Genomic DNA, 526,208 nt, shown 5'->3' on the forward strand with positions numbered 1-526,208 from the left:
TGTTAATGAATATCTTTCACATCACCCGGAAGCGCCTTTTGCCGCAAGAAGAAAAGGTTGGATTAGCCATTAACATTTAGTATGAAAATACTTTCAGAAAATTCTCAGTAAACACGTGGCTGAATGATACGCGACGAATAAACACGACTGAGAAGGCTTTGGATAAAAATCTTTCATGACATTTCATATGTTAGAAACATCAGACCATTCGCATTCCACTTTTGGGAGCGTACATATGTGTTGATTTGGTTTCACAAAAATTGGAACAAAAATTACTTGGAATAGTTTTTCTTTTGCTTTAAACATTTATGAAACGTAATGTTTCATAAAATTTAAATGATTTAGTTATTCAGGACGATGTTTCATGCTTTAATAAAAATTTATAACTTGCTTTTTGGTCGGACCCAACTGGCGTCACTTTCGGCTGTACATCCCATTGGTAGAATGATGGTGAGAACGTTGATGTAACTTAGTAACAGCATGAGCCCGCTATTGTGACTCTGGTTCTATATCAGGATAAATTAATTAATAAAGATATTGTATCTGTAAAATAAAAATTAAACAAACATCGATTTTGACATAATTAACCTATGCTATATTATGAAACCATGAGTTGCCAGTGAAGTATTGCTAATTTTATTTTTACTAGATAAGATTATCGTTTTGTAGCATTACGGCGGGGCCGTTGTACATGAATATAAAAACAAGTTTTGTTACTTAAATATCTTACAATTTATTTTACATACTGGGTAATATTTTGGACTCTTTGATCAACAGTTGGCATATGTATGTAGAACATCAACGCATAGGAATAATGTTAATGTTAGTTCGATAACGAACCGTTGTTGAACCGACCATGCGAAGGAATGGTCGATTCGGAGATCTCCGCGCAGATTCCTGGCCTTGTCAGAGTTGCTTGAATCAGGCGGCTAACCTTTTTTCCTGGAAAACCAAGAGAAGTTTTTAGCGGCGGACTCGCACTTCACTAACTCGGCGTGGACAACGGGAATGCCGTAGCTCGATCAGACGATTAACCTTTTTTCCTGGATAACCAGGAGAAGTATCTAACCGTGGTTCTTGCTTGGCTTATTTCGCCTAATTCTTCCGACGGAGTGGGGAGACACCAAAGTGCGTAACCAATTTCCGGAGGGAAGGCAAAGGTGAAACTTTCCCGATTCTGTATGGATACCCAAACAATGAAACACAAGTTTCTTCGTTGAGGTCTGGATTACAAGTCGATTTTATTCTTAAAAAATCCTGTCTTATATACTAAAATTCTATGGGAAAAGAGCATGAAAAAGCATTACATCGATCTCTTTTATCCTAACTCGGTATGCCGATGCGTTTGATACCTGCCTGACGTCGGCTAGTGTAGGAGATCGTATGACCTACGCTCCTATTTATTTATCTTTTATGACCACGGGTAATGCATCGTGCTTCCGTGGTTCAGATGCGTATGCCTATTTTACTATTGCTTATTGCCTGCGCGTCGTTTGTTTATTCATCAAGTTGGTCTTTCCTTCACTGCCTTACGACCGTGCCTTGATCTTCGCGCAGGTCCTTTTTTCGTGAAACTAATCGCGCAACGATAACGTATGCGTTGGGTTCTAGCGTTAACCCTTTTCGGCCTGTGTTCTTCACTTTCGTATTTTATTACATGGCCTGAGTTTACGATTACCATATGTCGAGATTTGTCCCTTTTTCGAGATATTTCCGATAACGCATCATAATCTTGTCGCTCTGTTAGTTTAGGGTTTTTTCCTAAAATAATATTTGCCGGTGATAATTTATCCTAAACAAAGATATTTAGTTATTTAAAGTTTTTCATCTAACTCTTACATGCCTGTCAGTTTAGCTCAATTTTATTTTGTCGCGTTCGCAACAGTTAATGTATTGAGCACTCGAGTAGTTTTTTGTGCAATAAACCAAAAAAAAGCATTGAACGATTTAACATAGTGCCGGAATTTAATAGAAGCCGGCACGTGTAGCAAGATCCTTTAACGAGCAGATTGGGAATAAATGCTAGTGAGGTTCGAAAAATAAAAGAAATACAGCAGAGATCATTTATGCGCTTCTATTTAATGTTATACGTCTGCATTCAATTAAAGTTCAATTGTTTGCTTCTTTTTTAAACAAGCAACCATTACAATAAACCGTGGTAAATAGATAGACTTTCAATTTAAATCGAGAACTAGAAAAACCAAAGTTCAATTCAATAGACCATCCAAAGTTTCATTTCAGTTTGCTAACACTTATGTGTTCGAATAAAACCTTATTTTATCATTTCATTTCATTATAGAGTCTCATCAGTTTTCATGACTACACTGCATTGGTGGATATTGAAAAAATCTGATAAATGTATGAAGTGGCATTGTTTGTCTTTATTCCAAGAGGTGCTGCCTAGGTGCGGAAGTTGGTTACTAGATCAGGAAGGTGAGCATGAAAAAAATATTTTTGAAAGTTCAGAAACGACTTCTATATTCAATTTTTGATAAAATTTTTACTTTTTCTTCGGATGGATGGAAAGAAATGATTACGAGTCTGATGTATAAAGACAGGCTGTCTGTCTTATTCAACTATGAGCTACTGTTCAGCAAGCACAAGGTCCACTGTTAGGCGCCAGTTGTTGAGCCAGTAAGCTAGCCAGTCCGTTTAATTAACGCACGAACTGCTAAACGGTTCGAAATTCCAGTAGAATCAGAGACGAGGGCACGAACCTTTTACCTTAACGCAGCCGGTACCTACCGCCATGTGTTAGACTGCGATCCTGTAATGTTAAAATAGAATGACCTGCCCAGCTTGCAAGGAAATCGATCAGCATGGTAGACGGCTTGTAAAGCAGGACAGATATATGAATATCGTACGTAATTTTCTGTATGATAGCCTTCCGCCGATCCTTTCCGGTGATTGCATAACGTTACATCCGTTAAAAAGTTAAAGAATACAACACACTCGGATCCACTAGAGTCTAATTACCAAAACGGTTTCGGATGTCTCACATTAAAAGATGTTTAAAACACGACCGCGTTAGGTGTACGATCACATCTTTTATTACTGATTAATCACATTTATCACGAGATTTATCAACACAAATTTTGTCTGCATGCAAGTGCACAATCATACAATGGTATGATATGGTGCACATGCCGACAGCACAGCGATTCCTTTTAATATAGAACAGGGGCTCTTCTCCGGTTTAGCCAAAGGTAAGAAACATCTAGGAGCTTACCTATACTGCTCCATAATCCGGGGACAAACATCCAACGGGATGCTGCTGCTTCCGGTGATGGAAAGAATTCGGTTGCACATTGTACCACCAGTACACCAGTATGAAACGCATACTGATAGAATTGCCGGCTGTTAAGGCGCATCGTCATAGATGCTAGCGCTGGTTACGGTGCGGCCACTGTTGCTTTAAACAGACACCTCTGCATCCTCCGGTAACAAACATCCGACCGGGAGTTGAACCGGTCCGCAGCAAAGCAGAAAAGTGTCCACGCGCAGCCTAAACACGTTTTCACTAAATGTATGCGACGTATCATTAACGTATCGTAGAATATAACTGAAATAATTCCAAACAGCAACCAATAAAGGCGCATAATTAGTCACAAATCTTAAAAAAGGTCGAGGAAAATAAACGATCACTTCCCGGCACAATAACAATCCAAATGCAAAATGTAAACAAACATCCCCCCTCCGATTGACAAAACACGTATCACGTGTGCAATAGCCCTGACCATTTTCGAACTGTCAAATCTTTGTGTGGGACTCTATTTTACCTTTTTACCCAAGGTGTATGTATTTAGAAGGTGGATTTTTATCGATTTGACAGGGCGACATTTTAGTCGAGTTATGTCAGAGTTTGTTTACAAAAACATATGATATGGGGCAACAAACATGAACAAACAGCCTCGATTCTCAATCCCTTGAGCAATTTCACTAATTTATGGGTCATCTTCGCATATTAAATGTTGTTTCACAGAAGATTGACGATATTTGGTTGCATTTTTCGTCAAAAAATCGCAAACGATACCACCACCGGCGCCTCCTCCGACGCTGCCGTCACTCTTCTCAATACCCTTCCCCTCGATCACCTCGGAATTGTTATGTCAGGTCGAGAAATGTCAATTTGCTCTAAACAACTCTACCTTCTACATCCATATACCTTGCTTTTTACCTTACCTTTTTACCTAAAAGTGTGCCCTGCTGATGCAATGTTTGCTTTATACACATTTATTTACCTTTATTTATCATAATATTTGCTTTATACACATTTTTTTTACCTTTAATTTATCAAACTATGAACATGGTAGCATTGCGACTGAAAAGGCGCATGAAAGTATGTTTTGCTTGGTTGTGACCGGCTAGTCGCCGGTATCTTACTTACGAATGTAAAACAAACGATCTCCTTTTTTTAGACACTAGATCTTGGGCACGACCGTACGCTAAAGTTGGTACAGCCCATTGAAGCGGTACCCTACTTGTGGAGTCGTAAGGATTCACACTACAAGGATAGGAGGATGCATGCCGAAGCTTGGGATGACATCTCTCGACTGATGAGTGCGGAAGTGCCGGATCTGCAACAGAAGTGGACTTCCATCCAGTCGTCGTGCCGACACTTTAAGGTCCTCTAAAAAAAGGATCAGACGATCGGCTCGCGTATGTATTGCTTCCGGTAGCATCGATAGTGGGCTTAACATATTTAAACAATCGAAAAATACCTCGTTATAGAGTTATGATAGTGATCTTTTTTGCAGTTAGGGTAAAAGACTCGAGAAGGCCCCCCCTAGAATCTTTTGTGTGCAGCACTGTGGCCTGTCATTTTTATTGTACAGTGGAATTTCTGTATGGTCAAAACCCATTTGATGTAAACATTGTGCATTGTTCCTTAATACTGTTAATAGACAGCGAGTAGAACTTGATACAATACATTGTAACAAGTGGTTTGTGATTATGATATTCTTATGTTTCCTCCTTTGCTGAATATCAATGCAAGCTAACAAGTATTTATCGAATTACTGTTCCGTTACCGTCCGAGAACGCCGTGCATGTGTTAGGCCCGATTGTTCACCCCTAGTGTGACCGAAAACTAGTACCGAGCCCCAGTAAGCCAAAATGAATAGTAGGGTTAGCGGAGAGGAGGTTTTAATCAAATAATAACAATATTTTATTCGACTTTCTTCAACCAATTTTGACCACACTGAAAGCACACTGAAAGCTCACTGTGAAGCTTCCGCAACGTGTACTGCGGATTGCATACCTTTAGGCGTAAATCCTACAGCGCCTAACAAATTTTGTCAGGGGGGGGCCTTCTCGAGTCTTTTACCGACAATTCTAAAGGTATGCAAGCGAGAATAATTACTCTTTTCATCGAATTAATTCACTCTTACTCCGTCACGATCGCAATTCGAATCGTTAAACTACTCTTTTGCAATTTTAATTCGTTGAACTACTTTGCATGAAACTTAAAGTTTTGTTAAATGCGATTTGGACCGCAAAAGAATTATAAAAAATTATCTACGATAGCAATCTTTGTGGCGACTAGCCACTCACTCAGGGTGAGTTTCATTATAACAATTCTCAAAAGAGCTGTTAAAACTCACTGCAATTCCAATCTGAACCGGGTTCTAAAAACTTTTTGTGATGAGAGTTGATTTAATTTATCGAATGGAAAGATTTAAATCATGCCCTCCCACTTACTCAGTACAAACAACACTAGAGCACGCACATACATTTTAATGATATCCATATCCGACTGTGATTCGATTTTCTGTTGGATGGGTAACATCCAAACGATCCATATTGCGTATCGCTAGATCGCGCATATTGCAGACCAATCAGTCATCGTAAAGCTCCTGAATGTTTTCACATAATTTTGCATTGCCGTTCTTAAAACTGTAATTTGGCATCCTGAATTTCAAAAATTGTATAATGAAGATTGAATAGGTCATACAAAAGAAGTTGTTTGGCCTGTAAAACTGGCTCCGGGCTGCTAAGTTCACATGTAAGGTTGATTTAAAATAGAACCGTTGTTATGTGCTAATTTTTTTCGATGTATTTTGTCGTTTCGATAGACATGGGAGAGAAATGGGAGGATCGAGAACGAACTGAAAGCATAATGAAAGTGCATCTAGAGAGAAATGAGACAGAATCGATAAAGAAATAAGATAGAATCAAGCAAAAATGAGAGACAAGTAAAAGGGAATCGAGAGAGAATTGGGAAAGAAATGAGAGAGAATTGAGAGCGTAAAATCGTGAGAAAAATGAGAGAGAATCAAGAGAAATAAGAGAAAATTGAGAGACAAATGAAGGAAAAACAAGGGAGTATCGAGAGTGAATAGAAAGATAAATGAGAGAAAAGTAAGAGATAATCGAGAGATAGTAATGATAGAGAAATGAGACAAAATCGAGAGAAAAATTACTCTCAATTCTTTCTTCTCTGCTCTCCCGAGCTTCTCTCATTTCTTTTTTGATTTTCTCTCGATTTTCTCTTATTTCTCTTCCATTTCGCTCTCATTTTTCTTTGATTTTTCTCTCAATTTGCTTACGATTCACTCTCATTTCGCACTCGACTCTCTCCTATTTCTCCACATTTCTCTCTAGTTAGCAAAACTATCCAAGCAATCGACCACCCCGTTTTTTGGATGAGAAATGAGAAAGGTTTGAAAATTTCTAATGATGGGTTTCGGTTTGTCTTAAGCAACGTTTTAGCAGATGAAGGAACTCTTGTGTTGGTTCTCTTGAACAGCTTAAGAACCATATTAACGGATCGATGCGGGGCGTTGGTGGACAGCGCCCAATATCGAATGCCATCCACAATGGACAATGTTATCAAGACTCCGGACATTGTTATGTTTCACGTCACTGCTGTCAGAAGAACGTTCATCTGTGCTCGTATGATTTTCCACATCCAGAGCATCTTCTGTTTCAAAGATTTCTTCTTCAATTTCGTCTTCGGTAATGGTGTTAGGGACCGGCACTTCTTCTGTTCCTGAAAAAAAGAAATAAAATTAAATGTACTTCGCCTAATAATATTCCTTCTTCCTCTTTCCTTTTCTGGCCGTTTAACCAAGAAAGTCCTCGGCTTGCAAGTTCGTTATGCCATTTTGAGAATCAGGATACCAAATTATAGGTTTACGGTGGCAATGTGAAATATGATGAAAACATTCAGGCGCTTTACGATGACTGATTCGTTGTGCAAATCCTGTATTAGACTTACTATTTGTGTTTTCAGTTGAAATTATTACAAATCGGTTTTGGATAACAATTTATTAATGTTTGTTACCGATCACAGAAAACTCGCCAGAAAATTTACTATTTTCGGATGCGTACCAATGGTGCTGTGGTGCCTACACATAGGCGTAATCATAACATAATTATAGTACACTTATATAGCAGGAATTATAATAAGCTATCATTTATAGGAATAGTTGTGATTGATAGAAGTTTGTTTGTATAGGTTAGAATGGGATAGCTAATACGCAAAGATAAGGATAGGATAGGTAGCACAGGAAAACCATAAGAAGGAATCAAGGATACTTAGGAAGTAAATAAATTAAGCTAGGATTAGATAGGGATATTTTAGTATAAATAGCAGGATATGATTTAGGATAAGGCACATCAAGTTAGACTTTATAAGTGGAAACTCTGTCCGATATAAAACTGAAAATAAAGCGTAGTCTAGAGAAAGAATAACAACAAAATACCCTGATTTAGTGATACCATAAAATTTATATACCAAAGTGCATTCAGGATAAGGGAGCAGGGATAACCTCTTCGCTTGTTTTCGTATCCCTTTATTAGTATGAGGGATAAACTGTAGATGCGATAGCTTTCGGACGAAAAGAGACTCGCTAGTAAGCGCAGCAGCCGGAAACAACGATCTTCCAATCATTGGGAAAATAATAATCCAAGCCGTTGAGTTTTGGGCATCTACTTATTTATTCTTCGGCTTGGCAGCCCTTACCTATATGCTACAATTGACTTAACTTTAACTTAACGAACGTCCTCCAGAACATGTCGGCACATGCGGAACGGATTATGTTTAGCCGCTTGCCCTTGACCACTGCCCTAGTTCAAACGATTTTGCTTACGGTTGATGTATTTGCGCCCATCTTACTGATCGTAAACTTCCGTGGCACCGTTTTCACATCTTATGTTTGGTCAGACGCTCGTAACCCTCAGAGCTACAAACTGTTTTGACTTAAAGTTTTCATGTAAATCATCTACTGTGTAACGTATAGCAGTCTTCTTTCTTTACCGCCTTGCTAGGTAGGGGTCACAGAAACCTTTTGTATTGAGCTGTGACTCTATCTAACAGCTTAACCTATGACCTATCTAAGCCTAATAATGAGGATAGAAAATTTTACCAAAAACTTATCCATCACGAACACTTCTAGACCTCTAAAAAAGAACACATGATTTCTTGACACAACAACAAAAAAACATTGCATATTTTAATTGTAAAGTCGAATTTGATAAACGATAGATAACGAATGAAAATATTTGGGAGAGCATATGTGAGAGGTTTAAGCGAAATAAAACTCCAGTTCAAACTTTGTTCGCAAGAAGAGCGATTGATATCATAATGAAGGGCGGCATAAGACGATGTGAAGTTGATAATTTCTGCCACAAGAAACGCTACAAATAAAGTAACAACGGCTCCTTGGTCGGTTTCATTACGTCTGGGACGTCCCGGGCGAGTCGCTTAGAATTATCAAGTCTCGGTATACGGTAACATTACACGCATCAGACGAGCAACAGCAATAGTCGGAAACTTCCGCCCAATACACATTAGACGAACTCCAAACCTCATTAGACGAAATATGGTTCGTGACCACCACACGTCATCCGGGAACACAGCGTGATCTTCCTGCAAGACGGATCACAACGTGTCTCCGAATTGTACTTTAACCGAAAGTATCATCGCCGGCTCCTCCAACACCCACCCAAACGCGTACGCGATTCTGGAGAAGTGTTTGGTTTCCAATTTCCTATATGTGTATGTTTAAAACTGTGTGCTCTGCAATAAATCAAGTCAGTCTTGGCTAGCTCGCGAAACAGAACGGTTGTGTCTTCCCTTCTTTAGGTTATGGGCCCAGACACGTTCTATTCAGTGCTGTGACAATACATGGACGTACTTTCCCAACCAACCATACTGACAGCGTCCGGAATAACATTGCCTGCGAGAGCGAGATCACCATGACCGAAACACTGTCTTTCTTTCTCACGCTGCCTATGCTCAGAAGAACTGACGAACGATATGCCGGACGGTGCAAAGATCAGTCGAATGTTTGTGAGTCCGTGTTGGTTGTCAGCGCTTTTCTTTCAATCAAAACATAACCGATCAGACCGTTATTGTGAGTTAACGAAATAAAGAGTTTTAAAAAAATTGATAATGTCTCGTAGAACGTTTTTTAATCGACATCGGCGTACGGGAAACCTGTACAAGTTGAATGCTAAAAGGCTGAACCGACTGAGCAACTTTGATGAATCCTCTGGTAGGTATAAATAAGTGATTAAAATTGTGGATGAGGTATACGTAACGAAAGTTTAAAAGTGTTTATGCCACGGATAAACCATTATTGTTGTGCTTAATTAGAAAATTTCATTGTATTTTAGATGATGTTGATACTATTGACGATGGAGCAGGATTCAGTGCGTGGAATGCTCCTTCACAAATTTACAATCATCCGGCGAGGAGGCGAATTCCGAGGATCCTGAGGAAGCAACAGCTCGGCACGGAAAATATGGGGACATGTCGCTGAAAGAATGTCTTCGATACTGTGCTTTGGTGAAAGGGATCCCTCATGAAACCATGAATTTAATTCTGGACGTTCTCCGAGAAAAAACTCCTTATAATTTACCTAAGGACGCTCGGACACTATTAAAAACGAGCCGAACAGCTGCATCAAACATCATCAACGTTGAAGGAGGGTTGTATTGGTACAAAGGCGTAAAACAGTGCCTTTTAAATCGTTTCCGGTAAGTAAACATTGTATTTAATTAGTTTTAAATGCTAATGCTTTATTTTCTTTCAGCAATACGACTTTACCGGCAGAGTTGTCGCTCAACGTATCAATCGATGGGTTGCCGCTGCATAATAGTAGCCCAGCTACATTTTGGCCTATACTGATTTCCGTACATGAAATGCCCTTGGCATCTCCAATGACGGTGGCTATCTTCCACGGGATAACAAAGCCCCCTAGTATCGAGGAGTTCTTGCGACCTTTTGTGACCGAGCTAAACGAATTAGAGGAATTTGGATTGACTATCAATAATATGCAGCACGAAATCAAAGTTCGGGCTGTAATAGCAGATGCCCCGGCAAGGGCGTTTTTGAAAGGTATATTTAATATAAAAAATGGTTGATGGTAATTTAGCCTCTTTAATACATACATTTTTTTTCCAATGTTAAATTAATTCTTTTCCAGGTGTTGCTAACTTTAATGCCAAGCATGGATGCTTGAAGTGCACCTGTGTCGGTGAGCATAATTCTAGCTCGCGTACGGTTGTCTTCACTGATTGCGATGCACCGCTGAGGACAGACTCCTTATTTCGACAATTTGCGTACGGGATACATCATAAGGAACCATCCCCTTTCCTAGATTTACTATACATAGACATGATAGAAGATATAATAATATCGGATCGGTTACATTTATTAGATCTAGGAATTATGCGGAAACTTTTAAAAGGATGGGTTTTAGGGCGGTTAGGGCAACCCAAATGGTCTACTGCCACGTGCATCGCATTTTCCAAAGCTCTGAAAGCGATAAAATTGCCTAACGAAATACACCGTTCCTTCCGTAACATTCAGGACATAAATTATTGGAAGGCGTCGGAGTATAGTTCCTTCTTGCACTATGCTAGTGTAGGAGTTTTGAAGGACTACATTGCTGACGACCAATACAAGCATTTTATGTTATTTTTTTGCGCAATAACAATTTTTTCTTCCAATGCTTACAGATCGTACTGGGAGTATGGTGGGCAGCTTTTAAAAATCGGCTGGAACAGAACTTCCACCACGACCACGGAACTCCGACCACGGAACTGGAACCAGTATCGGCGTAACAGTGTTATCATTGCACTGTTTAGAACAGTACATATGCTCATCCAAAATAATAGACGCATTCATTTTGCACGATCCTAAAAATTTATGTAGAACGTTTAACACCGTCAATTGCAACAGCACTGTTAGTCTAATGTTTACATTCACGTCTCTTTATCTTACAGATCCACGGTTCAAATCTTCTTCAGCAGCATCGGCAGACAAATGCAACCTAGGTAAAGAAAAAGAATATAATCATAGATACCACGCAAAACATATGAAACACCACGACAAAAAAATAACCAGAATACCACAAGTAAACAACGCCACATGATGGTGTTGTGTCATTTTTTTTGTGCAGTTACACACACATACGTAGATTTCTATCCGCCATGATATGCCGGACCATCTGACGGTAGAGATGGGCGTCCGTCATACGTCTGACGTCTATCGCCGCCATGACATGCCGGACCGTCCATGGGGAGAGCTTCCTTTCGTCATAAGCGTCCGGCATACGAACGGTATGACGGACGATGTCAAAATGGTCGGTTGGGTTGGCTCTCGGTGAAAGAGAGAGAGAGAGTGATAACAACAGAGGTGTTCGTGAACTGTATAAGCCAGGCTACACGATGCGAGATTTCATAAAGATTTCGCCTAAAAGGGGGGGATTGGCGAAATTTTTACGTCAAAAACATTTCGGTTCATATAGCCGCGTTTAGGGCAACAAAGCGCACACCCAGCAGCTGTCGTTCAATGTATGCGAAATCTTTCTGTCATTCCTTGCCATGTTTGTTAACATACAGGGAGTGTTGTTTGCAGTTGTTGATTTGTTTTCCGGCTTTGATTAAGAAATATCGAGGATTTTGCTGTGACAAGCTTGCAATGGAGAATCTGTTGATGAGCGAAGAGTGGTTAGCTTCGTTATCGTGGGTTGTGGAATTAAATGAAGTAAATTTGCGAAGACGCAACAGGCAAATTGTGCGCAGGTGGTGGATGCGACCAATTTTTTCCGGCGGCAAGAAGATGGCAACCGCTTGCTGGATAATATTGTCGCAGAACAAGCCAACGAAACCATCGTTAACTTTCTTCGAATGAAGAAGGAAGATTTTGAACTTTTGCTGCTAGCTATAAGGCCGGGAATAAGTCGCATGCACACCAATATGCGCGACTCCATCACCCCCCAAGAAAGGTTGCTAATTACGTTGCGGTATTTGTTTAAATGTTCAAATATATTCTAAAAACATAAAACAAGAAAGTTATTTTCGAATTAACATGTAAAATTAAAGATCTGTGGCTTGTCGAAACCAGACAACGTAGAAGATTATTTACGTCCTCTAGTGAGCGATTTAAATAACATTCTGGAAACCGGAAATCATACACAGCAAAAAGATTACCATACGCCTCAGAGCTATCGCGAGTGGAAGTCGAAGAGGAATTCTTTATGTGTTAACGCAGCAGAAAATAATGTGCGAAAAAGATTCGTGTCTTTATTCTTGTGGACGGATACCTAGAAGCTTAGAGCTATGGCACCGTCCTTTCGGTCATGCAAAGGGATTACAACAGTTAATGCGTAACGATATGGTTATTGGTATGCCGAAAGTGCGTAAAAATGATGAAGAGTTTCTGTGTGAATCTTGCGTTGCGGGTAAACTCAGTCGAAAGCAGTTTAGTGCAAGCGAAGGCAGAAATTCTAGCCGTGTATTAGAGCTTGTTCATACGGACATTTGCGGTCCAATTACCCATGTTGGTCTCTGTGGTGAAAAATATTTCATCACGTTTATAGATGACTGGAGCAAATTTGTAACAGTTTATTTGCTCGAAAGTAAGAATGAGAATTTAGTAAATTCGTGAGATTGTGTCGTATGGTGTCAGCGAAGTTTCAATCAAAAATAACTTGTTTGCGGTGTGATAACGGAACGGAATACAACCACCAGCAGCACCAAAGTGATCGAATTTGGAATTTGCGACTGTCAGTGGCTTGATTGTGCGTGATTCGAGTAAAAATCTAGCAGAATCGAGCAAATTCGGCGTCAGATGGGGAGTTTCCTAGTTTGTCCGCCTAGGTGCGCTAGTGTACAACTTTGTTTTGGATTCGCTTTTTCTTTCTATCCTTCAGCAAAGATATACCTGTACTTTTCTATAGCAACACGAGCGTCAGCATAGTTTAAAAACATATTTTTTGGGAAGTGCGCGTGTAGACGCGGCCTGATGTAGTAGTTGGTGCTACTCGCAGCTGACAGGATTGTCAGCTGCCGATGTAAGCACGAGGCCGCACACTTCCCCATGAGCCGATCGAGTGAAAGGACGTCGAGCGGGTCTCCGTCCTAGGAACGAGTTTTTATCGAGAGAATATAGTTGTTAAGTTTTATCATTGTACATCGTGTGTTCTTATTATCTGTGTATGTGTGGAACAACGGTTGAGAAAGGACACAACAGTAATACATTCGATTGTTCAATGTAATTACAGCCGGTTTTTCATCAGTGTTGTTTAAGCATTGTTCACGTACAGATACAGTTTAGTTGCGAGTTACAAAATTGCATTGTGATTTCGTAGGATAAAGTATTTTGAATATGAGTGACAAAAAGCTATCGATTATCAATCAATTGAGGGGGAAAAATCCACAATTGAAAGCCCTGCGAAAATCTGGCGTTCTTTATCGAAAATCACAGCGTCTATGGCCGAAACCCGAAAAGGCGGAAAGTATCCCATATGAAGCACAGCTAAGAGATGTGAATGGTATGTATTCCAAATATATTGTGCCATTTACTGTAAAGTGAAGACTCGGGAACTATATGTGTTTTGAATTATCCTAGTGCCTACTACGTCGGAACCATCAACCTTTTTGGATTTGGAATTTTTAAATGAAGCAACACCTTGCTATACCGAGGAGACGCTATTCTTAGAGACACAGGATTACGAGCTTAATTTGAATGAATTGGAAGAAGAAGCAGACGAAGAAGAAAGTGCCGACGAAGACAATGATGGAGCGTATCTGGACGATAAAGACGATCCCGACATTGATCAGATGAACGGTGAAGAATGTATACGGTACTGGGCACTTGCTGAGCACACGAGTCATAAATCAATACGGCGGCTGTTAAGAATCCTAAACGCGAAAACGGATCTCAATTTGCCCAAAGATCCCAGAACTTTATTGGGCACCCTTCGTAACCGTGCAACGATGTCTAATATTGGAGAAGGAAAGTTTTGGTACCATGGAATTGGTCATGTTTTAACGAAGGAGCTACAGTAAGTAAATTAATGCATGACGCGATAAACTGTTCACTTGTAAGTTGTAAGTAAATCATAACCATTTTTTCTTACAGAAAATATACAAACGTACCAGATCATCTTCATTACGACATTAATATAGACGGCCTCCCTCTGCATAAAAGGTCAAAAACGCAGTTTTGGCCAATATTGTTGAAGATAGTAGGAGAGCCATTTTTGCCTGTACTAATCGTCGGAATCTATTGCGGTGAATCGAAGCCGGAAAGCAATGAGCCGTTCCTACGTCCATTGGTTGAGGAAATCAATTCTTTGCAAGCTACGGGTCTGCAGTATAATGATGCCACAGTAAAGGTATCTTTACGTGCGATAATAGCGGACACACCAGCACGAGCATTTCTAAAAGGTAATTTACAAAAGTGAGGAAAAATTGCCTGACACGCATTTTTCCATATTTTTTAATTTAGGTGTGCAGGGTCATACGGGAAAGCATTCCTGCTTGAAATGTTGCTGTGAAGGTGTATCTGTAGCACAGCGGATTGTGTTTCTCAATACGGATGCTCCTAAGCGTACCGACCAAGGTTTCCGTAACAGAGAATACACTCTGCACCAAACAAGTTTCACACCATTAATATTTATTGAAAATTTTGATTTAATTCAAAACATAATTTTTGTGGATAGACTCCACCAAATAGATATTGGAGTAATCAAAAGGTTATTGAACATTTGGTTCATGGGAATGCTTCGAGGGAAGAAAAGATGGAATCGGTAGCAGCGGAGAATAATTCAGCAGAGACTTGACCGACAAACCTTTCCTGATGAAACGGATCGAAAACTCAGATCCCTAGAAGAATTACAGTTTTGGAAAGGTTCGGATAACAACACATTTTTACATAACGCTGCTCCCGTGGTGCTGCGGGGAACATTAACGGATGAAGAATACAACCATTTCATGTTGTATTTCTGCGCTGTTACAATATTCTCTTCATCGGCACACAATGAGCTCTGGAGTATAGCGCGTGATATGCTCAAGAGATTTGTGGATACATTTCCGCAGGTTTACGATGAAACTGGAGTAACATCGAATGTGCACAATTTAGTGCACCTTTATGAAGAAGCAGTACGATTTGGACCTCTGGACAACTTTTCAACATATGCTTTTGAAAGCAAATTAGGATACATAAAATCCGGTCTGATCAGATCCAACTATCGTTGCCTAGAACAAGCAATTCGAAGATTTTTGGAAATTGAAAATTCAAATTTTTCTCAAAGATCTTCTCAGTCTACAAAGCCTTCCTATAGGAAGCGACGAGAGGCTGTTAGTTTTTATCTTAGACGAGGGTTTAAGTTGCAAAATGATAATGTTAACGATTGGTTTTTGAGCAAAAATAATGAAGTTTTAAAGTTTGTTACAGTGAATAGTAATAATGGAAAGTTAAGGGTCGTTGCCAAATCATTTTCTCAAGTATATGAATATTTTAAGAAACATATATCATCAGTTAGTTTGCTAATATTCTCCGCCGAAATCAGTGATCTTGTAATGATATAGAATGAGAATGCGCTGATATTAAATGTAAATTAGTATTAACATACCAGGAGGACATGTCTATGGTATTCTTTCCTCTACTAAGCACATTATCTTAAGAAAACTTGAAGTACATTTTATTATTATTATTTTAACTATGCTATATATGCTAAGGAAATTAAAAGATAAAAGCTTAGTTAATATTTTAAACAACATGTAATTTTGGTTATCAGGTTTCGGCTTTCATTACTACGATCAGTAGTTCAATAAAACGTATAGAACAATTTAGAAATGAAATATGTCTCTGTTATTTTCACTACGTTATTTCTCTAAAACGAAAATCTAAACTATTATTTCTCTAATATTTTCATACACATTCACTACGGTTATAGAAAAAAATTATCGATAGTAAAAAAAAAGTTACAACGTTTTTACTGAGTGTTTTTTCCGTTTATTTTATATGTTATCATTGTTTTGTCGTTTAAAAGCGGAAGAAGCATACCTTAATTTAACAATAAAAAAGTCAGCCACTGAACGGTCATCTATGAGGTGGGTAAAACGATAATACTTTGAATACGATATTTGTTGTGTTTATGTTGCGATTTTATCATCGGTCCATCAGCTAGAAAATATAGCTTACCGTGCAAACGCAGTCTGTTCAATGCATTGATACCAAGGATCAAACGCAGTGCAAACATCGCCAAACGCCCATACATAAAAAAGGTAAATACGTAGTTAGCACAACCCGCAACACCGAGCATCAAGCGAGCGCAATATAACATAAATGTCAACATCCGAGCCGAGAGCACATTTTCTGCAACGCAGCATAAAATGTGTCACCAACCATCGTCGATCGAATCATGCTCGAATCATGATAGCTGCCAGAAGTAAACATCGATCGCCATCGGATGACGCAGCTATAAAACATCGCAGCCCGCTCAATCATCGGTTCTTTCCTGCATTCTCCTGACACCGAGACGGACCGGCGTGAAACCCGTACCGAGTAGGATCGCATCCCGCGTTCACGAGTTTAAATAAGAGTTGTTAATAAAATAGAAATAATTTTTTAAAAACTCTAAACCCGTGAGTGCGTTACTAACTGGCGCCCGAATAGGGACCCTCCGTTGTTTTCTCATTAATCAAGTGTGAGTGACCACGTAAGAGTGAAGTTGCAACATAAGGCTAGTGACGAAAAAGTTTTCCCGATCGCCCCGTGAAAAGTGACATTTCCTGTGGCAGCTGTACGTTAGATACCCAAGTATCTTCAGGTGGCTAATCACTCATCCTGTTGGAAAAGGGATGAATTCGGCGTACTGAGAAGGAAGACAGCAACGTTTGGGTCATCGCTTCGACCGAATCGACTTCGACCGTAAGAGGTAACGGAGCAGCGGCCGACAGAAGGTAATAGGATTCGATAACTCCCAAACAACGCGCTTCGAAACGTTCCTGACCGCGACTGTTAAAGGATTCAAAGCAGGACGACACGTATCCCGCAGTTTTGTGGCATACCCACAAAATGTTTGGAAAATACATGTAAGTAAAGAGAAGAGAAAATATTAAAAATAACTACAGTGAACAGTGAAACACACACTTATAAAAAGCAAGTAAATTAAAACTGGAAAACCTTATTCAGGCACTAAACAATTTCTCTTTCAAAATGTCACGTCCCGAAGTTGTCCAACTATTAAGCAGAATAATTGCACTAGAAGCTCGTGGAAACATGACAGTGTCTGAGGACTCTAATGATCCTCCCTTGTACTTTACAAAACCGGACGGAAGTGCCGTCAATCCGGACACATTTGAAAAGATTCCCGACCTAGTGAAGGAATTCCCGATCTTTTCGGGAGATCCCACCCACATAACCTCCTTACGACCACAAAGTCTGATATAAGTCGGTAGGTTTTAGCTTGTACTGACTATCCGACTTTGTGGTCTTAAAGGAAAATTGGTTCCGAGACGTGCTATTTTATCTCATGTCGGTAAAAAAAAATTATGGGAGAAAAATAAATTGTTGAAATATTTCTGAAATGACTGGAAATGTTTCACCTTTTAACTGATTTGTGAATGATTTCATCAGCTTCGATTTTTTTCCCAATTCGTTCAGTTGCCTTTTCGATTTATCGAAGAATGCTTTGACAAATTTTGGTTCGTCAATTGACAATTGTAGGCGTGCATTGGTGCATATTGCGTGGTGTAGGTTTTGTTGTTTATTAAAGTGCATTTTTGACTTAATTAACTATGATCTTGTTTTTCAATTTGTTGTAGTGAAATGTCACACGAAAATTACGCACGTTACTTGAAAAAGAGTGGAATTTTGTATAGAAGGAAAAGGCAATCAGCAGCACTCAGAGAACAGTGCGATTCTGTCGGAGTGTCAACCTTTGACCACACTGTTCATGGGAAGTTTTAGTCCTTCTTCTATTTGTCCTCTAGGATTAGATGAAATTGTGATTCATGTGCTGATATTCTCATTAATTTTTAGATGTGGTAAATGTGGCAGATGTGGTTGAATCTGCCATCGACGTAGAAGACCATATCGCTTCTTCTTCTAGTTCTAGTCGGTGAAAATTACCATGAAATGTAGGTATTGTTTTTTATTCTTTCGACGGTATCTTGCTCGCGCAACGTGTGTAAGAAGGAGAAAAAGCATAACTTCGATGTGTTCGATTGTTGTGTCAAAAAGCTTATTGAAAGTCAACGAATAAGTCTAAAAAATTTTGAACGAATAATTTAAATTGTTGATTTATTTCATTTCAAAAGTGGTTGATTGAAACGTTTCAAAATTCCGCTGAAAATTTCCAGGACCGTAAATTAAACATTTCATATTTATGGTATGTTTGTTATAATTATGGCACGCTTTTTTTTTCATCCACGAAGTCTGTTAATTACTGCTGTAAGTGTATATATAAGTCTACATATACGACTTCGTATATAGGTCGTAGTAAGGTCGGATATCGCTTTTTGGTTATGTGGGTAGTAGCCTCAAATGTGGGCATTAATTGGAACCTAATCAAGAAAACGTTAATAACATATTATGGGGAGAAACGAGATTTGGAAACATTAGATTTCCAACTAATGAACGTGCAACAACGCGGATGCACTCTTGAAGTATATTACGATGAAGTGAGTCGTCTAATGTCGCTAATAGCAAACCAAATCAAAACGGATGACCGCTTCAGTCATCCAGAAGCATCGAAGGCATTAATAGAAACATATAATAAAAAAGCGGTTGATTCATTCATCCGAGGACTAGATGGAGATGTATACAAATTCATAAGAAATTATGAACCATCATCTCTAGCAGCAGCTTATAACTACTGTATCTCATTTCAAAATATTGAATGTAGAAAAATGCTTACCAAACCAAGAACGATGCCAGTGCCAACAGCGCACAGAAATCTTATCCCACAAGTACCGCATCCCCCACGGAATGCATTTAACAGACCCCCTCTACCACCAAAACCATTCGTTAACCGACATTTTGCACCAATGCAAAAGCCGTTTGGAATGCAACCAAACTATAACAACAATTTTCAAAATTTTAAACTAACAGGTTTACCACCCAAAAATCCTTTTAAACAACAAGATCCAGAACCCATGGATGTAGATCAATCCATAAGGTCTAGACAAATTAATTACGGAAACCGACCAGGCTCCTCCCGAAACAATCGACCACCACTAAAAAGACAACGAGTCTTTAATGTCGACACCATTCAAAAAAATCAAGGTAACCCAGTGGAATACTCAGATTATAACGAAGAAAGTTTGAAGGAGTATGAAATGTCCTCATACGAACGTTACATGAAAAATCATGACAAACAACAGGACGATGAAACAGAAGAGCTTGAAGAATGTGAATTAAATTTTTTAGAATAAATTCTACATTACCTTACTTTCTATATTATGGTAATGTAGAACAACCATTGAAAATGCTGATCGATACAGGATCCAACAAAAATTTCATTCATCCACGCTTTGCAAAAATTTCCCATGACGCAGAGAAACCATTTTTTATCTCTTCGGTTGGAGGAGATATCGAAATTAATAAATTTTCAAAAGCCAGATTATGTAAACCATACTCTAACACCATGATAAAATTATTCCATCTAGCAAACTTAAAATCATTTGATGCTATCATTGGACATGAAACGTTAAAGGAATTAAAAGCAGTAATCGATACTGCAAATGAAAAATTAATTATTGACAACAAATTCACAATACCTATTTTACAATATAAACTACAGCAAGTTAATCAAATAAAAGTAAGAGACGATCATCTCCAAGCCTATCACAAACATGAGTTAAAAAAACTCCTTACGGAATTTCAAGATATTTTCCATCCTCCAGATAAAAAACTTCCATTTACCACAAAGGTAAAAGCAGAAATAAGAACAACAGATAATTTTCCGGTTTATAGTAAAACCTATCCTTATCCTCAAGCTTTAAAAAATGAAGTCAATAAACAAATTACAAAATTATTATCCGACGGAATTATTAGACCTTCGAGATCTCCATACAATTCTCCAGTATGGATTGTCAATAAAAAAATGGATGCTTCTAATAAAAAAAAAATATCGACTTGTGATCGATTATAGAAAAATCAATTCAAAAGCAATCAGTGACAGATATCCAATACCCGACACCTCTACTGTCTTAGCGAATTTATGTTCGAATAAATACTTCACCACCCTTGACCTAGCGTCAGGTTTTCACCAAATTCCAATGAATGAAAAAGACATAGAAAAAACAGCCTTTTCTGTGAATAATGGAAAATTTGAATTTATAAGACTGCCTTTTGGACTCAAAAATGCACCATCTATCTTCCAAAGAGTGATGGATGATATTCTGAGAGATCATATCGGAAAGATATGTCATGTCTACATTGATGACATTATCATTTTTGGAAAAACATTTGAAGAACACATGCGAAATTTAAAAACAATTCTACAAACATTAAAAGAAGCTAGATAAGTCTGAATTCATCAAAACAGAAGTTGAATTTCTCGGTTTTATCGTATCTGCGGAAGGTCTCAAGCCAATTTTAAAAAAGGTTGAATGTATTCAAACATATCCCGAACCAAAAAACCTTAAAGATTTAAGATCATTTTTAGGACTCTCTGGATACTATAGACGTTTCGTGAAGAATTACGCAAGCCTTGCAAAACCCCTTACGAAACTTCTAAGAGGAGAGGATGGCCATCGCCAAATTCCTAAAAATCAATCTAAAAATTTCCCGATTACACTAGATGAATCAGCAAAAAAATCTTTTCAATATTTGAAAAACATTTTATGTTCAAATGATGTTTTAACATTTCCAGACTTTGAAAACCCTTTTATTTTAACCACAGATGCTTCAGATAAAGCACTGGGAGCAGTCTTATCTCAGCAGAACCAGGATGGAGAACGCCCAATAACCTTTATTTCCAAAACTCTTTCTAGGACTGAAGAAAACTACGCTACCAACGAAAAGGAAATGCTAGCAGTAGTATGGGCCCTACAAACCTTAAGAAATTTTATATATGGAGCAAAACTAAAAAATTTTACTGATCACCTCCCATTAACATTCACACTATCTCCGAAAAATAACAATGCAAAACTAAAAAGATGGAAGGCTTTTCTAGAAGAACATGACTATGAACTTCATTACAAACCAGGTAAAGCTAATGTTGTAGCTGATGCATTACCTCGAGTACAAATTAATTCATTAACACCAACACAACATTCTGCGGAAGATGATGACAATTCTTTCATTTTATCTACCGAAGCACCTGTTAACGTCTTTCGCAAACAACTAATTTTCCGCACCAATACCAATTCCTCATATGCATACACCAATCCTTTCCCCGGATACCATCGACACGTATTTTGTGAACCATTCCTTTCCAATGAATTCTTAACAGAAAAATTAAAGAAAGTTTTAAATCCTGCCGTCAGAAATGATATATTATGTGATGAACATACCATGGGAAAAATTCAAGAAATATTTAAAATTATGTTCAATCCAAAAATTCTAAAAGCAAGATATTCACAAAAAATAGTAGAAGATATGGCTTCAGAGCAAGAACAGCTACAAAAAATCAAAGAAATACACAATTTTGCACATCGTAATGCTCAAGAAAATTCCTTACAATTCATAAAAAAAATATTACTTTCCCGGAATGACAAAGATCATAAGAAACTTTGTAAAAACTTGTGAAATTTGCAAAATAGAAAAATATGAAAGGAAACCACAAAAATTTTTAGATACAAAAACACCAACACCCAAATACCCAGGAGAAATAATTCATATTGATATATTTGCGTATAATGCCAATAAATTATTTATCTCATCGCTAGATAAATTCTCAAAATATTTAAAAATCAGACCCATTAAATCAAAATCTATAGCAGACATTAAAGATGTTCTTCTACAACTATTATATGACTGGGATTTACCAGCACAAATCGTAATGGACAATGAAAGCAGTTTTGTTTCAAATATTATCGAACAGGCCATTTTGAATCTAGGAATAAACAATTTTAAAACTCCTGTCAACAGATTTGAAACGAATGGACAAATAGAGAGATGCCATTCAACGATCCGTGAAATTACTAGATGCATAAAAGCATTAAAACCAGATATTACAGTTAAATCACTCATGCAAGAAGCAGCTTATAAGTATAACAATTCGATTCACAGTTTCATCAATAACACACCCAAAAATATTTTTATTGGGGAAAATTCAGAAAATTTAACATTTGAAGAAAGGGTCAGACAAAGAGATGCAAATGATAAAAAAATAGCTAACTTGTTCCAGCAACGTGAAGCAAAGATAGCAACTAAAACTTATCAAGATTTTGATCCAGATACTCATGCATTTGAAAAAAATAAATCTAATAATAAACGTGAAAGTAGGTATCATATAATAAAAATAAAGGAGAACTTTCCAACATATGTAATCGATTCAAATAATCGTAAAATTCATAAAGTAAATCTAAGGAAACGTAATTGATAAGAACTTGATCCTTTTTTCCATTTTAGATTAATACTCTGCCTGTCGTCGTTAGTTCACACCAACTTTGTTATTTACGATTTAACAAAGAATCCACTTGCCATAGTTTCTCTCGGAAGAGCTCAAATCAAATCAGGATATTTAAGAATTGTACACCCATTTGATATAACACAAATTGAAAACATAATTGAAAATAATTATGCAGATTTGTCACAAAATATCGACTCAGGACCATTATATAGCATAATTCGTATTAAGCTACAAACATTATATGAAACATATTGTAAAATTAAACCGCAAGTAGTACGACAAAAGCGATGGGATGCGATTGGTACAATATGGAAATGGATCGCTGGAAATCAACACTCAATTCGTTGATCCTGCAAAATAATCAACAAGTACTTATCAATGAAGGTATAAACCAACGACTACAAGATCTAACAACAATCACAAACGACGTCCTCAAACTCCAGTTTGAAAGATTTAAGCAAAGATCTATTGAGATACAACATCTTATCATAATATCAAATCTCGATTCTTTGCAAAATCATCTTGAAAATCTTGAAGAAGCTATTCTTTAAGCAAAACATGGCATACCAAGCAGTAAGGTTTTATCCCTCGAAGAACTTAAGGAAATGATGAAATTTTTTGCAGACCACAACATTTCGGTGACATCACCCGAAGAAATGTTAGCAAAATCAAGTACTCAAGTAACAATGAATACCACGCACGTAATCTACATGTTAAAGTTTCCGCAAAGTTCAAAAGAAATTTATGAGTACAATTATGTAGACTCCATAATCAACAACAGCAAACGAATCATCTTGAAGCAAAATTATTTCATCAGAAACCAAACCCACATATACGAATTATCACAACCATGCAATCAAGACCAACAAGATCTGTATACTTGTGAAAGTATAAATATTCAACCAACATCGGAATGTGTACAAAGAATCATTCAAGGAAATCATTCAGACTGCTCATTTGAAAGGGTTTACACAAACGGAATCATCAAGAGAATTGATGAAACAAACATTCTTATAAACAACGCAATAGCAGAAATCTCCTCAAATTGCAGTAATGTAAACCAACTGCTTCAAGGCTCATACTTAATTCAATTCAGCAAATGCAGCATATACATCAATGGAGAAGAATTCACCAATTTTGAAACCATAATCCCAGCAAAACCGTAAGTTAAGACGACAGCGCAGCAAGGAGTTAAGACGACAGCGCAGCACGAGAAACGCCACGCAGCAGAACGCGCCACCGATAAACAAACAAACCACGCACGACCGATAAACAAACAAACCACAAAGCAGCGCGCACAACATAATTTGCAACGCAGCATAATTCAGCACGCAGCATAATTCAGCACGGACCAGCGCACCAGCATCCATCCAAACAGTTCAGTTGATACTCAGACGCTAATCCGAACGGTTATTAACTCCGCCGGTCGATGGAAATAAAGTTAAGTTTTTTTTTAAAAAACACTTCTCCCGGACACCGTGCGTTAACTGGAGTTTTTAAAAAAATGTAGCTGGGCTGGGAGAGGATTGCATGAATCAAAAATATTCTCTAATTTTGAAGTTTTTCAAACTAGTCGGTGGAAATGAAGTTTCCAAACTCACGGACGATCAAGAGGAGAGGAGAGATTCGTATAAATGGAGGTACAGTAGCGTCCTCCTGTTTGAAATCCATCACCAAGGAACTAACAACAAGCGAAGGTGTAGGTAATCCGCTTGTAAACGATTTGAAAAGCCTATCTTCTTCTCTATCGGCATTTGGTCGCTCTTCTTCCAAACATTTACACCAGTATCGGCTCTATGACTCAACACTTCCGCGTGTTTCCTTGGTCCTTGGGACCTTGGGGTGTGGCTGGAAGACAAATTGTCCTTCGAGCCGCATCTCAACTCGGTCCTTGAGCGTGCTAGCAAGGTGTTGGGTCTAATCTCTCGTATGTCCACTGAGATTCGAGACCTGTTATGCCTGAGAGCGCTGTATTGTTGCTGGGTGCGTCCCATCCTGGAGTACGCCAGTGTTGTCTGGTCCCCCGCTGGTGTCACCGCTATGAATAGGTTGGAGAGGGTGCAGAGGAAGTTTACGCGGATAGCCGCTAGGCGTTTACTGAACGAACCCAGCACAACCTTACCTTCTTATTCGGAGCGGTGCCAGCTGCTGGGTTTGGTTAAGCTAGAGGATCGTCATGGTCATGCTCGCAAATTGTTTATTGCCAACATCCTGCTTTCCAACATTGACTCCCCCGCCCTTCTGGCAGCTATCCCTATATATATCACTTCCCATCACTTACGCGTACGTCCTCCCCTGCTTATCCCTTTTTGTCGTACGCGGTTTACCCAGAGCGATCCATGGATGCGCGCGTTACTAGCATTCAATTCGGTTGGTGATCTGTTTGACCAAAATATCTCCATTAATTGTTTCCGCTCCCGTCTTTTGTCTTCTGCATCCTAAAATCTATTTTTTTTCTTCACTAGCCATCTCTGCCTGCTCCCTATATCATCCTTATGTGTTATATATGTTTATTTATAAGATAAATTGACTATGTAAAGCCCTTGAGGCAAACAATTTGAATAAAGAAGAATAAGAATAAGAATAATAATTTGGGGTGTACCCGTGAAAGTCCGTGAAAAGAAAAGAATTGCTGTCAAAGGCAAAAATTATAACCTCCTGGAGAGTGAACAAGCACCTCTCTAGCCATTATGGAAAAGAGTAGACTGCTCAGAGGGAACAAGTCACTAACGCACTAACAACAAGCCCTAAAGGACCAAGTTGCTGAATGACTCTTAATTTAATGAACTGAGTGACGAATATTTTTATTTTAAGACTCGGATAGTCGAACAACGTCATTCATCCGAGAGTAGTGATGCCCAACAAACACCAAGTACTGCAAGATCATGCAAAGCCAAGTGGTACAACAACTCTATGAGTCATGTGTTTGGATTGCTGAGTGACACTTAATTTAATGAACTGAGTGACGAATATTTTTATTTAAAGACTCGGATAGCCGAACAACGTCATACTTCTGAGAGTAGTGATACCCAACAAACACCAAGTACTGCAAGATCATGCAAAGCCAAGCGGTACAACAACTCTATGAGTCATGTGTTTGGATTGCTGAGTGACACTTAATTTAATGAACTAAGTGACGAATATTTTTATTTAAAGACTCGGATAGTTGATCAACGTCATACTTTTGAGAGTAGTGATACCCAACAAACACCAAGTACTGCAAGATCATGCAAAGCCAAGCGGCACAACAACTCTGAGTAATGTGTTTGGATTCCTGAGTGACACTTCATTTATTGAACTGAGTGCCGAATATTTTTATTTAAAGACTCGGATAGTCGAACAACGTCACTCATCCGAGAGTAGTGATGCCCAACAAACACCAAGTACTGCAAGATCATGCAAAGCCAAGCGGTACAACAACTCTATGAGTCATGTGTTTGAATTGCTGAGTGACACTTAATTTATTGAACTGAGTGACGAATATTTTTATTTAAAGACTCGGATAGTCGAACAACTTCATACTTCTGAGAGTAGTGATACCCAACAAACACCAAGTACTGCAAGATCATGCAAAGCCAAGCGGTACAACAACTCTATGATTCATGTGTTTGGATTGCTGAGTGACACTTAATTTACTGAACTAAGTGACGAATATTTTTATTTAAAGACTCGGATAGTTGATCAACGTCATACTTCTGAGAGTAATGATACCCAACAAACACCAAGTACTGCAAGATCATGCAAAGCCAAGCGGTACAACAACTCTGAGTCATGTGTTTGGATTCCTGAGTGACACTTCATTTACTGAACTAAGTGCCGAATATTTTTATTTATAGACTCGGATAGTCGAACAACGTCATTCATCCGAGAGTAGTGATGCCCAACAAACACCAAGTACTGCAAGATCATGCAAAGCCAAGCGGTACAACAACTCTATGAGTCATGTGTTTGAATTGCTGAGTGACACTTAATTTAATGAACTGAGTGACGAATATTTTTATTTAAAGACTCGGATAGTCGAACAACGTCATTTGTTCGAGAGTAGTGATACCCAACAAACACCAAGTACTGCAAGATCATGCAAAGCCAAGTGGTACAACAACTCTATGAGTCATGTGTTTGGATTCCTGAGTGACACTTAATTTAATGAACTGAGTGACGAATATTTTTATTTAAAGACTCGGATAGTTGATCAACGTCATACTTCTGAGAGTAGTGATACCCAACAAACACCAAGTACTGCAAGATCATGCAAAGCCAAGCGGTACAACAACTCTATGAGTCATGTGTTTGGATTGCTGAGTGACACTTAATTTATTGAACTGAGTGCCGAATATTTTTATTTAAAGCCTCGGATAGTCGAACAACGTTATTCATCCGAGAGTAGTGATGCCCAACAAACACCAAGTACTGCAAGATCATGCAAAGCCAAGCGGTACAACAACTCTATGAGTCATGTGTTTGAATTGCTGAGTGACACTTAATTTAATGAACTGAGTGACGAATATTTTTATTCAAAGACTCGGATAGCCGAACAACGTCATACTTCTGAGAGTAGTGATACCCAACAAACACCAAGTACTGCAAGATCATGCAAAGCCAAGCGGTACAACAACTCTATGAGTTATGTGTTTGGATTCCTGAGTGACACTTAATTTGATGAACTGAGTGACGAATATTATTATTTAAAGACTCTATAAGTCTATATAGGACAGAGGTCGACGCATCCTGTGTAAATTGACAGATTGGCATGGGAAAATTTTGACAGTTAGATCGAAAACTGTTTACATCGTCGTTGGTAAATAAACAGCAGTTGCTGCTTTTGTGTGAAGTTGAATTAATAGTACGTTTCGTGTATTAAAAAAGTGTTGTACGATTTCTGTGCATTTAAAACATATATAAAACAGTTACAGTGAAAAAATTACAAACAGAAAGTGATATTATTCCTGTTTATTTCAAACAATACGGCATCGACCTGCGCTGCGTCGTTTTGCGGAAATAGCCGCTATTTCGCTAGAAAGCAGAACTTGGATATTATTTTCCATAAATTTCCGCTTAACGGCTATATTTTACGGAAATGGGTGCAGTTTTGCAAGAGAGAAGAATCTTGGACACCCACTAAAGTTTCTGTTTTGTGCTCCAACCACTTTACGAAGGAGGATTATCAATTGATACATTCTCCTCGTAAAGAAAACGTAAGAACGTTTAAAAAGCTTAAACCAACTGGTAAGTAAACCGTTAAAATTTTTACAATAATGAGAAATCTATGTTTTTTTGTTTAACACGTTAAGCTCCATTCCGACTTTGCTCTGAATTGCATTCTGCCACAACGAATGGATCCCCTCCCCCCAGAATCCCTTCGGCTATCTCGTTTTAAGAACCTCACATGAAGATCCGCTCACGGGCCTTACATTAATCGTACTCGGATAATGTATTAATGAGGAATGTGAGTGATGATCTTCGGGGCCTCGTAAGATCATCACTCACATTCCGCCTAGAGAATCCCAAGAGCTTGATTCGTTACTAGTCCAACGCGAACCGATGGAACCGACGTGGTACTGAACGTGTTAATAAGCTGACGTTGTGACTTCGATCGGCATGAATTATAATAATTATACAATAAGATGTGCGATTTAAATATTCTGTTTTGTAATGTTTTTCCAGCTTTTCCCTCAGTGACTAGAATAAAATCTGCTGTTTCAAAAGATGAAACAATAGAACAACGAGAGCAAGGGAACACGGTAAATATGATACCTTTCGCGTCGGTAAAAGGAGAAATAATAGAACAACAAGAACAAGGTAACACTGTAAATATAATTTCTTTGGCGTCGGTAAAAGGTGAAATAGAGATGACCACAGAAATTTCAAATTCGACCATCCGCCCTATATGCATACAAAATGAAGACAATTTGTTCAATGCTGAAGAAAGTGTCCAACAAACTGCATGCATATCATGTACAAAAAAAGACATTGATCATGATCAGTTATCTATCGCATTAAAAAAGGCGAATGATAAATGCAATCAGTTGCTTGAAGTAAATTCTTTTTTATCTCAACAGCTTTCATCTACTTCAGCAGAATTAAATAATTGCAAAGAGGAAATACGTACTTTGAAATTAAGTTTGGACAATCTTAAAGAAAGTTCAATACTTCCTCATCAATTCACTGAAAAGATGAAAACGACATTAAAAAACACACTAACGTCGAATCAAATTGATATAATCACCAAAGAAAGGAGTAGAGTTAGGTGGACGAAACAAGAGATAAGTAAATTTTTTACACTTCGTTACTTTGGCAAAAGATCTTATAAGTACATGGCATCTGACTTAAATTACCCATTACCTTCATTATCAACGTTACAAAGATATGCTCAAAAACTTAACCTTAAACAGGGTATACTTGATGATGTTTTAACTTTGTTGAAAAATATAACCAATGAGTTGCAAATTCGTGATCGTGAGTGCGTCCTATCGTTCGACGAAATGAAAGTCAACAGAACCCTAGAATACGATCCGGCTGCTGATGAAGTAATTGGACCGTACAATTACATGCAAGTGGTCATCGCACGAGGATTGTTTAAAAATTGGAAACAGCCTGTATTCATAGGATTTGATCAACAAATGACAAAAGACATTTTACTGGAAATAATAAAGCGCCTAAGTGATATTAATATTAACGTGGTTGCAATCGTAAGCGACAATTGCCAATCCAACATTGGGTGTTGGAAGGACTTAGGCGCACATGACTATTCCCATCCTTATTTTAAGCATCCCATTACAAAATGCAATATTTATGTCTTCCCGGATGCTCCTCATCTGTTAAAGTTGGTCAGAAATTGGTTGCTGGATACTGGATTTGAATATAACCAACAAAAAATCAAGTCAGATTTACTCTTCGACTTGGTAGCAAACAGAAACGATGCCGAATTTACACCTTTATACAAATTAACAAAAAATCACTTAGTAATGACCCCTCAAGAACGCCAAAACGTTCGGAGAGCATCCGAACTTCTTTCCAGAACCACTGCTATAAGTTTAAAGAGATATTTTCCTGATAACAATGAGGCAAATGATTTGGCATCCTTTATAGAAAAAATAGATGTTTGGTTTAGCGTAGCGAATTCTCTGTCTCCTAATGCTAAGCTTGATTTTAAAAAATCGTACAATGGGAATGAAAATCAAAAACAGGCATTGCATGATACGTTTGAGTTGATTTCAAATATGAGGGCAACAGGAAAATTGGGTATGCAGGTTTTTCAAAAATCTTTATTAATGCATATTACTTCGCTTCAGCTATTATTCGATGACATGAAAGCGAAGCACAACATCAAATTTATTTCAACGTACAAGGTAAGTACAATATATAAATAGATAAGTTTACATTTTTCTACAAGGTTGTGTTTTATTTTGTTATTACAGCTCAATCAGGATGTCTTAGAGAATTTTTTCTCGCAACTACGCCAAATTGGGGGCGTATATGACCATCCATCTGCCTTACCCTGTCTGTATAGGATTCGTATGATGATTATTGGTAAGTCACCTACCATTCTGCAAAATCATACCGATCAAAAAGGCGATAAAAACAATAATAGCCAGGAGCCTAATGAAGAATTTTTATCAGCAGCGGTTTTTGCTGAAGCTGATTTAAATCAAACTCTTCCAGAAACCAAAACAATGGAAAATTTGAACAAAATTTGTCAAGGAATCGATGAGAAGAGTGATGATTCTGAAATCGTCAGCACAGTCAGTAGCAATTACATAAGTCACCCTGAACAAGAAAGTGATGGACTGCAATACGTGATGGGTTTTATTGCCAGTAAGTTTGACGGGAAATATCATAGAACATAGAGAAAAACTACAAAGTATTAACTTGCAGAATGATTCTCTAAGATGGAAAATTAATGTATTCGGAGGAACTTTTGCATTCATATGCCTATGCGCATTTATAATCTGTTTATTCTTCCACTTCAAGAGAACGACGATAAAAGTAAACATGACTCAAGCGAAACGACCAGAAACGTTCGTTAGCAGACCAACTTCTTTCCACGCAGCAACGAGACTTTGAGGGCAAAGTCATTTAAGAGGGGAGGAGTTAAGACGACAGCGCAGCAAGGAGTTAAGACGACAGCGCAGCAAGGAGTTAAGACGACAGCGCAGCACGAGAAACGCCACGCAGCAGAACGCGCCACCGATAAACAAACAAACCACGCACGACCGATAAACAAACAAACCACAAAGCAGCGCGCACAACATAATTTGCAACGCAGCATAATTCAGCACGCAGCATAATTCAGCACGGACCAGCGCACCAGCATCCATCCAAACAGTTCAGTTGATACTCAGACGCTAATCCGAACGGTTATTAACTCCGCCGGTCGATGGAAATAAAGTTAAGTTTTTTTTTAAAAAACACTTCTCCCGGACACCGTGCGTTAACTGGAGTTTTTAAAAAAATGTAGCTGGGCTGGGAGAGGATTGCATGAATCAAAAATATTCTCTAATTTTGAAGTTTTTCAAACTAGTCGGTGGAAATGAAGTTTCCAAACTCACGGACGATCAAGAGGAGAGGAGAGATTCGTATAAATGGAGGTACAGTAGCGTCCTCCTGTTTGAAATCCATCACCAAGGAACTAACGACAAGCGAAGGTGTAGGTAATCCGCTTGTAAACGATTTGAAAACCCTATCTTCTTCTCTATCGGCATTTGGTCGCTCTTCTTCCAAACATTTACACCAGTATCGGCTCTATGACTCAACACTTCCGCGAGTTTCCTTGGTCAGGGACCTTGGGGTGTGGCTGGACGACAAATTGTCCTTCGAGCCGCATCTCAACTCGGTCCTTGAGTGTGCTAGCAAGGTGTTGGGTCTAATCTCTCGTATGTCCACTGAGATTCGAGACCTGTTATGCCTGAGAGCGCTGTATTGTTGCTGGGTGCGTCCCATCCTGGAGTACGCCAGTGTTGTCTGGTCCCCCGCTGGTGTCACCGCTATGAATAGGTTGGAGAGGGTGCAGAGGAAGTTTACGCGGATAGCCGCTAGGCGTTTACTGAACGACCCCAGCACAACCTTACCTTCTTATTCGGAGCGGTGCCAGCTGCTGGGTTTGGTTAAGCTAGAGGATCGTCATGGTCATGCTCGCAAATTGTTTATTGCCAACATCCTGCTTTCCAACATTGACTCCCCCGCCCTTCTGGCAGCTATCCCTATATGTGTCACTTCCCATCACTTACGCGTACGTCCTCCCCTGCTTATCCCTTTTTGTCGTACGCGGTTTACCCAGAGCGTTCCATGGATGCGCGCGTTACTAACATTCAATTCGGTTGGTGATCTGTTTGACCAAAATATCTCCATTAATTGTTTCCGCTCCCGTCTTTTGTCTTCTGCATCCTAAAATCTATTTTTTTTCTCCACTAGCCATCTCTGCCTGCTCCCTATATCATCCTTATGTGTTATATATGTTTATTTATAAGATAAATTGACTATGTAAAGCCCTTGAGGCAAACAATTTGAATAAAGAAGAATAAGAATAAGAATAAGAATTTGGGGTGTACCCGTGAAAGTCCGTGAAAAGAAAAGAATTGCTGTCAAAGGCAAAAATTATAACCTCCTGGAGAGTGAACAAGCACCTCTCTAGCCATTATGGAAAAGAGTAGACTGCTCAGAGGGAACAAGTCACTAACGCACTAACAACAAGCCCTAAAGGACCAAGTTGCTGAATGACTCTTAATTTAATGAATTGAGTGACGAATATTTTTATTTAAAGACTCGGATAGTCGAACAACGTCATTCATCCGAGAGTAGTGATGCCCAACAAACACCAAGTACTGCAAGATCATGCAAAGCCAAGCGGTACAACAACTCTATGAGTCATGTGTTTGAATTGCTGAGTGACACTTAATTTAATGAACTGAGTGACGAATATTTTTATTTAAAGACTCGGATAGTCGAACAACGTCTTACTTCTGAGAGTAGTGATACCCAACAAACACCAAGTACTGCAAGATCATGCAAAGCCAAGCGGTACAACAACTCTATGAGTCATGTGTTTGAATTGCTGAGTGACACTTAATTTAATGAACTGAGTGACGAATATTTTTATTCAAAGACTAGGATAGTCGAACAACGTCATTCGTCCGAGAGGCGTGATACCCAACAAACACCAAGTACTGCAAGATCATGCAAAACCAAGTGGTACAACAACTCTATGAGCCATGTGTATCCGCGTGTAAAGGCCAAACGAGCTACAACTTTTTACAAAATCGCGGAAGACGCTCAATAATCTAGAGAGTACCGCTAATGCGATAGTCGAATAAATAGAGGTACAGTAGTGTCCTCCTGTTTGAAATCCATCACCAAGGAACTAACGACAAGTGATCCGTTAGCATCAATTAACCAGCCAAGAAGGTGTAGGTAATCCGCTTGTAAACGATTTGGAAAGCCTATCTTCTTCTCTATCGGCATTTGGAGTGTACGTAGTTTCCACATTATGGAAAGTCCGTGCAAAGAAAAGAATTGCTGTCAAAGGCAAAATTTATAACCTCTTATGTACTTTATTATATACTAAAATAATCCCGAAAATTAGGTTGTTAGAATGAAAGGAAAAGTTGAAAAGATATATAGCACCTCTTTCTACCTGAAGTAATATAAACCTATAGCGTCGGGCGTATCCCGAACCTTGAAGCGACGTTTTCTTATCTGTTTATGGTGCTGGACCGTGAGATCGCGTGGGCGATCCTTTTTTATGGGTCTGTCTCTGACTTGTCCAGAGGGAACAAGTCACTAACGCACTAACAACAAGACGTAAAGGACCAAGTTGCAGAGTGACACTTAATTTAATGAACTGAGTGACGAATATTTTTATTCAAAGACTCGGATAGCCGAACAACGTCATACTTCTGAGAGTAGTGATACCCAACAAACACCAAGTACTGCAAGATCATGCAAAGCCAAGCGGCACAACAACTCTATGAGTCATGTGTTTGGATTCCTGAGTGACACCTAATTAATGAACTGAGTGACGAATATTTTTATTTAAAGACTCGGATAGTCGAACAACGTCATTCATCCGTGAGTAGTGATACCCAACAAACACCAAGTACTGCAAGATCATGCAAAGCCAAGTGGTACAACAACTCTATGAGTCATGTGTTTGGATTCCTGAGTGACACATAATTTAATGAACTGAGTGACAAATTGTTTTATTTAAAGACTCGGATAGTCGAACAACTTCATACTTCTGAGAGTAGTGATGCCCAACAAACACCAAGTACTGCAAAATCATGCAAAGCCAAGCGGTACAACAACTCTATGAGTCATGTGTTTGGATTCCTGAGTGACACTTAATTTAATGAACTGAGTGACGAATATTTTTATTTAAAGACTCGGATAGTCGAACAACGTCATTCATCCGAGAGTAGTGATGCCCAACAAACACCAAGTACTGCAAGATCATGCAAAGCCAAGCGGTACAACAACTCTATGAGTCATGTGTTTGAATTGCTGAGTGACACTTAATTTAATGAACTGAGTGACGAATATTTTTATATAGATGACTCGGATAGTTGAGCAACGTCATACTTCTGAGAGTAGTGATACCCAACAAACACCAAGTACTGCAAGATCATGCAAAGCCAAGCGGCACAACAACTCTATGAGTCATGTGTTTGGATTCCTGAGTGACACTTAATTTAATGAACTGAGTGACGAATATTTTTATTTAAAGACTCGGATATTCGAACAACGTCATTCATTCGAGAGTAGTGATGCCCAACAAACACCAAGTACTGCAAGAAAAGGCAAAGTCAAGCGGCACAACAACTCTATGAGTCATGTGTTTAGATTGCTGAGTGACACTTAATTTAATGAACTGAGTGACGAATATTTTTATTCAAAGACTCGGATAGTCGAACAACGTCATACTTCTGAGAGTAGTGATACCCAACAAACACCAAGTACTGCAAGATCATGCAAAGCCAAGCGGTACAACAACTCTATGAGTCATGTGTTTGAATTGCTGAGTGACACTTAATTTAATGAACTGAGTGACGAATATTTTTATTCAAAGACTCGGATAGCCGAACAACGTCATACTTCTGAGAGTAGTGATACCCAACAAACACCAAGTACTGCAAAATCATGCAAAGCCAAGTGGTACAACAACTCTATGAGTCATGTGTTTGGATTCCTGAGTGACACTTCATTTAATGAACTGAGTGACGAATATTTTTATTTAAAGACTCGGATAGTCGAACAACGTCATTCATCCGAGAGTAGTGATACCCAACAAACACCAAGTACTGCAAGATCATGCAAAGCCAAGCGGTACAACAACTCTATGAGTCATGTGTTTGAATTGCTGAGTGACACTTAATTTAATGAACTGAGTGACGAATATTTTTATTCAAAGACTCGGATAGCCGAACAACGTCATACTTCTGAGAGTAGTGATACCCAACAAACACCAAGTACTGCAAGATCATGCAAAGCCAAGCGGTACAACAACTCTATGAGTCATGTGTTTGGATTCCTGAGTGACACTTAATTTAATGAACTGAGTGACGAATATTTTTATATAGATGACTCGGATAGTTGAGCAACGTCATACTTCTGAGAGTAGTGATACCCAACAAACACCAAGTACTGCAAGATCATGCAAAGCCAAGCGGCACAACAACTCTATGAGTCATGTGTTTGGATTCCTGAGTGACACTTAATTTAATGAACTGAGTGACGAATATTTTTATTTAAAGACTCGGATATTCGAACAACGTCATTCATTCGAGAGTAGTAATGTCAAACACACACCAAGTACTGCAAGAAAAGGCAAAGTCAAGCGGTACAACAACTCTATGAGTCATGTGTTTAGATTGCTGAGTGACACTTAATTTAATGAACTGAGTGACGAATATTTTTATTCAAAGACTCGGATAGTCGAACAACGTCATACTTCTGAGAGTAGTGATACCCAACAAACACCAAGTACTGCAAGATCATGCAAAGCCAAGCGGTACAACAACTCTATGAGTCATGTGTTTGAATTGCTGAGTGACACTTAATTTAATGAACTGAGTGACGAATATTTTTATTCAAAGACTCGGATAGCCGAACAACGTCATACTTCTGAGAGTAGTGATACCCAACAAACACCAAGTACTGCAAGATCATGCAAACCAAGTGGTACAACAACTCTATGAGTCATGTGTTTGGATTGCTGAGTGACACTTAATTTATTGAACTGTGTGCCGAATATTTTTATTTAAAGACTCGGATAGTCGAACAACGTCATTCATCCGAGAGAAGTGATGCCCAACAAACACCAAGTACTGCAAGATCATGCAAAGCCAAGCGGTACAACAACTCTATGAGTTATGTGTTTAGATTGCTGAGTGACACTTAATTTAATGAACTGAGTGACGAATATTTTTATTTAAAGACTCGGATAGTTGATCAACGTCATACTTCTGAGAGTAGTGATACCCAACAAACACCAAGTACTGCAAGATCATGCAAAGCCAAGCGGTACAACAACTCTATGAGTCATGTGTTTGGATTGCTGAGTGACACTTAATTTATTGAACTGTGTGCCGAATATTTTTATTTAAAGACTCGGATAGTCGAACAACGTCATTCATCCGAGAGAAGTGATGCCCAACAAACACCAAGTACTGCAAGATCATGCAAAGCCAAGCGGTACAACAACTCTATGAGTCATGTGTTTAGATTGCTGAGTGACACTTAATTTAATGAACTGAGTGACGAATATTTTTATTTAAAGACTCGGATAGCCGAACAACGTCATACTTCTGAGAGTAGTGATACCCAACAAACACCAAGTACTGCAAGATCATGCAAAGCCAAGTGGTACAACAACTCTATGAGTCATGTGTTTGGATTCCTGAGTGACACTTCATTTAATGAACTGAGTGACGAATATTTTTATTTAAAGACTCGGATAGTCGAACAACGTCATTCATCCGAGAGTAGTAATGCCCAACACACACCAAGTACTGCAAGAAAAGGCAAAGTCAAGCGGTACAACAACTCTATGAGTCATGTGTTTAGATTGCTGAGTGACACTTAATTTAATGAACTGAGTGACGAATATTTTTATTCAAAGACTCGGATAGTCGAACAACGTCATTTGTTCGAGAGTAGTGATACCCAACAAACACCAAGTACTGCAAGATCATGCAAAGCCAAGTGGTACAACAACTCTATGAGTCATGTGTTTAGATTCCTGAGTGACACTTAATTTAATGAACTGAGTGACGAATATTTTTATTTAAAGACTCGGATAGTTGATCAACGTCATACTTCTGAGAGTAGTGATACCCAACAAACACCAAGTACTGCAAGATCATGCAAAGCCAAGCGGTACAACAACTCTATGAGTCATGTGTTTGGATTGCTGAGTGACACTTAATTTATTGAACTGTGTGCCGAATATTTTTATTTAAAGACTCGGATAGTCGAACAACGTCATTCATCCGAGAGAAGTGATGCCCAACAAACACCAAGTACTGCAAGATCATGCAAAGCCAAGCGGTACAACAACTCTATGAGTTATGTGTTTAGATTGCTGAGTGACACTTAATTTAATGAACTGAGTGACGAATATTTTTATTTAAAGACTCGGATAGCCGAACAACGTCATACTTCTGAGAGTAGTGATGCCCAACAAACACCAAGTACTGCAAGATCATGCAAAGCCAAGTGGTACAACAACTCTATGAGTCATGTGTTTGGATTGCTGAGTGACACTTAATTTAATGAACTGAGTGACGAATATTTTTATTTAAAGACTCGGATAGTTGATCAACGTCATACTTTTGAGAGTAGTGATACCCAACAAACACCAAGTACTGCAAGATCATGCAAAGCCAAGCGGTACAACAACTCTGAGTCATGTGTTTGGATTCCTGAGTGACACATAATTTACTGTACTAAGTGACGAATATTTTTATTCAAAGACTCGGATAGTCGAACAACGTCATACTTCTGAGAGTAGTAATGCCCAACACACACCAAGTACTGCAAGATCATGCAAAGCCAAGCGGTACAACAACTCTATGAGTCATGTGTTTGAATTGCTGAGTGACACTTAATTTAATGAACTGAGTGACGAATATTTTTATTTAAAGACTAGGATAGTCGAACAACGTCATTCGTCCGAGAGGCGTGATACCCAACAAACACCAAGTACTGCAAGATCATGCAAAGCCAAGCGGTACAACAACTCTATGAGTCATGTGTTTGGATTGCTGAGTGACACTTAATTTAATGAACTGAGTGACGAATATTTTTATATAGTTGACTCGGATAGTTGAGCAACGTCATACTTCTGAGAGTAGTGATACCCAACAAACACCAAGTACTGCAAGATCATGCAAAGCCAAGCGGTACAACAACTCTATGAGTCATGTGTTTGGATTGCTGAGTGACACTTAATTTATTGAACTGAGTGCCGAATATTTTTATTTAAAGACTCGGATAGTCGAACAACGTCATTCATCCGAGAGTAGTGATACCCATCAAACACCAAGTACTGCAAGATCATGCAAAGCCAAGCGGTACAACAACTCTATGAGTCATGTGTTTGGATTCCTGAGTGACACTTAATTTAATGAACTGAGTGACGAATATTTTTATATAGATGACTCGGATAGTTGAGCAACGTCATACTTCTGAGAGTAGTGATACCCAACAAACACCAAGTACTGCAAGATCATGCAAAGCCAAGCGGCACAACAACTCTATGAGTCATGTGTTTGGATTCCTGAGTGACACTTAATTTAATGAACTGAGTGACGAATATTTTTATTTAAAGACTCGGATAGTCGAACAACGTCATTCATCCGAGAGTAGTGATACCCAAAAAACACCAAGTACTGCAAGATCATGCAAAGCCAAGCGGTACAACAACTCTATGAGTCATGTGTTTGGATTGCTGAGTGACACTTAATTTAATGAACTGAGTGACGAATATTTTTATATAGTTGACTCGGATAGTTGAGCAACGTCATACTTCTGAGAGTAGTGATACCCAACAAACACCAAGTACTGCAAGATCATGCAAAGCCAAGTGGTACAACAACTCTATGAGTCATGTGTTTGGATTCCTGAGTGACACTTAATTTAATGAACTGAGTGACGAATATTTTTATTCAAAGACTCGGATAGCCGAACATTGTCATACTTCTGAGAGTAGTGATACCCAACAAACACCAAGTACTGCAAGATCATGCAAAGCCAAGCGGCACAACAACTCTATGAGTCATGTGTTTGGATTCCTGAGTGACACTTAATTTAATGAACTGAGTGACGAATATTTTTATTTAAAGTCTCGGATAGTTGATCAACGTCATACTTTTGAGAGTAGTGATACCCAACAAACACCAAGTACTGCAAGATCATGAAAAGCCAAGCGGTACAACAACTCTGAGTCATGTGTTTGGATTCCTGAGTGACACTTCATTTATTGAACTGAGTGACGAATATTTTTATATAGTTGACTCGGATAGTTGAGCAACGTCATACTTCTGAGAGTAGTGATACCCAACAAACACCAAGTACTGCAAGATCATGCAAAGCCAAGTGGTACAACAACTCTATGAGTCATGTGTTTGAATTGCTGAGTGACACATAATTTAATCAACTGAGTGACAAATATTTTTATTTAAAGACTCGGATAATCGAACAACTTCATACTTCTGAGAGTAGTGATGCCCAACAAACACCAAGTACTGCAAAATCATGCAAAGCCAAGCGGTACAACAACTCTATGAGTCATGTGTTTGGATTCCTGAGTGACACATAATTTACTGAACTAAGTGACGAATATTTTTATTCAAAGACTCGGATAGTCGAACAACGTCATACTTCTGAGAGTAGTGATACCCAACAAACACCAAGTACTGCAAGATCATGCTAAGCCAAGCGGTACAACAACTCTATGAGTCATGTGTTTGGATTCCTGAGTGACACATAATTTAATGAACTAAGTGACGAATATTTTTATTCAAAGACTCGGATAGTCGAACAACGTCATACTTCTGAGAGTAGTGATACCCAACAAACACCAAGTACTGCAAGATCATGCTAAGCCAAGCGGTACAACAACTCTATGAGTCATGTGTTTGGATTGCTGAGTGACACTTAATTTAATGAACTGAGTGACGAATATTTTTATATAGTTGACTCGGATAGTTGAGCAACGTCATACTTCTGAGAGTAGTGATACCCAACAAACACCAAGTACTGCAAGATCATGCAAAGCCAAGCGGTACAACAACTCTATGAGTCATGTGTTTGGATTGCTGAGTGACACATAATTTATTGAACTGAGTGCCGAATATTTTTATTTAAAGACTCGGATAGTCGAACAACTTCATACTTCTGAGAGTAGTGATGCCCAACAAACACCAAGTACTGCAAGATCATGCAAAGCCAAGCGGTACAACAACTCTATGAGTCATGTGTTTGAATTGCTGAGTGACACTTAATTTAATGAACTGAGTGACGAATATTTTTATTTAAAGACTAGGATAGTCGAACAACGTCATTCCTAGTCAACGTCTTCTTTCTTGCACGGCTAGGTCAACATATATTATACATATCGAAGAGGTAAGATTATACAACTCATATCTATGTATATACGCGTTACTAGCTGTTGCTAACATTTGTTGTTGTAAAACTTTTCTTCTACCTACCATAATGTCAATTGGTAAGGAGGGAAACATGTACCTAAATCATGTACCTAAATTACACAACTAATAAATGTAAACAATTCTTCATCCGATACCTACGATAGCATATACCAAATTCTACTATTCTATTTGTTGGTCGTTGGTTATATACATATGCAAATGTCGTTTTCGTGTTCATTCGGTTCGAGTTATCGCTACAATCGGTGTTTTTATCTGTGCGCGTGACAGTGTTAGAAACTTCCTAAGTGAAAAACATAGTTAACAAGTGTGTGGGGATTTTTTTCTAGCTTTGCGTTAATTATCAAGCAACTTACATACGTTTGCGATTAAATGACTCAGATTGCTTACATTTCTCAAGTACATTCCTTGTAGTATTGTTCGAAGTGTAACAATGTCGGTCAAAAGAATGCGTCGAACCGGCCAAACCAGCAAGATTATCTAAGCTAATAACGCTAAACTAGAGGCAGAATTATTTGGCGAGAGCAGTTCATTCGGTGCTAACATCATTCCTGTAGCAACCACGTATGAAGGTAAGAACAAGATTGACTACATGAAAGCATATTTAATTGCAATATTAATATCCATCTTTTGCATTCCAGATCCGGAACCAATTAGCCATCATTCGTTTGATGAAGAAGTTGAAGCAGCAGAAATTATCATCGACTGGTTAATTTCCGATGATTGTGACAATATAGAAAGCTACGATAACATCAACGATGCGGAAGATGAAATTGAATCATCCTTGGCCAACGTGCAGGAGTTCCTAGATGAAGAAGAACCATTTGAAGAGGTTATAAAAAAGTGGGCATTAAAAACGTACCAAACCCATCAAGCTCTGAATGGTCTGTTAGTCATTTTACGTGCAAGAACCAACTACACTCTTCCCAAAGATGCGCGTACATTACTGGGAACAAAGCAATGCGGAAAAGATATTGTTCCAATCGAAGGAGGAGAATTTTGGTTCCCGGGAGTACGATCGGTGCTTAACAGACACTTTCGGTAAGTTAAATACGGTTGTAAGATAAACTTCAATTACATTATATTTTACTCTTTGTTTGTTACAGTAACATGCAACCAAATGTGAGTTCATTCTCATTGAACCTCTCCATCAATGGACTTCCCTTGAACAAGAGTACCCGCAAACAGTTTTGGCCAATACTGATGAGCATTCAGGAACTGCCTGAAGTGCCAGTGCTAATGGTTGGAAATTTCTTTGGATCATCTAAACCAAAAAGCGTCGAGCAATACCTGAGGCCGCTTGTAAATGAGCTGAATGAGATGATACAGAATGGCATTGTGATAGCCGATAAGCTCATCCAAATACGCGTTAGAGCTATCATCGCAGATTCACCAGCGCGTGCGTTCATAAAAGGTAAGTTAGAGAAGCATTTACATAATGTAATTTTCGCATAACTAGCACAGTATATTAATTATCTTTTTTCTTTTAGGTGTTGCATACTTCAATCATAAACATGGGTGCCAAAAATGTACAGTAGAAGGAAAACATCACAGTGCGGCACGTGTTTCCTATTTTCTGGATATCGACGTAGTGGAGTAACATTGCATATAAATTATAATATGCGTCTATATCCATGTACTCAAGATAATTGGTTTTTAACTAAGGATTTTTATATTGATAAATATTGTAAGGCAGAAAAAATAGGATCAACGATTAACATTTATGGGACAGCATTTAACAAAATCACAGAAACTCATACTTTCTTTTATTAATATATATTACGAACTCAAACAAGTGAAGTTAAAAACGTGTTAAAACTTAAGAAAAAAAATCCTGTAGGATCTAATTAATTCATTACAATCCCTAACACTGAAAATATGGAGTCCCGAACTTGATCAAATTATCAACCGCACTGCCGCACTCAAAGCGTGCAACATTGCCCCACTTTTATCGTTTATTCTGATCCACCGCTTTATTTTACGAAGCCAGATGGAACAAGTGTAAATCCTGAAACTTTTGAAAAAATTCCCGATTTGGTAAAGGATCTACCAACATTCACTGGTGATCCCAGCGAACTGAATAGCTGGTTAAATGACGTAGACAGTTTAGTGAAACTGTACCAAACTAAAGGTACAGACACCATCGAACGTCGAAATAAATATCACATGATCTGCAAATTCATTCGTAGAAAAATCCGCGGAGAAGCGAATGACTCACTCGTCGCTTCAAACGTAAGCATAAACTGGAACCTGATCAAAAAACATCGGTCACCTATTACGGTGAAAAACGTGACTTGGAAACATTGGACTTCCAACTCATGAGCGTGCAAAAGAAGAACCACTCACTTGAAGTATATTACGACGAGGTGAACAGATTACTGTCCCTCATCGCAACTCAAATAAATACCGTTGAAAGGTTTACACACCCCGAAGCTTCCAAAGTTTTAATTGAAATGTATAACAAAAAATCAATTGATGCTTTCATGAAAGGACTCGTTGGAGACGTTTACAAGTTCATAAGGAATTATGAGCCAACATCCCTTGCAGGAGCATACAGTTACTGTATCTCTTCCCAAAACATTGAATGCAGAAAAATGTTAACAAAACCGAGAACATACACTCCACCAACGGAACCAAGGAATATGATTACCTTACCGCCACTGTTGCGAACGCGACAACATAAAATTGAGCTAAACTGACAGGCATGCAAGAGTTAGATGAAAAATTTTAAAGAACTAAATATCTTTGTTTAGGATGAATTCTCATCGGCAAATATTAATTTATGACAAACCTAAACTTACAAAAAGGCCTCGTACCAAAAGGAAAAATGAAACTATGGTAAACAATTGTAACGTGTCAGGCGTGTCATAAAACAGCTCGAAATTATCCAGACATCAGGAAATCCTAAATAAACTCAGGCCATGTGATAAAATACAAGAGTAAAGAACATAGACCGGAAAAGAGCCCAACACATACATTATCGCTGCGCATTTAGTTTCACAAAAAAGGACCAACGCGAAGATCAAGGTACGATCGTATTATCCGTAGTGCAGTGACGGAAAAATCAATCGCGAATAGAGTAAACGACGCACAAGCAAAAAATAAACATACACACTTGCACTATAGATTTAGCCTATCAAAATATGCATAGGACGATGCGCGATACATTACCCAGCGCCATAAAAAAGGATCACCCACGCGATCTCACGGTCCAGAACCATAAACAGATAAGAAAACGTCGCTTCAAGGTTCGGGATACGCCCGACGCTATAGGTTTATGTTACTTCAGGTAAAAAGAGGTGCTATCTCTTTTAAACTTTTCCTTTCATTCTAACAACCTTATTTTCGGGATTATTTTAGTATATAAGACAGGATTTTTTGAGAATCAAATTGACTTGTAATCCAGACCTGAACGAAGAAGCTTGTGTTTCATTGTTTGGGTATGCATACAGAATCGGGAAAGTTTCACCTTTGCCTTCCCTCCGGATGTTAGTCCCGCACTTTGGTGTGTTGGAAATGACAGTCAGGCGTAAGTTCGAAACGGTGGACAACCGAAATGACAGTCAGGCATATAACCTATAGGTTCGAAACAGGGTGACAACCAAAAGGATAAAATATGAAAAGGAAGTAACGGATGCCAGTAGCCAGGGACACGCGGAGTAGGTGGCACCGTTTTAAAGTTCTCGTTCGTTCGTTTCGTTTTTCTCTAGAGTAATTTCTCGTGGATTACAAATAAAGAACTAAAACTACCATAACATTCCGCGTGCTGCTCAACTGGGGCATTTTTCGTGCCAACAGTTCTTGATGAATTAGCGGAATACTTAGATGATAAATTTGATAGTGTGATGTTGAGAACCCCTGGAACGTTTGAAAACCGCGTTTGACGCAAGATAGGGCGGGAAAAAAAAGCGTCATTCGGAACTAAACAGCTAAATTGTCTAGACGTGTTTTCCAGAACCACAGATAGCACTGATAGAAACCTAGAAGCTATGCGAGCTAAAGCATTATGTAACATCGAAAATTCGCAGAGAAAAAATGAAGATTACTTTAGCAGAAATCATATGTGTACAAAGAAGGGTATCTAGTTGCGATACGAGATGTAGATACCAGTAAGAGCGGTATTAAGAAGCGCTAACCGAAATATCGAGGACCATATGTTATTCATAAGGTATTACCGCATGATAGGTACGTGGTACGCGATGTTGAAGGATGCCAACTCACACACCCTACGATGGGGTATTAGAAGCAAATAAGCTTAAGAGTTGGACTGAGTAGGAGATTGAGGGCAATTTATTGTTCAGGATAGCCGAGCTGTAACGTCGGACCGTTACACCGCACCACTGTGCGCCTAAAATAGTCTATCAGTCAGTTGTTTTGTCCAACGTTACAACCAATGTGAAAACAGTGGTCACTGCAATAAAGCTCTTTTTCTGGCGACCGCAATTCAATTGGGCAATTCAATATTTTCCACCAATAACCGCCTAACGGTCGGTTACTACAGTGCCTTGGAAGTTGCAAACAACGAATTTACCGCAACGGCAACCATAGCACAGCTGCGCAAGTTGTACGATCAACATGTATGTGTGACGGAACCAATGCAGCGTTCTCAGGATCCGTGTAACGACAACGCTATAGTTCCGAACAGTGAAAACAACGAGGAAGCAGCGGCTGCTTTGATTAAAATTACAATTGTTTCTTCTATAAATGGTAATGGTAAATGGTAATAAATGGTGCGACGCCGATTTTCAACGATGGGAAGCAGAAAAGAAACGCCTTCTCCGAAACCGCGTGGTGATGACGTCATAAATGCGAGCAACAGAGAGCATGAGGCAGCAGCTGCCATTTTGATGAAGACAGAGGGGTTCCTTGCAAAGATGGCACCCTATGTGACGCCGAGTTTCATCGATGGCAATTGTATGCGTTACAAGAAAAGATAAAGGATATGGAACAGCGGCAGGCGAATACGAGTGGCAGACTGGTTCATCTTTGAAGAACTTAAACATCTAATACCAGAGTTTTCTGGTATCAACCAGTGGATTAGCACAGTTCGTTACAATAGGGAATTATACGAATGGCAAGATTGTACGATGCTATTGTATGCAAGTAGCCGATTGACAGGAGCGGCCAGTGAATGGTAAAATGGGTTCCGCAACACGCTGAAAACATTCGATGATTTTGCAAATGGAATCAAAAAAGCGTTTCCTGATCGTTGCAATGAGGCGGTGATCCATAGCCAATTAGCTTCAGACAGCAAGAAATCTACCGAATCGTACACAAGTTATGTTTTCAGGGTGAATCCATTGGGAAAGTCCGGCAACGTGAGTGAGGAGGCTATTATTACTTACGCCATAAGAGGACTAACACATGATCCTCTCTACGAAAGCCCTGAGGCAAAGGACTATCGTGACATCTACGAATTGATCGACCACATTAAACGGTGTGAAACATATTTGCTGATGCGCAAAAATCTAGAACGACGCAGCGTGCCTTCACAGAGCACCCATACTCCGAGATTCAGTGTAAATAGACAAACGGTACCGGAATCTCCACGATGTTACAACTGCTCAGATTTTGGACATCATTCACCACAATGTACCAAGCCGCGCCGAGCTCTGGGTTTCTGTTTTAAATGCGGCAGTACATCTCATACCATCCGTGAATGTCCCGAAGCAGTGCGACGTCAACCCGTGGCAGCTGCAGTTCACGACAACGAAGACGAGACATCTGACGTTATCCTTCAGCTTGATGCTCGCCAAGAGATAAGTGCTATTAAGAGAAGCATTGTTTGGGGCTCATGCTTCACAACGACATGCCTTTTTGATACCGGAAGTTATAAAAGTTTTGTCAACGAAAATATCACTCCAGCAACAAAATTAAGTTCTCTCCAACCTAGCGGATTCCGAGGAATAGACAACATAAATCTTCAAAAACTTGGGACAATAACGTTACGAGTACAATTCCGCGATAAAATTATTATCCATAACTTCATTATATTACCGAAAAATAGCATGTCCTTTACGATGTTCGTTGGAAGAGATTTATTATCTGGATTTAAAAATTGTCCTTGCACAATTGTGTAAAAAAATACAGCTGTGGCAGCCGTACCCTTTTGTGAACCGCACTGTACCACACCGTGTCCTGTATTCGTACGCGTATCGTTGCCTTACGCTTACTACTAACAAAAAGTTCAGCACCGTATTGTACACGCGTATGTGTTTAGGTAGCTTGCGTGCATCACTAACAAGTTGATACCGAATTTAATACGCCAATTGTCAGACGATAAATCTAATCTTTCACTAAAACTACGAAAACATATTATATACCCCCTTTTTATATGCTAATGAACTACATCTTTTTATCGTTAGGTTCATTTCATCTACAAACACACTAATAATTATTTGTTACGAACATACCACTACTACACACGTATAATTTTATCGTTAAGTTTCATTTGTAATAAATTAAGTTAGTCTTATCTCGCAACTCAATCTGATCATTCTTGTAATATCGTCTTCGCTCCATACCAAAACGAAAGAACGCACTAAATATATTTTGGTCGTGATAGATGCATTTACCAAATTCACAAAGCTTTATGCAGCAGCAACATCAACCAGCAGCAGAGGCGTATGTAACGCTCTAGAGCAGTACTTTTCGTACTGCAGTCGCCAGAAAAGCATTATTAGTGATAGAGGCACCTGTTTCACATCAAGCGAATTTAGCAAGTTCTTGTCGAGTCGTGGTATTGTTCATATCTTAACGGCAACTTCATCAGCACAAGCAAATGGACAGGTAGAAAGGGTGAATCGAGTAATACGGCCAATGCTTAGTAAAACGACCGATCCAAATGATCACTCGGATTGGAGCTTGAAACTCCGCTCATTGGTATACGCTTTAAACAACACAGTGCATTCTTCAACACGTTTTACTCCTTCAACACTGCTTTTTGGAACAGACCAACGCGGTCCCCAGATCGATGAGGTAACAGAATTTCGCAAAGAAAAGATAAATCCTGTACAGGCCAATTTAGCGATAACACATTACAATCACAAATAGATAATGAGTGTAATACTCCAGATGTATTCACCTTGCGTCATGATGTGTCCACCGTGAATTGTAATATGTCAACATATATGACCGTTGGGCATGTCGGTGTGCATAGCAACTGTCTTGTGGAATAAACGACCATTCTTGATTCGATCGTGGTAAAGCCAACATCCTTCCGTCTTCAGTCTTCCGTCTATTACTTCTGTTCTTCTGATGTTCGGTTTGGTTACTTCTGCTACAACCACTGTTCCTTCTGAATTAACCTAAAGTGTCGGTTAAATAATAATTGTGCATTTTACATAGCATAATTTGGGCTTCCATCATTATCAATGTTACCAACGCGACGAATTGAGCTAGATTTAACGGCATGCAAGGATTAGATGGAAAATTAATAAACATCTTTGTTTAGGATAAATAATCACCGGCAAATATTATTTTAGGAAAAACCTAAACTAACAGAGCGACCTCCTAGCATGAGAAAACAAGAGTATGATGCGTTATTGGAAATATCTCGAAAAAGGGACAAATCCCGACATATGGAATTCATAAACTCAGGCCATGTAATAAAATACGAAAACGAAGAACATAGGCCGAAAAAGGTTAACGCTAGAACCCAACGCATACGTTATCGTTGCGCGATTAGTTTCATGAAAAAAGGACCTGCGCGCAGATCAAGGCACGGTCGTAGGGTAGTGAAGGAAAGACCAACTTGATGAATAAACAAACGACGCGCAGGCAATAAGCAATAGGAAAATAGGCATACGCATCTGAACCACGGATGCACGATGCATTACCCGCGGTCATAAAATGATAGGGTAACAATTGCCAGATCGATCGACTCCAGAGAGGAGTTGTTAATATCCGCGCGCGTTAACAACTCACAGTACGAACTTCGGAAAACGTTAAGACATCATAGTCAGATGATTTCTTCGGTCAACCGCGAAAATCGAAATGAAGAACCGGTCCAGTTCCAACAACCCAGGGAAGCTGTCGAAGAAGTGGCGCTACAAGCAAACGCCATAGAAGAAGCGGACAACCACTGGCAGGAGGATCTCTGGGACGAACAAGCCCCAGAACCTATCGCGTTTCAACAGGATTGGCGTGCCGATTGGGAAGAAGACAAACCAGCCCCGATACCGGCTGACTGGTTTGACGACTGCTGGGACCGGGACGAGATAGCGCTAAACGAAGAACCAGCAAATCCGCCGCCAACGTACCGGGAGATACACCTGGAGATCGTGGAACGCTACGAGGTAATCCTAGGGGATTACAGTCTGAGCCACGAAGAAGACCAGGTGGACAGTCGAAGGTTCTCTAACGACAACGAACCAGTGGAGGACTTCGCGGATGAGCTGGCGACTACAATAAGAGAGCTCATAGAAATCGGCATCACAATACCGGACACGCTGATAGAGCCATTTTTGGAATCGGTAAGTAGGTACATGGTTAAAAGGACGTGTAATTGATGTAAACAAGGGCAAAGATGGCCAAATAAGGTCCGTTCAGATAAAAACTTCACAAGGCACGTATACTCGTCCAATAACTAATGTAGCGGTTTTGGATGTGTACGATAAACAACCATTGCCGATGAAAATAGATAAACATGAACCTAATGTTGCTCAGGTAGAATCACAATTCTTAGGAATTCAACAGGAAATGCATGTTAATGAAAAATCTAAAAATCAACCATTAACAAAGGTAACAAAAAACAAAAGAGTTAAACCTTGTACATGGTATTCCGAAGTTTTAACCGCTAACACTAAATACGTAACTGCGACTAAACGGAATTCTAAAACCACTGCTTCAAAAATTAATATATCATTTCAAATCTTCATATTAATGAATCTGCTCTTTCTTTCAGCTCTAGCCATGGGAAGTAACACTAAAGGGTTAATCGCGTATGATTGCGCAAATAATGATGTCAATATAACAAGTTACTCTTTAATCAAGGTTGCCTCTTGTATGCCACAATCAAAAAACGTAACAACCATTGAAGCAAAAATACAAGTTTTACAAAGAAGTCCAAAAACATTAATACACGTTAATCAATGCAAGGTAATAATTAAAAGATCAATTAAGTACTGCGGCGCTTGGTCTCATACCTCTGATTATGAAAATGGTTATGCGTATATAGTTAAAAAATTCTCGCCCCAAGAATGTAAACAAGCTCAAATGTCAGGAGAAATTTCACTCACGATTAATCATAAAATAACAGAAATTAGTCGTAATCAAACAATAAGAGGCAAAACACTGGTAATCGGCAGCGTCAAGGGCTCATCGTGCATCGGAGGGGTCTACAAGACGTCAACATATACATAGGAGAACGCTTTGGTGTACTACGAATTCGAAATCAGCTTATTCGACTATACAGCGTCGGCGGACATAGAAGACGACCAAGTTGTAATGAGAAATGGTATTACGTGTCCATATAGTGCCGGTTGGTGTCTCGACGCAGAATACGGGTACCTCACTTGGGAGGTAGATCATCAGAGGTTATGCGAAAGAACCGAATTCGAAATAATATACGAAGGAAAGGTAAACAAGACGTTTGATAACGACAATGTTAACGGTTATAAAAATGCTGTGTACACCCTAATAACAAAAGAACATATGTTTTCTATACGGGCCAGTGACATAAAACAAATCTGCGGCTTCGATAGCTACGTAACCGATCACCCAAGAATCTTCATCCTTGAAATAAACGGTTACCAATCGCCGTTCAAACGTAAAGCGGTAAATGGGAGAAACATGGATCTCTTTACCTATTTTAACTCCAAAATAACGCTGGTAGAAAATTATCTAGGACAAAAGCTAAATGACGTTTACACAACAGTAATGACAGAAATGTGTAAAATAGATAAAGCGCTGATGGAAACCAAACTAGCACTTGCACGCTCTAACCCCAGCGAATTCGTGTCAAATCTCGTTAAACGCCCAGGTTATACTGCGGTAGTTGCCGCAGAAGTATTGTATATTCTCGAATGTAAACCAGTGTTCGTTACCTACGATAAAAGCGACGACTGCTATCAGGAGATACCAGTAAAATATAACAACCGCTCAATGTTTATGGCACCGGTAACGAGAATGTTACAGCAAAGAGGTACTCAAATCGACTGTTCTCCGATATTACCCGCTAAATTTAATATTGGTGGGAGATGGTATACCACTGACCACAGATTAAGAGAAACTACCCCTCCACAAGAAATAACAACGGACATTGCTACAACCTGGTCATATACACCTTTACCAAGCCTGATGGAGAGTGGAGTGTACGACTATGAAAATCTACAAAAAATGAAGGACATGATATACGAACAAAGTAATACGAGAATAGCATCATCTGTAATTCATAGAGTAATAACGGGCCAACATCCAAATCTTCAAGGCTTTTCATTCGATACTTTGATTTCAGAAAATATCATTCACAGTGCCTTCGAAAAGTATTGGTCCAAACTTTTGTCATGGTCAACCTGGTTGGGAAATATTACTTCAACGGCGATAGGCATCTATATTATCACCAGAAGTATCAAGTTCATAATCGATACCATTATACACGGCAGAATACTGTATGACATCTACGGAATTGGTTGGCAGTTACTGGCTTCATTTTGGAATTCTCTTACAAATCTATTATCGCATCAAAACCATATGATGAAAAATCGAGCTGACAACACCCAAAATAAAACACCTTTAACCGAAAAAAGGTTAATCGTCTGATCGAGCTACGGCATTCCCGTTGTCCACGCCGAGTTAGTGAAGTGCGAGTCCGCCGCTAAAAACTTCTCTTGGTTATCCAGGAAAAAAGGTTAGCCGCCTGATTCAAGCAACTCTGACAAGGCCAGGAATCTGCGCGGAGATCTCCGAATCGTTCACTCCTTCGCGTGGTCGGTTCAACAACGGTTCGTTATCGAACTAACAATCAATGTAAAGGAGCAATGCAATTACACGCACGCCGAACGGTCACTTTTAAACCATGAGCACTGTTTCACCTAAAAACAGTAAAATAATTCAACGCAGTGGTCGATCACGAAGAAGGAAATAACAAGCATTAATGAAGTAATAGCGTTCAAAATAGGAACAGTGAGGATCCAAACAGGATATAACAGAATTGTACACCATATCATTATGGGGCAATTAGAAAAAGAGATCAATATAATCGAAAAGCTATCAAAAACATTAGACGTAACTGATCACATCAAACAAGCGTTAATAAACAAAATTGAAAAAGCCAAGGAAAAATTGAATGCCTTAACAAACGAAAGACGAAAAAGAGCTCTCATGATCGTATTAGGTTCAATTAAGTTCATAGAGTTCTTAGAGCCATTTATAGCCTTCGTGCATTTACCGGTTCTATTGACAGGAGGTCAAACCTAACCACACGTAAAAATTTTACTCGAACTCGTATCGTGCGAGCAAAATTACCAGTTGCAGACGCTGCAACCGATGTACATAAGTCTTCCAGTTTTATTAGGACATCATCAGGACTCAGCAGATCAGCAGGCAAGCCGATCGACCGAGAAGATAAAGCTGCGTTAGCGGCAGCCCTTCAACCGAAGGCCATCTCCATCGAGTCAGCTCAGAAAAGAGCGACCCATTGTTGAGAGCGTCCATTCTCATTCACTCTTACTGAGACAGCCAACCTGGAAGGAATGTTTTACTTGTGCTCTTAGTTTGGGAGCCCTTTTGCCGTATGATTTTCGCCTGCTTGAAGCTGTGCTATTTCCCTGTGAGACATGAAATTATTAGCGCTACAAACGACCGACGCATCTCCTTTCCCGAAAAATCCCCCCTTTTTATTGGCAAATCCCTTTCCTCTCTTGCTGGTCAACTTTCCAAGCCCGGAAAACTCGAAACGATTCCTATCTCTCCAATCCCTTACCAAACTCATCGACGGAACCTCAGTGACAGTGATTCTCCATACCAACCTCAACAGTGTCCAATGCGTTATCTATTCCCCCGACCTAAAAGACGTCAGCGACGACGAAATTTTAAAAGAACTAAAAGACTAGCAAGTGATTTTTGTGCGTAGAGTCACGCGAAAAATGAACAGAGACCTAGTGAATACTAAAATATTCCTGCTTCATGTAAACGTCACCTCGATCCCATCTGCCATCCGTCTAGGTGTCCTGCAAGTTTTCAACCGCCCGTATTACGTGAACTACATGGACAAGAATAATGACCACTGTGACATGAAGTTCCTTGTCCTACAAAAAACCGACGGTTCTCTCTTCCCAAAAAACCCTTTCATAATTGGTAAATCCTTATCCACCCTTGCTGGTGAACTTTCCGAACCCGGCAAAGTTCTTGACAACGGCAAAAAAACTCCTGATTAAGACCCGTAGTTCCAAGCAATTTAAATCGCTACTAACCCTCTCCAAACTCATTGACGGGGCTAGTGTGACAGTGACTTCCCATACGACCCTTAACAGTGTTCAGTGTGTAATCTACTCCCAACACCTGAAAGACGTTAGTGACGAGACAATTCTAGAAGATCTGAAGGACCAACGCGTAATTTCTGTGCGTAGATTTAAACGTAAAGTGAACAGTGAACTAGTAAATTTAAACAATTGCACACCTTTAATATGTAAACCTTAAGCAGCTATGACAACAACAATCAAAGCGAGACTGACGCGACGGGATTGCGCAGTCGTAGAGAGTAAGCCGCAAGCAACACACGCTGGTGTCTTCCTTTTAATTGTAACAGGTTATGGGCCCAGTACCCTGCAAGTGAAGTGTTAGCGTGAAAAAGTGAAAATGGCTGAGTCAAAACATAATTCTTTGGTGCCGGTTTTCGATGGCACGAATTACGCTGCGTGGAAGATTCAAAAATCCTCAAATGAAGACGTGAAAGAAAGTGCCGCGTTTGCTGGAAAATCACAGAAGAGATTTTTCAAGCCAAAGCGTGTGAAGTGTTTCCACTGTGGAAAAATGGGACATAAAAAGTCCAGGTGCCATTATATCAAAAATACGAAACACAGTGACGCCACGTTATTAGCGTTCGCAGGAGCGACGTATAATAATTGCGATTTTTTCTCGACAACGGTGCGACAGATCATTTGGCGAATAAAAAGGAGCTATTTACGACGCTAAAACGGTTGGAAGAACCGAGAATCATACATATGGCGAAAAACGGAGTTTCATTATATGCAAATGAAATGAGAACAATCAAACTCGATTGGGAAGGAAAAAGCGTTGAAATAACAGATGATTTATTCGTGAAAGATTTAACAATCAATCTAAATTTACACGCAGCAAGTGACATGGTGTGTGCTAGCGTTTGAACAGCATAGATCTTTGGCATCAACGATACGGACACATCGGAAGTGAATACCTAGAAACATTGGTTAAGAACAATATGGTTGATGGTATGGAGTCGGTTAACGTGAAACTCGATAGAAACAAATAGTGTGAAGTGTGTGTTAGTGCGAAACATACGCGCAAGCCTTTCGACAAAATGATGAAAATAAGATCGTCCAGACCCCTTGAGCTTGTGCATTCAGACGCGTGCGGACCCATTACGCCGGAAACATGGAACGGCATGATGTATTTTGTCTCCTTCACGGATGATTTTACTCACGTCACAAAGATTTACCTAATGCGTAATAAATCGGATGTTCCAAGTTTTTTCGAACAATACGAAGCGATGGCAACAGCACATTTCGAAAAGCGAATATTGCGAATTACATATAACAATCGTGAACGGAGTGAGCGAACGCTTAAATGAAACGCTGATGGACAAGACAAGAGCAATGATCCTTGGGTCGGTTCCAAAGAAGCTATGGGGTGAAGCTATGGAAACAGCGGCGTACTTGCTGAATAGAAGTCCAACAGTGGCAATTCAAGGAAACAAAACACCAATTGAGATATGGACTGGAAAAAGGCCAAATGTGAACAATTTACGGGTTTTTGGTGCAAAATGTTTTGTTCGAATACCACATCAACAAAGGCACAAGCTGGACTGAGTTTCGGTGGAAAATGTGTTCGTCGGGTACGCCACAGGTGGATATCGAGTTTGGAACGGTACAAAAGAGATGATTGCACGTGACGTCATATTCTATGAAACCAAGAATAAAGACATTGTACAACCAAGAATGCCGTACGAGAAAAGGGATGTGTGCAGAGAACAACTTTTGGTCGACAATATGAACGATGAAACGTGCAGCGAAGAAACACCAGAGCAAACGATAGAGCAAAGTTCAGAGCCAGAGATGAACAATGAACAATTTTCGGAAAGCAGTTCAGCGAATGATCTGGAAGACGAGCCGGCATTGGAAGATGAATCCGACGAAGAAACAGATCCTGCACCAGTAACCAGCACCAGACCGGTGAGATTAGATCTAAATCTCAATGGATTATTTTTTCGGCACGTCTGTACTGCAAGCAAACGAGCCTATAACAATGCAAGAAGCATTAGAATCACCGGAATGCGAATCGTGGAGAGCGGCTATGGATGAGGAAAACAAAGCTCACAGTGATATCGGCACATGGAGGCTTGTGAATTTTCCAGCGGGTAAACGCGTAATAGGTTGTAAGTGCAGCAGATGGAACACATGCAGGAAAACATGCTTGTAGAGAATAGAATAAGAAGTAATAAAAAATATAGAACAAAAAAAATATTAACGAACGCCTCTGGGAGGGCTGCAAAAAATAGAAGAAGACATATATATATATATATATATATATATATATATATATATATATATATATATATATATATATATATATAAGAATAGAGCGAAAGGTATCCTGAAGAGAAGAGATAGGTATCCTGAAGAGAGAGAGGTAATTAGTTTGGAAATTGCGGAGAATGAGAGAGAGAATAAGAATGTTATAAAAGGGGAAACAAAACTAGAAGTCAGGGTTTGCAATAGAATCCTTCGACTCATCCTGGGCGCTCCTAGCTGGGCACGGCTTGAGGAACTCTACGGTGCAGCGAACATAGCACCATTCAACGCTATAACAGACAACATCATCAACCGGATGCAGACTTCAGCAGCGGTTTCAACACACCAGCAGGTGAAAAACTTGATATAGTTAGCTAGGAATAAGGTAGTTAGCTAATTTTAAGTTAGTAGTTTGATTTAGTTCCTAGGTTATTGATTAGTTTGTAAGTTTAAACTAACAATTGGCCTTATTGCATTCAACACTTAACAATTTACCAAAGGAACTGCCTCTTGGCATACACCACGACAAGAGCACTGGAAAGCTTTTTAGATGCGTCTCGCAAAATATGTAAATAATGTTAATTCTAAGCCATCTATCAATAAATTCTTTAAGCTAAAAAAAAAAGAAGTCAGGGAGTCGGGTGTTAACACTGAACGTGTAAAGATGAAAATGAAAAAAATAAATAAAGCAAACATCTCGAGTCTCCTAACAGTTAGGTGTCATAAGTGGGATCAATCCAGAAAGGTGATTTCAGTTGAAGCGAAGGATAGAGATCCTGTGACAAACTAAATTACCGACGATGGCCGGGCTAGAGGAGCGTGTGCTTGAGCTCGTAGAGGAGTTGACGCGTGCTGGGCTAACGAAGAAGTGCCAAGCGGCCGGTTTGGTTCCGATGGGAAAGAAGGACAAAATGGCCAGACAATTGGCCGAATGGGAGCAAAGTGTTGCAAGAGGGTCAAGTACGGGAACATTCCTGGATGTGGAAGAGGATGTCAACGCTTGTAACCCGCCAAAACTGGAAGCTATAAACGGTTGTGTTAGTGGACCTCCAGAAATGAAGACAGCGATGTACAAAGAACCCTATTCTTTTAAGGATGTGGAAGAAGCAATAGAATCGTTTGGTGCGGAAGGCGTCATCGAGTATGATGCCTGGCTGTCTGATTTTGAAGTAGTTGCGGCCATGGCGCGGTGGACAGATGAACAGAAGTACGTCATGTGTCGCAAAAAATGACCGGAACCGCAAGAAGCTTCTTGCTAACCCTGCGTGGGGTCACTTCGTTCGTAAAACTGCGCAAAGAGCTGGAAGCGGAATTCGGTGAAAAAGTGCGTCCAAAGTATATACATTGTCAACTCTCCACGCGTCGACGGAAAAAAGGCGAATCTGCATTAGATTTCGTCTACGCTATGCAGCGGATTGCCAAACAAATAGAATTAGATGAAGAGAGTCTATGCGAGTATATCGTCGACGGGATCGCGGAGAATGAAACACAACGAGCGGCTGTAAGCGGTACGTATGATTCCCAGGGTTCTATACTTAGTTTACAATCATGTTCACGCCGTGCAGAGTGCTTTGCACCTACACGCGCGCTAAGCAGAGCTTAGCTTAGTGCAATCAATTATCATTCAGTGCAATAAGCATTATCAACCAATCGTAGGAACCATGCAACGTCTTCTCTTTCTGATGTGTCAATAGTTCTCATCAATAAACCAGCCTCCGTTTAACCATCGACCCGAACACCTGGGTCTACTAGCGATATTCGAAATAAACCAACACTACACTAAGAAGACTCCATTCAAAACAATATTCGGTGTTGGAAATGCGAAATAATATAACGGATGGATTAGTCCAGTTTATTGAAGATGAGTTGTATGAAAGATTTGATGCAAATCGTCAGGACATTAGAATGGGCGGAAAAGTGGCGATAGAGAAAGCTGAAGAGGAATGTAAACGACAGTAGGATAAAAAACGAAAGCCCGAGCCAGCGTTACAGCGTTGGCGATTTGGTAGGTACAAAACGTACGTATCAGGTAAAACGTTTGCGAGTTAGTTTATAGGGCCATTCGAAATAACTCAAGTGAACAGAAACGGCCGATATAAGGTAAGAAAAGCCGCAGAATGCGAAGGGCCAAATATGACTACCACTACTATTGACCACATGATTCTTCAGATAAAGAAGAAAGTAAATAGTGCCTGAGAGAGGTCTACGAATCAGGCGTCAGGAAAACCAAACCGTAAGGAAAAGAATTTGACGTGCCTAGTACCGCTGTCCTAGACGCAAAGGACAGAAGTGACACACGTACGATAGCGAATATTATAACAGCGAATATAAGCTAAGAAAATATGAATAAAGAGCATTCGGCGCATACATGCTAACGGGGGCGGCAAACAGGCTGGGTACACGCTCCCAGCCTCTGGACGACCGATACTGACCCTTCTATGCCAACGAACAACGATTTATGAATATACATGGATGCACGAGCGCTTGCGAGAGTTAGCAACACTGATGTAGACTAACATTGTATGCAATGTTGGGGACATCCGATCTTAGCGACGCAGCATAAACACTTGACCTCTAAACACACGCAGCATAAACACTGGATATCAACAATATCACCATTATTCCCGGTTCAGCAGAATACAAAGTACATTCGCTACTAATCCCACGATAGACAACAATGTATAATACGGACTGAATTCGCAAGAGGACAAATCAGATGATAAACAAAACAGACAAAGTAAGAAAAGGATGGGATATAAAAGGCGAGGAAAATATAGAATAAAGTGAGTTCATAATCTGTACTCATAAACAACGATGTTATTATTTAACGCGACCATCGTTAGATAACTATCGCACTCGTTCGTATGATTAACAAAATAGCTCTGCGTATTCTTCGAGCTCGTTACCCTTTAATGAGCGCGAAACTACCGGAAAGCCTAACCTCTCACATATTAGCAAACAGCTGCCGATATTATAAGTCAAAGGGAAGTTGAAAATTTGACAGTAAAGACCCGTTATGCAATGTTTTTTTTAATGTTGATTTGGGGCTAAGGTTTGACTTACCTTGGCACCATAATACGTAGAAATCATGCATTCCTTCTTCCTGCCTACAGTGTCGTGTAGTGTGCTTTGCAGTGAACGATAAACTCCGAAACCGGATCGTTATCACCTTCGCCCCGCATCGAGCCCGTAATTTCTTCGTTTTCCACCATCGGTAGAAACAGCTGCACGAACTCGCTCGAGTACGGATGCGTGACCGTTTCAAGCACCTCCGTCACAAAGTACCGAATCAGCGAAATGTCCGTGTCGCCCTTGGTACAGCACTGGCTGATGTACTTCACCACCGGCACGACACATCCCCGTGCCAACAGATTCACCATCCGATCGAGCAGCATCTTCTTCAGCTCGAGCTGCACCAAAATTTCCAGCTCGTCCTGCTTCGACTCGAACAACCGCACCAGCAGCCGCAGGATCTGGTCGTGCAGCGACGTATGTACGCAGGCCACCTCGTCCAGCAGTGCGAGATGCAGCGGACAGCTTTCGGTGCAGAGCTTGAAGTAGGACGGTTCGGTGACGGTGTTCTCGACCCAGCGGATAACGCCCACCCCAACCACCGGAAACCGGATGCAGTTGTACAAGGTGGAGATGTCACCGATCAGCTCGCTCGAACCGCGGCTCACGTTACAGATCGCGTGCACCTTCTCGATCGCAATGATCGTTGCTTTTAGATCGTCCTTGTTCAACACCCGATGGCCCTTCGGTTGGCCTTTCTTGGTCGGGATCTCGCTTACGCTCGCGGCGTAACCGAGCAGATAGATGTACTTCGACTTGTGCTCCTGGTTAATCTTTGTGCCCACCTTGAACAGGGAGTCGACGAGCAGATCGAGAAACTGGGGATTGCGGATCAAATCGATCGGTGGCGGCTCGGGTGAGGTGTAGTTCCGGTACAGCACGGTTATGTCGGCTGGGTTGAGTGTGTTGCGGGACAGCATCGAGGTAAGCGCTTCGCAGGCCTGTGGATGACGCGACGACCCGTTCAGAGCCATCGTGATGGGCGTAACATTGTGATTGCTGTAAGGTTGAAAGAAGAATGGTAAAAAGAAACGATCCCATCGTAGGGGAAGGACAGCTTTACTAACTTTTTCAGCGCATATTTGGTGATTTCCTGCGAAAGCCGCTTCATGATGAATCCACCCTTCGGTTCCTGCGACAGTACCTGTATCAGCACCTGACTGTACAAATAGGTATACTGCCCGTGGCACACCATCTTGGCCACCTCATCGATCGCGCTCTGCCAATCCTCCGGGTGGCTCAGAAACTTGGCAATCGCCGTCTTGAGCACGCGCGAAAACACCTCTATCTGTTGGGCGGCGGTCGAGATGGAAGTAATCTCGCTCTGGAAGCCAGCGTCCGAGATAAGCTTAATGGTAAAGTTCAGCATCAAACACTCCGGATACTCTTCCGCCAGCCGGTAAATCAACGAACGCCACGTATGATGTTCGATCATCTCCGTCAGCCAGCCGGGTGTTTCGCCTTCCTCGGTGAAAATTTTATCCGCCTTCTTCGGATCGAACGTCTTCAGTATCATATCCTTCAGATGGTTCTCCACCATTGCCTGCACATCCGTGACGCGCACGCCCGCCATGATAAGCCATTCGGCGAGCAGGTTCGCCATCTGGGCAACGGCCACATAGTTCGCAGACAGCTGATAGATAACTTGTTCCGGTGTTCCGCCCGCCTGGAAGTAGCGCTTCAGCTGGCCAAAGATACCCGGCTCCATGATGTAGTCCATATTGGCAAACCGCTGCAGACAATCGTTCAACACTGTCGATGGGTTTTCAGCCGGTTCTTCGTGTGGCTCTTGCTGCAATGAAAGACGAACGCACAATTTTCTTAATAATTCAAACGGACCATTTTATCATATCCGCTGCCAATTACATACCTCTTCCTTTGGCGCATTGCTCCGGCCAGCATCGTTGCTCCACACATCTTCGAACTCTTCCTTCATGGTATTATTTTGTGAACCTTTGAAACATAAACCTTCATTCCCGTCTCACTCTTCCTTCATTCCACACAGCTTCGTGTGTGTTGCATGTATGCTGTGAACTGCGTAGGGGACAGTTTTAATGGCTTGCACCGTTTTTTACGACCGCTAGATAGACGAAACAAAAAACCGCATCGTAAGCGACGAGCGTTGTCTCTCTGGCAGCATATGCCTTCCGCCGGACGGAAAACGTTCACTTGAATCGTCTTTTCCGGCACACAGTGTCCCTTAAGACTAACTAATCGATGCTCAATTTGTAGACATCATCGATATGGCAGTTGAGCTGGTTTGAAATTTTTTGGATTACTTCTTTTCTCCCTCCCTCCCTCTCCCTCTCCCTCTCTCTCCCTCTCCCTCTCCCTCTCCCTCTCCCTCTCCCTCTCTCTCCCTCTCCCTCTCCCTCTCCCTCTCCCTCTCCCTCTCCCTCTCCCTCTCTCTCTCTCTCTCTTCCTCTCTCTCCCTCTCCCTCTCCCTCTCCCTCTCCCACTCTCTCTCTCTCTCTTTCTCTCTCTCTCTTTGGACGACTGAGTTCAAAGACTAGAAAAGAGTCATCCATCGAGTAGCATCCGTTGTTTCGCCTGGATTATTAAAGCCGGCACGCCGAAACGAGCAACCCATTTGCTAGAAACGATATGTTTAATCTGTTAGGAGAAACGTCAAAATTGTAAACAAAGTGCGCAAGTAGAAATCACCCTTAATCGAGACGCTTGATTTTGTTCGCTATGATTTTTGCTGTATGTTTGATCTAACTTGAAGCTTGTTCAAACTGTGCAATTTTATAGCCACAATACGGTAGGCCTTGGATAAAATAATCGTTTTCGATTGTCGCAGTTTTTGTGCCAACCAACGATCAATTCTTTGTAGCATAGAACCAATAAAGCGAGCTAAAAATATACCATGACTTGATATGGGGCGACAGCCGGACGCCAGCACAGCTTGGAAAGTTTTTGTCGATGCATCGTTTCCCACAAAATGGCCAGACTGTACAATCATGCCATAAAACCATAAATCATACCGTAAAATCATTAAAAAAAAAACCCTACGCCAGATGTGTTGCACGTTCGAACATGTTTGCCATGACCAGAAAACATGTGCAGTTAGTTAGAAAACTTTGAGCGTCTTTTACCCGGGGAATCGCAAAACCGGTTATTATATGTGAATGCTCCTTTCAAGCACCAAAGCATCAAGTTTTACGATCATTTTTACGACCTCCCGGCAGTTGAAAGGCCCAAAAATGGCGACAAGCAACATTCCATCACAACCGACACGAGAACAGCGCTCGACGCTGTAGCAAGTTTCGCTAAAACACATGACTGCAGGAAAAATATTAGCAAAGCTTGTTATGTGATTGTAAGGTTCTTTTCTGCAATGTATATGTAGCGTTTTTCACAATTAAAACACTTTACATCTAGGGTATACTGCGATCGTCGCCATCAATACTGTGCCCCACAGAAAAATGAAGCTTCTAGACGATCAATCATACTTGAGTCGATCGTCAATTGTTGAAAAGTGGGAAAAAAGTTTTTATTTTCTTACCGTACGTCATTGCAATAAATGTTAGATTCTCGTTTCTTACTGCTAACTACTCACCTAACTGTGTTGGGACAAAATAATTAAATAAAAACGGTTAGGCACGATTCACCACTGATCACGTCCGGTACGTTCCGGCTTTACCAAGAAATAATGGCTGTACCGGACGGCTTTTTGTTGTGCTGCTTTCAATGCATTCTGCTGTCAATTCGTAACGGCCTTTTGGCCCAAGTAGCAAAACCAAGGTATGTAGATATAGAAGGTAGAGTTGTTCCCAAGGTGTATGTATTTAGAAGGTGAATTTTTATCGATTTGACAGGGCGACATTTTAGTCGAGTTATGTCAGAGTTTGTTTACAAAAAACATATGGTATGGTGCTACTAACATGAACAAACAGCCTCGATACTCAGTCCCAAAGTCTATATAGGACAGAGGTCGACGCATCCCATACAAACTGACAGAAAGCTGTGGGAACGTTCTGGAAGTTTAGGTAGGAAATGTTTACTGTTTTTTTAGCTGATGCTGCTGCTGGTACCGGATCCTTGAGCACCTCCAGCTGCTAGTGTGTGAAATTTAGATGATCCTTGAAGTCTTGTTAAGACTTTTTGAGGTAAAATTTATCGTTTTACACCGTGAAAACATCCGGGGAACCTTATTGTGCGATGCAGCTGCTTCTGTTGTTTGTAAACAGTTTTCGATCTAAACGTCAAAAATCGGATGCAAAATGCCGGACATGACATTTGCTAAGATTCGACCTCTGTCCTTTGCTATAGACTTTGCTCAGCTCAGACTTTGCTCCCTTGAGCAATTTCGCTAATTTATGGGTCATCTTCGCATATCCAATGTTGTCTCACAGAAGATTGAAGATATTTGATAGCATTTTTCATCAAAAAATCGCAAGCGATTCCACCCCCGGCGCCTCCTCCGATGCTTCTATCACTCTTCTCAATACCCATCCCCTCGATCACCAAGGATCTGTTACGTCAGGTCGAGAAATGTCAATTTGCTCTAAACAACTCTACCTTCTATATCCATATACCTTGGTTGTTCCTCATGCGCTCGCACGTACTGGTATGTTTTGCTACTTGGGCCAAAAGGCCGGTGCGAATTGACAAAAGGGCGACTTGAAAGCATCACAGACGAAAACTCGGTGTGCGTGTGAGTGTGTGTGTGTTTGCCGTCAGCCATTATTTCTTGGTAAAGCCGGATCGTATCGGACGTGACTTTCTGTGAAACATATCGGCTGTTTTACAGCTTGCAAGCTACATATTTTATAAAGGTAAGCGCAGCACAGCAACAGACAGTAAAATGTGTAACATTTGCCCCCTGAAATAGGTTTGGAAAAGTTTCCTACGCGCTACGACGCTCGATGTTTCATCAAGCATCAAGTTGACCGTCTAATAACTTCATCTTTCGTTGCGGTACAGCATCGGTGGCGTCGCTCGTAGTTTTCACGGAAGGTATAGCGTTTTGAATAAAGAAAAACGCTACTTTTCGCTGACAAGAGAGAGAGAGAGAGAGAACAGTAAAAGTGCAGAACAAATTTTGGTTCGATTTTGTGCGGTTATGTTTAGCGCGAATAGCGTTCTTCCAGTGGCTAGCACTTTGTTGAAAGCAAGCGTCTCTATGTGTGTTTCTATGCGGGAGCGCTAATGTAGCACAAGCAGTTTGACAACTGTTAAAATGATTCTATGCACCGCGGTGTTCGCGTTTTTCCGGAAAGTTTGTTTTCCGCCTACTTAAGATCGAATATTAGAATCGAATTGTCGCTTTATAGCGTAAGAACAGACGCTTTTTCTTCGCACCGCTAGGTGGGCAACAGCTGGTAACAATCTGGCTACGAAGTTCGCTACTGAACGTTGAAGGATTTGGTTTAGCTTGTCAAGAAGACTGACTACCAACCTACGTGGTAACACCATATCTAGTAATCTATTAAAAGGCAGGCATAACCTAGCAGGACGTTAAGTCAAGGAGAAAAAGGAGAAGTCCACCGATGGTCATCAGATACAAAGGCAAACATGTTCAATGCATTTCAAGCTTAAATTTTTCATGCTGGTGCTATCAGTACTGGCGGTTCGTTTTTATCCTCATTAGTGTAGCTCCCTGAGGACAATTATCAAGCAATGATCCATACTTCCTCATACGCGGTGATGTGAAGATTATAATGTAAAATTTTCACTAATTTTGCCCCTTTTTTTGTTCCAGGTTGGTCGTAGAACATTGACTAATAGCTAAAGGATGGATGAAGATATGCATTTGAGTCTGGACGAGATTATTCGGAAGCGAAAGGTGCGCGCTCGGCAGGAACGGTCCGGAGATGGGCCAGCGCCGAAAGGCGCTCACGTTAGTGGGCCCCGGGGATTTCGGGGCGAGAACACGGCGACGTCGAAAACGGCATGGCACCAGGTTCGCAAACCGGTCCCGGTCGTCGATGCGCGCATGAAAATCATCCGTAACAAGCGGGCTAAGATGCGTGACGCTCGCGACCAGCTGATCGAGTTCAGTCGCGGTCGGGACGCTCGCTACCGTCTCCGAAACCGGGCGCGTGAAACGGATCACGTTCGCCCACTGGCAATGATGCCATCGTCGCGCGTACTGACTGCCGTTTCGTCCAATGGTCGGAATAGCGTCGGGTCAGAACATTTCATCAAACCGAAACTATCAAACCGCCATTACTCAACCGGAGATTATGTGCCGACAACGGTAAACGCTCAACCACCGATCCCTCGCTTCCGTTCCGCCGCCGGCATTTCCTTCCGGGGGGCCGATGACGGGGAGGACGATCCGTACATGCGTATTACGGCCACTCAATCAATCAGCTCATTGGCAAATGCAACACGCACGCTGCACAACGATACATTTTCGTTGCCCAGCTCGATGCCACCGTTGCCACACTTCCGCACGGTACGGGGTCCGTTGCTGAGCACCAGCAACGGTTCGTCGTTGATGAATTTCACCGCATCCACCACTATCAACACCGAACCGGATCCCTTCGATCAGTACGAGGTGAATCGGCGTCCGAATTTGAGCGTTCCGCCGCCACCGTTACCGCCCAACCGACCGTTACGAAGCATCCTGCGCACAAGACCGAGCACACCACCACCACCCGTACTGTCGCAGCCGATCACAACCGGCGTACCGTTGAATCTGTCCCCGAGCATGCGCGCCCGTCTCGAGCGTGCTCCGAACCCGAACAAATCGATGGGCATCTTTGCGCACAACTTTAACGGTGAACCGTCGGGGAAAAATTTCTTTACCCGTTCACCGAGCCCACCCCCAATAGTAACGGCTGGGTATCGGATTGTCGTTAGCAATCTGCATCCGAGCGTAACACAGATCGACATCAAGGTGAGTATTCGAACAGGTTTTACGTTGTGTGCACTCGGTACGGTTTACTTAACGCAATAAAAAAAACTCCAACAGGAATTGTTCGAGGACATTGGCGATCTGGTCGAATCGCGGCTGGTACGCCCGGGCGTGGCCGAGGTAATTTATCGAAATTTGAAGGATGCCGAAAAGGCGGTAGATGCTTACCACAACCGCCAGCTTGACGGGCAGCCCATGAATTGTCTGCTGGTAAATCCCCGTGCTACCTACAAAATTAATACAGCAAATTTAAAATATGGCCGGTAAACTTAACTGCGAAGGAAGTGAAAATGTAAACCAGGTAAAATTATTTAATAACGTGTTTGCGCGCAAACATGAAAAAAAACACACACACATTAAGTTTGCTACAAAAGAAAAATACATACACTCATAGGTGTTTTAGCACGTGTAGGCGATGATATAGGATTAAATGAGATAGGTAGACACAGAAAGAGAGAGAGATTTATAGACAGAAATTGCTGGTATGCTATGAAATAGAGTATACCGGTGAGAATATGTCCAAACGAATAAGAAAGCGAACAATCACAGACACGAGTCGAGTGAGGCGGACAGTAGGGAAAATAAGAATAGTACAACAGAAAAAAGGATACATACATGTGACGATGAGGCGCATTTTCCCCTAGTACACACCACCATCAGCGAGTGCGCGCCTGATTTTGCATGCCTCGCTAAATGCGTTAAAATAATACATTAATTCACTCATTTCTTAACTTTTACTGCAAAAAAAAAAAATTGCAGACCAAATCGCTGATTGTTAATAGGATTTATGGGATGCTGGTGGTGTCAGAACACAGACACAGCTCTATAACAAGGCCTGCCACCAAGCTCTGCACGGCAGATCTATTGTAACATACACCACATAATGATTAAACAATTTTTCGTTCATTGTATTGCTTCTATTGGGTTTTGTCTTGGCATTTGCTATGTTTGGAGTCATTGCTTAGCCGTACAAACATTGTAAGGGTTGGGGCGGATAAGGTCGGATGTCCAAATAGATGGACGACCTCAGCCATCCATATCCTGCCCAATGTTCTTACGTCTCAGTAGTGACTTCAGCCTTTTAGATGTCGGAAATTGCCAGTTAATAATATGGTGAAGAGTAGTAAAAACAGTGCGGCGGCCCGGTGGTAGATGCGACAGCGATACCGATTTTCACACAGCAGGACCAGGGTTCAAATCCTATTTAGGCCGTTCTCTCATAGTGAGGACTGACTATGCGGTAGCAGCAAATCTAGTAAGCCAGACACAGCAGGTATGACCTAAGAGGTCGTAAGGCCAAGAAAGAAGAAGCAGAAGTAGTGAAAATGCATGAAACAATTTAACCGGTTATCGAATCTAATCCGGACTGATCCCGGATAGTTGGTTTCAAGAAATCTTCTTGTCCTTTGGCGCTAAAATCTCCAGTGGCTTCTATTTCTAACTTCCTTGATTTGATTTTAACCGTCGGGATCCTAAATGCTGTAGTGCTTCGGCCACCAGACTGGCGCCTAGAAGAAATCTAGTAAACCATTATATGTGCCCGGCTTGACTTTGCAGGTCGTTAAGTTAAGCCTAGAAAAAGGAGAAGAGTCATCTGCACTGTATCTGCAGCGCCTACAGTGTTAGAACACACATCTGAGAGCTCGCGGTAATCTACTCAGCTTGAGTCTTCTCTGGATTCAATTCCCATCTGGCGGACCGTTCCCTGCTAGTGAGGACTGACTATCCAACTACGTTTATCATTAGGTCTAGTAACAGGTCGTTAGCCAAGAAGAGAGAAAGAGAGAGTCTTCACTAGCAGATGATACAATGCTACTGTCATCTAGCGACGAGGAAACCCGAGAAACACACATCAGGGCACCTTTCCAGCGGTGCAGCACGTAGAACATTAGGTAGACAAAAAATTGTTGGTCCCCCATACTACATCCACCCGATGAGTAGTAGAAGCGATAGACGACTTTATGGTAGCTTGGGATTGTTCTGGTTGGCTCCCATTGCCAGGCAAACAAGCTCCAACTTCATGTTTTCAGTGGAGACATTTCCACCAAGCCGATTGGACTGGATATCTGGTCGATGGCCTGGGGGCATCTTTTGTACGTAGAGCTCAACGTTTAAGTTGTTGTCGGTGTTGATAAGGTCCGGAACCTTGAGAGATTTAGTTCCAAGCTTCTAAGACGTTTGATCGAGAGGGTATTAATGATGTCGAGAGCCTTCGTCCAAAGCTGCCAACTTTCGCATAGAAATCCTAGAAAGACAGCCTCTATTAGCTGTTGGAGACAAAGCACCAGATCAGGGAATGAAGAATAAACGTGAAACAGGGCGCTCGATGAGTTGCCATATTTTCCAGGAGATCGATCGGAGGATGTCAGGGAAATGGTGATGGTGGACACACTGTGAATGGTGAAGACACTATGAGTTCCGATAATATCGCAATATATACATATAAAGAAATTGCGATTACTAACAAGGAGATCAGTATAGGAAACGATAGGTTCGAACGAATCTATTTCTATTGCTTCAACCAAAACAAAAGCGTGTGCTTGTTATATTCTAGCCCATTATAGTCTCCCGCAGCCTTATTCCTAGAGCACCCTCTAAAAAGCACAGCCTCGCCCCCACGCCTCCCCCCCCCCCCCCGTACCATATATTTCCTATCGCAGGGGGTGCGTGTGTTTACTTTGCCAGTGATGAACCCTCATTACCACCGCCGTGTTCCGATTCCTGCACCAGCGACGTCGTAAAGCGTCCCTGGCTGCTACTGGTGCCGGCACTCGAATGCTGCTGACGTAACGCATTTTTGTTGCCCCGATTGTGGCATGTCGTTTCGGCCGGTGACTGGGGACTGTCGCTAGCACGCCGGCATTCCTGCTGCTGCTGCTGCTGCTGCTGCTCGAGATGAAGCTTCTGGTGGTCGGTTTTCCCGTGGAAGCTTTTGGTGACGCGCGTTAACCGCGGTGGTTCGATGTACCCTTCGCGGATAACTAACGCGCCCGGTGTGTGGTGTGGCATCTCCACCACCGGCACATCTGGCTGCTGTCTCGTGTGCGAACCACCTTTCAACTCCGGCTGGTTGCTGCTGGCCCGGGAAGGTGTGTGACGCAGCTCGGGTTTCGGTAGCTCCTTCCGCAGTTCGTCGAAGGACATGTGCAGTGTTCGGAGTATTTGGGCGTGCTGCTGGCGACCGACGCTCGGCTCAAACTTGTTCCCATCGCCGGACCACTCGTACGCTTTCTCCTCCTGTAGGCTTTTCACGTCCGTACGGCTCTCCTTTTCGTACATACTGATCTGTCGCTGGATGCGGCTACCACGTACGCGGTTATCAAGCTTACAGCCGCCGTCGAGCGACTCCGCACCGAACGTTGGAGGGAATGCGGTTCGAAACGCCGGTGACGGTCCCTTGCCCACACCGGTTGAATCCCAGCTCGATTTTAAAGGCTGTTCCTGCTGCTGCTCACCCACACTCAGGCAGGTGTCGGTGGAGAGCGTTGCATCTTCATCGTCTTCCTCGGTTGTGTTGGCGGTCGTCTAGGCGAAATGAAAGATCCCACATATTAACCATTTGATCGAATAGAAGAGCGAGAACGACACGATACTAACCAGATCGTAATTAGCCGTCGATCCTTTGGTTGCTTCGTTCGTGTTGCTTTCCCAATCGGAACATCCGCTTACAGGCGTTAACTCGCCACTAACATCCATCGTAGAACTGCGCCGTATGTGCGGTTCGGTCGTGCTGGACGTAACATCCAACGAACTATCACCCATCACCGCACGGGCAACGGTTGGATCGTCATCCTCCTCGGACTTACCGCCGGCTACCGGTGGCTGTTTCGGTGACATCCGTTGCTGCTGCTGATGATGGCTGAAAAGCTGTGGTAATGCTACTAGCACCTGTTCGCCGCCAACGATTGCTGCCAGGCTGCTGCATTGTACCACAGAGCGTAACACACCAATAGGAGCGCCAAGGAAAGAAGTAATTCAGAGGTACACTAGCATTAGTCTACATTACTCTCTGGATGTAAGATGCATGAGACAAACATGACAGGTATACAAACACACACACACACACACCTCCAAAAGGATATCTATTAAAGCTACTAAAACACATCTCTTAGGCTGAAGTGACTACTCAGTCGTATACTAAAAACAACTGTATGGGAATTGACGGATATTGAGGTCGGATGACAGGTTGAATTGCACGACCTCATCCATCAAATCTCTACTGACACGACTGGATCTCAGTCGTATACTTACTAGAAAACTTAAGTATGGGATTTGTATGGGATTGGACTGATGAGGTCATGCAATCATCCGACTGTCATCCGACCTCATCATCCGTCAAACCCCATTGACACGACTGGAGCAGTGGCTCCAGCCTTAATGGTGACTTTTGGCATCGAATAACGTCTGATGAAGCACGGGCGGTTTTCGCTTACCCATCGGTACTGCTGGTGATGCTGGCGGACATGTCACTGCTCGGGCAGCCGCGCGAATACGCTTCCGAGTAGTTCGGCGAGCTGGGACCACCGCTCGACATCGCGCTGATGCTGCTGGTCATGCTGCTCGAATGGTCACTCCAACCTTTTTTTACGGTAATCCCGCAAAACCACGTACACAATACACGCACACACGCACACACAACATTCAACCACCATCGGGTCGTGGGTGTGCATGATAAAATGATAGAGATGCGAGACATTGTACAGAAAATCGTGTTAGTTAGATTAGGTTACAAATATTGTGACAAAAAAATGCTCCCGCTGTGGGTTAATTTTAATTAAATACAATATTTTGTTTTACAAATTAAGAAGCACTCACAACAGCAGCACCAACAAAAAATACACACACACATAAAGGGACTTAAATAATTATTCAAAAAAAAACAAAGCAAAAATTGTAACTTACGTTTGTAAATAAAAACCCTCCTTTTTTCTTTTGCGAACATACAACTATACTCATACCTGTCTGCATTGGTGTTGGTTTTTCAAAATTCAAAAACAAAAAGGTAAACGATTGTGTGATAATGATTTTTGGTTGTTGAGAAAAAAAAAAGTATACTTGATACCACCTGATGATATCATAAGTGACACAATTGTCTGGCAATGTCCGCCACCTTCCTACTATCGAACCTATCGAAGAGGAATACAGCCTTGTCACGAATTTCCTTGCTCAGAGTGGGCGACCTGGCAATGTCTATGTTCTTTTCTGTGAGGTACTTCCGTGGCGAGACTAGGGCGAGACATCGTTAAGTTACTCCTCGCTGGAATGAGCATTAGTTGCACCATTACCGCTCTAATCCTACTATAGGATCGGCGCTTAGTGGCCGCCATATTGGCTGGATCAGGTGGACTCGAACCCATCGAAGAGGAATACAGCCTTGTCACGAATTTCCTTGAACAGAATGCATCCTGGTAATGTCTTATAGACGTGCTCCACATCAAAGGAGAAGTGTTACCTATGAGAAGCAGTATGTAGAACATACCGGGTCAGAGCCATCAATCCCGGAATCGGAAACCGTCCCGGGAAAGCTACCCGGAATCGTTCGCGCCATATTCCTAGTTTAGGTCGACCTGGGGGTACAACGAGTTCGGGCCAACCCGTGAGTTTGATGAGGTCGGTCTAATCCATGGATCGTTCCGAACTTGTTGCAACCACGGGTCGAACTCGATTCCTATAGAAACGAACTCGACTCCAGATGGATCCGCGAAAAGAGTCGTATGATCCAACACTAATTTTGAAGGACGTCTATACTTCTGTAGTCCTTCCTTTGATATGTACTTGAAAAAGGATTTTTTTTTTAATCGATTAAACATACGGCAACGGAACCAGTGAAGAACAACGTACAACAGATGAGGAATGGAATGAGGATGTATAAAAATAAAATGAAACAAAAATTCACTTTGCTGTCGTTCACTCGACACAAGTACAAGCTTTTATAACGGTACAAAACAAAAACACACAGCATGTTGATGGGTGGACAGTTCATAAATAGGCACTAATGTATACGAAAGTACACGTATCATTGGCTATCTCGATAGCTGATAGATCAATCGCGTGAAGCTTTTTGCAAGGACACATACAGGCACCTTTCTTCACATCCCATCCTCGGTACACTTACTCTGCTGGACACCGGCAATATTACCGGCCCCATTGTTGGACCCGCCACCAGGACCAACGAGTCCGGCTGTGTTTGTTCCACCTCCAACATAGCCTCCTCCTCCTCCAGTTGTTGGGCCAACGGATGTCAGGGGTGCAAAGTCACGCATCGCAGTACGGTGCGAGTTCCGTTCGTCGATAGTTCCTGCCGGTGGGGTAGCGCTCGATTGTGTTGATTGGGCCAAAGGTACGGTGGACCCTTCGGGGAAGCTTTCCTCTCCACCGATCACCATCGACGACTGTGGACTTTTCGTACCGACGGACGGATGGGTGGCGGACGATGGTGTCCCTCCCGTCAGCAGCAGTTGTTTCGGTGGTGGTGAGGAGGCCGGAGTTTTGAACAGCGGTCCAATCGTCATGCGCTCCAGAAAAGCATCCAGCTGCTTTAGGGATAGCGCGTTGTGCAGTGTTTCCAGCGGACGTATAGGTGGCACACCGCCGAATCCTTCTCGCACCGGGATGATGGCCAAACATAAGATGGAGGAACACAGGAATAGGAATTAGTTTACAGAATCAAACGCCTGGATGGATTGTGCCATTCCGCCTATTGAGCGGTTGTAACTCTAGGTCCGCCCTAGACCACCCTGCTCGTGTGCTCATTACCTAGAGTTGGTGGGGGGAGCTCAAACAAGAACAAAAACAAAAACAGTGCCTACTTACGTGAGGAGCTAAGACTGCTATGATCAGGCGTTTAAGAACAAGTAGATTCGGAGTTCCACTGGGCGGAAGAACACCCTATACGTTTACCGTGTCTGCTTCAGGACACTAAATGCAACAATAATACTAACCGATGTACACTGTGTCACGCTAGAGTCGCTCTTAATGAAGAGTTCGAGATATTTTGATCCCATTGGACATCACCGATTCCAAGATCTCCAGACGTCAGTAGTATGGCAGTAGCATTCTAGCACAGTTTCCCGTGTATAGGTAGTTACTTCTTCGATCACGCAAGTTTAAAAATGGCGACTTCTTGACACTTCCCCTTCACTCACAGTAGAGCATTGAACAGTGAGCGGTTTTACAGTCTCGGTTTGATCTAGAGTTAGCGCCAGGCGTGTGACGGTCACAGCAACTGTTCATGCGTAGCTTGAAATTGAGCCACACTCGCACGTACACGTACGGATTCTTCCGGTAGGTTCCTAGACACATCCCGAAGATCCCGAATCGTATGCGTGTGAAGAAACATTGGTGACGTAGTCCCATACTTATAGGACCTACCACCTTGATTCCGTAACCTTCCGGTTTTTGGGGTAGCTCAATTCCAATTGCGTACGTTGGAACGTAACTGTGTGACGGCCGCGAGCGTATCTTGCTTGCTTGCTCCACCCTTACCTGACGGCGATGCGGTGCTCGGTATCATGTCGCGCAAGTTCGGTGCGGACGAGCTGCCACTGATCACGGCGGTGCTGAACAGACTGTTTGTGCTGGTCGCCATCTTTTTACTGAAGGTACCTAACATTTTAAAGTAGCTCATCTGGCCGGCAATGCTGTGCCGCTGGCGTCGGACCGTCGTAGCATTGGGTGTACCCGCGGAACCACCACCACCGACACCGGGCCCGGCGAGCCCTCCCGCCGACGACGACGAGGGTGTCGAGCAGCAGCAGCAGCCGGTGTAGCAACAGCAGCAGCAGGACGACAGCGAACCGGACCCCGACCCGTGACAGAGTGCGCCCGGTCCTGGCGCCATCCTTGGCACGGTGGTCGCACCACCGGTGGTACAGCAGTACAGGCAGCCGCCGCCACCGGTGATGGTGGTAGTGCTGCTGCCTGTGCTGGTGAGTGTGCCATTGTTTGCATCGTCGATAGGGTGGTCTGCTGATGCTGCTGTCGGTGCTGCATCATCTGTCCCGGACACCGTCGTCGTCGTTGTGGTGGAGGTAGCCATCATCAGCGAACTGTAACCGGCACCCCCAACACTGCTACCGTCTATGGTGTACGATTTAACGAGCAGTTTGGGCGGATGGTGCGATTTTTTGCGTTCGGAGGACACGGCAGGGACCAGCGACGACGGCATGGTTAGTGAACCAATAGCGGACGGGGTAGTAGAAGTGGTAGTGGTAGAGGTAGTGGTAGTCGTCGTCGTCGTGTCGGTGGTATGAACGGAAGAAGAACAAGCCGAAAAGATGTTACTTGTGTCAACCACAACGGGTGTAAGGTAAGGGATAGCAACGGCAGAACAAACGGCGGTGTTGGTGGTGGTGGTGATGGTGTCAGTGGTAGTGGTGACGGAAGGAGACGATGGCACAGTGGCAAGAAAAGAAGTCGTAGTAGTAAGAGTAGCATTAGTAATTAAGGTGGCGGATGTACAACCTACGTCAGTAGATTGATAATTAATGGTATCAAGGCGATCGGGGTCGCTACGAGGGCTAGTATTAGGAGGGTTTAGATGGATCTCGAAACAACTACTACAGGTCAATGAAACAACATCTGGCGGTGAGGCGACAAGCGCAGGTGTTTGCATTGATGGCGACAGCGGAAACGACGCTTGGGATGGGGCGTGTGGTAACGAGCAAATGGACGGGGAACCAATCCGATCAGATGAGCGATGAACACCATCATGGTGAGCGGAGGTAGACGAAGAAGCGAAGGCCTCAGTTTGACATTGCTCGTCGTTGCCATCGTTACCGGTGCCGAGAAGATTACGACAATGGGTCGACCCGAATGAAGGCTGAATATCCATGGCCGTTATACCAGAAGGAGCCGCCACAGTAGTATCAAACAGCTGCCTCAGCAATGGTTCACTATCGTACTCATCCGGTGGTGGTGTGGTAAGTGTTACAAACACAAGTTGCTGACTCGGTTCCGGTGCTACTAGGTGATCCGCTAGCAATGATGTCCCAGGTGGAGATCTAAAGCGGTTCGCTATGTCCGGTGCGTTAACCGATGCTTCGGTCCAGCCGAAGCCCAATGGTAGGGATGGATCGCTAGCGAACCGTGTCATCGCACGTACCGGATAACGAACAATCCGCAACCGGCCATGATCACTAACATCGTGCCGTATAACGTTACTGCTACACGGGACCTGTAGTGTTGCCGGGTGTGACGCGGCGTTACTGCGCAAACGCCTCCCACTCGAACACGGAGGAGGAGGAGGACTCAGTGAACGACTTTGGCGTGCGTTGAGCTCGGTATCCGCCACATCATGGTCCTTCGTGTGGAGCGAATATCTATCAATCGGTGACATCCAGCAATAGCGACAGCAGCAGTTACTATGACCGCCATAGCATCGGTCCTTCAGCAGCTCATCGAAGCTGCGCGTCATCAGTGGCATGTTACGGTGATTTCTTCCTCCAGACGGCGATTCTACCGAGGACGACATTTTTCTTCCACACGGCCATCCACCACTATCGACTGCGGGCAGATTATAGCGATCCGCATCGTTGGAGAAGGTGTATGATAGGGAACGGCGCAGATAATGCTGACCAATGGCGGCGATGGAGTCGTCTAGTTCGCAGTCATGTTGCCCTAGGGCACTGTAGTACCGGGACGGTTCGGATTCGTCCTCCGATTCGGAAAAAGATGATACGTACAGTTCCTGATCGTCTAGATTGGGTGTGAACTCGCTGATCGAGTCACAGCTGTAGGAAGACTCGGGTGGACCGATGTACAAACTGGGCCGGGTAGTTCTCACATGCTCCTCCTCTTTCTCGGCTATGTTCGATTCAAGGTGCAGCTTCAGTAGGTCCTCACCGGCATTTCCTTGCGGAACTTCAACGCATTCGGACGCCAACTGTACACTCTCTTCCGGATCTTGTGGTGATGACAACGGCAACGGCGAGTATGTCAAACCTGCTCTAGTGCACGGCACTTCGTGAGACACCATTGCGAGTGAATCACAAACGTCGCACTGTTCGTCCTTATAATGAAGATCTGACAAGTTTACACAGGCAGATCAAAGCAAAATGTCCGGGAGCATGATCGTTAGCAAATGGGAGACGGAACAGAAGTAGATTAAGGGGAGGAAGCAGTACAACGTAAATAAAAATTACGCACAAAGGAACGAAGTTAGAAAAGAAAATGGCCGAACATCAAACATAAAGGAGACAAATCAGACATCCGCCAATAGGTTAGTTTTTTTTGTTGGTAGATATACACACAAAAAAACGAGAAAATGAAACTCAAATGTTGGAATGTCACACCAGATACTCGCACACACATACACACACACATCGAAAACAGTAACACGCATACACAGGCGGCGGACCAGAGCAATCATGACACAAGCATAGCGAAGTATGCGTGTGGTTGTAAGTTTAATGGTTAATGGAAAAGGATTGCCACAAACAAAACAATTGTAAACACAGTTAGAGTTTAAATAGTAAAAATCATTAACGCAACACAGAACACATTAAAAATGGAGGGGGAGCAGGGGTTGGCGGGGTGTTGAAGAACAAAATGGAAGAATTGTCAACGAAAAATGCGTGATATTGTTTCAAAAACAGAAAACACACATTCCATCGATAACATTCAAACCAAAAAGAGGAAAAAGAAACAAAAGACCACGCCAACACACACACACATACATACAAAAAACACACACACACGCAAACATGGCAAAATGCAGAGTGCATGGACACATTCCAATAATATGGGGATTGTTTCGTATGTAAGATGTATGAGTTTTGGAGGGAGAGAGAGAGAGAGAGAGAGAAAAAGAAAGGAATGTTGATAGGTGTAGAAAGTAGATAGTGAGAGAGAGAGAGAGAGAAAAGGAGAGAGAACACACGCACACACAAACGAATCCGAGATATTAGAAAGATTTAAAACCAAAAAATACAAACACAACCCAGTAAAAAAATTAAAAAGTCGAACAAACCGTTTAATTGGTTACACGTGTTGCAGGCAGCCATTTTGTAAAACGGAAGCCCCAGAACCCCAATGTGGATGCGCAAAACCCGAGGGAATCGGTCAAAGGGCACCGTCCCAAAGAGAAAAACAAAAACAATTCAAACAAACCATTCACACACGCAAACACAAAGACGCCCATGTTTTGCAAAAAAAACGCAAAGGGTTTGCAAATATACAGTTACCATTGTAGAAAGAAGTTGTGTTTCCGACCAGAGAAGATCGAGTCGTTCGAGGGGAGGACGCGAGAAGAGGGTGCGCACACCAAAATGGCGCCATAAAACAATGGCGCTCAGTGGAAGCCAACGTGTACGTGTGTGTATAAACACAGTATATACATATTGGTCGATGAGAATAGGCGCGGTAGAGGTGGTGTGTGTGATTCCGAATAGTATATAAAAAGAAGAGGGAAGAAGAAAAGAAAACAGGACAACAACAAAATTAGAGTGGTGTTGTTTTTGCTTGGGTCAAGGTGCAACTTAAGCATAACGCACAGAGATACACAGAGTTAGTGTCAAAGTGAGCAGAAAGTTATTTGGCCGAGGCCGGATGATGGTGGATGATGCGTTGTACCAGAACATTGCGGCAATTAAAGCTGATTAAAGTCCTGTTTTTTTGTTTCCTGCTACGTCCGGTAACTGAGGACGATAGGGACAGTCCACCAGTCTTTCCAGACTTACAGCCACTAAAGCAGCAGCGCGATAGTATAATCAAGTGAACAAGCAAGTTACAAATGGAGCAGCTCATGACCTCGCGAGATCTTCAAGGTTTTCGATAGTTGCCAAAAGAAGAAGACATGTTGGAGGAGACAATATTGGAGAGGTGTCATGCTGTGGGCTTTTGGGTGATGCCCACGAGATTGAGCGGACTGCCTACGGAAGTGATGGTGCGTAGTTGTGAAGCACGGTTTTTACTTTTTTTAATGGAGTTCCGTATCCTTTTGGGGAGGAGGTCAGAATAGTCAGAATGTCTTACTTTGCACAAAAGCCAGTTGGGTAGTTGGGAGGACGAAAAATGCGTCGCCATCTTTAACACAAACACACACACGCGCGTACAAAGAAGGGGGTAGGGGGCGAGGGGGGGAGGAGGTAGATTGAATGTTGAGTGGAGGAGGGAGGAGATAAAAAAACACACACACACACAGACACACAAACACATCCTCGAGCTAGTGCCGGTTGCCAACCAAACCGAGGACACGGATCAATTGCTGGCCAGATGAGTTATTAATAAATCTTGGTATTTTACATAAGTTATGTGTAGGAATCGTTTGGTTTGCTGCTTTCACTCTAGCACGATCCTACATTTGCTGCCCAGCGCATGCGCAACTGTGTAAATTATTCTGTACACCGTCAGGTTTATAGTGGACCTTCCATATTTCTATAGTTTCTGTTGAATGCGAATTGATTAGAGTTTCAGTGGGAATGTAATGCTTATTAGTTTCTGCTACCCTTGGTTTTTTGGAGTTGGAGTTTGTGGAAATGAAATATTACTGGAGACAACTGGAGAAAAACAGAGATGTGTGCGCAACTGCCACAACAAACCAAAGGTACGTTGGTGTTTGTTTTATCAAAGTGGACAACGTTTACAATAGAATTACAATACTGCTGTTACCCGAGAATGTTCGTGCTTAAAAGCAAACACAGAAGTGCCTACATCCGGAGATCGCTACTTCGCGATTAAACACACAATCAGTACATAAAACATGACAGAAAGCGGGGATATCATGGATCACAAAACGAACAAAAAAGGCCAAATTTTTGATAACAGCACGTTTTTTGCTATTACAAATACAAATGAAATGAAGAAATTAAAACAAAACAGAGAGCAAAAAAACAGTTCTTCTGGCGACGAACACGCAACAAACTGCTAAACACATGCTAAATGCTCTAAGCAGGGTAACAGCTATAATACAATATTAATTGACTAACATTATGGCGTATGGCCTCACAATCTTGGGTAAAAGACTCGAGAAGACCCCCACTAGAATCTTTTGTGTGCAGCACTGTGGCCTGTCATTTTTGTTGTACAGTGGGACTGTATGGTCAAAACCCATTTGATGTAAACATTGTGCATTGTTCCTTAATACTGTTAATAGACAGCGAGTAGAACTTGATAAAATACATTGTAACAAGTGGTTTGAGATTATGATATTCTTATGTTTCCTCCTTTGCGAATCGAATTACTGTTCCGTTACCGTCCGAGAACGCCGTGCATGTTTTAGGCCCGATTGTTCACCCCGAGTGCGACCGAAAACTAGTACGAAGCCCCAGTAAGCCAAAATGAATAGTAGGGTTAGCGGAGAGGAGGTTTTAATCAAATAATAACAATATTTTATTCGACTTTCTTCAACCAATTTTGACCACACTGAAAGCACACTGTGAAGCTTTCGCAATGTGTACTGCGGATTGCATACCTTTAGGCGTATATCCTATAGTGCCTAACAAATTTTGTCAGGGGGGGGCCTTCTCGAGTCTTATACCCAATCTTGAATTTAACATTTAAAAAATAAGGATAAAACAGCAATCCGTTTCACACACGGAAAGTAAAACGTCCACTAAATAATAGCGACAGTGTGTGATGGTGTATCTAACATTAAATCTATTTGCTGAACAAGATGTTTCGTTGGCTAAGGAGTAGACTAGGCCCACAAGTTATGTGAAAGTTCGCGGTCAAATGAGTGCATGAGCATATAGGATATACAAGTTATATTTTAACAAACTGTGAATTATATAAAGTTTATTAAAATTTATCTTAAATTGTTATAAAAGCTTGTTAAAGTATGCAATAGACATTTTATCAGTTTTCATTGACTTTTCCAATGTCTTTCAATGAATCAATTTTGTACATAATTATGTTTGAACTAAATAATTTATAAACTTGCTTAAACGGTACAAACTCTACATAAAGTAGTAAACTCTACTAGAGTACTGTAATTTTTTTTAAATAACTTAATAATCAAACAATTAGTTATTAATAATCTGAGCTCAAAATTTATGGAAAATTATATTTAAAAAACTATTGTAGCATTTTACGAAGGCCAAATGAAAATTATTTGCATTTTTTTCTTTTTTTATGATGAGTTTAAATCAAATTATTTTGTCCTATCTCGTCATATTCTTATACCATTGTGCCCTTCCACGAAAGCTTGCGTACTATACTAGTGTGTTCCATGCGACTTGTGGGCCTTTTTTACTGCTTAGCCGTTTCTTCAACTAAATAAAATACAAACAAAAGCAACGAAAAACTAAACAAAAAAATGTACGAGAGAATGATATGACACAAAACAAAAAAAAGGCAGCTCAGTGTTTGGTGAAGCTATTATTACTAGACTAAACGACACCAAACGCCAAAAAGAAACACCGTCACATCCATTCCCACTAGCAACGCCAATCATCGTGCTACAGTCAGCTCAACAGGTCCGTGAATTGGCGTAAATATGATATTTAATGTAATTACAAATTTGTGATAAATTACGTTTTTTCTTCGCAACGATTTACGGACGAATTGAGCCGCTATAATCGAACGCTTCGCAAAAATAGCATATGGACAAAAAACACCTGCGATGCCACCAGTAATGCACATGAAGACAAAATGCAACAGACAGATAGAGCCCAGATGAACCCTACACACAGTTCGCAATACGCTTTTAGATATGATAAGTATAAAATCTCTACCAAGACGATGCAATTTTCATACAACGTCGTATCACAGTCATGTTAAACCTTTTCTTACATTACCCAACATTTTCCCTATTTTTGCTCTCTCTCTCTCGCTCTTTTAATATATTATTGTATATTTATATATTATACAGTTATATAATATATATTAATATACATAAAAAGAGAATGACATTGTGAAAATAAATAAAGTGAAAAAAAGTTAAAGAGCGAGAGAGACCGAGCGAGGTACGGAGAATAAAACCAACCAAAATTAAAATGCAAAATGAATGATGTTGGACCAAGAAGAGGATTTGAGATTGTAAATAATGATCAAACGCACCAAAAAAAAAGGGTTTACATTACCTGTCCCTTCCAGCATATCTTTCGCCTTGCAACGTTCTGCTGCTCCCCGAGCGTTGCCCATGTTCCCAGCTGTTTTCCGGGCAGATACGCAAAGAAAAGGGAATTAAAAAAAAAAAAGACGAAAAAACGAATACAATCAATCAAGTGCGCTGTTCGGTAGTGAAAGCATTGGTTAGCATTATCCGGGACGTTATTTGCCACCTTTGCCTTTCGAACGGTGATGATGATGCAGTTTGCCATGCTGGTGATGGTTCTGATGGCTATGGTGATGGTGATGGTGGTGGTGGTGTTGCTGCTGATGTTCGAAGGAACGGGCCCGCGGTTCCGAATCCGGGCTGTGCGGCCGGGCTATATCTTTCGTCGCGCCGGAACCAAACGAACCAGTTAGATGGTGCTGCTGCTGCTGGTGTTGCTGGTGGTGCTGTTGTTGTTGCTGCTGCTGTTGCTGCTGTACAGCGAGCTCCTCGCTTAAGCGTTTCGCTAAATCCATCGCCTCGTGCCCAGATACGGTGTGGCATGAGCCGATCGGTATCGGGGAGGACGATTTGTTTTTTCTAATGCGACGCTCCTTCACTACAGCGGATGCAGCACCGATCGCAATGTTGTCAATGTCCTGGTTGGGTGTGTTTTTGGGAGCAAAGAGAAAGATAGCGAGTTGTAACTCTCGTAAAAGCTGATAATTTCTACTCTACTTACGGTGTCATTGCGGGACAGTGTCTTAGACGGTGTATGATGCAGAGAAGAGTTGTTAGAGAAAGAGTTTTCCTCCTCAGTGTCGTTTTCTTCCTCGATGCGTGAGGTGGTGTCTTCATCACCGCTCTAAAAAAATATCAAGAGGAACACGATTCGTGAATAAGAGATTATATGAAAGATAAGAAAAAAAATCGATGGTGTTCCAACTTTTTTCGCATTGTCTACCTTTAGGCGCAAACATAACAGGGTTTTCAGGCCAGTTCAACATTATGACACTATATGTGAACAACATAAAACGCCGACATCGTATATGCAATTCAACCTTGTTAATCCTTTTTAAGGTCGGAAAACAGATTTTCAAAGCTGTTAAATCTCAATTCGACAATGAAAAACGCCTGGTTGACGGAGCTGTTTTTGACATAATCCTGTTTTAATTGATTCTAATCAATTGGGGCGGCCCGATGGTTAAAGGGACAACGGCACCGGTCTTCATACGGCAGGACCGGGGTTCATATCCCATCCGGACCGTTCCCCCGTAGTGACGGCTGACTATCCAGCTACGTGGTATCATTAAGACTAGTAAGCCAGAATTGGCAGGCATGACCTAAAACAGGTCTTTCAGCCAAGAAGAGAAACAGAGAGAAAGAGCCGAGTGGCGAAGTGATGCGAATTGAAGTGAGTTTTGGAAAGGTTGGATTTTTGTCTCGATGTCGAGTTGGGATGTTACGAAATTGAATGTTTGTTTTCCTGTATTGAGAAGGGTTTGAGAAGGGTTTGGTGCTTTTGACATATAGTGTTACAATTTTGAGCTGGCCTGAGAAACCCTGTATATCGCAGCAAACGATTACAATCGATCGCTTACTACGCAGGTCTAAAGAAGGGGGCGGTCCGATGGCCGAAGCGAAAGCGGCGCCGGTCTTCATACGACAGGACCGGAGTTCATATCCCATCCAGATTGCATCCCCGTAGGCAGGGCTGAATACTTTGCTACGAGTAAAATAAGGTCACAGAAAGCCAGAAATGTCGGGCAGAACCCAGTCGAGGTTGATAGTGCCAAGAAAAAAAAGAAAGAAGTGTCTACAGAAGGCACTATTTGTCGTAACACACATTTAATCACATTTTCCTCATCACACTGTTTGATTGTTGGTGTGTTGTGTTGATGGCTGGTTGAATCGATTTGATTGAATCGGTTTGATAGAAGCATCACGATATATCACGCACACACACACTCATTGTAAATACCCCTTAGCCGGTTGATTGGAAGAATTGGTTTAAACTTACCGCATTTTTCGACGTAACGGAATCGTTACGGCTGTGCGGCCGAAAGCCCGGGCCGGGTGGAAGATTTTTCTGCACGCAACAGTTCACACCGGGACTGAAATGTAGCTCGACGTGGAACCGTTCCTCGGAGCTGGGATCCTTCATCGGGTCCTCGTACAGCATGATCACGATCTGCGACATGTAGTTCAGCTCCGACACCATCGACACGTACTCCATCGCCCGGCGCCACTGCTCGTCGGTCAGCACGTTCAGCAGACCGCCGTGCCGTAGCACGGTCAGTAGTGAGTGTACGTGGCTTTCGCTCGTGAAGTACAGCCGCGTCCGGACGTGCCGGCCCGGGCTCGAAACGCCGTGGCTGTACCGAGGATTAAGCCGGTTCACGCTCTCCTCACCGCCCAGCTCTTCAATGTTACGCTGCAAATCGGCACGGATTTTTTTCAGCAACGGCGTACAGATACCCTGCCCGATCGTCAGCTTCTCGTGCGTCGTTAAGCCGTACTCCTGTGGGATGACAATGTCCGCCAGATATTTGGCCGATATGTACAGCTCCTCCGCCAGATCGAACTGTAGCGTGTGCTGGTTGTGCTGCAGATCGTACTTGATGCAGTCGTAAATGTCCGGGATCTTCGAGATGTCGTAGTTCTTGTTCTTGGTGCAGAAATCTTTCTCGATCTTGCCCCATCGCCGTCCCATTAGCTCCCACGTTTCACCGTGGTACAGCACGGCATCACGCGTTTTCGGATCGTCGCGCTTGACCGCTACCACCGCCATCAGCGAACGTATCAGCGAGTGTACCTGCGCACAACACTGCACCGGATTCTTGACAAAATTCATCGCCAGATTAATGCTGATCGCGTTGCCAGGATTAATTGCTGCCCGGTCCTCGGCCGTAAATTCTCGATCGATCTGCATCAGCTCGTGCAGGCGAGATTTGGCCATGTTCTGGTACTTGCTCGAGTCACAATCGTTGTCGAGCAGTCCGTTCGTGTTGGCGCTCTTTACCATCTGCACCAGGATCGGGGTCAGTTCGCCCTCGAGCGCTAGCAGCCCTTTGGCAAAGGCGGCAGCTGTCATCTGCACCCGACCTTCGTCCGAGGCGTAAATTTTGAGATCATGCCGAAAGGTGGAGTGTAAGCGTAGCAAACCGAGCCCTTGGGCGCCGGGACCTTCACCGACGCCTGGCTGACGGCTCTGTCCGCCGGGATACATACAGCGGAAAATACGACCCAATTCCTCGGCCTGAATGCGACCCGCCGGTGTAAGCTCGCCGCCCCATTTGAGAATTAGTACCAGCGAGGGTTCCTTCGGTGCGTCAGCTGTTCCGGAGCAAAAAAAAAGAGAAGCAAATTTTTATTACGAACACTACGAACAGGTAAAAGGGAAAATTGAACTACTACATATGCAACGGTTAGTTTAAATTTATCGCCAAGAGAAAACATCAAACGGGAACGGATAATTATAAAACGGAGCGCTTTGATTGAATTAATTTTGATGGCAGCAAATAATAAGCAACGCAAAAAAAAGCTAGAAAACTAACGGACATACACACAATAACAAAGGATCGGCAATCGTGTTTACCATCGTCTGAGCTTGATCCTCTCGGTCGACCCTTGGGTTGATACTTCATCTGCACCTTACGGTTGATGCCGGAGAAATGTCCGTACCTGGGGCATCAGAATAGAAGGAAACCACAATCATTATCACCATGCTCCACGAACGATTCACGCACGGTGGTACATACATCTCCAGCACACTTTTCAACTGCTCCAGTTTGCTCTGTTTTTCCTCGATCTCCGAGTCGGCCGCCTTGGTCTGTATCTCCGCCAGCAGCGACCGGGCAATGTCCAGTATCTCCTGCAGCTGCTTCGGGCGCTTCAGCTTAATGTGCCCGTACCGGTACCCGTCGTACTTTTCGAAAATTTCGAAAAACTTCTGATGCCGCACCTCCACCTTCATCTTCTGCTTTGGCGTCCGATCACCGTGCCGGATGACGGCGGTTACGCACCGCAGCTCCATCATCTTGCCGAACGTGGTCGGCACGATCGGTGGATCGTCCAGCTGAAACGGTACCGACCACGGTATGTGCAGCTGGGGTGCCAACTCGCGCAGTATCATGTTGCCAAGTATCTTTGCACAGTCGTCATAGTATTTGTTCGAGTTCTTCACAAAGCTGAACCCGTTTACGTCACACACGAACGATTTGCCGTTCGCGCGCAACAGATCGAAACCGCACACGGTCTGCTTAAAGGCAAGGCACACTTTGCGTGAAATTAGCTTCTCGGCATTGCTCAGGATCACCGGGTAGCGTATCTCTTTACCGTCGCTGTCCCGCTCAACCTTCCCATCCAGGGCAGGACTTTTGCGGGCTTCCGCGTGCGCATAGTCCGGTCCGACCGTGTACACCTTCACGTCCGTACCGTCGGTGGGCATAAAGTCTTCGTAGATGAACGATCCCGTCTTGCGTACCCGTGATTCCGGCGAGTAGACGCTACTGCGGCTACCGATCTTGCGGAATAACCGTTGGCTGCCACCGCCCGCGGACGTTGGGTAGTAGATGTAGATGTTGTGATCCTCGGCGGACACTGGTTTTTCCACGAAGGGTTTATTAAACACGATCCCGTTCACCTCTACGTGATCTTCTGATTCTACCAGCTCGTGCTCTGGAATGGTTTTGGTAAAGGTCATTTAAGAGGGATTAAAACACCAACACAGCCAGCAGCTATACTTACGTTTCGGGTCCGGTGAGTCACGATCTAGCACAGCGTACCGTGGTATTTCAATCCCCTCCTTTTCCAGGATCGCATAAACTCGTCGGCGATCCTAGTAAATATAGTGTTTAAATTAAATTGTACTTCAGGATAGGCCTATTTATGTAAAACAGTTCAAATACTCCTAATTGCTTTATACATAACTTTCATCTACATGTTTACACCGTTTCGCGGGTCAGTGAGCAATAGTTTTCCAACAACCGAACCGAATTACGATATTACTCATCTTGAACAAGCCGCAAGTTATAGGGATGAAGGTAAAAAAAGGTAAATCACTCCGTTTTTGGCGATCAGTGACCTCCAAAAGGTTCTCGAATGATTCACATGTTCAAACCTTTCAACGCGTGTTTCAGTAGCGCGTTGCTGCGCTTTTGTTTCGGCCTAATGCCAACGAAAATATTACACCAGAAGAAAAGACAAAAAAAGACCAAACAGCAAATCCGTTGCATTCCGATATCCGCCAACAAAAAGGAAAACAGCCAAAAACAGCAGATGGCGTTGGTTCAAGGAAACCCCAGCTGGCCCCAAAATGGAGACCAACAAAAATTAGGACCAAAGGCAGATGTGGGTGTTTTGTGTGTGGACAATTATGGAGGAAATCGGGTTGAGTAGGTGGGTTGGTGTTGGTGGTTTTCGCTCGTCCCTTTACCTCCTGACATCGCGTGGCGTATTATTCATCAGCCCACCCCCCACATTGTCGGGCGGTCACAAATCGGCATCCACCGGAAGAGAGGAGAAAAAAGGATTCATATACAGAGAATCAGTGTGCGTCGAAGAAGAAGCAGCATTGTATCCTAGTTTTAAATTACTTGAGCTACTATTTCTAGGCTCTAAAACATCGCGGATGCTGAGAATTAGTTTGTCCAACGATTCCTAGAGGTAGTTGTTCGATATGTCCGAATGGTTAATCATTAAACACTTTCTCTCCCAACACACACACACACACACAAACACAAACACACAAATACACACATGATACATAAAACTTCGATGGCCTATCGGTGTTTGATGAGTTCGAATGGATAAAGCAACTAAGAGTAGGACCCGTCTCTTGTCAAACATCAGACAACCTACCTGGATATCGAACTGCATGTGCAGATTGTTGATAACGTACGGTTGGCGGAGCTGCGCGTACTGGATCGCCTTCTCGAGCGGGAATCCTTTCGAGTGGAAGGAGATGAGACAGTCGCACAGGGGCCACCGGTCGACCGGTTCGTTCAGTATGATCTCTTCGCCGATCACCACCATCCGGATGAACTCGAACTCCTGCAGCCGGGTCAGTATTTCCTTCATCGGTTTCGACTGGGATTTCTTCGACATGGCGCAAACCGCCACCACGACCTGCTTGCCGGACGTGGACGAGTCGTCCGAATCGAGCCCATCAGTTGGATCAAGATCACCCTTAAAGGAAACAAGAGACAACATAGATACAGTGTTAGTGATACCCCAAGGTTCGGAAGTTGCGAATGAAGATGTGTTTTGAAAAGGAATCAAGCCACCATATTGATTAATGATGTGATGACGCTTCACACGTGCTATCAAATCAGTACATTATTGGGAGATGTAGTCTATATGACACGTTTTTTTTAGGGGGGGGGGGGGTGAGGGGGTGGTGAAAGCAATAGAGGACATGAAATGAGATAGTGGGAATTACTAAACTAAGGAGAGAGAAAGAGAACGTAAATATACTGATATATGGGTGAGAAATCAATCGTACTCTCATCATCAAGCATTTTTTACAGTTACAGTAGAGATGATCGTACAACGCCCCCGGATCCGAATCCGCCTGCTGGTCCAGCTCAGTATCTGAGTACAGTTCTCCGTCCGGATCTACTTCCTCCACTTCCTCCTCCTCATCCACCACCGACTGCTCATCATCATCGTCATCATTTGCGTGATCCGGACGATCGACGAAAAACCGTACGGGCCTAACAACACTTGGTTCACCATCATCGCCCGGTAACTGCTGTTCTGTCTGTCCGTCAGCATCTCCGCCCAGTGCGCCATCCGTAAAGGCAGCAGCATTAGCATTACCACCGCTGCCACGATTTCGGTGACGCTGGACGGTTGGGATTGTTCGATCGGCACGGCGGAACTTGGCCATCCGCCACCAGTCACGCAACCAAGACCACTCCATTGTTTCTTACTGGATATCGTCGATGGTGCCAGTCCAGTAGCACACTGGACACTATTGATCGGTTTTTTTTGCTGGCTTTTACACGTTTTTTTACACACTTTGTCTTTTTATTTAAGGTTTTGTTTTCGATTTTAACGCACAGTACAGCTCCTATTGCTTCACTATTGTGTCACTTGTAACGCGTCCACTAAACGCCTATGCTCAAAGTGCCGGTTTAGTTCAGCGACGAATTGCAAAAGTGTGGACTTCCGGTGAACTGAAACGATTGGCGTTGTGTGCTGGTGCTGGACGGACCACCATTTGCATATCATTATCACAATTGTTTACACCACCAAGAATCACCTGTTTGGGCAGACGTTCGTGTGCTTTTCTATACACTTTGTATTTGTCAGTCTTTTCTATTGCATAAATATTTTCAAGGCCTTAGTAATCATCTGTTCTATGTCATGGGCCGATGGGAGCAAGTCCATAAAACCATGACTTCTTGAGGATGCGAAGCGTCAACGAAGAAGTGCTCACGGTAATCACGTGATGTAAGTAGCCAAAGGTTTATCTTAATAATTTCTAATGGTAGGATGAATTTGTTGGCCGTCACTCTGTGTGGTTCTAATACATTTACACAAACTATTGAGCGATATGTCTTCTTTGGCACTACAATCTCAAAAGTTCTTGAGGTCTCCTGAAACCTGCCATTTTTGGATTTTTGAGGATCTGGATGGAATTTGATACCGGATGCTTCGTTTTAGTAATCGTCGCACGCCATCACTTTGCCACTGAACTCGACCCACATCGCCCCCCTTCTCGAATTGGGAGTTTTCCACAGTTGATTATCTCAAACATTGGAAAGAGGACGTGTTTGGAGAAATGAAACGTTCGAATTACGTCAACTTTACGCACTCTCGAGAAAGCCTGTCAACCCAACAACTCAAAATATAAAACATCTAACGCGTGTTTTCTAGGCAACGCACACGGCAAACACTTGCACTGCGAGAGAAGCGTTCGTAGTCGGTGCGACTCCGAGCGGATTGGGGTTTGCAGCTTTATTATAATTAGATTCTAACGCCACCGGTTCAAGTACAAGCGTCCACTCCAGCCAACAGCGAGTCTTATATTACCAATGTCAATTAATGCCCGGCATTCGGTGGACAACAAAACGCAGCGCGCACTGGCAGATGTTTGTTTTTACTGCTCCGGGACCCGAAAGAACGCAACTGAATCGATCGGTTCTTGCGCAGTTACATCACCGCGCGCATAAGTCATCACTACCACCCCCGTCGTAGTGGGGTGCATATTTGGCTGACGTTCTGCATCCTTTCTCCGTCACGTACGATCCGTTTCGGGCAAACTAAAACAAATAAGTAACGAGCCGGTGCTAAGCCGACTAACCTTAACTAAAAAACCTGCGAAGTTGTAGTGCTTTTTTGCGCGACAACGCAAAAATAAACGAAATGTATTTTTGCGTCTTAAATCAACGGGCGTTTTTTTCTTCTCTCTCGTTGTTCGATGTCCATTGCATTAATGAAAAGGGTATTTGCGTCAATATTAATATTTAATTCCTTGCCAAGTTAGAGAGAGTGCGTGTGCGATGGTGGGTGCTGATTAAATATGGCACACGGTCGCCCATCCAAGAAACCTTGAGAGTTCTAGGCGTCGATTAGGTAAATATTGCTTTGACTTAACCTTAACCATCCATCCATGCTAGCATGTGTATTGCAATGGATTTTTTTAAACTTAAACAATCATTAATCCCCCACCGGTGGAAAATTTTAGAGCTCTCGGCACAACTTTTTCATCCATCCTGAACAGCAGCAACCAGCAGTTCAGCGTGTAAAAGCCAACCTTGAAGGCGGGAAAAATAAACCCCAAATTCAATACCTAACCACGGAAAATACGTCAAACGCCCGAGCGCAGAGGCGCAAAGACGAGCGCATCGTCTTAAAGTCACGTCAAAGTGACGGAAAAAAACTGACGCGAAACAGAGAGCACGCGGTGGCCTGCAGCAACCGTTAAAAGTTTTAGTGAAAATTTCTAGACAGCAACATAAATTCCACACCGTGAAGATGTCTTGTGGATATATCGTCTTCAAGAAGCAAAACCTTCAATCATGGACATGGGTCGCCCGAAGATGGGTTGTTGGCAAATTGTCATGCGGGCAATGTTGAGTCGTGTTTATTTCTTGACGATTCAATCCCCAACACTAGGCAAACACTTCCACTAGGCTAAGTGAAGGTGAAGCGATAACGGAAGAAGCCACTGAACTCCATGGAACAGGGGCAACAGGCCATAAAATTACGGCAGTGTACAGAAAGTGGTGCTTCCGTGTGTTTTAGAAGCGAACTTTAGAACCCTCATTCCCTCTCGGGTGGGTTTCCAGATCGTAAATAGATTCGGAGCACACACATACACACCCCCAACAACTGCGCGCGTATTTTTAACCCAAAAGAAGTAGCAATTTGGGACGGTCCGGTGGCCGTGGTGATAATGGCGCCGGTCTTCACATGACAGGACCGGGGTTCGAATCACATCTTAACGATGCTTTACTGGTAAAATCAAGTCACAGAAAGCTAGAAAATGGTAGGCCGGGACCTTTAGAGGTTGTAGTGACAAGGAAGAAGAAGTAGAAGCAATATTGTAAATGCACAGCCACGGGGTACTACACCGAACTCTCCTGTCCCCCCCCCCCCGATCGGGAACGTTATCAAGCTAAACCTTTAAACCTTTGCAGTCACATGTGCAGTTTTGAATCCCAATCCCATTTCCCGGGATGTTATGATTATTACCCCACTATTGGCTAAACAATCGGTTGGCTGTGTTGCACGCTTGTATGTATGTTGTGGACATAAAAATATTAAATCCCGGGATCTTAATCTCGTTGATTGTCTTCGAATTTCACACCGAAACCACCGGGGGCGGCGGCGTTGTGGTTGGTCCGCGGTCGTATTTCACCAAATAGCCAAACCAATTCTTCTCTTCTTTGACCTCTTATGTCATTCTGACTGACTAGACTGATTTAATGATACCACACGCAGTTGGATAGTCAAGTCAGTCCTCACCACGGTGGGGGAACGGACCGGATGAGATTTGAACTCCAGTCGTGCCGTATGAAGACCGGTGCCGTTGTCGCCACAACCAACGGGCTGCCCCCAGCGACCCAATTCATTTTATCTATTTCTTTATCAACCTGCCTGCCAGCCAGCCGCCAGCCACAAGTCAGCAGTATCTCATTGCCATTGTGTGACGCGCGCGCGCTCGCCTCTGCTGATAACATCCAAAGTATGCCATTTGCACAGAGAAGCAACAAATAGGCACGGTGTGCTCAATATACAACGCAAAACTACAGAGCATGGATGGTCTCGATAATGGTAATTATCGAATTGATACCTTACCAAGCACAGCGGTAAGGTATCGAGAGAGGAACTCAGGCAGACACGTGGCACTTCAATCGTACTGTCACGATAATGACAGCTCCGTTGCAGGAGGGCAGCTTCTTCACTCTTTGCATGTTGCCGCTAAATAGCGAGCCCGCCGGTATCAGATTGTGGGTCTGTTTGTGTATTGTATCACTCCCTGATCGGCCTCCGGGCTTAGGCTGCCGCCCGACATATGCACGGCGTTTCCAGCCTTGCGCTGAGGCAGCAAAGACCAGGCACTTACAACACACACTCTGTGTAGGATGATGATGATGATGATGATGATGATGGTTCCCCCTATGGAAGGCTCAGGTGTCTGCTTATCGGGATATGTTTATCGCAACGATCAGGCTGAGGACGCGGACGTAGCGCGCTTTCACGTGATGTATATGTTTGCTGCAGTTTTGCAGAGTACTTGTAGTTCAACAACGGCACTACGGCACTGAGCACAGTGTAATAGTTTAAGCGTATCAGATGTAGAACTGTTTGCACAGAACAGAGAGCTAACAAAGAACTCGACTGCAAACAAAACGGATTTGTTGCTCGGAATCGGTTGCAAACACCGACTGGCACTAAACGAATTACTAAAGCATCACCAACTAAAGCATCACTTCACTGCGACGGATCTTACTCCAGATGACCACACACAACAGAAACAACACACGCAGTCATCTTCCCCTTTTTCTTTAAGGGTCTTCGTCGTGCAAAGAAACACTACTAGACTACAGTAAACAAAACAAGCTCACGGTTTCGAGCCTGTTGGCGGGTGGGGGTGGGGCTGGGAAAAACAAAATTCGTCACGACATTGTGCTACGCTGGTGCGTAGCGCGGTTTGTGTCGCAAGCGCGCGCGCGCTTCTACAGAAAAAAAACCCGTAATGACACGGTGGAAGCTACACAGTGGACTGAAAACGCGCGCGCCTAAGCGCACCCGGCCGACCGTTACCCGATGGGGCCATGAAGCGCGTTTGTTCGGTGGTGTGTCAGCTTGCTTTCTTCGCTCTCCGCGACTGCGAAGAAACATCTCCCCATCATCATCATCCTCGTCCCTCTCAGTAATGGGGGGCGCGACGGTTTCTTACGTGACAAATTCCAAACACCATGCGTTTCTTGCTGCGTTGCCGGTGGTGGTTCCTGTTTAGTGCGTGGTGTGTGTGTTTTTACATTCCAAAGATCCGCTCGCTCTCGGGTATAGTTCGCTATCGCCCAATACCGAACCACTGGCGCTACAGTCGATAGTAGCGGAACGCTTACTGGGGAAGATGCGATCTTTCGGGCTGGCTGTGTGTTTGGAACCGCTCGTGCGAACCTTATTTGTCGTCTAGTGTTTCGTTCGATTGCGATGCAATTAACCAACGCAGCGATAAGGTCAGGGCGATGTAAAAGATAATAAGGCAGTTAAGATAGCCACGTTTGTTGCCGCGAGAGCGCAAGAACTGCTACCGGTAACGCGTGCATTGGAATAGATTTAGACGAGCGACGAGGGCCTTTATACGGCAGCACCGGGATTCATATCCCATCCTGACCGTTCCCCCGTAGTGACGACTGACTATCCAGCTACGTGGTATCATTAAGTCTAGTAAGCCAGAATTGGCAGACATGACCTAAGAGAGATCATTAGGCCAAGAAGAGAGAGAGAGAGAGAGAGATAAAGAGACGAGTGGCGAAGTGATGCGAGCTGAGGTGAGTTTTGGAAAGGTTGGATTTTTTTAAGAGTAGTGGCGAAAGAGATTTGGCTTCTAACTAGTGCATGATGAGCTTTCGAAACCTACGCGTGGTGCTTCTCTTCGTGTGTAGTGTAACTATGAAAAGACGCCGGGATTTTCGGGCGAGACTATCGTCATCGCGCGGTTGCATTGTGCACATGATGCGCTGATATGCACATTCGGCTAGAACGAACATCCGAAGTGTGTCTCACTCGTCGGTACCCCGTATTTGGGAAGCGTAACAAGGATAGCGACAGTGCAATCTCCCGTCTAAGGATGCTAGAAAGAGCTAACCCTCCTAGCACCTAGTTTATATCAAGGCGCAAATGTACAATCTTTTATGACGTGCTGACGTATCGACAACGACAGCGACGACGACGTTTAGCAGTCCGCGGGTTATGTAATTTCCACACAAAATTCCTTCTCTGTGCGGCATACTTTTTGCATGATTTTTATGGATGCCCTTCAATCCCTCCTCATCATTATCCTTGTCTCCTTGTCTTGTTGGTGAGGGTGCACACTAAAAAAAAGGGGGATGAAAATAGCGTACGATAACGCCAACGCACTCACCTCATCGCCAACGTAGAATCCGGGCCGCCCAGACGATGTCTGTAAGGCACTGCCAATAATGCCATCGCTCGAGGACGCTTGCTTGAGGCCCTGGTAGCCACTCTCCAGCTCGGTGTAAGACATGCTCGATAGACACACAAATGCACACCACGCACACACACACACTGGGCGCGATTAGTGACGGCGTACGGACGTCCGCTTACACAGTGAACAGGACATGCAGGACAGTGAACGACGCGCACAGTACGGACGGGACGGATGGACAATGTTCCGCATCACCTCGGTTTTGTTGATGCGGTACTGTTATTGCGGTGGTGGCCACCCGTACGGGATGAGCCGACCCCTCCGCGTAGAAAACTCGGATTCGAAAACCTTTTTTTGGGGTGGTTGTCGCGGTCGCTTATCTTGCTCGTGGTGGACAGCGCGTCCGACAACACCCGTCGTCGTCGTCGTCCACAATTTTGCGCTGATAAGACCCGGGTTCCGCGCTGACACGGGTTACTGTCCCCGCACAAACACTCACACGCGCGCGTTGATCCACTCAGCCAGATCCAGCTGACGGATGCGATTTTGGAATCCCGCACACACTGGTACGTCGGTTACACGGGAAACGGATTTCCTGCAGGTGCAGAACGAAGTTCTTTCGTTTGCTGGGATGAAACGTTTACGAAACACAAATCAAACGTACACATACATACACCCCCCCGAGGAGCATACAGGGGACACACCGGTTGGTACGTATGATACACAGACACACACCGGGATACCAAACTACAAGACACGGAGCACGGATCCGGACGATCGGTTCGGTTCCTACGGGAGATGAGAGTTGGTCACTTCGGGCAAATCGGGAAAAGAAGCAAATAAAAGAGAAAAAAGAAAAAAAAGAAAACCGATTACAGACACACAGACACAAACAAACAAAAACTACTCGAAGCAAGGAAAATCGGAACGAAACCCTCTCCTACACAGAAGAATCGATTTTCTCCATCATGTTGCTGCTGTTTGTTATTGTTTGTGTGCGACACTAAACTCGTTTTGGGTTCATGGAAAATGCGGAAAACTAGGGGGAAGGGGCAGAAAAAGAAAACGGAGAAAAATTGGGAAACATACTGCAGAACTTACATACAACAGGTAGCTTCCTACTTCCGGATCGTACAGGAAGGCCATTGGACGGTTTCGGAGGTTTCGCTAGCCAAAGGTACGTCCCCGTGCTGGGAAATCCTCATCCGCGATCCGGACCCACGGTGTGCCGGTTTGTCGCGCTCGTTTGACGCACCGAAAAAAAAGTAGGTTAATCCCCTTGGACAAACGACAGGCTAGTTTAAGGGAAGGAACCAATCCATTTGCTGGAGAGCATTTATGTTGCTTCGAACACAAATTTGTCACAGGATCGGGGAATCGGGTGCTCCCGATCCACACAAACGCACACCACACTTGGCACGTAAAATTGTACTTTTGCTATGTCTTTCGCTTTTTTAACCACTCATTTACTGCTACAGGAAAAAAGGCTTACGGTTTTCCACCGACGCACCGATACACTACGCAACGGCAACGGAAATACGGACGAATTTCAGGTCCCAAACATGTGTTTTTTCAGCTATCTGTTCGGTGCCATCCTTTTTCGCCTCGATCCGCTATATCCACTGGCCGTTTGGTTGTGTCGGTTTGTGCCAGTATGTGTTATTGTCATTTGAGACGTCAAAGTGACGTCTGGGCTCGGGATTTTTTTTTTTTATTGATTTCACATCCGTTTGGACCACAGTGGAAAGTGAGCGGACAGGTAAAAAAAAAAAATTATGTGAACACTTTCGGCTCATGCGATTTTTTTTATAAATCCTTTAATTAGATCGTTTTTATTTTATATATTGGTTTTAACCTTCGTTGGGAAAATAGGTCACACTTGATTGTTTTTCCTTTTGACTCTTAAACGTTAGTTAAATCTAATTATTTTTTACCGATTTCTAGCAATTTTGCAGTTATCCTGTTCAGTGCAATTGATTGCGTTATGTTTTGACCCTCGATATGAGATGCATTTTCTTTCTAAACAACCATCTGGTACATTGTATCACAGCTAGGCTGTCCCGATTGGCATCACGATATCATTTAAGGGCAGAATGATTTCTTTCACAACCAAATCAGACCATTGATGTTTGTCGAAAATATGGCAGTGCTCTCTTAAAAATCTTTTGGCGTAATTGGATGCTTAACCATCGACTGTGAATTTCAATTTCCAATCGTCACTATACGTAAACACAGATCAATTACGCAGATCGTTTATTATTTAACTCCCCATAATTGGGGTTTTAATGCAATAAAAAAACAATCGAATTTAGAGGAAGAAATACTGAAGTACATTTAAAAGGTACAGACAATTACGCAAGGTACTTGCCACAAATGGAATTACGTGTTAGTTTGATCATCTCGATGTAAACGCATACAGCAGGCGTATTGAACTGAGAGGGGGTGGTAGGATGATGTTAAAAGTTAAAGCCAACGTAGGATGTTAACAGAAGCGTGTGCGATCGAGTCCGCTGATCACTGCTCGTCCTTATCCTTGGCGCCATGCTTCAGGATGCGCGTAAATTCGATGTAATCGAACAGTCCGTTCTTGATCGGTGCCTCGCGGAACATTTCGTCCACATCCTCATCGGTGAACCGATCACCCATCGTCGTGAGCAGTTCCCGCAACCGATCCTCGTTAATGACGCCCGCATTTTCCTCATCGAAGCAACCGAACGCATTTTTGATCACCTCCTCCGGATCGGTTCCCTGTAGCCGCTCACCAAACAGGGTCAGAAACATGGTGAAGTTGATCGGTCCAGGTGCTTCGTTCATCATGCCCTCGAGATAATCTTCGGTCGGGTTTTTGCCCAACGACGCCAGCATATCGTGCAGGTCATCCTTCTCGATGAAACCGTCCCGGTTTTGGTCGATCATGTTGAACGCTTCCTTGAACTCGGCAATCTGGGCCTGGTCGAACATGGCGAACACGTTCGAGGTGGCACGCTGGGCACGCTTCTTCGTCGTACCGCGACGTCCGGCTGTCTTGCGGGAGGACATGTTTATTGCTGTGGTTGTTTGTTGATCTGACTGACCTCTAGGCAACTGATTGGTGCCCGCACAGTGCGTGTTGGTTGGTGTGTTTATTGAATGCTGGAAATGAAAAGACAAAGACAGGAACGTTATCAATAACGAAATAATTTAGAATAAATTAGTTTAAATCGAGCTAGAAGTGGATCTATAGTTCTTTACCGTTGGTTACACTCGAACTAAGCTAACCAACTTTGACACAGTCTCTGCTAAGCAGATGTGGTTCAAGAAGCTTCTGCACTGCCGAACAACGACAACCAACGTCCACGACTACTATAATGCAACTGAACGTGACTTCTCCGTTACGAACAAAGTAACGAGCTCGCAAACCTTGGGCTCGACGCCAAGTCCCCTAGCGTGTCGCGGACTGTTGGAAACATTTACCAACGTTGCTCTCGGTATTGGTGGTGTTGGTGTTCGTTGTGAGTCACGGTCCTGTAGCACAGCAAAAACCTCCAGCTCATTGTAAGGTGCAACAAGGGCTAGTGTGGGGAGACCTATCTCGCGGAGGTCCGTTTCCAGCCTATTGCTCACCGCGATGCCGATGCGCCATGTGTGTTACATCGTCCAAACACATGGAATCAGGTTATTCTGAATTGGTGGAGCTACCACCACCACCACCACCACCGCCACCACCACCGCCACCACCAAGTGCTGCAAATCGAGGTCGTGTGAGAGCTGGTCGACGTAAGTACACATTTCGTCGCGTCGGACAAACCAACCAAATGCTGCAAAATCATATCCTTTTAAGGTGAAGACGGACAAAATTGTGGTGACCTCTCTCTGGCAGTAATGGGTCTGTGTTTGTTAGCGATCCCCCACCCACCCTACCTAACAACCTCTTCTCCGTTGATAAAACGCACACAGGCAGCGTGTTAAATTCCCCCACCCAACATGATCGAGTGGTTTTGCAGCTTGTGAACGCGAACTTTGCTGTGTATGCTGGAAGGGACTTACAGCATCGTCGCCGTTACCTTTCCGGACAACAGTTCCTTTAAAGGCAAAACAACCTTTTTCCTCCATCGGAACGCAGCCGCTGACACAATAAGCTGACCATAAGACAGGCTTTGTTTTGGAGAAGGGTTTTACAACATTTTATGTTTGCTCGGTGGGTCAACCCAACCACTGGTATATACCACACACATTTGAACGGACGGTACTGCACCGCACAAAAACACACCAGCCAGCCATTGAAACAAACATTGCCGTTGCGAGTACAGACGGGCTGAATAAACAACAACAATAATAACAGAAAAATGCATAAAATATCGTCCAAAAATACATTACACGATGGAATGCAGATGCAAAACTCCACTCCCACTTGGGTGTGTGAATCATCATCCGTCGTCTTTCTTTTGCGCCCACGGCGATAAAAGGTTCACAAAAACCTTGCTACAGCACGTTCAATCACACCCGAACGGTCGATAGCCGTTGTTAAGCAAGCTATCGAGCCTCGATAGTGGTAAGACAAGATTTAACGCACTTCTTGTTTTGAAATACACTGTTTTTAAGTTAATTTGTTCATTTACTTACCGATAACACTTGAAGAAAGTATTTACGACACGCAGCAGAGTAGGTAAGCAGCTTCGTTCCTTTGTACAGCTTTCCACCGCGCACACAGATGTGGAATAACAACTGACAGTTGGACTGGACAACGACAACGGCTACCGCCGTTGGATGGAAATTGGCGCATTACACACGCGCGGTGTTCAACGTCAATCGTCCACTCGGTCACATTTTCTATACGATTACTAGCTTTTAGACGCTTTTTAAACGAACAAAAATATAAAAAAGAAGATTTTTCACCAAATATTTCTCCCCAAATAGGAGATTTTTTCATAACAATTCTTTATGTTTTTGAAATATTTTTCTCACTAGCTGGAGAAAAAAAAAACTGTTCGTAGTGTAGTGTGGTGCCGTTGAGACGGTGCTTGACATTTAACTGTTTGACAGCTGAACAGATGGTGTGTTGCTATTGTTGTTTACAACCGACCGATCTTACGCCGTTTCGTTGCGCAAAGCAGGCCAAATAACGATTTTTCTCTTTTCTTCCCGGTAAAGTGATGTAGCTTCCAGGTTTCCCCGTTTTACCCTTTGACTTTCCAACTCCCCACCCGCGGGTGCGTCAACATGTCGCTTTTCCATGCCAATGCCGGACAGGCAGAAATTATCCGGAGCGTGCAGAAGGACCAGGAACACATCGAGTACATCCGGACGGCGCTGAGCGAGGTACTATTGCTGCTCAGCCAACGGCACTGGTTCAAGTATAATGCGCTGTGCAAGCTGATTGCCGAAATTCTTTACCATCATTACGCGATCCTGAATAATCTGCAAACGCTTGGCGAAGAGTACACCGGCATCATACAGGTCGATGCAAACTATGTAATGCTACCGAACAAAGCGCTCCAGCTGCTGGCAATTCTGCTGGAGTATGGTGGGGAGCATCTGGTGGACCGTGTGCTCACCTACCTGCAGACGGAAATTGATCGTAGCGAAGAGTTGCTGGAATCGGTGAAAACCGCACTGCACAAGCTAATCGATACGCTGCGGGTGGTCGTACCGTACGTGCGCGGATTCCATACCAGCCTGTTCTACATCAACGGTGGAAAGTATCACATTTCGAAGCGACTGACGGGCATAAACTATGTAAGTCGGCTAGGCATGACGTTTTTCTTTAACGGAGTTGTATTTTACCACAAATTTACTCCTTCCAGGTTCTTATTCGAAACTGGCTGAAGGAAGACCATTCCATCTACGGTTATAAGGTGTTGGGTTACGTGACCCTTACCCAGCTTCTGCTAGCTCTTGCCGCACGGTACCGGCAGTACCGCTCCGAACCAAAGCCTAAACCCGTGCAACCGGCACGCACAGCCAGCGCGAAACGGTTGTCCAGCGCACCCGGTGGCACAACACGCAGCTGTGCACTCTGCATGGACACAACACAAGACATCAGCGTCACGCAGTGTGGACATCTATTCTGCTGGCACTGTATACTGAACTGGCTTGACCAGCGACAAATATGTCCGATTTGTCGTGAAGCGATCAAGAAAACGCGCGTTGTACGTTTGCAAAACTTTGCGAGCTAGTCAATGGTGGGTTTGTAGATTTTTAAAATATTCCAGGTCTGGTGGGCATGTTCAAAATTTCAATTACAATTGGTGTTAGGTTGGCAAGATAATCGTTTAAGCGAGGAGAAAAAAAGGCAACTAGGAATAAATGGGGGATATTATAATTAAAAATACGTGTTGAAGTACGGATCCGAATACGATTTCCCGATGCATGGAGAGAGAGATAGAGCGTTCATCCATATTATTAAAACACATAATTTCATTATTCACCGCAACACGGTTCAGAACAATATTTTGCTTCCTTTTTTTATACGATTTCGATATTGGTTTGTTTTTTAGTTTGCTGAAAAAGCTTTTCGCATTATGTACAAAAGGATAAACATAGCGTACTCTATATATAATGGTGCAGCAGATATAAGTATACATAAAAAAATGGGGCCTTCCATATGCGTGCGTATCCTTATAGCACACGAACAAACTACAAAAGTCTTATCGATTGACTTCTAGGCTAACTAGGCTGCTAACGATGATGATTACTCTGCGTCTTTCGTTATTTATTTACTACATCAGCTGCGCTACCGGCTCGCGGCGTTGGAAAAAAAACGGGGTAAAGTCAAGCAAGTTGGCATACTTCTCGTCCTATGTACAGTGAGTGTCCCTTACCAAGATTTTGCCAGTCAGGTATTTGCGGTCTAATTTGATGCCTGGAACCCGCGGATTAAAATTTGCTTCTCGCCCCTCTAAACGGCCCGCCTCATTTTTGTAATCCCATTGCATTAATCTTTGTATTGCGCTATGTTTAACAGATTAATTGTTTTACGCCAAAAAGTATCCACTTTATCACGCCTCATTGCATTTGGGGATTTGCGTCCATATAATAAGCTTTGCGGCGGCCTAGTAACGTTACGTGCGTTACGCTACACGTTACGCTGCATTTTTATAGGTATTGCACTGCTCCTTCGCAATGCACACACGTACAAACACACACACACACATACAATCATCCACACATACACACACACACACACACACACACATGCATACAGGCAAAACGCGCCACCGAATCCTTAGTCTGCACGCCTCCAAAAGGAACTTCTTAGCGGGTCCGTCCGTCTACAGCGGGGAGGTGGTGACGCTCACCGGACGCTAACGCCGTTGATGGTAATAATGTTACCGCGGCTCGTCGGTTCCGGTTCGTACACCTCCTCGTTCGTGCGCATCTCGTACGGTGCGTCGTAAAACTGTTCGCTCGGTATTTGGTCGTAAATGTTCTCGCCACCGTTGCGCGAGCTGCCGATGGTGTTGTTGTTGTTGTTGCTACTGCTAAGATGATTGTTGTTGTGGTTGCTGTGCGTCAGCTGACTGGGTGGCGGTGGATGATGACCCGCCCCGGACTGGTGGAAGGTGTTGAACGTGACTAGTCCTCCGCCCCGGTTGGTGAGATCGAAGTTATGCCGACCGTTCTCGAGGCTTGAGTAGGACATGACGGCCGCATTCTGGTCCTCCTTGTGTTCAGCCGCCTGCACGTTCTCGGTATTTTTTACCGGGCGTGCCTTGTTCCGGTGCAGAAACAGTACGCCGATCAGGATGAGCAGAATAACGATGATGGCGGCACCGATCGCAATGCCCGTACCAAGACTGTTCGTCTCCTGGGCGTCGTTTACGATTACTGGAAGAAACAGAAATGATCAGCAAATGATGAACAGCGCACATCCACGACATCGACGGGTTGAAGATACGTACGTTCGCATCGTGGCTCTTCACCACTCCATTTTCCATCGTCCATACACTTCCGGAGATAGGGACCGATCCGGTTGTAGTGCGGTACGCAGTGATATTCTGCCGAACCACCGTACACCGTCGATTCGTTCACCACAATCACACGCCCATTCTCGATATCGGCCGGACGGCCACAATCAATCACTGTGGTAGGGGGAGATAAAGATAACGATTAGCAGTCGTAATATCCAGCTCACCTTCAAATGCTCCTAATGTCTTACGCTTGCAGACAGGATTCCTTCCCGACCAGTGTCCCGTGGAAAGACAGGTCCGCGTACCGTTTCCGACCATATACCGGCCCTTGCTGCAGCTGAACTCGGCCTGCACACCAACCTTCCGGCTGCCATAGTTGACGATCAGTGCGTCCGACACGTTCATTTCGGTGCAGGTGATCTCCACACACTGAGGCGTCTCATGGCTCCAGGTACCGTCCTCCAGACACAGACGCCGCGAAACACCGTCCAGCTTAAAGTTACCCTCACACTCGTATAGTGCAGCCGCACCGTAGTACGTCGCATTGGTTGCCAGCGTCACCTTGCCGTTGGTAACATTCGGCGGTATCTCGCAGTCCACGTCTAAAAAGGTGGATGGAGAAGAAATTACTTCGTGAGCAGTGTCCAATATCCGCCAAACCCCCCCCCCCCCCCCAAACACACTTACAGACACACTCCGGTATTTCGCCACTCCAGAGCCCATTTTCCTCGCAAGTGATGAGCGCCTCGCCTACTATCTTGTAGCCTCGCTCGCAACGATATTTTGCCAGCGCACCTACACGGAACGTTTGCGCACCACTAACTGTCGCATCCGACGTCCTTATCAACGTGCGCCCGTACATTCGATCGTTGCCGGTAACGCTGACGAAGCTGTGCGGTGTAAGGGTCGGCTCCGTACAGCGGATCTCCTCACAGCGTGGCGCCGTCTCGCTCCAAAGGCCCGTATCGAGACAGATCCGTCGATTAACGCCCGCCAGGCGGTGCGAATTGGCACAGGTGTACACGACCTCCGATCCGAGGAACGTGGTGTTCTGTAGATAGCGATGCGAACCGAACGGAATCGGTGTCAGTGGTCCACAGTCGACGTACTCACAGTCGGGAGCATCACCACTCCACTGGCCGGACTCGAGACAGGTGAGCGTATCTTCGCCGCGCAGGATGTGCCCCGGATCGCAGTGATATTGGATCGAGGAGTGGATATTGTAGTCGTACCCGATCACGTACGAACCGGGTGGTACATGGGGCGTCTCGCAGGTGATCACTTAAGGAGGGAGAAAACAAGAATATTGGAGTTGGATACTAACAAGGACATACGAAAGTGATGTCATCGATGCTTACACTCGCAAGCCGGCGCATTGCCGGACCATTTGCCATCCTTCGTGCAGTACAGCTCCTGAGGTCCCACCAACCAATAGTCATCGTCACAGAAGTATCGCACCACAGACCCAACGGTGGTAGAATCGTTCAACAGCAACATATTGCCACGATCCGGGCGGGCCGGCATACCACAATCTACGTACCGGCACACCGGTATCTTCCCCGTCCAGTTGCCGCCGAGTCCACAGGACAGTACGGGCTCACCGATCAGCACAAACCCATAGTCGCAGGTGTACAGTGCAGTCGAACCTGCCCGCCGTCCCGACACCTTTATCTTGCCACCCTGAATCGGTGGAGGCTCCGGGCACCAGTCGATCAAACATTTTGGCTGTGTTCCGGACCATCCGTTCGCCTGACAGGTACGGTTTTCGTTGCCTATGAGCGTGTAGTTTTCGTGACAGGTGTAGGACGCTTGCACACCAAAGCTGGTACGCTGCTCGGACAGGATGATGCCTCCGTGCTCGATCTCTGGCAGTGGACCACAATCAACATCTGTTGAGGAAAAGAACATCACTTTAGCAAGAGACCGGCTACATGACACAGCGTGGACAACACTTACATTTGCACGCCGGTGGTGCACCACTCCAAAGTCCATTTTGCTGACAGGTACGCTTTTCGATCCCGATCAACGAATGGCCAACCGGACACTGGTACGTGATGTTTGCACCGACGGAATAGTTACGGCCGACGATCGTCGTGTTGACCAGCGCTTCCGGTGAACCGCAGGACAGTGGGTTATGCTGGCAGATGTAGTTGAGGTAGTCGAGATTGCAGCCGACATCGTTCCACAGCCAGTTGCGACCTCCGTCGAGCACGACACAGTTCTGTTCGCCGTTGTAGTTGTTCGGCTGATCCTTGCCCCAGGTTGGCTTGAGCACTGTATCGCCTGGTGGATAGAAAAGGAAACACGCAAACCAAATAGTGTCTTACAGTATGTACTGTCTGGTAAAGGTTGTCGAAACTACTTCTCCTACTATGTATATGTCTGTACCCACACCACGCCTCTGAGACGTGGACTCTGGCCAAAGGAAAGCAAATGCTCTTATTCGCGTTTGAGACGAAGATACTTAGAAGGATTTCTAGAACAGGTTTGTGTGGAAAGACAACGGCGCACCTTATGAGTTGTACGATGATTTCATCTATTTGTGGCCCAGCCATGTCATGAGAATGTCACCGGACGACCCAAAGTCGTTAATCCTTTTTAGCCAACTTTCTTTTAATTTAGTGATGGCGTTTATGGAAACATCTTTAAGGCCGGGATATTGAATTAGCCTACGGTGACTCAGATACTGAGTGAGTACTGCTAAGGACTTCTGCAGTAGGGCTGTAACGCCTCATAACTAAGTAGGCACGCCCTCTAGATGACAAAACTTCAAAAATCCACATCTATGCAGCCGATTTGTTCTAGGGTAACCTGTGGCAAGTGATTGTTACGATGATACATCACATCACATCACACGAAGACCTACAGAGTGTGCAAACGTGGGATGGCGATGAAGTTGAATTGAAAACTGTTCCCCACGTTTTGATTGATAACAACGCAACTCCTACACCGTACCGTGTGTCCCTGTACCACATTCATCATCTCCACCGCAATCGACGGTAAAAACGTTTAACCATTGTTTTACGCACTATTTCTGAACGGTTCCCACCATTGTGCCTGATGCCGCGAACATGCCGGGTTTTTGTTTTCATTTTTTTTTATTTTCGTTTGCTGATGCATTGAAAACGAAAGCGAACATAGCGAAATAAAATGGCCAATTATGACTGCATGCCGCTTTCTGCCGGCCACTTCAACACCGACTGTTCGGCTAGCGTGAGAATGTGTCAGAGAGTGTACGAAGTCCGCGATTTGCATTCGCGGTGCGAGATGAATCGCCGCATCCCATTCGCGGTTAGTAATCTCCCGGTTTGAAGTTTCGCAGTGCCATTTGATGCCAGTTGATAACGGTGACAAGATATTTGCTCAAAAATGTGCCGATTGTGTGCAAATGATTGCAAATCCTACAGCCGTAATGAAGGCTTCTCGATATCCAATTTGCTGACACTGACCTACGGGCGGTCCTATACTGGGTGGGCCTGTATGCCGGAGCATAGCTAGCAAATGGCTTACCATTAACCCACTTCCAGGTGCGTGACGTAATGCCTGGTTCCTTCTGAGCACCGATCCACACGAGCTGTGTCCGGAGATCGGTTTTGCGACGCTCCAACTCCGAGATGATGTAGTCGGTGGTAACTCCACGGAAGTCATGAATCAGATCGCCACCTGTAATAGAAGGTACATGCCGTTAGCGAGTAGTAAATGGTAGAGAATTCCTTGGACATTCTTCCGGAGTTTGCTGCGAATTTCTAGACTAATCATGCTCGAGTAGAGCACTCCAACAGTTTCTCAACGACAACTCACCGTGCGATTTGCAGACAGCTCGCGCCTTCTCGAAACTTTCGCCCCGCGTAATATGGAACTCGTAGCACGTTTTTGCGAACGTTGTCAGCACAGTTTCGACGCTCAGGTTTGGTGCGGCACACCGGTCAGACGAGAACTCATCGTTCGAGAATACCTCCACCTCGCACAAGCTGAGACTACTCTCCACACCGACCAGCTGTACCGTCACGTACTGTCCGACCAGCGGTCGGGCACAGGTGAACGATTTGGTCGTACCTTCATCGACCGTGCCCGGATACCAGGCGCACAGTGGATTACGCTGCAGATCGCTACTACTGTTGCCGACCCGTATCTCCAGGTCCTGCAGCGGTTGATGTCCACAGCAACCGCGCGTCGTGATGCGCACTACCCGTACCGCTTCTGGCGTGAGCAGATCGACCCGCCACCAGGGCGACACTTCCTTCTGCGTTTCGGAACACTCCTGACCGTCCGGGTTCTGGTTGCCCGGTTTACCATCGTTGGCGAAACCAGCCGGTCCGGAACGGGTTGCCGATGACTGATTTACCGGTTTACGGTACGCCACGTTCGTGCCTAGTTTGAGATCGAGACCGATAGAAGAGTGTGTAGCATAACCATAACCTCAACCACAAGCAGATTATCTGGCTGCTTGTCATCTTCGGCGCGTCGCAAATTAGATCCACGAGGCCGGTCGTCCGAGGTGTTAGGGTGCAAAAATTTGAAAGTAACCACCAGTCTCGCGACGGACCAACAACTTACCGCAAAATGGCAGGTCACGGTCCCATCCTTTCGCTGGATCGCAGCGGATCGTGTCCGGGCCGAACAGCTCGTAGCCGGAATCGCAATCGTACCGGGCCGACTTGAGGCCTCCGCTGCCGTCGGTCGCTTTTTCTGTGTGTACTTTAGCGTTTGCTGGAACTGCTGGTGGACCACAAACTAAAAGTAGAATAAGGGAGCGAAATGAAGCGTTTTAGTAAGAGAGTCGTACAGACAGATGGTGGGTTTGTCGAGGGTTGACTGCAGTCATTTCTTTGAAGATGATTTAAGGTTTATGTTTGCAACCTAGATTTGATTCCAAGAAATTCGGATCATTTACAATCCCCAACTTTTGTGTCTTTGGTTGTATAATATGGATCTTTGATGACAAAGAAGCGTATATCCTAGCTTTCCTAGAAGGATCCTGTGACCCAAGAAGGTGCTCCGAACATTAGTATTCCTCGAAGGGTTTGCATCGGGTAATGCTCTCACTCTCTCTCTCTCGCTCGCTCGTCCGGATTGCGTTGCATAAGATCCGTTCGACTGCGTTCATTGCCCGGATGGGCCAATGGGTGCCCCCGAAGCTCCGTGGTCACCATTGCCAGGTGAAAAATGGTGACTTCAACGGCACGCTAGCGGCAAACCCTTCGCCTGCTCTAACGTTAAAGGTGCGAATGCGGGAAGATTCATTCAACTTTCGCGCCGACCGCTGACCGAATGTATGGGTGTTAGGGGTTGTTTGTGTTTTTACAGCCCCAAAAGCAAACAGCACGGGCTGATTTTTTTCTTGTCGCCCACGTTTGGTTTGGTGATTTCACCTTTCTGGCGGTTGATGGGAGGGCGACGGGACGAGATTCCAAAATTATGGTCGATCCACCGAAGATGAGGGTATACACCGTCTCTTTTGTTGCCCGATTTGGTGAAAGGTTATGAGATTAAAATATGTATCTCCGGCCGGGATGGCGAGATGCAAAGTTTCTTAGAAGAGCACTGTTGATCTTCTGAAGGTAAAAATGCAAATAATGGTGTATTTTGGGCTAAATGATCTACATTACTTTACAGCACGAGTCTACCGATTGTGGATTCTTGGAAGGAGTTTTAATCTTCCTACTACCTGCGATGACTACAGTGATGGGAAAAAGACCAGTAACATCACCTCACTATCTGATTTTCAATCTACTGTGTTTGATACTTGATGTCAGGTATCACCATATTAGAATCTGAAGGCACCTGTCATCAGGAACTATTTGCTATTTGAATTTCATCAGTCCATATGCCTTGGAGAGTAAGCGGCACCGAACTTCACACGGCAGAACCGAAATCTTCCCATACGCAACGACTGATTATCCAGATACTACGGATACAATCGAGTCTGGGAAGCCTCTCCAGGTAGTAGAGCTTAAGTTCTCAAAACACTGAGCAATTGCGTTAGAATCACTACCCTGAAGTAAAGTCGAAAATATTGAAAAACCTTCATCGGTTTTTTACTCTACTACCACAAGATGTCTTGGTCTGTCATTAGGAGATTCCTTGACTAGATTTTACTCGTAGCTATATAGCCCGAGTTAAAGTTGCAAAGGATTCCTAGAATCCTAGAAAAAAGTTACCCTCAGTATAGCAAAATATGTATCTGTATCTGAGTCAATTTCTCAAGAATTTCCTCTCCTATTTCTTATTTATAGAAGTATGCCCTACCCTAGCGTTATATGTTGAGACGCACCTGACTATTCTATCCTAATATGCAAAGGGTTACTGCTTCATGTAGGCTTGCGAATAAGTCAAACGACTACACTAGAATACTCTGCCTTATAAAGTCTACAACTTCAACTTCACGAACTTCAACTTCAATTAAAAAAAAAAACAAAACCGATTTGTTGCATATCTCCACGATCTTTTTCCCTTTTTGGTGAGGTATTCCACGATAGAGCACAAGAATTGGGGCGATTCGGTGGCCGAGGCGAAAACGGCGCCGGTCTTCATACGGCAAGACCGGGGTTCAAGTCTCATCCAGACCACCTCACTGCCTACTTTACTACGGGTAAAATCAAGTCATAGAAGCCAGAAATGGCAGACCAACACCTCTCGAGGTTGATAGTGCAAGGTATGAAGAAGAAGAAGAGCAGAAGAATCTAACTTCTTGGAACTTCCTGAGCTAATAAAGCTTGTGTCTGGACTGTCAAATATGTCCATATGTCCTAATCTGCATCATAACCGAAGATTTCTATTCGTACAAATGTTGGCTGGATTGGGCTGTAGTTGTGTAGAGGCTTTGAGACATTAGACTTCATTCTTCTCTCTCATTCCGAGACATTAGACTTCATTTTAGTCATGCCAATACCCTGACTAACATCTACTAGATATGGGAAAAGTCCTCTCTGTACACCATTTTGGACAGCTGTGTTGCTGCCAGTCCATCGATCACGTACGTATACAGAGGAGGCTTTCGCTTCCAAAGTCTACGTGACAGAACGAGCATCCCGAGTTGGGCAGGTAATTATTAGTTTTTTGGAACCCACCTTTTAAGGTACTTGGTTCACTTTCGCTTTACACTACGTACGTGAACGAATAATTAATTGATTTTAACTCCTGAACACACACACACATAGACAAGCGCACATGTAACCATGTCCGGTACGGATGCACATACACAATACAAACCAACCGGCATGGTATATTGGTTATGCAGTTGCGACTTCAAACTACCTAAACTAGGCTAAAACTTTGAAGGGTTGCGAAGGCCCGGTTTCGCCTACAGGCGAAGTTTGGTCGCTCGATCAGAGCGTAGCAATAAAAATCAATAATACCAATTCAATAATTCCCATCCGGAACGCGAACGTAATCAAGGAATTAAGCGAGAGCGAAGGGTGAGAGAACGAAAAGCGGTGCAATAGCAACATCAACACCGAGTGCGTGTGTGTGTGGGGCCAGCTTCACAAGTGAAAACGAAAGTCACTCGGCACGGCAGTTGTAATCGGACGTAGACGTCATCTAGCGCCACCACTGCCAACCGTTTCCGCTTCCAACGCGCACCCACTTTCTCAACAAAACCCTCGGCAGTCAACAAACCTGGTCTGGCTCGCAACAGAGGATGTAGAGCGTATCAAGCGAAGAGGGGGAGGCGAAATGGGGGGGGAGAGAGGGGGGCAGAGTTACGTGGTGATGTTGCTTTCCATCTCACCAGCACGCTAGCGCGAAATGGAAATCGATTTCTTCATTTGCATCGAATATAATACCCACCAACCATGGGGATCGCTGCCGAGTCTTGGAGTCTCGAGGCTTTCCTTGAGGTACCTCAAAAAAAAACAACCTCCAAGATACCGTATGATAATGGCATATGTGTTGGTGATAAACATCACAGAGGTGAATATGATCGAGCACTATCGTTTCTATATCGTGCCTGATTTTTTCTTTATTTTGCGAGCTGTTTGCCAATTTTGTTGCCGGCTCTATGCGTCCCTGACAACCATTTTCCACCATTTTTGGTGCTTGCTGATGTGAAACTAACGCCGCGAAGGGTGAGCATGATGGTGGATCCTTCGGTTTAATAAATCATTTTTCTCCGCTTTTTTTTTCTTTCGCACTGTCAGATGAAGCTTCGCCAAATGGAAATTGTTTCGGAACCGGGCGTCGAAGAGCAGGGGGTTGAAGATGGCGTGTGTGAAGGTTTAATTGAAGACCTCCTTCAGACATCTTCCGTGTGTGGTGCATCCATTAGAGGGGTAAGTGTTTGAAGGTGCCGTGTCTTGTTTGGATTTTTTTTTGCTTTTGCTGCATTTTAATGACAATTAATGGAAGAAGCAGCATTTATCGCTACTTCGTGTGCTTCGGGGGGTTAATACTATCTCGCATAGGAAGACTCTGGAACTGATGGAGATTTTTTTTTCTGTGTTGCAGCGAATTCGACATGTTACAGTGTCACTTTTACTATTTCTTTCTACTTACTAGTAAAGCGAACAGATGGAAAAAATCATTCGCGTGACCCGCACAGCTTAAAGCCGTACGAGAAAGCATTCAATCATGCTTGATTCAAACAGCTAACAACTAATCATAGCTTAACCTCAATTATGCTCACGAATACCGGACATAGAAGAGCGTTTTTTTTGGCTTTTTAATATGATTTGACAATTGCTCACATGTTGTCAATCAGGAAGATAAGGTTCAGATATTTTGATGCAGTTCTTGTTCGGTCTTTGAGCTATCAAATCTGGATCTTAGCTCAATCGAAGCTCCATGAATCGTCAGGGAGATTTAGAGCAGCTTAAGGTTCCATCTTATTTGTTGAACAATCGGTTTAAGGAGTACAGAATTATCCCTTGAGATATGATTAAATCTCTTACTTTCAATCACTGGAATTCTGGAGAGAGTTCTTAAAGTCTTAGTATCAAGATATTCTATGGGAAGTAGCAAATGAAAATCTCTAGCAATCCTCACGATATGAACAGTTCAATAAGAAATTGAACTTCGCCAATCATATCAGTTTCTTGAATTGTTCTGTCTTCCGAAGATGGGAATCATCTGCCTTAGTGACAGAATTCGTCTAAGGGGCTTCGTCGTTAAAGACACCTCGACTACAGGAGCTCATCGATATAAGTCTTATGTGATCATCTACTGTATGCGTTTAGCGTCGAAGATCCTTCGAAACCGTTACAATGCATTCTCCCAGGTACAGAGATATCTAGACTGAAGTTCAGATTCTAGAACAGAGTCCTCAGTTTTACTTGTACCTACTTGATAGCACTGAGCATCAGTTAGAGTTATGCTTGACTCAAGTGTTTCAAACATCAATAACAGATACTGACTTACAATTTCATAGAGTACAATTGAACAGATCATTGAGACTCTAGAAATCGCTAGAATGTGTTTCTGTTCCTGATGACTTTCAATTTAATCTACTTACATGTATGCATGTCTCAAACCTATGTTTTTAGAGATAGTCCACATCTTATTTTGGAGAAACGTTCTGTTCGGACCTGTAGTCTCCTCGATTAGGAGGATTCTTAACTCTCTCGTTTGTTTCCTAGTTAATAGCCAGTCATCCCAATCGACACTAATTTTGCTGATGCATAAATTCTTGATAGTTTTTGTGATTATCCACAACAAGCTTTTTCTTAAGGCCTTGACTTGAGCTACAAGCACTTGTGTTGAGAACGTCTCTTCCAGACTCCGATATTAGAGCTTGCCAAATTTCACTCGATGTAGCCAAGGCCTAGGATGCAGTCTATATTAATTCTTACTTCAAAAGAGCATTATAGAGCTCTTCTTCCGTCAAAAAATATTAGACCCTACCCGATATTTGAGGACATGGGATCCAACTTTACATTTTCGAGATTCTCGTCTATGCGGGCAAATCCGTCTCCGTGACCTCTTGAAGAAGGCTTCACCTTAGATACGCGCATACACGCATTTACGCGTGTCTTGGTTTGTTAGCTGAATTTCCGAACGTACGAAGGAAACATGCTAATCACTTTTTGATTAACGCCACGAACCACGGGTTTGGCGAGATTAGAGCTTCGTCTTCTGTCTCATGTCGGCCGCAGCCCTCCACATTGCGTTGACCTTTTCTCCCGTGCGACCGCGCACGATACGCATCAGTTGCATCATCCACGGTCATCCACACATTCCACCCCATCACCTCCCCTCTGACCTCCGCCAATTTTCACCAGCTGGTAACGGTGGAAAAAAAAATGCAAAACCGCGCGCAGGAAAAGCTAATGAGATGCTAAGCGGGAGTAAAGCAACGTGAAGCTGCAGGGTTGGCATTGTGGTATTTTGTTTTTCGCATGCATCTCATTCATTTGCAGCACAGCGGCATCTCCCCCGTTGCCGCCTGCAGACTTACCATCCAGTTTCTTCTCCCAAGTGTCACAGTGACATTTGGCTCGTGAGCCAACACTTGGTTGGTCCGCTGTCATGTCGTTCGCGATTTTCACTTCCATCCGATTGGTTGGGCTTTTGTTTTTGTGCACCCGGCGTTGCATTGCCGTTTGGCGGCCACCCATCCAGCAGTGGGTCTGTGTGTGTGTGCGGCCTCGGTACAGCATATTGCGGCGACATACTTCAGCCAACCCCCCCCCAAAAACGGATGTTTCGGCTTTTGATTGCATGTCAAACGTTGGGCTTTTTTTCACCTCAGAACTCTTGCGAGAGAAGTACTTTTGTTCTTTTTTTTTGCGCGCACGAAGGTTACCCGTAACCGGATGGAGGTTCTCACGAGAGAACCAAAAAACAAAAAAGTTGTGCAACACATAATATGCAAATTAGCAAATTAAATTCTAACCAGAAGCAAAAACACAGAAAAACTGCTAAACGTAAGCTCCCAAACTGCCTGGACCGGTGCTGAATCACGGTGAAAGTCGTTGAGCAAACTTCGGCGACACTAATTTTTGCGCCCGGTACGCGAACAATATTGATATAACCCACAAAAACCGACGAGTCCCTCGGACATTTTTAAGCACGATTTGAAAAGCAAGTGACACCAATTTGGAATCATCATTTCATCAGCGCGCCGGCACCAGCAGATTTCACCGCGCGGAGATCGAGAACGGACAACCGTTAGCTTTTAACACCCCCGAGTTGGGTGTTTTCTGCCGGTATCGTCATCTGCCTGGTAAAAGCTCGTCGCGTACCATCGCGTATTCTTGTGGCATACGCTTCCTACCGCGCTTCGGGATGTTCCACGAATGTATAATTTTTTCTTTCTTCGTCTTGACCTGGTTGAAGCCCGATCATCCTGTGGCCGGGTTTGGGCGGTAATTTGAGTAGTACGAGCGAGCATGCGTCTCCTCTCCTTAATAACGGGTCTCAACGACACCCGTTGCATGTAGATGTGGTTCGTATGGCGTTTTCTTCAGCTGCATTGCGCTGACACCGATAATCGATCTGCTTCTTTGGCTCGATTTGAAGGAGAGATTTTAGATGATTTAGGAGGTCTTAGATGATTGAGCAGGTTTTTGTGTGTTCATTAAATTAGCCAATCGATCGCGCTAGAGCGCAAAAGGTGTCAATCAAAGCAACCGAAAAAAAAACCACCCCGAGGTGCTACGAATGTGATTCAGCTTTTCAGTCGCGATTGCCTAATAATGGACACTAAGATCACCCGAAGAAGATAGCCATCAGGAGGGCAAAATTGGAATGTGATGAGCATGTAGAATTGAATGCGCTGGAAAACAATCTAATTTAGACACGCTCACCAGCTCCCGGCAGTCAGTGGGGGGGCATTTGTAATTAATATGTGTAAATCACTGAGCATTCGGTTTTTGCGATGTTTTTAAGCTAGTAAAACAAGCTACAAGCAATGTGTTTCACCCTTTAAACAGGTAAAAAAATAGCACAACAACATCAAGTGCACGTTTTTCGATTGCACAATTGGTAGACACGGTTGTTTCATGTGTGTGCTTTTTTGTTAGTTCGATTTCTACCTTCTCGTCGAACACCATCATCATCATAACGAGGTGCGCATCACGACGGTCCCTCCTGGCCTCCCGGCTAGACGAATGTAACAATTCGATTATCAATTCGACATAACCCCACGTTTGTTCCCACCTTGCCCGTTCCATCTGGGCTGGTGTTTATGTAGCACACGATTTGCGAATAACAAATCCACCCTCCGCCGAAAAAAAAAAACATCGACACACCACAAAAAACAGCGGTAAGATTTGATGCACGTTTTGCTCCCTTTCTCCCGGTAATGTAACCAACACTGGTGCTGCACTTGTTGCTGGTTGTGTAATGGCCGCTTGGGGGTTTTTTTTGTTGCCCTTACCGATTGAGACTGCCACTTGAAGCAGTCCACCAAGTGAGACGCTAGATTGAATTCAAGCACTGCTAATTTTTATGACGAAGGTGCGAAAATTATAGCCCAAAAAACAGCTCCACCAGACGATGGAACACATTATATTACGGTTTCGAGGGTTTTATAATTGCCACACACACACACACACACACACACACACACACACACACAACGGGTTTGAAAGAAGGAGAGGTGGGGGTGGATCGCTGGGGCTCGATCGATATCGATAATAGGGCGGAATGGACAGTTGAAAGTGCTGACGTCACACAATTTGTAGGGCAGAGGGTGTATGATTGCCTTTTCTAATCCCTTTTTTGGATTTTATTTGATTTTTTTAATAATTTAGAAAGCTTATATTTTTCTATGCCTTACTTTCTGGAAAAAAATAACATTTTAAGCTTCAAATAAAAAATATCCTTGCGAAAACACCATTGGATTGTGAACTAAAACGAAAGACTTCAAAGCGCCCTCATCGAGCGGCGAACCCGAACAGACGAACAAACCTCTCGTTTTCGTATAAAATAGTAAATTTTTTGTTTTGCTTTTTTTGTCGTTCACGGCTGTTTCCTGTTCAAGAAACGCGAAATCGAAAGTATTATTTGAAGGCACCGGAGTCATATTTGTAAGGTAGATGGCGAAGGAAAAACGAAAATGGGTATCTCTCAACAATTACAATTATATTTTGTTAAATTTTGCATGAACTAGTTATTTAAATTTCCTTTTATTTTCTTTTCTTATAATGTTATTACATTTGAAGTTCGAGAGAAAAAAAATCCATGTCAAAAAACCATCAGATTGGGAATTCCCAAACAAAAGACTTCATCAAACCCGACCAAGCGATGAACCCCTTGATTACATTTTTTGTTTTGTGTTTGATTTCACGACTTTTTCCCGTTCTGTAGGGAGATAAATGAAAAATTGAATGTCTCTTCTTCTTCTTCCTTGACACTACAACCTCGAGAGATCTCGGTCAGCCATTTATGGCTTTCTGTGACTTGACTGTACCCGTAGTAAAGTAGTCAGCACTACGCACGGGGAGGCGGTCTGGATGGGATTTGAACCCCGGTCCTGCCGTGTGAAGACCGGTGCCATTATCGTCTCGGCCACCGGACCACCCCGAAAAAGTTAAAGTGGCTGTGTAAAATTTGTAGCGTAGATATGTATAAAAAGCGAATTTGAGAATTCTTCTATTAAAGCTTCTATTGGAATGAATTCGAACTTTTGAACATTTGCATTTTCTTTTCAAGCAAACAAACAAAAACATTTTAAGCATAAATGAAAAAAAAAAATCATTTGAAATTTTTTTCAAATTACAAATAAAAACGAAATATTTCAACGCAAGTCTAGTTACGTACTAACCGACGAACCCGTACATAAAAATGCATTTTTTATTGCTCGGCAATTGCCTGTTGATGGAATGAGAAGTTGAATTTTAAGTTACATTATTAAGGCAGAATATGTATTTAAACTGAATTTGAGAATCCTTCGTCTAATGGAACTTTTAAATTGTTTTTAATTGAATTAATTTGTATTTTCCATGAATTAGCCATTTGAAGTTTGCTTTCTTCTCATTCCTTTCTGGTAAGAAAACAACATTTTAACCTTCAAATAATATGTCTCTATGCAAAAAGACTCTTATATTGCGAATAAAAACGAAAGACTTCAACGCAACCCCTCAGCAAGCGACGAACCCCCGTCGATTGCATACGAAATTGCCCTTCTTCTCTGGTCTCACGCCAGTTTGCCGTTCTGTAGGACGAACGCACGCATCTTAAGACACTGTACGCACACGATAAATGCACACGTACACGCACGGCAAAACGGAGCGAAACTTTCACATGGCGAGCGAAAAATTAACCCAGCGGCAACCGATCGGTCGGTCGCCTACAATAGTGTGCCCGGGAAGCCACACAGTGTGCAAGAGCATAAGGGGTGCTCTGTTGCACTTCCTGCACATCATTCAATTTTGGAAGCGTTGCGGTTTGGCCGCCGCGCGGGTGCTTTGATGGAGAAAAGATACTTGAGAATTTGCGTAACGGCCAGGAAGTCGGCAAACAGCGAGAGACAGAGAGAGAGAGAGAGACGGACCGAGTTGCACGCTGTTATTAATCAATGAAGAAGGAAAAGCCCGTACGTGTGCATTTTTTTCCTGTTTCACACAATTTAGCGCCCTGCGCAGGAGTTAGCATGCGTGAGTATTATTTAGGAATCAGTTTTCTATTATGCTTTACAGCAAATCTTCCCCGTTGATGAGGCTGCTGTGAAAATATGATTAGCGTAGCAGAGTCCCATCAACCCCATTTGGAGTGTTGAGAAATTATGCGATGCCTTCACACAAACCTGGCGAGTGTGTGTGAGACCATTTTTCGGTGAAAATAATTAAACGTTGCCCGATTTTAATGCTCGATAACCGTTGATTGCCGTGTAGAGATATTGTTTTTCTACAGTTCAAGGGACCCCCAATGTACCCACTGCTTCTCTGTTTCTCTCTCTCTCTCTCTCTCTCTCTTTCTCACTTTTTCCAGTCTCCTTCTTTTCCTGCTGCTTCCGATGCTTCTAATGCACCACCCGAAAACCGATGCCGAAAGCGAACCAAAAACTGTGAAAGTGAAAGTTGTTGCTGCGCTTGCAGCAGCGAGTGCCGATGTGTGAGTGTAGTTGTTAGTTGCCTTGTTTTGCGCTGTCGGAACTGTATGAGAATGAATAGGAATGAGCATTTGGTGTTGCTGTGTGCGGGGCAACCATTTTACCTATACGCTGTGCAAATTGTGCAACATGATCTATCCGCCCGGTTTCGAACTGAACGAACCTTAAGCTTACATAAAAAAAATCGTCGTCAACCGTCGTCTTGTTTTTCCTTTCTCTCTCTTTCTCTCTCTCTCTCTCTCTGCTTTTTTGTTTCCTTGAGGATCCCCGAACCGCCATACAGCAAACGAAATGCAAGGCCCATGCATAACACGGTGCGAGCTTGATCAACCTTATGTTGGCCCGAATGCACACCTTTTTGCTTGCTTCGGCTCCGGTTCCGAGTTCATCAAAAAATTGGAAACAATTTCAGCATTCGAAACACAGTGATGACCATTATTGTTCACTGTTTCGCCTCTCGTGCGCTCCTTAACACGATAATGTGCGTTGGCAATTAACAAACGGCGTGTGAGTATGTGTGAAGAGTTTGGAGGCGAAGGTACGTCGAGGGGAGCCCGAAGGCAGGTTTGCACGACCGCGGGCAACACTTGTTTGGCAACAGACGCATGTGTGTGAGATGTACGGTCGCCACATTGCCAAAGAACGTACCCCGCAAGGATGTAAATGATCTTTAACACTTTACCGATTCGAACCATCGTTTGCCTCGGTAGGCGCAACCGCAGTATGCAAAAAACATCAAATCGCAATCAATTGAATGCTGCGAGTGAATTTAATTGCTTCAAAATGCCTGTAGCTTGTATAAGATTGAATGAAGCGTTAGGAATCAAATATAAGGGGTTCGTCGCGTTTTCAACTTAGAATGAAGTTCTTTAATTAATAAAGTAAATGTTATTCGAGGTTCGCCTCTTATTTAGAATTGAAGTTCTTTGATGGTTCAAAATTAGGGTTACTGTGGCGTTCTTCGCTTATTTCTTATTACATTAAAGTTTTTTGCTGATTTTGTCCTTTATTAATAACACGTTAAGAATCTTTGATGAATTATTTCCTTTTCATTACTTGTGTAGCATACAAGTTATGTAATAATTGAAAAAGAATCATTATTTAGGGTTCGTAGGCTTACTCATCCCACGTTAAAAAATTTTTCCTTCTTTTTCTTCTTCGGCTTACCAGATCACCTATCCAGAGAAGTTCTTTTATGAATAACAAAAAAAATATTACTGAGAGATCGTGGCTTATCTTGTGTTGAAAGCCTTTGATAGTTCAAATTCAGTATTAAGCAAAACGGCCAAGCCGTTCTACTAGAAAAAAATCTTTATTTTTGAGGGATAGGTAACTTATTAATTTTTCGTTCAAGTTTTGTGATGGATTCAAAATAATGTTTATTGGAATCCCATCACTTCTTTACAGTTTGAATTTTCGACCAGTCGAAACATTTTATTATTCAAATTTCATCGCTAACTCGCCGCACGTTTAGGTTCCTCTTCATTTTCTTGTTCCTATTTAGCTTTGAAAATCTGATCAGAAGAAGTGTTTATAATCATTTTACTGTGGGGTTCGCCGCCTATTGATTGTGTGTTGAAGTTCTTTGATGGTTTAAAGCTTAAATTTGAAGGATTTGTCGTTTATATTTAGTTGATATTCTGTGGTAGTTCAATATTGTTATTAGTGTGGGGTTCGTCGCCAATTAATTTTACGTTGAAGTTCTTTGATAGCTTATATATTAATATTATGGAGGGGTTCTTCACTTGCTCATCTAACGCAGCAAGATTCTCTGATGGATTAGCAGGAACAGTTACGATCGCGTCAGTTTTCATAGAAACAGACGCTTAACACAGTTAACAACCATAGCTCACGTGGTACAGCCCCATAACCAATCTAAATTAGCTATAAAACCTTATAACCGGTCAACATTTTCAGCAATATAAAAACCGCAAAAATCAACTATAGCAACACCGTGAATCATCCTTTCCGCGTTCGCTAGACCCTATACTTTAGCCCATAAATATTTACTACCCGTGCCCGTTGATTAATGTGTGCTCAGTCGTACCGAAACAGAACCCATCTATTCTTTATCAACCGTTCGCAAAAAAGAAACTGTTCAAACGTGTCCTTAAAGCAAACCGCTCTCTACAGGTAGAGAGGCTGCTGCTGCTGCTGCTAGTGCTTTCGGCCGCAACCGTTTCCGGCGCGATGCCTTTCCACGCATGAGGAAGTTTTGCGCCGCTCGGTGTAGCTAATTCTTCTAGCCGTGGCACGCTACGTTACGGCTGCATAAGCAGGGAGAGTGAGCAGAAGGCCCCCTCTCCCCAAAGAACACCATGCACGGGGTGGTGGGATATGTATGGATTTGATTTGCCATTTTAGTGGCTGTTGGCTGTAGTGGTGACCAAACGTGACAAGCAATAGGTCGAACCGATCGAGCGCACGATCGGTTGGTGTGTACTAATGCGCGTCGCTGTCTGTCTGCGTGAGTCTGGCTCGCAGCACCTGGTAGAGCAAGTGACCGCGAGCAGCTATTGAAACAATTCCCCGATTGTGGTGTGCGAGGCGGCGTGTTATTTATTCATCCATTCTTCGCATTGCGGCTTATTCGCCCGCTGTTTTTGGCCGATACGCACACAACCGCCCACGAAGGGGCTTTGCAGACCGATCTGGCGAGCGTCCACGTTGAGCTAGCGCTAGCGTAGAGCGGCTATGAAACAGGTTTACCCCGCTGGTTCGTGTGCGAAAACGAAACAACATGGACGGTTCCCACCACCCAAGAAATTGTTCTTCGTACAGCCTTTTTTTTGTGATTCCGTGCGCTGTATGCTGTAAATGTCACCTTTGCGCACGTTTCCTTGACACTCTACGGGCACTCTTACGGGCACAGGAACATGATTGTTGTGGTGAGGTTCGCTGTCACACGACGGTTCACCCTTCACCTGCCGACTGAGGCGACTTGAGACTTTGCCGAGCGGTGCTCAAGTTGACCAACGCCTCTCTAGCTCGAGCTTTTGCAACGGCATTTTGCATTAAAAAACCCCGGGTGTAGGCAGAAAGCTGGCCTGCGATCTGAATTCGATTGGGATCGAACAGAATGGCGGAGGTAGTACAAACTTGTTTGCTACTTCACGATCTCCCCCGTCAACCGCTCCAAGAACTCGTCTAAGCGAAGTTAACGTTGTGTCGGTATGTATCTAGCTTCTAAGGATTCAGGTGTGCTTTACATAGACTCTCTCAGCCCCTCTCTCTCTCTCTATCGCTCTCTCTAGATTGCCAATGCCTTCCTTACGTTTAACCGATACATTCATTTCGATCCACACCAGGTGATCTGGTACCTGTTTCGCGCTATATAAGGTGTGGTCCACAGGACCACAGGAGAATGGAGAGCATGGTTTTTTGTTGTTGTCGTTGGTGTGGCGTTGGTTCTACCGCTCACCACTTATCAAGGGTGTCAGGTGAGTAAAACCACTCTGACGGTCTCCGATGGTTAATGGTAGCTCAAGAAGTGGTCGTACTTGAATGTGCGACAACGTTATGGCTTTGCGAAAGTAGAACCACCACAGTAGGAGGAACTCCGGGAGGAGGACCACTCTCAAGAATTCTACCTTGTGTCTTGTGACGGTCGCTAACCACTCAATCGAGAGATCGAGAAATCGAGCATCAATTAGATAAACCGTACGAAGCCTAGACTTTCTGTTGGGGTGTGAAGTCACAGAGAATCAATGCTAAAACTAACCACTTCTAATAATCGTGACTGCGTGATCTGTCTCGTCTAACAGCTAGAGTAAATATGGTTTCGGGACGTGAGTTTCATCCCGTGGCGTAATGTTTGTTCGAGAACGTAGAGTTCGTCTCCTCACTATCTCCACGAGAGTACCGTGAACATACGCTGAACATACTTTCCCAAGCCTCAGCAAAAAAGGAAAAGAAAGCTATAAAAACGAGAATTAAAAACTAAATTGCGGTGACCGGTGAGAATGGTTACGGTTAAGATCTAGCGAACCCGTACCTCATTACACTAAACAATGGCCGCAGATGCGAGAAGCGACATTCTACCAACCAACAAATCTGGTACATTAACAGATCGTTGCCCTTGATTTGAAATTCCGGGCCCCGCGCAAAGATGGATGCAATAAAACACAAAAATTCTGCCACGACCTGGTGTGTAACAGTGTGGCTCACAGTTCCCACCGACAGCAGTTTGACACCGGTTGCAGTGCGTACAGGGGGGAGGGCTTTTAGAGCAGGGAGAGGTTGAGGTTCCATCCAATTTCTTCGCCTCGACCTCCTCTTTAGAACATTATAGTGCGCTTCCGTTTCTTCTCTGATTAACCCCATTTACCCGGCAGCCGGGGAGGTATGGAGGCGAGCGAGGGAAGGGAAACAATAAAAACGCACAAAATATGGGAAGAAAATGGACCGAAATGATGTCTTATTATGGAAGTCAAATTCTTCTGCTTTAGGATTTCTGTTGTGTTTTGTTGGAGAAAACAATGTCTTTCTGTTGGACGTCACTGTGAACGTTGTAAAGACTGTTGACTATGTAAGCCATACCTAGACAGCGTTTATTTATGCGAGTTGAAGAATTTGATGGGAGGAATTTTTGAGTTTGAAGTTCACAGAATAAAAAGGAGCAATTCTGGAACAGTTGTCTTCAACTTCTGCAGAATATTTTAGAGCCTCAGCTTGAAGTATATAGGATAAGTTGTCCATAACTTCTGATATACAGATTGAAGCCCCAACTTGAAATTCATAGAACAGTAAGGAAAATTTTGGAGCACTTCTCTAAAACTTCTGCTTAGCGGTCGGAATATAAAGGAAAAATTTTGGAGTTGTTGTCCACAGCTTTTGGTGCATACTTTAGAACCCCAGCTTAAAGTTCATGCAATATGAAGCAATATCTCTGGAGCAGTTGTCCACAACTTGTGGTAAATTGTGTCGATCTTCAGCTTAAAGTTCATAGGACATAAAAACAGCAATTCTACAGCAGTTATCTACAACTTTGTCTGAGTTGTTTGGAACTCGAGCCTGAAGTTCACGAAATACAAAGAAATAATTCTGGAGCAGTTTTCCACAACTGCTGGTGAATAGCTTGGAATGCTCTCTACGAATGTCATGTCCACGCGGAATGTCATTCCCGACCGCCACTAGACAATTGGGACATTGATATCAAAAGACGAAACTAATTACTACTGTACTAAGGTACAATTAACGTTCAACTCTTTCGGCCAGGGCTCGCTGGGAAAGCCGGCAGCCCTCGCTAGCAATATTTGTGTCGTTGCGAGTCACCGGACCGATGTCGGATGTCCGACTCTGGTAGCAGTAGTGCTGCGATGTGTGAGTCTTTTAATTATCGCACTCCATCTATACTATTGCGTACATTCCCTCCTAGCCTACTTCCGACACGTGGACTCTCCCTCAGTGGACACTTTTTACCCTAAGGGTTCCCCTTTACTCCTTCGGCTACTTCTCCTCCTCAAACGCGTGTTTTCTCACTGACCATTGTCCACCGGTAAGACGTTCCCAAAGCCCTTTGCTCGTGCACTTTTTTCTCACCGAACGTAAGCAAGAGATATCCACCGGTCCGGTTGGATGTGAGCCGGGAAGAAAGGAGGACAACTATTCGTCATTCCATCAAATTATGGCGCATTGCGAAGAAGTGTACGTCGATCTATTTGAAGAGCGAGCGAGAGATCCCCCTGGTAAAACTGTTCGTCCGGCTGGCTGCAGGAAAGGTTTTGGTACGTCCGTACGACCCGGATCAGCGCACCGGGTCGAAGATGTGACTTAGCAATTACCGGGACCCATTCGCCCCCGTTTCCAAATTCTCCCCTTCGTACACGGCGCTCAGATCCATTCTCGTGCCGCAAAAGCAGAAGCCTTTTCTCCTTTCTGCTTTAACCATCTTTCCATTTTTGCGGCTTTCTAGGTCACGGTGGGCTTCGCTCGGCACGGTGTGTGTATCTCGGTGAGAACGTTCACCGATTCCGTTTGCTGGAGTGTGCTGGGCGCTTAGCATTTCTCGCGCATGTCTTGCTGTACGGCAGCAAACTTTTGCTTTTCGGGGAAAACTAATTAACCGATCCGACCCCGTGTCGCAATGCCTCGAGAAGCGAGAGAAATCCGTGCACGACCTTCATTTTTGGGGGCGTTCAATATTTTTGTCCGCTGGTGAGCTGGACATTTCCGGGGGTTCAAACGTATGGGCGATCGAGAGAGAGAGAGAGAGACTATGGATATTTTTAACATCACAGAATTTTGTATCTACGAGCATTCAAATCTGAAAGTTTGGTGAGTTACGGGAAGTCCTCTTGGTCCTCTTGGTGCTCCAGGAAACCTCCATTCCAAAGAATTATGTTTAGCAATTTTTTTGCCTTAAACTATCAAATGTTCCATCAAATCGAAGAAATCTAATTGAAGACTTCATTACGGCCCCCGACGCGATCTGTTTTGACAGGTGCGAATATTTGTATTTAACACCAAAACGAGCGCAAGTTGGCAGAAGCCATTCGATTTCACCCCGAGCGGTTTATATCGGTTCCGCTCATGAGCTCAGTTGGAATGTGCATTAGTTAGCGCCGTCAAGGTACTTCCAAATGGAAGGGGATCATTATCTTAACACACATTCTAGAATCACCAGTCACTTCCCAAAATCCCTCTCCAAACCACTGATCGGATCGGTCAGCTCAGAGATTACGCATCGAACTGCACGAACCAAGGCACAATTCCGTACCATGGGTCGTCCAACAAAAATAATAGTAAGAAAATCCTAATTGAAACACTTCCAAAAACGATTCATGCGCGGCCAATGCCATTTTGTTCACGCAGAGTGACGACCACAGTACGCGTTTTTGTTCCAATTTTTTTTTTGTTGACATCTACAATCTTGGTCACGCTGTCCAGAACCTGTCTGTGTGGGTGGTTGGACGGATTGGTCCACGACTCCGTTACTCCGGAGTCTGTATTTTGTAGCACACACACACACACTCACACATACTACGGTAAGTTTAGATGGTATGAAGAGACAGCTACAAGATCAACGAGATCTCTGACTGACTAATTACGACGGCGGCGGTGAAGACCCGCCGAAGCTTAGGTCACCTGAGAACATCGGGCACGATCACGTTTCACAGTAGAGGTGGTTTCGTGATATCATTAGCATCCGTTTTGCTGCCAGGCATTTGGTTTGTAACTACAGACTTTAAGGTCACCCGTACGGTTCGCTTACTCGAAAGTTGTGGTAGAAACAACGGCAGATAGACAGTAAGCTAAGATTGCTCTGACGAACAGTTTAGCAGGTGCCGTAATGATTGCCGACAGAAGTATACGACTAGTAAAGGTGGAAAGAATTTAAACCTGTAGATGGGTCAGTAACCGATGTACAGAGGTGTAATGGATATTAGACATAGAATTACGGTATAGAGAGACTTTTCCCAATCGTTTTCTTCAGCGAGCTCAAATTATCAATGGATAAGCTTGAAGAAGACGGTGGTTGGAGGGCGGTCCGGAGGCCAAGGCAATATATAGTAGTGCCGATCTTCACAAGGCAGGGCCGGGATTCAAATCCCATCTGGACCGTCTCCCTGTACGCAGGACTGACTATCCAGCTACGGGTAAAACCAAGTCACAGAGAGCCAGTAATGGCAGGCCAAGACCTTCTGAGGCTGTAGAAGCCATATAAAAAGAAGAAGCTTCAAGAAAAATCAATTGCTAGAACTTGGGATGGATGCAACAAAACTTCCGAGATATGTTTTGCAACTCTAGTACCGTAATCAACTCTAGCGACTCTAGATCTTGAGCTATTCGTTCAACCAAGAGATGTCCAACAGAAAACAAGATGTCGAAAAACCTGCAACACATCAGACATCAGAGTTTTCGTAACTCAGCAACTCAATCCAAAAGCTGTGCGTCATCTTGCCCCAATCAAGCAATGCCCTGAATACCCTTCCTTGTGCTATATCGTGCCGAAGCGAAAGGATAGATCGTGCACGGCCCGTTGTTCCACTCACCTTGACTGCTGACACCGGCGCAGGTGAGGTTGATCGTAATGGCGATGGTGAGCAGGGTGGCCGCACCACCGGGCCAGATGGCGCCACCGTTCGGTTGTTTGATGCGCTGCTGCACGTTGGTTGGTTGGTGCTGGCCACTATTTCGGCCCCCGTCCGTGGCAGCACCCGGGCGCTTCCATTTCCTCATCGCGGTACGTCCCAAACAGATTGTCGCAAACTGCGCAAACCTTTATGGCGCGCTGGATGTGCTGGATGCTTCTAAAACCCTTATCTTCCGAGGGCCGAGAGAAGTGGATGAGGAAGGCCGGGCCGGGGGAATCGGATTGGTTTTCTAATAATCACCAGGGCACTGTAGTTTGGCCATGTAATGGTGTACCGCCGGTACTTGGCGAACGGTCGACAATCCGCCGCAATGAGGAAGTGAAAGGATTTCACGCACTACACTCGTATGTGCCTTGCTCGAGAGACCTTCTCGCGCGATACTGTCGGTACCGCATACATACACACACACGCGCGCGCACACACACACACACACACAAACTCTTGACGGACAACACTTACCCCCGACACGGGCGTCGGGAGATTCAGGTTTTGGGACAACTTGCCGGACAACCTGGACCGGACTCTTACGCGAACGCACAATTACAGCACACTACCTTCCTGGTGGAAAGATACAGACGGCTACTATTATATTGGTACAGAGTGTAATAAGTTACGGGACGACCAGCTTCACAAGTGGTTTCAACATGCTACTAACAGATATTCGAGTTGAAGTTGACGCACCAAAAAGATGGTGCGAACCCTAAACCTTCTTCTCTGACGACACATTGATATCCGGTCGGAAGATAGCTGACTTGCCACAAGTCTCTAGTATCAACTCAGCTCGAATATCTCAAAACCCAACTCCACGAGACCTCCTTCCATGTCTATCTTATCTCTGATCTAGTTGAAATTCAATTCAACCTAAGCTATCTGTCAGACTACCCGGTACTGAGATGATGTCCCACCATGAAGTCAAGCATTCTGCACATAGGATCTAGATAGACAACAATTTGGGAAATCTACCACCCATACCCAATCACTCTATCGAACCCCCCTATTCCTCCCCATCCCTCTAAGGTCTACTATCTGAAAAGGAGGAGGGCTTGCTGAATGAAATCGAAGGCGACCAGTAAGATGGTGGTTTTTCTGCTGGTGTTTACTACCACCACACTCCCTCCGGTAGGCACACGACACCACACAAACACACGAAGCGTGAGAAGCAGGCAAGAAACGACAAGCATGAACCCGATCCCGGAGCGATTGGTTGATTGTTATACGGTGTTGTTCGAGGCCTCTCTTCCTAGTTTTCACTTTCGCCCGAGTGCCGGTTTTTCGTGTCGGAGGGTTTGTTTTTTTTTGTTGCTGCTGCCGATTGATGCTGGGAGCGTGCAGTTTTCGGTACTGTAGACTACACGCTTGATTGATTACGCTTACGGTTAAGATTTTTCCTTCACTTCACTTTTTCCTTCTGTGACAAAACCCTTGATGCTGTCCCCATTCCTGACGATCCGCAACTCGCAAGGGGGAGTTTTTCTTCTCGGCGTCTCGGAACTCTATCTCCTTGGGCACGCGCACACACACACACACACACACACACACACACACTCCAGCTGCACTCCAAGGCCTAAGGGACCGCGTGTGTGCGCAAACTGGTTCAGCCGTCAGAACTAGGCCAGTGGGCAGCCACGATCTGCAGTTTGCGCACTGCACTTGGGGGAGAGGTTGTCTGGGCTGCCGAGCCAAACAACACACGCTGCACCAATCAATTCGTGCAGGCAGGAATGTGCCACTGCCACACCAGCAGCGGCGAATCTAGACGAAACCTACTAACCAGCCTACTCTCAATGTTTGATCGTTGATATGTCTGCTGAGCTAGTCCGCAATTTTGTTACTGGTTTTCTTTGCATTGATGCACCGAGCTCCCTCACAAACCTTGCGTTCGATGTTTACAAACGATTGCCAGCTGTCGGAAGCGGCAACGGTTTAACGGTTTTGGAGTTCGACTAGGCGGTACGCACGCTTCGCTAGACCGTTCGCAACAACAAACGAAACAACACTCGCATTGCGTCGCGAGCGTGGATCGTCGTCGGCGCAACGATCATTCGACAGTATCCCCCGGCTGCATCCCATAGTGCGCAAAGCTACCGTGTGCGCGAGTGAGATAGCGATGCGCTTTCAGTTTCATGCTATCGCAGCACGATCGAAACACGATCAAGTACGCTCTCAGCACCGTGAGAGAGTTTTCTCTCTTCTCTGGTGTGGCGTGAGAATTAGCAGCACAATGGGCTTTTGGGGGGGGAAAATATAAATGGTCAAATTATTCGACACAAGGAAACACACAAGTTGAATGCAAGCTGCGTGTTGTGCGCATCACATACTTTCCGGGGTTAAATCACGTAGCTGTATAGTCAGTCCTCTCACTACTAGTGATGTGCAAACAGAGTCACAATGAGTGAATGGGTTAAATCTTAGAAATGACAGAGAGGATTTAAATAATCACGAAGAATAATTTCAACTAACTCATGATCTAATGCTCCGTGCCAACAAACCACTCACTCACTGCGTTTTAACTCACTCATGAGTTAAATAACTCATTGGTGATTTAACGCTCCATGCCGACTTTGCTTTTTCACTCTCGCACACGGTGGCTTTTCGCACTATGGGATGCAGCCGGGATACTGTCGAACGATCGTTGCACGCCGTCGATCCACGCTCGACGCAGCGGGAGTGTTTTTTTTTCGTTTGTTGTTGCGTAGTGAGTTGTTAGTCGGTACGGAGAGTTAAATAATTCCTCGATATTTGACTCTTAGAGAATCAGTGTAAGATTTAACTCACAATTCTAAATCAGTCACTCTAATTTCATTCACGTTATTGAGTAGTTATTCCCATCACTACTCCGTAGAGGCTAGCTTATGTAGATTAGGTTTTGGAGTATTTTTTAAGAAGCAGACCACTACAAAATTTATCCGATGAGGCCGATTTTTTTGGATATCACCAATCTACACGAAGTTCATCAAGTTGCGAAAGATATCTCCAGAAAGTTAATTCTCTTCTTATGGGCATCAAACTTAAGTTTGCGAGACCAATCTTTCCCCTCAGCAAGATTCCCCCACATTCGACGAGATTCAATCGCTCCGAGAGTACTCAACAGAAGCTCACTTTCCTTTTAAAATCACGCCTGCTTCGATTCGAAAACCACTGTAGGCGTCCTAGATAAATAAATCGATAAAATCGAAAAAATCGAAATAAATCGATTCAAAATCACTCGCTCTGTATTACAATCGATTGCTCGCAGCGATCGAATCTCAGCGGCGAAACTATTCAACTATTCAACTACTAGAAAAATTAGAAAATAGAAATGCAGAGGTTCAACTATTTAGAAAAATAACGCTTAGGTTTCTTAACATAAAGAAAGAGTTTGACCTCACTGCTCTGGACACTCATTCCTCTGAATGTAATGCACGTTATTTTTTGTATTAACTTTATAGACCATTTCTCAATCGCACTCACGGCACAGACCTCTTCTCGTATGGCAAAGATACTGACAATTTTATTCGTATCCAGTGAAGTATATAAATAATAGTTACAAAAAAACGGGTGTTCTCTCTCTCTCCATCTTTCCTCCTCATATAGGATTCCTCATAGTCATAGGGTGTGGGGACCCGGATGATGTCTTCTGCGCTCCCCATCCCCCCCCCCCCTCTCCTCGCGTATTAGGGAGGAGATTTTATGCTGTTTTGTGTGTGATCGTGTGTAGCCTAGCAACCGTAGGCTAGTGAAACAGGAACATACGACAGAAGCTCAACACAAAGCTGGATCAATTGAAACCGAATCGAGGAAAAAAGGCAAGTCAGGCGTCTGCATCTAAGCGACGTTCTGCTGTGGTTGTGTGGTGTATGTGTGTCACTAACACTGACCAAAGCATATTTGAGATTTTTTGTGGTTTTTCATTTGTATCCTGTTTGTATGCCCGTTTTGCTTTACCGCATTCAGGCTATATATATAGCTATATAATAGATGTATGTATGTATATAAATATCTTTACATAGGTTCCTCTCTCGCACACCAACGTTCGTCTTTTCTATATTCTATCAGCATATTCTGAGATTGTGGTAGAGGATTAATTTACAAACAAATCGCCGCTTCCCCCTCTCTCCCTGCCATTTATGTGTTAGAGAAGCACGGGGAAAAGAAGGATTGTTATCAATGTACACCACACCACCACATGTATGTGCGCCGTGAGAGAGAAAGAAAGGAAGCAAGAATTAAGCAAATAACTAAACGATAATTGTACAAAATGGACGACTTTTAAAGTTCGTAACGGGTTTTTTTACATTAGCCCAACGATTAATAAAGAAAAAAATAGAAAACTTAAACAAAGCAGACACCAGTGAGTGTGTGTGTGTATAGGTGTGAGTTACAGTATGCATTAAGGGGAGGCTTAAACTTTTATACAGATGTACATGCTAATACTTAATGTATGCTAACACCCCCCAACCTCCTCCCAACCCTCCCCTTACGGTACTTGTTTCCCCTCGTTTCCACCCCCTTAACACACAAAACACATATATCACACTAAATTCATCTTAGTCCGGTGGTTAAGGGAACTTGATTTTTTTTTTCGTTCGGGATTTTTGGGGTGTTTCTTCGCTAGGTGCCATTTGCTGGGGACAGCAGAGATTATAAGCATTAATTGAGATTACTTCTAGCCGCTTGGCAGCCATTCTTAGTCGCTACTCCATCACCATCTACTTTCTCTCTTCGGCTCTGTCTTCTCCGCGATTACTATAAGTAGACGATTTCATACCGCGCTCAAAAACGGAATTATTCTCAAGGTTCACAATCTGTAACTTTTTGTGCATATTGACGTTACGTAATTACAGTTCCACAGGATGAGTAGGCCACAGTTTTACGAGGCTTTTCGCCTGCTGTAGGGAGATTCCGGAGTTTGCGGAGTAATTTTGCTGCAATATATATCTTGGGAAGCGGACATTGGCCAATGGAATGTGTTTTGCAAGTTCTATGGATGCACACAAAAACATTGTTGGTCTTTCCGGAGAGCTGTGATCGAGCCGTGTACACTGTGTCCGTACTCGTAAGGCAAGTATTTCAAGTGAGGGAGAGCCAGAGTAAGAGAGAAAGAGAGGGGACACAATACACATAAGCGCGTGATACAATGATGATCGGAGCACAAGAGTTTCACTATAACACTATCTACAAGCGTCACCCATCCACATACACACACACACATACTGCTAGGAGTTCAATTCCAAGCCTTTTAAAGTTAGAAAATAGTCTTGTGCCTGGGTTAAGCTATGCAGAAAACTTCCCCCTTTTTTGCCTTATTTACGTAACTAAGTAGAAGAAAAACGATTCAATTTTGCATCATTCCGTCGAGTTCAATTCCAAAAACGTAGTTCATTTACGCCGCATTCTGCTGCGCCGAATGTGGTGAAGGCGACTGCGTTGCAACCGACGCTGCTGAGAAAGCCACCGCCGGTGGTGGGGACGTCGATGGTGGTAGTGGTGGTGGTGGTGGTGTTGGCGGGGGAGGCCGTGCACTGTGCCGTGTCGGTTGCTCTCATCCGATCGGGCCGAATTTGTTGGTAATTTTGTGCGACGCGCTCACGATCGCCATCTCGTGCCGGGAGTCAAGATCACAGTCGTACAACCCGCTCAGCGAGTCGAGACTCAGCAGACGGCTGCTGGCACGAGACGAAATCGACGTATCGTCCACGTCCGGTGCATTGTACAGTGAGTTCACATCAGACAGTGCACCTTCTGCATCCGTTAGACCTGCCTCGTTCAGCAGGGATATGTTTTCCAGGCCCGGTTCATCGGTGATGTAGCCGGTACTCTCGGCACCACCTAAAACGAAATCAAACAAACAAAATGGCGTCATCATGAAAGGGATTTTTGGAAGAGTTTCCATTCGAGCATACCTGTGGCTTCTTCGCGACATTCATCATCGCTCCACTCGGACTGACTTTCGACCGGATTGGAGTCGAGCGATTGATGGTTGTGGTGGGATGAGCTGTTGTTGTCACGCACACCACCACCACCCTCACCATGCTCCACCTGTGCACCGTACTTGAGCTCGTCGGTAATGTAGTTGCGATTCGCCGACCCGGTACCCTCCGAAACGCTCATGCATCGCTCCCGACGTTCGTGTGCCGTCGCCCGTTGCTGCTGACGTCCGTTCGAGGAACGCAGCCGACGCTGCTGCTTTTGCTCCTCTTCGTCCTCCTCATCCTCATCGTCGTCGTCTTCATCCTCGTCCTCGTCCTGCTCCTCATCGACATCGTCCTCATCGTCATCTTCCTCGTCGTCGTCATCAACGCACTGTTGCTGCTGCTGCTGTTCCGCGTCCGTCAGATCGAGGTCACGCTCCCGTCGACGGTAATGATCACCGCCGCTCCCACTACGCACATCCTCATCCGCCTCTATTTTGGACGACGTTTCGTTCGTCGACTTGGTCGAATGATAATGTCGGTGGCGATGGTTTTGCTGCTGTTGCATTTGGTTAGTCTGCTGGTAAGAATGCTGCTGCTGCTGCTGCTGCTGCTGTATCCGTCCCTTAAGGTCACTCTTGCGATAATCGTGGATAATTTCGCACGATTCGGTGTCGGAAGTTTGTCTGAAAATTGAAGAAAACAGCATTATTAAATAAGAACTCTCTCTCACCTGTAAGGCGCTACCGAACGCCGACTCACAAGTGACTCGATTCGGAAGGATTCTTGTTGCGCGTTGCCTCCTTGATCGCTTCCAGCGTGCCAGGATGCTTGGCAATCAGTATGTTGTTCACATTTCGCGCTCGTTCGAGCGAACCTTCGTGATGTTGTTGCTGCTGATCGAATCCACCATTACCATTAGCACCCTTACCACCGGTGGGTTGGCTTTCCTCTCCTCCCCCCACATCACCCCCACCATTCTGTCCTTCGGGACCGCCTCCACCACTAACAACCGATGATACCTGGGCCGCAATCATTGGCCGCGACTGTGATTCGTTCATGCGCCGTTGCAGCTCACGCTCGAATGGTGATTTCGGGTACACTGGTGGTCCCTTCTCGTGGTACTCGAAGCTGTTGCACGATTCACCCTTGTTGTGAGCGGACGATGATTTCGTTTCGACCGTCGTGCTCGTCACCTCGAAATCGTGCATGTTACCAAAATCGATCGGGCTAATCTTCGGTGGTGACGTTGGATCGACCTGAATGTCGCACGGGTACAGGTATTGGAGCGGATTAGCGACGTTAGCGCCCGGACTGAAGACGGATGCAACCGGCAACGGGGAGTGTGCCTCACCGTCAAAGTCTTCGCCCTCCGTCGTCTTCGAGTAGCTCTCGTCCGATGAGCTTACCGAGGGCGAATGAGGCCGTGAGCTGAGATCGTCCGTTGAGGACAGTTCGCGACATTCGTCAAACTCGGTCGGTAGCTTCGGTAGTGGTTTGATGTACTGCTTCAGCACGGATGCTGACTGACGTTGCTGCTGTTGCGGCTGTTGCTGGTGGTGGTGATTGTGGTGATGGTGGTTGTGATGACTATACTGATGATGCTGCTGCTGCTGCATTTGTTGATGATTATAAGACGGCTGCTTCCCGTGATGATGCTGTTGCTGCATCTGCTGATGACGTAGCATAGCCGGCTGCGGCAACCCATAAGCGTACCCTTGAGTACCGGATATCGCATGCGGAAACACGGATGAAGCGGTAGCATAGCGAGGCGGTTCGTACATGGGTATTTGTTGCTGCTGGATCTGTTGGATCGGTTTAATGACCGCGTTGCCAATAAGCGCACTTCCGCCGGAAGCCGAACCTAGCAGTGGTTCGTTCTCGGACGCCGTCGCATACACGCCACGATTGTTCGGATTGTGACTAGCGACGTGATGTTCTTGCTGTTGCTGACTCCCGCGATTATGGTGGTGATGATGATGATGGTTCCGTATCTTGTGCCCATTGTTCAGATGATCCCGCCCCAATGGTAACAGCTGCTGCTGCTGCTGATGGTGGTTGAAGTTGTTTTCGTCCAGATCGGTAACGTTGGGATTTTCGATGATGTTAAAGTTCTCGCGAATGTTGTAGCTTGCCGTTGGCAGCTGCACAACACCATGCCCACCGCCGGTCACTGTATGGTCCTGCTGTTTGTGCTGTGGCTGAGCGTGATGGTGGTAGTCGTAGTTACGCTTGCCGTAATTTTCCATCCCATGAAAACCACTGCTCATGATGTGGTTGTTGTTTATGTTATTGTGCTGCTTGTAGGCACCCTTCGCTTGTTGCTGTTGCTGGGGTGGTGGTATCTGCGAAGGGTTTGAATACGTTTGCGGATAGTGAAACGACTGCATTGAGCTTTTGGACGATTGTCCTTGATTGTGCAAGTGTTTCATTTGCACTTGCTGATTTTGCACCAACTGTTGCTGCTGCTGTTGTTGTTGCTGCTGTTGCTGCTGCTGCTGTTGTTGTTGCTGGTGAAGCAGGTTGGGACTTTCGAGGAAGTTGTAACTTTCCTTTTTGCTACTGTAGCTACCATCATGTTGCCAACGACCGTTATTGCCGGCGGTAGCTTCCAGCTCTAGGCGCTGCTTCATCTGATAGTTTGGTCCTAGCTGTTGCTGCTGTACCAGACCACCAGTCATGTTCCCATTAGGACCCATAATGTACTGATGATGCAGCGCCCCAGCTCGATCACGACCTAGCGAAGCGTTACCAGCCCCACCAATACTCCCGCCCGTATCACCCCCCGTACCGCTACTCGTACCACCAACCATTGCCAGCACGGCCGACGAACCAACCGCATCCACAGACTGCTGCACGATGCTTGTAGCACCACTAGCGATACCATTGGTTCCGAGCCCAGCCGCAAACAGATGCTGCTCATTCTGTTCGCACAGGAAGTACGTTACCATGTCGCCCTTGCCCTTCACCTTTATCTGGCCCCGGCACCGAAATTCAAAGTGTGACCCCTGCAAACTATCCACCACCTCCTGCGTGACCTGCGTATAGCCCGGGATGCCGGTCGAATCCATGCGCGACGCCACGTTCACCGTGTTGCCCCAGATGTCGTACTGCGGCTTACGGGCACCGATTACACCCGCCACAACCGGGCCCACGTTAACGCCGACCCGCAGCATAAAGTTGTTGTACGAGTTTTCGTTGATGTTTTTGAGCGTGACCCGCATCGCCTTCACGAAATCGATCAAGGCCGTCATTAGACGACGCATCGAGCCCGGCTCGGTTGGGAGCATCTTATGCTCGGGGATAAGCCCGACGGCCGCCATGTACGTGCTGCCGACCGTTTTGATTTTATCGATCGCATGGAACCGTTCCTCGCACAGCAGCTCATCGAAGTCGGCAATGATTTCGTTCAGCAGCCGCAAACACTCCACGCCCTGGTTCGACCCGTCCAGCTCGGTGTAGAACTCGTGGAAGTTCGGCACGCTGCAGAATATTACGCCCACCTTGCTGTAGCTCTGGTGATACAGATCCTGTCGCATGGTCGCCTGGTGGAATGAGAAGAGCACCGTTCTTACAAGGTTTAACACAACGACAGCATACCCCGTCTGCATTTGTCTTTCTTTCTCTGCGCAGCAACTTTGCCAGGGAAACCACCTCCCCCCCCCCCCCCTCACCCCCCAGAAAACCTTTCCCTTCACCGACGGACACGGCTTTTTGCTTACCATATTGCTCCGGGCGAACTGGTTGTCGAGAAAGTGTGCGGCTACGTGCGATGGTAGAAGATTGTAAAGGATGCGCCGGTTCGATTGCTGCAGCACAGACATTTCTTTCTTTTCCTGTGACGCTTGCAACTGCCAGAGGAAGTCTAATCGTGCCGTCCACTCGACCTGCCGCCCGTGTGCCAGTATAGCGATCATGAAGATGAGAATGCGCGCCACCGAGATCGTGTGCAGCGGGATTGCCGACTCGACGCGCTGATCGTAGCAGTCGAAGATGTTAGCGTGTGACAGCTCGATGAACAGGCAGTACACCAGCCCCATCAGCGTTACCAGGACCGTTTTGATCAGTATCGGAAGCCTGTGGGCGAAACGAAACAGGAGAAATCATTCGGCAATGTTGATGACATAGAGAAAAACCCGATCACAGGCAATAACTTACCTTAAAAAGATCGATACAGACAGGAAGGAATACGCTGCCGATAAGGCGATGTACTGTGGTAGAGCGCATTTCCGATGGCTGTAGTTATTCAGCGGCTGTTGCTGACCGGTCCAGAGATTCGGTTCATTACGGTGCAACTCCCCGGCACTCATCAGAATATCACTCGATCCAGCTGCTGGCCCAAGCGATTCCACGCTGGGTACGCTTTTGGTGGTAAAGTTCGTCGTACACGGATGATCCGATAGACAGGTGAACTATGGCCGGTGATGAGATTATTAACAACGCGCTCTGGTTAGTACAGTGTTTCAGATTATCTGACATCTTCAACCTCGATAACATACCACGTTCACCTGACCGACGGAATAGAGCAGCACGATGGTGAAGATGGTGATGGCTAGCCGTAGTGAGAAGCTTTGCGATAAATCCCAAAAGATCCACTTTAGCCGCACAGCCAGCAGAAGCATTAGGATGGCGCTGATCCACACGAACGCCGTTAGGAACAACAGTAGTAGAATAAGCGTACGCGGTAGTGCCGATATCTGAAGCAAATTTACAACCTATTAGCTTTCGGCAGAAGAAAATTTAAAAAAAAAAGCAAACACGTGGTGGTACTCACCTGCAGACCAGCACTTAGTATGAGCAGTAGTAAACTGCATCCCATAGCGGTGGTGAAGCCAAGATCAAAGTCTTGATGGTACTGCCGTTCCTTCTCCTTTTCGCGAAACTGCAGCGAGATGCGCTTCACGTGTACCGACTTTTCCCGATCAACGCTACGCGCCTCGATCGCCTGCGACAGGAACTTGTTGACGCGATTCGTCGGCTGATGATACACGCTGGAGTGACGCTTTTTAAACGGTCGCTTAAATTTGTCCGTCACCTTGTTCTACCGGCGTAAGGAGGCGTGTTGGATGACACGACCAAAGCAAAGCCCATGGAAGTGAAAAAGAAAATGTGCACCTGTTAGAAACGATGGCCACTGGGGTGGATTCCAATGACACCATTGGATAATTGTGTGATAACAAAACCCAAAAAAACGGACGGTTTTCGCAAAGCCTCTCCACACTCGTTCGTCAGCCACAAAACCAAACAAAAATCAAATGACAACGTCCGGAGGGTGTAGGATATGTGTGGGTTTTTTTTTTCGATGACGGCACGGCACACGGCATCGGTGTATGCGGTCTTCGGTATTAGTTTACAGGATAGCGCGCGCGCTCCATGGACACACACTGTACAACACCGAACGGTGAACTATTCTAGGAGAAGTTGAACGCAACCAACTACACACCGTGCGAGTACCACCAACACACACAACAAAACACTCTGACCTGCTGCTGCATGCTTTCCACATGTTCAATTTCGTGCAACTAACATATGCATTGAAAAAAATAAACTTTAGATGGAGATTATCGTAAATGGAGTTCAATTTTTCTATAATCTAATCTAACTTAAGTTACAGTATTTGGAGCTCTTTTGAAGTCTTGACGATCAGTCGCTACTTCTTCTTGAACACAAAGTGCCGGTTTTGAACTGGTCTTGCACAACGGTGCCGGTCTTCATACGGTCTGACCGGGGTTCAAATCCCATCCGGACCGTTCCCCCGTAGTGATCCAACAATGTGGTTATCATTAAGTCTAGTGAGCCACAAATGACAGGCATGTGTCCTTAAGAGGTCGTTAGGTCATGAAGAGATAAAGAAAGATCCTCCGATTGCGGTTTGGCCGCAAAATTCTAGTGATCACTGTTGAGGAGAGTTAAGATCGCCCCTATGTCAAGTATCTTCATCACCGATAAGACGCGACTGGACTCTGATTCCAGAGTTCCAGGTACTTGTAATGATAAATAGTGGAAGATCTCGGTGTTCCCCAAAAATTACATTTCATGGTCGTACAAAACCATCCGGACCGTTCCCTCGTAGTGTGGACTGACTATCCAACTGCGTGGTATCATTAAGTATAGTAAGCCAGAAATGGCAGGAATAACCGTAAGAGGTCGTTAGATCTTGAAGAGAGAAAACTCATATCCCCAGAGTTCGATGTGTTAACTTTACCCCAGAAGGCTGATTTTGCTATAATATTCGAATCGACTATAGTCTGACGTCACTAACCTCCAAACGTTATTTTACTTCTTTTTGAGTTAGAGTTGATAGTAATATGCTCCCTACTACTATAGCTGGTTAGATCGCCACAGGCCACAGTTTCGTTCTTGAAAGTCAGTCTATTCGTTTTTCAATGCACACGCTAGTATCTACTGCGACTAGTCTAGAGGTTCTATCACTAACAAACAGGTAACAATGCTTCAGCAATGGATAGCGATTTAGAGATTCAATAATCAATCGGGGATTTAAACATGTCACACAATCATGGGGGCGCAAGTAACAAGCAGCGTGTATAAAAGGAACTGATGAACGTACACGACAAAGTGAGGCACAAGGAGGACCGAGAACCTCAATAATTGGAGATGAATCTTAATCGAAATGGAAACCGTTACTCTCGCACCACCTTGACATAAATGACATAAAAATTAAGATTAAGTATGACTGTTTGAAATCATCACACTTTTAATTTGTTAATCGTTGACATGTGCTATTGACAGGTATGTGAACAAAACAAACATACAGTTTTTTTTTCGTTTCTCCCAACCCCATTTGTGTTATTAGATACAGTAGCCGATCGGTTTTCGTGCATCCAAACGAGGAATTGTGAGGAAGACAACACTGAGAGATTCAGGATACAGTAATGACGGTAAGTGAAGCGGACCTTGAATAATTTGGACCTGGAACCCACCCAAAATCATGTAGATGAGGAGCTTGAAGGACAACCGGCGTGTGGACAACGTAAATTGAATTGAGATGAGAAACGATGAAGGAGTGCAAACACATAGAGAGAGAAAAGACAGGAACGATCTCGGCGGCAATGGATGTGAATACATTAGAGCTAACAATAAAAACACAAAACTTCTGACAATAAACTGACTGAAGACATGAAAGCGGGAAGGTTTAAAAAAAAACAGATGAGTACAAACAAGGTAAATAAATCTATCTTTAAACTTAATAACCAGACGTCAAGCGTCAAAGGCACTAGGCACTGCATTAGTTCAATTTAACAAAACAAAATTAACTAAAAGCTACTGCTACTGCAAAAAAAAAAACTAGTTGCACTAGAATCGAGGCTGGAGGCACTAAAAACTAGAAGGAAACAGATAGTGGGAGCGATATTAGAAAAAAGGGAAAGATGGATAAAAAAAGAGAAAGAGAGAGAGAATGCAAACGAAAACATAATAGTAAGCGATAGTGTCCTCACGTTTGTTGCACCACTCATCTCCGACTCGTAGAGCGAAACCCGGGAATCGGCGGTGCCGGTATTACCTCCTCCGCTTCCGCCGGTATTACCGACGCCTCCACCGCCCCTGGCAACGGCAGGATATGGACTAGCGTGCAGGATGCGCTGCAAGTGGAGTACCTGCGAGGATCGTGGACGCGATTCGATTACGAGACGAAATATACCACCACTCTAGGCTGGTGACTCACTAGGAAGCGAAACGGATGTGGCCCGTTTTTTTTTTTTTGCGGAATAAAGCTGTGTGTATTTGGCTCTAAATGGAATGGAATCTCTTTGCAGAGAGTGTAGTGCATATTGGGGAAGTGTGCTCAAGTAAACTTTACCCACCCTTCCGCGATAGCCAACACGGAAGACAGCGGCTTATAAAGCGTAAATCTATTGCATGCTTTTAAGCTGCGCATGCCTCGTAAAAAAACACAATTTCCGCTCACTCATTCATGTTTTATCGAAAAAATGGCCAATTGACTGGTACATCGGGTGCAATGGCGGACCCAGACTTGAGAAAGCCTATCACTTCCTAATAAAGATGGTAGATAAGGCTTGGGTGCCTTATTGAGTTAGGTTGACTGCAAAGTCTTTTTGCAGAGTAGGCCTCTTGGACTACAGGTTCCCTTCAACGAGGTAGACATTTGAATGGTAAGACATTTTGGAGGATAGACCATCTTGTACAACACGAAACCCCTACATGAACCCGCCACTGCACCAATGTCGAAAATTGTTTTGAGAGTGAATGAAATACCGACATTAGATTTGCTATCGTACACCAATCGGGCACAGAAGGAGATTAGCGATAAGTAGTTCTTTGAAATTGCTTCGATAAAAAAAATCGATAGAGAGAGAGATAGAGAGGAACGTAAGCAGTGTGAACAGGGATCGAGCATAGTGGAAGAAATGATTCTAATAATCTTCATGAACGTTTGTGCTTGTGTATGTTATGACTTTTTTACGCTTTTCGCTACGATTTACATCGAAAAAATGCCGGGACTTACCGGATCCTAAAATTAAAGAGAAGAGAAAGAAAAAGCAATAAACATAATACAATATGTACAGTCAGTGGCTAAGGGTTCCGCAGCGGGGGAAGGTTAAGAGAAGGATGATTCGATTTTTACTATTTTAAAGAGAGACAGAGAGAGAGAGAGAAAAAAAGTGAAACGTCCCTTTAACATCCACTTTAGTTGCGAGATAATACACCAACGAATAGAATTCACAAGGTACAACATCAAACAGGGGTTTACGAACGGATCAATAACGGCACACTAATACTTGTTTACACCACTAAGGATGGACACACACTCGAACACACACACACACATGCAAACAAATATGACATATGCAAATGGAGGAATTATTTGTCTCTAAAAATTGGATCGGTGATGGAGGACATTTTTGGAGACTATCAGAGACGTATGTCAGATTGTGACTTCACATCATCCAGGATGATACATACACCCGAACTCGAACAGATAAACATCGAAAGGGATTACGGCTGCTTACACACATCAATTTAAAGTGATATCCGGAATTGAGATTGACTGATTGGCGCTAAAAATAAGCAACGACTGAAATGGGGTAAATACCGACGCCCACCGTTAAGCTTTACCTTGCGTGCATTCTTGTCCAGAAAAAGACCACCGCCGCCGGCACCGCTTGAACCACCACCACCGCCCGCTCCACTACATCCTGGACCACCACCGCCTGCGCCGCTGCTTCCCGCTCCGCCGCTGGTGCTGGGATATGGCGATCCGGGTCCTCCCGTGGCCATGTGCGAAAACGGCACCGGCACCGAATATTTGATCGTGTGCAGCAGCTGTACCACCACGTTCGAAACGTTGCGGAAGGAAAGCTTGCGCCTGTTGGCGGCACCGAGCGCAGACCGGACGCCAAGTGTGTTGAGCATTAGTGGCTGTTTGGGAGAGGGGGGAAAGGCGGGAAAAATATTATTTTGTTCTTAAATCTTTTCCCGGAGTAGCCAGCAATACCTTTCGTCGATGGGCCGGTGGTACGATGAAGTACGTATCGATCTCATTGTCCCGCAGGTATGAATCCCGGGTATCGCCGTGTCCCGCTTCCACCTCGTACTCGCCACCAAGCGCATCAAGGGTGGCGCGTGTGACGTGAACCCGACCCGGTTCACCACCACTCTCCATATGGTTTGCCAGCGTTACATCGTTCGACCATACGTCAAACTGCCACTTGCGCAGTCCGAGCACTCCGCACAGCACACGGCCCGAATGGATACCGACGCGCATATTCAAAATGACGTCCGTTTGCTCCACTACCGATGCGATCGCATCGATCATATCCAGGCCCATCTCTACGGCGCACCGTGCATGGTCGGCTCGCGGATCCGGTATCCCTGACACGCAGTAATAACAGTCCCCGAGGATCTTTATGCGTAGGCAATGGTTGTCGTGTGCTAACTGATCGAACCGACCAAATAGTTCGTTCAGCAGGCGAACCAACTCTTGGGCGCTGCACTGCGAAGCCAGCACGGTAAAGCCGACAATATCCGCAAACAGGATGCTGACGTTCTCGTGCTTTTGGATGTAGATCTTGTGAAACTGTCCCTCGACCGGTGAGAGTATATCGTTTTTCATCTCCATCGCGACATGCTGCGGCAGCACGGAGAGTAGCAACCGTTCCAGCTTTTCGTTTTCATCTTCCATTTCAAGCCGGGCGGCGATGCAGTTCCGTGTGTCCAGGAAGGCACGACGTTGGGCCCGTTCCATCATGACGTTCACTACGAAGCCGGCTACGTTGACACCGACGAAGATTACCATATTGGCCGCCAACTACAATGAAAGTAAGAAATCAGTACAATCTCACTAACTGCATAACTCTAGGCGTTCATAGTAGCCTAAACAAAGTAGAAGATTCGCTTTCGTTCAGCAAGAGGCTACAGTAGGACTCACCTGCTGATAAGCGAGGTACTGGAAATTGCCCGTGTAGATGTTATACCCAGTCAGCCCCACATGTATCGAAGGCAGTATGAGACCGAACAGTGCGGCCTCCCAGATCTGTAGCGGCATCATGGCGTACGAGAGGAAGATCACAAACACAATCTGCCAAACGCCTTCCGCCATTACCTCCCGCGTATCGACCGGGAACACGATGCCTACCGTCGGCATCGAGATGAAGCAGAAGGCGGCAGTAAAGAACAGGATGCCATAGCACAGGTACGGCAGGTGTGAATCGCGGATTAGCCGAAACTGCAACAGACCCAGCACCACCGTGAACAGCAGACACATAAATGTGTTGAATACGTTCTGCAATGAAAATATAGTCGGAAGGAGAGAAGAAGACATTAGGTTCGATTTACGATTTCATGCTTTTTTTGTCTCGTTGTTTAATTGCTACTCGCGACTCGTTTCGACTGTGCCTGTTTGTTTCGAAAATATCGACGTAATGTTGTTTGCGCTAAACAGACAACACTCCGCCAGCTATTTGCAAACTCTGCCAGAGCACTTCCATGCGAAGGTTCAGTTATCCAGGGCCGTGATATCCGTCAACGCACAGACGGGACACACACCCCATCATATCACGTCATCGCGAGGATCTCTAGCAATACTTACGTGCAGTGTCGGTGCTTGATTGTAGCCTAAGCTAAGGCCACCCATTACGCCGCAGAGTATGACCACTAGCGCCACCACACCGGTGACGGAGAAGCGCTGCAGCTTGAGCGTGTACCGCTGGTACAGACTTTCCAGTTCGTTGTTTTCGAAGCGCAGCTTGTTCCACGGCCGGCCGCGGGCTGCATGCACCGCGTGATCCATCCTGGCGGCGGAGAATTTTAATTTCCTGCTGTGTCTACTGGAGCTTATGTGTACACCGGGTGTTAAACACCCGCCTACGTCCTATATATATATATTAATAGTATGCGTTTAGTGAAGACGACTGGCTTTTTAGAGGCTGCCGCGTCCACAGTAGATGGAGGATGGTTGTGTGCGTACAACCCGACAGATTCTAATCCTAGGATGAAATGCAATCCCCTGTGAAATAGAAAGAGAAGATAAACAAAGCTGCATGAGTGACAACCACCAGGTCTCCACCAGTGTCTTTTCTATTCCAACCCAAAATGTAACACGTCAACGTCTCACCAGCTTAAATAATCTTAATTTTGCAACCATCCGGAGGAGCGAACAGAAGCAGGCTGCTGCGTTGATAATAACATCAACTTCAGTGTCGGACACGAATGAAAATATATCTGCACCATGTGGCGCTACTAGGCTGATACGAAACACCATTTCCTCAACTTCCGGCCCAACAGACCTGGAGACTCTTGGGCGCAGTTTTCAAGGATCACACAGTCGTGGATAAAACCACGCGGAGGCTCTACAGAGATTTTTTTTTTCATTTTCTTCTCAAGTACCCAAACGAGAGCTACTTGAGCGACATTTTCTAACCATCAGCTTCTTGTGTACATCAGATATTCGAGTTGTTCGAAAAAACCACACACAATATTTACTTTGTAGCAAACGAAGGTGTTTGCACCAACGTGCAACTCGCCCCCACAAACAGTGCCCCCGGTGGGGAAGCTGTTTGCTTCCGGGCCAAAAGGATCACCTAAACAACTCATAATCATTTGCTTCCTCCACGTTCAAGGGTCACATATTTGTACACACCGCGTGCCATTACGTTTTAGTGAACGTTCGTCAACTGCCGACTGACTCCCAACGCCCATGGGCGATGGGCGGGAGATGAAGCTCATGGAAGATCGTCACGAGAGCTGCCTGTATGCACACGCAAGAGTACAACCGGTTCTAGCGCGCTGCTATAGATCGATAGCTCTCCGTTTCCGTGGTGGTTTACACCACACATTTGCATATGTAATCTTCCCCAGCCCATTAGACTGATTTCGATTCGATTCGGGTCGTTGTTTTTCAAACACCTGAAAACTATCTGTTAGAAACAGTCATCGATTTCATGGTGGAGTGGGTGTCTATGGGGACCAGGAACTCTGGACGCTTGTCGCATACACTCCTCCCCCGGCAACAACTAAGCTACGGGAGGACTCTGGAGTGGAATTAAAATATGAAAATCAATGACGTCCATTGCGTGTTACCAGCAAGTTTACACACCCTCGATGGAAAACACTTGGTAGCGATGGTTGCCATATAGTTTCCAACAGCCCTCTCTCCAACAAACCTGCACCGCTCTCCAGGAAACCTGAAAAGCCCACCAAAACATTCTCGAACGAGCTTGTTATTAATTGCTCCTGCCCTGACGCAACGCGTTCTGATGAATTATTTCGGAATAGCAAATCAGCATCTGAAAAATCAATATCAGAGAACTAAAGTTCGCGCTTGGTGGTACACTACTGCTACTACCTCTGCCAGCCAATGGTAATATGTGACGAGATCTCCGGCCCTCTCTTTCCTATCTCTATCCCCTCGCGGCACCTGCAACATTCCATATCTCGCAGTACAATAACAAATTCCTTCTCGAAGCGAGCAGGAGAGGGCTCCGGATTCTTCGGACGTACGACGCCCTCCCGATGGATGCAGGGAGGAGACCCACAACAACTCGGCTCGGCCAGCTTCTCGCTCGGTACGTTTGACGTGTTCGGGTCAGCCCCTGTCATCGATCTTTGACGCAGCAGCAGTAGCAGCAGTGAGTAGTAGCAATGGTGGCGTTTGCCCGCATCCCGCGGCTCGATTAGCGTCATACGAGACGCGTGCGAAACTGGTTTTGGTCGGTAGGCGCCGTGACGGCACGACACGCCACACACACGCAACACGATGGCAACACAAAAACAAAACTTACCAACATACCGAAGGAGAGGAGATATTGGAATCACTTTCGGTTTCTGTTTACATACCGGTGTTGTGCGCGGTCTCTCACGCGGTCTCTCTCTGTGATGACATTTGGTGGCATTTTTTTTCTTTCTCAAGCTGATGTTTTTGTGCACTCGCACATAAACCAGGGCACTCTTCAGGTTCAGGCCGTTCTTCAAAAACAAGCTGCTAGGCCCAATCATGCGTGCGTGCCGCGCGCGTGTGGGATACTGTGGTGTAGAAAGTTAAAACGATACGGGACGCTCTCGGTGGCCGAAGAACACCAATTGACATCGCGGGGAGAGCAGAATGGGCAGAGCGCGACTTGACGTTCCACCAGCGCTGGGTATAGTGACGCGCATCATTGAAGAAATGGCCATCGTTTGACATTTGACCTCCATATACGCCGGGGTGTCCTGTCGTCCCGCCAAACCTTCTCACGACACACGGACCTTGACGGTTGTGTCGCTCCAGAAAACCAACGAGCGTATATATTAGCGTCGTCCAAACACACATAGACACATACATAGGGCGATGGCGAATGTGTGGTGGTGGCCACATTTATTGAGGCGATACTCCCAATAAACTTCACTTCTGCTTCCAAACCTCCGACTCCACCGGAGGCCCATTGGCAACCCCAACCTCACTAAACACACACGGGTTGCGCTATTTCGGCACGACAGTTTCTCGTCCCTACCCCCCGCCCAACCAAGGACTTTCCCGCGGCTTTTCTGAGGTGCAATATAATGCGAAACCCGGCAACCGGTAATTGCAACCATGTGCGCGCACACAACTGCACCCGGGGTGGTTTTTGCAATCTCGGCGGCACCCACAAATAACTCACCGGGTGTCGGTTCGTCGTCGTCTCTCGTCACCGGAAAATTCTACCCTCACTACACTCTGAGGACGCTTCTTCCCCAAACACACGACAGGTTTACCGATCGATTGGAAGATGGAGCTATATCATCCTCCCCATGCATTCACGGGTAAGCTGTGTAGCGATAAAGAAGGCCAAACCACCCACAGCACAGTGCGCTCGTCAGCGTGAAGTTGACGTTCGGGGTCGGTCGAAATGTCACACACAGGAGAGCCCCCCCCCCCCCCCCCTTAGGTTGACGGCACCACCATCGGGAGGACGAAGATTTAAAAGGACATCCCAGCGGTTCGATAGCGATAGTGTTGCGTCACTCAATCTTACTTTCTCTCCTCCTTACTCACACCGGTGACCTCACTTCACTCCAAGTTCTGTGTTAGGAAGCAACTATCAGCAAAAATTCCAGAGGACTAGAGGACATCTCTTCACGACTTAAAATGCAACCGATGGTTGCGATTGCCCGATGATCACCAACAATATCTCGAACGTCCCGGTGATGGCAAATCAAAACAAAACCACTCGTCCAATCGTCCGACGCAGCCGTGTGTCAAACGCTGTACCTCGTAATAAACCGGAACAGAACAGTTCGAATGGCGGAAGACAACATGGCACCCTCGTAAATCTTGAGCAGCGGTGTGCTCAGGGAAGTGGAAAATAAAACTACTGGCCGCTGAGATGCATCCACCCGTGAAGTTCCATGTTTCTTGCTTTCTGTGTAGGAGAGATAGGCAAAAGCGTATACGGAAGGACAAGGTTCATATTGAGTGATCTAATCTGGGTCACTAGAATTTTCGTTGGGCAGGCATAGTAGCGGACGGGGTTTTAGTACGTGTAGTTGCATCGTAAAGCAACCAGCTGGCCAGATATGATACCTACCCATGCCAAAAATTACAATCATCCGGTACCATTTCCTGGCGTGTAGTCTTCAACAGCTCCTCCGCTTAAACTTCAAAACGTCGTGCAATCATCGGAAAGACAGTTTCGAAGCTCGCATTGTTAATTAACACTTCTCTGCTTACTAGCAATGCCCGCAAGCTAAGCTGCCGTGCAGTGAAGGGCAACGCGAGTGAGGGAGGAGCGAAAAACAGCAAGAAGGTTGCAGCTTAAACCCTTCGTGAGGTGACAATTGTCAAATAGCATCACGTCATCACCGGACACCACACCCCGGGAAGACACCCCTCCTATTGCACAAGCGCGCGCTTAATCGGGAAGCCGTATCGGCTGTTTTTACGCACGATGTAACACTATATCGCTGCCAGCAGGATTGGATGCGTTGAAAGCAGAGATCCGTTGAATGTTAATTGAATGTTTAGAAGACGAAGAAGAACCCCCTCCCCCAACACAAAAACAAACAAATGAGACACACGCATGTAATCCGCACCCCACCTACTTGCCAAACAAATACCCCGGTGTTCGGAGTTACCATCACTCTAACAACTTCCTCACGGGGAACTGTTTCTAGGGAGGCTACTGGAGACGTCTCCAACATTCGGGAACTAAATCTTAATCGCGGTCCGCGCGTTTATCGACGATGTAATAAATTTGACGTTCGGTAACCAATCTCAAGGGGAGGGGTGGGGGGGGGGAGTTGGTTAAGCTGCTAAATTGCCAGCTTTTATAGGTGGTAAACGTATACGCGTTAAATCTCATCCGCGTTGGGATAAACGGGACTCGTTGTCCGGCCGATTTCCAAGTGTTCTTGATCACGGTGGGGGCCAAAAATAGCTATCTCTTCTCCATGAAGCTAATGCATGATATTGCAGCGTGCTGAAAGATGTCCGGAAATGAGGGGAGAATCAGAGTATAGAAGAGAAAGAGTTGGCATCTCGGGGGCAGGCGATGAAGTGACGCTTGCACTCTGAATTTCTCAAGGCCTTGCATATCTTGGACAAGAGAGATCACGTTTGAAGTGCGTGAATTGCATTTTACCGGTAACACTGAAACCTCTGGCAACGGTATACCAGGTAAAATAGGTAGCCCCCCACCGGGAGATACCTCCGTAGTCACGATATTCTTGAACGAAAAATTCGCTGGCACATAACACACGATCGTACTCCATTCAGCTGTCAAAACCGTTCCCAAAACTATCAAAACACGCACCACAGCAACGAGCCAATTGCTAGGATTATGTGATCCGGAGGTCTGTATGTAAGACATCGCTCAGACACGATGTCGTCGTCCGAAAGACATTCCAATGCTCAGAAGGTTGAGGATGACGATCGTGTCCACTCTGCGTGGCCGGTCTCTCTGTGCTGCTGTGCTGGTGGTGGTTACTACCATCACACGGAGGAGAACCGTAACTTTTGGATAGAAAAAAAGAGACATCCAAAAACTTCTTCAACTCAAAGCTATTCCTCTCGTACGTCCTGCTCCTTCTTCTCACCTCCAGCGCTACCGGGAAGGTCCAACCACAGTTGTTGGAAGAGCGGTTTGAACGACAAACAAAAACACCGGACCGCGCGCGCACTCTGGGGGCGATATATAGATATATTTGGATTCGATGTGCGTCCTCTCCGTTGGCTTCGCGTGGTGGACGGTGTCGGCCCACAAACCGAAAAATGTGACCATTAGTATGCGAGACGAAACACCTAGCAGAACCCGTGGTTCCTCTCTCCCAGTGCTTCAACCCTTGTAGTGTTTCGCCGCTTCGTTAAACCGTTGCTACAACACCCCCAACACAGCTGTACAGAGTTGGTGTTACTCCCTCCGCTTCGTTAGTTACCATCCTTAATATTTCGGGTACCCGTTCGCCGAGAGTCTCTCGGCACGATAATGGACAATATGCCCGATTTTATTAATAATTATTCTTCACACACATGGGAGGCTTTTGGATGTGGAACACATGGAGGCGGTGTCGTGTAGTGGTGTGTGTAACACATTACCATTGCAATGTGACACCGTGGCACCATCGCCGGAAACGAAGGATGTAGACATAAAGACCGAAATATAAAAAAATACATCCCCAACAACCATATTCCCCGTCGATTGTGGGGTGTAATGTGAGCGCACTAACTTCTTTAGCTGCTCCGACATTAATTGCAACATCGCTGAGCGGCGATTCTCCTCATTTCATCCGCAAATTTATGGATCAACCCCCAAAAAACATGGGACGGGGACGCGTCGGAGAAGTTTGCGGAGTTCACGCACGATTCGCGCACGATTTATTGTGACTGGGCGTCCGTTTGTGGCAGGAATAACACGTCCGACTGGCTCGAAACAGTCACTGATAAACGGGGCCCGGGTGTGTGACGCCACACAATACCACTCGAGAGTGACTTTGTTTTCTGTGTTGCGCGCGGCGACGCCCCGAAGGTAGTAATTTGCTACCGTTCAAGGATCCGCGCGGCTCAAGTAGCGGGCGATAAGAGAACTGGACTAGTGGGTGTTGGTGGACTTGAAAAACATGGACTCCACACACCACTTCAGACTGTAAAACGTATTCGGAAGAGGAGGAACAAAAATGGCACGAAGTTGCATGAATTAGATGATAAAACCTCCGTCAAGAGCCTAGCGTTAAACAGCATTTGCACTGTGTGTTGGGTAAAAAGTTCCCTCAAGACATAAAAAACCCTCATAATTTTTCACGCACCGAATGCGTCTGGATCAACTTTATCGATGTTGGTGGTGTTGGCACGGGAAGAACTTTCTATTTTTCCTATCTTTCACCACCGAAAACACTTCCATCACCCGCCACTAATCATCCTCAACTTCGACGAAAGATTCTTCAAGAAATGAAAAATTATTACCATTCCTGCCTGACTATAGGTATATTATCGTGTCTCTTTGTCTACGTGGAGCAAAACGGTGGTGGTGCTACAAACATTTGCATTTTCTTTTAACTTTTGTCAGTTTTTCCCTCCATTGCCATCATAATTGCGCCAGCAGGAGGACAAAAAAAGCAACGAGCACCCAGACACAAAACGCGCACTTGTACGACGCCGTCCCAGTCCGGATGGGCGTTCTGTTTGCGTCAGAGAGTTCGAGTGTGGCAGCAGCGGAAGCTGCAACCTCGACATTGGAAAAATAGCACCCTGTCGCTCTTCCGTAGTTGTTGTGTCTCGCGAGGATGGGGGACATCAGTTTGTGTTCCTCTTCTACGCTGTTTTTTTCTCAGCTGTCTCCCAACGTGGAGAAACAACAAAAAAAAAAACTTTTTAAGCCTTAAGACATCCATCCCTTGGCTTCCCTTGCTAATTGCTGCGTGGAAAACCAAGTCTGCAAAGACTTCATTCTTCTGAAGTAAAAACTTCGAAGATTTCACTCGCTCGCCCCGCGTGTAAGAAGGCGTTACAACAGAGCCGCACACGCTCACGGGGACGTATGGAAATTTTCGATTTTATTAAATCGTCCAAAACAACAACAGACAAGTAAGAGAACAGTTAAATAACGACAGGGAATATGCGTTCTCGTTTCACAGGCCACCCATTTGTCTTCTCTTGCATTTCGCTTTATCGCTCCATTCGAAAGCGCATCATACAAGGGACCTACTACAACAACGGTCCGGCTGGGCCAAGGTACTTATGTGAGACAAAGAGTGCGAGAGAGAGGGAGAGAGCGAGATACTGCGGAAAGGTCAGGCCGAGCGCTCGTCAACATCAAAACCTTCGGTAACGGCGGCAATCGACGTGCCGCGATCAACCTTCCACCCACGTACATCTCGCCCCATCTACACCGCTTCCTCCGTCTCCTCCTCGTCAGTGTGCCTGCGGATGACACACAATCGGGGCTCTTTTATTGCATGAACGATCATACCATTCCAGTTTTTCGGTTACGGTTTCGTTCGAGGGGGAAGGGAATTGTTGGTGATGGTGTGCCCCAAGGGGAAGCGACATGTCAAGGGAATGCACCCAAACCATCCCTTGGGATGCCACCATTCACCACCAACATCCCCGATAAGCTAATGAGACGAGAGACACACAGAGACACACTATCTCCCTCGGAAAGCTAATTAATACATTACATATTACAGGAACAATCATTCAATAGTACAGCAGCTTGCCTTGCCTTACATGCTTGTTAACAAATCTCCTCCCTGTTTCCTCATTCTTCCATTGCCCTTTCCATGTGGAGGTTGGTTTTAAAGTCGTAGAAGCAGAAAAGAAGTGTGTTGAAGCAAGCAGCTCACATTGGGCTCTTGGCGGGATGGAACTAAAAATAATAAAAACTCAAGCTAGGACTCAAATCAAGTCCTCTCCAAGAAGAGGAGTTAAGCTGTCACATATTAAAATGTCACAACAGTTGGAACTTTTTAAACATTTCGACATCGGACATCTCTGTAACTTACGAAGTTCTTCGGCGATACGGGTTATGTAGCAAGTTTGAATTTGAAAATTTGATGTTGATTAGGGGCGGTCCGGTGGCAGAGGCGATAACACGGCAGGGCCGGGGTTCAAATCCCATCCAGGACGCATTCCCGTACGAAAGACTTGACTACTTTGCTACGGGTAACATCAAGTCACAGAAAGCCAGAAATGGTAGGCCGAGACCTCTCGAGGTTGTAGTGCCGAGGAAGAAGAAGAAGATGATGTTGATTATACCCGGCAAAAAGAGAAGATATAAATAATAAAAATGTTACAAGTCTTCGTGAAGATTTCCAAGTTTGACATCAAGGCATCAATTTCCTTTAACTAGGTTGGAAGGAACTTTTAGTACTTCGTTTTATTATAACAGAAACGATAATATAGTTAGAAAAACGCTAGATCTAAAGTTCCCTATTTATGTGTCTACAACCTCAAGAGAATTTGATTGATTCTTATTGATTTTTCGTTAAATTCGGTTATCTGTTGCTGAATAGTCAGTACTGCATACTGTGTGACGGGAAGACCACCTACGCCACCTACAATGTCTAGTGACATTGTTCTGCAATACTTACTATACTTTGAGATAATGCAGCCAGAGAGACTTATTTGGGTATACTGAAGTAGTCGGGTTTCCGTGGATTTGTAAAAAAGACTGTGTTTTTGGTAAAAAATGGTGTTGAGAGTCCTCCTTGACCTGCTATTACTGACTTCCTCGATATTCAGTTATAATGCGGAAAACTGGTCCGGGAAAAATTTGGTACCCTTTTCTACTATGTGAAGACCGACTTACAGCGCCTGTCAGCGTGATAGTACTACAACTCTTGCGTTACTTCGAGTAAACTCAGCCGTGCGAATCATGAGATTAGTTTGCGTCCACTGAGGTTGTTAAATCGCCGTATAATTGTAAAATTGGCTGTTGAGAGATATCGTTCATTATTGAAAAATCGAAAACTCTACTATCGCCTTACAAATTGCTCCTAACCATGAATGGAAGATTCCATTATACGATTGCAAAGTTCCACAATGGGCTTGCAGTATTCCTCTCTCTCTGTTTCAAATATTCCTACGAGTGATTCAAAAGTTCAACTGGATCAAAACCCTGCATCCCCTTGTCAACTGCTGACCACTAATGACATCCAGTAATCCATGGAAACTATAAACTTTAATTTAATTTTTATCAATGTGATTTAAAATACATCACTTAAAGTCTCTTGCAAAACAAAGGATAGTTTTATCCCACCATTTGTGCAAAATTTGTGCCCACTGTGCGCGGTGGAAAGGGTGACACGTGACAAGCACCCCCGTTCCATCGTCGCACTCTCCCTTCTCGCCTGGCCTCTTACACCGTTGGTTCAAAAACGAGAAGGATGACCTTTTACACGCATCTTCTACACTAGCGAGAGGCACACGCCCGCCGCAAGGAAGGATGATTGATGAGCTGATCGATCACAGCAAAGAAACAAACAAAAACCATCAGTAAAACAAGACCGAGAGATCGTTCTGTCAAACATAACATCCTACCTAATTCGTTCGTTTGTGACTACCGTCGTTGCTGGTACGCTAGGTCTGCTACGACACCAATGAGGACAACGGACGGGAGAACACATTTATTTCGCGATTTTAATCTTCTAAATCATCGAGAAGATAATCAGTTGTAGTTTCTCTATTTGCGATAAAAAAAAAACCAGACGGTTAATCTTGATGGTGGGTTGAGTAACACTGGAAACATAAGCGTAACTCAGTTTAAAAAATAAATTTAGTATTTGGGGTGCTGAACGAACACACGTCGGTCCTTCGCGCACCGCAAGCACACAGGTGCACACGTGAATTTCGGCAACGGTTTTTTTTTGCGTCTTTTGACTACCCCCTCTCTTCCAACACGGCTCTCTTCCCCCATCCTTCGCGCAGTCAAATGACGCAACACTCAGAAATGGACAGTTTGGTGTGGTGAGTTTTCCCCCTTTTGACTTTTCCTTTAACATTTTCCACTGCTCGAGAAAATGATAGGCGAGAGGATACCCGGTGAGGTGGTGGTGTTAGTGGCAAAACATATCGACGACACTCTAAATTCCTTTCTCTCTCTCACTCTTTCCCTTCAGAAACACGGGACGCGTCTTGGGATGGGTCTTTCATTTTAAGCAAAACTGTAGAAAATATCGCCACCGAAAAGCTGCTTGTTTTTCGTGTTGTACCAGCAGCTGGAAAGTTGGTTCCTGCCTGTGGTAGAGCAACACGTGAAAGTGGTACAGGGGTGGGAGAGGGGAGGGGGATGGGGTGAAAGGGGGAAGGAATTTTCTGCCTTTCAGGCAGTGGGCCTGACGATCAACGTAACTCACCTGGATGGACGCACAGCTACTTTTCGCGCACTCGGAAAAATGATGGATGGATTTGATTTTGAAGTAGGTGTGGATTGATGTGGGAAGGGAGAGAGGAAAGTGGGTTGAGAGGTGAGGTTGGAAAAGGGAATGGAAAGGTACAGTCCCCATTCGCACAGCGGGAGCAAAATACATCCGAAGAAAATTGAGAAACCGCTTGAGTTGCCCTTCACCAATTTTTATAGAAGATTTCTTCTCAGTTCTGGGTAATGTGGAGAAAGGCGTGCAGAATGCTCGTACATTAAACGACACTTTAAATAGGACACATCGTAGTCTTTTCTCCCTTGGCACTACAACCTCGAGCGGTCTCGGCCTGCCATTTCTGGCATTTCTGTGACTTGATTTTCCCCGTAGCAAAGTAGTTAATTCTGCGTACAGGGAGGTGTTATGGATGACTTTTAAACCCCGTTCCTGGCGTGTGAAGACCGGCGCCACTGTCTCCTCGGACACCGTATCTCTCCGGACAAATCTTAGTACATTTTGCATATTCGTACTTTTTGAAGAGTTTTGTACAGGCCTAAAATCGAGCTAAACTTTTTTTTTTGTGAAGTATTGGATAAGTTCCAACTATTTCAGAATTCTTTTCAGCATACAGTGGAATAAGATCTTATAAAACTGACCTCTGTTGCGCTATCTCTTGTTTTTTTTTTTGTTTTCAAGCTGAAGCAAAAGTAAAACCTCTTATCAGGTATTTCTGGATGAACTTGCTCCGTGTGAGAACCAAACCATTGAGGTCAAGGAATCCCAGAGCCTGTAAATGATCGACTCTTTCAGGACCACACAGCCTGCCTTATGGGAAGAAACGCCTATGTAGGCACAACAGGTCCTTGAAAGCTGTAGGAGATTCCAAATATCCAACCATGATCCACCGTTGGCTACGGGTAAGTCACCAAGTCATGCGTTACAAAAAATGCCATAATGTTGGAAGAGCATACATAAAACTAGACAATTTGAGATCAATATCGATATGAAGGCTACTAAAGACCTCAATATCTGGGTAAGAGTTTATCTTTATCTTGAATTCCTAGTTAAATTCATCACGAAATACCCTGTAAGTGGCATATATCAGGAACAGGTGTGTCTGTGTTGGCAATGCTACAGATTTGACCCTGAAATTTCCTTCCAAGCGTTTACTTTAACCAAAATGATTATTATTTCCTGCCGACGATACAAGACCACCGAGTGGCAGGCAAGCAAGAAGAGTCACACAGGCATCCTTTAACGGTCGGCTGATCTTCCTACCAGCACCCGCCTCTGGACACGCTGCTGGTGGGCGAAGAAGAAGCAAATCGAAAATAAACTTAATTTTCCGGACACCTTTTCCCCGAGGGGAGCGAATCTGTGGCGCTTTGAATTTTTTTAAAATGTGTACTTCAGCTCACGAAAGTTAAAAAAAACCTTCACCAAGAAGAAGCAAAAAGGTGAGCGGCTACTAACATTTTGAACACACCTGCTACTACCAAGCAGGGGCAAGCGAGTTGCTTTCTATCGCTAAACACATCACACACCGTGGGGAGAGGGGGGGGGGGGGGGGGGTGGGGGGAACAGCTCATCTCAATCCCATCTCTTCCAGGGTTCGTTCGGGGTTTTATGACGAGCCCACTATTGATTCTGCTCACGGTTAGAGTAATGTGGTGAAAGGGGTAGGCAGCAAAAGGCGCTGTTCAAGTAAAAGGAGGGCGGCGAAAGGCAGTATTTTAGTTGCCAATGGAAAAACTTCTCCATTCGCAGCCGGTGGGCCGTTCCTTAGCCGCTTTGGGTCAACACACAAGCATTCCATTTAATATATTTTAAAGAGAGAAAGCAACAAAATTCTCCCCAGCTCCTTTTTTGAGCTATACAGAACCACAGGTGTTGCTGGGGGTGGAGGGGAGGGGGGGGGGGGTCAGAGAGGAAGATTTTTTAATGGTAGGGTGGTTTGGAAAAAGGGATGCTTTTCCAACCGCACACGTTTTACGCTCGATCAAAAATATTACCCCGCTCTACCAACGCAGCCGCCTTTCACACTTGGCGGGTGGTTCAATGTCAAGCCATCAAAAGCACCAATTTGTTCGCCTTTTACCAAATAAAAAAAAACAACAACAACAAGAACTGCCGATTTAGAGATACGCCGCCGCCGACCATTCTAAAAATATACGCCACTTTTCCATTCTCCGATAGAATCCGATTGGAGAAACTAAAGGTGTGGGAGAAGCAAAGGGACGGGCGAAGGGTATGGAACGAAGGTTTCAAATGGTACAAATTTTCCATTCTAGTTTATTTTGGATGGAATTGATTCGCTACCAAGGTTTACTAAAAGGAGGTCATTAAAATAGAATAACCACAAGAAAAAAAGCACTTTCTTGACATTTAATTATAAATAGTTAGAGTGGACACAGCTTTACGATGTTTTAACCTACAATCTCTAATACCTTAAAATGTCAAATTAACGCTGAAGAGCAATTTTCATCTATAAAACGAGCTTCAGTTTTATCGCTCCTAATCACTAGCGAGCTCATGGTGCAGAGCCATCGTTTTCCGGTGTCAACACGGGGGTAAGCAGTTCAAATTCGTAATTACACAAATGTTGTAATCAAATCAAAACGACACCTCTCGGGGATGCTCTTTCTGTCAAGAGGAATGCAATAAATATGATAATTGGTAGTTAAAAAGTTAGTGGGTATTTTATCGCACACCTTAATAGGTCGAAATCGCCGCTTCTTCTCCAGGGCCTAAATGTTGTCAACGTGTTCGTTCAAATGACGCCACGCCAACCCCATGGTCATGGACACACACGTACGGAGAGGGAGTGATTCACTAGACAAATTGCTTTTCAGTAGCGAAATTCCATTGCATCGTTGCAATCTACTTATCCTTCCTTAAATCAAAGCACCACCACCACACATCACACCTAAAACGTTGCATTTTAGCCTCCATCCACCTTCCAAACACACCACGTGTGTTAGCGTCGTTTCTCTTCCCTTGATCTGCTGCTCGTCCCAGCACCAACCCACAAAGTCTCTGTGCCATATTTTTACGAGCCGAACGTGAAACGCCATCCGAGCGCGATTCTTCCCCGTGTGTTCTGTTGTGTGTGATGCACATTCGCGGCATCGTCCGGAAACACTTCTCCCTCTCCTTCGATCCCCAGCTGTCCCCTTCCTCTCACCCACCTGAAAAGTCGCACAAAAATGCACACTAAGTTCTTCCCTCACTTTAGGCTTAACACTTTTGCATGCTTTGTCGCCTCATCGGCAACAGCACAATTTTTCTTTCCAGTAGATGTGCGTCAAGTAGTCTTTCGTCGCGCGCAAAGAGGCGCCCGCGGGAGTAAATTTCAACGGATGAAGATAATGCACCGCTTGAACGAACGGACGTAAACCATCTGCTAATGTGTTTTTCGGGGGTGGTGTTGTGCCGCCCGACGAGACTGGACACACATTCAATTCCAAGCGTCAGTCCGGCGAAAGAACGGCAGAATAAAACTAACAACAACAATCATGGACAGAAACCGTGCCACAAGCAAAGCAAGCTTGGAGTTGAGACGGAGGAGAGACGACATCCAATGCTTGTTGGAGAATTCCTAGTCACATCCCATATCTCCAGCGGTTGCCCCGGTACAGCAGAGAAGGAGTATCCTACGAGAAACAATTTCATAATGGCCTGTACACTATACACTTGAACACAGGAAAACATCATCACACACTATCTTCTTCCTTTGGCAAAAGCGCTTGAAAACTGAAACACAAACCAGCTGAAGTGGAATTATGCAGTTCAACTGTCAACACCAACACCACACACACACTCCGGTCCCTAACTCCACTCTCTCCCGAGCCGGACCAAAATCCCCAACATCTCAACATGAAAACGGAAACTTTCTAACGGCATTACATCAAAATCATGTGCCGAACACATTGGACCAAGGTGCTGAGTTTTTTTATATTTTGTTCTTTTTGGGAAATTCTTCATAGCACACCCTCCTCAAGAGTCCGTCTGTGAGTGGGAGGCAACAACATTCCTTACCAAGAACTCGTTGGTAGGGTAGAGAAAGAGAGATACCGAGCGAACTGGGCAGCGCATTCGATGTCGTTGTTGTTTGTCTGTAGTGCGCGCGAAGCTAAAGGATTTCCTTTGCCTTTGCCGTGAAAGCGAAATAGAGCATCTCTTTTCCCTCGTGGGTTGGGTGGTGTGTCCACATGAACCATAACTCACCTGGCATGGTACAGGTACAGTGGGGCAAACTAGAAATGGCACGGAGAGACCATACATAGGAAACAGCTATCTTCAACAGATGTCCTTAAAAACTACTCCACATATTAAGCATTACTTGTCGCAGAGTCTTCTTAGAGCCGAATGAGCTTCACTATAATATAGTGCAATCAGCAGCTTCTTTTACCTCTTCTCCCGATATAAAGAATGGTTAACTTGAACTTGAAGATCGTTAAGTTTTTTGGAAGGAAGTTTATAAGTCTACCGGAAATCTGGTGACCAGAAGTGTCGCTCTAGAAGCAGGGTATGCCAGGGTGGTTGATAATATCGCAAAAACTCCGGATCTACTCTGTTGGACCTGATTTCAGTTGTAGTGAATGATCCGAAAACCTGGTTATAAATCTGTTTATGAATTAATTGAACAGTTGATCAGCCTCAAAAATCCCACATTTCTAGGTTTGTGTGCAGATGGGTATCTGCAGATCAGATTTAACCTCCAACAGTGGCCACCTATCAACGCTCTTCGCTAGAGCAAGGGTCTATATGAAGTGCCTATTTAAGAATTCTATTTCAAGCGCTCCTTTCGATTATGGCTTTTCTCCAAATTCTTAGATAGTGAAGTTTCAGAACCGTACATCCGCTCTACAAAGTCTCTCAAAATTTTGCTTAAGAATACTATCACGTCTCGTGATGTCTCATTACTCAACGCGGCGAATAGAGGGATGAGAAAAACTCCTGAGGTCGCAGGAATCTGATTCTGAACTGAGATAATGATTCTGGAAGTTGTCACTGCTTTTGCGATAACGACCGAGTAACGAAACCCCATCCAGATGGTCTAGTTCCGTACACAACAGGACTAAATTATTCTAACAACGAGAATCAAGCCGAGGAATCCAGAAATGATCGACCGAGAACTCTTGAGGTTTTTTAGTGCGTAAGCTAAGATAGGAATTTCTGTAGCCGTCATTATTTTCACCGTATTGACAGTTACAGCTTTGACTCCACGTACACATGAATGACTACTCAAATCGGCGATGGAAATATCGATGCAAGGAATACTGCAACGATCCGCTCAAGAATTCTCGAAGTTTTGTTTCGAGATAAAAGTTCTACAGATAGTCAAATCCTGCAGCCCTTGTGGTAACTCTCTTTGCGATTCTTAGGTTAATCAAAAATGAGCAGTTACAAAGGGGTCAACGAGTCCTGATATATCCTGTATCTGGAGTCTCGGTCTTCCCGGACCAGACCAGGTATTGACTCCACGTACAGAAGACTATTCGTCTACGGATAACATCAAGTCATGGAAGTCTGAACTGGCTGACAAAGAACTCATGAGGTTTTGTGTTGCTCAAAAGTAGATCTATCGATACCCTTGAAGCAAGAATCGCTCAAAGTTAGTAGTGCTAGTAGCATTTCTGAGAATTCCAAAGTTATCGTTGTTTTCGCGATATTGATTACTCAAGAGCTCGGCGATTATTGAGCAGTGTTCAAAAAACTGCTTTAAAATGGCATACGCTCTGTTGCATGTCAGATTCTCAAAAGCATGCAATTCTTGCTGTCCCAGATGTTGCCATTTCTCTAGGGCCGATTACTCTATCCCAATGTGAACATGCCTCACTGTAAATCGCGGCATGGGACGCAGATAATATTAATGCATTGTTTTGATTGTCATATTTCAAGAGAAATGCAGAATGTTTATACACCGCGACATGGCACTAGCTATTAATAACATGTTCTCCATATGATTTGCGTAACACACTCGATGTTCAAAAACGAACGTTTATGTATCTCTGCTGTTTTGCAATTAATTATCAGAGTGTGATGCACGTTTGCTTGATTTACTTGATGAGTAAAATAAAATGTATCAACATGTCCCTCCCTTCCACACTCCATACACACACACACCTCGTCCGGAACTCGCTATATTATTCAATTAAAGCGATTCCTTCTCTGATCCCTTGGTCGCGCGAGAGCATAATTGCAAAACCGGCGCAATGTAATAACAAAGCATCCGCCTACTGCGAACAACTAAACAATAATGCAACACGACACGCAATCAATCGCCCAACAACAGCGGAAGGATAAAACCCGTTTCTCCTTTGCTCCACAGACCGCGCCACCCGCGCCGGTGGAATCAATCAAATCAAATTAGCCAACGAATATAGCCGGCCAAACAAGGTAACCTAAAACAAGCAACCCGAGATAGCATTTATCTACCCACCCTGTCATTTATTGACGGAACCTGTACCTGTAATATAAATTGGATTGAAGTACAACGCAGGGACCTCCACACGCATCTCCGTACTTTATATCCTTGTAGCAGCAGCACCAGCACAGAGACAGAGAGAGAGAGAGAGAGAGAGAGAGAGAGAGAGAGAGAGAGAGAGAGATAGCTAGGAATGTCATCTCGACGCGATGGGTAATGCAAACATAGATGTCACGTGCGCTGCTATTTTCGTGCCTCGGTGCCTGAAGCTGTCCACTAACGAGCAACGCTCAACCGAGCAGTGTGCAGTTATCGATCATTTGTTTTTCCAACAATGCGATGCATTTTGACCCGCCTGGCTGGCCGAAGGAAATAGGCGCTCATGAAGGCGTACATCGCTGTCGCCAGTCCTTGGAGATATCATGGAGGATGCCACCAAGTGGAGATGCGTCGGGATGTGCTTCTGCTTCGGTACACCACACTCTATTGATACTTTACGGTCGATCGGACAAGATCCAAGCAACAACGAGTACACAATGCAACCATGCACCGGTGTGTCATCAGGTAGGAGAGAGACTAAAGGTAAACAGTGAACAGCTCTCCTAGATAGTCCTAGAACCGAACTCATTGTGTGAAACGATAATGATGCTCCACATTTTTTCGCCAACTCCAAGGAACTCCCGATCCCGACTAAGGGATCCCGACATCAAGATTTCCTGAGGATGAACGCGTCTTTGACAAAATCACGCGTTGATTGATTTATTGGAGTCTCTTGCTGAGGGTGCATATTTTTAACACGTCTCTACGACACGGGGACACACACACACACACACTGCAAGGATACAGATTAATTTCGCGACACAAACCCCATATCCATGTGTGCCGAGGATAGGATATTCAGCCACACTCTACTCATCCGTGTCAGCGCGTCGATAAAGCGAATTAGGAGCGAATGGAAGCGCTACGCTGGAGTTGGTGGTGGGTTCTATTTTCGTCACACGCAATCCATCTTGTCCGAACGGGGCATAGATTCCGACGCGTTCTCCTCCAATGCTACCTCCCATCCCGTATGGTCCCACATAGAGGGTGCCGCGCCGCGTGTAGTTGGTGAAAGGTGGCAAGGACATCCGGAAAACTTGATTAACCTCACACAGAATCCTGAAGTCTCCCACTTCCGAATCGTGGCGGCTCCTTATCTCTCTCTCTCTCGTTCTCTCTCGTTCTCTCTCTCATTCTCTCTCTCTCTCTAATCGTACCATGTTTGCCTTAAACCTCCGACAATAGATTTGAGGACGTGTGAAGAGGACTTTATAAAATGGGACAAAGCGTCCATTAAAGTATAAATATACAATGCTGCGAACCGATCTGCTCTAGATGCGCCGCCTCGACACAAAACGAGGGCCTTTGAAGATTTTTTTGGATGGTAAATCAGTAGTAAAGGCGGCAAAAATCTGAGCCAGAATTTCTCTGGCGTCTTGCCGATATATCTTCGTTTCGGAAGCGGAAGTACTTCGGACGGCACTCAAAAAAAAAAACTGCGTGCGGCGCGGATTGCAATAACCATTTGCAGCGTTGTGTATATCTATTAATTTTGGCTAAAAATAACCCAGCGGTGCGTGTAGTTGGCAAAGCCCGGCGAGCGATGGGATCGTGTCAAAGACATTGAGCAAACACAAGCGAGCAACGAGTGCGTGGCCCGCAGCAATTGCTGGAGAATGCAAATCATCGCCGAAGAAGTGTGGCTAGGGGGTGTCAAAGAGATATTGAGGAACCCCCCGCTAAGATTCTGTGTGATTGTGCTATTCTTGGAGAGCTGGCATTTTCCATACCGCGGCTTTAAATTCGCGTTCGGCTATTAGTGCACACAAAAAAATCACTTCATGCTCTTTAAGTCACTCCAAAGTTGACAGCGGATGCATCTGACACAGAGAGCGCGCGCGTCTGTTTTGCAACAAAATTTCAATGCCTCAGTTTAGCACAAATGCCCTCGTCTAATTGCAACATCTTGTGTCTGTATGTGACACACGTTTAGCCAGCGGATGATGAGTTGGAAGGTCATTATCAGCTTTATTATCTTCATCATCATCATCGCCGACATCATGTAAGCACGAGTTGGAAAAATCCCACCGCCTAAGCGCCGCACTGAAAAGCCTCCGCGCGCACTCCGCGCAAACTCGCGACAGCTAGGGAACGCTGAAAAGTAAACTATTAAGTAAAGGTTTAGCGATGCTCTTTTTGTTTTGCTATTCACCATCTCCCGGTTCTGGACTCCACACCAAGGCGCGCCTCTCCACCCCCAACCGGGAAGTGTGATGCAACAGATTGGTCGAGGTGGTCGGGGAATGGAAATGGGGAAGGTCAAGGATGGTTCGATTTTCAAGTAGAGATTTCATCGACCAAATGCAGTCTCTGACGCCGCGCGTCATACACAATCACACACACACACACGTGTGCCGCGCCAACTTGTAGTCAAGATCTGCTGCTGTCCGGACTCTTTTGAGGTTTGAAGCAGTCTAGGAAAAAAACCCCTGAGTCTGAACGAAGTTCAAGAGCGATTGCAGACATTTTCCGGTTCCATGCGTATGTGTGTGTGTGTGTGTTGTTTTGACCTTTTATAAACTTCCTGTATCGGTGGTAGGACTTTCCACGCCCCGTCACCCACGCGGGAAGCAGAGATATATCAGGCAAAAAAGGAAACCGGATGTAAACATTTTTAATTAGTTCCATCAGCCTGCATATGTTCTCGGCACCAGTTGCAGCAGCACAAACGAGATTTTCCGCGAACCTGCAGGCGAGTGCACAGCAATAAAGCATGGATTTTTGCCGAAGAACCTTTGCATATACCGATGAAGGCGTCACCAACTTCTGGAAGCAGTTTTAATGAGTTAATTTACAATGTACACGCGCTCCCCCGGTGCCATTTTCGCAGCGCAGTTGGAAACGCCTCAGCTTGTCCGGAGTGCCCAGTGAGAACGTCCAACAGTATATGCTCATAATATCGATTTGCCGACCGGTGACGGCTTGCGCTGGGTCTCATTATTTTGCGCGAACAAAACCATGCCCGAGATTCTCGACCAGGTGGCGCTTTTTGTTCAAGAACACGTGGGCGATGGAGAATACGGAGGACACACCACACACACATCTGGCAGTATCCTGGGAACATGCGACAATAGGATATAAAACTGCGCAAACTGCAACCTTATATTTTCACACCCGGTAGTCCTAATTAACGGTTGCCCAACCGGTGTCGAGAATTATAACAGAACTTCTCAGCGCCCCCGGAGGCGATAACTTGGTAATTGGACTGACATCTCTTCAATGCAGATCTCACCCACTACCGCTGCTTTTGTAAAGGCTGCACACCGAGCGGAGGAGTTTGCGACAACAACTTCCCATGCCAATCAGAACAACCATCGGGCACAGATTATCATTATCAGAACAGCACCAGCAGGGACAATAGATATCCAGCCGGAATGGAGCTGGATGAATCTGCGTCACGAGCGTCTACAGCACAACCCGGTGTCCTATCTAGCTCGGTACAACTCGACGATGGTGTAAAGAAGTGCAAGCAAATTGTTTGCAACTAGCCAGTGAGTTTGGTGTTGCAAATGTCACAACGGTTCGATTTCAGGTAGCGCAATATAGCGCATTGGGTTGATCATCAGCTACATCTATTGACAGCGAAGTTACCGATGCGTGTGATTTATAAGAGCTCTTGATCCGTAAATGTTTTGACTTTGAGCTTAACTCGCTTGCTTATTTTGCAGAGCGTATTATTTGAGTATTAAAGTTCTAGCCTTCAGAAAAAAGGCAAGGAGGCATGAACCAATTGTTTCCATATTATCGGTTCGGATTAATTAAATGCAATATTGATGATAGCCGCTATGTTTGCCTGTTTGCACTGCCTTACAAGGGTTGAAAGCCTGTTCGGACAGGAGATCGTGTAAGGAGGCCTCACTTCGGCCACCAGACATCAGTTATCATCTACACTACACACGAGAAAAGATTGTTTTGATCTTTGGTACTACAATATCTGGAGATGTTCGCTTTCCATTTCTGGCTTCTTTGATACAATATACCGCTTAGTGATGGGTAGTGACGGGTGCCTCTCAGATTGGGAATAAACTGACTCCGATGGCGGATGATGCCGAACTGCCGAAAAACCACGATAATAACTCAAATTTTTTAGTGGAAATGTGTCCTGAGACCCGTCGAAGATATAACCTTCTTTAACTGCTTTTACGAGGCCCCTTGACTGGGATTTCTTACCGATTAATCGGTAGAACCAGAGTAGTCAAGAGAAATAGCTATGGATCCGATATTTGAGTAATATATAGATTCTTGAATCTATTCCGGATTTCCCGCCATCAGTAATACTAATAGCTCGAGAGTCAGTCCTATGTGCGAGAAAACGGGGTCCAGATGGTATTTGATATCGTTCCCAAATATTAGCAATAAGACACTATTGGTGACTATCAGAAACCTTATCAAGGCTTTATCAAAGACCTGTACCCCAAACGGTACTAAAATATTGAGAAATCTTGGCCAGCATTTGGGAGCCTCCATGGCTAAATTGTCGATCGTGCCATGTGAAAGACTGGAGCCGAATGTCCCCTCGACCACTTGATCGCCACCCAATAGATCTGAAAATCTAGGGATCAAAATCCGAAATTGATAAAATATTCAAATTCTAGACTCCATAGAAGCTAGTCGAGCTGGAAGGTACAGATCGGTATCGCATTTCGGTATTTTACAGCACTATTTTACGAGGTGCTTTACATCTGGTTCTGGAGTTTCTGACTCGTTCTCCAAAACTCCAAAACACAAGCGTCTCGGCACAACCAAACCAACCAAAAAAAAAAAAAAAACAAAACACAAATCCGAAAGTAACGTTTGATCTAACCCAAAATGCTCAGCTCAGCCCCGTGATGCTCATGTTTTGTGTCGGTTTCCTTCCACGAAACATAAACAATCGTAACCCGCAAAGCTATGGCGAAGCACCAAGGAAAAAATGCATCTGTTGCGGGTTTTTTGTTCTGTATGTTAGTGTGTGTGTGAGCGTCACAGACAAAAACAAAAGAGCGCCCTATCGAAATGAGATCGAAATTGAAGAAAAATCTATTCCTCCTGCAAAGCCCAACACCGGATAAGCCGGAAAGACGAAAGACAAAAACGCATTTATTTACATAAGGCCCCGAGAAAGTTGGTGGAACTCCGTGTGCCTAGAAAATGAATGCCCCGGACATCGACACTGGTGTCCTTTCCCACCCGGGGACTACACGTTTGGAATCTTATTTTGCTATATCAGAAATCAATATGAGATAGCGATGCTGCTGCTGCTGCTGCTGCCATCAATTTCCGATGAGATTTTCCCCAATAAAACCATCATCAAAGAGCAACAAACAGTGGCGGTTAGGGTACAGCTACTTACCAGACGAACGAATGGAGACTGCCGGTCGCCCGCGGATTCTGCGGTTGATGAGTCTTCTCCCAAGCCCACACCTACTAGCGCCTGACAGCAGCCGTTGATTGTGAGGACATCCGCCAAACCGAGCCCCGAGAGGCCCCCGGGTGAGACAGAAATGAATTTTGATAGACAGATCTCGATCTGGAAGAAGACGAAGACGTATTACAAAACGGTTGCAGCAAATCTAGATAGAGTAGTGGTGTCATTGGACAACCATTGGAGACTCACCCTGATGGCGCTGTGCTGGCGCCGTCAACTTCCGGTTGGGACGTGCGACTCTAAAGCCGACACTGTCTTATTTGTTTTTCTCTGTACTACACTCTACACTTTTCTGCTTCTTGCTTAACTCAGTTTTCGGTTTCAGTTGATTGAAGAAGTTGGTTGAGTCGCAGCTCTAACACTTTACACACCCCACACACCAACGTGCTGTTGTTTCTTCACCGTCCTCTGCACCACGGCTGCTGCACCTGTTTCTTCGACGGGACAGTAGTAGTCCGAGGACAGGATCAGGTGCAACCGTTGCACGTGCCGTTGCAGTTACGGTGCCGCTCAGTGGTGGGTGACGACGTTCGGCTGACGGTGGTGGTCGCGCCGTTGCTCTGTTGCACATTCTGGTGGTGCGGATCGACGCAATCGACCACGGTACACACTAGCACACGCGACCGCGCACATTGGGCGCTGGAAGGGCCGGCACTGTGGACATGACACATACACTCACACACACACACGCAATATCAGAAACACACACTGTACAACTTAATAACACAGAGAGATAGAGAGAGACAGAGCATACACCTACATTTACACACTAGGGTTGCCTCGTGCCACACGGAGAGTCTCGGACACGTACTGGAACGCACAGAGCAATGTTTATTGTAGTCGGCACACACTCTGTAGGGTAAATATTTGGAGAAAAAGGGATTTTAGTTTCTTTAAACTCTTCCACACGCATTAAAGGGAATATTGATAGATCCATTACATAATTCTGGTCTTGTTCGTGACGGTCACAAAATGAGTTACATTGCGCTTCAACAGGACGACATCCGGAGAAGTTCAAGTTACAATCCAACAGTTTTCGTCCCTACTCAGTTCCATTTTCCTGGACCACCTAACAAAAAACAGCTTCGTCGCCTTGTCCACAAGGACACACCACCAAGGCATCTCCGCAGCAAACAACACCTATACAGTAAGAGCAACATCCTGCCACCCAAAAGCATGTGTCCTTCTCCCCCCGCCGGAACGTAAAAAGAGCGACATACCCACACACACACACACACAGGCCACCCGGAATTTCAACAAGGACGACCTTTTGCCGTCGCAAAAAAAAATGGAGAGCTTGGGAGTTTGAGTTGCGAAAATGTTGCTACCACCTCGTCGTCGTCCGAGGTCAGAGCGAGCGTATCCTTCGTCTGGACGTTTGTATTTGTGCCAAGTTCCTGTAGTCCTATAGTCCGTTACCGTCGCGAGCAGTGCGCCCCAAAAAAGAGATGCTAAACACATAGTATGTTCCACTGTTGAAAGGCGAGAATTCTAGCAATTCCTTCTTCTTCTCGTCGTCATATATCGATTACGTACTTTGGACTTTGGAGAAGCGGCAACAACATTTCTTACACACAGGGCACTGTGCAGGGGGCAAACTCCCGCAAGGTGAAAGTCTCCTTCGGGTTCGGGGAGGGGAAAACAACCCCTAAATAGGTAGGAGGCAACCAGGTCCGGCCCCAGACAGAAAAACACAAACTTCAAAAACTCAAGAAACAACAAAAGAAACGTTTCTGATGCGCTTGGTGGTTAGAACATAGTGGGGATGTTTCTTTGGGGAGAACGGCGAGAATCGCATGGAAACCCCTTTCTTTCTAGTGCTTCACCGCCGGAGCGCCACAGAGAGAAATAGAGAGAGAGAGTGGTATTCGCACGTGAGGCTCCTCCGCGAATCGCGTTGTTTGTAGGAAATGGAGTGAGAAGCAAAAAAAAAAACAGACAGGATATTGCAGGCGCCAGATTTACACTGGGTAGAACTTTGTAGTGGAGCTGGAGCGCCAGGACCGGATATCGAATCTCGACTGAAGTCAGTCAAGGAAGGGCCCTAAACCCTGCCGAGGTTTTAGAGCCAAAAAAGATGTGGCAGACAAACAAATCAATCGAAGCAAAAGATTGATTATCCGGACTGCAGCTTATCATGCGTCTCACAAGATCTCTGCGAGGATGTATCCCGGATAGACCACTCTGGATTGGCGAGTGAGCGTCGTGTGCTCTTCTAATCGCCCGGCTAATGGCAGTCTGATGAACCAAACACCGGTAATTCAATGATCCCTATTTTAGGTTTAGTGACATCAAACCGCAAGTTCCGATCGCGGCGCGCGATTCGTGAATCACACACACGCAGCGTATCAACGTTGCTGGAGTAGCCCCAGTCCTCCGCCGTGGGGGGAGAACCGAATGTCTTGCGAGTAGTCGCACGCACGCAATCATTATCAACCACAACAGCGGCGAGCCATCGCGCACACATTGTTGATTAAATCTGAAATCCAAAGAAGAGCCCTAGCCCGTCCGTTGCACATCTTGTACTCCCTCCATAGCGCTCCAAAACACATACAGAGACAGCCTCAGAGACATCGCGCGTATTGTCTTCTAAATCGCGTCCCTGGATCGCCGAAATATTGGAACGGCACAAAAACACAAAGTCTCGCCACAATCCTAACTCCTGATAACTCTTCCCGCTGCCGACACGAAAACAAAGCCAAACGTAGACCCGGTGTACACAACTACGGCACAATAGCCAAGATCCGAGACGTCCGGATTAATTGTCACTGCTTTCTCCGAAGGCGAGGATTCAAGCGCACGTGGTCCTCTCCAATCCTTTTTTGGAGGCGTGTACCAGTGTGTGTGTTTTTTTTTTTCGTTCGATTGTTGCTTTTTTTCCTGTCTAGCAGTGAGTTTGTGGGATTCCTTCGCGAGGCTCTTTTTGCTGGTTAGGGCGAACGAGGCGTCGTTACCAAGTCACTGTATGTCGGTTTGTGTTTGCTGCTTTTGCCGGATCGTTGTTTTGGCACATCACAATTCAATGTGTTCTCTACCCTCGCGCCCACATCCGGTTCTGCCGGCTGCTGTGTGACAAGCGCGCGTGGTTGTGTTTAAATTCGAGTCTTCCTCCCCCTCTCGTCACATACCCTAGAACCCGCAAAGTGTATACAATGGTTCCTCTATATTCTTGAGGCGTGATAACGATTTCCCGGCGGGTAGAAGGGATGGCAAAAAACGGAGGGGGGCGCGAGAGTATACCGAACAGGAGTTCCAGCGAATATCATCCACAAACCGTGTCTCAAGTGCGGTTTGGTGGAGACACAATATACCAGGAAAGCCAGGATACTTGGGTGAAGAACTCTCTACACACAGGCGCGCGCCCGAACACGCATACAGTGTAAAAAAAGGGAGAAATGGCTACATAGAGAAGAAGGCTCCCGCGCCATCGGCCACACCAAGAAGTTCTTGATTCCAATGTCCGATGCGCTGCCCAAGACGCGAGGGATTAACGATTCAAAAATGGCTCCAACAAGTAGAAACGGTCTTGATTTGGGAGTTTTTGTTCCCCTGAAAAAGTCTAGGGATGCTTGACTGCAAATCGCCAACCAAGAAAGTCCCAAACACACTTTTAGACCCGCAACCGCAAGGAATCACGACCACACCTGCTCTCCATCCACCCATTCTTCTTCAACCACTAGCACTTGTTTCCTCCGCATGTCCACTTGTCCCGCACTACACACACACGCGCACATTCACTGGAGCCATGACTCCTTGCAGCTTCGCGCACCCATATCAACCACGTTCTATCCTAGTTGTCTTCCGTTTTACCGTGCGTGAAATCCGTAAAGCTACCGTGCTAGAAACCGTTTTCACACACTACTGGACATCCCGGTGCGAGACGACATCTCGCCACGAAACGCTGACGGTCACTTACCACAGTCAAATCCGGCACTACTGCTGCTGCCCGTCTGCCTGTTGGCTAGCGGACGTAAAGCGAGCCGAGGCCTGTGTGTATATACACACATTGCCGCGATGCACAAACAGGGAAAAAATCCTCCTTGATGTGCGTGCGCATGTACACAAACTGTCTGTAGTGTGTGGTTTCAAACAAACCAGACAGCAGCAAGAAAGACGGGACGCCACAACGCGGCCAACAATCTCTCGCTGTTGTGCTCTCGCTTTCTCCCGTAGGCGGCAAAGCCACGGCAGCACATGAACGCGGTGGATACGAGTGTGACAAAACATGACCGAGAGCGCACGTGCGATCTCTTTCCCGTTTTGCCCTTCTCGTTCCCGCACAACGCACACTCGCTAATGGGGAGAGAATGTGAAGGAGAGAGAGAGAGAGAGAGAGAGAGAGAGTAATACCAGGAAACTCGTCGCCACCGAAATTGACAGGCAGCCGCAAGGTATGTAGATATGGGAGGTAGGGTTGTTTAGAGCAAATTGACATTTCTCAACCTGACATAACAGTTCCTTGGTCATCGTGGGGAAAGGTATTGAAAAAAGTGGTAAAAGCGTCGAAGGAGGTGCTGGTGGTGGTATCGCTAGCGATTTTTTGACGAAAAATGCAACCAAATTTCTTCAATCCTCTGTGGGACAACATTTGATATGCGAAGATGACCGATAAATTGATAGCTGAATTGATTAAGGGACTGAAAATCGAGGCTGTTTGTTCATGTTGGTATCCCCATACCATATGATTTTGTAAACAAACTCTGACATATCTCGACTAAAATGGTGGGCTGTCAAATCGATAAAAATTCACCTTCTAAATACATACACCTTGGGTAGCGGTAGTTTGTGCGTTTACGAGCGCGTAGGTTGAAGAGTTTGGTTCTTGTGTGAAATTTAAATCTTAACTGGTTCACTGGGGTGATGAAAAATTATTGAATTAGTTTTAATCGCATTACGTCATCGTTACACACACACACGCGTGCGAAATGGAGTGTTGCTACCGCATCATAGTGCAATGGCCTGATCTGCACTCGTTGTGTTAGCCACATACAATCTCGATCACAGATCTCGCTAATGTTCTTGTTTACATTATCAGCACGCTAGCACACCACGTCGGTTCCAGTGAGGCTGGTTCGAATTTCAACTCAAGCTAACTTGAACTAGTTTTCCGTAGGATCGAGAGCTCGAGATTACACTTTTCTAGACGTTACGGGAAACGATTTGCAATGTTTCCTTTATTAAAAAATCATCACATTTTTTTTAATCGCAAAACAGAGCAACTCATCTTGCTTTCTTACTCATTTTGTAAATGTTTAATGCAATCTTCGCTTTCTGTAAACACCGGCTTCGAACTCTTTTACTAAAGCACGCTTGAACGTTGAGCTTTAATCAAAAGCTCTCCTAAGAGAAGCTTCGATACTATTTCATCCCCTATTGGTGATCAAAACATATTTTCTTTTATTTACTTAAGAACTGTCTGCTCTACTGCAGCGCTTGAAAATTTATTTATTTTTAATTATGACGGCTTGAAGCCGTATCGTCATAGTACTTGAAAATGATAATTAAAAAAAATAGATAAAAATATATTTGTAGTGACCCATTCGCCCAAATCATTTGTAAATAAAATTTATTATTGTAAAAAGCACAGATTGTTTTTGCTTAAAATTGTTCTTAAAAGAGAGTACACAATAACTTACTTAACACTTTTCGTATTCGTTTCTTGAAGTTTCTTGAACACTGTTGTCTCTGAGTTTATACTAATAAGCAGGATAAAAAGCGCATCGGCCGATATCGATAAGCTGGCCTGTATTAACTTATCCCATTTATATTATCCACTACGAGCAGTTGCGCCTTTGTCAAATGCATAAATTGGGTTTTCTATAGTTAATCCTAGTGATGTTCTATGCAGTTGTGAAAGAAACGCGTGTTTTCGGATAAAAACGTGCAAACAAATTCCTCTTATTTATCAATGAATCAAATGAATCGGTGAGTGAGCAGTTGGTCATTTTGGCATATACCGTGCAATTCGTGTATTTAACTCACATCCCGCTTTTTTGTCGTTTGTCATGTCAACTGAAACAAACAACAAAGTTCTAGTTCTAATGGCTGTAAAACTACCAATTTGTTACGATTTTACGATAGAACCAGTCGTCTAGCATGCGCTACCTACTCATAACAGTATGGCTTACGCGTTGTGTGAGACACAAGCGCAGCCAGAGCGTGTGTGAGACACAAGCGTGTGTGAGACAAAATCTTACGTTATTTGCTTTCTGATGGTGACTCTTGTTTTATAAACACTTTTTAAATCCTATGGAGCACGTTTTTAAAACATGGCGTGATGTACAAATCGTTTCCAGGACAGCCGGTCCATGTCTGCACTCTGGGATGCATCGGATCATCCACAGGTCTGACTCTGCTTGATCCAACCAACGAGCTAGCTGTGCTCCTCTTCGCCTCGTTCCGAACCGGTCGCTGTCGAGCTCCTTCCTGGTAGGCCATGAGTCCCTCATCACGTGCCCTAACTAGCGTTTTCCTCCGACTTTGGCAACTGTCAGGATGTCTAGGATGTCATGGAGGTCTAGGATGTGTCTGGTGTAATTTCACTGTTGGGCCAGTGAAGCGGATGGCTGGACAAAGTCGGACTTCACAGACCAGTCAGTCGACTTTCTCGTTTTCGTCATTTCCGAACTAGACCTATTCTATTGATCCACCTCATTGAAATGCCACTGAGTTAAATGTTTACTGTAAGCGTCCGTTCGGGTGCATATAGGTCTAATTTCTCTAATAAATATGGTGCCCCAATTTGATGCCTTTAACGCTTAGTTCAAAATATTGCTTGCGCTACCTGACGTCTAAAATGAAGTAAAAAGTATGCAAAAAAAGAAGAACTATTCGACTTACCGCCCATACTTACATTGCCTAACTTAACGCCCCAGTAAGGGGATGCCGTGAAGGAGCTGAATGTGAAGATCTTTGTAGATGCCATGTTTCAGAACACTGGCACTGTCGGTGAATATGGCGTTGTGTTTATCGGAACAGAATCCTTCGTCAGCAGCAAGTTGGATGGCTTTGCATTGGGTTCTTTTTCTACACTTTCTGCTTGTCTGCACTATATGATAAATCAAACGTAAGGTTGTTTTCAAAATCTTATTATTTTTTCGTACAGACCGGCCTAGTCGAGTTGCTTGTAGTCTTCAAAAATTATTTATCCTATAAGATTTTTATCTAAAGGGTGTAGAACGTTCTGAGGGTAGATTTCAATTTCTTTGCTGGGTTATAAACTTGCATATGAACAAAAAAGATTCATGAGCCTTTCAAATCCAAGCAGATAGCTCATTTAACAATATTTTCAGGGTTTTTTCTGTACAACATTCTTGACTGAGTATGTACGTATTAGTAGGGGGAAACGGATTAAAACCAATCGAGGACCTTCTGGACAATACAGTGCGTAACAAAACAATAGCGACACTAGTTTTTCGAGAATAACTAGAAAAGTTGGAGACATAGGTAAATATCATGTTCTGCAAAGTTTATTTATTATATTTATTTATTTATTAACGATGACGGACCGATGCCACATTGTCACTACCGCATGTGATGACTGTGAATTAAATTCACGAAAAAAAAATTTACAAAAAATTAACTAGGCTTTTCCTCCTAGATATTTGCCATATCCCGGGCATGCTCGATTGTGCAGAGAATATGGGTGGTTGTTATCCATTTCTATTGTTTCTGTGTGTATGTATGTTGTGGTTTATTTTGGTCCGGATCTATTGTTGTGGCTTCGATGGGGTTCGTTCCGGTTGTCTATTGTAGAGTTGTGGTGTGGGTCTGGACTGAAACAAACAAGCACAGTTATTTGGACACTACAAATATGCATTTTTCTGCGTGCTATGCCCTCCAAGTAGTCTAGTTTTGACACAGCCCGTGATCAACCAAGTCAACATCGATTCCAAAAGCGACCGGCGAATCCCACCTCGCGGTCTTGCGGTTTCAAACTGCACGCAGGACCACATAAGGTGATCCACATCGTGAAATCCGTCACCGCAGCCACACACCTTCGTCTGAGCCAGAGTGCATTCAACGCGAAATGATTCGACATAAGTCGAGACATCATGCGTATGAATGCCCGGTCTACAGAGAGCCCACCGAACCAAGGCCGCAGGGACACTTGCGGAGAGATCGAGAAGAGGAATCGCCCGAGTTTCCCACATGCTCTGCCAGCGAGACAGGAAAAGTTGTTGTGGTAGACGAAGAAACTCTCAGGCCGAGATTGGATGGTCGTAAAATGCGCCTTGTTGGACGCCTGTTTTGGCCAGTGAGTCTGCCTTCTCGCTTACTAAGTACACCGAAGCCGGTGCCTTCCTAAGAGGATGATCCGTCAGTGTAATACTGGCTTATTTGGTCTAAATGGCCATACTTATCCCTGAAAATGCCCGGAACTACCATCGGGCGAAGATCATTTGGTATGGTCTTAATTTCCTCGTGCAAAGAGGAATCTGTTGTTAAAAGGGAACTGTAGGTTTCAGGAAGGGCAGCAGGGTTTAATGCCTGTGGAGCGCTAGGATGCATTTGTAGGGCAACAAAATCTTCGTAGATTTTCAAGATCTTGCTCTTGGAACCTGTCTCTAGAAGCGCTTTAAAATGTTCTTCGATCAAGGGATTTGATACTGAAGAACGGACTAGAAGGCGAAGCGACAGCATTTCAAAACGTAATTTCAGTGGCATGTTCTGCAAAGTTGTAGAGAATATAACAAGATAAAGAAGACGGGATGACTATAAAAAACATTGCAGGAGGACCGATAGTTTCGCTAGTCTTGTTTGTAAACGCTTCTGTTTAGCGCTTCTGTTGCAGTAAAAGAGGAGTGTGCATAGTAGCCGTTGACTACAGGAAAAATCTTAAAAAATATTTCTGATATTCTTTGGTGTTTCACATCATGTCCAAATTTTTGCATAATTTTATCTTTTGTTTTCGAGATTCACGACGCTCTTAAAGCAATTTATCTCGCAAAAAGACCCTACATTTATTTCGCTCCCGCTTATGTCATACGAACTGTACCAAGATTTTTTATACAAATTTTGAAAGCTAATTTTGTAGCTTTATATTAAAAAATGGGACCATAAAAGATCAAACTAAAAAAAACATAAAAATCATAATAACTGATATTTTGCATAAAAACTCCAATAATTGCATCCTAGGATTCACTAAACTTTATAAAACATCGTTCATTTTTTTTGCATTTTTGGACGTATTATTACTAAATGTAATTTTTACCGAATTTTAAAATGTGGAAATCTATCATAAACGATGGATTTTCGTAATTGGCCCTGTAATTATGATACATGAAACAATGTTCAACCCAATAAAAAATATGTACTAGTGGACGTAAAAATATGCAAAAATTATGAGAAAATGTTTTTTTTTTAGTTTCTGTACAGTCTATACAGTATTTTTATACAGTCCCAGTTTCGTCCGTCGCGATAGGTGGAGAAATTTAGTCAGGCTGTTGGCCGGTTAGCAACGGCGCCCATGCGCGTAACTCAATATCAATGTTGTTGTCGGTGGATCTGGACTGACTTATACAAGATGGTTTCCGAAGCTTCCACCTCCGATTGCTCTCTCTATCGCCAGATTGAATTGAAGGCAGGCAAGCCCATCTCCCTGGCGCAAGCCTTTGGTGGTAGCAAAGGGCCATGAGAATTTTCCATCCCCCTTCACCTGGCATGTGATGTTGACCATTGTCATACTTACAAGCCTGATAAGCTTGACTGAGACTCCAAAAAAGTTCATTGCGTCATATTGTTTTAGCCTGTATATGCTGTCATATGCGGCTTTAGAATCAATGAAGAGATGGCCATCTTCTCCTAGATTTGCTGCATCATGAAGATCTGGGCAGTGGTTCATTTTCCATTTCGGAATCCTGTCTGATAGTTTCCGACTATCTCTTCGACGAATGGGACAAGTCGATCTTGTAAGATTAGGGAGAAGATCTTGTAGGCGGTATTCAACACCGTAATACCCCTGCAATTGCTGCACTCTAGCCTATCTCCTTTGTTGTATGTATTAGTTATACAATCATACTAACCTAAATTAACTTAAAACTAACTATCTTCAACGAAATTTCAACGAAACCAATTCATTTGCTTTTCTTTGTCATGCCTACTCTGCAGCTCTGGACAAGCGATTCAAAGTTTAAATGCATTACACATAGAAAAGGCTATAATAAGATAAATTTAATAAATGAAGAATATAGGGTTTTAAATTCAAAATTTCGTTAATAATAGTTAATAGTTGTGTGTCTACTGGCTAGCACCATCTAATGGTACCATTTATCATTATACATGCCTTGCAATCTGCAACGAAGTAAGTTCCTAGTATGACTTGTCGGTTACAGGGCCACTAAGACGATGGTTTAGTATAATAAAAGTAGATTTAGACTGCTCGGGATATACGGGTTGTTACTTTTGTAAACTTTGTGGCAAATATCGTACAAAGATGACAAAAATGCGATGGCTTACCGAGCTGCTTCTTGAATACTAACATAGTATGAACACTTTTTATAATTCTTATGACACTAGCTTGTAACACACATCGGGAGTAATATAGCTGGGGACTATCCTTCCTTTGATGTAAATGTTGATTTTTGACAGCTCAATCCAGTGCAATTTCAGAGCGATTTTCGAGAGACGTCAGTATCTGGCAGTTTGATATCCAAAATTGGGTAACATAAAATTAATTATTTAACTACTTTCAATCAAGAATTTAAGCAAAGTAAGAGTAGAAAATTGTTCAACATATTTTTCTTTAACTAATTACACCTTTTCGAGTGTTTCAAATCGTCTATTCGTGATGCCGAAAATAGGAACACGGCCTGCCCAAAATAGGAGCATTCTGCCCAAAATAGGAGCAAAACCAATGTTTGCATTTTTACTAATATTTCTAAAAAACTGGGTTTAAACAATAAATCATAAATACTGAAACATTCTTTGATAGTTTTACAACCAAAATAATACCACCTTCAATCAAAATTATTAAGTTTAATAATTGTATTTGTATTTTTTTCTGATCAACTGCACTAATGTGCCGGAAACTGGTACAGTTACCCTACCCCAATCGATCATTTGAACTGCGCGAAAGACTTCACTGAAACATTTCAATCTCCATTTTCACACTGGTGGGAGCATGACCATACCCATCTCTCACCGTGATTCTCGCATAGCGCGTAAGCTCTAAAAAAATTTCTGGCGCATTCTTCCACTTATTTTACTTCATTTTCGCCCTTATTTTTAATGTTAGTTTGCTAAAAGATGTTTTTCTTCTCATTTTTTATATAGGTTTCTTGTATCATGCCACCAATACATTGGTACGATCGAGCGAATAAACCGATTCCGATTCCTAACGTATCTTCAAGGTCGTACGCAAGTATTTGCGGAACACGTGGTTGTTTTGCTCCAAATGTTGCCCCTCATCGTCATACGGACATATGCACACATACATGCAAACGCCTCACCCCGCTAAATTGATCGAGATAACACGTAGCAATCTTCCCTGGTAACGAATCAACAATTTAACCGCCAAGCCTTCCGAACCTCTTCCATCCTCCCTTCATCGCTGCTGGTTCCTATATGCTGCTGGTGCGTGATCACGCACACACATCGATGAACCGGGTACGAGCCCCAAACCACCAACACCAGTGTGCCGATCTTCGGTCGCAAAACTTCGGCGGCGGAGTACACAGTGTCAGGTTACCGCCGTCGTCTCCAGCTCGGTGCAGAAGGTGTACTACGAGGGCAGGCACGTACAACACGCGGAGACGCTAGAGCTGCGAGGCAAACGGAAGACTCGGGTCAGTCCGACGGTGGTCAGCGAGCAGTGTAGAGCAAGAGCAGTTGGTGCGCATTCGTTGTGTGGTGCCATTGTTGTTTTTTTGTTTTTGCGCAAGGGCACGTCTCACACGGGGTTTTTTTTTTTGGGCACATCTCACACTCCCGCACTGATTTCACCGAGACACACATACGCAGACACATCCAATGGCTGGGCTTTTTAACCTGCGACGCTACGGTGCATCTATCGCCCGGCACCATCTTCTAACCGGTGGTTCAACCCGTCGGCGCCCGGTAAGTATCGTTTTGTCGGCAGATTGAGTGGGATCACTGCTCCACCGGGGACGACCTAGGCGCTCCATTACGTAATGTACTCCAGTGCGGCAACCCAAACCCACGATCAACACTCTGACGTATACCCGTCTCTATGCGCAGTACGATAAGCTTCCAGTGAGATGTGCGTGCGTGTGTGAGTGTCGCTTTACGGCAAACCCGGTCAGCCTAAGCTAGTGAATGGGCGGAAGCCATATGAACCTCTGCTTCTGATCGGCTGATTGCAACGAACTCAAACGACGATCAAACATCGTGAAGTACATTTCACTTTCAACGACTCCCCGTCTTACCCTTATCTGACCGCCTGTTCAGTTTGCAGGAGGAGGAGGGACATAAAAGGGAGGGGGGGGGGGGTCATTGCGTGGCGCCGCGCGAACCTGTCAAGCGGACCCTTTAACTTCCGTGCGACAAACAACAAACCGCAAACAACGTGGCCTGCTCTGCTGTTGTTGTTGTTTTTTGACGTCAGCAGGCGCGGACCTCAAGTTACCAGGCTAACACATACATCGTACAGGTCTGTGTGTGCCTGCTAATTGGAAAACATAACTGCAGATTTGCGCATCCTAGCAAAATGTAGAGTGCTAAACCGTTTCCTCCGCTTCAATAGTTATGGGCGGACTCGAAGACTGTTTTCCGTTTTATTTAGAGTCGTTTATGGTGAGCAAATTTGTTTTTACAACATTCAAATCGAATCATCGTCGATTCGATGATCGGCTTCTTCTTCAGCTCTACAACGCTTTGGAGGACTTTCTGAATCTTCCATTTGTGACTGTTGATTTTCTTCTTCGGCTCTACAACTTCAAGAGGCTATTCTGGCTTTGCTTGACCTAAGATGCCTGTAGCTGGACGCCCTGTCTTTGGGCAGCCGGTCTGGACGAGATTGGACACTCACCCTTGGCGAGTGAAAGACTGATCGACTATACCATCGGAGAGCCCGATGAATCAGTACCGCGTACAGAGAAACAATCATGATGCGATTTGATACCCTGCACTGATAGAAGCCGGTTCTGCTACCACTAAACCAACAAACCGGCCCAATCAATGATTTTATTCTTTTTCTTTGGCTTTACAACCTTAATGAGATCTTGGTCTACCACTTATTGCCTTCTTGATATAAGGTACCATAAGCTAGATAGTCAAACGTGAGACGGTCTGGACAGGATTGCATTTCCGGTTCTGTTGTAGACCTCAAAAAATGATCTATTCGATTTAAAACAGCGAACAAGTCGTCGCAATGTTTACGGAACTTTTATACAGCACTTAATCAGTGATCAAGACACACCTGTAGAATTTATTGTTTTAAAAGTCAGCAAAGCCTTTAGAAGAAGTTTTTTTGATTTCTTTTATACTGCTACTTCTTCTTTTTTGGTTCAACGATCACTTGGGTCATGCATGCCATTTCTGACTTACTAGACTACACGAAGAAGTGTAACACTTCCCTTTTTCTGTTATCCTAATCGAAGTTTGCTCGATTTTTTTTTTCTTAATTTAGAAATATCTCTCAATATTCCGTGTCAGGATTAAGCATAGGGGCGATCTGTTGGCTGAGCCGACAGTGGTATAGGTCTTTACACGGCAGCATCGTGTTGCAAATCCCACTAGGACCGTTGCTCCGTTATAAGGGCTTAGCACGTGATATTTACAAGTCTTGTAAGCCAAGAAATGAGAGACCAAGCTTTGGTAGGTCGTTAAGTCATTTATATCAGGCTACGAATAAATTATTAAAACCTAGAAAAAGAACATAACTTGCAAAGGCATTTTATTAATTATTTCTTAAGTGCTGCATTAAGCAATCTACCTTCTCATGCAATAACGTCACGCAATGGTTAATGCTCCGATGCGTCTTCCAATTCCATAAGTACAGCAAAGTAATACAAATTCATAACCGTACAATGAGCGCAATCACCGTCTCTATGCGCCGGCTTACAGTAAATCAAAACATTTCGATGAATAATCAAAATATTTTAGCATCACGGCAACGAGCGACCAGTGCATCTCACTGTAGGCATCCAGGAGTTTATGTTGCTAATCGATCGTTTCTATGTACATATTACGGCTTGAGCGCGTGTGTTGATGCAATGCTTTACTCTCCAATTCCAGCCACCGCACGCGAATGTGTTCGGACGTGCACTGCACACCAGCTCGGTGCTGGACCGTGTCGTCTCCTTCCATCTGTCCGACATCGGTGAGGGTATACGGGAGGTGACGGTGAAGGAGTGGTACGTGAAGGTGGGCGACGTGGTGGAACAGTTTGACAATCTCTGCGAGGTGCAGAGCGACAAGGCGTCGGTGACGATCACCAGCCGGTACGATGGTAAAATCGTCAAGCTACACCACAGCGTGGACGAGATTGCACTCGTTGGCAAACCGCTGCTCGATTTCGATGTGGAAGATCAGGCAGAGGACGATAGTGGTAGTAGCAGCAGTAGCTCGGATGAAGAGACTGAACGGCCGGCTGATGCGAAACCGGCCGCTACTGCTGGACAGGTGCCGGCCGGTAAGGTGCTAGCAACGCCCGCCGTACGTCGGATAGCGATGGAAAATAAGTTGGACCTGACGAAGGTACCGGCGACCGGGCGTAATGGGCGCGTGCTGAAAGGAGATGTGCTCGAGTTTCTGCAGGTCATTCCGAAGGGTACGGTGAAGCCACATCCGAGTCTGGTTGCATCAAAGGACCAACGAAAACCCGAACCGTCCACACCGACACCGATTGATCTGAAACAGGCAGAAACGGTTGTACCGTTGAAGGGCGTTGCCAAGGCTATGGTTCGTTCGATGACGGAAGCGCTGGTAAGTGAGGCTAGAAGCCGTGTGTAATTCCCACTAGCTTACGCTCTACCATGTTTCGGTTCGTTCCACAGAAAGTACCTCACTTTGCGTACTGCGATGAAGTGGATGTCACCAAGCTGGTCGAGGTTCGGTCCCAATTGAAGGAGGAAGCGGCCCGCCAAGGTGTCAAGCTCACCTATATGCCATTCTTCCTGAAGGCAGCCTCGAACGCGTTGCTCCAACACCCGATACTGAACAGTTCCTTCGACGAGTCATCCGAAAGCGTCATCTACAAGACGTACCACAACATCAGCGTGGCCATGCAAACGCCCCAAGGTTTGGTAGTGCCGAATGTGAAAAACGTCGAGCAGAAATCGATCCTTCAGATAGCTAACGACCTAAACGCACTGCAGGAGCGTGGTGCTAAGGGTGCGCTCACGCCGAACGACTTTGCGAACGGAACGTTCGCACTGTCCAACATTGGAATTGTAAGTACAAGCGCTGGCAGGATATCGTGGAGGTTGGAAATCGGGAATTTATCGTTCTTTTCTTTATTCTTCGTTTTTTTGTTCCAACACAGATCGGAGGTACGTATACGCACCCGGTCGTCATGACGCCGCAGGTAGCTATCGGTGGACTTGGCCAGACCCGGGTATTGCCACGATTCGACGAAGCTGGACGTGTCGTACCGGCGCACATAATGGTGGTCAGCTGGACGGCGGATCATCGCATCATCGACGGTGTAACGATGGCAAGCTTCTCCAACCTGTGGAAACAGTACCTGGAGAACCCGAACCTACTAATGCTGGGCGCCAAGTGAGGTACACCGTGTGCAAAGCACACCTGGTTTTCACGTAGACGACATTCCCAATCAATGTGCCGATATTGCATTTACTAGTTGTTTAAGGTTTATATTATCTCCACCTAGCACGAGATATCGAACGACAACTGCCCATGGAAGTGTGGCGGTGGTCCTAGAGTTGAATAATGTATCGCAGAGCAGAGCTCGAAATCTATAAAACAAAAAAAACCCTTCGAATTGCTGTGTATGTGTGGTATGTTTCATATTTGCCATCTCTTCCCTACGACATAATACAGTCTTTCCCGACCAAGTCAATAAACGTTAACCAACGTCCAGGAAGCGTAACGCCGGGTAACGTAGCATTGTACAGTTCGGGTTGTTCCGGTTGTTTATTGTCGGTTTTGTAGAATGTTGCACACAAAAGCTTTCACTCTCATCCCGCGTAGGTATGAATAGTTTTACCGATAATGTTCAAAATACTTTTATAATTCATCCGTGTCTTAAACCTGCTAAATATGTTTTGCACCTCAACAACCATGGTATTTGTAGCCGGATCGCCCTTGATCTGTGGCAGGCATGCCTCAAAGTATCCCGCCAGCATCGGTGCGTAGTACTCGTTCTGTTTTTCCCACTTGAAGCTGTTCACCAGCAGGTAGGCCGTTTTCCTAAACATGCGTACCTTTGCCATTGGGCGGTGCACCCGGCAGAGCGCTTCCATCATTTTCCACGAATCAAACCGGCCCATTTCTGCCGCCGTTATGTTAAACATCGGCTCAAACACGATATCAAACAGCTCCGGATAGTTACGATCGAGCAGGATGAGATCATATCGTTCCTGGCCGGTCAGCAACGCTCGTCGGAAGAATCTTGCCGCACCGTCAACCATCGTCGTGTACAGTGCCGCCACATCACTATCATTCAGCGCCGTCTTACCGTCGGTATCGAACACGACTTGCCGGGCATCCTGGGCGAACATCACACCAAGGTACGACTCGTAGTCCTTCTTCTCGACCATATACTTCTTCAGCAGATGGTAGAACTCGAGACGATCCTCCCTTCCCGGTACGGAACGTATGAAGCCGAGCAGATTTTCGACGTGCTGTGGGTGACGTTGTGGGTGTTGATAGATCTGCTCCACTATCTCCTGCCACCGATCCCACGCTCCGAGGATGAAGTACTGCGCCAGAGCGTCCGGTGTACGACCTGCCTCAATTGCCGCTATCAGCACACGGGTACGAAGCTCGTCCAGCTCATTTTTACTGTCTTTCACCTGATCGTGTTTCAATATGGCCGGTATGTTGGCAGTGAACTTGTTCACCTCGAGTCGTATCGGTTCCGTGGCCTGTACCTGCTCCATAATATGGCCCCGGATGGCTTCAAACACTTGCTTAACGCTTTCGTCATACTCCTGTCGCCGACGGTTGCATGTAGTTGTCAAGTTTGTCGGTACGGCGAGCTTCCCGTTGATCACGTCCGGTGGAATGGTACAGTATGTGCTGGGAGCTGCTTCAAAGTAGGCACCGGTAACCTCTGTCTCGGTTACTACTAGCAGCAGTAGACAACTCACTGCAAGGCGGTACACCATCGTGATATTTTGCTGGGATGCGGTGGAGCCTCAAACCTTTCTTTATATGTAGCAACAATACGTTGCAGCAGCAGCAGTTGTTGGAAAGTTTTTTTTTCGATTTTATGACAGGAAGGCTAACAAGTCCATTAATTAATATCGCAGGTATTGTTTGCATGAGTTCAGCTGAATAAATTCAACCGATGGATGTGTTACAGTGAGACAAACAGGTAGTAAAACTGATTGGTTCCCAAACGCATCCAGTAGATACTACAAGATGTTTTGTTGGTGTAAAGTGAGGACAAACTGAAAAGACTTTAAGGGCAGGGTTGTTTGGTGTCAGTCCAAGTCACCTGGCTAAAGTCTAATTCGCTGCAGAATAGTGAGCCCACATGGCATAGTTCGTTAGTGTCCTTCCGCACATACAAGGGCTACAGGCTAAAAATCTGGATCTTAATTCTTAGTTCAGATTATTTTTGGAAGTTCTATACATTCCCAGCGTATGTTAATATCTGTGATGCTGTTGTGGGTGTTGATTTTTTACCCAAGATAGATGGAGTTCTGGAGCAGTGGCAGAGCCGGTAGCAGCGCCGTTCTTGCACATGGAATGATCGGATATTGAATCGAATCCGGATCTGACGCAGGAATGACTATCCAGCTACGGACGAGATATAATCACAAGTCATATGAAGCCAGAAAATGTATGCCCAACACGACGATAAGAGTCTACCGGATGGCTTATTGATTGTTACTTGAGGCATATATTAATCCCACGCAGCATCATACCTATAATTTCTCCGTCTTCGCACATCTGAAGAACATAAAGCCAAAATATGTTTTATGTTTAGTAAATAATTATTGATCCTTAAAGGGAGGACACGCCCCAGTATGATCAGAATAAATAGGAAACAAACGTTTTATTACAGTTTGCAATGCCACGGGTACATCGGGAGCTTCTGGTTGATTGTAAGCAAATATTGGGTTGACCACACTTTTTAATATCACATCAACTGGCCAATGCATGTACCGGCCTTCTTCCTTTTCCTGCTCTTCATCGTATCGAGTACATTACGATACCAAATAAGTAGAAAAATTGGTTTATTGGAGTTGTAGACTCATGCTCGTATATACAGCCTAGTGGTAGTTGGCTCCAGTCCGCAACGCACTCAATCCTGCAGCACGCTCCGTTCTAGACTAAAGTCATACTCTGGCGCGTACATTATCCGTGCGATGTAGGTCAGTATTTCGTTCGCCTGTATGCGCGTTAGCTCCATATCCGTCGGCTGTCCAATGTCCACCGACAGACGAAACGGGACACCGTGCAGTGCGTGACCAGTCTTTTCATCGCTCCGCTGCCGGGCCGGGACAGGATAGCCTGCCTGTTCGTTGCCAGCTACCGGAGGTTCCGGTACGCTCGGATAAAGTGCACCACCTGCGCCCACTCCCGCTACTGCTCCGGTAGACGTACCCGTTCCGGTGCTGGATCCATCGTCGGCGGCGGGTTGCTGGCCGCGTCGTTCGATAAAGATGAAATCGTCCTCTCGCGGAGCCGGTGGTATCGCGCCAGGAATTGGATCCGACGGGATCTGTGTGGGACTGGGCTTTTTGCTTTTAAAAAACGAAAACATTCTACTGCAGTATGAGTCACTGAATTTCGTGCCCTTGACGGGTGGTTTGTGTCTTTTTCCTGAACTGCGCGCTATACCAGGGGTGCACCCTTTGTTTTGGTTTTCACAGCATTTCTGGCAGTTGCCTGAGAAAGGCAATGCGTTTATAGTGCCGGATTTACTTGAGGTTGAAGCGTAAAAGCCCTTGAAAAAATGGGCAAGACCGTCTTTTTTTTGGGGTTTTTACCCTTTCAAATAGTTAACAAACGATTTTAGGTGTGCTTAAAGAACGCAAAAACTTTCTCAATTCACAAAATATATAAAGTTTTATATAGCAATCTTCGTAACATACAATACAGTAAGCAGAAGCATGAACGCAAATTAGAAAATATTTCAATTTTTTTTATTCATAAAGGACGGCCTTGTCGTATTGCTATTTCAAAATTTCTATTCGGCAAAAAAGGTATAATAAAGTTAATGCTGCAGTGTTTTATAAAAAAAAACAGCAGATCCTAGCTATAGTTAGCAAGTTGTAGTTTTTTTTTAATCGGTTATGATTAAAATTAAGGACAATGGAGGAGCCACTACAATGACGAGATCTACGAGCTGTACGATGATCTCATCATCGTGCAGCGAATTAGACTCACCAGGCTCCGGTGGGCTGGTCACGTCATGAGAATGACACCGGACGACCCAGCCCGTAAAGTCCTTTTAGGCCTTCCACACGGACAGAGGAGGCGTGGTAGGCCCAAATTGAGATGAAGTGATGGCGTTGATGCGTCCGCCAGAACGGCCGGGTTAATGGAATGGCAGACTAAGGCCCTAAACCGTGAGCGATATCGAGGATTGTTGCAGTAGGCTAAGACCGCAAAGCGGCTGTAGCGCCTGATAAAAAAATATGTTTAATTTGAACCAATTTTTCATTAACACGTGTTAACACACAACTCTGAAGGAGGCGCCTGGTAGTTGACTCGCAAAGAAATACCTACCGAAAGGAAGCAACCTCTGAAGATTCTCCAGCAAAACTTTACGGTAAATAATATGAATACTTATTTTTATTTAATAGCTTTTATTATACGCATTACAACAGTACAAAAAGCGAAGTTTTATACAATGGTACAAAAATAATTTTCCTTCCATTTTTTTTTCTTCTTTTCTTTTAATGTATTTCGTCCAAAGCTTTAATGTAATGTGTGTGTGTGTGTGTGTGTGTGTGTATGAATAGATACGGTTCTGATGGATGAGTGTGTTTGTGTAGAGAAAGAGAGACGGAGAGTTTTTTCATCGTTCATCTAAATAAAGTTCTCTTTTTCGGTGTTTTGTTTTTGTTTGTTTTGCATTTCTTCTTATCTAAATCTTCAACTTTTAGTCTAGAGTTACGCCAAATAAGGAGATTTGTTTCGTGTGTGTGTTTTTTTATCTTCTTCTCTCGCTCTGCTTTCTATCTTTCCTCCTTCGAGACAAGTGAAGTCTGAAATGACTCAAAGTCTCTAATAAACTAATCAACCAACTAATATTCACCTCCTTTTGTAATCCATCGTAAATGCAATTTTGTGCCTATAATAGAAGGAGAGCGCTAGAGGAGCCGATAAGCACAAGAGTTCTGGCCAGTGAACTTTGCGATGAAGGAGTGCGAAGGATATGCCGTATTTTGAGATCGTCGAAGGGAGAACTCGACTGCGGTCTACTTTCTGGACATAGATCGTTCGAGGCTTACCACTTCTTCCACTAAACTCCCTGCGGAGTCGATGCCACTCCATCGGCCAGCGCTCTACTATGTTGCAATTCTCCTACCTTGTTCGTGTGGTGATGCTTTGCGTAGGAAAAAGTAATAATGTTTTAAAATTAAAATGCATTTTGCTATGTTTACCATGTATGAAACATTTAGACGCATGTTCACAACATGCGTACACTGAAACATACAGGGTAGCGTGCATCGTTTGCAGTAAAAGCAGTGCTACATAATGCACGATTGATTTGACATATCCTCTGTTCTACTTTTTAGACAATATTCACAATTAAGTAATGGGTTTGTTTTTCTTTTTTTTTTCTTACGAGAAACCGATTGTGGCCAAAACTGGTTGACAGTACAGTGTAAATGTATGTTTTTGAATTTTGTGTTAAATTTTTCCAACAATTTCAATTGCCCCGGTTCGCGTGTGTACAAAGTTCCAAATTATTATTTCTGTTCGGTTTTCCTTTTTTCCTATACAATAAAATTCATCTTTTTTTTCAGTTCACGTTTTACATTCACAGTCGACAGTGCCAAAAAGGAAACGAAACGGTTTCTTGTCCTCACTAGGTTTTTAGTAGTCTACACATCTGTTCTACAAGCTACGCAACTACAAACTATAAACACACGTAAAGTGTTTGCTACTATGAGACAGTCAGAGTGGTTAGTCATTTGCGCTTGTGGCTTTACACACGTACACAGAGACAGACACGTACACAATCGTGGATAAATTACTAAATACTTGTTGTTCGAATAATGATGAGCCAAAATGAAGTGGGGTAGGTCAACACACTTGCAGTATGTGTGCGTTCCGGAGTTCTCCAATATGTCTAATGTCACATCGATACGGTACGTACGAGCTATACCTAACATCAACTAATTCATAAAGGATTACAAAACGTAAAAAAATGAACTAAACCGTAACCGGATATACGAGATTTCGCTGGCGAACAGCGCCGCTGATGGTGGGAAACGGGTTATTTTTGTTTTCTTTTTGCAATGGCCGTCAATTTACGCATACACGTACGTACATCTGACACAACTACACCATATTCTTCAGCTCATATTACCTCACGGTACACTAATCTGCTTTCGGGAACATCCAATCTAGATCCTAGAAACATTGAACACTGAAGTTTTCCTCCAGAAGTAGGTGGAAATCCTTTAAATATCCTATCCAATCCTAACACGTCGCACAATCAGATCAGTGTGTGTGTCACTTTTTTTCTCTTCTATCGCCCTGTTGTACGTGAAATAATGATATTATGTGTTTTCTAATTTTTTTATAATAAAAAAAAATTACATTTTAGGGGAAAACTACAGAGTTTCATGAAACACAGACATATAATAGAAACAAACAATAAAAAATGCTCATTACAAATGAAACGGGTTGAAAATCTTGTTTGTGCGTTGTTAAATTGTTCCGGGGCGGTCCGGTGGCTCATCAGACGGCAGGACCGAGGTTCAAATTCCACCCTATACGCAAGGCTGACTACTTTGCCAAGGGTAAAACCAAGTCACAGGAATCCCAGAACTGTGGCAGGCCGAGACCTCTTGAGGATGTGGTGCAAGATGAAGAAGATATTGTTAAAGTAACTTAAAACAAAGCTGCCAGAAAAGCCCATTTTAGGAGCCATTCATCATCTTGGAGCACACGACTGGCCTGTAAAATTTGCGACGCGAACGAACTAGAAACACAAAACTCTTCTTCTTCTTCTTTTTCCTTGGCACTACAACCTCGGGAGGTCTCGGCCTGCCATTTCTGGCTTTCTGTGACTTGATTTCACCCGCAGCAAAGTCTGGCGACGGTCTGGATGGGATTTGAAACTCCGGTCCTGCCGTGTGAAGACCACCCGACCGCCCCACAAACACAAAACACATATTGTATTTTTAGTTTGTTTTGCAAATAAATCCGTGCTTATGAAAATAATGTGTACTGCAAGTTGTACCCTATCAATCTCGTTTTCATCCACAATGCAATCATTACGTTTAGTAAACGGGTTGTGTTAGTTTAAATCTTCCCAATTCCTTTCTACCGTACAGTGGGGTCACCGGGTACGCAATTACGTAAATTAATTTTGATTATATCATTGCCTGGGAACTGGGAAATCTCTCATCTGAGCTCGCTTTCTGTAGGCTCTTGTGAGATAAAAAAGAACACAATTTTTAAAAACAAATTCGAATCTCTAAAAAACATGTTCGACAAATGTGTGTGTGTGTATCTTAAAATTGTTTACAAAATTTCATTTAGTAGTCTACAAAAAAAAAGTTAAGTGAAGTGGAAAATTAATGAAGTATTAGAGCGAGAGAGAGAGCATATCAAGCAGTAAAGATAGCGGACAGTCCAAATTGTACACCCCGGGTGGGTGGGTTTAGTAGAAAACAAAACAAAATAGCAAATAGTTAATACAATAACTCTTCCGAACGTGAAGGTAATGCTGTGGTATAAAAAAAAAATCCGTTTCGCTTACACGATGTTGCAATCAGTTCCCTGTAGCTGATGGCTCAAAAACAACACTGCTGCCGCATTAACGTGGGATGTGATCAGTCGAGCGAAATGAGGTTCGCCGCGTTCAGTTCCAGATCGTCGCACAGATCAATCACACCATCCGGATCAAGCATGTTGACAAAGCTGTTCGCATCATACCCGGACAGGGAGGACAGTTCCGGCACGGACGAACCGCTCCCGATTGGTGACCCGGTGCCACCTACCGACGCTACACTGCTGCCGAACAGATTGCTCGGCAGTGAAGGTGACCAGACGCTCGGCGACGAGCAGAAGGACGAGGCGGACGTTGGGGAGGCCGTGACCGGCATCATCGCTACCGAGCTTTGGCTCAGCAGCGCGTCCGGTTTGCCACTGACGAATGAATTGTTACGCCGTTCGCGCGACGGTGTGTCGAGCAGCTCAATGCTTCCCGGTGGCGAATGTTTGGGGAAGGATTTAGATTCACCAATACTACCGACACCACCGAGACGTGGCCAATCGCGTGATTCCAACGATGTGGCGGTAGAAAGGGATGTGAACGAACCACCGGACGTTACGGTGCTACTGGTGCGTGCGGGTTTGCTCAGTCTTACGCTTGTCGGGGTGGGCGTTGTTGTGACGCCGGGTTGGGACACGGGTGTGCGTGTCAACGTTGGCGCATATGAACCACCCGACAATGATGCACTCGACGACGATGTGGAGGCGGACGAATTAGAAGCGGAGGGCAGATAGCTGATGGTGGTGGTAGTGCCACCGCTGAAACCCGTGCTTGCAAACGGCCGGATCGTGATGGTACCGCCACTGGTCTGGGGTACGGTTGCGGTCTGGGACGCTCTCGGCAGCAGACACACACCGACGCCACCATTTGTTCTGGTACGACCACCGCCGGAACCGGTCTTTACGGTGGCCGTGGCTGGTGCCGCTTTAGCGGTGGTGTGTAGGATTTGATGCTGCCCGGCACTTATTACCTTCACCTTGGTGCTGCCAGTTGCTACGGTCGAGGTGGACGCCGCATTAGTTGGCTTTAGTGCGTTCAGTGCGTACGTGACGGCGGTTATCGTTGGACCGATAGACACCCCACCTGCGGACACCGTGTCAATGGTGGCTGTGGTCGTAGCGGTCGTGTTGGTGGTGGTGGTAGTGGGGGTCGGCGCATTATATTGCTGCAGCAATTCCGACAAGCTTCGACGAATCTGAAAGTTTAAATGGATACCATATTATTGTGCTAATTGTGAAATTATTGTTATTAACTATTAGCGAACATTCGTCTGAAATAGAAATAATCGGTATTGGGAGGTTTTCGTGTGGCTGACTGGCAGACGTCACATAGACAAGTTCAAATGACGAGATTTGTAATTTACAGCTGCATTCCAAAGAAAATGGAACGTCTTACGGATTACAGCTTATTTTTGGAAAAAAAATACAGTACATTATCAAATGCAATGCAATACAATGGAAGTGAGCCAAGCATAAACTCAGGCGTTCATATTAAATAAGCAAACATTTGATAGAACTAATTGTCGAGTTAGTGAATGAGTATGATCATGCATGTATATTACCTTAAGACCGTCCGCTCGGTGAGGATTGCGACAGCCGCGGCATTTGCAGTCAACGCACGACTTGGAGTCCACATAGCACGGACACCGCTGACCGCAACAAGTCAGCTTGCCGGGTGTTGGAGTGGCATTACCGCACCGGCATCCTTTACGCTTCAATGCTTGCTGCTGCTGTTGCTGTGATGGTGGTTGTGGTGCTTGTGATGATGGTTGCTGTACCGTCTGCTGCTGTTGCTGTTGTTGCTGCTGTTGTTGAATGATAAGCGAGCGGAAGTTTTGCTGTTGCTGCGGTGCGAGCGACACAACTGTTTGTTGCGATGATCCACCGAGCTTTTGCTGTTGCTGAAGTTGTTGATACTGTTGCAGCTGTTGTTGCTGTTGTATTTGTTGCTGCACCATCGGTGCTGGATGCTGTGGTTGTTGGAGCTGCTGTTGCTGTTGCTGCTGCTGCTGTTGAACGACTGTAGCATTTTGTTGCAACGACAACTGTATCGGTCGTGTGGCCGGTGGCCGGAACTGCAGCACAATCGGACTGTTAAGCGTCTGCTGCGTCTGTGCTTTCGAACCCATTGCCAACTTTGACTGTTCATCACCGTTCACCGCCTTGACCGGTTGCATTATTGAGCGTGAGCTGCCCGCTAGACCGGTCGCAGTCGTAGTAGTGGATGTAGTGGTAGCAACAACAGTAGCGTTCGACAGCATCGTTGCTATTTTGGCCGTTGGTCCACCGTTCGGTGAAGGTTTCGCAGCCGATACTGGGTCCGGTTTTCGCTTGATCGTAAATTTGTTGCCACTTTCGGCGTACAGCACCGAGTACATGGTGGTACCGCTGGAAACCGTTTTTATCGGAGCTGCCTCGAACTTAATTTCCTGCGGCGTGGTAATGTTGACGATGCGTGGCGTCGTCGGTACGCAGCTGTTCTTGATGATCGGTTGCGTCAGGAGCGGTGTGTTGGCGACGTTCGGTGGTACCATGGCACTGCTTTTGCCAGTACTAGCCGGGAGACGATTCGCAAGCGACTCTGCGTGGATTATGGTGGGGCCAGTGCGTGCCGGCAGCATGTTTCGTATGAGGGTAGTGGTGGTGGTGTTGAGTTTTGTCGCTGTCGGACGAATGACTACATCGGACACGATGCCCGAGAAGGCCATACGCGATTGTGGCTGAGTGATCGGCATCTGCTGCGATGCTAGCTTTGCTGCAATGGGCTGTTGTTGCGAAGCGAGCTTTTGTGGTTGTTGTTGCATCGCCTGCTGCAACTGTTGTCGTCGCTGAGCAATTTGTAGCTGCTGCTGCTGCTGCTGTTGCTGCCTCTGCTGCGCTAGCTCTAGCTGCTTCTGCCGGCTGTCCTGCTGCTGATCTTGCTGCTGCTGCGGACTTTCCTTTAAGTACTCGATCGTTTCTGGCTGCTTGCGTACTACCAGCGGTGTCGTTTTCTGCATGATTGTTTGCATCGGCTGCGTTTGGAAAGCAATCTGTTGCTGCTTTTGTTGTTTTTGCTGCTGCTGCAATTGGAACATTGGTTGTTGCAGCTGCACTTGCGACTGTTCTACCGATTCCTGCTTTACCTGGACGGTTTGCTGCAGCGAAAGAGATTTCTGTGGCCGGACCGGCAGCGTCGTTGGTGCTGAAGTTAGCGTCTTTCCACCGACCACTTGTAGTTGCGGTTTCTGTTGCAATGGCTTCTGCGTCTGTGTTGGCAACTGCGCCGGTTTCTGCTGCTGCAGCAGCAGCAGCTGTTGTTGCACAGGTGAAGGTTTTTGCAGCGGCTGTTGTTGCATCAACTGTAGCGGAGGTTGCTGTGTCGGCAACAAAAATTGCTGCGATTGTAATTCCGGATTTGGTTCCAGTTTCAGCTGGGGGTTGAATTGTTTCGGTTGTTGTCGTGATTGTTGCGGCACCACTTGCTTCTGTTGCTGTTGAGGCAGAACTTGTTGCTGTTGCGGCTTCGACTGGTTGTTTGCTAGTTGTTGATGATTCGGATGATATTGCGATTGCGGCTGCTGTTGCGGGTGTTGTGTATGCAATAGTTGTTGTTGCGGTTGCTGTTTTCGCTGCAATGACTTTTGTTGCTGAAGCGCTTGCTGCCTTTGTTGTTCCTGTTGTGATGGCACCTGTTGCATTGTCATCCTTTGGGGTTGTATTTGCTGCTGCTGCTGCTGCTGCTGCTGCTGCTGCTGCTGCTGCTGCTGCTGCTGTTGCTGCTGTTGCTGCTGTTGCTGCTGTTGCTGCTGTTGCTGCTGTTGCTGCTGTTGCTGCTGTTGCTGCTGTTGCTGCTGTTGCTGCTGTTGCTGCTGTTGCAGTTGCTGTTGCTGTTGCTGTTGCTGTTGTTGTTGTTGTTGTTGTTGCTGTTGCTGCTGTTGCTGTTGCTGTTGCTGCTGTTGCTGTTGCTGTTTCTGTTTCTGTTGCTGTTGCTGTTGCTGTTTCTGTTTCTGTTGCTGTTGCTTTTGCTGTTGCTTTTGCTGTTGCTTTTGCTGTTGTTGCTTTTGCTGTTGTTGCTTTTGCTGTTGTTGCTTTTGCTGTTGTTGCTTTTGCTGTTGTTGCTTTTGCTGTTGTTGCTTTTGCTGTTGTTGCTGCTGCTGCTGCTGCTGCTGGGACACATTCGGAATAATTTGTTGGAACACCTGTACTTTCATCTGCTGATTATGTTGTTTTTGTTGTTGTTGTTGTTGTTGCTGCTGTTGTTGTGGCTGCTGCTGCTTCTGTAAAAGTGGAGAACATTGCTGCACTGGTATCAACTGTTGCTTCTGTTTTCTTTGTGGCTGCTTCGACGTTTGTGGTTGCTTTTGTTGTGGCACTTGCATTGGCTGCTTGTTTTGCTGCTGTTGTTGTTGTGGCTGCTGTTGTTGTGACTGCTGTTGTTGTGACTGCTGTTGTGGCTGCTGTTGTTGTGGCTGCTGTTGTTGTGGCTGCTGTTGTTGTGGCTGCTGTTGTTGAGGCTGCTGTGGTTGTGGCTGCTGTTGTTGTGGCTGCTGTTGCTGCTGCTCTTGCTTCACTTCCTTTTGTTTTGGTCTTGGCTGATTCCGTTTCTTTTGCTGCTGCTGTGCCGCTGGTTTTTGGTGCTGCTCCACTTGTTTTGGCTGGCGCGGTGTCGTTTTGCGCAACAACTTTTTCTTGTCCTGCAATACCAATTTAAGATTCTCAACCGGGCGTGCTGTTTTGCCGGCAGGTTTAGGTTTGTTCGCGGCCACCTTCGAGCAGCACGGTGCGGACGGTGGCACGACAGCGATCGGTTTCGGTTCGGTGGGCGTCGGCTGCACAGTCACGACGGGCGGTGGGAAGATGCACGGCAGTATCGAGTAGGCTGACTTTGACAGGCCAGAATTACACTTAAAATCATCGACGAAGGCCGCACCCTCGTCAATCAGATCCATCAAGCTGTTGGGCGTTGTGACGGAACCTCCACCACCACCACCACCGCTTGTACTGGCACTACCTTCAGTCCCTCCAGGACCTCCCGGCTGGTTCGGGGCACACTTGCATATATCCGCATACACTGGCCGAGACCGGATGAATGTACAGATGCTCTTGTAGCACTGAAGCAGCAGCCGGAGCTGCGTGTTTTCCCGATACTGGAGTAAACCCTTGCAGAAACGGCAAGCCGGTTTCAGCTTCTTGTGTTTGCCAACACACACACGGCAGATGTGATGCTGGCAGTCGCCCGTCGACGGGCTATGGGGCTCAACCAGCAGCTTGCAGCATACCGCACAGCTCAAGCTTTTGCGCAGGTAGGGCAACAGACGGTTCAGATCCTGCAGCTCAGCCACTATGTCGCCCTGGAAGACCAGCCGCGACGTCGTAATGTACAGCGAGGTCGGATTCATTGCAGCGAGGTCTGGTGTCTGTCGGCCCGGGTCCGCCACCAAACGGAGCGACGCATCTAGCTGACTGCACTATCAAAACAATACGCTGCACGACAGAGCCAAGCGTTCCCCCCGGAATGCGGACTTGTGCGGCTGTTGATTTCGAGGGACTGCGCTTCAGAGGCGTTGCTACTGGGATCGGAATGGATTCACGGGCACACTTTTTGCTTCCAAGAACCAAATTTTATGTACACGGTAGAATCTTGCGATGGAGCTGCACAGAAATTCTATAAATTAAAGTAAGCGTAACAAAGCGTTTGACAGCTTGCCGTTTTGCCTTGCGGTGCTTGGATATGGCGCAGTTGTCTGTACCATCACATACACTGCTCGAAAACGGGCCGACTGCTCGAATGACGACCAGCGCTAGAAATGTGCACGGAACGCACGCTGTACGGCTGTATACACACGTACAAAAAAGACCTATTTTTTAGTATTTAGTCTTTGCGTAATAAGGAAACAACTACTTTGAATTTTATTTTATGATAATGAACTGCTCATTGTTTGTAAAATTTACAAGTTGTAACAATTAATTAAATAAAGCACATACAAGTACAGAGAGTGAACTCTTCAAACATGGGGCTTAAACGGGTAAGGTGGTTCAGCAGCATTATTCGAGTTGTTTCATTGTTTTTCTTTTTCTAAAAAGACAATTAAAGCAAATTCCAAAGATTTTTGTTTGGTAATTTATGTTTGGCTACAATATTGCAGATAAAAACTCTGCAATTTGCTTGGCAAACCCATGAAAACATGTTTTGAAGTATGGCTTATCTTAACGGGTCAGAAACGAAGTTGCGGTAAAACAATGATGCAAAGAGAGAATGCTTACTCTAGCGCAAGACTATCTATTTTACGAATACCATCTTTGTGCAACGTTACACTGACCATTTTATGCGTGGCAGATATTTGCATTCCATTTCCTTTACACATCAATCCATATTAATCCACACTCTGTTACACACTATTGCTCCCGCACACACTGCACGCTGTCCCGCACTACAAAAGCAGGCCGGAAATGGTCGCATTCAGAGCAAATGCTGCCGTCTAGATAACCGCGTTTCATATTACCTTAGCCTGTCGTTGTTGTAAGGGGTGAAATCACCACGCTCTAGGAAAGTTGAACCATCATCATATTATTGTCGGCAAACCGTTTTAATGCTAACAAAAACGTGTTTTTTCTTTGTGTTTAGTGTAAACAAAACATTTCCCACCCAGCACGTAAAGCGATCGCGGCGACGGCGCTATAGCACTTGAGTATTTTTGTTTGGTTTGTTGACGTTTGGCGCTGAGCGTTGCGTTTTCGTTTGACAGTTGTTCTAAGAGGCGGTACATCGTTCCAGCGCAAAAAAAAAACAACAATTCACCTTAACCAGCCCACTTTACCAGCTTCACGCAATCAGTGGCGGCTCGTTTATCTTATCAGCCCCGGAACAAAGTGTGTGTGTTTTTTTTCTCCGTGCACAACAATTAGAAAAAGAGGCAAACGCGATTAGCACCCTTGTCGGATGATACGAGCGAATCGTTGTATTGTGCAGCGGACAGTCGTATGAGAAGCGCTCCAGCCCGTACACACGGAGTTTTACGTGGATTTCCTATAACCGTTAATTGCTAGCACGGCCCATAGTTTAGCACAACCGCATCAAAATGTGTGCCACGACGAAAATGCTACAATCGTGCATCTCACTGCCGTTGGACGAACCCCAGCTGCTGGACGTGGTGGAGAAGGCGAAGGATTGGGCGATCATGCACGGGGCAGCGATGCGTTCCAAGCAAAACTTCGATCAGGATGCGTTGCTGGTAAAGCGATACTTCATCGTTCCTGTTACATAATCAACGGACACCATTGGTTTGGCTAAACTACATTTATGTTGGCTTTTGTTTTTAGTTTGCTCCGTTCATACTGACACCATCCTCCTTTCCCCGGAAAGAGTTCCAGAAGGCGGTGGAACTGCAACCGCTGCTAAACGAGCTGATTCATTCCGTTGCTCACGATAGCCAGTTTCTGCTGACGACGCTCAGCTCAACCGAGAAGGTGGATGAGTTCACCCGCTCACTGATCACCATCTACCGGACGGTATTGGACGAGGGTATTGCTCAGGTAAGCGAGTAGCTGTACGTAGTCTTTAAGGCATTAGGCGGCCGGCACAAACCCGTAAGCAGAAGTACGTTAGTAGCAGGCGTCTACCGTAACTTTTAGCATACGCGACGATCAGGGACGTTTAGCACAGCAGATACGAAGAGCGATAAATGAAAGCGGTTTGTAGCATAGTCTGATGCTTATAGGTGGGGTTTGGGTTAATTTAGTCAATTCGTTGAAGATTTTTTTTGTGTGAACGGCACAGACTGCTGAATCTCTTAGATATATAGTTCTGGATGGCTCAAAGCGTTTAGGGGCGACAACACGGAGGTTTTGTCCAATGAATCCAATATGGACTGAATTCACCGCTGTCCGTGATGTGTTGCATATTTGTAGCTATTTTTATGGTATTTTTTTCTCTGACTGTGTAGAGGTGCTAATTGAAGGTACACGGCAAATGTTTACATTTCTAAACGCTGGTTTTGTTTGTACTGGTAGCAAACCAGCAATTTTTTCATATATTTAATCTAACATGTGGTTTTAATAGGGGATAACTTTAAATATCCTAATGAAGTTTTCCTTTCTGCTGATTTTTGTAAATTTGTGTATAGATGATGGATTTCTCTTGGTATAGCTTTTCGTAGTGTTTGGCGATATAAACTATCTATGCATAACAATCGCGATAATAATATAACTCAAATCTATGCATAACAATCGCTTTCTAGAAGGTGGAAAGACAGTAATTATCTATCCTCTGGTTTCTTTGAGCGAATCACACGTAACACAAAAGGATGACTGTGTACGGTATGTTTAGCATAAACACAAACTAAAAAAAGTAGAAAGGCTGTACAAGCAGACTAACTGGATTCAATGCAATATTAGGGAGAGAAAAAAAAAACAAATTAAACGCAGACGTGGAACGGCCCAAAGCTTTTCATCACTTTGTGTTGACTAATTTTTCGATACACACATTTACCCGGGGATGCACAAAACGTTCTGACACACTACCGTCCTGGCCAACGTTGCACGTCCGTTTCGCGATCCTACAGCCCATCAGTTTGGGGCTGCTGCGGTCGGATTTGATGCTGGAGACGAGGTGCGACGACGAATGTAGCGGACGGACGCGCGCCTTTAACGCTTACTGCTGCTGGAAGCAGGTGGAAATCAACACGATCGCGTCGGGTTTCGGTCATCTCGGGCCCTCAAGCAAATATCTGCAAAGGTTTTTACACCAACCATCTTACTCTTACTCTACTTTGCGTTTGCTCTTTCCTTCCTTTTTGTCTCATCTCTAATAACGCCCCACTCCCTTTAAAGTACCAACATGTTTCTCTTTATTTTTTCCTGTACATTGTTGTCTGTCACCGTATTTTTTCTTTCTACTGGCATCTGGATGTGGTCGTTTGCTTGGTTTTAACTACTATGATACGCCGTTATTGTTACTCACCACCATTAAGCAACTTTTATTTGACTTTTTTTTGTTTTGCGTTTGACGAGTGTGCTAAGATAGTTGGTTGATTTGACAGTGGTTTTGTTTGTTGGCAGACGTTTATTAAAATCGCGTTACCTTTCCGATCATAATTGCCATCCATCAGTGTACTGTTTTTTTTATTGATTCGTTGAACATACTTTTGTATCAGAAGGTTCGATAGCATATTTATTGCTATTTATTGCAAAAACTTGCTTACACTGTACGCTCAAAATCAATATCTGATCTATTTGCTGTTTTTTACTGGTGCGTTTCAATGCTTTTCCTGCTGTGCGTACTATTCTCGCTTCCGTCCACCGGGTATGGGTATCATCTTGCTTTGATTCGGATTGGTGGTAGACATGTATTAGAATGTGAATTTAATTCGTGGCGTATTTTCGTTCTTATTTTTCTTTTGGTTCTAAATTCGCAAAAGATCTAAGCTCCTACTTTCCATTACATAATTGTAACTAAAGTCGAATAGTCAGTCCAACCTCCGAGAGGTCGTTCCGGAGTCGAGAGGACACGATAACGAGATATTGCTTAAGCTTAAGCTATGTTTCCAACAATTCAGTGGAAGCTTCTCTTTCGATAAACCTTTTCCACTTAACTCATTTTTCAAATCTTGAGCGCTGCTTTGTAGCGTTGAAAAATCATTCCGTTTTGCACATGACTGCTACGACGCTTTATTCGTGTCGAAGCAGATCTCAATAAATAGTAGGGCGGATAATAAACACCATTCGTGGTGTGAGTCGAAGGAATGTGAATCGGATCGATTGATCTTATAGTTGGGCTAGTGTTAAATTTTATGTTCACACATTTAGAATGTTTCTCCTTGCTCTGCTGAAAAATGCTACGAATTAAGTTCAATATCTAATACATAAATGACAAATTCATTAGACTTAGAAAAAAAAAACTATCGATGTGAAATAGCATAGGCTTAAAAACTAACTATATTAACTCTTCTAAATAATATCAAATGTCTAAATATGAATCGCTTCTTTGACAACAGAAATTGTGATTTGATGAACGATATAATTGCTCAATGTTCATTGTTGTCGTGATGTGCGTACGTGTAAAGCCACCCTCTAGCCAGCCTAGATAGCTACGAATACTTGATGACCTATGACATCCTCCAAATTTCCTTTGTTCTCCGCTGTCAGATTCATCCCTGGCACGTACTCTAAAGTACATCGGATTACGATCTGGAACGCGAGAACGAATGGAGTTTAGAGTAGTCAGAAGCGTCCGGATACTTTATAGCTATTGTGTCGGGTAGGATTAAAGTGTTGTACTTAGATTTCTGCCGACATCGCTAAATTAGTCCGCGCATTCTAGTTTGGGTTTGGTCATTAACATAACATAGGTCTTAACAGAAACGTCCCAAGAGTTACCATTAGTGTAATCAATAACTTTTATTGGTTTTCTAAAGCCATAGTGCATAGAACTTTGATTTGATACGATTTCTTCTAAGCACAAACCTATTGAATTTTAGCAACAAACAATGAATAATAGTCATCCAGGCGCACCTCAAACGCCTTGTACATATAACGATCGTTATCGTGCGAGTATTACCTACCACATTAGCATTTGTTTGCAACTGCTTGGCAATTTTTCTATTTTTTATCCTTAATTCTCTTTTGCTCGTGATCTTTCTAATTTTGTCGAATGCCCTTAGTTTTGTGCATGACCAGTACCTATTGCAATATATTCGTTTGGTTGCGTCAAGAAAGCGTCCTTAGTTTATTTTTGGTTAAATATACCCACAACCGCCATCCGCCCCTCCCCCCCCCCCCCCCCAGTTGAATTAAAGAAGCTCCTCTGTAAGGTATTAATATTCCTGAAGAATTGTGAAATTCGTTCTATCCAGTCTTAACCGATCTCTCAAGTATTTTTAATGCAATGCAAGTTTGAATCGCGTCTATTGGTTGGTTCGTTCGTTTTCTGTTCTAATCTTTGTAAATGCATCTCGTTCTGGTGTTCGTCACAAAAACAATTAATTGCATACATCTACCAGCAAGCCGGATAGCTTGGGCCTCACAAAACGATTTGTACCGATATGTAACGATACATTTGCCCCAGTCCCTTAAATCTCCTTCTAGAAAACACAATTATGGTTTTTAACTATTATTTTAGAATCGTTTACACCTTTTTGGCTATTTGCTCGAGGAACGCGCCCGAACCGAAATTCGATGCTGTTTTTGCAAAGTGCAGCTTAACTTAAAAGAAAGTCAGGCAAAAAAAGAAAACAAGTCAAGCGTTACCAAGCGTTACTGTGTCTCAGGCACGTGGTGAACCGTTGTTTTGATCTTTGGAAATATTAATTCTTTAAAAGAAAATTAATTCTTCTCCTAGTGCGAAGATTAGGGTTCTAGCAACAACAACAAAAAAAAAAGCAAAAACAAAACACACAAACACACACAAAATTCGTCCCTTCTTTTTTTAACTCCCTTTTTTCAGACCGTAACGCTCGCACTACTGCGGTCAGATTATTTGCCCAACTTTTCGGATGCCATCAAGCAGGTGGAGATAAACACGATCGCCTCCAGCTTCGGCGGTATTTCGACCATTATGACACCGATGCATAGGTACATTTATTTTAAACCAACACAAACACACACACACACACATCGTTTTTTGTTTTAAATTTTTTTCATCTTGTGTGGGGTTTCGTTTATGTGCTTTTTTACCTTTACTCATTCTCCCCCTGTCTCTTTGTGTTTCTTCTTTATAGTTGATTGTACAGAGTGGCTTGTTGTGTGGTAACAGTTTTTGCATGCACGATCCTCTAACACCCCTTTTTTCCATTAGATGTTAGAATATTTTCGTTTGGCAGAGGTTGTTTTTAACTAGTGACTGTCTATGCACATGCATTTACCTTTGGCACAATCAATAACGATCTCTGTGAAGCTTGCCGTAACTCTGCTCAGCTCAATTGCTGCTTTATTGTGCACTCAATATTTCATCGCCTAGAAGTATGCAATAATTTTTGTTTATGAGTTAAACAGGTTAATAAATTGCATTCTACCAGGCGCGTACACTCAATTCCCAAACATAACATGGGAGGCAAACACTCACACACGTAGCAATAGCTTTACTGTGATTTAACCAAAAACCATCTCGTTTCTTTGCTTTGTTATTTTTCGCTTTATATTTTACATTTTTCTAACATACTGTTTTCCTGAGCTTTAAAATTATGCAATTGTGGACGATAATACAAAAAAAAAAAAAATTTGAAAGAATTGGGTGTGACTGGATAGACTTTATTTCAAGAGTGTTTTTCTTGCGGAAGGGAAAATTCTCTTGAACAATTGTTGCATATTTGCCATCTACTCTGATTGGCACACGGAGCGTTTAGTAACTAAATCAAACCGAATGTTAGCCATAGTAAGTCTTGGGACAGAAGTAGTAGTAGTAGCAGTTAACAAGTTCTTCATTATTTTATTTTCTCTTCTCTCTCTCTCTCTCTCTCTCTCTCTCTCTCTCTATCTCTTATTCTTTCTGTTCTGAACTTATACTCAAAGCTGTCGATTGAAAACTGCACTTTTCAATAACCGTAGCTTAGTGTTTAATTACTGTACTAAACTGTGAATAACTATTTTATTAGTGTTACTATCCACACATCCATTCTACTACAATTGTAGCTTCCTAGCATGTACCGTGTGTATATATTTTGTTTTGTATTAGAGTGTTTAAATAAATATCACACCTTAAGTTAGAGGATCCGTGTCTCTACAGTTTTGTAAAACAAAAAAACCCAGATGTTTAAACTTTTTATATTAGCAAGTGACTAATTATGTAATTGTTTTCCTCTTTACTCCGGATGCATATATTTTACGCTTTGCGCGTATTATGTGAACGTTCCTCTCGACATAGCTATGTTCTGACGGAGCTTGGGCATCAGGATAAGCTGGTAAATGTATGTATAAACTGGTCCATTCGTTCTATTTTGATGTGTATCTAACATAACGCATTCGGTTTTAGCTACCGGAAAACAATGCACTGTCCGGTTTGTGCGATGCGATGGTTGAGGCCTGGAAGTTACAGGCCCGCTCGTCGGCAGCCATTTTGTTCGTCGTGGAGGACGTCACGTACAACATCTGCGATCAGCGGTTCCACGAGTTTTACATCCGCAAGGCGTACCCGCATGTGGCCGTTATACGCCGAACGCTAACGCAGATTAGTAAAACGGGAAAGCTTGGCGCCGGCAAGGAGCTTCTAATCGATGGTACCGAAGCGAGCGTTGTATACTTCCGGGCCGGGTATGAACCGGGCCATTACTATGGGCAGGCTGAGTGGGATGCCCGGCTGCTGATCGAACGGTCGGTCGCGATCAAGTGTCCCTCGATACAGTACCATCTGGCCGGTACGAAGAAGGTGCAGCAGGCGCTGGCCAAGCCGGAGGTGTTGCGCCGGTTTGTCGGTGACGAAACGAAGATTGAGGCGATTCGCGACATCTTTACTGGGCTGTATTCGCTCGATCAGGACGAGGGTGGTGATGAAGCGATGGCACTTGCACTGTCCGATCCAGAACGCTTCGTGCTGAAACCGCAGCGTGAGGGCGGTGGTAACAATGTGTACGGTGAGGACATACCGGCCGCACTGAAGGCGATGAGTAATGAGGAACGCTCGGCCTGGATTTTGATGGAGCGCATCTTTCCACCGCTGTCGACGGGTTACATGGTACGCCCGAATGGACCGTCACCGCCACCGTTGGTGCAGCTTGTTTCGGAGTTGGGCATTTTCGGCACCATCATTGGGTAGGTCCAGCCGATTATTTATCGGCTTCTCAAGTGTAAGGTAGACATTAAACTTTTTTTAAAATACTTTTTCCGTTTTTTTTTTATTAAAAATAACAGCTCAAAGGACAACGTGCTGTACAACAAACAGGTAGGGCATATGCTGCGTACGAAGCTGTCCTCATCGAACGAGGGTGGAGTTGCGGCCGGTTCTGGAGCGCTGGACAGCCCGTACCTCATCGATTAAGACACTCCACGAACGCATTTTTTCAATCCACTGGCGGTGCAATTAATAGTTAGATAGGGAGATAGAGAGCGTGTAGAACGAGAGAAAAGGATAGGAATAGAGAAAGACAGAACGGGTAGAGTGGTGACGACTATCATTGATTCATTGCTCCACTATCCGCATCGGCGGAATTGCCGCGATGATAAATTGCATCTACGCGTCAGAGTGAATCATATTTACCCAGCATTACACAGATTGTTATTTTTCCCCCTCTCAGAGGTAATAAATCACGAAAAACTTTAGTAACATATTAGTGTAAATGTATTCTATCAATTACCAGTTCACATTTCACATTCGCAATTACATTTCACCGGTTCTTTTTCTCCGGAGAGCCAAACTTGTGACGCTTGTTGGCGCGTTGGAATGTCAAAATGATTGCACTCAAAATGTCAACAGTGATCTAACCTCCTGCTGTGAATCGTTAATTGTAAACAATCAACTTGTTGCATTCGATTCGACGTGGAAGCATACCGAACGGCGGAACAAAAGGCTAAGCAAAATGGACATAGAAACGCAACGACGGGTGAAAATTTTTGATGGAAACTTCATAAGGTAACTGAAAACATTGGCGCTGGAACACTGGCGTAGACAAAGTTCTTCCACAACACCTTACTCACGTTTAACCATATTTTGTCCAGCTGAGCAAGAAGATTATCCCATTATGCGTTACAGCGGTCCGCAGCTGATGGTTTGTTGGTGTCGCAGTGTGCGAGTGTGCGTTCAAGACATACGGCATCCAACACGAAAACGCACCCCCGGGGGTTGCAGGAATGTGAAGCATTTACAACGCACACCCTCACACACTGCTGAACCGGATAAAGGAGCATGCTGGACAATTGGATATCTCCGACAGGACACGGCATCTTGGTAAGTCGGTACATCTTTTAGCCTTGTTTTTTTCGTATCGCTGTAATCTCTTCTTGCTAAACCCTGCAATCCAATTTCCTGCCTCACACCCACACATCTACCCGCCTTCAACACATACACCTTCATGCGTTCCTTTAATCGTACGCATGTGTGCATCTCGTTTTGGCAAATATGGCGCATCCTCCATTCAGGAGCTGTCATTCGTGTTTTCTGAATAAAACTTTCACACACGTGTATGCGTTTGTGTGTGTATGGTGCTGTATAGAGTGAACGACGTGCAACGTGCTTATCGAAAACAGCAGTAGAGCAGTGGCCGCCGAGAAAACATCTACCGAAAAGGTAAACCACGGTATTTCACGTGATCCGCGTGTGCGTGTGTGGAAATATGTGGTAATAGGGTGTGAAGAATTTATCACGCGTGTGTTGTGTATCACTTTCGGCTATTTGATGCGTGCGTGCGAATGTGTAACCGGGGGAAGAAAAAAAAAACCGGATATCTTTAGGACCCATATCCCGACCATAACACTGTTGTGAGTCCTTAATTTCCCACCCGCTATTGTTGATGTGTCCTATTAGATGTATCAGGCCTGTTCGCACACGTTTGTACGAGATGTTTGAGCTGTTCCGGTGCTGGGGACGGCTTCTGACAGCGGGAGCAAACTGAATGTTTGTGTTGTTTTTATGGTAGGCTCGCAGTGAGGTGCGTATTGGTGCTCCGTTGTTGCCGGTATGATTCTCCAACTCACGTTGTTGTGATTTTATTTGGATCTCGGTTGAAACTAAATAAACTGTATTTAATACACCCCCAATATCTTGAAGTTCGAAATGAACCGTACCGAAATTTGGAATTCAGGTACAACCATTTTCATAAAATCTAACCTCTACACAGATGCTTGTATGAGTGTGTGTGTGTGTCTGTATAACGATGGTTGACAGAAAAAAATCAAAGTTGAAATAGCTACAGTTGACATTAATCGCGAACATATATTATGGGAGCCAAAAAGTTGAGGTCCTCCTTCTTCCCGCCATATGGCGAAAGTAATTCGTTGGGGTTAGTCGCAATAAAGAAAAAAAAACACATTTTATTGATGCAGTACTACAACCTGAAGAGGTTTCGGCCTACCATTTCTGGCTCCGGTTGAATTTTACCCGATAGTCCGGATAGTCAGTCTTGTGTCCGGTCCGGACCAAATTTAGATGTCCAATGCTCCTTCGTGATTCTCAAAAACTAGAGCTCTTTAAAGTTATTTGTTTGTGCAAAATCAGCTACATCAAGGAAGTGGAATACCGGAGGACAAATGCAACACATTTGCTGCTAGATCTTAAAAACAGATGTACAGCAAACAAGCGGAAACCCATTAAAAAGTACCCCTGGAGCAGGTCTCGTTTATTCTCGATGACTGCAAAACTATTTAAATTCCAAGAATCTGAAGCAAAATGCAGTCGTGAGTTCTGGCTTGGTGTTTTGATTTCCTATAATTGCCAATTAACGTGGGACTTCTTATCTGTTTTATTTGCTCGATTTTATGTTTGGGATTGAAAGAAGAGACTGCTCTTCCTGCCTCATTATTTGATTCTAGAAACTCGTTTGTTTTGTAAAAATGCAAAAAAAAAATCGAACGATGCACTGCGTTTTATCCGTTTGCGAATAGATCCTCCAATCGTCCAATTAAGCCGTTCTAATGGTTAGAACCAAAACAACAACTTTGACTTTATGTTTGAATGACGTGCCTGACTTCAAGCTTCATTTATATAGGTATTAAGTTGGAATCTTTCATCTGATTTCTGTTCATTTCATTCTCTGACACTCTTTATCTCTCTCTATCTCTCTCTCTCTCTCTCTCTCTCTATGCGTCCAATAATAATCGATTATCTCTACAAACGCATCCCCCACCCAGAAACACATCCACAAGAAGATAGCAACTCTACCTATCTAGCCTTGAAAAATGTTAATTTTTGGTGCCTGAAATAGGTGTTTTTAGGTATACCCTTGCCTCTGGCTATCAGGTAAGAAAGGACTAATTATTCGTGCAAACCCATGTTTCGCACCCGTGCAGTCCCTTGCAGTGCTCTTATTCGCCTGTCGACGCTTTACGCGCGTGTACCTAGTAGACATGTTTTAAAGCGATGTTGGGCGTCACCGCAGCACCTCCCCATTAAAGCAGAAGGCTGCTGTTTCCATGGGCTCGTGCTAGCGACAGATACGAGTTGGATAGGGATGTGGGATTCCCATACCGAGAACATGGCGAGAAGGCGAGATCACGCAGGATGGCAAACTATTTCCGGATGTAAAAACAATCGTTTAGTCGTCATGCACGGTATTAGCCTGAAGGTGTATATCCAGTCTTGACAACCTGTTGCTCGATCCTTTCGCTGCGGGATAATAGTGGTAACAAGCAAGGACAACAAAACATTAACGTTATCGTTATCGTTAACTGTACGGGAGTTAAAGGCACCAGAGTATCCTAGTGCGATGACTCCTGTCGATATTCCTATTCCGATGCAAACAACTTAAGATTTTGAGTCTATTTTTGATGTCTAATTTATTTCATGTTTATATATTTTTGTAACAGATCCAATAACCAACAGAATCTCAAAGACTGCTGTAAAAGTGTGAATAGTGTTAGAATGATCGTTTACGGCTAAATAGTGCGCAAAGCTTCGTGTTAGGTAAGCAATTTAATTGCAAAATATTGTTATAAAGTTGCTTCCATAGGTTAACAAGAAAGAAAAATAAGAAACCCCAGCAATCAACCCTCTCTGCCTCATCTGGTTTCTCACGCTCACTCTCTCTCTCTCTCTCTATCAACCTACATCCACGTGTAATCAGCGTTGTCAAATTTTGGGCTCGAGAGCCTCAATGAAACCGCACGTGGGGGCTTTATTGCTCTTTCGCAACCACGCAATCCCATTCCATGCAGTGGCTCCTTTTTTATCCTTCTTATGACATTCAATTACTGATGCTGGTTACTAGCAAAGGTGCATCGAGGAAATCTTCTTTTGACCACACTGAACAACACCAACTAAACTCTCCTCAAAACAGAACACTGAACAATGGACACACACAAGCGTGAACGAAGCAAACCAACAAAAGCGTCTGGACGGACCGTCACCTCCACAGTGAACGCTATCCAAAGCAGCTCACTTTCAACAGTAACACACTCACTACCTGTAACGCCGGAACGGCGAATGGCAGCCATGCAGCATAGTAGCAGCCCGGTCGGTAAGTGCCCTTCTAGTAGTACTTCTAGTGCCAACACGCACCAAGCGTGCCAATTGATCGTAACATCCTACCATCACCACCCGCAGCGCGTATTGCCGTCGCCGGTTCCGAGACGCTCGGCAGTGCGACCAACGTTAAGCGTAAGGTACCAAGGCTGGCCGGCAAACGGCAACCGGGCAAACCGTTTTCGGTGAATCTGGGAGCGACAACCAGCAAGCAAACCTGCAGCCGAACGTACCTTGGTCGTACTGCGCTTCCGACGGCTGTTGGTGGAGGTACAGCAGCCGGGCGGCTGAATCGTCATGGCGGTGTGCCACCGATCGTGCTCACCTCTGCCACAACGAACAGCGATAACTCCAACGATTCTGGGCTCGGGTTCGATCGTAGTGGTAGCGGCTCGAAGCTGGACAAACACCATCAAATAACGGACGGGTACGGTACAACACCGGACAGCTATCAACCATCGTCCATTGTTCAATATAGCCCGGCCGGAATGCTTGATGGCCAGCAACAGCAGCCAACAGGTAGCAGTGGGTAAGTGTGTTTCATTATGCTACATGCAGAGATATAGTATGACACTGTAGACAGTGGGAGGAAAGATATATTCTCGACATACAGGCCCGATGAGGATTATCCTCCATACTGCTGTTTCGCGTGCTGATACCCGGAGCAAAGCATCGCAACAACCACCACGGGTTGAGTGTGCACCATCGGGCAAAGATTTTGAGGATACAGTTTGCTACAAACTCTTGCAAACTTCTCGCCCGCTACCCCATGTGGTAGTCTAAACAAAAGACGATCTTATCTGTAGCGTCTGTCCTGCTGCTGATAAGCGAACCTCGGAACAGATGTCTTTGGCAGTCTTCTACCAGAAACACTAGATTGCCCCCGTGCGGTACGTCTCTGCACGAACAAAGGGTCGGCCCTGGTTTGGTGCCAGCAGAATTGGTGCGATAAGAACGATACGACATGCGGAAAGAGTTCGTAATAGTTGCGTACGCACATATGACAGCAATTGCTCGACATCGATAGTGAAGCCCCAAACTGAGATGGAAAAGTTCGCTCGCCCGCGCACATGATCATCCAGACACGAGACATGGATTTATTCATATCACTGCTTAGTATTAAGAGTGGTGAGATTGATGAATCAATAATTTATTCACCGCGCACCGATAGCGAGACATCCGGGGACAAGCCTTAGGAATTCCCTCGTGACGCAGCGTACCTGGTTTGCGGTGGCCTCAACACTCAGTGTCCCCCCATGTCGCCGTGACGTCGCTAGACTGGCGCCATTTGCAAATGCTATTTCCTGCTGTACGTAGCTGTTACACACGCTTCCCGCACGCCACAGAAATCGGACTCGGGGATGCTTTGACGTTCGCTCGGTTAAGATGTGCTAAGGTGAACCTGAGCCCTGGAGACATACCTGGAAGCCGAAGGATGAATGGGTACCAGTGTTCGAAGTTTTGGTTTTTCCGCACAGCGGATTTTCTTACGAATTCGACCCGACTCACCTAAAGGCATTCCTTGGGTGATGTGATGCTTGGGTACAGATGTAAGTAGATGGTTGAAGTTACACATATCCAATATATCCTGTGGGTTGACGTTCATAACCTTCAGCGTTGTTAGCGAGTTTGGGTAGGCTAGGTTGGATGTTTGGTTATGTACGTTTGCATAGCCCACCGAGGACATTGCAGCAGTTTAAAAGTACACTGGCGTATGATTTATTGTTCGTACGTTGTTGTTTCCAGGTGCTTTATACAGATTGGTTCTACCATCTTACAGTACTCCACAGACGGAGCGCAGTAACCACCCCATCTCCATGTGCCCCTTCTACCAGAGCAACTGTGACTCATTCACGCCCAAGTACGGGTCGCAGGTTTGCGGTAGATTAGGAGTGTAATTTATCAGCAGCTTGCCGTCCGAGACGCGGTGTAGTATCAGATTCTGGGAAGATGTTCGCTAGACTTCCAGAGCAGGGCTTTAATGCTATCGTGCGCTTGTGAGGGCAGTATGGGCAACCTCGGCGCTTTTGACCCCGCTTGTCTGACTCCGGTGTGGGGCGTCTTACGGCAAACATACGGCCCTGCTCATTGTGCCCGTTGTCCATCTGGGCGTTTGTCTCGCCCCGTCCAGATATGTCTGTATTCTCGGACTTTGTCGTCACAGCTATGTCTCTCGGTAGCGGCATAATCGTGACTCGACAAAATGGTAACACCCGGGGAAAGGGAGATAGCACCACTGCCAGTCTTTCTAACTGGACAGTATATATATATATAGAGAGAGAGAGTGGAAGAGAGAGAGAGGTGGAGAGAAAGGAAAAAAGAGAGAAAAAACGCGAGTATGAGCAGGTTGCTGATGGTGGGACAAGATCGATTAGTACATCGTATTGCGTGTATGTATGTTGGTGTGTGTGTATGTATGAATGGAGGGAGGCATACAGAAGCTCGCTACTGATCCAGTCGCTCAACTTGTCAGTCTTGTTTACACCGTCCAATCGTCAACAGCTGCTGGTGGTCGCTTGTGGTGTTTCCGCTCGGTCAAGATCGCTTCGAACCTGCTGCGGCACACGGTGTTTATACCGTATACGCCCTGGAGCACGCGAATAACGCGGGAAATTGCGCATAAGCCAACAACGCTTCCACAGTCCATAAATCCTAGCAGTGCACGGGTGCTTGCACTGCACCGAATCCAGTGGTTTTAGTGAGCATAAGACTGTCACACGTCTAAGTAGTCATTTTTGGGTAGCTGCTGTCGCTCCACAGCAATATGAGGCAGACCGTGGTGTGCTGCTCCGTACAGTGCCGAATGTTTAGTCAACCTATTAGCAAAAGTGTGGTTTAGAGTTTTGTGCGAAGAGTTAGCAGGAGTAACGTCGACACATACAGTGTTACGCAGCGCCAACAGCCGATCATATCTCCACAATCAAACGCGTCACCCCGTTTGTCTCGAGTACCGCGAGAAGGAAGTAAGTATAATCAATATCTCCTTGTTTTCTTCTGCTTTGCGCGATTGCACGTCAGCAAACCGGTAAGACGGCCGTCTTCGTTTTGTGTCCGTTGTTACGCTGTATGGCCTTGCGGGCGAAGTGACGGTTGCACCGGTGGCCCGCCCAATTGTACGGCAAGGGACCTGCTAACATATGTCCGGAAGGTCATTTTCTTTACACGCTGCACCGAATTTTTGGGTGGAGGGAGGGACAGTGTATACTCTACTCCCGCCGCCTAGCCAAGCTGCAAGCTATAAATATCTATTTTCCAGTGTCTTAGGTCAGCAATGTTCCTACTCATTTACGGAATTTGAAACATTACTCCTACGGCGGTAATGTTAGTAGCTTCTAAAGTTTTGTTGTTTGCTGATTTTGATTAACACGTTGAGCGTTACGAGCTTACTTGGCACCGCCTGCCCAGCAATTCGTCTATGCATGCACATTCATACAAGTCAAACAGAGATGCAGAGCATTGCAAAACTGAGATTCAAAAACGAGAATCGTTGCCTTGGAAGTGGAACATTAAGATTATATAATAAAAAGAAATAAGATTCCCAAACAAAGCTTTTCGATGTTGCGGAACACCGATGTTCTAATGTGTAAACCCTTAAAGAATCCACGGGACCGCCATAGCTGAAAGTGTTAATTTATGAACACAGATTAGAATTATGCGTTCGGTTTTTAACTGTTCAGGCGTATGTGTCTATTTAGCTTGTGGCGTAAAATTTTATAAACATGGCCAATTGTTTAATGATGGGATGTAATTACACACGAAGAAAAAGTTATGAACACCAAGGATATGAAGTCTACCTGTGTAGATTTTTTGCTCCTGAAATTGGTAGTTGGAAAGAATTGTCTGAAATTAACAGTAAAAAAATCTCTTTTGATGTATAATAGTTTTAACGTGACTTAAAAGTCCCGTGTTCAGAGGGTAAGTTACAGTGCCTGGACTGGCTCAGTAGCGCAAATTAGCATCAGGTGTGAGTGTTATTTAGTTGTCCACATTTTATTGTCCTTAATTATACCTGAGTGAGACTATAAACTGGATGCTGAGAAGTCCGAGTATTATGGGACAATACATAGCAAACCTTCTCGAAGGAATTGTTTGCAGCGAATATATATACTACATCAAGTCTGGGGTTCATAAATCGGTTCAATTTGCACTTGGCAGTTTGCTCGATTTCAAGATTTTCAACCTCAGCTGTGCTCTGTTATGATTGGCAGGAAGCCTCACTCCATAGTGTACCCTCCGGTGTGGCGCGAAACTCGAGCTGCTGCTGCTGGTGGTGGTCGTAAATTCAATATTTATTTGATTCAAAAATCCCATAATACGATTGAGGAAGCAATCGATCCTGCACGCACCACACACCGATCGTCACCATCGCCACCAACACCACTGATCGGCGCATGAAATGTTGAATGAGATAGATCTAGCTGATTTTCTCAGAATGATTAACTGTGAGTTAATTGCGGTCGCGACCGAGACACGCACCACAACACTAAACCCGGTTTCCCAGTGCTGTTCGCATCGGTGTGGGTTTGTTTGTGCGCCTGTTTGTTGTGTTGTGGTTCGTGTCTAGTGCAGAGGGCCGCGAGTCATTACAGACGATCTAGCTATCACGAACTGCTTCCACTGGATGATCTCTCTCACCCTGCACTTTAATCGGCGAACGCGTTGCGACTCGCCGCGCGTACAAACAGTCTAATAAGTACATGCGGTCGCGTTGTTTGTCGCATACGGTTTTGCATTTTGTAGCAGCGACTGCAGTGAGCTAGAGCCTCGAACCACACTACCGCATCATCCATGTTCGCATGTGCAGCAGACGGTGGCAGCGTGCAGGTACGATTGGATTGGGCGATGTTCAATTTGCGTTCATTTCTCCATTTATTTATTTTTACATTTTCTTCTTCGACGACACTTGTCGAGAGTGTCGCACGTTTTATTTTTTTCTGGTTATTTGCGGGGATATAAATACATCACGCAGCGGCAAAGTGAATAACACGGCCAGACAGTGGCCAGATGTGGAAGCCCTGGATGCGCTTGTGTGTGTATGGTAATCGTTTCGGTATCATCACCAATTGTTGGAGTACAGTTGTCCAAATGTGCAATCACTTCCGTGTTAGGGGCTAAAAATAACGCAAGCATGTTTCGCATCCAACCCACAGGATGGTGTCCACATCGGCGTCTCCACTGTCTCAGTCTCTATCACCCGCGACGGGTTCGCCCTCCTCACCGTCATCAATTCCATCACCAGTAACGCTTGCCACGGCCACACTGGCGAACTGCACCGGTCGGCAAGCTGGCACGGGCGGTGCACCACGAACCAGCAGCAATCGAGCATCGTCCAACGCACCCGGACCGGGACCATTTCGTCCGGCGGCCGGTAACGATGGAAGCTGCGTACCGACCGGTACGCCAACACTCACCAGCTCGCGGGATGGGAAGATACAGCTGCAGATTGTAACGCAACCGGAACAGCAGCATCGGGCCCGCTATCAGACCGAAGGGTCCCGCGGTGCGGTTAAAGATCGTAGCGGAAATGGATTCCCGGTGGTGCGGCTTGTCGGCTACAACAAACCAACGGCACTGCAGGTGTACATCGGTTCCGATGTGGGACGGCCCTCGCCCCACATCTTCTACCAGGCGTGCAAGGTGTCGGGCAAGAACTCGACTCCGTGCGTCGAGCGCAATCTCAACGGTACGAAATACATCGAGATACAGCTGAAGCCGGAAAACAACATGACGGTGACGTGCGACTGCGTGGGCATACTGAAGGAGCGCAATGTGGACGTCGAGTACCGGTTTCCGGACCAGACAGCATCACGCACAAAGAAAAAGTCCACACGGTGCCGGATGGTGTTCCGCACCACCATTGTCGGGGACGACGGTACGACGGAACTGTTACAGGTGCCATCGCAGCAAATCATCTGCAGTGAGTAGCTTGACTGGTACAGTTTTTGCAGTATTGAAGTTAACCGTACATTGTATCATTTTAGCGCAACCACCGGGCGTACCGGAGATATTGAAAAAATCATTAACGTCCTGCCCGGTGGAGGGCGGACTGGAGATGTTTATAATCGGCAAAAACTTCCTCAAGGATACGCGCGTTGTCTTCCAGCGTTCGAAGCAGGTACTAACGCACACGGGATATGCACGCACGGCTATGCAGAATACGACCGCCTGGGAGCAATCAGTCATCCCCGATAAGGAGCATTTGAATCAGGTAGGCTGTACATCTATGGCAACTCGAATATCAAGACCGAGTGCCAGAGCTCCTATTATCCCCTTAATCAATAATTTTTTTTTTCTGTATTATCTACTCACTAATAATGTTGTGCTCCACCTTTTACCAGGTACATCTCATATGTGTTGTGCCACCGTACGAACGGCAGGACATTACCGAACCCGTCACAATCAAAATGTATATCGTTTCGAGTGGCAAAAAGAGCGAAACGCATGACTTTGTCTACACACCGAAAGGTGACCATACGACGCTCAGTGCGGCAACCGTATCAGCACCAGCACGTCGCACCAGAATCAATACCGTCGGTCAACAACTGCAACGACAGCAACAGCTGCAACAACCCCAGCAACAATCCCAACCGGCAACGCACAACTACATTAGTGAGCTTGCTGCAGCCGCCATTGGCAATGGGTCCGGGATGGAAAATAGTACCACGGGCGCCAACGCGGACACTGCCCTAGCGGTTGCGAATGCTAATGCCGCGATTAATGCGATTGCGGCCACGGTCGTCGCGTCGTCTGCCATGGGCGAACTGCCGGGGCCGAATGGAACTGCTGGACGTTTTGTCTGCAACGGAAATCGTACCGAAGGTATACTTATTTTTCGCTGCTTTATACTGCTAGATGATATTGGTAGATGGGATTGTGAAAAGGGGAGCAAGGTTGTGTGGAAACGGGGATTGGGAAGAGTTGTTATATTTTGGAGAAAGTGTGGATTTCTTACCAGTTTTCTCAATTTATTTTTTGAATTTATGAGGATATTTAAAAGCATAAAATTGAGCAGTTCGGTATAAAGCGTGACAACTTTCAATCGCTCCCTACTTTGAATATGTGTCCGGTATAGTACAACGACCTAAGTTTTAACCCTTTTTTTCAAAATTTTAACCTTATTGAAGAGCATGCCGAAGCGATTTGAGATTTGGGTAATAGCAGTCATGGTACCCACTCGCACCACGTGAAGGTGAAGGTAAACGGGGTTGAGCTAATTACGTTTGATACGGCTTTCCGTTGTTTTTTTTCTGTTCCAATCAGTTATCAGTTGCTGCACTTCGTTCATACCTCATCAAAACGGAATGTTTGGATTGCCGATTGTTTCATTCTCTGTTCAGCTTATTACCGTTTATGGATATTTCGTCTGGTTGCTTTTGGGTTTGGTTTTTAGAAGAAAAAAATATTAGCTTGTAGTAAGTTGGCATTTTAGTGCGTACTTAGTTCCACCTGTAAAACGTTTTGGTAGTAATTGTTTTAACTATTCGTTTGTTATTAGATCATTGTAACTGAATTGTACCCTTAACGTGTGAATCGTTTTGGAGTTATTGGTTTTCTTATATATATATATTTTTATAAATAGGACGTTTCCTTAATTCCGGAAACTACGTATCAATTCACATTATATTTTTAAAAGCAAAGATAGTAGCTAATGCGATCTAAGTCTAATCACAATATCATTATATTGTTGTAGTTTAAGACGTTATAATTTTTCCATCCTTAGAGAATGTGCAGCATTTGCTATGAATTAGCTTTTCTTACGGTTACACCATGATTGTATCAGTGTAGTTGGCAATGTGTAACTTACATACCAGTAGTATTAATATGGTAGTGTGGTATAAAACTGTAGAATATTTGTAGGTATTGAACGCTGGTTCAGTATTGATAGCTATTTTGATTGCTTGATAGCTTCTTTGAAAAAGTTCGTTCAATGATAGCATTCGTACTGGCCTCGCGTTTGGATATAATTATCGAAACTGTTAGATAATGTCTTACTTTTTTAATTCTTTGTTAATTATTTTCTTTTTCTTCGCTTTTCCTCTAACGTTATGTTTCTGTGTCTGCCTTCCCTCAGCAGTGTCACCGTTCGACGACTCGACTGTTTGCACCAATCGGCCAATGTTTTTGAGAACATCCACAACGCTCGAAATCGCTGCCAAGGGCATGATGCCGCCACCGATCAATCTGCTACAACCAATCAGTGGAGCAAGTGCTGCCAGTATTATACAACCACAGTGCCATTCGGGGCTTACGATCGGCGGTGCCAACGAGCGGGCGTACGCGGTATCGCTATCCTCACCTCAACCGACGGACGTATTCAAACCGGAACTGGTCGAACCAGAATGTAGCCGCAGCGATATGGTTGAGGAGGACTCGCTGGATCAGTTTCCTGCCTCGGCAGAAAATTCACTGGACGGCATCATGTTTGGACCGGTGCCGAACGAAGCGAGCATTTTGTACCGGCGGCGAAGCGTCCGGCAACCGAGCATGGAAATGGAGGACAGCTCGTCCAACATGTCGCTGCTGGCCAACGATAGTCGCATGATGGATGCACCACCGGCGGGTGGAGCAAGTGGTGGATCAGCTGGTGGCGGAGGAACTAGTAGTAGTGGCTCACTCTCGATCGGTTCACACTTCGATACGTTGCTAAACATGGTATCGATCGCATCGTACTGTGGAAATGGTGGTAACGTATCTATTGCACCGATGGAAACCAACTACATGGGCAGTGAGTCGTTGGACGCAAACAAAACACCTCTGCCGCTGGAAACAGAGATGAAGAATGTGTTAAAGACCGAACCGCTAGCACAGTCGGACTCGCCAGTCAATATGCAGCTGAGTCAGTTGATGGCGGTATCATGCAATAATGCTATTGCTAAACAGATTGAGGCTGAATGTCTCCTACAACAGCAGCAGCAGCAGCAGCAGCAGCAACAACAACAACAACAACAACAACAGCAACAGCAACAACAGCAACAGCAACAACAACAACACCACCAACAACAGCAACAACACCAACAACAACAACACGTTCAACACCAACAGCAGCAACAGCAGCAACAACAACAGCAACAGCAGCAACAACAACAGCAGCAACAACAACAGCAAGCTACACTTTTAGAATTATCGAACCTTACAGTTCCGACTGATGTTGCAACGGTGCAAAACATATTACAGCAGCAGGATGTCCTGTTAGCCTCTGCCGGTGCGACTACTACAGCAGCCACAACATTGCTACAGCAGCAGCAGCATCAACAAGAACAACATCTTCATCAGCAACAACAGGAGCAACACCATCAGCAGCAATTGCAACAGCAGCAGCAACAACAACAACAGCAACAACAACTACAACAACAGATTCAACAGCAACAGCAGCAGCAACATCAACAGCAGCAGCAACATCAACAGCAGCAGCAACAACAGCAGCAGCAGCAGCAGCAGCAACATCAACTACAACAGCAGCAGCAACAGCAATTACAGCAGCTCCAACAACAGCAACAGCAGCAACAACAACAGCAACAAATGCAGCAGCAACAACTGCAACAGCAAGAACAGTTGCACCATCATCTGCAACAACTTCAACAGCAGCAACAGCAGCAACAGCAACAGATACCAGCAGAAAAAATGGACGTCGGTATGGTTGCCAGTACGGTTGTTGGCCTGCTAATGGACACCACCCAGCTAGTCCAGCAACCGATGGATACATCTGCCCCATTATCCGCTGCCACCGTTATGGGTGCGATGGGTGTGCAGTTGGGCGGCGGCGGTGTGGTTGTCGGCCCCGGAACGGGTGAGCTACCGCCGGTAAGCAACGTCAGCTCGGTCGAGTCGCGACGTATCGAGGTGCAGAGCAGCGATGCCACATCGATTGCAATGGATTCGATCGGGCTCAATCCAGCACAGGTATCGCTAGCGGAAGAATCCCGCGTACTAGCGTCGGAATTGACCGCGATGTCCGAAACGGAGCTGATGAACTACATCTGTCCGAGTGCATTCGATTCCGGTAAGTAGTTTTTTTGTTGGTGTTTAGAAGGAAAAGAGTAAAAAAAATCACACTAATTATGGTTTCGTTTGGGGGGTTTTAGTGTAATGCTGAAATGAGGCAAGCGATGGCGAACAGATGGAGCAGTATACAACGGAATGATCTATAGACAAGGTAGGGCGGGAAAGGGAATGAGAATTGGGCATACAACATTCTACTGAGCAGTCGAGCATATCTGTGAGTATACAAGTGTGCTACAAGCACGCCACAATCGTTGATCGTTGCCTCGGACATGCCCGTGCGTTTTATGTGTTTTCTAGCGTTTGTTTGGTAAGCGCAACCTAGTTGCGAGACAGAAAAAAGAAGGATTTTTTGAAAATGACTACGGGAAAAAGTGGAAAACGGAAGAAAAGCGACAGAACGTGGTAGATGTATAAGTAAGCAAACCTAGTAGTTCCTACAGGCTTGGACGCGCGTCCATGGTTAAGATAATTTTATTCTGTTTTGTGTTAGATTTTGTTTTGTATCACCCGGGACTCAAGTCACCCGTTTGCCATACTAATTCTCTCAGTCATGTTGTTACTAGGAAGCAGAAGAAGAAGAAGAAGAAGCAGACGGTAACAGTATACACACTACGATACGCACCGATACATTTGTTCGATCGTGTGCACACACTCTTTATACAGACGGTGGCTGCTAGCGTGATAAGGCTAAACGAGTTAAGTACGTAGGTAAGGAAGGCAAGAATTTAATCGTGAATCGTGAGTATTTTTCGCTATTAGAGTGAAACCATAACAATTATCACTGTAGGTGTATTTTATTACTAGAACTGTTTTTACGCAACTCGTCAACTGGACACGTGCACCCTCACGATACTAATGCATAACATTTTATACGTGTACGATTTACTACTCTTCTTCTGGTCCTTTTTCTCTTCGGATTTTCACGCTTTTTGCTGCGCACAAGTCTCCATTCTTTGTGTGGCACATTCAATCATTTCTCTCATGCACACGCGTATTGAATCACTAAGACGTAAGACCGAAATTCGAAATTCAGAAGCGACGAGCAACGCAACAATGTCAACGGCACTGACTCATACAATCTATATAAGATATAGCTGTAACACGATGCATTATGGAACAAGAGAATGGCCAAACCAAAGGGAGATTTTGATCCAGCTAGACGAATCGGAAAAGCGAAAATCGCGAAAGAGAAAGTGAGTGAGTGGGGAGAGAAAAGCAAATCACTTAAATTTAATTCAACCCGATATATGGCTGTTAATTTTTGCTCGTTTGTTTGTTTCCTTAGTTTACCTGTATTTATATTCCACGCACCGAGTGAAAGCGAAGTGCGAGGGATGATGCGTTACGGTAGATAAGAAGGGGGGAAAAACTCATACATAAATAAGTTTGTAACGCTGTGGTTTATGTTTCTTGTGATTATACGTTGCCAAAAAAGCAAACACAGAAAAAAAATACGAAAATAACTACAAACATGAAATCAAAAACACTCCATTCGCCTACATAATGAAAAAAGGACACAGCAAACCAAGAATGAAAAAGAATTGGATTTTAACAAAAACGGTTGGACGAAACGAAACAAAAGATACAATTACTACGCACCGAGCAACGAAACATACATATATTCATATATTTAGTGTAAAACGAAGAAACACAAAAATGATCATACAAAACAAAAGGAAAGCAGACTGCCATAAATTCCCGTGTTTTATAGCATTAAGGCACAACGTAAGGCTCTAAGGAATGGGGATGATTTCGATGCGCACAGCGTTAACCCTAAAACCGTGCATTGGCATTGGTCGATGCAGTCAACACTCACTACCGAGTACGTCCGATACAGATAGTTTTAGTTCCCTGCCATTCAATGTCCGGGTTTAAAGCGGATTGCAGCTAACGAAAAGCAACAATTTAACAGAAAATGGAAGCAAGAGCTAGTATATTTACGCGTTACGCGGTCTAGGCAAACCGTTAAGCATTATTTACTATCCCACTGTCACTGCAGAACTGGGGGTTTTATCCTGGATGGGATGGGGACCCAGCGACTCCGGGGTTGTACACCCCCCCACTCCCCCCCCCCCCCCCATCCGTTTTGTTACATCTAACTGTGCAACGAACACTCGAAACTGACTGAGCTTGAGTTCCACGAACTTGATATCGAGTAGTGCGCAGATTTAGTACAAACGCACTGTGGGTGGTATTTTTGCAGTTTACAAAACATTGGAAGGCTATGATGGAGTAGTTATTGGAAAAGAGAGAGAGAGAGAGAGAGAGAGAGAGAGAGAAAAAATGAGCGAGGACAAAGAGTCTTCACTAACGAGAACTTTAAAAAGCCAAACGATTATTCGATAATCGACCGTAAATTTATTGTTGTAGGTGATACCGACCGAACGTCTACAAAGAACACAAATCAAAACTATGCTAAGTGTTTTGTTGTTTCCTCATTGATTAAATTGATAGGTTTTATTTGTTTTGTTTTTTTTTTTTTCAAAAACGGAAAACGGAAAGCACATTGGCATGCACGTTTCAGTACGCAATCACGCAATTCCACCTGTTGGAATGTTGTCCAAAGTTTGTTTTAACTTTTCTGTTGTTTTTTTTTAAATATATATGTAAATGATTAAGTAAATAATTAGAACGAATGCATCGAAAAAGGAGGGAGGGAAAGGGGGGAGGGGGGGGGTGGAAAGATTCGGATTAACGTTTGTACCTTCGGTTACCTTTTTGCAGTGAAGGGTTTTTGTTTATACCGTCTCGAACACACATTTCAAAATCGCCGCAAAGCGTAAGGGCGTATCACACGAGAGGATCGAATTTCGGATCATATATATATTTAATACAATACACTGTTACAAGATAGTCGATCAATTTAGTCTTGTTTTTATTTTTATTATTTTGTTTTTTTGTTCGAACTTTATGAAAAGCTTGTCAGCAAGGGAAGAAAAGACACCGGAACACAAGGACAGGGTACTCTACAAGTGGAACTGACGTAACAAATGTTTATCACATTGTCTGGAAACTCTATAAAAAAAACCGTGGTTTAGGCAGTTTTTAACAAAATTTAATTACAAAGAATGTATTACACAAACGAAATTTCAAAAGTACAACTACTGATGCATAAATTACCATACACTGTGCTAAAGAAGACTATATCGGTGTTGCATGAGCCGAGGGTAAGGGATGGGTTCCAAGGATGGCCGAGGGTTTCAGCTACAAGGTTCCAGGAGAGTTGATTTGAGCTGAATCCGTGGGGTGATGCAAGCTGCTCACACACATTGGAGGAACAATTAGTCTCTAATATTAGCCATACTTAAAAATGAGTCCGCATTTGATACGTTGTCAAACATAGTCTCTCAAAATCTCGTAATCGTAACCTCAAGACGGATTTCTTTTTTTGTTTCCATTTATTTATAGAGACTTTGAACCTTGCAGGCACCTTTCGCCTCTTTACCCAAAACGGACAATCAAAAACAAAAGGATACACAAAAAAAAAGTCTTCTAATTGTATACATTTAGGCGAAACACGAATAGTCCAGTAGGTGAAATAATAGTTTTGGTTGTTTTTTTTATTTGTAATGCATTATCAAGATTTTGTTTAAGGATTACAGCTCCATTCAGCCACTTGTCACACCACAAAATGCAAATGGCGCCCAAAGACTAGCTCTAGTTGCTCCAGGTGGAAGAGAAGTAAGCTAGTAAGCTCAGATCCCCGAAAAACAAAACTGTAAAACACTACTGTGTGTCATTTGTAGTCTGCATCTTCTAGAAAACGTATTAAAAACACTATTCTTATTGTTACTGTTCATAATAAAAATTTATTTTGTTTTGTGACTATCTAACACAACCCGACGGTGTTGTCGGTTTGTCAGTCTTCTAAAGCTTAGTGGCATCGGATTTAAATACGTGCAGTTTGAATGGTTAGTGAGAGAGATTTCGGTATCACTCGTTCGCTGCCATTGTTTTCTGTGCTGTGTGTATCCTTTTCAGGTGTGGCTAGAGAAAAGAAAAAGAAGAGGGTTTGTTAAACGTTATTAGAATTGAAGGTAGGCAAAAGGCACCTACTTTTTGATGCTTTCCGAGCACGCCCAAATAGTATTCGTTCCAGTCCGATAATTGGCGACTCGAACAGCAGCGTCCAGACGAGTGAAAGCGTCAGCGTAAAACCGATGTCGCCCCAAAACTGATACGCAGCTAGCAGATCGGTAAAGTAGTAGGGCAACCGGGAAGATCCGGCCATCATCATTTGGATCGGGAAATGTAGCAGATAGATTGCGTACGATAGACGCCCTAGCGGTTGCCAGAAAGTGGCACCGAGGAAGTCATTAATTGCTCCACCGTATCCGTTGACGCACGCGAACACTATCCATCCGATTGCCGTAGCCCAAACGACCCGGCTGAGCGACTCGTAGATGGCATCCGCGGCCTGTGGTAGGTTCTCGTAATCTGGCTGCTGGATCGGGTGATCCCCGAACAGTATCGCCAATATGGCAGACGCTGTGAGTGTCCAACCGAGCGCTATAAACCAGCGCGGTAGTAGGACGTAGTGTTTCTTAGTGCGCTGTAGAACGTATCCGTAGATCACGCCCACCAGCCACGCACCGGCACGCGTGTGTGTTGGGTAGTAGGTGTACACGTGCCGTAACCGTTCCTCGTCCACCGCCAGAAAGGACAGTCGCAGATGGTAAACAAAGAACAGTGCAAACACCGTAACCATGGAACCGACGATGAGTGCCACAATCACGAGCAGCATTCGTCGACCCCAACGCCACAGTGGATAGATGATGAGTGGTGCGACGAGGTAGAGCTGCATATCGACGGAAAGGTACCAGGTGTGGCCGAGACACACCTCCTGTGGATTCACGTAGTTCTGTACGTACAGTAGTGATGACCACCAGTACTTCTGGCAGGAGTCTACCGTAAGTCTCATGGCGCCGTCCCAAAATGGACCGGACCCGACGTACTTCATGAGCGTGGCCGAGAAGAGTACGAGGGCGGCCAATGCGGGTGTGAGACGGAGGTAGCGATGCAGATACATGACGGGTAGGTTGAGTCGGCCAGATTTGTCCAGCGCGTTCAGGATGCTCCAGCAGGTGAGCAAACCGCTCAGCAGGAAAAAGGAATCTACGGACACGGTAGACGCGATGACGAGTACACTATGGTACGACTCTAGCCACTGAAGAAGGTGATAGAGAGTGTAAGGTACAGTTCCCCCCATGCTAAGTAGCGGTACCGGTGTGTTTGCCTACTTACGGTCAGTATGACGTGCGAGTTGGTGATGGGCTGCATGGCGATACGGACGTAGTTGTGGCTAAACACAACCCACACCATCGATAGCACCCGTATACCATTGATGCAGTCGATTGTGCTTGACTTGACGGCCGACGCTAGCTGGCTCCGTTGGTGCGTCGCCAACAGTTTCCTTGCATTGCAGTAGAGTGAAAAGATTGCCAGATTTCGGTGTGGCGTCCGTCTCCGGCACAGAGTGACCGCTTCGTACAGTGTGCTCGCAACCGCTAAGAGAACAATTACACCGAAAAAGGAACTGCATGTCGCGTGTGTGTGTTGTAGAGAATCAGTTAGACGAAGGTCGAAAAGGAGCAAACAGAAGGATTTTTACTCACATCGTTACCCACTGTGCAGTGCCGAGTGAAGATGGAATAGCGTTACAGGTAAGCGTTACAGGTGGTAGATTGGGGACAACAGTGTTGAGCAGCTCTTGGAAGCGTTCGGCAGTGCAGGCCGCCGGAATGCAAACACCAAGCCGGGCGGCCCATACATCTCCGGACGAGCCGGGCATGATACGTTGCACTGGCTGAGATGGCGCAGGTTGTTTCGAGGGTAATAAGTTCTGGAGCGGTACAGTCATCAAGCAGTAACGGCCCTCGATCGTATCTATCAAGGATGTACTATGAACATGTTGGAAATCGGCACACTGGTCGTAGTGTCCAAGTTCGTACAGATTGCCCGAGAATATACCGGCCGGCCATTTGCCCCAGGAGTCAAGCACTGGAAATAGGGAGGAAGAAAACGGAGTTAGTAGCGCAAACCATTCATAACGCCAATCTTAAGCCGCACAGTAGCTCGCCTAACCTAATGAAAGGATCTAGAAAAGTAGTGCATATCTGGAGATAACCATTTCTGTAGTGAGTTTATGGCCGCAATTAAATAATGCTTCTTTCTATTAGCTCCCCCAGATAAAGCTCCCACAAGAATGCTACTAGTTTACAGAGATAATTGAATAGATAGTGAACCTCTACTGTGACATTTAATCAGTTAGTGCCTCGGAGGGATGACGCACAACACACTTTCTCCTTCCACTTACGGCCCTGGGTAGGATCACTTCTACTTCGATTGTTAATAATACGTCTAGGGATTAACCAGTTGTACGATAAGCCTTAAGATGCACTTTATCGATGTTTATGGCACTTTTTTTTTGTCACCGGTAGATTCCACTCGTAACGATTGTATTTTCCAGCGTCAAAACCATCCTCAACCACATGTTTGTAAACCAGTTAGCTTGAAGTTGTAGGAGGGCAGGCTTACATTTCACTGTCCAAAACTCTTTCGCCTGTATGCCAGCGACCAGTGCTAGCAGCTGCCGATCGCACTGGGTTTCGTTGCGCAGCTGACGGATGTCGAGTGATTGCAGGTTATCCACGATGCTGCCGATAATATCGATTGATGGGCGTTGATCGGCTTGCGCGAGCACGTGCGGTACCAAACCGCCAAACAGCCAAAACCACCAGAGCAACATGGCTAAGCTATGTGTTGTGTGTGGGTGTATGTGTGCAGGATGCATGCAGATACGCACTAATGCATGCCCAAACTTCTCTATCGCGAATCGTACTAGTGACTGGTAAGGCCGGATCGATTAGTGTCCGATTTTATACTCGACGCTGCATGGATTGCCTGGCATTTCTCCAATCAACTACGTTTTTCTATGTTAAAAGGTACTTGATTTCGTTCTGATTTCAAAGTACACATCGTTAAAGCAACCTCTTCTCGAGGGGTTTTGACAAGATAACAGTAGAGCTTTCGCTATTTCCCATGGCAGTGTATTGCTGCACTGGAGGTTTCCCGAAAAGGAAGAGTCATTGTTCCGTAAATAGTGTGGTTTGACTCACTGGGATGTAAGGCAGCAGTTTATTTAAAGATACAAACAAAAATATTGAAACAATAGGTAAAGAGGAGGAGGAGTGTGGCTAGTATTTGAACGTTGTAGTCGTTGTAGATGGAACCAGGATGAATGGAGCGAGTATCAAATCCCATCCAGATCGTGATTTCTTGTAGACAAGACTAAATCAACAAACCGCATGGCAAGACCTCCTATGGACGTAGTATCTACGAAGAAGAACGAAGGATATTCTGGTGTGGCTTTGCTCTCCTGAGTAAATACGGGTACTACCAGTTCAATGGCACGAGTCTCATATTGTCGTTTCCAAATGCAATGTCACGAGAGTTTCGGTCATTTATGGTGATATTGCTGGTGACTTGCCAGGTCTCTTGTCTGTCTAGTCGGAGGGTTTCCACATCCTAGTTGTTTAAAGTCCCATAGAATTCTAGAAGAGCAGGGACAGCCAAATACCCCAACCATAGAACCAGACACGCTGGCTAACATCCTTCTCTTTATCAGTACTCATCCCAAGGAATTAGGTTTCTTCGTATTCCTCAGTTCAGATAATTGGAGAGACATGTTTACGTTCTCCATGCCGAAGACGGATTGAATAAGTGTAGGGTATGGAGAGTCTATATTATCCTGTGACAGGCTTCGAATCTGTTCACTAACCAGTGCAGTAATACTGCCACACTGACACAGAACAAAGAAGTAGGAGCAAGGATGGTTCTACCTTCTTTCTTATCAGGCGCTACTTATGGTAGCAGTAGCCAGTGGTAGCAGTCCTCGAAACCACTTACGAACGAGCGTCGTCGGCTGTCAATTTGATATCCCAGAATTTCTGGCCACCATCACTCCAACTCAAATTCTTTATCCATATAGACGACATTAAGGTCTTTAGCGGACGATACTTCTTCTTCTTCTTGGCATAACGACCTCCCACGTCATGCATCCAATTTCTGGCTTATTAAAGTCAGGCTACATGGTTGATACTACGGAGGGACGGGCCGTATGGGGTTTGAACCTTGGTACCGTGTAAAGACCGGCGCCGCTTTTGCCTCTATGTATCTAAGTACAGTTCATAAGACTTGTCATAATAGTCGTTCATCCATTCTCGTTCGACACATACTTACATACGTTTCTGGTTCTGCAACCAGAATCGTTTCTGTCTCTCCCAGAGATCTTGATCTTTGATAACGCTTACGGTATAGCGCCGTCATCTGCCAATCCACTATCTCAACTTTTTTACTCGTTTTCACCTACTGTTCCAATTACGCAATTACTCGTTTTCACCTACTGTTCCAACATAGCATAGACCTTTTTTCACCGAGGAGGAAATTTTAATAGAGTCCCAGTACTATCTCTTCGAACCTCAGAACTGCCATCTGGCTCACCTGTGAGGGCATAACTTCAATGACAGGTCTTCTATCATTTGTATGTCAAGATACGGTGCCACGCTATGGCTCCCTAGTTAGAGGTTTCTGGCGTGAAAGACTCGCGATGATAGGGACTGACAATCAGGTAAACCTTCCTACCAGTCACCTAACCTCAGCTTCTTCGTCGCGATAGCTCGTACAGAGTTACCCTTATACGATGCGTTGCAACTTTTCCACGGCAGGGACAGCCACAAGACACTCGTACTGGTAATCTGGAACGCGTACTGGAAGTGCATTGGGGCGTCCCAGGGTCCCTAGCCAGTACTGGGGTCGCCTGCCTTTCTAAGACCTTAAAAGACTTCACAGTCTTGGGTCGTCCGATATCAGACTAATGACATGACCAACTCACCAGAGCCTTGCGTGTCTATTTCGCTGAACAAAAGCACCGTACAGCTCGTAGAGATCGGAATTACAGCCGTTCTTCGAATATCATTTCATAGCAATGGGGCTAAAAATCTACTCTGAAAATCTTCCTTACCAACGTGTGTAAGCAAAATTTGTCAAGTATGGATAGAGTTAATGTCCCAAGGGAATGGTAGTAGAATGTTTTGTACAGTATTTGGGACTTCTTCTCGACAGGTCTCTTCCTTTTACTGGCTTCATTTTACTTGTTGTTACTTGTATCAGGGCTAAACCTGTGTACAGTTTCAACATAGTCTAGCGAAGAGAATATCTTTTATTTTCAATCAATAATATTACTGTGGGCCCGGTGGCCGATGCGATTACGGCCGGTACTTTACTACGGGTAAAGTGAAGTCACAGAAAGTCAGAAATGGCAGGCCGAGACCTCTCAAGGTTGTAGTGACAAGGAAGAAGCAGAAGAAGTTTACTGTCTCTCCTTCACTATCGGGGTTCTATTTTTTTAACAACTCTTGTGACAGTCGTTTTATTTAAATTTACTCTGAGGAAGTTGCTAGTTGCCAGAGAGATTTAAATCGCCGAGAGTTTTTACATATGTTTGGAGAGTAAAAAAAACCTGCAATAGACCGTGAAAAGAATTGTCAAAACTCTCTACTATTCGAATCTCAAAACTATAAATTATTTGTGCACAATACTGATACAGGCGTCTTCATTTGCCGCATCAGATATTGAAAGTAGAGATGTTTTGGGCAGTCGGAGCTGAATTTTATTGATTCAATATTATTCATTCAGTACAAATTTTCTGCCACCCAGCCCAGCCTAACGATCATTTTGAATGTATATCAACGTAACCGTGTTATACTGTGGTAATGACAAATAAACTGTGGTATTTCTTATGCGCTGACAAGTTTGACAGCGAGCGGCCTGATTGTATGTAAACAAAGCACACAATCACACAAGCAAGAAAGAGCTTGAAAATAATCACACGCATAGCTTAGCGAGGGATTCGAGAAGATAATATTCACAGTAAACTGTTAGCAAGCAGATGTATTTCATTTAGGAAGGCCTAAATATTATATTAATTGACCGATATTTGCTGAAGTCGGCCGATGCTGCTAGTGAATAGGGTTTCAACATACGGCGTTTCAAGTTATAGTATGTTTTAAGGCAGCGAGTGTGGACTCTTTCCAAGACGGAAACACTATTTTACATCGTACGGTACGGCAAGCTAGTAAATATATGTGAATATATTCGGACGCTGTGACATAAAGCCAACAAAGACGGCCAAACAATATGGCACCGAAGAATAAAAAATGCTCTCTATGCGGAACGAACGTGTCGTCGAAATGGGTAACGCTCGATAGAAGAGCGTTATGTGACGATTGCTATGACCTTCAGTGCAATCCACCGTTGGAACCGCTACAGGAAGCGTCGGAATCAGATGCGGCCGGTCCGAGCGGTCATGCATACAAGACGGAAACTTTCATCTCCAGCGTATCAGTAACGAGCAATCCGGCCGATGATGCGGTGTTTGCGAAACCAGCATTCATACCCAAACCGAACAAGGTCGGCAAACGGGCCGAGACGCAACAGGTACGCAACGTGCTCAAGAAACCGATCCGCAGCAAGCCAAGAAAGGTGGGCATGAAGCTCAAATTTACCGACGAGACAACGCGCCCGAAATCGGTTCCAAAGCTGTTTCACAATGTAAGTGTTTGTGTGTTTGTTTTATATTTCCTTTGGTGTAATGAAAGCATCTTGTTTTGTTGGGGTAGAACTTCTGGTATGAGATTGGTGATATTGTGTCGCTAATCGATATGCAGGAAAACACATACTACGCACAAATTCGTGGCCTCGTTGCGGACGTGTTTAATGAGAAAAGTGCCGTGCTGACGTGGTTGATCCCGACAGATGCAAGCCCACCACCGAACGAAGGTTTCGATCCGGCCACGTACCACATCGGACCGGACGAGGATGAGCTGCGGGATTTGGACCAGATGCGTTTCGTTATGCATGCACCGAACGGGTATTTCTTCAACCGCCAGCATCCCTTCCCACGGCCAAACGTGTACGGACCGGTGAAACGAGATGGGCGGTCGACGGAGGTGCCGGAGTACGAGTGGACAAACATATGTCATCTGCACTACGGTGAACGTTCGGCACATTGAAATGGTAATTTTAAGCTAGAGGAAACGAAGCGCACTAGTAGGTTAGGTACAGGTAAGATTCGATAATTGGTTAACTTGTAAAACTGAACTGATTGAGTTAGAATTTTTTCGTGGCATTAAAATTTACTTTTTTATCTTAGCTAACCAATACATCCTGCACATATTGTTCATCCTTAAACATTCATTATTGTATAGAAATTCGAGTTTCTGGAATAAGAAAATTATAACGTGGTAACACGCTCTTCGTGATAAAGATTTTTTTTTCGCATTGGCCTCCCTACGCTCACCCTGAGCGACTGTCACAGGAACAGCGACATATTGTATAACAACCGATATCTTGTCCAAGACATTCTTCATCGTTTCGGTGGATGTCTTTGATCCTTGGATCAAAGTTTCAGTACGGCAAAAACAGAAAGTAAAGCCTCGGTTTTTCTCATCAGTTTTGCTACATTCTGGATAGTGGGTTACTGGATTGTATCCCTTATAATAAAATGTATATTTTTTAAATAGAAATACATCAACTGTTTCTACGCGGTCACCCAAAGCCAAAATGATTTACAAATCACTGGCGTCCGCGATACTGTGACAAAAATCGGTGTTCAACACTTAAATTTCTATCATGACTAGAAGGTGCTTGAGGAGAAATATTAAATTTAATTTTCAGCATACCAAGAGTCAAATAAGTAGCTTAACGATTCGTTTCTCAAAAAAAAAAATCTTACATGATTCGCCACAACATGAAATATTTCGCTGATCAAGCGGTATTGAAATATTTCATATGTAATTTCACGGCGAAATTTTTGTAACGGAAATTTGAAATGAAACCACGTTTTTCGCAAAAGATAAAAATAGTTTCTTTCATTTGATAGCAAAGAAATAAAATTTTATTACACATTCTTTATAAGTATATCGTTTATATTCCTTCTGAATTATGGAATTTTAACCACAAAAAAAGGCTCAGCTATCATATCGAAAAAAAGTCGACCAAGAAAACAAAAACTGCTGGCTAAAAACGATTACATTACCCCACATGAGTAAAACGACAAATTTGGTTGCGTTTTACTCTAGATATAAACAAAAGAAAAAAAAAGAACAAGTTGAATGGATTGTTGATTCACTAGGTAGTATTTAATAGTAGTTAAACTCGGTAGAAATACGAATCCGGAACAGTATTATTACGAAACAGTATGGGTGTGTGCGTGTGTGTTTGTCTAAAGATAAGATGTGACAGAAGTGATTACAATGGCACGAATGGGTTTTTTAGTGGTAAGTTTTTTTTGCCTCATTTAAGTAGCTTACCGCCGGTAGATTTCTTTCATTATGACCGTGTGCTCTGGATAAACGCCATCATGGACGTTGATTGTTCCTGTGTGTAAGCTTACACTATTACCACATCACTATCCTGGGACATTTTGTTTTTGCTCGTTTGGTGATAAAATGTTACATTGACTAAAGAGCGAGTGAGCGAGAAAGAGATAGACAAAACAAAAATTGCAAAGATCAACAGAAGAAACCAATCAATTTTTGGATGAAAAAGTCCCAATTCTTGTGGGGCTTCTCGAAGATTTGATAGGATCCATTCTTCTATCCGTTAACTGAACCTAATTGCACACACACGCACACGTACACACACGCGCATACACACACAAACACACTGACACACACACACAACATTATGCTAGAGTTTTTCATTAACCCAAATACGCTAAAACTAACTGGGCTTGAGTATGGCACAAACTAATAAGATTATAAGGTACTCCTCCATGACTAGTGTCCAGCGTTTCATGCCATCAGCTCCATTTGGATCCTATAAACGCATGCAGAGTTGGTGTAAAGATTTTTTGGAGGGCAGAAGAGTTAGATAGGTCCTGACTTGGTTGGTGAATCGTTATCACCAGGGATCGATTCCTGTGTCGTACTGACGGTAATCGTTGGAGTCACCAGGGTGGTCGGTATCATGGCGACGATCTGCTGCACGGTACCGTCAATCGGTAGCGGTGCAAAGACTGGCTCGAGCAGTGGAGCAACCAGTACGGTTGCTGGATGTTGCTCCTGCAGTAGTTGCTGTGATGATGTAGCACGTCGTCAGGTCATGATGTTGTTGCCGAAGTAGTTGAGATTGAAGTCATCGAATAGTATGTCATCGTCCTGTCCGGTGGCGGACGGGATGTTGATACCGAGCTCGGCCGGATCGAGTGCCACCGAACGCAGCCCACACTCCTGCACGATTTCCTCCTTCGGTACCGGGTTCAGGTAGTCGGCAATATTGTACTCCGCTGTAGGCGGATGAGAAAAGGAATAAGCACAAACGAAGGGCAATGTTGACCGAAGTTCTGGGCACCTACCAGAATCTAGCATCTCGTACGTCTGGATCGTTTGCGTTGGCCGATCTATCTGGATATCACCTCCACGTCGCAAACCGTTGAAGGTGTCGTCGTCCGGATGTTTGATCTCTTCCGTCCTAGCTGTCACCTTAAACTGTGCACTGGTGATGATGTCTGCGTACAGTGTTTGGGCCTCATGGTACGTCGCAGTTATCTGCTGCTGTGGATGATGGTGATGGTGATGCTGTTGATGCTGCTGATGTTGTTGCTGCTGTTGATGTGGTTGCTGCTGCTGCATCGTGTGGGACAGATGCTGACGATGTTGTTCGGACGTAGCGGGATTCATTGTTTCCATACACTGTGAACGGTACGAGGTGGAGGTAGAGTTATCGAACGTCGTCATGTTGCAGATATCATGGAACTCAGAGACTCCAATGATAAGATAGTTCAAGAGAAACTTCAAGGATCAGGTCAAGCTACATATATACATTACTATACATACATTAAATTCAACAATTGCCCTCAGCACAAACTTCATTCGCCGAGCTTCGAATCGAATTCGCTGAGGCTGGATCGTTTATGTACAAAGGCTTTGAGTCTCTGAGCCTCATTCGCCTCTTTACAAAGCTATGACAGAATTATGGGGTATTCCTTTTATCAATGGATTTGAATCGAGCCTGCATAATTTTTAAAGAGTAATAATACTATTGGAGCGATCACCGGTCTTCACACGACAAGACCAGGGTTCAGGTCTTCCCGTACACAGAACTAAGTACCCAGCTACAAGGAAAATCAAAGCAATACGGCCAGGCCGTTCTTCATGAATAAAAAAAAAAAACAAGGAAAATCAAACCACAGAAAGCCAGTAATGGTAGGCCGACACCTTTCGAGGTTGTAGTGCTAAGGAAGAAGAATGTAATACTACAGAGTGCTATTGAGGAGTGCTAGAATCTTGACGAGCTAAGTCTGCGCTAAGGGCGAATGTCTAAAGTTCTTCTGCTGAAGTTTACAAGAGCAAGGTATAAGCGAGTATACAAGACGACGCAGAAGACGCGTGTATCAGGGCAATCGTTAGATGTTGTGACTTTCAAACTGAGCGGATTAAATAAATACTAATACAAAAGCTAGTTTCTTAAATGAGAGAATGCGAGTACTAGTTACCTGATTCACCGGTGAGCCTGTGGTTGGCGATTTGGGCACGTACTGTGCCAGACTGGCTGTCGCTGCTGCAACCTCCGCATCCGTCATCGTATCGTTCGTCCCCACCTCGCGCATACGCGCATTCGCTTCCATCTTGAAAAACCATTCAAAGCGTTGCTTTTTCTGCGACAGGAGAAAGAAATGCTAATTGTGACGGGCTGTCTGTCTGTTTTGACCGCTGCCGATACGTACATGCTCCCAGGCGAGAAAATTGTCCTCCGAGTTGCGGCTAGAGATTGTCCATAGGTGGCCGGAACCGTGCGACGATTTGCGACCCTTGCGAAAGTGTGGATTAATCGACAAGTTATGGCGGACGGAGTTCTTCCAGCGGTCGTCATGCGATTTGTAGTACGGGAAGTGATCACTACATGGCACGTGTTGCACAAGATGAAAAAATTGAAACAGAGTTAGAGAGAGAGAGAGAAAGAGAGAGCGAGAGAGAGAGTTAAGGAAGAATAAGAAACGGGAAAAAACCCATGAGCCATTAAATTTGTTCAATATCGGTGACCGGAAGCAGTCACCCTTTTACCCGTCAAACGTGCCGTAAGTGCTCCGTTCTGTATGTGTGTGTGTGTGTCATGATCATGTCACCTGTCGAGCTTGATGATCCGCTGGGGACGTTCCCGCGTTCAACGTGGGTGTTGTGTCGGGGGGGTAGGAAAACATATGATACTAAATTAAAGTTCCGAGCTTCCGAGCGAACGTCGGTGAACCGTGGTGAACGCAGGGTGCCACCGGTTTGCGATGGGTCACCGTGCATGCCGTGGAAATGATTACACGGTTCAATGGGTTTTGTTTTTCCATCGGTAAGCGATACCGTTTCTCAACGCGGTGAATGCCGCGGGTATGGATGCAATTTTATTGCGCCGTGCTCTGTCCTCCCCATATATAGTTGGTTTTAATTACGCTTTTGCGAGCATACCGAATGTCAGAAACGCACCTGCGCCACGGGTCCGAGCCTACCGCCCGAACCTATTGTTGGTATGGTACGGACCGCATCTCCCCTCCCATCTACACGACGCGCACCTACGCACCCACGTTACACTGTTGACGTTGGCAGTGAATTAATCATTCTAGGTGTTGCGTGCAACTGTCAACATTGGAGATATGGCGAGAGAGCAAGAGATAGCAGGTTTTAGCATAGTGGAGAGAACCTCTGTAATGCAGCTCCTGGGAAACCTTTTCCAGAGACAGTTTTACAGACTGTGCTGAAAGACGGTGCTGATTTTGACAGGTGAGTAGTGTAAATACTAGTAATGGAGGAGCTAGCGCTGTACCGTATCCTGCCTGCAGTTGAAGGACGATGTCGCTTTTGATAGCTAGAATCCTTAAGCTGAATTCTAAAATATTTTCTTCTAGCGTCTTGCGTCGGCGGTGCTCATCGATTGCGTTCGAGCTAGTTTCTACCGGCACTACTACACCAGCCATCGACATTAATCGCCAATACTAGCACAAAAACAAACATTCATTTCATTCTACTTTCTTCACCTTGCTTTAACTTCTTTGCCTTTTTTTTTGGTTGTTGTTGTTGCTGTTGTTGAGTCCCTCAACATTACCACCTGAGGGACCTCCTCACCCTTTTCAATTTCCAACTTTCTTCTGCTGCGAGGATGCTACTTGTCCCACTCTTTTGTGTGCCGTTTCGCTCTTACTCCTATACTCCAGCCGGCCTGTTATGGCTGTTCTTCGATAAGATTGGCACATCCTCCCAGGGTGCAAAACCTTGCTCCACTCCGTTTGACATTTGCGCTGAACGGTGCGACGGCGGTTCGCTGATTTCTGTGCCTGTGTGTGAGATTCTTTTTGTCTATTTTGGGTTTTCCGGGGCTCGTTTGCAATTTGGGGTACCTTGCGATGTACAGAGAGCTCGTCCAATGTTTTTTTGTTTTGCTTTGCCTGTAGGCGTCTTTGAACATAGCCCCTTTCGGACAAACCCCTCCAGACCTTGATGACAGTTGCTTCTTTCCGAGCGTCCCGTCTGCACTGTTCCAGCACCCACAAGAAGCTTCTACCGACTGACACCAGTCGAAGAGAAAAAAAGGAAGCCATAGCTAGGCAAAGAACGCCCCGTAATGTCCATTAGAGCGTTCGATCGGTGGTTCTACCCCCCAATGGAGTAGAATTCAACATGGCACAAAGAGCGACAATTTTGTCTTGCCTCGAAAATCTTAGAGGCCCATCCCCGCCATTTTGTGGACGGGCACGGGCTATTTCACCTGCTGCAGAGTCGCTTCTTCTCTGTGTATGTGTGTGTGAGGGAGTATTAATCGATCAAATCGATTTTTCGTTAGGAGCATGGAATGCTTTCTGTTGCGCTATCAGTGGACGTTGTGCAATGTCATGAAATTATGACTTCGCTTCTATGTCCGTACAATAGTGTTTGTAAGAAAGAATGAATAGTAACCTTTCTTTCATGTTGGTAATTCTGGCCATTGAGGACTAATTACATTATCGGGGCTACTCCATTGTGTTTGGGGGACTAATGAGCACATGAATGACATCGATTCATCCTGTCACAATGCAGGACAAACGAGCTTCAACAAAATGGAGTATCATTAGAATGTCGTTCCATTAAAGGATACCCTATTTGCAGTAGGTGAAAAAAGATGGCCACCGAGAGAGTCTCATTTGATCTGAAATTATCTTAAAAGGGAGATAAAGACATATTTTGTAGACAGACAGTGAATCGTTTTTTTTTTGTTTACTGGTACCAACCGTTGTGCCTTCGAATCCACCATGTTGTCTAAAGCTAGCATTAGGCCCAGAGGGTTGCTCTATAAATCTTTCCTTCCTGTACCTTTCCTGCTGCTACTACCGTTCTCTTCCCGTATGCCCGTAGCTTCGTACAGTCATAAATAGGCGAATAAATCATACGCCTCATAGTAGGAGCTCCATCACCAAAAACCGCTCCCACTCCAATGATTCAACGTCCAACGAGAGATCCACACAATTCCGGTAACTTCCTGTGGTGTAATGCACGTACCACCACTAAACGAAGCATCAGGCTTTTCCACAATGCAGAAGGAAAAAGCACGATTTTTGGGTGTGCAGTTTGAAGTAATGAAGTCTTTACGCGTAACGCTACCGGCCCCAACCGTTGCAGTGGTGGTTTGGGGGCCTTTGGGGATCGTATTTGCGACACGGCACACGAGTTACCGGCGCGCCTGTGGAGGCGAAAAGCGAAAATGAAAAATGGAATGACAGCGTTATAAATCAGCCACTGCGATTGACGTTGATGGCTTAACGGGCTTTACCGGGAGCTGAGGGGCTTTTGAGGGACAGCAGGTACGGACTGAAATGGTGGATTATACTGCGTTTTCGAGACTCTGGTAGGCTAGGTAGGAAAGCTGGAGGACGTCTTATTCACAATGTAGTTGCAAATCGTATCTCCGGAGTATGTTGCAAGGAATGTGTGCCAGGAACATAGGTACAAGACTGTTGTGGAGACACGGGAGTCAGGTTCGAGGTAACTTGGAAGTGCAACCTTTTTCTTCGTTTTTCAGTGTTATTGTAAACCACCGCCAGAGCTTTGAACAACGTGTACCGTGGTTATTATGCAGACATACATCCGACGAGGGTCCCGGGACATTCTTTACCGGAACCTGTCAGGAGAGCGCCGGGCTGCACCAGCGTGCATTTCTGTATCAAGACTGCACCAGATTTGGAAGCCAATCAACCGGAAACCATCGATTGTTCGCGTCACATGATACCTATAATAGAAAAATAATGTGCCCAACCTGACAAGGACCTTCATCCCGGGGGGTCGTATCAGGCCTACTCTACCCAGCCCAGCCCAACGCACGGCAGGCTTTCGTGAACGAACAGGTGACATGCGATCGGTTCCTACATATAAGGAACCCATATTTCACGGGAACCCCACATATAGTGAGGTCGGTTGGATGGGGTGTATCCGTACGAAACAGGTCCGGCAGGCCACTCCTAGATTCAGCGGGTCGGGTGCAAGTTATTTGGGTATAATATTTTTCTCGCAGGACTGTTCCGTTTTTTGGGGTGAGGATTTAGCCGTACGTTCATTCAGCCGGAACGGGAGCATCGTGGTGGGTTTCGTGTGCAAAGTAGCGATAAAATGGAAATTGACCTGAAACTACCTGTTCCCTAGGTCCTAGAGGGGTGTTTCCTGCCTTACCGAGGGAAAGATTTCGCTTTAAACTGTTGGGGTGTTTTCGTTTTTTTTTCCTGCTATTAGGACTATACAGGAAATGACAGATACGTGCGAGAGTTGGGGATGCAACATTACAAGCCTAGTGGATCATTTACAATCGATTGAACTTGAACCGGGAACATCCGGGGCTGCGAGAAGCATTATTGCTGTATTTTTGTTTAGATTTTAGCGATTCTACGTGCCATTGACACCTTCATCTGTAGTGAGAATAGTTGTTATCATGGGACAGTTGCAGGTCTACGCAACTAGAGCTGACCAGAAAGCTGAATTTCGGTGTCGTAGCGTGATATAACTCGACAAAAGCAGAAGAAGAACAAGAAGAAGTAGAAGTAATCTTACTATAACACCACCTCAACCAAGCCGTCAAACGAAATAGTAAATGCATTTTACTACCACTGTTGACATACGTTATATCAAGTCAAGGAAGTCAAACATGGCAGGCCGTGACCTCTCGAGATTGTTATGCAAAAAAAAAAAGCAGAAGAAGAGGCAGTTGACATGTGGCTAAGGCTATTGGAACGAGAACGAATGCGGTTTCTCGTTAATGGCGACCATTTGTCATCACCCACACTATCTCCATTTTGTCACCATTTTGGGGATATGGACGACCTGCAGTAGTATTACACACGGCAGTGTAGCAAACTGTCATACTACAATCGTACATTTTATGCACTCGCGATTCCTTGGTGTAGAAGAGCGTTACGTTCACTTCATTTGACCTGTTTGTCGACTCCTGGATCCCTGATGATGTATCTTCTTCTTTCTTGGCACTACAACCTCGAGAGGTCTCGGCCTGCCATTTCTGGCTCTCAGTGACTTGATTCTACCCGTGGCAAAGTAGTCAGCTCTGCGTACGGGGAGGCGGTCTGGGTGGGATTTGAACCCCGGTCCTGCCGTGTGAAGACCGGCGCCGTTATCGCCTCGGCCACCGGACCGCCCCAATGCTGATGTTGTATAGGTCCTACTAATGGTCACCTTCAAAACGAATGCGTTGTGGACAAGTTTTTCGTAGTGTTCGACAATAAATTGATTTGGATTTTGTTTAAATTTATAGCAAATAGAATCTTTACATTCAAATGTACAGGTAGCGAATGCGTGTAAATCTTATCGGCAAACGCCCAGTAGCGACTGTGTCATACAACCAGGCAAATAGGGTGCGCAATGTGACACACACAAAAAAGCAAGGGAGCAAAAGAAAATGGAAAATTTGTTGGTTTTTCTCCCTTCGGTTCGGGTAAGCGTACATTAAAGCATTGCCTGGGCCGGGAGGGGTTGTAATCACCGAGGGCGACCTAAGGGTGAATATATCCCCTCGTCAGGGGGAAGAAACAAAATGGATCTTACGGGGTCCCAGTACCGTTATTACATCAAATCCGCAGGAAAAAAAGGATGGACGAAAGAAAGGGAACACGCCACACGCGTGCTACCGATTTCTCGCTCTGTCACTCTGCACGAAAGCAAGACTTCCGTTTTTTTTTCGGAGGTTCTTTATCGTTCCGTTTGGAAGGACGTTCACAGACCTGCGCACAACGTGCTGGAGTCGGAGCAGGAGGAGATCCTTGCCGATGCATTAGTACGGCATGGGGAGCGCTGAAGCATGAAGCAAAACCGCAATATAGAACTGCCTATCGAAGGTGGGTAGTACTGTCCAGCTAATGGTCGATACCATCTCCTGACCAATCAGAGAGCGAGCTTGACCGTTGTGATAGGCGGCCCTAGTAATAGGACATGTCGAGAAAATGTAAAATTTTGATGTGAACATTACACAGCGTGAGGATATTTGCTGGGGTTGACAGCACGTTTATGTTGAAAACGGAAGCGATGATCCTGAGCAGATGACAAAAAGGCTATCTTCAGAAGACGCCATCTTTAAAATAACGCTTTCACTTTCTGTACGGAGTAGGAGGGAGAAGAATGTGTGGCATCGGGTTTTTGTTTACTTGTTTGCGTTCGCTTTGTTTAACCTGTGGTATTCATTGTCCGGGTACTAATATTATTTGTAGGTTTAACTCCTCCAAACTCCTCCTCAGGAAGGGACCGCCTCAAAAGGTAAACACAAGGTCTCAAACATGCAATACTTACGATATCCACTGGTAGATAGCGGCTACTGTTAGATCACCCTGCTCCTCCAGTGCGTACTCTATTAGCTCGGTGTACGTGAATGGTGGCTTCTTTGGTCTGGAGGTGTGAAGCGAAAACAAAGCACAGACAAACATCGTTTAGGATGAGTTCTCGCCCAATGTACTCAACACCACTACTTACGATTTGCCATTGCTGCTTTCGATCGTAACGTTCTCCCCAACGTTCAGATCGCCTTCCTCGATAGCAACGGTGCCGGATTCGCCGCCCAAACTACCGCTCCCACCACCGCCAACACCGCCAACACCTTCCTGACTCGCAGTTCCCGGTCCAGTCCCGGCGGCAAACGCTTTCGAACGCTGCTTCCGATTGGAGCGAGGCGATAGGTTCGGGATGTCATCCAGCTTGAAGTTGAGCAACCACGACAGATTTTTGCAGTCTTCTGGTGTGTCTGGGGTTTGTGATGCTGGAAACGGAAGTTGGAAGACGAGTGTGTTAGGGTCCTTAAACGAGATGCTTAGGGTCCTTAAAAAACTCAAACTCCCGGGGAGTTGAGAAGGGTTCTCAACGTGCTCAACCTGCATCATTTAGCTGTCTGCTAGATTGTTTCAATTTTCAGCACCTACGCGTGCCCCAAAACATTGTGTGCCGCTTGGAAGGCGCGTGAGCCTGACTAAATTGGTAAACAATTTCACGCATCACTGACCCAATGTTTGGAGGCTTCGACGATGCGTGAAACCCTTTGGAACGGTAAGGAATAATTGGAATAAAAGGACAGCGCACGCGACTTCCACGCATCCATTATTGCCTCCCTGTGCTTTTGTATCCGCCAGTGTTGCTGTTTAATTTCCGGCTCTAGGACCCTACACATTTTAACGCAATTGATATGCTCGCAAAGACGTTCGAATTGAAGAATGAAATAATGAGAGTTCTAAGTCTTCGATTGGCTCCATGAACTCACACACTCACACACCTGTATCCTGCGAAATCTTACCTAAGCGTTCAGGCGTCTTCATACCATTTGTGAGTGCGCTGGCAGGAGTTGTTGTGGCGGACGTCGTCGTCGTCGTCGCCGCCGTCGTTTCACTACGACGTGGACTGCTGCCGTCCGACGTGGACCGACACGGTTCACCCGAATTCGACCAGTTGCTGGCCGAACTCTGATTGTTGGTGCCATTGTACGGGCTACTGTTACCACCCGTAGGACCACCACCACCACCGCTGTACTGCTGCTGTTGATTCACATCTTGATTGTTGCGATGTGTGTGCACATGTTCGGCATTTGCTGAGGATGTGGTTGGCGCTGGAGGTGGTGGAGGAGGCGGAGGAGGTGGTGGAGGTCTGGGAGAGGATGGGGAGGATGTTGTCGATTGTTGCTGAGGTTGATGGTGTGTATGCATCGGCGGTACATGAAGCAATTGCTGGTGGTGGTGGTGATGATGGTGTTGTTGCTGCTGCTGCTGCTGCTGCTGCTGCTGATGGTGATGGTGTGAGGTAAGATGTGGGTGTTGCTGCTGATGATGGTGATGTTGTTGGTGATGTTGTTGATGGCTGTTTTGTTGATGTTGTTGGTGTAGCTGCTGCTGCTGCTGCTGCTGCTGGTGATGATGATGCTCGGTACTCACGATAGAGTAGCGATGGTGATGCACGTTCGTAGGTATGGTCGATGTCGACGACCCTTTCCTGTCCAAATCGAGCAATTCCGCCGTACTGGTCCAGGTAGATGAGCTTATGTCGGTCAGCACGATACCGTTGGTGTGGTGCACCACGTCACTAACAACCGGCGCCAGCACGGTGGACGTTAGATGATGCTCACTGATCGGTATGACCTCCGCATCTTCTGCACCAGCATCTATCTCACCGGGCACATCGTAGATGTACGTCGCTAGCTGTTGGTGGTGCGGGTCATGCGCATCACCCAGCGCATTTGCTGGATTATTGTTGTTCGTATCGTTTGGACCAATCACGTAGAACTGCCCAATGCCAGACACACCCTGGAACGCTTGTCCGAACGCCGGGAACTCGTGCAGTTCCACACCAATGCCGGCGCCAGTGTCGATGTCCTTTCGCTGCTTCGTCACCAGCGGCCCATTGACGGTGACGGTGTCCGGGAGGGTTGCGTACGGTGCCACCGTTACCGAGACAGGAAAATGATCCTCCAGCTCGGAGATGGGAAGTTTGCGCTTCAGAGAACCTCGCCCAGAGGTAGGACTGTGGAGGTTGGCTTCGAGCGTAATCGTATCGATTGGTGTGACGACGCTGTAATGTTGGTGTTGTTGTTGCTGCTGCTGGTGGTGGTGGTGATGATGGTGATGGTGCTGGTCCAGATTGCTGCTCAGGTTGGTTAGCAGCGGAGGAATTGTTACGGATGACCCTCCGCAGTTAGGAGTCACGTACAGTGAGCTGGAACGCTGCATTGTGCAGCGGTAATTAATGGTTTGAATTTTAAGCTTCACAACACTCGAGTGTTATACTAGACACTAGGACGATTTCACAACACAGTCCACAAAACGCGCACGCTGCAGAAATGAAAACTATTGAAAGCAATATCTCTCCACACCAATGTCTAAAGATTGCAGGTTGTCGTCGTAATAATGCTACATCGTACTAAACGAACCCACGCCGCACCATCCTCAATTCCAAGATGGCGTCCAATCACAGCAGCACCAGGGTTCCATATCTCTTGGAAGTTTTTCGCCGTAGTTTCTCCGCTTAAATTGAAGGCTCAAGGTTCGTGGCACGAACCAGGTTTTATGCACGCCGTATATCTACTCCCAAAGGAGGTTCCCAAAATGCTGATCCTTACATTCGCGAAATTTCAACATGCGACGCAATTTAATCTCACGAAAGAGACGGCAGCACACTGTCTCACCGCGGGATCTTTTCTTACACAACACTTGTACAACCTCCGGAAATAGTGCGGGGAGAATTGTTTTCCTTTTCAGCAGGTTTTGAGTTTACACAGAAATTGCACCTTGATTTCTTGCACGATTCGGACGACCGCGGTTCAGGATATCGATAGCTGAGCCCACCTCTGACAGAAAGATGCCAGCTTTTACACTATTGCACTGCTGCTGCTGCTGCTGGTGCTCTCGCACCACGAGTGGGGTGTACGGGCTCGCGCGCAGTTCGTTCGCTCGGGGTTTTGCGTTCTAGGGGCACGGTTTGTTCTTCCCATCCGCTTCCTTCGTACAGCCGAAGAACACTGCCGGAAACGCAAGCGCATGCCGCTCGATGAAGCTGTGGGTAAATAAGGTCCTAGACCGTTTCGTCCTTTTCCGGTGCAAAGCGTGCTCAGGATCCAACGGCCGTGCCGTCTCACTTGCTTGCCTGCGGTCCCTTTTCATCCGCCACGGGTTTGGTTCGCCCCTCAGTTTTACCTCCCCAACGCTCGCAATGAACCGTTCCCGGTGTGGATGGATGTACTTTGCATGGAAACAGGGAAATACCAAGCACATAAACATGAGCGAAACAAAAAGCCAAAAAAAAAGAAAGGAAACACTTTGACAGAATTTGACTCCGTGGACGCTCCCCCACGCCTAACCTCAATCCTCCACCCCCGGCGAATACAGTTCCGAGCACGATTGTCCGATGTCGATGTCCTGGGTCTGGTGAACCGTGACGATGTGACTGCGTTTCCGTAGCCTTTTTTTAGCCCTTGCTCCATCGAATCGGTAATCGGTTGCGCATGAAAGATCCGTGGCACCGAGAAGGAAACGGGGATTGTAGCGGGGTAATGCAAAACGAAATCGGCATGTGGTTCGAACAGGAGCAAGAAACCCCTAATTTCCAATGGGCAATAATGGTTTTTTTTTCTGGACGAAGTGAGGTACGCACGATACTGAAATTTGGCAGAAGGTGAAGGTTCTTCGACAGCTTCGTGAAATATGAAGATCAGAAAAAATCATAAAACCATTCTTTAAACTCCACCACACACTACAAGGGAGCAATTTGGAAAAGACTGAAAGAGTTTTTATAGGTGGATCAGATCTCTTCTGCCACGTGGATACCTTTCCGAATTTCCCAGCAGTGTCAATAGAAGTAGTTGCAGCAGCAGAAGGACTACTACTCTTCTCTTATCTGCGTTACTTATCTACGTCAAATGAACAGTGACACGAACAAGCACAATACTTGGAAATGCCTGGAATTGTTTTGTACGGTGTGCGTGCAATGGCGGTAAAACAACAACAACAAATTTCGAAACGGTTACAGCACACGCAAGCTGAGCTTGCAGGGAAAGTTCTATGTTCTTAAAGTTAAAGCACCAGTAGACAAATTACTTTCGACGTCAAGGAACGCAACGTACTGATAAGAGCCGGGCGGTCATGGCAGTTGTACCTGCAGTATGGCGATTCAACGACGCGTTTAATAGTATATGAGTTAAAATAAATCCAGAGAGTCTTCTTTTGTTATTGGGAACAAGATTTTAGGGGATTTATTTGAAAGTTTGCATATTTGCCGTTTGGAGCGTATTGCCATGCTTAACGCCTACTGCCTGCTATACGTCCTCCTGCCAGTGGTCAAACGTTTGCAGCTTGGCGTACAACAGTTTTCCCGGGCTGTTGGTGGCCTGGAGCTGGCGCGCACCGTACAGTCGATAGTCGTCAGCAAGTTCACCCGTCTCGACGCCACACTGCAGCAGCCGGGCGAGCAAGTCGAGGCTACGGGCCGTCGGTCGGTCCTGGTCGAAGTTCCCGAGGAAGGCCACACCGATCGATTTGTCGTTGTATCCCCGCAGGTGCGCACCGGTCCGATGCCAACCAATACCCTCGTATATGTTACCGGTGCCGATCAGAAAGCTAGAACGAGCGAGCATACGCGTGTGTATGTGTGAGAGAGAGAGAAGACGAACCACGTAGATTGAAAGCGAGTAGCAGAAGAGAATAGCAGTAGTAGTATTAGTAGTAGTAGTAGTAGCAGCGGTAGTATCAGCAGCAAGCAGCAGCGTTGTCAATCATTCGTTAAAACGTTCTTGACAAGCGTGGACACAGTTTTGTTGGAGTACATGTACAAAATAAGGGGGAAAGCTATTCTCACTTGTAACCGATGTCACTCCAGCGGTTCTGTGTCTGGTGGAAGGTTTGTATATTCCGCACCATCTCTTTACAGGTCGTTACGCTGGTGCAACGTTCGCCCGTCGTGTGGTGCACGATGACGTTCGCAACCGGTTTCAGCTGGTACGTGACGTTGCTCGATTTGTTCGCTCCCCACTGGGTCCGCTTCACCATGTTCGGGCACACGGGTTCTGGTGCGGTGACCGTAGAACCATCATCCTGCCCCATCGTTACTGTGTGCAGTGTGGAGCATACACAAGGAAGGTGAGTATTGAAACACGCACAAACACGCCGAAATAAGAAAACGCTTCCATATACAAACCATTGGAAGATGAAAGAAAGTAACACAGCACAACAAGCAGGTAACGTGAGATGCTCCAGTACACCATCATTCTTTCTAATGCTTTCTTGCTAATGTGTGTTTTTGTTTTTTTAGACTCTAACTGACTGACCGGTCTTATCGCCACACACTGTCTAATCTCGTTGGATTACACAAATACACGAAGCGGAGCGCCGTAGAACGTGCACACTTTTGGGACGCGTTTGGTGCAGCATCAGAGCAACGACAACACTGAGGACCGGAATTTCTAGACCTTCGCCGTACATCACACTGCGGTGTATCAGAACGAGTGTATGTGTGTAGGTGCGATGTAGATGAGACATGGGCCAATCTTTGGCCGATTCTGTTTAAATGCCATCGTTCTACCTGTCTGCCGGCCAATAAGAGCAGGCGACGTAAACAAGCAGTAAAGTGAAGCAGAAAAGTGAAAAAAGCTGGTAAACCTGACCTGGTGGATCCCCGGCGTGGGTATTTGCTGGATAAAAATGGTATTCCCAGCAGAAGAAAGGTTATACCGGTGAAGGGGGATTATTATGCGATGGGAAGAATATTGCTTGTTATGAACATTATTAGTTTTGAAGGTACGAAGTGCAATTAGGCGGTTCTAAAGAATGTTTTTGTTAAAAGGGTATGCACCCCCCAGTAAGAACACTAGAGCGCATGTGCTACACGGAATGTACAATATGGCGATGTTGTTGGTGTTTTGAATGCCATCAATAGGCGAATTGAAGGGTGTGGGAGGGTTGCAACTATAAGAACCGAAGAAGGTCGGATCAGGCAAAGTGTATTGTAGAAAAAAGGTAGATGACTTAGGATTCTTGATCAAAGTTTAGGGGGGAGATAATGTAAGGTTCGTAGTACCTCTGGAACTCGAAATTCATCAAATAATTACTAGGAGTCAGTCAGAGAATCTAATAAGCCATGTGGGTGGACCTCAGCTATTTCTACTATCATTGGTTTGAGGCTCTCCTACAAGCTTATCAAAGGATTAAGAAAGCAGCACTAAACCTCGGGCTGGAGATAAACGAGGTGAAAACCAGTATTTTGAAGGTGCAATCAGCGGCCCTGTTTTACGCAGGGGTGCTGCACACATAGGTGACCAAACTTTTAAAATTAACCAAAGCTTTGCCTCAAAAGTCTAATGTCAGCATCAATAAGCTGTTATATGTTGTATATATGTTGAGCTATGCGCAAGGGTGCTGGCTGCCAACCGGTCATACTACAGCCTGAGAAGACTTCTCCACTCAAAATATCTGTCGCGACGGACGGAAGCTGGAACTGTATAGAACATTTAAAGTTCCAGTATTTACATACGCCTCTGAGATATGGACCCTGCCCAAAATTGCAGGGTCTGCAAAAACGAAACTCTCTTAGCCGCGTTCGAGAGGAAGATGCTCAGAATGACTGTAGGTCGCGTATCGCGTGTAAGATGACCATCGTGCAGCGAATTAGACTTACGAGGCTCCCGGGGACTAATAATGTCACCAGACGACTCAGACCGTAAAATTCTTTCCGGCTGACAGAGGAGGCGTAGTAGGTCCAACATGAGATGTAATGATGGCGATGATAGGTCCGACAGGACGGCTAGAATATTCGATCGGCAGACAGTCTAGACCTTGAGCGGTATCGAGAGGTATGTTATAGTTTGTTGAGTCTATTTGTGAGTAATGCGAGTAAAATTATTTATTTATATTTGATTACGACGGCTTAACGAATAATTGTCAAGTAAAGCAAATTAATATAAAGCTAGTTAATCCGTTACGTAATGGATTAGATGTTCATTTTTTATTAATAATCCATGTAAGGGGTCCCCTACCCCTCATATCCGGACCGTTCCCCCGTAGTGAGGACTGACTATTCAACTACGTGGTATCATCAAGTCTTCTTCTTCTTCTTCTTCTTTGGTACTACAACCTCGAGAGGTCTCGGCCTGCCATTCTGGATCCAGGTCTGGATGGGATTTGAACCCCAGCCGTGCCGTGTGAAGACCGGCGCCGCTGTTGCCTCGGCCACCGGACCCCCCCATCATCAAGTCTAGTAAGCCTGAAATGGCAGGCGTGACCTAAAAGGTCGATAGGCCAAGAAGAGAGATATAGGTCGATTAGATATAAGGTCCGTCCGTAATTACAATATTTTCATTAAAATAAATCAATAAATAAATGAAGGTTCATTATCTGCTGAGGAGGTAGTGTTAAATAACGATTAAGATTTTTTTAAACTACTCTGATTTTAGAACGTGAGAGTAGAAGCGTTACAATGACTTTTTTCAAGATCAATTGAGAGCTTTCCTGTATGAACTGTTCTTTCATTCCATCAAGCGTATGGGTTAGTTTGATAAAGTTGTGTATTCTCTATTCCAATTTCTTAGCTACATTACTATAAGTCCATATAGAATCTGCAATTTCGTCTTTAAAACTTCAAAACTAGACCCGGAAGAGCGCTTAAGAAAGTTCTTACCGAACTCTTTTTTGAAATAAGTTGAAGGCTCACCTAAACATCTTATATACCTGTCCATACAGTCTACTTTCGCAAACATACGTTCCCTTTTTTTTCGAAAGCATGTTACGTCATCCGCCTTCTCTTAACTGCATGGTTTCGATATCAAGCGCATCTTATCTTATGCACCACACCGTCGGTTTCGGTTAAGTGTGCTTCACACGCTCCCGATTAGCATACGGTGCATCAAACTATTTACATCTGCACCGCTGCATTGTGTATGCTGCTAGGAAGCCACGAGTTGACTTTGCCGCGTGACTTCACGCGTCATAAAACGTTCCCTAACGCTTAACCAACCAACTGCATCGGGAGCTGTATTGATCACGCAGAGTCTTTTGGGACCGAGACCATCTTCTCGCCACACACGATAGTCGAGCATTCTCCCGCGAAATCATAATGGGGTGTATCGTTGGCAAACTACACGGCACGGCAGTACTCGCACAGTAAAGTCACGCAAATCTTGAGCAGATGATATGACCGAGGGTACCAGGAAGATTGTGGGTTTGCTTTCGATAGTTCGCGAATATGGTTAGACGCTTGGCGAGAGATGTGTCTAGATGGTTTCGGTGAAGAAATGGTTTCGATTAACGATGACGCTTGTTAAGATGCTCTGAAGATCTGTTGGTCCATCAACACCTCCAACACCCCCAGATGGTCCAGCGTACAGCGGGCAGAAAAGGTCTCAGTAAGGCTTCTTCTGCCGATGCGAATGCAAAATCACTCAACCCTAACCCTACCCTAACTGCAACAAACAACTCCCTCACCACAGCATTAATTCACCTGATGCACACCCACAGAGTGCACCAAACAACAACGGTGACGATGCACCGGTGTACTCTAAGACGGTCATTAGCGGGTGCAAACCGGGGTGGTGCACTATTGTTTTTCCGTATCACTTGATCTGCAAGCCGGTCCAAGCGCAGTCCGTTGTCAAAAGCCCTTCATTTAGGGCATGCTACCGGGGAGGCGGCGCTCGGCCCCAACAATTTCGGAAGACCGATCGAGGTGAATGTGCACGATGCACGATTGCGAAAACAGCTCAGGGTGTAAAACCAGGCAGGTGAGAAAATATAATAAAAATTAGATGCGCATTAGAGGCTAGGGCACGGTGGTATCGCGCAGGACATATTTTAAAACAGATAGATCGAATATTAACTAACTCATCAATCAAATATCTCATTCGTTCCTTAAGCTACCTTATCTAGCAGTATAAGTATCTAAATGTTTGAAAAGTTGCAGAAAACGCTTGCATAGCAGCAGTAGGCTTAAAAAAAATCTGTGAACATTAATTACATTTGAAAGCACTGCAACTTTTCATCAAAAGCAGGCACATAAATATAAATAAGTATTCACTTGATGAGGTAATACGGACAGGGACCTCGACCCTTGTTTAAAGTCACCAGACGTGACATGCCAGCCATACGACCCGTAAGCCCGAAACATACCTACAGGTCCAATAGGTTTTTCCAATAACTCAAGCAATCAGTCAAAACTTGCAGGTAGACCGTCAAAAAAACAGCAGGGCGATCGCATTAGTATGTCCATCAACGAGTTTTCTACTCGAATTGTTTGTCAAGCAAGGTCTAGGCGATCAAAATTCATGGACAAAATTCAAATTTCAGTGATTAAAAAAAGCGATTCGAAATGCTGAGAATAAAAAAAAAATCTTTGGATATCGAATATCAGTGGTGACTAGCATCTCATTTAGAGTGAATTTTAGTTAAACGGCTCTCACAAGGGCTATAGCACAATTTGAATCCCAATGTTGAAGGAGTAAAAAATTTCTAAATAATTATGCAAAATTTCAATTCGCGTTAAACAGATTCCACACCTCGAGGGTGAAAGTGCTGCCTGGAGAGCAATAAATGCTCTGCTTTATTTAAATTATTTCAAAATTCATTTGCAACAACTTGTGAGTTATTACTTCTGCAGTAATTTGCAATTCATCTTCCTACATTACTTTGTAAGTCCATCTGTCTTTGCCTTTTTGTTCGCCTTTTATCCCATTGTGCAAAGAGTAACGCTGTGAATGCAGCAAGAGCTATAGGAAGAAAGTTTTATTCGGATGTATCATTCCCGCATTTTAGACCCTCCTAAATATCTTGGAAATTTTTCCTCTTTGAATGCATCAATCTTAGAGTTACATTAAAGTTACCTGTAAGTGCTAAGGTAAGGAATTTATTGAAGAGAATATCGCATAACGTGACATGCGAGCTGTTGCTGGCATATTTAGCACGCATTCTTAGCAAAGCGAAGTGCTTGAGGCAATGCTTTTCATTTGCCCACCTCTTCCCCTTTCTACCCCCCGTTAATCCATACTCCCCTTCTCCGCCCTCCCACTCATCAATCCACCAAGCCACAGCATAATCAGCATGCGCACCGTTTTTTCCATTGTCGATCGTTGTCGTGGCGGTTTTCGTCTCTCGGTTGCCGACAGCTCAGCCCAGATTATTGCACATGCCCGGAGCACGAATGGGACACCGTGAAAGGGTTGCAAATTGGTAGCTTTTAACCATCTTCACGTGCATAGGAAGGGATAGCAAATGGGTGGTCGAGGTGGACCGAGAAGGGGGGGAGGGGGGGAGGGGTCTAAATCAGTGCAGTGCATTATCCGGTGCATCAAACAAACAACGAGAGCGCGAAAGTGGGGATAGAGTGCACCAAACAACATTGCAGACTGCATGTGCCGTAGCGTCGATTGATTGCAAAATGTTAAGGCTTTGTTTTTAGATATAAAACGAATCCTATACGGTTCACGCTAGCTTAGTGGCTGGTAGCTATTCTACCAGTGAGCATCGTTACGGCGCATAGACAGTGGGAGATGCTAAGAGATACTTTGTGCAAACAACAGCGATAAAAACGCGTTCTAGTGTCAGGCGTAGTGAGAAGTGAAGATAGTTTGTGGCTGGAAGTTTTGAGAGTGCCGGTTTTGTCAAGGCCGTAAAAGACTGTTAATTCTGGACTGCTACACGAACTCTGTGTTGAGGTTGGGTCGGATAGACAGTTGGTGAGGTAGTGAGAAGTTTTGGCCAATAAAAATGGCGTCCAGTCGTGAAGTGATCGTTACAGGTCTTATACTAATGGTGAGCAGAATCTATCAACACCGTTCCATCAACAAAATCGTTCAAACAGAGTTCCTCAATCAATGTGGATGTGTGATATGACGGCAAAATGTCATTAGAATCACTGTAGTATGTACGACATGAGATCTAGGTTTTTTTTTATTTTTTATTTATTTATGAAGAACGGCCTGGCCGTATTGCTTAGATCTAGGTTTTACCAATAATGGAATTCTTACCCAGAGTTGATTCGGGATGGTTAGTGATGTACTTGATTACTTAGGAGATTTTGAATTATTGGATGTAAGAAAACTTGTGAACTTTGTAGTTTTGGGGGACCAGTTATCGAAACCTGTTCGGATCGTCTCCTCCTACGTAGGACTGTCAAAACTTAGTTTACGAATCCTGTAATGGTATCTCAAGACCTATTGAGGTTGTAGAGCAAAAGAAGCAGGTTAAGAAAACTTCCACTAGAGTTACCAGACACTTCGCAGTGAGGGATATAAGATTTCTTATGGTACCTTCTTCTTCAAGTTAAGAGTGATTCGTCTGCAACCTTCATCAAGATCATCTTACCTGACTCATACCTTTTTGTCCGCTTCTCGTGCAGCATTTGGGTAATCTAGCTGCCCGGCCAGAACCACCCATACTTGGACCTTCGTCCGGTTCACTCGATACCAGCAATGGACTGAGTACCAGTTCAGGGGGTCCCGGCGGTTCAATCGGTTACAGCTATGGTCCACCGCCACCTTCACCCTCCATCACCATCAACAGCTACGGATCGGCCACGTCCGAGTATGGACCACCGACGCAGGCCCCCATCATACACAAGCACGTGTACGTGCATGTCCCACCACCAGAGCCAGAGTACGTCACTACCAGGTAAGTTGTTCAGACTCTCCAGCCAAAGTCTCATTCCAAAGCAGTGGGCGAACAAAGGTTTTGAGGATACTGATGTAACCATTGTCAGCTTTGAAGAATATTTAGCCAATTATCAAAGTGGAGTCTCAGAGACATTAAGTAGGTCCTTCCTGTAATGTCTTCTTTTCTCCGTGCATACCAAAAGGGGTTTGATTGGATGGATGGTGGGTGGGTGGTAGAAGGTAGGGCGTGGAGATGTTCCCGCCGGCTGATTTCACTTTCATTTCCAAGTGCCACTTCGATGATTCCGAAAGCGTTGGTTACGCAACAGGGACTACACAAACCGATTGGAATCATTGGTGTGTCCTCCTACTCCTCTTCCTCCTCCTCCTCCTCCTCCTCCTCCTCCTCCTCCTCCTCCTCCTCCTCCTCCTCCTCCTCATCCTCCTCCTCCTCCTCCTCATATCCAGGCACGTTAACCTTTTAAGGAAGTGCAGATGAAGCGGACTGAGAAGACTTAATTGAGTTCCTCACCGCAAGCGTTCCATTTTGCTGTGTCGTTGTGGTCGGCTTTTTTTTGAAGATGGCGCAGTATTAAAGATGTGTCGTGCGTTGTTCGTTTTCCATTGTGCAGGAAACCGGTCGTCGTACCACCGCCCCAGAAACACTACAAAATAGTGTTTATAAAGGCACCGTCACCACCAACGCCCGCACCACCCGTGCTGCCCCCGATCCAGCAGAACGAGGAGAAAACGCTCGTCTACGTGCTGGTGAAGAAGCAGGACGAACCGGAAGAGATCGTCATACCGACGGTTGCGCCAACGCCACCCTCCAAACCGGAAGTCTACTTCATACGCTACAAAACACAGGTAAACAGCACCTCAAGTTGTCGCCTCTTCTTTACACACCCACGCCCCTCACGCCTTCCTGTTTCTTTCTGCCACCGTAGCGATCATCGGCCGAGCACGGGAGTAATGGCGGTGGACCATATCCGGAGAGTGGCGGACCAACGCCAGCCACCGAGTACGGTGCACCGCCAGTACCGAGCCAAAGCCCCAGCAACAGTTACGGTGTACCGCTATAGGTACATCCTGAGCGAGTACGTCTACCGGAAGTATCTTCAGCTATATGGTTTGCAGACGCCCGACAATGCCGCTACTGGACACACTCCCGCAGGAGATCACCGGACACCTTTTCGGCTAAAACAGATATGACAAGTGTTTGTGTAAATGGTGTAAAACTAAAATAAAAGAAACAAACAAAAGCGTTTTTGTGTTTTTTGAAAATCTTTATATCATCTCTTTCTCTCTCTCTCTCTATCTCTCTCACTAACTCTCTCGCTATCTCCTTCTCTTTATGTCTTCCGAAGTTGTGTGAGATGTATGTGTTTACTGGTGAACGGTTGAAGTGCCCGAATGATACAAAAACAACAGGAAAAACCTAACAAGAGTAACACTAGACTGAAAATATGAAGAAAACAAAACAGAGCCAAAAGCAAAGTGCTATCCTTGCGTTTTGTGTTTTTGTGTTCTGTCAAATGGGGCTAGCTGCCTGGCTGGTTGGGCTAGTATGAGTCAGTCAGGCATCCAAATGGATCATCGGGACACACCAACACATCTCAGCAATCACCTACACTTCCGGATAAGAAAACAGGAAAAGGAAAGAACAAAAGAAGATGGATGGTGCGAACATAAAATAGAAAACAGAAAAAAGATGGCAGCATGTAGCAAAACAAATAGGGTGTGATAAATAATTTAACCGAGTATTAATTAGCTACGTTTGCGTTTTGTGCTGGATGCATTCAAAAAACGACGCGAAACCGATCTCATTGTCTGTACGGTGGTGCGTGCTGTGCGTGTTGTTGTTGTATACTTCTTACATGCTAAAAATTTGTCACCGATTCATTTTTTTAACTGTTCCTCCTTTTTCTTCCTTTTTTTTGTTTGTGCAATTTCAACAACTATCCGTGTTGCACGATTTGTTTTGTTTTTGTTAAAAATTGTACTAACTAAACTCGGGGAATGTGTTGTAACGACGGAGAGGTGCTAGCACCAGTGATGTAACTCTTAGCTGGTGCTATATGGTGGAACTTCAAAAGCTGTCGCTTTTGTGAGCCGAACCTTGCTGTTGTTTACAGCAAAAGCATCCTACGTCGCTCCACGAATGTGTGGTAGATCTTCTACGCTGCTTAGTGGTAGCCACCGTGATGGTGCGACGGTGTACCGTACGTCTGAGCGGGAACGTCTGCGAAAGAGGGAGAGAGAGAGAAAGAGAGAGCGAGATTCGCACGTAAGCAATCGAACTGTTTGCAAAAACAAAAAACAAAGGCGTGATTTTGCTGACAAGCAATTAGAAAGAAAGTAGAAAAGGGAAAAGTGACAATGTAAACAAATGGCCGATGGACCGGGTCCAGTTTGTTTGTTTTACACATTTTCTGGAAGGTTTTTAAATTAGCACCACAGGGGGGAGGGGCCGACTGTTGGACTATGTTCCGTCTGTTTGGCACTGCTCTGGTCAGTTATGTTGTTGCTGGTTGGAACAGTGTCGATTAGAAGCGTACTGAACGGCAGTTATGAGATGCATTTTTTGTTGCCGAGAAGGTATAAAAAGCAGCAGATAAAGTAAAGCCCAAAGCAGGGCAGGCATGTGAAAGCCGGAAGTGTAAACATTCCACAAATAGCTCGGGTGTGGTGGAATGTTTAGAAAAAAAAAAAAAATCATAAATAATTCATACACCAAAAAACGAAAGAAAAAAAAACACCAACACATCGAAAATTAATGAGAGAAATGAATAGCTAAATAAGTGGACATTCAGCTGGCCAATCGATAGCACGGAAAGCTATCAGCTAGCGGAGGAACAAAAGGGAACACAGGAAAGAACAAACACATCGACGGATGGCAATAAAAACAAATGGCGGGTCGTGCAACTCCGCGCGTGGAAAGGGAAAAACGAAAGGGAAAGCAGAACAACACAAACAATCTGTGCGTCCCGAGCGTGTCACATTAATCCACCTGTGAAGCTGAATGAAAGTGCAAACCTGGCCTTCTTGTGATGCTGTTCAGAAACTCGCCCAAGTGTGTATGTGTGTGAGAGAGAGAAAACAACAACACAAAACAAAGAAAAAGACTAATGCCACCCGTTATCGGACCTGTCTGGGTGGGGGTGTGTGAAACCATTACCATTGCTGATGGGCTCGTTAAGAGTCGGACAAGAGAAAAGAAATCTCGCCTAAACAGCGGAACAGCTGCGGCACGCAGCAATCCAATATGAAAACATCACCGATACCGCATGACCGTGAGCCGTTTGTGAATGTGTGTCTATAGACGCGCGAGGGAGACAGTGTGTCACCGGTAAATGATTGTCGAGAGTATATCAGGCGGAAGTGAAATACTGATAAAGTGACATTTTGACAAGCAAACGGATCGGTTTGGTGCTGTCATCTGCCGTACGTGGTCGCTCTTATTATCCGTATCCGTATCGAAGCGCCTATCGATCGTTAAGTGAAAGTTTTGGATATTTTCTTCTCCCTCTCTCCTACTGGACCTGCTCTGGAAACTCATTGTCCTTTGACCAGTTTTGTGTTTTTTGGGCATTGGACATCTTGCTTCTACGCTGATGTGCGTGATACAAATGGGGGAAGAAATCGGATTCAACTTAGCTGGTGGGCAGGAAGGGGACGTAGGAGGAGAAGGAAGGATGCTGTGTGATGGTAGGATTGAGAACGAGTTTCGTTAGGGGTTAGGGGTTAATGGCTTTTGAAGTTTTGAGGAATTTCTCCATGTACGCTTACGTTGCTGATGTTTTCTCCAGCAATTCCACTCGGGACAAAAGTTCCCACAGTCATGCTTCCAAGTTTTCTGTTTCGCGTCAGAACACAAAACTCAGAACCTGATGTAGACCCTCGATAACGGGTTCCGTTCGAAACATGTGTGTTTGGAGTTTTTGACAACTCCCGCTTGGAGCGTTTTATAGCTCCAGCCCCGTTATAGGCAATAAAGTTGGAGTTTTCGTAGATGCTCTTCTCCAGGAAGAGTTCCAGGAAGATGAAAGCATCTCATAAAAAAGCGGCGAAGCGCTGAAGGGCATAGTCAGCCGCGTCAAGAAGAACTCCAATGGTTTGTTACGTTCGTTTGTTCGGAAGGCAACGGTATAATGTGCGCTTCGGTTAGAACCACTTTCACTGTTCCGCCATTGACCCTACGCAACCCATGAAAATGAAACCGAAACCATCCCAAACGAAGAGTTCGTTGACTTTGTGTACTTACTCGAAACGGAGGACACGGCACCGGCCGCAGCAGACGACGAAGCGACACCACTGGACGAGAGCAGACCAAGACCAGCGTCAGCCTGAGCCGAGCCAGACGAGCTAACGCCAAGACCGATCGGGGCCTGCACCTCCTCGGTGTTGGTCTTGTACTTGATGAAGTAAACCTCCGGCTTGCTGGGCTTGGTGACTGGCGGTGTGGGCAGGTTGATATTCTCGAGGGCATCGGGCTTCTTCACCAGCACGTACACGATCGTCTTCTCCTCGGTCTGGGATTGCTGGAGGGCGAGCTGGGCAGCGGACGGCTGGACGTGCGGCGTCTTGATGAAGATGATCTTGTAGTGCTTCTGGCGGAGTCCGGGTGCGATGATCTGCTGCTGGAACGACTGTTCCGGCTCTGGCGGTGGCACGTGCACGTAGATGTGCTTCTGAACGATCTGCTGCTGGGGAGCTGTGAATATTATTTTGTTTGCAAGAACATTTGCATTAGTTGTTGAAGTACTTGAGATCGCAGAAGAGCGAAGGGTATGATTATTTAACAACATACCGGCAAACGAAGCCGTGTTGACCTGGCTGTTGCTGAAAGCGTTTGCGCTAGCGCCGGAGAACGAACCGCTAGCACCTCCGGCCGACAGCGTATCGAAGAAGCTCGCACCGGATGATGCGGTGGCAGCCGAACCCGAGAACTGTGACGTCTGGCCGAAGACGGCAGGCTGTGGCTGAGGCTGAGGCTGGTACGGCGCAGGTTGGACATAGTTGTACCCACCGTGACCACCGTGACCTCCGTGATGTTGATGGTGCTGATGGTATCCACCGACTGGCGGTTCCGGACGTGCCACGACCATGGCCACACAGGCAAGTACCTGCAAAGCAGATAGCGAGCAAGTGCATCCGTTCGCACGCATTGGACAGCGGGAGATTTTTTTTGGGGGTGCGATGAAAGTTAGGTGTATTGATGAAGGCACGAAGGTATGGAAAGAGAACAGAGAAACAAGAACGATTACGATTGAGTAATTGCGGGCAACGCTCTGCCTTCCATGCTTGGTGCTTTTTCCCCCAACAGGAATCGTGCGGGATCGTGCTGGTACGAGATTGATTGAAGAAGTTGACTAGGGACCAGCACAGCAGTCCGGGCGATTCCGACGGCCAACAAGTGGACACAACGCAATGTCCCAGTGTTGGGTGTATGGTCGCACTATTGCACTATTGTTCGCCGGTCTGCTCATTCTAGGTTCTTGCACGGGCAGGAAAAGCACACTCGGGAGGCACAACCGAAGCACACGAAATCATATCACAAACCATCACCACTTACCACTAAAACTTTCATGGTTGCTCGGTTTTGTCGGTTTTGGGGAAGCACACGTAACTACAGAACACCACAGGTACACTTGCAGGCAAAGCACGCCGATAGACGGACCCGGTTAGCCGGAACACTCTACGGACACAGATATTGACGGATGAACGGAGCTGGCTGCTGATGTGAGCTGCGTACTGCTCGAGCTGTCTGTGATGATCGGATATTGTGTACGGTCCGCTTAAATATAGTCATCTTCCCCCACCAGGCCGCTACAACCTGCGGCGGGCCAGCGTGGGTTTCTTCGTCCTGGCGGACCCGTTCGGAGGTTTTGGTTGGTGGTCGTCGTTGTTGTTTTCTTCTGCCCCGTTCGGCGAACAAAAGGTTTCGGCACAACGCCGACAACGCGCAGGGATTTGGAGATGGACCCAAAGCCCGACGGTGGATGCTGCTGTCCTGTGGAAGAGTGCAGAGATGCGAAGACTACGTAAGTGAGAGTGAGTGAGGCCGTTGCGAGCGAACGACAAGGTCTGTGGTAGGAGTGGGTCTGCGGTTCCTGGGATTGCCGACGCAATCCCTGGTAACCGAAAAACTGCCCCTCATCTCCCATGGTGGCATGATGATGAGAGCCTACCACCACCACCACCACCATGAGGGAGAAAGTATTGGGCGGTGGTCCGGGCGAGCCCGGGATGCTCCGGGAAGGCGGGTGTGTGTGTGTAGGACGCACCAGCTCTTCGGGCAGATATCTGCGGCATGGTTTTGTTTCGGCAAAGAGGGAAGGACCCAACGGAGTCGACCGGAGGGATGTGGGGAACGGAGCGGTAGTGGGTGGACGGGTGGGATCTGTGTGAAGGTGAGAGTGAAAGAGAGTGAGAGTTGGTCTGTTGGCGGTGTGTCCAGCCCAGGGAATGTAGGAGATAATGCGAGACACAATAAAACCATAATATCATCATTCACACACCGGTTTCCGTAGGCTTCGAGCGTTGCTTCATCATTTTGACCGAGCAGCACACACTCAAACGCACGCTCCACAGTATTGGAAAATGCATCTGCTACACGCTCATCTTTGCTTTGCCGGTGTGCCTCTTGGGCTCTTCTTCGCGACCACGAACATGTACAATGAGAAGCGTGTGCGCGCGCGCTTGACGTTTGAAAATTGGACACACCGGTACTAAGTGGATCGTCAAGAATAGATACACCCGAGAGATACGATTGTTTAACGGCAGTTCAACCAGCGTACAATTAGATCATGGGCGTCAACTAGGTAAAAGACTGTTTAGGTGTAACCTGTAGCAACTCCATCGTCTGTGGTCCGGAATTGCTGGACAAAGAAAGTGAAGAGGAATTCTTCACGAATTGGTGCTTATCGAGGTATGTGACACATAAGATAAACGTCCTGGCCGTCCACAGTAAAGTAAAGTAAAGAAGCCAAAAATAGCAGACCAAGACCTCTTGAAGTTGAAGGAGAAGTTACATCGTAGGAGTTTGTTTGTTATATAGATACTTTACAACAAACTGTATTTAAAAGATTTCTTCTTCTTCTTTTTGGTTTAACGACTTGAAAGGCCATCCAGAGATCTAAAAGCATACCAGACTTTTTAATACAGCGAAGTTGGATAATCAGTCCTCAATATGAGGGAGTGGTCCGGATGAGATTCAAACCCAGGTCCTCCCTGCGTGAAGAACGGCGCTACTGTCGCCTCAACCGATATATAATAATATATTGGAATTGCCCGAATATTGCAATATCTAGTCGTCAATTTTAAGGATGATCTTTATGTTTATATTCTGTCAAACACTTCTGGATATATACTAGCTAAATGCTGATAGGAGCTAACTCGATTGTACATCAACACGCTAACCGCCCTGTCGATTTTGAATGACTTCCCATCAACTTTCAAGTCATCGGTGATGGACATTGCGATTAACGTGTTCATCTCTTATCTATGATTTGCCAGCTATAAGAGATGACGGTCCATTAGGCTCAATCGAAGCTCAGTATGAGGCTTACTTTCTCGTTTCTGGGTAATTTCTTACGATTCCTTAATCAAATTTGTTCGACTTTCAATGTACTCTTAACGTACCCAATCCAGGGGACTTCATTTGAAGCTGGCGAGCCTGGCCCTATCTTCCTGTCACACATTGCCCGATGAAGCCGTCATAGTTAAGCCTCACGTCCACCAAAATGTCCAATTCCATCATATGCGCACATTGCATAAATTACCGTCATCAGATGCACGGTGATTATCCACGATTATACACACGGCCGATAATGTCCCGGCATCCTTCGGAACTTCGGAATCGGAAGCCTATGCTGTTCAGATTCACTTTCGCTTTTGCGGCACACTACGTCCACCTTTCCCTGCTCATCTTCGCTTTTTTTCCTAATCTTTCACCAATAATATTAATAAAATAGGCAGGCACAAAAACAGACTTTGGTGGAGTGGTGACATTTTTCCGCTTCCGAACCGACGCCTTCTTACATAGGAGAATTACCGTTTCACCGCTTTTTCGGTATTTTCGGTGTTCGAGCGCATTCCACCCGTCACCGGACACAGCCTCCGGATCGTCAATTCACCTTCCTGCAGAGGCCGGCGCTGCACGGGAGCTGAAGAAGAGGAGGAAGCAAAATCAAACCCCCAACCAGTACACACACACACACACGCTCTCCTCAAAACAGATTCAAAGAGTTTGTTTTAATTGTTTGATAAATTTACATTTCCAATTGCAGGGTTCGTTCGTCGCGTGTCTTGCTGTTGTGCTGTCTAGTCAATCACATGTCTAAGAGCAACAAGCTTTCACGCTTACTTGGAATCTTCCAATTGGTTGTTGAAAGTACATCAGCTGATGTACATGTCACCGGAACCGCAGAGCAACCCCTGCATCATCTGTTTTCGGGTTAACCATATACCTCGCTTCTCGCCCAGTTTATAGCCCATCATGTCGATGATGCTCGGTTTGGGTTTCAGGTGCTTTGGTGTCTCCGTTGTTATTGATATTCGGGCTTTTTTTCGACGCTTTGCGCTTTCTTCTTCTCATCGTCTCTTTCGCTCTCCAGCCATAACCAATTCCTACTACTACTCTCCTCTTCCACTCCCACCCCAGAGGTTCCATTGAGCATTTGTTGAGCCGATGGTGGACTCTTCTCGAATGTCACCAATATCGACATCTCTCCATAGCGTCAGATCTTCGGTTGAATAACGGACTCGGTGCAGGCAGTCTGTCCGGACATTATCCGGTCCGCCCGGGTTGGGTAGCTGGGAACTCTAAATCTCCAACTAATGTCTGGATCCGTTCCGGATAATCGTCCTGACACGGTTCATAACACTTTCATTTTCTCTCGCCTCTATCGCTGTTGCTCTCTATCTCGCTCACGCACACACACACACATCTCCAGCAATATTTCGAGCGATTCCGGATGTGTGTTAGGAATCAAGTCCAATGATTTAGAATTCATTCCATTACTTGCTGATTTGTCTTTCCGGTTTGCCTGCCTGTGTAGCAGATGCTAAAAGTCCTATTTATTACTATTATCATCATTATCCCACAGAGTGAGGGAAAAAGTGTGGAGAAAACTGGCGCCATTGGCGTAATATTCGTGGAAGGCCCAGCCAAACCATGTGAGGACTTGCAGGAGGAAATGCAACATAAACAAAGTCCAGGCGATTTAGGGTATGATGATATCTTGAAGCCATAATTTCATTTGCAGAAATCTGGCGAAATGAAAGCCGGCCTGGGTGTGTTAGAGGATTTCTAAATACTATTGGTTTTGTATTGATTTCTTTGGCAACCGTAAAACTAGCAAAAACTCACAGACACACACTTTCAGAGAACGCATCTTCGGTACATATCCTAGTCGAAAACACAAGCGTACCAGCTCACAGCACGACTCATCGACAAAAAAAGTGGTTTGTTGCCGTTTTTTTTTTAACATACCAGACAAGAGATTTCTTTTTTTGCTGTTGTGTGTGTCAGCCGTTTTTTGTTGTTGCTGTTGTTAGGTTTTGGTTTCGGTATCTCGGTGTCTTATTTAAATGTCACGCGATTGAGCAAAACTGGTGGAACTCGAACTCGCGCGAGGTTTTGTTTGTTCATTTGTGAATCTTATGTTTTTTTCTCTCTTCTGATTTTTTTGAGTTTCTTTCTTTTCTATTTGTAACGTTTATTCACTTTCATTTGCTTCTATTTGCCTATTGTCTAGCGTGAGGAAAATTAGCTTTTATTTACGCGTCTTTTCGTAACGTAACGTCTTCGGGACCAGCGGGCGGATCATTGCGGATCTTTAACATTCAATTAGCGACAAGTATTGGCCAAAGTAAGTTTGCCAAAGCCTCCTTCACCGTTGAGCGTTGGTACAGGCCTAGTACAAATAAGTTTGATGAAATCGTGCCCGTTCGTTCGGTTGCGGAGGTACGTGCGTGCTGAACTTTGGTGATCTTATGGCGATTCGTAACGTAACGGGGTAAGTTTGCGGGTGATAGGTCAAGATGCTGTTGGTGTCCGGCCTTGCGAATCTGCAAACAATCCGTCTTTGGATAAGCTCATACGCTGATGCTGGTTGGATAGGGCGAGTGGACAGTCCTCCCCCGGGGCACAAGGTGAGACACGATGCGTGAGATTGTATCGCGTTCGAAATTAGTAATGTGCCTGATGGAAGATCTTCTCCGGTACGCTAATGAACCTAATGCTGCGAACCCGCCATCATCAAAGCCGTTTCGATTGGAGCAGGGTCCTTTGGTAAGGCGCTTTGATACGCAGGGTATTTGGGAGGATTGGGGGAATCGGCCGGGGATGCCATCATCCCACAGTGAAAGAGTTAAAGGGTTCGCACTTCAGGTTCGAACATGGGAAGAGATGCAAAAGACCAGACCGAAAGCCAACTGGTATTGCGGTGCGTGAAGCAAATGCTGGAAGTTGGGAGAGCGTTGGAGAAATTGTCTGGAGCATAAAGGGCGGCAGATGAAACGGGTTCAGCAACTTGGGGATAGGGTCCTTCAGGGCGCAGGTATATAACGAGAGTTATCTAAGCAAGGGATCGTAATTATGTCAATAGATGTGGTATTCAAATCCTCTCAAGAGTTGTTTGTTTGTAAGCGTCGATAGCTGATTTCAATTCCGACGACTGGAGAAGAAGCTCAGAACAATTATGGCTGGCTACGATCGAGAGTACGCTTGGTGCATTCCTCGCGTTCGAGGAGGAAGTGCTGTCAAGTAGCTATCCCCAGTACCGTACGTTATCTAATAGGTTAAGGTGGCATTGGTAACGCCCTGTCTACTGCCGCGTCTTTCGTCTCGTCTAATTCTCGCCCGATTGCAACATCATGTAATAGCCCGAGATAGATCTCACCGTTTTTTTTTTGTGATGATGTGACCGAGCCGGCGAACGATGCCGTTGATGATGGAATGCTGACATGCACTCATCTCCAGAAAGGTCACACGGCGCCTTAAAGAGCAGCTGACCTCGGTACACCGTGGGGCACGCTTTGCTTAGAGTTTCGGTGTTTAGCCCATCGTCTTCAACATGCACGCCCGGCCGTAAGCGGGTGTCGCGCAAGAGATTCCTCGTTCCCATATTCATTCAGATATGGAGGTTGTGGGTCCGCCGAATAATATGCACCAGCAAAACCCTCTTTCCGGCTTCAACACCGGAGGAAGCTTGAGAGGAGGGTGGCTGCTGACGACACTTTCGCTTTTTGCGCTCGATTTCACCTCCGCTCGACCTCCCGGACGGATCGTCGGGATCTCTTCCGCATCCCGCCTTCCCCACCAACACCTTCTGCCGCCGAAAACCGTCCAACATTCATCCGAGGCGGCATCTTCGATTTTTATCGACAAGACACGACAACGACCGGTGGCTTTCCAAATCATATGCATCCCGCGTATGGCTTTCTCGACCGGTGTCACAAATATCTCTTCCCGGGGACTCATTTTCAGACTCGTGCCCGAAACAGCTCGCCATAATATACGCTGATAGTACAGTATCAGTCGATCAGTAACACTATTCTAGCGTGCATTGAGATATCGCTTAAATGTAGCCCAGTTTTTGGCCCTGGAAAGCCTGCAGCATCTGTTGACATTTGGCGTGTTTCAAAGGTGTTCCAGAATTGGTAACACACTCGCTCTCGTATCAGGTACGATGAGGTAATCAAATCCGTCAAACCAGTAAACAACTAGATACTAATCAACAGCCTCGAACCACGTAACGGACGGGCGAACTAGCTGGAGCAAGCTACCAGACGAGGGTTTTTAGATCCGTACGCCACTTCATTTCTATTGTTTGTGTACGCACGCACGTGTGTGTGTGTGTATCGATCACTCGGCAGTAAAAGTTGGGAGCTGATTTTCTAATGTGGTATTTACGAGCTCCGATATGCGTGTGCTCTCGTGGAGAAGAGGCACGAGTCACCATTGTGTTGAAGCTGGCAAATATTATGTGATATGGTGATGTTGGATTTTTTTTTGTTCCTTCCATATATTATCCGAGATGAGCTATCGAAACTGCTATCGTATTCCGGTGAAATTCAACAACTTTCTCAGGAAGCGTTCAGATGAAGCTGAAAGACATGATAGATGTCATTCGAAGTGCGGGCATGTAGGGTATGAGTACAGTGGATGTTTAGTGTACTCCTGTTGGGGTTTCTGGGATGACCTTGAAGAACCTTGGCGCGCAATTGTGGAACTATCGCTTCCAATTAGTTGTCCTCAAAATTAAGCTCAACCACTTTCACTGTGCGCCATTTTGCTATGAAGATGTCTCCTACCTGTCTAATCAATGTCTAATCAGTTAGGCACGAAGCCGTTTCCTTCCGTACCACGAAAAGGGAGCGCAAATAATTACGTATTGATAATTAACCAAAACAGTCTAAATTTCGTAGCAAAGCGGATACATTAATGCGTGCCTATCGGTTTGGTACTCCAGTTTTGCCACCTCCGGACACGTGTTAATTCATGGTGCATTACGTGTGCGGCCGACTGATGAAGATCATGAAGACATAATCGTGCGATCTTTAAAAACACTAGTCGACCAAGTGCCCATCCTAGTCTAGCTCTGTCCCTGTCACACTCTCTCTCTCTACGCATCGATGTATTTTATATCATACCAACCCACCAACATACCGGAGAGCTCTTGATGTATAGCGGTTTTTGGCTAGAGCTTTCTGTGACGCTCAAGTGCACGCTCAACTCAACTACATTAGTGCACTCGCATCAAGTGGCGCAGCCTTCATCTACTGTCACAACATTGCACAATGCGTAGATATTCTTCCTCAGTCTTTTCACCTGAACTGTCCAATGCGTAAATGGACAATCGTTTTGCGTTTTTTTCCAATTTTTGTTTGGTTGTTTTATTGCTGTCATCTTCTTTTTCATCACCATTTTCTCTCTTGTGAATGCATAGAGGTTCATAGAGGATGCTCTTTAGCAAAGATCCACATAGGCAATCGGTATTTGGGGGTATTGAGTAACGTAGAGGAGCTGGGTGCAAAGATGATACGATTTGGATGGCGTTTTGATGTTTCGGACCGCTGGTGGCGATCCAAACGATTGGGTAATGAAATTGGTCGCCTCCGAAACGACCATCCCATAAAAGCTTCGGTCTCACAGGAGCTGGGGCGTTTCAATGAAAAAAAATTGACCAGACAGACCCACAGAGATAGAGTCTCGAATAGCTAGTGGTTGTCTGGTGAAGACGAATGGATGCATCCGAGCATGGGCAATGGCTATCTTTCTTTCCTATGCAAGTGGATCAAATTGCGCAAAGCGTCGAAATATAGACGACACAGGCGATTGGGGCGTCAGGATAAACCGTACGGTGCGGCAAGAGATGGCGGAGATGGCCGTTTTGAGGCTCGGGGGAAAACGGTGTCAGTGTCAGTTGAATACCAAGTTAATTAGCCAACAATATGGGCGACGGGTCCTGGTGAATCGTGTGATGATAGGTATCACCGTATCAGGGCACTAATCCTTCGTGATGACACCTTCTCCCTAGTGGTCCAAGTACTGATTCACACTCTTGACTCTGATTTGCGGGAAAAGGTCATGGGCTTTACCGAACACAGCTAGGTTTCGTTTAACCTTCCTTTTCGGCGGGTTTTTTAAAAAAATTGTCAAGCACGTACTCGATCTCCTCCATAGCCGACGCCATCCAGATTGGTATCTTTGCTACGCGAACTTCATTTATTACTCATTTCTTTTCATTGTTTCGCTCAAGCGCCCTCATTTTTAATGTGAATATTGTGATTCTTTTGTTTTCTGTTTTCTTTCTTGTATTACTAGCAACATTTCTAAAAATAAATTATGCCCCAAGCTATATCGATTTCGTGACACAGAAGAAGTAGAGGAAGCAAACAACAACAAAAACTAGCCACGGAAGGGAAAGAGTACAAGAGTTTCCACACAGTAAACATTTTACAAAAAATAACTCACAGAAAAAGTTGCGCGGGGTCATGCGAGAGAGACACAACACAGGCAGCGCCCAAAACAAAAAAAAAAGCAAAAAACCGGGCGGGCGGGCGAAATCATCCGCGCTTAAGTGGACACACATATGCATAATTTATTGTTGCGCACCCGCCCGGCTGTGTCAGGCTCATCCTATCAGGTGAAGCAAGCATCCGGGGAAGGGAGGGTTTGAGGATGGGTGGGATTGTGGAGTGAGCTAAACTTTCGCGCAGCAGCCATTTTGGCCAATCTGTGTGTTTTTTTTCGCGCATGCACAATGGATTCCTGCTCCGGTTACATATCTTCACACGCGCGCCCAGTCCTCGAAGGCAAGTTTTATTCACTTTCGATCGGTTGGATGGTTGGTGAGGATGGGTTCGATGTCTGGTTAGGTTTACTGCTACGGCTCGTAATCGATCGGATATGGTTACGCAAACGGGGTGATGTATCGTGGGAGACTCCTTTCGAGGACAGAGGACCGAGAATGTGCGAACCTTTTGCCTTAAACAATCGTCTCACCAGTACTGAGCAACTCAGGTTTATGACGAGGTGGTTTCTATTACGAAGACATTAATATCCAGACATCAAGTCTATGTCTGATCTCTTCAACAGTTGTAGACATTTCACTAGGAAAGTTACAAATAATTGTGAATAAAATTAAGAGATTCTTCCTAGTTCACATCAAGTTGATCATTGAGTTGAGGGATGTCTCCAACAATGTAGATATTCCACAAGGAAAACTGCAAGCACTTGTAAGTCTAGGTGAGGACATTTTCCTAGTCCACGCTAAGTTCATGTCCGAAGATCCGAAGAGGTTGTAGACATTCTACATTAAAAATTGCAAATACTTGCAAATCATATAGGTAGATTTTGCCTAGTAAAGATATAGAGATCCTTTTCTCGTTTCCTTCCGTTTAGAACCGTTCCTCCCATTCTCCACCCTTCGTGATGTGGTAGATTGCAGAATTCGACACATAACCGGCACATCTGCCATCACCGTACCACTGGGCCGTTTTGTCATCTCGCCAATCAACCACCGCCGATATTCCAACCAGGCTTTGTCGCGCAGAAAGCCTCGAAACAGCTCATCGCGCCCAGGTACGGTCCAGTCCAGGTACATGCATAGCCTCTGCCACGTGTTACCGATATTTTGCGGCTTCAGAAACAGCCAACACCGTGGTATGAGTAGACATTGTGTTCTTGTGCGTGCCACAATCGTCCGGTGATGGTGACGTTCGCCCAAACCAAATACTGCACCACACCGCAGCGTACCAACATCCAGAAAGCGATGTACAACTGGTCCTTCCTGTGTCGGAGTCTTGTTGAAAGGGAGTAGAAAGTTAGATCTTCTATCTAGGTGGGAGAGATCTAAAAAGCTACCTTCAGAAAACAGATTGCTTTATCGGGATCGTATTCAAGCGTGCTGTCGTCCGGCTCGACAATCTTCCCAGAGCTAAACGTATCGTGTAGATTGTGGATGTGTTCAAGTTGCGACTCGGGATCTAATGTATCTGGGCAGGATGGATGAGGTGACGCTATCTCTTCTTCTGGTGATGCAAGCCGGAACTCGGCACGGTTTGAAGACGGCTGAGTCCTGAGCTCTAAGCACTGCATGATCATACACTGTCCGCTTAGCACCAGGTAGGCAAAGGGTAACTGTAGATCGAGCGGAATCGTCTGGTGGGGTGCGTACTGTACAACACGTGCCAGGATGCTACACTCACGAATCTGTGTTGGTAATGGCACATCACATTGTAACGATACGGAGAGAGCACTCGCAGCACCAATCTCCAACTCCTAATAAATACCTGATCTTCCGTCCAATGTCGGAAGTACTCGAAGTGTTTCAATGTGTCCCGCAGCTGTTCGTAGCTGAGCCGTATGGTGGCAACACCTCGTGCAGGTTTGCTGTTGTCGTTGAGGCTCATTGTAAAATTGATTTCAATTTTAACTGCATTTACAACAATGGCGGGCAAGGTGGCCCAGAAGCACAACCGTACACTCTCGAACTACGTATCGTAAAGAACTGACGGTAACTTGGCTTGAACCGTTCGCCTCGAATGTTTGCCTTTGCTTTCCTGCTGACTTTTGGGACGAACCGGAGCCGGGGAGGACCAGACCCGGAGTATGGATGTGAGTTTGCCAAAGTTTTGTTCTTGCATGTTTGCAACCCAGCGCCCCCCAATCCGGGGACAGGGTTCTCCAGTTCTCCAAGAAATTTTCCCCCGGAATCCTGGGAACCCCCACCTAGTTGATAATAATTCTAATTTGTCAGCCACATGATATCGTTCTCCCTATCTTTCTTTCAATCTTAAAGTCTCTTAAAAAGGTTTCAAAAGCTGGAACTGTGTCTACATGGTGGAAGGAACCACTGTTGTACAGCCTGAGTTTGGGGTGGGTTAGAAATCCTCTCGCACTTCAGCACATACACCGGATGTTAGAGGCCCTATTACCACCAGCTCAAATCGATGCGGTACGAACGAGGTACGCCTGTTACCTCAACCCCCTCTCACTTGGGGGGAAATTCTGGTTTGGAAATGTTGCAGAAGTGCGAAAATGGGTCGATGATTGGATGATTCGCTGGCAGGCGGGTTGGTGGACATGAAGATATTATGCGGTAAAGCAACAGTAGTCGCGATAGTACCGAGCTCAAGGTATTACTACACTGCTAGTAATATCCTAGTTTTTTTTTGCTGCTTGTCGTAGCGCCTTGAAGAACAAATGTAGTTGTAATTTGGTACCGAATGACTATATCATTCCGAATCGATATGTCTGTCTTCTGGGTCTACCTGCAGAACTTGAGCGTTCGCTATACCGCATTATTAGTTGTCAGTTAGTTGTTTGCCAACTAACACTAGCGCATGTGGTTGACTTTGAACTTACAATCAATCATCGTACCTGACTGTGCTTAAATTTTCTCCCAACAGCACTCGGGAACTTGCCGTGCCATACACCCACAAACACACACGAGTATAACGACAGTAGTGGCTAGGAAGCAAGAGCGTCCCTGACTTCGCACAGGTTGTTAACTTCTAATGGTATTAATAACTATAATGGAGTTCGGAATGTCGGCAAAGTCGGCTGAGACCCGCCGACATTAGGGGGCCACAGCCAACAACAAAACAAACCCTCCACCTGGGTCCCAAGACCCTGAAGTTGTATCGTTGTTTTTTGCTTTACTTCCTTTTTAGTTGCGTTTTTTGGCCACAAATTGAATGGACCTACGGCACGCGACTAGCCACAAATGTTGTGTGTGGGTGTGTGTCTGTGTTCCACCAAATTGTTCTACACGAGGTTAGAATCTGGAACCGTAGGTAAGCCCTTAGCATCTCCCTAAATCAATTCGTTTAGCTGGGTAAAAGGGGATGGTAATGTGTGAGGATGAGTCAGGTGTTTTTAGTTTCTGTGGGTTAAGGTGGGTCCTTTCTTGTGTTTGTGTATGTGTGTGATGGATGGATGTAACATTATGTAGAACCGAGAAGGTAGGGAAATATTATAATTAGACTTAAATGTTTTCATTAAAATTATCCTTTCTTTATGCTAGTTGCTACCACTGGAGAATAAAGCATGGTTGTGCTTAAACGCAGATCAATGCAAGAAACAATTCACTAAATTTAACCATAAAGTTGTACTTAAATACAAAGCTAGCGGAGCCGGTTTAAATCTTTCCGTTATTTCAAATTGTTTCATATTCTTCTCACTGCTACGAGCGCCATCTGTTTGTCAGATTACCGAACGATCGTGTACGTGCTTGAACGATCGTGATGAAACGTTGCTTGCTTGCTTGCTTACTTCTGCGATTAAAACAAAGCCTCTCTGCTGCCTTCTTACTGACATATCTGTCATCCAGTCTAGCTGTACTCGATCATGCCCTTCAGCAGCTCAAACACATCACGCCCAATCGGAACGATGCTCGACGGTGGCAGCAACAAACCGTGCGTTCCTTTATCGGGCAACCGTAACGTGTAGCTGTACCGTATACCGGCACCGTGCCGTGCATAACAAGTAGCCGTGCCGTACGTCTGTGGACCAGCTTCCGGTTCGAGGCTGTACAGAAACTCACCGGCCTCCGTACGCATCGCATCCAACCCGACCGATGCCATCTCGTGCACATCGCCGAACGTTTCCAACCCGTACCGTTCGCTGTCGCGCGTACCGCTAACGTTTTCCAGCTCGGGATAGCTAAGCACCTGTCCGTATGCCTGCAGTGATAGATACAACCGTAGATTGCGCCGTTTCGTTAGAAGAAAATCACGCACTGCTCGAGATTCGGGCTCGGAGAATGGTTCGGAACCGGCGTAGCTGTTACTGCACGGGGTGCGATATATTGGGTCGGTTGCCTGCTGCAAACGGTAGGCCCAGTTGCGGTTAAGGTCAACACCATGACAAATCTCTTCCGAATCGGTCTCCTCCGTGAGCTGTGGCTTATGAGCGTTCCACCAGTTAATTCTACAAGAAAAGAAAGTGTTTACCGGAGCGGTTTTGTGAGAGTTTCTCAAGACTGATACTTACGCGCTTGACAACAGTGCCTGCCCTACTCCGGACGGTGTTTGTTGTGTTTGGTTTGAACGATTCTTAGACCACATCCGATCGTGCCTGTGACTGTACTCGTACCCATCGGGATTAAGAACGGGCAGTATGAACCAATCATACGATTGCACCGTCTTCAGGTCAACAGTCTCGCTAGATGGTGTACTATTTGCACCTTGCAGTGTTTCAGGTACGTCAACCAAACGGTTGAGAAGCCATGTTGCCACTGCTGGTCCTATCCATTGGTTGCCACGTGCACCAGCCTCCACAAAGATGGCCGGCCGTTTCTTGGCCGGTTTCCGAGAACGTTTAGGACGGTGTGTTGCGAACGATACACGCACCACCGTAACAGGCCGTCCTTCGTACGAGCGACCTATATGCAGTAGCTGCACCCGCTGGGGAAAACGTCTCTGCAGGTAGTGCATGAACTTCACGATATCCCCATACCGGTGGTACCGGTACCAGGTGAGTGGATGTCCGTTCCGGAGCTCCATCTGCATCTGCTCGCGACGCGTCAAGCGTGGATTTTCGTACGCAATCGCCTGACCAACATCACGTATGGTGGGTTCGTAACGTAGTCCTTCCTCGTCCAGAAACTCACGCAATGAGTCGCCCTTTACACCCGGTGGTACTAACACATCGGCAGGGCGCACTAGTGACGGATTGCTCCACCAATGAAGCCGTACCCCTTGCGGGGATTGTCGGTAGTCTTCCAACCGTTGCAGTTGTTCCTCGGTGTGTACAAAAATGCGCCACAGTTGGTAGTTACTGTAGGACACAGACGATGGGGCTGTTGGTTTGATCGTGTCGGACATCGATCCCGCCACTGTAGGACGTTTGGTCGAGGCGGTTTGTGCGACATACTGTGCCAACACTGAGAGCAGTTGCTCGGGTTTCGGGAGTGTAGTGGTCGTAGGAGGTGATCTAGTGGTGCTTGCACCGAAAAACTGTGACAACCAGCCAGACATTGGTGAGGCAGATGTTGGTTTGGTGGTTTCCTCGACCGTCGGATGCGGTTTATCGGCGATGACGGGTGGTTTCGGAGCGAGCTCTTCCTGTTCGTCCACACTCTCGGACGATCCAATGTCCGATGACCAAGGGTTGAAAAAATCCCAAGGCATCATCATCTCGAACCATCCGGAACTGGAACTGGTGGAGCTGGACGGTGCAATAGCCGCAGGTATCTCTAAGGTGGGTACTACTGGCTCAACAATCTCTTCCTCCAAATCATTTATAAGGTAAGAACCCGGTATACCTTGGAGCCAATTGGAGGGATCTTGCTCAGACGATGTGTAACGTTCATCCGGTGTCGCTAGTGCGGCATCGCCCGATGTACTACGCGTCGGTCGTCGCCGTACACTCTGCACACGAGGCGTTGTGCTGCGTGCATTTCCACCATCGTACTCATCATAGTCATCCGGCGTGCCGCGTGCCGCTGCTCCAAACCCAAGCGAACGAACAAATCGACCAAACGAGGAGAACATCCTACTGAAGAACCCTTCCGCATCTTCCGGCGATTCACCCGACTCGTAATCATCGTCCTCATCATCTTCCTCACCATTGGATTCGTCTCGATCCTCGTACTCGTCGTCCTGTGCGCTTGAACCATCTTCATCACTGTAGTCGGTCGAGTCCTCGTAACTAACGGCCGGGCGCTTCTTTCTGCGTCGCTTTTTCACACGCTTTATACGCACCGGACGCTCCACGTGTGTGCTCATCTCCTCGTAATCCTTGTCGTTTGTCAGAGCTGTCTGCCGATTAGGACGCACTAGATCACTGCTACCACCACCGTACCCCTCCCCATCCTCCTCATCGTCCTCGTCGTCTTCGTCATCGTCATCATCGTCGTCGTCTGCCTCTTCGAACCCTCCACCGAACCCACCGAAGTAATCCTCTTCCGATTCCTCCTCACTACTATCATCGTATTCCGCACTGTCGTCGGGTCGGGGTTTCCCAAGCGTAACGGTCGGTGGTGTTGCCGCCGTATACTCACTCGTCACCTGAATGTTTGTAGTCATCTTGTTCTTGTTCCCATCGGTACTCAGTGTCGAAGGTAGTCCCGAAATGGTGACCAGTTTAGGTGTGAATTGTTTCATTATTTTAGGCGTTGCATCATTCGCCACCGGTAGCCACGTTTGATCGGTTCCAGGGAGTGTGGATCTCGACGCAGCATCCATCTCACCGGATGTACTACCAACGTATTCACTCTCTTCAGAAACGGACACTTTCGGGTAAGTGTTGCGCTTAACTTTGGACCGTTTCAGTGAGGTATAGTTCTGCGCATTCTGACGCTTCACGGCACGCGTCTCTTCGGAGTCTTCCACGTACTCGGTGCTTGTGAGAGCGTTCTCCATATAAGTGTACACCGATTCGAGCATTCCACCGATACGCTTTATCACGGGTGGATCCACATAGACGACGGGTTTCTTCTGCTTCCCACCACTCGACGAAGCGTTGGGTTTCGATCGCTTAGCAGTGGTTTTTACCGTAGTTGGCCGTGTACTTGTCAGGTAGCGTGTTTTAGTTCGGCGCGTCGTACTGACCGGTTGGAGAGTGGATCGGGTGGGATACACCGACGGTTGTACAGGTGTCAGTGTGCAGCTGAAGGAGTAGTAGCGGCTTAACAAGGACAACGTCTCCGGTGTTAGTTCTGCTTTGGTTGTATCTGACGGTGGTGCACCGAGTGCACCGAGTACTGCAGGTAGTGAAACCTGGTCTGGCGTGACCGGTACCGCTACAGAAGTGTTCGGTTTCTTCTTTCTACGCTTTCTGGTAGGATTTGTTGGCGACCGGGTAGAAGAAACTAATTTCCTTGAAGGCAACATAGGCGCCACAGTTGATTGAGGCATTTGAGGGCGCTGGTAATCTCCGTGGTAAGCAAGGTTCGTATTGTTGAGCGTGTTTTTGATTGTAGATTGATCATCGGAATAGTTTACCGGGTAGCGGGTAAGATTGCTACTGGCGATAGGTGGCGCTGCGGTCGTTACACGATTACTGGCCGATGAAACACTACCGATGCGAAATATCGATGGAAGTTGTGTTTTATTCTTGCCCCATAGTAGATCGATGTAGTTGACAGGATCCTCCCCGACCAGGTACTGGTAGTACTGCTGGACGTTGGTAAAGTTATCCTTCGTTAGCAATCCATTTTTGCTGACATGATTCGCGTGCTCCTGGTTGGATACGTCCGTGGGACGTATCAGTTTCACACGATCCGTCTCAAACTTGTCTATCTTGTGATTGTTAACGTATATACCACTAACGCCGGCTGCATCACGCACCATCACCATCACTAACGTCACTATCGAGAGGCTCGCTAGAGGTCCCATGTTTGCACGAATTTGCAGGACCTTTTTCCAACTTCACTTACGCGTTGGTGGTCTGCATTGAATGGCGGATACAAGAGTACTGATTCGGGCCCACAACATCCACGCACGTTAGGTTCCAGAATTTGCAGAACCACCCCGGATCGGGACATCCTCCGCCCCAAAACCTCACCACCCTGTGTAGGGGTGTGCGGTGAACTGAAACGCTCCAGTAGCCTAAAAGCTTGGACGAACGGCTTACCAACAGGGTACTTAACCTTGCGCACCACAGTGAATGCCGATATGCTCCAGTTCCGGTGCGATCGAGACATTTCTTAACATCTTTCTATCGTTGAGCTGCATTATCTTGTCCCCATCCCCAACGTACTACTACCATTGCTACCTACCAGCACTGTTTTGGGTACGTGGTTACCAGTCACCTCCAGCCGTACATCAAACTTACTCCAAGGGCCGATCGTTGCAGATCGTTAGTTCTGCTAGCGTTTGTCAAACAGAAACAGTTCGAAAGAGATAATGCTCAATTACTTCGATGCGAAGCATCATAAACTAACATAGAATGGAAAGTGTGTGTGCGTTGGGCGAAAGTCTTTCCACCACTGTCATTGAGCTCAATGTGGATGGTATGCAAATAATGGTTTGTAAACAACCGTGTTTAACAAAGAACAGCTTAAATCAACTTACAATCTAGACCATGCTTTGTGGATCGCTTTTCTTTTTATTTCGTCCGACTCTTTTCTGGCAATCTGGTAATGTTGGTGTTTTCGGTGCGAGGGCCTATCATCATTTAATGCTCATTAGACGTGACAGGTGAAACAGTAAGTTTCAGCGAACAACACGAGTAAATCACCCGCTAATGGTCGGGCCGGGAGTGTAGATCCCCCATATATCTCCGGCGCACGTGAGCTCTGGGCGGCATCTTCGCCGCTCACAACCAGTTGCACACACAGCTTCACTTTTAATTGAGCAGGTGTCAGACTTGAATGCTAGCGCATAGTCCATGAAACAGCTGTAAGTGTGCGAGAGTGTGGCCGAGCAATGAGAGATTGAACATAGGAGGGCAATGGAGGAAGAACTAAAGAGAGAGCGTGAATCTGTGGAGAGAACCACATGATCCAGAGGCAGTTGAGTTGGGATTACCACAGTACTGTCATGGCGATTGGTAACCGATCACTGGATTTACGTACAGCTTTCAGAACTAACTAATAATAGCATAGGTCCATTTCAGCCCCATCTGCTTCTATTCCAAGTGGGGGATTTTCCGAACTGTATACAGCCATTGCCACGTGTTCTTTCCCGCTGCTTGTCGCATCGAAGAAGAACGAAAAGGGTCCAACAGCAAGTAGCAAAAAAAATGGCAACTTATCCAGCGTGTGCGCAGCGTGCAACCCGTTTCTAGGTCAACCAGCACCGTATATAACAGGTATGACAACTTTCCCTTAGCACGCGCCTACCGTTCCGCATGGTTTGGTCGCCAGTTCACCCATGCTCAGTGAGTTGTGTTCTCTCACCTGTTTTGTTTTGATCAGGTTATTCGCACTGTTGCCAACAGCGGCGTTTCCCGGTGGGGGAGACTGAATGCCGGTGATAATGAAGTCACCGAATGAGGAATCTCGGTTCTCCAAAGACCGATAGAGTTGAGTGTGGTTAAAGCTGTGGGATTTAGTTGTTAAGGTAAGGGCCACGGTTACGAGTGGATCCAGCAGTGTCCAGTAGTTGACGGTAATTGTTCGTCGTTTGAGTGGGGTAGTTTTTATAAACCCTAACGACTTAGTATTAAATATTGGCTAAATTGCAGTGAGTGTTGCATCACCAGATTGCATTACCCGGTTCGATTATCGTACGATGCGTTAGTGTTGCCTCTAGCCGTCTAGGCGAGAGTCTGTGCAAATCCGGTCTCTTCCCTCTCCTCACGCACGTTCACTGGGCAGTACAATCCAACCCACCGTTAAACTATTAATAATTTCCTATAGCGCAAGATTTTGTGTTAAGAATGAGAAAAAGAACACGACAGCCGACAACACATCAACAAAACAGCAAGTTGTGCTAAAAATACAAAGAATTCTAACGTTCATGCTGTTTGCTTACTATACCCTGTGTCGCGGGTAGTGTCGACACACGTCAGCAGGTTAATGGACTACCCCGGCTAGTAGCGAAATACGGTGGTCGCATACTTTACAGCCAACTTGAACCACTTCTTCTTACGCGCCGTGTAAACAAAGCTCGGATTCTTGGGCGTGTGTATGTGTTTGTGACGTTACTGGTAATGACATTTAAAATCGCAAGGAACTTGAAACAATCTAGTGCGCGTTGCGATATTGGAAAGCAGCAAGAAAACAATTAATAAGAGCAGTGTAAAAATGAGTGCTATACCGAGCAGTATAGCACTCAATCGTATCTGTAGCTTAAAGTGGTTCTGGTTTTTTTTTTCCTAATATGGTTTTTTTTCTGTTGTCTTGGGTACTCAAAACAAATAAAAAAATTATCCCAGATTAGCTGAGCGATCAACTAGCAAAGTGCAATTTTGTTCCCAATCGGACTCATAAGTGTCAAGACTTTCGTCAAGACTGTCTTTTCGAAGGTGTTACCTAGGTCCCGTACTCTGTGTTTCAAAGCGCTATTATGTGAGATCATCGTACACCTCGTACGGCTCGTCCTTGTAGCGACCATTGTCCTCCCACACATAAGGGGCAAAAAAATCCTTCCAAGCATCTTTCTCTCGAACGCTGTTAAAAGGATTTCATCAGTTTCGGACAGTATAAATGTTCTGTACAGTGCCAGCTTCGTCCGTCGCGACAGGTATTTTGAGTAGAGATCCTTTTGTAAGCTTTTGCTACATAGGAGTGCCTCACATCAATGATGTCACCAGCATATGTCAGGATCTGGATTATTATGGACGTATAGATGATGGTCCCCGAAGTTTCCGCCTCCGAGTCACGGATGGCTCTCTCTAGTGCCAGATTGAAAAGGAGACAGGCAAATCTTGTAGGCGGTATTTAACACCGTCATACCCCTGTATATGCTGCACTCTAGCCTATCTTCCTTCTTGTACATGGGATAGATGATACCACGATTCCAATCACAAGGCATGGGATTCACTATCCCATAATAATAATAATTATGGGATAATAGTAATAATCAAATAGTAATAATTTTATGAATTTCCTGGTCGAGTCCTACAACACCGATATTGATCAGTTCGGTTACTATTCCGTCGGATTCTAACAGATACTTCCAGAATAAATATCTTCACCATGTGGAAGTTTTGACGTTTCGACTAACCAAGTTTGACATCACTGGATTTGTTTTTGAAAAAAAAACCAGCCAGAACAAAACGTAAACACCCACTGCTCGTAACACTTGCTACCAGCTGGGACTTGTGTTGGATGTAATAGTGGTCGGTTTGCTGTAGCGGTTCGAACGTACTACGCGTTGCACACGTGCTCGCTAGTATTTGGAGGGAGATCTGATATTCAGGTAGAGTAGTGGGATGTTCGCCTCTGTACCCTTGAATATTTTTCATTTGAGTGTGGAGAGAGAGAGAGAGAGAGAGAGAGAGAGAGAGAGAGAGAGAGAGAGCCCCAGAGAGAACTACCAGGTGCGGTTTTTAAGACTGCCCGTTCTGTATGTGTCATCCTGTTTGCAAAAGAATGGAGCCAAAATTCTCGCACTCAGCATCGCCATTACGATCAAAGTTGTCAAACGGGCCAATGTGTACAACAATGCAGCTTCCCAGGCGGGCGCGACGGACCTCGCCGTTGCGTTTCGTTCATAACACATTTCACCTTCGATCGCGACGGGGTCCGCGCTGCTGTTGGCGGGGTTGGATGGTTATCGTTTATTTTGAACGCGTGCGTCTGTGCATATAAATGTGTGTGTGGTTGAGTGACTATTTTTTTTTCTTCGCAAAAACGTTCTTCGAACCACCGGGAAGCAACAGAATCACAAATCTTGCGCGTTGTGAATGAAGTTTTGTGCGTCTTTTTCTGTGTATGTGTGTGTGTGTGGTGTGTGTGTTGTTTGTTATTTTGCGCGCGCCTCTGACTTTGACTTCCCTAACGGCCCGAACCCGAATCCGGTCACTGTTGTGTAGCTGCTGGCCGAAGTAGGTCGTGTTTCGTGTGCGGTGTACGTGTGTGTGTCTGTGATTTCCATCAAACATTCCCGCAAAAAAAAAAGTGTGATCTTCAATCAAATTTCGCCAATACAGTAGTCATCGCTTTCGCCAATTCTACCATCCGCCGCCGGCTCATAAAGACACGTGCGCACAGTTGCTGCCACTACTCCCGGGCTGTGCTACCGATAACCCATTAGCCGAGGTAGGTAATGGTCGGGAGTGGGGCCAATTAAGCATCCAAACGGGCTCAAGGGTATAGACCTGAACCGTAGCCCCAAGTTGTGGTCGAAGTCTGCAAAAAGCGCAGTTGCGAAAGACATGCTGCTGCAGAGAGTATCCGAGGGAAGATGGTGATGGAAGTGTCGAGGTCGAAAAACAGCGCGTTGAACACAATGCGCGTTAGGGTATCGGCGCTTCTATCAGACATCAGTGTTATTTGGCTGCTCGGGTGTGTTAATTCTGGTTTTATCTTTCGATATTCCCGATGACGGTGAAGAACTTCGGTATGATCGCCGCTGCGATGTTCTTTGACGATCGTTTGAAATGTTGAAGATATATCTCCTAGTTGGAACTGTTGGTGAACTTGAGGCCTTATAATTCTCCTTGGAGGCTCTTGATACAAAACGAAATGATTTATCTGTCTGATCTATAATCTCCTGATTATCCAATAGTCTGATTATCCAATAGTTCTGCATCGAAGTTAATCCGCTTTGTTTATGCTCAATTTGAAAACTGTTATGTCGTCAACGTCTAATCACATTCTATTAGTTATTTTTGTATGGCGATTAACTGATTTTGCGCTACGTTTGCAAGATCGTGTATTCAATTCAAACGTATTTGGACTACATTTTAAAACAGAATATATAAAAAAAAGTGACTCAGAGGCGATTTCTGGCTTGGTCCTCACTTATTATTGATACTACGTAGTTGAATAGTCAATCCTCACTACGGGAAGGTCGGGAAGATTGGCGCTGCCTTCGCCTCTACCATCGGACCACCCCCGTATGGTCTTATGATATCTTCATTTTCCCTAGAGCTTCTTCTGATCAAGTTCTACAAAAATAAAAATCCTGGAATATAGCCTAGCATAACTTCAAGTTATATCCTAAAACCATGCTCGTTACATCCTTCAAATTATTTTTTTAGCAAATATACCACAACTTCGTCCACTGTCAAACTCCCGGCCATTACTCCCAGGGATGTTTTAAGTGAAAAAAGGGAAAGAGAAAGTTACCAGGGGGAGGGGATGGGGATTTGGGATTGGGGTACGGGTTTTTTTTTCTTATTTTTGGCGTCCTCTAAAACCCATCCGTCACGGTGTGTGTTTTTGTTGTTGTCGGGCATATTTGGCACGGTGCGGCAGTCAGCGTCAGCACAATGCGTGTATCTCCTGCTGTATGATTCCTGCGCCACCGATTTGTATATAGCACCTTGTATATATATATATATATATATATATATATATATATATATATATATATATATATATATATATATATATATATATATATACATATGTATATATATGTATTGTCTCTGCACTTCACACGATAAATTCGATAGCACACACAACACATATCAGCAGCAACAACAAAAATAACTACCAGTAGTATACTGTTAGGCAATGACAGTAATGACAGTGAGGCCAAAAAAACAAACGAAAAAGAGAGAGTGAGATCGAGAGATACAAGTGCGAGAGAGAGCGAGAGTATGTGTTGATAATAAAAAGAACAAACCAATGTCACGATACACGATTGTACGTGCTGCCTCTCTATTTGATATTAGGGGCAGATTTTTTTTGGGGGGAATCGGATGGACGCGCTGCAATTAAACATTCCAACAGTCACATCTCCGCTCCTATCGGACACGCCGACGTCAAACTGGGCCTGAGCGTAGTGCGCATGCGAGAAACGAGATGTAACGTTGGAAGGTTTAATCCTTTGCCCGATACCGACACCGATAGCATGACACCGGTCCAGACGTCCGAGGTCCCATACCAAAAGGTTGTTAGTCTGCGGGTGTTGTTAAAGTTAATTGTATATTATAATCGATATTCTTTTTATGACTCTCTCCCTTGCCGGCACTTTTGCACACAGGCACAGTGAGATGCCGCGGTTTGGCTGTCCGGACGGCTAGTACCCCGAACCAGAGACAGAAGAGAGCGAGCGAGGTAGATATTAAAAATAACTTCAAACTTCTTGGCCGCTGGCGAATGACGCGAGGGACACTCGCCATTGCTTTTGTTACGATTTACACGTTTCTCCGTTTCGAAAGCTCATCGGTCATAAAATTTGGAGCAGGCCTAAGCATGCATCTCCACGGTAGCCAACGATCACCAATACCTGTGTCATTGTGACATGATGAGATGAGCGTCTGGTCCGCGCGCGGTCCATTTAATGATGCGAATTGCCGGGCGGGAAGAACGTACTGTAACTTCAGTTTTGAGCCCACCGGATGGATATGTGATTAAGCTACACACTGCGAAGTTGCGAGATAATGGAAATGAGATAGCAGTTTTGCTGTTGTTGTTATTGCAAAAAAACTGAAACACAATTTTATGACCTACCCTACCATAAATCTTGTTTTATGTGTGCGGAGCACCCGCAGGAAACTGTGAAACTGCACACTTTCAGTGTTAGACGCCCAGCCACGGACGACAGTGTCTGGAGTTGGTGAAGGCCAACCATTGATCCAGAGAACCGTGAACATTGACATTCCCGGGTGCATTTCGAACGAGGGCGAGCGGTACCCGAACCTAAAGATCGGGATCATTATGCACCCCCTTCATTGGCAGTGGGCTTTGTTATGGTGGAGAAGAATATCTCCGAATGTGGATCCAATCGGTAGGGCTACCAGTGTCCGGTGATCAGTGGTAGCAAGAGCATCGTCTTCAGTGTATCTCTGAGGTTTTGTGTACTGGAAGGCTTCTGCTCTGGGTGTCGAAAGTTTTGATCACGCAGCAAGCGATCGTCTAGACTTTTTGAGAATTGGTTGCAAGTTGTCAGTATCAAGAAATAATCTCTAGTCTAGTTTGCCCCAAGACACCTCCATTGAAGGTGAGTCATCGTGGATGGTTCAGATGCAATTTCGTGTCGTGTTGCGGATCAGATGTTTACCTTATTAATTCCGCGCGAGTGAATTTACTTGGTAATCGAATACAGCTATCGCTTCAGATGCGTCCAGGAATTTATTTTCCGAATGATGATGATCGGAACTTTCTTTAAGAATTGTTTCCAGGACATAAAAAAAAGAGGAAGAAGATCGTTATTGGTTACAGTGTTTAGAGACCTTTTAATTATCACGGAGCAAGTGCTTTGGTTGAGGAATTTCAAGTTCCAGCTTTTCCAAGCCAAAACTTTTTTGAAGAGCAAAATTAAATTATAGTTTTGTTGGAGAGTGCAGTATTTGTTGTTGTTTGTAGAGCATAAGCGTGTGGAGGCTCGAGTCGCTGAGACGTCAACATTGAAGGTGAGTCACTGCGTAAAACACTTTGCGGGACACACTTGTGGCATAGCACTTGTGCAGTATTGTCGTGCATTTGACACTGACAGTGGCGGGTCTGTACAGTCTTCAGTAAACAGTGGAGGTAAGCGGATCGTCACCTGTAAACTCCATCCGATTCAAGTTCTGTCTTAAAGTTCAGTTGAGAAAAAGTGTCGTGTAATTAAATTCCGGGATTCAGGATCGAGTGATAGTGCTCCACAGTCGAAATCTTGCAGTGCGCTCTAGATTTGGTTGGTTTTATATTCCAAGAGTTTGGTTGAACACAAGTTTGGTGCGCGGATTAATTTGAGGTTAGGAATCTAAAATGTACCAGGAGCTTCCATCGACGTTGCTAGTTGTGTTTAATGCAATTAATTAATTTTCTTGCTTCAATTTTGTTCACCAGAAAACGTCCCCAATAAAGCGTGGACGATGCCGGTGGCAATTTCCGTTGAGGATTACTGTGGTCCACCGGGTGTGTACCGCGCACGCCAACTTGACATCGTCAACCATTTCCCACCGTACAATGGAAACGCGGTGGCGGAAAACGGTGGTCAGAAACACGCTTCGGGACAACCGGAACCATCAGTGGAACTGCAGCATATGGCGGCGGACATGCGATATCACGTACGCCACCATCATCACCGTGAACGGCCCGGCCATGACTATGCGGAGGACGTGATCACGACGCAGGGCGTCCAGCCGCACCACAAGACCAGCTACGCCGAAACGATGATGCACCTGTTCAAGGGAAACATCGGTACCGGTTGCTACGCGATGGGCGATGCGTTCAAGAACGGTGGACTGGTGCTGGCCACCGTACTGACCCTGTTCATCGGGTTCGTCTGCGTGCACTGCCAGCATGTGCTGTTGAACTGTGCCGAGCAGATGCAGGCCCGAAAACGGGAAGAGGACGCAAAGGAGCAAACGCACGGGACGATCGCCACGGTGGAAGCGAACAATGGCAAACCGTTGGAGGTGAAGCCTACGTCCAAGGTACCGCCGGTGTCGGAACCGCTCGACTTTGCCGATACGGTAGCACTCTGCTTCGCGTACGGTCCACCATCCGTCCGACCGTGGGCAACGGCGATGAAGAACGCGGTTAACATCTTTATCTGCGTGACACAGCTCGGCTTCTGCTGCATCTACTTCGTATTCATCAGCTCGAACTTCAAGCAGATCGCCGACCGGTACGGGATCGAGCTGGACGTGCACGTCCACATGGCGCTGCTCGTGGTACCGATCGTGCTGACCTCAATCATCACCAAGCTGAAGTTCCTGTCGTACTGTTCGCTCGCCGCCAACGTCTTCATGACGCTCGGCATCGGCATCACGTTCTACTACGCCTCCCAAGAGCTTCCCTCACTCGCGGAACGCAACCTCATCGGACGACTCGACCAGCTGCCCCTGTTCTACGGTACCGCCATCTTCGCCTTCGAAGGGATTGCGCTTGTGCTGCCACTGCAGAACGAGATGAAACATCCGGCCGACTTTGGCAAACCGTGCGGTGTGCTGAACATCGGCAGCTCCTTCATCATTTTGCTGTTCACCACGTTCGGATTCTTCGGCTACTGGCAGTGGGGTGAAGCTGTCCAGGGCAGTCTCACCCTGAACCTGCCAGATAATGAGATGTAAGTATTTCGAGACAACTCCCTCCCTTGACAGCTACTGATTCGGATGCTGTGCTTTCCCAACACTGTTTCTAGACTGGCGGAGAGTGTGAAGATCATGATTGCTACTGGCGTTCTGCTCGGTTATGCGCTGCAGTTCTTCGTCGCGATCATGATCATGTGGCCGATGGTGGAAAGTCGTGTTGAGCTCGCTAGTCGACATCCCGTACGCTGTGAGATGGTGTTCCGTGTCATTATGGTGCTGGTAACTTGTAAGTGTTCCCCCTGCAGACAATGGTGAGCATGAAGCCTCACACCCTATCTAACGTATTCTCTTGCTCTCAATGTTTTAGTCCTGATTGCGGAGTGTGTCCCAAACCTTGGTGCCTTCATCTCCCTTATCGGTGCCTTCTGCTCGTCCTCGCTGGCTCTCATGTTTCCGCCCCTGATCGAGCTGATCGTTGCCTGGACGAATGGGAAGTTGACCGTGTGGTTGGTGCTGAAAAATGTCGTCATTCTGCTGTTGGCTTTGCTCGGCTTTGCTACCGGAACGTACGAAAGCATGTCTGCGCTTGCCAAAGATTTTTAAACTCGTCGCACCGAGAGGGAGAGAGAAAGAGAGAGGCGCAGAGGTGCTCGAAAGCTTCATCGAACGAGTGGGTGATTGAAAGTTACCTTAGCTAAAACTGAATCGTTGGTAGGAATAAGCTACTCTACATCGTTTTACATTTTCATTTGTTTTGTACGTTACTTGAGTATGTGACAGAGTGTGTGTATGTGTGTGTGCTGTGCTGCTTGTACCGGTTGTGCTGCAACAGATACCCAAATGTATCTCGCTAGGAAGTAACAAACACCGTCCATCGATACTACTTATCGATATACTAGCATTGGCAGGGAAACAAGTTCTTATGACGTTATGGTTGTGTCCCACTATTGGGCCATTTTCATGTCCAGTGAAGGAAGTAGAAGCAGATGAAAAGACACACAAGACAGTACGGTTACACCTCGAAAAGTCGAATATTTGCATCATTCGCCCTGTATGATAAGTATACTCTATACAACGTTAGGTTTAAATGCAATAAGTTATCCCAAATACTGAGTAGCCTATAAGTGAGAATGTGAATGTATATGTGGGTGTATATTATCCTTGCGGATAGCAAGGTGGTCTCAGAAAAACACAAATCGAAATGGCCATACAGTAAGTAAGTTTGATAGAAAATGCAGGGGGAAAATTTTGTGATGGAAATCTAGACGGATCACTTAGTTGCAGGACAATCGTGGGAAGAGGGTGTAGGAGGAAGCACAGAATATGAATAAAAGTTTTCCATTCGCAAAAAGGTATTTTTTCCCGAAACCAGAAACTTAACATACAGAACAACTGATGGCTGGCCTAATATTGTTCAGACGTTTCCCGGGTGCGGCAGACCAAATTTTCCCAGACGGTCATGGTGTTTGGGTGCGAGTCGTCAGAAAGAGGTTCAATTCCGATGGCTGATTTGATGGATGAAACCTTAGATGATGAATGAAACCTTGGGGTGGTCCGGTGGCCGAGCCAACAATGGCGCCGGTCTTCACACAGCAGAACCGGGGTTCAAATCCCATCCAGAGCGCCTCCCCGTATGCAGGGCTGCCTACTTTGCAACGGGTATAATCAAGTCACAGTAAGCCTAAAAATCTCCATCTTGGACTTCGTCACGTTCGGTTGGAACCTCTTAGAGCTCCGTTGTTTTTACGTGTTTTCAACGTGTTCTGTGAGCCTTGCCGTGCGACATTTGCTGTCTATAGATGCACTTGTGTCTCGTCCTCAATTCGTGTCAGATTCCGCCTGTTTTGTTGCATCACCGCGCTGTTATCGTCTATTTTCGAGCTAGCGTCCTCGAAGTTTCAACGTACTCGTTCTTATTTTGTGTTAGTGCGTTTCGTTCCTGTGTCAGTGCAGCTCAGTGCTTACGATGGCTACGGTCTGTCCTTCGTGCTCCCTGCCTGTAAACAACGAAGAACTGATTAAGTGTGCGGGCTCCTGTGATACATCTTGCCATCTTCGTTGTATTGGAGACCCCGAAGCTGCTTTTCCGGAATTCACATGACCCGATGCTCAAGCCATCTGGATTTGCGCAAGTTGCAACGCATCACGGCTTAACGGTAGAGCTATATTCAACGAACTCAATACCGCTCTCGATGTTCTAAAGGACGAGTTGCTTCGTGAATTTGACGGTCGTCTTACTGCCGTCTTGGATGCGGTGCGTGCTGATGTACTGTCTGCTGTTGACAGGAACAATTCCAACACGCACACGTTGATGCCACGCATCATCATCCGCCGCAGCAACGCCTATAAGCTCCCGCCCCGGTGAACTGGACCGAGCGTCCCAAAACGCTCCTAACCGCAATGCGCCTAAACGTAGGCTTGTCGATTTCACGCCTTCCGATGCCGTTTCTGCACCACCTTTCAACGTTGGCACTGCACCGATTTCACCATCGTCTCGTACCGTGCTGACCGTCCCGTTGAATGTATCCAATGGGCCGAATTTCTGGTTATACCTTACCAGAATTACTCCATCGGTGTCTGACGCCGATTTCAAGCTGATGGTGACTTCTCAGCTAGGTACTGATGACGTCATCACTATTAGACTGGTGCCACGTGACAAGGATCCAGGCACTCTCAGCTTTACCTCCTTTAAAGTTTGGATGTCGCTTGATTTAAAAGAAAAGGCACTTTCACCACCCACTTGGCACAACGGTATAGTGTTCCGTGAATTCACTGACCACCGCACCTCACAAACAGCACAGAATTTTTGGCACACAGGGCCCCGGGAACCACTTCCGACCACCAGTATTCGAGTCAACTTACCGCCCAACCACCTGAATCTGCCGCTCTCCGAACCGCACCACGCCACTATGCCCGAGCCACCACTGCCTTAACTACACGTGTTCTCCGTGATACTCCGCCGACGCATGCACTGGCTTCAAACTTAGAGCTTCACCTACACTACCAGAACGTTAGAGGACTGCTCACCAAGCTGAATAACACCCGACTCGAATTATCTGAGTCTGATCTCCATGTATTGGTACTTACCGAAACCTGGCTCGACGAATCGATACCCACCGCACTACTAGCTGACACGCAATTCAACGTATACCGTTGCGACCGAAGTACTGATAACAGCATACACTCTCGTTGTGGAGGTGTGCTCATCGCTTGTGCTGCTTCCTTAAACAGCTTCATGTTACGTCACGCTTTCTCATCGCTTGAGCTCCTGTGGGTGTGCGTAAAACTTCATCTTTGCAGCCTATTCATCGGTGTGATCTACATCGCTCCTGAACGCAGTTCCTCTGTGGATATGTTCGACAATCTGCATGAGAGTGTATGTGACATTTCCGAACGTATGTCGCAAAACGACCTACTGTTGCTGTTTGGAGACTTCAACATGCCAGCTATTACCTGGCTTGCCGCTACCGACCCACCACGCCACTTCATGCCCAACTATTCATCATCCGGATGCTCTCTCATCGATGGCATGACCTACAATGGATTGCTGCAATTGTCAGGGGTGAAAAATCATCGCGATCGCCAGCTGGATTTACTTTTCGCTAACTGTTCGATAATCGCACTTTCTTTCGTGAAACGTGTAGTGTTGTCCCGCCGAAGGTTCAGATTCAACTGTTTATTCTTGGTCAATTATAATTCAATTCTTATTCCTACTATGGTTCGTTTATAATAACTAGTCCACCTAACTTACTAATCCTTCATGCAATTAGCTTTCATGCAATTTGATATTTCATGCAAATCGATATTTCATGCAAATCCTAACATTCCGGCCACCAAAGAAGGGACTTCTTTTTAAATTGCTTGAATTCCGAATGAATACCTTCATGAAACTATTTCCTGAACATTAGTAGTGTCTACATTAAGATGTGTTTTCCTCGTTTGGAATCGGAAGGATTGCTAAACGAACGCTTGGTCTAACAATTTGTTTCCCTGACGCTGTACGTAATGTCACTACACGCACTATGCCATCCTTGCCTGGGTGTAACGCTACAATTCTACCCATTGGCCACATCGTAGGATGTACGTTATCCTCCTTAATAATCACTAACATATTTTCCTTTAATATCACCGAGGCACCGTTGCAGTGCTTGGCGCAGGCTTGCAATTGCTGAAGGTACTCAGGCATCCACCGGGACCAGATGTTACGAACGTTCTTTTGCACCAACTGGTATTCCTTCAGACGATTATCAGGTATCTCACTGTAGTCTACCTCTGGCACAGCTTGCAGACTTCTACCAATGAGAAAATGAGCAGGAGTTAGTGGTTCTAAATCCGTTGGTTCATTAGATAAAGGAGTTAAAGGGCGTGAGTTCAAACATTGTTCGACTTGGGTTAGGAGTGTTAACATGCTTTCTTGAGTGATACTTATGGTTCCGATACTTCTGATGATGTGTTTCTTGGCCGCCTTCACTGCTGCTTCCCATAGACCGCCGAAATGCGGTGCACGTGGTGGGATAAATTTCCAAGACATCTCGTTGTTTGCACACCAGTTGAAGATTTGTGCACGATCGTCCTCGTTGCACTTCAGCATTTTGTAGATCCGATTGAGTTCGTGTGATGCACCTTTAAACGTAGTCGCGTTGTCCGAGTGTAGTTCCTTAATCCTTCCACGACGTGCGACTACACGACGTAGTGCTCCGAGGAACGCAGTTGTGGTGAGATCTCCCACCAACTCGATGTGTACAGCCTTCGTTGCAAAACATACAAATATAGCTATGTACGCCTTTGTGGGACTCCTGTTCCGCATTGTTGCCTTTAACAGAACTGGTCCACAGTAGTCCACGCCGCAAACAGCAAATGGGATAGTTGGCGAAACCCTTGATAACGGTAAATCGGCTATGCACTGTTTCACAAGCGTTGGTTTGGCCTTAAAACATACATGGCATCGATGATATGTGATCTTCGACAAACTTCTTCCACCGATTATCCAAAATTTCTGGCGAAGGGACGTCAATAACAGTTGCGGTCCGGCGTGAAGTAATTTCAAATGGTACGCAGTAGCCAGAAGTGATGCCAAGGGATGCTTTGCATCCAGTAAGATGGGATGTTTGGTAGCATCGGGTATGTTTGCGTTCCTAAGCCGGCCACCAACGCGCAGGATACCAAGTGAGTCAATAAATGGAGAAGTCCATTTCAGCTTCGAAGTCCGAGAAATATCCTTGCCATGTCCGAGGTTGTGTAGATCATCGTAAAATGTGTCTAATTGCGATAAATGACACAATCGCAATTCCGCTCTCTGAAGTTCCTCTGCGGTGAGTAGTGGAACCGCAACGATCAGTTCCTTAACCGATCGATGAGTGCTGATGATAACAGTTCTTTGGTTGTTTACGCTCTTATGTTCACGTAACCGTTGAATGTATCGCAAGCAATATGCGATGACCCGTCGAAGTTTGTGGTAGACCGAAAACCGTGAGAATAGTGTGTTCCGGAAATCAGAGACTATTGAACTTGCTGCAATTCGTGATGTCGCCAATCGTTCTTCCTCACAAACCACTGTTTCCCCAAGTGGAAGTGGATCGTTAGGCCAATTTTTCGGAGTCTCTGATAACCATTGTGGCCCATGCCACCAGCGATGACAAGCTAACAACTTATCTGGATTCAAGCCACGGGAGACGTCATCTGCTGGATTATCAACACCTGGTACGTGCTTCCAGCACTGAATTCCGGTATCGGCTTGTATCTTGGCGATTCGGTTAGCTACAAAAGGCTTCCAGCGGTTTGGAGAAGAATTAAGCCAATGCAGGACAGTCATCGAATCGGTCCAGCAGATAGTAACCGAATAAGTGTTGAATGATCGTCTAACCTTGTGGTATAGTTGAGTCGCCAAGCGTGCAGCACAAAGTTCCAGCCGAGCAATAGAGTGGGTATTCGACAGCGAAACCACCTTTGATTTGGCTGCTAGTAGTTGAACAGTCACACGTTGATCCGTCTCAGCCCGAATGTAGCAGCATGTACCGTATGCTCTCTGGGAAGCGTCAGCAAAGATGTGCAATTGTACATTGGTAGCCTTGTACTGCGAGATAAACCGAGGCACCTGTAAACCCCGAAGAAGGTTTAACGCCGAGTGAAACTTCTGCCATTGATCTTGAAGCGATGATGGGAGTTCTCGGTCCCAATCCCATGATTTGCCGTCGTGCTTCAACCCCCATAATTGTTGCATGAACAATTTTGCGATGAGAATTACCGGTCCAATCAAGCCAAGAGGGTCGAAGAGTTTGGCGATGTAGGAGCATGTAATCCTTTTTGTCAGAGCAGCTGGTATTGGTGGTAGCTCAACTCTGCACCGAAATGTATCACTTAACGGTTCCCAAGCGATACCCAACGTTGAAATTGCTTGTGCGTCTTGCCATTCATGTGTAGGAAACAATGCCAAATCTTCCTTTGAAATCCCTGATAGGGCCTTTGCTGAGTTAGATGCCCATTTCTTCAAACAAAACCCAGCCGAATGTAACATTGAAGAAATTTGCGTGCGCATCTCGATGGCATCTGATAGTTCTTCTGTCCCAGACAAAAGATCGTCCATGTAAAAGTCGTGAAGTACCGAGTTCACTGCCAGTGGATGCGAGTCTTGCTGATCGTATGCAATCTGTTTCAATGTTCTGGTTGCCAGGAACGGAGCTGATGCAGTGCCATATGTAACCGTCTGTAGCTCGAAGGTGTCTATAGGTTCACATGGATTCTTCCGGTACAAGATGCGTAGAAAGTTTTTATTTGGGTTGTCGTGGAGGATTTGTCGGTACATCTTTTCGACGTCTGCGGTGATAGCGATGGCGTGTGATCGAAATCGTAGCATAATCGTGAACAGGTCTTGTTGAATGATAGGACCAACAAGCAATTTGTCATTCAAAGAGAAGCCGGAAGTGGTTTTGCACGACGCGTCAAAGACAACCCGAACCTTCGTGCTAGTACTCTTCTCCTTTACAACTGCATGGTGAGGTAGATAATAATGCGGGCACAAATCATCCACTGGAGCCGATAACTTTCTCATATGACCCAGCTTCTCATATTCGTCTATAAACGCCGAATATGCTTCTTTCATCTGCGGATTGGCATTTAAACGTCGTTCTAGTGCCAAGAATCTGCGTTCCGCGATTTCTCTGGAGGCTCCTAAAACGATACCCGGATTAGGATTAATTGGCAAACAAACAACATACCTCCCCGACGCGTTACGAGTTGTCGTAGAAGCGTAATGCTTCTCGCAGCTGTCCTCTTCCGTAGATAAAGCAGGATCATCAAGTATGCTCTCGGTTTCCCAAAAGCGTGTCATGATTGCTTCCAAAGAGTTGTCGGTCGTCGCCACATGACAGATCCGAGGGGTGTGTGATGACTGTGACGTATTTCCTGCCACAGCCCATCCGAATTGCGTCTCCACTAGCCATGGACCACCAGGGCGTAATGAACGCTTGTGACCCGTATGCAGCTCCCAGAACGCGTCACCTCCAATGACGATATCAACCATGCCGGGAATGTGATAGGTTGGATCCGCTAGAGTCACATTAGGCATGTCCCAGGAAGACACGTTGATTGGTGAGGTAGGTATATCCGCCGACGGGGTGTCCAATATGAGAAATTCCAATTGGGTGCTGAAGTGATGTGCCTTGGATCGAACGATTGCCGTGATCGATCCCCTTACATGCTGCACTGTTTTCCCGATGTCAGAAACCGAAACATTCACCTTGGTGCGGGTGGTTATAAGTTTCCGAGCCAGTCTCTCCGACATAAAGTTGGACATCGAGCCCGAATCGAGAAGCGCTCTCGCCTCGTGATGATTCCCATAATCGTCAGCAACAAGCACTACAGCTGTTTCGAGGAATACAGCTTCATCCTCTGCATGAGCGGCCAGAGTAACCTTCGGTTGTGCTGTTTGATGTAGCAGCGTATGGTGGCGTTCGTGGCACGAACGGCAAGAATAATACGATCTGCAAACCTTTGCCAAATGGGATCCACTAAGGCAGTTCCAGCATAGCCCCTTTGATTTGACTAGGTTCCGTCGTTGCTGTGTATCGTAGCTGAGAAATACTGGACAGTTGCGTAGTGAATGATTGTCGGCACACGCTAGTGGGCATTTCGGTTGGTGAAAGGATGAAAAACTGGTTGGTGTATGTTCCATGGAAGCATTGTTAGTTATCGATCTCCGATGTGTTGCAGAGTGACGTTGGTTGCCGGCCACCTTGATCGCAGTTGGGCGTGCTTCACCAGAAAACCTTTGGGAAGACTTCAAGATGCGTATCCGCTCGTGTAAAAAGTCGATAACTTCCTTGTACTTATCCTTATCGTGGTTCACAGAATGCTTCTCCCAGGCCAGTATTGTTGACGGATCCAGCTTCATGAGCAGCATATTCGATAGCGGTGTATCCCAATGTTCGATAGGCTCGTGCAGTTTCACTAAACCATTAACGTGTCGCCCAAATTCATCGACTAGATGTGCCAATTCATCGACGCATTCCGTTTGCACAGCCGGGAAGTGGTGCAAAGCGCGGTAATACTCTCGTATCAGCATGCGGGAATTATCGTATCGATTCAAAAGTGATGCCCATGTAATTGAATAATTGTCTGCCGTCAACGTTGTGTGTTCGTATGGTATAGCAGCTTCACCACGTAAAGAAGATAAAAGATATTGAAGCTTCGAAATGGAAGGAAGCTCGGTCGATGCGTCGATCATGGCTATGAATCGGTCGCGAAAGGACAGCCATTTAGAATAATCGCCATCGAAGATAGGTAGATCGATTTTCGGGAGACGAAGGTTCGACGCATTTGGTTTGCTAAACGCGAAGGTCGATGAACTTGGTAATAGCGTCGATTCCCCGAGAAGGTTCGACTCCTTTGGCTGCCGGTCTCGTAAAAACGCACGCACATGACGACATCGATCGTCCATCGCGATCCTCTCCTGTATGCATACTTCGATAGCCTCGTTGCTATCGTCCAACTCCATTAACTGCGTTATCGCGGCGAAATATTCCTCCTTATACCGTTCCAAGCATTCTAATGCATCCAGCACCTCATTTGCCACATTTTCGGAGAAAGAACATTGAAATTTCTCCAGCGCCTTAATATGCTCATCCGCAAAGCGCTTCTTCAACAAGGCTGCCTTCTTCTTTTTATCCATTGCACGCCGATACCGAACACGAACACTGTATAGGGTTTTATTTCACAAGTAACACGCGATGTAGCTGTACGGTCGATGCTCTTGATGCCGAGCGTACTCCGTCCGTTTCTCTTGATGCAGAGTCTTCTTACACGAGCTCTTGATACTTAACGCACACACCGTCTAACCGAATTACAACACTATCACTATCACGATCACGATCCGGTTCGAAGGACCAAAATGTTCGATAATCGCACTTTCTTTCGTGAAACGTGTAGTGTTGTCCCGCCGAAGGTTCAGATTCAACTGTTTATTCTTGGTCAATTATAATTCAATTCTTATTCCTACTATGGTTCGTTTATAATAACTAGTCCACCTAACTTACTAATCCTTCATGCAATTAGCTTTCATGCAATTTGATATTTCATGCAAATCGATATTTCATGCAAATCCTAACACTAACCCTGCCGCCGCTGAAAGCTGTTCGTTTGTTCAATCCGCACCATGCCCCCTTGTGCCTATCGACCTGCATCACCCCGCACCGGAGACCACTATTTCGGTTCCGTCACCCCCTGCCGCTCATCTACCTCGCAGAGACCGTGGTCTCCGTGCGTTCAACTTCCGGAAAATGAATTACTCGAGACTTATTGCCGTCCTGTCGGCTGTCGACTAGTCTTTCATCGAGGAATCCTGTAACATTGATGCTGCCGTCTCCAAGTTCAACGAGAAGATCACCGCTGCCTTTCCTTCCTGTTGTCCCTTCCTCTATCCCCCTCCTCACCCCTCATGGTCGAACAGATCGTTGCGCACTCTGAAATCCGATAGGAATCGAGCTTTTCGTAACTATCGTTGCAACCGTAACCCGACTACGCTTCGTATTTTTAAATATGCATCCAGCGCTTATCGCTCTTATAACCGTTTGCGCTACGCGTCCTTTGTAGTACGGCTACAAGACCGCTTCACAACCGACCCCAGATCTTTCTGGCGGTTTAGTAATGCGCGTCGCAATCCTAACAGCATCCCTTCTATCCTATCCCTTAATGATGAAACCGCCTCCAATCCTCTCGATCAATGCCGCCTCTTTGCTAAACACTTCTCTAGCGTTTTCGTTGATCCTTGCAGTAGTGCGGTGCCTTTAGTTGACGGTACCTAAATGATGTTCATGTTGATGTTCCCTCTGTATTGTCTGCCCTGTCTAAGGTCAAGTTGTCCTACTCGCCTGGTCCTGATGGTATCCCTTCCTCTGTCCTTAAGAAATGTGCTTCCTTTTGTGCTCCCCTCTTGACTCGCGTCTTTGTCAGATCCATCAATGAGGGTTCCTTTCCTACCATATGGAAGTCTGCTTGGCTGGTCCCCCTTTTCAAAAAAGGTGATCGCTCTGTATGCTCCAATTATCGTGGTATTTCACTACTCTCCCCCATTCCCAAAATCCTTGAATCAATTATTCTCTCCTCCATCCTTCCTATCATTGTTTGTCACCTATCCCCGCGCCAACATGGTTTCATTCCCAAACGCACAACTTCCTCCAACCTTATGTGTCTTGTATCCTCTGCTCTATCGAATATGTCATCCGGTGGTCAAAGTGACGTCGTATACACCGACTTCAGTACTGCCTTTGACAGTGTTCCTCTCGATCTGCTGATTGCGAAACTCGAAAGACTTGGTATCGGGGGTCGTTTACTGTCCTGGCTGAAGACTTACCTGGTTGCGAGATCGTATAGTGTTAGAGTTTCGTCTTGTCTATTCGAATCCTTCGTAGGTTCCTCGGGTGTTCCTCAAGATAGTGTCCTTAGTCCTATTTTATTTCTGTTATTTGTTAATGACTGTGTCTCCATCCTCACCGCCGAAGGTTTTCTGTTTTACGCAGACGATCTTAAGATCTTCCTTCCTGTGTCCTCGTCTGCTGACTGTTGTCTTCTCCAAGCTGTACTTGATTCCTTCTCTGTTTGGTGTCGTAAAAATGGCCTACTCCTGTCCCCCGATAAGTGTTGTGTGATCTCGTTTTCTCGTTCTCGTTCTCGTTTCCCGTTTAGCTACACCCTCTGTGATACAGTAATACGTCGTGTATCCTCTGTAAAGGATCTAGGTGTGTGGCTCGACGAAACGCTGTCCTTCAGTTCCCACGTTGATTATGTAATTAGCAAGGCTAATAAATCACTGGGTCTGATCATTAGGCTATCGTCCGAAATCCGCGATCCCCTCTGCTTGAAGTCCCTGTACTGCTGTTGGGTGCGATCCTCCTTGGAATACGCGGCTGTAGTCTGGTCTCCCCCAGGCTCCACTGCGATGGCCAGACTGGAGAGCGTTCAACGTAAATTCACTCGTGTAGTTGTTCGGTGCTTCCTTAACGATTCCCATCTTGCTGTCCCTCCCTATCCAGTCCGTTGTCGTCTTTTTGGGCTAGAAACCATTGAGGATAGGCATTTCCATATCCGTGCTAGCTTCATTGCAGGTCTCCTGTTAAATGAACTTAATGTCCCTTCTCTCCTGTTTGCCATCCCCCTTTATGCTCCTTCCCGTCGCCTCCGCGATAGACCTCCCCTTTATATCCCATCCCGCCACACCCGTTACGGTTCAAACGATCCTCTGCTACGAGCTTTGTCGGCTTTCAACAAGTGCTATCACCTGTTCGACTATAATGTCTCCTTGTCTCGTTTTCGTGTCCGTCTTCGAGAAGTCTCTTTCCTTGCCACCTAATCCTGACTGTCATCCTCGCTTTTCCTTTAAGTGTTAATGAACATTGTTGAACCATCATTGGCGGACAATATGAACTAAATAAATAAATAAATAAATAAAAATAAATAATCTTCTGGATTATTTTATTTAAGGTGCAGTTGAGCGTGACATTAATCGATCGTCCATCGTCACCTAGCCAGAACTAGTGGAGAAAATTCAGTCCGTTTTTACGGCCCATCCCAGGGACACGGCTGTCAGGGCTTCAGGTTCCGAAGCCGGATCAAGGCCGGAATCGATGCCGATATTTAAATTATTTGAATAATTTCACTAAACAGTATGGTAAGCTACTCTTTATAAAAAAAAATTATGTCATTTTTTTACGTAGGTAACTGTCAAAATTCCAGCAACCGATGCTATACATCATCAAAATTAAGAGAGAATCACCACGGTCATACCTCTGCAATAATGAGCAGCAACAGTTTAGAAACCTCGGCTCGGTGGTAGAAGCGACAACGGCGCTGGTATTCATAGGGTAGGACCGGGGCTCAAATTGTTACGATTAACACGTTTCTCCGTTTCGTTTTTTCATCGGTTATAAAATTTGGAGCAGGCCTAAGCATGCATCTCCACGGTGTCCAACGATCCCCAATACCTATGTCATTGTGACATGATGAGATGAGCGTCTGGTCTGCGCGCGGTTCATTTAATGATGCGAATTGCCGGGCGGGAAGAACGTACTGTAACTTCAGTTTTGAGCCCACCGGATGGATATGTGATTAAGCTACACACTGCGAAGTTGCGAGATAATGGAAATGAGATAGCAGTTTTGCTGTTGTTGTTATTGCAAAAAAACTGAAACACAATTTTATGACCTACCCTACCATAAATCTTGTTTTATGTGTGCGGAGCACCCGCAGGAAACTGTGAAACTGCACACTTTCAGTGTTAGACGCCCAGCCACGGACGACAGTGTCTGGAGTTGGTGAAGGCCAACCATTGATCCAGAGAACCGTGAACATTGACATTCCCGGGTGCATTTCGAACGAGGGCGAGCGGTACCCGAACCTAAAGATCGGGATCATTATGGACCCCCTTCATTGGCAGTGGGCTTTGTTATGGTGGAGAAGAATATCTCCGAATGTGGATCCAATCGGTAGGGCTACCAGTGTCCGGTGATCAGTGGTAGCAAGAGCATCGTCTTCAGTGTATCTCTGAGGTTTTGTGTACTGGAAGGCTTCTCCTCTGGGTGTCGAAAGTTTTGATCACGCAGCAAGCGATCGTCTAGACTTTTTGAGAATTGGTTGCAAGTTGTCAGTATCAAGAAATAATCTCTAGTCTAGTTTGCCCCAAGACACCTCCATTGAAGGTGAGTCATCGTGGATGGTTCAGATGCAATTTTGTGTCGTGTTGCGGATCAGATGTTTACCTTATTAATTCCGCGCGAGTGAATTTACTTGGTAATCGAATACAGCTATCGCTTCAGATGCGTCTAGGAATTTATTTTCCGAATGATGATGATCGGAACTTTCTTTAAGAATTGTTTCCAGGACATGAAAAACAGTGGAAGAAGATCGTTATTGGTTACAGTGTTTAGAGACCTTTTAATTATCACGGAGCAAGTGCTTTGGTCGAGGAATTTCAAGATCCAGCTTTCACAAGCCAAAACTGTTAAGAATAGCAAAATTAAATTATAGTTTTGTTGGAGTGTGCAGTATTTGTTGTTGTTTGTAGAGCATAAGCGTGTGGAGGCTCGAGTCGCTGAGACGTCAACATTGAAGGTGAGTCACTGCGTAAAACACTTTGCGGGACACACTTGTGGCATAGCACTTTTGCAGTATTGTCGTGCATTTGACGGGTCTGTACAGTCTTCAGTAAACAGTGGAGGTAAGCGGATCGTCACCTGTAAACTCCATCCGATTCAAGTTCTGTCTTAAAGTTCAGTTGAGAAAAAGTGTCGTGTAATTAAATTGCGGGATTCAGGATCGAGTGATAGTGCTCCACAGTCGAAATCTTGCAGTGCGCTCTAAATTTGGTTGGTTTTATATTATTATTATTATTATTATTATGATTATTTATTTATTTATTTATTTATTTAATCGTCCGCCGTTCACGGCTTAACGATGCAGAATCTAGTTACAATACATTATTGATTGATACATTGATACATTGATTTTCTTAAGTACTAAGTGGTCGGACGCGTAACAAATTTTTGAACGTGGACACGAACATATTAAAATCGAACAGGTGCGAGTGCGTGTTAAAGCGGCGAGACATAGCTGTAAGTGGAGCATTGAAACCGTACTCAGTGCGAGAACGTGGAATATGTAAAAGTTTCTGATGTCTAGCCGATAGTCTAGGTGTCATAAATTTCGGTTCACCTAACAAATACGGATCGTCAATGGTGCCTAAAAGGAGTCCTGCTAAAAATGTGGTCTGGCTTATATAGCGCCGATGTTCCAGTGACTCGAGGCCTAACAGTTCACAACGTTCTGTGTAGCATGGGAGCAAGGTACTATCGGCCCAACCTACGCATCGGATTGCGTAGCGCGTAAACTTTCTTTGAATGACCTCAAGCCCATCGATCCATTCGTTTGTGTATGGGCAGCACACAGGAGAGCAGCACTCTAGAAACGACCTTACTATTGAGCAATAAAAAGCTTTCAAACACCGAGCGTCGTCAAATTCACGAGTCAGCTTGAATAATAATCCTAGAGTTCTATTGGCGCGGTTAATAACGTTGTCATAATGGAGTCCAATCGTCAATTTTTGGTCAAGTAGAACACCTAGGTCGCGCATTTGAGTGGTTCTTGAGACGTTTACACCATTGATGTTATAGTCATATGTTATCACAGATCTCGCACGCGCACAGGACAGCACGTGACACTTTTCGGTACATATAGACAAACAGTTTAGGACGCACCAGTTGTTGAACACTGAAACAGCTTGCTGTAGTTTAGCTCAGTCATTAGACATTTTTACAGGCATAAATAGTTTTACATCATCAGCATACAGCAAGTAGCAGTTGTCAGGCAGAAGAGAGCATACGTCGTTTATGTATAAAATAAACAGAAATGGTCCCAGATTGCTGCCCTAGGGTACTCCAGATGTACCAATAAAAGGACGTGAGGTATGATCCCGAAATATTACGCGATACTTGCGGTTGCGAAGATAGAAGTTGAGCCAAGCGACGATTGCGTGTGAGAATCCCAACCTTTGGAATTTTTGCAATAGTATATCGTGCGATATGCTATCGAAGGCGGCTCTCAAATCGATGTATATGCAATCGACTTGTAAGCCCTGGTCCATGCGGTTCACACACTCAGAGACAAATCGAACCAAATTTGTGGAGGTGGAACGTTTGGGCATAAAACCGTGCTGCTCCTTCCTTGTGTATCCTAGAGACGCTCTAAGGATACTTTCTTTGACAATTATCTTCAATGTTTTCACGCAAGCGCATAATGATGTGATGCCTCTGTAGCTGGTAGCAAGGTGCCTGTCGCCCTTTTTGTACAGGGGGATCATCCAAGACGTCTTCCAAATAGCCGGGATCTTACTTTTGTTCATCGATGCATTGAAAATCTTGACCAGAAGAGGACATAATGTTACAGAGCACTGTTTCAACACAACTGCTGGTATGCCATCCGGACCAGGGTTGAAAGATGATTTTGGTTTGATCAGGGCCACTGTGACGGAGTTTAAATCGATGGTGATACGTTGCAGGTCGATGCAATTTTCTGGAGTGTAGCTGGTCGCACGAGATATGGAGATGGGATCAGGAACAGAAGAAGAGAAAACGTCAGAGAGTTTCATTGCGAAAGTCTCACATATTTCAGTGTCCGTTTCTGCTACGATGGCTTTGTAGCGTAGCGAGGAAGGCTCCACATTGTTCCTCGGCCGGGACTTTACGAAAGACCAAAAGCCTGTGGGTCGTCTTCTAAGACTTCTCTGCACGCGTGAAATGTAGCGGTCGTAAAGTAGTCTGTTATAGGCCCGATAGCAGCGTAGTGCAAGGCGAGCAGCTTCGTGGTTGAGAGCGCTGGGATGACGTTGTTGGGCTTTCAGAACGTTGCGTCTTCGCCTTTTCAGTTCTTTTAAAGTACTATTTGACCATGCTGGATAGCGTGGTGGCCCAAATAGCGGAACAGTATCGTAAAAAAAATTGCAGCAATTTTGCGTTGAAGGTATCAACAGCCTTATCTATCGAGATGCCTCTGTGGTCGAGGAAGTCCCAGTCAGCGAAAGAAATAGCCTGATTAATAAGGTCGAAAATTACTCGCCTGAAATTCAAACGAGGGGCTGGTCGATGGAGTGTGTGTGTGTTCTCGGTGTGAAAGCGGAATGAACGGAAACACGAATCGGAGGGTAATGATCATCTGCAGGCAGGAGATGTTCATCTGTAGGTAACGTGCAAACCGTGGTTACCAAAGCTGCATTGTCGTTGGCGAGTACCAGATCAAGGATTCTTCCCAGGGCGTTTTTAGCAGAGTTAAGCTGTTTCAGTAAGTACAGATTCAGCATATTCATGAAAGCTCTGCTGTGAGTGGAATTGCAATGCTGGAGAGAATCGGTCCACGTAATAAGCGGCTGATTAAAGTCCCCGAGTAAAATCAGCTTATCGGTAGGCTTCATGTGTTCCGCTATTTTTTCGATCGTTGACGAAACGCAAGATAATGTTTGTGAGTCAGTGCTTTTGTCTGCGTCTTAGCTCCCTATAGCGTCCCTTCGGTCAGGATAATTTTCACCCACACACACTCAAGAGAGTTAGCTTCATCATAGCATTCACGCGAATTCATCTTTGAGGAGACGGCAATTAAAACGCCACCACCACGAGAATGTGTGCTGTTAAGTGAGCTGCGGTCAGTACGATATACAGTATAGTTTTTATTAAAAAACAGTCCAGATGGTATGGATGGTTCCAGCCAGGTTTCAGAAATGCAATTACGTCGTAGGTGCAGAGCGATGATGCAAGAAATAAGTCGGAGGTTTTTGTGCGTAAACCACGGACGTTTTGATAGTAAACAGTGAGTGGCTGAGTAGACAGCGCGTGATTGTGTGAATGTGTTGACTGCGCAGAAGGTATGCGGTTAGTGCAGACGTGTGCGCGTGAGTTCGTTGGATTAGCGGTGTGTTGATCATTTGAGAAAAAAGCGATCGATAGTCTGTTGATTTCTTTTTGGCGGTGCTGTTTGTTTGGAAGCAGAGGTAGGGTCTGGCAGTGGTGTGTTTGTTCCGTTTGATGGTGCATGTGGAGTGTTGCGATGATTTGTGATTGTGGACGGGCACGGAGTGATGTTGTTTGTAGTGAGTGAAGCAGCATTAGCGTTACGGTCAAGGATAAAATCTCGCACACTAATACCAACAGGCCAGGTGTCGGAGTTAAGTGCCTTTTCTCTGAGTGCGGCAGGAATTCTTATTTTGAAAGATAATGAATGCATAGCGTCTGGATCTGCACCTTGTCTGAGCAGGCTGAATGCGAGAACATCGTCTGTTTCCAACAGAGAAGCTACCGACGAAGCTACGTTTTCGGGGGTAACACTTTTGTCCAACCCGGACAAGTGCAGCCATGTGCGTTTTGTTGAGGATGTTTGTTTGGCAACTATTAGAAGCGGGGCTGATGAGCAGGTGTTGGTGCCAGCTACGGGCTTTGGAAATGAAGTTGCTAAGGCAGTAGTAGTGTTGGTCGTGGTGAACGGTTCAGAGATGATGACGTCATTGTTGTTTACATTGTTTGGCGTGAGGTTATCTTCGATCTGCGATGTGCGTGATATTTCTGCATAAGTTCTGCGCCGTTTCCGTGAAGGAAAGTTTTCGCCTTCAAATTTATCATAGGGCTGAGCAGAGCCGTGGGATGATGTTGGGAATGTTCCCCTGGTTGAGAAACTGTGATGAAGCTTGGTGAAGAGTGATCCAATCAAATCGTCCTTGATATTGTTGACGGCTGTGGATTTAGCAGTTTGTATGCCGACCAGGAGCTCGGTATTCTTAGCTGGTTTGATGTGGGGCTTATTTATGGCCGTTGTGCAGTCAGGACAGCTCCAGTGAATCTCGGAGAGCTTGTTGATTGCAGTTAGAAGTTCTGAAGGGAGTTTAGTGCACTCCAAGTGAAAAGCGGCCTCACAGAAGCGGCATTTGATTGTGGAAGCGTCCTGTATGATGGGAGTGGCAAAAGCTGGGCAGGAAGATGCCATTTTCAGGATGATGATGACGTGGACTCAAGCGCAAACCGAAGCAAATGAATTTATCGAATTGCCGGAAATTCACCACTAGATCGCTAATAACTGAACTTTACGAGCGTTACAAACTGTAGTGTGAATTAGTTCCGATGAAGTACGAGGGCAGAATTAGCCTTTGCCAGTGCGAATAAGTTAATTTAACGCGGAGTGTTTCAAGGTGCCTTTTGCGCTTGTTAGCTGTCACTCTGGCTCTCCAAGAGTTTGGTTGAACACAAGTTTGGTGCGCGGATTAATTTGAGGTTAGGAGTCTAAAATGTACCAGGTGCCTCCATCGACGTTGCTAGCTGTGTTTAATGCAATTAATTAATTTTCTTGCTTCAATTTTGTTCACCAGAAAACGTCCCCAATAAAGCGTGGACGATGCCGGTGGCAATTTCAATTTACGTCGCACGTCATCTTGACATCGTCAACCATTTCCCACCTCACAATGGAAACGCGGTGGCGGAAAACGGCGGTCAGAAACACGCGTCAGGACAACCGGAACCATCGGTGGAACTGCAGCATATGGCGGCGGATCACGTACACCACTATCACCACCGTGAACGGCCCGGCCATGGCTATGTGGAGGACGTGATCACGACGCAGGGCGTCCAGCCGCACCACAAGACCAGCTACGCCGAAACGATGATGCACCTGTTCAAGGGAAACATCGGTACCGGTTGCTACGCGATGGGCGATGCGTTCATGAACGGTGGACTGGTGCTGGCCACCGTACTGACCCTGTTCATCGGGTTCGTCTGCGTGCACTGCCAGCATGTGCTGTTGAACTGTGCCGAGCAGATGCAGGCCCGAAAACGGGAAGAGGACGCAAAGGAGCAAACGCACGGGACGATCGCCACGGTGGAAGCGAACAATGGCAAACCGTTGGAGGTGAAGCCTACGTCCAAGGTACCGCCGGTGTCGGAACCGCTCGACTTTGCCGATACGGTAGCACTCTGCTTCGCGTACGGTCCACCATCCGTCCGACCGTGGGCAACGGCGATGAAGAACGCGGTTAACATCTTTATCTGCGTGACACAGCTCGGCTTCTGCTGCATCTACTTCGTGTTCATCAGCTCGAACTTCAAGCAGATCGCCGACCGGTACGAGATCGAGCTGGACGTGCACGTCCACATGGCGCTGCTCGTGGTACCGATCGTGCTGACCTCCATCATCACCAAGCTGAAGTTCCTGTCGTACTGTTCGCTCGCCGCCAACGTCTTCATGACGCTCGGCATCGGCATCACGTTCTACTACGCCTCCCAAGAGCTTCCCTCACTCGCGGAACGCAACCTCATCGGACGACTCGACCAGCTGCCCCTGTTCTACGGTACCGCCATCTTCGCCTTCGAAGGGATTGCGCTTGTGCTGCCACTGCAGAACGAGATGAAACATCCGGCCGACTTTGGCAAACCGTGCGGTGTGCTGAACATCGGCAGCTCCTTCATCATTTTGCTGTTCACCACGTTCGGATTCTTCGGCTACTGGCAGTGGGGTGAAGCTGTCCAGGGCAGTCTCACCCTGAACCTGCCAGATAATGAGATGTAAGTATTTCGAGACAACTCCCTCCCTTGACAGCTACTGATTCGGATGCTGTGCTTTCCCAACACTGTTTCTAGACTGGCGGAGAGTGTGAAGATCATGATTGCTACTGGCGTTCTGCTCGGTTATGCGCTGCAGTTCTTCGTCGCGATCATGATCATGTGGCCGATGGTGGAAAGTCGTGTTGAGCTCGCTAGTCGACATCCCGTACGCTGTGAGATGGTGTTCCGTGTCATTATGGTGCTGGTAACTTGTAAGTGTTCCCCCTGCAGACAATGGTGAGCATGAAGCCTCACACCGTATCTAACGTATTCTCTTGCTCTCCATGTTTTAGTCCTGATTGCGGAGTGTGTCCCAAACCTTGGTGCCTTCATCTCCCTTATCGGTGCCTTCTGCTCGTCCTCGCTGGCTCTCATGTTTCCGCCCCTGATCGAGCTGATCGTTGCCTGGACGAATGGGAAGTTGACCGTGTGGTTGGTGCTGAAAAATGTCGTCATTCTGCTGTTGGCTTTGCTCGGCTTTGCTACCGGAACGTACGAAAGCATGTCTGCGCTTGCCAAAGATTTTTAAACTCGTCGCACCGAGAGGGAGAGAGAAAGAGAGAGGCGCAGAGGTGCTCGAAAGCTTCATCGAACGAGTGGGTGATTGAAAGTTACCTTAGCTAAAACTGAATCGTTGGTAGGAATAAGCTACTCTACATCGTTTTACATTTTCATTTGTTTTGTACGTTACTTGAGTATGTGACAGAGTGTGTGTATGTGTGTGTGCTGTGCTGCTTGTACCGGTTGTGCTGCAACAGATACCCAAATGTATCTCGCTAGGAAGTAACAAACACCGTCCATCGATACTACTTATCGATATACTAGCATTGGCAGGGAAACAAGTTCTTATGACGTTATGGTTGTGTCCCACTATTGGGCCATTTTCATGTCCAGTGAAGGAAGTAGAAGCAGATGAAAAGACACACAAGACAGTACGGTTACACCTCGAAAAGTCGAATATTTGCATCATTCGCCCTGTATGATAAGTATACTCTATACAACGTTAGGTTTAAATGCAATAAGTTATCCCAAATACTGAGTAGCCTATAAGTGAGAATGTGAATGTATATGTGGGTGTATATTATCCTTGCGGATAGCAAGGTGGTCTCAGAAAAACACAAATCGAAATGGCCATACAGTAAGTAAGTTTGATAGAAAATGCAGGGGGAAAATTTTGTGATGGAAATCTAGACGGATCACTTAGTTGCAGGACAATCGTGGGAAGAGGGTGTAGGAGGAAGCACAGAATATGAATAAAAGTTTTCCATTCGCAAAAAGGTATTTTTTCCCGAAACCAGAAACTTAACGTACAGAACAACTGATGGCTGGCCTAATATTGTTCAGACGTTTCCCGGGTGCGGCAGACCAAATTTTCCCAGACGGTCATGGTGTTTGGGTGCGAGTCGTCAGAAAGAGGTTCAATTCCGATGGCTGATTTGATGGATGAAACCTTAGATGATGAATGAAACCTTGGGGTGGTCCGATGGCCGAGCCAACAATGGCGCCGGTCTTCACACAGCAGAACCGGGGTTCTAATCCCATCCAGAGCGCCTCCCCGTATGCAGGGCTGACTACTTTGCTACGGGTATAATCAAGTCACAGTAAGCCAAAAAATGGCAGGCCGACACTTCTTGAGGTTGTAGGGCCTAGGAAAAAGAAGAAGAACCTTAGATTACTGTAGTGGCCAATCGTAGGCCGTATGTGTCCCAGCAGGAGTCCGCAGCTTGTCACGTGCCTACGAAAAGCATCAAACGGTTGGCTGACAATTTGAACTGCTTCAACCCGCCGAATGTGTGGTCTCTGTTGTTGCTACGGGAACAACAGTGGACGTAAAACGTCCCCGTTGGTGAACCGGCCACGCGAAGGTATGGCCGATTTGGAAAAGGAGTCGCGTACCTTCCTTCGGGCGTTGAATCGACGGATGCAACGTACTTCGCACAGGTCAGACAAGTGGCTTCATTCCCGGATTACCGGGCGATCTTCCAAAAGTGGACCTGATGGGAGGGGCGGTCGCGATTCTTCCAATTCCTCCGACGGAGCAGTAGGTACTACTAGAGCACCGGCCCGAATTCCGTAGGGAGGACGAGGTCGAATCTTCCGCTGACCAACGCCTGGATACTGGCTTCTCTCCTAGCTTCCGACGAAGTGGTAGACACCGCTGAGGTGTCGGATCCGGTCTTCGGAGGGGAGCAAGGGGAGATTTCCGGAAGGTTCTCATAGTCACGATTCCTAGTAATTTCCGTCGGAGTGGTAGACACCGCTGAGGGGTCGAATCCGTTCTCCGGAGGGAAGGATTATTTCGGATCTCGTGTCTGAAAAGAACCCTGAAATTCTTACGAAGTGTTCGGTTCGCCGGTTAAGATTTGTGTCCTCTTTATTGAATAAGTTGATTTCTTATATACTAATTTTGAGGTACCTTAGAACGAGACGAAAGATCATTCTTTCTTGTTTAACTATTTCCTTTCCAGCTTGTGCTTACGTATCTTTTATGCTAACGCCGCATTATGCTAAAGTTTAACTCACTATCGTGGTCGCAAACCACCAGTTCAAACCCATGCTATAATGTTTGTTCATTGATCACGAACACTTGCGTTTCACATAAGGTAAACATTCATCGCGCTGGACGCACTTGCCGTTTGTCACATGATATAATGTAAACGTGAATCGCGCTGAATGCGTATGTTGAGGCGCGCATTGTTCTGTAAACATTCTCGATGATCTAGCTCCGCGCTAAAGGCGTTGTGTGCGCCACACTGTATCGTAAACATTGGTCGCGCGCTGCTTATGCCTTATCCGCGCTGATTTGCTGCCTAAGCTGAAATCTTCTCGGTGCGTGGGACATTCTAACGAAAGAATTGTTTCTTTCATGCAACATGTTGATTCAAGATTTGGTTTGATTATGCCTAATGTTACCTTCCTTTTTTTCTAGCGCTGTCGCGTTCGCAACAGTCTCCTTACTCGCCGGATCATCATCATCATAATCTTCTGGATTATTTTATTTAAGGTGCAGTTGAGCGTGACATTAATCGATCGTCCAGCGTCACCTAGCCAGAAGTAGTGGAGAAAATTCAGTCCGTTTTTACGGCCCATCCCAGGGACACGACCCATCCCACGGAAGCCCTGACTTCAGGTTCCGAAGCCGGATCAAGACCGAAATCGATGCCGATATTTAAATTATTTGAATAATTTCACTAAACAGTATGGTAAGCTACTCTTTATACAAAAAAAAGTTATGTCAATTTTTTTCCGTAGGTAACTGTCAAAATTCCAGCAACCGATACTATACATCATCAAAATTAAGAGAGAATCCCCATGGTCATGCCTCTGCAATAATGAGCAGCAACAGAAGAACGGTAGAAGCGACAACGGCGGTGGTGTTCATAGGGTAGCACCGGGGCTCAAATCCCATCCGGACCGTTCCCCCAACTATCCAACTACGTGGTATCTAGAAGTCTAGTAAACCAGAAATGGCAGGCATTACCTAAGCACTAAAGTCAAAGAAGAAGAATTATTGTAGAAACCAACGCTTGCCACGCCAATATTAGTTTAGTGTCTTCTCTTCTTCTTCGAGCTCGTTTAAGAGACATGGCCTGTCGATGGCCGTCCGATCATGTCGATGTCATCCGTGAAGCCAAGGAATTGGAGAGACCGGGTGAATAAAGTGCCCCTGATGTCGAATCCCGCATAACACCTTCGAGAGCGATGGTAAACAACAGACAGGGGAGTCCGTCCCCTTGCCTCAGAACAGTTCCGACAGCATGTTTGACTCTCTCACCTTACACTGCACACCGTCCATAGTTCCCCTGAACAGCCGTACAAGTTTCGCAGGGACACCGTACTGCCGCATGATGTTCCATAGCTCGGTCCGATCTATGGTATCGTAGGCTGCCTTGAAGTCAATGAACAGGTGGTGCGTGGGTATCTGGTGCTCCCGGCACTTCTGGAGGATCTGCCGTAGAGTAAAGATTTGGTCGGTCGTTGATTTACCTCCAACAAATCCAGCTTGGAAGCTTCCGACGGAATCTGGATCATGTAGGTAGCATTCAGGACTGTGATGGCTCGGAATTTAGCACAGTCCAGTCGGTCGCCCTTTTTGTACACTGGGTGAATGACACCAAGCTTCCACTCGTCCGGTAGTTATTCCTGGCCTTATATCCTGACAATCAGCCGATGCATGACGACGGCATGCTTCTCCGGCCCCATCTTGAACAGTTCTGCCCCCAGCCCGTCGCTGCCAGCCGACTTGTGGATTTTCAGCTGTCTGATGGCACTGATGACTTCCAAGGATAGCGGGGGCACTTCGTCATTGTCATGCTGACTGTTATAGTGCTGCTCTGCTTTCTACGCCTGGTTCATTCTCTCCTGTATCTGCTTCGTTTAGGTGTCCGATGAAGTAGCTCTTCCATCTGTCGATCACCTCTCGCTCGTCCAATAGGATATCTCTTTCCGCATTGCGGCACCATCCATGATAGCTACACCATCAGCCGCTTATCCAACTACTCGAAGCTTCTTGTCCTGAGGGAGTCGGGTCTGCTGCCTTCTCAGTTGTGTGTAGTGTTCCACTTTCTGCCGGGTCTCGCGCTGGAGAATTCTGGTATGCGCAGCGCTCTTCTCGGATAGTCATCATCAAACCATTCCTTCCTCTGGTTACGTGTCACGCATCCAAAATTAGTTTAGTGTCGTCACTCTCATCTCCATCGACTTCTACCTTAATTCCTTAACTCCGTTGCGACCGTCATCACGACCACCATTGCAGACACCGGTTCCTGCTCATCCAACACTGATCATAAGCTAGTTCAATAGTACCGAAACATGCGTGGTATCAATGCTAAGAAAGAGTCGTAAGAAAGAGTCATTCTGACTTTGTCATGTACTTCAGGAAGCGATAATGAAAAGAGTTCTGTCTCGTAATCGTCATGAAGGAACATACAAAGGAATCAAGGATAAAAGCGCTGGAGCATCAAGATGGTTGGAGAAGCGACAAGTGATGAAACAGGAACGTATATGAGGGTATCGCGTATCAAGTCGACATCGATGATGGTAAGTGGAGACCGCTTACTTGTACTCGTCAAGAAAGCGGTGAACAGTAACTCGGCTCAATTTTCGTTGTACTCTCCCGATATTATCCATCGCTGTCTGGCCAGCCGGTGATCACACTACAGAAGAGACATAAACATAGAGAGTTCTTATGAACTTTGGAGAATAGACGGAAAATAAAATCAAGCGTTTAATTTATTTTGTTAAGCGTGGTATCTATGTTATCGTTGAAAGACAGTTTGTGTAAGTGACTCTACTTACATTATTTTAGAAGACAAACGACCAGACGACATAACGAAACACCTATCGAAGCAAGCCTCAAAATCGTTGAAACAATATCAAGCACCAAGGGTAGATTGGAGGTTCAAACAATTAAAGCACGAGGAAATAGGCATATAGATGTTTAAATCATCAGCTAAGGGGACATAGCCGTTTGTAGGAAGAACATTCGCCCAATCAATTGACAATTTAAAACATCAATAAAAATAGCTACAGCAAGATATCCTTCTCATTGAAGCCCGCAATATATCAAGATTCTGTTTGCAGGATCTAAAGGCCTAGAACTCCTGCGGATAATTTTGTTTCATACAGGAGTTTCTATCTTCATCGCAGTTAACTAAATCCTTCTTCTACTGAATCCTTCTTGGTTTCAGCGGGAACATGGTTTTGTTAAATTCCTTATTTTATTCTACAGATGAAGTACAAGACCGCATGAATCTGAAGACGCTTCTTGTGCCTTTGCTCTTTTCTTGAATCTTTTGCTCCTTAAGCATAGAGAGCTCGAGTACTATTGGGGTATCGTCGAAATCCATCACATTATGTTCATTGTGATTTTTTGATTTGTATCCCAACTTATCCCCCATCCTTTCCATCACTCCCAGTAACGTCTTAAGTGTCGACACCTGCTTAGTAAATGTTGAGCTGATCGGTCGCGCCCTAAACAACGTAAATTACTTTCTCTCTCATCCCGCCTCGACTCCCATCTAATGTACCCTGACGATGGGAAAAGTTTCCTCCCTATAACGTACCCCCTGACTCCAAATCCCTACAACAATTGCTAGATTCCTTCTCTCTTTGGTGTTCTTCCAACTGCCTCTCCCTAAGCCTCGAAAATTGTTCCGTAATCTCCTTCTCTAGATCCCCCGTTTCAATTCTGGCGCCTTTCACTATAAATTCACAAATTCTCACACGTCCTGATACCTTGGTGTCATCCTTGATAGCAAATTTACTAAGAGTACTACGGTCACATCCTAAAAAAATATTATTCGAAAATTCTACGTTGAAATCTCTTACCCCTTATTTCTGAAGGCGCTTTACTGCAGCTTGGTTTGTTCCATCTTTGAATACGGGGGCATCATCGGCTTCAGTTTGGAGCGCAAAGCTGGAACAAGTGCAGCACCAGACTAGCTACCCGTAGGTTTCTCGGCTCCTCCAATTAGTCCCTTCCTCCTCATGACACCCGATGTCAACTCCTAGGGTCATGAGGAGAAGCGTCTTTACAGTAGCAGCGGTCTGTGACTAGTGCCGTCTTCATCGCTGACCTACTCCTCCATGTTCCTTCACAATTTAAATAAATAAATAAATTACTTCAAACTATCATGATACCTCAATTTCGTGTGTATTCGCCAAAGAGTTTGATGCAATGGAATGCATTCGTTTATCCTTAACTTTTCGCACAGTTTTGTTATAGCTCTCTACAACATGGTTGTGTCCCTAAACGTTCCACCTTTTCCAACGTCATATACTTCACGTCCTACGGGTCGGTTCATAGTCATCGTCTCAAGCACGGACGACTCTATTTGCACGGATTTTAAGTTCACGTTTGATCGCGTCTCTCACGGTGTTTCGCTGTTCAAGAACTTAGGTGCATGACCATGGCTCTATAGTAGCCGTAAGGACCCACATCTAGAACACTAAATAAAAGTCCTAAAACGTAATGCTCAAGAACTCTCGATCCACTGTGTTTGAAGCGCAGTACTTTTTTTTCGTTTATTTATAGAGGCTTTGGGTCCTTGAGACCTCATTTGCCTCTTTCCTGTCTATTGTTACATAATGTGTGGTAAAAACTATAGTGAGTATGGCTTAGCTATTGCTTAACTATTATGATTCGTGTAATATGAAAACTATTGTGTTATGAATTTATAGTTCTCGGTACAGGTTGCTGATGTGTAAAAATCGGATGAGGCAGTACCGCTGTTGTTTGTCGGGAGATAGTATGATGACCAGGTCGGTATCAAGTAGGCAGGTGGCTCGGTATATCCATGGTAATCGGTGAGGATTTGACGACACCACAGAAGCTACAAAGTGGAGGACTGGATCTGTGGAGAAGGTAGGAGTGTGTCAGGCGGGTGTGACCGATGCTAAGGCGGGAAAGGACTCGTTGGATGTGGCTGGAATCGCGATCGTCCCAGGGGGCGGTGTTGTGGATGGCGTCTCGGCGTGAAAGGGAGTTGTATGGTTCGGGTGGACGGATCCGACCTTCGTTGGCAAGACGGTCGGCTTCCTCGTTTCCGTGGATTCCGGAATCACCCGGAATCCAAAAGAGAAAAAGCCTACTGTCGAAGGTTACGCCGAGCATGTCGGCTGTCCGTGTGTTGGGTATTGGTGTCCTGTTACAGGTTATTGGTCGTCGTTAACTGCAAGAGATCCTGTCCGTAAAGAAGCTCTCAATGAACTTGATTAAAAGTCCACCAAAGCCCCAACTGGACATTTGTGTAAGGATGGCATGACGCCAGGTTCGATCAAAGGCTTTGGAAAGGTCCATGATTGTTAGGTCTTTATGATGATCTCTATTGGTGGCTTTATCTAATAGATCGTCGAAGCGCAGTACTGCTAGCTGGTCAGGTCTTTTCAGGAGTATTGTTCCGTAATATGGTCTCCAACGGCTCAGTTTCATATGGATCGTATACAACAGATACAGAAATCGTTGTCCAGGTTTGAACAGGCCACGCGACATTAGGAGTGTTCCGGCGCGAGTTATCGGTTCCACAGACGAGGCGGCGTCGGATTACTCCGTGATCGAGTAGAGTTGACGAGCGTCCAGAATGGGGAGGATTCGTCTGCGTTGTTCACTGGTATAGTAGCTCGTTTACTTTGCTCGTTCAGATTCCCTTCTCATGTGTTGCATTTCCACTTCTCACGTACATCCTTCCGCTCTTGAAGATGATCCTCACATTAACTCTTATCTCTTTTCCACCACTTCTAAGCTTACAGGATATTTAGGAGTTTCCTCTCGTGATTTTTAGACGGTTTCTTTAATATTTTTTTAATGTGACCCAAAGAATTTTTTTTACGGTTTCTCAAATATGTTTTTTCATCCCATGAGTTTTTTTACGGTTTCCGAGACATCTTTTCGTGAGCTGATTTTTTAACCGTTTTTCGAATATTTCAGAATAAGTCTAAATATTTTGAAAAAAAAAACAATTATTTAATTTTACTATAAAACATGAGAAGAAGAATAAAAAATGTTCTAGTTGTCATGTAATAAATCTTTTTATTGTTTTTGTGTATTTTCTAAGTTACTTTTCATACTATTTGTTGGCAAAAAATCCCTTCTTGTTACTTAACTTCTAACAATTGTTTTAAGAAAACATGGCTTTCAACACTACAATTTTTATTGTTTTAAGTGATTTTTTAAAGGCATACTGGTGTTTCAACAAATATTTTATTATTTATCAATATTGTTTCAAACCTATCCGAGGTTATAACATTATTTGCCGCAAGCAAAAATGACTGGAGCGCCAAATGAAATGAGCGCCAAAACAATTTGAGACGAAAACAAACCTCAGGTCGAGAAACCCCATAGTAGCTACACAAAAAGTAGATCTTAAATATGTATGTGTCATGAATAGGTAAACTCAATAGGTATAGAAATACAAAAAATAAAACATTTATTTGTTCAATCGCACATATCACTCAAACCAGCTTCGTTGAAAGATCGATTTGAATTTCAAAATCAAATCAATGAAACATTTCAAGTATGTTATGAAATATTTCACCTGAATTAAAACCAAAGAGAACTCGAATAAATGCAATGGATTATGAATGGCAATAGAAGTTGTCTTAATTTTAATGGTTTTCAAATATGTTCTTAAATACAGCTTTACATTTTATGCTAAAGATACAGCAAAAATATACTTTTTACACTAATGCACCTTGAATTTGCGGCGAATCCGCGAAATGTACCTAACATAACCAGCCCTGCGCACCATTCCGTTTCCGTTTGCGGCTGTCAAACTCGTTTGACGTTACGTCAAACACCGCGACGTTACGTCAAGCGGCTGTCAGCTTGCCGACCGCCTCGCGTGGCAACCGTTTCCTGTTCTTTTACGAAGAGTCTTCGTCGACGCACGTCGTGTTTGCGGGTGTTCAGTGAGGTAAATAGCGTAACTGTTGCTTACCAATTGCCCGATGGCACGTGTTTGCTGCCACGGTGGAAAGCGTGCGAGTGCTGCGTTGCTAGAAAATGTCGTTCGGTTGATGAAACGAAATGGAAATGAGAAAAAATGCAACATCCATTATCATGTGTGTGAAAGCCAACCGTGGTCCGGGTGATTCCCGAATCCCGGTTGAATGGGACTGTGTATTTACGTGTAGCAAGGATCTAGTGGACACATACCAGCGTGAAGGGAAATCCATGAAAAAAGAACCATCAATCAAAAGCCGGTGAAATTCAATGCCGCCGACTGGTAGATTATATTAGGGAAAAAAGATCCGTTTCATGCTACGTGAGTGTTTGTTTGTGTGTATGTGTGTGTGTGCTTGTGTGGCAATGTTTACGATGGCAAAAGGAACAATTGTTGAGGAGTGGTTCACCCTATCAATAATACCAGCAACATCGATCAACAGATCTGTACTTAGCATGCACAGACATCTCCAGTTGCTAAGGAACGAACGCAACAAGTGATACTGTGGCCAGCGATGACGGTTGATTTATCGCGCAGCACACAACACCTGTAGCAGAGCAGCAGCACGATTATGTCTTCATTCGCACGTTATTCTTGCCCGGTTTCTGTTGCATCTTCACCACTTTTAACTCCTTTTCCTCCTGCTGTCTTTCATTTCAGTGAGCTGCCAAAGTTCAAGTTCCAAACATGGTCCGTATCAGCGTGCTGGCCGATGCCCTCAAGTGCATCAACAATGCGGAAAAGCGTGGCAAGCGCCAGGTGCTTCTCCGACCCAACTCGAAGGTCGTCGTCAGGTTCCTGACCGTCATGATGAAGCACGGCTACATCGGCGAGTTTGAAATTGTGGACGATCATCGCAGCGGCAAGGTGGTGGTCAACCTGACCGGCCGCCTGAACAAGGCCGGTATCATCTCGCCCCGTTTCGACGTCAAGCTAGAAGATATCGAACGGTGGACGAACAATCTGCTGCCCTCCCGTCAGTTTGGGTAGGTTTGATAGCTACTGTTTTTTTTTTAATTTGCTGTTTCTAAGGGAACGACACGACACACCGGGAGTTAGCCTTCTTCGATTATACTAATGCCGTTTTGGTTTTCTTTTAACCATTCGGTGGCGTAAGTTAGGAGGCGAGAGTAAAATCAATCCAACCGTTTAATCTCGAGTCAGCGATATCTTACGTTGGATCGTTTCACGGTTTGGAGACAGTTAAGAAAAGTGCGGTTTGTTCGGTCCTTTCCTTGGAATGCATACAGTGGTTTTTAAGTATCTTGTATTTAAACCTATACTTCTTCTTTGGCACCCCAATCTCGAAAGGTCTGTCTAGATCTGAAATTTCTGGCTTTCTTTGACTTATTTTTACCGTAGCTGGATGTTGAGTCTTGCGTACGAAGAGGCGGTCCGGACAAAATTTCATTCCCGGTCCTAACGTGTGATAGCGCCAAAAGCTATCGCCTGGGCACCCGGATCGCTCCCTTGAAACCTACTAGCTGGATAGTAAATCAATGCTGCAAGAGATCAATGAAGATTTCCAGTTTCGAGTTTTCATATACAACCTTAAAGATTTAAATTAGATAGCTGTATGTTTGAGCGGTCTAATTTATGTCATACAAGTCGGCTAAAACATACGAACCCTGCAAGAGAGCAGCTAGATAATCGATTGTTAATAATCGATTCCTCTTGGGTCATGCCTGTTATTCCTGGTTTACTAGACTAAGTGATAACACGTAATTGGATGGTCAGTCTTCATAACGGAGAACTTTTTGATGAAGTGTCAGGTTGTGTTATGCAAGACCATGCTTCGACTCCCATTCAGATCGTTCCTTCTTACGTATAATTGACTATTCTGCTAGCAATAAATTAAAAAGGAGCAGGACAAGACCATCTGAGGTTGAGGTAGCACTAAAGCAGAAGAATAGAGTTTCGAAATCGGTAATTACTAGTGGCCTGGATAATATCCACGAAATGAATCCCGAGCCAACAATTGGCGTTTTCGCGTCATGAGTTTAGATACATTTTGTGTTAAGAAGGAAAGGACACGACACACACCGGGTGGTTAGCCTTCTTCGATTATACTAATGCCGTTTGGTTTTTCTTACCAATGAACCGACGGTGATATAAGTTAGGAGGCTAGAGTAAAATCAATCCCTCCGTTAATCTCGAGCTAACGAAATCTGACGTTTGCTCGTTTCACGGTATGGAAACAGTTTAGAAACGTAAGGTACGGTTGGCCCTTTCCTTCGTATATATACGGTGACTGTTCTAACTTTTTAACGGTTCCCGGCGGGTCGGTCTTTACAGTCTTTACACGGCAGGGCCGGGATTCAAGTACCTTTCGGGAAATATGATGATTTCGAGCGGCAAAGGGAAAGCAGCAAGCGATGCTTTTGCATACATGACGTCACAGCGGAGAATGAACTTCATTTGGGCTTGTTCTCGAGTGTTCATTTTAAAACCAACAAACCGAGAACAAGCCCAATATTTCCCCAGGGAGTCCAGTAAATCATAAGATAACCTTCATGATCTAGCAGATCGTTAGGCCAAGAGGAGGACTTGAAACCTTCGCCTTTTTAACTGTATGTGTCTGCACACGTTCTGTAGGTGCAATGGTGTGTACATACTGCTGGAGGCTTAGGTAATATCTCCAAAATTAAGCCTGAACCAACAAATTATGCTGTATACGTGTAATAAGGATCATGGATACAGCCATGTTTTGACAAAAAAACAAAAATTCTTTTTGGGAAACTTAACATAAAAGCAAATAATTAAATCCTCGTTTCTAGTCGTGAGTACTCATCCAATTTTTTCCTTTTTTTTTTGCTCCTTCCTAAAACAGCTACGTTGTCCTGACTACCAGCGGTGGTATTATGGATCACGAGGAAGCCAGGAGGAAGCATCTCGGAGGCAAGATTCTGGGATATTTCTTCTAATCGCGTACAGACACACACACACATCTGCAGCGCCTTACAACAACAAACAAAACTGCGGTGGGAACAACACAGCGGTGCGCGGACCTCATGGAGCAATAGCAAAAAGGAAGAATAAAAACACAAACAACGTGGAAAATACTTTTTCACCGTTTCCAATAGTTGTGATTGTTGAAAGTGTTCAGAAAGTGCAAGTAGTTTTCTGAACGTATTGCTATACCCATTTTTTGCTGCAGTTAGTATAAGGAGAAACAAGTGACTTGAACCGTGTGCGGTTAAGCGGAACCGGAAATATAGAGAAGCGCATTGTACCTACCATAATCATTTTTCAAAATGTTTCTTCGTTTTTTTTTGTCCCCTTTTTTACAAAGGATTAAGATAAAGCTAGGACGCGCAATTTAAGGTAATATCACACACACATGTATGCGCCAAAAGATAGTCGTTGCATCGTTTAAGGCGTTACAAGCCCTAACTAGGTACAACGTTTCAGAACGAAAACTTGCATAAATTTTACAAAAAGGTTAGACAAAATGTTAAGTTAATTTATAGGTGAAGGAAAAGCTTTAAGATTTTTCTCGCATAATATTCATCACTCTATAGCCTCTTCATACAAGTAACAGGTACTGTATAGCTCCGAGTACCATGTACCTAGTGTTGGGTCAAGGAGCTCTTTTTAAAGAGGAAAGGGCAACTGCTCACTAACATGTGGAAGGTGAGGCCTCCCGGTAGCTCCACGCTCACTGAGGGCGAAGAGGTCGAAGAGTGCGAAGAGCAACCTTGTGAGGTCGAAGAGGCCGAAGAGAGCGGAGCTACCTTTTTGAAATCGAAGAGTGCGCTCAGAGCCCTCATTTTATTAAGGTGAGACCTCCTGGTAGCTCTCGAGCTCACTACCCAACACTACATGGACCCAAGCATCACCTATTCATTGTGGCGGCCGAAGAAACCATAGATCGGATCGAACTATGGAACATCATACAGCAGTAAGGATATTCTGAGCAGTTGCTACGGCTGTTGAGATCGTACTGAACAGGTTGACGGAATCGTTTAAATCTCATTTGCGATAGACTCTCCTGTTAGCTGTTAAACATCGTCCTGGTATGCCTTTTGGCACTATGCCAATAGCCGTCGGGGTAGCTCTGCTATTCCATCTACGATGACTATGGGCTGCCGCTCTACATGCTCTCCCTTGGCATTGTTGGCATTGTATCCTCTCCCTTGTTCGCTCATCACTTTGGTCTTACAAAAAGACCGTAAACCCAGCTGACTCTTCTTCGTCCCTCACGTCGGGACTCACGGGCCCTTCTGACGTCATAGACCTGAACTACATTCTTATCGAGGGACCTGTGGTACTCTCTGCACTCGCTCAGCTGAAGCAATCAATTACCGAGACATATTTATCCTTTGTGCTGCATCTAAAGCCCTCGAGTCTGTTATCCACTCTTCAATCCTTCCTATCGTCCACCCGCTTATCCCTTCTTCCTAGCATGGTTTCATGCCTAGACGTTTCACCGTATCGAATTATGTCTTTGATGCTTGACCTGTTTCGGTACTTGGATGCTAGTAGACAGGTTGACGTCATTTTCACGCACTTAAAAGCTGCGTTCGATTGATTGCCTCATAGGCTGCTTTTGGATAAACTGTAACGCTTAGGGTTCGGTGGTTCACTTCTTCTCTTCTTTTTGAAGGACCACAATTACAGGGCAATGGTCGACGGTGTGCTCTCCGATTCTTTCGTAGGCAAGTCAGGGGTTCCTCAGGGCATCGCCTTAAGTCATTTACTGTTTTCGCTTTGCATCTCGGACTGCATCAAGTATGCTGACGATGTTAAGTTCTATCTTCCTGTGTCCTCGTGTCAAGGTTTCCTTTGCCTTCAAAGCTACGCTCATGCATTTGCGGATTGGTGTTCCTGTGGGTTGGAAAAATGCTGCGTAATCTCGTTCGGCCGCTCTCACAACAAGCAGCTATATAGCTACTGTGGGAATTAGAATAATTATATAATCTTGCATGCATTTGAACTACAGGATTTAATATTACAATTTTCGAGCATGCATTTAAATTTCACGAATTAAACAGTAGACAATTAAGGATTAAGATTAGGACTACTCGACTGTTATACACTTACACGAACTACTCGAATTACATGTAAATCATTATGGACAAACGAATACACAGTTGCAAACCGACCAGCGATACGAGTGCACACAGTCTCACTTCAATCCTCAAAATATATCACAACCACCCCCTTTCGTGAACATTTTCACATTTGTTGGTCCTTCGAACCGGATCGTGATATACGGAGAGGAAGTTTCATTCTGCAACCAAGAGTGGAACTCGGTATACGGAAATTGTGCAAGTCATTACGTGACAAATTCGCCATCGCATTCGGCCCCGCGTCAAGGGCAACGGTCGGTTACACTCCACCATTTCGAATTTCGCGCCAATGAGTTGTTCGTTACCGTCGTGTGATATTTCGTGTGATATTTTCGAGAAGCAATGGATAAGAAAATCAAGGCAGTGCAGTTGAAGAAAAGGATTGCTGTGGAAAGCATTAAATCCATGGAGCGGTTCCAGACGGATTTCCAACCCAACGACGCCCAACAGATTCCGGAGGTGTTAGAGAATTTGGAATCGCATCAGGCAGGGTTCTTCGCCGCTATTTCTAAACTGGAGGAACTCGACGAAAGTGATGCAACAATCGAAGCGTGCATTATGGAGAGAATCCACTTCGAGGAACGTTGCAGGAAGCTGAAATCATTTTTACGTGCAAATCAACCCAAGGAAGAAGGAGCGGTCAACGATCCGACAGGTTTGGCTTCGTCGACACTCGCTTTTGGTCGACCGCACGCACCAAACCTACGCTTACCCAAAATCGAGCTTCCAACGTTCGATGGAGATCATACGAAATGGCTGTCGTTCCGCGATCGCTTCCTTGCTATGATCGACGCTTCGCCTGAGCTTCCGTCCATCGCAAAACTGCAGTACTTACTTTCATCGCTAAAAGGAGAGGCTGCACTACCCTTCGAGCACACACCTCTAACGGAAGACAATTACGCAATCACATGGGCTGCTCTGCTTAAACGGTACGACAACTCGCGTCTACTAATCCGTGAGTATTATCGGAAAATGCACTATCTCCCCGGAGTGCATTCGGTGTGCGTGGATAAGCTTTCCCACTTGGTGGATGAATTCACGCGCTTCGTGAACGGATTAGTGAAGTTAAAGGAACCGGTAGATTCGTGGGATACACCGCTGTCGAATATGCTGCTTATGAAGTTAGATCGGGAAACGCTGTTGGCTTGGGAAAAGCATTCGGTACACTTCACGCGGGACAAATACAAGGATGTGATCGAGTTTGTTCAAGATCGGATCCAAATCTTGAAATCGACCAACACTTTCGTGATGGATCAAAGCGCTGGTGGTACCAAGGTGGCCGGCAACAGTCGGCAGCCAGTGCAACGACGGTTCATCGCGTATGCAGCTACTTCTCGCCCGGCTCCTGTTCCTTCGTCTGCCCTCATCCAACCGCCAAAGTGTCCACTGGAGTGTTTCGAAGGTCACACTTTGCGCAACTGCCCAGTGTTCACAGGTAAAGAAGTTCAGCAACGACGAGACATTGTTGCAACGAATCGACTGTGCTGGAATTGTTTGAGCAGCAATCATCAGGTGAGGGAGTGTAAATCGGAATTTTCGTGTCGCATATGTCGGGAGCGTCATCACAGCTTATTGCATCACACTCCACGCTACACTCCTCCCACAACGGTTACAATGTCTGCTCAAACGGATGACGACAATGTGTTCCTTGCAACGGCAAACATCCAAATCAAGGATGACTACGGCAACATCCACGAAGCAAGGGCTTTATTGGATTCGGGTTCCACATCGAATTTCATCGCGGAAGACCTAGCTCGAAGGCTGTTGACCAGTCGCAAAAGGGTCAACGTCGCTGTTTCGGGCATCGGCAATTCGGTACAGCTGGTCAAGGGTTCGATCGTCGCCACCGTTCACTCCAAGACACAACCCTTCTCAACGGAAATGGCGTTCCTGGTTCTGGACACGCCATGTACAAACATTCCTACTTCACCAACGGACATCTCTTCATGGGAAATGCCGGATGTGGCATTGGCGGACAGCACCTTTAATCATCCGGGGCAAGTCGATATCGTCATCGGAGGCGATACGTTCTGGGAGCTGCACACCGGTCGCAAGCGCTCTATTGGCAGAGGCAAGCCGTGGCTGATTGAAACCCGTTTCGGTTGGGTTGTCAGCGGCATCTCTCATCATATATCAGCCGGTCCGCGGCTGTGTCATCTTTCTGCACACGATGCCACATTGGAGGAGATCCTGCATCGATTCTGGGAGAGCGAAACCATAGCCGAGGATCCTGTGCTATCGGTCGAGGAGAATGCTTGCGAAAAGCATTTCGCTGCAACAACTGTTCGCACTACAAGTGGAAGGTATGTCGTTCGTTTGCCTTTTAACCCCAATCCTAATGTCGTTTTAGGAGAGTCGAAACAAATAGCTGATCGTAGATTGCGTAGTATGGAACGGCGGTTGAACAGTAATCCTACAATGAAAAAGGAGTATGCCAAATTCATGAGAGAATACGAACAGTTGGGGCATATGAAACGACTTACCAGTCCTGCAGATGATTCGATAGATCACTATTACCTTCCACACCATGCCGTTGTTAAAGAGTCGAGCACAACCACGAAGGTTCGCGTCGTGTTCGATGCATCGTGCAAAACGTCGAGTGGTTACTCGTTGAACGACAAACTCATGGTGGGACCAGTCGTTCAAGAAGATCTCCTATCGATCATCCTTCGGTTCCGTTCTCGTGCCATCGCATTGTCTGCCGACGTAGAGAAGATGTATCGGCAAATTTTACACAGTCCCGATGATTGTAGATATCTGCGCATCCGGTACAGAGAAGATCCTGCTGAACCCATCTCAACCTTTGAACTACAGACGGTTACGTACGGCACAGCATCAGCTCCTTTTCTAGCTACAAGGACCTTGAAACAAGCTGCTATTGACAACAAGGAAGAGTACCCGCTGGCAGTGAACGCTGTCCTAAACGACTTCTACGTTGATGATTTGTTAACGGGTACCGATGATATCTATGAAGCGATTGAAATGCAGAAGCAGATATCAGGCATGTTAAATTCAGCTGGTTTCACACTGAAGAAATGGGCTTCAAACCGCACCGAAGCATTGCAAACCGTGCCGTCTGAAGATGTAGCAGTTCAACTAACGCATGAATGGAAGGATTCGAAGCAGGTTTCCACGTTAGGTATCATGTGGGAACCAGCTGCTGACACTCTACGTTTTCGGATCGATATACCACCTACACCATCCCGCATGACAAAAAGGCTAGTTTTGTCATACATAGCTAAAATATTCGATCCCCTCGGGTTGCTGGGTCCAACGATCATCATCGCCAAAATGTTCATGCAGCAACTGTGGGCTCTAAAGCAGAACGGAAGATCGTGGGATTGGGACAGCGAGCTACCATCGCACCTACAGCAAGAATGGTTGAACTTCCACTCTACCTTATCCTCACTGCGCAACCTGAGAATACCACGGTACATAGCTCAACGCACGGCCACAAGTCTGCAAATACACATCTTTGCTGACGCATCACAACTAGCATACGGCGCTTGTTGTTACATCCGCGCTGAAGGCTTGGAAGGAGTCACCGTACAGCTGCTAACAGCCAAGTCGAAAGTCGTCGCATTATCTAACTCACACTCTATAGCTAGGTTGGAATTATGTGCAGCGCGATTGGCCACACTCCTACACGAGAAGGTGATTAATTCACTGAAGGTTTCTGCTACTACAATCTGTTGGACCGACTCAATGACTGTACTTCACTGGTTGAACTCCGTACCAAATCGCTGGAAGCCGTTCGTAGCCAACAGGGTGGCTAAAATCCAGCAAACTTCCGGCATACAGTGCTGGAAGCATGTTCCAGGCACCGACAATCCAGCAGACGACATCTCGCGTGGCTTAACACCAGAGAAACTATTGGCATGTGAACGCTGGTGGCACGGGCCACATTGGTTAGCACGCAACGCTGAAGATTGGCCACAAAACACTTCACCACCAAACGAGGCTGAGAGCGCAGAGGAGGAGAGGTTAACTTCACCACGGGTTGCAACAACATCTACAATCTGCGAATTTCGGAACAGGTTGTTTTCCCGAATTTCGGCTTACCACACACTGCAAAGGGTTGTTGCATACGGCTTGCGCTTTATTCATAACGCGAAGCTTCACAAGGGAAATACGGCACATTCAAAACACATACCACCTCTCACTACGGACGAACTCAAGGCGGCAGAACTCAAACTGTGTTACCTATCACAACGAGACACTTTCTTCGAGGAGATACAAGCCCTACAGAAGGGCAAAGAGATTCCAAAGAACTCCAAACTGAAGTGGATCTCACCCTTCATCGACATCGACGGGATCCTGCGCATCGGTGGCCGGCTCACTAACGCACAACTAACAGAAGCAGAAAAACACCCGGTCATCTTATCTTCAAAGCACCCACTTGCCGCACTACTAGCTGTTTCGATTCACTTGCAAAAGTTGCATGCTGCACCACAATTGCTGCTATCTACTCTGCGCCAAAGATTTTGGATTATTGGTGGTCGCAATTTGTGCAAATCCGTGTACCACACTTGCCACGCGTGTTTTAAGGTAAAACCAACACTCATCAAACAAACTATCGCCGATCTGCCAACATCACGCGTCACACCAACAAGGCCATTCTCGGTATGCGGAGTGGATTACTGCGGGCCAATCTACCTAAAACCAACCATCCGCAACAGAAGTCCGATCAAAGCATACATCGCTATTTTTGTATGTTTTTCAACACGAGCGGTACACATCGAACTGGTTGGCGATTTAACCTCAACAGCATTCATAAATGCACTTCGTCGTTTGGTTGCACGCCGCGGTCAAATCAGGGAACTTCACTCCGACAATGCAACCACATTCAAGGGAGCCGCGCACGAGCTGAATCGCATCTACAAGATGCTTAAATGCGACGAACACGATCGAGCTGCAATATTTGATTGGTGCGCGACGAATCAGATGAAGTGGAAATTCATCCCACCGAGAGCGCCGCATTTTGGAGGTTTATGGGAGGCAGCGGTGAAAGCAGCTAAAAAACACATCATTAGAACCATCGGCACTACAAGCATCACGCAGGAGAACATGCTTACCTTGCTTGCCCAGGTAGAGCAATGTTTAAATTCACGGCCAATAACACCTTTATCCGATGAGCCGTGTGATTTAGAACCACTGACACCGGGCCACTTCCTTGTCGGTGGCAATATGCAAGCGGTACCAGACATCGATTACACCAATACGCCGAGCAATCACCTGAAGGAATACCAATTGGTACAAAAACATCTCCAATCGATTTGGGCCCGATGGTATCCGGAGTATCTGCAACAGTTACAAGCCCGGGCCAAATATTGTTCCGGTAAAGCAGCCGTCCTACAACAAAATCAATTGGTGATTATTAAGGAAGACAATGTTCATCCTACCTCTTGGCCCATGGGGCGCATCGTTGCAGTACATCCAGGAAAGGACGGGGTAGTTCGCGTTGTTACACTGCGCACTGCTTCAGGGAAGCATATCGTCCGCGCAGCTAATCGTCTAGCTGTTCTACCAAATCCAGACCCGCTAAGTCATCTTGAAACCACGGAAACCACATGCACTGATTAATGCGCACTTGTAAACCACGCTACATTGTTTACATTCACAAGTGTCAATCACGGATCAAGATAAACAAACACACGCCCACACGCACCCACATATACACACACACACATGATAACAGGCAGATAGGAGATAAGCATTGCGTCAGGAGTACACGATTAGTTTTGAATTCACATTTGCATGAAATTTAAAGAAGTTCCTTCTTTGGTGGCCGGGAATGTGGGAATTAGAATAATTATATAATCTTGCATGCATTTGAACTACAGGATTTAATATTACAATTTTCGAGCATGCATTTAAATTTCACGAATTAAACAGTAGACAATTAAGGATTAAGATTAGGACTACTCGACTGTTATACACTTACACGAACTACTCGAATTACATGTAAATCATTATGGACAAACGAATACACAGTTGCAAACCGACCAGCGATACGAGTGCACACAGTCTCACTTCAATCCTCAAAATATATCACAACCACCCCCTTTCGTGAACATTTTCACAGCTACCAGCTCGATGGCTCATCACTCCCACGAGTCACTCTGGTAAAGGACCTTGGTGTGTGGCTCGATGACAAACTGTCTTTTGAACCACATATCAACTCAGTCCTCGAGCGGGCCAACAAATTATTGGGTTTCATCACCCGAATGGAGTCTAAGGTCCGTGATCCGTTGTGCTTGAAGGTGTTGTATTGCTGCTGGGTCCATCCTATCTTGGACTACGCCAGCGTTGTTTGGTCCCCAGCAGGTGTCAACTCTATGGATAGGTTGGAGAGGGTACAACGGAAATTTTCTAGAATCGCCGTAAGGCGTTTCCTAAAAGACCCCAGTACCGCTTCTCCTCCATATTCGGTGCGGTTTCAGATGCTGGGACTGGTTGGCTTAAAAGATCGTCATTGTCAGGCGCGCAGGCTATTTATTGCCAATATCCTTCTTGCCAACATTGAATCCCCTACCCTCCTGGTGGCCATTCCCATCCATGTCCCATCCTACCGCTTGCGTGTTCGCTCTCCACATCGTATCCCATTGCGACGCTCGCGGTTCTCTCAAAATGACCCTTGGAGGCGCGCGTTATCTGACTTTAATGCCGCGTTATCTGATTTGTTTCACCACAGTATGTCCTTTGCTTCATTTCGTTCCCGTGTTTTGTCTACCTTGTCCTTATGTGTTTCGTCCCTGTAATGACCGTTTCATTCAAACGTTTTTTTTTTACTTTATTGTATCTGACGCCACTGGAAAGCCCTCGAAGCAACCAGTATAAAATAAATAAATAATAGTAATAATAACAATAATCTACATACAGAGCACGATTTAGACTCAATCTATCCTTGGTTTCGTGAATGATATCTACCTGATCGGACGGACATCTGCGACGATGTTTACACCAAACACCCGACTGAAACGCCAGGTCCATAGGATTGGATTAAGGGTCAACGTACCAGGGGTATCATGGGGTCCACGTAAGGAACTAGAAGACTCGAACAACACCCGAAATGTACGATATATCGCACTCTTAAACGTCCGGTACGGTCTTCGAGACCTGAAAAATGATGGTAGATAACATCAATGCACTCGTCATGTTCGAGCGGCGAATGCTAAGGACTATCTTTAACGGTGTATGCGAGCAGTGCGTGTGGAGAAGGAAATTGAATCACGAGCTAGCTGACCTGTTGGGCGTAGCAGATATCCTGACGGTGCTCAAAATAGTGATGAGAATAACCACAAAGCTGCGTGAATTAAATCAGAGTGAATGAGTTAGAATAGTGAGTTATGTCTTATACTCGCTCTGTAAGAGTTAATGTCTCGAGGAATGAGTTAACTCTCCGTCCCAAGTCTTCTTCTTCTTCGTCGGTGCCACTACAACCTCGAAACGAATAAATTAAAACGCATTGATTGAGTTAAAACGTAGTGAGTGAGTTCAAACGCAGTGGTTAGTCGATATGAAGAATTAAATCACAAGTGAGTTGAAATAAATCTTCGAAATTTTTTAAATAATCTGATTCATTGTTAAGATTTAACTCAATCATTCATTCTGACCTAATTTGCACATCACTAGCTCAAAAATGGGAAGCATTCGATGGCCTGTCCCGTTTTCGACAAGAGGCGTAGAGGACTACACATAGCTCGCTGGCTCGAACAGGTAGAGTCTAGCCAGATCAGATCCAGTCCCGAAGACGAGTTTTCCGAAAACGGATTGGCGACCTGGCCATAGCTTATACTCTAGCTCTTATAGCAGCTCAAGAAGAAGAAAAAAAAAGAAGGCCTTTGTTTTTCTTTTTGATAATTTTTCAAATATTTTATTTTTTCTCTGGTTTTTTTTCTTCATTTCCTCTTTCTCTTTCTCCTTCTCGCTCACACTTCTTTACGAGTGTTAGCTTCACCCACATCGCCCCGTACGTACGTGTGTCCCTTTTGCTGTCTTTTTTCTACATACACACACACACATACGCGCATACACACACACACACACACACGACAGCTCATTGTTTTCTTTTTGTTTCTTGTAAATGGTGCAACAATATGCGCAACCACATTTTTTGCTTAACAATCTTCCTCTTCTGCTCACATTTTACTGTACCTCCTAATTGTGAGGAGAAGAAAATAGTTGTTACATTTGCATTGAATGTAGATGTGTTTGTGTGTATCCTTGTGTTGGATATCGTTATAAAGTGTTTATTCTGTTTCCTCCCTCCTAGTCCGCTAGTGTTCTACTTAGCTTCCGATCTTTACTTCGTTCACTACTGGCTTAAAGCAACAATACCACAGAGGGTAACATCACCCACTCTACTAAACACGCACACAATCTCAAACCTATGTGAGTGTGTGTGTGTGTGGATGGGCGTATGTGTGTAAAATATTCCCTTCTACAATTTGAGTACGATGATCCACGTTTCTTTCTGTTTTTTTTTTACTTCTGTACTTTGCATCTGTCTGTCTCGCTCTCTCTCTCTCTCTCTCTCTCTTTCTCTTTCTCTCTTAATTTCATTTATTAATCACACCTTCCACTTGCTACTCTTAAACGCTCTAAATAACGTTTCGCGCGAATCACCTGTACAGGATTCGACAGTTTAATTTGTGTGTCGGATGTCTTACTTTCGTCCTACCCTCATTTAAGCCATTTTATCGCCTTTTAAACCGTTTTTTTTTCGACCTGTGTTTTAAATCATTCCCACGTGAACTCTTGCTATTTTGTTGTTCCTTTTTTCCGTACGCTTATCTCTCTCTCTCTCTCTCTCTCTCTCTCTCTCTCTCTCTCTCTCTCTCTTGCACTATACAATAGTATGCACTTTTCCTTTGAGGCGTGGGGAAAATGTGGAGTTTGTATGCGTGTGTGTGTGAGTGTTGGTTAGAATTGGGATTTGAATCAGTTAATCGTCCTCCGAATTCGCTTTGAACGCTTTTTAGAACGAAAGCACATTTAATATATTACTCTCTCTCTCTCTCTCTCCTTCTCCCTTTTTCTCTCTCTCTCTCTCTCACACACACACACACCACATTTCCATAACAGGTTGTTTTCGGCTCTAAAACTGGTTGTCGTCCCGGTTTGTCACTACGACACTTCTTTATTTAACATCCCCGGTTTTCACCCTTGCTGCTGTATCCTTTTGTTAATAATTCGGGGTTTCCGTTTTTTTAAAAGAGGTTAAATAAATCCCTCTTTGTTGTGTTTTTCTTCTGTTTTTTTTCTCTTCTCTGTTTTTCATATCATTATAGGTCACAATCTAGGTTTTTTTTTGGTTTTATTAAATTACTTACACATCTTTTATCATTCGACGTTTTTTTTAACTCTCGCGTCGTGTGTGTGTGTGCGTGTTCTTTTTAACTGTTTGCTTTATCCACCTACTACCTAGCATCACCGCTGCTGTTATATCAGCGCTTTGGTCTTCTATGTATGTGTGTGTGTTTTGTTTTACGATATTATATTATGTTACATTTTCATTTGCTTTCACCGTTTTTTCTTCTTTTCTTTGCTGTTTTTAATTTGTTTGCTTTGTTTTTTTTTCAATAAACTTACTTAAACATCTAATCGCGTTTTTCAACCGCTTGCTTTTGCTTTCCGTGCACCCTAAAACAGCACAGACACACCTCCTTTGCTGTCCCACTTGCATTTACCGCAACTCTCCAACCATCCACTACTACTGTAAAGGTCTCTACATGCTACGGGTCTGTATGTTTGTAATTGTTTGCGCTTTATTTTGTTTAAATCTGTGTTTCGTTAGTTTTACTCTTGCGATATACGATACGAGTTCCTCGGGTTTTTTCCCCCACACACCCTCAATATCTCTACATGGTTTCCGCTTCTTGTTTTCCTTGTTTGTAGACGCGCATACTAAGTGTCGCCGCTGCGTGTTAGTATTACGTGTGTCATTCATTTCGCTAGCTGCACTTAACGCGTTTATCTCTCATGCTCTGTTTCTTAAATAGTACACGTGTGAGTACACTCCCATACACGCACACACACAAACTGGTGTGTTCAGTCCAGGTTATCCGGGAGGAATAATAATTCGTAAATGCCACAGTAAAAAAGGCGTCCTGATGCTGCTGCTGCCATCTTGAAAGCAGCGTTTTTTATGTTTTGTTTTTTTAATTCGATCACTTTTGTCTCTCCCTCTCTCTCTTTCGCTCCACCTCTCTCTCCCTCTCTCTGCTGGTAGAGGTTTTTGTTTAAAGAGTTTTGCTTATCCGTGTGTTTTTGATTAGTGTTGCACCATCACCACCACCACCACCACAACAAAACAACCTTCCCCAAACTGGAGACGTACCCGAGTTACACATACACATTCTCGAATCCTGTGCTTTTGGTCTACTTGGTAGAGGGAAGCTTTTTCCGAGCTTGTATTGACTTACTGCCACAACGCACACACACACACACATGCTGGTTCGCTTCTGATTGCGTCCTGTCGGGAGGATGGTTGCGGTAAACGACGGTGAAGCATTGCGCACTACTAACACTACCTACAGGGGTCTACTAGAACTACTACAACATGTCTTCCAGCAGTTTGTCACTTATTATTGCCTCACTTTATATCACGTTTATTGCTCTTTGCCGGACAAGCTAGCTAGACGGAAACCGTGCATCCGTGTGTGCGGTCCAAGAAGGTTCGGTCACGAACTGCGAGAGCTTTCCATCCGAGCGACGAGAACCGCACGAGATCGGAGCGGATCGGAATCGGGATGTAGTGTAACGGGGCAGCCATCTTTTTCACCTGGTTACTGCTTCACCTGCTACTACTACTATTACAGCGCATTTCACAATACATCATCTACTACACTGATACCAGTTTCTATAGCCACACCTTAAAAATGAAAATAAATTACTGAGAGGATTTGCTCTTGATTTTTCAACAAATAAAAATTTAATTTATTATTTATTTAGCAACAAACTGAGTAGTAATTCAATTGTCCTGAATTTGATTTGATTTCAATTGTGTTTTTTTGTTACCTTTTTCGAATTTGACATTGGAATTAGACTCGTTGACTTGGGTCAAGGCTTGAGCGAGTTGAACAGTTCTGGACATAATATGGACAAAGTTGTCTTCAAACTCACCCTAAATCGTTAAAACTGCACTGTCAAGTTCAAAAGAACTCCTGCAGTGTTTCGATTCCGTATAATGGAATTGTTCAATCCCTTAGGGGAATATTTCAAACTCGTCCCAGAACATTGCAATCATGTAATGGAATCTTCCATACAGTGAGGAGAATTTTGCAACGAGATTATGGCATTTTGCAATCAACTGTGAAGTATCGCTGAACTAACTAAATGTTATTATCAGAAGAATACGACTTCTAGAACTGCTGTAAAAGTGAAGGAATAATTATGTAGAAACATGACGTCTTTAGACGACAGTTAGCATTCATTGCTAGCCATCAGTTATGGCCTGTGAAAGCCTCGTGAAGTCAGCACACAACATTTAAATGTCTCTAAGGACTTGGCCATTGGCCTGCAAATACACTTTGACCGTCGAGGTTGAACTTTTTTCCAGCTTATACTACTAATTGCTTCCGACTGAATTAGAAGCATTCAAACGGAAAATACTAAATCTCTAAATGCTTGCAAATATGATCATACTCTTCGAGCCTTTTCAATTCTAAGTCAAATATGTTTTTTTTATCACATTCGTCAAACCGTGAACGATATGCTACTTTACTAATTTTAAAAATTTTATAGAAAAATATTCAAGCGTAAATTTGATGTGCTGCTATGGGAAGTGGCATCAGTGTAGTTTTTTAGGAAATATTGAACACGTTTGCTAAGAAACCTAAAAACAAACAAACAAAAAACTCTCTTTCAAAAGATAGCATAACAAAAGAAAAAAAAATATTAACAAAGAAAAAACAACACAAGAAAAGCTAATGATAATTTTTGAGTATAATTTGTTTTGTTTCTTTTTTATTTTATTTTTATGTAAAATGTTTCTTTTTTCTCTGTTGCGTGTGTGTGTGTGTGTGTGTGTGTGTGTGTTTTGTAATGAGTGTGAGTGTGTGTGTATTTGGTTTTGTATTGTTTTGTATGAGGTGAACTTCCTTTTACTGGATTGCTATTTTCTTCCTTGTGTATTGTTTGTTCTGCTTTGTCTAACAATTTTGATTCCCCTATTTTCAGTTTTAAAATTTCCTCTATGTGTGTGTTAGTTAGTGTGTGCAGTGGCGGATCTAGCGCGGATTAGGCGATTACTAAGGGTCCTGTCAGCTTCCTCGTATAAAAGGGCCTCGGACAAGATGCCCATGAAGAGAGCCTGAGACTGTTCGATCGAAATTGATAAACCAGACCTAAGATATTATGAGCAATTCTTCCCACCAACGGTCGCTCGTAAGAAAATTGATCCATGTCTATCAGTCAGGCAACATATCTTCCAAGTACTCAATGTGGTAGAACCTATCTTGACCGGCGCCCTTGGTTTGATCCGCCACTCGGTGTAAGTGTGTGTGTGTGTGTGTGTATGTATGCACGTCGGAGGTTACTATTCTAGCCCTCTCGCTTTCCCTCTCTTTCCCTCGTTTTCTTTATTCGTGTCACACATTTACAATGCGTTTTGTCGACAAATATCGTTCCCCAGACATGAAAAATCTGGTGCCAGATTTCTGTGCATTAATTTCTCGAAAACGGAAGAAAGAATGGAAAGGGCTGGTTCCCCTCCCCCTATCCCCGCCGCTTTTTCTCTCTTTCTCTCTCATTTCTTATTAATATTTTCGCTACGGTTTGCTGTTTTCTTTTTTGCTTCCACGATACACCTACTAACGCGCATTTGAAACTTTTTTTCTCAAAAGAACGCAAAAAAAAAAGTAACGATCAATTATTTCTTCGTCTCGTCCTCGATTACGTATTGTAGCTTGATTCTTCTTCTTTTCTCTTGGTCTTCTACACGCACACACACTCACTCCACCCATTCACGCACGTGTTCATTCACTCACTCACACTCATACACACACGCACTTCTCATCCTTCCATCACAACCCCCCCCCCCCTCCTCCCCCTCACAACGTTCCATAATCTCAGGCGCGTTTATTTAATAAATGTTTCCGCGCGTTTTGAGCGCTCCCCGGCGACACGTGTTTGTTTCGTTTTCTTTTAATGTAAATTACTTTAACCTTGATTTGTTTTTTTTCTGTTTATACAATTTAAAAAAACTGACTATCGAATAAATAATATTTAATTATATTTAAAACGAAATATAATTAAATTAAACTAATGCTAGTGCGGCTACATCCTCTTGGGGTTGCTTTCGTTTTTTTCCGTCAGATGCGCACATTATTCCTCCGCATTCCTACTTATGTATAATATGTGTTTGTGGGTGTGTGTGTGTGTCTGTGTTTATATATATATAGCTACCTTGTTAGAAGCTGTTCCACTGAAAGGCTCATCTCCACTGTTCCCCCTTTCGTGTTTACCTATCTGGGATCATCCTTGCGTCCTTCTTCTTCATTCCATTCGTCACACCCCTAACTAAATCCTGGAGAGATCGTTTCAACCCCAGCGTGAGGAAACACTGTGTGCGCACACACACAGTAGTGCTGGTTTTTGGCTAATGCCACCATCCCCCCCCCCCCCCCCCCCCCCTTCCCTACGTATCCGGTCGGACCCACCTACACACCTGTGCAACCGGATAGATCAGTCCTATCGAAGTGGTGCTAGGCTGGGGAACCGTGGCTCACATAGTGAAGTGGCACTGAGTGATTGGTTTTCTGCATGGTTCTTTCATCTAAGAGCCCGGCAGAGAAAAACACACCCCCCATCATCATCTCCGCATCAAGCAGAACCAGTCTTGTACTGAATTTAAACCACCGAAAAACAGACCAGTAGTAGCAGCAGAGGATCGTTTGGAAGAAAAAAAAAAAACAGGACGAGGATAGCTTTCGGCTCGACAAAAGCTCCACATAACAGTTTCGCTTCCCACCTCGCTCACTCGATTAATAAATGCAAATGTGGTTTATGTTTTCAACACAAATACCGTCAAATCGCGCCCTATCCTTGTTTTGAGTATCGTTTTTCTTTTTAGTAGTAGTTGTAGTAGTAGAAGCAACTCCTTTCTCTTTCTCTCTCTCTCTCTCACCCCAGCTCTTTGCCTAACTGAACTTCCATCTACCTATTCCATTTTGCTAATGTGTGAGTTTGGTTGTGTGTGTGTGTGTTAAATGTGGTTTATTACTTTTGTGTGCCTCATCTGCCACCATTTTGTTTTGGCATACTTTGGAATGTGCACGTGGGAAGGAACAGGAACGGGAAGGTGATGAACAGGATGGGTTTGGAAAGAGAAGAGGAAAAAAGTGAAGGAGTGACACAAGTCCTGCTTGTGTGTGTGTGTGTGTCCCTTCTTTCCTCCGGCTGATACTGATACGGAACGGACTGCGCAAGTGAAAGCGTTTCCGGTTGTACATCCAAAATAGGCCATTGCATTTTTTTGTATACGTGTTTGCGTGTGTATGTGTGTGTGTGTGTGGATGATTATTTACAATAAAACAGGTATAATACAATTAACTAATAAAAAGAGTGATCGCAAAATAAACGTGTTCCGCCGGCTACTACAAGCCTATTGCTTTTGTGCGCTTTTTTCGTTCTGCCTATGTCTATTGCATTGCAACATTTACTAAAGCCCTTTCCACTGTTCTTGAAAAACAACACGGGTTACAAAAGCCACTCGCTTTCAGTCCAAAACAAAACAAAAAAGCGAAATTAATCCTGTAAATGCTGTTGCGTTGTTTCCAACACTTCCACCGAAAGTGCTCTTGGAATCTCTGCTGCCGTTGTTGAACTGTGTTTTGCTCTCGTTTAAATTACAAATTAGGGAGATCTGCTTCCCTTCGAACCGCTCGTGTGTTCAGTCTTTCGCGCCCAGTTCTCGATCGCATTTGCATTGCTCGCCCGTCGTTTTTCGCGGATGGTTTGATTTTATACTGCTCCATAGTTACTTTGCGCCGCCTACCCAACACCTTGAAGAGGAAGCTCATGTTATCTTGTGTGTGTGTGTTGTTGACGTTTGGGGAAAAAGAAGGGTGGTACACGTTTAGAGCGTATGGTCCCAAGGGTTTTGAATGCAAAACGGAAGTAGGTATTCCCGTGACGGGTGAGTTTCGCATCACCCGCATCACGAAGATAAAGGTGAGTAAAAGATTGCTATATGTATGAGCTCCTTCTCCTTCGCTTTCCAGCTCCCTCGTGTTCTGTCTCTCTCTGTTTTTCGCTCTCTCTCTCTCTTTTTCTCTCTCTCTCTTTCTTCCTGTTGCTTGTTCTATTGCTTGTCAGTTAACGGAGAGTTTTTTGTTTTGCCTTGAGTTTGAGGTTGAAAGTCCCTTTTGGAGTGATGTTTGTCGGAGTTTGATTTCGCTGCTGTCGACGCGCACACGCTTATGATTCGAGTACTAGTCATCGTCCACGATTACGATCAATGGAGTCGTTACGGCTGAAGGATGGGGGCTACCGTTGCCACCGACTGCCACCAACGAGCCGCCACCCACCGACTATCATCGGGACTGGCAGGTGTCCTCCTTTTTGTGCATATCGAGCGACGTGGGCAGTGAGTTCGGCACGGACGACGGTGTCATACCGCCCGCGGACTGTGGAGGTCCCGATCCTCCACCACCGGGCGTTCCACCACCGCCCATTACGCCCGGTCCGTTCGTGGGTGTGGAGGAACCGTGCGATTTGAGTGAACCGGGCGGTCCACCCGTCGCACCGGGCGTACCGGAACCGGGCGGATGTCCGGGTGGTCCTCCGCCTCCACCAGGCGGTCCACCACTGCCGGGCGGTAATCGGTGGTGGGGTGGAGGTGGCTGTTGCTGTGGTTGTTGCTGCTGTTGGGGCGGTGGCACCGGGCTAGGTTCCTTACCGCGGAAATGTACCGCCGTTTGGGCGGCGTACAGTAGCGATGCCTTCGCTTCCTCCGCCCGGTACGCGTCCATTAGCGGGTTGTAGCGCAGGGGATGGTGCAGCGGATCGAGCCGATAGTCCCGGAACGGATCCGGACCCCAGGACCCGTGCGGTGAGAAGTGCGTTGGAAGCCCCATCGAGGGTGGCAACATCGAGCGGGATAGATGGCCGCCCGGTAGCATATGGGCGGCCGGATGCCGACCGGCCATATACGGGTGGGGCATCATCGATGGGTGGTAACGGGGATCGCTGGCAGCGGCAGCAGCTGCCGCAGCCGCATGACTTCGCATCAGCAGCTCATCGTCCTTCCGTGGTTCCTCCTTGATCCGGATGTCAAGGTCGGTTCCGTTTCGCAGTGGCGAACGGTCCCGGTTGATAGAGGCAACTGCGGCTGCAGCGGCGGCCGCCGCAGCGGCAGCCTTCGATTCACGCTGCTGCTGATGCAACATCCGCTCCCGTTCCATCTCCCGCCGTTCCATGTCCCGCCGTTCCTTTTCCTTGCGTTCCCGCTCCCGTTCGCGTTCTCGCTCCCGTTCGCGTTCCTGCTGCTCCTTGCGTAGTTTTTCCTCGCGTTCTCGTTCGCGTTGCTTTTCACGCTCCTCTCGCTCTCGCCGTTGTCGTTCGCGTTCCCGTTCCTCGCGCTCCCGTTGCCGTTCGCGCTCTTCCGCTTCGCGGCGTGCCGTTTCGGCTGCCAGGCCCGGGTCTTGCTTTATCGGTGGCCACGAACCACCTGCTGGTTGGGGCCCAGGTGGAAAGCTACTAACGCTACGCGGTAGGGCACTAAAACGAGAGAAAACAACAAATTATTTCCAGTTGCTGATGTAAACGGAGAGAGAAAGAGAGTGAGACAAGCTCATCGAGTAGCAGCTGTACTCACTTGCGCCACGGATCGTGTAACGAGCCTGGGATCTGCGATCCCATCGGAATGTCCCGCGAGAATGGTGATAGGCCGCTAAACGGCGAACCACCGTACGGTGACGCATATCGCCCAAATGGTGAAACACCTAAAATATAAAAGAGTTAGACAGTGATTAAATACACGTCGTTCACGTCAACGAGCGGCTTACAAAACCGGGCCTTACCTATGTGACTAGCCGGGGAGCTCATGAAGCTGGGCGGTAATGGTGTCGACTCGTAAGGACCCGGTCGCCCGGGAAGGCCTCCTGGTGGGAACGTGGACGAGGGCAGATCGTGCGGACGTACGAGCCCGGCCGCAGCCGCAGCCGCCGCCGACGGTGGGTACATGTGCGACGGTGGTCGCAACATCTCCGACGCCGTCTTCATGGAGGCCGCCTTGTCCGGGTTCTGCTTCGTCTGATGATGGTAGATTTCCCATGCGATGCGCACATGCATTGCGTTCCACTTTCCAGTTTTCTGCACAAAAGGAAGAATAAGACAGAACAGAACATAGCATTAGTTATAGTTAAGTTTCCAAAGACACAGTACCGATAAATACGTGTAGGTGTGGGATTTTTGTGCATGTTTTGCAGAAGCGCGATGAGGATGAGCGATGAACTTACCTTTTTGTTTGGATCGACCGGTGGCGTCTGTTGCTGCTGGTCATGAACAGTGTTGGTGATGGATGTGGGTATTTGTGGTTCATGATGATGATGATGATGATGATGATGTGACGGAAATGGTAAACAACGAGAAAAGAAAAAGCCGGATGAGTAAAAGCGAAACGTATGGGAATGTGAGACAATTAAAAAAAAAAGCGAAAGCATAGTCTTGGAGTTAATGGGTGTGTTTGTAGCACTGTGTAACTGTTAGCAGAAATTATCGAGGATTTATTGTAACAAAGCAAAGCAAACAACTCTTCTTCAATGTTCTAATCAACACACATACAATAAAGACGGGTAAGATATGAACTAAAAGATGGAGTAGGCGTCCTGGTTGGCCACTGGCCTGTAAGAATGTTGTGTTAATTCCAACATTTGGACTACTACGGTCAAGCGCAATAATTCAGACCAAGGTGTTTATGTAAGGTGTGATGGAACATTTGGATTTTCTTTGCGTCATACCCAGCGTGTGGGAGTATGTCATACTCTCAAACACACTATCGAAACAACGTACCTTCGGCACGAACGATTGTAGATGACTCGGTGGCACAAACTGTGTCGGTCCGCTCAACCCGGGATGCAGCAATCCGGGCGGATACCCCGGATAGGCCGGCATCCCAATCCCTGTCCGGTAGAAGGGCGAATCGACGGCACCGATTTTAGGCACGTCCTTGAAGAGGGGTGGCGGAAAGATGGCGGGTGCACCACCGGCCGCACCGGGCAGCATCGGTTGATGCTGGTGCTGGTGCAGATGCGTGTGCTGGTGTTGGTGGTGGTGCAGTTCCTGGCGTAGATACGGAGGTCCCGGTGGTACCGCCGTTAACCCACTACGGTCCAGAAACCGGTTGTCTAGCTCACGCCGTAACATGTCTGCTTGGTCAGAAGCTGTGAAAGGAAAGTAAAACGAGAAGCATAAGCATCTAAACTGCATCGAATAGCGGAGATCCTTGGTCTTACCTTTCGTGGAGAACAGAGATTCGGCCGAGAATGGATGTGGATGGGTTGCGGCAGGTGGTGGAGGTGGTGGTCCTGCAGCACCAGCTGCGGATGAGACGGCAACACTCGCCACAGACAAACCACCGCTAGCAGGACTGGACAGGGAAACGCTTGTTGGTGGTGGAATCGGTGTTGCGAACAGTGGTGCCGACGGAAACGAGGATGGGGACGACACGGCAATCGAGGCGGAGGACGATGTTCCGCCACGATCGCTCGATGGTGGAGGTGTTGGACGCGTGTGATGATGATGTTGCACCTGTTGTTGTTGCTGCTGCTGCAAATGGTGGTGATGGTGGTGATGAGACCCGACCGTAGACGAGGAAGACGAGGACGAACTGTTGTTATGTACACCACCGGGAGCCGTAGCGGGCGAGTTCGAGTGGGATGCTATCGATACGACGGTGGGAGGTTGCCCGGGACCGGCTACACTCGACGGCCATCCTGGAGGCACACCCGGCCCTCCCGCACCGCCCCCACTGCCGGACGGCACCGTCGAGGAGGAGGTGGACGAGGAGGAGGAGGAAGACATGATGCTGCCTCCGATCGCCAGTGTAGTTTTAGGATAAGTGAGACTAGAAGAGACGACCGACATGGCCATCGACGACGCGCCTAGGGCGGTCGAATGATGCCCTCCGGGACCGCCGCTGCCACCGAACGCACCAGGCAGCACTGGCGAAGGACCACCCGCTACAGCAATGCTCGTCGGAGGCCCACCTACGCCACTGTACGGAGGTATCGTCGTGGAACCGGGTGTAGAGCGTGATAAACTACTTACGTTACTACTGCAAAGAAGAAAGGGGAAAAAACATATGCTCATATGAGAACTTCTGGTGAACACCGGTGCCACCGGTTTTCTTCAGCTTACCTATAGCTATCTCTTTCCCTGTTCGGACTGTGACCCCGGGGCGAGTGAGGACGCGAAGAGACAATCATGTTGCCGCTGCTACCGCTACTACTACTACTGTTGCTGTTGCTGCCACCGTTGTTGTTACTACTGCTGGAGGAGGGCGGTTGCGGGTGCCCACTAATACTGTTTGCACCGCCACCACTGCTACCGTGCAGATGAGAAGGAGGACCACCGGGTGCTATAAGTCCCGGTGGTGGTGGTGGTGGTCCACCGACCACAAGTGGATGATGATGGTGGCCAACGAGCAGTGGAGATATGCCCGGACCACCTGCGCCCGGATGCGTCGGTGGCAGTAGATGATGGTGGGGAGGTGGTGGAGGTGGTACAACGGACCCACCACCACTCCCGGGTGGGCCACCGCCAAGATGCATTCCCGGGTGTGGTACGGGTGGATGCGACAGCTGGGAGGAATGCGAAGGAAGTGACGAGTCGGTGGTGGTCGCGGCGGCTCCGCCACCCGACGGTGCCGTACTCGAGACGATCGTTACGGAAGACGTACTACTGCTGGCCACGGACGATGCGGAAGAGGAGGATGCCGACGAGGACGAACTATTGCTCGAGCTCGAGTTGGTGTTCGGTGTGATCGGTCGCACCTTCTGCTGTGAGGCTGATGCCGCTGCCGCGGCGGCTATCGCTGCAGCTGCCTGTTGTTGTTGTTGTTGCTGCTGCTGGGCGGCCCCTATCAGTGGCGAGGGATCACGGTCGGATGGGCGACCGGCAGGACCGTTGCTGGTAGGGCCCGCACCCAGTGGCGGTTGTAACCGGGCGTCCATCAACCCAAGACCCATGAGCGTGTGGGGCATGGGCGTGAGGGCGGGATGGAGCCGCGGAGACAGATTTGGCGAGGTGACCGACGGTGGTAGGTAAGGGTTGTGCTGAAAGCTGCCGTATGGTGAGTAAATCGGGTAGCCGGGATAAGCCCGGTAGGCCGGCGGCAAACCTCCGAGTCCGTTCGCCATCATCATGGAAGGATGGGCGGCTGCAGCGGCTGCCGCCACGACCGCCGCCGCATGATTACCGTTGAGTAAGGAGGCAGTGTTTGGACCACTGGGTGTCGCCGATAATGATGATGGCACGTTACCGGCACCAGGCACAGCAGGGCTGTTGGTACGTAAGCCACCTGCCGAAGCAGCCGCCACCGCTGCTGCGGCCGCCGCCGCAGACGAAGAGGAGGATGAGGAGGACGAGGAGGACGAGGTGGCGACAGTGGTATTTTCGAGAGATGGATGTACGGCTCCCGTTTGACCGGCGGCTGTTGCTGGCGTGGCGGCTGGCGGTGTGTGCGGTACGGAAACGGGCAGTGAGGATGGAGCCGCACTACCGTTACTACTCGCACTACTACCCACACCCACACCGGCAGCGTTCGGGCCGACCACGCCTGCCAAACTCCCGCTTAGATGATGACTGTTGGAGGTGACCGATCCTGGACCGCCCGGTCCTAAACTATTCGAGAAGTTGGTAGCCGCACCGCCGGCGGCCACCGGCGACATAAGCGTATTGGTGGTGTTCCCAGCGCCACCATTCGGTCCTGCGTTCACTCCAAGAAATACTGATTTCAACGATCCACTAGCGCTGGAGGTGGACGTCGTCGTCTGCTGCTGCGATTGCTGCGACTGCTGCTGCTGTTGTTGCTGCTGGGGCGATAAAGGTGGTTGAGATTGTATCGGTGTTGACGGTGCCTGAATGTTGCCCGCCGGTGATGAAACCGCCAACGACGGCTGGGCCGGAGATTGCGGTGAGCTGCTTACCAGCGGCGTCTGTTGCTGTTTCTGCGTGGTTGATATTGCTGTCGTTACGGAGGTAGCGGCCGCCGTTGTGCTGAGCAGCAGGACACCGGCGGCCGGAATCTTGGCAGAGGCGGTCGGCAACAGTGGCTTATTGCTTATACCGGCCGTCTGCGGTGAGGCGGACGGCTGTGGTGGCTGCTGTTGCGATCCTTGATGTTGCTGTTGCTGCTGTGGAGACGCCGCTGCCTGGTGGCCACCACCAACGATCGGTGTCAAATGCGTACCCAATGGTCCATTCGATACCTGGAAACGAGAAAACGAGGCAAAACAGTGAGTTTTATTCAAAAGAACTACTGCAAGGGAAGAAACTACATACTAGAGATGTTTATACAACACATGACAATTGCAGAGAACTTTCACTCTTGATCATCGTCATAGTAACATACGCACTCTTCACCATGTACTGCAACTAAGATACTCAGAAAGCCACCACAAACCCAAGAAGTTCAAGAGAGCAATCAAAGGACGTCACTGCATCACTACAACTAACGGTTTTGACTTGCAGGCAGTTGTCCGAATGTATAGAGTGATGTATCATTGAACTGTTGGGGGGTTCGACAATCGACATTGGGCTCATGCCATGCTATCTAGAAGCCCGAAACCCAATTATCTCTTTCACCTAGAATTTTGGAAGCATCAACTGTCATGACTTCCAAAACGAAGGCTTATTTGGATGTGTGATATTGGTCTTTAACGACTTTTAGATGTTTCTGACACATCTCATTGGTAATAGATCCAACAGGTCCGCTGGGAACTGCTAATCATTAAACACGACATTCCTTACATCTTAAAGCTTTATCAATGTGGATCTCAGAGAAATTCCACAATTGGACAAATGTGGTTTCTTATTTTTCTTTGGCTCTACAACATCCAGAGGTCTTGGGCTGCCAATCCTAGCTTCCATGACTTAATTATACCTGAAGCAGGATAGTTTGCCCTGCGTCTGGAGGGGTTAACAGGTCCTGTCGTGAGCAGTCCGCCCTTGTCTATCACCTCGTAGGCAGCTGAGACATACGCTCTTTAATTAGTTCGTGATATACTGGCACCTCCCACACACACGCACATCTACGCACAAATCATGAATAGTGTAACCATCAGTCACATTTAATCTGTAAACAGTCTCGTTATAACAACATACTCTAACAACAGCGACAACAAACAAACAAACAAAACTACACAGGCTGAAACAGAGACTACAAACAAAACTCGGCTGTCACCCTGCAAACGTATCATTAAGCAAATCATTACTTCAAACCGTTCTTTTTTTTTCTAACACGCCTTTTAACTGGCTACCAATCTTTCAAAGTGCACTTCCACACTCATCATTCCCGCTTGTCAAATCGCATTGTTAGCGATTGGCTGATGGCGGATGACGGGGTGATCGCGGAGCACACACATGTCAACACATATACATTGCAGTACAGCACAGAAGAAGAACAACAAGCGGAAGAAGCAAACTGAACGCACCGAGGCACAGACTAACCGTGATGAATGCCACGGTTCGGTCGAACAAACCGTCGTGTGGTGTCGTTGTCGTTGGCTACAAATCTTGTCCCAACAGCCGCCAGCGACACCTCCCAACGGTCGCCGTGCAGCGGACAGACGCACACAGCAGAGCCCCAAACAAACTGGCTCCTCTGGTTGCTCATAATTAAAACTGTCATCTGTCAGTGCTCGTGCTCGAGAAACCAAAACTCGCAAACGAGTCTCCGTAGCCGGGAGCGACTGTGGGAGGCGCGGCAGTGTTGGTGCGAATGTGCGGCTCCATTCCAACACCTACCCACCACCATTCCCACCATCCTCTTCCTCCTCCGCTTACGTCTGGTCGGTTGGAACGCGCGCGACCTGGTGATTTGTAGCAGTAGCTTGCTGATGTGTAGTGAGTTTGTTAAACATAGGCGTGAGCAACAAATTAGCTAACCACATACTACCGTCACCTCTCTCGACGGACAGATTGCCTATCCTTTAGCTTGTACAGGGATATGGTTGCAGTTGTTGATTGTGTGTGTGTGTGTGTGTGTGAGAGAGAGGGTTTTTTTTTGTTACTTCTTCTAGTTACCGCTGTCATACGGGTGTTGCAGTTGCAAATGAGTAGACACCGTCTTTCGCCATTTATTATAACGTTCGCCGTGTGTATGGCGGACTTCTCGGATATTCTTTATGGGTGCGCGTTATAGGAAGATTAGACGTTGGAATGTCCTTACAATCAAGGTGGAACAGATTCGCCGATGGTCTAATGGATGTCCATGGTCGCATACTATATCTAAGCTCTCGAATTAAGGTTTTATTCTAATGCAAGATGAATTTTTACTATGTTGAATACGTACATCACCAATATCAAGCCCTCAATGCGAGAGCGAGTACTTGCAATGGTGATCACCTTCATCAACCCTCCGCCACCCAACTACGCAGATTTAATGGGACAACCTACTAAGCTTTAAGATACTGCTTAATAGCCCCTTCTTAACATATAAACGGTCATTAATTTTTGACCGAGAATATGCGAACGCACCAAACCGGGCGAACGGGAGATGCGAGAGAAATAGGGCAAGTGGTCATAAATTCCATCACGACCGGGCACGGGACCTGTGGCCGCGCCGTATAATAATCTATGCACGACCTCCGCCATTCGTTTGCACCGAGTGCGTGTTAATCGCTCAAATGCTAAATTATACCAATTGCGTGAAGTAATCCCCACCGGATCGTAAATTGAGATCTTAGTTTACGCTCAAGTTTGGAGTTCCACACACACACACACACACACACACACACACACACACACACACATACACTTCTCGACGATCCACTCTACCGAGATCTCACTACCGATTAAGAATGAAACTGCGGTGCTTCCCTCAAACGAGCGTGTCTGGTGGTGCGGTGCGCAGTTGCACAGTGATGTAATTTGCACCTTTTCGAGATAACCCAGCCAGCCAGACCGGGGGGATATGATCGGTGTTGTAGACAGAGCACCGGAATACGCAAACACAACACATGAATGCGAAAGATACACGTCATAAATCTGCTTCTGTCACTACTGCGCATTCCCACTTGCTAGCCGCAGAAGAGACTACAGAGCAGCAGTAAGAAGCAGTGATGGCATATATCTTCGAATTACACACTACAAACACTCAGTTTCGCATTAGGATACACTCATCTGACGTTAGGGGCTGTTGGCAGATCACTACAAAGATTATAAGCGTAAATGGGATTTTCAAGAGTCCCTCTCTTGAGGTTAGAAGTAACAGTGTGTACCTTGTACCTTGTGTAAAGTACTTCTGAAATATTCTTCATCTCTTCCTGTAGAGAGAAAGAGAAAAAGAGAGAGAGAGAGAGAGAGAGAGAGAAAAGTGGTCGCTACCGTGCTCCAATCATGTATTTCCATATAATGCACTAGTTTCTTCCGACTGGTTATGCTTGAGACACGCCAAGCAAGACAACGGAAGATCTTGTTAGAGTTCGCTGGAAAATGGAGGTCTTCTCATCCTGCACGCCCGTCAGTGATTTCTATCGTAAAACACGTTTTCATCACGGAAGTCTACTTTCATTTGTTTGAAGGATCGGCAAGAAGTTCAACCGCATACATCCTTTTGGACTTGGGACATCTTACTTTTGGGACTTGCTTCAGAACATTTCTCGCCTATCTCTGATGTCAGGCAATAGCGATGGCATGCTATTCAAAATTGAAATAATTTTAACGAGCTACTTTACAATGTAGCATAACTCTCTGCTAGATGGGACTCTCTGCTAGATGGGACTCTCTGCTAGATGATATTCTTCCAACTACTTCATCAAGAGTGTTCCTCGAAGCACAATTAACGATGACGTGACGCTCTTTTTGGCAATAAAGGCACAGAGAGTCTTTGGAGATTCCAGCAGCTAACTGGCATCCATGTAGAGATAAATTGTTGCTTACAAATCTGAAACTACCGGACCACTCGTAATAACTTATTTTCTCTGCATATTGCAAACTGAAGCTCAATTTCTTGGACCTTGATTGAACTACCTCTCAGCCACATAACCATTTTCCCAACCTCGCCAACAAAAACCAGTTCTCCGTAAACAATCTTTACTGCCGCGCTTACCGCTTCTACACCCATACCTAGGTTCTGCTCCCATTTTTAGCCATCCGGCCCGACCACACGGTACTCCCTTTTTCGGAACGCATCGATATCAGAGAGCTCGCGCACGTCATGACGACGTCTTCGGGACATTCTGCACGCAACGGGAAGGCACATCGCGATCACCGTCACCAAATCGGGCCATCTCCTGTGGCGGCTACCGCGGCACGAACCCTACTACCTCCAGCTGGATCGCGAGACACACCGGGTCCAGCGGGAGGTGTCCAACGGTTGCAAAATGGTACGGATGCCTTCAAAGGTGATAATGGTATCGTTGATGGTTGCACGGTAACGGTACTACAGGAAGTAATCCCCCCCCCCTCCCTCTCCCACATCCTCGTCCTCCGAAGCTGAACGTATAGAGCATGTTTCGCTACACCGGGTCTCGCGCAAAGAGAACCTGGACAGTGATTTAAAACCATCCGGCTTGGCAAAACATTAACCTCAATAAATGCTGTACGTTTCGGGAAAATTGCAGTAAGCGCAATAGAGCGCGAACCATGGCAAAAAATAGCATTTTAGAAAATTAATAACAATCTCATAAAAACAAACTGCTCTGAGCGAGAGACCGCGAAACCTACCGACACATTAGCAACCCAAATTCTAAAAACCATTTGCCCGAAACCGGGCAGCCTCTCAATAGGCTTCAGTTTTCCACCGCTTCGCCACAGACGACGCAAACATTTATCTTCCGCAAAAATGTCTTTTTTATGCACAACTTCTTCTTCTTCTCCAGATTAAATATGCATCCCCCGCTCGCTGGTAGAGATTGAGAGATTCGTGTGGCTCTAGTAGCAATGGCAGCAGGTTTTCCGACATCCCACAGTGGAGAGGTCAGAGACCTGGAACCGTGGTTCGGCAGGCGGACGATCAGCCAGTAGAGCGAATACACCACTCAATTGAAATGCACGATTTGTGCAGCGTTTGCGCGTGTGTTTCTCGTTATGGTAGCAGCTCACCACAGAGAGATCCACCTTCCGGATAGCCAAATAAATAGTGCAAAAATGCGAATGCGAACCAAACAAGACCCCAAGACTTCACGCCTGCGGGGACGACGCAGTACACAATGTCATCCCCCAACCACAGTGTAGGGTAGACCAAACAAAATAAAAAAAGAGTGGAGAAAAACAAGAAACGTGCACCTTTTATTTCGATTTTTGCACGATGACACACGTCCTCGTATGTGTGCGTGTGTGTGAATTTGTGTGAGCTGCTCTCTTGCTCTAAGGAGATCGTAAAAATTGGAATCAAAGAAAAGACGAAAAGACTGTACCGTAGGCGTGCGCAAGGCGGCGTCGTGGAGTGCAAGATTGCAGGAGTCCAACCATCCCAACATACACGGAAGGTAGCACAGCGAAGATGGTATCGTGCTGAGGGTGCTTCGTGCTTTATTTTGCCCGGGAACCTTCGGCCCGAGACTTTGCCTCGTAGTCGTTGGACCTTGCCTCAGGAAGCATTAATCGAACGAGATTGGAACGCGCGTGCGATCAACATTTTTCACCCCATCAGCACCACCACCAGCACCCACCACTTCATCGTTTCGACGTTGGACGACACGAAACGAGCACAACAAAGCAGAGGCCCACGCTTTGGCTGCATCAGCAAGGCCCCATCCTCTGCGGAGTGTTTGTTCCGACTGGGTCCGATCGGCGATAGTATAATTTATACGGGAATTAATTGTTTATCAACCTTTTACGATACAACACACCACAACGGCTACGGCTATATGCGACACAAGAAATGGTGGACAGAGAGAGACAGAGAGAAAAAGGGGAAAATCACACACACAGAGCATAATGTTGCAAAATCTTGTGATGTTCGCGGTGAGTAACAAAACGAATTGATTGTAAGAACACAGGGGTACAATACAAACGGGAACCCTGGCCAACTACTGGATTTTGCCTGCCAGCAAAGCAGATACAGAAAGAAAGCGACAAAGTGGCGAGGAATGCGCATGGGGAATGGGAGGGGGGAGGCAGATATAAATGGACGTGAATTTATTGACTCCAATATTAACCTCGCCGGGGTCCAGGGGTCTACGAGAGGAATCACGAGCAAACGAGTCTGGTAGAAGATCGAAGGTGAAGGTTGCGAGCCATTGGCTTCAGAGCGGTGTACAGCTGGAGTGAAGAAGAGGCGATCCTGGCAACTTAGCTTGTGGTATTTATAACCCGGATTGGAACACCCTCTTGGATATTCCCCCCCAAAAAAAAAAGAAGGGTCCCACAAAAAGACCAACAGGTATAGATGGTGTTAAGCAAGGAGAATTTTGATTTTGACATATCTTTCGCCATCTTTTCTTGCTTGTTGTAGAAGATTTTGTGGCTCGTTCACAGTTGTTCTTCAAGTGTCCTACAACAACTTGTCGAAAGTTCTCGGTATGTATTAGGTAGGATGTAATCTGTAGCGTATGAGAGAGTTTGTTCGAACCCAAGTTACAGAACAGTAACTACTAAGAGACTATCGTTGGATTGAACCTATTAGATAATACTATAATTCAAACAATATCTTCGGACTATATGTTAACACACGATCCTAAAAAAACTTTATCCTTATGATTGGTCTGATGTACCAATAAGTTTTGTGAATAACAGATCCACTTTTTTTGTTGAGGTGAAGTTTAGCCCCAGTGACATAAAATCTATACAATGACACAAAAACTGCCACATACAATCGCTAAGTCTTGTCGAAACTAGGTATTATTACCAAGTACACCTGTTTTAGCAGGTTTCCAATTACTATGACATATGTCCTAGATCACATCACACCCACTGCCATCCTTATCAGTGACGTATCTGTGGACCCTCCTATTAGCTCAGTTACCTTCTTGGTGACGAATGTCCTGCTTTCTCTTTCTCGCAGAATGACATCTACTTCACACCAGTTGCTTACCTGCAATGAAAACAAGAAGAAAAAAATGGTTTTAAAATCTCACTCTATCTGTCAATCGACCAGCCACTAAGTGTCAAATTATCCGCTCGTTTTTTTTCAGCAAATCACTCACAACAACAATGTCATGATGATAGATATAATTCAATTAAATAGAAAAGAGGAGCAATCATGCTCACATTTCAACGACCTGTACACACACACACACACACACACACGCGCGGAGACAAGTGAAAAGGGAAGCACACAAGATAAAGTCCACTTTAAGTCCGACGAAGCACAAACACGGGTGTCGGGTGAATTAAAAATACATCGTGTCATTATTTTTGGCATCACCATCTCTCTCCCTACCTACCACCACCAAAAACCAAAACCGTCCCCGCCGCTGGAATGTTGTTTGCACAAGATTAAAAATAAAAAAGGGAAAACCAACAACATGTCGTAAAATAGCAAACCGTGACCACGACCCGAACCCCATTCTCCGCGCCATCTGCATCTGAATCCAAACCATTGAAACAAAAAAAAAACAAACAAACAAAAAACGAAACATATAAACAAACAAATGGCTGTGTAAGTTACTGTACTGCCACCAGCACAACAGACCGCGATGAAATGCGACACCGGTGAAAATAATAATAACAAAAGTCAATAAATCGCAGCAAAAAGCCGTGCTAAATGTGCTAAAAGACATCACACATTACTTGCAACGAGGCGCACACGCTCGATTCCCCCAACATTTTAGCGATTAATGAAAAACTTCAATAAAAAAAACAAAAAACTCAATGCCGAGGCCAGCAAAAAATCCGCTAGGACAAAAAAAAAGGAAGCGAAAATTAAAACGCTAAATAAAAACAACAATCGGTCGGTCGGTGGTCGCCTTTTCATCGTTCAAGGACCGTGGACCGCAAATTACGATGGGTGATGATGATGATGCTGTAGTAAAGCATTATATTCTTATACGTCCGAGCCGAAAAGGTTGGCAGACAGATCTGATTGCTCGCAGTAAAAACGTTCTTTGTGCGAAACGGTCAATTAACATGGCTCAGTGAGGGATGGGGGGGCGAGAATAAAAAAGACAGACAAAAAATTTCTCATAATTCATGGTACAGTATTAATTGTTTTGCTCATAACATGTGTGCGCGCGGGTGAAGAATCGCAACTGTCGGATGACATTAATCAATGCGGAAGGTGGACGAGATTGTTTCAAATGGGGTTTTATGTTCAAAAAGTAATATTTCAAACATGTATAAACAGGGAGATTTCGTTTATCCGTTCCCATTTTAAGGGGGCTTAGAAATCCGAATTATCAAAAAAGCACGGATAATGCAAATCCCATAGCAAATCGAATGTTTATTTTAATCAAATTATGCAATAAAAATATTTAAAAAATATATATATATATATACATAGTGATGAGCAAAAGAATAGGGCTAGAGTTTGAAAGCGGTCCGGTGGCCTAGACGACAGCGGCGTTGGTCTTCACACGGCAGGGTCGGGGCTCAAATCCCATCCTGACCGCCTCCCCGTACGAAAGGCTGACTACTTAACTACGGGTAAAATTAAGTCACCTCTCGAGGTTGTAGGGCCAAGGAAGAGAAAAAGAGAAGAAGAAGAAGAGTCTGAATTAAGAACCCCCACACTCACAGGCATTTACTTATCGCTTCTGAGTTACCCAAAGGGGCATCTTTTTCAGGCTTCTTACTTTTATTATTTATTATTATTATATTTTATTATTACAACAATATTGACATTTTAGCCTAACCTACACCGAGATTTGAGGTATCTCAGTTGCGAAAAGGTAGTGCATGTGTGTGTGTGTGTGTGTTTGGGGGGGGGGGGGTTCTAAGTCTTTATTCAGACTTAATTATACGACGAAAATTCCATTTGTTGCATTTTTTCCAATGTTCCCGTTAAAAGTTTAAAAAAGTTTAAATCGCTAAATTACCTTTTTTACGATTTATATACTTTACGTTATTTATTTTAATAAATATGACGGCTTGACGCCGAATTGTCATTTTATGTATATTTAATGGTAAAATTTATCGTGTAATGGGTTTTGGCCATAGCTTCATCAAAATGCAAAAGACTCACAATTGATTTCTTCTATTGATCCAATAGTTGAGGCTGGTAGCACAGCTTCGTCGTGCGTTTTTTTTTCGGTTCGTAAGTTTGATATTATTTTTATTGAATTAAAAAAACAAGATAAACACATAAAACACACGATAAACACATAAAAAATTCTAAGTATACCGGGAAATCGAAGAGCCACGGATAATCCGAATCCCGTCAAATCAATTGTTTATTTTATTGAATAAAAAAAAACAAACAAGATTAACATATAAAGATGTCATCAGCAGGCACCAGTGATTATATCACGCCCTACCGAACCGAACCAAACCCACCCACCCATCCCACCCACTGGCAATAAAATGGTCTCTCGACAAAACGTCAAGATAATAATAACAATAACGCAAACCCGAAATGCAAACAAACGAGTTTTACACCACACAAAACCCAACCCAACGAAAACAAGGGCGTCTCGTCACTGTGGCAATGTGTGTGGGTGGGAGTGAATTTGTCTCTTTTTCTCGTCGCGGCGACGGGTCGACGACACTTTTCCCTCCAGTTTGCAGCATTAGTAGCAACGGCAGCGCTAAATCTGCTGATATTTATCGCATTATGGCGTGAGTAGATTTGAGCAGCCCCCTCGAGTGATTTAACACAACATGATCACTGTGTGTATAAACATTTTTCCAACTCACACTCTCCACTGTTGCCGGTGCTGGTTCGCGTATCGGCCGCACAGCCCCACAAATGCATCCTCAAAACGCGCAAACGGAAGAAACGAAGACGAAAAAAAACGACTTAAAAAGACACCGACTTCTAACAGGGGAAAGATTCAGGGGGAGTTTACTTCTCTCACCACCAAGTCGCACAAAAATCGCAATCTGTTTTTCAGACACTTCTGTTCTTGCAGAAGTTTAGTTTTTTTCGCTTCTTCGATTTTTCTTTTCTTCACTTTCTTTCGTGCTCCAAGCACACACACACACATCCCTTGAGCATCGAAGAAGAAGCCCGATCCTGAACGAAATTGCTACCGCAGATAGCGAAGGGAAAGTCACCGGTGTTCAGGCACACCACCCAGGGACCCAAAAGAAAATGGGAAGCAAATGGAGCAACAAAAAACACAGTGGTTAAGAGGAAAAAAATAGCTTTAAAACATGAGGAGGAAAAAAAGCCGTATAACGGCAAGGATTTCACTTCCAAAACCACTTTCCACAACACTGTGGAAAAAGAGAGCGAGAAAAATGAAAAAAAAACGCTCACGACAAGGTACGAAACATCGTACCAGAGCTCTACAGAGGGTGGTTTTTTCGCTTCTTCGCAAATACAAAACCAAAAAAAAAAATCCTCCCCGACCTGAACCGATCCGTAAAGGACTCTTGCCGACCCGGGAGTGAAGAAGGACTTTGCGCGACTCGCAATCCCTTGTTTTTTTTTTGTGCTCAAGTTTTTTTTCCGACGAACGACGAACGCAATCGGCAGCATCTTTTCTTTCTGCGCGTTTGTAAAGATTGAAGATGTGCCCATCGAGTGGTTTATATGGAGCATCGAGGGGAGGGGGACGGGAATGGAGGAAGCAAAACGGGCAAGGGAAGGATGTTTTTTTTCTTTTCGTTTGAATATGATTTTTTGTTTTGTTCGGTTGGCTGCTGCCGTGAGCTAGCCTCTCTTAGCCCGAGGTGGAAGAAAAAAGCGGGCTAGGCGAACGGGAGTGGTGGTGTGTTCGGCAATAAAAAAGTAATCTGTGCAATGACCGCCAAAAGCTTAAATATAGGGTGTGTTTCTGTACGTGTGTGTGTTTTTGTGTGGAAAAAATAAAAATAAGGATGAGAAAATTAAATGTCGAATAAAACTAGCGAATGAGAGAAACTCAAAAAGGGGCTAGCCAGAAGGTTTTAAAATATCGGTATTTTTATTTGATTATAAAGAAATCATCAAACATCGAAATAATTTTAAATTGAATTTAAAGTGTGTAACTAAACTAGTGTAACTTAAGCAATCACTACTCGAGTGAGAAAATTCGATTCGACAAGCAGTATGAGAAACATTTACAGTGATGGACAGTAAAATAGAGATATTTAAAACAATATGTAATATGTGATATGAATTTCAGGAATCCATCTAGCTGACACTTATTCATTGATCCGATAAATAAAATAAACTGTAAGACCATTCGACCATTTGTAAAAATGTACAACAAAATATTTTATCGAGAGAGAAAATGTTATCCACCAAATCGATTTTTTGTTGTTGTTGATGCGGTTTATGATGATTTAAATCAGTTTTATCTAAGTGTTCAGTTTGCGACTGAAATGCTGTTAGCTCCCAACACCAACTGGCAGACATAACTAGCCAGTGCAACACAATTTTTCGGAACAAAATCTTTTCAAGCTTCTTTGGCCAAGTCATAATACCGAACTTTAACTACACAGACCTTACATCACCTCGATATGCAGTTTGCGCAGATATTTTGCTTTCTTTAGTATAGTATGTTTAACCGCATTTGATTAAACACTTAATTAATAAACACAAATCATTATAGATCCCATAAGTACATTTATGGGCTCTCTTCTTAAATTTACCAAGTAAAGTAAAAGGTGAATAATTTGTAAATTAATCTTAAGAAATATGGTCATGTAGTCTTATATGAATAAAAAAACAATGTTTCTTTAATTTCTGAAGTAATAAAAAATGCGTCAACAAAATGATGTTGATACTTTTTTTCCAAATTTTAGAATAATTTAGACTAATAAAAGGAATTTGAAAAAAAAATCCTAAGAAGGATGTTTTATACTTTTAAACATCACTGTATTTTAGGAGTTTATTTTACTTCACATTCTCAAAACATCATCAAACTTATAGATTTTTAGTTTCTTTCATTTTTTTCTGTATATCATAAAATATGATCCCATAACATACTAAAACACTAATGATACATTCTGTTGTAAAAAAATACCACACGCAAGACAACAAAGTAACACCGCCACCGCTAACAAGCGGCAAAGCGCCATTTTGACACACTTTCCCCCCATCCTTTTTCATGGTCAGTTTGCACACAATAACGAACATCTCCGAATCGTTGTTGGGGAGAAAGAGAGAGCGAGTTTACGACAATATGTCCTTTGGCCGACAACTGTTGGGGGTGAAGGAATGAGGCAAACCAAAAAAAAAAACAATCCGAAAAGTTGCGGAAAAACGGTTACCAATGGCGACACACAACGGCAGAAGAGAAAAGAAGGTGTGGGAAAAAGCCGTTAAGGAAAAAAACAACAAACAGAGTAACGAGGAAGGTGAGCGCCACCAACGAAAAAAAACGTACACACACAAGAACGACATTATTGTCTCGCCCAACGGTTTGACGGTTTTTGACGATCCGTCCCGTTAACATAGAGCAAACCCTCAAATACACACACATAAAGACCCCATAGAATGCTTCATCCTTTTACCGGAGACTGAAAGATCGTATTAACTTTTTATTGCTACCATCATCATCTGCACACTGCAGACCGGAATGAGGAGGGAAAATCTTTTCGTTTCCGACTCTGACTCACTTCTACTGCTTGCTTCTTGACTTTTTGCCTTTTGAAGTCCCCTAAGAAGAGAAGGGTTTTTTTTTCTTCTCGTAGTTGGGTTATGACTGTGTGCGAGACCACGCAAAAACAACCGAAACCAACCCGCAAACCCATAAGAAAACGGATATGCTATAAAATAATCACATTATGTCCTTTTTTTACCTTTTTCGCCCCTTTTTTGTGTTGCTTCGGATTCGATTTTTTTTTCAGTTTTTGCTAGCTGAGGAGAAGGAGACCGGTATTAAGCTGCTAAGCAGCGTAGGAGCGTAAGAAAACGTATAATAATAACAAAAATAAACAAAACTGCCTTCCTAAGTATTTGTTGAGTGACGGAATTGCCAGATTTCACAGCCGATATACTACAGCACCCACTCACACACACACACACACACATACGCTTGACAACTCGCCCAGCAATAATAGCAGAGGATTTTATTAGGGCACATGCACGCGGAGCGAGCGACTAAACCCCTGCACAAACAGGCCGGGGCGCAATGAAGGTTAGGGTATCAATTTGTTGCGAAGCATAAAACACATATTGATGGGCGAAATAGTCGAAACGGTAGATTGATCCCGGGGAGTTATATCCATAACTCATAAACGTGCAAGAACACACGCCAGAAAACCTTGGAAATGGTGGTGGTCTTTGCCTTCTCCGCCAGAAGATTTCATGCGCCATCTTGAGTCATTTTTATGGTACTTTTTTGTAGAGCGTTTCATTGGAAGTTTTACAAGGAGATAAAAATGTCGTATAACTTTCGCGTCATCACTATCTGCGTCGTCCGTTTTTTGTTTTCCTTGTTCCTTTGCACTTTGTGAGAAGAGGTTTGGCTCCGGTGTAATGCTGTGTAATGACTGTGGCATGAAATGGCCATTAAGATGTGTTTTTTTTGCAACTTCGCGCGTTGCATATACTCCCCCCATCTTTTATGTAACCTTTTACGATTTTTGACACGAGAGAAATCAACAAAGCTGCAATTTAATGCTGCTGGACAGCTAGAACAGGTCACTACGGGCATGGAAGTACTAAAAACCAATGATTCTAGCGTTTACATGTCCCGGTTGAGTTCTTCTCTATCATGTTTACGTCATCTCGATGTGCAGTTTTACGCTGTTCGTTCCAGAAATTCGTTAAAGTTTTAGCATACTTGTTCTATCCAAAAAAAGTCAAGTTTGTGTACTATTCAGTAGTCATCTGTCAAAATGATGTATCTCATGAACACGCAAATTCAAATGTGAATGAGTAAATGTTTACATAGAAAATTCTTCACATCCATCCCTAACCCCTGATGCGGTTTTGCTGATCAACCTGAAATCAATAAAATATACATAAAACGATCATAAAGCCGGCACACCGCTGTACGTACGAGAATGTCAAAATGTCATTCATGCTAGGTAATCGATAGGTAATAGATATTGCAATCCATCTCAATTCTTTGGCCGTACCAGCCTGCGGGCAGTGACACGATTACTTCAAACACTGGTTCTTACCATCAAGTACACCGGGGGACTTTATTGACTTTCAGTAGACAGGCGCTGATTCTGCCCAACTGTCAATATTACGAACGGTAAGCCTCTTTGGAGAATAAAAAAGCGCTACTATTGCACTTGTGATTACGAACCATATATGGGGACATGAAACCCCGTTTTTTTAATCTTTTTGCTTTGTCAGTGAACCGTATCCCGAAACAATGAAAAAGGGCATAGACTTTCGCGATTTTCCAAAAGTGAGCTACCACCACGCTTGGGACGACTCGTCGCACGGCTGGAGCTAATCGTAGTTTTACTCCATTTTCTAAACCTTACAAACTGCAAACCGGTAGACCAACCTTTCCATACACCTGAGAATGCAGACACAAACACACACACACACACACAAAAAAAAAAAATATGGCCACAAACTCTAAAGGATGTGATGGACATTCGTTTCTTGGCAACGGAGAAGTGCTTTTGGCCTGTCGGGGACGGTGGACGACATCATGTCTGCCCGCCTGTGCATGTGTTTCATCAGCCGAACAAATCCACGCGTAACACGGTAAAGCACCCGAGTGGTTCGAAATGAGAAACACACATTGTGTGTCCTTCCTTCGCTAGTCCAGCGATAAAGTTGCCATGTCAACACGGCGTGGTCGGTGAAGCCCGGTGAACGATTTGCCAACTACAAAAGTACGTGACGAGAGTTAAAAGAACACTTCTTCCTTTCCCACTGGCGAGAGTCTGGATCATGTCCAGATGTGAAGTCATCGTGAGGACCTTGGTGGTCCTTGGTGGGAAGGTGTGTGTGGACTGCATCAGATGTTTCCGAAATTGTCGAAGGATCTCTCGGTACAACCGGACAAATCCTCCGTCCTTCGTGTGCGGAAGGTATCTTACCGTGTGCAAGTTGAATGTTTACCCCCCCCTCCATCCGGAACATCCCTTCAAACACCCGCAACACATGCGTACATTTTGTCATCCGTTCGAAAAATAGACGACCTCTCGCACATACAAGGACCGAAAAAAAACTCACGTCAGATGGTATCGTTTCCGAGGAGCCTCGGGGCTATATATGTACGTATCCGTGTACGACGTGGTAGTGGTACACCGTACCCGGTTCTGATCTGAAATTTGATTTTTAAGAGCTTCGCCCAAGAGCCGGTGTGTGCAGCTTATAGGAGGTGGGTACATGCTGCCGCTTGTGCAAACACAGCGATGGCTAGAACAGAGAAGAGTAAAAATGTACCTTCAGTGTCCTACCTCCCGGACATATACAACGGAGTCTCCACTGCCTCTGATAAGAGAGTACCACCGGAGGACAGAAGTCAACTGCTCACCGTTGTGGTTCTAGTTTGCGTGTGTGTGGTGGTTGTTCCTACATGCCTTCCGGGGTTTTTTTGGGTAGTTGAAGAGGGTTTATTCCAATTCCTAGCATCAATACAAACGGGGGATAACCTTATGGCAGTGGCTCTATCCTCCGATACAACCGAGCGCACACCATACGTCACCATTGCCCGGAAGAATCGGACGACTCGGAAGCGAGGTCGAGACAGAGAGAGGGAGCGAAAATGGAAACTGGTATTGTGATTTCATTTAGAGTACCAAAATATGACTGAAGCCGAAGGGATTGGAATACCAAACAAGTACGAACAGCAGCAACAAAAAATGTACGAGCAAATCCCTACCATTATCCTTGCACCAGCGTGTGCTGCAACAAAACCATACCGTACCGAACCATCCATGCACAGAGCAATATTTGCATACTATACACCGTACTCGCTTCTCGGTGTACACCTACCTAACCCTACCTACCTATGTCGTGTGTGCGGTTTTACCTTCTACGCCACCGAAAACAGGAACAAAATAAAAAATGCTGAAATGTCTTCCATTTTCTTTTTTTTTGCTTTTCATTTTACTTCTTCATCATCCTATCCTTTCACTCGCTCTCTCTCTCTCTCTCTCACTTTCTCTTTCTGTCTCTCTTCGCTTAAGCGTCAGGATGAATTCCAGCAGCGTTTTTGAAGTAAGCATATTTCCCAATTGTGAGCGCCCGCGCGTGTGTGTATGTGCGCACGTGCACACTCTACAACTTTTTAGACGCGAAGCTGACGGGTGAAGTGTGTGTGTGTGTCTGTACGTATTTCAATTTCGCAAAACCGGTTGCCATGCTCCACAACGGCTCTCGATGTCGATATAGAGCGCGCGCCCAGAGGGTTCTTCTTTGCCCGTTTTCGATACGATTATGTTCCCCATACCCATCTACCGGACCGAGGCGATGTGACTAAAAGGATACGGGATTTCACATCCTTTTGCACAGTTTCTCCTGCCCCGGGAAGCACTCACAAGCAGTGTGTGTATGTGTTTTTTTATTCCCTTTTTTATGGTTTTGATGCGCATGGTTACGTGCAGACGAAAGTTGATTGCATTCGCTTTTTATTCGCCTGTTTGCTGAAGAGCGCAAATCTATTTATATAGCGTTTGAATGGTGCTTAGAAGCTACTTTTAATAGCTTCGTACCAGGATAATAATGCACATGAGGATGGTGACAAACAAACATCAACACAGGCTTGGGATCGACAGTATTCGCACCATATCAAAGCAAACCAACTAGATGGGTATTTAAATCTATTAAAATCACTTTAACACTCCATTAATGGTCTATTAGCGGTCTATTAATGGTCTATTAACTATCAATCTTTTAACGATCGTTTAACGGTCAGATTAAAACAGATAATAGTAAATAATTCAAACATTAAAACGTCTGCTGCATGCAATAGAGAACTATTTCACCGTCCAATATATACGATCACCAGCAATGTTAAAGATCACCTCGCTTTATGAGGGATCAACCCCCATTAAACCAGAGTGAGCAGTGCTTGGGGACCTCCTATAAGCAAACCTCTTATTACCTCCAATTAACGTACGCGTAAAGCAATAAAACTTATGATGACACCCGCGACGGGTAGTCACCTTTCTACTGGCTCTGCTTCCTCCTCCTCCCATTCTCCTCTTGGTGAGATGTCGGTAGGACATGCAAAACTTTACCGTTTCGAATCGCTTACCGCAGCCATTTTATAGTTTGCCTCTTGCAAACAAACCAATTAGACAACTTCCTCGAACGGGTTGGTTGTGTGCAGCTTCGTGGCTTCCCACCAGCACAGCTAGGACTTTGCTAGCCTCCACCGGTCTGGTGCCCCCTCGGTGTACAGTGTCTGTGAGGCGACGAAACGTGTCGCTGGATGGAGAACAGGAGCGACGCTTCAGAACCCAAAAAGTGATTCATATAAATAGATAATCTCACCATACACACACTCGCCTTGTGCTAAAATAACAATTTGTGTCCATTACATCAGTACCTGCTGCTGTACGGGGGGCTAGTAGCTCAAGGGTTTAAGTCCAACACACACGCTTCGCAAGCGAAGGAAGAAGTTTATGCTCGTATAAAGCACCATCACCGCCACCACACCAATCCCCGGTTTTGAAGCTGTGGTGAGCAGCAGAGAAGATTGAATGGAAGATTTTAACCTAACTACAATCCACAAGCAAATTACCTCATTCGCACACAACAACATCGTTTTCCCGCTGGCTGATGTGAGGTTGGAAAGGGTTGAATTTACGATACGACAATCATCATATCCAATATGCAAGTAGGATGTATCCCGGACCCCACCAACCACCCCACACAGACGCCGGGGATCCAAGGTCAGAAAAGGTGCCAACTTGTGAAACCTTTCCCTGGTCGCCGAGCAGCACAACATCACCAGTGCTGGAAGAAGGATAAAGAAGTCATCTCCACATTCTCACACCAGAAGTTCCGGGTTTGCTCCCGTCTCTTTGCGCTCGCATCACAGCTAGAGCTAATGGTGTGGGCACAGAACGTGTCGATACAGACCGTTCCTTGTGCATCGTGCTCATGGAAGGGCTTGCTAGTCTACCAACAGACAACAGAGCAGCAGCAGAGTATGCTTCCTTTTGCATCCAATCCCAACGAAACCCCCAATATCCCGCGAGTTGTTGGGCAGGTTCGCTCCCGGTCTGCCGGGCGGAAGATAAGCTCGGTATGCACATATACCGGGATGGACTCGATTGATGCAAAAGCCTCAATACCATCGGTCCTTTATGCAAATCGGACTCTGATTCGATTTATTTCATTACACTGAGAGTTCGGTAGTCGAATTCGCCTGCTACTCGTAATATCCCCATATCCCCGATTGTCCCCGATCGGAGACTTCATTCTGCGGGAAATAGAGGTATGATAGCTTAGGGGATCCCGCTGGGAGTGAATGAGACACACCGCTACAGGTTGTGGTGTTGGTGGAAAACTTGTACCCCGCACAGTATCGTACCCGGCGAACAGTGGATGGCGGAGACAGCTAGTACAGGGAGATACTGACAACTTCAAGCTGGTGTAGTAGGTACGGTTTATAATACAGTGCCCGAATACTTTGACGTACCGTTTCATCGTGTGTGCACTCCACAACCCCATTCGGGGCACGATGGTTAGGAAGCAAATCGGATTCCACTTTCATTCTAAACACGTCAGCTCTAGTCCGCAGGGGATCTGATTCGCCAGAAGAAGCAAAAAAAAATGGCGAACGAGTATTATACCCCCGCGTTTTTGGATATGATGTCCATGCAGAACTCCGGTAAGCTTGGAAGAGATTACAACGATTTTACTGGAATCCATTTTTGCTACTTCTCCATACCTTACGCCTTCTACCCGCCCTCGTCCAACCCCCGCAAAGATAAGCACATTCCTCCGTAACCGACGCCGAGTTACCAACGGCAACGGTGTCCAGCAAATTCTACACCGTGGCTAACACTCCGACCCCGCTACCAAAATGCCTGAAGCTTAAGGGTGTACACGCTCAAGAGTTCGCTGTCCATGTCCCCCGCTGTTAGGCGAACCGTGCCGAAATGCATGTACCATTCCATTCCAAATACAACCGGCCCAAGATCGCAGGGCAGGGAATCGTTGAGCAGGCGGCGGTCCAGCAGTAAAAAGGATGCGCCCGCCATATTCTAGCCCGCCATCCGACGGCGCATGTGTCATGAAAATCGGGAAATGGAGCTACCGGTACGTAACACGGCGTCCAAAATTCACCAGCAGCATCCTCGTGGAGCGAGTTTACACTGAGAACACAGCTCCCGCGCGAAGTACAAAGAAGGTACGGTTTTACGGTCTACGCTTTTTCTGCCAGTTGGTCCAGAACGTGAACGAATGAAACAAACTTCTGCCTCTAGCTGCTCGGAGCTTCGGAGCAAACTAATTTCTCCGGTGGAGTTTAACTTTGACGAGAAAAACTGCGAAAAAACAAGCACCCACTACTACCTTGATGGAGGTAGCACGCGGTGTGAGCGCCATTTTCCTTAATTGAAATGATTTCATTAAGTGTTTTTCGGGAGAGCTGGTTCGGGAGATGAGGTATGTTTGAGCGTGTGGCGCGTCTTCTGGGTACTGCAACACTCATGGTTGGTGGTTACGATAGGGTTGAATCGGGTAGCGGAGAATGCATCTGGGACTAGAGAACCTCACGCGCTTCAAGAAATTTCCAGGAACTCTGGCTGTAGTAACAGCAAGGCACATAAGAAAGCTCTAGACGTCACAAACCTTGCACGAGTCTGCCTCCAAAGCTGCACTACATCTTCCCGCGTGTCATAAATAAGCGTACAAAGTTGTAGAATAGGGAAGTGGTGCCTCACAAAACCGGAGTGTGTCTTCAACGTCTTTACATTGAAACTGCTCAGTTTGCGTAGCTCCGCACCGGGACAGTGATTCGAGCGCTGCTGGTGTTGGTGCATGCAATGCTTACGTTCGGTGAACCTCAGCCCCATGTAGCCAAAGAAGTGGGCAACCAAAGGGATACAGAAATAACACCCCAACTCCGGGCGGATCCTTCCTCGCCCAGGATACCCGCCCCGGTACGGAAGTTGTTCAACCATTATTATGCTTGCCCCAGCGAACTTTTCCCTCAAGCAGTTCCTTCTTCGAAGCGCATTCGTAATGCGAACGAAATACTTTTCCCTGCCTGCCTGCCACAACTTCCCAGTGTCCTCCAGTCCACCGGGCGGCCCAAACCCTCGCGAAGACCTTCGCTATCCGAAAATGTACGGAAAAGTTCCGTTTTCTTTCTACCACCGTCCCCGTCCAGGAAGACACAGAGCCCTGTGCAAAAACCCTTGCTGCAGACTGCGAAAACTGCACTGCACAATCTCATCCTGCCCTTGGGAAGAAGGACACACTGTGCGAGACGGACTGCCACCCCACGCTCCCCCACCCGTTCACCATATAACAGAAAAGCTGTATACTAATAATTTAATTTGAAAAAGTTATAATGGCTTTTTCATCCAACTTTATCGTTCGGTAATTTATTTTATCTCGGAATAATTTCTCCAGTACCGTATCGCCCACACAGCCAGGCGCCTCTCGCCCTTTCTCTCCCCCCTCCCCTTTATCCCCTTGCAGAATCGGGTGTCTTTTGCCTGTTTTTCGGTGAGTCCTCAAGTAAGAAGGTCGGGAAAATTTCCTTCCCTTAGTCTGGATGTGCGAAACGATGGCGAGTAGGACGGAAAGGGAGTTCTCCTCTCTTTTTCTCCATTATTAGCCGGTATCACTACAACGAGACTCGAGACTCCAAGAATGGAAAATCTACACTAAAATGCGCGCAAGGCGCTGACATTAAGCAAAGAGGCAAGAGACGTTCCCCCAAAAACCCGGAAAGAGCTGAGCGGTGAGGGGGGAGGGGGGGGGGGGGGTGTGAACGATGGAAAAGTTTCACGATTTGCTTCTTTTCTACACACACACACATTTCTGTTTTTCATCTGTCTTGTTTTCACTCACCCCCCCCCTCCCCCTAGGTGCGCCATTTTTGTTTTTTTTCTGTTCCGATTCAATTTTAAGTGGGTGATTGAAAACACTTTAAACCATACTATTGGAGTACTAATGCGAAGAGACGACGAGTGGCAATAATAACTGAAGCTGTAATCATATTACTATTAAAAGATAATCAATTTCGTCCCACTTGTGAAGGTGGAGCGATTCATCATTGTAGGTGCTTGTCAATTCTTCAGAATGCATCCCCATCTTCAGGGATTTCAAGTTCAGCGCCACGTGCAGCAATTTTGATGGATCGAGAATTATCCCAAGAAACTTAAACCGACCACACTACGCGCACAAACTGGCCCATTTCAATCCCGAGAAGCCACTAGGCTTGGAACAGGAAATGCTCAAGCATTCATTGAGCAAATGGCCTCGAGCCGTTCTTTTGCTTTCTAACCACCTCACCAACAGGTTGAGACGATCCAGGAGAAACTTTTACTGCATTTTCGCTAACAACGCACACCACGGTCACAAATCCACTGCTGTTCGACTCCTTCACCGCATCGTGAAGCGCTACTGCTACTTACAAATTTCAAGAAAACTCCATTATCCTCGTTATCTTCCACCGTGTGCGCTCTCTGCTCGGTGCATCGGGGAAATAAAAGTTTACAGAATAAAAAAAAACCGGTATCCGGAGCGCATCAAAAGCGTAGATCATATTCCACCGTCCTTTTGGTCCAGGTCCAGGACGACGGGTCGCAGTTTCCCTTTTTTTGTTTCTTACCAAGCCAACTGGTACATTTATCGATTTTGTAACGCGCACTCGATCGAGTGTTGTAACCAGAGTGTTTGCTGAGCCGGAATCAATGCGTATCAGTTTCAAAAATAATTGCAAACAATAACCTTTCCGATTGGTTGGCACCGACAGTTCACGAGCGTATTTACGCGGCGTTTGAATTAATTCGCCATATTTATTGCACTATTACACCGTGCCAGTAACGCTTAAAAGCCATCAAACGTATAAAAACAGACTTTTCCTCGAAAGACTGGCACACTGGTGTAGGTGTGTTAGTATTTTAACACTAACCGGGGGCGTTGATCCTGAATGAACCCGTAGCAGGGTCGGCTGCTAAGTGGATAATAAAATCTGACATCTTTGCCATTTGCTTTGCGTTCGTGTTTGATGTCAAATAAATAAAAAAAACTCATCAAACAGCTTGTGCGGTTGTAAGTATGCTGTAAAACCGGGGCAACTGAAAGAAAATATTGTTTGTCCTAAACGAGCAATAAAAACTCGTTGTTTAGAATCCTTTCCCCGTAACTCCGTCACCAATTTTGACATTTCGAGCACAGCTGCTCGAATATGGCTTCAGTGGTGCTGCAGCATTTTTCACCAACGCATTTAAGTAGTCAAGTCGAGCAGATTGACGGTAAGTATGGTGTGTAAAGAGAGATCTCTTTAGCCACTTTAGCCTTAGCCACGATCCATTCCAAAACCAGATTCTTCCAAAACGCTCTACAATCCGGACGCCGAAGAAATGGTGAACGACGCCTCCGCCGGCGAACGTTGCACAGCACAAACGGGTGGTGCAATACACTGATAAGGTTAAAACTGTTAATTGGATTCTTAAGTTTCACGCAGGGCGCAGCAAAACCGCACCCGGCGCGTTCCAACACCATCCTACGTGCCAGCTGACGTTGAAGTTTCAGTTCAGTCGAAAATTAATAATCTCATCGTTAAAGGCGCCCCCACACTCACATCTCGACGAACCTATGTTCGCGGGACATTGCTCTGCAGTGAAGTACTTTTTTTTTCGTCCGTTCAGATCCAACTCAAACTGTATAAGAGTTTGACGACACCATCAACGGACCGCGGAGCACATTTTCCGTGCCGGTGTAAAATTAAACGGTAAATTAAATCAAAACGCAGAAAATGGTGGTACGACTCGTGTTTGGGGAACGAATTTTTATCCAATGCTTCCCTCGAGGGTTGCAACCTCTGTGTGGTGGAGGTTTGAACTTTCGCCGAATCAATTTAACTCGTTCACCAGCGGCACGGAAAACGGAACGGTACCATGCTCTCTCGGATGCTCACGTGTGATTAGTCAATTAATCCACTTAGCTGTAATTACATGCCAGTCAGCGTTACAGGATCATTCGAAGCATCTGTCAAATGGGAATGGGAGGGAGGGGTGTTCTGTGCGTAGAAAAATTGGAAGATGAAGACGCATGGCATCTGGGTAAGTATAGTCTTCAAACTATCCAACAGGTTGTTGAAAAGGTTGGCAAATCCTTCACAACAGGTAGTGGCTAATCAATCACCTTCATCGTTACATTTTTGTGGATCATAAAACAACCGTCCACATGTTTTAAACAATGCATGGTGCGAGCAGCTACAGCACAGCCAGGGGTCGTATATTTTGTGATAAATTATTCGGTAAATAAATTAAACGGTAAGAATTTTATTTTCTGATTAAATATCAACAGCGCCAACTCTGCCTGCAGATTTCCTTTGACAGTTTGCAACGGTTCAGACATTTTTTGCTTTCTTTTTTCATCTATTTTTCTCCCAACAAAGCAAAAAAATGTTCTTCCAATTCGAAACACAGGCACACCATACTTCACCAACATTCCGAGTGGGTAATAATCCTCAGCAAACTGCTCGGCGGCAAGAAAGAAGAAAAACAAAATGGCACACCACCAAAAAAAACCCCCACAACAACTGCAACAACCGCGCCGAGCGAATCAGAAAGCAGATGAGCAGATGACATTAAACTTAATGATTATTTTTATGGCACCTCCTACCCCCTCCCCCCCCCCCCCCACATTCCATCCATTTGTCGGTCTTTAAATAAAAAGTAACGTTAACAACCCACCGGTCCCAGATTACACCGAAGTGAATGAAGTCGCTACGGTAACGAGCACTTGCCCCGAACACTCCTCCATCTCCGTCCACAGCGAAGAAGGGATGGGCGAAGACATTAAAGCAGTGAAATCCTACGCATTGTGCACCGCCGTTTTGGCACAGTACACAGATTGACAGTAGTAGGCGGCGGCGGCGGCGGCGGCGGCGGCGGCGGCATCATCATCATACCACCGTGGGGCCATCTCATCGGAAGATAAAGAGTAGCCGCGCAGATTTAAGGTTTTTTCTTTTCTTTTTAAGAGTCATCAGAGATCATCAGAAGAGCATAAGGACTAATTGGCGGTAGTTGTTTAGCGGAGGTTAGCTCGGGAAGGACACCACTATCAGGTGTAGTCGAGCGGATTTTTGGATAACATCTAAGAAGCGTATTTTCATTGTGTGGCCATTTGTAGTTATCGAGAATCTGAGGTCCTCTAGAATCTGGATAAATTGTGAAATGTCCAAAAGTGACAGATATTACATCCAGATATTGATTGTAAACACACGTAGCTACCGTACAGATCCAGCGGTAAATTATTGCTCCACACTCTAAACATTCCAGGCTCAGATGGCATAATAATCCACCAGCAGACATCCGTAAGCCCTCAGTCGTATAACCTCACCCCAATTGGTGCATACAGTAGCTTGGACCTGGCAGAAAATTCCCCTAACGCGTGCACAGGGTGATCATTCGGTCAAATTCCGAAAATTAGCGATAAATTCCGCTCGTTTCGCTTCAATCAGGTACCGATTAGCCTTCTCCCAGCTCGCCACTACACAAGCCCCCCTCCCTCCCCGTTCGGCGAGCTTTGGCGCGCTAAAAGCGAACCGGGCAAATATCTCGGAGCGAGAAACGTAAGCGTAAAGTGGAAATTTATTGGCACATAATCGGTATTTCATTCGATTCTGTTGTGCGCTTTTGCTGCCGCCTCTGGGTTTACACTGCCCTACAGACAAATACTCTTACACACACGCAAACACCGATCATGCATTTCAAACATTCTCCCGGATGAGATTAGATCATAACAGGCTAGCACATATTGGAGAGGTGGTTCGAACGGTACGGTGGCAGAGGACACACGACTGCATACCGAATTAGACGTCAATTAGTGAAAGTGGTACGTAACCCACCCTCGTATGTGTGTCCGTGTGTGTGTGTGTGGGTTTATGTGAAACCGGTTTTTGAAGGTAAGTTCGGGGCGCGGTAGGGATAGGATAGGGAAGATCCATCCTCCGCCATCGTCATCTCCCATTTCAGTGGGATCAAAACAGAAAGGGGTGGACCAGCAGTGTAGGAGGATGACACGTAACCCGGTGTGTTTGTGTGTTGGCATTAATTACCAGACAACTTTGTTGTACACCGTTCGTGTACAACTACCCTTACTCCTCCACCCGACAGACGACAGCTGGCCCACACCCTTTGATACTCTCTCCGTGCACGGGTGTGACATCTTAACACTGGCGCAAATGGACGCTATATGTTTTAAATTTATCTCTATTACAAACGGTCGGGACTAGAATGTCATAATGGGCGATGTGATCCCCTTTTTGAAAAAAGGGAATAATTGTCCATATTGACAGTGGGTTTATTCGTGTGCTTTTGATGCTAAAAACGGAGGGGGGCGGAGTTGAGTGAGCTAGATTCTATCAATTACAAAGTATAACTCTAAGTTCTGATGTTCGAGAGTTGTTTTTAACGCTTCAATTTTCAGGATAATGATGAGTAAGTGCATCAGCAATGATACTATCTGAACTCTTGTACGTGAAATAAAACTGAAATTTCCAAGTGGAGAATACATTAGGAAGAAGTCGTTTAGTGGGGAGATATAGTACGAGCGGAACTTCACGGACCTGGGAACGATCCGATGGCCGAGGTGACAGCGGCGCTGGTCTTCACACGGCAGGACCGTGTTTCGAATCCCATTCAGATCAGGTCCCTGTGCGCAGAGCTGACTACTTTACTATGGGTAAAATCAAGTCACAGAAAGCCAGAAAAGGCATGCCATGCCGAGTCCTTTCAAGGTTGTTATTGCCAAGGAAGAAGAAGGAGAACTCCACAAAGATAGGACTTTCCTAGTTCTCCAGTTGTTGTCTGTTGCTGTAGTGACAGATAGGATAGAATTGTTGAAATTCTTGAAACATCTTTGAAGCTGCAACTGGTTGGTCCCTACAGCTTCCACATTCCGATGTGATTCGATACACTAAAGCATCTCTCTATTGGCAAATGTGACAGCTGGGCTGACAAATCCCTTCCAAAAAACCGTAGCAACACCGAGGAAGGTAACACCAGAAGCTTATCTTTCACCACGTCGTTCAACTATCGTCACACCCGTCTAACGGGTGGGGTACAAAATATTGAGTGACAGGTGAGAGTGAGATGGAGAATGGGCACGATTTGTGACGGTGGTGTAGATGTTACTTTACTGCCTGATGCGGCGCTAATCCCAGTTGGATCAGAGAATGCCGACTATGAGACGAGTTTATAAACATCCACCACACCAGCCAGGCAGGCACACACATGCTCGCAATGTTAACGTTTTGAACGGCGGCGCGTTTTTAGGTGAACAGCGATTGGGTGAGTAATAATGTTGTAGCTCAACGCCGATTCAGACTCGGAGTAGGACCACACCACACAGTGTCAAAACAAAGACAGAAATCGTTAATAGGAAACAAAGCATAAGCCCTGAACATAACGCCCCGAGCAGCCCGGAGGCTCTCTAAGTCTCTCTAAGTGCGAAGTGTAAAGAGACGCCGAGTGGTGCGTCGGGCAAGAATTAATCGTGAGGAGGAAACAGAAGGACCACAAAAAAAGAACCACCATTACGCCGCTTTCGTGAGGCGTGAACAGGAAAGGCAAAGTCAAAAAGATTAGGCTTCTAATTATAGCTCCGACTGTGTAGAGAAGTCGTCGCAAGAAGACGACCAAGCATTGGGTGGTAGTTGAACGGAAAGAGAGACGGAAACCCCGAATCGCTTGGTGGGTGGTAAGACGCGACATCGTAAAATTATACGGTAGCATGTGTTCGCACCGATGTGAGAAAAAGTCCGGTGCAAACACACGCACATCCACAGACCCGTGTGTATGACGGTCCAAACAACAAACAACGCGAACCAGCGATGCACAACGGCGGCAAAGCGAATGTGAAATATGAAGTGTGCGCGTTGGTCGCGGCAGCTCAGGCATCATGTACGCGGAAGGGGGACCAGTCTTTCCAACGGCCAACGGGCTATGTTTCTGGCGCGACAACCGCCAACCGCAACAAAGCAATGCGGTTGGTCGGGGTTTTGAGACGGCATATTTCTGACTCTTCTCTTTGCCGCTTCTTCTTGCCAAGCATTTGGCTCGTTTCTCGGAAGAAGTCAATCGTGCGTGAAATTTTAAACAAGACCGTACACACCCTATCGGTATGTCTCGAAAATACCCCAACAACAATGATAACGGCTGCTCTGTGAGCAAGAAGTATTCGGGACATTAAAATTCTGACAAACTTCCAAGTAGCTCTCCGTCGTTGCTGGGAAGAGGGGAGAGGTACTAGAATTTTGAAACTGGTCATCGAACACTTGTGGAACTGATGAGATACTAGAGCATGACAGGCACTAGACACGCGTCCGAAACGCTTCAACAACATCTGCATCACTCTCTTGTGCCCATCCTCAGAATATCGCCATCGAACCCTGTAGCCATTTTTAAGGCTCACGATCCTTCAAAAACTGCACCACTTTCACTCGTTCGCTTCAGAAAACGTTGGTCGTTTCGGAACAGCAAAAACGAACATAACTGGTCAGGAACACACCAGTTTCGATTGAGCTATTAAAATTGGCGACCAAGCAGTTCCCGAAACCGATTCCCGTCTTGTAAACCTACACGCAAACCACCAAGCCAAACCTCTAAAACCTGTTTCCTCGCTGTTTGACAGGGAGGGGAGGGGGGTTCGACCATTTTGCAAAACTCCAGTTCCGTTTTCTCGCCGCTCTGCAGTAGGTAGCCTCCTCTTTTGCCGTTTCTCTCGCTTGGAATCGCCGAGAGGTCGAAGGGGTTTGGTGGCCTATAAGAGCCTATACTTTCTCTTCTGCGGCTCACGAGCTTACGAAGTACTGCACAAGGCATCTTTCCTGGTGTCTCCTCCTCGCGCCTCTCTGTCTGACCTTCACAACCCCCAGTTTGACCCATTGCAGGCGGGGAGGGGAGGAGGTGGGCGGGGTTGGCAGAGCGGCATAGTAGAAGCACGAAAGAACGAAGGTGTTTTCGTTTGGCCCCTGACGTCGGACGTTTAACCACCTCCATCACGAACGCGGCTGATGGCACACCCCTGGAATCAGGGTGGGTTTTGCACCGTGCGCGGTATGGAGAGTGTAATTAACGTGTGAATTGGCGATAAATTAACCGTTTAATGGTGCGAGATCGAGGGCAGGTTACACGGGCAGGCGGGTTGGCATAGGCGCACACAACCAGACTAATCAACCGTAGCCCGGCGCACATAGCAAATGGTGTGTGGACGAATTGATTGCTTCTAAATGCCTAACTACTTTGTTTCACCTTGGACCACTTATTGGGGCATTAGCTAATTCAAACGAATTTGTACCGAGATATCAGCATTGCATAAACTGCTGCCTTTAAGACTTCAAAGCTCCGAATAATGTCCCAATTCAGTAGGTCAAACGAATTTGTACCGAGATATCAGCATTGCATAAACTGCTGCCTTTAAGACTTCAAAGCTCCGAATAATGTCCCAATAGCAGTAGGTCAAACGAATTTGTACCGAGATATCAGCATAGCATAAACTGCTGCCTTTAAGACTTCAAAGCGCCGAATAATGTCCCAATAGCAGTAACTATTGGAATTTCAATTAACTAGTTTTTTTTTTCATTTTCCTTCCTCCAATATTTACTCGCCGAAAGCAATAAATACGTGTTCCCATTTATGTTCCAATTTATTTAGATTATTTGAATTTTTACTTTTTTTTACTAACTTTTACTTAAAATTTGCGGACTAGACCACACCATTCTATATTATTGATTCATCATCCTGTTTCCAGAAGTTTTGGAACTTTTAACTGTTAAAAAAGCTACCATTAAGTGAGCTGCACTCCAAGATCCATGAGGCTACTTTTAAAGAGCTTATAAGCAGCCCTCAAACAGCGTAACAGCTGCAATTAATTAATTAGCTAATTAAAAATGCATAATTTCACGTGTTGCTAATCAATTTAAATTTCGTTTTTACTTTACTTCAATCACACACACTTTTACTTACTCTTCCTCTCTATTTACCGTCTCTTTTAAATATTAGAGCCCAAACATACTGTGGCATAACGCTACACAAAATGCACATGGATGTACTGCTCTTAAAAAAACGCTTTACACGTACATAGGGACATAGTAAAATATGTACCATATTACCGTGCACAAAGAGACAGAATTGAAAATTATGGCGAGAAAAAGATGGGCTGTGCAGAGAAACATACAGAAAAGACATACTGGGCACAAATTCATTATCCGTAACTCGAACATAAAATGGTACAACCCGGCAGGCACCAGGGGTTGGCATCATTTTGAAGAAGACCAACAGCAGAAAAAAAAACACTGAAGTACTAAAAGGGCGGAGAAAACACTCCAGCCGCCCGGTTTTCATTTGTTTTTTTTTTTCATTTCCCAGATAGTGTATGTGTTTGTGTGGTTTTAACGGACCGTAACACCCTCTCCGTCGTCGGTCGGTCGGTTTGAGGAGGTGGACGAAACAAATGACGGAATAATAAATTCAACAGCGAAACGAAACACACAGGAAAAAATACAGTGCAAAAACACACACACACACACACACTAAAAATAAAATATAAAAACAAATGGTCACAAAGGCACCCAAAATCGGAAAGGAAGCAAAAGACAAAAAAAATACTCCGAATGGTGACTACGGAGATGCAGCGGCACCAGAACCAACCACCCTTGTGCCACATAAATACACAACGCAAGGACTATATAGCTATAGCTGCAGGACAAATCTACCAACTAGCCGACGGGCAAGCACACTGTACCGAGCCGAAGCGTCGAGAGCTTTGTACACTTGGAAGCAAACCACTCCGAGTTTTTCATTTGGTTTCATGGTGCTCGGTGTTTTTTTTTTTACGGTTCAGAATGGTTTTCCAGTTGGCACATAATTTCAATAAAGCGTGCCCTTTTTTTGCTCACAAAAAGTCCCTTCACACTGGTTTCGGTTTATTTTTTATTTTTGACTTTGTACTTCGTACAACATTTTCACTCGGAGCATATAGAGTCAGGGAACCTCAAGCTTAGGACAAATATTTAAATTTAAAAATATCGCCCTACTGGCAGCTCAACCACATTGGCCACATTGTACAGACTCGGACGGCTTAATTACCAGCGCAGAAATGAGACAAAAATATTTATCACTCACTTGCTTTTTCTCTCACACTTTCGCACCCTTAACCGAAGGTGTATGTTAGAACCTACGTACTTTTTACTAGAATTGTAGAGGAGCTTTCGACCACAAACGCGTCAGCGAAAACACGCTATTATGTACGCTGCTATGTGCACATTTGAAATGCGTTTTTCCCTAGCATTGCTTCGGGAGGATGAAAAACCTTCAACGGGGAAAAACTTTTTTTTTCTCCTCATCCTTTGTTGACACGAGCCCTGGCCGAGGACATTGCTCCTGTTTTCTTTTCTTTTTCTTTTTGTTTCATTTATTAGCTCGAAAAAATCCCCCCCCCCCTTCCCACCCTAAAGCCCCTCGTCTCCAACACCCCCCGCAACAGGCGTGCGAATGTTTTCTTTTGCAATAACAAAACAACAAAAGGACAACGAAAACCAAAAATAAACAAAGAAAAAAACGAGCAAAGTTTGAAATTATTTTATATTTTTGCTTTCCTTATTAAAATATGCAAATGATGGAAGTGTGTGCGCCCGCGCGCTCGATTGCCCCCATCCGCATTTCCCTTCCTCCCTTCTCTTCGGTGGTTATATTTTTCGTGAATTGCGTGAACTCATCGCAGTTCTCTTGCATTGTGCAGTGTCTTTTTTGCGGGGTGTCCTGTGTTTCGTTTTCGTTTTACCGGCCGCCGAGACTTGTATATGGTCTGTCGTCGTCCGTGTCTCCCTGTTTGTGAGTGTGCCGCCAGACAAACAAAAAAAAATCAATTTTCTCTTTTTCGTCTTTGAGAATGATTGCCGGAACGCCGCAATACCGACGATCCATTACACGGGAAGTACAAAACAAAAGCGAAAGCTTGCGCCTATACTTGGTCGATCACCAACACCCCATATAGCCCACGCGACGCCTCATATATGGGGTTCTGGCGGTGTGTGCTCACATATGCCATTGTTCGCGATGAATGAACCGCAACCCGGGATACATGTGCATGAATTTGGCATTTCTTTACGTGACAAGTAAATAAAACTTTGAACGACGTGAGGGCGAAAAATGGAAACAACGGAAGTGAATGATCATCATTCCTGCTCAAATATTTCTTATTGTTTAAAATTTTCATCAGCTTAAGAATTTAGGTTTCCATACACTGGCTGAAAAATCGAAATTCATAATCTTGCCTCCTCCTTCTTTTGCTCTTTTTCGGCCTTATTTCTACCATCAAATCTCCATATTTCCCCCATCAATATTTCGAGAATTGAACCTCATACCTGTCAAGACGCTTACGTCATGCATTAACCCCCACGGTTATTTCTACGCTCGATGCTTCGAGCCGTTACAAGCGCATTAAGAACAGCATCACCCGGCACATCACACTCATCTGACAATAAGATCCACTAAATGCAACTTAAAGTCATAATAAGCATCGAATAATCTTCCACCTCGTTTCGTACGTTATATGCAGGTCGTAAAATCCATGGCGGTGCATACCTTCGCCGGCGTGGGGTGTGGGTGGTAGGTAGCAATAGCAAGGCAATAAAAACCGGAAATTCTTTCATGCAACATATCTCGCCCGACATTGAGACTGTGTCAACGAACCGATCCCACCCACGGCAGCTGTTCTTCTCGTTCGAGACGGCGAGATTGAGATTGCAAAAAATAAGAGCAACCACAGCGCGTCACAACCAACTGTTGTTTATAAACCGTGGGTTGCTGACTAGTGTGTGGTTGTGTGTGTGTTTTAACCGAGTTTTACAACGTCAAACAATTACTAACAGGGCCCGAGAAGACTCATACGTAGTGGGGTGATGGTACTCATATATACCCAGTACTCCAATGCAGTGGTTCTTTAGCGTCTATTTTCCATCTGCTTCCAATACATTTTACGAGCAAACAAAAAAAAACACACACACACACACTCAGCAAGCAAATGATGATGCGCACGCAAAAAATAATAAAAACAAAACCCATACTCCCGAGGCATTCATCACGACCGCCAATCTCGCCGGAGGTGTTTTTCTTGCTCTCCAGCTCGTGTTGCGTGTGTCGGTAAAGAACATAATGTTCATAGGATAAACACCAAACACACATATACGTGCACGCCACAAACCACGCCAAGAGTCACGTCTTGCATTCGAACGACCGAAAAATTGATGAACAGGTAGCAAGGGAGGCTAGCAAGCAGACGGGCGTGAGGGTGTAATGATGCTAAAATTAGTACGCGTTAAAGTCATGAATTGCGGACATAAATTGCAGCTGATGATGATAATTATAATGAACTGACGAAGGGTGCGCTTTTTGCGCCCAGCTCTTGGCTACGAGCTCGTGGAAAGCAAAACCACCAAACAGGATAAACATCATGCGGGTTTTGGAGGGCTTGAGAGAACGAGTGGTGTGATGGGGGAAGATGCGGGTGTGCTTACCGCAACTAGCTAAAGCAAGTCTAGTTACCTACCTACCTATCAAATCACGAGAGAAAGAAAAAGAGAGCAAGAGCAAACATACATAAAACGAAACCGAAGAAAAAAGGGCAAAATAAACACGATATGTAAAACCCAAGGCACAGTTTGTAACTGCCATCTTTACAGCGGTGTGTAATTGCTTTAGGTTTAAAAAATTGAAGAGAAGAAGGCGGTTTGGAAGCGTGTGGCTTCCTCACTTTTGCAAAAAAAGGCCTCATGGTACGGGCAAACACTAACCGGTGGTCGAAGATTCTGACCGCAGCCGACGTGATCTTTCATGCGCTACACAAGTAAAACAACGTGTACGGGTTTGTTAGTCGGCGGCATGCCGGGCGGAACTTTTCCGATAGGCTGGAAAACGTTGCAGCCGGCACACGGTACGGTGGTATTACGTGCCGGTGTACCGTTTAGATGTTGTGAGTCATGCAACGGGTAAGAGTTATTTATACTAAACCACTAGTAGTAGCCCAATGACGGATAGATTGACAGATCATATATAACAACAAGCATGGAATGATGTCTTATTTTCAATATCACTGAAACCCATAAAATCTAATACTGTAGTAAACACTAGGGTGATGACTAGTGGAATCACGTCTACATCATTAACTGTCAAATTAAAATGACAGTTCACATATTGAAGCAAAACATGAAGAAATCTGTGTTTTTCAGCCTTCTAGATTGAGTCACTACATTCTGAAGCTCAAGAAATCCTAACTAGCGGTAATGTTTTACTAGTTTCAGTCTACATCTTGATCTCTAATGAAACATTTAATGACATCTACATCACAAGTGTTCAGTTTTCAATGACAGATCACATGTTGGAACAGAGAACGCAAGGCTCGATCTTCATATATCCTCTAGATTAAGTCACTAGGTTCGGAAAGAAGCAAACCCCAACTTAAGTCTAATGACAGATTAAATGACATCTACATCACTAGCTGTCAATCGGTAATGATAGATCACATGTTGAAATAAAACAAAAAAAAAAACGTACCATGGTTTCGTCTTGCGAAGCCTCAAGCCACCGATTGAGTCACTAATTCTGACATACCCATATTCCGGATAAAGCCCATCATGAGAACCGATCGGGCTCTACCTCCTATTCGCCTCCAGTGCGAATTCTTCTCCATGGTAAGTCTCTGGGGTACGAAACAAGCAGCAGAAGACGAAACAATCCACCCCTTAACTACACACACGTACATTCGGGACGGGAGTAGTAGAAAGAAAAAGCAACTACACACACACACACAAAAACGATACCGGAAAGTGATCCTCTTCACACAGCGAGCAACATACAGCGCCACCTCAAGCGAAACAGGCTGCCGACGCCGCCAACGAATTCTCTGCCGACACACACAAACACACGTAGCAAATACACTACCTACCGAACATAAGCGAACAACTCGAGGGCATCGAATTAACATTCTATTAAAATAATTAACGTAAATCGTGATTATATACACTTACGATTAAAGGCATATGATTATAAATAATACCCGATTTCCATTTCGTTTCTCGCTTTTCCTTCGCCACATTCGCCATGCTGGTGGTTGGGTTGGGTTGGGGAGGGTGGGAGCGTTTGCGGTTGGTATTGGGAATTGTGCAGCACTCTGTAATATGCTACAGACACACACACGCGAGCCCGTTTACTCTCGCACGCCCCATTACCCGGTGCGATCCCGGTTCTCAACCGGACGACTTCAAACCATTCGGAAAAGGCTATTAGGGGTCTCGCTCGCCCTCTCTCTGTCTCTCCTTTACGCTCTACCACCAAGCGCCTGGTTTTATAGTTTTTTTTTAGCGTAACAAGGCGTCGAATGGCGGTGGTTTGGAAGCAGCAAAAAGAAAAGGGAATGAAAAAAAAAATACCAAAGGGTGGCTGGCTTGCTATTCTCCTTCGCGTCGCCAACTCATTTATGCCAGTTCTCTGGGGAGGTTTTCTTTTCTGTTTTTCCGTCGTTGCTTCTTTGCTTCTTGGCTGGAGCGGTGCATGTTAACATCGTGAGCCCTCTCTTTACGGTTTCACCGTGCCAGTGCAGCGTCTGACGGTATGCAGAATTAGCTCTGACCGTTGGCGGGCGCCCAGGGACTATTATGTTTTTAACGAAGGGGATCTACGGGTAGATGGAGCTGGGGAGGGGGGGTTGAAGCAGACGAACGCGGGGTTAGGATTGATGCCACCGGCCAAATCAATCAACCCATCAGCATTTAAAGATGTACCGATAATTGCTGGTTACGGCGAACTCTCGATCGGCGAACCCCGGGAGGAAACAATCTCCTGATAGCCATGGTAGAAGGCATGCAATCGGGATCGCGATACTTCTGCTTCGGCTCGCACACACACACATTTGGCGCGGTATGTCAATTGAGGATTGAGTTTTTCTGTCTCCCCAATCTCTCTCCTCCTTTCCTTGCTCCACTTCGAAGCATCAAGGACTCTGGGCGATGAATTTTACCAAAACCTAGTTGAAAATCGACAACCAATTAGCGCGAACAATGGGCAGTTAAAGTTTTGGATGATTTTTTTATGGATATTCATCAACTGAAAACTCTGAAAACCATGTTTTTACGAAAAACAATTAAAATCTGTACATTTACGCCATTGGGTACGCCCTGGAGCGGATGGGTTACGAGTAACAGTCAAATTTTAAACTTGAACAAATTTCGAACCCAGTCAAAGATGTCTACGAATATCCCGGAACGGAGCCTCAGCAACAACAACCAAAACAAAAAAACACCGGTCAAAACCGGCGCGAAACTATCGTAAAATGATCGCAACAACACAAAAAAACACGGTCTACATACAGAGCAGGGAGGGCGAAAGCGATTATTTTACATTCAACTTAATTTGCTCGTTTTCGCGTCTCGATCAGTTCCCTCCATGTTAGTTTCACCAAGGTTCGGGTCATACATACGGACACAGTTTTTTGGAAGGAAAAGAGAAGGTTTGTTAAGCCCCCCCCCCCCACCCCCCCTTCGAGAGGTCTGGGGAACGCTTCTTCATGCTGATTGCTAGTTTCGAACAAATAAAAGTCCCCCGACCACCCTTTTCCCTTTCTTCCCCCTGCTACCCGATTTCATTCCCTCTGTGTCGGTGCATATCGTGTCTCGGTGCAGTGTCCAGGTTCTTCGCGGCGAGAAACTGCAAATCCACAGCGAGATACACACACACACATACATATACACGCAGAACATCAGTGGAGTGGGTACCCCAGGAGAGTGTCGACGATCTCCGCTTTGTCCGTCCTGTGTCTGCCTTGCCTGCCCGAGACATATCATTAAGACCTTGTTTGTCCCGTTTGTCCCGCACAATTCGCAGACGCTTTCTCGGCACACATTGTGAGCAATTTCCGAACCACTCGGCGAAGAACTCCCGGGGACCGATCATGCTCGTTTAGCAGTACTGTTTTCTTTTGCTTCTGCTACTTCTGATCCCACTATCTGGACCTTTTTGCTATCCCGGAGCGAGGAAAAAAAAGAGAACCTCGTGTAGTTGGTAGCATGTCTGAAGTACAGGCCCCAGGTGTGTGGGTATCCTTTAGCTACATGTGTGGATCTCTCGATCGTGTACCTCGAGCTTGCGAGCTCGCTGTCGACCGTCGAAGGTCGGGAAAGTAATGCGTTTATCATGATTTGCTGGTCTGTGTCTTTAATGCGGAACCCTACAACAGCAGCAGCAAGAGACTACTTACGGATGTGAAGAAAAGCAGCGTGTTGCTGGCTTTGTAATTTGTATCCAAACACATGTCCCACGGCAGCATATGTTGCTGTCACTTGTTATCGCAATCTATCCCTACCTACATTCGAAATCACTATTTCTAAGAGACACATCCTCAAATATTGCATTCGACACTAGGTACTGTACAGATTTAACAGATTAAACACTACTTAAATAATAAACGCATTGTGTATCTGTCTGTTAATAGACTTATCCAGCAAGTGAATAAAAAACCTAATAATATGTATCCTGGTCACGGTACCAAATAAACTTAAACTACCGTTGAATAACCACATTACTGATTAATTATGGGTAATATTTGACTGGAGCAACAACCGGTCATAAATTATGAAGATACTTACCTTTCGACAGTTTCACCCACCCCCAAACAAACACACACACGCCCAACGGGAACATAACAGGCTGTGTAATTGTAAATTCGCCACACATTTTACAAGTATGCTAATTTACGATTATTACGTGCCCAACATGCATTTAGCGATCGATGCCGCAATAAAACAATAAAATATCATCAAACCGTTCGTTTTATGGTTCACGGTGTTGCTACCCACACGAACACACACACACTCGAGGGTGCCAACCAACCGTCGACTAAAAGCGCAAAACTTTGTGGTATTACAAATTGAATGAATGCGAAATGCAATCGCAAATTGACAGCAGCCTGCCAACCCACATACATACACACACACACACACACACCACAGACAGAGCACCCCAAAAATAACACAATGAAACAACCGGTTTTGGAATTGTGCTTCTTGTTAAAAGACTTTACTGCATCGTTCACGACTTACCCCTTCCACCCCACCATAACGAGTCGCCCTTAACCACAGAGTCTCGCATGGCGAGCGTTTGCTTCTTCATTGATGGTGCGGCATGTTGCTGATGACAGAGCAATTAACCGTACGTTGTCCGTACTGCCCCCGTTCCACCATTTCCACCCCTTCCGCGCTTCGCTCAACCTTCGCTTATAGAGTGACAGCAGCAGCAACAAATAAAAAAAAAAAACAAGTATTGGCACGAACTCAATCGTAACTGAAGTGACGTCTCGACTTGCAAAGGTGATGATATTTTACTGCACTCCCATGTCCGATGAATATGCACAGAGCGCACCTTAACTGTGATCGTCGTCATCACACACATGCAACAATGGCAACAATAAGCGAGTAAGCTTCAAACACATCCGTACGAAAAGGTGTTCTGAACGGAAGAGGGAGCTCAAGTTATTCAATTTACATATGAAAAGCGTGATTTGTTTTATTTTTTCACCCTGCTTCTCCCTTAATGGCAGAGTGTTGTTGGTGAACATCTTGAAGGGTGTTCTTGTGGAAGATTTGTTACAAACAAGTTTGCCGGGTGGGTCTGTTCAGACCACGGACATGTGAAGCGTGGCGTTATAGATGCTCTTCCTTTTTTGATACACTTTATGGAGTACAACAACAACAAAAACCCCTAAATATGTGTTTACGACTCGTGTACTTTAGAGTCGTAATGAAAAACACCGATCCTGGCAGCAAGCTCGATATAATATTTTCACAAAACTCTTGTAAATACGACTACACTTTACGACCCCCGGAGAACACGGTACACGAGTGCGAGTAATAAACGCCACGCCAAAAACTAAAACGCAAAAGGAGGCCACATAAAGCAGACAATTGATTGCCTAGATCACGACATTCGCGAACCCAAAAGCACCTCCTCGTTAATGGGCGTATCAACCGTTCCAACTCCATTGACAGTCGATGGGTTGTGGCGTTGCATCTTGCAGTTCGCAACAAAACCGTAGTATGCAAACACAATCAAGCAAACCCAAACAGTGCGTGCTTACTGCATTAAAGGCGATGCAAACAATTTGAAAAAAAAAAACAGAAATCTATAATATTCTGGGTTTCTGACAGCAACTGATGACCCGTTTCGGGCGTACGCTCGTAAAATGCATTTAAGGAAAGGTAGATGTAGCTATCTTTGCGGTAAGGAACATACCTGACATGCAACACGAAATTGATTTTCCATACAGAGAACACTGTTCATCGGGTCTATAACCTCTTTGCGATTAAAATAACCTGACATCTTAATTTTCTAGCCGCTGAGGGTCCAGATGTTTAACTCTGGTTTGGCATACTACAAGCTCCGGTTACATGGATCCTAACCTTACCTACCATTCACACATCTAGACATTAAGTATCACTAAACACCTGGTACAGATTACCATAAAAAACTGTCTATCTAACCACACAGCAGCTAGCACACATACACACATCCGGTTAGGTTTCTCTAATCGGTTTCACATATCAGTCAATCAATCTTCCCCCATTAACCGCACCGCAGTTATGACACGTAAAAGGTGTTCCGTCATCAATTCTTCCTCCGGTGGGTTTCTTTTTTGCTCCTTATGCTTTTCCCATCAAGGTAAACAAATGACATCGATTACGATCGCCAACGATGTGCTAAAAGCAACGTGTTGCCAAATGGAATATCTCGTCTGCGTGTGTGTGTGTGTGTGTGTATGTGTCTGGAATGGAACAATGTCCGCACGATTCTTGTGGTTTACCAGGATTCCTTCGACCGGTAAAGCCTCGATTATGTTTAGCCTGCCATAACACAAACATAATAAGAGGTATACATATATATATATATATATTAAAAATGACTCCTCAGGCAAAACACCACAGAGTAAAGAGAGTCTTCTTGTGTGTTATGTGTTTTCTTTTCCATTTAGTTCATCTCAGCAGTATGTGCTGTGTTGTGTGTGTGTGCCAATATCTCTGTTGCCCGTTGCAGTAGTTTGTTTGTTCCTCCATTTCTCCATTTGTTTCTTCCTCCTATACCGTCAACCTTCAACTGGTTTTGCATCACAGGTAATAGGGAGGGTGCTGTGTCGACAAGCTTCATTCAGCTTCGAAATGATGGATAAATATTTAAAGTGATACATCACTCTCTCTCGCAGCAGCAGCAGCAGCAGCAGTACACGCATCATCATCATGCTACCTACTACTACTGCTGCTGCGGTTCGGCAAGGAAGTCAATCAGGCAAATTAACACGCCGGCTCTGTGTGTGAGACTGGGAGGCTGTACTGTTTAATGGTACGTGTGTGTGTGTGTGTGTGTGTGTGATTTTTGTTTGTATACGGTAGAAGTCCATTATCCAGCTTTCTCGGGAAGCATCCCGGGAAGGATGAATAGCAACGCCTTCCTTCCGGATACGATGCTCTGTCGCATGATGAGGCGTAACATGATTCCCTTCTTTCTAGCTATTGCGATACATCACAGATAAAGTAAGTCGGTACACTAGTCGTAGTCGAGAATAATAAGCGTGTAGGTAAGGTCGTTGAGGAATCATTTTCGAGCGTGTACTTCGTCGTGTGATGCTCCAAAACACGGTAGCACCCTGACACACGCAACAAACCCGAAAGGTGTTAGTATTGAGCGTTGATGTACTCTCTCTCTCTCTCTCTCTCGTTCTTCCAAACATAAAATACACGCATACTCTTGAGTTGATTGGTGTTGCTGATATTCACACTATAGCCCGAATGCCTGAAGCTTACCTAAAAATAGACAAAGAAAAAGAAAAGCGTTAGCAATGTGTCTCAATGTTCATAATAAAGGTAAGGATGACTTTTGTTGGGAGAACGGAGAACTAAGTCCTAAAGTATCTATAGTAAATCATGGCATCAATCGAAAATCCTGATAAGGTAAATCAACAGTAGCGTTCAGTCTAAAACAAGTGGACGCCAACTTAAGGGAAGTTGTGTGATGTAAAACAGTGCTCCAGAGCTAACGCCAGATGATGGTTCTTCCGTTGGTCTTCCATTACGATTTGATAATCTCGTTAAACTTGGGTAAACCCTTCAGTAACGCATCCTCTATCACTTACATTTGGCTGTCCGTCCGAGTCCAGAGAGCTCTAGGTTCTGACTCCTCCTAGTCTTCGCACAGAGTTTCCAGCTTTTCGCATGCCTGCGCCTTGTGTGTTGCCGTACCTGCAGTACGTCACACGAGTCCCGAACGAATACTTTTGCAGACTTTGATTAGCTAGCATACCACCAAACAGGATCGGTATGTACACAAACGAAAGCAAAAAACGCTTTTTCAACCCACTACGGACGCTGTGACGACGACGATGTGCTCATCACGGCAATATCCTTTTTTGACGTCCTGCTAGTGTGCACCATATGCCCCCGCTCGGTTTCGAACTATCCAATTTATCGTTTGCAGTTTGCTGGTGATGTGATGCTTTTCTCCCTCTTCTATTTTGATGTCGGTTTCGTAACATAGTCGCTAGCATGTTGTGCACATAGCAAACACGTTCATGTCAGCAAAAACAAAAAAAGGAGTGCGAGAACACCCGTTTTCAACACGCCTTAGGTTGGTGAATCTTTATGGGAGTATGGTTTTAATCTGTACCGACCGGTTTGTTGTTTCGGTATGGCAAGAGATAACAGTACGTGAGGGTTTAACTCTCTGCCGAAAGAGAATATTTAGCAGCATACTTAGAAGTTCGTGGCTAAAAAAAACTCATCATGTTCTGACTTTTTGACAACCATTCTGTCCCTCTTTTTCATTCCTTCTTAGTTCTACATCCTTAAGAGGTCTTAACTTGCCATTACTGTCTTCTTTGACCAGTAGCTGGAGAGTAAGTCCTACTTACATAAGAATACAGTTCAGACAGGATTCGATACTCGCACGTGTAAAGATCGAAGTCTTAAAGGAAATAAAGTAGCAATAAATATCAAACAAACAATAGGTACCTCATTTTTTATATTAATTATTACATCCTGAAATGTCAATGGAGGCGCCAGGTACTTTGTATTTTAAAAAAATATATTTAATGGAGGCGCTTGGTACTTCACAAAAAAATGATCATGTGCTCTTTGATTACTTAAGCCATTTTTTGTCGTTTCGAAGCTAAAATGTTGCTAGCTCTCCGTATAAATTGAGAGAACAGGGCTCGACTGTAAGACAGCAGCAAGCTAAACTTCTCAAATTTACAGACTTACGTCAACAGGGACTCCAATTTTGTCTAATATCTAACAAATAGCTGGGATATTATACCTCTACGATAAGCTATTGTTAAATCAATTAACGAAAACAACCATAACAAATGAATAGCCAACACACAATATTTGACATTCATCTTGTTAGAGGTAATGGCGGCTATTCGGAATAAAATAATTAGTACCGCAGCTCAACATTTAACGTTGCGCGAAACATTTATCAATCAATTAATGCGTAAACTGTTCGCACACACATGCCTACGCACATCAACCACACAAACCAATTGGTGTGCGCTGTAATCGTTCGCCGAAAAGCACACACTTAATCGAATAAACGAAATTAAGAAAATTATTACCCCATCCGAACCCCCAAAAGGCCACGCACCCTACTACCATCAGGACTCACACTCTCTTACACTCTCTCTCTCTTTCTTTCTCTCTTACTTTCTCCCCTTCCCTCACTCTTGAGCACTCCATATCCACATTCCAACTTCGGCTTTCTGCCAGAGAAATACCCACACACACACACACCATTTCCATACATTAGACGGGGCGAGCGAAATAATCTATAAACGAATGAAAATTTAATTAACTCCGGGCAAAATAATTTTCCGCCTGTTTGAGTTTAATTATTCGCGTCTGTACAATCTGCCGGGCTGCTGCTGCTGCTGCTACTACTACTGCCACCGTCGAGTGCTTTGCGATGCAAAAGCGAAAGAGCGAGCAGACCGTACTAGCAGCGGTCTAGTACGAGAAAGAAAGAAAGAGAGAGAGAGAGAGAGAGAGAGAGAGAGAGAGAGAGAGGATAAATTGCTTTTTTCGCCATTTTGTAAATGCAATCCTGGTGGCGTTGATGCTTCCCCGTATAATCCTTCGCCTCACACCCGAATCGGGTGCGCTCGGTACGCGTGAAAGAAATAGCTGCACACGGAACGAGACGAAGCGCGAGAGAGAGAACGAGAGAGAGAGTGTCCAAAGTTTTCCTCGGATTTAAATTATCTTTTTTTCTTCTTGCATTACCCTGACGACTCCCCACGCTCTCCTCTCCGATAGCCCCGCGGCAAAAGTCCACGAAACGGGCAGCAAAACCCATAAACTGATGAGCTTCTATAATTGATGATGTCGAGTGATTTAATTATGTTCAAAATCTAATGAGTGATATCGTAATGGGGTGGAGAGAGGCAAGAGTGTACGGGAGGTTGAAAAAAAAACTCCCCCTCAATCCGAAACCCCTTGAAGGAGCGAGAAGATTGGAGGGGGGGGGGGGGGGGGTGTGGAGTTGAAAGGTAAAGCTACGTTTGGTTTTGCTACTCCCACTCGTGTGGTGCCCGGCCGGATTTGATTAATCGATTGATTGATTGTAAAATGATTTAATGTGCGATCGGACGGTCGAAGGTTGTAGGTTAGGTGAGGGAACGGGAAAAGTGTGTGAATGTCAGGCTTCACTTAGTGCTGTCATTTGATTGTCACTTGTTAATGAAAAACGATTTGCAAACACACGCAAAAAACAGCAACAGAAAAACAAATAGAAATTTAATGCTTTCTTCCACAGCATGGCAGCGTCACCGGTTGGTGCGCTCGGTGAGCTTGGTAGTCAATTTAAATTGATGGTCCTTTGTGCATATGCTGCATTGTTTGTGTTACCGCCGGGGTTATTTTTTTATTCAAAAGATTCCTTGTTTACTGGTTTACAATTTTTTAAACAGCATAACATGATTGGTTTATTGAAAGGCATACACAAAACAAAAGGGGAAAAACAAATGACACGCAGACTTGAGCCCATTATTTAATTTACAAACCAAGTGAGAACAGAAAACTACGAATGCATTGCATTTCATTCATAATTTAGAACAGACAGGAGGGAAACAAATTTATTAAATTTAATTATTCATAATGAGAGCGCGATCGGAACTAAACCGCCGATTGGACGGACAGAACAGACACCGAATCCCACACGACCACTAATGTATGCAATTCCGAAATGCATCGACTTTGGTTGACCGAAATCAAAACCCCGCTTCTCTGCACTTCCTTTTTTCCCGGGAAGGTTGGTAGAGACGCACGACACGTTGGCAATGCTGGCAATCCGCCAACAAACCTCTTTCAGACAGATTTTCGGATGAAATGTATGTGGTTTTGGATATGTCTGTGGATGTTGTGATCCAAGGTGGGCGTGTGTGTGTTGGTTTGTTTGCGGTGGAGGATCAATTTTCCAACCACACATACACACACACACACCTACATATGCCAACAAGCTCAGCGAGGAATAGTGGGGTTTCTGGTTTGCAATTTCAATTTAAATCGGTTTTTTATTTGTTTTAATTTTTTTATCTCAATGGATTATAATCCTTACGGAAACGAGCCGAGTGATGGAGTGCCGTAAGGGTACGTTTAATAACTTTCTTGTGAAAATAAAACTTTATTACAAAATTTCTATTTATTTTGAGCAGGTACAATGTGAAAAAAATATCTTGAGATATTAATCCGTCGAGAATCAAAATGGCGCCACGATTTCGCCGGTGAAATACCGGATTCAAATCCACGCAAATCCTAAACCAAGTGCTCCGGAGATTATACAAATCAATCCATCGGCAGTAAATCCGAAGTAATCTTAAGAGTAGCATCTATAGTAATTTAAGGATACATTCTGAAAGCAAATCCAGGGTAGCTTTGTAGTACACACAGAGCAAAGGCCGGAGTCTCCGGAGTACACTAAATCTCAAAGTTGTATTAATCCTAATAAACCTTCCCTACTGCTGCATCAAAGGTAGTCAATACTATCCGGCAGTCCGGCTGTCACTCTCATGGCGTCCCTCACAGACATCAAGAAAGTATTCTCCACATCTAGTGAACGTGAGCCTCAGTAGTGATAACTAGTTCCGTTTATGTCGCTTAAATTCTCTTGTACAAAATTGCAATTTCTGCTCTGAAGTAAATGCGGAGAAATATTTGGAATAAAGTCTGGAGTAAATTCAGAGTCGATCAGGTGTAAGCCCGGAGTAACTTCTGAAAAAACACGGAGTACAGCCGGAATATATCCTGAATATATCTGAGCTAACTATAGCGTGGATGTGAAGTAAACGCCGGAGTCCACGAAGTACAAGTAACCCAAATCCGGCAAATAACAGATTCTAACCATCATTAGTTTTGAAGTTTTTGAAAAACTACCTCTCCTTGCTTGCTTCTATCATGTACTTAAGAGAATGACACTATGTGGCCGTCCGGTAGTCACTCTCATGACTTAACTCACCAAAATCTAAGCAATGTAAATCTTAGTCATAGTAATAAGAGTCACTTAAAATTAATGTCTCTTCAAGTCTCTTCTACAAAATCCCTTACATACATGTACAGTGCTAAAAGAATCTGGAGTTAACGCGATATTAACTTTGAAGTAAACTCCGGAGCATATTCGGACTAAATCTGGGATAATCCCAAACCAACTCAAACTACGGCGTTGCATAAGGAGCTTCGCCAAGGTGGTATATGGACGAGAACTTTAGATACCATGAATAGCCACTACCCTTAGACGAACTCCGACCGTTCCCGGACTCGAATGAATCCGATTCCACCATACATCAATAAAAAATACACCTTTTTAGCAAACCAAGGAACTTTGGCACGCAGAGATCACTCAAAGTCTCTCCGTACGGTAAAAGTGTATTGCTGGATACATTGGTCCAACACAGCTAACCGAGCAATACTTCAACTCTGGACTGTTTACCTACCAACGAACAATAACAGCAGCAGCAAATGAAGCCAACAACCGGATATGAGAGTCGATCTTAACCCATTCTGAAGGATCACTGTTCCACCGCCCTTGTACTGGATGAGATCACTTCTCCACTCTCTGACACACGCACACATACACACAAACACTTTCGGCAAAGAGTACCAGTACACTTGAGGTAAAGCAGCTGAGAGCTGAAAGTCACTCTCGGCCCCTGAAAGTACTCCGCGGGAGCTTCTCAAATTCTGCCTTACGGTGTATATGGACTGACTCCCTGTTTGAGTGATCTTTAAGTGAAGAGGCGCTTGCAGGATTGAGGTGGAGACAACTGCTTGTTTTGGGTGCATGCTTCGCGGGTTCGCAGAAAAAAAAAACAACCATTTCTGGACACATGATACACAGAAGGACATACAAAGCTCAGACATCTAGCTGAGGAGTTGGGAGGATGTTTGAAAAAGCAATACACATGTTGTTTTACGTTAAAATAACAAGCACAAATTCTGCCACCATAAACAATCGAACATATTTATATACTAATTATAAGGAGTCCGACAATACACTGGTATAGGACGGGGTAAAAATGGCCAGCTTCACGGTTCGACGATGTGCCTCATTTACACCCGGCGCTATTATTTAAACAACCTTTTAAAAACAAAATGTTTACTATCATTCACTCAGGCCGGAAAAAAAGGAAAGAAAGAAAAACATGCTCACAACAGTCTGCTTCTCCATAATATAAAAAGCCGTAATAGCAGTGATCTCACACACGGGCCCAGCGGGAGAACATTCCCAAAGGGGATCCACAAATCGACCTTTTTTTGTTGTTGCTCTTTCACCCTCCCAAAACCCCCTTCCCCTTTTCCTGCCCTTCCCACACTTCGATGCTGTTGAATATATCGCTCTCGATTTACCGTACAAGGCGTAACAACAAGAAAAAATCAACAACAACCCCCAAAATTAAGCGCTACGATATGCTTAACCAATTAAATGCGTGCTAAACCAAGGTACGATTGAGGCGAAAAACAAGACCAAGAAGATGGCTAAAAGATACCCAAACACACACACATAGAGAGAACCGTACGGGGCCGGCGGGGCCGATCAATAAATCACTCATTCCCGGGGTTATTCGAGGTGTGCGCCGCAGGGTGTCGTCTTCGCGGTTGGGAAATGATCTTCGACAAGCGTTTAACGTCCGATCCGGTATGTTTTTTTCTTCTTCCTAGGGGTTTCTGTAGTTGTCTTTCTTTTCTTCCGTCACCATTTTTTTTTTGCTACAACTATCTGCCTCGCTTATTTCAACAGTGGGCCCCACACACTCGCAGGCACCCCACCCCGAAAGGTGTCTGAGGGGCGACCATTTATGCGACCCCGATTTATTTATGATACCCAAAAACCGCAAGAAGCGCGCGCTTAGACCAACAAGATATTAGTCTTTGCTGTCATGAAAAAAAAACAACACTCGAAGCATAGAGCAGAATGAAAGGAGACACGATATTTATATGCAGGCGGCTAATACTGTTGTTAATAAATAGATGTGAGCGATGGGAGTCCGTTATTAATGAGCTCAGAGAACAGTGCAGTGGTTTTTTAGCGCACTTCTAATCGCTCATTTGACCATAGTGCTGTGATTCATTAGCGGGTTGTAATAGAGCTGTAAAATTATTAGCTGCGTACGTCGTTCACGCGTCGTATGTGCCATATCGATATCGAACGGCAGTAAGCGAAGAGATGGCCGGTGGTCTTGTCGTGGGAGTGACGACGCAAATTTGTAGCGCTGATTGATGATTCCGAGAGTGAAACAAACGGGGTTCGAATCTGAGTTATATATATCTCGTGGTACCCCATGCTTCTTCAGAACTTTTTTTCAGTCAAACACACCATTGAAGAATTCTACCATCTGTCAAAATTTGACAGATAAGACAGGGAAGGACTTTCTAAATTAAACTTACTAAAGTTCGAGCCATTTCTGGACTTTGTTGAAGAAATTGCCTATTACTGTAGAATTAAAGATTTTTTAACCACTGGCGATCTCTTTAAAGGATGGGAAAATTTGACGAATAAGACGGTTACAGAGGTTTTCGAGATACACTTAGTAACTACGAGCTAGCCTTGGATTCTGATTGAAAAATTGCTGCTGTCTAGGTACTATAGATACACTTTAATTATTTAATGAGTTGGATGAGTGTGTCTGATATTGGTGAAACTTAAATCTATCTTGCACCTTCGTACTATAGATGCAGCACTGGATGCCGAACTTTTACTTGAGTGCCAACAGCATTGGCAGACTACATGTTATTTTGACGTATCCAAAGCGGAACCTTGAGATTCTTCTTCTTCTTCCTTGGCCCTACTACAACCTTGAAAGGAATCGGCCTGCCTTTTCTAGCTTTCTGTGACTTGATTTTACCCGGAGCAAAGTAGTTAGCTCTGCTCACAGGGAGACGGTCCGGATGGGATTCGAGCCACGGTCCTGCCGTATGAAGAGCGGCGCCACTGTCGCCTCGGCCACCACACCGCTCCCAACCTTGAAATTTCTATCTGAGCGAACTTTCCAAGGTTAACTTGACAGTTTGAGGGATCTTCACAAGCTTATTGGTTCTTTTTGCTCAAATCCATAGTCAAGAGATTTCGATATCGCATCGATTTGTTAAGAATAGATAAAACTAGTAGTAGATCTTTTGCATGCCCTTGTTTTAAGTGTTTATGTCATGGTCTGCCCAAATACAAGTACAACTGAACTGCTTGGGATATGTCATTTTCAAACGAATCACAGCTCTGATCATAGGGAGACCCACCAGCAAGTTATGTAACAAAACAATTAAACAAAAACAGAAAACCCCACCACACAGAAGCTTCCATAATTTTAACGTCAGAAAATGCCCATACATATGCACAGACACAGACCGGTTAACTGACGGCAAAAATTTGTTCAATATATTGCACGCGCCCTGTCATTTTTTTTTTTGTTCCCTTCTGTGTGTCATTTCCGTTGCAGCTGTTTCGGTTGGTCCCCTTTCTTAACTTGCTCGTCTGCTTAAAGCCTTCTGCATATCATTCACGTGCGTTTTACCGTGCAACCAACAAAACAAAGCCAAAACAACACACGGGAAAAAAGGGAATGTCCCTATGAGAAAAGCCCGATTATCGCCCAGTTATGGCGGACTGCTCAATCCTCCTCAGCTTAAAGGCAAATCGGCGGTGCGTGTGCGCGCGAGTGTGTTTTGTTTTTGTTTTTACCCATTGTCACATTTAAATGAGAACTAATATACTTTAGTTCGCACCCCACACCCGGTGCTGTGTCGGAAAATGGGGAAAGCCGAGAACGTTACTAAATTTAGGCCGGTGACGTGCCGGTTCTCCCTCCGTTGCTGTCTATATGCAATCCCCGAATACCGTGTTCTAAGTTCCTTGTCTGCCGAACGCGCACGGAGGGGTTTGGCCGTTCAAGCCACTTAATAAAGTCGTCGATTTTCGATAGACCGGAACGAACCGGCACCAAACTAGGGGAAGCGAACGCTCTACGGGCAGAGGGGGAAAAAGTGGTGGAAGAGCGGATGTTGGCGGAAGAGTACTTTTTGTTTGCATCTCGTCTTCACGTATTCTTGCCCGCGTTGTCGAGCATGCATGACGAAACGGTAGAATCAACGAACCGTTTGAGCGCAAATGCCCGATATCAAAGCCCAGGCCTGCCACGACCACGAGTGTGTCTAAAGATGTCTGCTCTGCTCTGGAGTTTCTGGCTCGGTAGAGAAAAAAAAAACAGGGGCACGAAAACCTAATGGACCCTATCTTTTTTCGTACTAGACCGAGAATGCGGACGAATCTCGGGTTATCGAATGGCGTTGCTTTTCGTAACCATTGCCAACATCATCATTATCATATCATCAGTTACGGTTAGTTCCGCCGCACTCGACCATCCCTTCTTTTTGTGAGTCCGTGTGTGTGTGTGTGTACATGTGCATCATGCTCAGTTCCCTGCATGACGCGTACAAGTACTTCGCGCCCCCTATGTATATATAATATGTTGCTTAAAACCCCTTTGGCACGACCCTTTGCAAACAGTAGGAGAAAGAGGCCGCTCATCCAACGATTCCAAGATTAGGGACAGTAAACCTAGACTATGGCTGCTGCTGCTCGTTCACACAAACACACACGCAAACGATTTGAATTTTGAAGAGATTTTCGAACCCCTTTGCTCACTCGTATCCCAGCATCCTTCGCCCCGGTAGAAAAATATTCCCGTGGGATTGCCAGCTTAATATAAACAAGGGAAGAAGCAAGGGGCATCAATAGCCAACTGCATAACGCACAACCACGACACGACGACCACGTGTCGCCGGACTCCTGTCCGCCGAGAGTGATTCGTTCATTATTAAGCACCGCATATCCTTGTACCAATAAGCGGAGATGACAAATGGTGCCTGACACTAGCGACGAGGGTTCCAAAGTGAAGGGCGCTAGGCTAGAGAAGTCACCCTCATCGGAATACGCGACGAGGGATTAAAATCGAGGGAAACCCCGGGACGCCGCCGCACCGATAGAAATACGGGTTCGGGATAATCGAATCCATCGTTTCGCTGTTCGGGATTTTCTATAACCGATTATTTCGACAGATCGATGTTGGTGCGCCAATCGAAAACAATTAGATAACGTTTTGCCATCTGATGACTTTGCACACCCCTGCGGAACCAACCGGGGTTAACCGAGTTGTGAGAGGGTTTTCTTGCCTGAAAAGGTCTCGCACATATGGGTAATGTGTAAATGTAGATTTCATATGCATCCTGTTCATGGCACCAACCGTTCTGTCAACCCTGGAGGTCAATGGAGTTTTTTTCTGGAGTGTATGTATTTCTGGAGAGGTGTTTCCAGCACAACTTAAAAGTCGCTCTCTCTCTCTCTCTCTCTCTCTCTCACTCTCTCTCTCTCTCTCTTGGGATATTCAAATTCATATGGATCCTAGTCACGTCACCAATCATAGTCAAAAGAACTGTCAGATTCGGACTCACTGATATTCGCTTTAATATTCCTGGTCACGGCACCAACAATCAAGTAACGCGTTCTGCCTTTAACACGCAGACAACTAACCTGTTCGACAACGGTTTTGCCAGCCGCAGCACTGGTCGGTGAGTGAGCCACGACTGTCACCGCCGGTGTACTACTACCTCCTCCGGTGGCCGGGCTACCAGCAGCCGGTATCACAACCGTCACGGTTGCGGCCAGCGCGTTCTGGGTGAGATTCTGGGCGGGTGACACGAGAGCAGCAGCACCGGCCGCATTGCTCAAACCGACGGATGCCGCCACCGCCGCCGTCGCAGCTGCCGCAGCAGCAGTGCCGACGCCGGACGCGGAGGTGGCGCCTCCGACGGCCATCGTCGGCGAACCAGGACCTAACCCGGTGGTCGTCCTACCACTACCACCACCACCCGCTTCACCTTCCGTGCCACGGACACTACACTCAACGGAGCTGCTGCCGGCTCCTCCTCCTCCACTACCGGCTTTGCCCAGCTTTTTCGGGCTATGCGGTCCCGCAGTTTCCTGCGGGGTGCGGCTAGGCGGTTCGTTCCGAACTGTAATCGTTATCTTGTTCGCTACGGCCCGGCACCCGGAATCGATACGGTGGTACGTAAAGAGCGATGTCAGGAGCAGTAGCGCCTTGTTCCGTAGGGATGGTGATGGTGGATAGGTTTCGCCTCCCTACGGAACATATAGCAGCGTGAAGGTACGACGGGATACGGTTCCTTCCCGCGCAAGCAGACACCGTGCGGCAGGTATGTTCTGATTGAAGATGTAAGGACGACCGGCAACGTAACAGTCACGGATGATGCCAGTCGGACACGGCATGCTGCCTGATTCCACACCACCCTACTGCTGCTGTTGCTGCAGTAGTCTTGTCAAGTGTTTGATTGTTGCGGAAACTTTCCCAGAGCCAGAGCCGGTGATTATATGCACTTCGTATCAGATTCACCAAGGACCTCTGACACCCTCTATGGATACTGGATGACTCTAGGGATCGAACTCTTGGGGTTGATAGTTGAATTATACATTCTTTGACCTACAGACACGATTAATCACTTGATGATCATTTCACTTCATTTTTTTTTCTCTCTCTCTCTCCTACTCACTCTTCTCTTTCTCCTTCTTTAGCACCTATCAACACTTCTTTATTATCACTCGTTTGCAGTTGCAGATGATTCAACTGCAGCGCCCCCTACAGTCGGCACTTTCACAGTTTGCACTTGCGTTTCGCACTAGCTAAATTTTACACATTCCACTGGTACAGAACTCCACAGAGGAACCATACATCACATGGCATTCAAAACTCAACACAGAATGCTTTCACAAGGAAACATCACCTCGAAGCAACACTGTTTCTTTTACGATACCGAAAGAAGAGGTAAAACCGATAAGAACTTCTGAAGGAATCGTGACCGATAAAGCTCTCTCTCTCTCTCTGTTTCTCCCGTAATCCGATCTACTGCAGCATATCTTACGATGTGTGATGCCGAAGCGCAATCAGACCTGACTTTATTACGCATATCAATTTCCATAATCCAAATAATGGCCACATGAACGTCACTGCCTAGGTGGCGGTCCCCCCGACCAGTCTCGGGGCAAGCTTCTGGCAAGTGCTACAGAGTATCTTTTTCGATACGGTCCCATCACACATCACTTCTTTATTCGAACGAAAATCACGTCCAGCGGTGTTTTACGATCAGTTTACGACCACTTTACGATTTCTACAGCACCTCGCGCACCGGGTGACCGGGGACCGGTTGTAAGGGGAAGGCGCGACTTGTCAAGCTTCCGCACAGACCGCGCGTGTGTGTGTGTGTGGACTGTTATTCCCAATAAAGCATCCCTCCCAAGCTGGGAGGTCTCCCGCCGTTGGATAGGTGTTGTTCGCAAGCGCGTGAGTCAACTTCGTGTTTTTTTTCCTGGTTACTTTGCGGTTATGTTTTGTGTCGCTGATTTTACGACATACTTCGGAGGTTGATTTCGCATAACCATACTCGCTCTAACGGAGTGCCGCTGTTCGTGTGCCGGCTAGGTCGGCTATATTTAGAACGATGTTTTTTATGGATTTGTGTCCAGTTCGGTCCGGCGATTGAAGTGTAACTTTCAGAGATGTTTGCTGCTGGCCGTATGTCAAATAGAGTGATACATTCCCTTAATACCCCTCCCTGATTATGCACAACATTTATTGCTGACAGCGCCAGTGGAGATAGTCTGTCAAGGTGCGAGCCAGCAATCTTCAGGCGGAATTCGTGTTGATCCTATATTTTTTTTTCCCGTTGAAAAATCAATCCAGTCACAGACAGGTTCGCACAAAAGACCACGTACCCACGCACACAGATACAAATCTCACACCGACACTGTCTGGCGATTGTTGCAATACTCGATTCGTCAAACAGGACACTGGATTCAAGGGTTAAAACAAAACACAAATCTAGAGAGTTTGCGCACCACGATCTCCACGGGGTAAACGTAAAATAAAAAAAAAAAAAAAAAAAAACGACGAGTCCGAGACAATCGCCCGACCGTGTCTGAAACAAAGAGTTTTGACGTTTGGTACGATCCCATTTTTCGCGCTCTCATCTTGTTGGCAGCGTTTGCGTTTGGAGTTCATTGAGTAGATTTCCGGCTAACTTATCAATCAATTTCTGTTTCATTCATCCATCATAAATGTATCGGGATTATCGTTTTAACAAAATCAAAATCTAGTGACTTTGCTGTCACAATTGATACTTTGCGAAAGGAACAAGTCCACAACAACACACACAGACATTACAAACAGAAAGGACATTACAAAGTTACAAAGTCAAGCAGAAGCATCTTGGGAAATGAAATATTTGCACTTGCATAAATTTGCCGCACACACACACACACTGCCACTCGCACACAAACACACGCTCGCATACCAAAAAGGAAAGCCGGAAGAAGCGGCGATGTCACTCACTCGCGCAAAGAATGAAAGAGAGTTTCTTCTTCGTTTCGTTCCCTTCTGTTCTGCGCTCCTTCACTGCTGATCCGCTTGTACTGGCTACTGCTCATTCATATTCCTTATCTTTTTATCGTTTTTTTTTGTTTTCATTCACTTCACTCCCCCCTTTTGTTTGTTTGTTTTACTTCGTGGTGCTTTGTTTGATTTTCATCTTTCGCATTTCATTATTATTGCTTACTTCCCATTCTTCTTTTTTTTATTTCCTCGCTTACAGTTAGCAACGAAGGACACCCAATGCGAACTTTTAGGATTAAAATTCAATATTTAAAAAAAAAGACTTAAGAGAGACAGAGAGAGAGAAAGAGAAATGCACTATCACCAAAATATGAAAGCTATTTTACGCACTTTTGCAAGACTTGAACCAGGCGTGATATACACTCAACACACGCCGGGGGTTTCTATTATCGAAGGATCACACACCGGACACACTACAAAAAAAACCCACGAAAATCGAAAGAGAGAAAGCACGCGCGCAACTGACGTACGACATCCGTCCCGTACGGTGTCTGGACTCGTAATGAATGACACCGACAAGGTGCACGCATCGCATAACCGGCGTCATCGGATCCGTCGCGTTCTCGCAACGCCCGGCGTCACGCACTCTTTTTCTCTCATGTGCGCGCGCGCTCAAACTTTTCTTTCTTTCTCTGTCCCTCTTTCGCACTCTCTTTGCACTATCGCCCTTTTTCTCTCTCTCTCTCGTCGCGACGCGTGAATATCGCAAAAACAACAACCAAATCGCGCACATTCCAACAGCGCATCATGGGAGCGATACAACACGCGACAGTTTTACTCTCTTCCGATGAGCGTAAATTTTTGCTCGGAGAGAAAATGTCCGTTTAAGCTCTCAGGGAAACGCCAAACGGTGAGAGGAAACCACTTTTTATGCACATTCGCTCATTCTCTTTTGGCGACGGTTTTTTTTCTTCTTTTCGCGCGTGCTTTGTTTACAATACGTTTACATACCGAGCTGTCACTGGTGGTGTTTGCTACAACTGTGACCGCCACTGTATGCATACTAGACGAGCGCTATAAAATGCACTTAGTACACACAAATTAAATTGCAGTGCTTTTCAGTACGTACACTAACTGTCTTCATTTTAATAGCAATAATACCTTTTGACATAACACACAATCTGACACTGGTTTTATGACCTGAGAAGCACTGTAAAAATGTAAAAACCTTGATTTTAATAACACAGTATTAAACAATCTTTGAAATAATTAACAAACAAAAAATTATTTTCTCTCTCTCTCTCTGTCTCTCTCACTCGCTCTCTCGATCTTCCACTAGATGCAATTGCACAAAAATGAATGTGTTTTCTCTCTTTCGTTTGCTCTGTTCGCGCGAGTTGCAACTTTCGCTACGTTTTTCGGCAAACTCGTGTCGCAAGGCGGACGAGCGTCGGTTTCCGCGTGAGTCTGTGCTTGAGAGACAGAGGTCAGGAATTGTGACAAGGGTGGTTCCACCAAAACAGGAGCGAAACATGAGCGGAAGAATGTGCTTCCATCCGAATACATCAACAACAAAAACTGCGCAAACGCCACTTTTACCCACGAGCCACCGAAACCCGACAAACAGGAACGAGGAATCCTCGATGAAAAAAAAACAAATTGCATGCAATGCTCCCCCCGGTTGTTCTTCCTTCTGCTGTCTGTCTTCTCATCTCTCGTAGAATGGTTCCTTCCTAACAGAAAAAAAAACTCAAACCCGCAACGGTAGACGGTAGCAGAAACGGCAGCCGTTCGATGGTGTGGTGCATTTGCATTTTCGTGCCAACAAAAAAGGAAACCCTTTCCTTTATTTGCCCTCCCCTTACTCCATAACCTTTAGAGTTGTAGGGTGGGGATTCAGCGTTTTTTTATATGTTTGTGTGTTATTCCAATTCTTCGTTCTTCTTGTGCTGGCAGAGAAAAGGGTAGAAAGAAAAGAAGTTCGGGAAACGGTTGTGGAATTGTCGAAATTGGAGGTTATAAAAAATTCAGCGAAAGGCGCCTTCAAATTTGGGCTTGCGCCGTGCGTACTCGTTGTACGGTTCTGCACTAGTGTTGCCAACACTACCTCACACTATGCACACCTAGTCTCACCATTTTTATTACCTTCAGAGCGGGTTGTGGGACGAATTGGAGATTTTTTTTTTTGGTCTATAAAAATGGCAAAGATTTGGCTACTTTTTGACTACTACCAGTACGAATCCTGGTGAATGTACGAAATGCGCGTTAACGTCGTCTCGTACTAGGTATGCAAAAATGCTCTGACACCATTCGAAGTGCGCGACCTTTATACACATTTCTATGAGTTTAAGCTATTGGACGCGAGAGGTTAGCAACAAGGCTATATACATACAGCTGAGGTGCGTCATTCGACGCCTAAGATAACGACCCCGCATATTGTATCAAAAGGACCTTGGGAATGCTTCACCAGTTGGCTTATAGACAACATTTCAACAAAAACTTGTCAGATTGGTCCTGAGAAAATCTCTCCAAATAGCTCTTCATCCCAACTTTTTATCTTCAACTCTTAAACAGTTTCTTAAAAACGTCTGTGTTCAAAAATAAATCTTGTTTCGAAGCATCGTTAAGTGATCAATCGCTGTTTATATACAAGAGATCTTCGGAGAATAGAATGTCGTCGATCTGCGATCTTGCGTTTCCACATATCGAACTCCAAATACCAAGAATTCTACACATAAACTGTCAGCTGACTTCCGATTTTTTTGTTGAGTTCGGTACAAAAGTTCGATAAATGCAGCAGAGTTCGTTATAATTGACCACGCGTAATGAGCAGAATACACGGCAGAAGCCGTTTATATGTTCTTTATGCCATGTTTCATGCATCAAGTTCGTCTACACTCACTTAAGCCACTATAGTAGGCGTGAGTATCGAACTGGCCCGGTGGTAGAGGGACAACGACGCCAGTCTTCATACGGCAGGACCGGGGTTCAAATCCGTTCCCCCGTAGTGAGGACAAGACTATCCAACTATGACGTAGTATCATCAAGTCTAGTAAGCCAGAAATAACAGGCATGGCCTGAGCGGTCGTTAGGCCTAGAAGAGATGATAGTAGGCGTGTATTAAATTAGGAAAATATCTAACCAAGCAGATCTGCGAATTTGAACCATCACAAAACATATGTGCCACTGTTTTGCACCACACTGTGTGGGCATAATACAGTTGGTGGTGCTGGTGCTGCTGGGTACGCTTGCCACTCAAAGCACTCACAGCAGCAGTGTGTAATTTATTTAAGCTGCAAGCCACACAAGCGGGCCCAACTTAGCCCACAGCAGGGAGCAGTTGTGCGGCAATCAGTGTGAGCTAGACAGGGAGAGCTAGTGAGCGAACCAGAATGATATGTTCAGGGTGGATGAGAAGAAAACCGGTACAAACTCGATAGCAACATCCCAAACACGTACAAACCACCAACAGCGGCAGTCAACTGTTCTTCACCAAACCCTCCTCCCCCACACCCCTCACACCCACTAAGAAGTCATGTGCATGCGTGTATAATTAATGCAGCGCACGTTCGCTAACCTACAAAGTCCAAAAATGGAAAGAACTGCCGACTAAGATGAGCAGGCAGGCACAGGCAACCGATTGTCTGAACCTCTGTTCTCCACACGGAAGGTATATAGGCTCCATCCTTCGATGTTATACTCCACACACAGACACACACACACACACACTCACAATGAAGAAGTATCCCAAGAGAGAAGTTGAGATATCCACCACCGCAAACAGCCGCAAAATGGCGAACGGATGAGTTTGAGAGAATAGGTGCGTGTGCTTTGCGTGTTGCTGTATTCTGTTACTCTAGGTTTGCTCGACATCAGTCAACCAGCTGTTAATACAGGTGTCAACCCAACCCGGTGTGTGTGCGTGTGTTAGATGGATATCCGTTTCAAGCGAAACTTCTACTTCCACCATTGCTACCTAAGTCTACTTTATCAGATGGCAAACGTAGCATTATCGCTCACAGTGCCTACACGCTCGTGAATCTCAAAGTGGCCTAAACCAGTGAAAGATGATCAGCATACGATCAGATTACCGATTCTTAAATGACGGAAGCCGTGTTTATACTCGGGTATGTTAACCGTGTAGCGAACCATCTTCCAGGATATAATCGAGTTAATTACCCATTTTCAGTCGTAACCGTTGGAGCCTCTGAAGACTGAGCGCGAGTGTTATATTAATTTCGTACTTCCGCTAGAGAAGTGTCAGCCGTCTCGTGTCTCCGCAATTTCCGGTGGCAAATCATACAAAAAAATCGTCTACAGAAAAAGGAAATAATTGAAAATAGCGAACTTTAGCCCTGCTTCAGCGTTATCGCAGGTTCAACACCGAGTAGTAAAAACGTATACATAGTTTAAAAGCTCTTTCTTGCAGAATGAATTATTTTTTCTAAACTCCTTCTCATACACCAGTACTCAACGATTGAAACAACCCAGCAGGTGTAAGTCAACCTTCTTGAGCACTAAAGCACAGATATGTTTGACTATCTACAGCTTCAAGAGATAGATTGCAACAGTAACCGTAGAGCTATTGTGAAGGGCGATCTGCTGGTAGTGGCGAAAGCTGCGCCGGTCTTCGCATGGCAGGACCAGGGTTCAAATCTTATTTGTGCCTTCAAGACTATCCAACTGCAAGGTACCAAGAAAGCCATTAGATAATTAGATAACAAGCCTAGCATGTTGAGCCAAGAAGAAGATTTTAAAATCATGTCTCCGTCATTACTGTTATAAATTCATTGTAGCTCCTGTAAAGATAAAGATATCCAGACGGTTGATGGACCACAGATGCTAGAGACTATCTATGAGGAAGGTAATATAAGAAGGTCCTATCATCCACTATCAACCATGAATATCTCATCATTTTAGATTGATTCCATCAGCAGCTGGTTTCATTCATTTCATCAGCAGGTCTTGAAGATCTTAGAAAGTCTTGGTCGTCTGTAAACATTAAAAGTGTCCATAACCTTCACCGAGCCTCCATTACGCTAGCTCGCCCATTAGCAACCATGTTGCAGCAATAAAATTATCAATTTAAGGTGAGTTTAAAGCTATATAATCCAACACACACACTCTCCATGTTGGTCTCTGTTGCACACTTGCTCACGTTGCACGTGCAGCTCAAACGGACCGGGCGCAACACCAAACTTCCAAACGTCACAGCATCTTCGAAAACGGTTTGCGTGAATGACCCAATAACGATTATCTCGAATTCGGTAGCTGCACCATATAACCGGCTAATGCAAATGTATCCCACAAAATTAGCATTCCAATAAATTCGAAGCGCACCATAAATCTGTATCGTAAACAAGGTGAGATCGGCTAAATCGTATCTAAAGCCGTAGACGCCGCACACGCCGCAGCGTAATGTGATCCTTTTGCTCCGGGTGTGTGTGTTTGTGTGTCTGTGTGTCCAGGCGCGCGAAAAGCAAATCATCAGCACACACATGCATACAGTAATAAACTAAACGCCGTTCATACGCATACGCGAGTTGAAATGAGCAGTTAATTAAAGTTTTAATTGATACTTTGCATATTTTTACGAGCTGCTAATAAGGAAAGTGCATAATCCTCGGCACATCTCGGCATATGTTCCTGGTCCCCGTGCGGTTCCACCACGACCGACCGCACGCCGCCTCCCTTCTACCAATATTTACGGCCCCTTTGCGGAGCAGATTTCGCTGGTATAGTCTGTCGAAACCGTGGTGCAATAAAACTCCCCGTCGTCGCATGGGCAATAAAAAGAAAAGAGAGGAAAGAAACAACCCACCTTCGTCACCCTTGTCCCGCAAAAGCTCGGGAGAATACGGTGCGCGCGCGCGCGCCCCTCACCAACATTCCCCGTACACACGCATTAGGGGTGTTGAGTGCATTTTATTACATTTGCATCCATCAGCGCGGCATCGCACCGGCATCGCGAATGGAGTGGAATACAATAAAACGAGAGGTGGTGGGGGCTTTGGTGGCGTGTTACACTCTCTTTGGGACGGGTTGAAATAAAACAAAAAAAAAAGCAACGGCAGAAACTATCAAAAACCATTAACGTCACTTAATGGGCGAACGGGCGACCTCTTGAGGCGTGCGCGCGCGCGGCATCGGTAAAGTTCAGAAAGTGGTTTAGTGACTTCTTAAAGTGTAATCATTTGCGTTTTATGAGCCTGCTGCCTGCTTGCCTGCCTGCTACAGTCGTCGATGATTTGTCGGGGTCGGAGATCAGCAATTTGTTGTTGATTGCCCGTTTCCTTTTTCAGATTTGTTCCCCCGCTTGGCTCTTGTTTTTTGGTTTTTTTTTAACGCGCGTTTGTCTTTTGATCGTAAACCAATGGTACGGCTGTAAACACCAACACTCAACGACGACGCACGCTTAAAATAAAGCAAACAATTTAAATAAAAGACTCTTTTCGAAGGACAAAAGAAATTCATGCAAAAGTAAACAAATCATTCATTAATCCCGCTGTCAAGAACGGAGCACTCACACATCTACACACGCAGGCAAACGAAGCATCAAGCTCATTTAAATTTAATTGCCTACCGAAGTGATTACACCAAACTCTGCTGCCTTGTTTACACACACGCCAAACATAAACAACGTCAGCTCAACACCATCCCGAGAACCTAATTCCTATGCATAAACATATCGCTAATCTCGCAACCGTTTGATACCTTCACGTGTATCTTGCAGGTCCGCCGCGCGTTGTGCGTGTGAGGTTGTGAAGATTAAGAATAGTTTATTGCTATTCCGTGGCAACCATCCCCCTCCCCCCTTTCTTCCATTTCCTCCACCACTTCCCCACATACCCTCTTTCATGCCACACACTTTTTGCATATGCATATCCTTTATGATGCAGTGTTTATGGAGTGTAGGATGACAGATTTACAATCTTCCAAAGAATTACCATTCGCACCAGCTCCAACACCCCGTTACCAACATGATGCTTTCTCCACGGCGTAACGTACAACAGCAAACGAAAAAATGGGGTCGTAAAGGTTTCGTACCTTCAGCAACAACTAAAACGAACAAGACAAGCGCTTACTGTAGCGTTGAAGAAAATCACACCAGTAGCCGATGGCACCTAGCCGCAAATAGAAATGCAAAACTTGCCCAATGCACTCCGTCACTGTGCACTGGAATCGCTCTCCACCCACCTATTTTGACACACACACACACAGACACATTTTACACCGGCCCATAATAAGGGGGTCGATACCGTCGCTTAACCTCACTTTGTTCGCACGATTGTTTGCTGATTGATTTCTAGTGCAAAGGGAGTCGCCGGTTGGTGCATGGCGCCCGATTGACGCTCAATTTGTATACCACCCTCGCATCTCTACCCCTATTCTCCCACCCTCAATTGCATTATTAGAAAGTCAAACGGCACAAACACACACCCTCATACCCTCTGCATGGAAGCGGCACAGTGTAGGAAGTAGGAGTCGAGACATCGGCCCGACAACGCAAACTGATTTAATCACTTTTTAATCTTAACCTTCATTGCTCGATAGGGATGATAAATCGATGTTTCACCCTGGCAGAATTCCCAGCAACACAAGCTACACATTAATCCTGACACAATTTATCGGGCGTCGCGATTTATGCAGAAAAAAAACGGCAATTCCAGCAACGTTGAAGTATTGGAGTAAGTTGACTTACCTGAAAGAGAAAGAAAATGAAAATTAATTAGTATAGCTTTTCCAGAGGCTGTGTTAGATGTTGAATAGTGACAATTAAATGATCATAAAAATAGGAGTAAGTCAAATAACCTAACGAGATTCTATAAGAGTTTCCAAGATTCTCTACAACGAACCTAACTCCGATTCTACAAGAGTTGCTAAGTTTCTGTACAACGAACCTAACTCCGATTCTAAAAGAATTCCCAAGATCATGTTACCAAGACACTTCATTTAAGCTCTTTGTATGTAAGGATTCACAATCTATCCCAACATCATCATCAAGAGATCTTGACAACTATCCTATCCCGAGACAAATTGTTCTGACACAAACCAGAGCTTCAACCATTCATTTCTCCAACTCTTACTTCTTATTGCTTCCAACTTTTTACAATCCAAAACAGACTCGTTGTAACAGCCGGGATACCGTGGTGAAATAATACTTCACATCCACCCTTCATCATCACATCCGAGCACGGTACACTGTAGCAGTGCTTTGTTAATTGTGCGAACCTGGTAACACTTTACACCTACTTTTTTTCCTCCGGTGGGAGGATGATAGTCGGCAGAGTGATGTGATATTACGTGCTTGTTTTTCACACTTAACAACAACTTCGAGGTGGGTTGTGAAAATTAGACCATTTTACACCCTCTACACATGCACACACACACACACACACACACACACACACACACACACACATATGGCACACAATCCCATCCCAGTAGCGAGGTAAGTAATTATATGGTAAAAATAAATAAAAATTCACCCCTTTTCTTTGTTCTGCGATTTAAAACAATTTATAAAATCTACGCTTAACTAGAACACACACCAGTTCCGTTGTTCTGAGGGTATGGCTTCGCGAAATATCTAGCATTTTTCGAGCTTTTCTCCGCTACGGGAAGGAAGCGGTTACTCACTTAACAGTGTGCCAATGAGTCGTAAACACACCAATAATCTCACCGTACGCGAGGCTAGAATTGTAGTGCAATCGCACCTGGGAGGGTGTAGCAGGACCAGCAAAGCAAAGCAAGGCTAACGGCTAACAAATGATTATCACCTTAGTAATAATTTTGACACCGATCGTAAGCGATCTCGTGTACGGCTTTATCGTGCAAACTCACTCGTACCACTCGCCTGTCTACATCGAGCCATTTCTTGAAGGTTGGAAGTAAAATTCCACCTTCCCCAAAATCTCAAGCCTCTCTCAAGTACTACATCACGACGCCGACGTACATCAACGGCTGAAGTTGTCCCTACCCGCCTAGTCCTCTCCTATCCCTTACTGATGCTAACGCTCCTCTCCGGGAATGTTGTACCCAATGCTTACCTTGTCGTCGTCTCCTTCGCTATCACAGATATACCCTTTACCGGAACTGCAGCGACTGCTTGCATCGCTGAGCCGGTCTCGCGAACTGTCCGGATCCCGCTGGGCCACAGAGGACGTCGTCAGTCGCTCCGAGGCGCGCCCACTATCGTCGGACGTGCCCGGATCGATGATCGAAGATAGAGAAAGATTCTGTGAAAGTGAGAGAAAATTGGCAAGCAGCCATTAGTTATGATAAGAATTTAAGCTGTACTATTTTTAACTGTAAAAATACTGTCTTTCCTCATTCTGCTGTTGTTGTTAAATAATAAGATTTTGTCATAAAACTATTTGTATCGGTTGTCGCCTGAAGGTATGCAATATTTATATTTTTAATTCTTAATCACCCGACGAACGCTTTAAGCCGACGATTACCAGTATTGCTGAAAGGTGTGAAAACTATAGCTTTACTCTACCGTAAGCTATCCAAAGTGGTTGCATACTTGCAGGAGCTATAATCTCGGTACAGAAGCTTCCCCCTATCATCTGCTCCGTCTGGGGGGGGGGGGGGAGGGGGGGGAGCAGAGCCCGGAGGAATTTAATACCAAGCAACAATTAATTAGCTTAATCAGTCATCCGAACCATCAACAATCTATCAAACTCTTCCAAACACCTCACTCCTCTATAAATAAAGCTACCGATGCCGTAAATCTGTGGCGTGTTCGCGGTGTTACCCTCGCGACCGTACTCGCGCGCGCGCTAATCGGCATCTATTAGCGGGTAATCTCTAACCGACTGAACTTTCTTCCTACCAACCAGTTTCTCCGAGCTTGTCCCGCGCGTTCGCCGCACATCACAGCACAACCAGCGAACCAATCTCGAACCGCACTGCCATCCTCATCACAATTCGCTTGAATGCACGGAAAGGCAAAGGTGCCGCCATCCGCTCACAGGAGGTTACGTTTCAATAATCGCTATTTGCGGTTAACGTTACGGGTCAACGCGGGTTTTGTGATACCTCGGGGCCTCACGGAGCGATCGTGTGAACGAGGCCCTGCTATTTAGACAGGGGGGGGGGGGACATTACACGCGATCGAACACAAACGATTTGCTCTCTGTGACAGTTAACCTGTGCAAAGGTGGTAGAGCATGGGCAAAAATAGAATCAAACAAAAAAATGAACAACTCACCTACGCACCTCACACAAGTTGTTTATTGATTGGTGTGGTTGCAATGTAACAAACGCTCAAAAGGAGCGAGCGAGAGAAAGTATGGTTGACTTTAAAACTAAACATCGGTGAGTTAATTACAAAACAATAGACAGCAGTTAGTGTACAAAAATGTTGAGGTTGACAAGCGGATGTTTACAAAACACGCGAGAAATGTGTGTCTTTTGCGTTGCATCGTACAGCGCCTCCTCTATTGCTAACCGTGCACGTTTAGAAGAATGTTTAACAACTAAGCATAGCAACACGCTAGGGTCAAACGTGACTTTACCTGTAAGGCAAGCCGACCTTAAGTTTGGCTTAAGAACTGTCCCTGTTATACTGTCATTGAGGTACATTCCCCAGGTCATCAGATTCGTGACATATAAAATAAGTCTCGCACATTATTTGGGCGAGTAATGTAATGTTTCAAATCCCATTACAAGAAAAGAATCCAGGACGCATCTTCTTTTTTTTTAGCCTACCGACCTCTTAAGGTCACGCCTGCTATTTCTGGCTTACTAGACTCATTGAAAGCGCAACGTTGGATAGTCAGTCCTCACTACGGGAGAACGGTCCGGATGAGATTTGAATCCCGGTCCTGCCATGTGAAGACCAGTGCCGCTTTCGCCTCGGCCACCGGACCGACCCTCCAGGGCTCCGGATATCGCCATTGAACGATCATTGAAGAATCTCCAGAGATCGTTCATGGTCATACCGGACCATGCTCCAAGGTTCCCTGGAAGTCTGAGTCCTCGTCAACTTCCATGAACAGTTTTTGATATTTATATTCCAACAGCCGACAGCAGCTTCCGATGCCATAAAGCATTTTCGCGCTATCGTGATTTGTCGATAACGGCCAGCCAGTTACCAGACAAATATTAATTCCCCGTGCATACTACCGCGATATCGAATAATGCAATAATGATTTCAACGGAAAGTTACATCACCTTACCCCAGCAACGAAAGCATGCTCGCGTTCTAGCAGGGCACGCAACCGAGAACACTTCGCCAAAGATTACTTCAACTTCAACTGCTTTCCTCGTTACCGGCGCCACTAGAGCCCTGAGTTGCAGTTCCCAGTATCGAGTGAAAAACTTTTGCTCTGTTGTCTCGCGCTCGAAAACGTCGGAAAATTGGATTGGAAGCGAACATCCGTTTTTTTTTTGTTTCTTAGCGACGAACGCACGCGTCCGCGTAGATGCTTTTCGTTGAAACTGTTTTCCACTTTTATTCGCCCCGTCCGCATCCGACAAAGTACGGATGGCGCCGCAAGTGGACCACTACTTCTGCATGGTAGTACGGGAAGATTCTGTAAAATAAACGTTCCCGTTCGCACAAACAGCATGTTATTATAGCTTACTTGGCCAATAAACAAACCTCCTTACCTCGGGGGGACTGGGACCAACCTTCCAAACACATCATCGTTTTCTTCCATCGTACGTTACTCTCGGTGCACTCTTTCTTCCGCAGTCGGTCGAAATCATCCTACGAATTAGTGCAAGGACACACACACACATACGCTGGATTGAAATGCCGAACGCCAAAAAGTACAAAGTTACGGGCGGCACCAACGTGCAAGATTTCGTACGAGTGAAATGTATACATATTCCCGCGCGCTGAAAATATTCACCTCCAGCAGCCCAGCGACATCCGGAATTGCTGGTGCCATTTCTCACCATTCCTCAATCGGTTGGCGGCTACGAACCGGGGGGACTGGAAGAAGGCGGTTAGCACAATTGTCCCGCGGCGAAGATTATTGTTTTATTTTAACGATCCTGGGCGCGTTTGTTTACCGAACTGTTATAAACATCCATAAAATATTATTGCTTTGCCGTTGGTCTGCGAACACATAAACACACACACCATACATACTCGCGGGGGCAACATACCACCGACCCACGTTTGGCCGATGAGCAACACATTGACAGCTTGACACGATTTTTTTGTTTTTCTGCTGCAGTGTTGAAAGACGATGTGTGGTGAGCGGAAGGCGAGTGAGCTGTAAGTAAGCTACCCCTAAACCGATCCGACGGTGGATTATTTTTCTCTCACGCGTGGTGGATGCTCTAACAGGGCGAAAGAGAGCACACGGTGGAGTCACGGAGCTCCAAAAGATTCTGTGGTCTGTGTGCGGTGTGCTGTTGCGTCCCGGTGTGGAACACCATGTGAGCTAAATATACCTATCGGAAACGCAAGTATCCCAAATCTCTGGTGCGATTTGGTTGAAACAAACCATCTGATACAGCAGCAGCAGCACAGAAAGAGGCTTGGGCGACACGAACGTACAAAGGGAAAGATGCTAACTGTGGACACCCGATATTTCAGGTGACAGTGCTGTGTAATGCTGTGATCTTGTCTTTTGGGAATGAATACAACTGCAATATATGTCAGCTAACTGGTATGGAAGCTGTAAAACCGGTTCAGGCTAGTTCGTTTGAACTTTTGAAATTCTGGCAATAACTGGCTTTGGAAGTAAAGCGTTGGTAACGCCATCGTACGTCTTATACTCTTATGAATCCTCTTATTCTTATTTGTTTTATGCAAAGTTTGAGTAATCTAGGATGATTAATGTTGCAAAAGATATATTTATAGCCGATATCTGTGAAATCATGAAGGTTAATGCCGCAAGACAATGTAGTACTAAATAGAAGAAGATGCGGATCAAGAGCTGCCCAACCTTCAAGCTATTGTGAAGCTAAGAAGACAGCTAAGCAGAACGAGTAAACTAATCCCGATGTAATGTCAGTCATTTAAATTTTGTTAGACCCGATTACAAGCTACCTGATTCTACCACTTTATCTTAAGCAGGTCCAAAATGACTCGAACATTACGAGCTCATCATAAAAACTCGGAAGGCTGACATGTCACATCAAAGGTTTCAAATCTTTGAATTTGGTGAAGTTATCCAGGTAATGGGGCTTTACGTTTATAACGAGCATTTCTTACGACAAGCTGAATAGCAGTATATCCAGTAGCAATCAAATACCTAGAAGCAATGTCTATGGTCCCGATATCCATATAAGGGACAGAATGTCCAGTTATGGGTATACTAAGTCAAAGAAACCAGAAATGGCATGTCAAGAACTCTCGCGGTTTTAGTACCTAAAGAAGAAGTTCCTGGTCGTCAGTTGTCTGAAGTCGGTATCAGCTTCAACTATTCTAGCTAGTGTTCATATACTTACATGTACCGCTGATAAATGATGATTATGTTGATGGTGCTGTTGATGGTGAGGATGATGTTGAAGATGAGGCGACTGCTGTTGTTGTTGATGATGAAGGTGGTGACTTTGCTGTTGCTGCTGCTGCTGTTGTTGTTGTTGCTGCTGATGCTGGTGATGATGATGCGGATGATGAAGTTGATGGTGGTTTGGATGATGTGTATTCAAGGTAGTACCGCCACCGGTACTACTGCTGGTATTGCTGGCAGTACTGTTGTTGCTACTGCTCCTGTTAGTCCCGCTGATACCGTTCGTGGTGTTGCCGGTTGGACCGACGGTACCGTTCGCAGCACTGCTACCGTTCACGTTTCGACGTGGCGGACCATTCGCAATAATGGCGGCAATGCTGAGATTATTTTGTGAACAGATGTTGCTATGGTTTTTGCTACTGCTGTTCATACTGATGCTACTGTTTCCACTAGCCGGCACATTACTACTGCTGCTGTTTCGATTGTTGCTGTTGGCAACCCTAACGCTGCTGCTGCTACTATTACCACTGCTGCTGCTGTTACTGCTGCTGCTGCTGCTGCTGCTGCTGCTACTGTTATTACTATTGCTACTCCGACTGTTAGCGTTACCCCCGGGCGTTACGTTCACACTGTTCGTCTGCCCATTGCCTGCGGGCATCGTGCCAATCGTGCCCGTATCACCGTTGACACCGTTAGTGGCGCTAGTAGTGCTAGCATTACCGACCACACCACCTTCCAAACCACCGGGCGCCGTTGCGCCGGATGGCAGCACACTCCCCCCATTACTAACCACATGATGGTTGTGATGGGCATGGTGGTGTACCGATGCGAATGGTTGCTGCTGCTGCTGCTGTTGCTGCTGTGGCGAATGTTGTTGCTGCTGTTGCTGCGGCTGGTGACTGCTGGTGTGGTTCCGACTGCTATGATGATGCGGATGCAGGTGATTATGGTTGTGCAGCCCATGATTATGGTGACCGTGGCTGTTGTGGAGATGATTGTGATGATTGGTCCCGGCACCGGGGGTACCACCGTTCGTCGGCATCAAACCCATATCGCCACCGGTGCCACGTGTCGCAGCGACGCCGCCCACACCTCCACCAACCGCACTGGTGCCGGTCGGGCTGGAGTTGTGTAGCATAACGCCTTCCCCGTTCGGGGTGCGTTCAGCAGCGGTTCCTCCACCGACTCCACCTCCCGGTGGTCCCACTACACCATGGTGTAGATGGTGTTGCTGCTGCTGCAGATGATGCAGCTGATGGTGAGCACTGTTGACCGACGACCAGTCGCCACCGTTCGCGTTGCTTACCAATGCTCCACCGACGACTCCACCCGCACCGGTGGTGGCGCCACCGGTAGCGGCGGTTGCGGAATGGTTCTCACTATTATTTATGCTGTTGTTGTTCTTGTTCGTCACCACCGGCACACCACCGCTGAGGGATTTATCCGCCAGCTTCGACGGCGTGGTGTCGATTATCTTCGGTGGCTTCTCCTCCGGCACCATCACAGTTGTCAGTTCCACGATCGATGACAAACGCTTCTCATTGCGCTTGTTGGCGACCTTTATCGCAAACTGCAACAGGGGGACGGCGGGGGAAAGAGGAAGAACAAGAGAAATGGCGGTTAGTGTCGTGTATACGGCATGCTATCGTCAGGACAGACCGACCCGGGAAAGGGTGCTATCGACGACAGATCTACACCGGTGTCGGCAACAACCAGAACCTACCTCAATATCCTCGTACGTCTTGAACGCGAGAATCGCGAACCCATCGATAATGTCCTCCTCGAGCACGGGCGACGGTTCCTTCTCCTTGCGCTTCCGCCGGACGGGTGGCCGGTGCGGTTTCTCCCGACTGACCGGCCCACTGTCGTCGTCCGCACTGTCGTCCGGATCTCGGTTCCCGGTACCGTCCGCGGCCGCATCCTTGTCCCGTTCGGCGATCATACGTTGGGCGCGCTCCCGTCGTTTGTTGCGCTGCTTGCACTGCTTCACATGTATCTCCATCGCTGGCTCGTCGTTTCAACCCCGGCGACACTGCATTCTAGATGCTTTGGTGGGTGTGTTGTGTTTGGGTGGGTTCGCGCACGACACCAACAGACACTGTGACGGCGCACCGTGTCACTTGCGGTTGTGCTGGGTGGTGGTGGTGGCGGCGGATCGCCACCGAACGCCCTCGGCGAGGTACGGTGTGGCGGCTGACAAGCGGCCGTTTTGCCGACCGGTCAGCAAAGCTATCGGCCAAGAAGGTGGCGACGGTGCCACGTGTATTGCAGCAGCCACAGGGACGACCCGTCGTACGTTTCAGTTGTGCTGGGACACACCACAGCAACAACGACGACGGCGGCGGCGGCGGCAACAGCGGCGACGGCGAGGACGACTGGCGGCAGTCCAACAACCGCACGCACATAGGTACCCGCGCCGCGTGCGTACACACACACACACTCACACGAACCGCGTTACACTAGCCGCGAAACGGAACCGGAACCGGAAACGAAACGGAAGCAGGCGCGCCGCGACCACCGGGACATACGCGCGGATCGATAGCGCGGATAGGAAAACCGAAAACCACGCGAAAACACCCGAACGCGAAAGCGACCGAAAAAAACGAAACAGAAAAAAAGCACAAACTTTTTACGACGACCAACACGTTTTCTTAGAGACTTTTCTTGGTAGCACACTGCCTTCTTTTTTCTTCTGTGAACTGCTTCTCTCTTTTTTTTTATTTCTTCGCTCCTTTTCACTGATGCTCACTCTGCATTTCGACGCACATTTTTTATGCACAAATCAAACACACACACACGCGCGCGCGCAGGCACACAGCGCCCCGATACAGTCATGGAACGTGTCTGGGGCCTTCCTGCGTCTAGTCAGGGGATATATTCGCCTTCCGTGTTATTTATTTTAATTTATTCCTTTCCTGGCTGGAGAGACAGGCACGCTGCAGAATAGAAGGACACACCTGCGCACACAGCTTCACTGCACGTGCACAGTGGTGTGTGGTAACGGGGATCAGTAAGATATCGAACAGGCTACGTTTGTTAAGAGAAAGACGCACACCACACTGTCAGGATGTATTGTGTAGTGACAGCTGTTACAGCAGAAGAGCCTGCTGTTGCTGCTGCTGCTGCTGCTAAGGCCCAGCGTGTTTTTCTTTCTTTTTGTTGGCTCTCGCTCTGCCTACACCTCACTACATCCAACAAATACACATTCCCACACGGGCACACAAGCGCACGCTCGCGCACACAAACACGCACACTTACACCGAACTGTGTAACGATAAGAGCTATAGCGGATTCGTTGGAGAAAACACTTTCCACCGAGCCAAGGATGCGCGCACTGCACACACTCGCACGCAAGTATCACTCCTGACGAGTCACACACGCAAGATGGATGTGTTGGGTTGATTGAGGTGGTGGTGCTGATGTCCCGTCCGTCGGTGTGTCGGTGTGGCGCAACATCTTTCCTTCGGCTTGCAAAGAACTGTTGTTGTGTGCACTACTGTACATTGATGACGGGATGAGATGATACTCCAGTCGCAAGGATATAACATTTGCATTTTTGTTAGACACAACACACACACACATGAGCGCCGGGTCACTAACACAGCAGTGGGGCGGATTGTGTAGGCAGAATGATTAGCACCAACACCACCTGCCTGTGGCGAATCGGTGCGGTAAAAGCAGACGAAGCACAACAACGCCGGGACGGAAGAGAGAAGAGGAGCAAATAAACAAACAAGCGTCCGCAATCCACCCACACACACACAAGTTTGGTCGCGCATCTCACAGACACATACACACACACACACCTATCCAACCACGAGATCGTCAGGAAAACCCCTTATTGGAGATTGCGCAACACAACGTTGCTACAGGCACTTGCCGACAAACGCGGATACTTGCCCACGACTTTTCACGTATCTCGAATACTAACTTTGTTTTTACTTCCATATTATGTGATTGAATTATAATTTACGTTTACTCCAATGAATTTTCGAAAAAGAAATTTCATTGTTGATTTTTATGAAAATTGTATAATTTACATTTTCAGTGGGAAGTCATCCTAAGATGGAATTCTTTGAGCTCTACACAGGGGCAGTATAAGCGAACTAAGCAGATACTTGGGGCCCCGAGTTTTAAAAGAGTCGCAAGGGGTATCTTCCTGCAGTTCTTGGGAGCCCGAACTCGATAAGGGGCCTCTTGTGTAATGTCGCTACTTGGCCTCTGACGCTGTCAGCAAATTTGACGTGTTAGGAACCTCCAACTTTTATTCTGCTAAGGGCCTCCAAACGGTTCGCTCCACCACTAGTTGCACATGATGTTTGCACTCACACAATCCCTAAATCAGCAGTTTTTTTTTATATATTTTTCATTCCTGTTCTGATCTCACTAAGCTGTAAATTTTACTACAGCCCTTATTGGACGGGAAATTTTTTCATCAATTGCTGCTGGGAAATTTTCTGTCTTACAACGATCAAGTGAAATGTTCGGTAGAAAAAAAAATCCTTTTACTCAAGTAGTAGCTTATTTTTACTGAAATTATAATATCCTGCCGACTCAATAACCTGCGAATGATGAAGCATGTGATTTCTTTTCTTATTTACCATCAATCGAGGATAAAAATAACACCGAAATTTAACAGATGTTTAAGAACTAAATCAAAATCAGAATTATATATGTATGTATGATATCGGATTTACAGACCGGCATTTATCTGTCGAACCCGTTGTTTCGTCAAATAATCCCGAAGTCTTTTTGCATTGGACACCGAATCTTAGCAAATGCCATCAGCAAATATGCACAATGACTGGAAGGATCATCAAAACTCCACATGAAAGTTGCGAGAGATGTTTCAAGCCTCGGTATCAACAGTAGTACTAGCTTCAAGAAAATAAAAAATAACTCCTACCTAACCTTCGACATCCGTTCCGAGGGCCCTTCACACGACAGGACCGGGGTTCAAATCTCAACTGCTTTACTACGGGCAAAATAAAGTCACAGAGAGCCAGAAATGGCAGATCGAGACCTCTCGAGGTTGCAGTACCAAGGAATAAGAAGAATATAAAACTAATCAACTTTTCCTATAATTTTCACCCTTATTTCGAATAACTGGATATTTTTATCTCCGCACAATGCTACTTTTGGAAATGGTTTTAACTCAAGTGTTTAGGTCAAGTGTACTGTCAAATTTTAAAATCCGAATCCGCAAAATTTGAGTACCGCGTAAATCGGGAACTGACTGTACACATATTGTTGCCAAAAAACTCTTAAGCAACACACACACACACAAATCCATCCCCGTTACAATGCGCGATGTACATCGGTGTATGTGTACCAACCACCAACACTTTGCCAGCAAGTGTGTGTGTGCATATCTGAGTATCAAGTATGTTGTATTTGTTCCTCCTGCACTATTGTTTCCTATGCTCGTGCCATACAGACTCCGTTATCCTTAGGTCCCTCCTCTCTCACACTCAACCAATCTCACACAGCATTAGGCGACCACACGCAGCAAAGAAAATCACAGCGCAGACATCCGCGTGACTGTGTGTGTGTGTGTGTTCAGGTGGTTTTCTGTACGTGCGCCTGTACCAATACTGTGCGCCACACACCAGCCGTGCGCACACGTGCGCACATTTACACAAGAAAAAAAACTCAACGCAAACAACACAACAAAAAAACCGTCGCCCGAATGAGACACGTCAATAATTACATGGTCAGAGCGGGCTTTACACAAAGCGTCACGGTGAATTCATACACGCACACAGTGAGTTCAAGTGCCGCCGTTTGGTGAAGAAATTGCCACTTCTCCACCTCCCCCCAAAACAACAACAGAAAACCGAACAAATTGCTCATGTGCTGTTTGCTGACCGAATCGTGAGGAAAATCGCGATAATATTTTTCCCTTTGCAACAAACACAGCATACCACACACTGACAAAGAAAACACTCACACACACATGAACACATCGCGGGTCTAACCGACAGTCAAGTCCCAACCGAGCAGAAGGGAGTGAGAAAAAACAACAATCGGTCTGACTGCGGGTCTGCAAACATGGAAAACCGGGGTAGGAAAAACGCACGCGTTTTGCCCGTCCAGCAACGTTGGATTGGCCGTCACTTGCACTCACTCAACACACACACATGCATAAACACACGCACGCGATCTCACTCTCTCATGTTGCGCTGTACGGCCCATACACTCACGCTCGCCCGTATGACGTTTGTCCCGTTCGCACACTTGCCGCTGTACGCGTGCTGTCAAAACATTCTGTGTTCCGTCTCTTTCCTCTGTGCCCACACCCGCAGTTCGGCAGCAGTCTATTTTGACAGTTCATGAGCGTGAGTGACGGCGGCGGCGACATTCAACTCCCGAAACTGATGACACAAACGCAAACACAACACTCGTTTTTGTTGTTGTACGTTGCACGCACGTTTGCAGCTCGGTCGAGTGTGCGTGCCGATGTGGTGTGTGTGTTTATGTGCGCACATCACTCACTCACTCACTCACTCTCTCTCTCTTTCTTTCACACGGTCCCAACAACATCGACTGTGCGCACACCATCTGTGGTTGTTTGTGGTTGTTTTCCTAGCGTAACGCACATCCATAAACGATTGTATGTATGCCGAAACGAACCAACACAAACACGGGACGGTCTTGTTTTCGCAAGTATGTTGCTGGCTCGATTGCACTGCCGGTCGATCACCGAATCGTTTGGTGGTGGTAGTGGTAATGGTGATGGTGATGGTGATGGTGATGGTGATGATGATGATGCTGATGCGAACCCGAGTGGCGTACGCAATCGATTATTCGCAGAAAGTTTGGCGAACCGCTCGGCCGCGTGTATGTTGTTTACGTTCGTCATGTGCTACCGACTGGCGCCATTGTTTTATTCGTTCACAGCACCATTTGTCTCATCTGTAATAAAGATATGAAAAATTACACAGAACTATTAGAATTTTGCAAAGGTAGAACGAATTGTAAATTGGCTAAAGCGATTTTGACTTGAGCATCTCCTCCACACATGTCCATTAAACTAGACAGGACACCGGATGGCTAATGTAACATGCGGTATTCAGTTTAGGTTCGTTTGCGATGCCGATCTTCACACAACAGGACCAGGAATCGAATCCTGGACGCAGTAACGGGTAATATCAAGTCAAGGAAACCAGAAGTAACAGGCCCATGATTGAACATCTCATACAATCTCTTTTAACTGACAACGCTTCGGCTGACAGTTGCTTGCTTCAAATCCGTTTTTCAGTTTACGTTAATGGTGATTGTTAAGGATTGAGTGGAACGATCCGTGGGCTGAGGCCAAAGTGCTGCTGGTTTTTATACAGCAGCATTAGATATCAAATCCCATTCGGACCGTGTCCCCGTACGTAGAATTATCCAGCTACTCCATAACGTTAGCTATCGTAACTCAAGTCTATTTTATTTATTCATCAAGAACGGCCTGGCCGTATTGTAATTGTATTGTAACTCAAGTCTAGGAAGCAAGCAAATGTCAGGCCGACACCTCTCGAAGTTATAATTTTCATAACGTACATAGGTTTAAACATTCGTTTAAATATTCAAATCGTTTGTAAGCCATTTCTCACCTACTTCCAGTCAAATCTCATGACGGCCAAGGGTGCAACGAACAACCCGAGACGTAAAAAGTCAAGGTAAAGATAATAAATCCAACAGCTTACGCTAAATAACGTCGCCATAAATATGTAAAGATACTAATGATACTTCAATCTGAGCATAGTTATCCAGCAATATGGTGGCAATAAATAGGTCATTGCGAAATCGTCCAAGCAACTTCATTTCACATCTCTGCTTTGTGTTACACCATTCCACGATACCTTAGCACAGGAAATGTACGGGTATTTATTTTTTGTTTTTTCGTAATGACAACTTTAACATTTGTGTACTCCACCATCAACAACACTAATAATCTCGGCGCATTAAAAGTCATCACCACCCCCCTCGATTCTGACGTTGAAGTAGCGAAACCCCATCCAGGAGGCACAGGCGAATATGGTCAGCGGGAGGTATAAAACAACAACAGCAAATGTACTATATGCACCACGACGACGAGACGGTAAAGGATGCGCGAAACCTACCACCGACGAATATATTGACCGGTCAATGAACGCCACAATTGCCCTATGGAGGCGAACTGTGTTCCGCGCGGTTCGGCAAGGCAACTGAACTTGAAGGGTATGTGTGTGTGTGTGTGTGTATGTGTGCTGAGCGAGAACATCGAGGTTTGCGCCTCTCTCTATGGTTGGAGAAGCGAGATGGTCCATCAAATTGACTTCTCTGCCTTGATTCCTCATACCCACAGCTTCCTTTCATAATACATTCACCAATACCAATGATATAGCCGCCGACACATACACACACAAACACGCACATAGAAATACTGGGATATAAAAAGGAAGGAAATATGCTTGAGTAGCAGAAAAAAAACCTCCCAAGCCGAGAAAAATCCCTTTTGGCTCAATATCTACCGAGCTCACCCCAAGCTCTTCAAGGTTTGCTCCAAAAACGGCGATCTTCATCCCCGGACTGGTTCTAGAGCGTGACTTCGCTCCCCAGTTGGTTGTTCTACTGGCTGCTGCCGAGATTCGGGGTGGGGTAGGGGGGGGGGGGGTGGTTAGGGGTGGTCGGCTGAGCGGTTCTGTTTCATTCGCTCATCCGACGTACGTCATCGTCTGCGAGTGCGAGACATCCATCGGCCAAACAACGAACGCCTCCTGCCCCTACTGTTCGGAATGCCCTTTTAAGCGATCGTTCCTTCGCTCCGCATGAATTGCCCGCGGGGAGCCAATCCGTTGTCTGCGCGCCATCCGACCACCAAAGAGCAACTCCATGTCAGGCTCGTCCTCCCCAGTTCCTAACCTAACTCTCACCGACTCACGTCCAATGAGGCCACTTCCCCAACGAGAATCCGCCGATCCCACAGGGCTCCGGCGATGTTGCGGTCGGTTGATCGCATTCCGCTTCGGTTGACAAGGTTATAGTGAAGCTCGCTTTCTCGCTGTTTCTCTCTACTGTTGATGCCTTGATGGTGATGGTCGACGGTATATATCCGCTAAAGCAAACGCACCATCAAAGAAAAACCAATAGAACCCATCCACCACAACCATCGCCCTACAACATCATCATCATCATCCCCATTATCGCCCTTAATCGGTGAACTCATCCAGCAAACTTAAAGGCTTGCGTGTTGCGCGCGGCTCACAGCTCGATCAAGTGTACGGTCAGACTCTGCGTTCCTCATGTTGGTCTCTCTGGGCTGCTGCTGCTACTCTCTTAGTAATTATTTTCGTCTCCACTTCTCGCGAGGGCTTTTACATCCGCGCGCGCGAATCAGCAGGATCTACCAGGTTCGTCGTCGAGACGAGAGACATGCTGCTGCTAACACACTCACCTGCTGTGTTGCTACCTTCTTTTATTTCCGTTCGCCAACACGTTCATCACCGTTTTGCAACTCATTCTTCGTCCTCCTCTTAGCGCATTGTTAGAATTCTTCGATCGTTGAGTTTGGGAATTTGGTTTTGCTGAGCAGATTTTGGGTTGTATCTTACAGGCCATTAATTCCTACCCGTTGACTAATGAAGTTCGGAATGTGATCATAGAATCTTGCGAACTGGAGATCTAGCAGCTGGAAGCACTATGATTCAATGCTGAATTAAGATAGCCTTTGACGTAGGTCCCAAGAACTATTATGTAAGTATATCAATAGTGCCAAACTTCTAAGATTTTAGAACGCATGTGATTTTGGATCAGAGTAGAGCTATTTGCATCACGGTGAGCGTATTGCAAGGATTGTGCGACCTCCTATTGCGATTCTCCTATAGCCACCCCATAACTTCCTACTGCGCACACACACACACACACAAAAACACTAGAAAAGAAAACGAAAAGTTGTCCCGCATAGAGAGGAAGAAGAAAACGCTACAACAACAAAAAAACAGGAGAAACCCAAGGGATAAGGTGCCGAGAAGTCACGGTATGTGCGCCTGCGTGCCGTTTGGCCAAACTCTTTCAACCAACCAGAGACACATACCCACACATACACACATTTAGATACAAACTGTGTGTTCCAGGCGGTTGGAGAGCGTCAGGAATGATAATTTCATTTGCATACTGACGAGCGTGGTGTACGGCGACGAGCCTGGCAGCGCTCCAGGTTATATGTTTGTCCATCCATTTCTTCCCTTCCCACTGTGAGTCGTCGTTTACAGAGGAGAGAGAGATGATGCAAGTGCATCCAAAAGCACACGAATGTTTTGTTTTCTTCGCTTTTTTTAACCTTTGTCGGCCAGAAGCAACTGAGAGTACATTAGCAACATCGTTGTGCTAGCCGAGGGAGAAACAACGTGCGCATGGTGTGTTCCCGCTTAAGGAAACGTGAGCATACGCGGTGTACAGGTGGGTTGAAGGATAAAGGATGACTACACACTATGTCTGTTCCCAGCATCAGATGTATCGATTCGACACACAGCGTGTGTTAAGATGTATCTTACCGGAATCGAGTCTGAATGTGACTTCCGGAACAATGAGCAGCACATGCAGGGAATAGGAAATCCTGGATTGACGCCACTGCGAGGTATGTCTCTGTCGCTTAAAGTTAAAGCTTACCCCGCTTAAAATGCCACGAAGCCAGCGCCGGTATTCAACGGTCCGAACCTTATCCCCATATTCTATTGCAAGTGGTAAAAGCAAATCAAGCATAGCCAGAACTGGAAGAACGAGAACTTTAGAGGTAGTAGTTCCAAAGAAGAAGACATATTAAGATAGAGATTTGTTTACTAATTTTAAAAACAAGAGCAGTTAAATATCAACATCTGTGTCTTTTTACATGTTAAAAAACTAAGACATGTTTATTGTTATAGTTTAGCGATCAGAAGATCCAATTCAGAAGTAATATCCATCTACCAACGGGCTGTAGGGGCGATAACGGCGCCGGTCTTCATACGGCAGGACCGAGGTTTAAATCCCATCCAGGATCGTTCCCCCGTAGTGAGGACTGACTATCCCACAACGTGCGATCATTAAGTCTAGTAAGCCGGAAATGGAAGGCATGACCTAAGAGGTCGTTCGGCCAAAAAGATCCATCTACGTAATAGGTATTGCGTATAGCGGTAAAGGCACCGGGTTTTACATCAACAGAATCCGAAAGGTTTCCTCTCAGCAAGAACAACTATTCGAAGCTGCGTGACATATATAAGTCTAATAAGTCATTATACAGGTAGGTGATTCCACCTTTGAAGTCGTTTGAAACTTCACCAATCTCGAATCAAGAGTCAACATCACCAACAATATTGATCTTGAGATACTCTCATGGGTATTGGTTTGTCAACCGGTCATACTAAAGTCTAAGGAAACTTCTCCTCTCAAAGTAAACTGTCATGATGGACGAAGCTGTTTAAAATATGTATATCTCATCCTATCCACCTCCTCGTACGCAGGACTGATTATTCGGCTATGTGTAAAATCAAGCCGGGAAAAGCCAGAAATGGCAAGCCAAAGGACCTCCCGAGGTTGTAGAGCCACGTGAGAAGAAGAAGAAAAGATCTGATGTGTTGAAGACCAATGCAGCGGCTCAAAGTCTTTATAAACTAGATGTAATAAAAAAGTCGATGAATTATTTTGTTTAAGTATTAAAAAATTCCACGCAAATTAATTGCGATTACTTTGTATCTATCTCAGGATAGCTAAGGTAGCGAACAATCAAGCTAAGGAGATTACGCTCAAAACCACTGTCCATCTACTGGCCCAACTCAGGTAGGTAGGTAATATGCACTTTTACAGTGAAACAAAACCCGCCACTGACACTTGGGCTGTTAGATGTAAATAAAAACATGAGCTTAGTTTGACAGGCAGGCGTAGCGCAAGCCCGCTATCTCGGTTGGGTGATTAGATTTTCTCTCTCTCTCTCTCTCTCTCTCAAATCTGCCACCTTTAACAGATGCGAAGCAGATACAGATACAGAGCATGCGTGTGAGCGAGACGGCACGATAAAGTTGCACATGTAAAAGCGTGAAGCATGCGATAGACCTCCACTATTCAGGTCCATTAAAGCGTATATCGGTTGTGTGTGTATGTGTGTGTGTTTTCTGTTTCTAAGCGCCACCTGGTTAAAGCCAGCGTGTGCGATAAACAGCGTGTAGAGCGTGAGATAGCCCCTTGTGTACACACGCATACCAGTTCAAAATATGCGCTGGTCGCTACACTCGCTGTTCAACCGATGAGCAGATGTGTAAGGGTAGCGAAGTATTGAGGTGTAAATAAAGCAGTTTAGGCACTTTTTTTCCTTCGTTCAGTCACATGGAATTGGCCGCGTGTGCCTGACTGTGCGTATGTGTATGCGTATGATAGCGCAAGTGGAGTATTCTAAAGCTCTAATATCTACTCAGCTTCAACATATCGACCCTGTGTCTATTGGTATTATTAGTGAAGTTATTAGAGTAACCTCCGGGAAGTCCTCTGGATGCATGTCCGTATTTTACGGTTCAATATTTTAACCTCAAACATAGTATCCACTCAACATTCAGATTGTGCTGTAATCTTACAACTGTAAGATAAAATATCTCTCTCACTTAACGCGCTCTCTTTCTCTCTCTCGCTCGATCTGGGTCTCCTCGCTCTTCCCAAGAACGGCGCATAAACCGTCGGGACCATCAACCAGGAACAAAGGAAAACCCATCGTGCTGCTGCTGCTGCTGGTGCTGCTACACAACACCACTTGGATGTATCGACCAAAAGGGAAAGACCCCGAAAGCAATCTACCGACCAACACCAACACTAGCTCACCAGCCCTGGCAGAACCACCTCCCACCCTATTCCCTTTGCTGCCCTTCCCTGCAGCACACCGCCAGCCACCGGGATAGGTCCGGCCCCGGCTTAACGAAAACTACACACACAATCCGCAAACGCATCTGCGATTAAAAGAAAAAGCGGAGAAGAAGAGATGCAAGAGAAGCAAGAATGCAGCGAAACAGCACGCACGCACACCACAACACACGCACACACATACCGCGTCACGGTGGCCCATCGTACACACAAAAGGTTATTAACACTCGGGGTTTTTCACGTTGTACACGTCTCCCACCGTTCGCTTGCCTGTCGTCCCACAGCCTGAACCTAACAAACCAACACATACACATATACATTAGCTCGCACTGTGGGCTCTGCTGGTACGGACGTGGACCACACTGTGAAACTTGGTGGAAAATCTCGATCTCTCTCTCTCACACACACACATTCTCCCGCTCACTCGTTCATGCTGCTGTCACAAGCTCTGGTGTCGTTTTTCCTCAACTTAATGAAGATTTTCATTTTTTCTGTTTCTAGCTGTTCATCACTGATGGTGACTGAACTCCAACAACTTCGTGAAGCAATCTAACCACAGTGAATCGCCTAAAAAACGCATTTAACGCGAGTAGTGAGCACCAACAAGGGTAATGTGTGTTTACAACAACAATTGGCTTCTTCTTCTTCTTTCTTGGCCCTACAACCTCAAGAGGTCTCGGTCTGTCATTTATGGCTTGTGAAGACCGGCGCCGCTATCGCCTCGGCCACCGGACCGCCCCGTTCACAATTGGCAGCCGGAACAAAGATAATGCTGCGGGGACAGTCCCATGACCGATGCCGGTGGAAGCTGTGCACCGGGACCGATCATCAAATCCCATCCAGATGCCGTCTCCCGGCGAGGACAAAAAACCAGAAGTTAGCCAGAAATTGAGGCAACCCGTGTCCGCTCAACGGCTACCAAATGAAAAATGCTTAGGAATGCGAAGGAAAAATCACCACTTTTCACCACATTTTTTGGCCACTCAGGGGCAGTGTGTGCATCCCAGGACAGGGACAATAAGGAAATGTTTGCCAACAATTTTCTAACACATACTCCACCTTCGCTGGTACAACAGTATTGCAAGAAACCACGAAAAATGCACATTCAACCACTAAACCAACAAATCTTCACGATTCCGGATTTCGTGGGTGGATGGGTGGCCCGCGCACTTAAAAGGAAAGGAAAAGAAAGCGCACACAGAAGAGAAGAGACAGAAGAAAGATAAATATAAATAAACAATCAAACCCCATTTGATGGGTCTGTGGAGCTGCTTGTGGGCGCAGTTTTAAAATGCACCTCATCCACCGCTTGCCGTCCCATCCTACTCCCTGCCCCGCCTCCTCCAATGCATTATATGAGGGGTCGTAAAAGTAGAGAAGCTATATCTGTGTGTTCTCGCTGGAGCAGATCTGTTGTTTATGTTTTGGTTTTCTGTTGATTTATTTTCGATACCACAATAATACTGTGTCGATCTGGTTTTTTTTTATTATGCTAGGTTTACTTTTCTGTTTTTCGTTTCATTTACTGACGCTTTTTGTGTGTTTGTGTGCAGTTTTTGCATAATTAATTTCTGATTTATTGCATTGTTTATACTTTTAGGGGCTCTACAATCTAGGGGAGGTGTTGGTATGCCAATGCAGACTTTCCTGACTTAGTTTACCCGCAGCTAGATATTCAGTCTAGCGTACGGAGAGACGATTTTCTCGATATCTGGTCTTGCCGCGGCGCTGGTCTTCACACGACAGGACAGGGGGGGTTCAAATCCCATCCAGATTCGCTTCCCCGTAAGTAGGACTGACTAGTTTACTACGGGTAAAACTAAGTCACAGAAAGCAAGGTATATGGATGTAGAAGGTAGAGTTGTTTAGAGCAAATTGACATTTCTCGACCTGACATAACAGTTCCGTGGTGATCAAGGGGAAGGGTGTTGAGAAGAGTGACGGCAGCGTCGGAGGAGGCGCCGGTGGTGGTATCGCTTGCGATTTTTTGACGAAAAATGCAACCAAATATCGTCAATCGTCTGTGGAACAACATTTAATATGCGAAGATGACCCATAAATTAGTGAAATTGCTCAAGGGATTGAGAATCGAGGCTATTTGTTCATGTTTGTTGCCCCATACCATATGTTTTTGTAAACAAACTCTGACATAACTCGACTAAAATGTCGCCCTGTCAAATCGATAAAAATCCACCTTCTAAATACATACACCTTGACAGAAAGCCAGAAATGGCAGGGCGAGACATCTCAAGGCTCTAGTGCCAAAGAAGAAGAAGAAGAAGAAGAAGAAGAAGAAGGTCTTGCCGCGTGACGAGCCTCACCGCTATCGCCACGGCTGCCGGACTGACGCTACAAAATCAGATCAGGGATCGTTTGTGATTAAGAGCATCGGCAAAGAAATCAAAATTGTATGATAATAAGAAACTCTTAAAGTCATCAGAACATAGCTTTAGAGCAAATATATAATTAAAATTGATCTACATATAGCGTAAATGCATGTGACTTTGACATGTCAGCCCACCTTACGCCTCGATGAAATTTAAACAGCGAACAAAATTCTAGCTGGACATGACGTTAACGTTGACGAAATATTGGCTTAGCTTAACAATAATAATCGAAAATTTGCGCCGGTCTTCATACGGCAGGACCGGGGCTCAAATCTCATCCGAACTGTTTCCCTGTAATCAGCACTGACTATCCAACTGCGTGGTATCGTGGCAGGCATGATCTAAGAGGTCGTTAGTCCAAAGAAGAAGAAGAAGTAGCAGTAAATAAAAGACACAGCGGGTAAAACACGACATATTCTTCGAAAACTTCCTAAGTACTGTGACAATTAAAAAGGAAGCATAATAGGGCGGGCCTGAAGGTGGAGGCAACAAGGGGCGCTGGACTTCATACGGCAGGACCGGGGTTCAAACTACCCAATTACGTGGTATCTTTGAGTCTAGTAAGCCAGAAATGGCAGGCATGACATAAAGAGGTCGTTATGCCAAAGAAGAAGAAGTAGAATAGGCATGAGTCACACTGTAAATGGTCAAAAAAACACAAATTTAGAAAAAAAAAACTGGATTTCAGCAGCAACACAACGGACTCTAGAAGGCAGATGACATAAGCTTATATTTGCGATTCAGTCGTCAATTTTCGAATATGAGTAGAGAACAGTGAGTTCTTCTCTTCGGCTATCCTCTGCTTCGACAAAAACAAGAAGCGATACATCAGGACCGCTAATCAACTTCGATCCCGCAACAGTCTCCTGCGATTGACTATCCAGCCAGAGGTGCATTTAATAAAGGCAGAATAAAGGAAATCACAACAAGGGTATACCAAAACCTCCCAAGGTTACGAGTGGCAGCCCGAGAAGAGGAGTAAGAAAAAGAAATTGCATCTTCAAACCGTTGCAACATCCTCAAAATTAATTAGTTGCCTTCGTTCGTTCGCATCAAAATTTTTAGTTAATTAATATTATATGGAGCCCCCATAGCTTAAACTTTAATTTTATGTACCGAAAGAATTAACACAACCCTCAGCTCAGAGCATCTTTAGCATCATTAATTCGGCACACACATGCACACGCGCACGTATACACATTGTCTGATGCCCATGTGCAGTTTACACTGCAATCGAATTAGCATATTATTTGCACTTCGCGAGAGCCGCTTACGAATCTGACAGAGAGAGAGAGAGAGAGAGAGGTGCGTTTTTTATGATCTTCCACAAGATTAAAGCAGACCCGTTAAAGGCACTACTGGTACGGCGTCGTTGCCGATGCGTCATATGCACCTGTATCAACATCGTTCGGCCCGAAGTTCCCGGAGCTAGGTATGGTTTTCTACCTGCGAAACCCTGAAGCGTGCGCGCTGGTGGCAAGAGTATCGTCGGAATCCTTCTCTCTTGTCTGCAACAGCTGTGGTGAAGCAGATTTCTTTTTATTACTGCGTACGACAAGAGTTCTCAGATTTCGGCGGTTTATGGATGGCAATGAATTCCATCCTTCCAAACGCGTTTGGTTCAATCGAGACATCATTGGCGTTCGATGTATTTTGCATCGAACGATCGAGGCAGACGATCGTTCTAACCTGCAGCATGCGGGCAAACGAACGAGGATACAGTATTTTCCAGGTCGTAAAACAAGCATCCATATGTTTAAACCAGTACGCAAGGGGCATAAGTTACCATTGCTCTCTGAAGCTTGAGGCAAAGAATGAGGCAAAAATGTTTTAAACAGCTGAATAATTGAAACAAAACAATCAGTCCTTTTGAAATAATGCTTCAGTAGTTACTTTTGTGTAGAATTTACTTTAACATCAGTTTAATCTTTAAGAAAAGTTTTGAGTCACCAAGAATAGAGCAACGCTGTCGGATGCTATGCTATACAATGTTGCAGTAATGTAATTCAAAGTGTGACACATTCCTTTTCCGCTTTCTCTCTGTTTTGTTCTCGCGATATCTCTCTCTCGCTTTTTGTCTCACTCTCTTTCTCTCCATATAGCAGGACATTTAAATTTGGAAAGTGCACAGGAGAAGCAGAAGGAAAGCAATTGGAAAAAAACTGCATCTCATATTACCCCGGAGTTGTAAAAGGGGGAGGATAGTTTCAAGGTTAGAGAAACTCTTGCAACGTGTGCACATGTGTGAGTGTTATGACGCTTTCGAGATGACTGCCCAACAAGCGATCCCTGGCTAGGCGCACAGGATAAACAATTGCGAAACGGGTAAGACCTAGCCCGCCGGGAGACGGACGGCACTTTATAGGGCACCCCCTTCTTGACGCCATTTTTCCGACTGTAAGGCCTAGATTATGTCATGGAATGTTCAACGCTTGGGGTGGGGTGTTTTTGCCCGTAACAAATCTAAAGTAATCAATATCCAACCGCTCGTCAGAACATCCGGCCGCTACACTCAAGGTCGACGCTAGGAGGATCCATCCATCAACATCGATGGCAGTTACGGAGAGCCTGTCAAAAAACGATTCACTTTCTACGGGTGACTCGCGCAAATCGCGCTCGTAACATTGTACAAAACTATTAAAAGGCTATGTTACACATTGGAATTCCACTGAACCTGAGCAAAAGACACGACCCATGGGGTTACGCCTAATGAGCGATAACAATAGCATCGACCACCCGTAACAACTGGAAACAACCGATAAGGCGAAAAGGTGAACACCACAGTTCACGCCAAGTGATGCTAACCGGGTAAGTGCAGGATTAATATAATCATCCGTAGTGAAGGAGTAAAAAAACGCCATCCACGGGTTTGTTTATATAAACAAACGGCCAGCAGCAGATGTGAGGTGATGGTGATGACGATTCCAGCGGCGGATGTGATGAGCGGGAGCGACACATCATGCAACAAACAACACTCAATGTGATTACAGATTATAGCCGTCCCGGTAGCAGCAGTAGCCGTTAAACTGTTTGGACTGTACGAGAGACAAGACAATCATCTACCGCTGCTACTCGGGACGGTGAGCCTGCAAAATGCCTACAGGCAAGATACGCTGAGCAAACTAGCGTTCCAACAATCTGCAGTACGATTTATCCAACTGCCATTTTGAACTCGGTTATTCGTCTTTCTTTCTCTATTGCCTTGACTCTACCAATCTCAGTCCTGTGTACAGGAAGGCGATCTGGGATGAGATTTGATCCCCGGTTCTGCCATCATTTCGCATTAAAACCTCAAAAAGTCCTGGTCTTTCCGTAGCTGGATAGTTATTCCGGTGTACAGGAGGATGCTCTGGATACGATTTAATACCTGCTACTCGCGCTCGAAAGCCAACTATTCCATTGACGTCTGTTTCATGGTTATCTGATTTTCTGTACGCGTAGAGTGTGTAAAACATATAGTAAAATCACCGCGAGTGGATTGTACTTTATAGTAAATCAATTCAGGCGAATCGTTACAATTCGCCTTAACTGACTTTCACTCGGTACCACGCAAAAAAACTTACACATGATAGAAATTAACCTTGCTATTCTCAGCACTTCAGCGATATTTCCACGAAAAAAGCATACGATGAAATCAGTTGTAGTAGATGTTTGTTTACGATGTAACGTGCAGCGGTTCTTAGAAGTGCGCCACATTTCGATTCATCTGATCTGATCTGTGACCGTTGTGATGAAGGGATAGCTGTACCGACTTTCGGAATCAACCATTGATCAGGTTAGGTCCAGGAACCGAATTAACAATTTTTGTGTGGTGTTTTCGTGTGTTCTGTCTAAAATTCTCTTAGCTCTCAATTTGAACAAAAACCCTTAAGGATTTAGTAAATTTATGAGACATAACATTTTGCAACTTTTTGACTTGGTCAACGAAGGAACTGTCAAAATGGTCCATCGGTTTCGGTTTATCTGCTTATGATTGCTTGACAATGACTAGGGGCGGCACGGGGTAGATACGACAGGGACCGGGGTTCAAATCCTATCCGGACTGCTTCCCCGTAATGAGGACTGACTATCCAACTACGTGGTATCATTAAGTCTAGTAAGCCAGAAATGACAGGCATACCCTAAGAGGTCGTTAGGCTAAGAAGAGAGAAAGATTGCTTTATTTGTTTGATAAAATCAAGATAAAATTATCAGATTTTTAGGCAAAGGTCATCATAGACCCCATTGCTGCAGCATCTCGCGCTCTTTTGAATTGAAGCGCCTCCACCTATCCACGTTACTCGTGAACTTGAGGGGTGATGAGAGCTTCCTTTTCAAATGTATCGCCTAGCAAGAAAGCTTCAACTCCAGCTGTGGTTCGCAATAAGAGTGGGGATAACATACATTCCGTTCCAGATTAATACATTTCTTTAGCACTGCATAGAACGACCGAAGAAGACACACATATGACGGGGCGCATTAATTGATTTGTCTTTCCCGCGGTGTAAATACTTTCGTTCGCACAAGAATTGGTGTTCTCTGCGAATCGGAGAAGATAGCTTCGTTGTAAGATACGACCACCAGGTACCGTGCCAGTGTCGGTGGTGATAATCAATAAACAGTGAAGGTAATGGTGGTATAAACTGACTTGTCCCGGGTGTCCTTCACTTCAGTACATCGCCCACCATAGTCGGCAGCGATCCCAAGGGTTGGTTTTGGGAATTTTTCTTGTTTTTTTTCACTGGGGCGAACACATGGAGCGCAATATTTGCTCAAGGGGGTTACATGTTACATGCATGCAGTAGCATTGCCGGAGTTGGTCATGTTAGTCCTCCCAACCGTGTCACATTGGACCAAGCATTTCTTTTGGACACCATCCAATCCGAGCAGATTGGGCACTGATGTGGGATACTTGCAAAAAAAAAACCGGGAACCGGCGGACCAGCAGACTGCTGGCCGTGCCCGTTTCTTCTATCCTCTTACAGCTTCTCCATCAGCAAGCATCCAGAGCACTGTGGTGTGTTGCAAGCAGCAATCTCTTCGCCGTAAAACCTGAACCTGGTTCTAGCCAACAATATACTCCCGACACGACCAACAGGCATTTTAACCGAACTGCGTGTAACTTTAACCTTACACAACGGCGGCTTTAAACGAACGTCAGCTTGTAAGCGCTCTTCCAGGTTGTGTGTTACCGAGATCCGCGCCAAATACATTCGCTGCATCGTCGCAAAATTGACTGGCAGTCCTGGGGTAGACCAGATCCAGCAGATTTTCGCCCGACGGCGGAAACGGTGTAACTATAACCTTAAACTAAAGAACAACTATGGCTATAAACGGACACTAGAGCTAATGGCAACTTACGGCAAGATTCGGGGTACGGCGTGGTGGCCGTGCTGGTGGTACTGCTCCTGCTTTGCTGCTTGCTATTGGTTGTGCGGTTACGGCTCTCGGGGTCTTGCATTTGGTTGGTAGGGTTGAGAGGGCTTTTTCGTTCCTTTTGCTGCCGCGTTCCTCGGTTCGCTTCTTCGTACGTTTTTGCTGTACATTGTGCGGGGCCCGGGGTGGTGGTTCAGTTGCTTGCTGACATGGCTTGATTGCTTGCGGGTTTTGCTTTGGTTCCATCGTTCCACTCGTTCCACGATACTTCTCTCTCCCCCCCCCCCCCCATATATCACCCCCACTTTTACACTACACTATCCCTCTCCGTACCTTAGCGAGACCTGGAGGTTTTGCAGAGACCGCTACACTACACCATTACCCCCACACCTTCTTCTTCCTCTTCCTCCCTTTTCCCGACTCTTGCGCACACACGTAGGTTCTACCGTTACCGGGACGACCTGCGGCGCCTCGACGACTCTTTTGCCAATTCTTCCGGCGCTGTATGCAAGCAGTGCTCGGGGGGTGCGAACGATTATGGCCCTTGCACACGGGGCTAGGAAGAGGTGTCGGGCAGCGGTTACGGATCGGGTTGTTCTGTCGATCGCACACACCGAGTGCGATTTGCATAACACACTTACACACACGTGTACAATTACGGGCACGTACACGAGCGCGAGCGCGCGCGCGCGCACATGCATGCAACAAAACCACGCACACACACCATCATGACACGGGACACGGGCACACGTAGGCACGCACGCACACACGCGCGGGGACACGGGCACGAATGGGGGAAAGCAAGAGAGGCGCGACAGTGCACGAACACCAGTGCGTCCACCAAACGCTGGCTTTTCTTTGGTTTCGATGATTATTTGGGTGAGCAAAATGGTTTTTCTTTTCGCTGAGTGGTTGATTGTTTCGCAGGACGCCGTTTTCGAGAGGCACGATGCTTCGGGGAGGGGGGAGGGACAGGAAGAAAGTGTGGCGAAGAACCTCACGACGGGGGGGACACACAAAACCAAGCACACAAACACTTCCTTCCTGCCTTTTGTTGTTGCCCACACACGATCTTACGTCACGGGACGGCACTTTACGGGAGATAAACAAGCGGCCAAGTTTTGCAAGACGGGATAATGGTGATACGTTGGTGCAGAAGTTGGATCGGGGAACTTCGGAACCAAACTCCAACTCCAACGACACTTTCTCTCACTCTCTCACATACCATCACACCACCGCAGGATTTTTGGGGGGATAAGCGAGAGCTTTATGAAAATCTTTCCTACTTTTCCTACCATATGAAAATCTAGCTAATCCAACAAACTTCTACTCTGGCGCCACGTTTGGGTTAAAGGGGGAAAAAGCAACACCCGGAGGCACAATTTTCCTAAATATTCCTATCCAGTTTAACAAAAAAAATGTTTCTTCCCAACTATAAACTGTTTTCCATGCATTTGTATCTGTGAATGTGTGTGTTTTATATTGTTCCTTCCGGCTGGCGTTATTAAAGGTTTTTCTTTTTGCACTCCTTCCACACGTACACACACACACTGAAGGAGAAGGTGTGCGCGTGCGCACACGCACACGGTGGTCGTTTGGAAAAAAGCAACGAAAAACGCTTTACCATACAACGCACACACACACATACGCACAGCGGTAACACAAACAAGAAGAAAAGCGCCGCGACTTTTCTGCACTGATTTTCCTCACACACATACACACACACTCACCCCCAGCTCTGGGTTTGCTCCAGGTCGCTTCCTTTTTTGAACCCCCCTACCTGCCTACCTACCCCCTCCCCCCAGCCCTCCAGCACCACCTTCATTGCCCTTTTCCACCTTCACATCCCATTCTAAAGCAATAACGAGGAAGGTAGGTGGGTGGCAGCAAGGGTGAAAATGGGAAAGCGGCGTTTAAAACGCATTATCTCCTGTTACCTGTGTGTGGTATCTCCAATTTTTCGAACGCAGCGAGGTTTTTCCCCGACTGGAAAATGTATTTTCCTTACTGACTTTTTACCAGTGAGCAATGTAAGCTAGCTTTTCGGGAAGATTAGCACGGTGTGTGTGTGTTGAGTGAAGGGTTTTTGCCTTTTTCTGCTCTCTCTCTCTCATTCTTTGATAGCGTGGAAAGGAATGGACAGGAATGGAACAGGGCGCCAGGGGTTGCGGTAGGGATCGTTTCCCGTACCTGTTTCCTTCTCGTTCTCTGCCGGGCGACATCCACCGGACATACTATCTCGCTTCCGCTCTAGCTGGCCATCTTCTGTCCCGCTTCCACTTTCCAGGAATGAAGCTTGACGGTAGCTCTCGCTTTCTTTCGCTCGCTTGTTCTTTCTCCTGTTCGCTCCACGTGCGAAGCGTACTGGGAAAAAGTGGGATGGCGGAGACCGAAGGTATATACTGCACCAAATTCCGCGGTGTGCGTGTGTGCTTTCTCGCTCGCTCTCTCTCTTTCTTTCCCTCTCGCTCTCGTTGACGCACGCGCGCGTACACAACGGTACGCTTCCCGTTTGTTCTCCCTCACGCTCACGCACTCTCGCATTGCCCCCCGACAAACACACACACACACACACGTACACGCACACAGACGAAACTTGAACCGTGATGCCAAAAAGGAAAAAAAAGAAAACCACCGTTCACCGTTTCACCATCAACACACGCACCCGTCGGTTTAACCGTCGTAACGCAACGCAACCAGCGGCCAACGAAAAATTACACTTTTCTTCCATACAGATTTGCTGTCACTGGATACGGTGAATGTGATTAATAGCATTTTTCCTGTGCAACCCGCATGAAAAAAAGGATCTAGCGGGCAACAACCTTCGTTTTCTTTGAATTCAGCACTCCGGGACAGTGTTGGTTGCTGTTGCTACTGTAGCTGCTGCTGCTGCTGCTGTTGCTGCTGCTGCTGCTGCTCCGTTGCTCTGCGCTACTGCTGCGCTCCAGTACGGTCGCTTACTGAACGGTCAGCCGTGGCTGCGTCGTTAGGTTGGCAGCAATGAAAACGCTGTGAGCGCCCGCTCAGCGCCACCGCAATCTCAAAAATCACACAGGTTTTTCGGTACGGGAGTGAGCGCCTATAATCAATTTCGAGCACACGCGCTGGCGGCTCGCTGCTGGAAAAGAATGGCGCGATCAATACGGCGAGAGAGCAGAACCGGTTAAATGGAGAGTGCGAGAGCGAGATGGGAAGCACGAACGCATACGAAATTGGGCGCGCGCGCATACGGCCAATGTACGTGCGCGAGGGAGTGCGAACGAGATGTATGTGCCCTTTTTAGCGGAGCGTGAGTGATTTTCGTTCTCACTCTGTCGCTCTCCCGCTCGTGAGCGCTTACGGTAGAACTCACCGAAAAATCTGATCTGAAAATTTAAATTCTTCGCTGGTGGTTCGATTCCGTCGACAGGCAGCTGCACCTGCGTTCAATGAAATCGCTGCACCAAATGCTTTTTCAGCTCTAGGTGGATTTTGATAAGTTTTAGTTCATGTTTTTTTTTGTATTTAAGTCACTTATGTTTTTTTTAAAATAAATCACAATACTTGTTCCGATCTGTAGTTTGATGGTTCATTTAATCGATTAAATAATGTACTTCAAAATGTGTTTTCTTATAAAAATGATTGAAAAATAAGTTTTTTTTAATTCGTTTGTAATGGCCTGGCCGTATTGCAAAAATGTTTATCTTGCGGGTGCATAAATAGTATTAAGCAAATATTTAAACTTGATAGATATTTTCTTGTTAGTAAAAGATTAATCTGGAAACCATACTTTAAATTAATCAGGCTCCTTCTTCTTCTTCTTCCTTGGCACTACAACCTCGAGAGATCTCGGCATGCCATTTCTGGCTTTCTGTGACTTAATTTTTCCCATAGTAAAGTAGTCAGCTTTACGAACGGGGAGGCGGTCTGGATGGGATTTGAACCCCGGCCCCGCCGTGTGAATCAGGCTGAGCATAACTTAAATTCTTCAACGTAGATTAATTCATACAAAAATCCCAATCACATTGTTCCAGGGACGAAAAAAGAGTTCCTATTTGAAATGGTACGTTATTCTTAAACACTAGGATCGTTATGAAAACTTCACACTAAAACACTAAAAGATTAATTTTTAACAGCATTGTAAAGCCTATAAAGAAAAAACACATTTAGTTGAAATGCATTATTGCACTCAACATTTCAGCGGCATTTTATGTTTAAAGGATGTCTAAAAGACACGAAAAATTTCCTTAAAATAATGATTATCATCTACAATATGCAATGGAAATGCCAACTTTAAGCTGAAAAAATATGTGACCATGGAGAATTTTTTTTAATTTGGTATAACATTGCTCATGCTATCACGGGTGACACATTAATATTGCTTGTTCGTAATAGGCCTATAGGTGGTAATTTTGGTTGGAATAATTCTGAAATTTCTCTGTTAATTTTTTTGTATCCCCTCCTTTTTGACAGAAAATCCCATGCTTCATGTGTGATCTCAGCGATGGAATGATTCTACTTCTCCAGAGTGACAGCAAGTAAATAGATGGTAACTTCTGTCAAATTGGTTTGACAGCAAAATTCCGGAATTATTCCAACCAAAATTACCACAATAAGTGGGATAATTGTTTGGTTTTCAAAATAAAGTATTGTTCAAAATTCAATTTATTTCAACCACCACCAAAGACCGAGCCCGAGATATGATAATTTTCTAAAATTGTTATTTTTGTGAGTTAATGATTCGCAGTTAATGACACACGGTGGTGACAATACGGCGTCAAATCGTAATAATAAATAAATAAATAAATAAATATTTAAATAAATAAATAAAAATTACATTGAATTAGTTTGAACGTGTTTTTTTTAATTGTATTGGTATAAACTCACAAAAGAATGATTTTTGTTTTCAATAAACAAGGCGAAAGTGTTTGTTTTTATGCGTTTGATGAATAAAAAAATATTTAACTATTTTTGTTATCCATGACTTAACATTAAGATGCATTTTTGGCTGTAACATTTCAAACTGCTACTATTATGAACACAATTGTGCCTTTGTAGTTAATTTTCATCGTTCCAACTGTGATTTCATTTCAAAATCGGTGTTGTTTAGTAGATTTTTTTCTACTTGGGGAAGATATGAAATTCAAGTAAAGTTAAATAAAATCTATTAAACCACAATCCTAACAGTTAATCTTTTTTTTCTGTGAGTTGTTCTAAGCAACAAAAAAAGTGCATACATATTTGAAGGCTTTGCGCTGTGAGGTTGCCTGAACAAAATTAATCTCCAAAATTTTTATTACAAAGAAAACAGTCTAAACCAACTTGGAGTATCGTTTATTTTAAACACTTCACATAATACCTCCTTTCGAATGTTTGCTGCCCTTGAGTGACAGTTGGGTTTGCTGGCGATATGTTGTGTTTTCCTCGTTTGTGTTCTCGGTTCGGGTATATGTTGTTGTTCGTTACAATGTGAAAAGTAGTGCTTTTCCATCTGCTCAGGTTGGCGGCTCTGCTGCTAAGCTGTTCTTGAGTCGATGTGTTTCTGTAGCGATACACGGGCGATACACGTCAACATATGATGAGAAAAATGAGAGCTTGAGCTTTGTTCTTATCTAAGAAACTTCAATCATTTAAATAAAAGACATTTTAAATAGACAGACAATTTGAAGAAGAAAACCTTCGCAAGTGTGTTAAACAACTGCCCAAATACCAATAAAAAATTTCTAACGTATCGAAGTGAAAGGAGATAAAACAAGAGAATAAAGTTGTAAAACTACCCCCGCTCGAAGTTTTCAACCGTCAATTCAAAAAAGCCCTTCTTCGCGCATCCACACAACCGCACAAACGTTCGGTTCGATATGACAGCGCACCACGTTCTCGCACACTGCTTTGTTTATTGACCTTCTGCCATGCAACGCGCGTCACATGTAAACACAGCTTCAAACGTCAGCTGGATGGATGCTGCAGCGCTGTCGCGTACAAAATTTCTGCCGTGCATCACTTTCTGACCAGCGCCTCGCACCTTAAGTATCGATTGTGCAGTAAGCGCCGGGTGCTTTGGTTCCGTATTTTACGTTCTTTTCGTTTTAGTGACATAGTTTGTAGAATGCCAAGCGCTCAAACTGCTCTATGAGCGACGTACAACGTAAACACCACGCCCGTATTGCAGAAAAAACCCGTGCCCGGAAAGTGATTGATGATAGCAATTAAATTATAACAGCTGTAGCTGACGCTGAATCGGACAACCAAGCTTCTGCTTCAACATTGGCGCTACAACCTCAAGAGTTCCTGGCCTGGCATTACAAGCTTCCGTGGCTTAATTTACCTGCAGCTGAGTAGTCAGTCCGAAATTGGAGACTGAGTTTTGCCGTGTGCAGATCCGGCGCCGTTTCTGATTCAGCCACCGAATCACGACCGAACAGCGGACCAAGGATGAGCATTTTCACGGGCAATTGCAAGTGTTCGTACACGGTCGGATTGGTGGGTTTGAGCGTTTGTGGCTTCCTGCTGTCACTGTACACATCCTACGTGGAGCTGCGCGCCGAGCATGACCATTCCTACAAAGCGATGTGCGACATTAGCGAGCGCATCAGCTGCACTAAGGTGTTCACCTCAAGGTAGGCCGGTAAATGAGGGGGGGGGGGGGGGGGGCTGCAACTATAAGCCGCAAAGATGAAAGGCTTCAAGCAGCGCAGTGTTCCAAATAACGCGCGCACCCAAATTAATATCATTTAGGGGTTGGTAGATTTTTATTGGCCACTAAAATGAATCGCCAGTGAGTCGATAAAAAAAGGCGACAGAAAAAAGGGAAACGTCTGGCAGAGGCAAAAACAAAATCATGACTTATCAACAACAAGAACAGCATCATTTGCATATACAGTTGCTGTGGGACTCTTAGGGGCCGAATGTTGCGAATGCTAAGAATTTCGCATTTATGGGCTATAAACTTTATCGTCTGCATAATTTGTCGCAGATCGGTAGCCTTGCTATTGGGACCCTGTATTGGGACTCTACCAACAGTGACGGGCAAAACAAATGAGAAAACACACACGCACACACACAAACAGAGGGAAGACAAAATTGAAAACAAGTCTCGGAAAATATAAATATGCGAAAACCAACACCCAACAACCGCCAAACAAAAGTGCATAGCGGGCGTAAAATAAAGCGCGCCGGCGCGCTCTCGTTTGTCAGCCAACATGCACGCGGCGCTTACTGGTTTTGCGCGCCCGACATCTGTTAAAATGCAATAAAAGTTGCATCGTAAAACAGCGGGATATTTGCTACCATGAGTGCTGGAAGATGTTTTGGATTATCTGTTCATGTTGTGTACACTGCCAATTAATATCTTAACACTTGCACAGTTTTATGGCTTTTAAATTGCTCTCTTCCATTGTCTGGATTTTTGTATCTCCCTCTGCCAAGCTCATCCCGAAGTCTCTAACCAGTTTAGGATTTTTTTTAGCCCAAAATATGCGTATCGTTAAGACTTCATCCACACAGACCACTCCAAGGTAAACTAATACGGCTTTTAACTTATCGGTAATAGTTTGCTTCTCTTTTCCAGATATGGCCGCGGATTTGGAATAGTTGGACCGGTTCTCGGTGAAGACTCACTGCTCAATGTACCGAACGGCTTTTACGGCATTTTTTACTACTTTGTCGTGGCGGCATTCAGCTTCAGTGACCATTTAGCCATCTCCCGGCTCAACAGCTACCTGATACTGCTGTCCAACTGTCTGTCGCTGTACCTGGCGTACCTGCTGTACTACGTCCTGGAGGATATGTGCATCGTGTGCGTCACCACGTATGCGGTCAACTTTATCAGCTTGATACTGGCGCTGCAGAAAATTCAGGTACTGATCCGGGACGAGCAGGTTATGCGTGCCTTCAAAGTCAGCAAGACCAAATAGGAAGCACTCAGCACTGTTCGAATCTTTGGTTAAGTTCTTCGTGGAACGGTTAGTAGATGATTGTTACAACAATGTGAACAAACTCGTTTTAATGTTTCTAAACTGTGTTAGTTTGCTGTGTTTTTTTTTATTCGGTACCGTACGTTGCTTCATCGTTATCTCGTCTTTGAATAGCGCTTTTACTGTTATCGGTGCCAAAAATAACTATCTTCAAGCAAATAAGATAGTTCAATGTTTGTGATTGTTAGTCAATAAAAAAATCATTCCAACAAATCAAGAAAGCCAATAGTTTTTAAAACTACACACAAGCATCCCTGTTAACTTTTAGGGTAGTATCATACACATTTTGATATTTCCTTCAAAAATCGATCGCTTCCGCACAAGCCGTAAAGCACAAGTCTGCTTCGTATGGAGTGAAGACTACAAGTTGATTTTATTCTCAAAAAATCCTGTCTTATATACTAAAACAATCCCGAAAGTTAGGTTGTTAGAATGAAAGAAAAAGTTCGAAAGAGATAGCACGTCTTTCGGCCTGAAGTAACATAAACCTATAGTGTCGAGCGTATCCTGAACCTTGAAGCGACGCTCTCTTATCTGTTTATGTTTCCGGACCGTAAGATCACGTGGAGGATCCTTTTTTTATGGCTCTGGGAAATGCATCGCACATCGTCCTATGCATATTTTGATAGGCTAAATCTATAGTGCAAGTGCGTATGTTTGTTTTCCTATTTTGACCTGTGTGTCGTTTACTCTATTCGCGAGTGATTTTCGCGACGAGTTTTATGACACGTGCTGACACGTTACCATTGTTTATCATAGTTTAATTTTTCCTTTTGGTACGAGGCCTTCCTGTGAGTTTATGTTTTTTACCTAAAATAATATTTGCCGGTGATAATTTACCCTAAACATCTTGACATCTTGACAGCATCTTGACCTTGCTTTCCATCAGACTCGGCCTATAGTCAAACAATAGTCTCTCGATGGCGTTAACAAGACATGCAGCATTTGTTCGACCTTGAACGTTTGATAGTTGAACATTAGCTAGATTTTTTCGTAGATTATAGTTGGGACTTCGCACACCCTTTGAAGTTCCACTTTTTTGTTGAGATAGCCAATTTCGTATCTAAGCACCAGCTCACCGCATATTACCGCTTCGTAGTGCCCTTCGACGTTGACCGATGTTATCTAATTGTTGATAGCAGACCAACTGTTTCTGCCGGATGAAGAATGATGCTCTGAAGACTTCTTTGATGCCGGTTGAACTCAGACGTTACTGATGAAATGCGTAGCCCTTGCGCGGGTGCGTTGCAATTACCTGACTTTTAATATAAAGAGAGTCATAGTCGATTTTTTCGAACATTTGAGCTAATCTCTTCAATACTACTCTTTCAGAAAACTAATGTTTTTTTTTTCTCTCTCAATGTCTATTTGACGATTGTTTAATATCTTAAAAATTTTAAAGTTAAAATACTTGAACGCTTCATTTGTGTCAATTTGATTTGATAAATTTTCTTGTCTTCTGATATCATTTTGTGGCATGCAAGAAGCTATTTTCTTTTGCTAATAGTTCGTTGGTTGCAATCAAATATGTAATCAATCCCCTTGTTGTATTACCCAGAACTTCAGCTGAAAAGAGAAATAACATGATTAATATAAAGGTCGATAAATTGTGGAACTATTCCCTGAGGCCTTTGATTAAGCCAATTTGCCTTTTTCCTATAGGCTTAATCGTTTGTGTGATTGCAGTAGCTTTCGTTGAGCTGGCTGTCAAAACTGGGCTTTTGCTGTATCAGGAATTATTTTCTTACTTTTCATCTTTATTGCTGGTAATTCTTTATCAATTACCTCTTCAATCATATTTTCTTCATGAATTCCTATGAAACTACTTTCAATTGGTCCTTTATTGGGTAGCCTTTGTTTCTTGTTTAACGGTGATTCAAACTTTTGTTTGCCGTAAACATTCAAATCCGCCAGTTCATTGACTGGACGGCGGTATTTCCCGTGTAAAGTGTTTACAGGTATAGATCCTTTTCGATCTTTTTTCATGTGTACTTCCATAAAAACGTTGGAGTTTGCGGTGCAGTTAGAAATCCTATTTCTTTTCTTTTTTGTGGTTGATGCCTGAAAAACTGAATTTTCATTTATTAATTTGTAGTCCTTTTGACGAATCTCCCTGGATATGTCTCTCTTAGGCTCATGGCTATTGATATCTCTTCAAATCGTTTTTTCAGATTCCATTTTTCGTCTTTTTACTGATTGTTTTAAGCTTGACTTCGCAATATCCGTAGGAAGAAAAATTTGAAAAATTGGTTTCAATACAGACTTTTCTACTGAATATTTGTTGGATATTGTTTTACAAAGACTTTCTTTCTCTTGTACTATCATGGAATATTCCTCTTCTATGCTTTCGGCTGTTTTTCCGTAAATAAGCCAACCTAATCTTGCCCTCATTGATATCGGTTCTGTGGGTTTACCATATTTATGTTTAAACCCCATCAGTAAATGATTGTTATTCAAGGCGATCATTATAGTGGGTTGAATGTTTTGAAATCCTGAAACAGGAAGATTAGCAAGGTGAGGATATCTTTTGCTTAGATCATCATAATCTAAAGATTGAACAGGTAATTTCAAATCTTTAACCGTTCTCACATTCTTCAGTAGAATACCCTTTTTAGTTGGACCCTTGATTCTTAATTCCACGTTTTGACTTTTTACGTGTTCAGTCTGTTTGCCTTGTGTCCAAAGTAATTGGAGCGGGTTTACTTCCCCATTTAGGTTAAGTTGACGCGCAAATTTTTCTTCTAATAGGGTTGAGGATGAACCTGGGTCTAAAAGCGCATATGTTTTTATTTTGTTTAGGTTATTTAATAGGTTTATTAATTCAACTGGCAACACTTGGAAGTGCGTTGACGTCGCTATTCTTTTTTCCTGATGATTGTTTACTCCTGCGCTTTCAATATTTTGAGGTACATGAAGCATTTTATGATGTTTATCGGTGCATCCATCGATTCCGCAGTGTTGTGCAGTTTTGCACTCGCTTATTGTATGATTGTTTTCCTTCAAACAACCAAGACATAAACGTTTATCCTGTGCAACATTCATTCGCTCAGACGGAATCCTTTTTACCAATACATAACATTTGGTCGTATTATGCGATTTTTTGCATATTAGGCATTTAAGGGTTTTTTTGTCTGTTTCGTCTAATCTTCTTTCGCCTAGAATCTGGTTTTGTAAAACCTTGGGCATTTGTCCTTGATCGTGAAAGTTAACGTTTTCTGCGTACGCCCTTGTGCCTTAAGATTACTGACCGTTTTAATCGTTTCCGCAAACGGCTTCAACCAATTACAGAATTCATCGAGCGTTTGTATCTCGATGTTTGACAAATTCCTGTTTATATATTCTGCTCTAGCAGGTATTAGATTTTCAGGAAGTTTCGTTAGCAATTCCCTTACCAGGCGATGATCGTTTAGATATTCTGGCTCGTTTAGATATTCATCAATTTGATGTTAAAAATGAGATTTTCTAACGCTATCGTCATATCTTCAACCACGGTTTTATTATCCTTCGATTGTATTCTACGAAATCCGTCTCCGAAATCCTTGTTTAAGTGTTCCATTATTTCTGGAAGGTTATCGGCATCCATCAATAACTGCTGAACTTTTCGTAGAGCTGGCCCGTATAATGCCTGATTTAGTCGAGATAGGTTTTCGATATTGTTATATTTACCTTCCTCGGTTGTACTAAAAAATGCCTTTTTTAAATTGGGCCAATCTGATGGATTGCCTCCGAATTTTGCTAACTGCATGAGAGCTTGTCTCTTTACCAGTGTTTCTATGTGCGATGGTTCTTGGCCTTTATTAATCATAGACGAAAACAGCTTGTAAAATTCCTGCGTTTGATTTTTTGCCGGCTCTTGTTGAGCAAGTATTAAACGCGTTAACAAAGCCTCTGTTTTATCTACCTCTAGTGTGCCAAGACCCTTTGCCGTTGCCTTAACCCGATTGAGTTCATAGGCTATTTTTTGGCATTTGACGCACAACCAATGCTCATCTGGCTTAGGTTGTCTCGTCAATTTCGTACATACAAGATGAAACCATCTAAAGCACTCACCAGAATTCAATCTGTTTTCGACTTTTCTTTCGTTTTCTCCAGTAAATGTCGTCTTAGGGGTCCGTTTGCTGCCGTCCGTTCGCTTCCGTTTGGGTTGTTCACAATCACTGCACTGAACGTTCGGTGGATAGCTTATTCTTTCTTCTGAATCGCCGTAGTTCTTCTAGTAATCAAAGCCGTGTTTTTTCACTATTTTCTTTATAGTTTAATCACACTTAGCACTTATGCACTTTGATTTTAGTCAATTACTCACAGTTAACTGACTGTCGTAGCAATAGTTTACTGTCGTAATGACAATTGCACATCAACCCTTTTATGGCGCCCTTTTTATGAGCTTGTAACCAATATTTCACTCACAACGTTCAATCAAGACAATAAGGTTGACGATATTGATCGTGAACCTAGAATTAAAAATTGCTCGTGGTTCGGTCCGTCGTTGTTCGAAACTATCAATGGTCGCGAACTAACTTGCGGATTACAAATCCTCTCTGGAGCCACCAATGTTAACTTTTAAGATAGTAACATACACATTTTGATATTTCCTTGAAAAAGAGAATATCGATCGCTTCCGCACAAGCCGTAAAGCACAAGTCTGCTTCGTATGGAGTGAAGACTACAAGTTGATTTTATTCTCAAAAAATCCTGTCTTATATACTAAAACAATCCCGAAAGTTAGGTTGTTAGAATGAAAGAAAAAGTTCGAAAGAGATAGCACGTCTTACGGCCTGAAGTAACATAAACCTTTAGTGTCGGGCGTATCCTGAACCTTGAAGCGAAGCTCTCTTATCTGTTTATGTTTCCGGACCGTAAGATCACGTGGAGGATCCTTTTTTATGGCTCTGGGAAATGCATCGCGCATCGTCCTATGCATACTTTGATAGGCTAAATCTATAGTGCAAGTGCGTATGTTTGTTTTCCTATTTTGACCTGTGTGTCGTTTACTCTATTCGCGAGTGATTTTCGCGACGAGTTTTATGACATGTGCTGACACGTTACCATTGTTTATCATAGTTTCATTTTTCCTTTTGGTACGAGGCCTTCCTGTGAGTTTATGTTTTTTACCTAAAATAATATTTGCCGGTGATAATTTATCCTAAACGAAAGGTATTTAGTCATTTAAAGTTTTTCATCTAACTCGTGCATGCCTGTCAGTTTAGCTCAATTTTATTTGGTCGCGTTCGCAACAATCCCAATCTGTGGAGTGATGGATTACTAGAAGTGAGTTCAGGTTTTTTTTAATTAGACATAATGCTCACGCTGCTTAATGTTTGCTCATACAAAAAAATATCACAAGCGTGACTAAACTCCAATTTTGCAGCATAAAAAGAGTGAAATAATTTTCTAGCTGCATTTTCGTCGTAAATTGAAGAGTTTTTGATGTGTTAAATTGCTAGTGGTACAAGTGTGCAGGCTCGCATTTCCGCCACAGCAATTTTCAAACATAAACGTCCCATGAAACGTCATCATCGTCTGTCTAGCTCGCATTGACAACCAGCTGTGCGTTGTCAACAATAGCATGCCATCTCGCTCTCTCCTATCGCGATGCAGCTGCCAGCCAACTCAAAACACAGCTGCCATGTCGGGTCGCTTGACAGTTCACCTGTACGTGCACGCACACTTCCATCGCGAACCGTACGCACACAGTCTACCCGCCCCGATAGCGCATTGAGACGTGGTCAATGGTAAACGCCAGTGTGGATGCTTCGTGGACACATATCGAGGCTTGGAAGCAAGGTACGTACCAGCGCGCGTTGGCAGTTGTTTCAAGTGATACGGTGTGCTAATGGTTAAAATTTTGTGAGTACAGAACGTACAGAGCACGAAGTGAAACCATTTCCGGTTGGCGGGCTGAAAGCCAAACACCCTCCCCTCAGAGTACCACGACGACGATCCTGCTCATCAGTGTAACGCCATCTGCAAGATGTGTGTAATGTGTACACGAACGCATTTGTTATCCACACGTCGTCGACAGAGTGATACCGATCAGTAAACCGGATAGGGCAATCGTTGCAACAGTGCGATATTTCCTGCGGATATCTTCCACCTCTCGCTGCCACTCGGCACCATTGTTGCTTGCTTTGCCCACCGTCGTTCACACCCGTCGTCGTCGTTTTCGGGGCGCAGTAACGTATCGTTGTCCTTTACCTTGTATGTAAAAATAAAACGGCAAATCTGTCAAGCGCGTTACGGGCCGCGACGGTATACAAAGTTACGAACGACCACCATTTAGTGGAGCAGCAAGTGCGCCTTTCACCATGGCGATGCTGCTGAAGCGTCCGATCGGCACCCTCGTCAGTGGGTTGCGAAGTGTTGGTGGTGGTAATCGGAACAGTGGTGGTGGTGGTGGTGGTAACACACCCTTACTGGACAACGGGTATGCGGGCGGGGGAACCGGTGTTACGGCAACCGGACCGAACCATGACGGTGGCATGCGCCAAACGCTGACCATCGTGTTTCTGTGCATCCTGTGGTACATCGTGTCGAGCAGCAACAACGTCATCGGGAAGATGATCCTGAGCGAGTTCCCGTACCCGATGACGGTTACGATGATACAGCTGACCAGCATTACCGTGTACAGTGGACCGTTCTTCAATCTGTGGGGCGTCCGGAAGTATGTGGACATTTCTTGGCGCTACTACTTCACGTTCATCGTGCCGCTGGCGCTGGGCAAATTTTTGGCCTCGGTAACGTCCCACATTTCCATCTGGAAGGTGCCGGTTTCGTATGCTCACACAGGTTAGTGGCGGGTTGGAAAAATGGGCCCCTAATGCTTTGTTTTTGTTTGACTAGTACAGGTGGTTCGTACGGACTTAACACGGCAGAATATAAAATCCCGCTCAGAGACAGTTGCCTAAGTACCCCGGATGAAGGGGTGCAATCAATCAAGGAGTGCCCAAAAATGGCATGGCCTTCATCGGTGGTTCTCCAGCAATCAATCACATCCTTCAAAATCCAACAATCAACCCAACCCATCAAACGATTTAATGCAAATCTAATTTAAAGAACCTGCTGTCCAGCTCGCAAACTCTCACTAATGCTGATATCTTTCCGTTTTTTTTACAGTGAAAGCAACGATGCCCCTGTTCACGGTGATCCTGTCCCGGGTGATAATGCGCGAACGACAAACGAAAGCCGTATATCTCTCGCTGATGCCAATCATTGTCGGCGTCGGTATTGCCACCTTGACGGAGCTTTCGTTCGACGTGATCGGGCTGATCAGTGCACTGATTGCGACGATGGGCTTCTCGCTGCAGAACATCTTCTCCAAGAAGGTGCTCAAGGAGACGGGCGTACACCATCTGCGGCTGCTGCACATCCTCGGCCGGTTGGCACTATTTATGTTTCTCCCGGTTTGGATCTATGTCGATCTGTTCAACGTGATGAAGCATCCATCGATCGTAACGTATCCCGAAACAATTTCTCTGCTCCCATTTTATACATAGAATTCACATGAGTGCTTTTTTCCAGGTGACGGGAGACTATCGGGTGATTGCGCTGCTGTTTACCGACGGTGTGCTGAACTGGCTGCAGAATATCCTCGCGTTCAGTGTGCTGTCGCTGGTGACGCCGCTTACGTACGCGGTGGCAAGCGCGAGCAAGCGCATCTTCGTCATCGCCATCTCGCTGTTCGTCCTGGGCAACCCGGTGACCTGGCTGAACGTGCTCGGCATGCTGGTGGCGATACTGGGCGTGCTGTGCTACAATCGGGCAAAGTACTTTGCCCGCCGCCAGCAGGACACACTGCTACCGTACGCGTACGGTGCGAAAGACGGTGCCGGTACGAAGGGTTCCAGCTCCACCCTTGCCAGCAACAGCAACGGGCGACGGTATCAGTACGCTCCGCTGCACGCGAATGGCGGTGTTCCGGTGCCGGAGAATGTACTGCTAGCGAATGGTGGTGCGTCCGCGATGGGCACGACCGTGCACAGTTTGATGCCCAGCGTAGCACCAACCATCCCGATCACCGTATCGTCGAATATGGCCACGTCGAACAGCAGCAGTACCAACGGTAGGTTACTGTTCGTTTAAGGCAGCGTTCTGCGATGAAAAACGGATAGAAATGGACGGGACCTGATCCATGCCTGAGCGCTAGGGACGGAAGAACGACAACAAACGGCAAAACGTAGCTAATTAGCTGAGCGCCGTGCTGCGTGGGACAACGTGGTTATAGTGCGGTAGTAATTTATATGTCTTACAATAATAACGACTGTCCCGACGACCCGATTAGCGCGACTGAAACACCTCCCTTTGTAATATAGAAGACACACATACACGCACACACACACATGCGCGCGATGTATTGTTTTGCCACAGATGCTTAGCCACTTGGTGGGGGAAAGTTAGTTAATACTTTGCTAGAAACTGCTTTTTCTGTTTGAATAACCATTACCTGTGTGACGAAGCTAGGACATAGAATAGGAATTATTTTCTTTTTTGTTTTTTTTTTTCGCAAGAGTGAAAATAATTCTTGGGAGACGGTTATAACTTCACAACAATTTAAGCAAACCATCATTTCTACAACGACAGTATTTTTTTTCAAATAAGGCGAATTGTTTTTTGTCTCACTGTAAGCACCAAGTCTGTGTCCTGTGCTGCAGCAGCAGCTGGTCATCGTTGCGATTGGTTTGCCGACCGTCAACGTGCATACATATATCGCGTGTTTGTTATTAGAAAATGTACATAGTTAGGAAAATTGGGGGAATGAGTTTCACGTGCCCGAAATCTTTTAGCCCAAGACTGTAACGGTTGCGTGAGACAAGAAGCGGGTGACGGAACGGAGTGGTGATGTGTGCGTATGATGCGTTCCTTTTTTCCATTTTTTCCGGCGTTTTGATCGTTACGATTATCTATGATTTATCTTTTCCACGTATCTGTTAACGTTTCTTAAGCAATATTAGTTTTACGTTCAACACACACACGCGATTGTATTACGGTTACCTCTGTGTGTACTTAGAAAGACAGGTAACAGCGCATAGGATCGATCTTGATGCTGAGAGCAACACGAAAATCATTAAACGTCATCCACATCTGAGTTTTTGCTCAGCGCTGCTTGTTTCTACACCCATTTTTGTTCTTTGTTAAATATTGTTTCACTTTGTATATTCCTTTTTTTTAAGTAATTGTTTTTTTCTCATTATTAAAATATTAGTAGCTAATAGAAAACCCTTGAGGTGGTCCAGTGGCCGAGGCGACAGTGGCGCCGGTCTTCACACAGCAGGACCGGGCAGGTTAAAATCCCATCTGGACCGCCTCCCCGTACGCAGCTCTGACTATCCAGGTACGGGTAAAATCAAGTCACAGAGCGCCAGAAATGGCAGGCCCGAGACCTTTCGAGGTTGTAGTGCCAAGGAAGAAGAATAAGAAGAAGTAGAATAGAAAATCTAACCACCAACCCGCAAGAAGTAAGATTTTGCGTAATTGGAAGCAGAAGACGAAATGTTAAAAACCGCTAGACAATTTGTTTAAAAACCTGGTTTTTCGTTCTAAAACAATTAAATTTGCTTAGCAAAACAAATAAAACGAAAACGAAAAAGGAAATGGTGGAAAGCGAAATGCGAAAATGAGGGGTCAGAAATGTGGAAAATAAATGTTGACGGGAGGATGTGGCTATGAGTAAATTTAATATGTTCCATAGCTCAAAAAAGGTTATATTTGGTGTGTTTTTATGTAACTGTAATCTTTTCGTCTTGTTGAATACCGCCTACAAGAATTTCTCCCTTATCTTACAAGATCGACTTGTCCCATTCGTTTAAGAGATAGTCGGAAACTATCAAAGAGGATTCCGAAACGGAAAATCAACCACTGACTAGATCTTCACGATGCGGTGAATCTTGGAGAAGATGGCGGAGCAGCAGCTTCACCATCTCTTAATTGATTTTAAAGCCGCATATGACAGCAAAGCGAGTGTAAGCCTATCCAACGCAATGACCTCTTTTGGAATCCCGGCTAAACTTGCCTTAGACTTGTAAGAATGACAATGGCCAACATTACAGGAAAACTATCAGGGCCCTTTGCTACCACCAAGGGTCTGCGTTAGGGAGATGCCTGGCTTGCCTGTCTCCTTTTCAATCTGGCGCTAGAGAAAGCCATCCGTGACTCGGAGGAGGAAACTTTGGGGACTATCTACTATAAGTCAATCCAGATCGTGGCATACGCTGATGACATAGATATCATTGGTTTGAGGTTCTCCTATGTACCAGAAGATTACCAAAGGATTGAGCGAGCGGCATAAAACCTCGGGTGGAGATTAACGATGCGAAAACCAAAATGATGGTAACACCACCAGCGGCCATGCTAACAAATACTGATCTACTCAAGGGTTATGTATAGATAGGTGACCGCACCTTCGAAGCCGTCCAAAACTTCACCTATCTGATTAAAAGTCAGTCATTGATGTTGAGTTACGCGCAAGGGTGCTCGCTGCTAGCCAGCCAACAGCTCCGTTCTGTCGCGACGGAGGAAGCTGGGACTGTACAAAACATTTATAGTCTACAGTGCTCACATACGCCTCTGAGACTTATGGACTCTGTCCAAAACTGACGAAGCCCTCTTAGCCGGCGTTCGAGAGGAAGATGCTCAGAAGGATTTTTGGCCCCGTATGTGTGGAAGGACAATGGAGGAGCCGCTACAATGACGAGCTCTACGAGCTGTACGATGATCTCACTATCGAGCAGCGCATTAGACTCGCCAGGCTCCGGTGGGCTGGCCACGTCATGAGAATGACACCGGACGACCCAGCCCGTAAAGTCCTTTTAGGCCGTCCACACGGACAGAGGAGGCGTGGTAGGCCCAAATTGAGATGGAGTGATGGCGTTGATTCGTCCGCCAGAACGGCCGGAATAACCGATTGGCAGACGAAGGCGTGGAACCGTGGGCGGTTGGGAGGATTGTTGCAGCAGGCCAAGGCCGCGAAGCGGTTGAAGTTCCGATTAAGTAAGTAATTAAGTAGTCTTCTCGTCGAATGCCTAGGCCAAAGTGCTTGAGTTGCTTGCAATTGGCCTCCACGGCCTATTCGAAAAACAGTTCGAATTTTTGAAAACATTGCAACACGTAATGCGATTTCGAATGGAACAACACAAGAAAATTGAAATCTTATCTCGCATCACAATCGGTGTAGCAAACGTATATATTATGATAACAATTCAACAATGTAACCATTACGGTGCTGCTCGGTGTAATTCATTGTATGGAAAACTATGGAGACATCACTCTGGAACATCCGTCTGTATTGCTTGTCATTAAGCAAAGAAAGTTGATAAGGTACAGGGTTGTAAAAAGGTATATTGTCTATAGCGTAACTATTTTCCCTACACATACACAGGTATCCCATCACTCTGTAACCACTATCTACATGCATACCATTTGAACTGGAGGTTCGTGTTGTGGGAGTACTTCCGTTTAGCACTGAGTAGAGTCCATAGCTCTAATTCTACCTAGTATTTAAAATTGGGTCTGTGTTGGGTATCGCGACCTCCTTTACTGCAGCAACGAGGCAGCAAAGATTTGGCGCATGATCTGCGGCAGCTGGTCCAGATCCATGCACACAAACGCCTTGCCAGCGGTCATATTTTCCGCCACCACCTTCGCCTCATCGTCCAGGCTGCCGATGAAGATGACGTACGCTTGCACCCTCGGTGATTGGCGGGCAAGCGCAGTGTTTAGTTTCCGCGGCGTAATACCGTACCGGGCCAAATTAGCATCGCTCAGCACGATCACGATCGCTTCGTCACAGTCCTCCTTGGCAAGCTCGTCGACTGCCTGCTCGGTCGCGGCAAGCGTATGGTCGCCGCTCCAACAGAACTGTGCGTGCGCATGCATCATCTTGATCGTTTCTAGCCGGCGTTTCGCGTCCTTCGGTGGGTTGTTTTCGTTTACGAACGGGACGGCAACCGCTTCCCCGCTGTGCCCAACGATATCGTACCGGATTTTGCCCTCGAATCCATCGAACGCTTCCATTACCATTACGGTCGCTTCCAGCTCACGGTCCAGCCGTCCATCGTACCCGTTGAAGCGGTACATCGAGCCAGACACGTCCACCACCAACTTCAAGCGTTTGGGTTTCTCCTGCGGTTGACCCGGTTCCGGATCTTGCTCGGCCCGCTGCTTGTAGATCGCTCGTTCACCCGTCAACCCCTCGACCAGCTTTGTGTCGTCTAGTTCGCCAGCACTTCGATGTCGCTGCCACTGGCGCTCGCGAGCCCGGGCTTGCAATGCCTGCAAGGTAATCCGCAACTGCTGAACCTGTCGGCGAACCGGTTCCGCATACTGTTCGTACACCTTGTGCTCGTACGGGCTCATCTGGATTTCACGCAGCTTCTCTTCGAACGCTTTGCGGTTCATTTCGCGTGCTGCCTGCTTTACCTCCTCCGGTATGTCGTCCTTTTCCGCGTCGGACAGCTGATGCACCTTGTGCCCCGCGTCCAATCGGTACGGTCCACCTTTCCCACCGAGCCCGGCCGTATCCCGGCCTCCAGTACCACCCGCCCACGTGTTCCCACCAACGTGCGGATCGTTGTTCGGGTCAACCTTACCGTGCTTCGGCCCAGCCACATCCTTCCCACTGTGGCTACGCACCGTAAGCTGCAGTTCGCGCTGGCGTCGCATCGCCGCAATCGCTTCACAACCCTCCGCATACTCTCCTATCGGTAGTCCGTGGCGTAACAGCACCGCTGTTACTTGGTCCAACGTTTCCGGCGCGTACCGATCGTAATCCAACACATTGCCAATCACTTCCGCCAGTGCATCGGACGGGAAGCGCTCCAAATGGCGCACTATCGCGACAACTTCGCGCGTCGAGTAAGGATAGTGCAGCGTACCCGCATCCGCCATTTCGCGCAGCTCCGCAAACGCATCCACCAACCGACGTATGGTAGCGACCGGTACCGACGGGCCGTACTGTTGCAACAGGAACATCTCCGACTCGGGCAATGGATTGTCCACCGCGTGGCACGCGAATAAATCACCCAGTGCGGCAAAGAAATCATTTCCGAGGAATGGGAACCCGGGTCGGTTCGCGAGCACAATCATTCGGAAGTCGGGATGCGTAGGCAGGAAGCCGTCCGCCACCTTCGCATCGGTGGATGTGCTCGGTGGGCAAATCTTACGCCCATCCGATAGTAGCATCTCACCGTTCTCGACGAGTGTCTTCAGGATGCAGGTTACGTGTACCGGTGCTTTGTCCGCTTCGTCCACCACCAGCACGTGACCGTACCGTACCGCCTTCACCAGCGGCGAGTCCTCGTACTCGATCCGTCCATCGCGTACTGTGGCCTGTAGCGTAAGCGATTGCACCGTGGTGTCTCGGTGCAGCTGTATGTACTCCCTCGGGCGTCCCATCAGCTGTAGTAAACGATCCACGATTTTGTTCTTGCCCACACCCTGATTTCCCACCAGCAAGAGATGTTCACCGAGCAGAAAGTCCTGCAGGAGACGCTCCATTAGTCGTAGATGTTGCGGCAAGTCGTAGAACACAATGTCCGGTATCTTGCTGACCGCTTCCGTACGATAACGTGGCACACTGGTACGTCCAATGCGTACCGAATCTTCGGTTTGCTCCACCGTAATTGGGTTCCTGATGGTGTTTGCCTCTTCGTTGCTAGGTCCAGTGTAGTTTGGCAGATAGCGGCGCATCGCCGAATCGAGCACGTTGCGTGGCAAGCTAGGCATAAACTTGCTCAGGAATGTGGCGTGCAGTAGGTCGGCTGCATTACGATCCTCCCCGTACTGATGCAACCGGCGGGCGATGCGCAAAAGCTGGCGGGTGGAAAGATTTCCGGCCAGTGTCTGCTGGACCGGATCGGACGATGTGCGCAGATGGTGCGCAACGCGCAGTATCTGTTCCATCGTATCGCTTATCGGGCCGTACAGTTTGTCCAGTACGTGGCGTTCCTCGCGTTCACTCAAACCACGCACCTCGTGGAAAAGGAATAGGCTGAGCGTTTCTGCACTGATCCACGCACCGGATGGACCACTTCGTGTAGGTACGCCGGCCCCATCCGTACCAACATTTTGCGCCGGTTCTGCTAGTGCTATTATGCGAAAGCCTGGATGGATGCGTAGCATGCCGCGTGCTGTTAGATCCTGGTCGGGTTGTGCTGTTTGCAATCGATCGTAACGTTCGTGGGACAGCAGGCGCCTACCATCGTACAGCTGGAGCTCGCGATCGTGTACCAGTCGGTGCAATATACCGAGCGTGCTGTGATGCAACCGATGTACACCATCTAGCACGATCGCATGTCCGGCAAGGGCTGCCATCAGTAGCGGTGAATCCTGCCAGACTGTGTCACCGTTCAGACGTGTGGTACGCTTCTGCAGCAGATCGCGCGCTGTCATGTCCTGGTACAGCACCATCGCTTCCATGTGCTGGTCGTTCAGCAACCGGCACAGCTGTTCGGCCAGAATCGATTTTCCGCACCCTTTCGGGCCAACGAGACAAACGTCACCGACGGCAATGGTTTGCAGCAGTTCCGCCAGCAGCCCGTTTTGGTAGGACGTTGGTATGAATGGTTGACGCTTATCTTCCAGCGGGCTAGCGGTTCCTTGGGCTAGTTGAAACTCGGCCATTTTACTGGGCGAGCGCAATCGTACGTTGAGCAGTCCATCGTCCCGTTTGCTAACACCATCAATTTCCATTCCATGCCCTCCATCACTTTCAGGCGCAAATTTAAGCGATTCCATCAACCCGGTCACGTACGAGCTACCTTCCTTCGCGAGAAACACCGGGTAAGGATAGAATCGTCTTAGCAACTCTTGCTCGGTCAGTGTGCCATTATTGCGTAGCAACAGTCCAGCGTACCGTAGGTTATCGATGGGAAAATCGGGCAGCAGGGCCGAAGCGGACTGGATGCCGAAAGCGAACGATACGAGCTTAGTCAACACTTCCGGGTGGTCTAACGGACCCGCAAGAGCTTTTGCTTCGGTCAGTACCTCCACGTACGGTAGTTCAGCAATATCGCGTGCTTGGAACCGGGAACGGAGCGGTGGATCGAGCGGTGAACCACGGTACCGAGGGACAGGGAGTCCCAGTGCAATGACGCGAAACTTTTCCGACACACGCACCAAACCCCATTTGTCCAGCTGGTCACGGCTGAAGCGCTGTTGGTTGAAAAAGAGATTTGTTGACTTCTATGTTTTGATAACGTCAACTGCGATGAGCTGTACGAGATAATCTGTTATAGACTTTGTTTATGCTCGCCAGCACTAATCACACCATAGCAACATTGTCTCCAGCAGATCCATAGGTTTAATTACTTGACCGACTCTCTATGGTATCACTCACCTCTAGCAAAGCATCGTAATTTTTGGCCGCTATCAGAAACCTTCCATCCTCCAGGTGCATTTCTCGATTTTCCAGCAGATTGTTCAAAATCGGCAACACATTACGTTCGGTTTTCTCCACACCCTCGATCAGCAGTATGCGACCCTCGATCGCAGCACGGACCGCACTCTGATTGTGGTAGGACGCGGTCCCATCCAATATTTCACGCCGCTGCTTCAAATCACTTTCGGTCGTGTCGCGGTTCAGCAGTATGTATTCGACTTCACGACGCGTTAGCTCCGAGTACTGCATCACGATGCGGCGCCGCAAACCGCCGGGCCGCCCGAGCAGCAGTATGTCTTGGCCGAGCTTATCCTTCTGAAGCATCCAGCGGAGATGATGAAGGCGCGTTTGAGACAGCGCAGCCTCACCGGTTTCGCTGATGCTAACTGCAAAGAAACGATTGACTGTTAATCCTGCCTAGTTTCCAAGTGGGAATTGCAGGAAGTGAGCTGCCCACATACCATAACCATTCGGGACCAGTTCGGGACGCAGTGGTACGTCGATCTCTTTCTCCACGTCGTCTATCTGGATGGTGCCACCGGTGGTGGTGTTGCTGGTTGCGTAGTGACGGTTCCATGACACGCCGGTACTTTCCGCTAACGTCGGTTGCTGGTGGGCCAGGATACGCTGCAGCACGTTCATGCGCCTGATTGTTTGCACGTTACGCTGCATGGTGGCACAGGCACTGGCAACTAGGGGTCGGGCGAAAGGGGGAAGCTGGACAACGTCCCGTGGTTAGTTAACTCCAATTAAAGCTGATCCGGTGGTCGGGGTCAAAGTCTGTTTCACTAGTTGCGTGTTCATCGTCGGCACTCGGCACACACGACGATAGGCAACAACCGGACAATGTTTGTCTGTTTTGGCAGCTGATTTTGACAGTCGGGCGAGAGTGAGGGCCTCAACTATCTCTCTTGCTCGCTCTTTCTCTTAGCCCAAGTACGCAATTATTTGCTTGTTGTGAAAGTGTGTAGAAAAAAGACAAAACAATAAAAAAAGGAAAAGTTTAAATGACATTTTCCGCTTGAAAAAAAAGAACAATATTTGATTGTATGAACAACGTAAGCTACCTTTTTCATTTAAAAGAAATTCAGAAACATTGAATTTTGTTTAAAATCATAAATCAATGCGGCAAAAGCATAACATATTGCATTCGGTTTAATAAAGCATATAAACAAAATGATACATGTCTGATAAACAGTTGTACTATGATTTTTGTTTCGTTCACATTTGATTTTAACAGCAGACATATGGTTACATCAGCAGCAGATTAAGCCGGTTCTACACGTTTCGTAATTTGAAAGCTTTTTCAGTGTGTGTATGTATATGGGATAAAGTTTGGCCTAAAGTGTGAATAGATGGGATAAGGTCTGACTAGAAACCACCCCCCAAGCGCCACAAATTGCTTAAAAGACTTCTGAACGGGGTCGTTTAGACTAAAGCTTGAGTCTAAACGGAATGTAAAACGACCACATTTAGCAGGGGTTAAAAGACTGAGCATTCAGGTTTGTGAAAAAGACAAAAGCTACTCAACAATGCTTTCGCCGTTTTCCCATTTTTGCTCATTTTTGCTCATGCTACTTAAATTTAAGATAACTAAGTACCGAAAAGTGTGCGCCGTGAGTGGGGGCCCATGCGCCACAAATTATGCTTAAACCACTGGAAAACAGAATGTCCATATAAAAAAAAATAGAAGTTTCAGAGCTTCAGTGGTTTGATCACTAGATCGTCCTCTCGTTATCTCTGAGTCAAAAAGTTCGGTAAAAGACTCGAGAAGGCCCCCCCCCCCCCCCCTGGAATCTTTTGTGTGCAGCACTGTGGTCTGTCATTTTTATTGCACAGTGGGATATTGTATGGTCATAATCGTTTCATATAAACATTGTGCATTGTTCCCTAATACTGTTACTGGACAGCGAGTAGAGCATGATAATATAAATTGTTAGAAGTGATTTGAAATGTTATTATTCTTATTTTCCTCCTTTTTTGAATATCTATGCCCGGTAACAAGTATCCATCGAACCAAAGATCCGTTACAGTCCGGGAACACAGTGTATGTTGTAAGCCTAATTGGTCCCTCCCAGCGTGACCAAAAATTATTACGTAGCTCCTGTAATCCAATATAAATGGTCAGGATAGAGAAAGGGGGATTTAATCGAATAATAAGCAATTTTTCATTCGACTTCATTCAACTATTTTTGACCACACTGAAAGCACATGGTGAAGCTTTCACAACGTGTACTGCGATTTGCATACATTACGTACATTACGTACAGGCGTAAAACATATAGTGACGAACAAATTTTGTCAGGGGGGGCCTTCTCGAGTTTTTTACCAAAAAAACGTACCACCGCCGAACTTTGAGGCAAGTTAAAAAGACCGTGGAACTTGATGGAGCTATGAAGCTTATTAACAAACGATGCAAGGGGTTCATCCGAACTATGCGGCTTATTAAGAGGCATGCGGTACTTCTTGGAACTTTATACCCATTTAAGAGTGAAAGATGGCCCTTCATGTTGTTTGTTAACAGGATTATGTCAATAGGACATTGCTATCTGCCATACGTCTTCAGAAAAACGTTGTGTGGAAAATGTGGAGAAAATTGTTTTATAAAGCATGCTTAAATCATGCCTGAAATATTTGAGAACGAAGACGACTGCGAGATAATCGATATTCGGAAGATGATCTTGAAATCCCGAAACAGATGCCTTGCATGAAAATAAATAGCACATAAAAACTTTCTTTAAAAGTTCGGAAGATGATCTTGAAATCCCGAAACAAATGCCTTGCATGAAAATTAATAGCACATAAAAACTTTCTTTAAAAGCTCGATGTACGAAAGCTGCTTAAGGCCCGGTTAAGAGTACAAGGAACTATGACCCTGCTTATCTACTGCAAAAGACGTATTAGATCAGTGATCTTTAGCGTGCTGAAATTGGATGCTTAAGATAATTTGGCTATTTGGGAAGAGAGATCTCAACACTCTCAAACGTTTTGTTTCGCACTATTTTGTACGTTCCTGTCATTGGACGTATCACATGGCATCATAGACCAAGTTGTAACGCTTCGAGTTAGCAAACGGGTGTCTCTGGAACAAATCCACAATTAAAGTCATAGAACAAAAAATATCTTTCGCCTTCCACACACTTCTTGAAAAAAGTCCAAAGTTAAGAGAATAGAAGAGAAGAGGAGCAAACGAGGGGTGTCAAAAGCGTAAAAAACGGCGAAAACATTGTTGAGTAGCTTTTTACTTCTGTGATGAGCTTTTAACATCTTATCTTTTTCACAAACCTGAAGACTCAGTCTTTTAACCCCTGCTAAACGTGATCGTTTTACATTCCGTTAAGACTCAAGCTTTAGTCTAAACGACCCCGTTCAGAAGTCTTTTAAGCAATTTGTGGCGCTTGGGACGGGCACTCATTTTTACAGCTACGTTTTTTTCAGACTTTTTACTATAATTATTTATTTTTTTATTATTTATAATTATTATAAATCATTATTACAACAATTTTTAACACTTTTGCTTAACTTTAACCTAAATTTAAGGTAACTCAGTAGCGAAAAGTGAGTCCCATGAGTGGGGGGGGGCATCTATTCAGACTTTAACCAAAAAAAAGAACACGTACACAGTGTCTTATAAAGGTTCACAAAAGTTGGCGGCCAAAAACCTCATAATAAGTCATTTCTCGCATAATAAGACAGCTTTCGCGGTGATTCGTTGCGCGATGATTTCGGCATATGTAGAAATGGTGTAAAGCGTTATTTCAACGGTCGTTCAAATTGGTCTGAATGCATTCTATTCTAATAATTTTACGAATGTCAGATGCTCAAATTACAAGCTTTACAAGCTAATATACAGCCCTAGATGTATTACATTTGTATCCAAAAGAGAATGAAATATGTTGTATCGCAAAAGGAAATAAGCGTTTCAAAACAAAAAACGCTTGGCAAAATTGACAACGTGTGTCAATGTCCGCCCTATATTTCTCTCTCGCTTCTTTTTATCGCAAAGGAAAAAGAATACGTTATGCGCCATTTTCCTACGTAAGCTTGCACCTGTTCATCAAGCAAGGTCTTGCGGGCAACCGGTTTGCAATATTCGTTCGACAGTATTATCTACGGAAGCACGCGGTTTCGAGCGGCGTAAAACAACAGACACTTTCTATCGTGTGTTGCAAATAAACAATAGGAAACTCCAAAATGTCCCTACAGGAGGTAAGTGTACGGTTGTGCTTTGTTTGTTTTTGCAATAGAAAAGCGAATTACACAGGCCCCGGCGTAGCGAGGTTATCCTACAATTGCTGGAATCTTGTTATCCAGCAGACACCCCAGATGGGAGAGAAAGAGTAAGCTATATTATATATAACTTTTTCCTTCTCCTTTTCTACTTCTGGTCCTGTACGCAGAACTTCGACAAAGCGGTTGAGGATGTGAAGAACCTGGTCGCAACACCCGCCGATGCCGATCTGCTGGAAATCTACGGGCTGTACAAACAATCTACGGTCGGTGACTGTAATACGGAGAAGCCGGGCTTCCTTGACTTTAAGGGAAAGTCCAAGTGGGAAGCTTGGAACGGCCGCAAGGGCATGTCGCAGGATGACGCCAAACAGGCGTACGTTGCGAAGGTGCAACAATTGATCCAGCAGCATGGTCTAAAGTAAGAACCCCCATCCACCAACAAAAGGGACACACAGCCATTAGGTAAAGATTTTGGACAAAAACGGGCGGCAGAGTATGGTACAAAAACAAAAATGGCCATCAAAAGGAGAGATGGCTTTGCGCTATCGTTTTCATGGCTTCCGGACATATTATGAGTTTTTACATGCGACTCGCTCTCACACACGCCCTAGGTGGCGTTTAGTGATCTGGAGTTTGTAGGGATAGCGGACAAAAAAAAAAAGAACGAACGGCACATACTCATATGCTCAAAGCCGATGTGTGCTTGTGTTATTAAAAACACACACAGGACGCGTTCGAATGTGCGTAGTTAGGGAGCGGTAGTAATGCTAATTTAGAATTGCAAATTTCGAATAATCTCTACGTTACATACGGTGTGTGGAACATGAATCTTTACAATGCTACTTCGCTCTAGTATGATAAATTAATTTCGTTGGAATTTGTTTTTTTCATTAACAATGTTTTTTTCTCTTGTTTTGTTACAAAATGTCTAAAGACGAATTATGAATTGAATACTCTTTCTAAAAGAGAAACGCACACACATGGTGACAGTGAATAAAGTACTTGAACTCAAAAAATAAAAATGATTTTTTCATTCCCATAACGACGAGAAAAAATATTTTTCGGATGATGATAACACTAATACGGCTATTTTCTCACCGTCTTAATTTGATCAAATAGTAATATATTCGTTTTATTAATGGAATAAATAAACAAGCACACGAGCAAATGTTACCCGCGCTCCTACTTCCTTACTGCGCTTCCGGTATCGGTTTGGTATCGACTGGTTCCGACCGCTGTCGGTAGTAGAACTCTTGCGTGAGTTCGCTTAAATTACGCTCCAGTGTAGCAACCTCTTCGAACCGGAGTGCTGCCCGTGCCTGCCGGATGTAACCCTTGACGATGTTAATCTGATCGATGAGCGGATCGGACGTAGCGTTTGACGTTGGACCGGTTTGTGTACCGGTCCAGTTGTCCATCGTCGAGACGGCCGCACCGTACCGCCCGTTCGTCATTTCCGCCGTTGAGGCGGTGCTGGAACTGGAGGAACTTCCATTCTGCCGGTCATGCAAGCTGCTGTCCACGCTGCCACCGCCCGACTGTAGCTCTAGCCGCTCGAACGCTTCCAGCGCAAGCTGCCGTTCCCGCTCTAGCCGACGTTCCGTTTCTTGCCGCTTTCGCAGCTGTACCTTCTTTATCTCCTCCTCGACCGGAAGCGGTGGGATGGACAGCATCTGCTCCTTGATGTACGAGATGCACCCGAGCCGGATAGCTTTCTTGAGCGCATCCTCCCGGCTACCGACCGCCGAACGAAGCGTTTGCAAGCTTTTACTCACGTTGTCCAGCTTTTCCGCCGACCGACCAATCTTTTCCCGCAGCGTCGATGCGTCCGACAGTCGATAAATGACGTCACCGTCGTACAAACTGTCTAAAATGCGCCGATACATGCCGATGTGCGGTTCAATGTCGGTACGCTCCCGGCGCAGCGTTTCATAATACTGCCGCACCAGTGGACGCTCGCGCTTCCAGTCCTGCATTTCCATCCGGATCAGCAGCAGCCGCATGCAGTGTTCGCACACCCGAAAGTGACTCGTTTCGTTCACTGGTTGCGCATCCGATTGGGCCTGTAGCGGTACAGCGGATGCCGGGCTAATGGCGGTCGGGTTCACTAGCCGGCCCGCTTCTTCCAGCGTCAGATAGCGTGAACAGCTTTCGCACATCACCGAACCACACACCCGACAGTGATGCTGTCGGCGCGTGATACCGAAACTCTTCGCACAGGTCGGGCACAGCTTCACCAGTTTACCGTCGATCCACGGCACCTTGCTCTGCTCATGGCGCTTCTTCTGGTCCGGCTCGGTCGGCAGACCGTCCAGCAGCTTGTCCAACCGGATGATCAGTTTGTTCGTTTCGGCCGCGTACCGTTCCAACCGGGGACTACGGACCGCCTTGAAGTACGCCATATGCTCACAGCTGCAACCAATCGTCTGGTTACAGCCGGGCTGCAGTAGCGGATTGTTAGCCGTACCGGCACTACCGATCGCCACACCCGACTCCGAACCGAGTCTGGGTGCGGACGGTTCGCTGCCATCGGTTCCGCCCGGCTGCGATGGTTTCTTCTTCCCTTTGGATAGTATACCCTGCCGGGCGATACTAAAAATTTCCTTCAACGATTTCAGCAGATCCTGCTCCTCCGAATGTTCGTGCTCTACGTGCACCGTCAACCGTTCCGGTGTGCGAAGATCCCGTTTGCAGATGGGACAGAGAAACCCTTCGAGAATTTCACCGTCCGTCGGTAGAAGGAAGGCACCGGAAGCTGACTCTTTATCGTGCATATCGAACGGGTTATCCATTATGCAAGGATAGTGTAGGAAATGGTTAGCAAGCTGGAGGGTAGGATACAAATGTGTAGCTATGCACTGGAAAGAGAGATAAGGGGAAAAGATCCAATTTATCTACATCGTGGATTTTGACCGTTTGCACATGTTTAGGACAACACTAACCTCATTGTTGTTGCCTCTAGGAGGCGTTAATTGCTTTGCGGCTTGTGTTTTTTTCTTTTTAATTGGACGTTCACCTCATTGGAAGGTAGTATTTTTGGGGCGTAGATTGGAATGTTTTTGCGTGCCGTCGCTGCTTTCCAAATTGCTGCTGAAGAAAACACTTACTAGTTTTATGTTACGAAAGTGAAAAAAGAACAATAACAAAGCAGTAGAGATGTGTAAAGCCACTTGACTTACACACCGAAACAAGGGAGAAATCAATTATCGCTCACCGTTGTCCTGGTTTTCAACTTCGATTACTCACGCAGTTTGATTGAGAAGGGCGAAATTCCGTGCAGAGACCGCAGAACTGATTGAAGTGTAGTGTTGTGTGTCGTTGCTGGAACAGGAAACAGCAGATGTGTTGGCTATCTTCAGCGTAATTGAAGGCGTTAATCAGCAAGTGTAGTAGGGAAAAGGGGAAAAGATCCAACAAAAACAGATTTGCGGCCCGTAAAAACTGCCTTGTGGTAAAGGAACATACAAACGGGCCGTAGAGATAAACGAAGGAACGATGTGACAGATAGAGCACACACACGCACACAGACACACTAGAGAGGCGGTGGTCTCGCAAGGTTGCCATTTGAATTGGCGGTTTGAATTTCAAAACAAAATAACATTTAAATAATTTTCGGTTAAAGTCTGACTAACAAGCCTCTCCCCCACACACGGGCACTCATTTTTCGCGACTGAGCCACCCCGAATAGGCATCTTTTCCCCCCTTTTCTGTTATTTTTTATTTTTGATTTAATATTTATTACCCATACACCACGATATAGATAATCTTCTATGGTCTGGTCTGAATTAAAGCCCATTCGACCCTCCTTATTGAACGTAGTGCGGGAGATCTGCTAGGGAACGGGGATGATACCTATCTAAGGTCTATTTTTGAGTTCTGTCGAGCGAATGATACAGTAGATTAATACCTTTTCTTCCTTCCTTCCACCACTGCTTCTGTTTGTCTGTTATATGTGTCGTATATCGCTGGTATGTGTGATGATGAATGACTGGACTTATGAATGAATGTACGAATGAGTGCGATGATAGAGGGGCTTGGTATGGCATAGACGGAATATCCTGGATAATCCAGGACCTCAAACTACGTCGTTGCAATGACGTGTTGCAAAGGTCAAAGATTGCAGACAAGGCAGAGTGATGGGAGAACGCTGGCTCTCGAACCCCATCGAAATACCTACGAAGGCTTACGGGAAGAGATGATTTTACACGATACCAAGCAAGGTATATGGATATAGGAGGTAGAGTTGTTTAGAGCAAATTGACATTTCTCGACCTGACATAACAGTTCTTTGGTCATCGAGGGGAAGGGTATTGAGAAAAGTGATAGAAGCATCGGAGGAGGCGCCGGTGGTGGTATCGCTTGCGATTTTTTGATGAAAAATGCTTCCAAATGTCTTCAATCCTCTGTGAGACAACATTGGATATGCGAAGATGACCCATAAACTAGCGAAATTGCTCAAGGGACTGAGAATCGAGGCTGTTTGTTCATGTTTGTAGCCCCATATCATATGATTTTGTAAACAAACTCTGACATAACTCGACTTAAATGGCGCCCTGTCAAATCGATAAAAATTCACCTTCTAAATACATGCACATTGATACCAAGCATCGCAACCAACACTACCAGGAATTTGGATGACAGAACTACTATTAACGGATCAGCCGAGCTCACCCAGGATAAGCTGCCCTTTCACTATTTGAAGAAGTAAATGTCTCCAATGTGAAATGTATTATGTTTTGTATTGTAGTTTTAAACAATACGGCCTGATAGTCCTTTATGAACAAAAAATACTACTATTAATTATTACTATTACAATAGTTATTTACATTTAAGCTTAACTTTTACCTACATTTAAGGGATCTCAGTTGCGAAAAAAGAATGCCGTGAGCCGTTCGAGCCGTTGTGAACGACCTACATGGCCGGAGCCTAGCGAGTTTAACTCGCTGCACAATAGTAAGATGCTGATTGTAAAGGCTCTATAGAGCTCCATTGTCCTTTCACACATACGAAGCCGATAATTGTTGACATCGTTTTCCTCTTGAACACGTCACAAAGGAAATTCGTCCGCTTCAGACATAGTTTATGTTTCAGATGCGTATGTTAGTACTACTTATTTACTTATCAGGTGCTACAACCGCTTCGTGGTTTTGGTCTACTGCAAAAATCCTCGATATCTCTCACGATCTAGCGCCGTCGAGTGTCCACTTTTTATCCAGGCCATTCTACATGCTCCATGGTTCTACCATGCCTCCTCTGCACATGTGGACGACCTAAAAGAGCTTCAAGGTTGAGTCATCCGGTGCTATGGTGTTTAACTCGTTCATCTCCAAATACCAAATACCAAAATGTTTGTCAGTGTTATTCTTATAAGCCTAATAAGCTTGGTCGACACTCCAAAAAAGTTCATAGCGTCGTATTGTTTTACCCTGGTTATGCTGTTATATGCAGCTTTAAATTCAATAAAGACATTATCGGGGTACAGCTAGTGTTCTGTTATTTTATTCAATATTTGTCATGTCATTTGGTCATCAGGCCAGCAGGTTGTCTTCCTTTCCGGTATTTTCTCTGATTGTTTCCAACTACCTTTTGAGGCGATTGGTACGGTCCCTGTAATATCGGTCCCTGTAAGTCGGTCCCTGTAATATCAGGAAAATGTTGTGTAGGCGATACATCCCAGCCATGTTAAACATATCGCCCGCGGGCTGGATGCGGCCTGGAAAACTTTCTGATGTGACACTAGATAAAAAATGTAATATTTTTGAACGCGGTACATGAAAAAGTTATTTGAGTGCATTTCAGCCCGTGAGTTAGAATGAGTCTGACATCATTGAACTTATCGGAGGTTTTTTAATATGAAACAACAACCTTCATATATTCCCTTGCTTATCTCATGGCATGAGAAACACTAAAGAAAAAGGAAATAGTCTTGGACCGATAGTAAGGTTCGCTCTCTTCTTTGGTACTACAACCTTGAAAGGTCCTGGCCTGACATTTCTGGTTTGTCTTGACTTAAGTTTTACCCATAGCAGAATAGTCGTACAAGGAGGTTGTCCGGATGGGATATGAACTACCAACTCGGCCACCAGATTGCCCTGGATAATGAGGTTAACTGGAATAAAATTGTCGAACGCAGGAGGGAGAAGGGTCTTCTTGTCGGGTTCATTTCTTCCGCCAGGATCTTTCATTTTGCCACGTTCGTTCCTTTCACCAGGTTTTGTTTGAACATACCAGGTTCAACATTTTACCTGACCTAGTTCGGATTGCTCTGTTAATCGGGTAGGAACCGAGGCTCCTTTCGGGGTTACACAGACTCTCCTACCCAACTCCTATTCCGACACGTCCTCGTCGTACAGAGTGGTAACTTTCCCCACCACATATCCAAGCTTGGGTACCCGGGCCTGTTCCAACCCCTTGGGCGGATGATGGAGAAAGGCTAAACAGTAGGGGGGTGGGCAGACCAGGCTGCCTGTACGTCGGGGGGGGGGGGGGGGGGTAACCAGACGTTAAACCGAACTGCCACGAAGCTCTCCAGAGGTACCAGGGGGCTTAAGCACAGGGCCAGTCACCCTGCCTCAAGTAACGTATCGACTACAAAAAGCTTAAATAATTATGCGATACCCGGATTGCACGATAACAGACCCCCGCACCGTTCAAAAAATAACATTCTTATGGGCTCATGGAACGTACGCACTCTCGACAGAGTCGGAGCCTTGAAGCAATTTGATGACGCCCTAGCCATACTGAACATGGACCTCGTAGCTCTACAAGAGATCTGTTGGTTAGGGAATGGTGTGCATAACAGGCGTGGTAGTAACCGCTACGACATTTACTTCAGCTGCCACGACCGCCACCATATGCTCGGAACGAGTTTCACCGTCGGTACGCGGCTGAAATCCGAAATCATCGGCTTCAAGGCTATCAATGATAGGCTATGCACTCTGCGCATGCGGGGCAGATTCTTCAACATCAGCCTCATCAACGTTCACGCCCTACCGAAGACAAGGATGAAGAGGAGAAGGACCTGTTCTACGGCCGCCTCACAAAAATCATTGACCAGTCTCCCAGGCATGATGTTAAAATCATCCTGGGGCACTTCAATGCAAAAGTCGGTAGGGAGCGAATGTACCGCCAATACATTGGAAGTCACAGTCTACATGAGCACAGTAACGACAATGGTAGTAGATTGGTCCAGTTTGCAGCTGCAAACAATCTGGTTGTGGGAAGTACCAAGTTTGTGCGCCGAGACATTCACAAAGCTACGTGGGTGTCTCCGGATGGAGCCACTTTCAATCAGATAGACGACGTGTTGATTAGCCGCCGAAGACAGTCGAGCTTGTTGAACGGGGCCAACATCGATTCCGATCACTATTTGGTTGGCTTAGTGATTCGTTGCAGAATCGCCCGTCCCCGCGCCAATGGGGGCGAAGTTAACACGCAGGCTCGGCTCAACACGGACAGTCACGGCTCCCTAAAGGACAGTCACGTCCAACAGGCAGTCAAGGAGAAGGAGAGGAGAGAGGAATGGCCATCCGTCGGCTCAAGAACAACAAAGCACCAGGCACCGACGGAATAGTAGCCGAACTGATCAAAAACGGTGGTGTAGCACTCGAACAGGAAATTCATCAAATTATTACTGAGGTATAGGATAGCGAATCGATACCTTGTGATTGGAATCTTGGTATCATCTATCCCATATACAAGAAGGGAGATAGGCTAGAGTGCAGCATTTACAGGGGTATTACGGTGTTGAATACCGCCTACAAGATCTTCTCCCTAATCTTACAAGATCGACTTCCCATTATCGAGATCCCATTCGTTGAAGAGATAGTCGGAAACTATCAGAGAGGATTCCGAAACGGAAAATCAACCACTGACTAGATCTTCACGATGCGGTGAATCTTGGAGAAGATGGCGGAGCAACAGCTCCACTCCTACCATCTCTTAATTGATTTTAAAGCCGCCTATGACAGCATAGCCAGGGTAAAACTATACGACGCAATGAGCTCTTTTGGAATCGCGGCCAAGCTTACCAGGCTTGTACGAATGACAATGGCCAACATCTCATGCCAGGTGAAGGTGGATGGAAAACTCTCAGGGCCCTTTGTTACCACCAAGGGCCCGCGCCAGGGAGATGGGCTCGCCTGTCTCCTCTTCAACCTGGCGCTAGAGAGAGCCATCCGTGACTCAGAGGTGGAAACTTCGGGGACCATCTTCTATAAGTCAATCCAGATCCTGGCATACGCTGATGACATAGACATCATTGGTTTGAGGCTCTCCTATGTAGCAGAAGCTTATCAAAGGATCGAGCGTGCGGCACAGAACCTCGGGTTGGAGATTAACGAGGCAAAACCCAAAATGATGGTGGCACCACCAGCGGCCCTGCTAACAAACACTGATTTACGCAGGGGTGATGTACAGATAGGTGACCGCACCTTCGAAGTCGTCCAAAACTTCACCTATCTGGGGTCAAAAGTCAGCACCGACAACAACATTGATGTTGAGTTACGCGCACGGGTGCTGGCTGCCAACCGGTCATACTACAGCCTGAGGAAAAATCTTCACTCTAAATACCTGTCGCGACGGACGAAGCTGGGACTGTACAGAACATTCATAGTTCCAGTACTCACATACGCCTCCGAGACATGGACTCTGTCCAAAACTGACGAAGCCCTCTTAGCCGCGTTCGAGAGGAAGATGCTCAGAAGGATTTTTGGCCCCGTATGTGTGGAAGGACAATGGAGGAGCCGCTACAATGACGAGCTCTACGAGCTGTACGATGATCTCACTATCGTGCAGCGCATTAGACTCGCCAGGCTCCGGTGGGCTGGCCACGTCATGAGAATGACACCGGACGACCCAGCCCGTAAAGTCCTTTTAGGCCGTCCACACGGACAGAGGAGGCGTGGTAGGCCCAAATTGAGATGGAGTGATGGCGTTGATTCGTCCGCCAGAACGGTCGGGATAACGGATTGGCAGACGACGGCGCTGAACGTTGCAGCAGGCCAAGACCGCAAAGCGGTTGTAGCGCCTGATAAGAAGAAGAGTTCGGATTGCTCCTTATGATAAACAATTTTCAGGGTCAACTCGGAACACCCTAATGTCTTCCAACGTGTTGGTGATGATAGCTCCCAACTAGTGTCTTTTACCTTGAAGTCCTCCACCAGGCTAATTTTTCCGTCATGCCTGGGGTGGGGGATCAATGGTTTGGAGAGGCAGCCGTTAACATTCCGTCGCTCCTTTTTAGCTACGTGCTACGGTAGCGATGCATAATGCATAATTAACGCTTTAAATGATATTTTTTCACACTTATTCTTGTTCCTATTCCTATTTTCTATTCTTAACTAGTCGTCATTTCTAAACCTACCTCCTTAATTATAATGTATTTAAATTTTAGCTTCTTGTAACCTTTTTATTCTTTTGGAAAAAAATGTTTCTTTAGAAAGCCATTGTTTTGGTGCCGTCGGCGATACTTGTGCTTTGGTAGGGTCGTGGACTTTGATGAGGTTGATGTTGAAGAATGTTGTTGCATGCGTAGGGAGCAAAGACTATCATTGAAAGACTCTCGGATTTCAGCCGGTGACTTACTAGAGCATATGGTGGCGATCTTGGCAACTGTAGCAAATTTCTTAGCGGTTACTACCGCGCCTCTCCCACCTATCGAATCTCTTCTAATGCTACGAAATCCATGTTCAGTGTGACTAGGGCATCATCCTAGGGTAGGGCCCTCATGGCTCATGATCTTGGGGTGGATTTTATTGTAATTCTGGGATTTATTCGTAATCCTGAGGCGGTGTGGAAGCATATTGTTATGAAATCCAAGTATCGCAGAACTATTCGAACTTCCTGTAGTCCTTTATTTACTTTAGATAAGATGTCTGGCGCCCAAGCCTACATGTACCTATAGAGGGCTTCGTGATAGTTTAATTTAACGTCAGGTTAACCTCCCAAAACTATTTCCGCAATGTAGCCCAACCCCCTCCCATTCAGCCATTCGCCCAAGGGATTGATAATATCCAGTGTAGGAGAACCTGTGGAGCCCTCGGAGGCCTCTACCTCGTTTTATTTTTTAATATTGTATTTTTAGTATATAGAGATTTTAGTATTGATACTCTAAATTTTCTATGTAGTCCCAGTTCTGTCCGTGGTAATTTATAGGTTTGAGCTTGAGACAACATCTCAACATGTTGTCGTCGGTGCTGGCCTCTGATAGGTGATATTTTGGATGCCGTCAAAGATGCATTTATCCATACATGACCCCTGCGTATATTTGTTTACGAAGCTTGATATGGTAAAAGACTCGAGAAGGCCCCCCCTAGAATCTTTTGTGTGCAGCACTGTGGCCTGTCATTTTTGTTTATGTCATTTTTGGATTTTTGTATGGTCAAACCCCATTTGATATAAACTTTGTGCATTGTTCCTTAATACTGTTAATAGACAGCGAGTAGAACTTGATAAAATGCATTGTAACAAGTGGTTTGAGATTATGATATTCTTATGTTTCCTCCTTTGCTGAATATCAATGCAAGGTAACAAGTATTCATCGAATTACTGTTCCGTTACCGTCCGAGAACGCCGTGCATGTTTTAGGCCCGATTGTTCACCCCTAGTGCGACCGAAAACTAGTACGAAGCCCCAGTAAGCCAAAATGAATGGTAGGGTTAGCGGAGAGGAGGTTTTAATCAAATAATAACAATATTTTATTCGACTTTCCACAACCAATTTTGACCACACTGAAAGCACACAGAAAGCACACTGTGAAGCTTTCGCAACGTGTACTGCGGATTGCATACTTTTAGGCGTATATCCTATAGTGCCTAACAAATTTTGTCAGGGGGGGGGGGGGGGGGACTTCTCGAGTCTTTTACCCTTGATATACTTACTTACTTATATTACTTATCTTACAACTCGTAGTGCTCGTCATTGTAGCGGCTCCTCCATTGTCCTTCCACACATCGAGGATGCCTGAGAGGGTTTCGTCAGTTTTGGACAAAGTCCATTTCTCAGAGGGGTATGTGAGTACTGTGGACTATGAATGTTTCGTACAGTCTCAGCTTCGTCCGTCGCGACAGGTATTAAGAGTGGAGTAGTTTCCTCAGGCTGTTGGCTGGCTAGCAGCGAGCACCCTTGCGCGTAACTCAACATCAATGACTGACTTTTAATCAGATAGGTGAAGTTTTGGACGGCTTCGAAGGTGCGGTCACCTATCTGTACATCACCCCTGCGTAAATCAGTGTTTGTTAGCAGGGCCGCTGGTGGTGCCACCATCAATTTGGGTTTTGCCTCGTTAATCTCCAACCCGAGGTTCTGTGCCGCACGCTCGATGCTTTGATAAGCTTCTGCTACATAGGAGAGCCTCAAACCAATGATGTCTATGTCATCAGCGTATGCCAGGATCTGGATTGACTTATAGAAGATAGTCCCCAACTCGGCTTCGGCGGCTAATCAACACGTCGTCTATCTGATTGAAAGTGGCTCCATCCGGAGACACCCACGTAGCTTTGTGAATGTCTCGGCGCACAAACTTGGTACTTCCCACAACCAGATTGTTTGCAGCTGCAAACTGGACCAATCTGCTACCATTGTCGTTACTGTGCTCATGTAGACTGTGACTTCCGAGGCCATCACTCCATCTTAATTTGAGACTAGTACACCTCCTCTTTCCAACTAGACGGCCTCAAAAGACTTTACGGTCCGAAGTCGTCCGGCACCAGTCTCATGGCCTGACCAGCCCACCGAAGTTTGGTGAGTCTAATTCGCAGCGTGATGGTGAGATTACCGTACAGCTCGTATTGTTTAACTATAGATGTCCTTCTGAGCATTTTCCTCTCGAACGCGGCTAAGAGGGTTTCGGAAGTTTTGGACAGAGTCCATGACTCAGAGGCGTATGTGAATACTGGAACAATCAATGTTCTATACAGTCCCAGTTTCGAAGCCTGATCACCAAACATCTTTTGATACTTTATCTTTTCTCAACAGGAAACAGTAACAAATCCACAACGATTACGTTGGATCTAATTTATAAGATTTTTATTAGATATTCTGTTTCACGCGTTCACTTGTTCTAAATACTTCCCATACAACATTTTTAGGAGTAGTGCATTACAGTCTTCTTCGTCTTGTACGACTCTCCCACTCTCTTCAGTGTCTTTGTGTGTGTATGTGTTTAGTTTTTGGTTTTTATTTTATTTTTTTTCTCTTGCGAATGGGAATTGCCTTTGGTCGACATCTTGCGCCTTTCCTTCCTCTAGCTGTCTTCTTCTTTCTTGGTTGCTTTCTCTTTTCGCTGTATGAATGTGTTCGTCTCCGGTGTACACTAATGTTATGTGTGTGTGTGTGTGTGAGTTATTTTTAAATGACATTGTAACTGACCGCATTCGTGGGCAGTTTACTACGGGCAGATGTATACCGCATCTGCGTGTTTTTGTGTGATGATGATGCCGATGATGATGATGAATGTCACCGAGTAGTATTTCTCTTATGTATAATAATATATTTTTCTATCCAGTCATCAGATTACGAGGGCATTGCTTCATGATTGGTATATTGTATACTAAAAACTATAGATCCTTCGTTTCCGTGGAATTGTTTCTCTCCCCCGGGTGCGTTGATTTCTTCGCATTGCTCTTCAGTTTCAGTGTCTCCTTCTTCGCTGCTAATTTGATTTGACTATTCGTACAAAACGACTGCCTTCTTCTTCAATATTACCCTCCCTTCTTTTTCATATAAGTGTTTGTTGTTGCACATATTTAAACACTAATACCGTTTATTATCCCACTGTTTACGCTTCATGCTTCACTGGTTGCTTCTTACTTTCGTGAATTATTATTACTATTCCGATGTTTTCGATAGAAATGTTAAAAGTGAAAGCAAAGGGAGAGAAAAAGTGAGAATGGTGCAGTGAAATTCTTCTACTTAGCTACGCCAGAACAGTTCATGCGTTTGCGTTTATTGCGGTGATGAGATGAAGGTGAGGTTTATCATGACAGGAACAAAGTTAAAAAATTATGAAACGTTTATATTGAGATAAGTCAACGTTTCAAACCAAGTGTATCCAGCTGGGGCCATAATTGTGAGCTTAATGGCGTCCGAAACTGTCTTCGAAGAAATAATCAGGATTTTTAAGGACCAAGTACCTCCTTTGAACAGCTACTCAGGTCAAAACTTTCCCCAGCAAACAAGATGGAACTCCATGTCACACGTCATATCGGACCCAACAATGAGCCAAACATTTATGATCTCCTGGAGCTAGACTGCCGGACCCAAACTAGTAAGATTATTCAATTTGGGCGTATGTCCTCAAAATGTAGAGACCCTGGAAGCCTATTCCACTTGGTAGTGGAATGGTCCACATTCGCTTGATGTATTCTATAGCTTATTGGGTTGTCTTGAGAATGTTATTGATCAAAATGGTGGACAAAAGGTGTAGGCTTTGTTTTGAATGTACCTCTGTACGATTGTATGTACCCGAAAATGTTGATAATATTGCTTTTCTATGTGATTGGTTTTGAGATGAGGATTTCTATTCCTAAGCAAATTTTTGCCATTTTTTCTCGGAAGCTCCTTCTGTCCTATCATATCCGCCATGATGGTGCCATAATGTGCGTTGCAGTTCTTATTTTGTTTTGTTAATGTTTTGTGTTTCTTTGCTTTTTTTTTCTCTGCTACTTCTTAGGCACTACAACCACGTAATGGAGGAAAAAATAGGCGGCTTCAGGTATGGGAGGTATCGGGAAGTTGCTTTCGTTAATCTGCCATTTTTATATTAAAATTCAATCAATTCTTCGTGCAAACTAACCAGTAAGCCGCCATAAGGAAAAGCGCCGCTCGTGGAATTTCTCATAACACTTTCGATTGCTTGAAGATATGAAGATGATATTGCGACTGTAGACAGGAGTTTTGGGAAACTCATTTAAAATTAGTGCTAAAGCTCAATTTGACTAAAAACACCAAGGAATAGTAAACAATTTTGTGAGCAAAGGACCAATAGAGCGAACGCATATAAATGTATACAACACCACAAAACGTCAGTTTGTTAACTAAACACTTTCCATATAACAAGGGCACCATGCACGGTGCCAGGAAACACAGCTGTTTTTTGTTATCGCTTGTAGGCTACCGTTTAGGTAAGGTTTGGGGTTTTTGCTTTTGCATTTTCTTTTTGTTTTTCTTTTTTCTTCGTAATCATGGTTTTGCATTTTTGCCATCATCGTCATCTATTGCTTTATCGTTGTATTGTGTTTTGTTCTTTTCTTTTACATTTCTTCTTCCGTTTCGTTTTTTGTTCTTCTTTTGTTTGTTACTTTACCTACCAAGTATGTATATAAATTTCGATATAAAATTGAGCTCTTATCGTTTATCGATAATGTGTTACACCGCTTCCTTCTCTTTAACGCCTTTATTTTGACGCAGTTTGGTTTTCGTTTTTTTTTTCTTTTCTGTTTGTTTGTTTGTTTTGTGTTTTGTTTTCCCTTTTTTATGCTCCCTTTCTTTTTGGTTTCGATAAAGGAGACCACGCGCCCTTGTTAAAATGAACTGCTTTTGTTTCGTTCTATTAATGTCTTGTAGTTTTATTGCAATTCTTTTTTTTTTCAAATGTTTCCCAGCCATCCGCTATAGAATGAGTGTGTGTGTGTGGGTGTGAACTGCTGAGATTTGAGAGAAATATATAAAAAACATTACAGTCGTAATATTGCTGGATAAGTTAATGGTATAATTATCAGATAATAATATGCTTCTGGGTGCCTAAATCCTAAATTGGGATTTTGCTGTCATTTTCTTACCTTATCCATTTTGAAAAGTTGCTTTAGTCTAACTGGCTCTTCCAACGAGAACGTGCACCCCATATCAGTTGATGTAGAATTTCTTACAAATCTGAATATTTCGTTTATTCTCGTGTTTTTTTTTTTGTTTTCTTGGGTTCATGCTCCTACTGTGCAAACTCATACCCCTGTTCTGCTGGGGTTAATCATTAGCGTGTCACGTTTGCATCATTTCATTTGGTTGCTTTATTAGTTTACTCTTTGCTTCTTATTTGTTTTGCTTCTTCTTCTTCTTTTCCCATATAATACTCTGTTTATTCTCTCTTCTGTCTTACGTTGTCCTAACCTAAGCAATAACCATTGTCAGACTTTTATGTTTCAATACAATGTACCAAACAAATCAAAGAAATTTGCGGGCGAAAGGGCGTTCTCCTCTCTTTTCTACGATCCACACTGTTGCTGTTCGAATCCCTGTTCGAAACGGCTGTTTATTGAAAGAATATATTTACTATTTATGTAATCTTTGACTCTACGATTCCACAGACATGCATGCACGATGGGCGTGACCTTAGGTGTGAGTGTTTTTTTGTTTGTTTTGTTCTCAGGCTGTCAACATAATCAATACATCAATAGGAACCGAGGGTACTGTCACACTACTGAGGATGGAGACTGGCGTCAGTGTCAGTGAACTCTTACTGACACCACTAACGTTAGTGTTTGTTCGAAATCCGCCATCAATTCGGACAACTATCATTAGGTGTACTGACAGCTAGAGAGCGCCAGCACCAGTTCCTTTTCAAAATGTCATGTGTCAAGTGTAATTTGTATTCACACATCCGGTTTATCAAACAACAACTAAGAGGTTGTTTTCCACCCCAAGAATGTTCGCTTCTTTACTGAAGGCGATACTAGAAGTCTCGGTGGAAAGAAAAACAGAAAATGATAGTACTAGTAGTGGTTGTAATAGTAGTAGTGATAGTAGTAGTAGTAGAGTTAATATGTACCATCGATAGAAAATATTGATTAGCCCTTTTTGTTATGTTGGTTTTTTGTTATCATAACAATAAAATTGCACATTCAATAAGAACTTTACTACCAAACCATAGGTAAGAACCAAAACCCTTTTCGTCACGCACACATACACACGTCCTTTTAGTATAACCTGCCCAGTGAGGTATTATTAGTGTGACGTTAAAAAATTCATTCGATATTAACGTTGCCTTGTCACATTAATGGGATATATACTAGACAGAAGTTATCAGTTAGTTAGAGTACACGTACACACGTATTTCCTGGGAGCAAACCATATATGGCTATCGAGTGGGACAGATGCACTATTCGTGACAGCGTGTGTTAACACTGTTGCCCTCCCTTTTTTTCTAAGATGACTGTTATTCGTACAAATGATATTTCCTGCATGATAGCTAAGGGGCCTGGCGCATTTCTACACGTTATAGTTAGGTTAGGATATATTTACGAACCACCGGTGAAAACGTTCTGGACTTGAGTAATTGCTACGCTCGTCATAAACTCCATATAAATACAAAGAAACATTATAAAACTTATCGACACAGACAACAAATCTATAAGGTGATATCCCTACTAGTAATTATTCTGGTATATTATCATATATGTTTGCCTTGTTTACCGCTATCTTTTGCACCATCTTCTTTTTAACTCCGTTTCGACAGTCCTTTCCAAACTCGCTATTGCTCAACTCGGTTTCTGGCAGCTCGATTGCTGTCACACTGGTGACAAATTGCGCCTGCAGAATCCATTCGACAGCTATGTTTTTGCATACGTATGTGAATGAGGATTTTGTGGGTGTTTAATGGAATTACAGGTAATTATGATCCTTTTTTAGATGGTTAATTCTTATCTGAATTGAAGAAACAAAACCCGATCCCAATCTCAAATACACATCTACAAGCGCGACCAACTCTGCAAAAGGAAGAAGCCGTAATAGAGAAGTGTTGCTTAGTTTCTACTACAAACAGAGGGTTCGCCGGTAGGAATGGCAGGAGTAGGGGGCAGTTTATTTTCCTGGAGATTTAATTTTTAAAATCTGCCTAGTAATCTTATTATGAAACTGTTCTAGGATTCATCTGACAGGAGAAACGCTCGCGTATGTGGCGTAGTATACTACTACTCCGGCTATCTGTCATATGCACTGACCGTGCTATTCTTCTATGCAATTTTATCATACGTCGCTTGGGAGTATCCCAGTGTTATCTCTCAATCGCTCGTTTAGTTACCCTTCCACTCTGTTCTTTGTAAACCGAAAACACAAGAGCCAAAAACACAAAATAGTAGGAGCATAATACGTTGAAACGCAAACGCTCTACAGCCTACGCAGTATATCTGTACATAAATATATTTATATACTATATATATATATATCTATATATCATCTATATATATGTGTCTGTATAGGAATATTCAATATCTGTTTTTTTCTCTTCTCTTTATTCTCTTATTACTTTTTATTCTTTCTCTTTCTCTCTTTCGTTCTCCTCGTTACGTTTCTCGCTTTATCTCGGGAATTTCCCAGAGATAAATGGAACACAGTACTACCGGTGGCAGAGGAGGACCGCGTTAACCTCACTTTTGACTTTACCACTAATTTTGCTCGTTTCGTGTTTCACGTCTCTTTTTTCCCCTTCGGAAGCCAATTTTAATCATATTTTAATCATTTATTTATTTTTCTTTAATTTCTCTTTCTGTTTCTCTCTCCATCGCTCTTTCTTTCACACACATTATCATTTTCTTTACCATGTGTTGTTTCGTTATTATGTGTTAAATGCTTTAAATGTTTTGTTACTATAAAAATAATCTGCTTTTGTGTACGTTTGTGTGTATCTGTGTGTGTGTTTTTTTTTCTGTCTCATGCATGTGTTGATACGAATTATACATACATTTTTATGACATCTTTCTTAAGATCCATCTTTTTCTTCTCTTCCACAATTTTTAACCTCTGCTTTGCGCTCTGTTATATTTTGTTTCGTGTTATCAAATGGTTGCTTTCGTTTCACTGTTTTACAACATACTTACTACATACTATTCATTCTGCGTTCTTTATTGAAAATGTTTACTCTGTCTCTCTCTCTCACACACACACACACACACACATACACACACACGTGCCTTTCTGAAGCTGGGTAGTAATAATTATTCGTTTTCTTATGCGTTTTGGTACCACAATGCTTACGTTCGTTCCTCGCTCTCTTTCTTTCTCTCTCTTTATCTCACTTTCTTGATGGCGACTTCTAATTAGACGACCGGTAAGCCTTACAACAGGGGTACAAACATAATTATTGCAATAAAATGCATGGGAATTCGCGTAGTGGTGTACAGAAACGTACGGCCTAATGCACCGCGAAACGTTGGTTCTAATCTGATCTTGGGGAGGCCGAGGCGACAGCGGCGCCGGTCTTTCACAAGGCAGGACGCCCGGGGTTAAAATCCCATCCAGACCGTTTCCCTCTGTACACAGGGCTGACTACTTTGCTACGGGTAAAATCAAGTCACAGAGCGCCAGTTATGGTAAGACGAGACCTTTAGAGGAAGAAGAATCTGATCTTGGGTAATCTTTTTCTTAAGCTTGTTTCGCAGTTTTTTTTCTAATGAAAAATGTTAAAAAGAAATTTAATCTAGAAATCTCTGTGCTGGTGTGAAACTTTCCGGCCGTCTAAATTAGAGATCACCTTTCTAATGCATTTGATGAAGATTAACATATATAGTTTTTTATAATAATATTTTCACTCTTTGTTTTCCTTTGTGTGTTATATCTCGGCTCTGCACTTCGTTTAAATGTTTGATTAGTTTTAAGCGCCTTGGCAAATGGTTGTTGCTTTTGCTCTCTCTCTCTCTCTCTCTCTCTCTCTGTCTCTCTCTCTATCCCTCTCGCTCTCTTAGCTTTCTGTTTAGCTTCATATAATCCTCTGGACTAATAATCTCATCATACAACGTTTTTGCGGAAGTGTCGTCTCTCGGACTCTTAATGTGTCCGACATCTTAACTATCTATCTATCTTGCTATTTAAGCACTTCATCACTGTAAACGCCACCACGGCCCGATGTTTCTACCTCTCTTTCTCTCTCTCTCTCTCTCTCTCTCTCTCTCTCTCTCTATTCTGCGTTATACATCGTCCCGAGACCACTGCATAAATACTATCCGAATAATAAAAATAAACTATGCAGAAAATAAATTAACCATTTACACCAGGTTGGATCATCCAATTTTCAAATCAATGAACGAATCTAAAATCCCGCTCCAGGTAGGTAAAAAAAGCCTCATCTTTAGCCGTTTTACTTTCGCCCGTGTGTTTTAAAAGTGTCAAGATGAGCAGCAGAAGTGCCTACTGCCAACGGATGGACCGCCCCCGGTACATCATACCAGAGGATGAAACACAAAAGCAAAATTAAACCAGAACCTTGGATGAAGGCTTATAACATGTTGTCTCACGAGCGTTCGTAACAAAATACTAATAGAACGTAAAGCAAACCTAACAAACATTATACTTCATCTATTTCGCTCAACTGGCGCGCTTGTCGCTCGTTTCCTCTATAATCAATCAAATATTGATGTCCCCTGTTTCGTTTATGTTGCCTTGCTTTTACATTTGCTTTATATATTTATGTATAAATTAATATTAAATATTTCTTCTATACACGGTTTACTCTTCACTACGCTTCTGCCACCTCTACCCTTTGTCTGGTTGCCCCTAACAGTATCGTTTATGCATTTACTTAAATAAGAAATCGCTTTGCCTACTAAACCATTTCGAGGGATGTAGGTATGTGTGTGTGAAAAGTTAATGAAGTAGTATTAGTACATGATTACACAGTGATGCACCCACATATATGTGTATATATAAATATATGATAAACATGACAATCCGTGGCCTGATTGTTAAGTTATGGACTGTCTGATCTGCATTCCGAATGAACTTCGTGATCGTTTTCTTCAACTTCACCATGTAAAACTGAGCCTTTCTCTACTTTCGGCCACATACATTCTCTATTCTCGCTTAACTGTCTGCGATAAATATTATCCTTTTGACCGTCCTACCTGACCACTGCACGCACGAGAGAGAGAGAGAGAGACAGAGAGAGTTCCTAGGACAGAAATCGGAATTATTGTCGAGTTGCGGCATAGGAAATTCGAATAGAAATTCGAATGTATCTGATGTGGTTTATGAGGTTTAAATCAAGCTGTCAGGAAAGAAGCGGGTAAAAGAACCTTTGGACACGTTTGAAAAGCTTCCTCGGGCCTTGAAAGTTCACATTCGAGTGTGTAGAGTAACTAGTTTGAATTTTGAATCATTAGCTTTACTGAACGTAAACGTCAGACTGACAAGATGTGGCAAACATTACATGACAGTTCTCTTGTTAGTATCTCACACACCTTCTTGTACCACTCTGGTGCGGTGGCAACTCTGTCAGTACTGGCAAACGCCGTTCTAAATAGGAGATGTTCCTTATCCTGCTTCCGCTTCCTACCCAGAGAAAATCTCTCTCTCTCTCTCTCTCTCTCTCTCTTCTCTGTTCTCTTTCTCTCTCTTCTCTGCTCTCATTGTTCTGCTCAGACAAAAAATTCTGCTTGTGCATGTGGTTGCCTTGAGTGCTTTTAATCCTCACAATCGATAACTTTTCTTTTGACTGGCACACTACATCTCGAAATAATTAAACTTAGCTGTATCAACTCACACAGGGGAGCCCACACAACTCAACTGAGGAGGTCCAGTAGCCGAGGCGATAACGGCGCCGGTCTTCACACGGCAGGACCGGTTTTCATATCCCATCCGGACCGCCTCCCCGTACGTAAGGCTGAATACTTTTCTACGGTTAAAATTAAGTCACAGAAAGCCAGAAATGGCAGGCCGAGACCTATCGAGGTTGTAGTGCCAAGGAAGAAGAAGAAAAAGTATCAACTCACAAGAAAACAATCTTGCCGCAGTGCTCCAGAGACAAACGGTACTAGATAGGTTCCAAATCGCGCTACAGATGGTTCTTGCGTAAGCAATGGAGCAATTTAGCAAACACATAACAATATCTCACATAAAACTATTCTACCGTGCGAAAAAGCGTAATACTCGCTCAAAGTATAGAAATTGCCCGCATTACACTTTAAATTGATTATTCGCAGTAAACAATAATTTCCAAAAAAAAAAACAAATAGAAAACGAAACAAAATATCATAAAAATTGGTAATAAAAATAGAAACAACTCGAAAGCAACTCGCATGGTTCTAAATCGATTAACAACTGGGGCTGAGTACATAATCAAAACGAATTAGCTTACAGGTTAGTATGAATGCAATATGATTTTCCTGTACACTTTTTTGAGCGGCGACTGACCGTTTCCGGTATGGTTTGACTGCTTGATTTGGCGATTTCCTTTGCTCCAATATCGCTTCAAAGACCTCGAACGCGCAAAACAACAGCGCACCTCACTTAATAACCTCTCTGCCCTATCATAATGATTTTCCTCCGCTTTAGCAATGCCGTCGTCAGGGTATTGCTTGTACATAGGCTCGCTTCGATTAGTTTGTGCAGAAACACATTGCAAACAAATAAAAGCATTAAATAAATCTTCACGATCGCCGAAATTATCGTTGAAAGATAAAGTCGTCCGGGCTGTAAGACACGGAGTTTCTCGGTGACGAGGGAAGCGTCCAGACGAGGGACGAATTGTCCGTATCGGTCGTCGTACCGGACGTTTGACTTTCGCTCAGATTCTCCCAGATGCTGCGGAAGTCGGGAATGTGTTCCGCACCGACACCGGTAACACTGCCCGGTCCGCCGCCGCCGCCGCCACCACCCATCGACGTCGGCGAATTGTACGCGTTCGAGCCGGACATGTTGTTGAAGTACTCGAGCAGATTCTCGATGATGAACTGATTGCCCTCGAAGTCGTGCTCACCGATACCACCGAGCAGACCCCCAACTCCGTTACTACCACCGTCGTTCAAGGCACTCGACAGGCTACTATTCAGTAGCGTCCCCTGATGGTGATGATTGTGATGATGATGATGTTGTTGATGATGGTGATGCTGCTCCTGTAGATGGTGGTGATGGTGCGTGTGATGGTACTGGTTCCCGTTCAGCAGCCCGTTGCCACCGCCACCACCGAGAAAGCCACCGATCAGTGAGCCCGCACTGCCGTTTACACTCCCGGACAGGCAACCCAAGTTCGGACCGTTCCCATTGCTGGCAACACTGGACGAACCCGATCGGCTAAGGCCACCGGTACCGATACCATGCCCGGACGAGGAGGAAGATGATCCGCTGGAGCTGGTGGTGCTGCTACTGCTGCTACTACTGCTCGAACCACTGCCAGCACTGCTACCTCCACCACCGTTGCCACCCCCGCCGCCACCGGCCGATGCCGACGTTGTGCCAGCCCGGGTTGCGATGTGCTCCTCGATCAGCTGCCGGGCCGTGTGTACGTTCGTCGGCAGCCCCGTTATCTCAAACACCGACTCCTGGTTGCGTTTCGGCGTGATGATGTAGGTGTTGGTCTTCAGCTGAATGTTCTTGATCGTGGCACCCTTAGGGCCAACCACCAACCCCACCACTTTCTGCGGTACCCTGATCTGGATCGTGATCTCATCCGGCATGCTGTACCCGAGCATATTGCGGCTCTCGGCCAGCAACGCAATCGCTTGCTTCTTCGAGGAGCGCAGCGTACTGAAGTGATCCGCCGCTGACAGGATTTCCTGCTTGGCACGCGTCACATCCTCCTTCGTGCCGGTAATGACGAAGATCGGTTCCTCGCCCCGGATCGGTGTCTTGATAAACGTGTTCGTTTTAGCCCGCAGTGCCTTTATCTTGCATCCCTGCCGGCCAACGATTTCTGCCACATGCTCGGACGATGGCACTGGGACACACTCGGTGTGTGACTTGTACTTCACCGGACGATCCTCGAGCTTGCTGTTGGTGCTGTTTATGGAGTTGTTTGCGTTGGTGGTGTTATTTCCACCACCGCCGCCGCCGCCGCCGCCACCACCTCCACCACCGCCACCGCCACCGCCACCACCTCCACCCTGCTGCGTAATACCGTTCCCACCGCCATTGGTGACACCGCCGTTCGTACACACACCGGTCAACCCGCTAACCATCGCGACGAACGTATCCAGAACGTTGGTGGGAGTGTTGCCGGTTTGTCCGCCACCGTTACCACCATTACTGCAACCGTTGCTGATACTACCGGTCAGGTGGTGGTGTCGATCGATCAGTCCACTGTCCGGACCGGCTAGCGATGCGAGTGTATGATGATGATGACTGTGCAAGCCATTGATACTGCTAAGCCCGTTGCCTACCAGACCATTCAGTAGGCTGGCCGTTGTAGCATCACCATTGCCAAGGTGGAGATCATCAAACTGCGACGACAGTTGTGCTAGCGTGGTGGCAGCCGTTGCTACCGACAGCGACTGACGGTTGTCGTCGAAGGCTAGCGAAAAATCGTCCATTCTCATACACTACGCCGATCTTGCCTTTGGCCGCACGATGGACAACACTTTCTCGGTAATAGAGTTGGCGCGCGCAGAACGAAACCACGTTACAGAAGGGCGTTACAAATTGTTTCAATTATATTAGTTGCTATTGATACAAATGGTATTGCCTTTTTCCCCGAGTCGCTGGCTTACAGTTCGACGGATTTATGCACTAAGTTATTGTATACTGATGTACACCTAAAAGAAAAAGAGACGATAGAACATGTTAGAACGAAAGTTTAATTGTAATACAGGATTCTTAATTAGGAATTTGTAACTAATTACAGAGATCCTTACTCCATGGGACCTATGATAGTGATGAGATAAACCAGGTTTCATAACAATCGCTTTGTCTCCTATTTCGTTCTTCTTTCTTGGTGAGATTTGAACCCCGGTCCTGCCGTGTGAAGACCAGCGCCGCTGTCGCATCTACCCCTGTTTCCTATTTCGTTACCCTTCCCTTTATTTCAATTTCAAGTTACATAGTTCATGCTTTTCGAATAACTTTTGATAGTATTTTATATATTTCTCCGTTCTTCACACGGTTGGACCGGGGTTCAAATCTCATCTGGGCCATTCCCCCATAGTGAGGACTAACTATCCAACGATGCGATTACAATTAGTCTGGTAAGCCAGAAATGGCAAACATGACCTAAAATGTCGCTAAGCCAAGGAAGAAGATATTTTAGGTATGACGGCAGCTGTATTTTCGGCTTTTGATAGTAATCAAAATGAGTAAAAACCTAAAACCTACCGTCACGGTATCGCAAAAAGAAAACACATCTTAATTCCTGCTCGCCTGTGATCTACGTCTTCGTCAAGAGCCTCTCTTCAATTGTCTTTTGCTAAACTATTCCAGAGTTGCTAGAATTCCCACCAAGATATAAAATGTCCGATGTTTAACATCAGCCAACCATACCAGAACTCACAACGTCAACTTTTTGGCTAATTTATTTTTTGTAGATGAGCCACTGTAACTAGCGATCATGTGTTGCAAACGTGTTTGATGATCTTGTTTGATATTCTTCATGCCGTACGTAATCCATATACAATGCCGATTCGCTTTGAACGATATTCTTCACTTTGATTGGGCTCGCATGGATGGTTGGTTGATAGGATGATTGGGCGAGGGTCTCGGATATATTACTTCAGGATATTTTGACGATCTTTACAACGTTAGATCGTTAGAATTCTTGACGTTTCACCAATACATTGGATGATATTGAAGATTTCCATCATGTTCGCTAATGTAGATCGAAATATCCTTTAACAACTTCCCAATAGCCTATCTCTGGACTCGATTATGTATAGCCCAGAAGTTTTGCTAACATCACGACACATGGATACTGCTGCAAAACTATTCAAAAGAAGCTACGCGATATTCCGTAAAACAAAAACACTGGTAAACCGGAAAAGGCACTCTACGAAACGAGGTTATAAGCGTCGCTTAGCATTTAAGGACAAGGCATCGAAATTAGAACAACCACGAAACTAACCATAAAACGTAGATGTAGAAACGCGCACGTGAAGAGGAACATTCGCAATTGTTTAATTTGCTTCTTTGTTTTACTTTCTCTTTCTGCTCGCGATCAATCCACACACTTTTGACTACCGGGCCCGGTAACGAAGATATTTCCTACACTGTTCAGGGCACCAGTACCGTATTTCTGCAACCCGGCAACACGCGCCTTGTTGCGATTAGAAGCCCACGTTAAGAGGGTACGCATGTGTGTCGTATAACGCGTACCAACCCTCGGAAAGTCACACTCAACGCATCGCGCACGGTATTAAACACTAAGGTGGCACAACGAAGATCCGCGCGTCTTGACAGCCATTGTACGAATGAGAGACACTCGTGGACCGGTGCGCAGCCAAGCAAGAATTGCCGGTAGCAGTGCGCGCGCGGATCAACCCCACAAGAAGCCTCAAACGCAACGGATCCAGACCTCCGCAAATCAGACCATACGTCGTCGTCCCGGTAGGGCGTCTGTTTGTGTGTGTGTGTGTGTGTGCTCTGTGTGTGTGAGCGTGTGCGATTACGTTTCTCTTTCATTTGTCAGCAGAGCAGCTGGTGTGCACTGGGAACATTGCGAAGCAGAAGGAGGAAACCAACGTTGATAATTAGATGTTTAACTCGCTCTTACGCACATGCAATGTGGATCATCTCGGGCAGGATGCAGGGTTCCCTGTTCTTTGAAGCGCTGTCAGTTAGCGGCGAATCTGAGACTGAGGACGTTGAGCTATAGAGACCAAACCTCCAATCTTGCAGAATCGAGCAGGCAATGTAGGAACTTTTGGTTCCTAACTTAGTTGAGCTCAACTACAACGTTCTTGGATCTCGTGGACATCATCACTTGACCGAGATTCTCGTCTTGAAAAAATCTTCAAAACTATCCATTAATAAAGTCCAATGAGCCAAAGCATCTATAAAACAAATTAACCAACACTACCAATCGCACAAAACCCTGCAAATGCTAATGCAACTCTCCATTTCGCCTTGAGAACGCATCGCACACCGGTGGTCCGCGGTAGAGCTGGTGGCAAATGGATGTACGGCAACGGCAGCAGTTGCTAGGGCAGAATCGCCGAAGGGGCTGCTCTTCGCTCGTCTGAAAAGCACGTGGTTTTTTTCTCCATTTCTGTCTGTCCCTTTTGTTTCATCTCTTTCAGGGTTCGCTTCTTTCTCGAGGTTTTGCTTTGTTCTGTAATTTTTTGTTATGTTTCGTTGCTTCGTCGTATGCGTTTCCCATGAAACAGCCAGAAAACGGCAAATAGCAGAAAATGGTAGGACTTAGAATAAAGGAAACGGATGATAGACGACATTGAAGAGAAGGCCACCAACAAACGGTAGGAGGACGGAGTAGCTAAATCTACTGTTTCTGTTGTCTTCTATCGCTTAATATGTTTCTTGTACGGTTAGAATATATTTTAGACTGCATGCTAGATACCAAAATGCCAGGGATATTGTACAAGATTGAGCCCTGCTCGACCACAGCCAGCTCGAGCTGATTAGTTGTGACCGATGAACTCTAAAGACTCAAAGTTTGTCGTAGCTTACCTAACAAGCATTCAACCTGATTGGTTTTGCATGTGGGACTAGCTCCTGTTAACATACTTTGACTAATGTCGCTGAACTGATAAGAAGGGTGGAATGACCTCAAACACCTTTATGAGCTGTGTAGTCATGCTGGAACTAATACCTACTTCAACATTTTACGGCTATTAAAATAAACGTTTTACATTGTTCGATTTTCTCAAGATCAAGAGATCAAGATCAAGAATCCTACGTAGCCTTAAATGATGCAGACGCTTTTCTACAATATCTGCCATTTTGTGGCGTTTGTTGCAATGCTATCCTTTTATTCCTCAAAATTAAACCACATACACGAGATCCTTTACAGATGCACAATTTTTCGCGTTTCTTCTTCAAAATCTTTTGCTTGATTGCTACATTCTCTCGGCCTACTTTCTAGCTGTCTTCTTTTTCGCGTTTTTAGCAAATCGAACTCTCACTCTCACTTTTTGGTTTTGGCAACCAAGCAAGAACCTCTTCAGCGAAACATACCCGGGGAGGATACCCGGACTTGCCAGTGAATGTGAGAATTCGCCGGTTATGCCAGAGCATTCATCCGTACCATGTTTAAGCCGATCTCCCATGCAGATACACACACATACACGTTTGCTAACATGGGAATATGTGAGGTAGAAACAAATTTAAAAAAAATCACGGGGAAAACGAAGAACTACGCCAATAGAGACCTCTACCGAGCGAATGAGACAGCACGGAGCAACAAGCAACGAACCTCCCTAGAGTGCGCATGGTTCAAAATGCATTTTGCAAAACGCAGCTCTACACAATACTCACGGAGTTTGAATCGTACAAGCACAAAAAGACCCCTTCGGATGGATTTGATGAAGGTTCGATTGTAATAAAATCGGACAAATCTGAAGGCACCGGAAATCTTCGCTTGAAGAAAAGAGCATGGCTCGAAACGAAATTGGAACAGATAGATTTTGTTTCAGTCTCTCGTGGTCTTTACATTTGCATTTGGTTTTTGGGATCTACAGGAAACCTAAGATATGTTTTGGAACCCATTAATTTCCATTTTTATTAATATCTTTGCGCAATAATATCGAAGATACTTCCATAGCCTGTGGGAGTAAGGAAGAAACACAGTACGAATAGTATAAAGCCAGAACATCGCTTGGACCCCAAATATTTCCGCATGAGATCTTCTACAACAAGCACCTCATTGAAATTTAGCTAAACTTGGAGATTGACGAGCCCAACTTACAGGTAGTTAGGCACAGCTTTCCTGATATCTTATCTAAAAATCATATAAAAGATAAATTATCCATGTTAACTAATTAAAGATTTCCTGCAGGACACAACAATCGCCATTTTTACAAGATTTATGTCTTTTTTTTTTGTTTTGTTGGGAAACTTCATCTTCAAGCACCATACATAATAATTAGAGCACTCCAACATGGCGTCTCAAAATCGTCGAAACGTTTGATATGATTCGTCCGGTCATTCTTCTTGCTATCCCATCTTAAGCTGCCGGAACACCGGGCCGACAACACGGGACAACCAGGTGACAGATGCAAAACCTTTTACAATCTACAGCACGCCGATACAATAACAAAAAGGACTCGATCGTAATAACTTCCCAAGCTATTACCTGCCAGCCACGTTTCCCAGCAACGGCGCGGCAAGACGTAGACGAGCCCTTGCTGCTCCGATCAGGAGGTTAACTGCTCTTGCTTTATCACAAATCAAACGCAGGACCCAAGCATTAGTCCTTACGCGTACACGCACATACGAACGAACAACCCATTCTCTCTGTCTCAGCTGTCTGCCACCTTTCGCAACCACCTCGAATAACCTTCCACGGTACACGATGGTATCCTGTTTCCTGTTTCTGTGTCCTAAAAACACATACGCACATCTTAAGGTGTGTGAGACGAGGACGAAGACCGGCAAGCAGCACAAGCGGTGAGGCCAAGAAGGACCATGCTGATTGTCGCGTGAACAGATGTGTGGCAGTTACGGGAATGAGATCGGCTGTTGATCGTTAAAAGCTGCACATCACCTTCCTTCTAAAGACACACACACAGGCAGCCGGCCCGGCATGGTCCTGCTGCTCCCGGTGGTATGCCATACCACTTCATTTCCGAAACATTCATTACCGCTGTTCATTACGTATGTTGCACAGCAGCAGCCGGCCACACTTTCATCGCAATGAAGGCTTCATCACACAGGTAGCTTACCTACGGCCGCAGTCGCCGAGGGAAAGTGTGTACGCGCGCACATGGCATGGCGACGGAAGTAGAAGAGGGGGAAAATAAAACGCCGAAACTCTAAAAAGCAGCTGCTGCCATTCCTTTTGCTCCCTTTTTTTTTTTTGGTTAAGTAAACCGACAACAAAGGATATTTCGAAGACATGCGGCTGCTGTTCAATGTTTCATTGCATACAAGCCATCGTACTCGGTGTGTGTGTGTGTGTGTGTGTGTGTGTGTGTGTGTGTTTGCTCTGAAAATTTCTTCAATTAACCTTTTGTTTCTCTTGTTGTTTTTTTGCTCAGTTTGGAAGGATTGCAATGAAAATTGCTATTGGGAGGAAGCATCCCACAGTTGAAGTAAAACCTTGAAGGATAACTGGATGACTAGACAAATAATTAGATCTATGTCAGATTTTCGCGTATTGGTAGGTCTCCAGTGTCTAGATCTTAATTGCTCCGGATACTGAGTTGCATCCCGTTAGACAGCTGAGGGCCTTTGTTGTCTGTCTCAAGCCTCAAGACTCAAACCGCAAGACTACATCCTACCAGCCAGGATGTATGTGTCTGTGTGTACTCCACTCCCCCGCTGGTTGCTAGACGAAGCATAGCAGCTGGGGTTGGGGACCAAGAAACTCTCCAAGAGCTCTTAAATGGTGGGCGACCACAGGGGGAAACACTTAGCGATGATTGTTGTTTTCATGGCAGTGGTTTTTCACGCTGCCAAACTGTCGGTAAAACTGCAATACCGTTGCTTGCGATTCCCGGGTTTGCGAATCGGCATCCAAATAAGATCAAACTCGCACAGCACACTTCTGCGAGCGCTCTGTCCACACGCACATATAGCTTGGTGAACGCACCTATCCCCGCGTGTTGGGAAGACACACCAGTGCCAGCCAGCCATGGGCACTGAAAATGGGTTTTACATTTCCTTTTTTGTGCTATGCTGGCTAAAAATATCTTGCAAATGTCAATTCGCGTTAGGTGCATAGTTTAGTGTGGTGCAGCATTCCCTGTGCACACACTGTGGTTTGCGAAATCTCTGCCCGTCCGATGCAGCGGGACATGGGTATGGTGGATGGCGAGCGGAGCGAACGGAACCCGTTAATCCGAACGCGTGACAACTATTTTGGCCCATTTCAAGGTTTGAGCAATGCGTTGCGAGGCGGACAAAAGCCGTAGAGTTCTTACTGATACCGACGATGGAAAGATTGACGGGGACAGATCATATTAGTGGAGGAGAATTTCTCCCGATGTGCTCATGAATGATAGGATGGCGAAACAACTCTGCAGTTGAGTATTACTCTTTGCAAAACTTCCAATTCAGTTTGCTCGAGAATTCTCGGCCTGCCATTTCTGGCATTCTGTGACTTGATTTGGCCCTTAGGCAAAGTAGTCAGCCCTGCGTACGGAGGTGCGGTCTAGATGGGATTTTAACCCTGGTCCTGCCGTATGAAGACCAGGGCCGTTGTCGCCCCAACCGCCCCGCTCCCCTTAATAGTCTAAAAAATGATGATGGGCAAAGTTTGACGCGCGATTGACAAATTAAGCTAAGAAGGTTCCAGGCTTAACGACATCAAGAATATTGGGTTTTTGACACAAACATAGCTGCGAGCCATGCGAATCAAAAGTACGAATCCAAGGTTCGGAGCATAATGGAGCGCAAAACGTGATAACCTGCGATTGAAGGATCCCCCCACCCGCGCAGTGCAGCGTCATTACACATATCGGATCGTGAAACTCTCCCATCATATCAACGATCAATACTAGCAATCGGCTACATCTATGTGCCCTAATAATGCTAATTGTTTCTGGAAAAAGAGCCCTTTATCAAACAGAACGCCCAGATCTTTAAAACACACTGTCTTAAATGGTGCTGTCTGTTTAAAGCGTAATTAAAGATTGTCGGCGGCCGTGACTCAAAGTTAAAACTACACATATCAAAAGATTTGAAGCATTATAGAAGGTTCTGGATCTGGAAGCATTCTGGTCATCAGAATTCGAGGAAGTCCAAGTATATACGAGAAACGCACTTTCAGGTACACTGTCATAGTATTATAATCAATATAATATACTAAAGAACACATTCGCCGACAGATCTACGGATATACTGGATGAGGAGTCTAGTATAGAACACAATAGGAGACACATCTCCTTTTCTTTCTTGGCCTAACCTAGTATTTCTGGTTTACTAAACACCTATTGGTACCGCGTGTTTGGATAGTCAGTCCTCACTACGAGGGAACGGCCCAGATGGAATTTGAGCTCTGGTCTTGTATGTGAAGACCGGCGCCGCCGTCGCATCTACTACCGGGCTGCCCAACAATAGGAGATACACATGTGGGTCTGATATAAGGGGACACATCACTAGCTTTAACTCGTGTTTCAATAATAAAATTGTTCAGTCGAAGTTATCGAAGCCTCTCGAAGAGCTTATCTTCTTCATCCTTGGCACTACCACCTCGAGAGGTATCGGCCTGCCATTTCTGGCATTCTGTGACTTGATTTTACGCGCAGCAAAGGGGAGGCGGTCTGGATGGGATTTAAACCCCGGTCCTAACGTATGAAGAACGGACCGCCCCAAAGAGCTGATTATTATGCAAATTCTAGAGGTCCCTAGGGTTGATCCCCCATAAGCAGCTACACCATTCTTCCTTGATATGATCTTTTTACTATTGAGTTACATGAAACCACCAGCAAACATCAATCGTCCAGACTCGTGGATAAATTCTATCCATTGCATAACCAAAAAAAAATCGTAAGATTTTGCTCATTAAACTTCATGAAAGCTCAATCAACAACCTAACACCTTCAGTTCTAGCTTCCGTGCTCGTACCACCATTTTGAATTTCCTGGTCGTTGCCTTCTTGCCAGGGTAGCCAAGAACACAACTCGATACCGGGTTTTCCCCAACAACACCAAAACAAACACCCAATTTTCACAGCACAGCGAGGGGGTGAGAAGAAGTTGCAGGAGAGAAAATTGGCATTATAATAGGCGCGCAACATTTACTCTAAATTTGTTTGCTCGGTTCGGCTTTTCCGTTTTCAAGAATCGGCGTAATATTATGATAAACGTAAACAATACAAGCTCTGTTGTCTAAGTAGTGTGCTTTGCGAACCACAAATAAGGTAGTAGCCATGTTGAGCGGTTTCAGTGCAAAAAATGGGGGTAACTTCGTGGAGCAGAATGGGGGCTCAATGCACAACGTCTGGCCATTGTGTACCGTAGTAAAACTATACTCGGAAAACCCCCCTCCCGGCTAGTCAAAAACCAAACAGGGTGGTTATGTGTATGATTCTTGGCACCGTCCAGACCCTCCCCTGTCTTCTTCACACTCACCCTTGCTTCGCCAAACCCCCCCCCCCCTCCCTCTTCTCATCCTCTACCTCGTCATTTGTCACGCACATTTCTATACATAACAGGCTACATAAATTGTGTATAGAAACAGCAGCAGCCAGCAGGTACCCACTGGTACTACTGCTGTGCTTCCGCATATTCACTCCCTTGTGTTCTAGTGTGCTGTGCGATGTGTATGTATGTATGTGTGTGTGTGTTTATATGCGCGCAGACGCTTCGGCTCCGGTTTTGCACAATTTTTCACCACGCACCAAGGTAGTAGACGGGAATGGGGACAAAGGATGAATCTGGGGTGTGTTTGTGAGTGTGCTTGTGTTAGTGCTGTGCTGGAAAGGTCTTTTTTCCCTTCGTACTACTTTGACGGGATACGGGCGCGCCCGTCTAGTCTATTTGGTTCGGTGTTACAATGGACGTCCCGCAACTCCTTGAACGAGAGATCCCTGTTCTCTCTTGCTCTTTCACTCTCACTCTCTCTCTCTCTCACTCATTTGCAGCGATCGGTGCGCTATGGATACCGGTAAAACAAAAACCCTGCCCACGTCGCGCCGGTTAAAAGGTGCGTTCTTCCTTTTCTTCCAGGACGACACACACACACGCACACCCGAAATATGGACACGTGGTTAGGTGTGTGGGTGTGTATTTGCTAGTCCGAGCTTTGGCAATGTAGTGTGCCCCTCGCAATCACTTACCTCGTTGTTCCTAAGCAATTCTGGAGCACACTGCTGCACTCGTTGTTGCACACGGTTGATAGACGAAGGATAGGGTTGCAGGGACCCGATGGAAACGTTCCGTTCCACCAACAACAACAAAATCAAGAAGGAACACAGAAAAACCCTACTCCGGTGGGGTAGCAGTAGTAGTAGTAGTAGTAGTAGCACCTTCGACAACCAGGCGGTTTCTGCAGGTTCGGGATGAAGTCCCGGGTAAGATGTCCCCACCAACAAAAAAATAAAAGGTTGATAGCTGACAAACGCGGACGCGAAGAACACACCGATGCCGTATCTTAGGTGGCCGGCCTTCCACCATTCACATCCGACGCGCGTGAACACCCACCTTGAGGACACCGATGAGCGCAAATGAAAATCTTCCGGCCGGGTAACACGACACGCCACTTCACGGCAGCACAACTCGGTTTTTTTTGCCGCAAGTAAAGCTACAAGCACGCACGTTTTTGGCCGCCCGGGTCGTTGACGGAAATATTAAGAAGGAACAACGGAAACACACAAACTCGCACGCACGCCACACAGAGACACGTAAAATTCACATAAAACAAAAAAAAAGATTGCGACTTCCGTCCGTACCCCGACCGAGGAATCTCTCTACCAGCCCGATCTAGATCGCTTTCACCCGACAAAACAACGCAAACGGCAGGGCACCGCTTTACTAAACTAATGCCGTGTGAGCACCTTGTCTTGGAACGCTGGCGCTGCCGTGTGTAGGGATCCGGAATTTTGAGCTAAAACCGCACCGCACTCGATATGTGTCCCTAGGATCCTCGTTTGCGCTTCGCACTGTTCGCGTCGTTCGCGGCAAATAAAACGTTCTACGGCGAACAAGCGTGCTATTCTGACTCCGTGAAACGGCGTCGTCGGCAATGTACCCCCAACGGGTGCGCGCGCTCTTGTCCGTTGCTACTGCTCCCCTTTGAATGTGTGCGAACGGCACTGCTCCTGCCGGCTTTCTGTGCTGGGGCGAATGCGAACTCCTATTTGTCCGTCTACACGGCCACGGACCAACCTCGCGCCACACACATTCGCGCCGATGCGCGTGTGAAACGGTGGAGCCGGACACAATACATGCAAACACGCTTGCATACGACACCGGGTATACGACACACGCGTGTGGAAACGGTGCGAGCAAAACACACACACACACAAAAAAAGTTGGTGTCGTTTGGCTGGGAGATTCCTGCGCGCTTAACGTGGTTAGAGGTTTGCATGTAGCTGTGTGTTTGTAGGTTCCTTAGGTACTTGGGATGTAAAGTAAAAGGTACCGAGCGGTGGAGCTCAGCGGTGAGGAGAAGGGATGGGAATGGAGGCGCCAAATCGCCCGAACTCTCGAGACCCCGGAAGTTGTTGAAGCAAATGATTCCCCTTAGATAGTACGAATAGAAGGTTGCTGGGTAACATTCGCTGGTGAAAGGGATAAGTGTTCTTAGCTGTGGAAATATTACGTGCTGCAATGCAAGGATATTATGTTTTCTCTCCCCTCTCATTCTTACGCTGTTTCTCCCCCCGCTCTCTCTCTCTCTCTTTTAGTTGCTCATTCCATCCCGTATGTCCTAAAGAACTGTCATGCAACTATTTCACAAAATCTTCTGCTCAGGTTCGTTCCTTTTTCTAAAGCATTTATTTGTCTTAACATTCAGCCAAGTTACGGCAAAACATAGACACACATACATTTACTCTAATCCCTGTACATGCATTTAATTGTTCCTGCTGCCATAGCACCACTTGCTCACCCTCATTGGATTGTCAGCCATTGTTGGTATCGAAATACCTTTACATGTTCGGCAACCGCCATGGGTAGGTTGCGTTAGCCGGGAATGTAGCCGCTACTACTACACACGCACACACTCATACAACCCCGCACAAAAAAAAAACGCGGTCAGACATGCCACTAACACAGGCGCAAATCCACCCAAAAAAAAAAGGATATTCCCAAACTGACGGTGTAGTGTTTGATACAGCCGACACTCCCAATTTTATGCCGGTTGCGAATGGGAGAGGAATGGCTTAGTAGTAACTGTTCGCAAGTTTTGGCTCCGAATTTTTTCTATCTCTCTTTCTCTCTCTAAAAAGGTAAAGTTACGATTGCTACGCTAATGATCTCCTGAACCCCGGAAATGGTGGCATTGCGTTAATGCAGCCAATTTCTTCAACTCCGGTTACATCCGGGAGTTGATCTGAGTCTGTTAAAGATCAATGAGTTTTGAAGTGTGAGAGCTTTTATATGGTGACAATGTCAGTATCAGGATCATCTGTACCACGCTTCGCACGTGCAGGCATATCTCAGGGGTTCCACCTAGGTCCGGTAGTATTTTATCGTTGGGAGTATTGCAACGCTTTTTGTCACCCTAGTCTGCAGCTAACACAGACACCTCACGCCTCATGGCCAGACCTGTCAACATAATTACCTAGTACCGGGGACCAATTGTTTTTGCTAAGGGTTGGATCGGAGAATTTGTACCGTGTTTGGGGCTTGCGCAGCAGAACACATACCGCTGGAAATGGAATGACACACCAGGCCACAGTGGCTTCCAATTTTGTGATCAGTGGCAACTGTGCATAAGTGTAGGGAAGATGTAAAGCAGGGAGCCGCCCGATACTTTACATGAAATGCAATAAAAACATTCGAGCAATCATTTTGAATTATAGAGCAATAGAGAATGCAGATTACTGTATGCCCATAACTGATGTTCCCAAAAACTCGTTCAGAACTGCCAACACCTTCGCAGTCTTTGGCCCCAGTATTTCCCCAAACTTTCGCGGCAGATATTGTTTATGCTTTCTCGCACGCACCATAACCGATACACTGGAACTTCGCTAGAGATTATGCACCGAAGCGCTTCCTCGGTTAGTGAGCTTTGGGCAAAGGATTCGCAGTAGGAGATCGCCTGACATGGGGGGCTGGGGGAGCTGTGCATCTGTCGGTGTACGGTGGATGCTATGTGTTCAATGACCCAGCCAGTAGCACACTACGCAATGCACAAACACAAACACACTTGCGCAGCCATGGCGTGATTTGCACCCCCCCCAAGTCCAGGGACGCACACCAACCAACCGGGGTGTGTACGAGCTGGATGAGAGAGGTACACCGCTCATACTCGACGATCTCGTCCGTGTGCTAATGTGCACGGTGGGAAAATGGGAAAATTGTGTGTTGTGAGTGTGCGTGAACAGGGAGCGGTCCAAACCATTTGCCCCCACCCAATTACTCCCCAAAAACCTCAAATCAACAAAGAACATGTCCGGCAATAGCTGCAGATGAAGAGCGACTACCAGACTAGCTTGGAGTCGGTTTAAAGATATCAAACGGGAGGACGAGTTTTAACTGGGTTAGCCTTGCATAGCGGAATGCTCCTTAATGCATCACATGGTCTTTCCACTGTACACTGAGGAACTTCCGGGTGGATGTAAATACTTCGCAAGAGTACACTATGTAAAAATGGCAAAACATAGCCTTTATCTTCGCTGCAGAGAGGTGTCTACAGAAAGATCTAGAATGAATTGAACGCTTCCTTTTGTCTGGGGCTAGAGATGGACGGGAAGAAAAAAATGGTCTAGCGAATCAATTCACCCCTTTGAACAGACCGCAAATCGTCAATTTCCTTCCCTGGGCGCTTTCACAACAGTTCTACTCTTTGTGTCTACATCAGCAAGTTGGAGGTGGAGGTTCTTCATAGTGGAGCATCAGATATTACATATATCTAGACTACCAAGGCAGGTGCAATACACCTGACACTTGTAGTGCAATGCTGGAATGTTCTGGAATCTGAAGAACAAAGTGATCATTACTATAGGGATATCTATGCAACTGAGAGATGGTAAAGCCCCTTTGGCCCCAGGCTCCAGGAGGAAGGCACCAAGAGGTAATAGGTTGCTCTGCACTGGGAGTGGTCGGACTTCTCAAGACCGCACTAACTAAACAAAACATTTCGGATGATATTATACTAATGCGGATTACAGCTTTTACTTAGTTACTGTTGTGTTAATATTTTATAGAACCAACATACATTGTTTTAACCCTTTCCACTGCTGCTGCTGCTGTCGTGCCCTCTTTTCCTCTACTCCCAATCTCTACGAAATATAGTAACATCGTGAAACCTACCGCACCACACACGACCGTATAGTTTTAACATGAATTTTAACAAATCAAAACAAAAACGCAGTCAAACGAATCAAATAATTATACACATCCATCATCTAAATTCTAGTACACTGGAATGGCCCAAAAGATAACTAGTACTCCTATCCGTTACATTGGTTTTCCTATTGTTCCCTACAACTTGCTCAAGTAATCTTTTTCTTCTTTGACCTAACGACCTCTTAGGTCATGCCTGCCATTTCTGGCTTACTAGACTTGCTGATACCACGTAGTTGGATAGTCAGTCCTCACTATGGGGAGAACGGCTCCGATGGGATTTGAACCTCGGACCGGGCCGCTCTAACAATGCCACGTTTGTTTGTTCGCTCACCGCGTTGATTCACATTTGACTGAGTAATATAGGTTATTGTTCTAAAATTAACCGTGGCAGGGTATGTAAAACGGTGTAAGTTGAAAGTTCGACTAGACCGTGTACCTTTCATACCGCAGCGTGTTAACCTCATTCAGCTCGGTACAAGCATCGATTTTTTACGCATGAAATCTATCATTATGGAAAGATGTGAAATGAAAACTTGATGTGCTGTCTTATGAGGCACGAATGGTACAAAAACGCAACATACATTCCAACCGAAGAAAACCTAGACAACTAAATCGTTTCTTCTTTACGATACGTGTTCTACAGCTATATATCTAACAAACGTTGCACAGCTTCATCAACTTTGATGGCCAATTATTGGCAGCTGTTTTCCATCTTTAGCGAGCGAGTGGAAAAGTGGTGTTGTAATTTAGAACAGCACACATTAAGATTTGAATTGTAAGTAAAGTGACCACCCGCCAATATGTGATTTTGTTTTGTACAACCAGCCTAACAGCATAACAGCATTTTGCTTTCAAAATCTCCATCACGATACCGGTACCTCTTGTACATTTGACTTATAGTATGTGGTGGTTATGCTTATCCCTGATCTACTTTTCGCAGAAACATAGCGCAATATTATACAATACAAACAAGCAAACATGCAGGACGCATATAGGACCGATGGGTTAATTGCTTGTTAGCGTAAATAAAAAAAAAGGTTGTCTTATTTTTGTTCTACAACCCAGCGGAAAATTAAAAAGGTTCAACAATCAATCCCTTTTGAAATATCGTCATAAGAAATTATTAAAAGTATATCCTAAGGAATTGCCTATTAATTCTCTCCTCCTATTTGTCTTGATTATAGATAGATAAATAGTTACTCTCGTTACTTCTCCTTCTTTAAACATAGTTTTTGGGCCATTTTGGTACACAACACACACAATTATAGGTTAGACAATTGGAAAAGCGCATTAGATAGTAACATCATTAAGTGTAAAATTGTGTTACGATGAACATAAAAGCCTTACACTGCCAACAGCTGGCTTCCGGTTGGTAGGGTAGCACACCGCTTTACGCAGCATGCTACTTGAAATAACCGACGAGCATATGTTTTAGCAGGAACAGGACGAGAACTCGAAAGATAATTTTCGAGATATCCGGCCAATATCAGTCACCCTTCTGCTTGCTGCTGCTGCTGGCACCAGCATTGACCACATCCAGCACCAGATCACTACCGTACGACCAGACGAGCGGTTCCTGGAACTTGTCCAGATGCACCAAATTCTTATAGTGGTGCAGTGCTGGATGATCGATGTACGCATCGCACCCGTAACACCACACGGATAGATCGGTAAAGCTGAGGGCTAGCGGGTGGTCCACCGTTTCCGTACCGTGCCGTAGCATATGCTCCTGGACGTAGCGGCCACAGTACACGCCAAAGCACAGCAAACAGATCCAATTTTCCACCTCTGCACCACAGTCGCTGCAAGGTGTTTGTGTGTTGATGGCTGAAGAAGAGAGACAGAAAGGACGAATGGGAGTGAAACAACCCTTAAAACAGGATAAAAGCAAACATCACTTACAAGCGGGGCACGTTTCCGGGCGCAGTAACTTCAGATGTGGACAGTTTTTCAGTGGTATAACAGCAAACATTTCTTCGTTTTGCAATGCCTACGAGTTATGGTGATGGACGAGAGTTAAATCAATGATATTAAGCACTGTCTCACGCGATCGCTTACCTCTAGATTAGCTTCCAAATATTCAGTCAGCGTTGTTGCACGCTTTTGACTCGTGGCGGCAGCAGATGATGAGGCGCATGGTTCATCGGAACCTGCCCCAACCGAACCGGACGTGGACGATGGCGATGAGGTGGTTTGTGGTGTTTGTTTGGAAGAGTCCGGATCGTTCAAGCTCATAGCATCGAGTGCGTCGATCAGCGTACCGTCCGTCAGTGATTGACAGCTTGGTAGTTTTTTGTTGAAACGCAACGATCGCCAGTACTTCTGCTGCACCGCCAGCACATTCCGCAGTGTCTCTGCACAGGATACACTGGTTGAACTGGTGGTGGTCGCGGCAGTGCGCGTGCTGACCGGTGGAAGAAGCATCGGCAACGGATCCCCCAACAGTGCCTTGGTGCACATGGCCATCGCGTGCGAGATCGAGTTAACGTTGTAGCCGCCCTCCAGGCACACCATTATCCGGCCGCCAGCAAGCGCCGACAACCAGTGCGTAAAGTGTCCGTACGCTTCCGGTGTAACGCGACACCCGCCAAGCGGATCGCCGATAGCCGCATCAAAACCGGCCGAGACGAGCACCAGCTCCGGATCGAACTCGTAAGCAATCGGTAAAATAACCGACTGGAACGCTGCCACATACTCCGCATCACCCATGCCCTTGCGGTTCCAGGGAATGTTAACGTTAAATCCCTCGCCCTGTCCACTACCCACCACGGTATAGTTCGCGTCCGTACTGTTCGGAAAGAACGAACCATTGTCGTACCGGTGCACAGAAATATACAACACGCGTGGATCCTGCTCGAAGATGTGCTGCGTCCCGTTCCCATGGTGCACATCCCAATCTACAATCAGCACCCGGCGCAAACCGTAATATTCCACCGCGGCCCGGGCCGCCACCGCAATGTTGTTGAAAATGCAAAACCCGTGCGGTGTGTCCGATTCAGCGTGATGTCCGGGTGGCCGTACAATGCACACCCCGGACCGTACCCGGCCACTCAACACTTCTGACAGCACCTCCAACACAGACCCGGCCGCCATTCGGGCACTATCGTTTGTACTGGGATGGAAGTAGATCGAATTGTACTTGACGGCCATTTGCTTCATCGTATCCAGGTCGAATAGCGTTTCGATTAGCTGCACATGTTTCGATTCGTGCACCAGACAAAGTTCCTCAGTCGTAGCCAACCGGCCCGCTATCCGTTGCATGCGCTTCACGAGCTGGTAATCGATGGACAGTCGCTGCATTATCTTTGCAATGCGCTCCGGTTGCTCCGGGTGCCACTTTTCCTGGCTGTTCCGATGTTCCAGCATTAGCTCGTCGTACACGAAGCAAACACGACTCGGCGGTACGGTGAGATCCGTGTTGAAGCGTAACCATGTCAGACGTTCCTGGATCTTGGTGCGTTCCTCATCCGACTGCACCGGATAGCAGTTGCGCGTTTCGTAGTATCCCGGCTGTGCAGGCGGTTCCGGTGGAATGTAGCATTTGATCACCTTGTGGAAATCATCCTGCGGATTAGTGTTATTATAATCCTCCAGGCTGTAAACAGTAGGCAGATAAATTGATTAGAAGGAAAACAAATAACAACCGCAAGTCCAACAGTGGACGATGCATCCAATTTGTTCATACTTTTGTTCGAAATTACTTACTCATAAAGTTCATAAAACTGAAGACACTTCCAGTACTTCCGGTGGCTGTGGATACAGTTGAGGATCGATGTTTGCATACTTTCCGATGGTGGTTGTAGCTTCTCTGCCAGCCTCGGGCACGGATCGCCCAGCAATGTCCTGAGCGTGAGCGTGCATCCTTCGGCCAGTGATTCGAGACAGTAGCCACCCTCCATCACGACCGCCACACGTCCCTGAGCCAGTGCGAGCAGGGGACTAAGCAGGTGTGAGTAGAAGGCTGGCGTTATTTCCATACAACCCTATAAAAAAAAAAACAGTTACGTTATGTTAAAAAATGACAAATAAAAAATCTGGAAGGAGACGTACAGGGTTTCATGAAAGGATTAAAGAAACAATGATTGTAGTTAGTAATTCCATGCTTTTGTTAAGTTATGCGCGGCGTTATTACTTAAGCATAAAATTTTTTACATTTTCTTTTTTAGCATACACATAACTCCAGGAGATCGTGTCCTGATTTCTTTGGCTTTCTTCGCTACTTCTTTGTTCATACGTAGCGAGAAAAACAATGTCGTACATAGACGACAGAATAAAGTCCGGATGGCACTTTATACACCTGTTCTGTCGCGTGAAAACCTGGCACCGGTACCAGACTGCCACTTAGGAACTTTTGAAATGTTTATTAGTGTAATACGATGTAATCATGGACTGTTAGAATGAATTCATGAAATGAATGAATGAAAAAAGAGTTCAACAAGCAATGATGGTAGTCAATTGTTATCGTGTCAGCCATGGATGGTGATGGCGAAACGAAGTCATGTTATTGTTGAAAGATACGAAATCCCGCACAAAAAAGGCCTGATAAGCGCTACCTTCTCATCGCCCAGCGCCGAATCATAACCAGCCGACACGATAACCAGTTCAGGATTGAACTGCCGAGCGTATAAAATGTGAAAGAAAATAATACGGAAACAAACAAACAAAAAAAGGGCACGCGCACACAAACATGGAGTCACACGCGGGACAGCGGGAAATGGTTGGAAAAAAGGCGGGAAAAAAGAAAAGAAAGAAACGGAAAAGAGATACGGATTAGTTAACGGGTCAAAACAACGGCAAACACACCTCTGGACATCCGTAAGCAGCGTCGTAGCCGGCTGATACTATTATCAGCTCCGGTTGGAACTGAAAGTAATGACGCAAGAAAAAGAGAAAGATTCTTATGATCAAAATGGAAATGAACGAAAATTGATAGTACAGCCGGGAAAGGACTGCTCTGATTGTGGCCCCCACCAAGGCTCTTGAGAGATAATGTTAAAATTCTGCACCGTAATGCTGTAAGAGATTCCAGAAAGTTTTGTTTGCACTGAGCGTCGTGTTCCTGTGGGACGGTATTCGTACCTCTGCGGCTACCGGTAGTAGAATCTGCTGCCAGATGGCAAGGTAATCACCATTCGTCATGCCGGTCTTGTTAAGCGGTACGTTAAAATTGTATCCCTCACCATTACCTTCTCCGATATAGTCAAAATCGGATTCGCGTAAATTAGGCCAAAACGTACCATGCTCGTACCGATGGATGGAGAAGTAAAGCACTCTGTAAATTAAAGCACCGTTAAAAATTGCTTTCGAGTAAAAAAAAAGACAAACAGATCGTGAACTAACCTCGGATCTGAGTAAAACATCCGTTGCGTTCCCTGACCATGGTGCACGTCCCAGTCGACGATCAGTATCCTGCGCGTGCCGAGATGGTCCAGTGCGTGCTGAGCTGCGATAGCGACGTTATTGAAGAAGCAGTACCCGTTGTACTCTGCCGTCATTGCGTGATGGCCCGGCGGTCGCAGGATCGCCATTCCATTCTGCACCGTACCGTTCCACACGCTCTCGACGAGTTTTATCGTGCTACCAACCGCTAGCAAACTTGTCTCGTACGATGTCTGTGCGTAGTGCGCGGAAAGGAAAAACACAAATTATTCACCCATTTTTACGCCATTCTGCCAAGGGCTCTAAGGCGAGGAACAAACCCCTTACCGGATGGATAAAGATAGCATCATACTTCGAGCTTAACCGTTCCAGCTCCGTCTCGTCCTGCGAACCGTGCGTTTTCTCCAGTATCGCAATCTGCTCTGCGGTGTGTTTCGTCAGGATCTCCGCCTTGGTGGCTTCCCGCGGTGCAATGAACTTGCATCGCTCCACCAATTTCCCCATTGCAACGCGCTCCATTACGCGCAGATAGCGTTCGGGACATTCCGGATAGTTGCTGTCCCAGAGGCAGCGGTGCAGCGCGAAACGATCGTCGTACAGGATGCCGGTAGAACCGCGCTCGACACTGCTCACACTTTGCGCGTTGTGAAAGATGTCCTTCAGCTGTACATCGCTAAAGTCGGAACTGCGCCGTTCGTCGGTGCCGTTGGCTGACATTCTTAGTTTGCCTTGCTTTTTCGCTTCCGCTATACTGCCTTTGCCGGACGTCCGTTGGCCACCGTAAAACTTTACCCTTCGTTCCTCCTTTTCCGCTTCGATCGCTGCCTGCTGGGCACGGGTCCGTATCTTCGACTGCTTGGCGCTGCTGCGTGTTACCACGTTGGGGTTCTGCAAAGAAAGCATTATGATAATATTACTATACAGTATCACAGCTCTAACGATAATCAAGAAAAACGAAACGAAAAACAAACACACGCTTTTGAACTACGGACAAAAGCAATATTTTTCCTCAACGTAAACAAGACACCCCGTGATTGCACCTTATTCGCACGCACCTAGGAAAACACTGTTTATTTTGATGGTTTCTCGGCGACCTATTAAAGCGTATTGATTTTATTCCCACCGCTACGTAGTGCTTTTAATTTCGGCAATCCTCTGATAAGACACTCGGTGTATTCCGTCTCACTGCCTGTATGCTCGTTCTTCCGTCCTCTATTTCTGACAGTGCGCCCTGCTGATGCGTCCCGGTTCAATCAATTTAATCCAGTGTTTTTCAACTCTGCAAACATGTTTTGCTATTTTAGAGCGTATGTTTCTTATTTAACATTTAGCCACCTGGGAGAGGAGACTTTTCGGTGCATGGCTATTATTCAAAGAATGCAGGAAAAAATTGTGCTTGGCCGATTATCTTTATGGAGCTACGTGCATTCTGAACAATTTGAGTTTTTTATGCTATTTTTAAACGCCAATTTAATTGTAAGTGTATATTTGGGATAACTTTAAGATTTTTACTTTCGCTTTAAGATTTTACAAGATTTGCTTGCAATAGCGAAATTTCGAATAATTGTTTTATAACATAAAGGTTCAAAATTATATCTGATGATTGGTAAGCAATTTTGAAGAATTTTTGAAAGCAATTTTTCGTTTTGTAATTTTAATTATTGCCGCAATGTCCTAATAAGAGGCGTCATATACAATTAAGTGTATATAATCATTTTTTTTTATAATTTCAATGCTTTGACTCTCAAAGCATACTGTTTTTATGAAAAGACATAAGAAAAGCAAAAATTCTAAACATAAAACTTATCACAATTTTGTATCGCAATGCAATGCTCGAAAGGCATTGCTCGATAACTGAGAGCACAGCCCATCTAGAGATCAATGCTCGTTAACTGGACTAACGTTTCCAAGGAGACACAGATAAAAAAATACTACTACAATGGTATACTTCTTCGTCTTCGGTGGCACTACAACCTCGAAAGGTTTCTTCCTTGGCCATTTCAGGCTTTCTGTGGCTGTGATAGCATACTTAGTTGAATTTTATTCGCCGAAGGAGATTTTTTTACGTTCTGCACGGCTGCAGCCCACTTAAATGGGATATTAATATGGATATATCATCGAAAATCGCAGTTTGCGGCCACACCAACGGTTATCCTCGCTCTGTCTGCTACTCCTTCATCCCCACGTCCTAGCATCCGATGCGCTGTTTAACGCTTACCACCACTCGAGAGTGAAAAATCCAGTTAGGATGGGAAGCCATTGGTTAGGCTGATCCCTTTTACATGCAGGGTGTGAGTGTGTGTGTGTTCTTTGCTTCATAAAGGATGGCCTGGCCGTATTGCTTAAGACGAGACTAAACTAAAACTCCTTAAAATTACGAAAAAAAAAACAATAAGAGGATAAACCGAAGATTCCTCTGTCAGTAGATTTTGCATTTTCTCCGTCAATGTTAGACTTTAACACGAAAATGTCTTACTCTGTTGTAATAGCACATTTGTTCAAAAGTTATTGAAATTAAAAAATGTTTTGCAATATTTTTTTCTTTTTCTTCTTTGACTTTACACACATTTTAGCTTCCTTAACTTTAGCGTACCCATAGCAGAATAGTAGGTACTGTGTACGGAAAGGTGGTCCAAATGGGACCCGATACCCGATCTCATCGTTTGAAGACAAGCGCCTCTAATGTCCCTGCCGTCGTACAACTCCTTCCATCCAAATAGGAAGTTAATAAAAGAACAATACAAAAATAATATGCTATATCTTAATACCAGCAGCTGCTTCGCATTCTTTAAAAAAGAGATGCTACAATGTCGATGCAGTACCACTGCACGGCATGGAACAGAAAAATAAACTACCCTTGTGAAGGACAGCACATAATCTTTATGGATGGGCTGCTTGCGGACGATATTTTATTACACTGCGATAGAAAATTCTGGCGGGAGAATGTGTAATGCCATGTTGTGCTGAACCTTCTACGTAAGTGGAGCAAGCTTAAACGCAACCGTAATTGCCCTACTTCACATACCCAAGGCCAATTGTCAAAACTGTGATTACGGTTCGATATTTATTCATGTATTCTGATCATTAACGTGTAAGTAAGGTTTCTATTGATTGTTGGAGCAAAAAAACCAAAGGGGCCACACTGCAGTGGTTTTGTAGGTGTACCAAATAAAAAAGCACAAGCGAAAGGTATTACCAATGAAATGAGGAGTAAAACATATAGCTATCAGTCCGCCAAATATGGTCACAAACCGTTAAAGAGGTGTGTGTCGTATCTTAAAACGATTTCTTTACTTACCATTTTTCTGTATCGGGATCGCTTCACAAGTTGATTGCTGTGCTGAAGATAGTGGTGGATGGCTGAATAATTTCAGTACAATTTCTCTTTCCCAATTCGTTTCGTTTTTTTAAACGTTTAAGTGGTTGTCTTTTGGTTGATTGATACACAATACTTTACAACGAATGCCCTTGTTAGCGATGGGTAGCAGACGAGTCAATGTTTTACTACGAATTCACTGTCTTAACCTTAGGATAACACAGCTTCCTGTGACCGGTCGGCTCTCGACAATCGTCACGGATTGGATACTTCTGGTACTATACTTCCGTCTCTCTGCTTTAGGCCTGCGATGGACCCTAGAACAAAGCGAAAACAAAACCCCACGGCATCGTGGCGAGCGATTACTTCATCGTTTCCTTTTATGTAAGCTTCGGGCGCTTTGTCCGCGCCTGGTGGGTTGCGTATAGCTGATCCGAAACACGCATTGCTAAATATGTCGCAGCAGACACTGCCGCAACCCACGCAAAAACCCCGAAGCGTAACCCACTTACCTGCAGGTTCGCTCAAGAAGCAAATACGGCGCTCAAGAAGCGGCAGCAGCAGCAGCTGTTCGGGTTTCTTGGCATCATGCAAGCAAATCGGGAAGCTACGCGCTTAGAAACTTACAGTGTTTCTAGTTCCCGGGAGGATGTTTTAGTCCTTGCTGAGCTAACGCCACTAGACTCTTCACAATACGACTAACTAGGTTTAGTTCAACCAATTTACAAAACACCACCGTTCTTAACTTAGGACACACACACTCGCGCTTAGAACCACTGTGTTGTAAATAAGCCGAGCGGTTCTGTTGTGGAGGGGTTTTCGATGTTTGGATGGAAAGTTTACATCAAAAGTTCATTCTATACTTTGAATTTATGCCCGAGAACTTCTCAGCTAAAGCCAGAACAGCGTGCAAACCCGTCTCCAGGTGTAATAACGCCCGACCGCAGAAGGAAGATACACGCGAACGGGGATATAAACAATTGAGCTAGCTCGAACTGACGATAGTCGAGCAGCGTGGGTGCTCGAATTGCATTTGCTCGAAAAAGCTAATTTCGTTAGTGGCCATATTGGATAAATGCTTGTCAATATCCAACTTTTGCACTGGTATTCATCAAATAAGTACAGTATAAATCTATTTTTCAGATTTACAAATACGTTATCCCCGATTGCCTACACGTAGTTTTCTCTATATCGGTATAAAAGTAACAAATAATTTCAAAGAGGATAAATCGAGTTCTATTTGCAAATTGCATATTCGAGCTGTCAAATTTGATGTGCAAATTCCGACTGTTTACATTTGTTGTAACGAAATTTTACAACTCAGGAAGAAATGTTTGCGAGATGATTGGTTCGTCATCCTTTCCGTGGAAGATTGAGATAAATTAAATTCCGTCCCACTTTCTTATTAACGTACTGTTGGTTTTACCAGTCCTTTGCAAATAGCTTTAAAATATATTATTATTACAAACACAAACGTCACAAGCATTGTCTTACAGTAATTATTAGCAGGCTTAGAAAACAAACAATTCCTGAGTCAATAATAGTTGCTTAACATCTACCTTAAATGCCATCCATCAGCTCCTTTTGGCTCTCGCCGCCCAACGGTAGCAAATCGCATTCGAGCGTGTGCCGAAAGCAGTCAAGAAATTCTTCCGTAACAGACGCAACACCCAGCTCCGGTCGGTTCAGTTCCTGCGCTAGTGATGTAACCGATTTCCCAACCAACCCGCACGGTACAATGTGCCGGAACCAACCCAGATCGATGTCACAGTTGAGCGCTAACCCGTGCGTCGTTACGTACCGGCTTGCGTGGATTCCCATCGCACAGATCTTCCGGTCCTCGATCCACACGCCCGTGTCAGCGGTCGTTTGAGCCCGCAAACCGTACCGCCTACACAGTTCTATAACAGTTCGCTCGAGATGACACACGTACCAGCGAACGCTTGGTTGAAAGCGTTTTAAGTCGAGTATGGGATATGCTACCAGCTGTCCCGGTCCGTGAAACGTTATCAATCCGCCCCGGTTGGTGCGGACAAAATCGGCCCCGAGTGCACGTAATCGATGTTCCTCCGTTTCGTCGTAGCCTTTCGTACGAATGCCAATGGTGTAGACCGGTTCGTGTTCGGTTAGAATGAGCACATTGCAGTAAGGTGATGTTGGTGCGACGCTATCTTGCGGATGTTTCGCCTGCTGCAGTAACCGGTTCGCAATTGTTTGCTGAAGCTTTAGTGCCTGTTGGTAGGGAAGTCTTCCGGCCCGCAGGACATGTACCAGACGAGACATGATGGGATTGGCTGTGTTACACTACAGACCAATAACAGGTTGTTTGGGGTTGTGGTTACTGTTAGTCAATGGTAACCCCACGGCGTCTGCTGTCTCTGGACCTTCAACTTTCAAACAAATTTTAGTGTCGATGTTTGCTTCTGGTACACAGTTATTAACATTCTCCTGTTGGCGTTGTTTTTCCGCAAGATTGAGGTACAGCTTCTGACCTATCTGCAATCGGCAGGGAGAGAGAATCAAAACAAAGGAGATAACATTAGTCTACCAGGCACTTGATTGCGTCATATCTGACATTACGATTGGCTGGCGTAATCGGCGCCACAGTGGGATGTGACGATCAACGGCCTAATAATAATATTAATTTACAAAAAGAAAATACAAACACGTACATAAACATCGATGGCTGCGTACAGCTTCTGGTCTTCGGACAGTGGCAATACGTCCCATTTGCTCATCCGCACCTGTTTGCTCTTGTTCATGCGTAGCCTCAGTAACTGCTCCACCAGCCGGGCTAAACTCCACAGCCCGGTGGAACCGTTCAAACGATTGTACCACTGGCCCAGTTCAACGCACCGCGCTATTAAGCGATCAGCGTCCACCTCCGGAAAGTCGCGCGCCAGTTTCCGAAAATCGTTCTTAATATTGACACCGTGCAACACCACCCGTGGATGGTAGAGCAGCTGCGTCAGTGCGGCAGGCAGACGCTTTAGGCAGGAAATTTGCAGCAGTAAGCAACAGTCCGTCTTAACGCAAAGCTGCATTAAAGCCGTACGCCCTGGGCCAGTCTTAAAGCTAAAAGGCCACTCCAAATCGAATGCTATCGGGATGTCTTGGTCGGTTGACTGGAGTTGCTGCGTAATCTCCTGCATTAGCTGATCGCATCGGAACGCCATATCCTGCAGGGTCGTGTAATATTCGATCGCTCCCGTGTACTCGATGAAAGGAAGATATTCAACCTTCGTATCGGGCTTTTTAGTTTCCTCCGCTGGAAAAACGTAATTACTTCGCAAGCGTCTTTTCGGCGCATCTTCATTCTTTACCGATGTTGGGACGCCTTGTTTCATATCCACGATTGGCGCGTCTGGCTTTACCGTGCTGCCACCATCCTCTGCTGGTTCATGTTTTACGGCACTGCATGCCCAAAGCGGCAACTTCCTTTTCGACATTTTTGTAAAGCCAAACTGTTTTCACTCTAGTAGTTTACCAGTGGCGTCGTTTGGCCACACTACAAAAACGAGTCACCTACATTAACATAAGCGCGTTGTGGAAAGAGCTATCAGTGCGATTTCGCTTACCTGCTTATCTTCTGTATCAAGCGTCCCAGTTAAACAGTTTGTAAAAAAACGCTTACAATCCCAAAACAAAAAGTGATAACAAAATTCAACGAAGCCGTTTGTCAGTTGCTGCCGGAAGCTGTCAGTTTGATTGTTGGCAGTTGGCTGCATTGAGGCCGCAGCCACACACACCGTAACAGGTCGCAATGAAACATCGAAAAGTAACGCTTCGTAACGCTCTTTGAACGCTCGCGGTTGTTTGATGGTGTTTCCACCTGCTTAGCTCGCCGAACTATTTTGGTGTCGGGCTCGGGACGGGTGTCGGGATTTACATTTTGCACAGGGAATTGTTAAAAAGATTAACCGCCCACACTGTTTTCCATCACATGCGGGTGTAGTCCCAAATACGTTCTGGCCCTGTAACCGGGCCACATTCACTAGTTTGTAAACAAAGCGGATTGTTGAAGGTGCGAAACAGCTACATGCTATGTTCTTACCATTGCATAAGGCGAGTTCTGCAAACTATTTCGAGTTTAATTAATTTTGGTTCTGTATTATGTACTCCGTTTTCTCGAATAAAGCAAAATTACGCAGTGAACTTACACAACATAAAACATTGCGTATGTGTATTGACAACAAGCAGCTTGACAGATGACAGCTGGGAATGGGTGTTTATATGTTTTGATGTTGTTATGAATCAGCTCTACGCAATTTGATAAGGCTTGGGGCATTTTATCAGCTTTATTGTGAAAGTAAAAGTTGAGTGAAAACCAGCTTTTTTATTGTGTGAACAGTACTATATCGTAAGATGTCTCTTCTTTGCAATACGGGTGATTGGTTCACGTTGGGACAGGGAAATGCCTTCAGGTAAAGTATCTGCATTCTGCTTCCAATCGAGCAAACGCTGTGTTGCAAAATATTTACCGCACGCTCATGACCATCTTCAGAAAGGTAGAACTTTACAACATGGAATGGCCGGCGAGCATTAATCTGGATAACATGGTGGTGTATGCCGCGCCGTACGGCGGACCGATCGCTATCGTGAAGGATCCAAAACTATTCATCAAACTGGATGGCAGTACCAGCACCAGACCCATCATTAGAGTGTTCAACTGTGTTGGCAAATTGCTATCGTCAATCAATGTAATGTTAGAACTGTTTGCGCACCGCAATGCCCGACCATTTTGATCACAAAACCAATACCACGTATTTGCAGTGGGATTGCGGCAATCTGGTCACGCTCGGGTGGTCTGATTCGGAAGAGTTGATCGGTGTGCAGGACGATGGTACGATCTTCATACACGACATGTTTGGAAACTTTGTGCATAAGTTCAGCGTCGGAAAGGACGTTACGGATGTGGCGGACGCGAAAATATTTACTTCCGCGTCCGGCACGGGCGTGGCTGTCATGACATCCGGGTTTAAAATCTACATCTTAAACAATATAAAGGACCCGAAATCGAGACCCTTGTCGGAGCTGCTAAGTATAGCTTTTTTTGTAAAGGAGAATTCACAGATTTAAACTCATAATTGTTCATCACTGTTTGTTTGCTAGATATAACAAGCAATCTCTCGTGCTGGGAAATGGTTTGTAAGGACAGAACGACGAGCTGTTTACTAGCGACTGGGAACGAAATTACGCTTGTCCGTCATGGGGACAACGTGTTCACGAACCACACACTAACGATGAGAAACGAGTTTCATTCGATAAGCTTGCTATCCGTTTCGTTCGATCACGAGCACGTCGCCTTCCTCACCAATACCGGCTGCCTGTGGATGGGTTCGTGGGATCTGAAGCACAAGTATTGCGAGTTCGTTACCGGCCGGCAGGAAAAAGCGAACCAGCTGGTGTGGTGTGTTGATGGTGGAAGTACCAAGTACGAATCACAGGCTGTCATCGTAAGCTATATGAACCTAATACTAATCGTTGGCGCGACGGGTGAATCAAGCGTTTACACGTACGACTCGCCGATGACGCTCATCCCGGAGATGGACTGTGTGCGGGTGCTGACGAACTACTATCACGAGCTCGTCCAGAAGGTGCCGTTGAGCACGAGCAAAATCTTTGGCATCAACATCTCCGAACCGGCAAGCTTTCTGTTCGAAGCACACCGCAAATTTCAGGACCGTAGCCACCAGTCGGACGAGTATCTGTGCCTGATCCAGAACAAGCTACCGGCAGCGGTGGCCGACTGCATCGATGCGGCCGGCCACGAGTTCGATCCAAACACGCAGAAAAGTCTCATCCGGGCGGCGTATTTTGGGAAAAGCTTTATTATCGGATATAATTGTTCCGATTACATAACGATGTGCAAAACGCTAAAAGTGTTGAACGTGTTGCGTGACCGAAACGTTGGCATTCCGATCACAATACAGCAGTAAGTAGTAGTATTTATCGAGCTTAGAAAGACGAATGAACGGTTCCCATCTCTTCTATTCCTTCGAGGTTTAACCATTTGCAGCCGGTTGTTATTTTGGATCGTTTAGTATTTCGCAAGTATTACGGTTTATCCATCCACATTGCAAAGTATCTGAAGCTACAGGAAACCCGCATTCTGGAGCATTGGGCGTTTCAAAAAATAATACACGATAAAAGTGCGTAAATTCAATTCATAAAAAAGGTGTGCGTAACGGTTTCGTAACACAATAAGTTCTCTACTGTTGCAGACGATGATGAGATCGCCCGCAAAATAGCGGCCAAATTCTCCAGCGCCGGTCTCCACGAACCGATGTCGTACGCAAACGTGGCCGACAAAGCGCAGCAGATCGGAAAAACCAAGCTCGCTATTACGGTACGAGATTTTTTTTGCTTTGGTTTTGAGCTGTAATCCAGCAACGATCCTTACGTTCGCTCTCTGTTGCTGTCTTTATAGCTGCTCGAGCTGGAGACGAAAAAGAAACTGCAGGTGCCATTGTTGCTGAAGCTCGGTGCAAGCGAGAAAGCGCTCATCGCTGCCACCCAGTCCGGCGATATTGATCTCATTTATATGGCAATACTAGAGATGAAAAATACGACCGCACTCGCCAAGTTTCACATGACGATCCGGCGCTACCCGTTGGCACAGAATCTATACAAGAAGTACTGTCAGCTAAACAGCCTTTCCACGCTCAAGGACATCCATTCGCAGGAGGACGATTTCCTGTCGCAGGCCGAGCTCGCGCTCCGGGAAGCTCTGCAGCTGGGCAATCTGGACGCCTCGATACCGGACATTAGTGGCAATTATCGGAAGGCGAGCAAAACGATTGAGGCAGATCTGGCGGACGAGACGAAGAAGCTGATACGCCACCAAAAGCTGCTGCAGGACAAGTATCAGAAGGATTTCTTCGGACTGGCATTGCACGCGATGGTGCGCAAGCTGCTGCAGCTCGGCGATCAGCGGTACGCCGAGAAGCTGAAGAGCGAGTTCAAGATGTCCGACAGGCGGTACTGGTGGCTGCGGATACAAACGTACGCGGAAAACTACCAGTGGGATGAGCTGGAAAAGTTTGCGAAAGCGAAGAAAAGCGTCATCGGTTACGAACCGTTCGTGGAGGTGTGTCTGTCGAAAGCGAACGTGGCGGAAGCGAAAAAATATTTACCACGGTGCAGCGAAGAGAACAAATTGAAGTGGTATCTGCGGGCAGGGTAAGAGAAGAAGAGAGGCCATCGACCGTGCTCTACCGGGAGAGGAAATAAATCGATCAGTATTATTTCTCTTAAACTTTTATTTGCAGTTGCTATGCCGATGCAGCTACGATTGCGTTTATGCAGAAGGACATCGATAGCTTGTTAAAAATACACGATCACTGCAATGATTCGTCGCTAATGTCAACGGTGGAAAATATGATTGGGCAACTGTCCAGTAAGAAATGATTCACGAAAAAAGCATGCAAAGGTGTGCTTTAATAATGGTGTCCGGGTGATAAACGATTGCTTGTGCTAGTTGATGCTCGCAATCGCGATGTAGAACAGCGAATACAGCACGTGTCGATAATTATATATGTGCATCCCTACGCTGCATCTTTGCACGTGAGCTTGATTGATTGATTAGCTCAGAGAGATGTTGAGTTTGAAAACTACATTCGTCTCTTTACAGTGAAATGTTAGGTGAAGATCAATCAGCTGTGGAATTGTAAAAGATACCGATCATACACATATGCAATACCGATAAAGTGTTAAATTGCTATAACAAATTGATGAATACGCCTAAACGAGTATGTTTTGTATAACCAGAGACGTATCTCGATAATTATAAATTACCACAATTATTGTATTATATATAACAAAAGGGAAAAAATACACTTCTATACAAATTGGCAACATAATTATCCACCTTGTGTTGAGAAACGATCAATAACGAATAGAAGGGCGATTCAACTTTTTTTTTTTAGAATATATCTGTGCAATACGGCATCAGTCCGTAATCATTAACTAATAATAGAAAAATATCTGTGCAAGGACACACTGGTCCTATTATAACGCGAGGCCGATAGGATTCGATTGAGGATCAATGCGATGAAGACAAGTACCTGCCTACTGGAGACTTTGACCATGAAAGAGTACGATTCGGAAGCAGAGCATTGGGTGACAGCGACGATCTTGAGGTAGTATAGAAGTTATGCTAACTTGGACAACCGTAACTTCGGACAACAACGTAAGCAATGAAATCCGACGGCGCATTGTTCAAGGGAATCGTACCTACTACGGGCTCCAGAAATTCCTGAGATCCAGAAGACTCATAAAACGCACGAAATGCGCCATATATCGCACACTGATACGGACGGTAGTCCTCTACAGGCGCGAGTCCTGGACTATACCGGCGGAGGACTCCAATGCACTTGTCATTTACGAGCGGTGAGTGCTACAGACTATCTTTGGCGGTGAGTGCGAGCAGGGCGTGTGCAGAAGGAGGATGAACCACGTGCTAGTTGAGCTGTTTGGCGATGCAGACATCCTGACGGTTACCAAAGCCAGAAGAAAACGCTGGTTACGGCACGTGATGAGGATGAAGTACTCACGCCCTACCAGGAAGGTGATCGCTAGTGACCCGTTTGGCACGAGGCGTAGAGGAGCACAGCGAGCTCGTTAGCTGGATCAAGTGGAGTCAGGCCTGCGGGAGATCGGATGCAGTCGAGGGTGGAGGAGTGCAGCCATGGACCGTTTTCCCTGGCCACGGATTGAACACTAGGCCAAGTCTTTAAGACGTGCACCTCAGGAGCAGGCTAAGAAGGAAGAAGAGAAGGACACACTAGACAGTGAGAATCGATTTTGGACTGGGAGTATAGGAGGGTGTGGTGTAACCGGACAAAGCGAGCGTCTCAAAGATAGAATATGAGGTATATCAAGCAAATTGGTCTACTATGGCTAACTCGATCGACGCCCACATTCTTATATCCACGACTGCAGTCGATCTCAAATCTATCCATACGAACTCGTTGTACTTCAAGATACATCATGGTTCGCATCCTTGGCCACAGTTAGCGTACGCTCTGCTCGCATCACTCCACTGCTATGCTTACTCTTAAAGGTTGTCTCTTGCATCAGCCCCTCGAAAATGACACATTGGTGTCTTCCGCATGAAATGATGATTGTATGACAAGATCCGGATCGTTCTACAATAGCAAGAGCAGAGCAAACTAGCTGACTTCTTAAAAAAGAAGACTCCAAGAAGTCAATAAATGCCCTGTCTTTTTAAATAACGTTTCAAGGAAGCTGAACTTATTTATAACCTCGCCGGCAATTGATTATCTCCCTTCCAGTCAAGATCCATCACGGTCAGAGCATCATTTAAGAAAAAAAAATGGAGAAACCGCGTAAAACCATTGAATTCCACGCTTCACTTAAGATAAGAGTACGGGATGTGTATAAAGCTACTACTTACCAGTTAAAACTGGTTATGATATTTACAGAACCGCTTCCACTTTAATATCCACCCCTGTGAAAGACTTCAAAAGTAGGGTAGCGATAAGCTAATGTTGCCAGTCACTCGCAGTTTGTTTTCTGTCTGCAGCTTACAGAGCTCACCCCGTCACTGCTTCTCGAATGTGTTCACACTTCGAAAACAGAACTTTAATTATCGTGTTTTTGAAACTGCTAATTCAATCAAGTTAGGAAAGGGACGATTCCCCCTACTAACCAAGGTAAAACCAATAAAAATGGAAACGCAGAGTATAAGAGCCAGCTGTATCTATCCGTTCAAGGGATTCAAGGGATGTCATGCAAAAAAAATCCAGCACTACTAATCCAATTAAGTAAATTCTTCATAGGGAAAGATCAGTGTGTCATCACCGTTGTTGAACCGCTACGCTGCTGATCAATGCTTTTTTTTTTTGACAGCCGAGCCGCCTTTATTTATATCAAGATTTTAAAAATAGCGTGTTGTACATTTAATTTCCATTTGTTATCTCTCTTCAAAAAGCAGTAGAGAAGCAATTGTGTAATAACATTTGTTGTTTTTTTTTCTTACATTTTTGTTGCTTTTTTTGTTTTAAACAGCTAATTACTACAGTTAGTCACATTACACGACGTAAAATGTTTGTAATTTGAAAGTTTACGTGTATGTGTGCGCGCGCGCTCAAATAGATACATAAAAACAAAACCTCCACCAACATTATTTAGAAGAGAGAGAGAGAGAGAGAAACTATATGAAAAATATGAAAATAATCCATAAACACCTAATATACAATCAACAAGCGCACTTGTCACATCCACACATCTACACACACACACACACACACACAAGCGCGCGCGCCCTTTGCACATATACTATTGTTTTCGACCATTATTTCGACAGTAGGCGCAGCGTTGTGGTATGCACATCCACACACACACACGCACAACCACTCATACAGAGAAACAGCACACCTGTTTCACGGTGTGGTCGTCGTAGCAAGACAAGATTTTAGAAAAAGAAAAACAAAACAATCTAACGAGGCAAACACAGTGCTTTTCAAGTTATATAACAAGCGTCCACATGTTTAAAACAATGCGGTGGTTTGAGATGAAAAAAAAACAAACCAAGCAATCATTAGCAATCTAGCCCTGGGAAAGATTGGGAATCTCAAGAACGAACCTAGCGATCCAGGGCAGCTTATCAAAACTGCTCGTCAGTATAATGTGCGGGATATATATAATTGTAACGTTAGCCTAATATAAGTGTGTGTGTGCTATGTGATTAACTCAAAACAGTAAATTACTAAAATTTGCCAAATTCTTACACACTAAAACACTCCTAACCGCTAGTAGCAAGAGCCAAATCAGCGTAGATGGGAAGAGGGCGATGGTGGGGGGGGGAGGGATGGGATGATGGTGTTTACAGCAGTGCCAGCTTCATGACCGCCTTGCGCCACCGTTGGCAGTCTTGCTGCAGGCGACGCTCCTCGTACGACAGCTTCTGGTGCTGGGCGCTCAACCGGTCCGCCTCCATCTCGAGCTTCAGCTCCCGGTCCTTCCGGTTGATGCGCGACTTCCGTGACGCTTCGTTGTTCTTGTCCCGCTGCTCCCGGTACCGCCAGTCGGCTTCGCTCAGATGCTGATACTGCGATCGATCGCGCACCGTACCGGCCGCCTTCGGTGGTCGGCCCCGGCGCTTCGGCGTTTTGGTGGTGCTGGACGAAACGTCCGAGCTGGAATCGCCGCAAACCGACGACGCGGACGAGCGGGACCCGATGCTGCACACGCTGCTGCTGGCATTGGTCCGACGGCCGGTCGTGGTGGCGGCTCGCGTAGACGAGGCCGAATCTTCCGACGCGTTCGTTAGCTGCCGGAGACTGTCTAGCGTTAGCAGCTGGTAGATTTGCTTTGCGGCGTCACCCTTGCTGTCCTGTCCACCGTCGGCGGTGGCCTTCGATGGGCGGGGCGTCGATGACCTCGGATCGTCTTGGTCGACCGGTGGTGCCTTTAGACGGTCCGTGGACGTGATGGATGGTGAGGCTAGCAGGTCTAGTGTGGGTTTCTCGTCTACTACTACGGTTGACTGATAGCAGCCAAATTCTAACGATTCCTGTAGATGAGAGAAGAGAGAATATGGGTGGTTAAAGTGATAGCACACACACAGCAAAGGCAGAGTAGATCAATTATTAGGTTCGCAATCAGGTATCAGGTATCAGCAGGCGTTGCTCTGAGCTACTACACTGTGCCATATCTTAATTGCGCACCTAGTAATAGTAATGAGCGGAGATACTTACGTCATTGGTGTCGATGAATGACAGAAGATCAAACTTTTCATCCTCCAAATCCAAAATGTCGTTGGTTAGGTCCGGCGTGTTGAGTGTTGCTGCCTGCTGTAGTGGCAGCATGCGTAGCGGCGGTTCATGCGATGGGGCGTTGTTCGTCGTCAATGTCGTCGTTGTCGTTCCTGTCGAGGCGGTGGTTTGCAGCAACACTGCGTGCCCAGCAATAGTGCTGGCAGGCGATGGCTTCGGTGTCACGTTTACAGCAAGCGTCGGTGCCTTACGGCTGGCAAGGGATAGCTTTCGGCCCATAGCGTTGACCGCGGCAGTGGCCGATTGTTTGCTACTACTGCTCGCCGCTGCAGCTGGTGCTGCGTGACCGAATGCGGAAGGTGTTGAGAATTTCGCCTGATTGCCGGTGGTCGTAGTCCAGCCAGCATCGCTAAGGTGTTGCAGTTTGGGCATCTTGGCCTTGCCGCCCATGGTAGTATATTCGCCACTGACATCCTCCTCCTCCTGCAGGCGTCGCTTCATGGCGTAGTAATTGTGGTCACGTTGTGGATGGTTTGCTGAAGTATGCGTACTCGCAGTCGTCGTTGTCGTTGCGGTGGTGGTCGCAGTAGCACGTTTGCCTTGCGTCAGACCGTTGATGTTATGGATCAGATCGAGACTCCGCTCGAACGTATCGTTCGTGTGTGCGGCGGCGCTGTTGGTGGTTGAGATTTCGTTGCTGGAACTGCTCGGGGGCTCGAAAAAGCTGGCAGGCGTTTCGACGAGTTCCGGACGTACCGGGTTGTTGTTGGAAATGTCCTCCTGCAGCCACTTGAGTATGTTGAGCGGTATCGGTTCGTTGTCGTTCGCGGAGAGACCCACGAACGGCAGCGGATCGGCCGCCGACACTAGATGGTTGGAAACGTCGCAGTCGAACGCACTGGACAGCTGTTCGATCTCTTCGTGAAGCGAGACGGGCGGGCTGTTGGTGAACGGTGGTTCGGTTAGCTCAACCTGAAGTTCGTTAAGCAGGTTCGCACAGTCGATGCTCGTCTCGATGGTTTTCGCCTGGCCGGCCCGGCTAGCTCGGCGATATTCGTCCAAACTGCGTTCCAGCTCAATCTCGCTAATGCTTGGGCTGCTGCTGCTGTTGCTGGCGGTTGGCGAACTTAGCCACAGGTGACGCGGATCGCCAACAATAGTGTTGGTGAAGCTGTGCCCGCTGCTGCCGCCGCCGCCCCCGATACAAGTCTCATTCGTCCATTCAATGTCGGGTAGTAGTGATGTCAGTGCGGTGACCACCTTGTGGCCACCTGTGCCAACAACTGCCGCCTCCGCTGGTAGTATGGGGGCCGCGAACGGCCTACTACCGGACCCACTGCTGCTGCTGCTACTGTGGTAACCAACGCCACCACCACCACCTCTATTACTATTACTGCTATCGCTAATAATGCTACTGAAGTCACACGGTTTTTTGGGGGAGATTGACAGGTGCTGCTGCTGTTGCTGCCCGAGGGTGGCAACAGCGGCGTCCGAGGGAGAAGCGGCTGCAACAGTCCCACTACCGTTGCAGCTACCCGAGGCCACATGGCTTCGTGCTCCGCTAGAAAACTGGCTGCTGCTGCAGCCGCCGTTTCTGCTGCTGCTGCTGCTGATGGTCTTATTACATACGTCGTGTACAGTTACGCTCGTTTCAGTACCGCTGAAACGTCTGATTTTGTCAAATTCATTCCGGCAGACATCCGCTGCTGTCTTTCGCGCTTCCCCCAGCGACCGTTCACCTGTTGTAGCGCTGCTGCGCTGCACGTCCGCCCGACCCTTCCTGCCGTGCTGACCCGCCGCCATCTCCCGCACGGCGCAATCGTCGCCGTCCTCCTCCACCTCGACCTCCACCTCCGGAAACAGGCTGTCGGCGGATGTTGGCGCCGACCACCAGGGTGCGTGCTCCAGCTCCACCGACGAATGTGGCTGCGTTGGTGGCGGTGGCGAACACGCTTCCAGCATCGTCGTCGTGTTCATCCAGGCCGTCGCCGTATCGTCGTCCACCGGTGACAGCAGCGACAGTTCCGGCGTGGGCGAGGGCGAGAGCAGCCCGAGCGGTGACGCGTCCAGCGACGACGAAAAGGTATCCCGATTGCTTCGGTTGACTAGGCCTCCGTAAAAGAAGATCGTTTCTTCCACCCGTCGGTCGTCCGACGGCTCCACGGCCGCCGCCGCCGGACGACTTTGCCGATAGAATTTCTCGCCATGAGCGGCAATCGTTGACGAACTCAGTTGTTTGTGCCATCGGGACAGTGACTGATGAAGAAGAGCATGTTTGGGGGTAGGGGGAACAAGAGGGAAGTACGCATATAGTTGTCTGTCGGTGGTCGGGGTACACAGTGGAAGATGGTTGGATGATAGCGTACGTCGCACGCTACTGGGGGATACTTACGATAAATTCACCGTTTAATTCTAATGAAATTTTAACGCTTTAGATAACGCCCCGAATTGAGTTGAGAGTGGCCAGCCCTCAACCTGAAACGAAATGGAACAAACAAGCGGAAGAAGGAAAATGTGAGTTGATGTGTCATTCGTTATCGAACGCTCGCGATGGCGCTCTTATCTCCTTAGTAGATTATTCTCAACACAAGGGTTCGGCTGGGAGGGCGGGGGATGTTTTCTTTCGTTTAAATGTCGTTTTTGTTTTATTGGACAAACTCAAAAAAAATACAGCAAACACAGTCATTTGTGCTTGATGACGATATGCGTATGCGTGCTGCTCAGGTATGTCCATATCAACCCAGTGATGTCCCTTCAAGCAGCAACTAGAGTGCCCGAAGCTGTGCCTCGCTTATCGCAGCCCGTTTTTGTTGGGGAATTTCCTAATGGCATTAGTGATGTGACTACGGTACGGTTACTGGTTTGCGGTCTGTTCTGCCGTTGTTAGATAAGATAAGCCCTCAGCCCCGGAAGCAAATCTTCATTAAAATGAACCCTTTTTTTGCCGCATCTCGTAATAGATTTCGAACGCCAAGGTCTCTCCTCGACATCGAGGGACGTTCTAGGGCCGAAACCATTAAAATAAGTTATACAAAAATAAACAGACACAAACACACACGCTGATACGCATAAAACTGTGCGTGTCATAAATGTTCTAGAACCTCGATCTTGCGTCAGAAACACACCACCTTCGTTTGCTTCCATTTTTTTTATTGTCGCATATTTCAACCCCCATTCGGTTGGGAAGCGTTCAAAAGGGGAGAAGGAGGCGGTAGACCTCGAATCACGAAAACAGATTTACAGACGGCAACCACTGATGGTAGAGCATAAGGGAGGCAGCAAAAAACCTGGTGCTAACCATGGCATCATGAAATGGAGTCGAATACCATAAACTCGCGCGCTCGCTCTCTCTCTCTCTCTCTCTCTTATTCGTGATGTTTTCGAAATGTTCCAGAAAGATCTACAATCCCAAAACACATAAAACGAGCATCAGTGTGGGCCGCAAGGGGCCAAGCGGGGCTCGCGCGAGAATTGGTTTGTGCGAGCGTGTATGCGTACTAGCGGCGGGAAATTGGACGACGAATTGGTTTTTATCAATAAATTTTCGTCCCCCTTGCCCAAAGGCTTGGAGTTAGGTCCGTCCGACCAAGCTAAGGACTTTCTGGTCCATCGAAGGCCTTGTGGCCTTTCCTTTTCGGTTCCCCCCACCCCACTAATGTTGATAGAAGAAGCAATATAAGGGGGGGACGGTTGGGAGTTAGGACATGGAGTGAAGAAAGTAACGCAACCTATGTGTTGTATGTACGCGCGAAAGCGAGATGGGATCCGCTACCGAAATTTCTAGAAAAACACCTTGTCCCATTCATTCCCACTGCGAACAAGATGCGCCATATACAACCGTTGTTGATGACGTCAGAGATTTTAACCTTCCTCCCAGGGGTTGACACCCAGATGGAGTAGCGAAAATGTTGTTGCTTCACACTGTTGGATTTAGAGAACCGGGTGGTCGAATTTTTGTACGACGTTGGGATTTGTTGATCACGCAGATGTAGGCTAGCGCAATGCTTCCAGAAAGTGTATCACCGGGAAATTTAAAGCACTGCGCTGAAGGGGAGATTTTTTTTCAGCAAAAACACGGTCGATGTGCCACATGATCTCACACATCCGGTTTCTGTTGGAATCTTCTCGAAGGAAAAACTCACTCTCTCGCACACATGGCGAACGGAATCGAAGGCGTAGATCTGGTTTCGCACCAGCTTCTCCTAGTATTGCTGAGGCACGGTTTTTTTGATACGTTGTTCTTTGCAAAACGACATTCTAAAACCCCCCGACACTCGATCGGTCAGCTCAAGTATCAGGCATCGCAATAGCTGCGCCTTCACATCAAATCGCCATGTTAGTTTGTTTTTTTCTTCCACCGTGTGAGATCATCATCACCCACTTACCCACTAATGTAGCTTCGCTCGCTGTCGTCTATTTCAACCGGAAGTGGGTACCGCCTCGTTGGCGAATATTGATACCGTCCAAGGGTTTTTGCTGAAGGGTTGATAGAAGATTTAGCGCCCAGTTATAGGCACCGAAAAGCACAATCGGTGTTATTTTTACACACCAACAATTCCTTTGTCACACACACTCACACAGAAAGAGAAAGAAAAAACAAAACACTCCTAACCGAGTGTTGCGCGCACACGATCCTTTCACGAACTCTTCACCAGCGGTAATGAATGGATTCTACCATGGAGCATAGGTCTCAGGGCTAACCTAGGGACTAACCGTGAGCGTTTGGAAAGAAGTATTTTAGTTGTGCAACATCTGAGCGTTCCGATTGGCTGTCAGCTGCTGCTACGTCACGTCATACCGCGATCGGATTGGTGGATGTGTTTTTCTACCTTCCCACCCCGCCTGCCAATCTCAACCCTACCGCTGTGGGCTGTATGGGATGCGGATGGCTCTAGTACCGCGTTTAAAGGGCCATCGTAAGTGCGTTTACTATCGTACAATGCTTACCTGCTTTACGCTGGACACTTCTAATCAAAGATTGCTACCTTGGGTGGTGAATGAAGTGTTGTTTTTAGATTGCAATAAGGCAAAAATGTATTTGCAGAGAAACTTTCCCCCCACCACTGCCACAAATACAAGGGCGAGAATGACAGATGTCATCGCGCGCGTATCCGTTCACGTGTCACGTCTAGTACTGCACACTGCCAGATGGCGCCACCATCGCAATGCGTGTTTGAAAAATTACATTCCATAGCAGTTAGCTGCTTGACTTACCAGTAGTAGCAAAATTTACAGCAAATAAAGAAACAAAAAAAAAAATGTGTGCATAACGTTTGAAAAAAAAAGCGTGATTGCTGCTGAATCCTTAAACACATCTGAACTATAATTGTTCCCGCAACGAACAATTTGAAATCGTGGCTTTCCGGGGGGAAAAAAGGTCAGCTGACCGGTTTTTTGATTGCGTAAACAAGCCGCGCGATAGTGCCGCGAATCTTAAATGCCCCTCTTTTTTACAAATTAAACCATCTCCCAAATTTCCGATTTGCATGCATATACACGTGCATGGATACGCATCTTATTTTATTTCGAAAAGGGTTGATTACATGAAGCAAAAGTAATACAAAGGGTTTTTTAAATGATTTCCGCACGCCTTTACTCTACACTGTACTATTTTAACGGGTGTTCGGGTGTATGTGGTGGGTGGGACAGAAAGCAAAGAGGTGAATTTTATTAGAAGGAATGGAAAATATAACTGAGAGAGAGAGAGAGAGAGAGAGAGAGAGAGAAAATTAAACGTAAAACATAATCCCTTAAAAAAAATCGTGCCATACACCAGTATTAATAAACAACATATAACTACGTCATCTACTTCATACAACGCTTGGTCGGGTTGTTTTTTTTCATCTCTCTCTTGGCCTGCTTCGGACTAGGCACCACCCCACTCCCAGAACAGGCCGAACGAAACCTACATCCTACCCCAACCCGAGCACAGCAGCACAAGCATAGTGTTAGGTTAAGCGCTTCGGCGCTTCCAATCAATGAACCAAATGAACTAATAGAAGAAACGAAACGGAAAAAGAAAGAAACAAAGTGGTAACCTTTTAGGTGGAGACATGTGTTTCTTTTTTTTGTTTGTCAAAAAAATATCAAAAAAAATATCAAAGAATAAATTGCTAATGAACATATTATATGTGTATGAGTAATGCTTATTGGGGTTTGCCTTTTGTTTTTTTCTTCACTTTGTTTGTTTTTAATAAAAGGGATCGCGCGATATAAATTGGGAATGCTCAGCGTGAAGAAAGCGGGGAAAACAGAGAATGGAGGAAGAGAAGTAGAAGAAGAAGAAGAGAGAGAGAGAGAGAGAGAGAGAAAGGTAGAGTTAGAGCGCCTTCCCTCCCCAGATGATCGGTTTTTAATCAAATTGTCCTACTCTAAAGCGTTTTAAGGCGCACCCTTTACTGTATTTAAGCTAGTCGTTTTTTCCTACCCTTCCCTCTCTCTCTCTCTCCTTCCCCCCCTCCCGTCCTCTCTCAGCCACTCAGCCACTTTTGCTGCTGCTGCTGCTTTCCGCTTGTTTTCAATCGAATGCCAGAGCCCGATACCGTTCCGTGAGTAAACCGCGCCAACAGGACGTGCTCCCTCATCTCTCCACACACACACACACACACACACACACACGCACACACACGCACAGCAATTCCACGCCATCAGTCTTAGCCCTCTCCGGATTTTTTTTTTGCGGAGAAAGTGTCCTGACATTTATTAGTATTTTTTTGTTTGTTTCCTTATAAAGCAGAATGTTCATTTTAAATCGCATTTCATGTACGCGCGCGCATAAATGTGTCGCGCATTTGGGTGTTGAGAATAACTAGGTTGGTTGGTTGGTTTGTTTTTTTTTTCCCATAGAATTCTTTCCTTCGTCCTTTGCGTTTTTTAATAGGTGTGAATGGGTACGGACAGCCGCAAGGGCGAGGAAAAATGTATCGCCCGCCGCCTTTTCCTCGCTGTCCAGCGCTGCTGTGTGAAAAACTTTCCGTGCTGCCCCGCCCCCACACACACACATATATATGTATCGAAACGATTAAAAAGAATGAAAATTATAATAAAGCCCTCGCTCCAAAGACGATTGTCGCTCTTTCCTTCCCTCTTGCTGCCACCCAATCATCAGATCCAATTCCGTCCCCGGGCTAGAAGGTGTGAAAACGTTTGTATGTGTGTCCTTATACGTGTGTGTGTGTGTGTATATATATATATGTATGTTTTGTTGTCTCTTCTACTGTCTTCTTCAAAATCTTCGTTATCCTTTGCTAGTAGCTCTTCTTCTTCCTCGTTCAGCGGGTTGTCAACTAGTGATGGTTGTGGTGGTTTTGGTATTGTTTCAGTCATCAATTTCGTCTGCTGACAATCCTTCAAAGGTGTTTTTCATCTGTAAATTCTGTTGGACACCGGACAAACAAAAAAGAGCGAGCGTTAACGATGTGGGTAGGGAACCCTGTTACCGGATTTCCCCCGGTTCGCTGATGCGCTTGTGATACTTACCGGTCCGGTAGGCTCTTGGAATTTAGGCATACGTTCTTCTAATATTTTCGGCTCACGTTCCTTCTCTTTTTCCACCGGTTTCGGGGCATCGCGACGGTCCTTCAATTCCCCGTTGCGGTATGTGTCACGGGACGGCTGGGTGCGATGATCACGTCCACCACGATCCATCCGATCATGGTCGCTGAAATTATTGTTCAAAACCGGCAGAAAAAAGGAATAGATGAGTTTCATATCATAAAACTTTCATGTTCACGAGGTCTTACGCAGACGTGTTGATGTAAGCGTATGTTATACCTTTCGTAGCAAACACCTTTTTTCTGATATTCGTTAATAATTTGAAGTTATGTACAACGAAAGTTTCACTGGACACCATATTTTTATCTTTATTTTGTTTGCTTTTCAAACGACAACAAAAAAAACCTTTGATAGTTTGGTCATTAGGATCTTCTTCTTCTTTGTTATTACAACTGTAAGACAATCACATTCTGGCTTCACCAGTAAATCCTGGTGAGTGGAATCATCCACAATACTTGGACAATCTCTGCACAGATTCATTAATTTTAATCACAGCTCGATTTTTACTTTTGTTAAATTTTTCAAACTCGTTTCACCCACAACCCAACACCGCTTATTTTTTATTTTAGTACAGATTTTTCCAACAACATACAGATACAGAATGCTACAAACATTCCAAATCACGTCTTTTTACGCTTTAAAAAAAAATGACGATGGTGACTGTTCTACTTCGTCGTTGGCTATTTCGTAGGCGACTCTCGACGAGTGTTAGCTATTCCGTTACATGTTCTTCGACTCATCCTATATCGCCTACTCGGTACAGTTTATATGGGCCGCAAATTTAGTAAGCGCTTACATTTAACCTAATAAAAATAAATGTTTTGGTGAGCTTTGATTGTATGAATGCAATGTTCGTGCGCTCCGCACACTCACACAGACTTGGAACGTTGGTATGCGCTTTGTGCACTTATCTGCATTTCCTAAAAACATTTATCGCCACGAAAATTCGTCGATAGCGGAACGAATTTTTTGAGAGCATCAAAGAAAGACCAAAACCATTCCATTAGGAGTCCTAGGCAAGGCTGCTCCCTCCGGCATACTTCATCTATTACACTACAGCGCATCACAGCAAACTGATTGGCTGTTTGTGAAATACTATGTTCTTAGGAAATGTAGCGAAGCGCGCTAGACTATAATAACGTTTCAAGTGTGTTTAACAACGGAACCGAAGCTTCTAGACAATTGTGTTATGATTATGTTAAACCGTTCCTGTGTAACGCTAAAACACAAACGATAAGTGTATGTGTGTGTGTGTTGCTCTGCAAACCGCACTTACCGATTGTGACCTACTCCGTTGCTATATGTAGGGCGATTCATTCCACGGTTATCCCGCTGATCGCGATTGTCCGTTCGGCGATCTTCTGAGTGATATTGGTGTGTGTGTGTGTGTGTTTTAGCAAAGAGAAAAAGGAAGAAAACCACAATTAATTATAATGTATAAACTTATGCGCATAGTATCACGGCAAAACTCAGTAACATTCGCCAAACAACGCAATACAAACGGAACTCAGAAAATGCGATACAGGTTTTGTGTCAGCTGCAGTACGAAAAAAAGGCAAGTTATCATATCACTCGGGTAAGCAGAAAAACACAGGCTGGTTAATGGAAAGCAGAGTACGATGATGGTAATGAAGGGAGAAAGGGTCTATGATGACTATAATTGGAAAACTGACATTTTCGCCGGTATGTGAGTTAAACAAGAAGTTAACGAACAGCACTGCATAGCATGACATTCATTTTGCCAATTTGTTCAAGTATTTAAAAAAAGTGTGTTAAAAGGATGCATAACGAAAAATTGCACAAAGCAAATTAGCTATGATAGACACTAAGGCTTTGTCTAACAGTATTGCTCAGCAACCTGGTTGCATTCCAACTTTTACTATTTTCGGTCGCGGTCGCAAACACGATCAAGCCCGAAAGCATACTCAAAAGAGCCATAAATTGTGTGACGATGTGGATATGTCAGAGAAACGAGCAAGAAACAGGAGGGCAAAAGATGTTGCACTGATTGCACAGAGAGTCGTCCGATGTACATACCGGCAGCAGTGCGTCTGTTACTGTTCTGATACCTTCCGCTAGGGCTAAACCTCCGCGAGGGCGAAAGGACACGGTCTTCGCTTGCTTTACCTTTCTCCTCGTCGTTGCGAACCCGCCAGTTCACAATCGGCTGTGGCTGCGCTGGCTGCTGCTCTGTGCTGCTCCCGTTGCCGCCTCCGTTACTGTCCGCTGTTGTCGTGTCCTGGTTTTCCTTTTCCGCGTCCCGTTTGTTTCTTTCCTCCGCGGCAGCTTCCTCCTTCTTGCGGCGCAACTCTTCCTGCTGCAATCGTTCCTCGATCTCACGTTCGCGGGCCGCCGTATCGACCGGCTTCGCGTCACCAAACACTTTAGCGGCCGGGACGGGAGTTGGCTTCGGTTTGGGTGGTTCCTCCGCCGGCTCTTCGTGCTTACCGTTGCCTACGTTCCGTTCTCCTTCATCGTCGGAATGGGTTGGTCGCGGTTTGGGCAGTTCTGGCAGGGGTAGGGTGCGCGGTTGCAGCACCAACTTCGGGCGCTCCATCGGTGCTTCCGGTTCGCGGCGCATACCACCACCGTTACCCACCGGGCCACGGCCGTCCGGTGCACGGCGGAAACCGTTGCCACTGTCCCGGTCGCGATCGTAGTTGCGTGACGGCGGTCGTTCAGTCGAGCGCCAGTTATTGTTACCGGAATCACCGGCCGACGGTCTTTCGCGATCGTCACGATCTCGGCCGTACCCACCGCCGCCGCTACTGTACGGGCGGCGCATACCACCGCCGTCCCGATCGCGGTCCATCGTCGGCCGCGAGGCCGACTCCGGCCGGTCGCGCCAGTTCCCTCCGGACGACGGACGTTCGCTGTCGCCGGATGAAAAATTGTCGTACCGATTGTTCCGACGCTTCGTATCATTCTCGTGGAACAACCCGATGCGGATGCGGCGGTTGCGTACCATCGGTTCCGGCATCGCCAGGACTGCCATCAGATCGTTCCGGGTGGCAAACTCGATGTTGCCGAAACCGCGCAGCCGCCAGGTTTCGCTGTCGTCACGTGGCAACGTCATCGACACGATCTCCACATTCTCGAAAATGTCGTACAGATCGTTCTCGTTTATGTCGTACGGCAGGTTAGACACGTAGATGGAGTACGGCGGATTTTGGGGGATCGAGTCGTCGTTCAAGATGCGGCTCGCCCGCGGTGCCGTAGGCAGTGCGATGACCTGCGTCCGGACCACACGATCATCGTCATCGTCGTCACCATCGTCACCCCAGTCCAGCTTCACTGGTACCGCCACCTGCACCTGGTTCAGTGCGGCCGTGTTCCCATCGGTAAGAAACTCACCCAGGGACAGCTTGTTATTCTTTTTCGCCTTCTTGCCTTTTTTGCCTATGAAAAAGGGAAACGAATGGGGGATAAAACAAAACAGAAGAAACAATATTCAGTGTACGTTTACTGGGTTAGTAGCATAGCCGCGACCATATGATTAATTTTCTTCTTTGTCTTCGACATGACAAAACCTCAGGCATACTTGATCTACCATTGGGGGGTTTCATTTGACCGAATTTACCCCGTTACTGGACAATTCAGTACTGCGTACGGAATTGCACGGTCCAGATGGGATTTGATACCGCTAGTTTCGTGAAAGCAACACACGCAAAAAATATTACACGCGATGTATGTGTGTGCGTGTGTGCAAAGTTGGATGTGTTTGCGTGGTCCCAAAACATAGTGGGATGATTGCGAGAGATTGACTGGCCTTGATGAAACGCTAGCGTTGATTGTAGTACAATGGTTGAGTCAAATGGGGCAACTTGGTCGATATCCCCTACTGCTATATACACCCTTCCGAACGTCCTTGTCGCAGAGAGTCGTTTATTGTCCGTTTTTCTAGTCTGTAATTACATAAACCTTCCTCCATTTCAGCTACTTCATTGTGGAGCTCTGGCGTCAGCCAGCTGTTTGCTGACGGACTATGCAACGATGACCATTCGTTCCCATCTACTCTCACTCTGCTGTGCATCCTTCTGATGCCTACAACAAAATCACCATGTTATTTTAACGAAGCGCTTTCCATTTCCTTATTAATTCTATCTGCTGTTCGATCAATAACAGGTGGTTCACACAATGTGGCCATCCAGCAAAAAATCCTGTTGGATGACGAACACGGAAACGGCCTACTCGATTAAGCGCAGCACAACCAGCTCAACACACGCACCCACACACGCGCGCGCATTGAAACAGGAATCCACTCTCTTTCTAACACACACATACACACACACACATAAATGCACGCTCTCGTACACGAGATACCCAATTGCAATAGCGTTTTGCCATTTAGCCACGCGATGAAATGTACGCTGCATCATGGAAATTGTGGTGAAACTGTCGCTACCCCCCTGGTGCACACACACACACACACAGACACGCCACCGTTCATGCTGGTTCATCTCTGCTCGACATTTCCCAAAAAGCCAGCAGGGAAAATTCCAGCCGTAGCCGTATGTAATTGGGCGGGCAGTGAAACCCGAAGTCCCGTTTTCACCCAGCAGTAGCACCCACTTTTTTCGCGCCACCATTTTTCTTATCCCGCACACACACACACGCAATCGTTCGCCACGTTTCGTCAGCAGTCCGTCCTGCGGGGTCTCCCTGTTTCATGGTACGGTACGATTCTGCTGGCTTCTGGCTGGGCCAATATTACGTGAACAAACGGGGAACGCACGATAATCTGGCCCGTTCCGAGAAGTGCGTACGGGAAAAAAAATCACTTTTTTTACCTGATACGGTAGCCATAATGACTGCCTTCTGCGGAGAAGCGATAATGAAAGGGCGATTCTTGTCTACCACGAACAAAGCACCGTGCTTGACAGTTGGTTGTCAGTGTGGTGGGGAATGCGTACTGGATTTTGGCAGCTTGCTGTCAGCGCTGTAGCGGATTTTGCCTACGTGACATGATCGGACACGATTTTGGAGCCCACGCAGCAGAAGGGAAGAAGATATTTCTCGTATAGGCTTATCCCTGGGGAGGGGGTGGAGGTTTTTCGGGGTTGTGGGAGCTAAAAGTTACAAAAACTTCCAAAATGTATAACTATTGAAGTTTTTTCGGTAGTAAACAGTTTTCTCCGTCAACTACGGGATCGAAATGTTGTTTTATGTGTCTATGCAGCAAAATTATGCTGTCAATGCATACACTAACAATTTTGATGATTTATGTGTTTGGAATGGAGAAATAAAGATACAAAATTATGAAAACGACAAGATAAGCTTTTTTTTTATAAATTTTCAAGCAATAATCATTCTATTTGTTGATTCTCGAACAGAGAACTGACAATGCAGCAAATATATTGTCATTGTTGTTTTCTTTGCTGTATGGACGCCGGGCCAGCAAATGTCAAACGGATGCGCCAAAGGTGTGCGAGCGAGACATATCTTCCTTGCCTTTTCCTCTCCGATATGTGAATGTAGAATATAAAAATATGTCGCGATGTTTTTCGAACCATCCTGAATCGAAATGAACAAAAATAAGGAAGGAAAATGAGCGATGAAAATCGGGGGTAATTTTTCACATCCGCATCCACACTGGAAACTTTATCTATTTATTTTTTTAATTATGACGGCGTGAAACCGTATTGCCTGCATACTGGAATGCACATTCATTTTCTGTTTGTGATAACATGTATGTACTTTACGACGAGTGTTGCTCACTGTCAACTTATTTTCCCTTTACAGCATTGGCAGAGCCTTTTTACGTAACAGTTAAATATAGGAAAGAATTTATTGTATATGATTTATCGTAGTTATGGAGCTGGAAGCATAGTAAAATTAGACAAAGCATTATCTTCTATTAAGAAGACACCACCTCACGTGGATAGAGTAGCAGGAATTAGCGATCTTCATCGGTAAAGCACAACTCATCCAATGATGTAATCAATCCAACTTTTTCTTAACCTAGAAAATACGCCAAAATCAATACGGCCAGGCCTTCCTACACGAATAAAAAAATCGAAAGGATTTCTCCCTACACGAAACATTCTATGTTAAAAACCTCCGAAAAGTAAAATAATCAAAAACATGACCCATTTATTTTTTGCCACTGCACACACCTTCATAATGCAATTCGAAAGTCGGGGGCAAGGGACATTTGATCGCTCACGGTGACCTAATTCCGGATTCTTCGGTCAGCTGACCTTCCGGCCGGTGTGTCGTCGGTACACCCGCATTATTACTCCGTACGCTTTTCGGTTCACAAAAAAAAACAGAAATCAACAATGAAATCACATTTTCTCGTTTAGTTTTGTACCAGTAACTAGTCTCATTCTTTATTTACGTTTTTTTGGATCACCACTCGCTGCCTTCTTATGTTTTTCTAACGTGCGCGTTTCTTACTCTCATTTTCTTGTGCCACACAACACAGAAAATGTCCGATATTGTTGGATGTTCTTTAAAAAAACACAGGGAAAGGATGCATCACCCCATGTCCGGGCCCGCCCTCTCATGCACATTCCCCGGTGGCACCCACATTCTGGATTCTCTCTCGCCCCAGGAAGAGAATCTCCTGGTTTGAACACTCCTTTTGTTTAGACTCTGTACCCATGTTCTAGGTCGGTGTGTGTCTGTTGTGAGTTGCGTACAAATCCTCCCAAAAATGCACACAACAGAACAAACACACACGCGCGCGTTACGTTACGCGATGTGAAATTTGAAAAATAAATTTCAACACAAAAATTTTCCCGGAAAGCCAGTACTCCCGGCTTCACGGGTCTACAGAGAGAGAGGGGGGGATGGTGGTGTTGGGAAACCCGAAATGAAGATGACCATCCGTGGCTGTGTCTGTGTGTGAGTCTGATGGGGCGGGTGTGTCGATCGATGTGTGGCCGGATGGGGGCGCGCTGGCTAAACTCGTCCTTCTTTAACACTTTCCCTGGTGACTGCCTTTGAAGCGGTCATAATCGTTGTTCCGAGATCCTTCAGGCCTTATGTTCCGCTCGCGTACCGAAATGGCAGCGGCCGGGCGACACGCATCCAGCCGCAGTTCTGAACTGTGGCCAAACACGCACGCACGCAACACGAGCGAAACAAAAAAGCGATTATAATTTGTTTTTGGCTGCTTTAGTCTCGTTTTTCTTGTTTGTTTGCTTGCAACAACAGACGGATGTTGCTCTGTTGCGTTCCCTGTGTGGTCCGCCCGGTTCTCACTGCTACATCTAAATGTAATCCTGTCTTCCGCGCGCGCGATATTATTGGGCGTCGTTATCGATTTCGAAAAGCTTCGAGGAGCCGTAGCACCTGCTATAAATGTGTTGTGATGGTGGTGTGTGTTTTGGATTGTTTATTCCACCTAAGAATGCATAATTTGAACTTTTCTTCCTAGAGTTAGGACTTGTTTCTTTTCCCTTCGAGCAAGACAGTTATGACACACACTGTCTCCCTCCTTTTCCCTTAACTTCCTACAGTTCTTGCAATTACCTTTTCCAGAACTCCCGAAACTATCTAACTCGTCACGATTCGGAAAGAAAACACGACCGGCACTTAAATACAGAGCGGGAACGACGGAACGGGATGACTTGGATTGTAAAATGGTTCGTTCGTAATGGGGGGGGGGGGGATGATTAGACGGGGGGGCGGGATGTTTGTTTCTCCTTCGCTTCTCCTTTACACATAAGAATACCGGGGTTTGCGTCCGATTATGTAGAAGGGGTAAGGGGGGTGGGGAGATAAGTAGTTTAGAAAGCGAACAGCAGCAGGAAAGCCATCATAAGACAGAACAGACCCATGGCTTCAGACAGGGCAAAACCCAGGATAGCGTAGGAGAACAGCTGCTGTTTCAGCGACGGGTTTCTTGCGTAACCGATAATCAGCGATCCGAATACTGTTCCGATTCCGGCACCTGGTGTAGGAGAGAGAAAACAGGGATGTTTCGCGCGCCGGACGCCGAAACACAAATTTTGTTATTATACAACCAGTGTCTGTCTAATATATACTGCTGCTACTACCACCGGAGAGTGGGAGATTGAACGAGTATAAGTGGTCTGCAAATACGTACCAGATCCGGCAACACCAACCGTGGCTGCACCGGCTCCGATGAACTTGGCAGCAGAATCAATGTCACGGGTGACCGGGGTAGTCTGGAATGACCGGACCTGTGGCAACAGAGCGACTGGTGCTGTGTTCTGGGCAGCGAGCGTCTGGCTCTGGGAGATGATGGCGCTGCTGATCGGTCGGATGTACGCCTTGGTTCCGTTCAGGACCTAGATGTACACATTTCACACACGCATTCAAATATAAGAAGAAAATTAGTTTTGTTTGTCTAGCATTAATTGCATTCTGTGTGCTGAGGGAGATTTTTCCCTTTTTTTGTTCAACCGGCAGGAGAACATTTGTGTTTGGTTAAGAAGATCAAAAGAGATGCTTTCAATTATGTAACTAACGTGCCGTGACCCGTGGTTTCTATGCCACTACTACTATCACGAAAAACACTCTTCATTATGTAATGATGTATTTTAGGATGCGTGTAGCGCGCGCTGCCGGTCGGTAACAAGAATCGTTTTGAGGAAGTTTGAGCAAGCATCGTTTCGATCGGGGCCACAGGGTACTTACCAGGCTTCGGGCAACTGGGGCAATGCGGGCAGCCGACGAGACGAACATGATGATGTTGTTTTTGAGTTTAGGTTTTACTGGTACCTGAAGGACCTGTGCGGATGAGGAAAGATAAGCGATTAGTTGAGGTTAACTTTTCTGTTCACTTATTTCGATCACTGTGCCCTGTCGAGCGAAAACTAATTAAACCCGAAAAATTGTTTCCTTCTTGGCTGCTCCTGATCTAACAAGATTCAAAAATTTTGCTTGCTTTTGCTCCAGAACAACTAAAAAAAAGATCTATACTTTGATTCTTCCGAAGCGACAAAGAAAAACTCTCCCTAAGCTATCTGCTAGCCATGTACGCAGTATATGTGTGTGCGTGTGACCCGTTACGTAAGTCATTTTCTTCCATCGTGGTTTCACACTCCAAACTGTGTGATAGAATTTTCTTCTTTACAAACGATCGGTTACACAATCCTTTCGCGTACAATAAGAACCTCCGGCAACAAAAAAAAAAAAAAACCACCCCGGTTACATAAAACTCTTCCGAATTGTTCCTGAGCAAACGGGGCAATTTGGCTACTCCACAGAAAAATATGGCCGACACCCCGGTCGCTGCCGGAGAAACGAAAATGCCGGCTCGTCAGCGTAATGTGGTTTGATTGCTGGGTTTTTGAGTTGAGGGGAACCTGGTTTTTTGTTTTCTTCAGCCGAAAAACAACAATCACTGCTCACTACTGTTTGCAATATTTGCTTCCTATATCTCTCTCTTTGCCTATGTGGTGCGCTCTAATAGCTGGGTTCTCTGGTGCCACCGGGAGCTCTACTCACTTCAAAACGCGGTCGACAACTTATCGAAGAACAGTGAACGTTGGTAGCAATTTTCGTTACCTCGAACCCTCGGGTGCAGTGAAAAGGTTACGGTGGTGTGCGTGTGCGCACCCCTGTACCGATACGTATGCGGCTTTCACGCACACGCGCGCACATTGTGTTACGCAAAGTGCCAGCGGAAGTGGCCCGTTTCTGCGGATCTTGCGCAGTAGCTGTCAACTCCAGCGACCGCTGTCAAACTGCCAGCATGCTTGCGGTGGCAGCTCGTGCACATCGGGGAAGATTGCAAGCAAGGAATGTTTATTATTTGCTGAATTCTCGCGAAAGATATATTAAGTTGATGATAAAGTAGGCAAGATGGTAAAACAGTTTAGTGAAAGAGTCTAAATATAGAAGACAGATAATTAGGAATCGAAAGTCACCGTCAAACAAATAAATGTTCCCGGCGTGCTATGGTAAGGCTGTGCTCTGACTAACATCGAACAAGACATCGAACATGAAAAAACTCCGTAGTGTTATGTGGAGATGCTCGGTCAGACTGCCTCGAACGGGAGAAGGATCAAATCCGTTATGTATTCGGCTGGAATACCTGATATCCAACGTATGCTGTATATATCTGATCACATCATGCTATCTCTTCAATTGCGAAACTCTCATGGCAACGTACAACAAATAATAGCTATCCGAAAACTCTCCGAGTGTTCAACTCGAGGTGCAGACATATTTTTGATATAAAGTTTTCGGAAGCATCCTCCTTCCAACCAAATGCTTTTAGACAATTTAAGTCATGTACCGTGGTCTTTAGCGACGCAAAAAGGGTTGCTGGCACCGTTTTCTAGTCTAGGTAGTTCGAGGTGAGAACGACACCGATCTTCACACGGCAGGAACGATTCCTTACCGTAAAGTACGCTGGAATAGCAAAGCAGAGAGCAGAGCATACCATGAATCTTGTCTTGTTTGATGCTCGACAGAGCACAGCCTAAGAAGCGCTCCAAATCCATTCCGAGCAAGAAACCTAGGAAAAACTTCCTTATGAGCCCTCTGAACATTTCTGCGGATTTGTGCTTTAGTTGACCAACCATAGACTAATATATCTTTCTAAAATTAAAAATTAAAAACGCTAAGAAGGGTTAGGAGCCTATCATAAAATATTATATCGGCAAATAATTTAAAAAATACTTAAAATTTTCGGTAACAAAATTTATTCACAGTTTATGGAAACATTTCTTTCTTGATCTTTTATTCTTTGGGAGTCATTATAACATTTTATCGCGGGCTGGATGAAATTTATTAATTCGCACGGTTTTGCGAGTTTCTTCGAGAACTTATAATTTTTCATGTTTCAATTTTTATTTGATAATTAATTAAAATCAAAAATACAATTATAATAACAATTGCAATTGCATACCTTTTAAATGCAATTGCAAACTGCCAGCATGCACATATCCGACAGCATGCACAATTTATTGCCTCCCTAGCCAAGTTTTTATAAAATACAATCTAAGCATCCACACAATATCAGCTCTTATGCCACTAAAATTTGAAAAATATCCAAAGCATATTATAAGAATTGCATTACTACATGCACATAGTAGGAAATTAAACGAAATTATTACTTTAATAAGGAAAACTATTCAACTAAGCAAATATAAACGGAAAAGAACCGGAGGTTGGTTGGATGTCAGTCAAAATGTGCAATTACGTCATTGAAAATTGATTTTGATTCGTTCGCGTGAAAAAAAACCGAGTAAACCGCGTAAAACTTAAAAAAAAACAACATTTTGTGAAACTAAAATACAGTAAATCTGTGAAAATATGCAACCAAGAGAATGAATTTTGACCTTGAAGTTCTATTTTAGTTGTTGGAGAGTTATATTGATCAGTTGTTTTTTGTTTACTTTTTTAACTGAATCTCAACGATTGCCGGTTCAACTAGAGTAATCTGTAGCTGGTGAAGAAAATAATGAATAACGCTGGTGGTAAAAGAATTGCACTAGAATTGGCCGAGGTTGCAGTGACACCTGTCTTTCCACGGCAGGACTGGGCATTGAGTTCGGTCCGGACCGGCTCACTGTATGCAGTAATGATTATATAGCTACGGGTGAAATCATGTTGAAGAAGCCAGAAATGAAACGATGAGACCTCTCGAGGTTGTTGTACCAAAGAAGCAGAAGTAGAAAAAGAAGAGCAAGAATGTTAAGAATGTTTACTTATGTTGCACTTCTTGAAGAAATGGAAAATTAAAAATCATCTTTTTTCGATGAGATTATCTAATGCATGACTTATCAAATTCACAGAAAAAGTTTATCTTCATACCCCAGTCATTTTAATTTCCAATTTTCTGCTATAACGAATTGATGACCTATACTGGTTATCCTGGACCTGGTCATACTGGACTTGATTTGAGGGCATTACCTTAAAGTAATACCTTACCTTAGAGGTACGAAACCTTAAAATAATCTTTCACTGCTAATTTGCATCAGTTGGGCCTCTATATACCCATCTCATAAAACTCTCACTACATACTGGCTCTTCATTTGCCTTTTCCAGAAATTTCACTTTCATTTCTTAACCCGGGTTTTCAATCAAATTGCTCGTAATCTTAACTTTAAATTATGTCTTTAATATCTAAGTGGTTTCTTCTGGTCGAAAATTAATTCGGCCCCAAACATGTATATAGTCGCCGGTTAAACGGTACGCGGACTGAACGACCTCCAAGGCCACTCATCCCATGTGTGGTTTAATAGATACAATTCAAAGCATTTTTGCGTCGATCAACACTTTAAATATTTGATATACAAATTTTAAAAAACATTTTCTTTAAAATATGCTATAGCTAAGGTAAAATGTGTGCTTCTGAGTTTTTTTTCATTATATAATGTCTATTATGGAGGTTCCACATTGTATAACAGTTGATAACGTCTAACTATCATACAGCCAGCACAGCCGGTACATCCGTATAACCTCCAGAACTGTTCAGATCTCGTTCAGCAAATTTCGTTTTCAAATTTAACGAGTCAGTCCACCGTTGGGGTCGTTTTTTCACGCAGCCGATATAAGACAAGTTGGATAACGACGGAAAAATCCCTGCAACTTCTACGCACAAAGAGTAGAAAAGGCCCACAAGTTGTACCGGGCGCATGTGCATGCAAGTTGTGTGGAAGTTAACAGTGAAATATGAGCATGATCAAATACGATATAGGAGAAATTTAAAAGAAAATTTAAATAAACCGGTAATTATACAAATGAAGAGTCTAATAGGTTACTTTAAATTGTTAAGGAATTATATATTATTATACATAGTTATTCAACTGATACATTATTTTTATTTTTCTTTTCTAATGATTTAAATAAACTTATTCATATTTTTACTTTATTTATTCAATACTGCGTATTTTTAATCATATATAACAGTTAAGAAAAAAAATAGCATTTAATCTTGTTTCAAAGAAATCTTTTTAAAAGTTTGATAAAAAAGGGTACAAAAACTAGATGATGATTTTGGTTTCTACTGTTTATAAAAAGAATTAATTTAACAATACGGCCAGGCCGTCCTTCGTGAGTAATATTAAGTAGAATTAATTTAGATAACCCATTCCAAAAATATTTCTTTATTATAAATTTGCGCTCGAAGTTCATAGCAAATTATATTAACACTTTTGCTACCATGCACAACTCCAAATGGAACAGAACTACAAACTTTACATTTGTAACCAACCGTAAGTTTAAGTTTTATTTTCCTAAATCATCATGTTCTCATTCCACTGTGCACTTCCACGAAAGCTTGCGTGCGAGTGTGTTCCAACAGAAATATATATAACAGAGCATTTTTGGTGGCTCAAGGCGCT

General features: G+C 45.1%; 45 protein-coding genes and 4 long non-coding RNA genes across 161 annotated transcripts; 20 read left to right on the forward strand and 29 right to left on the reverse strand.

Moving 5' to 3' along the window:
• Window positions 1-7,917: 7,917 nt before the first annotated feature.
• Window positions 7,918-61,972, reverse strand: LOC118510948 (negative elongation factor D-like). Of its 13 annotated transcripts, XR_004906087.1 has the most exons (7): window positions 61,829-61,972; window positions 60,137-60,346; window positions 59,334-60,058; window positions 58,258-59,265; window positions 11,219-11,282; window positions 10,967-11,148; window positions 7,918-10,612 (listed from the first exon to the last, which is right to left on the reverse strand). XR_004906087.1 is itself a non-coding variant. In XM_036053426.1 (5 exons), the coding sequence occupies exons 2-4, from the start codon at window positions 60,200-60,202 to the stop codon at window positions 58,302-58,304; spliced, it is 1,755 nt and encodes a 584-aa protein (XP_035909319.1). In that variant the 5' UTR covers window positions 60,203-60,346; window positions 61,829-61,972; the 3' UTR covers window positions 16,821-17,260; window positions 58,258-58,301. The 13 variants fall into 13 exon arrangements, 7 of the variants coding, with proteins under 7 accessions (XP_035909319.1, XP_035909365.1, XP_035909347.1 ...); XR_004906090.1 differs by having other exon boundaries at window positions 10,310-11,148; window positions 11,234-11,282; XR_004906086.1 differs by having other exon boundaries at window positions 10,310-11,148.
• Window positions 13,613-14,161, forward strand: LOC118502655. The gene is made up of 3 exons (XM_036035150.1): window positions 13,613-13,787; window positions 13,865-14,083; window positions 14,154-14,161. The coding sequence occupies exons 1-3, from the start codon at window positions 13,622-13,624 to the stop codon at window positions 14,159-14,161; spliced, it is 393 nt and encodes a 130-aa protein (XP_035891043.1). The 5' UTR covers window positions 13,613-13,621.
• LOC118510980 lies at window positions 41,298-42,872 on the forward strand. Its single transcript, XM_036053484.1, has 3 exons — window positions 41,298-41,527; window positions 41,593-41,900; window positions 41,977-42,872. Exons 2-3 carry the CDS (start codon window positions 41,597-41,599, stop codon window positions 42,084-42,086), a joined length of 414 nt encoding a protein of 137 aa, XP_035909377.1. The 5' UTR covers window positions 41,298-41,527; window positions 41,593-41,596; the 3' UTR covers window positions 42,087-42,872.
• An 884-nt stretch (window positions 61,973-62,856) lies between the features above and the next one.
• Window positions 62,857-66,482, forward strand: LOC118511071 (polymerase delta-interacting protein 3-like). Its single transcript, XM_036053721.1, has 3 exons — window positions 62,857-63,047; window positions 63,974-65,116; window positions 65,192-66,482. The coding sequence occupies exons 2-3, from the start codon at window positions 64,007-64,009 to the stop codon at window positions 65,399-65,401; spliced, it is 1,320 nt and encodes a 439-aa protein (XP_035909614.1). The 5' UTR covers window positions 62,857-63,047; window positions 63,974-64,006; the 3' UTR covers window positions 65,402-66,482.
• A 1,124-nt stretch (window positions 66,483-67,606) lies between these two features.
• LOC118510994 (inositol hexakisphosphate and diphosphoinositol-pentakisphosphate kinase) lies at window positions 67,607-94,402 on the reverse strand. 18 transcript variants are annotated; one of them, XM_036053655.1, is made up of 17 exons: window positions 93,844-94,400; window positions 92,719-93,554; window positions 86,614-87,317; window positions 85,971-86,297; window positions 84,858-84,948; window positions 83,870-84,788; window positions 83,674-83,792; window positions 82,129-83,444; window positions 80,851-80,973; window positions 80,356-80,767; window positions 80,155-80,223; window positions 73,979-75,157; window positions 72,620-73,213; window positions 71,250-71,732; window positions 69,568-69,712; window positions 68,732-69,053; window positions 67,607-68,659 (listed from the first exon to the last, which is right to left on the reverse strand). In XM_036053655.1, the coding sequence occupies exons 3-17, from the start codon at window positions 87,031-87,033 to the stop codon at window positions 67,808-67,810; spliced, it is 7,371 nt and encodes a 2,456-aa protein (XP_035909548.1). In that variant the 5' UTR covers window positions 87,034-87,317; window positions 92,719-93,554; window positions 93,844-94,400; the 3' UTR covers window positions 67,607-67,807. The 18 variants fall into 18 exon arrangements, with proteins under 18 accessions (XP_035909548.1, XP_035909540.1, XP_035909422.1 ...); XM_036053647.1 differs by having other exon boundaries at window positions 73,913-75,157; XM_036053529.1 differs by having other exon boundaries at window positions 72,620-75,157; window positions 92,719-93,531; window positions 93,844-94,402.
• A 490-nt stretch (window positions 94,403-94,892) lies between these two features.
• Window positions 94,893-97,492, reverse strand: LOC118511076 (myosin regulatory light chain sqh). 2 transcript variants are annotated; one of them, XM_036053750.1, is made up of 2 exons: window positions 97,345-97,492; window positions 94,893-95,874 (listed from the first exon to the last, which is right to left on the reverse strand). In XM_036053750.1, the coding sequence occupies exon 2, from the start codon at window positions 95,779-95,781 to the stop codon at window positions 95,257-95,259; it is 525 nt and encodes a 174-aa protein (XP_035909643.1). In that variant the 5' UTR covers window positions 95,782-95,874; window positions 97,345-97,492; the 3' UTR covers window positions 94,893-95,256. The 2 variants fall into 2 exon arrangements, with proteins under 2 accessions (XP_035909643.1, XP_035909652.1); XM_036053759.1 differs by lacking the exon at window positions 97,345-97,492 and adding an exon at window positions 95,974-96,175.
• On the forward strand, window positions 96,315-97,323 carry LOC118511086 (actin cytoskeleton-regulatory complex protein PAN1-like). Its single transcript, XM_036053773.1, has 3 exons — window positions 96,315-96,498; window positions 96,563-96,607; window positions 96,679-97,323. The coding sequence occupies exons 1-3, from the start codon at window positions 96,363-96,365 to the stop codon at window positions 96,807-96,809; spliced, it is 312 nt and encodes a 103-aa protein (XP_035909666.1). The 5' UTR covers window positions 96,315-96,362; the 3' UTR covers window positions 96,810-97,323.
• Window positions 97,493-97,773: 281 nt separating the features above from the next.
• On the forward strand, window positions 97,774-99,050 carry LOC118511073 (peroxisome biogenesis factor 10). The gene is made up of 2 exons (XM_036053735.1): window positions 97,774-98,457; window positions 98,526-99,050. Exons 1-2 carry the CDS (start codon window positions 97,942-97,944, stop codon window positions 98,895-98,897), a joined length of 888 nt encoding a protein of 295 aa, XP_035909628.1. The 5' UTR covers window positions 97,774-97,941; the 3' UTR covers window positions 98,898-99,050.
• A 68-nt stretch (window positions 99,051-99,118) lies between these two features.
• Window positions 99,119-125,703, reverse strand: LOC118511062 (sushi, von Willebrand factor type A, EGF and pentraxin domain-containing protein 1). 4 transcript variants are annotated; one of them, XM_036053694.1, is made up of 11 exons: window positions 125,592-125,703; window positions 123,618-124,273; window positions 105,189-105,365; window positions 104,433-105,002; window positions 104,142-104,294; window positions 102,588-102,914; window positions 101,990-102,520; window positions 101,319-101,912; window positions 100,880-101,233; window positions 100,623-100,802; window positions 99,119-100,548 (listed from the first exon to the last, which is right to left on the reverse strand). In XM_036053694.1, exons 2-11 carry the CDS (start codon window positions 123,802-123,804, stop codon window positions 100,016-100,018), a joined length of 3,606 nt encoding a protein of 1,201 aa, XP_035909587.1. In that variant the 5' UTR covers window positions 123,805-124,273; window positions 125,592-125,703; the 3' UTR covers window positions 99,119-100,015. The 4 variants fall into 4 exon arrangements, with proteins under 4 accessions (XP_035909587.1, XP_035909567.1, XP_035909575.1 ...); XM_036053674.1 differs by having other exon boundaries at window positions 123,618-124,277; XM_036053682.1 differs by having other exon boundaries at window positions 123,618-124,298.
• Window positions 125,704-127,184: 1,481 nt separating this feature from the next.
• Window positions 127,185-167,415, reverse strand: LOC118511090 (Ca(2+)/calmodulin-responsive adenylate cyclase). Of its 6 annotated transcripts, none has more exons than XM_036053798.1 (16): window positions 167,246-167,415; window positions 163,519-164,181; window positions 163,255-163,431; window positions 140,679-141,095; window positions 140,019-140,372; window positions 139,086-139,898; window positions 138,707-139,009; window positions 138,096-138,101; window positions 137,068-137,226; window positions 134,385-134,651; window positions 134,110-134,307; window positions 133,769-134,022; window positions 133,333-133,687; window positions 130,373-133,155; window positions 129,602-130,296; window positions 127,185-129,527 (listed from the first exon to the last, which is right to left on the reverse strand). In XM_036053798.1, the coding sequence occupies exons 4-16, from the start codon at window positions 140,877-140,879 to the stop codon at window positions 129,241-129,243; spliced, it is 6,675 nt and encodes a 2,224-aa protein (XP_035909691.1). In that variant the 5' UTR covers window positions 140,880-141,095; window positions 163,255-163,431; window positions 163,519-164,181; window positions 167,246-167,415; the 3' UTR covers window positions 127,185-129,240. The 6 variants fall into 6 exon arrangements, with proteins under 6 accessions (XP_035909691.1, XP_035909719.1, XP_035909681.1 ...); XM_036053826.1 differs by having other exon boundaries at window positions 130,373-133,140; window positions 167,140-167,256; XM_036053788.1 differs by having other exon boundaries at window positions 167,140-167,256.
• A 7,502-nt stretch (window positions 167,416-174,917) lies between these two features.
• Window positions 174,918-179,341, forward strand: LOC118511117 (lipoamide acyltransferase component of branched-chain alpha-keto acid dehydrogenase complex, mitochondrial). The gene is made up of 4 exons (XM_036053845.1): window positions 174,918-175,386; window positions 177,526-178,215; window positions 178,287-178,682; window positions 178,775-179,341. The coding sequence occupies exons 1-4, from the start codon at window positions 175,300-175,302 to the stop codon at window positions 179,012-179,014; spliced, it is 1,413 nt and encodes a 470-aa protein (XP_035909738.1). The 5' UTR covers window positions 174,918-175,299; the 3' UTR covers window positions 179,015-179,341.
• Window positions 179,342-179,353: 12 nt separating this feature from the next.
• Window positions 179,354-182,251, reverse strand: LOC118511123. Its single transcript, XM_036053858.1, has one exon. It carries the CDS (start codon window positions 180,579-180,581, stop codon window positions 179,430-179,432), a length of 1,152 nt encoding a protein of 383 aa, XP_035909751.1. The 5' UTR covers window positions 180,582-182,251; the 3' UTR covers window positions 179,354-179,429.
• Window positions 179,367-182,287, reverse strand: LOC118511133. The gene has a single exon (XM_036053867.1). The coding sequence runs from the start codon at window positions 182,186-182,188 to the stop codon at window positions 181,727-181,729; it is 462 nt and encodes a 153-aa protein (XP_035909760.1). The 5' UTR covers window positions 182,189-182,287; the 3' UTR covers window positions 179,367-181,726.
• A 929-nt stretch (window positions 182,288-183,216) lies between these two features.
• Window positions 183,217-193,022, reverse strand: LOC118511146 (mediator of RNA polymerase II transcription subunit 15-like). 3 transcript variants are annotated; one of them, XM_036053877.1, is made up of 3 exons: window positions 192,870-193,022; window positions 187,947-192,031; window positions 183,217-187,580 (listed from the first exon to the last, which is right to left on the reverse strand). In XM_036053877.1, the coding sequence occupies exons 2-3, from the start codon at window positions 191,763-191,765 to the stop codon at window positions 186,444-186,446; spliced, it is 4,956 nt and encodes a 1,651-aa protein (XP_035909770.1). In that variant the 5' UTR covers window positions 191,766-192,031; window positions 192,870-193,022; the 3' UTR covers window positions 183,217-186,443. The 3 variants fall into 3 exon arrangements, with proteins under 3 accessions (XP_035909770.1, XP_035909788.1, XP_035909779.1); XM_036053895.1 differs by having other exon boundaries at window positions 187,947-192,018; window positions 192,870-193,019; XM_036053886.1 differs by having other exon boundaries at window positions 192,687-193,017.
• Window positions 193,023-193,027: 5 nt separating this feature from the next.
• On the forward strand, window positions 193,028-200,621 carry LOC118511275 (glutathione synthetase-like). Of its 2 annotated transcripts, none has more exons than XM_036054171.1 (6): window positions 193,028-193,598; window positions 193,687-193,899; window positions 194,928-195,100; window positions 199,223-199,265; window positions 199,331-200,106; window positions 200,206-200,621. In XM_036054171.1, exons 1-6 carry the CDS (start codon window positions 193,446-193,448, stop codon window positions 200,330-200,332), a joined length of 1,485 nt encoding a protein of 494 aa, XP_035910064.1. In that variant the 5' UTR covers window positions 193,028-193,445; the 3' UTR covers window positions 200,333-200,621. The 2 variants fall into 2 exon arrangements, with proteins under 2 accessions (XP_035910064.1, XP_035910073.1); XM_036054180.1 differs by lacking the exon at window positions 194,928-195,100 and adding an exon at window positions 197,807-197,934.
• Window positions 200,182-200,704, reverse strand: LOC118511328. The gene is made up of 2 exons (XR_004906142.1): window positions 200,552-200,704; window positions 200,182-200,362 (listed from the first exon to the last, which is right to left on the reverse strand). It is a non-coding gene; the product is annotated as an uncharacterized LOC118511328 (long non-coding RNA).
• A 109-nt stretch (window positions 200,705-200,813) lies between these two features.
• Window positions 200,814-218,306, forward strand: LOC118511164 (nuclear factor of activated T-cells 5-like). 12 transcript variants are annotated; one of them, XM_036053950.1, is made up of 11 exons: window positions 200,820-200,923; window positions 201,010-201,238; window positions 203,137-203,245; window positions 203,812-203,908; window positions 204,282-204,461; window positions 204,548-204,995; window positions 209,617-210,383; window positions 210,448-210,674; window positions 210,805-211,285; window positions 212,538-214,466; window positions 214,549-216,049. In XM_036053950.1, the coding sequence occupies exons 5-11, from the start codon at window positions 204,293-204,295 to the stop codon at window positions 214,551-214,553; spliced, it is 4,026 nt and encodes a 1,341-aa protein (XP_035909843.1). In that variant the 5' UTR covers window positions 200,820-200,923; window positions 201,010-201,238; window positions 203,137-203,245; window positions 203,812-203,908; window positions 204,282-204,292; the 3' UTR covers window positions 214,554-216,049. The 12 variants fall into 12 exon arrangements, with proteins under 12 accessions (XP_035909852.1, XP_035909843.1, XP_035909825.1 ...); XM_036053959.1 differs by lacking the exon at window positions 203,137-203,245 and having other exon boundaries at window positions 200,814-200,923; window positions 201,044-201,238; XM_036053932.1 differs by lacking the exon at window positions 203,137-203,245.
• Window positions 218,258-221,373, reverse strand: LOC118511258 (nose resistant to fluoxetine protein 6-like). The gene is made up of 5 exons (XM_036054128.1): window positions 221,006-221,373; window positions 220,084-220,468; window positions 219,713-220,004; window positions 218,525-219,635; window positions 218,258-218,455 (listed from the first exon to the last, which is right to left on the reverse strand). The coding sequence occupies exons 1-5, from the start codon at window positions 221,259-221,261 to the stop codon at window positions 218,358-218,360; spliced, it is 2,142 nt and encodes a 713-aa protein (XP_035910021.1). The 5' UTR covers window positions 221,262-221,373; the 3' UTR covers window positions 218,258-218,357.
• Window positions 221,374-224,205: 2,832 nt separating this feature from the next.
• Window positions 224,206-225,791, forward strand: LOC118511285 (GATA zinc finger domain-containing protein 1-like). Its single transcript, XM_036054194.1, has 2 exons — window positions 224,206-225,079; window positions 225,148-225,791. The coding sequence occupies exons 1-2, from the start codon at window positions 224,666-224,668 to the stop codon at window positions 225,538-225,540; spliced, it is 807 nt and encodes a 268-aa protein (XP_035910087.1). The 5' UTR covers window positions 224,206-224,665; the 3' UTR covers window positions 225,541-225,791.
• Window positions 225,792-226,642: 851 nt separating this feature from the next.
• On the reverse strand, window positions 226,643-239,652 carry LOC118511252 (uncharacterized protein DDB_G0290301-like). Of its 2 annotated transcripts, none has more exons than XM_036054104.1 (8): window positions 239,337-239,652; window positions 236,321-238,751; window positions 235,510-235,792; window positions 235,330-235,425; window positions 229,257-229,428; window positions 229,026-229,187; window positions 227,886-228,222; window positions 226,643-227,816 (listed from the first exon to the last, which is right to left on the reverse strand). In XM_036054104.1, the coding sequence occupies exons 2-8, from the start codon at window positions 237,741-237,743 to the stop codon at window positions 227,626-227,628; spliced, it is 2,664 nt and encodes an 887-aa protein (XP_035909997.1). In that variant the 5' UTR covers window positions 237,744-238,751; window positions 239,337-239,652; the 3' UTR covers window positions 226,643-227,625. The 2 variants fall into 2 exon arrangements, with proteins under 2 accessions (XP_035909997.1, XP_035910006.1); XM_036054113.1 differs by lacking the exon at window positions 239,337-239,652 and having other exon boundaries at window positions 236,321-237,845; window positions 238,359-238,943.
• Window positions 239,653-239,730: 78 nt separating this feature from the next.
• On the reverse strand, window positions 239,731-240,953 carry LOC118511316 (peptidoglycan-recognition protein 2-like). The gene is made up of 3 exons (XM_036054233.1): window positions 240,703-240,953; window positions 240,364-240,613; window positions 239,731-240,125 (listed from the first exon to the last, which is right to left on the reverse strand). Exons 1-3 carry the CDS (start codon window positions 240,770-240,772, stop codon window positions 239,825-239,827), a joined length of 621 nt encoding a protein of 206 aa, XP_035910126.1. The 5' UTR covers window positions 240,773-240,953; the 3' UTR covers window positions 239,731-239,824.
• Window positions 240,954-242,942: 1,989 nt separating this feature from the next.
• Window positions 242,943-248,393, forward strand: LOC118511295 (leucine-rich repeat extensin-like protein 1). 3 transcript variants are annotated; one of them, XM_036054205.1, is made up of 4 exons: window positions 242,943-244,276; window positions 246,886-247,157; window positions 247,771-248,005; window positions 248,086-248,393. In XM_036054205.1, exons 1-4 carry the CDS (start codon window positions 244,226-244,228, stop codon window positions 248,218-248,220), a joined length of 693 nt encoding a protein of 230 aa, XP_035910098.1. In that variant the 5' UTR covers window positions 242,943-244,225; the 3' UTR covers window positions 248,221-248,393. The 3 variants fall into 3 exon arrangements, with proteins under 3 accessions (XP_035910098.1, XP_035910115.1, XP_035910106.1); XM_036054222.1 differs by lacking the exon at window positions 242,943-244,276 and adding an exon at window positions 244,296-245,706; XM_036054213.1 differs by lacking the exon at window positions 242,943-244,276 and adding an exon at window positions 245,825-246,299.
• Window positions 248,394-249,324: 931 nt separating this feature from the next.
• LOC118502775 lies at window positions 249,325-252,246 on the reverse strand. The gene is made up of 3 exons (XM_036035406.1): window positions 251,949-252,246; window positions 251,403-251,852; window positions 249,325-249,380 (listed from the first exon to the last, which is right to left on the reverse strand). Exons 1-3 carry the CDS (start codon window positions 252,244-252,246, stop codon window positions 249,325-249,327), a joined length of 804 nt encoding a protein of 267 aa, XP_035891299.1.
• Window positions 252,247-252,727: 481 nt separating this feature from the next.
• LOC118511217 lies at window positions 252,728-285,415 on the reverse strand. 14 transcript variants are annotated; one of them, XM_036054058.1, is made up of 6 exons: window positions 282,609-285,412; window positions 281,600-282,475; window positions 281,271-281,527; window positions 281,046-281,178; window positions 265,647-269,045; window positions 264,645-265,583 (listed from the first exon to the last, which is right to left on the reverse strand). In XM_036054058.1, exons 5-6 carry the CDS (start codon window positions 268,991-268,993, stop codon window positions 264,986-264,988), a joined length of 3,945 nt encoding a protein of 1,314 aa, XP_035909951.1. In that variant the 5' UTR covers window positions 268,994-269,045; window positions 281,046-281,178; window positions 281,271-281,527; window positions 281,600-282,475; window positions 282,609-285,412; the 3' UTR covers window positions 264,645-264,985. The 14 variants fall into 14 exon arrangements, 5 of the variants coding, with proteins under 5 accessions (XP_035909951.1, XP_035909933.1, XP_035909941.1 ...); XR_004906127.1 differs by lacking the exons at window positions 264,645-265,583; window positions 265,647-269,045 and adding exons at window positions 252,728-253,151; window positions 276,221-276,322 and having other exon boundaries at window positions 281,600-285,415; XM_036054040.1 differs by having other exon boundaries at window positions 281,637-285,412.
• LOC118502826 lies at window positions 252,937-263,062 on the reverse strand. Its single transcript, XM_036035545.1, has 4 exons — window positions 262,943-263,062; window positions 262,515-262,862; window positions 262,137-262,440; window positions 252,937-253,151 (listed from the first exon to the last, which is right to left on the reverse strand). The coding sequence occupies exons 1-4, from the start codon at window positions 263,060-263,062 to the stop codon at window positions 252,937-252,939; spliced, it is 987 nt and encodes a 328-aa protein (XP_035891438.1).
• LOC118511265 (proton-coupled amino acid transporter-like protein CG1139) lies at window positions 267,830-279,307 on the forward strand. 3 transcript variants are annotated; one of them, XM_036054149.1, is made up of 5 exons: window positions 269,865-270,410; window positions 270,517-273,306; window positions 276,994-278,218; window positions 278,294-278,469; window positions 278,551-279,307. In XM_036054149.1, the coding sequence occupies exons 3-5, from the start codon at window positions 277,020-277,022 to the stop codon at window positions 278,784-278,786; spliced, it is 1,611 nt and encodes a 536-aa protein (XP_035910042.1). In that variant the 5' UTR covers window positions 269,865-270,410; window positions 270,517-273,306; window positions 276,994-277,019; the 3' UTR covers window positions 278,787-279,307. The 3 variants fall into 3 exon arrangements, with proteins under 3 accessions (XP_035910034.1, XP_035910042.1, XP_035910051.1); XM_036054141.1 differs by lacking the exons at window positions 269,865-270,410; window positions 270,517-273,306 and adding an exon at window positions 267,830-267,895 and having other exon boundaries at window positions 278,551-279,290; XM_036054158.1 differs by lacking the exons at window positions 269,865-270,410; window positions 270,517-273,306 and adding an exon at window positions 276,188-276,898.
• Window positions 285,309-287,349, reverse strand: LOC118502904. Its single transcript, XM_036035664.1, has 2 exons — window positions 285,414-287,349; window positions 285,309-285,322 (listed from the first exon to the last, which is right to left on the reverse strand). Exons 1-2 carry the CDS (start codon window positions 287,347-287,349, stop codon window positions 285,309-285,311), a joined length of 1,950 nt encoding a protein of 649 aa, XP_035891557.1.
• Window positions 287,350-294,001: 6,652 nt separating this feature from the next.
• LOC118511331 (proton-coupled amino acid transporter-like protein CG1139) lies at window positions 294,002-298,849 on the forward strand. 5 transcript variants are annotated; one of them, XM_036054275.1, is made up of 4 exons: window positions 294,002-294,503; window positions 296,572-297,760; window positions 297,836-298,011; window positions 298,093-298,849. In XM_036054275.1, the coding sequence occupies exons 2-4, from the start codon at window positions 296,598-296,600 to the stop codon at window positions 298,326-298,328; spliced, it is 1,575 nt and encodes a 524-aa protein (XP_035910168.1). In that variant the 5' UTR covers window positions 294,002-294,503; window positions 296,572-296,597; the 3' UTR covers window positions 298,329-298,849. The 5 variants fall into 5 exon arrangements, with proteins under 5 accessions (XP_035910168.1, XP_035910196.1, XP_035910187.1 ...); XM_036054303.1 differs by lacking the exon at window positions 294,002-294,503 and adding an exon at window positions 294,778-294,860; XM_036054294.1 differs by lacking the exon at window positions 294,002-294,503 and adding an exon at window positions 294,883-295,206.
• An 8,229-nt stretch (window positions 298,850-307,078) lies between these two features.
• Window positions 307,079-310,484, forward strand: LOC118511352 (40S ribosomal protein S15Aa). Its single transcript, XM_036054316.1, has 3 exons — window positions 307,079-307,212; window positions 307,903-308,228; window positions 310,073-310,484. The coding sequence occupies exons 2-3, from the start codon at window positions 307,930-307,932 to the stop codon at window positions 310,164-310,166; spliced, it is 393 nt and encodes a 130-aa protein (XP_035910209.1). The 5' UTR covers window positions 307,079-307,212; window positions 307,903-307,929; the 3' UTR covers window positions 310,167-310,484.
• Window positions 310,485-320,664: 10,180 nt separating this feature from the next.
• LOC118511362 (trithorax group protein osa) lies at window positions 320,665-423,997 on the reverse strand. Of its 9 annotated transcripts, none has more exons than XM_036054405.1 (12): window positions 423,454-423,995; window positions 401,761-403,011; window positions 400,033-401,607; window positions 395,667-395,855; window positions 333,470-333,751; window positions 331,680-333,352; window positions 330,776-331,596; window positions 330,333-330,703; window positions 329,780-329,812; window positions 329,342-329,633; window positions 329,137-329,263; window positions 320,665-329,039 (listed from the first exon to the last, which is right to left on the reverse strand). In XM_036054405.1, the coding sequence occupies exons 2-12, from the start codon at window positions 402,037-402,039 to the stop codon at window positions 327,854-327,856; spliced, it is 6,828 nt and encodes a 2,275-aa protein (XP_035910298.1). In that variant the 5' UTR covers window positions 402,040-403,011; window positions 423,454-423,995; the 3' UTR covers window positions 320,665-327,853. The 9 variants fall into 9 exon arrangements, with proteins under 9 accessions (XP_035910298.1, XP_035910288.1, XP_035910232.1 ...); XM_036054395.1 differs by having other exon boundaries at window positions 331,680-333,355; XM_036054339.1 differs by adding an exon at window positions 423,297-423,377 and having other exon boundaries at window positions 331,680-333,751.
• LOC118511938 lies at window positions 334,996-339,883 on the forward strand. The gene is made up of 3 exons (XM_036055639.1): window positions 334,996-335,387; window positions 337,634-337,870; window positions 338,366-339,883. Exons 1-3 carry the CDS (start codon window positions 335,000-335,002, stop codon window positions 338,368-338,370), a joined length of 630 nt encoding a protein of 209 aa, XP_035911532.1. The 5' UTR covers window positions 334,996-334,999; the 3' UTR covers window positions 338,371-339,883.
• Window positions 372,578-390,259, reverse strand: LOC118512016. Its single transcript, XM_036055796.1, has 3 exons — window positions 387,007-390,259; window positions 383,745-385,030; window positions 372,578-373,483 (listed from the first exon to the last, which is right to left on the reverse strand). Exons 2-3 carry the CDS (start codon window positions 384,027-384,029, stop codon window positions 373,355-373,357), a joined length of 414 nt encoding a protein of 137 aa, XP_035911689.1. The 5' UTR covers window positions 384,030-385,030; window positions 387,007-390,259; the 3' UTR covers window positions 372,578-373,354.
• LOC118512053 lies at window positions 390,289-392,680 on the forward strand. The gene is made up of 3 exons (XR_004906229.1): window positions 390,289-390,743; window positions 390,806-391,014; window positions 391,084-392,680. It is a non-coding gene; the product is annotated as an uncharacterized LOC118512053 (long non-coding RNA).
• Window positions 406,568-420,943, reverse strand: LOC118512021. Of its 2 annotated transcripts, none has more exons than XM_036055818.1 (2): window positions 420,617-420,941; window positions 406,568-406,952 (listed from the first exon to the last, which is right to left on the reverse strand). In XM_036055818.1, exons 1-2 carry the CDS (start codon window positions 420,875-420,877, stop codon window positions 406,932-406,934), a joined length of 282 nt encoding a protein of 93 aa, XP_035911711.1. In that variant the 5' UTR covers window positions 420,878-420,941; the 3' UTR covers window positions 406,568-406,931. The 2 variants fall into 2 exon arrangements, with proteins under 2 accessions (XP_035911711.1, XP_035911703.1); XM_036055810.1 differs by lacking the exon at window positions 406,568-406,952 and adding an exon at window positions 420,173-420,565 and having other exon boundaries at window positions 420,617-420,943.
• Window positions 412,141-419,328, forward strand: LOC118512059. Its single transcript, XR_004906231.1, has 3 exons — window positions 412,141-413,105; window positions 413,391-414,727; window positions 415,117-419,328. It is a non-coding gene; the product is annotated as an uncharacterized LOC118512059 (long non-coding RNA).
• Window positions 423,998-426,530: 2,533 nt separating the features above from the next.
• Window positions 426,531-428,804, forward strand: LOC118511958 (vitamin K epoxide reductase complex subunit 1). Of its 2 annotated transcripts, none has more exons than XM_036055680.1 (2): window positions 426,531-427,227; window positions 428,160-428,804. In XM_036055680.1, exons 1-2 carry the CDS (start codon window positions 427,043-427,045, stop codon window positions 428,521-428,523), a joined length of 549 nt encoding a protein of 182 aa, XP_035911573.1. In that variant the 5' UTR covers window positions 426,531-427,042; the 3' UTR covers window positions 428,524-428,804. The 2 variants fall into 2 exon arrangements, with proteins under 2 accessions (XP_035911573.1, XP_035911582.1); XM_036055689.1 differs by having other exon boundaries at window positions 426,532-427,227; window positions 428,178-428,804.
• Window positions 428,805-434,212: 5,408 nt separating this feature from the next.
• LOC118511700 (solute carrier family 35 member E1 homolog) lies at window positions 434,213-437,733 on the forward strand. Its single transcript, XM_036055114.1, has 4 exons — window positions 434,213-434,367; window positions 434,441-435,369; window positions 435,697-436,031; window positions 436,102-437,733. Exons 2-4 carry the CDS (start codon window positions 434,889-434,891, stop codon window positions 436,660-436,662), a joined length of 1,377 nt encoding a protein of 458 aa, XP_035911007.1. The 5' UTR covers window positions 434,213-434,367; window positions 434,441-434,888; the 3' UTR covers window positions 436,663-437,733.
• Window positions 437,734-439,734: 2,001 nt separating this feature from the next.
• LOC118511421 (von Willebrand factor A domain-containing protein 8) lies at window positions 439,735-444,831 on the reverse strand. The gene is made up of 3 exons (XM_036054506.1): window positions 444,415-444,831; window positions 443,912-444,339; window positions 439,735-443,727 (listed from the first exon to the last, which is right to left on the reverse strand). Exons 1-3 carry the CDS (start codon window positions 444,623-444,625, stop codon window positions 440,110-440,112), a joined length of 4,257 nt encoding a protein of 1,418 aa, XP_035910399.1. The 5' UTR covers window positions 444,626-444,831; the 3' UTR covers window positions 439,735-440,109.
• Window positions 444,832-447,562: 2,731 nt separating this feature from the next.
• Window positions 447,563-449,208, forward strand: LOC118512034 (acyl-CoA-binding protein homolog). The gene is made up of 2 exons (XM_036055831.1): window positions 447,563-448,162; window positions 448,354-449,208. Exons 1-2 carry the CDS (start codon window positions 448,148-448,150, stop codon window positions 448,606-448,608), a joined length of 270 nt encoding a protein of 89 aa, XP_035911724.1. The 5' UTR covers window positions 447,563-448,147; the 3' UTR covers window positions 448,609-449,208.
• An 80-nt stretch (window positions 449,209-449,288) lies between these two features.
• Window positions 449,289-451,710, reverse strand: LOC118511654 (rabenosyn-5). 6 transcript variants are annotated; one of them, XM_036054998.1, is made up of 3 exons: window positions 451,401-451,710; window positions 451,129-451,273; window positions 449,289-451,044 (listed from the first exon to the last, which is right to left on the reverse strand). In XM_036054998.1, exon 3 carries the CDS (start codon window positions 450,976-450,978, stop codon window positions 449,377-449,379), a length of 1,602 nt encoding a protein of 533 aa, XP_035910891.1. In that variant the 5' UTR covers window positions 450,979-451,044; window positions 451,129-451,273; window positions 451,401-451,710; the 3' UTR covers window positions 449,289-449,376. The 6 variants fall into 6 exon arrangements, with proteins under 6 accessions (XP_035910891.1, XP_035910925.1, XP_035910934.1 ...); XM_036055032.1 differs by having other exon boundaries at window positions 451,433-451,694; XM_036055041.1 differs by having other exon boundaries at window positions 451,129-451,276; window positions 451,433-451,694.
• An 11,535-nt stretch (window positions 451,711-463,245) lies between these two features.
• On the reverse strand, window positions 463,246-481,772 carry LOC118511556 (RNA-binding protein MEX3B-like). Of its 5 annotated transcripts, XM_036054788.1 has the most exons (3): window positions 481,135-481,772; window positions 480,771-480,979; window positions 463,246-471,639 (listed from the first exon to the last, which is right to left on the reverse strand). In XM_036054788.1, exon 3 carries the CDS (start codon window positions 471,421-471,423, stop codon window positions 469,555-469,557), a length of 1,869 nt encoding a protein of 622 aa, XP_035910681.1. In that variant the 5' UTR covers window positions 471,424-471,639; window positions 480,771-480,979; window positions 481,135-481,772; the 3' UTR covers window positions 463,246-469,554. The 5 variants fall into 5 exon arrangements, with proteins under 5 accessions (XP_035910681.1, XP_035910690.1, XP_035910699.1 ...); XM_036054797.1 differs by lacking the exons at window positions 480,771-480,979; window positions 481,135-481,772 and adding an exon at window positions 472,938-473,362; XM_036054806.1 differs by lacking the exons at window positions 480,771-480,979; window positions 481,135-481,772 and adding an exon at window positions 472,361-472,912.
• A 2,998-nt stretch (window positions 481,773-484,770) lies between these two features.
• LOC118511449 (histone deacetylase 6) lies at window positions 484,771-494,710 on the reverse strand. Of its 5 annotated transcripts, none has more exons than XM_036054560.1 (10): window positions 494,155-494,710; window positions 493,625-493,959; window positions 490,654-491,214; window positions 490,288-490,559; window positions 490,027-490,219; window positions 489,501-489,560; window positions 488,653-488,930; window positions 487,006-488,542; window positions 486,850-486,937; window positions 484,771-486,774 (listed from the first exon to the last, which is right to left on the reverse strand). In XM_036054560.1, exons 2-10 carry the CDS (start codon window positions 493,625-493,627, stop codon window positions 486,434-486,436), a joined length of 3,333 nt encoding a protein of 1,110 aa, XP_035910453.1. In that variant the 5' UTR covers window positions 493,628-493,959; window positions 494,155-494,710; the 3' UTR covers window positions 484,771-486,433. The 5 variants fall into 5 exon arrangements, with proteins under 5 accessions (XP_035910453.1, XP_035910446.1, XP_035910462.1 ...); XM_036054553.1 differs by lacking the exon at window positions 489,501-489,560 and adding an exon at window positions 489,751-489,810; XM_036054569.1 differs by lacking the exons at window positions 489,501-489,560; window positions 493,625-493,959; window positions 494,155-494,710 and adding exons at window positions 489,751-489,810; window positions 491,382-491,555.
• A 330-nt stretch (window positions 494,711-495,040) lies between these two features.
• Window positions 495,041-497,834, reverse strand: LOC118511887 (putative lipoyltransferase 2, mitochondrial). 3 transcript variants are annotated; one of them, XM_036055534.1, is made up of 2 exons: window positions 497,697-497,834; window positions 495,041-496,138 (listed from the first exon to the last, which is right to left on the reverse strand). In XM_036055534.1, the coding sequence occupies exon 2, from the start codon at window positions 495,923-495,925 to the stop codon at window positions 495,203-495,205; it is 723 nt and encodes a 240-aa protein (XP_035911427.1). In that variant the 5' UTR covers window positions 495,926-496,138; window positions 497,697-497,834; the 3' UTR covers window positions 495,041-495,202. The 3 variants fall into 3 exon arrangements, with proteins under 3 accessions (XP_035911427.1, XP_035911419.1, XP_035911411.1); XM_036055526.1 differs by lacking the exon at window positions 497,697-497,834 and adding an exon at window positions 497,221-497,356; XM_036055518.1 differs by lacking the exon at window positions 497,697-497,834 and adding an exon at window positions 496,315-496,617.
• LOC118511841 (Werner Syndrome-like exonuclease) lies at window positions 495,041-497,843 on the reverse strand. Of its 3 annotated transcripts, none has more exons than XM_036055396.1 (4): window positions 497,697-497,843; window positions 497,221-497,616; window positions 496,315-497,150; window positions 495,041-496,138 (listed from the first exon to the last, which is right to left on the reverse strand). In XM_036055396.1, exons 3-4 carry the CDS (start codon window positions 497,089-497,091, stop codon window positions 495,947-495,949), a joined length of 969 nt encoding a protein of 322 aa, XP_035911289.1. In that variant the 5' UTR covers window positions 497,092-497,150; window positions 497,221-497,616; window positions 497,697-497,843; the 3' UTR covers window positions 495,041-495,946. The 3 variants fall into 3 exon arrangements, with proteins under 3 accessions (XP_035911289.1, XP_035911281.1, XP_035911296.1); XM_036055388.1 differs by having other exon boundaries at window positions 497,221-497,636; XM_036055403.1 differs by lacking the exon at window positions 497,697-497,843 and having other exon boundaries at window positions 496,315-497,167; window positions 497,221-497,356.
• A 65-nt stretch (window positions 497,844-497,908) lies between these two features.
• Window positions 497,909-501,504, forward strand: LOC118511532 (vacuolar protein sorting-associated protein 16 homolog). Its single transcript, XM_036054725.1, has 8 exons — window positions 497,909-498,066; window positions 498,147-498,342; window positions 498,416-498,683; window positions 498,755-499,577; window positions 499,646-499,794; window positions 499,867-499,991; window positions 500,073-500,824; window positions 500,914-501,504. The coding sequence occupies exons 1-8, from the start codon at window positions 498,008-498,010 to the stop codon at window positions 501,050-501,052; spliced, it is 2,511 nt and encodes an 836-aa protein (XP_035910618.1). The 5' UTR covers window positions 497,909-498,007; the 3' UTR covers window positions 501,053-501,504.
• Window positions 501,505-501,669: 165 nt separating this feature from the next.
• On the reverse strand, window positions 501,670-503,277 carry LOC118512058. Its single transcript, XR_004906230.1, has 3 exons — window positions 503,195-503,277; window positions 503,061-503,124; window positions 501,670-502,401 (listed from the first exon to the last, which is right to left on the reverse strand). It is a non-coding gene; the product is annotated as an uncharacterized LOC118512058 (long non-coding RNA).
• Window positions 503,278-503,499: 222 nt separating this feature from the next.
• LOC118511479 (mucin-5AC-like) lies at window positions 503,500-510,472 on the reverse strand. Of its 2 annotated transcripts, XM_036054620.1 has the most exons (5): window positions 510,331-510,468; window positions 509,769-510,091; window positions 507,776-507,858; window positions 505,366-507,639; window positions 503,500-505,181 (listed from the first exon to the last, which is right to left on the reverse strand). In XM_036054620.1, the coding sequence occupies exons 4-5, from the start codon at window positions 507,358-507,360 to the stop codon at window positions 504,492-504,494; spliced, it is 2,685 nt and encodes an 894-aa protein (XP_035910513.1). In that variant the 5' UTR covers window positions 507,361-507,639; window positions 507,776-507,858; window positions 509,769-510,091; window positions 510,331-510,468; the 3' UTR covers window positions 503,500-504,491. The 2 variants fall into 2 exon arrangements, with proteins under 2 accessions (XP_035910513.1, XP_035910523.1); XM_036054630.1 differs by lacking the exon at window positions 509,769-510,091 and having other exon boundaries at window positions 510,331-510,472.
• A 385-nt stretch (window positions 510,473-510,857) lies between these two features.
• On the reverse strand, window positions 510,858-517,879 carry LOC118511620 (eukaryotic translation initiation factor 4B-like). 8 transcript variants are annotated; one of them, XM_036054947.1, is made up of 5 exons: window positions 517,728-517,878; window positions 515,065-516,336; window positions 514,214-514,295; window positions 512,863-513,043; window positions 510,858-512,758 (listed from the first exon to the last, which is right to left on the reverse strand). In XM_036054947.1, the coding sequence occupies exons 1-5, from the start codon at window positions 517,741-517,743 to the stop codon at window positions 512,702-512,704; spliced, it is 1,608 nt and encodes a 535-aa protein (XP_035910840.1). In that variant the 5' UTR covers window positions 517,744-517,878; the 3' UTR covers window positions 510,858-512,701. The 8 variants fall into 8 exon arrangements, with proteins under 8 accessions (XP_035910840.1, XP_035910832.1, XP_035910825.1 ...); XM_036054939.1 differs by having other exon boundaries at window positions 514,214-514,298; XM_036054932.1 differs by having other exon boundaries at window positions 514,975-516,336.
• Window positions 517,880-519,229: 1,350 nt separating this feature from the next.
• Window positions 519,230-522,596, reverse strand: LOC118512002 (ATP synthase lipid-binding protein, mitochondrial). 4 transcript variants are annotated; one of them, XM_036055755.1, is made up of 4 exons: window positions 522,361-522,596; window positions 521,548-521,640; window positions 520,994-521,198; window positions 519,230-520,837 (listed from the first exon to the last, which is right to left on the reverse strand). In XM_036055755.1, the coding sequence occupies exons 2-4, from the start codon at window positions 521,593-521,595 to the stop codon at window positions 520,674-520,676; spliced, it is 417 nt and encodes a 138-aa protein (XP_035911648.1). In that variant the 5' UTR covers window positions 521,596-521,640; window positions 522,361-522,596; the 3' UTR covers window positions 519,230-520,673. The 4 variants fall into 4 exon arrangements, with proteins under 4 accessions (XP_035911648.1, XP_035911676.1, XP_035911666.1 ...); XM_036055783.1 differs by having other exon boundaries at window positions 522,421-522,562; XM_036055773.1 differs by having other exon boundaries at window positions 522,265-522,390.
• Window positions 522,597-526,208: the final 3,612 nt, after the last annotated feature.

The sequence above is a fragment of the Anopheles stephensi genome, chromosome X (genome assembly GCF_013141755.1).
Source record: "Anopheles stephensi strain Indian chromosome X, UCI_ANSTEP_V1.0, whole genome shotgun sequence".
Classification (NCBI taxonomy): domain Eukaryota; kingdom Metazoa; phylum Arthropoda; class Insecta; order Diptera; family Culicidae; genus Anopheles; species Anopheles stephensi.

Bases quoted from the DNA above. Each gene is read 5' to 3' on its own strand.
- LOC118502655 (XM_036035150.1), top strand. From the start codon at position 13,622: ATGAGTGACAAAAAGCTATCGATTATCAATCAATTGAGGGGGAAAAAT. The intron at 13,788-13,864 runs GTATGTATTCCA...GAATTATCCTAG, and splicing joins ACAGCTAAGAGATGTGAATG to TGCCTACTACGTCGGAACCA.
- LOC118510980 (XM_036053484.1), top strand. From the start codon at position 41,597: ATGCAACCAAATGTGAGTTCATTCTCATTGAACCTCTCCATCAATGGA. The intron at 41,901-41,976 runs GTAAGTTAGAGA...TTTTTCTTTTAG, and splicing joins AGCGCGTGCGTTCATAAAAG to GTGTTGCATACTTCAATCAT.
- LOC118510948 (XM_036053426.1), bottom strand. From the start codon at position 60,202: ATGAAGGAAGAGTTCGAAGATGTGTGGAGCAACGATGCTGGCCGGAGC. The intron at 60,059-60,136 runs GTATGTAATTGG...CTTTCATTGCAG, and splicing joins GCAATGCGCCAAAGGAAGAG to CAAGAGCCACACGAAGAACC. The intron at 59,266-59,333 runs GTTAGTAAAGCT...TCAACCTTACAG, and splicing joins ACCAAATATGCGCTGAAAAA to CAATCACAATGTTACGCCCA.
- LOC118511071 (XM_036053721.1), top strand. From the start codon at position 64,007: ATGGATGAAGATATGCATTTGAGTCTGGACGAGATTATTCGGAAGCGA. The intron at 65,117-65,191 runs GTGAGTATTCGA...AAACTCCAACAG, and splicing joins TAACACAGATCGACATCAAG to GAATTGTTCGAGGACATTGG.
- LOC118510994 (XM_036053529.1), bottom strand. From the start codon at position 87,033: ATGGAGTGGTCTTGGTTGCGTGACTGGTGGCGGATGGCCAAGTTCCGC. The intron at 83,793-83,869 runs GTATGTACCACC...CTGATGCCCCAG, and splicing joins TTGAAAAGTGTGCTGGAGAT to GTACGGACATTTCTCCGGCA. The intron at 80,974-82,128 runs GTAAGTTTAAAC...ATATTTTTTTAG, and splicing joins CCGTTACGTCGAAAAATGCG to AGCGGTGATGAAGACACCAC.
- LOC118511076 (XM_036053750.1), bottom strand. From the start codon at position 95,781: ATGTCCTCCCGCAAGACAGCCGGACGTCGCGGTACGACGAAGAAGCGT.
- LOC118511086 (XM_036053773.1), top strand. From the start codon at position 96,363: ATGTGTGTTACATCGTCCAAACACATGGAATCAGGTTATTCTGAATTG. The intron at 96,499-96,562 runs GTAAGTACACAT...TATCCTTTTAAG, and splicing joins TCGTGTGAGAGCTGGTCGAC to GTGAAGACGGACAAAATTGT. The intron at 96,608-96,678 runs GTCTGTGTTTGT...AAACGCACACAG, and splicing joins CCTCTCTCTGGCAGTAATGG to GCAGCGTGTTAAATTCCCCC.
- LOC118511073 (XM_036053735.1), top strand. From the start codon at position 97,942: ATGTCGCTTTTCCATGCCAATGCCGGACAGGCAGAAATTATCCGGAGC. The intron at 98,458-98,525 runs GTAAGTCGGCTA...TACTCCTTCCAG, and splicing joins GACTGACGGGCATAAACTAT to GTTCTTATTCGAAACTGGCT.
- LOC118511062 (XM_036053694.1), bottom strand. From the start codon at position 123,804: ATGAGGAAATGGAAGCGCCCGGGTGCTGCCACGGACGGGGGCCGAAAT. The intron at 102,915-104,141 runs GTAAGCCATTTG...TCTATCCACCAG, and splicing joins CACCTGGAAGTGGGTTAATG to GCGATACAGTGCTCAAGCCA. The intron at 100,549-100,622 runs GTACGTATCTTC...TGTTTCTTCCAG, and splicing joins TGAAGAGCCACGATGCGAAC to TAATCGTAAACGACGCCCAG.
- LOC118511090 (XM_036053798.1), bottom strand. From the start codon at position 140,879: ATGGATCACGCGGTGCATGCAGCCCGCGGCCGGCCGTGGAACAAGCTG. The intron at 133,688-133,768 runs GTAAGTTATTGC...TTTCGCCCACAG, and splicing joins TCTGTATCGATCTTTTTAAG to GCTTCCGATACTGATCAAAA. The intron at 133,156-133,332 runs GTAAGCAAAAAG...TCATTCCACCAG, and splicing joins AGTTCGCCCGGAGCAATATG to GCGACCATGCGACAGGATCT.
- LOC118511117 (XM_036053845.1), top strand. From the start codon at position 175,300: ATGGCTGGGCTTTTTAACCTGCGACGCTACGGTGCATCTATCGCCCGG. The intron at 178,216-178,286 runs GTAAGTGAGGCT...TTCGTTCCACAG, and splicing joins GTTCGATGACGGAAGCGCTG to AAAGTACCTCACTTTGCGTA. The intron at 178,683-178,774 runs GTAAGTACAAGC...GTTCCAACACAG, and splicing joins CACTGTCCAACATTGGAATT to ATCGGAGGTACGTATACGCA.
- LOC118511123 (XM_036053858.1), bottom strand. From the start codon at position 180,581: ATGGTGTACCGCCTTGCAGTGAGTTGTCTACTGCTGCTAGTAGTAACC.
- LOC118511133 (XM_036053867.1), bottom strand. From the start codon at position 182,188: ATGTTTTCGTTTTTTAAAAGCAAAAAGCCCAGTCCCACACAGATCCCG.
- LOC118511146 (XM_036053877.1), bottom strand. From the start codon at position 191,765: ATGAATCCGACCTCGCTGTACATTACGACGTCGCGGCTGGTCTTCCAG. The intron at 187,581-187,946 runs GTAATATACATG...TTAAACTTTCAG, and splicing joins ACCGAGCGGACGGTCTTAAG to ATTCGTCGAAGCTTGTCGGA.
- LOC118511275 (XM_036054171.1), top strand. From the start codon at position 193,446: ATGTGTGCCACGACGAAAATGCTACAATCGTGCATCTCACTGCCGTTG. The intron at 193,900-194,927 runs GTAAGCGAGTAG...GCGATCCTACAG, and splicing joins TGGACGAGGGTATTGCTCAG to CCCATCAGTTTGGGGCTGCT. The intron at 195,101-199,222 runs GTTTTTACACCA...CTCTCGACATAG, and splicing joins TCAAGCAAATATCTGCAAAG to CTATGTTCTGACGGAGCTTG.
- LOC118511164 (XM_036053959.1), top strand. From the start codon at position 204,293: ATGGACACACACAAGCGTGAACGAAGCAAACCAACAAAAGCGTCTGGA. The intron at 204,996-209,616 runs GTAAGTGTGTTT...TCCAACCCACAG, and splicing joins CAGCCAACAGGTAGCAGTGG to GATGGTGTCCACATCGGCGT. The intron at 211,286-212,537 runs GTATACTTATTT...GCCTTCCCTCAG, and splicing joins CAACGGAAATCGTACCGAAG to CAGTGTCACCGTTCGACGAC.
- LOC118511258 (XM_036054128.1), bottom strand. From the start codon at position 221,261: ATGCATCCTGCACACATACACCCACACACAACACATAGCTTAGCCATG. The intron at 220,005-220,083 runs GTGAGTAAAAAT...CGCGACATGCAG, and splicing joins ACTGCACAGTGGGTAACGAT to TTCCTTTTTCGGTGTAATTG. The intron at 218,456-218,524 runs GTAGGTGCCTTT...TCTTTTCTCTAG, and splicing joins TGCTCGGAAAGCATCAAAAA to CCACACCTGAAAAGGATACA.
- LOC118511285 (XM_036054194.1), top strand. From the start codon at position 224,666: ATGGCACCGAAGAATAAAAAATGCTCTCTATGCGGAACGAACGTGTCG. The intron at 225,080-225,147 runs GTAAGTGTTTGT...TTGTTGGGGTAG, and splicing joins TTCCAAAGCTGTTTCACAAT to AACTTCTGGTATGAGATTGG.
- LOC118511252 (XM_036054104.1), bottom strand. From the start codon at position 237,743: ATGCAGCGTTCCAGCTCACTGTACGTGACTCCTAACTGCGGAGGGTCA. The intron at 229,188-229,256 runs GTACGTATCGGC...CTCCTGTCGCAG, and splicing joins ATTTTCTCGCCTGGGAGCAT to AAAAAGCAACGCTTTGAATG. The intron at 227,817-227,885 runs GTAGGTGCCCAG...ATCCGCCTACAG, and splicing joins GTACGAGATGCTAGATTCTG to CGGAGTACAATATTGCCGAC.
- LOC118511316 (XM_036054233.1), bottom strand. From the start codon at position 240,772: ATGATGGTGTACTGGAGCATCTCACGTTACCTGCTTGTTGTGCTGTGT. The intron at 240,614-240,702 runs GTTTGTATATGG...CACTGCACACAG, and splicing joins CTTTCTTTCATCTTCCAATG to TAACGATGGGGCAGGATGAT. The intron at 240,126-240,363 runs GTGAGAATAGCT...CGCTCGTTCTAG, and splicing joins TGGAGTGACATCGGTTACAA to CTTTCTGATCGGCACCGGTA.
- LOC118511295 (XM_036054205.1), top strand. From the start codon at position 244,226: ATGTGCACGATGCACGATTGCGAAAACAGCTCAGGGTGTAAAACCAGG. The intron at 247,158-247,770 runs GTAAGTTGTTCA...TCCATTGTGCAG, and splicing joins CCAGAGTACGTCACTACCAG to GAAACCGGTCGTCGTACCAC. The intron at 248,006-248,085 runs GTAAACAGCACC...CTGCCACCGTAG, and splicing joins TCATACGCTACAAAACACAG to CGATCATCGGCCGAGCACGG.
- LOC118502775 (XM_036035406.1), bottom strand. From the start codon at position 252,246: ATGGTCGTGGCACGTCCGGAACCGCCAGTCGGTGGATACCATCAGCAC. The intron at 251,853-251,948 runs GTATGTTGTTAA...TAATATTCACAG, and splicing joins CAACACGGCTTCGTTTGCCG to CTCCCCAGCAGCAGATCGTT. The intron at 249,381-251,402 runs GTAAGTACACAA...CCTCTTTCGCAG, and splicing joins TGCCGTGTCCTCCGTTTCGA to ACGTTCCCGCTCAGACGTAC.
- LOC118502826 (XM_036035545.1), bottom strand. From the start codon at position 263,062: ATGAGCCTCAACGACAACAGCAAACCTGCACGAGGTGTTGCCACCATA. The intron at 262,441-262,514 runs GTAGCTTTTTAG...ACTCCGACACAG, and splicing joins AAGCAATCTGTTTTCTGAAG to GAAGGACCAGTTGTACATCG. The intron at 253,152-262,136 runs GTACGGTGATGG...ACTCTTCCACAG, and splicing joins GATGACAAAACGGCCCAGTG to GACAGCAGCATCCACCGTCG.
- LOC118511265 (XM_036054141.1), top strand. From the start codon at position 267,850: ATGTACTACCAACGTATTCACTCTCTTCAGAAACGGACACTTTCGG. The intron at 267,896-276,993 runs GTAAGTGTTGCG...TTTGTTCACCAG, and splicing joins TCAGAAACGGACACTTTCGG to AAAACGTCCCCAATAAAGCG. The intron at 278,470-278,550 runs GTAAGTGTTCCC...TCAATGTTTTAG, and splicing joins CATTATGGTGCTGGTAACTT to TCCTGATTGCGGAGTGTGTC.
- LOC118511217 (XM_036054058.1), bottom strand. From the start codon at position 268,993: ATGGGACCTCTAGCGAGCCTCTCGATAGTGACGTTAGTGATGGTGATG. The intron at 265,584-265,646 runs GTAAGTATCAGT...CTTTTCTTGTAG, and splicing joins CAGGCACTGTTGTCAAGCGC to AATTAACTGGTGGAACGCTC.
- LOC118502904 (XM_036035664.1), bottom strand. From the start codon at position 287,349: ATGGATAAAAAGAAGAAGGCAGCCTTGTTGAAGAAGCGCTTTGCGGAT.
- LOC118511331 (XM_036054266.1), top strand. From the start codon at position 295,248: ATGTGGAGTGTTGCGATGATTTGTGATTGTGGACGGGCACGGAGTGAT. The intron at 297,761-297,835 runs GTAAGTATTTCG...CACTGTTTCTAG, and splicing joins AACCTGCCAGATAATGAGAT to ACTGGCGGAGAGTGTGAAGA. The intron at 298,012-298,092 runs GTAAGTGTTCCC...TCCATGTTTTAG, and splicing joins CATTATGGTGCTGGTAACTT to TCCTGATTGCGGAGTGTGTC.
- LOC118511352 (XM_036054316.1), top strand. From the start codon at position 307,930: ATGGTCCGTATCAGCGTGCTGGCCGATGCCCTCAAGTGCATCAACAAT. The intron at 308,229-310,072 runs GTAGGTTTGATA...TTCCTAAAACAG, and splicing joins CTGCCCTCCCGTCAGTTTGG to CTACGTTGTCCTGACTACCA.
- LOC118511938 (XM_036055639.1), top strand. From the start codon at position 335,000: ATGCCACGGTTCGGTCGAACAAACCGTCGTGTGGTGTCGTTGTCGTTG. The intron at 335,388-337,633 runs GTGAGTTTGTTA...TCCCATTTTTAG, and splicing joins CAGTAGCTTGCTGATGTGTA to CCATCCGGCCCGACCACACG.
- LOC118512016 (XM_036055796.1), bottom strand. From the start codon at position 384,029: ATGGCCGTCGGAGGCGCCACCTCCGCGTCCGGCGTCGGCACTGCTGCT. The intron at 373,484-383,744 runs GTTAGTTGTCTG...GTCTATTTTTAG, and splicing joins GCAAAACCGTTGTCGAACAG to GTAAGCTTCAGGCATTCGGG.
- LOC118511362 (XM_036054368.1), bottom strand. From the start codon at position 402,039: ATGGAGATACATGTGAAGCAGTGCAAGCAGCGCAACAAACGACGGGAG. The intron at 329,264-329,341 runs GTAAGGCCCGGT...TTTATATTTTAG, and splicing joins CTCCCCGGCTAGTCACATAG to GTGTTTCACCATTTGGGCGA. The intron at 329,040-329,136 runs GTGAGTACAGCT...CTCTCGTTTTAG, and splicing joins TTACACGATCCGTGGCGCAA to TGCCCTACCGCGTAGCGTTA.
- LOC118512021 (XM_036055810.1), bottom strand. From the start codon at position 420,877: ATGGAACCAAAGCAAAACCCGCAAGCAATCAAGCCATGTCAGCAAGCA. The intron at 420,566-420,616 runs GTAAGTTGCCAT...GTTGTTCTTTAG, and splicing joins GCCGTACCCCGAATCTTGCC to TTTAAGGTTATAGTTACACC.
- LOC118511958 (XM_036055680.1), top strand. From the start codon at position 427,043: ATGAGCATTTTCACGGGCAATTGCAAGTGTTCGTACACGGTCGGATTG. The intron at 427,228-428,159 runs GTAGGCCGGTAA...TATCGGTAATAG, and splicing joins ACTAAGGTGTTCACCTCAAG to TTTGCTTCTCTTTTCCAGAT.
- LOC118511700 (XM_036055114.1), top strand. From the start codon at position 434,889: ATGGCGATGCTGCTGAAGCGTCCGATCGGCACCCTCGTCAGTGGGTTG. The intron at 435,370-435,696 runs GTTAGTGGCGGG...TTTTTTTTACAG, and splicing joins GGTTTCGTATGCTCACACAG to TGAAAGCAACGATGCCCCTG. The intron at 436,032-436,101 runs GTAACGTATCCC...GCTTTTTTCCAG, and splicing joins TGATGAAGCATCCATCGATC to GTGACGGGAGACTATCGGGT.
- LOC118511421 (XM_036054506.1), bottom strand. From the start codon at position 444,625: ATGCAGCGTAACGTGCAAACAATCAGGCGCATGAACGTGCTGCAGCGT. The intron at 444,340-444,414 runs GTATGTGGGCAG...GTTTCTTTGCAG, and splicing joins ACTGGTCCCGAATGGTTATG to TTAGCATCAGCGAAACCGGT. The intron at 443,728-443,911 runs GTGAGTGATACC...TTCAACCAACAG, and splicing joins ATTACGATGCTTTGCTAGAG to CGCTTCAGCCGTGACCAGCT.
- LOC118511654 (XM_036054998.1), bottom strand. From the start codon at position 450,978: ATGGATAACCCGTTCGATATGCACGATAAAGAGTCAGCTTCCGGTGCC.
- LOC118511556 (XM_036054788.1), bottom strand. From the start codon at position 471,423: ATGAGAATGGACGATTTTTCGCTAGCCTTCGACGACAACCGTCAGTCG.
- LOC118511449 (XM_036054560.1), bottom strand. The intron at 490,560-490,653 runs GTAAGGGGTTTG...CACTACGCACAG, and splicing joins ATGCTATCTTTATCCATCCG to ACATCGTACGAGACAAGTTT. The intron at 490,220-490,287 runs GTTAGTTCACGA...TTTAATTTACAG, and splicing joins ATGTTTTACTCAGATCCGAG to AGTGCTTTACTTCTCCATCC.
- LOC118511887 (XM_036055534.1), bottom strand. From the start codon at position 495,925: ATGTCTCGTCTGGTACATGTCCTGCGGGCCGGAAGACTTCCCTACCAA.
- LOC118511841 (XM_036055396.1), bottom strand. From the start codon at position 497,091: ATGTCGAAAAGGAAGTTGCCGCTTTGGGCATGCAGTGCCGTAAAACAT. The intron at 496,139-496,314 runs GTACGTGTTTGT...TGCCGATTGCAG, and splicing joins ACGCAGCCATCGATGTTTAT to ATAGGTCAGAAGCTGTACCT.
- LOC118511532 (XM_036054725.1), top strand. From the start codon at position 498,008: ATGTCTCTTCTTTGCAATACGGGTGATTGGTTCACGTTGGGACAGGGA. The intron at 498,343-498,415 runs GTAATGTTAGAA...ACGTATTTGCAG, and splicing joins AATTGCTATCGTCAATCAAT to TGGGATTGCGGCAATCTGGT. The intron at 500,825-500,913 runs GTAAGAGAAGAA...TTTTATTTGCAG, and splicing joins AAGTGGTATCTGCGGGCAGG to TTGCTATGCCGATGCAGCTA.
- LOC118511479 (XM_036054630.1), bottom strand. From the start codon at position 507,360: ATGAACACGACGACGATGCTGGAAGCGTGTTCGCCACCGCCACCAACG. The intron at 505,182-505,365 runs GTAAGTATCTCC...TCTCATCTACAG, and splicing joins CATTCATCGACACCAATGAC to GAATCGTTAGAATTTGGCTG.
- LOC118511620 (XM_036054922.1), bottom strand. The intron at 514,299-514,974 runs GTATGTACATCG...AATATCACTCAG, and splicing joins TAACAGACGCACTGCTGCCG to AAGATCGCCGAACGGACAAT. The intron at 512,759-512,862 runs GTAAGTATCACA...GGTGTCCAACAG, and splicing joins TCCAAGAGCCTACCGGACCG to AATTTACAGATGAAAAACAC.
- LOC118512002 (XM_036055755.1), bottom strand. From the start codon at position 521,595: ATGTTCGTCTCGTCGGCTGCCCGCATTGCCCCAGTTGCCCGAAGCCTG. The intron at 521,199-521,547 runs GTAAGTACCCTG...GTGTACATCTAG, and splicing joins CCCCAGTTGCCCGAAGCCTG to GTCCTGAACGGAACCAAGGC. The intron at 520,838-520,993 runs GTACGTATTTGC...CTCCTACACCAG, and splicing joins GGTTGGTGTTGCCGGATCTG to GTGCCGGAATCGGAACAGTA.